The sequence below is a fragment of the Lutjanus erythropterus genome, chromosome 6 (genome assembly GCF_056507025.1).
Source record: "Lutjanus erythropterus isolate fLutEry1 chromosome 6, fLutEry1.hap2, whole genome shotgun sequence".
NCBI lineage: Eukaryota > Metazoa > Chordata > Actinopteri > Lutjaniformes > Lutjanidae > Lutjanus > Lutjanus erythropterus.
Genome location: NC_139322.1, coordinates 32,757,711 through 33,300,755, shown reverse-complemented (window position 1 = coordinate 33,300,755; position 543,045 = coordinate 32,757,711). Strand labels below are relative to the sequence as shown.

The 543,045-nt window shown below is 40.3% G+C and overlaps 7 protein-coding genes across 29 annotated transcripts; 4 read left to right on the top strand and 3 right to left on the bottom strand.

Annotated features, from left to right (window-relative positions):
• The first annotated feature begins 1,593 nt into the window (after positions 1–1,593).
• Positions 1,594–19,551, top strand: csde1 (cold shock domain containing E1, RNA-binding). Of its 10 annotated transcripts, none has more exons than XM_084721719.1 (24): positions 1,594–1,750; positions 4,308–4,984; positions 6,021–6,288; positions 8,125–8,313; positions 8,948–9,146; positions 9,313–9,422; positions 10,349–10,435; positions 10,783–10,880; positions 10,968–11,049; positions 11,465–11,593; positions 11,716–11,841; positions 11,978–12,193; positions 12,331–12,471; positions 12,598–12,762; positions 12,927–12,938; positions 13,184–13,201; positions 14,213–14,320; positions 15,357–15,535; positions 15,647–15,759; positions 15,892–16,011; positions 16,116–16,294; positions 16,449–16,612; positions 16,750–16,882; positions 18,037–19,551. In XM_084721719.1, exons 3-24 carry the CDS (start codon positions 6,163–6,165, stop codon positions 18,082–18,084), a joined length of 2,742 nt encoding a protein of 913 aa, XP_084577845.1. In that variant the 5' UTR covers positions 1,594–1,750; positions 4,308–4,984; positions 6,021–6,162; the 3' UTR covers positions 18,085–19,551. The 10 variants fall into 10 exon arrangements, with proteins under 10 accessions (XP_084577845.1, XP_084577841.1, XP_084577848.1 ...); XM_084721715.1 differs by having other exon boundaries at positions 9,313–9,479; XM_084721722.1 differs by lacking the exon at positions 6,021–6,288 and having other exon boundaries at positions 9,313–9,479.
• Positions 19,552–22,729: 3,178 nt separating this feature from the next.
• rassf11 (Ras association domain family member 11) lies at positions 22,730–25,114 on the bottom strand. Its single transcript, XM_084720055.1, has 2 exons — positions 25,012–25,114; positions 22,730–24,922 (listed from the first exon to the last, which is right to left on the bottom strand). Exons 1-2 carry the CDS (start codon positions 25,112–25,114, stop codon positions 23,598–23,600), a joined length of 1,428 nt encoding a protein of 475 aa, XP_084576181.1. The 3' UTR covers positions 22,730–23,597.
• A 7,065-nt stretch (positions 25,115–32,179) lies between these two features.
• Positions 32,180–46,689, top strand: ampd1 (adenosine monophosphate deaminase 1 (isoform M)). The gene is made up of 15 exons (XM_084721714.1): positions 32,180–32,324; positions 36,662–36,827; positions 38,011–38,164; positions 39,264–39,429; positions 39,549–39,768; positions 40,130–40,259; positions 40,959–41,153; positions 41,603–41,734; positions 41,946–42,109; positions 42,320–42,446; positions 42,881–43,044; positions 43,220–43,340; positions 44,650–44,823; positions 45,247–45,357; positions 46,272–46,689. Exons 1-15 carry the CDS (start codon positions 32,303–32,305, stop codon positions 46,425–46,427), a joined length of 2,202 nt encoding a protein of 733 aa, XP_084577840.1. The 5' UTR covers positions 32,180–32,302; the 3' UTR covers positions 46,428–46,689.
• A 3,338-nt stretch (positions 46,690–50,027) lies between these two features.
• Positions 50,028–76,930, top strand: dennd2c (DENN/MADD domain containing 2C). Of its 2 annotated transcripts, none has more exons than XM_084721713.1 (19): positions 50,028–50,325; positions 53,786–54,903; positions 57,818–57,942; positions 58,838–58,920; positions 59,103–59,261; positions 61,163–61,241; positions 61,494–61,538; positions 63,121–63,305; positions 63,903–64,012; positions 64,743–64,812; positions 66,139–66,216; positions 66,633–66,773; positions 68,408–68,556; positions 70,396–70,573; positions 71,771–71,812; positions 73,370–73,478; positions 73,852–74,094; positions 75,865–75,951; positions 76,035–76,930. In XM_084721713.1, the coding sequence occupies exons 2-19, from the start codon at positions 54,020–54,022 to the stop codon at positions 76,064–76,066; spliced, it is 2,799 nt and encodes a 932-aa protein (XP_084577839.1). In that variant the 5' UTR covers positions 50,028–50,325; positions 53,786–54,019; the 3' UTR covers positions 76,067–76,930. The 2 variants fall into 2 exon arrangements, with proteins under 2 accessions (XP_084577839.1, XP_084577837.1); XM_084721711.1 differs by having other exon boundaries at positions 63,118–63,305.
• Positions 76,931–99,781: 22,851 nt separating this feature from the next.
• rnf223 (ring finger protein 223) lies at positions 99,782–102,223 on the top strand. Its single transcript, XM_084721710.1, has one exon. It carries the CDS (start codon positions 100,548–100,550, stop codon positions 101,256–101,258), a length of 711 nt encoding a protein of 236 aa, XP_084577836.1. The 5' UTR covers positions 99,782–100,547; the 3' UTR covers positions 101,259–102,223.
• An 8,535-nt stretch (positions 102,224–110,758) lies between these two features.
• Positions 110,759–161,738, bottom strand: ptpn11b (protein tyrosine phosphatase non-receptor type 11b). Of its 3 annotated transcripts, none has more exons than XM_084721706.1 (16): positions 161,200–161,738; positions 141,986–142,108; positions 130,527–130,721; positions 126,369–126,561; positions 126,024–126,143; positions 125,750–125,863; positions 123,845–123,941; positions 123,530–123,609; positions 122,063–122,218; positions 121,163–121,294; positions 118,914–119,068; positions 116,386–116,453; positions 116,138–116,289; positions 114,912–115,012; positions 114,687–114,818; positions 110,759–112,533 (listed from the first exon to the last, which is right to left on the bottom strand). In XM_084721706.1, exons 1-15 carry the CDS (start codon positions 161,211–161,213, stop codon positions 114,731–114,733), a joined length of 1,788 nt encoding a protein of 595 aa, XP_084577832.1. In that variant the 5' UTR covers positions 161,214–161,738; the 3' UTR covers positions 110,759–112,533; positions 114,687–114,730. The 3 variants fall into 3 exon arrangements, with proteins under 3 accessions (XP_084577832.1, XP_084577834.1, XP_084577835.1); XM_084721708.1 differs by having other exon boundaries at positions 126,024–126,140; positions 161,200–161,737; XM_084721709.1 differs by lacking the exon at positions 161,200–161,738 and adding an exon at positions 150,901–150,987.
• A 13,549-nt stretch (positions 161,739–175,287) lies between these two features.
• agrn (agrin) lies at positions 175,288–524,041 on the bottom strand. Of its 11 annotated transcripts, XM_084721694.1 has the most exons (40): positions 523,540–524,041; positions 521,477–521,738; positions 442,778–442,798; positions 395,704–395,742; positions 334,025–334,240; positions 303,959–304,183; positions 301,282–301,506; positions 295,431–295,637; positions 278,564–278,785; positions 266,143–266,340; positions 265,454–265,654; positions 258,150–258,292; positions 257,494–257,599; positions 253,556–253,675; positions 252,274–252,438; positions 249,914–250,057; positions 246,475–246,599; positions 246,224–246,329; positions 241,077–241,505; positions 237,357–237,482; positions 228,880–229,007; positions 222,694–222,808; positions 220,205–220,324; positions 219,637–220,023; positions 217,028–217,220; positions 214,131–214,346; positions 210,994–211,223; positions 209,268–209,402; positions 204,272–204,362; positions 203,758–203,922; positions 202,622–202,733; positions 200,886–200,897; positions 198,154–198,270; positions 194,621–194,804; positions 192,721–192,808; positions 190,241–190,264; positions 188,439–188,471; positions 184,278–184,502; positions 181,871–181,974; positions 175,288–178,235 (listed from the first exon to the last, which is right to left on the bottom strand). In XM_084721694.1, exons 1-40 carry the CDS (start codon positions 523,720–523,722, stop codon positions 178,075–178,077), a joined length of 6,303 nt encoding a protein of 2,100 aa, XP_084577820.1. In that variant the 5' UTR covers positions 523,723–524,041; the 3' UTR covers positions 175,288–178,074. The 11 variants fall into 11 exon arrangements, with proteins under 11 accessions (XP_084577820.1, XP_084577824.1, XP_084577821.1 ...); XM_084721698.1 differs by lacking the exon at positions 188,439–188,471; XM_084721695.1 differs by lacking the exon at positions 200,886–200,897.
• Positions 524,042–543,045: the final 19,004 nt, after the last annotated feature.

Here is a 543,045-nt window from a genome sequence, read left to right as displayed (position 1 = left end):
TTATAATATGAAATGTTTTGCATTATAACAAGATAAATAGTATGTTATTATAACAAGAAAAGTTAAACTGTATATTGTTCTAAAATGAAAAGTTTCATGTTGTAACGTGGTAAGTTTGTATGTTGTCATACGTGAAAATATCTCACACGAAAAACATCTTATTGTAACAATAAAATGTTCACGTTATAACCTGATACTGATCTGTATTTCTCTCTCTGGCATGGCAGCAGTATCCTTCTGCACCTTTGCCCAAAGTGATCAGATTATGAAAAATAAATAATAATAATAATTAATAATAATAAAACATAACAACATAATCATTTTTAATTCACTTTTAATTAATTCACTTCACACTAAGTAATTCACTTTAATTGTTTTTCACTAGAAACATTTGGTGGGCCAACTTTAGCCCACAGACCACACTTTGGGCAGCCCAATTGTTGTTGATTTAATCACTTGTTGAATTTAACTGAATTGAATTGAATTGAATTGAATTGAATTGAATTTATTGAAGGATAGCCCCTTGAGATGTAGCATCTCATTTTCGAGGGGGTCCTATTTTTTTTATTTATTTATTTATTTTTTTTTAAATGACTTGTTTTGACTTGACTTGTTCAAATCATTGGTTGTAAGTCTAAAAACAAAGCACAACAAAACAGATGTGGAGTGCATCAAGCGAAAAGAAAATCAAAGAAAGGGTGGGCACTTCAAATATTGTAAGTGAGGCTGGGCTGGGCAACTTTACCAAAGAGCCAACGTTTCATTATTATTATTTTTTTTATTTTATTATATTTTGTCACTCATAAACCCACCAGGCCCACACCATGGAGAATTGTAACGATTAGAGAGTGTTTTTTTAATGCTGTTTGGAGATTCATTCAAACCAGTTGAGTTTATTTCTTACATAGAATTGAAGAGACACCGCGTTAGATCAAATGTAATGTCTAATTTTCGTTGTTTCATTATGAATTTGGAATTTAAAACCGCATTTCTGTCCATGACCACAACCGTGTTGACGATTTATCTCCAAATTCACAGCAGCACACACAAAAAATTGCAGACAATAAAGGAATGTTTATAGGCTGTCTTGTTAATTTTTGACCCTAAATTAACTATGCCTCTATGACCCTAAAATCAAGTTTATTGTGGGATTTCAAATAAAATATATTCTAAGAGTTCGACACAATTTATAATAAATTGATGCGCGTTTGTTCAGCCATCAAAGGTATAGTCCACTTAAGAGCTTTACCGGCATTTCGAGTCAACACAGGTACAATGATTAATATTTGAGTAAGGAGAGTAGCATTGCGGTGTCATTTCCCCTCCGATCGAGTTCATTTTTAAACGCATCCCCCAAGTTGCAACGTGTGGCCTCAGAAACCCTACTGTATGAGGAGAAACGTCACTGTCAGGCGACTAAACAGGAGAAACGTGTTGTGTTCAAGTGTCTAGGACCAGTCAGTGACATACTGATTACTATATTTCCAGTGACACGACTTTCGAGCGCAGATAGCAAGTTAGAATAAATACTTCAATTGTTTCTACTGCTACGTCTAGTCTCCCATCGATTATTGCGAGATAACCCTATGGCCTTCTCGTGAGCAGCTGCGTGGCAGTGGACCCTCTTCTCCTTTTATGCTCTTTGGTTGCCCAAACGCTGTCAAATATCGCGGTAGCCGCCTCCTTAATCACTACGTAATGTGCCGTGCTGCTTCTAGCGGCGCTGGTGACAGTGCTGAAAGCTGTTGGGGTGAGTTTTCGTTAATTTTATTGGTTCACATAACAATTTAAACATTTGTCTTAAATGTGTCAGTAAGGCATTTTAGCTTTGTTATCCAGCGGGTCTTTAGAATTGAACGGTTTATCCTGCGCTTAGTCATACGCAGAGCTCGGGCCTGGGTGGGGGCAGCCGTGTTTTTCCTCACCATAAATCACCACACAGTCCAGTAGCATGCTAGCGAACTGTAGCTGCTATTAGCCGCTTAGCATTTTTGAACTGCCTATTAACATCGTTAAGGGCTCGAATAAACAGGTGTTTTTGTAATGTGTCCCAATGTCCCCGAGAAATGGCACTCACCTGACATACGTTTGTTAAACAATAGTGACAGACGCGGTTACTGGTTAGAACGTAGCACGAGTCACCGATCGCTTGTCGTAGCTTCTTTGTTGTCCCGTCCTCGTGCCGTTAGCTCAGATAAGGTTATCTTTTTGTTTTCGGTGTGTTAAGGGAATAAAGGCAGTTACTGGCTATTATAATTATGTTTATTATATATATTTTCAGTTTCAGGCATAACCTTATCTATACCGTATAATAACTAGCGAATGTTAAAGGTTTGGTCCTTTTCATATCGATCATTCCGAACTGTGCTTTGTATGTTCAATAAAATTTCACCCAAATTACACGATGTCAGGGGGAGTGCGTGGTGCTATCCACTTTAACAAAGTATGATTATAGTAAAATGAAGTTATCCTCCTTGATCACATGGCTGCCGAGTACGTCGGAACAGCCCATTGTTTTGTAGCAAACCTCAAATGATTTTATACCAAGTTTATACATCCTAGAATAAACCAACAAACTTTAAAATTGCATTTTTTTTAAATGGAGCATGGTTTTATTGCACAATAATGACACTAACGAGTGTTTTCCGCAAAGTTTCCGAACAGACGTACGTGTGATAACAACCAAATAAGTAAAAATGCCCTATTTGCTATTTGAGCTAGCTTAACTCGTGGCGTACTGTATAATGACAATGTCGCAGTGAATTAATTTCCATTTTCAAAGTAGGAAACGCCCGAGGGTATCGGCTGTATTAGCTGTTTACGACTTTAGCGTTAGCGAGATGCTAATCTGTCTGGCTCTGTTTGTCCACACAAGGTCATTAAAGATGATGCAATTTGTGCGCAACTGTTTCCGAGAACTGCGTTATGTTGGCTAATTAACAGTAAAACGGCGAAAACTGACAGATATTGAAGGGTTTGGCGGCGTATTTTAGTGTGGCATGTGTTGTAAAATTAGCTTGCTAGCATACTGTAGATGTGACGTTTTCGATAGCGTTGCATGCCGCAACGTGTTGGATCAGGCCACATTAGCAGTTCCAGCTGAGGATGGCGGATTGCTGGAAGTCACATGGTTGGTCCTGTCAGGGCGGCTGTTGTACGGGCCCAGACTAGGGCCGCACCGTCGTGTTAAAGCTCGAGATATTCGTTGATTTATTAGTCGTTCTGTCGTGAATGGAACTGGGTTCCTATTATTTGTTTAATGATTAGCGAGCTAAACTCTAGTTTACTACTCCCGAGAAAGTGCTGAAACGGCCAATCGGTGCTGGTGGTTCAGTGGGAGGACTGTTTTCTCTTTCTGCGTCACCAAAGCTGAAAAAAGGGGAGAAGAAAAGCCCATCTTCTCCAAGGTTGTTTTCACTGGAGTCGTCTCTCTTCACTGCTCATAACCTTTAACCCACTTAATCAACCCATGTTGTGATAAATGAGTCCTTTTTGTATAGATGGCAGTCTGTACAGCTTAGATCCCGTGGGTCTAATATCCATTATAAAGTGTTACAAATAAAAAAGAAATAGAAGTGAACTGAAGTGCTTGTTAGTTCATCTGGATTTGACATTTGGATCTGAATGCCAAGGAGGCTCATTCAAAAAAAGCCCCCTCTTTACTTCTAGGAATCCAGTTGAATATTTTTATTACATTATATTTTAATCTTCTGGGAACTGGGATGGGAGGTATTGCAACAGTCACAGCAGAATAGATATCATGTGTCCCCGGGTTGGCTCACCCAGCTTGTTTTCAAAGCAGTGTATTTAGGTCAACAACACTGTGCTCTAACCTACTGATTGAGATTGGTTTCTGAGTTTCTAAATAACTTAAGCAACATTTACACACACACAGTATGTGCTCCAACTTAAATATCATGGCCTCAAGCTGAAAGTATGCACAAGGACTTGTTGATCCACAGCTCTTGCCTGCTAGTCAGCTGCCTTGCATTGTGGGCTGTATCCAGAGGCATCTGAGGAAAACCTATTTTTATACTTGTGAGTCTGGGGGCAAAGAATCTAGTGTTCTCAAAACTTAAAGCTACTGGTTCTCAGGGTTAGAACTGCTGTTCACGTGACAGAAAAATGTGAAATTTTATCACTTGACAGTGTAATTTAATCTCTGCCTCACTGCAGACTCTTAAAGCCCTTGTTAATTTTTGTGTAAATTCTAAAAGTTTTAAATGTGAAGTTGCTGTTAATCAGCTTAAGGTCAAGTTAAAGTAATTAATTCTGCTCAGCTAACCAATTCTGCTTTTCCTCAACAGTATGAAGTGAAACGGAACTGAATTTTTGTACCATCCGCAACTGCTTCAAGTTCAGATCATAACAAAGAAACTGAAGATAAACCTCCCAAAACAAGCAAAGTTGCAACGCCGAAGACACACGAGGAAAAAAAGGATCACTTCAAGGGTTTAAAAACGCGAGAAGTAACCAAATCCTGAAACGACCAAAGAAGACGCACATCAGCCCAATTGAAACGCTGAAGAGAAGCAATCCAATGCCCAAGCATATTCTGAGAAGATAATAACTTGATCTGAAACCAGAAGTTTGTGCCTACTCAACAGCTTTGACAAAGCACACGTCCCAACGCTGCTCCTAGCCCTCCTCATCCTCACCACACCACCGACTCACCACCGGGGTGTGGAGTGGGCTGCTATCTGCTAGTTTTTTTTTTTCTCCCCCCCATAGTTCCCCCCGTCTTTCCCTCCCTCTACTCCCTCACACTGTTTTCATTGTATTTTTTTCTAAGCAGTGTTATTGCACCTGCGTTTGCCTTTTTTGAGCTAGATTTCCCCCCTTTTTTGCTTTATGCAACCATCTAGAACTTGTGCCAGAAACCTGTAACAAGTGTGTGTGTTCAACTGTGTGCGTGAAGAGATCTGCAGGAACTGCATAGTGACAGAGATCCTGAGAATTACAAGATTCAAGACGAAGAATAAAGGTGGGTCTCACTTGTAGTCCCTTCATAACATGAGACCTATGTTATTAACAACAACTGTACTGTTTAATTGTTTAGTCATTTATGATGTCATTTGTCATGTTTTGAATGATTTCCTCCCCCCAGTATGCTGAAAATTGTTCCCTGGTAAATTTTATACTGCAAGTTGGGTGGAACTCAGAAACTTGTTAAATTCCCTGTTTGTTCATCTGCACATATTGGGTTAATGTGTATAAATACAGATTGGGGAACAGTCTCAATTCTGATTCAGTTTGGCCAGCTGCGCTGATGTTGGACAGCAATGCAGAGGTTGTTTTCTTTTTTATCACTGAACACAAAGCAAAGCATTTGTCCTCCTTGTTGGCTTTGATAAACAGGGCACAAAATCGCCACCAGCCAAATTGGTGGTAAAACATGCAGGTGTTTGGAAGATTTACTTCACTCACCAGCCAAAACACAAGGGTAATCTATTGAGTGGCTGGTAAAATTTGAACACTTACTTGGTAGTGGACAAAACTTAATTTTGCACCCTCGAACTCTATCTGGATCTGTGGCCTCATCATTTAGTTTGGGTTGCTCAATTTTCAAATGGTAGTTCTGCTGATTACACTGATTAGCACACCTTTAACCAGAATGTGGGCGCTCTCAGCTCTTTGCAAATGATTAAACGTTCCTCAAGTGGAATGAGTGTGATAAGTGATACTGAGCTGAAGGTTTGATTATATCATGTCAGTGACCTCTACATTGCCATTTGCTAAAGACAACTGTAAGCTTCACACAAGCCAGCTGAACTGAACTGCTACCACCACAAAACTGTTAAACTGGTTATTCAATTCAGTTTGAGAATGATTTGATTGCCTCTCCCACACCCAGCCCGCACCTTTTCCTGTTCTGTCGTTTTCAAGTCATAGCCTCCCTGATTTTTGCCTTTTCTGGGGGATACAAGCCCACAGCTATTTTCCTTTGTTTGTGACACTTGGCACACTGGCTGACCTATCTGCCTTACCCGTTATGTTTGTTCCTCTCTTCACCCTTGCAGACATCCAGCGGTGTATCATTTGGGTGGTTACATAAAAAAAAAAATAGTACTTAACAGTCAAGCAAAAAAAAAAAAAAAAATCAAACAAGTAATCAAGTTCAGCAAGTGCTCAAGCAAGTTTGCTCCGAGTTTATGGGAAAATATGGGCAGCCCCTGGAAAGGCTTTGTTGAGTTTACCTTGCCTGCGTCGCCACCCACCGCGTTTGTTAGCGCTGACCTGAGCAGCACCTCCCCTGTCGGACTCAGCCTGTCGCCATATGGCCGATCCGTAAGTTCCACCTTCCCACCTCTTTTCTACGTGCCCCACCCCATCGAACACCCATCCACCCACCTTGCCCTGCATCTCTCTGCTGTGAATGGCCTAACCTCTTTCATCCTTTTTCGGGCTCCCGAGACTAGCCTCTACTCAGTTATATGGTTGCAGGGTGAGGGGTGTAGAACTTTACCGCTTTTCACAAATTCTCAAGAGCCTTTTTTTTCTTTTTCTCAATTGTACTGTGCGTCACAATTCGGTAAAACCTTAGTCGGGTCATGACACAGACAAATCATGTTGGGTTACATTAATGCTGGTATGTAACTTCACTCAAATCATGGCAACAAGTACAAGCTAAACAACATACCAGTTGGTCCCTTGGAAAAAAATGTTAAGTGTAACTCATTTTGATAGTGCAGTACAGGGCCTAACAGAAGAGGCTGCTCTGGGACCCCCCTCATAACCCATAACCCATCACAAACTCTCTGTCCACTTTAGATGCACCGCTATTTGACCTGTCATTTACATCTTTGGATTCTCCATCTTCCGTAGTTTTATTTTACTTGAGCCCAAGTAATATTTGCGACACTGCACTTAAACCACTTCCCCTTAACTGGCTGCGCAAATAGGTTGGTTGATCTTTTCAGTTTCTAGTCTACCTTCTCTGTAGACCCATACCTGTTTGAATGTGATAGCATTTTCAGCCACTTATTAGTGCTGCTGATAGATGTTGAAATGTGAGATTGTAGCAGATCTGTTGTTACTGAGTGGCCTCATGGCTTTCACCCTGGTGTTTTGGTGTTTTCTCACAGGAGCTGAGGAGGAGTGGTGGTGGTTGTGATGAGCTAAAATATAAAATGGCATAGTAGAAAGATTTGTTCGCAGGAACATGGAATATATTGCTGTGATACTGTGAAATATATAAATGTTGGATCTCCAAAAGTTGGTGCATGGGCAGCACTGGTTGCTCTATGAAATATCGGTGGATTACCAAGGTCAAGTAGAGAATTCAGGATATAATACCTGAATGTTTGAAAACAACTGGTTTAGCATAATAAACACTTGTGATATCTGGTAGGGCTGCTCCCGACAAAAGATTTTCTTAGTCAACTAGTCATTGCATGTTTCTGATGGAGATTTGGAGATTTTTGGGGCAGGAAGCGAGCTGCCTATTAAATGCTTCTGAATATGTCTGAACAACCAGCAAGGAGACTGAACATTTTATTAATTTATTTCCACGCAGTATAACATCACATAAGTCTAGTTGTCTAAACCACACTAATAAATAATTTCCCAATAAATAAAAGCAAACACTTGCAGACCTGTCAACACGATGGATATCTACCATCTCTTCATCATCCCCGGAGTCAGGGTCCTGGTCAAACTGCTCCCAGACTAAGAGGACCGTTAAGCAAGCTTAAGAGCTAATGGCAGCTACGGACCAGTTCAGTGGCTGCGGAGCCTGGTTCATTGGCCCCCCACCTCCCAGTGGTCCAAAGCTCTGTAAACTAACGAAACGCTCCTTTGCTTACAGTTAAGTAAAAGTACACCTTATTGATAGTGACAATAATGTTACAACAAGTGAAAAAGTCTGTGTTCCCCTGATAGTTTTTTGTCCTTGGCCTAACAGCACGGTGCAGCTCCCAACTGGAGTTTGAGGTGTTTTTTTGTTTGTCTTTTTTTTTTTCTGCAACTTATGTATAAATAAAAACTTGGTAGACTAAGATTCTTCTAACTTCTAACCAACTGCTAGGGAGCAGCCCTAATATCTGGATAAGAGTAAGTTTAAAAAAAAAAAAAAACTAAATGATATGACAGCTCCTTCTCAAAGCTATTGCCTCCTCCCAACAGTGTATCAAAGTCCTAGCCCCAGTGTCAGAAATGGAAAGAGGCTCTTCTGAACCTCCAGTGGCTCGAAACACTGGCTCTACCCCATCCACCTCTACTGGTCCCATGCCCATCCCCCGCTCCTCCTCCATGTCTTGCCATCCACACCCAGGAAGTAAAAAACACAGGCGGACTCCATTGTATCAGAGATCAGTAAGAGGGCATGTTCGGCGGTGCCCACACTGACTTAACAGCCTTGTGAGCTGCTGTTGTGTCATGTGACTTTTGCTAACAGCATGGTTTGTTGTTGCGTGAACAAGTTCAAGAGAATGTAGTGGCAGATTTCGATGTGAGTTTGTATAAATATTTCAGTATAATCAGTGATTGGTAGATGGAGGTGAACAGTGTGTGAACTATCTAACCAGAATTGCATGGAATTTCTGCAAAGTTTTGTTTGTGCTTAGGTGATGTGGGACTAAAGTCACTTGACAAATTGAGTGAATTTCAACTTTAAGTGCATGACACCAGGAAGTGCCAAATGGTGTTTTTATTGTGTCAAGTTTTCCAGTCAGTGGTATAAATTATTCTGACATTCTGTCCAGGCATTGTCGGTGATGTTGTTGATGACCAGATCACGCCAGAAGACTCTTATGTAGATTTACTTTTGCTTTTTTTCCCCTCCCCACTTCCTCTGAAGTTTGCTCTACCTGCATGTTTTAAGTGTTTTGTTTGAGGTTGGCATCAAACACTGCATTAAACTGCAGCCTCTGTGTTTTTTTCTCCTTTGTCTGTTTCATGTTGATCCACGACTGGATGTATTTTAACACTTTCTTCTCATCCTCCCCAGATGAGTTTTGATCCAGGCATGCTCCATAACAATGGACACACTGCATACGCCAACGGCACAGGGCCTGGCATTAGAGAAACCGGTGTGGTGGAGAAACTGCTGACTTCTTATGGGTTCATTCAGTGCTCCGAACGTCAGGCTCGTCTCTTCTTCCACTGTTCCCAGTACAATGGCAACCTGCAGGAGCTTAAAATAGGAGGTGAGAGGACATGGACAAATCATAAATACTTAAACTGTAGAACTTGCCTTATGAAAAAAACACTGAAGCGACAACTCTGATTCCAAAAAAGTTGGGATGCTGTGAAAATATAAACAGAATGTGGTAACTTTCTAATTCTAATTTTCTTCTGCTTCTGTCTCCTCAGATGATGTAGAGTTTGAGGTATCCTCTGACAGGCGCACTGGCAAGCCCATAGCAGTGAAGCTGCTAAAGATAAAGCCAGAGGTGCTGCCAGAGGAGCGCATCTCGGGCCAGGTGGGGCCAGACCTGCACGCCTATCCCTTTACTGTGCTGCATGGTTATATTCATCCAGTTAAGGAACACCATTTTATTTTTGGTTCTGTCCTTGTCTGTCAACTTAACATTTATATGGACCATTGTGTTTTTTGGGGAGGGGGTGGGAGGGCGGAGGATGTTTGATTCCCCCCTCTTATTCCCCCCAATCCAAATTAAAGAACATTCTCCTTCAGGATTTGCAATAGTTAGGATTTCAGATTGGCTAGTTGTGTTGACATGCATGTTTGCTGGAGCTGTAGAATGTCTATTGAACAAATATGGTCAAGTGATCAATGAGATTGCCCAACAGGCATGTTAATTTCTCTGTGAATGCTCACAGCAACTAATGTAGCTCATTTGGTCAGTCTCACAAACTAAAACAAATCTTACATCAACCATTCTGGTACACATATGTAAAGAGTCAATGAGCCTGACTGCTGCATCATTAAGTTGAGCTCAGCAGGGGAAGGCAGAGCCATGCCATGGCCAACTGTTGTGCTCGGCTCATTGGTGATGTACAATTCCTAAAGTGCAAGTGATGCCACTTGTCCTGTAATGCAGACACATAATAAATCTGAGTCTCCATGCAGAGCACAATTTGACTTCAAAAAGCAGCACGCTTGTACTGATTCACTCACTCACTCACTTGTTGAGTCAGGTCATCAACATGCTAGAGGCCTGACAGTGTATACAGATTTCATACTGAATCTAACCTGTGGATGGTGCACCACATCTGTGACACTTGATATATACTTGTTACTGTGACATTTGAAACTCGGCCATTTCATCCATCACATGTCCAGGAATATTTTAATTGGGCTACATTATTATAATGAATGTTTGACCTACGATTTGAATAACATTTTGTTAATGGCCTCCACTTGCAATTTCCTCCTTTTCCGCAGGTTGTCTCAGCAATCCCTGTGCACTTGGATGGAAAGTCTGCCCCTGGCCAGGTGCCCACTGGTAGTGTTTGTTATGAAAGAAATGGGGTAAGAAAATTGTCATGGATTACAGCATGGTTCATCAGTGAAAGGCAGAATGTTGAACTAAAATTTCATTCTTCCACGTAGGAGAATTTTGTACAGACATCACTCAGTTACCCCTTTAGTGCTTTGCTGGGTTTGCTAAATGCCTCCTTACATCTGTTTCCATGTTTCAGCATTGGACAGCATATAGTTGTATATCATTAACAGTATCTGCTGCACATTGCTGTCTGTCCTTAATATAAATGTATTCTTACTTAATTGCTGGTCTTGATTGTGAAATAGTAGAAGGGTTAATATTTGTGTCCTAAACCCTTTTAAACAAAGTTTAACCATGGTGTGCCATTCCACAGGAAGTGTTTTATCTTACCTACACCCCTGATGATGTGGAGGGTAATATTCACCTGGACACGGGCGACAAAGTCAGCTTTTACATGGAGACCAACAAGCAGTAAGTCTCTATACTATGGCACTATTGTCTCTATAATTCCAGCTTGCACTTTAAAAAGAAATCACATTTTCTGCTTTTGTGTTTCAGTACTGGTGCAGTCAGTGCTCGTAATATTCAACTTGTGAAGAAAAAGCAAATGAGGTGCCAGGGTGTGGTGTGTGCTACAAAGGTAAGGGCTGTTCATATTATCACATTGACTTGTCTTCTTTTGTAGTAGTTATTTTGCTTTATGATGGCTGACTTCACAAAACTAAATGCACTGTCCAAAATGGTTGAGGAAAAGTAGCTATGCACTTTTCCTGTCCTTGCTGGTTTGTACCAAACAGATCTGCTGTAGATATAATTTTGGTTAATGTGACTTGTATCTGGTTCTGTGCCACGATTTCCACCATACAGATGAATTGATGAAATACTAACTCAAATTCATTATATATTTAGACCATGAATGTGAACAACCTTTCTGTAACACTTGCCAATCCTTCTGTTAGTCACATAAAGTAACTCACTGAACTCTGGCCCTGGAGCTTCCACTTTGAGTGACGTGTCGATGTATCCGTTATCTTGAACCATGTTTTGTCTTTCAGGAGGCGTTTGGATTCATTGAGAGGGCTGATGTGGTGAAAGAGATCTTCTTTCACTACAGCGAGTTTAAGGGTGATCTGGAGGCTCTGCAGGCTGGAGATGACGTTGAGTTCACCATTAAAGACAGAAATGTAGGTGTTAAGATTTTCAACTACAAAAACCTGATTAACCTTTGTTAGATCCACTTTTGACCAATGTGGACACTGTTAAGCCTGGACTGACCTACCTGAATTTTTTGTTCTTTGGGCCACAGGGTAAAGAGGTAGCCACAGATGTGAGGCTGCTCCCCCAAGGAACAGTCATCTTTGAAGATATCAGTATTGAGCAGTTCGAAGGCACTGTCGTCAAGGTCATTCCCAAGGTTCCCACCAAAAACCAGGCAAGTAGATTTAAAAGTCTGACAAGTTTTAATTTTAATGTATGTAAAGAGGCTTTGGCAGTAAAAGCAGGCAGGCAGCTGTGACCCAGAATGTAACGAACAACTTTCACATGTCTTTTCCTTCCTGCTTCCACAGAACGATCCTCTACCAGGTCGTATCAGTGCCCGGATTGGTTTCACTGACAAAGAACTGCCATTCGGCGAGAAGGACACTAAGTCCAAGGTGACCCTGTTGGAGGGAGATCACATACAGTTCAACATCTCCACTGACCGCAGAGACAAGCTGGAGAGGGCTACCAACATCGACATCCTCCCAGACACCTTCAACTTTACCAAGGAGACACGTGAAATGGTGAGGATAACATAAAGAATAAATCAATGTGATTTTCAATAATTAATTATATCCATTACAGAAATGGAAAAAATGACTGGAGGGGGCTGCGACAGTCACTGAACTAAACACCTTTGTGCCACACAATCTTTTCCTAGGGGGTGATTGCGGCTATACGCGATGGCTTTGGCTTCATTAAGTGTGTGGATCGGGATGCCAGGATGTTCTTTCATTTCAGTGAAGTTCTAGAGGAGAGCCAACTGCACATTTCAGATGAAGTGGAGTTCACTGTTGTGCCTGTAGGTCCTGTTTATAAACTTTTCACAAAAGTTTTCTGTATACAGTATCCTGTATTGTTCCTCAAACAGGCACATTTTAAATGTTTTTGTTATTAAAACTAAAAGTACGTGTCCCATCATTGTCAGGATATGCTGTCAGCTCAGAGGAACCACGCAGTGCGCATCAAGAAGCTGCCCAAAGGCACAGTGTCCTTCCATACACAGTCTGAGCAGCGCTTTGTGGGCGTGGTCGAGAAGGAAGTTGTGGCAACCCCCAACAAAAATGTCAGTCCCACAAAGGGCAAGGAGAAGGTACCATAGTGCACAGTTATTACAAATATTAAAAACCAATAGCCTTGTAGACCACCCCCAGTCCACACTATCTACCCTTCTTCCTCAGTTTTGTTTTAGTTCTAATTTTCCTCTTTGCTTTCTCCTCCAATGACTTCGTCCTGTTCATGCTCCTTGTTGGTTAGAAAAAAGACAAGGTAGGACTTAGACCTTCTGCATGAAGCCACGTCAAAAAATGAAAACGCCAAACATTCTCATATCAATAGTTTCTGTACATTTCACTAACATTTAGTGTAAGAGATAACCGCTTGGATTTCTAGAGCTTAGATGAACAAGAAGTCACCAATCGATAAATAATTCAGTGTAAGACTACTGTATTTACAAGTGTGACGTTGACAAGCCTTGCTGTCTAATGGATGTCTGTCTCTCTTATTTTTTTAAGGGTAAAGTTGTAGAAAAGGTTAGTCTTTGCAGGCCTCTGACCAGCTGTTTGCCTCCTTTACCTCCTCTATTTGACAGCATGGTGTTTGATCACCAATTAACCCTTAGAAACATGGACTCTGTCACTGATTCAGTGTGTTGTAGGGCTGCACAATTAATGATTGAATGGTAGTCCCAACTAGTAATATGTTTTTGGGAACAGTTAAGTATCAAAAGGAATACAGACCATCATTCTATAAGAATCATTTTCTTTTGGAACTTCCTAAATGATGAAAACAGCACCTGATTAGTCATTTAATCAAATATCTGTCTCATTACTGCTTGGTCCTTGTTAGACACTTACATTCAACGTATTTGAATATTTTTGCGTTCAAACCAATACTAGTAATTGAAGTTGCAACAAGACCACAACAGATTAAGAAGCATAAAATAGTCCATTTCCTGTGATGATGCAAGGAAGCTCATAAAGAAGAGTCGTTACATTATACATTACCATCCTATACACTCTGGTTGGTGCCAGACTTTTCTGCCAGTTCTGTTGATACTAGGGGGGCATTTATGAAGAACCACACTAAGTACTAACACTAAATACTTTTGTTGGACTTGATGTCTAACATTGATAACACCAGTAAATATTGTGCCCCAATGGGGGTTATTACTGTAAATAACTGGACAGAGTATTGCAGAACTGTTCCCATTAGTTGGGTAATTATGCAGCCCTACATTGTAGGCTGTAACTCAGCGCTATTGCAGTAGACTAGCCTGATGCTAACCAAGTAGGCTGCTACCACATGATGTAATACACACACAGGTGCCTCTCGTATGCTTGTGTAGACCATCTGCACTCAGTCATCTAATACACTCCTAAATCATCTGATTGAATCAGTTGAGACATTGATGGGTTTCACAAGTTTCGAAAACGGTGCAGCATTGAGACAACTGACCTTGGCTGGGGAACAGCTGGATCAACCATTAGTGACGCTCCTCACCAGAATGATGATGTACATTTGATGTGTTACACTCTCTGTAGGAAGCTGAAGAAGGAGTTATTGCATATGAAGACTGTGGAGTGAAGCTCACTGTGCCATACCACACCAAGGACCTGGAGGGAGGAGGTCACCCACAGGTTGGAGACAAGGTATCTGAGTGACACTGCACTATTGATGGAGAATCAAATGAAGATGGTGTAAAGGGTCGCGAGCAATCAGGATAGTAATAATGTGGGATATATGGAGCACGCTATTTTAAAGTCCCATGCATTAAAGTTCATGGATCTGGTCAGTTTTAAAACTGCCCTAATTATGCTCAAAGTAAGATATTCAGTACTGGGCAATATTCAAAAAAGGTTATGTGACAGCAGAGGAGGGTTATAATTTAATTAACAGTCTGCTTGTCCAACAAAGATCGGCGTGTATTTCAGTCTGTTGGGTGGATTTGTGGAATGGGTTTAAGCAAATCCCAAATCTACAAAGATTTTTGTGACATGTAGGGATGACAAAGGTTTGTTTTTTTTTTTTCACTTTTAATTCTGGGTGGATATTTGGGTCATAAATAAATCTATGGTGTAGTTTGTTTGTATGTTATATTTGGTTATAATTAAATTGTTGTGCTATTACATGTCATGATATGAGTTAATAGAGGACAGGTGAGAAAAAAATCTAAGTTTTTCTTCTACCTACTCCTTTTCTGACACAGTTACTCTAGTTTTGTTTGTCTTATGTTCGAAATAGTAATTCATTCAGTCATTCAAATGTAAATTTTTCCTTTAAAAGGACTTTCACATTGATGTAATGATTCCAACTCTTGCAGACACTGTTGAATAGGTGGGCATAATGAAGTCTGCTCCCTATACCAGACAAATGCTGCTGCTAGAACAGACCTTTTGTAGCAGTGTTTTCTATGGAAGCTCATTTCTGCCCATGTGATGGGGATAAAAAAGATGCTGTAGGTCATGATGACAAGCTTTCTCAAAATAAGGACTTGGTATCACAAAATAAGCAAACTAAGTAGCTAAATCATTATTTTGTTCTCATTTTATTGACTTGCAGGATCCAATTCCCCATCCTACTGACAGAAAATGCTTTCCATAGCTTGCAGCGATGACTTGGTAGCTTCAAGCTGATTGTTTCCTTTGTTTTCCACCAATATGTGACATTAATACATTTGTCCATTAGGTGGAGTTCTCCATCAATGAAGTGAAGCGAACTGGCCAGCAGAGTGCTGTCTCCATCAGGGTCCTAAACCGCAACGCCTCCAATGCCAAGAGACTGCATGGATTTGTTGCCACACTGAAGGACAACTTTGGCTTCATTGAGACAGCAAATCATGACCAGGAAATTTTCTTTCACTACAGGTGAAGATTTTCATCTGCCTTTGGATAAGTTGGTTGCTGATTTATTTATTAATGGTATCCAAGGTCTGAATTTTATATCCAAGTCTCAGTGTATCTCTGGTTTCTCCTCAGTGAAATGTGCGGAGAGCTGGAGAACTTGGAGCTGGGTGACACTGTGGAGTACACTCTCTCCAAGGGAAAAGGAAACAAAGTTAGTGCTGAAAAAGTTACCAAAGTGGCTGCAGGTACGAAAGGTTTAATTCTGCCATTTAGTTTACTTTGTTCATACAGCATTTGTAATGTTTGTTGACATGGCAGTGTAGGTGGGAGTGCTTCTAAACACAAGATGTGTGAAATCCACTGTTCTCCACTTTCAGTGAATGGCATTGGTGAGGATGTTAGTACGACCGTGATGATGGGGAAGATTATCCGTCCCTTACGCAGTGTGGACCCCTCCCAGACAGAATACCAAGGGCTTATTGAAGTAACAGAGGAAGGTTGGTGTTAAACTATGATGGGACTTACAAAATTTTTAAAGAACACTGTTTTTCTTGGGAAAATTAAATTGATGTTGACTGTCGTGCCGCTCTGGTTGTTTCAGGTGGAACTAAAGGCCAGAATTATCCCTTTGGAATCATGGGAATGGCAAACAAAGCAGATTGTCTGCAGAAAGGAGAAGTTGTGAAGTTCCAGGTTTGCACAGTTGCCCAAACTGGACAGAAGATGGCCTGTAATGTGGTCCCTCAGCGCAGAGCCATGGTGGAGTGTGTCAAAGACCAGGTACTGATCAGTTCTTCGTCTTCAGTTTCATTAGTGCTCATCGCAAGACATGCATCCGAAAACTCAGTGTGAAAGTCACTGTTACAGCATTACAGCTTATCCTGGAGTGAATGACATATTTGAATCCTGAAGTTGTCTTTTTTTTTGCTTCCAGTTTGGCTTTATCACATATGAAGTTGGTGAGAGCAAGAAGCTGTTCTTCCATGTAAAAGAAGTGCAAGATGGCCTGGAGCTCCAGACTGGGGATGAGGTGGAGTTCTCAGTTGTCCTCAATCAACGCACAGGAAAATGTAGTGCCTGCAACGTACGCAGAGTCAGGTAAGGACTCCAGTGCAGTGAATGGCTGTAGAACCTCTTACATTTTGGTTAAATTCTAATTAGCAGTATACAGTGTGTTTCATATCATGTTCAATTGACATAACATTGAGACTGATTATTCATCATGACTGTTACAGCGAGGGGCCTAAACCAGTGGTGACTCCGCGTCCTGATCGTCTGGTGAACCGATTGAAGAGCATCACCCTTGACGACGCCAGTGCTCCTCGCCTGGTCATTGTAAGACAGCCCCGTGGTCCTGACAATTCAAAGGTACAACCAAGACTGTCCTGTTGCTACATGTCGTCTGTACTGTGAAAGCTGCTGCTGTTCCATGTATTACCAATTAAATCATAGCTTCAGATATCAGTTTTAACTTTTTTTTTTTTAATATTAAATATACATAATGTTGTCAAACACTAAGTAACAAACTGAGCCTGGTGGTAAAACAGGCCCTTTTAGTGGGCATACTTTGAGAATGTACTCTTGCTCATAAGGATTATGTTGCAGCTCAGTTTAGCTTCTGACAGCTGCAGTGCTGCCACAGCAAAGTACCTGGAAAACTCGAGGAACCTCATCACATTAATGGAAAAATCTTGTAGTGTTGTCGTATGCACTCCTGCACCTCGATCAATAATTGGCCCCAATGATCTAATACAACTAGATTTATTAGAAGGTAAACTTTTGCTGATGAGTTGGAGGCAACACGTATACCACTTACTTAAATTCTTTCATGGTGCAGGGAATCAAAGCCCTCAAAAAAGTCAATGTTAAAGTGCCAGTGTTTCAGTCACAACAACATGGAAACCGTAAAGTTTAATGGTGCTTAAATACAGCCCATAATCGTAGTCCACAGCTGTGTTGGTGTGTCTGTAGTCACATGTAACAGCTCACTTATTAAAATCTTCAACTGTTAAAAATATTTGGCATCCATAAACCTCTTAATACCACTAAAAGGAAAAACATGATTTATTTTTAATTTTTATTTTTTTTAAAGACTTAACTCCTCTTAACCTGACATGGTGAACATGCTACAAAAACACTAAGTGTGTGAGATTAGCAGCTGTGATTGGGCAAACATTAGCATTAATGCTACTAGATGGGGCTCAGCAATGTAGCTGGAAAAAATATCACAATGTTTAATTTCTGTAAATTGACATAATTTTTATTGACTTATTAAAACCAGGAGATCAAAGGTTGAATTTGTTTTGTTTGTTGTTTTTATTTATTTGTATCACTTGTAGAATGCTCCATTATGATGCTGTCCATTAGGGATATGATAGGCTGATGTGTTTCCATGGCAGTTTACATTTCATCTGATTTTAGGTTTTCCTTTCTGAAACTTTAATGTACCAGTATTTTTAAACTACTCTTCTGTTCTTTCATTTTATGTAAGATACAATTTTTTTCTGTCCTCTCCATTACAGGGCTTCAATGTTGAGCGCAAGACCCGCCAGCCCGGTGTCATTGACTGAGCAATACAGAGCCCGCCCTGTTTGGTGTTGGTGGGATGCTGTCCTGAGGGGCAACAGCAGGGGATAAGGGAATTTGATTTAACACATGCTTGTACACAAATTCATACACAACACATACACACACACACATACAGTAATCGGCATGTGTAATCTTTGTCCCCATCGATGCCTGTGAGGGAACTTTTCTCATTCCACAGTTCCCTGCCTCCCATGTATGATGTACTTGATACAGAGTTCCACACTGCGGTGTACATGGATCTGAGTGTGTGTGTGCGTGTGTGATGTATCCTAGAAGTCATAGTGTGTACCGGAGGTATTTGTTTCTGAGGGTCTCGTCCCTCTAAATCAGAGTGATGACTGTGTGGCTGTCTATGTCCCAATATTTTGAATCTGCTTTGTCTGGAATTCTGCACCTGTAATCTGTCCAGTAGTGTGCCTGGGTGAGCGAGTGTGACTGTTAGCATGTCTTTGAGCATCTGCTCCTTTTTTTTTTTCCCCTCATATTTTTTGCTCCTTTACCCATGGAAACTTAAAATGATTTCATTGTAAAGTTTCCACTACTGTATGCTTTCCTACAAGACGCATAAAGCAAAGCAAAGTTCCCTCCATAAGGAGGATCATATTTCTCTTATGTGCGAGCTTAAACTGAGGATTCTTCTCTGCTCGGTTTTTTGAGCAGTTTTAAAATGCTTTATTGAAGAGCTGAAGTGAAAGCATGGTGTGTGTGCGTGTGTGAGATGTATGTGAATGTCAAACTAGTTAATCTAATGGGATTTACTTTCACCAATCTGGAGCCTTTAGATACCTTTTTGGTATTCACATGCTCCACTTAAGCAATTTTTCCCAGGTGCAGAATTCCTCGTGGCATCTTATATCTGCATTTCTTTTATACTATGTTTTTTTTTTTTTTTCTTGCACATATTTTTGCTTTTTTCCATTGAAACTCAATCTGCTAATATTGAATTAAGTAAGAATAAGGTGCCTAAAAAAACTACAAGCAAAATGAAAAAAAAATCAAACAAAAAATTAGATGTATCCTCTGTTCCCAGCCAACCGCCAAAATATTCAGAACAATCTTAGGGTGGCTTTCTTTTTCTAGTAGAAATAATACTGATATGCATCCCAAACCTGTGGGTTGAACTATACTGTATGTAATGTGTGCTTTTTTTTCTTAGTGAAAGTTCAAACTTCAGATATAACGAAACAAATTTAACTTAAAGAAGGAGAAGGGTAAAGTATTAGAAAATTCAGTCTAAAAAAAACAAAGCATTAAAAATCAGGATATCTGTTATTGTGCTCTGGAGACGTGGTGGGTGAGCTGTTGTGCCTCTGCACATTAAGTTACAGTCAAAATTAATTTCAATTTTGGAGATCACCGGGTTTCAGTTGAACCACGTACAGAGGTTCTCATGTACTTTTGTTAATGGTCTTGAATGAAACAATTGAATTAAAGTTTTATGAAAATCATGAGTTGTTTTGTAATTTGTCTTTCTTCAGTAGAATCTACCAGAACTGCTTTATTTTCTACTTGAAAGAAAATAGTTCCCTCATGAAATTGCTCCTAATGGGGTCTGTGAATTATATTGAGTAACTGGGTGAGGGTTGTTGGAAAGAGACATTGCTGTTGAGGGTTTTTTTTTTTGTTTTGTTTTAAACATCTTTTGGTGCTTGAGTGCCATTATATTGGAGAGAAGGCTGATATCTCCTTAACTCTGCAACTCACACCAAAACAATCAAAATGTATAAATGGCACCATAGACCAGGGGAAAAATGTGTTTTTGATTTTTGGGGTGAACTGTCCCATAAGACTGAATAAAATGCCCTCAAAGCATAAACAGTGAAAATAAATCCATTATTTAGACCAATGTTGCACTCTAAGGACCAATCACTTGAGGGCAAGAAATAACCTGCAGATGTTAGGAACATACAAAAGTGTATATGCGTACTTGAGTGCTCCACAGAAAGAAACATTAACAACTAAGGCCTCTTGGCAGAAAGTACAAATTGTCCAGACATGAAACTCATTTAAAGCTTTCAGTCCAGTCCCACCCTTAGGCCATTTGAGAAATCTTCAGAATGTATTTAAGTTAACGTTGCTTTCATGAAGGTGCAGTAAGTCATGCATTAAATTGTCAAGAACCCAGATAAACATTAAAAATGTTTAAGGACCCAGATATCAATGCTTAAAAAGCATTAAGAACCAGTATATCAATCATAAAAAGCTTCAAGAACCGAAATATCAATGATGAAAATAGTTAAGAACCCACATGTACGTGTTTAAAACACAGATATTAACGCTAAAAATCATCTAGAACCCAGATATCAATAGTAAAAATCTTTAAGAACCCAAATAATAATGATACTAATTAAGGTCCCATTCCATTTATTGTATCAGAGCCTTTCCCATTAGCCAACATGCACAATAGCAGCAGACTCTGTTTGACCTGAATGAAACAGAACATCAAATTGTATCATTGGTAACAGCTGCATTAAGTCTACTATTTCATGCTAATGACTGTTTGCATATTCATGATTCTTTGAATACTGATTGAAGGCCAGGTGAAGACTAAGCCATTTTAACAAGGTATTTGAACTTACTTTAAAGAAGAAAAGAACACATCAGACACAATGTATTACTTCCTGCAGAGCATTTTATATTGTTTAAAAAATCCTGAAGTCTCAGCTTTCAACTCGTACCCAATTTATATAACTCCAATAGTGTTTAGAGACCCCAGAACGCAGGATTACTGAAATACACCATTTTTTAGAAAAGGTGAAAATAACACATTTGTACTGCATGCAAAAAGCTGTCTGAGATAAGCATGACGTGGGCATGTAATTTAAGGTTGAGACTGCTGGGTACCCATAGGACCCATTTTCATTTAGATATCTTGAGGTGAGAGGTCAGTGATCCACTTTGAAAATGGCCATGCCAGTTTTTCTCAAGCCAAAATATGGGCTAACTTTGGAGCGGTGTTCAGCCCTCTACCAACGAGCTAGCATGACGTGGACGGAACCAATGGATCCCTGCTTTTCATTGCTGATGCTGGCCCTGACCAGGCCTGCAGTTACGTGTAGTTAAATTACAAAATGAATGTAATTGTATTATTACAGTTTCTGAGGAAAAATACATAATATATGTTTAAATTGCAGTGACTAACCAAAATGTTGGTGATGACAAAAGAGGTTGAATGAGACTATTCTTTTAGGGTTGCTTGGCAGAGATTTGCACCGTGCTGAGTTGTTGTACTGTAATTATCGTCCAGCCTCCTCAGTCCAGACATCAGTGGATGAAACTCATGATTATCCAGGCCAGATGTTATTGTTAGGACACACATGCAGAGAAGGACTTGGAGGACTCCAGGGTTGGTGTGTCTGCGTATTGGTCTCCACACGCAGAAAAATCAGAAAACTACTTTTTGTCCAAAAAAAAAGTTTTTCCAACTGAACAACTACTAACGACCTACTGACTTCAACTAAAGCACTTTCTTCATGAAAAATGTGAGATTAACATTTTTCAAGCCCATGTTGTGTTCATTTTACCGCTGAGAAACATTCACTGATGCAAATGCTCCCTTGACAGTTTTGACCAAGTTTGAGTCAAACCCAAAAGCACTCTCTTGAGTTGTTTTATGACACCCTTATATATTCATATTAGACTATATTAAATTTAAATAATACATTAATAATAATAATAATAATAATACAAACATGTTTTAAATTCTCAATGTTAGGCTAATGGTGGTACATCACTGTCAATTTTAAAGCAATAATAAGGTTACAATTAACAAAAAAAAACATTTTGGCTATAACACGTGAGAATAGCCACCAAACAAATGATCCCATTTTATACCACCCTGTCTCTAATGGGCTACACACCACAGAAGTGTAGAGGAACCACAGTCTGACAGATTTATTCATCCTTGCCTTCAGATGGACCAACTCTACACATGGACATCTGTCCTTCTTCCCAACACTAACCGGCCCAGCTGCCCACAGTTCTCCCTACTTCCTCTTTTAGTTCTCTTCCTACCTCTTCTTCTCCTGGTCCCTCCCCTCACTTTCTCTGTAGCTCTTCTTCTGACTCCTGTCTTTGCTATTTTTTTGTAGCTCTTCTTCTAACAGCAGCTCAGAGCTGGAGCAGGAACAACAGACCAGTTTTCCATCTGCTCATCCTGCCAAGATTGTCCTGAGAAAGCTGCAGACGGCGAGCTGCTCTTACACACCTCAGACACTAGAGGTGGGTAGAGTACTGAAAATTTATACTGAAGTCAAAGCACAGTTACTCCTATAAAGAGTTTCTCAAGTAAAAGTAAAAAAGTACCATTTGAGAAAGCTTGTTAATAATGAATTACCAGTATGGACAATTTTCAGTATTAATTTATCAATTTTGATGGACATTTGACTGTTTTTACCAAGTGTAAAACCCAGAAGTGCTTTTTTGATTTGTTTTATAATATATTCATTCACGTGCGTGCAGTATGATTGGTTACTATGCCACTGCCCTATTCTATACATCTGAAAGAAAACTGAGATTATACTGTACAAAAACACTTTATTAAAACTTTTGCATACATCTAGATAAGAACATTTACACTATATTAAAATATTTTTAAAAATGTACTTAAAAATTTTCACATCTCAGCAGTTGTGGTATTACAGTAGATGCTTCGCCATCTGTTGCCTGACAGAGGTTTACGCTCTGCTGATCCACTGTTTTGGTTGACATGAATCGGGGGTGTCAAACGTATGGCCCGCAGTCCAGAACCAGCCCACTAAAGGGTCCAGTGTGGCCCACTGGGCGACTTACAAAGTGTAAAAAAAAACATAGAGCAGTTATTAAAACCAGACCAAACACATTCCTCTGAAAAACAATGAAACCTGTTGTGTTTATTGTTAAAGATATTGAAAATTGTGTAAAAAAATTGTCAATCAACAGCTTCAGTATAAAATGATCTGTATCAGATTTCTATATTAAATTATAATAATTATATTCTATAATTAAATTATATATATTTCTGTACTGTCAAAACTTTTAATTTGCAAATGGTTTGCATTCTTCTTCCTCAGTAAATTCCACTTTAGCTGTTTTTGTGTGGTGATCCAGCATTACTACACAGGAGAGGAAATGTATGGAAAATTAAAATAATTCCTAGATCTCGACAAGTTGTTTAGATTATAAAGAAGTAAAATACTATACTGTCGCTCAGGTCCAAAATACAAAAACGTTGTGTGCATTTGTAGGGCTACTGTGATCTGAAAATTGTAGTGCACATGTAACGACAGTAAACTGAACATAGAAAAACTGACAAAAAACTGTTGAAATTGCACTTGTGTTTTTAGATGTATCCAGCTGTTTATCATGTCTGAACATTTTAAAAATGCACATTATCAGTAAAGAAAGGGAAAATTTGGGGTTGCTATATAAGGAGTGTTTTTATTGGTCCAGTCTTCTTGAGATTAAATTGGGTTGTATGTGTCCCATGAACTAAAATGAGTTTGACACCCCTGTTCTAAACCTTGGTACTGCCCAGATATATAGTGAGCTCAGAGCGGTGAATCACCTTCTTTTTAGTCTGAGATTGAGAGCTTTGGGCTTCAGACCAGCGGGTCCACCACTCCCTCAGCTCAGTGGGCCCCGTGGGCCGTCGCTCTTTTATCTGACTGGGAGCAACTAGAGCATGAGGAGGGTTTAGCTCGTCTCTGGGCAGGAACTTCCTGTTAATATTTACATCCGCATCTGGATCAGATTGCTGCCATTTTGCGTCCTCAGTTGAAGCAGCTGAAATCCCTGTAGCAGTTGGTGCATTTGCACCAATTATCTCTGAATCCTTTTGAACAAAGTTGTGAGTGGCGAAGAAGTCAAGCCCCTGCATTTTGCGCTTGTACTCCTCCAGTTTTGGCTTGCACTCCAGAGCCCTCGCCTTCATCTCAAGGAACTGACGTTGCAAATCCTTCTCGTAACCTTCCTCTGCCTTTAGCTCATTCTCCCAAAAGTTGATCTGCTCCATCTCCTCTTCAGCCACTCTCTGCTGGGCCTCCTGCTTAGCCATTTTGGCCCTTTGTTTTTCCTCAAGCTCAAAGATTTCTTTGTCTATGCGTGCTATCTGGTCCTGTAAATCCTGCAAACAACTCAGTTGCCATATTATGGTTTCTCTCAGACAGTTTTTCTCATCTTCAGTTGTAACACAGCTTGAGCTGAACAGTTCAACAGATTTTGCCCCTTGAGTTTTTTTGGTGTGTTTGTTTTCTTTATCTCTTGTCGGACTTCCCATGCAGCAGGATGTTTGATGATCCAAATCTGACTTTAAGCTTTTTTGAGCTCTGACTTTGCTTCTACTACTTCGACCTGAGTTATCTTTGTCAACAGTGAGAGAAATATCCAAAGAGGAACGATGCCTTTTATCAGCCTTCTTACTGCTTTCCTTATCACAGGCTGTACTATAAACCTTGCCTTTACCCAGGCTCTCCAGCCATTCCCAGGCCTCCTCCATGAGCGTCAGAGACTTTCTTTTAGGCCTTTTCAAGTCCTCTTTTTGGTGCTCGGTCTCTGTTCTCAGCGGTGGCAGGCTTTGACGATGCAAGCTTAGTGAACCGCTGCTCCGCCGCATTCTGGTGCCTGCATCTTTTCTTCTTAACGGCGGGCAGGGCTGGTATCTGCCAACTTTTGTCCTGCTCATTTCATCCCAGGCTGAGGGTCCGTTGTGGAGCAGGGTGAGTTGGACCTCCCTGGCCTGCTCGCCGTACTTCTCAAGAGTCTCCAGAAGGCGCTCATTGGGTGCCATGCACCGCTCAAAGTCTTTAAATGTTTCCCGTAATGTGTAGCGTCCAGCTTGACCTAAAGAGAAGGATGATAGCGTGGTGTCAGTTTGGTCAACATGTCAGAACGTAACTCTTATTACTATGCAGAGCCACATACACACATACCCAGGGCTTGGGCCAAAGCTATGACCACTTCTTGGCATGTTGTTTCCTTTGTAACTCCACAGACCACACGTGGGATACCGTCCACAAACACCTTCACTTCCATTTTATCTGTGAAATGGAAATCAAAGTTTAGTCAGTGTGTGACACACTTTCTGTTGGGGAAGTGGTGGAGACAGCTATATCACCCTCTTTAGCATTCATTGTAATCTGTCTGCCTATCATGGGTCCGTCAAACAAACAAAATTTAAGTTACAGTTACTGTGTTCCCATAACACTGAAAATACATGAACAGAAAACAAGCTTCAATAGAAAATATCTGTGCCAAAATATTAGAGGGACCCACCTTTTTGTCCTGTCTGTAGTACAGCTGCTCGGACCGCTCTGCTCTGGGGGAACGTTCTGGTTGGGCGGAACACTCGAGCAATTAAGACCAATTAAAGTTCTTGATGGCATCTACCACTGGAGGACAGTTTATGATCCCACCCATCTTGCATAGTTTCCATTTTGCCTGAAGAAAAACAGCAAGATTCAATTTCTGTGTTTATATGAAATTACAACAGAAAAAAAAAAAAAAAAAAAACAGGAGACACTTTGTTAGTCACTGTCAGTACTGAGGTGGTATAAAATACAGTTGGTTATGAGTAATCAATCAGTGTTTAAGGAGACTTTGAAGCTGAAATGAAGAGGCCTTTAGGATTATGTGTTTCCCATTGCTCAAATTTATTAGTATTTGCAACGTTTTAAATCTCAACATTTGCTGAACAGTGGCCACATTGGACACAGGTGGCTGTTACAGGATAATGGTAAATACTTTAACATAGTGTAAAGGTGTGTGAAGCAAATTTTCAGTGGTGTGACCACTGGAGGGTTTTTTTGGCAGTTCGTGTTTCTCCCGAGCTGTACAGATATTATTTTTAACTAGCTAGCAACTTATGTTTTGACCATGTGTTTGTGTGTGCATGTGTGTAATTAGTTTATGTTTGTGTGCTAGCAGGGTGTGACTCAGTCGACACTAACAGTCCTTGAAATTCTTCCTTTCTGACCCTGTTAATTGCATTGGAGTTGTACAACACTAGGATGAGTGTACATTTCTCAAACTCATTTTCAACTCACGCTATCACACCGAACCTCAGTTTGCATCGCCCACAGCCATCGTGCATTCACTTGTGTTTTTCCATTAACTTGTGAAATGTGTTTTGTGTTCATTCTGAACAGACCTTGAATGCGGAACAAATAGGGAAATGCATTAAGGAATTAAAAAAAACAAAACACCAATACCTAAAAAAAAAAAGAAAAAAAAATCTCTCTTAAAGGAGCAGTGTGTAGGATTTACTGGCATTTAGCAGTGAGCTTGTAGTTTGCAACCAATTCACCTCTCTCTTGCCTTCCAAGTGTGTAAGAGAACTTATGATGGCCACAAAACTGAAAAATATGAAAGGCTCTATCTAGAGCCAGTGTTTGCCCCCCCGAACCTGTAGATATATAGTATTGAAAACATAAATATGAATATTATATTCTATTAGTTTTTTCATCCTCAAGAGATATTGAACAGAATTTTATTTGCTGTTAAAAGCAGCATCCTGGTGATTCATCCCAACTCACATACCCACACTCCACCATTTATCAATTTGCAAATTCTGTTTTTATAAGGTATAATGTGGAGAGACTTCAAAATGTGAAATTGAAGTTTTACTGTTCAATGTCAAGTCTAATGTCTAGTTAAGAAAACAATCTTTAGGATATTGTCCAAGATTAACTGAAGGCAGCACATTTTGTGGAGTAAAGTCCTGCTGTATCTGAAAACAAACAGGTCCTGTTTGTGGTGTCTTCACCAGTTATTATGTGGTTTTGCTGTTTTCAGATCTGGGTGTTCCTCTGTGTCTAACAGGAAGGGTGATTACAATCCAAACACAACATGTAAACATGTTGAACTAAACTGCGCACCAGTCAGCCATTACTAAAAAACACATACTCACTCCTCACTGCATCTGTGCTGCTAAATGTTCTGCAGGATGGGATGGGTTTAGTTTTTTAGTCCACAAAAACACTGCTGGAGCTTTACAGGTAAACAGTGTTACAGAATCTCCCAAACAATGGAAGTGAATGGTGACTGGTTTTTAAAGGAAAAAACACAACAGAATAAAAAATGTTATTTGCATTGTGTTTTTAACCTGAATCTTGTAGATCTTTAGCTTGGAGCCACGTTTACATGTGTTTACGTGCACATGCACACTGTCTGAACTGGGTGTGTGTGTTGTGATAGTGTGCAAACAGCATGTCAGGACTTTAGGAGACCTGGATTACACCAAACAAGCAGTATGGAGGCATTTTATTTCTTTTTCCAGTTGTTTTTTATACATGAGAAATGATCACCATGCACTTACATTGTTTGGGAGATTCTTCAACAGTTTTCTTGTGAAACTCCAGCAGTGTTTTGTGGACTAAAAAACTAAACCTGACCCTGAATCTGCATGAGGGTGAGTAGATAATGACTGAATTCTCATTTTTTAAATCACATTGCGTGTGACTTGCATCATGTGATTTACAAAATTTACCTCATGTAACTTGACATAATGTAATGTACTTACTTTAACCCAAACTATGATTTTTTGCAAAACCTAGCCATGTAGTTTTGGTATGAGTCTAACTGCAGCGTTTCACAAGGTTAACCACACATTTAACAAATGACTTATTTGATACATTTATTTGAAACCAAACCACTATATTTTCCTAAACCTAACTACATAGTTTTGATGTCTAAACCTAACCAAACTGTGACCCTTTAATAACATTAACAACATATTTAACCACCAATCTTATATATTATTTTGGGACTCAATCTGCAATCAACCTATTCTGGTCACCATCCACGAACCAAATGCTGGTAGAAAGTGTCTGGTAGCTTTGCTTGAATTTCCAGCCAAAAGAACAATAATAATCTATTCAGTGGTTGGCAAAGTTTGAACGTTCACAAGTCGTTTGGCCTGCGGACAAAAAAGTTAATTTTGCACCGTGGTCCCATTCTGTCATTCAAGTATGAGAGTACATGTTGCAGCTCAGCACAAGTTTCTTTCATTTCTTCCCTCATGTACCAGCGAACTTGACATGAGTAACTGAATACCACAACCAAACAAAACATTGTTATTTGACCCCATCCTGAACTATTTAAATTCACATATGTATTGGTTGGTTGGAGTTTCTTTTGATTTGTTTCATTCTGGTGTTCACAGTTTTGGTGTTCCTTTGACTTATTTTTTGTTATTTCTACCAGGGTATCATATGACATTGGCAACTGATTAAATAAAAGTGAAAACCACAGGAAACTTCCACACAACTCCCAGACTAGAAGCCGGACAGGGGAGCAGCTGTTGTAATTTGGTAGTGTCTGACAGTCTGGATCATGATGATAGGAGTAATCTGAGATGGGAAACTAGGACTCTCTGCTCCCTCTTGCCCCTGTAAACCACATGTCCAGCTGCTGATTATCTCTCAGGTTCAAGGTGAGAAACAGTCAGATCTCTCTAGTCCACAAAAAAGAAATTCTTCAGAGAACAGTTCTTGTCAGCCTTGGCATTTGGTGGCACTCGCCTTTAATAGTTTGCCCTTTAAGTTCAGAGTCGTGGCAACTTGGTGAAAAAAAAGCACTAAAAATTCACACACAAAGAGGAAGTGTCCAACCTCAAATTTGTACTTATCATTGTGAGATCATTAGAGATGATGAGCAACTCAGGATTGAAATGTTGAAAGGAAATTCATTGCTTTTTTTTTGGTTTGTTTTACAAGTATTTTTTATTGAGAACATGCTGTCCAAACAGCACAACAGCCAAGACATGAAAAGATTAAATCCATCTCTATTGTTCAAGACAATGTCAAAATACTGTTGATTGTTGTGTCACAAGTTCATTTCAGTCTTGAGAAAGTCACGGACTGTAGTTTTAGCCAAAATTTAAAATATCTTAAAGATATCTGTGTGAATTGTATTATCTGAAATGAATTATCAGTTACAAAATGTCAAAGTGTAGATTTTCAGGAGTTGGAAAATTCCATTTGGCATTTGTATTTCCAATGGTTGACTGTCCATCTCTAACCTGATCTCTTTAACTAGTTGCAACATAAGAAGAACTTTGACATTTGGGATCACATTCCCTAAAAATAGATGGCTTGTTAAGTGTCTTCAAGCTGCAGAGCGTCTTATGATGACTGGGGAAGTTACACAAGTGAAGTGAAGTGGTGAAGTCTGAGCAATGATGACAATGATTTTCCTGCCTAATAACCAAAAAAATAGCTATTAGCCTACTTAAATGGTATCCAGCAAATGCAGATGGTTTGGGGTTTATTTGTCTTAGTTTTGAAATATCTGTCTTTGAGATTTCTGCTCCTACCCTGATATAATGAATGTGCATGGAATTGTATTTGTTTTGGCTCAAAGCAATAAAAAGTTACCAAAAAATAAATTAATTAAAAAAATACAACAGTATTTGAAATGTAAGAAATATTCCTTTAAATACTGTTGACAACATGTTCTGTGGATGTGTCAATCAAACATATTGCAATTAGGTCTTTCAAATGTACATTTTCATGGTGAAGCACCTACTGCAATGCCACCACAACTGCCACATGCAATCAGTAGAGATTTGCAAATTTCCACCAACATTACCATACTGTAACCTCCACATGTAGTGTTCCTAACCAAAACGAGATTTTGTCTTCACAGTTGTATGCCTCCACCAACCAGGACAGTTACCTTTCACATCCACATCTGTCCAGACTCATATAATGTATATTGTGAAAACTTTGAAGGAATTTAATATGGAACTCAACACTATACTGACTTGTGACTTTGAAGAAATGTAACAAAAGGTATTAAGTGTATTTTATTTTGGTAAAATGGAAGTAATCACTATATATGTGTGTGGTACCAGTGAGAAATCATCCTTGAGCCCAAGTGCTCATTTGTGTCAAGTTTGAAGGAATGGAAGAAAGAAAGGGATGACCTGAAAACATAATGCCTCCAGCGACGGCTGTTGCCTGCAAGGTTTTTCAAAATTTTTTAATCACAGGCACACTCCCTCAGCGTACAGTCATGAATGTACACAAAAAATTAGGCTGATTGATTCAGTAGTATTCGTGATTAACTTCAGACAAGATCCAAGTGCGTTGGTCATACATGCACACATTCACGGAAGCGATCACATGATCCCCTGGCAGGGGTAACAGTAATTATTAAAATAATAATGTCTGGTGATTCAGGGCAGCTTATTTACGAGGACATCACCTCAACTGTCAAGAAGACCTTTACGTTCGGTGGATATTCGGTGGATTATTACTTTTTAGCCATGCAGCAGCAGCTCGAGGGATGGAGATGTTGGTTGGTCAGGGGCACGTTTACCGCTGTGACACATCATTTACTGTTTTGACAACACTCAGTAAGTGTTTGGGAACTGTGGACAAAAACGGTTTAGAGTATATTAAAGTCCTCAGTAGTATGGGGTCTCTGTTGTTGCATTTTGTTCTTCATAATGCACTGCACATTTTCAAAGGGAGACAGATCTGGACTGCAGGTGGGTCAATCTAGTACCTAACTTTTTTTTTACTATGAAGGCACACTGTTGTAACATGTTCAGAATGTGTCTTGGCTTTGTCTTGCTAAAATAAGCAGGGATGTGTCTGAAAAAGGCAAAAACAATTAGAAATGTGGACCCGTCAGACCACAGCACACCTTTTCACCTCCTGTGAGTCCAGAGAATTCACTGGCTTTCACTTTGGATGCTTGAGTCTTTACTTGAATTTGTAGATGCTGTGACTGTGTTTACTGACAACGGTTTCCAAAAGTATTTCTGGGCCCTGCAGTGTCCTTTACACAATTATGTGGGGTTTTAATGCAGTTTTTAATGCAATGCCACCTGAGGGGGTAAAAAGTCACGGGCATTCAATCTTGGCCTTGCTGCTTACGTGGAGATCTGGATCTCTGAATCTTTTCATGCCTCTGAGTGCAAGATGAGTTATCAACAGTTTTTAATTGATTTCCAGAGAAGACAAACTCTGAAAGGGCAGTGAAAGTGGTTAGCACTGCCGCCTCACAGCAAGAAGGTCCTGAGGTCCTGAGTTCCTGAGTTCGATCCCCCAGCTCCCCAGCCGGGGCAGGGCCATTCTGTGTGGAGTTTGCATGTTCTCCTAGTGTCTGCGTGGGTTCTCTCCGGGTTCTCCGGCTTCCTCCCACAGTCCAAAGACATGCATGCTAGGTTAATTGGTGACTCTAAATTGCCCTTAGGTGTGAATGTGAGTGTGAGTGGTTGTCTGTCTATGTTTCAGCCCTGTGATGAACTGGCCAGGGTGAACCCTGCCTCTTGCCCAATGTCAGCTGGGATAGGCTCCAGCAACCTGTGACCCTTACGGAATTAGCTGTTACAGAATATGGATGGATGGACAAACTCTGAAATATGATTAAGAATACATAATAATCTACAAACCATTTTTTTGGTCATTGTTGGGGCAGATATCTTCATATAGGTGATGTATAGTGCCATACATATGTGATAAAAAACACTTAAACATTGACTTTTACTTCATGGGAACTTAAGCATTGTCACTGACCACATGTTAGCATGTTGACATTAGCATTTGGTTCAAAACATGACTGTGCCAACTGTAAAAGTACAGCCAGTTTTCCTGTTGGTCACCACAATATAAACCACTTGACCAACTTTATGAAAGCGACATTGCATTTATGTCAGGTGCAAGGGTCATGTCTAATTTCATGCTTTTCAAATCAACCAAAGACACGTGGGATGAGAGTGTGTAGCGTCTGAATCAAAATTAAACTGTAATATAAATTTCCCCCCCCCCATATTTTCAGAAAACTTTTCACCCATCAGCAATAATAACAATTTTGTCACCTGTTGCATTTTCATGGTGCTGTGCAATATGTGCACTCATCTTAATACCCACCTACCATGCGCATAGCAACTTCTGCAGCTATCGGGGTGTTATATAATACAAGTCCCCTCATTCACACATACCGGTCTCTTTGTCCACACGCTGTGCCTGTCAGTGTGCCCTGTGTGCGCGCATACATACACACACGACTTAAAATAGACTGGGACACATGAGTTCCCTGTTACGTCCAGGCGTATCCTGTGTGGACACAGCAGGTTCTGGTTACACTTGAGGCAGGGGCAGCTTAATATTGCACCGACCAAGTTCAGGGCTCCACACTTCCCTACTACAGTGGTCCAGTGCCTGACCACCCTTTACCAGTCCTCAGGGAGCGTTTCACTGGAACGGCGTCACCATGCCTAAAGTCTTAGTGCCAGGTGAGTATGGGCAGACTGACTCTTGGTTTGAACGTGCACTCTCACCTGTAGAAAGAGGGTTTGGATCGCATTTTCAAAAGCTTATTTGACACTGACACATGGCTATAAAGATAAACTGAGGAGAGCTTTCACCAAACTTGAAAAACTTGAAGAAAACTTGACCTTTCTGTCAAAATGCCACCCTCATATCTGTTTATTCAGATGTATGGAAGAAATAGAGACAAAACTTTGCAAAAATGCTTTGAATGCATATTACAGGGGTCACATCCCTTACTACGTGAAATATCAACAACTGTTGAGGTAATAAATCTCTTTGCCAGTGCTGCATCGTCACTCTCATGGGTGGTACTGACAGCTTTAATGACAGGTTCAATGGGGTTAAAATGCATATAGTTACAATATGAAGTCCACACAGACTAACAGTCATCACGAGATATCTTTTTTTTCTCAGAATTGAACATTTTTAACCTAAATTTTTCATTTACAATGTGTGCTTGCATCAAATTGCTGACTTTTTTTTTGTTACTTAAATTTTTTGTTGATTTTTTTTATTATTATCAGTTCAATCAGCAGATCCCAAAATCAAAACACCTTTTTGAGTTCACGTGTGAGCTTTAAAATTCATATCATAAAACAAGCAGCCTAAGAATCTAGTGAGCGAGTATCAGCTGTCAAAATTTCAAAGGAGGATGTTTGATGGATTTGATTCGTCAGCAGATTCTCCCAGGTCAAGTGGTCACACAGCAGCCTTTGCTCAATTTGTACCTGCTCGATCATTTCTCCTCTTCTAAATGCTGTTGTAATGGTTGCTAATTATAGGCCTACCTCCCCCAGGCACTGGACAACTGGCAAGTATGAAGTCACATTATGCGATCAGGAGTTTTCAAAGAGTGAAAAATAGAAATGCGATGGTCTCAACAGCTGCTGTCTGAACGGCTTGATTTCACATCTAACAGGGTTAGATGTTTGTAACGATTTAGCAGGTATTGGCGGAGAATGTGTCTGAGACCGTCGACACGTGTTGTGGATTGTGATATTTTGATGTGGCTGCAGATTTCACACCAGTGTTTTCATGCTATATCTGCAGGCTTTTATGATCTGTTGGAGCAGGTGTGGCGAGCTGACAACAAATGTGTTAATGATCAAACTGATCAAGTTCAGATGAGTCTTACGTTAAAGGGACAGTATACCCAAATCACAAAAAACTTAAACTCTAGTGGGATTTATGCTGCATTCATGTGCTCCTTGGTCCCAGTGACTTTCAACTGTTTAGGTCACAGTGTGAAAACAACATGGGTGCTACACCAGTACATTCCCTTAAACCACTAAAATGTTGCTTTACCTGTCAGGATTAATGCTAATAAATAACCTTTCAAACTAATCTAAGTCACTCTCTGTGGACAACATTTGACAAATACAATCTAATACCGTACTACAAAAAATTATATGCGCACAAAAAATTGATATGCAATATATGACTTAACAAAAGGTTATCAACCAAACATTTACTTTCTTCCGCTATGTTTGTGCGTTTCTGCATAGATGACGGACAGACAACAACTAGACACATTGTGTAACAAAATTTTCCTCGACTTTCCGAGTTGCTAAGACTTGAGGAGGCATACATGTGAATTTTTCCAGTCAGGAACTAAATTTTCCAATTATACCAACATCACATGAACGCAGTGATAGCCATGTAGACAGTTCTGGTTTTATTTGCAGGGATTTTTGGGATATAATGGAAGTAAATGCTGCAGCATTCAAAACTTTCATCTGAAAAACACAGTCAAGAAAGATGACACTCTGCAGATAACTTACTGCAGATAACTTACTATCGCTACCAAGTCAGTGGCCCCGAAACTAAGCAAAGTCTGTGGACAGTTTTCTTGAGTAGCTCTCTTGCTTCCTTGGTATTAATGCTTTGAAACATAACCACACTTGTTTTGTTTCCCCCTAACCTGGACCGTCCCACCCTGACTGGGACTTTTTGCTTACTCAGCAGAGGGAGGAAGTAAGTAATGGAGCTGAGAGAGAAGCTACCTTGGGAAGATTTAAAGCATATCAAATGCATGGTTTACTGTATGGATGTGACACAGTCACATCACCAGATATGTTTTTTTTCTTCTGTGCATTTGAATGCAACCTAGTCATATGGATCTTGGAAAATGAGGATATATTCCATATGAATGGAAATGGGAAAATAATGGAATATAGTGGAAATGGACATCATTTATTAATGCATTGTTTACATTCAGTGTCAGTTCTGTGTCATTGTAATTTTCATGTATGTACAGATGCTTCAGAAACAGAGCATCATCAGTCAAAACTGAACTGAAAGTGAATATTTACATTAATAAATTACTTTTCACAGGTAGCTCCACAACTCTTCCACCATGAGAATTCTTATCAATTGATCCTTTGAGAGTCCCGTCCCTTTGATACTTTGTGCTCCAGTGACAGCTGAGCAAAACTGGAACCCTGGTCAACAGTCTTGTTTCCTGTTTTCTGTACTTATATGCTATACTCAACTCGTCCATGATTAAAAGAAAGCTGAAGTTTCAAAAAGGTTAAAAGATGTTGTTTGAGGATCTGTAGAATATATTCACATTTTAAATTTGCTAATGTTGCAAAATGCTAGCTAACTAGTTAGCTGACCTACTTCAATCATTAGTCAGCTAGCTAGCTGGTATTTTGCTAATATTAACTAACTTAAGATGTGACTCAATATGTCACTTTTAGTGGAAGAGAGAACAGATGAAGTACCAGATTTGTTACTGGAACACAGAGCAAAAAGGGGTGGGACTTAGGAAGTGTCAATCAGCAAAGCAGCACACAAACAATACTTAGTTGACCTTCAGATTTGTTTGAACCACCAAATAAATTCCAGGGCGTAATATGAAATGCATCTTTGCATGGAGATTAGAAGTTTAGAAATGGTAAGGTAATGGAATCACATAATCTTAGCGTTTACCATATTTGATTCAAAACATGTAAAACTAAGACCACAAAATCATCCCTGCATGTCTCATGAAGATGCAATCGCCAATTCTTTGTCCAGCTGCTGTGTCCACGTCTATTTCAAGAGCAACTGTAAATTCACTTTAACAGTCATCATGTGTCCTCCTCACCAATATTCATCTTCACTTTAATCCCACTTATCCATTTACCATAAAACATATGCACTGGTCCAGTGTCTTCATTTCATTGCTGATACCTTCAGTATCTCCTATTGCATGCACTGTATTTCTAATCTATGTTTTATATTGTTAATAACTGATAAATATTATAGTGCAGGATCAGTCCTTTACATGTATTCATAATTATAGCACTGATATGGTGCATTATGTCATGCATACACTGTAACAGACATGTAAAGGTTTAATGTCATCTTCATGTATAACACCTTTCTAACCAATGCATTTCTAACACTTTCTTTTTTGGGTTTTGTTCCGGGCGGTGCTACTTTGTTGGGCATAAACAGGTCAACAGAGTAAGTATGAAGGGTGAGAAGTAGAATCCAAAATCGCTTTAGTCATATGTGCCGTACTGGAGTTGTTGTCTTAGTTGAAAGCCTTGGCTCTTGGTTAGTTCAGTGCATGTAACAAGTAGAGTTTGATCTAGAGAGTAGTGATCTCTGTAGTAGGCATCATGTAATGCCACTCATGCCGTGTATTGTCATTGTGTTTCTTACAAAACCCGAACGCCTGTTGAAGTAGTACTGTTGTTCACAGTTTGGTTCGCAACTCCAGTCATTTTGGACAATGACCCTCTTTTCCTGTCATTTTTTCCCAACATATTGATGAATTTTGATCAAAATTATTTCACTTACCTCCCTATACAGCCATTTACAACTTAACTGGTCATAAAATGTAAAATAAACAGTGAAAGATGATAAGAAGACTGGGTCTGGAGTTTAAAAACATGCAGTATATTAAAAAAGACTGTACCATCTCGTATCCATATGAGGCCAGCCGACTGTGTGTGTCAGAGCTTCATCACTGTAGATCCTCTATATGCATGGAACTTTGTGTTTGCAGCTCAAATTGGAGGTCAAAGTGGCAGACTTGTAGTGACGGAGTCAATCTTTCGTCATGTATACAAGGCATGAGTCTGTACACCTCAGTTTAGATAAGGTATGTGCCTTTTAATGTCATAGATGTAAAATGTTATGTGCACCATTCATTCATCATGAATTGACATAATTTAGGAGTCATATTCATGCATCGCAGTCAAGAAGCTCTGTTTGTAGCTAGTCTGTTTACTTTAGTACTGCATGATGTGAATGGACCAGAATGCATTTCTGTGTTTGACAGAACGTATCTTGCTGTGATTGACAGAGACCGATGACAAGATGCGGGCCTTCGCGGAGAGCGTCTTTGCGTCTGAGACCAAAGACGAGAACATCCGCGATGAGATCTCCATGTTTGATGTGGCTGAAGACTGTCCCATCCTCCACAATGAGATGGCCCACCATCTGCACACTGAGGATGATGCTGAGAAACGGTGAGACAGGAAATTATGTGTTGTCATTTTGTGCTTGTGGTGCCACAAAATAATATCATTATATGTTGAGAAATTGGGACATCTCAAGGTTTTATATTTAGACTTTTTAGACCATTTAATGTACAATATGTAAGAATTGTAATCTGCCATGCCAGATGTGTTGAACCACCTGGGAAGTTGTCCTTAGAGATTGCTTTGAAAAGGGCAGGCACTGGGCATGAATCATCTGTCTGTCACATCTAATGTGGACTAAGTTCAACCAATCTGATCAGCACTTCCATAGACACTTCTCACTGTTGTCACACCTAAAACCACGCCCATAGCTGCCAGTAGGATGCCGATTGGCTGCAGCACTTTTGGTGTGGATACAAACAGAAAGTTGAAGCCTGGTGAGATGGATTCTCACATGATCTTGTCATTTTGCAATCCAGCTGCCTTGCAAGGTAATAAGAATTGTCTGACTGATGAATTAATACTTGTAGCAACCAACTGTAGCTGCCATTAGCTAGCTTAGCTCGGTTAGCTGTGCAGCAAGTGTAGGGAGTGTTGTTGTTTACACTGCTAGCGTGGAGCTTTGGACTGCTAGGAGGAGAAGGTTTTCAGGCCCAGGGTGGTGGGGATCCAGCGGGGGATGCTAGTGGGGAGCTGGGACTGGGACTAAATACAGCATCCAAGCACAGACTCCGGGTTCAACAAAGATACGGGTTCAGGCAAGGACAGGAAGGTGAAGCAGGACAGAGCTGAGAGGGAGATTTGGGTGTCAGTCAGTGCCCACCTCCGGAGGCCATAGTTGGGGTTATTGTGCGGTCAGCCCCAGCATGCTAGGAACCAAACAAACCACATGGTGTTGTTTGACTCAGGGCAGACTGTATGCTACAGTAACTCACTATTGCCTCTTGAGGTACAAAGTGTTATTACCAGACAGAGCTAACTGGCTAGCATGCTAAGTTCAGTAGATATCTCTGCAACACAATACATAGATGTCTTAGACATGTCATAACTGTTATTTCTTCACTTTCTGTTGATAATTGCGATTATTTCTTGAACGTTTTAAAATTCTTACATATTGTACAGATAAGGGCTGGTAAGGGCTGGTTAATTCTTGAGGGCAATTTGGTTAGCCTTCACAAAAAACAGAAATTTTAACATTGGAAGACAATCACTAAACCTCACTTATCCACAGCAAGAGGCAAAAGCGGTGTCGCACCATGGCTGTGCCCGTGGCCACTGCCCAGGCAACTGCTGCCCCTGTAGTGTCATTGGAGGTGGACACGCCCACCTACCTGGAAGTGCCCGACTTCCAGAGAGTGGCCATCATTGGAGACTACGCCTCTGGGGTATTTTCAGTATTTGAATGTTTGCCTTGATATTCTTAGAAAATATCACACACCGTTTTAGACTTAAATCTTTGATGAAAAATAATTACAGCAAGTAGCATCAAACCAGCTCTGCTCGGTTGCAGATGTGATGGACAAAGGCTGGAAAAAACATATTGGTGCTCATACTGGTGGTTTAAATTAGGATGATTATTGACAGCAATACTGGAAAACATTTTGAGCTAGTTCTATTTCCTGTCTACTCAAGTATGCTAACCGTACTCTTAGTTTGTGACCAGTCATGAGAACAGTAATTCAATCATCATTTCAAAGCTAAGCTGGGGGTGTAAATACGGAATAGACAGATACAGGAAATCAATTGTTTTAACATTTTTTTAAAAACGCGATTACAGGTAAATGTCCTAAAATGTCAACTTATGTCTTTAAAATGTACTAATACTCGACTATTTAAATTAGATTCATTTCAAAATATTGATTGACTGAAATCCGGTCTGTTGTTTCACAGTGTAGTAGGAATAGTAGCTGAAATTTCTACCCCTGCATTGCTGTCCCTAAACTAGACTTGCAATTCCCTAAAGTAGACTTGGGTCAAACTAAACACGGATGCAGGAGTTGTTTACTTTGAATTTCACTGACCATATGTGTCTCTGGGTCAGTGGCCTCACAGCCTCCCTCTAACAGACGCCCATGAATGGAGCTCATCTGAGAGCAGGTCATGGTTAAGGTTTCACGACTGTGGGCTTGACATTTACAGAGAAAGAAAACACTCTGGAAGAGCTGTTTTAGCCTCACGTTTGTAAAGATCTGTTTCAGGTGTAATTCTGACTACATAACATATTACATAATGTCACATGACCACTCATGTAATGCAATAAATCAGAAAAAAAACTTGACTTGAACACTTACAGCATAGTTTCAAAATGTGTTTTAACAATCCAGCCGCCACCCCTTCCATCAGCAAATTTAAATATACTTTTTAAAATTAAATTTTGTATAAAAAGATTCCCTCAAATTTTAACTTTAACACATGTAAGGCTGATATTTTTTCCATAGGCATTTTTGCAGGTAATCTGTAACATCTCTTTTATTTGTTATTCAGGTGACCATGGATGACTTTGAGTTGTCCTGTAAGGGTCTGTACCGTGCCCTGACTATCAGGGAGAAGTACATGAGGCTGGCCTTCCAGCGTTTCCCACGCACGGCCTCCCAGTACCTGCGCGACATCGAGGGAGAGAAGTTCAGAGTTGAAGATCAGGTGCAGCCAGGTGAGGAGGAGAAAAGATAAGACTGAGCCTGGGATTTAAACAAATGTGCTAATTTAAGACGTTTTCTGTGCGACCGGCCATCAGAAATTCTTAATTTGTATATCACATTCACCCACCAGTCTTCACCGCTCCTCCAAAGAATGGAGAAGACCCCTTTGATACAAAGGACCTGCCAAAGGATCTGGGATATGTTGCTCGTATGAAGGATGGTGTTATCTATGTGTACAACGACGCTACAGCAGCCGACAAACATCAGCCCAAAGACCTGCCCTGCCCCGACTACAACACCTTCATCGATGACATGAACTTCCTCATTGCTCTCATTGCACAGGGCCCAACGTGAGTCCTTTAGCATGTCCTGATGAAGCTGGTTTAAATTTTAGTCTCAGTTCATGACAACCCAGATCATGTCAGGAATTTATCACTTTCACCTGATGCCTTGTTGTTGACCCCCAGGGTTAACTGACTGCTGAGTAATTTATCACAGGTTGTCAGTATGTGTGGTCCTTTGGGTCCTTTGCTGTGGAAATATCCATAGCAAAATAACACACAATAACACTTGACAGCAACAATTTCCCATTTTTGATATCATAGTTAGATGTTTTATAGATACAGAGACTTCAACAAATGTTTATCAGTGCACCCAGAGCTGCATGTGTATAATTTAACATTTCGTTAATATGCATTTCTTGTTTTCCAGTAAGACCTACACTCACCGCCGTCTGAAGTTCCTCATGTCCAAGTTCAATGTGCATGAGATGCTGAATGAGATGGAGGAGATGAAGGAGCTGAAGATGAACCCCCACAGGGACTTCTACAACTGCAGGAAGGTAGCCATGAATTAATTTTGCTTGATAACATAAAAACAGAGAATAACTCTCATGCACTGTTTCTCATTAAAACATAAAATCTACTAAAAATAACACTAAATCAACCTGAAACCTATATCTCATTGCATTTTAGTTTGGAGGGACATAGCAAAAAATGCAGGTACAATGGGTACAGGTCCCACAAAGACTAGGTTTTAGATGAGGGGAAACTGTAAAATAAAGTGAAATCTTATACAGATATACATAAATAAAACTTGTACATTTATAAGTTTGAATTTTAGCCATTCTTGCCTAATACAGTCAAAAACATCTGCATTTTCTTTTTGTACTGGTCAATTTTGAGATTTTGGTCTATTTTGCTTCTGTATCATAGAATTTCAGACTAGTGGAGAGAAAACACCCAAAATACACATTTAGTTGTTTATTTTAGTTCAGATTTCTGATCTGGAAATTTATGCAAATAAATACATACTTAATCAGATAATGCCTTATTTTCATCAAGTAATCAACTGAGGAAGTTTCATGGTGACATCTATTCATTAAAACTTCTGCATTATTTACCTGTAGTGTCTTAGTTTGCTGTCATTCTTCACATTTTGTGTGTGTTTTTAGTTCCCTCTTGTGGCCAAGCCGAATCATTACAACACATAAACCTGAAACCTCAGTGATCCATTCTCTGTCATCTCTGTGTCATTCCAGGTGGACACCCACATCCACGCTGCCGCCTGCATGAACCAGAAGCACCTGCTGCGCTTCATCAAGAAGTCTTACCGCGTGGACGCCGACCGCGTGGTGCACAACCTTAAAGGGAAAGAGGTCACCATGAAGGAGCTGTTCGAGTCCCTTAACCTGCACCCCTATGACCTCACTGTGGACTCCCTGGATGTGCATGCTGTACGTGTCTCACTTTTTTAAACACTGGTGCCTTAGATTTGGACATACAGAATGATAAAAAACGCACTGGGACAAATACAATTATCATCTAAAGGAAACATGAGAACTCATACCATTGACTCTCTGACTGAGAGGCTGCTGAGAACAACAGTCAAAGAAATTAAAAATGAAAAATCACTGTTTTTGTCATAATTTGTTAAAATGATAGGATAGTATACATACTATATTTGTAGACAACCCAGCAAATGTATTGAATCAAAACGGGCCCCAGTTTGAACATCTAAAGGAAATGTTTAAAACTCTATCTGCATAATGACTACCTAAAATTAAGCACAAAAATTTCTGTTTCAAAAACTGCTACTATTGCAACTATTGCTTTTAGAATAAATCAGTTCTATAGTTGCATCCCCTCAGTCAACCTTTCTCGTCTCTGTGTTGTCTCTTTTAAGGGTAGACAAACCTTCCAGCGTTTTGATAAATTCAACGCCAAATACAACCCTGTGGGAGCCAGTGAGCTGCGTGACCTGTACCTGAAGACAGAGAACCACATCAGTGGAGAGTACTTTGCCACCATCATCAAGGTCAGTCTCTTTATAAAAAACAAACATCACAGAAAAACAATTTCAGAAAAATAGGTTTGAATAGTTATGGAACGACATCCGACATCCTAGTGGGAGATATTATACTGGTTTCTGTTGTGTATTTAGCAGCCCATTGATCTGCCATGTAATTAATCTATTAAGTATGAAACTTCTTGTGATCTGAGTCTGATTTGACCTCTGTGTAAACCAGGAAGTAGCCAGTGACCTGGAGGATGCCAGGTACCAGTATGCTGAGCCTCGTCTGTCCATCTACGGCTGCAACCCCAATGAGTGGCAAAAGCTCTCAAGCTGGTTCGTCAAGCACAGAGTCTTCTCCCCAAACCTCAAGTGGATGATCCAAGTTCCCAGGATCTAGTAAGTTTTCAGTCTGGATTCTTTCTTCCATGCAATTTGACCAAGCTGAGATACATTTGGAGAGTTATTTATCCTTATGTGGGTAAAATATAGATATTAAAGAATAATCTACTGAATGTCAGTTGCTCTCTTGTAAGCTTGAAAACAGGCTCTAAAGGTTTGTGGAGGGTGGCTAGAAATCATAGGTAAATGATTTTGTTTTGTCCTCAGCGACATCTTCAGAGGCAGGAACTTTGTGCCTCACTTTGGCAAGATGTTGGAGAACATTTTCCTTCCCGTGTTCCAGGCCACCATCGACCCACAGTCCCACCCAGAGCTCAGCATCTTCCTCAAGCATGTGAGTCAAAGTTACCATTAGATAATGACTCATTGGCATAATTAAAATAAAATTCCAGAAAACTTTTAATACAACAAATAATTGTCTTGATTGTCTCAGTCAACTGGGGAAATTTATTCATGGTGTTTATAAGTCAAATTTTTTAACCTATTCACCTCAAGTGTCTTGCAAGTTTTCTCTCATACTCTGAGCCATAATTAACACTTCAGTAACACTTATATACACAAAACTTTTGCAGCCTGATTTATATAGCATTTTATTCCCAAAACACAGTAAGCTTTTATTTTTTAAGACTGTTGACAGTATTTTCTGATTAATGGAGTGATAAAAAGAGATTTCCAAAGTTTGCTCAGTAAAAAAAATTGACTCTAATATGTCAAGACAGTCAGCCGTGTGTTCCCAGTATAATTAACCCTTTACCTCCTGGTGTGCAGGTGACAGGTTTCGACAGTGTGGACGATGAGTCCAAGCACAGTGGTCACATGTTCTCCACTAAGAGCCCCAAACCAGATGAGTGGGACATCGTCAAGAACCCCTCCTACACCTATTACATCTACTACATGTATGCCAACATTGCTGTGCTCAACCAGCTCCGCAGGTCAGTAACTTTGCCTCTGTACGCTCAGTTTTGTCTTTTTTTTTTTTTTTAATTGCGTGTACTGCAGGAATATGATAATTTAATATTTGCATTGTTTTCTGACAAATTGCCAATTGCAATGTTGTTTTCATATCATATAAGAATATGTGCCCGTTTCCGCTCTTCTGCTTTCCAGACAGAGGGGGATGAACACATTCACGTTCAGGCCTCACTGTGGTGAGGCCGGTGCAATCACCCATCTGCTGGCTTGCTTCATGACTGCTGATAACATCTCTCACGGCCTCAACCTCAAAAAGGTCGGTCCTCTCTTTACCAGATAACATTGTCTCACTTACTGTAAATTAATGCTTTAGTTCAGCATCACTCATGCATATGTTCATTTACACATTATTAAGCACCAACTTCTCTGTGTCAGGAACCATAGGGTTTCCATTATCCTGAATATGGAATAATATGAGAGATATATCTCTCTATATTTGAGACATTAAAGTCAGTTGACAAAGATGTCTTTTGTCTTTACATAATCTCTTATCTTAAAATACGAAAAGATGTTCTATCTGGATATAGAGAACATTTAAACTACCTGATTAAAAGCCACACGACCTCCTTTCACAAAGAGGCCCTTGAGAAAAGAAATACCTTTTAAGGCCCAATGTTTGAAAATTGGATCTTAGACACTTCATGGTTGGTATTGATCGGAGAGAAAATAGATGTTATCCTGGACCTTCCTTAAAGTGTAACTTCTGTATTTTTCAGCTTGGACCATAGTGTCCTGTGTTTATGGATATTCTTTGCCTAAGTGACTGATGAAGACAATGACTTCTGAAACTGGTCTGATGTTGAATGCAGGATCTGACAACTGGCAAATGTCCATGTGCTATATGTGCTGGTTTTGCCGACAGGCTCAGATTGTTATTCTGAGCATCTGACATCATTATGGAAAAGATCCCTACAGAGATTGCCATGTTTGTTAAAAAGTAGGATCTTTTTTATTTAACCAAAAAACAGCAGTTTTATTGATTTCAGAAACAGTCGTTTTAGCAGTAAATTCAAACTTGATAAAAAAACAATCAATCACCATCTCTGGTTTGGTTGAAATAAACTCTTACCACCATGAAAATATTCTGGCTCTACACACTCATTCTGCCCATTGCTTTTTTCTCCCTCTTGCTCCTCTGTCAATATTTTCACATCGAATTCTGTGAATTTAGTGTTTATTTCGACCAAACGAAAGTTCTGGAGTCTGGTGGCTTTGGTAAAACAGCTGTTTCTGGCTAAACAAAAATTATTTTACTGTTTAACAAAAAGGTCCATACTGTTGGATTATTGCATCAATCTTAAACTTATTTTATTTTTCATAGAAAGAGTTTTTGTCAGGGTATATTTTAACCACTGTACAATTGATAATGTAATGTCACATGCAATCTCTAATATAATCTTGCCGTTAAACATGATTTATTGTACTTTAAGTAATTTTGACTGATTTATTATGAAATATAAAAGTTAAACAAAATGTTTTAAATGCCAGGCTTTGACAAATAATGTCAGAAGTTGACTGAACTTCATCTTGTAAACTGATCATATCTGTCTTTCTTCCACCGCCAGAGTCCCGTGCTGCAGTACTTGTACTTCTTGACCCAGCTCCCCATCGCCATGTCCCCTCTCAGCAACAACAGCCTGTTCCTGGAGTACGCCAAGAACCCCCTGCTGGAGTTCCACAAGAAAGGCCTGGTGGTGTCTCTGTCCACCGACGACCCCATGCAGTTCCACTACACCAAGGTCTGAACACAGAGAGAGAGAGCCTTTCATGATAATAATGTACACAATGCTCCATACTGTGCTGCGTATAAAGACTATTGTGTTGTGCACATCTACACATGAATGCATTACAGTTTTCTTTGCGAGTCTTTGTATTCATATCGTGCAGGCAAGTCATGTACAGCACACTCAGACAGAAACAGAGTACAATGTGCATTGAATGAACATGCACTGCACACACATAAACAGGTTTAAGCTATATGTAGAACCTGCAGATGTGTGCAAAAATGTAGGTGTTGTGTGCATTGCATGTGCGCATATACTACACAAACAGAGTTACCTCTACACGGTAGCTGCATCTACAAAGCCTGTTTTGAGCCTCATGAACTCACCATAGGAATGATTAAGATATCAGAGTGTAAACCTTGGCCTTTATGTCCTCAGGAACCCCTGATGGAAGAGTACGCCATTGCAGCCCAGGTCTTCAAGCTCAGTACCTGCGACATGTGTGAGATCTCCAGGAACAGCGTGCTGCAGAGCGGCATGTCTGCTGAGGTAACACACATCTGATGGAGAGCTTTAATGGGACAGTTCACCACAAAATTAAATAAATTAAAAAAAAAATTCTCCTACCTGTAGGTCAATTTATCCATCTAGATTGTTTTGGTGTGAGTTGCTGAGTCTCATGTAGGAACTTTTTTATTAGTAAAGCTACACCAACCAACGGTATTACAGTGCAGAAGGAGGCGCGCATCTGCTCACAGACAGCACTTGATGTAAACATTAATGGCTGAGCTGTAACATTAGCACCACTGGAGCTAGCCAGTGTGGTGATGCAGTTAGTGATTGTAGTTTGGTTGAAAGAAAGTAGTTCTTGTTGAGTTCCTGTTGAGTTTTCAAACTGTTTTTTGTCACATTCAGCAGGGGGCATTTTTCCATTGAAAAGACATTTGGTTGAAAAGAAGTCTTAGACATTCACCCTGAATATCAACCATTTTTCCAAAAAAAAATCAGCGTTGAAATTCCAGTTGGTGTTCACTAGGTAGTTTCATCATATTTGAGAGAAGGCAGACATCTTTATGGCTGATCGACAAAACTCTGCAGCTCACACCAAAATAACCTAGATGGATAAATAATGCTGCAAGTAAGAGGAGAAATATGTATTTTGGATTTTGGGGTTAACTGTCTCTTTAAATGTGACGATGCTTGTTTGATTTTTTTTAAACATCTAACAAAAAGCCAGTAAGATTTGTCTTTCATTTTATTTTGGCAACATCTTTGGGCAAAACAGTAATTATAGTGGTTTTTCTGTACTTAAAAGCATCTTGCAAAATCCTCTGAAACACACAGATTCTGTCCTCGCGTGATACAGACTGCTCTTAAATTGAAGAGATGACAGACCATGTTCCACGAAGAGGGGATATTGTACTTTCACCAAAAAACATGCTCGTTGTTTTCTTGTGTTCCAGGAGAAGGCCCACTGCCTGGGTCCTGACTACCTGAAGGAGGGTCCCGAGGGCAACGACATCCGTAAGACCAACGTGGCCCAGATCCGCATGGCATATCGCTATGAGACCCTGTGCTATGAGCTCAACCTCATCAAGGAGGGCCTGAAGACTGAGTAAAAACTCTCACGTCTTCAGACTTCAGACAATGTCATGTGGAAAAGTTTCTACATAAGTTTTTCACAGTAACTCTTAAAAAAGGAAGAATCTTAAAGAAACAGACCTTCTAATACACTTATGTTCCCTCCTCTGGAAGTAGTAACTTTTTAATAATTGTCTTCTGTACGTCTTATCCAACTGACTTGTATTTTACAGCATGTGTATTCCATATGGAGAAACACTGTGTATATGAATGAAAGGAAATAAAATGTTAAATTAATAAGTGCCTTTGCGTGGTTGTCGCCCTAGTGATGCATTTCAGAATTTAATCAGTATTACATTGGAACATTATTGGTTGGACAGCAGGACCTAGTCTAGTTGATTTGGCAGTAGGGGAGACCAGGGGGCGATTGTAACGATCAAATAATTTTTCGATTTTTCAATTTTCAAAACAAGCAACACGACTATAACATTAAATAAATCCATGTGTTGACGTACTGTTCAGGTAGAAAATGAGCCTATTTCTTTAAAAACAAATGTAAAATTACTTTTAACTCAATTCAAATAATACAAATCTAGTCAATCTTATGCTTTGAATATACACAATGCCTACACACATTTACACACAATTAGGTAAAAAAAAAAAAAAAAAAGAAAAAAGGTAAAAGAAAAAAAGGTAAAATTATTAGATACTACAGCAGTAATGTGATTACTTTGAGGTGTGCTTTCATTTAAGATATTATGGGTTAATATGACTCATTTTGTTTAGTGTTACAATTGCCCACAACCACTGTTTAATTGCTCCCACCAAGGGGGCAAATGTCACACTCTGACTTGCATTGAATTTAATTTAATAATGTTGTGTTATTTTTTTTATTTAGTGGTGCTCATGTGTGTTTCTTACATCAAAAGATGACTAGTGTATTTCAAGTAGCGTTATGAAAGAAAATCTAAAAAGTTACACTTGTCCCTGCTCTCCCCTACTACTGTTGCCTTCAGATGTTCCTCATAAGCTCCAGCGTGTATATATAAATGAGACTTGACGTATACTCTTATTTGGTGATGTGTTTCTTTTACATTGTGTACTAAAAGTAGTTTTCTGATGACTGTTTCCTTTAGACGTTTAGATATTTTGCTGTACCAGCAGGATGAAGAGGAAAAATGTGCATCAGTCATGCAAAGTTAATGGAGTTATTAGACTGTGTTTTGCATAATGCATCACTTTTACCATTAGTTATTGACAGAGCCTCCATAATGTCTGCCATTTCCTGTGAAGAGTGAAGACACACCCGCGGTATTATTGAACAACAAGAAACTGGGATGGCAAAGTCAACATTTGACTTAGCTGGATTGAGTGCACATTTAATCTTGTTCCATGGGTGAAGATCAAGTCTGAGATCCATTTGGAAGCTGTGGAAGTTCAAGACAAATACTCCCTTTAGGCCATAGTTCTGTGGTCCACGGTTAAGGCTGACTGAAACACCCAAGATCAATCAATTAATCAGTACATGAATGACTCACTAAGTAAATTAAGAAACCATTAAAGTGCACCATAAATAACATGAAAATTAAAAAGCAAATGTAGGCAGTAATTAATTATACAAATCGGACGTATATGAATATTTCTGTTATTTTTTATTTTAATTTATGTATTTATTTCTCTATTATTTCCCCCAATACAGAGGACTGAGAGAGAGCTGAACATTATGATGTCACAGTGAAGTTGATATTTGACCTTTTGGACATAAAATGTGATATCAATTTGCCTATGAAATTTTGAGATGTAACCACACGTGTTTAGTGAGGTCACCATGACTTTGGCCTTTGACAAGCAAAATTTCAGTTGTCAGTCCACATTTTGTTTGCCAAGTTTGAAGAAATTCCCTCACAGTGTTCTTGAAATATTGCGTTCACAAGAATATGATGATGTGAAAACATCATGCCTGTGGCCATAAAAACATAAAGGCATAACAGTTAAATATTTTTCAAGGTTTTCCAGTAATTTTGAATCGCAGAGGTCCTTCAGCATACAGTCATGAATGTGCACAAAAAAGACTGGGCTGGCTGATCAGTGAAGTAAGTGCTTACATCCCCTCCTGGTAAACTAACGGTCATATTCAGTGACTCGTGGAGTCGCACAGGTGCAGCTCATAACACAGTGTCTATATTTCCCAGGACACTTGAAGACAACAGTATTTATTCATTGTTGACAGCTGCGGGAGTTGATGTGATGACGTCTTCTCTCTCTCTGGTCGGGAGGATTCAACGAAACTTTCTCACAGTCACAGCTGCGTCAAGTTCAAGAGAAACAGCCAGAGGAAAACAGGAAGTCGAACTACTTGGCATAAAAATTCATAAAGAAGAAGATCTGATTCTGAAAAATAGCAGACATTTACTTACCGGAAATGAGTAGAAAAAGTTGATGTGCAACAATGTTACAATGGCTGATATTGCATTTGAAAAAACAGTTTCCACCATATATTGTGGAGCACCTAGTGTGAATGTTCTTTGAATTGGTATAGTCTAGGGAAGACTATACCAATGCAAAACAATTGCTAGACTGTCTAGCAATTGATCACTGTGCTACCACTCAATCTATACATTAAGCCTTTATCATTTGTTGTTTCCAATGATTGAAATGTATGCATTTTCTTCTTCTTCTTCCACTCCCCATCCCTTCCTTCACTTCAAATGTGAATTTTATAGAGCTGCAATGATTCATTAATTAGTTAACAACTATTAAATTAACACCAACTATTCTGATAATCGATAATCAGTTTGAGTATTTTACTTTTTTTAAGAAGAAAAAAGTCTTATTCCGGCTTCTTAAATGTGCATATTTTATGATTTCTGTAGTCCTTTATGACAGTACACTGAATATCTTTGAGTTTTGGGCCAAGTAAGACATTCGAGGACTTGACATGTTTAATTTTCTGACATTTTATAATCCATAGTTTATCAGTTATTCGAGAAAATAGCTGACAGATTAATTGACAAAAGACAAAAGTTTTTTTTTTTTGTTTTTTTTTTGTTTGTTTTTTTGTCCAAAATTCAGTGACAGGCCGTTAATTTGCCTGTATAAAATAACTACATTTTAAAATACTAAACCAGAGTGACATAACCCCATCTGCAGGTTTTAATTCAAAGATATTTGCCTTTAAAATCCATAACAAGACAAAACTGAAAAGATGTTATCAAAAATATGAAAAGAAAGAACACAGAAATATTATTTTTAATGACCAATCAAAGCAAGACATAGGGTAAAATGAACTTAACTATTAACTATTAGATCTCAGCATGAAATTACCTAGTTGATTACTGACATTAACACAGTTATCTTTTGCATTAAGTTTTCTGAACTTTCAGGTTCAAATAATCAAAAATGCATATGCACTGATTTTCATGTATTTCCTGAACATACATATTACTTAAATAGACACTTAAATAGTGTTCTTTCCACTAGTCTGAAAGAAAACTATGCAAGCGATATACAAAAAAAAAATCTAAAAACTTGACAGTGTATGGGAAAAAACGGTTTGACCTGTAGTGCCGCGCATCAAGGATTTTATTTTGGTAGGTCTAACCGGAAGTCCTATATTTTCCGGCTGACTTGACACTAATTATCCTGAGAGGAGGGCGAGGAGTGTTCTGCCTTACTTTTCTCTTGTCTATGGCCACGTTCTTTGTTGTTGTGTATAGTTATTAGTACAGAGGACACGTTTGTATCCCTCTTAAAGGTTTATTTTCTTGTTTTTACAGTAACTGAATGTGTACGTCATCCTGAACGTATACTGTTAACAGTTAGCTAACAAACCTCTCTAGATTGAACGATGCGACCGAGCGGACTCTGGTTTTATTGTGTTTTTCATTTTACCGAAAGGAAAATGATGAAAGAAAATGAGATTTGCTGCTGCGACCGGTAAGTTACGGTACATGTAGTTTATTTATCTACCTTTTTGGTATTTTTGCTCTAATAATATCTTATCACTGAACTTCTCTGACTAACTTGCTCTCTGTCTTCTGACGTTAACGCCAGCTAGTTAGACTGGATGAGTTAACCTAAGAGCTAAGAGTTTTATTTTATAGCATTCAGCAATTTAACATAATCCACTTACTGTCGGTAAAAGTGTGTAAGTTAGCTCAACTGTATTTGTCTAAATCGTATAGTTTTTGTCCAACACCAAAGTCTATTGAAGTATTGTGAGTTGAAAACTTCTTTATACTTCATAACGTGCCGCTAATAATCAAACTCTGCCTTGTAGTACATTATAAACTATCAGAAGCAAAAAAAAGCGTTATTCTCGTAATGTTATCGCTTCTCCAACGGACTTCTGAAGACGTTTAACCAGGTGGTTGGAAGAGAGCTTGCAGTTTAAGCAATTAACTAACGTTACTTTACATTGTTTCGTTACGGCCGAATTACAGAGTATTTCTTAACGAGTCAGAGGATTCATTGAGTTCAGTTTCTATGTAACTTAAACTTAGAAATAGCAAATAACGTTTTAAATTTATATAGTTTTGAAGGGAGTTTGGCAAGATGTTATGTTCATATAACACAGAACGAGGGCACTTACCAGGGTTAGACTCATTTTTTTTCTCTCTGTTTCTGCATCTATCACCATTTCACTGCAGTTAAGTAATTTTTTTTTTTTTTAGAGACATATAACATAACAGAAGTAACATAACTAATACCACGAATTGACAAATTCAGGTCAGAGGGTTTGCTAAGTTTATAGGACCTTAATGCAAATCTAAATGGAAATCATCTGTAGGTGTTGCAAAATTCAGGAAAAGCAGTTGAATTAATGAATAACTGACTATGACTGGAGGTATAGGAGATGTAAATGCAACTAATCCCCTCAGAGAGAAGGGTTAAATCCACACCAGGGACACTATTAATCTGAATATTCTTTGTTCTGAAGCTTTTAAGTTATATAATTGTAAACATTATATACAGAGCTGTAACTATTATAGATCAGTCGATTATGAATCGCTTATTCAAGTTATCACCAAATATTTTACTAATTGATCCATTTGTTTGAGTAATTTTTTAGGAAGTCCAGCTTCTTAAATTTTAATATTTTCTGTTTTGTTTTGTTTTTTCCCCAAAACTTCTTTATGATAGTAAACCAAATATCTTTGAATTGTGGGCAAAACAAGACATTTGAGGACGTCATCTTGGGTCTTCAGAAACACTGACTGACATTTTTCATAGCTGTTTTATAAACCAAACAACTAATTGATTAATCAAGAAAGTAATTGACAGATTAATCAACAATGAAAAGTTAGTTGCAGCCCTTATTATAATTATATAGTAATAATGTAAGTTAATTGATATTATAGCTGTCTTGGTCTGAGTTTATAAGAGAATTTGGAGACAGTTTCAGCATTGTGTTATCCACAGCCATTGACAGCAAATGCTGGAACTTGTCATGGTCTATCAGTTTTTCACCAGTGCTGTAAAAATTGCCTTCTGTATGCACACAAGCTGTTCTGGTGGCTGGTGATGGATCAGTCATTTTGAGGCACTTTGTCTTAGTACGCCTTTTAATGCTGGCACTTAGCAAACCCTCATTTTTCCTTTATTATAGCTTTAACTGTCGCTGTTGATGGTGAACCACAGTCGTACAATACCTCACCTACAACATGTTGTGTCATGCAGCGCTCCTCTGGGAGGGCGTTTTGTGGTGGTTTTGAAGGTGCAATTAGGTTTAATTTAGCTGCCAAGTGATGACGGGGTACTACAGCTTCTTAGGTCCCCTGTCTGGTTTCAGAGCAGGTGAGTCAGTGAGTTTCACTAGAAAATATGAGGATACCTTTCTACAGAGCTGACAGCCTCGTACACATCAGTGAAGTTTATGTTGACTTACCCTCTGGCTTTGTCACCTGATATCACAGCACCTCTCAGTTTGCCTCACCAGCAGTAACATTTGATTTTTACTGTATGCCACGGGAAAGAATGGGCTTACACTTTTATGTTTGCAGATATTACTGTAACCAGCAAGTAGCTGTATATTTCTGGATTTACTGCATTTCAAAGACTGTTTGATTACTGTCACAGAGTTTGAATATAGATGATCTAAACATAGCTCAAATCAGTGGTTGCAACTGGGTGCAAAGCTCACTGCACCATAATTATGGACAGTCTGCTGATCCTTCTTCCTGCCGCTCAGGAAACGCAACTCATGCCTTCCTGTACAACATACCGCACACGGACAAATAATGCAAGTGGGTCAGTTTGGGAGTCGCATTGTCATTGCATGGTCTGGCAATGATTGAGCAGCATTCCAGCGTGCATACATTTGATTTTAGGTCAAACCAAACAAAGGCATCACTTGCGAGAGTGACCGAGTGACTGTCTCTTGTTAAATTTATTCCCCGACCCCCCTCTTGTACAGCTCTGCAGGAATGCAGTTCATAGAGTTATTATGATCATGAGCTGTGCAGTGGAATTTCACCATGTCTCCCCTTCTCCACATTCAGCGTCGGTCCTAATGTGCAACGTGTCCAAATGGTTTGGTTCCAGCAAGCCAGGAGCTGCTGTACAAGAGTGTACAGTGACTGCATTGATGTCGGCACAGGGAATATGAGGCAGGGTGGGTGCCACTGCACAACTTTACATCAAGTCTTTGTGTGTGATAGCATTTGATGAGAGGAAGCGAGACCATAAATTATGGTTTTAGCCTATAGGCCCCTACCATACACATTTTTATCCAAGTCATCAGTTAATTAGATTTGAAAGTCCTATGTTTTTATCTTGGGTCTGATAAAGAGCTTACCCATTTCAGGAGCTTTTATTCCACTGCATAGATAGGTGTGGTTAAAATGTTTTCTGTCATCCATATAATTGTCAGTGGCTCTTTATGTGTTATGCCTTGAGATTAATGTGTTTTCTTGCTTCTGAAGCACTTTGAAATCACATATAATGCACATTCTTCTCATCTGAAAGACAGCTCTGCAAGATGTCTAAATTAGATTTAATGCTTTGCTGTATCATTTGGCATTTCGTATTTGGCCAGCTATGCAGTTAAGGACAACAGCTACAGAGACAGAATTCCCCTGAGGCTAGAGAGGAGGGTTGGGGCGGCTCAAGACACAGACACGCAGCAGCAGAACTCTGCGGGTAACCTTGTTCCTGTCAATGTCTTTCCTTATTCTTGCTGGATTTATTTTTGGAAAACGACCTTGACAGGAGCCTGTCCTTCCTGACCTTCTCTGTGTCCCAGCCTACAGGTTGTAGACTTCTTCAGATGTGTGCTGTTTTAAAAGTTACCTCCTGTGCTGCTTCAGTATCCCTTTGACCCTATGGTGTGCTGTCTGGGCTTGTTTTTAAGTGCAGTGATTGATGAGTAATTTCTGTGTCTTGTCTTTTTTTTTAGGTTGTTTACAAAAGGAGACAAGGGGGACATGACACTCTGCTAGAACAAGAAGACACATGAGGACATAAAGGAAACAGATTCAACAAGAAACCACGTGGCGCTCCTGTTTTCACTTATCATTTCTGGATTAATTGACAACAGATTCCTTTTTTTTTTGTTTTTTTCTTGTCCAAAATCCCTGATACATTTGCCAATGGAGAACTGAGGGTGACCAGACACTTGCCCCCTCTCAAAATGCTGGCTCTGAGGCTGGAGCAGGGCAGGCGAGGGGGTGGTGAGGTTGATCGCCTGCAGAAAGGGGCCACCGTGGCTTGGCAGGGCCGCCAGTCAGGGAGGCCCCCTTCTCGCGAGCAGGGTGTGAACATCAGGGAGAAGATATCCCAGTGGGAAGGTCGCAGTCAGCAGGGCAGCAGCCCAGATGCTGGGGTGAAAGCACATCCTTCGACTGTATCTCGAAGTCTGTCTGGAGATGTCCTGGGCAGTGGGGGGTCGAGAGGGGGGCCTCACGCAAAGGCTAGCCTCTCAAAAGCTAAGAGCTTAGATTTTCGGGAAGACCCATCACAATCTGGAAATGTTGGTAAGAAGTCCGAATCTCTGCAGAAGTGTTCCACTGAATTTTCAACCACATCTCCAGAACATAAACCACTTACAGCACAAATATTTACACCCTCTAAAGTGGAGGCTAACATCTGCAACTCTACAGCTGAACAAATAGTTGCTGCCAGTGGCAACCAAAAAACGGATCAGATCTTGGATGTTGAAGTAGTTTCCAAACCTCTACCTCTATCAACTGATGACCAAGAAGACAACATGCCCGCTGGGAACTTCTACACTTCACGGGGTTTCTGGCGAAAGCTTGAGGGGGACAGGCTGCTGTGGGAGAAAGGCAGGGACTCTTTGGGTGAAGTTCAGGGTCCTCCCAAACCTCAGCGGACATTCCAGTATCGGGGAACCACCACCACCAACAACGAGGGACGCACAATGCAGTGGGACAGCAGATCTCCTCATAACAACCAGTCCAACGTGAGGAGCAGGAGGGTCGCCCGCCCCCCTAACTTCCCACCACCTCCATGTCCAGTAGAAAAGACTAATGGACTTTCAAGGCATAAAAAGAACAGGTGAGTACAAATAACTCTTAAAAGCTTCTCGAAGGGGTGGAATTTCCGCTGTGCTTTATTTGATCTCGATCATGGCTTTGGAGACAACAGCTCCAGCTGATACAAATTTTGTAAAAATGTTCTCTGCTTTGGACTGGCTAAAACACACTGTTGTTTATTGAAGATCAGCAGACTGTATTTAGGACAGTTTTGGGGAGGGTACTACTGAGCCTAATTGCTGGCTGGGGTCCAGGTGTGATGTCACATGATATCTGGCAGCATTGTTCTCCATTGTCTGAATGTGGCCTAGTTCCTCAGCAGCCACGGCGTCCAGGGTCATCATCCGCAGACACACACACACACACACACACACACACACACATAGACGCACACTCACACATTCTCACACTCACTGGCGCTCATTCACTGACAGCCAAGCAAAACAAGACATGACAACTAGACAACTGTGTCATGTGCACATTCAGCTCAGGACTTATTAGCTGACATGACTTCTAATAACTGTCATGTCCTGGTGTTGTCTGTCATTATCATTCAAACATTGTCCAGGACTGTTGTTGACTCAGCAGGAGAGGCCTTGTGTAACTGAATATGAGTGCTAGAAAAAAAACGAATAAAACTGAATTAGTACAATTACATAAACCCAAACCATGGTTACAATAACAAAAATAATCACCACTGAGTCTTTGATGCATTACACGTTACGTCTTCACTTAAATGAACAGATGGAAGCTTTAACATTTTAATGACAGAGCTATGACTTGGGGCTGAATGATTTCAAAGAAATATAGAATTCTAATTATTTTTGACGGATATTGCAATTATGATATGATTTGTGATATTTGAAGAAAGGATCTTTTTTACATCATTCTCATTTTCATTGAAAAACAAATTAAAATGATTATGGAGTGTTTTTTTTTTTGTTTGTTTGTTTTTTTTCAGGGATTTGTACTAAACAAAGATGTTTTCTTAAGTCTAGAGAATGATGTGTTGGCCAGGACACATGTTTTGCCTTTAATAAATATTGTGCACCCTATGATTTGAAAATTGCACTAGACCATATTGCAAGTTCGATAAAATTTCAATTAATATGTTCAGCCCTAGCCATTTGAAAAGGAAAAAAAGAGCCTGGGTGTAATAAACTAAAATAATCTTTGGGGGTTTTTTTTGTGTTGGTCATCAGTAATCAGTCATTGAGTCAAGTCTATTGAACTCAACCCTGCCTGAACTCAGCATTAGCTCATAGCCGGGGACCCTCTTTTGCAAGATTCCTTTGAAAACACAAAGTCGACTGTTTTTTTGGCCACCGTGGGGTGTTTTTGTTTTGGTTTAAACACTCTTTTTAGAGGGTGTTGAGGTGGTGAACATATTTGTGGCACTCATAGCCATTCTTACATGCAGTGGTATATCCAGACTTTGTATATGCTGCATCATACTTGCAAGTTTTAATTGTCCAGGAGTTCTTTTGGTTTTTTGCATAGATGTTTTAGATACTAGATACAGCGTGCAAAGGTGACACCCATTCAGTCCGATGAGAATTTCTTTCCTGGCCCAAACTCCAAAGACGTTTTGTAGGTTCTGGATTTACTGAACAAACAGAGTGGTATTTTCCCCCCTTGCCCCCCACCTATGAGTTCCCACTTGGCCCGTTTTGCAGACATCATTTATAAAGGTGGGTTATGGGGTAAAATGCTTGTTGGGTCGCAGGGGAATATTTTGCCCCAATACCACAAGTGGCCCCTGAGAAAAAATGGAAGCAAGACTGAGTGGCAATGACCTGTTAAGGTCCACTCTTCAGTTCCACTCTTCCTTTTCCTTTTCAAAAACATGTCAATTTTTGTAAGTTGGCACTAAATTTAAGGAGTGACAGGAAGCAGGTGACAGTCTAGGTCTTCTCAAGTTGGAATTTTACTGTCTAATGCATTTTATTTTATTTTATTTTATTTATTTTTCAGTTAATGTCAATAACTTGTCTCTCACCAACAGTCCTACCATTTCTGCCAGGGATGTGAAAAATATCAGTATACTTGAGTATTGAAATATATTGGATTGATTCTCAAAAACACTATTGTGATATTGTGATACAGGCAAAGATTCATGGCAATTTTGTGTTGTGTTTAAACCCCCATCCGCTAGATAGCAGGGTTGTTATTCATCGTCACTGTTCTGATTGCATTAAAAGATTTTATGCATATGGTGGTACGTTCTTTATATTATGACACTTATTCTAAAATTAAATTTAAAAAATAGCAATATATTGTCTTGCTTATAGCATTGACTGTATTCAGTTGTAAACCCTGTATTGGGCTACATATCACATTGCCATATTCTTGCCAAAACACAGCCCTAATGTCTACACACAGTTAGCAAAGTTCTGCGGGACTCCTTATACCAACTTCAGAGGAAGTCAGTAGCTGTCATTCCTTCTAGTACTACGTTATGAAATACCTCCACGAGGTTAAGTATTACATCACACTGAACATGAATCATCAATCATGTAACAGTCTTGATTTCAGCACCGAGCCAGATTGATCATGTATGCATTACAAGAACTAAAGTCATGTAGATTAATGGAGCTGCTTCTTCATTTTAAAGCCTTCAGAGGAGGAAAGTTGTACAGTGACCTATTTTTTACTATGTCAGCTGACACTGTCATATTGCCAACTGCTATTTCTGTTTAAATCCTATCAAACTTTTTTCTTGTTTTGCTTTTTTTCCACTAACATTTGTACCATATGCTATGTCATTTCCTATCATGACAGTTTATCACACTCTCTCTGTCTTGCTATTTGTTGTCAACATAAGGAATGTTGCATTGGGACGGTGGCTGAACAATAGGGTGAACAGTAATATTGTGGCTATCTTTTAGACAGCAGCCAAGACCCTCTTTTTCACTGCTCTTGCCTTACTGCCACAGGAAGTCCTTTGAGTACGAGGATGCGGCACGTCTGACGGCGAAGCAAGGCACGCTCCGAGAGGAGGCCAGGAACTCAGGCCTTTACCATGCGTACTCTGACGACAATATTTATGAGGACATCGTTTGTAAGTTGAAATCCCTGTAGCATGTAAACTGAAGAGAACATTTGTTCATCACCCTGACTGTCAGGCTGTCATGTATTTTACGCTGCTTAACTTTGCACTGGTTTTGTTAGAGGCAAAGACAGGAAGTCATAATGACAGTTTGCAGCCTGCCATTGGTTGAATGTACAAACTTAAAACCCATTTAGAACTTATTATATTGCCATAACAGAGCCTGTTATGGAGCGATTCTGTACAGGGACGAGTGAACTCATCAGGAAAAAACATTTAATATGCATACAATGGGGACCTGCTTCCCACTACTGGTTTCCCATGGATCTTACAGTTTCTGGAACATTGTGACATTTTGAGAGTTTTATTCCAGATGGGAAAAGACACACACGTCTCATGTTATAGGTAGTGGTACTGATGTTAAGATAATGCAATATATGTTGGAAGTTTTTGAAATGTGTATAATTTGTTTGTTACAAGTGCATAAATGTACATTTCCCTTTATTTTAGGCATAAAGGGCTACTTCTGTTCAAATATACCTATTAAGAGTCATGGATAAAGTTAAAATTTAAGTTTTTAAAAATATATTTTTTTGTCATTTTCATGCCTTGGGCTGTGCAAAATGTTGTGCAGCATTTCAAGTTCAATCCAGAAAATAACAGATTAACAACAGATTTATCAGTAATGCAAATGATCATTAGCTGCAGTCCTGACAGGATCCATATTCATAACTTAAAACTGACATCAAACTAACATGAAAACATATCAAAATCAGAGTGTAATAATATGGAAATGCTCCAGCTTTTTGATGGAAAGACCCCTCACTCATTTACTTTTAGTGTCTTCTCTAAAGCAAGTATTAGGTGTGGTGGTCTAATCTTTTCCCATCACTCTATTTTCCCCTAGGTGAAGTGACTAGAGATAACCCCTACGAGGATGTCAAGCTGTCTCCCATGTGTCTCCCTATTGCAAGGCCTCATGGCCCAAAGGTAATGGAAGACATTCCATTTATGTGTCCTTTTCACGGTACAGAAGTCTTTTTCATGAGTTGTGTGTATCAAATGATCACTGCCTAACCTGAGATTCTAAGGGAGGAAGAAGGAAGTGTTGTAGTGTGATAACATGTTATTATTTCAAACCGAGTGATAACTCCTCAATTCTTGTCTTCCAGCTGCCTCCAAAACCTCAAACGTTGCAAGGCCATGCCAGCAAAGTTGAGAGGAAGAGGTTCCAAACTTTTGCATCATCCAAATCCTCAGTCCCTGTGGACAGTTCCAAACTAGCTACACCCCGCCGCACAAGCACTCAAAAATCACAGAGGTTGCCTCAGGTAAACAGTAAATCTTGACATTGGTTTTCACACTGATTGAGGTGTTTTGTTGTTTTATATTACCATATGGTTGAAAAAACAAAGTGGTATGTATTGTGTTGACTGATGAATCATATGTTGTGTTAGAAAGAAAAAAAAAGGGGTGGTGACTTGTTGAGCAGGAAGGAGAGAACACTGAAAGAAACAGATAGTGGTAGAGCAACATGTGTGAATGCTTCGTGAGAATTTAGACAGAAAACATTCATTTAATTGTACTGTATGACTCATGGCAGTGGAAGGAGAGGGGACATTGGGCAGGAACTTTGACGATAAGGTACAGTAACATTGACATTAACTGATATCTGTAAGGGTGATGATGAATAGAAAAGGATTATAGCTTCAAACCTACTTGACGCTTGGACTGTCTCTCCTATCCGGTTTGACAATGCTATTCAGGTTTATTTTTAGATGGTGTTTAAACGAGGTGTCATTCATCTGTTTGTTTTCTGTTATGTAACTGAAAAATAAATAGTTTAGAATAAAAAGCTTAAATTGTAATAAGAACATTTAGTTAACTAGCTGTTCTTAAATTTATTTAGATCGCATATTTAACAAAGAGGTTTAAACAATGAAAATGGCCACAGACAAACATAACACCTCATTTTGTGTTTTTCTGTATAACAGCAGTAGCATTATCTTAGTTGGGGCATTTTAGTTTCTTTCCTTACTCTGTCATACAAGTTCGCCTCCTCAGCAGGCGGCACTTTGCATGTCCTCTTACAGATAAGTCTTAGCTTCCTGTATGTGCCAGTTTCTGTGTTGAACCCAAAGGGACAGTTTTTGTTGGATTATTTCACGTGGAGTTGTATGAGGTACTTATCCATACTCAGGGTATTATCTACAGTAGATGGGCAGTTGGCATGCCCCCAAGTTGGGGAAGCTGGAGGAGCATTGATGTAGGAAACTAAGCTGTGGACAGAGTCAGCAGCAAAAGGTATTTTAGCCACTTAAATCAATTGATTTTTGTTTAAGGAGGACCTTTTTTCAAGTGTACACTATATTCAGGATATTTTCACGGCTTTACCTTGCTGTCAGACAAACTTTTCTAATAATTGCCCTTCTATAAGACAGATATTACTGCCTCCAAACCAAACAGACACCATGGACAAAATCAGTTTTACCTTACAGAACACAGCAGCTGCTGGAATACTGCTTCCTTGATTTATTAGCGTTATTGTGTGACTTTGGTGAACCTGAACTGTCCTTTTAAAACACTGAAGTGACACAATAACACAAACAAACAGATCAAGGCAATGTAAGGTCAGCATCTCCTGTGTTCTGGAAGGTAAAATGACTAACTTATAATGACTGATAATGGGGTTTAGTTGGTTTCAAGAGGACAATATTTGGCTGATATTATGGCATTTTAAGAGGCTGTTTGAAAGTGAGGTAAAGAGGTGAAAATATTCTAAATACAGCATACACATAAACTTTTTTTTTTCAATGGACCTCTTTATTCAGGCTAAAATACATGCTGCTGCTAACCCTGTCCTTAGCACTATATTGCTTAGCTTTCATACTGGTACTCCTATCTGCCTCTGTGAACTGGGGGCCTGTTGACCACCATCTGCAGTGGGTAATACACTTATTATGGATAAGTGCCTCATACAACCCCACTTCAAATACTCAAAACTGTCTCTTTAATGTAGAGCCTCAGCTGACTTGAGTTCACTGTCGAATTTTCAACAGTGTTCAAGGCATTAACAGAAGAATGCAGGAATGTTAAGGGTAAAAAATGCTGAAAATCTATAATGTAATTATGTACTTAGAGGCTGTTATATTGTGATTCCCTGTAATCATGATTCTATAATGGCTGTGAAATTATGGGCCTGAAAAGTACCTGTGTGTGTTCTACTGCACAGTATGTCAACAAGATTGAGACCATCTTTGACGACAAGCGAGGGAGGAAGAGAGTAAAGACCCTGGGAGTCTCAGTGCGAGGTAATACACAAACACACACACAGTTTGTCATAGATGCCCAAATGTCACCCACATCAACACTTCAATAAGATTAAGTTGAGCCTCTTGGTGGAAATACCCAGCTTTTGATGGTACACACAAGGCCATCTGCAGTAGGCGAAGCCGCTGATTATGAAACAAAGGCTGACTGTCTGCATCTGATTATGGCTCCTCAAGTCTGTTCCATTCCTCTGCTTCTCCCTAATCTCTCACTCCTTTAATTTATATCAACAGAGGAGACCAGCGGGACAGAGAGCGACCCTGAGGACAACACCAAAGGTATCACCATAAAGTTAATGCGTCTGTAATATCCCTTTTATGTCTGTAAGTCTGGTATTCAGATTAAAGTTTAGAGGCACATTTTCATGTATGGAGTAAGAAATCCTTACTTCATCAGTCAAAGTTCCAAGTATAAACACAGGGCAGCATGAAAAAAAACCCAAAAAATTCATAGTGTGCCTAGAGAATTTATTAGCTCATTGACGTTCTTCAGTTCCTGTTAATGCTGAACACATGTGACATATTTGTGTTCAATCAAGTGACGTATGACAATAATGGGACCATAATGCACCTGAATGTCCATGATGGAGACATCAAGATTAGTGCTGAAACAGTTGGCTGACTGACTTTTATCAAAAAATTGATCAAAAATGCCAAACCCTCGCTGGTTTCAGCTTCTCTGTGAGGACCTGCTGCTTTTCTCTCTTTTACAATGCTGTAAATATGAGTTTTAGACTGTTGGTCTGGCAAAACAAGCAGTCGGATGATGCTGACTCTGGGCATTTCTTTTTTTTTTCACAATTTTCTGCTATTTTAAAGACTTAATCATTGATTGAAACAAGACTAGGAATCTGTAGCCAGGCTGTCAGCTCTATGAGGCTCTACTTAAAGGGGTAGTTCAGATTTTTAAAGTGGGTTGTATGAGTTACTTATTCAGAGTTGGTCTATGTACCTCCAGTTTTGGGGAAGTAGTATAGTCGTAGTACTGGTGTAGAAGTAGGAAGTTAAGCAATATATTGCTGTGGACATAGTCAGCAGCAAAATGTATTTTAGCCACATAAAAAATCTGTATCAGTTTAAGTGCACATTTATATGCAGAATATTTCAGGACTTTATTTTGCCATGGGACAGCCTTTGGAATCCGCTGTTATATCACCCTCTCCAAAGCAACCAGATTCCTACAGCAAAAACAGTACTTTTACTTTGCAGAATACAGGAGTTTGCTTGTCTAATGCTGCCTCAATTGGTTAGTTGCTGTTATGGTGTGACTTCTGTGTTTTAAAGCGTTCACAAAACTCCTGATTTTTGCATGTTAGCATGGTTACATTTGCTAATTAGCACTAAACACCATAAATCAAAGTACAGTTTAAACTGACCCAATGATGGCACACAAATAAACATCAGGATCATCACAGTTATTAAATTTCATCCTTGGGTACCATGAATGCCTGTTGCAGATTTTGTGGAAATGTCTCCAATGCAGTATTTGTCAAGTTATATTAGTCTGGGCTAACGTGGTCACTCACTTTAAGTCGTCATTAACTGTGGCTTCTGTTGAGCCTCTTCAGGAAAGTCAAATAAAACAAACGCACATCCAGTCAACATACTCTTTGAAAGGCTTAACAATGTGGCTTATAGGAAAAGTTGGTTTAACTCTGAGAAACTCAAATAATACTACCGCCATTAAATACAGACTACCAGTTATCCATGAACATTGTTTTTGATACTGTGTAATCGGAGTTAACTTCACCATTATACTGTATATTGATATTTAAAGTGCTTCATATTGCTTCACTGTGCGGGATGGGATACGTCCCAGGACAAATATTACAATGTAGTCTCCTTGTGTGGTGTCCAGCAGGCTCTAGGAGATCAGTTTACATCCAGTCTACACTGAAACGTCGGCCAGGCTACCGCACCCTGGAGAGAGACCTGATCCAGCTGCAGCAGCAGCAACTTTTCCAGATCTTTGTGGTGGTGTCGCTGAGAAAAGGCTCCCCGGGAAACACCTACTCCCCTGAAATCACGCAGCAGTTCCCCAAAATGGTTAGAGGGAGCTTCTAATATGACCCCACCCTTCTTTTAGGAGAAACACATAACTGTACTTTAATCATAAAATCATTAAATGAATGGTATTCTGTACAGACAGTTTCATGTCCAAAATATAATCTTGTTTAGCAAAATTAGATCTTACATGATGAGGAACCATTCAAGGGGAATTTCCTGTTTACAAAAGTCAAGAGCTTTCATGTTAAAGTGTTATTGATTTTTGTCATTCTGTGTGAAATTGTGCTCATTGTAGTGACTTAAAATCTTGTCATGTAAAAAGTTGACCATTTTTGAGAAGCTATCATCTCTGGCACCTCTAAGGGAAGATACTCATTGTTATTTGTTGGAGAAAAGAAGTAGTTATGTAAAAATACTCAAGACAAGTAAACCTTGCATAAATCATTCTTACTTTATTGTACTTGAACTGATAGTGGATTATTTGAAGTGTCTTTTTATGAGTTGCATATCAGTAGTCATTGTATAACCTACAGTAGATGGAGCCTAATAAATTATATTATAATGCAGTTAAATGATCACTGACCACTGAAGTCATTTGGAGAACCGCTGCTGTTAACTTGAGTCCCTGTGTTTCAGTTTGAGAAGTCATCCCGGCTCTCCAGAGAGGCTGAGGATCAGCTGAAGGTCATTCCTAAGTTTTGCTTCCCCGACTCACAGGACTGGAAGCCCTCTGCACACATGCTGAGGTCAGTACATGCACTGCAGTAATATTTTAATAGCAGGCTAGATGTATACAGAAATGACATGATACTACTTCTGTTTTTTCACCTTCCATTCATTTCCTTTGTTTGTGTATTTCCTTTTATGTCATTATACACACCTTTCATGTGTTCTAACAAATCTTGTCAGTTTTTCTTTCATTTACTGTATTTTGATAAGTTCCAGTGCCCTAATTATCAGTCGTATTATGTTGAACACCCCCATTTCCTCTTTTCCTATTTATATCATCAGCAGTCAGCTGTAACCCATAAATTGCTGCTGCTGCTGCAACAAATCAAATTCCCCACAGGGATAATTAAAGTTTCAACCGATCTAATTAAATCTCTGAGTGCTATGGGGCATTGGGCATTCTTCTTCTCTTTTTCCTACCGGGTATGTTTCCTTGTTGTAATGTAGGTTATGACTTTCACTGCCTCACTTATCTGTGGGTGTGCAAATAAACAAAGACATACCTGTCTGTTTACCTAGTCTTTATATGCTCTGCTTTATATCTCCATAGACCAAACAATCCTGACATTAATTAACCGCATTGTTTATATTGTTTTGTTTTCTAAATGAAGATATTTTTCAACCTTTCAAATCTTTTTTCAGTTGTTAGACAAGGACTCATGGATGTTTGTACAATTATGGTAGCTTTTAGGACAGTGAAACATCATCTTGAATATCATTTCCTGTGTGTTTGCATTGTGTCTGCAGTGAGACCTTCTCCTTTGTCCTGACCGGAGAGGATGGCAGCCGCTGGTTTTGTTACTGCCGAAAGATCTTGGTGAGTGTGGGTGTGTGCGTCTGAATCATTGACTCGAGCTTGTATGTGTTTGTGTGTCTGTGTCTGTGTGTGTCTGTGTGTGTGTGTGTGTGTGTGTGTGTGTGTGTGTGTGTGTGTGTGTGTGTGTGTGTGTGTGTGTGTGTGTGTGTGTGTGAGATGACATGGGAGCCTGCCATGTGCTTACTCAACATCTCTGAGGGGATGTGAATCAGTACTGTACATGTGAATCACAGACCATAAACCACCTCTGAATCAATGACAGAGAGCAAGAAAAATTTCATAATTTCCCCCTTTCTGTTGCCTCACGAGGAGAGCTGCTTTTAGACCACTTTGGGGCTCTCTTCAAAACACGTGTTTTTAGGTTGAAATTATGTGGCATATCTGCTTTTTCTATTTAGTTTGTTTTTATTATTGTAAACATACTGTGGTTAACTTGTTTAGCGCTCTTTAACTATGTTCTGTTGTGTTTATTCTATCTTTAGTGGAGACTGTTAGGCTAAACATAACATAGAGTGTATGTTTTGTTTTATTGGTAGATAAGCTCACCACTGCTGTCATAAACATGAAGTGAGTTTAGACTTTGGACTCATGATCGTGATCCATTTTTTTCCCTTCAACAATATTGGCTCCTGATGTTCTGGCCCTGTATTGTTCAGTGATATGTTTATATTTGATGTGTTTCACAAGCATTTTTGGTTGCAGTTTAGTTTACAGTACATTAATTAGACATAAGAAGCTGTACTTAGTATCAAATTAGACACCATGCACCCAGTGGTACACTAATAACATGTAATAAGTCATAATTGTATGAAATTAGACAAAAACAAAAAATAACGTGTTCTTTGTTGGCCCGTGTTAGACTTCATTAGACGTTTAATTAAGAACATATTACAACAGAATTGTACTGTAAACTAAAGTAAAATCACATATCCACTACTGGAGATGCACCTTTTTTGGCCGATCACATAGAGTAGTTATGATACCTACTTCTTTGATCATATCACATTTTCTGCCAGTAGAATCACAATTAAGTCTGTGCAGTAACCCATAGAGGAATATTCCTCTACGTCTATAATTTTGGCCTCCAGTTGGTAGATCAGGCTAGCATCAATTTAGTTTACAGTACAATTCTGTTGTAATGTGTCCCTAATTACCTTTTGTGTATCTAATACAGTTTAATAAAGAACATATTATATCTAGTTTTCGTCTAATTCAATGCAAAGTACAGCTTCTTACGTCGTGCAACAGCTTTTTTTTTTTTTTTTTGTTATAGATATCACTGTTGTGAACTGTGTTGTGACATGTCAATCTATATGTGTCTTTTAGCCCAGTGGAAAAGGGAAAAGACTTCCTGAAGTGCACTGTATTGTCAGCAAACTGGGCTGTTTCAACCTGTTTGCAAAGGTAAGGCAACTATACAGTGTGTCTGCTTCCTTGTTTCTGTCGATAGAAGACTTTTATAGAGATGAAAGGAGCTGGATTTGCTAAAGTTCAGTGTTAATCCTCTTGAAGTGTGTCAAAGCTGCTCCCCTCAAACTCCTTCTATGTATTAGGATGGAATGAGGCTACACTAGAAGATAATCCTGAGCAATTCCTGGGTGTGTGTTTCAGAAAAGAAACTGTACGCATGCAGCTGTGTCCCACCCTTCTTTTCCAGTTAGCCCAGTGAAATTTACAAACCGTAAGCGTTAATATGGCTGGGGGGAAAACTATATTCACGTGCTGCAGAGCTGGATCATGCCTCTGTTCTATTGTTCAGAGTTTAATCAACAGTCATTCCTCCAGGACACACAGTGATTTGTCTGGCTCTGTCGCTGCAGATTTTGGAGGAGGTGGAGAGGCGCAGGGAGATTTCCCCAGCGCTGGTTTACCCTTTTATGCGTAGTGTGATGGAGGCCCCGTTTCCAGCCCCTGGACGCACAGTCACCGTCAAGAGCTTCCTCCCTGGGTCTGGGAATGAGGTAACCCTGGAACCAAAAGAGGAAATGTTAATTAGTAGTTTTGTTCCTCCTAACCACTCTGCAGACTCGGAATGACTCAGAATGGAAGGTTATCAGTGTAAACAATAGGGATAGCTGTTTCAGCTTTGAAGGGTTCATGTTGGGGCAGGACAGCTATATATATGCTGTAACAGTCAACAGTAATCAATGAACTCATTACTGTTTACAGTCTAAATAAGTGAAGTAATGGCCCCTCCCATAAAACTCAGAGGAAATGTTGCAAAATCACCACTTTCTCTTGTTTCAGCAGTGGGTTGACTCTTAAAATGCCAACTTCCATCAGTCCATTGTCTTGAATAACCTGAATATCTAAAGAACAGTGTTAATTTTCACAAGAATTTTTAATTAATTTTAGTCAAGTCGCTAACTGAAAATTGAAGTCGGTTTAAAGTCACATTTTAGTCTTGTGTTTGTTTTGTTTTAGTCAGTGGAAATTGTATTCTTGGTCAGTGTTTTCGTGATAATTTTCTGTGACCATTTTATGATACTACAATCGATTTTGCTGAAGGATATGTCTGTAAAACTTCCAATGAGAAGTAAGTATATAAGTGTATAAAGTTACAGAGGCTGAGAATGTGTTACTGACACATTCTTTCATATCATATAAAAATGGATGCATAAGTCATTATTGGCGCATCATTATTATTTTCATTTATTTTGTTTACTTCCCGATGAAAGAGATTTTTTATATATTACTGCTAAATTCTGTGTTATAATTCACTCAGACTGAGATCTGTTTTAATAAGTCAGCAGTAAAAATGTGTAAACTGTGTCATTAAGGCAGACAAGTATTATGTTGGAAACATCATGTTTATTTACTTTACATAAAGCTAAAATTATTGCTGAATTATGTTAATGCTGAATGAGTTTAAATTAATTATCATTGAGAAACAGATGTTTACCATGAGCTCTGTCAAATGTGCAACAATATGATTAATCACTAACATGCCCTGAATCCACAGAGAAATTTGAGCTATATTAACATTAAATTTAAATTAAATTACCTAAAAGGTAATTAATGTGCATGTTGTCAAATCAGTCAACTTACACAACTGATATTTACCTTGACAGACACTGCAAGATGGTGTTTTCAGGTGTCTTTTCAGACAAATTAGTTGGTTGAATCTACATGGCACTCCATCCTCATCAGGAACGATCCACTCTATCTTTCCTTTGGTTTGAATATGACAGAAATGGGTCCACACATCATCTCTTCTCTTAGTCATCCTCTTACACCTAACAGTTGGCAAGCATGATTATCATTTCAGAGTCTTTCTGCCAGCAGCAGCTAATGGTTTTGTTATGCTTTCTAAGCTGGCTAGATTTTTAAGATGGCTACTGTGACTAACTGAGCTTGTCTGCCTGAACAGAGCCAACTATTTTGTCCTTCATTAATCTTGTCATTACAGTTTAGTCATTAAAATAGAACATTCATGAATATTTATTGTCAAAATTTTGTGAATAAAGTTAAGTCTGATTTGGCATTAACATACAGGCTTCAGGTATGCAGCCTACAGTCGATGTGGAACAAGTGTAAACAAGTTATAGTACTGTATTTGCACTGAGCCTGCGCCTGCTCTTGTTTCTTTTTCCAGGTACTGACTCTGTGTCGACCGGTGGACTCCAGACTGGAGCATGTGGACTTTGACAGTCTGCTGCAGTGTCTCAGTGTTGGGAAACTGCTACAGGTGTTTGCCTCCATTCTGCTTGAGAGGAGGGTCATCTTCATCGCCGACAAACTCAGGTACCGCTGTGGGAACACAAAACACTGCATGGCCACTTAGCCATCTGTGTGTGTGTGTAAGATGATGTACAGTGGCAATTCAAAGTTATTGAGATAGGCACAAATGTTACAAATTCGACTCGGCCTTGATTTCTGCCAGCTGTAGTCGGTGCTTGATTACATCACACAGGCCCGGGGCCAGTGTCATTTATCTGTGTGTACCTTGGCCTCAGTGTGAAGCTGTGGCAGAGTCCCAGTGGCAAGTCAAGTCAGGTTTATTTGTACAACCCAATATCACTTACAGTGTCTCCGCGGGCCCTACAGGGACACAGCATCAACAATAACAGGTCCACACAGGCTCCAAAACACAAGGACGTTTGGTTATTATTCAGCAGGTTAATTCTCTGTTTTTGACAGTAAATTAATTAAGAGATAATGTACCTGTAGAATAATGAGCTTAAATTAAATTTGACTGTTATAAAGACTAGCTAAAAACACACTCGTTTTTACAAAGGGCTGCAAATTAATTGAAATCGAACTGAAACTGCAATACGGCCAAGTGCAATATCCAAATCACAGAACCAGAACCAAATTGCAGTATTTAGAAAAAGGAAAAATGTATGAGAAAAACAGCCGTATAATGAGGTGCTGCAGAGATGACCTTTGTCTTGTTCTGCAGATGAAAGTTGTTTAGTACAGATCATCATGATTTTAATATTCTTTTTTCAGTAAAAAAATGAAAATTGTAACACTAAAATGACTTTTCCCACTAATCGTATTGTAATTTCAGTCAAATAATCTCAATATGACTGCCCTGGTTTTACATAAACCTTCTGTTGTTATTGCGTTCACTATTTGGTCTAAGTGTGCAGTTTACAAGTTGTTCTGCACTGTTATTGTTATGCATTGAACTTAATATGAAGCATCTATAAAATATGTCACTTAGTTAGGTGTCATCAGTTTACTCAGTGATAGAAAAGGATTGGGAACCACTGCTTTACAGTATGGAGATGTAAAATATGGATAAGCTGCTGTTATTAAGCCTGAGGTGTAACCTGTGTGTTTGGTAGGGTCTAAAGCCATCAGAGTGCAAGGTCGTGGACAGCTACATAATTTAAAAGGTGATCAAGTGAAAATGTATGATAAGCAATGTGGGAAAACTGTGCTTAGAATGAGGATTAAAAGGTTGCAATGGACTCAGCAGCATAATCAAGCAGTTTCTGTGCTACAAAGTATTCTAAAATTGAACTAAAAAGGTTATTAGAAACACAATTATCTAGCAGTTGATTGGATATTAAACGTTCAGGGAGGTTGGCGAGGAAATGTAGATGAGAAAGTGGGTTTAAAGTTATTTAAAAATTGCAGGATTCAGAGTTTGCTTTTTGCTGAGGAGCAGTTTGAAACTTAAAGACACAACTCCTGAGAAAAGTGATGAATGACTCGTCACTTTTTTAAATCCAGAAGATAATAGGGAGTGGCTACAAGATGAGTGTGCTTTGGAAAAAGTGCTGAGCTTGGCAGAGTGTTTCTCAAAGATGAGAGAAATTTAGCCTTAGAAACTGACCAATCAAAGGGAAGTGGAGGAGGTATTTCACAGCATGCAGGCATTAGGCAACTGACCGTAAAGGGAGGAGTGTCAGCAGAAATTGTAGGAGTAAATACTGCACCACGAGTATTAGCACAGATCAGTTGTGTCTTTTACACACAGCTACTGTTTGCTGAAGGCTCTCACAGTGGGTCACTTTGAAAATGTGGTGGAAAAGAATTGTAATTGCGTGACCGCTGCTATGATCAATATCTTTGTTTCACATGATCTGTGTGTGTTTAATCTTTCCTCCTCTCCTCCCCTGTTCGCTGCAGTGTGTTGTCTCGGTGTGGTCATGCAGTGCTGGCGCTGCTCTACCCCTTCACCTGGCAGCATACCTTCGTGCCTGTGCTACCAGCCAGCATGCTGGACATCAGCTGCTCCCCCACCCCATTTCTCATCGGGGTGCTGGCACCCTGCCTGCCACAGCTGCTGGAGCTGCCCATCGAGGAGGTGGGTCAGATTATGCCTCATAATCATTGTCCAATTTGCTGTCTAAATAGACTGGTCTGCCTGTACAGTGTTTTAGTGCAATGTTTTGTCTTCATCTTCATTGCTGTTGTAAATGAGTCCAGAACAAGTTACGGATGCCTCGATACCACTTTTCCATGTTTGATATCAATACCACAGCCTTAAGTATCCGATGACTCTGACACTCTCTTTTTCCTTCTCTTGAACAACTAATCTGTTAATAGTACATTTGTATGGATGCACTTTGCTTAAGCCATCTATTCTAATCCCATGACCGCAGAAATACACAGCCCACAACATTGCGGAGTTAAACAATACTACTACTTTTTATGAAAAAAAACTTTCTCACAAAGAACTTTTAGCAGCATTTGTGATTGGTCAGCATCATTCAACATTCCAAATTTTAAATTTAAATATTGTACTCAGCTGTTTTGCTTTTTTTGTTACTTGAGTTTAAAATAACTCCATGCAGCGGACATGATGAAAGCACTACTGTTAGGTTAAGCATTTTCATGATAGGCTATTGGATGTTTTCTCCTGTCATCTGATCCAGTGATTTTAACCAGTATCAGACCCATAGCTATTCTGAATTTTGGATCGGCCCGTCCCTAACAAGGGTACATGTGGGCTCTTAAACAAATAACTAAACAAATAAAAATAACGCCTTAAAATAAATTTCATTTACAGTCTTATTTTTTTCTTACCCTTTCATAGGATTATATAAATATTGTACCATCATAAATAACAAAAATGTTTGTGCCCCAGAGCTAATTTATTAAAGGCTGTGGTACTGATGAGCTCTGATGTTACTTTTTTTAAAGTGTTATATCTATTACTAAAACCCTAATGATACCCATCCCTAGATTGGTATGTATTTGCTGTTGCTATCTTTGTTTGGTATCTTTCATGCTTTTGCATGTATGTAAGTTGTGAAGTTGGCATTAAATTGCACTCAATGGTATTAAAAAGGTCTAAAAAGACTTAAAGTTAACTTAGTAAAGCCTGGAGGTAACCTGACAACCAGTCAAGCCTCCACTGCAGCACACTATATGTAGTAGCGTCCATTGTGTGTGAGTATTTGTGGAGAAACACCCTGAAGAGACTCACCTCACAGCTTTATAACTGTTGTGAAATCTTGCCGTCTGTAACTGTCATTCTTTCCTCTCACTGTCTTCCCAGGTGCTCATAGTGGATCTGTGTGCAGACAAGTTTGTCGTTCAGGTGTGTACACACTGCAGTGTATAGTGGGAATGATAGGTGTGGTCCCATTGGGAAGGGTGGCTTTGCCCACACTTGTCCCTTGTTTGCATGGGGAATGTTTTGAGGGTGACAGAGAGAAAATTACGTTACACCCACAAGCACTGTAGAGATTAGACTACAGAGGATGTTAAGCATTGAGCTCAATCGTGTCATGACGCAAACATGAAGGCTGATTCAGAGCTGCATGTTTCACTCTATTCACTTCATTATTAACTTGTTTTGGTCGTGTTTTTATTATGTTTGTCTTAATTTGACATTTCATTTAGTGAGCTTAATCTTCAGGCATGGCCTCTTTCCTTATTAACCACAAGCTAATGGGATAAGCACTGTTTGATTTGCTCTAACATTAGCTGTCTACAGAGTTTTAATTTCAGTAATGCTGGTTGCTTCCTTTCTCAGCTTGAAATACATCATCACCACTATGTTAATATGCACACTGTGTTTCTGCTACTATTCAGAATGCGACAATATTCTCATTTTGATACAGGTCATGTAAACAGCATATATGGTCTGAATTATCTGATTTGGCCATATTCTGAATGTTGCATTTTCCAATTAAGAAATGCAAGATATATCAATATTATTCAGATTTTTAGGGATTCTTTGGACATGTACACAGGGCAGTCATAAAATATGTCTAAACTGGAGTTTTTACTGCAGTTTGCAACACACAGCATCTTGCCTGTTTATACTCTGTGCAAACTAGCCAACAGTGTGGAAGGCTGGGGGGTAGAGATGCATACACAAAGGAAAAACCCACATATCTGGTTGGAAGGAGAAACGCAACTACTACTTTCATACATTATGAAAGACTTTGGTGTCAGCAGATTTTTGGATATGCACAAATATCGCAACACTGACCTTTTCAAGAAGGGGGTTGAATGAATGAAAGAGAAAGGCTGTGTTCACACGGTCAAGCAAGTCTGCCACTGGAAATGTGGACTTTTCTTTTGTGCGTGCATCTCTCCCCCAGATTTGCAAATTGTAGGCTGATTGTAATTGAGATGCACATTTTGAATGTGCTGTATACATGTCTAAAGAATGCTCCTGAAACCTGAATAATACCAGAATATCCCACGTCTTAATTGTAAAATGCTCCATTCAGAAGACGACCTGTTGCATAATACAGTAAATATTAAGAATTATATCTTTCAGCAGCCAGTAATGTGCTACTAAACAGAATATGCTGTTTACATGACCTGTATCAACTTTGGAATATTGTCATATTCTGGATAATGGTGGAAAATGGGTGTGCATGTAAATGTAGTGACTGATGAAAAGGTTTGAATGAAGGGCTAAAGAATCTTTGACATACACAGTGTAGTCTGTCGGTATTTAAACAGGTGACACATTGTTCTCTTTTGGCTCTGTAGTCCAGCACTTTGGATTTGAACTTGGTCACTATCCAAATACTTAGCGACTTCCTCTTGTGCTTTGACGCTGTGCCAGACAGTTTAGATGTATGTTTGTAAATGGCATCATGTGACTGCTGTTGAGCTTTCCTGTGATGTGTGACAGCTGGGCGATGAAGACTGCATCCTGCCCAGCAAACTGCAGGCGGCTCTGCAGCAGATCCTGGAGGAGAGAGAAGAGATCCTGATCCAGGAGGATGGAGACCAAAGTGGAGGTTGGTATGACAGACATGACATGTGCCAAATAACAAGATGCTGTATGTCAGCAGGTATTTCAGCGTTTCCAGTTGCTGATTATAAAGCACTACAGGCGTTGTATCGTCAGCAGATGAAGGTCCTTTTTTTTCTTGTTTATATAGTGATAAAAAATATTACACAACTGATGAGTGCTGCAGAGTCGTTAGTTTACTCTGTGTAGATCATGATCTGAAATACATCCATTTGTGCACTACAATAAAGAGGTTTCAATATTAAATCACTAAGTCATGTAAGCAAAAGCCTTTTAACATGTCAAAACAAATATGTTAGCTTTCATCTGTTCTGGAGTTATTGACCAGTTTTTCTCAATCCAAAACATGTCCCGTCCAGGTCAGCAGGCTGACCTCAGCTCTCTGGTGTCGGAGGGTTTCGTGCGGTTCTTCGTCGAGCTGGTGGGCCACTATCCTCTTCACATGGTCGAGTCGTCCAACGGGAGCAGAGAGCTCCAGCGCGACAGCTTCCGCAAATCTCACCCCTCCCGTGGAGTCCGCCAGTTCCTGCAGCTCTTCATGGACACGCAGATGTTCGCTGGCTTCATTCAGGACAAAGAGCTGCGCAAGGGAGGAGGAAGAGGTAAGTGTGTTGAAGTCGTGGCAATAATCATGAGACATGATTCTTTAAGAAAAAAAGAAAGGATTGCAGGACAATTTTTCAACCTGATTAAACCATGGATCAGCTTTATGAAATTATGTTGTACCAAACTTTGATTTGATGGAACATTTTTCCATTTTCCCAGAGTCAGAAACTGATAAATGCTTTGGGACACACCTTTTTGATATATTCGGTGTAGTCTGAAGTTGTAAAACAGCAATATTGGAGTATCTTGACTCACTCACACTTGAATGTCTGTGTGATTGCATAATGATCATGATCACATAGACATCCAGGAATTGAGCAAAAGTAAGTGAGTAAACTAAGGGGAGTCAGGCCCATGGTTTCAGAGTTTGAAAACCCCTGAGTAAATGTATTTTTTCTGTTTCCATTACAATGCAGATGAGTGCTGAAAAGGCAAAACAAAACTTGGAGAAGCACCACAACTTCCTCACACACTGACAAAAAGTTCTGAGTACTTTTTACAATAAAATCAGTAGAAGGAAAAATAAACAAGCCAATACTTGGATTAAACCTTTTTGTGAATCTTTGATACCTTGAGATGAGATTTCATTGCTGCCTAAGCTGTCCCTCCATTTAAATGTTCCCCAGTGTGTACATACAGCAAAAGTAAAGAGTGGGAAAATATTCAGTCTTTGCAAATAATAAAAAATGAAAATAATAACTGAAAAAGAAACTAGCTGTTTTAGTCTGCTTGTAAAATCAGTGGTGAAAGTTTGAAGAGTAGTATGGATGCACTCTCTGATGTTTGTGAAGAACATTAAGTATCATTTCATATTGAAGTCGGACTAAAGAAATGGTGTGTTTCCACACAGTAAATCTGTTAAAGGGTAAAATGCCAGTGTGTAATTTAATTATATTAAATCAGACATATGACCTAAATTAAATGAGCCACAGAATGCAGTGACCTAAAGCAGAGTATCTGAAAATCCTGAAACAATAAACTATTTACATATGAGGACAATGTAATGATGATGGCAATATTGTTATATTTTTAACCATGGCCCTTTTTTATACATATTTTGTTATTATAGTCTAAATGACTTATAGGTACAAAAATCTTTGCAACTGGTGCAGCAGATTGAGCTCCAACGTAATCCTTGGGGGCAAATGTGCCTGTCAAACTAACGTCCACTAAAAGTTCATTTTTTGCCACTGACAGACTCAGAATAGGTGTCAAAGTGTCTAACATTATTGAGAGGTTCCCTAGAAAGATGGACCTTTTTATTAAGAGTAAGATCTTTTTTGCTTCACCAGAAACAGCCATTATATCGCTCTCTTCAAAGCCACCAGACCCCACTGACAAAAAGAGTAATTTTACCCCACATAACGCAGGAGTTGTGTTATGTTTGTTATTGTCCAACAGTGGTCTTCTTAAAATGTTAAAAAGACTGAGGTCACACAAGGGTAAGATTACTGTATTTGTTAATGGAGTCTTGTGGCTTTGAAGAAAGCGATAAAACTGCTGTTTCTTGTTCAATAATAAGGATCTTAAATGATCCTTTCTGTAATGTTTTCAGACGCTGTCAGTGGCAAAAATAAGCCCTTTCAGTGGACATTCTTTGACAGGCGCCTTTTCTCCCAGTGACTGCAGCCATTGCATCCTGAAGTGATCTACAGGACTAATTCCATGACATTTTGTACCTATTGGTAATTAAGACTTCAGGATTTCAAAAAATTAACCAAGTTGATATCTAATGCGGTACATCAACATTTTCATCTCTCTCCAAGGTCTCTTTGAAGTCAGAGTGGCCGAGTATCTGGATTCGTACCCTGAGCCAGAGCCGAGTGGTGTGAACAGGTTTCTGAAAGGACTCGGTAAGTGTTGCTCTGTTATCAAATATTCACTTTCAAAGTTTTTTCCTACAGCTAATGTTTTTTTTTTTCTCCTCTCCTTTTAGGAAGCAAGATGAAGCTCCTACAAATTAAGTGAAACAAGAACCAACACCTTGGCTTTTAAATGAAAGACTTTGTAATTAAAAACACAACACTTGCTGCTGTCGGACCATCTGAGGAAATGAATGTGGATCAAGAGTCTTGATGTGAATGGGACAGTGAAGAGTTTGGACATGCGAGGACTCGGCTCATCTTACAGTGATGTACGGGTGTAGGAGAGCAGTGCACTTCTTATTGGACGAAAACTGGAAAACGGTTTTTATTTTTTTCTAGTATTGTTTTATGAAGCCCTGAGAACGAGACACAAAAATCATTGCAGCTGCATAACCTCAGTTATCAACCTGAACATGTGTGGTTGCAACTATCATCTCTTTGATTTTGAATGGAAACACGTTTACTTGCAAGACCTTTACATTTAGATTCTGCTCTCCTAAACAATATGTGCATTTTGCATTAAATGCTACATTTCAATCTTTTAAGTTACTCTACAGCTGAAAATATTGTCTGTTGTTCTAACCTGATGCATGTTTTTATAAATTTTAATGTAAAATATCATTATCCATGTTGCATTCCCTTCAGCACAAACTGTAAAAAACCTTTTTGTTTACTGTGTTTCTGTTTGTTTGATTTTCAGATTAAGTAGAGGTTCATTAACTCTGACAGAACATTTCAAAGTGTTTAGACTGCAGGTTAAACCTCATCAATCAAAATGAGTATTTACATTTGGAGGAAATTAAGTCTTTTTCTTCTCTCCTTTAATTTCTCCTTGTTAACTGGAGTTGTAAATATTTTTTTTACATTTTGCACAATGTTCAGAACCAGTGTACAGTATTTGGAATATTTTTGTATTAAAGCATGTGTCCAGCATACTTTTTAAATAAATGGGTTCCCGAGGACAATATGTAATATATGACTGTGACATTTATAATGCAAAAAGTTGTACCACAACCCTGCATACCTATAAAAATACTTACGATTAAGCTTTTTTTTCAGAAGCCATACGGATGTGTATTTTTTTTTTTTACTGTAAATAAGTATCTGCTTTAAAGAGAGGATATATCTGAGTAAGCACTATTATATTTCAATAGTTTATTGATATCATGGTGTCCAAGAGGGCCTGAACCAATGATAATTTAAGTAATTTTTTGTGTATTAAAGGATAGGTCCATAAATATAGAAGTTTGTCTTGCAGGGATAGTTTGGATTGGAAGTGGTTGTGTATGGGGAAGTTATCCATAGTTGGCATATTAGATGGCGGTCAGCATTCACTCAGTATGCAGAAGCAGGCAGTACAACACCAAGCTGAGTATTGTAGTGCTCTGGACAGTTATCAGCAAAATGTATTGTAGCCACCTAAAAAGTCAATATCAATTTAAGTGTACGCTGTGTTTAGAATATTTCCACCACTTTACCCTGACATCAGACAGCTGTTTCAGACAGGACATTTAAACTGTTATATCACTCTGTTCAAAGCCTCCAGACTCTTGACAAAAATAGTAATTGTACCTTTCAGAACACAAGAGTTGCTGGTCTAACACTGCCTCCACCAGTTAGTTTTTGTTACACCAAAGTCACACAGCAACACAAACTAACTCTTAAAACATCAGATTCACACAGTAAACAATAAACTAGAACCATGTTGCTATGAAAACGTAACGAGTATGTGATACTCAGAATGTAACACCAGAACTCCTGCTGTTTCTGTAAACTGTGGGCATGCTGACACCATCTACTGTAAGTTATACACCGACTATGGATAAGTAGCTTATACAACCCTGCTTTGAAAAATCCGAACTATCCCTTTAAAACAGTAGTCAGGTGCACATATGAATCCTTCATAATGCAATTTCACTGTCTTTAAAGGGATTTTGTACTAAAATGTGTGTAACTGGAAGATATCCTCTTAATTTTGACTGATTTGGCAGACTGGAGCCTTTCATTAACTACATACATTTGAGTGCATTTTTGCACAGCGTGATGACTGTGGATCTTTCACACCTCCATTACTTACTTAAAACCAGGAGGGGATCTCTTCACAGCCAGAATGAGCAGGAAGAATAATCACAGCAAGAGAAGTTCACTTGGCCGACTTGAAAAATTGAGACCCTATCCCCGAAAAGGGCACACTGACTCCTGTATGTATTTTTAAAAAATAGAAATACAGGCTTGCTGTGTTCAGCAAGTTCACAGGGAAAAAAAATGTTTTGTTTAAATCCAACCAAACCTCGTGCAGAATTATCAAACATTTATTTATTTATCATTTTATCTTTGTATGCAGTTACTTTTGTCTGTATGTATTTTTGACATTAGTTTGTTCCAGCAGAGGAATATCTTTATTCTATTTACAGGATTCCTTCAGTTTTGCACTGTAGGGCTGCAACCTGTTCAGTCAGGGAAATGCACTACATACTGTATGTATTTCACTATTATAAACAAGTATTTATTTTTCTTCAGTACTGGTTAAGAAGTCTAACATATGATGACACTTGCAGGATTTCTGCCACATTTCCCTACATCTTTTTTCACTTTGGGAAACATTACTTTAAAAAAAAATCCAGAACAGATGTGTGATGCTCACTCACACTCACCTCTTGAGCACAAACCTCTGGCCTCTCACCTCACTCTTATGTTCTGAATGGAACCTGAAAAAAATAAAATGAGTCACCTGATTAATTTAGTTTGAATAAAGAATCTGCACAGAGTTAATCCTCCAGAGGACTGGAGTATTTATTGAAAGGCACACCCTAACGCAACAGGAATCAAGAACTCTGGCAGAACAGGTTCTTCTTAAAAAGGGAACTTTTAGTCTCTCAGACACAACTTCCTCTCTGACTGCACACAGCTTCCACTTCCTCTACTGACATCCCAAACATGGCCAGCTCTAAGCAAGATACTAACATTTGATTGGTGGAGCTTGTTTGAACAGTGCACGGGGGCAAGTGCTCAGTGCTCTTCTGAACTTCTTAGTGCCATTTAAAAGCATCCAAGCATAATGCAGGTATTTCACCACTATGACCACATGGTGGCACTGTCTCCACATGCTTACACTGACAGAAAAGGACCAGCAGAGTTTAGTTTTCAGTCCAGTGAACTAAAAGAACTTTTCTGTTTCAGTGCGTCTCATGTATAATACATTTATGTATCATTATAGAGACAGATACAACAGAAGTATCAGTTATATTAAGTAGTGGACTAATATTGGAAGTAAAATGGTTATTGTTATTATTGTTTATTTGTCAGGCCCAGGTTAAAGGATAAATCTGGAGAATGTTGATTAAGCCGCTACAGAAAATAGTCCTCAACATATGCACTATTTTACTTCTGCTTGAGTAACATTTGTTTAAAGAGAACAATTCCCAGATGTTTTAGGAAAACATTTTGCCCTTTACAAACTTAAACTATATATATCTGTGGCAGTTTTTCTAAAACTAGACGTTGCTGGTTTTGGTCTTTTCATGGGATTTGTGGATAGTCATTAAAAAAAAAGATATATCACCAGTCTGTCACAGAGGCCTGATGCAAATTTACACCCATTTCTTATCTGCCGAGATATCCTCTTTAGAGACAAACTGTTTCATTTCACTTGCCTTGATGAATGAGTGTACTGTAGCCTACCATTAGGAGAGATTTGATAAATTACAGAAATCCTGCTGATAGACTTACAGCAACTAAAATCAAGGCCAATAAATCAAAACAGGGTTGTACAAAATGTATCTACAGAGTAGAAATAAAAAAAATCTGGAGTTGGGCTACAATTTTAATATTGATCTTCTGCCTGACTTTTGTGTCTTTGCTGCTTACAGAATGTGACAGCTCACATGTTTGTGGGAGAAACAGGCAAACATCCCTGTGGATTTGCCACACTGTTACACTCACAGTGCTGACCAGGACTGATTGTGACAGTCTTACATATTATTCAACCTTGACAAGACCCCAAGGCTGTGACTTGTTTCTTATCATAAAAATTCAGAGAATTACTTTGTTTTTAGACAAACTCAGAGAGAGACAGAAGCTTCAGTCAGTGACAGACTGGATATCTGAAAACTGGGCAAATAGATCCTTTATTTAAACAGATAAAAGCCTCATTTACATTAAAATTCAACTTCTCTGTTGCAACAAAAATAAAGACATGATTAAATAATTAAGATGATTTGGGAAAAACTTTAGGAGCAAAGGGAGCTAGTTTCTCAAGCCTTCAAATCGACTTGAATTCCTTCATAGTGATCAGCTCTGAACATTTCAGATCCTCCTGTAAATTATTCCTGGACGAAGGGGCAGCATATTGAAAAGTTTTTTTTTTTTTTTTTTTTTTGCTGAGTTCTGTTCTAACTCTCAGGACCAGCATCTGTAGAATATTCTGAGAGTGAAGGCCATATAGATTTTAGTTTCTGCACATGTATGTACACAGGTGAGAAGGAGCCAGGCCAGGAATAGATTTATATATGAAAGCCAACCAATGCAAAAGCCGAAGGACATGCAGAGGTGGCCATTTAGCAGTGGCAGACAGAGTACAGTGATGTATGTGATTCCCACAGCAAGTAATAAAACACAAAGCACAACAGTACACAGTGTTCAGCTTCTTTAGGCACAGGTCAGCTGCATTCATAAAGAGCAGATCACCATAATCCAATAAAGGTAAAAAAGTTGTTTCAAATGTTTCCCTGCATGGAGAGAGAAATTGGATTTGTTCTTAAAAAAGAAACCTAATTTCAGTTTCAGCTTGGAAATAGGATTTTCAATGTGTGATTTGAATGACAGGTTCTGATTAATGATTATTTATTTCAATTTCAACCCCTTCAGTAGTTGAGATCTTTGGAGGATTGGGTGCTAACTCTTTGCCATTTAAAAATAACATGAATTATACATATATATTTATTTATTTATTTACTGGCAAAAAGTTATTTATGCATGCAGCCCATTTGAGATTTGACATTTTCCGAGCTGTACCTTTAAACACATTCTGATGTGCCTCATTGTAGAGAGTGGAAAGATCAAGTGAGGGTGAAAACTGAAATGGAGCAGTAATGAAATGTAACATTATGTCAGTGTCACCAAGCTAAAAGAAAACGTATCAGTGATGGAAAGATTACTGAAAACCTGCACTTAAGTACAAGTACTGTTACACTACTAAAATATTAATCAATTACAAGTAAAAGTCGTGGTGTTGGTGTAATATTTAAGCAAAAGTAAAACGGATTCATCTCAAAGTTACTTTTTAATCACTGATGTATAATACATTATCAATTGCAGCATTCAATCAAAGAGGGTCCTGATGCTTTAAATCTTCAGTCTGAAATACTCCTCTGTTCTGCTCAGTGGTCACAGTCACCTCTCCAAAGTAGGGCTGCATATTTTGGGTATTTTTTAAAAATATATTATACACATAAGATACTGTTTTTTGACCGTTTGAGGCTGGTTGGAGTGGGTGGATGGGGGTTTGCTGCAAATACTAAGGACATTTTTTGGTCCCAGTTCCTCACCTGCTACAGCACAGCTGCTGTACTAATACAAGCAGTATTAGTAAACTACTGTTGATGGTACGTCTACTGCTACTTCTGTTACTATTAACACAATTTACTGTCCCTGGTTCCACCATCACAGCTTCATCTATGCCACACCTTCCACACTACTTATTTCTGGCCTGGTGATGATTATTCCTCAGACAGGAACCTGCTGACTGTTCTCACCTCAGACGTTAGGACTGAAGGGGAATCAACACTTCCTGTTAGAGCTTCTATGGAGCGACAGCTACTACATCAGTATCTTCTTTTAAATTACTTTTGTAGATCTAATTTTTAAATTAAAAAGTTTTCTTATGATTGTTTCTTTTAATTTCAATTCTTACTGACTTTGACTCTTATTGAAGTCTTGCACTGTTTTACAGAATCAAAGTTTTCTTTTATTTTTATTTCAGAAATTGGTTTTATACTTTATCCTTGTTTCTTTTTTTATTTTGTATTTAAGCATCCATCACTTTTATGTTTCATACCTGCCCATTTCACTCATACATTACTGTGTACTTTAAGTAACTAAGTACACTGCCGCAGTACCGTGTGCAAGTTTAAGGTACTTCTCTTGAGTATATCCATTTTATGTCAAGGAAAATATTGTACTTTTTACTGCACTAGATTTAGGTGACTTACACATACACACCACAGAGGTTAAACTTTTCACTCTTTTATAAATCAACAAAGTGTTAAAACTACTTTGTTTTTTGTCTCCTTTCTTACCCAGTCAGTCATATCATGGCCCCATTAGGAGGGAGCTTGGTAACTATTGGACTTAACTACCTAACTGCAAACAAAGTAATTAAAACTGGCTCCACGTCAGCGAGCTGCAGCAGTAAAATGCTACATATAATTTACATTGCTGCATCAGCGTAAACAACATCAATGCCTGGTACCATCAGATATAATTATATACCATGGGAGCCGTGATGAGAACTATTACCTTTGAAATATTTACCTGATGACTGATTTGTACTTTTACTTGTAATGGAGTATGTTTATAATATTGTATTGGTACTTTTACTTAAGTAAAGGATCTCATGTCGGTGTTGCTGCTGGGCCTTTCAGTAGCTCCACTCAAAGACCTGAAAGCCTTCTGAAACAACGGTTTGAAAGGATGCTGGTATAAGGACAATGCTGCAACCTTCATAATAAAAGAGTTCTTGAGAGGAAAATGCAGTTCATTCATCTGTTTTCTGTCTCCACTGAACTGAATTCATGTTTTTTCTTGTATGATCAAGCAAAACAAACAGCCTAAAGTCATTAATAAATAAGGTGGACTTTCTAAATGTGATCAAATGTACATCAACTAAAGCAACATTCAAATAATTAATAACAAATCAACAATAAAGAGGGAAAACTCACAGTGTCAGTGGTGCATGAAGGAGCTGAGACTGAAGACACATTAACTTGATCTCACCTGGAGTCACTCAACCTAATCAGGGGAGTCATGCTGGGTATAAATTGTCTCTCGGCCCTCTGGGGGCAGCGTTCCCCAGGCAGCTGCACAGAAGGAATTCACAACAGAGCTCTGCATGAACAGACACCAAACTACAGTACAGTTCAACACAGAACAGTTCAGTGTATCAGCAGGCCACTTCTGATCCGCAGGGTCTGTTGGTTAGATCGCACTGCAGGTGTAAAGTCAGTCACAGAGGGCTCAGAGGTTTTTATCTGAACAACATACCAGCCCTATTCAATCAGATGTTAGGAATTTAACATATAAAACAATGCATCTTTTCATTTCTTCTCTCCTTTATTTTGTGCATGAAAAAAGTAGCTTTATGATCACAAATAGTTTGTTGTTTTAATTAACACAGTGTTGCATTTAACATCTTTTTTCTTCCAGTTTGACTGTCCTGAATTAACTCTGCTTTAACAACCGGAGTTAAAACTATTTAAAATAAGTGTCCCTATACTCAACAACAGACAGACCCAATGTATGGGCTGATTAGCCTAGTAATAATAATGATCTAATAAACAAAGTAAAAAGCCATAAACTTAGAACGTCAGCAGGTTGTTTAGATAAAATCACAGTGATATACTTTAAATGATGAAAGGGCCATAAAAAGGTCAATGATTTCCAGACATGCAACAGTGCCATGCTGCATGTTCAGAGTAGACAGAGGCAGGAGTAGTAGAATAATAATATGGATAAAAAGAATGCAATTTTGCAATTTCTGACTTTCAGGCAAAATGTAAAAGTGTCTGGAGGGAGAATGTGAACAAATGAGATGAAGATTGTGTGCAAATCTGTTCAGAGTTCCGTTAGTTTCTCTTTTGTATTCAGTCTTTAGTTAAACACTATGTCATGGTGCTTTAATGCTTTTCATGCTTTTGTATCTATTTTAGTGATATCTGCTCTTGCAAAGTATGACACACTTGACCAACTTCAACAACTACTACACTTCATACCTTTACTGCAGTACTTCTAAACGAGTCTGAAAGGCTGGATTACTGCACAGTATGACCTTATTGACCCACCCCACACATTCCTACCACTGTCTGTGCATGGTGCACTCTATGTACCCTGTTGCCTTACTCATCAGGTACAGCGTATAGGCTGACTGCATCCAGCCAGCACACTGTGTCCTGTAGCTGGAGTTCTACCCTGCCTCTGGACTGCTTTGTTATTTTTATCCAGCAGTATCAATAAATAAATCAATCAGACTTTATTTGGATAGCACTTTTCATACACACAGAGAGCTTCACACTATAAAAACACAACACCCCCACACACCCAAAGCAAAGACTGTATATAATTAAATTAAGCACTAAGATCAGGAGTCATTAAAAGTAGGAACAGTACGCACAATATCAACTGAAATAATAAAGATATTTTGACCAGACAAGGTCTAAATGCAAGAGGCACCTCAAGGCATTCATTATATCAGTTTATACTGAGCTTTAGTGGTGCAAATCTCATACAAATTTAAATTAATCAAATGACCACAAGCTAATTACCACATGAACCTGAGGCCTTCAGGGTCCCCCAGGCTAGAGGGCCCCGGGGCAGCTCCTCATTTTGCTCAGCTGGTAATTCAGACATTGGTGGTGATCTCTTCTGACACTTATCTCCATGTCTTTTTTTCCCTACAGTTATTTTTCAAAAATAACCGCTTTAAAGGATCAGATCACAATTTCAATACCCATACAGTGTGTACGTTTGAGCAGTTTATAATCTCTATCATCATTTCTTCTATTCGAACTGCAAAAATGCATTCTGAACTTTAGTCAAAGCCAATATCAGCAGTCTGACTTAACTAAATCAAGTGGGTATTTTCCAAAGCATTTTTAATTTTGAAAAGTGCATCTTTCCTGTGTTTCCCAGGACAGCATTTACTTGTATAGCAACGTAACACTAAGAGGGAATTTATTACTAAAAAGACTTAAAAAGAACTTTATAATGAACAAGGACTGTGGACTTTGTCCTCTATCCACAGTAAATTGGATTTACATTGACAGAGTATATCTATATGGCCAGCAGTGGTGGACAAAGTACTCAACCCAAGTACTTGAGTCAAAGTATAGCTACTGTCTGTACTGGTATAGATCGATCTATAATGGTCAAATATTACTCAACTCCAAGTGAAAATTGCTCTGTCAAAATTTTACTCAAGTTAAAGTACTAGAGTACTTGCTTTTAAAATACTTGTAAGTAAGGAGGAGCCAACTATAAGGAGTTCTTGAAGTTAATTTTGTCTTTCTCCTGCTGTCGCCATTACAGAGTTTTGTTTGAATGAAAGAGGGAGAGCTTGCTTGTGCTTGTTGCAGAACATGCCTGGATGACATATTTCTGTTTTTAGATAAATCCTCGTTGGAAGCGAATACTGTGATTTGTTTCCCTCTGTGAGGAACACAGCAGTACTCAAGTAAATGTACTTCATTACTGTCAGTCTGACCAGGAGAAATTATCACAGCGACAGATTTCATAACAAGAAATACTCAGTATCAGTGTTACAGCGTCAGTGGTAGAGCATTTAATTCTTCTTAGTTCAACCAAAAAATCCATGACATTTCTAAAGTGTTTTAAAGCAGACTGATGTCGGGGTTGGGCTGATGGATGATGCCGTTGTCCATCGCAATGGCTGACAGTCATCGACCACTGAGCCCTCTACCATATTAACACTGTCCAACCCTACATGGCAAAATGAACTTGGCGTAAACATCGGTGCATCAGTGAAGATAACTGGTGTGTGATATGAGATCATGCAAAGAAGATATAAGTGTGTAACTGTGCTATATTGTTTTCAAATATCTCTCAACAAAAGATACACAATGTTCAATGTTCAAGCATATTGGACAGATAGATATAGAAAAATGTTCGGTGAGGTTTTACATTAAGAACCTTCTTTCTTTGCTCCTGAATCATTCGAGTCAAGATGCCATTGTTGGTGTGACTTCTGGCAGACTGTACAATATCTTTGCATAATCAAACTAACATAAGATATTCATGGAGTGTTCTGCTCTTTAATACTTGACCTGTCTGCTCCTCTCTTCAAAAGGACAGTTCATGGAGACATGGAGTCCATACCTTTTTTTTTATTCTACAGTGGCTTCAACACATGAAAGCATTCTCCTTGACTAATTATGGATGCCCCCCCCAATACCTTGTTTATAAGGCTGTAATTGTCATCTGAGCTTTTATTATTACATCTTGGGCTTTATTTTATTATTTTTGTGATCAGTTATTTATTGATGTAATGAAAAACAAAACTGTAAATCACCGAGCACAAATAAAATCTCCATCTGGGAACAATAGCTTAGCATCAGGGATGAAAAAATAAATGAAAATAAAATAAATAGCTGAATTAGAGAGAGAGAGAGAGAAAACGAGCAGGAGCATGGTGAAAAAGTAAAACAAATAAAAGAATAGCTACAAAAATATTTAGACAAAAAGAGGGGGGGGTATACCCTGGTCAAGTCACCGGTACATCACAGGGCTGAGACATAGAGACAGACAACCATTCACTCTCACATTCACACATATGGGCAACCTATCATGCTTTGGACTGTTGGAGGAAACCAGAGTACCTGGAGAGAACTGACGCAGACACAAGGAGAACAAGTAAACTCCACACAGAAAGGCTCTAACATGGAGTTAACATGTTTCTAACAATGGAGTGTATGTCAGAGTCTCGTGCTTGTGGCGTTACAAAATGATGTATTGTGGCTAACAAAAGGGTCTGTACACTTAATAATAATAATAATAGTACAGCTAATTAGCCAATATGTTTCAATAGTACTAGTACTACTCAGTAATAGTGACTCAGCAGGTTAGCTAGCTCACATGAGGCCACATGGATTCATGGGTGGTCTTTTGTTAATGTTATATAAATCAAATGTTTATATTTGCTAATGATGTATCAGATTCATGTTTATGTGTGTTTTCAGGCCATTTTTTATTAAAAAAGCAATAATTTGACTGCCCTCCAGCAGTAATGCTGAGGTTCCCCTGTTGAAGACCCCTTCTGTATGTTTGCAAAAGAAAATTGAAATTATTTGAGAGAAAAAATGTGTACCCATCCTTTAACATTTATCTGTTTTTTTGTCTGTCAAAACAATTTTCATCATCTCCTGGTAAACAGAAACGTCAGCAGCAGTGTGTGTGACGGGGAGTGTGTGACAACAGGTGTTTTTTACAACATGTCATCTTTTTCCAAGAGTCATTTTGCCTGGATGCAATTATGCATAAAATATCAACAGCATGAATATAACCATAAAAGCCACATGTTGTCAGTGAAGGTCAGTGTGTTGGAAAATGATAAACAGAAATATTGCTTCAGTTCAAACTCAGGATATTTGTCATATGGAAAGTTATTGTGAGAACTGTGATAACCTTTTACAAAGCTGAGGTTTTTAACTGTCCTGAACTCTCCCGGAAGCCATGAAAATCCTTTGTAGACTGGAAAACATTTGTTTTTTTCTAATGATAAGGATCTCATGACCATGATAAGGAGGATTCTGAATAATAGGTGGATATGTTTCCGTCTTCCTGAAAACATGACGTGGCAAGAAAACAAAGGGAGGGGGAGAGGGACAAAGATTATTTGAAGAAAAACGTGACTGTTTAGCTGCTGGGCCATAAAGATAAGTGGATGACCTGAGCTGGCTTACAGTAAACTGTAAACAGGGCCCTCATAAACCTGTAAATTCATTTCTTGTGTTTAGCTGCTTTGTTTTGAAGTCTGTTTGAACCTCATCTGTCAGATGTGGATATGATCTCTGTCCTCTGTTGTCAAAGACAAAGGACCAAAACCTAATGTGCAGTCTAATGTGTTTGAAGTGCGATTTATTGGCATTGTGATTAATTACAGTCTAAATCTCAGGTGGAGAGGCTCAAACATAAGCTACAAATAAAATTACACGTCTTTGTGCAAAAGTCACAGAATCCACTGTATTTGTATCCCTTATTTTTTTACATTGTAGTTAAAATAATTCATTTACCACAAACCTAGACTGCCCGTTTGTTCTACTAACATACATTCTAGCCTCCATATCTCACCCTGAGCATTTATTGACTGTGGGCTTTTTATTGAAGTTCAGCAGTGACCTCCTCCCACCTCACGTCTTGACAGTGAAGTGAGGATGCAGATAGTGAGTGTAGACTCTCCCCCAGTCATCCATACACCCCCTGAACATACACAGGATTCAATGACTAAAGACATAATATAGCAGTGATATTGTAGATAAAAGATGATAAAGTGCCCTTCCAGTGGAAAAAAAAAGGCTGCCCTTCATGCCAGAAAATGAATTGACCTCCATGTGTCTCTAAATAGTTAAATAGTTAGTCCCTGTGTGTTTTTATTACAGAGGTGTATTTGTTGTTCTGTCACGTAATTTTAATCAAAACCAGGGACTGGACCTGTGTCACCATTAATGCATATTTAAATACAAGACTTTTAGTGTGCTGGTGCCCCACCACATGCAGGTGGTGCCCTTTTTATTTTTTGTGCCCCTGCCCTTCTGACAGTTCACCACTGCCTCCCAGTAAAAGTCAAGTTTAGGGCTTCATGGTGACCTAGAGGTGAAAGACCCCTACCACAGCAACAGCAACATTTAGTTCAATTCCAGCTGAGGACCTTTGTTGCATGTCATTCCCCTCTCTCTTCACCCTCTCATTTCCTCACAAATTGTCTACTACCTCGCTGTATTAAAATGTCTAAAACATAGAGTACAAAATGTGTAAAAAGTTTGCCATCAGGCTGATGCTGGAGAACAAGTCAAAGCATAGCTAAAATCTTAAGGAGGCATCATCAGAGCAAAGTTCATAACAGACGGACTAATAATTTTCAATTTATTTTGTAGGAAGTTGATGAGATAGCTGGAAAAACACTTACAGAGCGACAAAAAATGGACAGATTTCACTCTGGGGAACATACAGTAGATGTTTGCAATAAGAAATCACAAGAATCTCACTTGATTTTGATATTTCTTCTGTACAAGTGGAAGCTGTAGTGGCACAAGACCTCTGAAACAATCACAGACACATTCTTTACTCATGTAGATGAAAAATAAAACTCCGGTAGAAGTACGGATTCAGTATAAATGTTGGGAGTAAAAGTAATAAAAAAAAAATACCTAAAAAACTGTACATAAGTACAGCAACAAAGTGTTTGTATTGCCTCTGGAAACAATATTTTGTGTATTCCCTCCTGTAGGTTGGAAACACCCAAAATAAGTTAAGACTAAGATCAGATAAGATAAAATAGATGGTATTGTCGTGAAAGAAAATTGTGTTGGATGCATGCGGTATGTGCTGTTAAAGTCTGTGTAAAGCAATGATAAATGTGTTTTGAGCTTGTCACACCACACCACACAAATATAGAAAATTAGGTCTCAAAATCATGAAAAAATTCTAGGAGTAAAGTATAGGATTTGTCCTCATGGAGCGAAGTTTATCTGCACCAGTATAATGTATCTGTTTTACAAGCTGTACAACTGTACAATAATGTTACCTTCACCTTCTTTGCTTCAAATCTTAGTGACTTTTCATCCTTCTTCATCCTCTTAGTGACTTCACTTTTCACTGTTAGGTTGGTGCATATTTACAGTATTTGCCATTTATTTTAGTATATAGTCTTTTGATCATTTGATAATCACCTCAGTATCTTAGCTAACCATTAGCAACATTAGCTAGTCATTCACTATAGTACCATTATTGCAAGGAATTCTGCAAAACTAGTCAGGAAAAACTCAAACCTCATTGCTGGATGAGAGGTTTAAATTGTATGTATCCAACTGAGACATTAGCAACATTATTCCATTAAACTGGACCATATTTTCCCATGTTTTTGTGTCAGAAGGGGACAACAGTTTATCAGGTTGGTGTAGTATTGTGCAAGACTGTGTAATGGACTACAATGCAAGCTTAATCCTCATAGGCTCAGACAAACTTAGACTGTTGTGCGTCTGACAACATTAAGGAAAGTATCCATACAGAGATCGACCTCAAACTCAACAGAAACAAATGAAAACTCACCAAAAATGTCTTGGCTCATCTTGCCACTCTGCCAACTCCGGTTGTTTAGTCAAAACTTACTTCACTGAAATAGATATGACAATATTCTGGTTGTACACGCTGTTTCTCCACACTGCTTGTGTCTGACCTCCCTATTGTTCTTCTCCTGGTATTTTCACATCTAATGCAGTGAATTAAGAGTTTACTTTGACAAAACCAGAGTTGGTGATTGTTGGAACACTTGAAAGGCAAGTCAGGCTGTTTGATGAGTTTTATTTTGCTTCTGTCAAGTTTGAATGAAGATGATGATGCTAGCTAACTAGCTAACAGTTGTCTAAAACAATCAAAATGCTTGAAAACAGTATAATGGAAAACACATGGGAAATTGTGTTAACAATATGTACCAAGCTAACTGTGAAAGTAAAGTCACTTAAGAATGAAAAATCACAAGGTTTGAGGTGAAAGTAACATTACTGTACAGTTTTCCATGAAATTTGGCACAGATATGCTTTGCTCCCAGAAGACAAATCCTATACTTTATGTTTAGTGCTAAAAAGCAAATGTTAGCATGTTAACATGCTAAACTAAAATGGTGGTAACATGGCATAGAGAGGTGAAATCATGCCTCTTCCAGTGTGTCCCAAAATATGAATGGTAGTCAATGGTAAAGTTGGAGCAAAGGTAACGTTGACAGGAAATAAACTAAAAATGGATACATGTCACACTACATTGTGCAAGGAGAGAGTAGTTGTGGAGACATTTCACTCAAACCAAAAATGATAGTGCTAGATGAATAGTCAGAGGATCACCAAAGCCATAAAACTACAGTTACTAATAATAATCATCATAAGAATCAGCAGTATAATTAAATGCATATGCACTTGCTTCGAATAAAAAATGTGTCCTGATCATCTCAGGTTATTGTTGAGCCAGACAGCTAGAATGATACTGATCAGTTCTTGAAAATGTGATTAAAAAAAAAACATGAGATCAGAGGTTGCCAACAGTAACATAATACTACTAAATATTACAATGAAGTAAAGGTCAATATCATCAAACCAACACACATCCTACTGCTCATTCCAACAAGCTGCCACAGACGTGACATTGCATGTTTTACAATGAGAGCAGGATTTGCCCCTGGTGGATTGGTGGCAGAGGCTGAAAATATTTGCTATATCATTGTTCTCTAGTGTTGTAGGAAATGTGGCCGAGTGGAGAGACGGTCAACATTGTGTCATTTTACAGCCTGCCCAGACACACAGCGTCCCTGCTCACGTGTATCCGTCCCCAACCTTAGCTGCAGCAGCAGCTTCACCCAACCCTCCATCCCATGGGATAACTTACCGTAGCTTATTACTCTCACCCAGCTACCCACTAAATCTTTGACATGTTTATTATAACACCAAATTCATGGATTCCAGGAAGGGAAATAAAATAGCCTTTGATTGTATACCTTCTCCTTCCTCAAAGCTCCCACAACTCAACGCCCAATAAATTACTTTGCTGATATGATACGGCAGTATTTGTGTTTGGGTTACTAAATAACCGAGTCGGTTAGGCAGCTGTTATTGCACAGACATGCTATTGCTAATGGCCCAGAGCCATTAGTCATTACCATAAAATAAAATGAGTAATCAAATAAAAAGCCTAACACACATCCTTCAAGTCATGTTAATGAGCAGGAGCCTTTTCCTGGATTTACATTTGTTATTTTTATGTTTATGTCCTGAATTAAATATTAAATAACAAATGTTTATAAAAGTCTTTGAAATTCAGATTTGGAGAAAATGTTCTTTTATGCTTAATGGTGATCTCATCATCTACGACCAAACATGACATCATTCTTGTCATTACAAAACACACTGGTGAAACTGAGGGAAGTGTACACTCAAAAAATAAACTATTTGTTTTAACTTAAAAAAGTGTAAGGGGGTAGGGACTGAATTCAGTACTAACCTTCATGGTTCAGTGTTTTTATTATTGTAAAAGAAAGCAAATTATCTTGAAGTGCAGCTTCAAGCTTTTGTCACATATGTTTTATTCTAACTTAAACAAGAAGGATCTCAACAATGTGCACAACAGTGCATGCTGGGAAGTCTGCTAATATACTGATCATGATTCATTTAATTTAATGAGTTGATTGAACTCTACAGTACATTCATTCAACTCAGAAGAAGAACTCTTTAATAAGTTCTGACATATTCTGAAGATAAATACTAGAATTGTCAAGTTTAATTAACTTGAATGGTATTTTTACTTTAAGTTAATGAGAAAAAACTTAGTTGATCCCAGTAAATTTCAGTATGATTGTTTATAATGTACACTGCAAAAAAAGGGGAAAAGTTGAGAAACCTAAAAAGGTAAAGCAACCAACCATGAAGGCATTTTGAGTTTACTCAGCTAGGTTAAGAAGTTCACTCAAAGTGCTATGTGTCAAAGTTAACATTACCATTTAGTTCTACTCACATACTTAAGAAAACTTAAATTATTAAATTTAATGAACTTGAAACTGTGGGTTCTTCTTGAAAACATAAACATTCTCAGTTCTGCATAAAAAAAAAATCAATATTTCAGGATTTCTGTTGCTTCACACTAAGAGAACATTGTTGGTTTCACTTGCTTTATTTAAAATATAAGTAGTGCACACATGTGGCTTATAGGCTTTGGATATTTCTTGCAGACATACATTGACTGTAGTATATGGTATAAGTCAAAGAACACACTGTTCCCAGGTCATCATATGTAATAACTGAAGTATGAATACATTTGGATTTTAAGTTAAGATGGCCCCTGAGCGAACCTAAGCACATGAGTAGATCTGAATATATTTGGCAATGTAAGATAACACATTGAGTGAACTTTTTAACCTAAGCTGACACAACAAAATAGCCTTTAGATAAACTGAAAAAGGCTTTGCAGCTGGTTGCCTTACTTTAAGTACTAAGTTTTCTCTACTCTTACCTTTTTTTTTTTTTTTTACAGTGTAGCTGGGAAAGTTTTCAAAGTACATGTTTTAAAAAGTTACCACTCTGGTTTGTGCTGATGCGTTAAGCTGACCAGCGACACTGTTTGCCAGTGAGGAAGTGGAACAACAGGCTATTCACTTGGAGCGGTGCTTCGGTGGGAAGATAGTCCTGTATCACCACCTGTTACCTTATCACTGACTAAATGGAAATGAATCCTTTATATGTAGCGTAGGCATACAGGCTGATGCAAAAGCTTTGTAGTTTGTGTGTCTTTTGTGTTTAATGTCCAGTGCATCACTTCAGCTGACTCATTCAGTTTGCATTTTGAAATTCTGGGGGAAAAGAGTTTTTTTCAGAGTGTAGACGTGAGATATTGTTGACAAGAAAGGAAATGCAGCTGTCAGGTGAAGGATTTATTACAGTGTTTGTGTTTGTATATTGGCCTGGAGGTGAGGGGTATCTGTATTGTCTGTGTGTGAGTGTGTGTGTGTGTGTGTGGGTGGAGAGACAGTGAAGACAGGTAGAAAAAGGTGAGGAGGAAAAATAGAGAGATATCAACACAGAAAGAGACAGGGAGGAGGAGTGGTCAGAGGGCAAGAATGTGTATTACTCCCCTTGAAATCTTGAGGATTTTTCCCCCTCCTCCTCCTCCTCCCACTCCTCCCCCTCCTCCTCCTCCTTCCCACCTCCAGACTCCAGCTCAAGGCCAAAAAGACACTGTCATTTGCATAAAGTGCTAAAAGGGGAGCTGACAGAGCAGGGCAGGTGATACTAGCCAACAGACACAGAAGAAGGAGGACCCAGAGCTGACACAGCTATTACACAGCAGCCTCTGAGCATACACCCACTTAGACACACACACACCTGTGACTCCAGCAGAGCATTCACACCAGTGCAGAGGAAAGAGGACTTTATAGGCTGGACAGAGGCGCAATTAAAACTCCCTGCTGGCATCTTAGAAGTCACTTGACTTTGACTCCAGGAAAATGCCTGTTTGAGTGCATAGGGAGTGAGCCCCTGAGAGATAAAGAGGACCAACCGACATCTTCTTCAGTCAACAGGTAAACTGAACCTTTGCTCTAAATGCTACCTTGAGCCTTTATGCCTTTTTCTGTTTGTAGACTTTAAAAACTTTCTCTACAACTTTTATTTTAGCATTTGCCTTTCAAGTAAAAACCATAAATATGGCGTGTCATTTTGAGAACCGCAGTACTGTGAGTGAAAACGCTTTCCTAAAACCAAACACCAGTCGAACTTAAAGGTAGAGTCAGAAGGATTTGTCCCAGCTGTTCCTAAACGCATCAGGATGTCAAATATCAGCGCTTTGGGTTGAAGAAATACAGAAAGAGGGCAGGCTCTCTGCACATACAGCCACCACCACACACTTCTAGTGGGTCATAAGTGATTGAATGGAATACATTGTTCTCTTTAGGAAAATGTTGCAGATTATACCTTTAACTGCAGGCTGTTGAATTCAACTGTAATAAATGAGGTATTTCCTTAACTTCATTCTGTTGCAAATAAATGTGACAGTGCAGATGGGTTTCATCCATCACGAGGAGAACACGGCCCCAGCAGCAGCTGCTCCAGTCACAAGTCACATATCAAGAGTAGTTTTCCGTAGATTCAGTTAGGATTCTCAAGTGTCCGTATCCTGCATTGTCTGTTGTGTTTACACATGTGCTATCTGTACACGCTTAGCTCTGTTTTTGCCTCATGTTCAGTTAAACTGTCTGCAACCGTCTCCCCCTCCACTCCACCCACCTCCCAGTTCAAACAGCAGGTAGATCGAGTTTCATTTACTTTGTCAGGCTGAGAACAGGTAGGGCAGCATTGTGGACGATGGTTGAGCTGAACATACGGCTGAAAGTACACACAGCTGAAACTGGCACAAAGGGGCTGAAAACAAAACCATACAGCACAGGCCTATTTTTACATGAAGCTCAAACAGAACGCTTTAATTTGTCTAACAAACTTAATACGGCAGGTCTCGTGACCGACAAGCTGTGATTTGTATATTAGTGGGTCAATGGGACATGTGAGAACAACCCGTGTTGCTGATAGTGTCGATGAGGGCCATAAATTAAAGCTCAGAACAGAACACTGTACAAAGGCAATTAAGGGACCTGACCTGTGTTTGAAGTTGGTATTTTGGGTTCATCAACGACTTAGTCTGAGTTAATATTTGACTCCGCTGTACAGTCTGCGACCCCTGAGTTTGACCCCAAAGCCCTATGGATTTCCTCTCCTCTCTGGACTATGGACAGTTTTTTTTTTAAAGATGATAAGTGCTCTTTACATCTCACTTTAAAACAGTCTGTTGTTGCAGAAATAACAAGAACTGGACAATGAGACCCTCTCTACATTACAGCTATAGCTAGTATGTGACATTTCCACATTAAAATTAGTAAAGATGTAAAAATATATGTTTTATATTTTGTTATTGCGTTGAGTTCTGTATCTACATTATCCCAGATATTTCAAACAATCTTCAAATGCATAAATCCATGATTTATTTAAGGAAATGGTGCTTTTCATACTAACTTCTGGGAAAACACAGGATACACTGGACGTGTCAGAGTGAGGAAGGAATGTGACTAAACGTAAAATGAACAAAACTTAATATATTACCTCATCTAGCCACCTGATAAATGTCAAGTAGATGTTAATCGGTAATGTGGATGTTTAACTGTGAAGACAACAACTCCCATAATCCCATGCTGCTTGCTACATGCTGCACAACATCATCAACTTTGCCTTTTGTTATTGTTTTAATGCGAGAGAGACACTGTGCAGCAGAACTTACATGCACATACGTGTGTTTAAAGTTTAGATTAAAATTACAATTTGAGATCACATCCAAGGTCATGTTGTGCACCTATTTGACAATATATGCCAAAAAAAAAAAAAAATCTTTGCATTCTTATATAAAAAATCGAATCATATTTTTCCTGTAAAACAAAATATGACATGTTTTTGTAGACAAGCAATTTTAATCAGTAATATCATGACATCAATCAATATTCAACTTTTAGTTGTACAAAGCTAAGATTTAGCAGTTAGCTTGGAGGCTAACAGCATGGTAGGTTTTCCATGTTTGTTATGACACGCCCACTCTTCATTGTTCAAACCCAGTTCCTCCCAGAGTGTCCTGCCTGTCTATCCTGTTTCACTTAGAAATACATCCCATCACAGAAACTAGATACTCTCAAAATGCCATTTCATCTGGTCTTTAAAACAAGACCGCTTAGCTAATTCTCACTAAACAGTGCCAATTATGGCTACATGTGCCACTACAAGTACAGACAATGCCAGTACTGCAAAAACATACTGTAAAAGTAAAGGAAACTGCCAAGTGAATGAACTCAGTCATTAGTAGCTAGTTTGCAAGTTTGCTAACATGAGCTAACATTTGCCTTACCAAGTGAGGCTGTAGCAGCAAACCTCTGAGTGTACTGATTTGAGCAGGGGTGCATTTAATTGCCCATGAATTCAACTTGTCATTTGAAATAGAAAGAATGTTATGCCCACTTTTAAAACTTACAGTCTCCCTTTAAGAGTCTGAAACTAGATTTGTTACTAAATTCTGTACCGATACAAGTCTCACATCAAGACTATCCCTTCCTTAACATTCTGAAAACTACAGGACGTACCTCACCAATGCATAATTCAATTATCTCTTCCCAGTGCAGTCTCATTTCAGCCTGGAATATGTGAAAGACTGTTGGCGTGTCAGATCGTGATGTAAACTGCATATTTTTACATTTGTAAATAAGATCAGTGGGAATTTAGATAGAGAGCTGTGGAATGTACTCTGTGCATTCCTCACGACCAACCAGCAGATTAAAAACTGTTAACCTTTAACAAAAATAGAAGCTAACCAAACCAAATGGAGACACACATCACACAGGAGAGGTGTGGGATTTGTTGGACTTGAGCTTATGAGTTCAAATTTAATCCAATTTTTATCTTTACACTGTAAAACACAGGCCGTAAATGTACTAGAGCCTATTTGATGATTTTATTTAAAAGTATTATATTATATTACATATAACCTGGTGTTTTGTGGTTGACAGTTCAAGGAGTCATTAGGAGTGCAACAAAACACAGCCTGAGGCTGCCGCCAAAACACCTTTCACCTCATTGGCTTTTGACAATGTGAGCCAGTGTTGTTGCTCGTTTTCAGCTGGTTGCTATTTACTTAGTGCTCGCTCTACAGGTAACATAGCCCGAGGCTTTGTAAACCCTTTTCCCCTTTTAAAGACCTTGAGCTTGATCTCTCTGATCTGTGATTGATGTGAAACAGATACTGATTACCCTAATATGAACCTTTTTGGGTGTGAATGAACACTTGGTGTAAATACCGGCTATGCCAATATTATGAATGTGTGAACTGCCAAAATGATAACAGCATGTTGATAAAAAGTCAAAGGCAATGATAGCTGCTCCCAACTGTGGTTCATTCTTGTTTGTTTGAATACAAATTAATTGATTTGAGCAAAATTACCATCTAATTCTAGCGGGGTCATATATTTTAATCGCATTTGTTAGCTGAGACAATTGAAATTTTATGGTTATTATTCCACATATTTATTGATTTTGCTTCCATTTGTCTAGTAATTTTTTAAAGCTGCCCTGTAGCGGCCTCATTTGAAAATAGGCAACTGTTTGAATATTTGGATGCTTGAAGGACTTTCTTGAATTTTTCAGTCAGCTGCATTCCCACTTGATGCAGATGTTTTCTTCTTAGTAGTTGGTGAGATCGGGTTAATACAAAAAGTCCGTCACAGTGAGTTAAATTTAATCCTGATACACTTTTGTGCAGGAGGCTCCAGGGAATGACCACACCCGATAACAGCATTTCAATTTGAGCGATAGAGAATGACTCTTGATCCATGATTAAGGAAGGCTTTAAACTGATAAGACAGGTGTAATTATACAGAAAAATCTGTCCTCATCCCACTAAAGCATGTTTGAATCCAGCTGAGACGAAGAGAGAGGGCTGGCCGTGCAGGAATTTCAAGGGTAGATGGAGCGATTAGGCGGAGAACAAGCGGGGACTTTGTGTGGATGAGAGTACCGGGGCAGGACCAGCCCTGAGGGCACAGAGAGGAGAACACCTGTGACCATCCCTCATCCCTAACACACACAGTCCCCTTCACATTAGGGGTCTTTAATGCCTAACCCACAACACCACAAGTTATTACCATGTAATGTTCTTATCATCCCCCCCAAAAAAGACAAGAAGACCAGACTGGAGAGCAGCAAATTGAATCCTGCAGATTTTGCACGATACAAACCCGGTCCAGGTGACCATCAGTGACCCAAAACCTCATCTATTAGCTTATGTATAGTTCCTGTATTGCGCTGTCTGAACACACAGGCTTAAGACATCCCATTAACAAAGCAGCTTGTGTTTATCCCTGATGCTGTTCCAGGTAGGGCCACATACAGTAACTCACCCGAAACAATCTTTCATCAGCTGCTCGATGCAAGAAGGGCCAAAGGACTCCCTGAACCAGATGGTGTATATTTGCATGCTACACTGGATACCATTAAATGCAAAGTATCCAGTAAACTTCAAAATAGTTGACACTTTTGAATATCTGTGAACGTCACAAAGCAACTGATGCATGTAAACTCCATGCAGTAACAGAGATAAACTCTTATTTTAGCTAAGATAAGATAAAATAGACAAGATATTTAGAATTCTGGTAGTCACTGCTATTTGGCCACAGTCCACAGGATGCTATGTAGCACAATGTAGCCCTTTCATAGCCTGTTATATGAATACACTAAATAAAAATAAATAAATCACATGTACACTTAGTTGACTCAACTATTCTTTTCTAATTAATTTAAATCTGTTAAGTTTAACTAACTTAAGGTAGCACTTTGAGTGAACTAAAGTACATGAGTAGATCTGAATGGTAATGTTAGCTTTGACAAATGCAGGAATCACACTTCATAACCTAAGTTGACACACCAAAGTAGCCCTTTGTTGAGTTAAATCAAAAATGCTTTTCAGCCAGTTGCTTTACCTATTTTTTTATAGCGTATACTGCAAATACAGGAATTTAGTGTAATAAACTAATCTTGTCTCATTAACTTAACTTAAATACACAAGTTTTATTTATTCAAGTTACTTAAACTTAAAATTTTTAGTACTTATTTTGAGAACACTGCAGGACGTACATGAGTTCTTCTAACCTGTCTTTGACTTGAAGTGATGAGTTGAATAAACTCTACAGAGCTTTTTTTTTTTTTTGAATTATGTTAAAAATGTAATACCTTGTTTTGAATCATTTAAAAAAAATCATCTCCACTTGTCTCAAATTTAGTCAACCTAAACTTTTAAGGTGGCCCTGGCACTAACTTTTCAAATGGGTCATTTTCAACAGAATGTGCAATTATAAAATAATATAGAGCTGGAACCTTAAAAATAAAGTGTCTCCAGCAGAGTGTTCAAAGGTTAAAAGCTTAACAGGAACAGTGAACATCAATACGTCAAACAGCGTCAAATAGCTAGCAAGATAGCACTTGGGCTACACTGTTTTAGTGGAAATTTACCAAAGTCTGCTTGCTTGGTTAGATAACAGATTCTGTATTTTTGCCTTTATTTACCTACATTGATATAGAAATAGAAGGAAGATAAGTCCAGAAGAGAGCAGCAATACACTGTAGCAGTGTCTTTCATCATCGGTTACACTACGTACTCTGGGATTGTGACGGGCATAAAGTTTGCACTCGATCAACCATGATCAGGTCATGAGCAAGCAAAAACCACCCACTGCCAGCACGTTCCACATTTACAATGTGCCCATCTAGTATTTGTCATATGACGTTCAGCACATGGCCAGGACACTGAGTCATTCACTGGTCAAGCTTTACAAGACCAAACTGTATCAACACGGGGTCTTATTCTGGGTCAGTTTTTAGAATTTAGGGTGGAATTAAGGCTCTCAAGTATGGCTTGACATGGCTTTACCTGTTCATGGCCTAAACCCTGATTTAAACATATAGTTGTGATTGGGAAATCTTTTATTTAAATAACACTCAATGCACCCGCTGAACATCATGCCCAGACAACATACAACGTGGACATCGTCCCATCTGGCATCCTGCCCTGGCATGTCACTGAACTGACTCTTCTGTTTGTACTTGTTAGTGTCTAGTAAATCCATAATATCATCCGACGCATTTGACCCGTTTTGCATCACACCTGTGATTGAATTACTCACTAACCAAACACAATCCTGTCAGCTTTGTAACATTATGAGTTCTCTGCCTGAAGGACAAAAATAGTTCAACCAATGCTCAAAGTTCAACATTCAGCTGTATAAAATGTTCACTGATTGACTGAAATCCTTTTGGGATTATGGCTGTGCAGGACTGAACATAGTTTACACCTGTTTGTACAGTTTTCTAGGAAACAGCAGCAAGATACCATCTGAAATATGAAAACTAATCTCTACTTTTAAATCATTCTCTTTTAAGATAATCAAAAGTTAAACTCCAACCAAGAAGAGGAATAAAAAAGGCCAGAGAGTCCAGAGGAGACTCCACAAAGGAGAAGAGAAGATGGACGAGTCTCCGCAGATTTGGCACGTCCAGGTTGGCTCCCAGGATGCTGCTGGGGAGCTGCAAAAGAAGGTGTCAGTTGCAAGCCAGCCGGAGTGCTCCATCTGCTACAACACGTATGACAATGTCTTCAAAACACCCAAGCTGCTGGAGTGCACCCATACCTTCTGCCTGGAGTGCCTGTCCCGCCTTATGGCTGTCTCAGTAGCTGACCAGGACGGAAACACTGGCAGCACTCGCCTCTCTTGCCCCTTCTGCCGTCACCCCACCATGCTGCCTGAGGAGGGACCCCCGGCCCTGACCACCAGCCGTGAGGTCCTCTGCAAGCTGCCCACCCACCAGCAGCAGGAGGAGCCAGTGTGGCTGGATGGTGAGAAGCTGTGCTACAAAACCTCCAGATATGATGCTGGCTTGGGCGCCCCTGACAGTCCCACTGCCTTCTGCATCTGCATTGACATTGGGGCCAGCAAGGCGGTGGACCCTCCGAGCCAGACACGGAATCGGACTTTTGGCGCACTGGATCGGCTGGCAGACTGGAAGAGGATGGTACTCTTCATCGTGCTCATGGTGCTGCTGGTTGTCGTCGTGTTGTGGCCGCTGCAGTGTGTATTCACCACTGGGAACATGGCCTGTATGCGTGAACCCCACCCCATCCGCCCTACCACCTCACCCACCACTTTCAGACCATTCACACCATACCATGTCGAGTAAACTTGTAGAATGATTGGACATAATAATAACTGTACATAATATTTTATATGAGACACTGGTTGTATCTTAAATATTTGACATTGTAAATCTTGTGTGTATAATTGCATGTTTGATAAGTTCACATTGTTATTGCTACACACAACTAAACACCTCAGATTTTAACCTGAAACAGATTCACAGTTGCCATACCTGCCCCCAAATGGTTCAAAAAACAAACAAACAAAACGCTGTGGTGGACCCTGTCACAGAACAGAGAGGAAGGGGCTGGAACCAACAGACTGCACCAATTTTCACTGGAATTTGTGTTATTGTATCATATGGCATCAGATTAACTTCAATTATGTTGATTTTTAAAACTTGTGATCACATAAGAAATGGCACACAGTGGCTTTAACTCTATGAAGCTGGAATGTTTGCCTCTCTGGCAGTAGAACCTTATTAAACTGTTCATACAAGCTTGGCAAGACTGAAACAAATGACACCCACAAGTGGAGGGAGATGACCTCTAGCAGGCACTTTCCTTCAAATCATGATCAGTGACACAAAAATCTTTTTGCACTTCAATCAAGACTGTAGTTTGAAATTAGAAAATATGTTTTGGTCTAACTGGTTTGACACTTCGTATTTGATAACAGAGAACACAGGTGGGTTAATTTTTGGGTTGGTGCATGTTTAGCATCGAGTAATAATGTAAAACTCACAGTTGTATTCAAGCCAAGTGGTTTAAAAGTAAAAAAAAAAAAACCTGACATTTATCAATGAAATGTGAACTTTGCTTTGCAAATACCCTGTTGGCTAAAGAACAAGAAGTAGTAAGTTTATAGTGACACAAAAACAATTGTGTCAAAAAAGAAAATGAATGTAATCCCAATGTGCCACCTAAGAACTCTTTGTATATTGTACATTTGTGTCTTTTGATATGTCTTTGTTTACAGAACTGAAATAAAAAGTGAGGTATCTGCTCAGATCATGCTTCTGGGAAATAACTAAACATCTGTGTGTGACAGCCTCATTATGAAGATTTATATAATTTGATTGTGGTTTATCATATTCATGCATTTTGTCTACATCTTAAAAACTAAATTTACGGCAGCATCAGTTGGTGGTTTAATTTGTCTGAACAGCAGGAGCTGTAAATTCCTCTCAAATAACACACAGCTCCTGATGTGCTTGAATGCAAATTAAAAAGTGTCAGTGTCAGGGTCGAGTGAGTCACTGACCGCTGTTTGTCATTTCCTCCCTAGCTGAACCTTAAACACACAACCATAAAAGCAGAACCCTCCTCCGTCTTAGTGGGAAGTTGCCTGTAATTATTCCTGGTTTCGGTGCGTCAGATAAAGGAAAAGTTAAGGCTGGGGAATTTTCCAAGAAGCTCACTTGTGACATATGACTGATAAGACGTTGATTTTTAACATTCATTTAGGAGTGGCCATAATAAAACTGCAACTTCCGGAAGCACCACTCAAACTGCCAGTAAGTATGGTTAAACAATAGATATGGGGGGGGGGGGGGGTGCTCAGTCATGACTTCAAAATGGCCTGTAGATTTGTTTTTCTAATTAAATAGAGATTAAAAAGAGAAGACAATAACAAATATTTTACGTAAAACATTTGAATAAACGCTTCTTGTGAGTTGGTGTCATTTCGCTCCAGGGCATTTAAAATCTTCAAAAACAAACCCCTCATGAAGCTGTCCGTTTTGATTTTGCTTTAATTAAAGATACAGTTCAACCCAAAATCAGAAATACATATTTTACCTCTGGCCTGTAGAGCTATTTATCCATTTTGATGTCAGTTGCTGAGTTTTGGAGATATCGACCATAGAGAAGTCTGCCTTCTCTCGAATGTAATTGAACTAGATGGCACTCGGCATGTGGAGCTCAAAGCACCAAAAAATACACCAGCTAACAGGGACAAGAAGCTCATGCAACATTAATGGCATCCTCCATGACTGAGCCGTAACATCCGTCCATGAGTACATGCACACTTCCTCCTGCTTTATTATAACTCACGATAAAGTACAGAAATGGCAGAGCAGGAGTCATGAGTTTGAAATTAGTGTTGTTTTAACTGTTATTTTCAGTATTTTAACACATAAGCCTCACAAAGGGTTGAATAAATCTGTTTTATGTAGCTGCTGTGCACGAGGAAATAGGCTATTTACTCTGTTTAACTGGAGAGAAGAAAAAACACACAGACAGCTTCATAAAAGGCTTCTTGAAGATTTTAAATACCCTACAGCAAAATGGCACCAACTAACAAGAGGCTTTTATTCAAATGTTTTACATACAATATGTATTATTGTCTTTTTTTATACCTTTATTCAGTAAAGGGACACTTCAAATTAAAAATCCATATTTTTCCTCTAAGCTGTAGTGCTGTTCATCCAACAAGTTTGTTTTGATTTGAGTTTTGGAGTTATCGACTGCAGAGATGCCTGCCTTTTCTTGAATATGACTTCATGGCACATTTGAAAAGCTCAACACCAGTGTCTCTTTTCAGAAATCATGACCCAGATAATCCACAGACCTTGTTATGAACAGTTTAATACAGGAACTATTTTCTTTCTACCAACAACATCAACCCAATCATCAGAAGGAAGCGTGCATCTAGTCAGGGATGAGAGGATCATGCTCATGACAGTGTGGGATGCAAATATTAATGGCGTTCTCCTCAGCTGAGCTGCAACCTCTCATCCATGAGTAGATGCACGCTTCCTTCTGCATGGCGATGCGATTGGCATTGTCGGTAGAAAGTTGAGGTACACAGAGATGCCATTATCTGTATTTGCTCAACCAAAAAACATAATCCGTCTTTGTACGTGCATTTGGATTGATGACCAAAAGTGGGTTTGAACCAGAAATCACACTAAATCAGGTAAATGTTGTTTTCCAATTTAATATTTATCAGCAATGCAATTGGTATGGCTTTAAAGCATTAAGTTGATTTAAAATTGGCATTATAAAATATGTTTACACATCCTGATACTGTACTTTTCTTCTCTTTTGCTTTTTAAGGTTTTTTTTGAAGTTTTTAAGAACTGAACCCCTCCCACAACCTTTAACTGCGGGACACTGAGCAATAAACTGAAAACAAGACAAAACAAAGAAACAGAAGTGGCCATAATATAAGTGTAGCTTCCTGAAGCACCACTTAAACTGCCAGTAAACCTGGTTAACCAAGAAATAAAAACAAAAAAGGCTCAGTCATGCCTTCAAAATGGTTTGGGTTTTTTTCTCTTCATGAATAAAGATAAAAAAGAAGACAATAAATATTTTATGATAAAAAAAAAATCTGAATCATCTGAATAAAGGCTTCTTGTTAGTTGGTGCCATCTTGCTCTAGGGCATTTAAAATCTTAAAAAAAAAATAAACCTATTATGAAGCTGTCTGTGCTTTTCTTCCTCGCCTCACCCCAAAATTTAAACACATATTTCTCCTCTGAATTGTTTTGGTGTGAATTGCTGAGTTTTAGAGAAATCAGCCCTAGAAATGCCTATGAATATAATGAAACAAGATGGCACTGGGCGTGTGTTATTTTCTTTCTAACAACAAGGCCGCAGTATCACAGCGCAGAGGGAGGTTTGGCTTGTGACAGCACAACATGTAAATATTAATGGCGTCCTCCTCAACTGAGCTGTAACCTTTTGTCCATGATGTCACTTCCTTCTATGCTATGGTACAGCTGGTGTTGTCTGTAGAAATAAAATAGTTCCTACATGAAACCTTGCCACTTTCAGCAGCACAAGTTGAGCGCCATTTAGTTATATTATATATACACAAGGAGGCAGACATCTCTACAGCCGATATCTCGACGACTCACAACACAATTAGATTGGATAAATAACAGCACAGGTGAGAGGAGATGTAAGTAGTTTTGATTCTGGGATGAAGTGCCTTTTTAATGAGTAAAGTTAACAAAGAAGACAATAATAATTAAAGCTGCAAGCAGCTGTGAACGGGCCCTGCTGTAGCCCAAATGGCATAGCAAAGAAATGATGTGCCTCTTCTTTGTCGAAGTCCTCACAAATTTTCTTTTTTAAGGAATTCAATACTGTTTCATGCTCCCAGTATTATGTAGATGTGTTCAGGGCATATTATCCCACATGTTAAGTTTGATGCAGATTGGACAATTTACATTAAAGTTATAGCAATTTCCTGTTTCATGGCGAAACACCAAAATTCGCCGCCGTGCTACAGCCACAGCGTTTAACACTGACCAAATCTTTTAATAAGTTTTAATCACACATTTGTCTAGATGGTGCTCTCAAGTTTTGAAGTCAATTGAAATATTACTGTAGGAGGAATTCCTTAAAATAGGTCATGTGGAAAACGCCAAAATTGAGCACGAAATTCAAAATGGCTGACTTCCTGTTGACTTTAGCCTATGGGTCCAAGAGACTTTTTTGTTCATCTCCCTGTGATACATATGTGTACCAATTTTTGTAAACATCGGCGAAACTCACTATTTGCGGCGCCGCACATCAAAGCCATTTGACCACACCCATGGACAAAACTCATATCACATGTTCATAGAGGGACTGTTAATGACCATGTAAAGTTTCAGGCAGTTTTGACCAAGTACAGGGAGGTTAAAGCCACTTCCTGTTTTGGCGAAACGTGTTAATGGGCGTGGCCAAGCCATTTGGCCACGGATATGGACGAAACTCATACCATATGTTCAGACCGGGACTCTTAACAAGCATGTGAAGTTTCAGGCAGATCTGACCACGTACAGTCCAGTTATAGCAACTTCCTGTGTTATGGTGAAACATGGACCTTCGCCACGCCGCCAGGGCAACGTCATTAAACGAGACGTCCTGATATTCATGATAGAGCATCGTCAATGTCTTAAGGTTTTTCAGACCAGATTGGAGCTTGATATGGTCAATGTGGTGGGAGCAGGACCTCAGACTGTAAAACATGACATTTCCTGTTGCCAACAAGGGGCGCTATGAGAATTATGGAATATTTTCATATAGGTGTGTTCAGGGTCAGACTATTATCAGACGTGAAGTTTGGTGCAAATTGAACCATATATACAGAAGTTATAGCAAAAATATAAAAAATTTAAATTCATGGCGAATCATCAAAATTCGCCGCCACACTGTGGCCATGCCCTTCCAAATCTGCAGGGTCTTTCAATAACTTTTGAATGAGAGTGTAGTGCAGAAGCTAGCCAGCGAATTTGAAGCTGTTCTGATTCTTCCTGTAGGAGGAGTTCATTAAAATGCAAGACAAGTGAAACGCCAAAATGAACAGGAAATTCAAAATGGCTGACTTCCTGTCGATACGACCATGTACCCCAAAATTATAGCCATTTCCTGTTCCATGGCGAAACATCAAAATTCGCCGCCATCTGACGCGCAGGCCCTTTATCAAAAACATAAACCTTCAATAACTTTTAATCACAATGTTGTCTAGATGGTAGCCAGCGATTTTGAAGTCGATACGACGAATCGTGTGGGACGAGTTCATTCAAATACGACACATGCAAAATGCCAAAATTGGCTGCAAAATCTAAAATGGCCGACTTCCTGTAGGGTTTAGCCCATGGCTCCAAGAGGATTTTTTGTGTGTCCTGGTGTGTTCTATCTGTGTACCAAGTTTCATGCATGTCAGAGAAACATGCCGTCGGGGCTCGTCTTTAGATGGCGCTATTGAGCCATTTCGCGGCGCCCATTTTCGAGACCCATAAAATACAGAATTTTTCGCCGGGACTGACGCGCCCGCCAAATTTGGCGGTCCTCTGAATATGATAAGGCCCCCAAAAATGCAATTTATTTGTCGTCACCGGAAAAAGAATAATAATTCCTTCGATTTCAATAGGGTCCTCGCACTGGTTCGGTGCTCGGGCCCTAAATATTGTATGAATATATAAATATGTTAAACATTTGAATAAAAGCTTCTTGTTAGTTGGTGCCATTTGGTTCTAGGGCATTTACAGTCTTTAAAAAATAAGCCTTTTATGAAAGTGTTTTTCCTTCTCTCCAATTAAGCAGAATAAACAGCTTATTTTCTTGTGGATAGCAGCTACATAAAACTGCCTTATTCAACCCTTCATGCAGCTTGCATGTTACAATGCTGAAAATAGCAGTTAAAACAACACTAATTTCAAACTCATCACTCTTGTTCTTCTCTCTTTCACTTTATCACAAGTTATATTGAAGCACAATTTCTCCAGAGCATCTCAGCCATGAAACAATCTGTCATCATGGGTGAAATTGGTGTTTTTTTCTGGACTGCATTTCCTGCCTTGCTTTTCAACATTAATAATAGTTACCTCATGTCCATTGAGCAATATTGTCGGCCATCATCCGGTTCATGCGGTGGTGCACTTTTCCTATTGAAGAGACAACCAGAGTGGTCCGACACAAACACACTGTCCTGTGTTCTCTGCTGCTCCTCCACTACAGGAACTGCACCTGGAGGCAAAACAGCCCAAGATACAGAAAGCTTTGCTTGTTACACTGGTCTTTCTTTCTTTTTGAGGCACAGTTTCCAGGAAACTTTTCCAAAAATGGAAACAGAGGAGATTCTCCATCTCCTTCCCCCAGTAGAAAACTTGCTCCAGATTCACAAAAGAAACAAGGAAAATCCAGACGTAACTTGACATAGTGCCATCATAGATTTTTATTAAACTATATTATAATAAACCATTTTGATGCCATTTCTGGCAGCTCATTGCATCAGCAGTTGGAAGCATATACAGCAGAAAAAAGGCATCTGGGCATAGCCAGTGCAAGAAGAGGAAAGCCTCCACTGAACAACATGGGAGCGCTCAGTACGCCTGATGTACAGAGAGCAACAGAGGAACGAGGAATCAAAACAAAAAGACATCATGTTCAAGTAAAAGTAAGAGGACAAGCAGAAAGAAAATACCGTGTTATTACTGCATACCTCCATGTACACTGGTTCAACTCAAGAGCCAGAATTTACTTATCAATGGTGAAATTACACCAATAATAATAGTAATAATAATAATAATAATTCAGACACAATACAAAATGCAAGAGTGGATAAAACAATCAATTAGAAATACAATTTGAAACAGCAAAATAAAACAACAAGAAAAGAAAAACCAAAAAAAAAACAAAAACACTGATGGCAAAAATCTAGTGCACTACCAAAAATACTTCCACAGCCAACGGACATCCACACAGCCTGAGGCCAAAGATTCAGCAGTTTCACACTTTCAAGTATTGATGTTTCTCCATATCATTAAAAAAAATCTGACCCATAGAGGCAAAATAAAATACAATAAAAATCAAAATTATCCACAGCGCAAAGATAGTTCAGAAACACCGAAACAAAAACCACAAAGGTCATTTCTCATTCATCGGACGAAGATCACAGTTCAGGAAAAGAACAAAAGGAAAAAAACAAAAAAACAGTCGGATTCAAACATTCAAATTGAACTGAAGTACATCGAGCGGTGCAGCATTGTTTCCAACAGACGCAGGCCTTCACCGACACTCATTTCATAAAACAGCTTTTACGAACAAAAAAAAAAAAAATCAACCATTAAAACACCTTGGCAACAATTTATTCTCTCTGGGAAACTCTCCACGCTGAAATCATGACACAGACAAAGCTTCAGAGCTTCACCTGATGTACGGAGATGTTTATAAAATGTCCCTGTGCTCCTGGAAGCCTTTAAAAGACAGAACTCGGCTTCTGCAGGTTATATACTTTATTTTAATATTCCCCACAAGGTCAACAGCATCAAATTATTCAGTGCAGTGCCCGAGTACTATCACGCCAGAGCATTTTGACGAGACTTTGCTGTACTTTAAATCAGGTTTCTGAAGAATCACGAGCTGCGGTTGTAAAAACTGGCCCATTTATGACTGAAGAAAACAAGGTGAGTTCAGCCTGTGAGTGTCCTTGACCTGGTTAGTCCAACATTTCTGTTGGTGGAGAAAGAGGAATGGTCTGAGCACAAACCCCACCAACAGGTGCAGCCCACGTGTGGTGTATTTGATGCCTTTAAAGGGTAACTTCTGTATTTTTCACCCTATTTTCCCATGTCTTTATCTCTCAGTGACTAACTGGAACAGCAGTTGTTGAAATTGGTCCAGTACTGAGGGAAGGTGCTGCAGCAGCAGAAACAACACTGTTGAAGTATGTCCACTAAAAGTGCCTGTTTTTGTCACTGACAGTCATTACAAGTGTGTGACACCATTATGGGAAGCATCATTACAGAAAGAGACTTCTTTTAAAGAGTAAGATCCTTTTTGTTAAACCAGAAACAGTGGCTATAACGCTCTGTTCAAAGTGACCAGGCTCCGGTGAATTTTCTTCAGGTAAACCAAGATAAATCTGAAGGAATCGTTTATTCAGCCGAGGAAGAATGTTTAATAGTCAGAGCTTAGCTTCAGCCTGTAATGTTAAAAACCACAAACAAAGCTATAAATCTCGGTGTGGTCGTAGACTCAGACATGCATTTCAACAAATTCAGCCTATGATCACCTGAAGAATATATCAAGAATTAAAGGACTTGTGTCTCAGCAGGTTTTGGAAAAACATGTCCATGCATTTATCCTCAGTTGACTCGACTACTGTGACAGTTTCTTTACAAATCTCTCTAGAAAAAACTGATCAGACAGTTGCAGCTGATTCAGAAAGCCATGGTTTGTGTCCTCACTATGACCAAAAAAGTGGATCATATCACTCCAGTTCTGAAATCTTCACAATAGATTGTAAAATGCTGTTGGTTTATCAAGCACTGGATGGCTTAGGGCAAAAATACATTTCTGATCTTCTGCTATGTCATTACGGTTATGATCCAGACCTCTCAGGTCATCTGAGCCAGGTCAAAACTAAACGTGGAGAGGCAGCTCTCAGTTTTTATGCACCACATATCTGGAACAAACTCCCATAAAACTGTAGGTCTGCTGCAACTCTCAGTTCTTTTAAATCAAGGTTGAAAACGTTTCTGTTTGCTTCTGCATTTCGTTAAACCAAATGATGAGGCCTTTCATTAATATCTTAAACTGCGCTGTAACTTTTAGTTTCCTGCTTTATCTTATTTTTATTTTCTATTTAAGTTTTATATTGCATTATATATACATTATTTAAATTATACATTTTGTCTTGATGCCATTTATATTTTATCTAAAGCACTTTGAATTGCCCTGTTGTTGAAATGTGCTATACAAATAAACTTAGCTTGCCTCCGTTGACATAAGCAGTAAGTTTATGTCCATGGTCTAATGTTACCTCGATGGTTAGTTTGTTTGTATTATTGCATGGCAAAACAAAACCACCAAAGGTTTTGTTTGTTTCTTTTATTATATAAATTTGGTGTTTTTTTGTTATTGGGTATTTTTTGCTGTTTTAAAGGCTTAAAAACTGATTGAGGAAGTGGTAGACCAGAGAGATAAAATTTTTTGTATATGGAAATTGTAATTTTTGTAAATGGAGTCTGGCGGCTTTGAACAGAGTGATAAAGCATCTGTTTCTGATGAAACAAAAAGGATCTTACTCTTTTTCAAAAAAACCAAACCAAACGTCTATCCCTGTTTCCTTAATGTTGTCTGACACTTATATTGACGGTCTCAACTTGACAGTGACAAAAACAGGTACTTATAGTGGATGACCTTTGACAGTGCACAGTTGCTCAGATTAATTATGCTGTAGCTACATTTTGCTTCTGCCGGCTGCAGCGCTGTCCCTCAATACAGGACCAATTTCAAAAATTGTTGTCTTGATTATTTACTTCCAAAAACAGGGGAAAAAAGGTTCAGGATGAAAAATACCCATGTTACCCTTTAACAATAATAAAAAACATAGACTGAACACACATTATCGTGATTTGATTGTGAGAGACTTTTTTTTTAAAGGTCTTCAGGACTATTAAGTCATTACATTTTAAACGAGAAGGTCAGATTTCATCAACGTATCTACACTTGCATTTGAGTAGGATATTTTGGTGCTGATCCTGGAGGCTAAAAATAGCGAACAATCTGCCAGACAGCGCAGAGGGCTTGGTGCTCCGCCGCACCACCGTCTTCCTTATCACATCAATGACACCGGCTTACTCGCCCCGCTATCATCAAGCCTGGATTATGGCCATCTTCTAAATTACTTTTTGGAGACAAATCTATTCTTCAATCTCGGGCAGATGGCCATCTGGCCCACTGTAATCGCTCCCCCTTTCCCTTGTCTCCTTGTGACGATCTCCTCCGACAGATGTTGAAGCGCGTCAGACCTGCTGATTAACGAGGACAGCCAGTCAAAACGAAGCCAAGCTCGACTCCAACCAACCATTCAGGAATCCTCTCCACCCGTTCTATCAAAAACTATCAACCAGTAAATCAAAATTAGTGCTGGGGATGCTGCTTATGATCTATTTAAACATAATGCTTCTTTATAAATATATATATATATATATGTATATATGTCCAAAAAAATCAACATCTCAAATGTTACACAACCATGAAACCAACAATATCAACAAAAACACCAAGAATGAAAACAAGCCGATTAAAAGGGACAGACAAAAAAAATAGAAAAGTAGAAAACAAAAACACAATTTGATTGCGTTTGTACTGAAAGCGGGACCATTTTTACCAAAATTAATATGTCAAAATTTATTGTAGAAGAGGGCTTGCTTGCCCTCTCTGTGCCCCAGGGTCCTGTAGCAAGTTACGTAACTGCCCCTACTATCACTCAGCAGCCACATTAATAACCACCACAGCTGGAGAGACAGAACGCAGCAAAAACAGTCTGAAGTTTGAATCCAGCAAAGACAGAGAAAGAGGGACAGCGAGCAGACAAACAGCTTAGCTTTGACCTCTTCTTGGGTCCGGTACAGTTCAGTTCAGGCTGGGGCAGACTCCAAGTTTAATGTCCATCACCTAAAGGACAAAATGGTCGGGGTTTTTTTTACGTCAACTTGAGTTTCCACGATTTGGAGAAGTAGTAACTGCAGAGATGTAACAGCGAGTTTTAGGAGGCAAGATTACAGACATGTCCTGTGATAAGGCACTTTAGCTGGTTAGGAGAAGGAGAGGCTGAAGCGGTGGGGGGAGAAAGAGAGGGAAGACAAGGGTCCTGAGTGAGCGCGCTATGCTGTAGAGTCCTCCTTTCTACGGAGGGTAAGGTTTGACTCCAAACAGAGAGGTCCAGCCGGACGGCAGCAGCAGGGGAGGGGTCACCTCGCTGCCTTCAGCCCAAGCAGGGTCCACTGATGTGGGGTGTAGTCAGACCAACAGGCTCCCTCCTCCCCTGAGGGATTGTCAGGCACTGACGAAGCGACACCTCCGCTGAAACTGAAGCAAACAGGAACAGACAAGCAGACAAGTGGAGTTAATGGTTGGTGTCACTTTGAATCATGGCCGCGAGGATCTGATGTAATTCATGATATGGAGCTAAAAGCAGCTTTTGCTCTGAATACACGACACCTGCCAGATTATCTAGACAGAAAGAGATGGAGCACAGACTCTACAGTGGTGTCCATGTGTGTTTGGATTTGAAATGATTTTTGTTCAATGATTGGAAGTGCTTCAATCAGTACAGTACTGTTACTGATTCTACATGCCATAATTGGGTGCCAAAAATACTGACATGACATGAAAAGATGTGAGATGATTTACCAGTCATTTTTATTATTTCTTATTTGCAGAATTTCTTTTTTTTTTTCTAGAGTTCATGGATTTAGGTGCATTTTCACTAAATTCAGTAAAGTGAGCCCACACTTTTGAATGTATTGCCCTGTTAGCTGTTAATGTAACGCTAAATAAATACTGATAGCAACTGGGATGTAACGATTCCAAAAGCAGGTTTCAAGGTAAAATAAAATCACAATAAAAAGTCCAATGTACAGTATGTATCACAATATTTAAAAACAGAAAAATTACAATTATCTGATATGTACAACATGTTTTCTTTACATAAAAATCATGTTTTGCTTCTGCTTTGCTTCTTAAATAAAATAAAATAAAATAAAAGTAGACAGCCATGATGATAGCCTGTGCAAAAAAATAGACATGAATTGTCTTTGACATTGAATGCTTGAATTATATACGAACAACTGCAAAACAAAAACAATGCAGCAGTCAGCAGCAGTCAATTTAGACACCGGTTCTTAGTACACATCCCTTTAAATCAGTTCATTTGTCAGATACACATATTTGTCATTTCAGGGCTACAATTTCTTGTTATTTATTGGCAGATAAAGCAATATTGATATACTGATACTATACTGGATTTTTCTGGCTATTAGCTTTTTCATAGAGCTAATAGCCAGAGAGCTAACAGTCAGAAAAATACACCATGACGAGTAAATTTGCCCTAATAAATAGCAGTAAAAAGTATCTTTTTTTCACTTCTGTATAGTCCTTTTTCACAGTAGCGATAGTAACATGAAACAAGAGGGTAAACACAAGTGTTACCAGTGACATAAATTAAGGTCCCATTCCATTTAGTGTAACAGATCCGTTCCAGTGAGCCAACATGCACAACAGCAGCACCCTGACTCTGTTTGACCTATCTCTCTCTATAAAACACTAAAATTGCCTTGAATTACCTACTACTGTCCCTTACACGTTTAAAAGGCTTTAAGTCAAGAGGTCCAAAGTCAAAGTGCACATCAAAATTATGCTTTCAGATAAATACAAAGAGGTTTTACTTGAAAGTTTTAACCATGAAAAACACACAGGGCAACACTAATCTATATCACTGAGTGCTAGGCTATAATTTGAAACAAATTTAAAACAAAGATTTTAAAACACAAAGAACTGCTGACAGAAATGTGTATTTTAAATACATTCACTGGTGATTAAAACACTGTTCAGTATACATCTCGTGCTGATGACCCCAAACCAGCGCTCACTCGCTCCCACTAACATGGCTGGTCTCTGCTTTATTAATCAGTGCAAGAGAGAAAAGAATGAGCCTGTGAGAACTGAGGTTGATTATAATTTAAACCTAAATTAAATCTTTTGTTGCTTTAAGGAGAGCTCAGGTTTTCTTTTAAGGGAGCTCAGATGCTTCTGGCCACCCTATAATTTGAAGCACAATAAAAAGAAGAATGAATCTGACTCGCTGGAAGAAACTGAGCTCTCTTGTGGCAGTGGAAAAGCTTTCACAGCACCTTGAGTTCTCATTTTAAGGGAAAAAGTGGAGTCTAGTGTGTTTCCTTCCATATAAAAGATTTGCAAGTACTTTAAATCCTGTTTTGTTTACATCCACGTTTCATAGAGGAAAAAACCCAGGTCCATAGTGCTACTAGAGGTCTAAACCTCCACAGGGAACCTTTAAGTTTCAGCTAAATCATAGCTCTATTTTTCCAACACGTTTGTTCACTTTTGCAGAAGAAAAACACCACAACAAGTGGTGGTTTTAAACATAAGTGGCTGAGTGTATTTTGCCACAGCACAAAGCAAATGCAAACTCTGCAGAATAAAATTCATGAAGTACTCACAGAGAGGCAGACAGAGAGAGATGTGGAAGTCCACGGCGATGGTTTTACCTCCTGGTGTTGCTGCTAAAAGATGTCTGAGGGCTTTTAAAGTTTATGTTCTCGTACACACTCGAAGAATCATCGTTTGTCAACCTGAAAGAACACAGAGAAAATATTAACCAACCTATTTTCTGTCATGGCTCTGCGATCACGTTTAATAAGCATCACTGTATGTGTTCTACTCACACAGAAGAAGAGCGCGAGGATGCCATGTTGGGTTTGGACCTCGAGTTGGTCATCTGGGGATATTTGATGTTGGAATACTCCCTCTCCTTCATCTTATTCCTCTGCACAGTGACAACATGATGAGAGGCAGATTCAGTTTAGAGGACAAGATCCTCGACAAAGTCCCAGATGGCATTCAGCACTTACTGAGATAGTTAACATCACTGCTCTAACTGTCATAACATAACACACAGTACTGGCCTTCAGACTGTGAGCTCAAACACATCGTACATAAATATTTTAACCTCCTCAACTCTGTACTAGATGCTGCTGTGAGCTTGGGATTTAATGGTAGAGTGAAGATACAAAGTTGGGAAAAGCTGGCATTGCCGGTCCCTTGACCTCTCATCTCAAGATATTTGAATAAAAATGGGTTACCCAAGAGTCTAATCTTTACATAAATACCCAGTTTTTGCTTTCTTTTTTTTTTTTTTTTGGGGGGGGAGATTTTTGGTCAAAAACCCTGTAGTATTTTATTTGTAAGCAGTATAAAGCCTATTCTGTTATTTAATATTCCTGCATACTAGGGTCCCTAAAAAGCACTGGAAGTGCTTAAACTTGAAACACTGTATTTGTCACAAATCTCCAACTTGTAAAAGTTTTTGATACCAAATCACAGCATGATTCGTCAAGGTCTTGGTGTCCCTTGGAGGAATTGTTGACCATTTTTATCACTTCTCGGGTGGTCAAAAATGGTTAGATTTCACACAAAATCCACGTGATAAATGGTATCATTGAATGCAGAAAATAAGCTCTGTGGCAAACAAAAGTTTCTGATGGTGACACATTTTGACAAATAAACACCACTTTTATGATTTCTGAATTATAAATGCAATCATCAGGAGTAAAAGATACTGTTATACAGGGGAGGGATTGGTTTATGGGATGTAATAAGGTCACTCCTGGACTTTCACCATCTAGCCCTCTTCTCCTTGTAATATAATGAAGTCATTGCAGGACACATAATATTCATTTCTGGTCCCTATTATCTTTTTTGATTCTGAATAGTAGTGTTAAGTTAAGATCTTCTATCTCCCCTAAAAGATCCCATGCCTATGGGTCTATGGTACGGAGGGGAGGAGTGGAAGAGGTTTAAGACTTCCTTACTGTGTCAAAAAGTGTTATGTGATATATTTTTATTTCTTTTGGAAGCCACTGTGACGTGAACTTCTGATGTGGCAGCGTACCTGCTCCTCCTCCAGTCTCTTCTGAGCAGTGTCAATGTACTGCTGCACAGCCATGTAGATGAACTTGTACTGGGCCTCAGTCTGCACCATGCCCGACCTCTGCTGCCGTACCTTCTGGATGGTCTTAGGGATGTCGATGTCACAGTCTAGACCTAGGACATAGCACACATACACACACCCAGAGGTAAGTCGAGGCAAAAAGATATTCAAAAAATCCAGTGTGACAGTTTCATATCTGAGTCTCCCACCTTGGCGGTTAATGATGTCAATGAGGATGTCGATAACGATGATGGTGCCTGTCCTGCCGATGCCTGCACTGCAGGGACAACAGAGTGCAAAGTCAAACCATGTGTATCAGAGCTACAACAAATATTGATTCATCGATTATCAATCAAAATTCTCTGATTCTAGGTTCTTAAATGTAAATATTTTCTGGTTTCTTTACTCCTCTATGACAATAAACTGAATATGTTTGGGTTGTGGAGAAAACAAGACATTTGAGGATATAACCTTGACCTTTGGGAAACAATGACATTTTATATATAAACGATTATTATTTGAGAAAATGATCGACCCATTAATTAACTATGAATATAATCATTAGTTGTAGCCATTATCTGTATTTACTACAACTGAAGAAATTAAACATCAGTGCCAAGGTGAAAAATAGACAACGATAATAAAGGTAACACATCAGAGTCTTCAGGTATGAATTCTAGGTTTTCACTTGTCAGCAGCAATAAACTGATGTGAATTTATCCTTGTGTCACATATAAAATGCTGTTAGATCTGCTACAGTACCCTGTCCAACTCAATATTTTTTTTCACAATTGCATCATTAATTTATCAGCAGACAACTCATCATTAAAGTTAATGAGTTTACATGTGTTCTGTCAATGTCCATGATGGTGTCTATTTGTTATGATGACATACAGGGAAGCACATCAAATGCAAATAAATCTATTACAACATTCATTTGCTATCAACATGTTTAAAAGTGGTAGTCCCATAACGTCCACTGTGAAATAAATATCTCAATAACTACCCCTCCACAAAAAAAGTGATCATTCCTCACAGTTCACATAAAATCTAAAATTTATCATTTAAAATCAGTGTATGAACAACATAACAACGACATCAGATACTGCGTACTCCGACAATGTAGCAGGAATGATTTTCTGGTGAACTACACTCACTGTGTACCACAGAGATAAATCTGAAGTAGTGACAAACCTTGGACATCAAACAGCATTTTATTTATTTATCAAATGCCAAATTGTGATTTTGTGTTATTATATCAAGGAGCACATCCTGACTGCAGCAGAACTAAACCAGGTTGTGACATTTCAAATAGTTTTTGCTGTTTAGTTAGTGGTCATGCTGACACAGCTGCAAGTGGCAACATGGAAGTTTAAGTGCAATTAATGAATAAATAAAGTGCTTTTAACTTGGGATTAATGCTGTGATTTATGCTGTATATCATTTTAGATATTTTTATATTACTTTTAAATATTATAAAGTCTGTGTGTGTGTGTACTAATGATAATCATGTCACTGAAAGGGAGACGGGCCACTGGGGCATTGATGTCATGACAGAAAAATGTACTTATTTTAATTTACTTAGTATGAAATTCACGTTTTGATAAGGTGGTCGGTGTATAGTGACCATGTATATAGTTAGTTATACAGGTGTTCGTTTTGTGAGGACTTATTACCCAGACAGCGCACCCAAGTGGCCAATTGATATATTATCTCAGGAAATACTAATTTCATCATTTTTTCAGGTTTCAACTGTCTGCAGTTTGACCATCTCGTGGGACACTAAGTCAACATGGAGAAAAAGAACAAACAGTGACCCACAGATGAGTTTAGCCATCAGAAAATCACTGGAACACTGAAACCAGACAAATGAACATGTGGTGTCTGACAGTGTGTGAGCTTGTCTCTGAATCTGAATATATATTTATCAATTAACTTTTACCAAGGTCGGTACAATATGTGTGTATTTGAACTGAAACAGGATTATTCTACGACCCCACTGAAATCGTCTTCATCAGCAGTAACACTACTGTGAGGTTTGTGGTTCAGGTGAAGTGGCTGATAGCCATTGTGTATACATGTGTGTGTACACAGGATAGGACTAGGACAGTTGGTCAGTGATACAATATTTACCGATATCACAAAATATGCCACGATACGTTTATGATTCAATTCAATTCAGAGGTCTGTGATTGATATCATATGATATAATGAGTCAGTTTAACACATTCCACTATTTTTATGTCAAAGCAACTTAACAATTCTTTGTGTGAACTCTTCCAGACATGGTGTCACAGATATACTAGAGAATTTTCAAAATAAAGGTGTATCATAAAGATGATGATATAGATCAATTGATAATATTGGATTGGTCTGTGTAAAATGTTAGAAAATTGCTGAAAACGTGAAAACACTGAGAACTATGTTGTATTGAATTGTGTGTTTAGATCTTTTAACTGTTTCTGTGTTTAGGATTTTTTAGACAGACTGTAAATGTGGCTCAGTGATGATCTGGAGCCATACGGATCCTAACACTACATAAACTAGAGTGCAACAGCATTTTGGACCCTAATTTTATTTACTTGGGAATTTTTATAATCATTCAAATTTGGCAGGGTGGTTAATAACACATGTTTCTGTGGTGTGACAAACTCAGAACACATTTATTTTTGCTTTCATCCAAACTAAGCTATTCTAAGCTTCATATTGTAAAACAGTGTATTTCCCTGCTGTATACCTGCAGTGGACGACAATGGGTCCAGTGTCTGGAATGGTGCTCTGGGTGCGGTTGACTTCCTCTAGGAACCAGAGGACACCGCCAGGCTCATTGGGAACCCCGTGGTCTGGCCAGCTCAGGTACTGGTAGTGCCAGATGTACCTTGGAGGCTCCTTCTGCAGGAAAATTACAGCAAAAAAGATGATGAGCTGATGTTAAAGTAAAAAATGTCTTGCAGTGTTATATTTGAATTTGATTATGCTGACGTGTCTTCCTCCTCCTTCCTCTACAATGTTCATTAAACGGCATGAGCCCGCGATAAGAAATAGGGGAGAAAATCCTCAGTTCACACATACCTTGCACAGTTCACCTAAAGCCAGTGTGATGCTTCAGCAGTTTTATTTAGCCAATTCAAGTGGTTATTTTCCAAAGTCACAGTCAGTACAAAATTCCCTCTTTGTGTTGGGACTTGTTCATTGCTGTACTATAACAGAGGGATACTCTGCAGTAGTCAGATGTTGGCTTTTTTACTAAAACTAGCTTTTTTAGTAACATCACAATTATGCAACTGAGCAGCTTCGATTACTGGAATGAGCTTTTGTGCAAAATGAGGATTGTGGATTCTGTCCCTAATTTCTTACAGCGGACGTCCTGTGGACAAAATAAAACATAGACATTTAAAAAACAGACTTTACTAACACTTTCTATGAAGACCACAATTTTGTACATTTTAGGGGCATTCAGAGAGAATTATAACACATTCACAATGCTTTATGACTATAGCGCTCTTAACAGGTGTACTTTCTGATACACTACATCAACAGTCACAAAATATCATAAATGTGACTTACAATGAATTTTAAGTTCAAGTGTCTTATAGATGATATTGACTGACTGTAGTAAGTACTGATATTATGGTAAAAGTCCATGCAGTATTATAAGTTGTATGTTGTATTTGTTAGTAAAGTGAACTAACATACTGATGCATCTATAAAAATGCATGCTTCATCATAAAGTTTCATTGTTGGTAGGTAAAGTGTATTACATTCACATGCCTTTAAAAGACTCTATGCTGCATCATTAGTGATTATTACATGAGACACAAAAATGCAGAGAGTTAGTTAAGTCAAATGTGTCTGCTTTAGGAATAGAACCTTAAGGTATTAAAGTTGTGGTGTTCTAATAAACCTGTATACTGCCACTGTAATAGTTACACAATGCCCCCAAAACACACTATACATGTGGTCTTCATTAGGTAGTTAATTAGTAGTGTTGTCATGACACTCAATTTCCAATTGCTATACAATATTTGGAAAAATATTGATATTTGGTACTCAACACTGACAGCATAAAATTTCTTTTAAGGTTAAGATTTTTATTAAAAGATAAATATAACGAGGCTCTACAAGATGACAACGGATATAGGAAATGAGATAAGTGACGAGAAGAAGACAGCACTGTGAGTAACTGAGAGGAGGTGAGACTGCGTGGGCACTGCAGCCATGTGTGTCAACTCGCAGTCAGAGAGAAGAAACAGCGAGAGTGCAACTGGTGCTGGAGTATCGATACTGCAAAAAAGCAAACTATGGAAAGTTCAAATTTTCAGTATCAATATACATCGATATTTTTGACAACACTAACAGGTAGAGGTTAACATTATGATTGATTAATTTGAGTATGAACAAGTGATGGTTGATTTTCTTTAACTGAACTGTAATTCATCTGAACACAAACATTAAGGGTGGATAGAAGCATCACTTGGGACACTGTGTGGAGACAATACTGCTGAGGTGACCTCAGACAGGCTCACCAGTCTGGGGCCTCCACCTCTGTGAGGTTACAGGATTTTGAACAGTTATATATTAAGACATTACACCTGCAAGCTTCTACCCACACCAAGACTGGATATCCAAACACTCAAATTAGAACCAGACAGATATCAGCATAAGACTGACCTTACACAGCTATATTAGTGTCTATCGATACTGGTGTATATGTTGTCTGATTATTTTTTTTTTTTTGTACAGAACATAATGCAGAATAGTTTTGTATTTTAGTTTTACATTTAGTTTTTTTCCTTCATTTACTACTTATTGTATTTATGTATAAAAGGACATGCATGAAAAGAAGAAATCTTAAGAGAGTGCGTGGACTACTCTGTAAGCACAAGCACGTGCTGTAGGATTGTGTGTGTGTGTGTGTGTGAGGCGTTAGATAATGTGACCCCAGGTCAGTGGGTCAGCTCTGATTGAGCACAAAGCTTGCCCTACCCGGTCCAGACAGGTCACCTCCAGCTCCCTCAGGATGTAGTCTTGTGCCGGCCGCTCATCCACGTTCCTGACCAGCACCTTCCCAAACTCCTTGGTGCCATGGAGGTCCGGCCAGTAACGGACACATTTGTTCTGAAACAGAAGAGAAACAGAGGAAAAGATGAGGAGAGAAGAGGGCGATGAGTATTAGACAATCGAAAGAACCAGCTCATCTCAAGCAGCTTTCCAATCGGCTTAACTGTCATACTATCCTTGTCAGCCGTCTCCCTCCCCACCCCCACACCTTACACACACAAACCCATCATCCTTACTACACATATCCACCCCTCTCTCTCAGAATCAGCTAATGCCATCAAGGACTCAACTAGAAATACAGGACAAAATGGTTGGCAGAGCAGTGCAGATTTGTAAAGGTCAAAACTGATACCGTATCAGTTTTTTGTCAAATTAACTTTTTAGGGACTTTTTGTGTCCTTCTGTTTTTATTTTTTCTTTAACTTTTTCCATGTAGTTGCTCTTTAAGATTGAATGTTTTAGATTTGGGGTATTTTGCTCATGCTCTTATCACAAAATGTTAAATCTCCCTTCAGTGAATACGCCTCAGTTCACAGATCTCCATCATTATGAGCAATCAACAGCAATCAGCTCAAAGGAGTGCAATCTCAAGACAACAGAGAGGCCGTTTAGGAGTAAATGATAAAGAAAGCAAACAAAAAAGAGCTGGGGAGAGAAAAATAAGCAACTTGCTTTGGAAATATAATGTACAAAATCATTCCTACTTAATTAATTAACGTTTCTAGTTTAATATTAATGTGTATAGAAGTGATCAGAATATTTCACAGGACCATGGCTGAACCATACTTGTTAACATTAACAGTGTATTTAGTGATAATCGCTCACCCGTCCTCGCTCCACCTCCTTTGTGGTCATGACAATGACGTGTGTATTCTCCTGATATACCATCTTCCAGAAGTCAATGACCGTATTCTGTAGGCACCCTTGGGTGGCGATGAAGACTTTGCCCTTGTCCATGTGGCGCCCCTCTTCATGCATACTCTGTATAGCGTGGACAGTTATTCACCGAATGAAGTATTTTGACTCTGGGACAATTGATTCAGATTCACATAGGACAAGTACTGCAATACTGTAATGTGAGCTACATGATGATAAAATTAAATATACAGACATGTTCACATAGTTTCAATTCTTGAAGAAAACGTTCACCAATATGAGTAAGGTAAAGACCAAATAAAGAAATAAAAAGGTTTTAAATTGTTAGTGGTTGTTTTAAGATGAAATCATCTGTTCTGACTGACAGACTGACTGAAGTTGAGATATTGTGAGCACCTACTGGGATTTCACTGTTGATTTCTCATTGAAAAATGGGTGATATTTGGTCTAAATGTCAAAGACCTCTTTTCACCTTCTTTTCAACAAGCTAAAGTGCGTTTACAACATTGATGTGTCTCAAAATTTAGATAATTTGATCTGTTGTAGGTCAAACTGCATTTCTCCACAGTCATTTCTATGTCATATTTCACTGGTAGGTGAAATCTGGTCTACACAAAAATGTTATTTCAGCTCATTTAATGTTTCATATAATATGTCATAAACACAAGACTGTGCTGCAAACAAAAACTTTCCAGGACATTGTAATGGATTGTAAAGTTCTGCACCTTAACATAAAATAAGAAATTGTGCTTCCTTCTGTAGGCTAACACACATGTCCAAGTTTGCAGCTTTGACTAATATATATATCATGGATGTATAAAGGAGATTAACACTGGGATTTGCAGTATTGGAAGAAGTTCAGGCCTTTCTGCCAGGAAGCTCCCTAGAAATTCTGGCAGAAAGGCTTTAGGAAGTCACGTGATGTATTATAAAGGGTCCAAATGAGCAGAAAGATGTGGTGGATGAATTGGTTACACACAGGACTTAAGTCTAGCAGTCTCAGGTTTGAGACCTGTGTGAGGCAAGTTTTTTTCTGACTTTCAACTAAGAAATCTGGATGTGGTATCTTAATGAAGGTCCAGAGTGATGATAAGCTGTTATTTGCACATTTTAGATGATAAAAAAAAATGCCATTATTGCAAATCTCTGTAAAATGTGTTCTGAACGTTAACATTCTGTCAATGTCTTCAGTGATAAAAGACTTTTGAACTTCTTGTTACTGACCATAGTCGGTTTTTTAACATCTTTTCAGAAAACATAAACATGATCAGAGGGATGTATCGCTTCAGAGCTAACCCATCCACAATTCTTTTGCATTAACTATTTTGAGCTGTGGCTGAATGTTGTGTATAGTGCTATCCTTTGATAATCTACAGTTGTTGATTAATGGCTTTGTATAATGCTGAACAGACTCACTCTGATGTAGTTGGCATTGATGTAGTCTGAACCAGGAACATCTGGATCTGCTTCCCTGATTTCAACCCGAGTTGTATCAACTGAAAGGACAAAGTCAAACTGTCATTAATGCACAACAAAACATCAACAAGAACCTCAGATCACACCTGACACCCCCCACCCCCCAAAAACATAATGTCAATAGATAGGCTGTGACCTATCAAAGCAAAATCTTCATGCTCTGCTGAGGCCTCTATGTTGTCTGGTGTCTGTTTGTGTCATTCTTTCCACAGGAAGTTGGAGAGACAGGAAATGGCAGCAGGTTGCAAGACTTACAGGGGAGGATATTCTTGTATCGGTTTTTACTCTTGTTTTCTGGCTTTTGGCCTTCTTTCCGGGGATACAGCAGTTTGCACTCCTGCTGCTGAAGTACCTGATAATTGACAATGAAAGACAAAAGGAAAATGACAAGAAAATGAGACATTTCTATGAGAAAGAGTTTCAAGCAAAAGAATATCCATTATAATGCAGGTAATTTATTCATAAAAGCCATGTGCAGATTGAAGCATTAAGTATTACGAAAAGGTTTCCTGTGGAGTTTTAGACTTCAAGTAGCACTAATGACACGTTACACATTCCTGATTTCACATTATTCCACTGATCAACAGGTGGCAGGAATTCACCAAAATATACAGTGATGCATCAGTAAAGGCAGGGAAGGAGAAGACTGCCAGCTAGCAAAGATATAAAGCATGCTGGCTTCCAGATACTTAAAAAATACTCAAAACGTTAATAATGTTCATGCTTGGACTGTTGGCTGGACAAAACAAACTTTGTGAAGGTATCACTTTGGGCTCTGGGTCACATTTCTCACTATTTTCTGGATTTTTACAATCAATCGATTGTTCTCCTATAAAAATAATTCAAAAGGAGCAATACATCAACCAATGACAATAGCCAGCTTTTACACTAACATTAGAAATACTAATTTAATGATATATTACAACAGTCACAGGAGACATTTTTCTACACTGAGTACTCATACTTTAAGTACATTCCCGAATTATACTTGCATACCTTTGCTTACATAACATTTTAAATGCAGGACTTTTACTTGTAACAGAGTATTTTTACGTGTGAAATTACTACTTTAACTTAAGGATCTATATACTTCATCCACCACCAGTAATGGGCCGTTACAGTAGGGGTCACCCCGGAGTGAAAGAACAAGAAAAATGCACATGTAAACCTAAGAGGAAGCATGTCTGCATGGAGTTACAGGGCTCAAAAGCTCTTAAATGTACAGTCAAATATCCCAATAGCACCGTTTTCTGAATTGATTTACAAATAAATCGCAGTTCATCTATGAGACAGCTACGAGTGTTTATATTATGCATATTATGTCAGCCACCCACACTTAAAAACAGAAGATGCAGTAAGCAATTTATATTCATTTGAAAAATGATTATCACCTCAATAAAGATTGTAGCTGGGGAGCAGGCAATCCAACCAGACACTGATCAGTAAATATGACAAACATAAACTGTAAAAACCTGTTTTTAAGCCAATGAATACCGAATAATAATTCATAGTCTAATGTGTGGTGACACAATAGAAATGATTCACTTTAATGACCTGTCAGTTGCATAAATATGACAAAAACAGGAACATAAGAGCATGCCACAAGATAAGCTTCAACCAGCATCATTACTCAAAGGTTAAAGCAGCATAAATACATTTCAAATTCCCCAGATAGACAAGAAAACAAATAACTGTACAGAAAAAACATGATGTAAGCTTTCACAAATAGATAGAATATAAATGGCTGAAAAAGTGATGAAACAAATGGCAGATAAGATGACATTTTATATTACATCTATGCGACACAAAGTTGGTCTAGAAAATACTCTGTACTTACTAGCTACACCATGAGAACATCAATCTGTTTCATACAAGAGCTATTGAAAATTTCACCCTCAAAACACTTTCCAATAGCAGAAATTTGGCATCCTGTTGATGATGGCACTCAAAGGAGTAATTTACATTAATCAGCTTTCCCAATTATTTCTCATACACATGACTTGAGTCAATTGAGCCCTTAAGTGGAGCCTCATTTCATCAAGTAGCTGAACACAAAGCCTTTAGAATGACTGAAATTATAAAATGATCAACAATATGAAATAATGAGATACACATTTTTTTTGGAATGATTCTGGTGCTGACAGTTTTGAGGCTACATACCTCAAATTCTTCCCAGAATCCTTGTTTGGGTTTCTCAGAGTTGTCTGCTACTTTGTTGAGCTCTCGTACCCGGTTCTCAATGTTGGCTGCATTTATCCTTGTGGCGTTAAAGGGCTGTCATTGTCACGTGGAAATTTAATTAGTAAACAAAGCAAAACAAGTTTTCAAGCGAGAAAACAACAATTTCGTGTGGTTTAAATGATTCATGCTTTCAAGTTATGTAGGCAAAACATTCACTTGTCTGGATGCTTATGTTTGCTTTCCTCTTCCTTACCTGTTTGAGGTGAACTACGATGCCACTCTTTTCCACCATGGGGTTCTTCTTGTAGTGATCCACCAGGTCAGCCAGGGTGTCGAACCTCTCCCCGCCGCCCACGTCATATTTACCGTCCTGCTGGAGACAAACGTCAACAGTTCAACTACAGCTGGCCTGAGGAGTTCCTAGAGTGCAAAAATGAATCATGAGCTGCTTAAAAATATATGACTCAAACAGCATGCGGAGGTAGTGATGAACTCAGAGAGTCATTCACGGAGGCATTATAAGCCTCCAGGCTGTCTTAATCTACAAAGTCCTCCTCATCAATTTAAATTTCTGTATATTCAAGTGGAGTTACCTCACCTGGTAGCGAATCATAACGTGGGTGACCTTGGTTTTGCGATCCACATTCTCGTGTTTTTCCTCGTTGGTAAGAACCGAGAGGACGAAGTCGCCTGGTTTACTCTGACTCTCCCGTACCAGGAAGCTACCGGCTTTGCCTTTGTCTGTGAGCAGTTTCTCTGCGTCTCGCCCAGAGAGGTGCCCATGGTACCACCTGGAGAGGAATGAGAGAACAGACCAATACCAACACATGAATCCAGACACAAAACTCAGTGACACACAGACAGAATGAATGACTGAACATGCACACCAACCACCTTAAGATGCTATCATATGATTATAAAATCAATAAATCAATATATAATATAAACATAAATATATAATATAAACACTTTAAGAACTCAAAATCCTGTGCTTACATTTGAAACTTATATATTACTACATTACTACTGATATCACCTCAACATTAAAATCATATTAAAATGTTATTTTATGCACCTTGTAAATTACATTTCTTTCCATGTTAAAAAACATTAAACACTTTCTTGAGTCAGTTTGTAATCCCATGTGCTTGAATTCCCAAATCTATATCTAGTAACTTTAAATCTCTTAGATCTTTTAGGTCACCTGAGGGCAGCAAAAACAAGTTGTGGATACAACACTGACATATCATCACAATTTAAAGAGACAGTGTGTAGGATTTAGTTGCCTCTATTTGTGAGATTGTAGCCCAACTGACTATGCCTTGCCTCACCCTCCCCTTCCAAACGTGTAGGAGAAACTACGGCAGCTGCGATTCTCAAAAGAATGGAAAAAGGCACTCTCTCGAGCAAGTGTTTGGTTTGTCTGCTCTCGACTACATTAGAAACATGGCAGTACAACGTGGTGACCTTCATGGAAGTGGACAAAGACCTTCTGTAACAGCAATATGATACTTCTTATTAAAAGGTTATTATACACTTATGAAAACGTACTTGATTTAATTATATTATGAATATTATATTCCATTTTTGCCAGATTCTGCCAATAGATCCCCCAAAATCTTACAAAATGGCCCTTTTAGCTGATATTTGAACTTTATATTTTCCTTCATTTTGAGTCTTGTTTTTTGTCGCATAGACATTTATATATAATACAATGTGCAGTGAAATTCTGTCTCTGCATCATCCTTGTATTAGGAGCAGCGGGCAGCCGCTGTGCAGCATCCACGGACAAACTCCACACCTCTAAGCACCTTGGTCAGAGGTACTGACTTGCTATTGACTTATCATACATGTTTTTGATGGACAGGACCCCTGGAGGCAACATGCAAGCACAGGAAAAACGTACAAACTCCACATCGAAAGCCCTGCGTCAACCAACATTCAAACCTAGAGCCTTCTTGCTGTGAGGCTAATGATTGCTCCACTGTACTGTAAGTGTATGTTCACTTTCTTTTAGCTCTGTTTTTTGGTCTCCTCTGAAGGAAATATCTGGCACTTTAGTAGATAAATGTCCCACTATGGTGTCCAGCTAGACTAATTGTGTCTGTCAGCCGTTTGCTGCAGAACGGGTAGTGAACAGTGGGTTTTTAGAGTTTTTTGACTGAAAACAGCTGCCTGCTGCTGCCAAAAACAATGTCATGAGAGAGCAGTGAGAGTGAACTAAAACATTAAAGTTGCAACAGGACAACTAAACAATAAGCTGAAACTCAATATAAGCTTCCATAAAGCTGAAGGTGATTATTCTCTATAGGTTCATCACTACGAGCCACCCCTTTAAAACTGTTTTCACATATTGTCATTTGATACATGGCTGTTCTAAAAAAATACTGATTATAAGCCAGTTTAAGTGATGTTCAGGACATTCAGGGTCAGGACCATTTACTGTGGGCATCATGTCATATTAACTGGCTATTAAGGTGAAATGAGCAGCTACACATCAGTCATAACAACAACAACAAAGACAGCGACTAAAAACATGCAGCAGGCAAGACCTATTCAAAAACACATCAGCGTTCATTATTTCAGACTGGCTGCGTTCGCCGTCTGCCTCTCCAGCTCCTGTGGAGGTCGAGAAGCTCAGCAGCCTCGGGCTAGATGCTGTTGTTTCAAGGCAGAGCGATTATCAAGCCAAGTAAAGAGAGTTGAGACTAAAACTCGACTAACTGAACAATATGTTTCCTCCCTCAAGCTTTAGGGTTCAATATAATGTCGATCTATATGTGCAGTGTGAGTGCAGACTCCTACTCGAGAATGAAAGTGTCTCTTCCATTGCTGCAACCTCACTTAGTTGCTGATGTTAAGATGAAAAACCTGCATGTGTGCGTTTTTTTTTTTTTTCCCGTGTGGTGAGCGCAAGCGTGTAGGAGGCTCTGTCAGGAGACGTATGTAGAATGGAAAACCACATACACCAAAACCATAGATCAGTTGTTCTTCGACCTAAAGAGAAACTGAGATAGATGTCACAATGTGTAGGAAAAGAAAATGTACATAACCTTTTCAGCACGAGACAGCTGAAAAGTGATAATTTGCAAATGATGACATAAATATAAGCACGTGTCTTTCTAAAATGCTTCCTGTATGTGTGAGAGAGCGTGCATGGATTCCTGGCATTAACACACCAGCTGCCTCAGTCTCTCATTTGAATGAGGGTGTGTAGGTGTGATCAAGTGTACAGCAGCGTCCAACCTGTGTATACTCACTGGAATGATGTTAGCGTGTGGACACTTGCTGCATATAAACAAAAACAGCAGCACCACCCACTTAGTTTGTTTGAAGATGCTTTTGGGAATACGCCATTATTTACACAGGCGGATGTGAAGTGCATCTGGATTTAATGTGTAGGAGTGTATGTGTACAGAATAATGCATCCTCCCACCAAATAACAGGTGTAAACATGTGTGTACTGGCACATAGTTAACAAACTAATGTCTGATTCTTTCCTGCAGCTGTTCTATTAAACAGTAAACTTGATGGTGATGTAGGCCATTCACTATTTTCAGCTCTCAATGGAATTGCACTGTTATGATCATAATCTATTAACATTTTATAAATTCTTTTGTTTAAATTGATGATTCTAAACAAACTGCATTTACAGTTTTTTTAAATAAGTTGTGTAAAAGCTGCCCTAATCAAAATGTTTACGTTAAAATGGTTCAAATGACAATGTATAATGTGAGAACTGTTGTTTGTTTGCAGTTTCTCTCAGCACTGCAGCATTACAGTTCATTGATTTAATTTTCTGGACTGAAACTTTACTATTTTGGTTCAGTCTCTGAAACCTCATCAAACTCTTTTCTAGCTGCAGCAGGGAACTTTGTAATAATACCTATTCATCACCAGATTATTAAAAAAAAAAAAAAAAAGTAAGCAAATAGCTGGTGAACAAAGTCGAACATTTTGCAGCTAAAGAAGAACATATTTTTCTAAAGCTGGTGGAGACTAAAATGGAGCTAACAATATTATACATTCCAATGTAATCCATAACAGTGGACAGATCATCAAAATGAGAAACATATTTGCATCAACACCAGACACTTTCATACAAATATGCAAGTATGAAATATGCATTTATAATAATTGAATATTCAGCTGTTAGAATACTTTATCCTAACATCTTTTCTTTATTTTTCGAACTGTATATAGGTTGTTCTGGCATTAGTGGCCTTCCCCTTCAGACTTTTGTTCTGTAATTTCTTTCACTAACACTCAAAACTTCTTCTTTAGGTTTGAAATACACTAAGATGAGACGTTTAACTGCACAGTATTAGATGTAACAATTTTCATGGCCAGGATCAAATTCAGGAAATGAGAAGGATTCAGTATTTTGCCCAGAGTTTTGTTCTCTGCTGGGTGAAAATGCCTCACAAACAGCATTTCGGCGATAACGGGATACAGTAACTGCACTGAAAGCTACACTAATAACATTTCTCAGGTGGTTTAGCTGCTTCTCATGGCAGAATGAGTGTTTACAGTCTGACAACCCTGAAGCTATTAGAATAAAAATAACTGTGGTCAGGAAGAAACTTTCATACAGTTATAATGAGTTTAGATAAAAGAGCAACATAACAAGCTAACCTTAGGTAAGTTTATATGAATATTTGAGTCTATCCTTTTCTTTTATCCACATAGTGCATAGCTGTATGCAAATATGAGCTCATTTGCATGTGTGGGCGTTAGTGTGTGAGTTAGTCTGCACCTCTCAGAGGTGGGGTCCTTGCAGTTGAGTGGGTACTTGAGCTCAATGACATGGCCGTTCCTCTCCCGCAGCAGATCCTGTTGCTCAGTGTAATACTGCACCAGCTCAGCGAGCGTGGCAAACTTCTCGCCTCCATACAGGTCGTAGTAGTCGCCCGAGTTCTGGATCTTAATGTGGGTCACCTCATCGTTCCGCCTGAGTGGGGGAAAAAAAAAAAGCACAGTGGGAATTTAATCACTCTGTAACTTATCGTGCGTGTAAACAGTGAGCTCGCTCCAAAGAAGCACTCAGCATTTTTCTCTTTGTGTTTTTCTCTTGTTCACTTGCACCCTGCAGATATTTAAACAGTGAACACACACACACACACACACACACACACACACACACACACACACACACAAACAGCCACCCACTCATATGTTCATGCAATATATGCTCACAAACAAAATCAAAACCATACACACTTTGTCGCCCACACTAACTCACAGCACCTAAATGCATATACACTGTAAAATATTCAGCTTATCAAGCCATCTGCTCCCATTTTAAGACTTTGAACCTCATTTTCTTAAAAACATGACAAAGAATTTACAGCTGTCTCTTGTCCAGTGATATTTTCTTATAATAATCTACCTTATTCTGCCTGTGACACATTCATATCTCTGTAATACAGGGTTTTGTCTTGCAAAGCTTGATGTATTGTTTTATGTAATAAAGTATAACAAGTATATGACTGTTACTTATTATAAAATAACTTTGACCTTTTCCATCTGTGCCAACATTGGAATGATAAAATAAGCCATGAGCTATTACAGTAGAGAAAATGCAAGAAAAAGCCACAGTGATTTAAAAATACATCCATTTTTATCAAACATAGAATATTTTTCACTTTGACTTCTATAAACAGAACAACACAAATCTTCTCAAAGGGGATCATCTCTTGTTTTAATACTCTGTAGTTTTAATGTATTTGGAGGAAAGCTGTATCGTGATTTCCGAGCAATACAGAAACGGAACGAAACAGAAATGCATGCAGGTCCTGAGCTTAAAGACTGATAAGAGAAAAAACATTTTGGTACCACTTTGCATATTCAAAATCCTCCGACTGGTTTGAATAGATGCACACGAATCTGAAAACACACACATACAGTTAGCCTCTATAAGAGATATCTGCCTGGAAGCAAGCGGGGAACAAGATGCGGCTCAACAGCTCGATTGCTAAATGTACTTGTTTTTCCATTTTCCATCTCCAGTGACTTTGTCCGACATGTTTCTTTAGCAGAAATAAACAAAACATCCTGTAAACATATTAACACACACATGCAACAGAGTTTTAGGGACCACAAGGGGGTTAGCCAGGCAGTCAGCACTATCTGATCTGCAGAGATACAATACTCTGTCTCTCTCTGCAAACTGATTATCAGCTAATGGTCATATCAAATGGCACAAATCCTATTTCCTCCATCACTTTTCTTGCTGTCCTCATGAATTTCGCATTCCTTTTTTCCATCCTCTCCATCCACTCAACTAACTGTAAATCCTTTCCTTCGTTCTTGCATTCATTTGTCCCATCTCTCTCTCCCTCCATCCCTCTCTCCCAGTATTTCCTGGTAATTGCTTTACGGCTCTATTAGTGGCTGTTGGCAGGTTGCCACAGGTCTATGGGCCCTGTTAAAGGCTCCTCCTCGACTCTCGGGCCAAATCCCCCTTTTCTCTCAGAGTTTAACACCATTAACTCTGGAATGAGCCCAACATGTCCCATTAGGTTTTCATTCACTCTTTGAGATAGTGATAACATTTAGGCATCTATTAAAATATGGCAGTCTTTACAGAGGGAATACAAGGAGCCAAGGTCAGCATCATGTCTGCTGAGTTCTGGCTGTCTGTTGTCTATTTCAATACATGACAGATTACTTAACATGATTTTCTGTCTTTTTCTCCCCTTTTTTTGTGAAGGAGAGTAAGACACATCACTATGTCGCTTCTGATAACTGAGCCAACTGGTGGGCCATGAGAGGTCACGAAAAATACGTTTTTAAGTTTCAATTTTACAATTTTAAAATTAAGTGTTCCTGATTTATTTTTAAAAGTAGTCATAAAAAGCCAAGGGATTTGAATTGCATGTTATTCTTCATTGATCTGACCTAGTTTAACTGGTGTTACACCATATTTGGTGACATGTCACATTAACACCAGAAGGTATCTTGGATTTCTCATTGGTATGATTAATTTCTTGTGATTAAAGGTTTGGGTGGGCCATAGAAGATTTCAGGTTTCAAATTTTGAGTCATTACTACATTGATTATGGAGCTCAGCAACACAGCAAGATGACATTTTCAGTTAGTTATGTGTTCTGCTACTCTGTGGTGATTCATGTTTGCCTCCAGTTTTTCCTCTGTTTCGCCTCCAGCAAACACCAAGAAGTAATCATGATGTTGGCACTAAAAGGGTCTATTTTTGATCATATGTTGTTGTTTTTTTTATAAATATTCATTATTTCGCACAGCCCCAGTGTGGCATTACACTGATGGTGACAATATGAATAGAAGAAGCAGTACCTAGAATTGCAGTTCACCATGACAGTAGACTAAAATGAAATCATCACCAACTAACAAAAAGAAAAAAGCATTATAAGAGAAAAATCCCCTCTCTGTCTACACAAATAACTAATTCAGCACAGTGAATGCAGCCTAAAGTAGCAGCTGCTCTATGTAGCATTCTTGTCTAGTGGTGTTAAGGACACTGTTCACAAAGAGTCCTTAACACCACTATGGCATTCCCCTGCACCATGGCAAATCATAAAGAGTAAACTAGGATACTTAGTCTACTGCAGTTGTCAAGAGTATCAATACGTCAAAATGTTTTTAACAGCACGTATAAAACATTACAATATCATTAATTGTATATATGTGTATCTCTTTCAATACTACGGCAAAAAGAAAAAAGTCCTAGGCACACAAAATAGAATAATTTTTGTCTTTTTTTAAATAAACAAACTGCACACAATACTCGTACAGAGAAAGTCATTAAACACTGTCTGGTTTTGCTGCCACAAGCCAAATTTCAGGCTAGACAGCATATACATATATATATATATATATATATATATATATATATGTATATATATATATGTATATGTATATATATATATATATATATATATATATATATATATATATATATATTTATATATATATATATATATATATATTTATATATATATATATATATATATTATATATATATATATATATATATATATATATATATATATATATATATATATATATATATATATATATATATATATATGTATATGTATATACACACACACACACATATATATATTATATATATATATATATATATATATATATATATATATATATATATATATGTATATGCTGTCTAGCCTGAAATTTGGCTTGTGGCAGCAAAACCAGACAGTGTTTAATGACTTTCTCTGTACGAGTATTGTGTGCAGTTTGTTTATTTAAAAAAAGACAAAAATTATTCTATTTTGTGTGCCTAGGACTTTTTTCTTTTTGCCGTAGCATTGAAAGAGGTACAGAGTACTGTTTTTTATTTATTGTACCAAAGTCCAAAATTCAGGAAAAGTTTAAAATGTTTGCTTAAATCCTCCTGATGTGCATTAATAAAACGTTTACAGCACCACGACATTGTTCTGCCTTGATTTAAGCATGGTTCTGTGAAGGCACTTAAAACTCTTTCTAATGATTTATCTGTGTTAGTAGCCTCATTCCAATTCATTCTCCTTTAGCAAACTGTTGTGGATGTTTACAAGTCATTATCACATACAGTATTTAATGAAAATGAGACAAATTTCCCTACATTTACGGTTGTGGCCATTTAATCCAATCCATTACAAAAAAAAATCAAAGATGTGTAGAAATGTAATGCATGTAGGTGATTCACTCAGTGAGGATGTAAGCTAAACAATTATGACAGCTCCTGTATAACAGAGAGTCTTACTGACAGGTGCGTAGGAACGAAAACTTAAGAAAACAGAAAGAATCCTGCACTCTGTCAATCACATTCTCACTTTATTACTTCCTAACGCGCAGATCTTCAGAGCTTTCACAGATGAGGATGTACCATAAAATAATAATACACATCTACCAGAAGTAGAAGTAGTTCCTCCTTACTGACCAAAGTTCTACATTTTCAAATCAGTGTGCATATTCTCACCCATGTCCTGGATGATTATTTCAGCTGCAAGCTCAGTGTTTATCAGTCTGGAGTAGCGCTGCTCTTTGATTCTGAAATTCTGCTCACAGTTACTTGGATTTACTGATACCAACAAGCTGGATTAATCACAGCTATAGAGCTTTTTTTTCACATGATAATCGCAATAAGTTATAATAACTTTTTATCTAAAACACTATATCTAAATGGAAAATATACAAACTTTAGTTTCTTAACTCAAAACAAAAAGAAAACCAGAGTATACATACAGTGTATATATATATATATATATATATATATATATATATATATATATATATATGAAAGAAAACGCAATTCAAGTCAGTCTTTTGACTGTATTTAATTTGAAGATGTGATGGTGTCCAGCTTTATCGGAAAAACAAATGATGGACTAGTTTGCATTGATATGACCAACTGAGCAGAACCATGAACTTCACACAGTCCTTCACAGCTTCAACATTTTCTCAACATCCTAGCCAGCAAAATGTGAAGCCTGCAAAATTGCATTTTTAGTAATAAACAGTATTTAGATCAGTGTGACTAAACAAACTAATACACTGATCAGATGAAGCGCACAAACACGGACAACTGTGAGATACGTTGCTCAAAAATGCACATAAATATGCACATACCAAGCCCAAAATATATAAATTATTTCTTCCTTTGCCCTGAAGCTATTCCAAGCAATATTTTTCACTCAATACAGCCAGACACCACTGAGAAATCTCTTTTACCATATCCAGTCCACTTATCAAATTGAGGGTGATAAAGTTTTGGCCTCTATTTCCATTCTCCCTTCTCCATCTCCATGGACTACAACACTGGATACTAACCCAGAGGAGGCATTTTCAAATCTGACATAAAATTTCAGATGTTATGTCAGGTCAGTGAATTCTGTGTCTCAAGAGCTCGCTCTGATGGGTGGTGGGGAAAAAACAGTCACAGATCCACTGCATCATCTAGTACAAGGTAGACATCTTTTTGAACTATGTGCGTCTTTTATTTTCTCAGCTGTAGTTGGCTCGCTCAGAAAGTTTGGGCAATATGAGACAAGATGTGTCTACAAACAACTAGGAAATCTTTTAGCATCTTGTTTGTTCATAAGCAAGACAAGATATCCAAGCTTAAAGAGAATGCCTAAATAACAGACAACAGATATCACACAACCAGTGCTGCCCAAGTGTTCCCCAAGCGATATTATCAAACAAACAAACAAAAAAAACGGTGTAGGACAGTTGGATCTGGTGATCAGACACTGAGATGAATGAACTTAACACATGATCTGCACTAGTTTGTATAAGGACTGTCTCAATTTCTACAAGCAAACTTTGTAAAAGAACAGTTAAGTAACAACCACTCTACATAACTCAAGAATGAGTCGAGTGAGAAAGAGTCTTAATGCTATCTTTGTACTTCAGAATACAAAGATATTTGTTGTAGCTGTTGCTAGCCGGCTCTGATATGCAATTTAAAAAAAAAAAAAATGGACTGACAATAAAATAATTTAATTGAAAAATATGCTACTTTGTCTCTGATGCAGCTTCCTCTTTCTGTAGTGTATTCTGTAGTCTCATTCAACTTCCCGTTCACAGTATTATCTGATTGTTCCTTTATATACTAGTGAGTAGCTTTAATAATACATCATAATGGTTCATAATGCTTGATTTATATTTTGTATTAATAATCTGAATCTGCAGAGTTATCATTTCATCAAATAAATGTAGTGGAGTACTATATTTCCCTCCAAAATGTAGTGGACTGGATGTAAAGCAGAAGTAGCAGAAGCTGGTTATTTTAAATTTTGACACCAAGATCTTAATTTTTCTTACAAACACATAATTGTTCCTAGTATTAATTATCTGTCTCCTTGATTATTAATAATCAGCACCATATTAGCCCTGACAAAAAAAGAGAACATATTGGTCGATTCATAATTGCAACTATCTACTTCCCAAACAGAAGAATTGGATAATAGCCATTGTGTGTTGCTTATGGTACATGCAAGAGGCCTGCTTTGTTTGTGCGTGTCAGGAAAGGAGAAATAAACATTTGCACGCTGTATTGCCATGAGTATTGTGTCTTTGTCCTTGTTGACATGCAGATGTAGGCCCACCTAATGTCACTGTTAGCTGAGGGTATTAAACTGGGCCATGCTATGATATGGGAGGAGTGAGATGTCAATACATTTAACACAGGAATTAAACTGTTGAAATATATTGATAACTTAATTGAAAAATAAGTTTAAATACAGTTAATGTTCATAGATTGACTTGACATTGACAGTCATGTTTTAATGTTTTTTTAACATGCCTGTATGAAACTATAAATAACCTGGCTGCAGTGGAAACACATCTAAGCAAACCCAGGGTAGCATTATATAACACAGAGAAAATCCATTTGCTCTCTGTGGTAATTTGCCCTGCAAAATTCTCTGTTAAGATTGCCCTTAAAATTCCTCCTCGGGGTTTTTAGAGTGTATAAAGAGCATGAGAAATGAGAAAACTTGACCAGACTGCTCTCCTCACGGAGTTAGACTTGGATATAAATTATGCCCAAACTTTTTCTGCTTCAAACTTTCCCTTTTTTCCCTCTTTGAGTTTCATGAAACTCCAAATTGATTACATTTTCAAAACCCTCAAAAAGCTCTCATTAGCGTCAGAGACTTCATGCTTCAGACGCTTTTTAGCAGCAGCTCTGCCGGACCACTCCATCTTCAGTTCACTTCGTGGACCAGAGAAGAAGAGAGGTGGTGGAGATAAGAGGAGGAGAGGCAGAGAGAGGAAGATAAGACAGAGAGAGAGAGAGAGAGAGACAACAGACTCCCTGAGCGTCTATTACAATCTGAAAAGTGAGTATCACACTCATAATGGCCCTGGTAAGATGAAACCTGGCTAATGACTGGCTAATTAGCCTCTCTTCTGCTCTGATAAGACACTCCATGTGTGTGTTTGTGTGTAAAGAGAAACTGAGGTTGAGTTGGGTAGCATGATATGCTAGCTAAGACCGGCTTTTGTAGATCTAGAATAATTAAACTAATTAACTTCAGTATGGTCCAATATTGTCTTCATTATACAGACTTTATTTGGTGCAGTGAGATCAGGAAAAACACAGAACTAAAAAGAAAGGAAGTAAAGAAAATAAAGTAAGTTAAAACACCTCTGTGAAAATTAGATTCAAATAATTAAAAAAAATCTATATTTTTACACTTACACTTAACAATTTCTGTTTGGCAGTGATGGAGGTGCACTGGTGCTGTAAAATGTGTTGGTTTTTACAATTAAAGTCACAAATAGGTACAGGCGTCGATTGTGTTTTACCCCACAATGTTCACTGTTCCTTTCCTGAGAAACAGGATATTGTGGTGGGACACAGAAGTATAACACAGTATTCGCTGCTGTACCATGTTGCCCCTCAGTCAGTTTGAAAGTTTTGAGGTCAAAAGTTGTTGCTTTTTTTTTTTTTTAAATGAGTGGCAGGTGTACAAGGGGCTGTTTCAAGATTGTTTTTTTGCGCTGAAATGTTTATGTAATGCCAAATTGTGCGGCACAAAGTAAACATTGAAATAAGGCAGGAGTCAGAGGAAGTGGGTTAATATACAGATACATTAAAATTTATGTTTTGTTATGGACAAACATTTGTCAGCAAGATTATGGTTATAAAATGGCCCCTGTATTACTGTGTTCCCTCTCCATGGTACAGCTCAACTCTACTCGCTTTCAGTACCAGGGGCTTTTCTGATTGAGCTGATTGTCATTAGTCTTTATGCCCAAATTGTGACTGAACCAACATCTTCTCAAAAAAGAAGCACAACATGATAATCCATGACATGAAAGAATGCCTTTTTTCATTTCTAAGGCAAATTTGAACTTGAAATTGAACAATATTCTTCTCTCTGGTATCAGGCACAGCCACACTGTCAGCTGATGTGGTTAGCATGCGGGTAACACAAGCAGTCGGGCAGGGTGCATCCCTGTGCATCGCAAGATGCTTCCCCCGTTTTTACACAATTGTTTTTAAACATTGGTTGCACCACCCACCCAGTGTTGGGATCCTTTTGGATGAAATACAGCCACACTTCATGCTGCCATAATGTTAGCTGGGCATGTTTGATGATGCATCTGTCAAGTCCTCACCACAGGGCAATTATTTCAATCGAAAGCTTAGGTGTGTGGCACTGAAATGAGGCACCATAATCTGAATTGTGATTTGGTCCAGTTGGTACTGGACGTAGAGGAACCAGTGGCATGTTGGCACCCGGTTTCAGTACACAGCCCTAATCATCATAGTGACACTGTCTGATATCATCTTCAACACGACCACGCAATAACCCCATTCAGCCCTCTTTTAGCGTTTGGCAAACATACAAGTGCCGTACCTCAGGCTTGAGAAGCTGCAGCTTATGCTCACTCTCTCTCTCGACCACAGACTCAACCACACACTCACTACACACACAAAACGATGCTACTCTTATACCAGAGAATATCAAAGGGATGATGTTCTTAATATGTCTGGCAGGCTAAGATTTTTTTAATTTAAATTTTGACAGCTATTTAATAATAATCAGTGGTCTGTGATGTTTTCATTTCACCTTTTAATATCAGCTCTGATTGCTTCGAACCTTAACCATGGGGATACAAAAAAGTGCCATGCACCAGGTACTATACACAATAGAAAACCAAACTAGAATTACTTTCTCATTTTTTTTTTCTTTTTCTACATTATCACTATACTAACACTATACTGACATGTGATTTTGGTGAATAACGTCCGGTGAGAAACACACTGTCTTGACTTAGAGACTATCTTTACAGAGGAGCACTGAGGACTGATAACAAGGTTGAAGTGTTTTTGTACAACATTACGACAGTTGAATTGACTTTTTGGGTACAAAATGTCATCTGCATCATTCATTTATTCTACTGGACACTGTGTCAAGTAGAGAAAAGTCTTTAAGTTGGTAAACATACTACAATGCTTTTATTAAACAGCATCTACCTAAAGTCTGCTATAGGGCTGCAATTAACGATTATTTTTATAGTCAATTAATAAGTTGATTATTTTCTTATTAATAGTTGTTCACCTATAGAGTTGGTGAAAAATGTAAGTGTTTCCCAAAGCCCAAGGTGACATTCTCAAATGTCTTGTTTTGCCCACAATTCAAAAATATTCAGTTTACTGTTGTAAAGGAGTAAAGAAAGCAGAAAACAATGTGAACATATTATTTATTTAAGAGAAAATGTATGTTTTTTCTTTAAAAAATTACTCAAACCAATTAATTGATTATCAAAATAGTTAGGTGATTAATTTGATACTTGCTTAATCATTGCAGCTCTAGTTTGCTAACTTTAACAAATATTGCTAACTACAAGCTACTGGTCATGTCAGACTAAGTCAAACTACATTTACACTTTAAGGTACATTTTGTTACTTATGGATTCAACTTTTCATTTGAATGAGAATGAATGTGTTCTTTCAAAAGTTACATACTATATAGTATCACTTATTAATATGAACTCTGCTTGCCTCCTCCTTCCTCTCAGTTCAATGTGACCTACCCTCTCTAGCAGGTGGTGAGGTTCTGCACACTGGCCACTTGACCTCAGCGTGTGTGTGTGTGTGTGTGTGTATGTCCGTCAAGACCACAAACTGTGGCTACAACTCACCCCACCAACCTTCCTGTGGTGTGTGTGATTTATGACACCCTGCACTACACACACACATGCACACAAACCGCAAGCAGTGAAGGTCAAAGCCTGAACGGGTTCCTCACTCTTTAACATTATCTAAAAGCTACTGCCTGCCTCTCTGTCTGTCTAACTACACTGCTTCCTTCTCCTCTTTCTGTTTCCTTCTCTACAGTATCACACTCTCTCTTTTTCTCTCTCTCTCTCTCTCTCTCTCTCTCTCTCTCTCTCTCTCTCACTCTCTCACACACACACACAGCCCGTCTCTGCCCATGTCGCCATGCCAGCTAAAGCTACAGTCACAAAGTAACAAATGCGTTTGGGCTTTCTTCCAGGCGCTTGGCCGACTGATGTATCTCTTAAAAGCTTCCGTTGCCAAGGAAGAGCCACACTCTCTCTTCTTCTATCTCAGTTTGTTTCCTGCTCTCTGTAATCACCACAGCATGTAGTGCTCAGTCCTACTTACCAGACATTTCACATTATCTGCAACACAGCAGGGCTCTCAATTAAAGAGATTAAGAGAAATATGTTTCAGGTCATGAATGACAAGTTATCACAGCGTATTACACTCTGTGGCGCTTGTCCGACTCACCTCAGCTCCACCCTGCTGCCCAAATAAGGATTTTCTGGCCAGTTTGTGTCAGAATGTAACCAAATCCAAATCTGTTAATCTAACACGTTCCTAGAAACACTCACACAAAACAACCTCTGTTTAAACGCCATCTATTAGCCCACAGACTAAATGTTACATCACTTGTAAACCCACGGGGCAGGAATTTTGGAGACTCCTAACTGGTGAACTTCCAACTTTAGTCAAACCAGCACAGTCACGCTTCGTTCTCAGAATACTGACTAAGTCTATGGTCACAGAGGCAATTTATCTTCTTAGAGTACTGTCTGACTTTTGCATTATTATAAGTTCCCATGAAACGGCTAGTGGATTGCTTATTGCTTATACATATAGTATGTGTTTCCTATAAGAACGGCAGCTAGGGAGAGACTTGTCACTGAGGTGGCTTTCTTGCCCAGTTTGGCTCCTGGCACCCTGGAGCTGAGTCACGACTAACCAAGCGATTAGCCGTTAGCTACTTAGGCAACAAGTAAAGCTAACTCTCCATCAGTGACCTGGGTACTGTATTCCTTGTTGGTCTCAGAGGTTGTGTTCGGTCCTGGTTGTGTTTACTGCTGAGGCCAGTTCTGTTGCCTGCTAATGGCAGCCAACAGGTACAGTTAACTAGGTAAAGTAATCTGCTAAAGTAAAGTAGTCTGTTAAAGCTATCTGTTTGGAAACTCTGTAATTAAATAACTGAGATCTGAGAAGCCAGAGTGAATAAAGTTACATAAAGCATAAAGTTAACAGTAAAAGTCTTTTTTTGTGTGTAAGCCATCTAGTTGGCTTATACAGCTGGTCTCACTTTAAGTCACCACTGAATGGAAACAGTAGAATGGTGCCTACAATCATTATTTTCCATTCTCTGGTGAGAATAGTGAGGTTAAATAGTGAGGCTGACAGTGAATAACAATAACAAGTTGTAGGCGAGGACTTACCTAACAGAGAGGGTAAAATCCCCCGGGTTGCTCTTGCTGGGCCGGGCCAGGAAACTGCCGTGGACGCCCCGGGTCAACAGGAGCTGCTCTGCCTCGATTCCGGTGATGTTGGGGTGGAACCACCTAAACACATATATATATTAAAAAAAAAAAAAAAAAAAAAAAAAAAAAAAAAAAACAAGGGACAAAAGATAAAAGATAAAATGATCCATGTTAGAAGAATATCTGAAATCTGTGTGCCATCACTCACCAACTTCCTTTACTATGGAGACAGAACAGGGTCCAAAACACAATAGATCTTAATTCTTTTATATTATGTCAAATCCTGTCACAAATTCCTGTGGTCAGCTGACTTTTGCAGAGTCCATTTCAGTCAGAAATGGCAGTTCTGCAGTCTTGCTGCTATGAGGGCCTGCAGTGTTAAACCACGCTGCTCTAGATTTCAGTGTGCTATTTATGTACAGACCTGTAGGAGTGTTTTGACATATTTCATATTCAGCAGTCGGGTCAGATGAAATGTGTAATGTTTCATTTGTGAGAACTGGCTTTTCTCTATTTCAGTGCAGATGGACATACTGTATATCACAACATAAAACACTGTACAGAATCCATGCAGCCACGAGTATTTGGAAAGTGACACCTTCTCTAAGTGTGAGGTTAAAGCTTCAATTTGAGGTTGTTCACATTCATACAGGGCCAACGCTTTAGGAACTATGGCCCTTTTTACATCTTTATATCTCACACCCGTTTGCAAGAACAGGAATTGTACGGCTGTAGCATTCTTAAACATCACTGAATAAAGAGACTGCCCGCTGAGAGACTCCAAAGAAGGAACTGGCTTTTGCTAGTTGCATATCCTAATTAGCTAGTCCTGAGACTTTCAAAGAGTGCTACTTTTTCAGATGAAGCGTATAAAGAACTAAATAACAGCAAACATGACTAAGAGTCAGGCCAGTTGAATCAGATCAGCTCAGAACTCTGGATTTTATTAACGGGGGTCGATACTTTTGCCCCGAAAGAGGAAAAATAGCTTCTTTTTTTTGCTTATTTAGGCAATTTAGTCCTTCAGCTGCTGTGTGTTTGCGGCTCATTTAAAAGTTTAGCAGTATTTCAACCTCTGTGATCTGTGCTTGGCTGATCAATCAGTGTTTGCCAGCCGTGTAAGGTTTCAGTTTGTGACTTGTGCAGAGCTGCCATTTAGTCATAACGCAGGTTTGATGGAGGAAGCAGACTTTTAATGGTTATCTATATTAGGTGAGTGACGATCATAAAAGCACATGTATATGACATTAGACATGTAGCCTCAGTTAGTGGTTGCTCATTCAGTCTCCTGTGACGCACTGTCAGGAACATTTTCGATTTGAGATCTATTCATGGACTCAAATTAATGGGGCTGTCTCTCATTATTCAACAAAGAAACAGATACAGTCATATCAGTAGTTCCTGTTAATGAATATTAGCTCAGCCTAATCTTTTTTTATGATAATGTTACGTTTTAGATTTTTCAGTTGTAGTATTCTAACCCATATGGAAGAGAAATAGAAAATAATAAGGATTAAGAATGTCTCATTGCCTTCAACAGTAAATATTTGTTTCTTATGTCTTAGCCTGCATGTCTTATACTATGATTTACTCATGAAAACGGCAACGTTTCAACTTAATTAGAAGAATTATGAATTAAATGTAAATTTAAAAAAAACATTATGTATGTTATTTATAAGTACAGTGCAAAGTATGCTTTCTGTATATATGTCTGTATATGGAGAGGAACATGACACGTAGCAAAGCACTGCAGACTGCAGCTGAACCCAGACTGCTGTAGTAAGGACTCAGCTCTGCCATGTTTGAAGGTTTTAATTAAACATGTCTCATGTCTAATATTGTTTTATTTTTTTGTGTGTCTCACACATGATGTCTAACATGTCTTGTACTTGCATGATTTCGCTTTGACTAATAAGTTTGATATTACAAGCTATTTAGGTAACAGTGTCATTTATTATCATTACACAACATAGGTCTGCGCAACAAAAAACAGTTGTAGTTTCTTCATGTTATACCACACACATAAAATCTATAGACATATTGTTAATTAAATTCAGAGCAGAGCAAGTATAAATATAAATAAAAATAAAATAACATGTACAGATATTTACATATACACCCGGGAAATAATTCTGTAGTGCATTTTTTGATTTTGGACATTGCTGATCATGTCAAGGACCACTCCACTTTAATCCTGTTATAGGTGATACATGTTTCAGCAATAAAGCTGAAAAAAAAGATTAAAGGAGAAAAGTAGAGAAGTTTGACAGAGCTACCTGCCATAGTGTCTGCATGCACTACCGTTGCCATAGTGATAGATATTATACATCTACACTAAGGATATTACACCTGGTTTCACTGTCATTTACAATATTTTACTTACAAGTTTCAGACAAAAGACATTTCATAAAATTAATCTTTTCCATATTGGAGAATATGGAGAATATGAAGTGAGCCATGAAACTTACTGTACATAAATCAACCTAAAACACGTTATATTTAATGTTTCACATTGGTTGTATGCTTGTATATGTGTGTGTGTGTGTGTGTGTGTGTGTGTGTGTGTATACATATATATGCCTGTTAACTGGTCTCGCATTACTGATGTGTGTTGTTTTTATTGACACTTTAGCGTAAAAATCACATCAATAAATAAATGGAGTGCTGATCAATAACACTTCAACATAAACTATACCCCTATATATTGAACAGTAGTCATTTGACTTAGTTGAAATGGCTTTAACTTTAGCTGTTGTTAGCTGATGTTAGTTAAATGTCATCATATTTATGCTTTTAACTCATGATGATGGTTCATAACAATATCTGTAATCATAATTCGGGTGGTGCATTCACATAGGATACTTTGTTCTGTGAATTAAAACAAAAAGGCACCACAAAGTTGTTTCTCGATGAATCAGTGAATACATGCTAACTGTATGTCCTGTCCTGGTTTGAAAGGGAAGGACATCAGGTTTACAGTACTGCAGAACCAAAGCTAATGATTACATGTTACTTCCTCTCTTGCAAAACACTGCAGGCAAATATTTATCCCATCCCCTTCTCAGGTATGTTGACTGGGCTGTGCTCTCTTACTGGAGTGTTTCTGCCACTTATGCAAAGCAAACTGTATGCATTATTCACAAACAGTTGCAATACATAAACTCAGTGCATCTACACACTGGCACCAGCATGCTGGAGCGTTGGGAAAAAACTGTGTTTAATGAGGGACGGACTACATTAATCTGGAGGAAGCAGTGAGTAGGTACAGCAGCAGTGAATGACTGTATGTCAGTCAGCTGTGTGGATTTAGAGCTCATGTTTAAGCAGGGATCATTAGGTTAAACCTCTCTAACTACTGTGTGCCATTGCTGTCTAATCCAACGCACCATTAGCCACCCAGGGCCCCATTTGTGTGTCAAGGAAGGGGTGCTTGACAAAACTGACATGAAACTGCACTTGTAAGTGGTGTACTGTCTATTAGTAGTGACGTAAACAATGGTTCAGGGAGATGGGGTTGTGCATTTAGTAACATTTGCTAGCATAATCACTTTGATGAGCTGGTTGCAAACGTGCAATTTAGTAATTCATGGTGCCGTTTTAGTAGAAACGAAACAACACAACATGAGCTGAAATGATTAATCAATTAATAGATTTATTCATAATTGCAGGCTACCTGTTTAGTCAACTGACAGAATATGAATCAATAATGGTACTGATAAATAAACTTTCATTTTCTGTTGAATAAAACAACCAAACATTTGCTGGTTTTATCGTAAATAAAACACTTTTGCATTGTTAGATTTTTTGTCAGCAGAAAGAAATTTGAAGACACGTCTTTGGGCCCCAGTGACACTATAAACTGAATGCTTAATTAATGAATAAAGAGTTATTTTGCTATAGATTATAGATTAAGTGAAAATGAAACTGATACTAAACTGTTAATTGTAGTCTGAAGCCCTACATTAAATGTGTGGTGGGAGGTTTACACTGCGGCTTTAACACCTCTTAGAACAGACCACAAATATACCCCAACAACTAGGGCTGGACAATCAATCAAAATATTATCAAAACTGCAATATGGCCAAGTGCAATATCCAAATGACGGAAGCCGTAATTTTTCGATAGGGGTTAATGTGTGACAAAACAGCATTATAATGAAATACTGTAGTGCAGCAGAAATGCCCTGACCTGCAAATCTTGTTCTCCAGATATTAAAAAAAACATGTTTGTTTGGTGCGAATGTCACATCATCATGATTTTAATAGTGTGAGAGGGAAAATTAATATCGTGTTGCAAAAACTGATGCCAAGAAATTGCAATATGATTATTTTTTATCATATCCTGCAGCCCTACTGACAACAAAGTATAAATCCTGAAATTAAAAAAGCTTTTAACAAAGGCATCACACCGACTTAAAAGGCAACTCACTGCATCTAGTACGTCAGCTGGTGGCTGACGAATATTCTTGATTATAAGGCTTAACTACAGAGCTAAACATGTTGATAAACCTGACTCCTCCTGATCATCTTACATATTAATATATATATATATATATATATATATATATATATATATATATATATACACATATATACATATATATATATACATATATACATATATATATACATATATACATATATATATACATATATATATACATATATATATACATATATATATATATATATATATATATATATATATATATATATATATATATATATATATATATATATATATAGGAAAACACACTGATTACATGCAGCACAGGGAGTTATAACTCACACATTTACATAAACTATGCTTTAGATTATTACTCTGGGTAAAATCCTGTACTCTCTCCTCCCTACCTACACCTTGAGGATCTGCAATTTACAAGCATTTACCTAAATAGAATCTAAACTGCTGTTCTAACATTTCCAACAATCTAATCTATGCATTTATTTTTGGTTCTGAGTAATGGAAATATGGAAATAAGTGTTGACTGACATTAGCCCCCAGATTATTCGGAGACCAAAATTACCTTTAGTTGCAGGCCTTGATTTGGTCTTTGGAAAGAAACATGCGCGTAAATGTCGATGATTCAACAAGAATGGGAACACATACTTTTTTTTTTTTTTAACACTGACATATAGACGAAATGAGTCATGGAAATCATGCATTTCCCATCCTAAATTGTAGCCTTTCACCACCACCCCCGACACTTTACAAAGGCTTATTATTGATTAATATAACCCAGCGGAGAGCACGCAGCGGGTGACACAAGAGTGCCTTCATGAAGCTCATGCTGAGAAGATAATATCTGAAAGCTTCAACAGTGGGCGAGCATTTAGGCGATTCTGTTTTTGTGCACTGTATGACGCAAACCCATGACGGTAAGATAAAAATAAGACTCATGTGTCAGCTCAGCAGATCTTGTGTCACCTCAGAGCGGCGAATACAAACCAGGATACTGTTGTGGTCACTGCTGGTGCAAAGGTCTAATTCTCAATTCCTGCAACCGGACATGTTGCTTTTCACGAATTTCTTCAACTCATAAAACCACAAAAACATAAATATAATCTCCATGTAACAAGAATATCTGAGCATTCTTCAGCAGAGTGGAGTTTCCATTTGTCAGAACGACTCAACAATTCAGATCAAACGAACTGTGAGTGACATTTACTAAAACCAAATTGAAAAGGCTTGAAATTGCTTTTTGGGAGCTAAATGTAAATGTCAGACATGCATGATTTTGGAGATGAAGAAACTGTCACCATTTTGCATTTAACAGATGAATCAAAGTGACACTGAGGACTGCTTGTCAATCACTAAGCGGTCTGACTTGTTTTGACTGACAGAGAGGAAACATGAGACGTATGAAAGAAGAGACGTGAAGCATGACACAGACACTGCAGGAGAATCACTAACAGTACTAAATGTGTGACAGGGTTTGTACAGGAGGGAACTATACATTATGTACAGTATATTAATATTTAGACCAGTGCAGGATACTACGTCATGGTCATCGACGATCCATCATTGTTGGAGAGTTGTCTAGTATTAAACAAAATGCCAAAATCTGCTTGATCTCAATACAAATATCAGTCCAGCCTGCATGAACAGTCTTGACTGATAGAACAGAACTGAAACGAACCCCACACCAGAGCAGACCAGACATCTGACCCAGACTGCACCCCCCCCCCCCACCCCCCCCTCACCAGGGGGGCAAAACCGATCTGCTGCACTTTCTCTCATTCCACAAGCCAAAGGGGCAGATTATAAGAGGAACTTTACAAATACTAAATAGTAACTGAATACAAGAGGATTAGTCATGAAAACATGTAAAAGCGGACCGTGAATTAGACAATGACCTGCCTGTGACATTAGAAATATCTCTGGAAGTCTGGCAGGCAGGCTGGCTGGTTGAGATTGGGATGGTTTGTAGACTGACAGGAAATGAGTCAAACGCATGGATGGGAAGAAAGTGTCAAATGTGATATCAACAACACTTAAAGTGAATCCATAGAAGATGCTACACATGTGTCTTAACTGCCATCTGAAAAAAGTTAAAAAAAAAAAAAAAAATACAACAAAAAAACAGACACCAACAGGTCATGGCTTCTTCGGAAAGTGCACAAAGACAAATAGAAAACTAATGCAATAACAGTATTCTCATTGAAATGCAATTAAGATCTCCCGACCGGAAAATGTTTTAGATGCATTCTGAGGAATAAATGGTAATTACTTAGTGTTCATCATTTTTGGTTTATAATGTATTTTGCTGAACTGTTTGTTTTATTACTTCTGCCACAGAGGTTATGTTTTCCGTGGCGTTTGTTTGTCAGCAGGATTATGGAAAAAATGACTGGCCCTATTTTAATGAAACTTGGTGAAAGAGTGAAGCACAGGGCAAGGAAGAACCCATTACATGTTGAAGCAGGTACAAAAATGATTTTTCTCTTTTATTAACAGTGGTAGATAACAGGTTTGTGCTCTCCAAGTGCCCTAATTGTTTATTTCCAGTTAGCTTGTTAGTAGGGCCTGGTACCCAATACCAATATAAGAGAAAAAAAAATCTATATGTTTAATCTATATATCTATATGCTATAGATATATATCAGCCAATATTCTTAGACAATAAAGAATATATAAATAAACACATTTTTCCAGTGATCCAATGATTCTGATAATAATATGTAATAGAGGCAGGATGCTTTACAATAAACTTTATTGTCCAAATGATACTCTCACCGTATTCTTAATAATAAGCCTATAAATAATATATATTAAAAAAACACAAATGGAGCAAAAATCTGTATATAATATAATATTAAACCTCTTTAATTTATTAAATATACATTGATACATTATTGATGCCTTCAAAGCTAATAAAAACAATCAGCATTGTGTTCTATTAAAAAAAAAGTTTTATATACATGCATACTGGATAACATATATTCTGATATTTATATAGGCTGATAGTTGTGATAGGCCAATATCGGGCTGATAACATCCATCAACCAGTATATTGGTTGTGCTCTACTTTTCAGTAGAAGATCACTACCTGATATGTTGTTACCTGATGATACCTGAAATGTTGCTTTACCACAAGCAGCTTTCTCTAAATAAAGTCTAAAATTTGACAGAATTATGATTTAAAGTACCAGTATGTAGCATTTAATGGTATCTAGTGGTAAGCTTGTAGATTACAAACACTTCATCTAACTCTCCCTTTCCAAGAATTTAGGAGAGGCTACAGTTCATGCAGCTACTGCTCATGCAAAATGCAAAAGGCCGTATCTAGAGCCAGTATTTGGTTTGTCCATTCTGGGTCACTGTAGAAACATGGTGGTGCAACAGGGGGCGTCCATGGAAGACAACATGCATCATCTATGGCTCATTCTAAGGTAACGAAAACACAGTTGGTATTCTCAGGTGATTATACACGTTTAAAAATATATTTATGAATATTATATTTCATTTCTGACAAATTCTGTCAATAAATCCCCATAAATATCACACACTGGTCCTTTAAATCAGAAGTAGTCAAAGCTAAGCATTATGACCCAATATCAGTCTGTAATTTGAGGCCAATACCAATATTGGGAGTTGCAATAATGATATATTTGCCAATTTTACATTAACATAAACCACTACATTTAGGTTAGTGTACTGAGGAGCCACTGATAGGTCATGGCTGTCAGCTGGTGGACAGATTACTTGTGGTATTGTTTTTAAATCCTACACAGATTCATACGGAAAAATAATAACAGTGGGGCAAAAATGCCTTATGTCACTAATCCGTATCTAATCCCTCATCACAGCACTGCTGTCACTCGTCAAATTATCTAAACAATGGAGACGGGCTGGAACCGACCGCAAACACTGCTTCAAACACACAAAAGCTGCAACTATGGCACAACTGTTCACCTTGTCAGGTTTACAGACAGCTGAAGGGACCTTCCCCTGAGTGTTATGGCACACACACAAACACACACAACTCTTTCAGCCTTCTTAAGAACTAGAGCGCACTCCAAGCCCCTTTGTAACCAAACATCCTGGAACACCCACCTTTACAGCAACACACACACACACACACACACACACACACACACACACACACACACACACACACACACACACACACATATATATCACTGCATGAAAGAAATGCTGTACATGCGCACACACTCTCACACACAGTTCTGCACAGCCAGGTCTTCAAGTTCACTTGTTATCCTTCAGCACTAGATTCTGTGCATTGAATTAAGCAGACTACGGCAGAATGAAAGGCATTATTTAAGGGAGGAGAAGGAGTTAAGAGAAGTGTGAGGGTTGTCTGAAAGCAGAAAAGACGGTGAAGTTGAATGGGATCGTTTCTGCCCTACCTCACCATTCTGGTCGGCGCCTGCCACAGCCCCTTGCTTCAGCAGCCTCAGAGTTTAGTAATCCAGCACTGGGCACTGTTACACAAGAGAGGGCGGGAGGGAGTGAGGGAGATATAGAGACGAAAGTGGGAGGGGGGGTGCTTGTAAAAGTGTTACTGGGTTAAATAGAGTGAGACAGACAGTGAGAGAAACGACAGAGAAGTGGAGGGAGGGGGATGAGGGGGGTGCTTTGTAAGACTGTGGAGAGAAAGAGAGAGAGAGTGCAGGAGGAAGGGATAGCGAGTGAGCGAGGGGGGCAGGGGCCTTTTAATCTGGGATTTGGACGAGCGTGAGCAGGCCTGATACCAGCACCCGTCAGCGCTATCAGTCGTCCCTCGCCTTCCCTCCTTTCCCACCTCAGACGAATGTGACAGGCTGTGGCCAGCAGCGGACGCCCTCTGCCCTCTTCCCTCGGCCTCACCTTCTCTCCCCTTCGTCCCCTAAGAGGACAGCGGCTGTTTGATGGCTCTGCTCCAAAGCCCCCCTGTATGATCCTAAAGCTAACAGAGCTTTCTCTGGCTGTAACACAGGCCAGGCCAGCCCAGGCCAGATCAGGGTGCCAGGTCTCCGAGAGCTACAAGGTCCCCGCTATCTTGTCGGAGGCTAAATGCAACAGCTGTGTTGCCCGTGCCTGGAGATTACACCTAATCGCGCGTGGCGTAGTTACACCGGATCATAGTTAGCCCTCGCCAAGCTAAACCCCACCAATCCAGCCAATTCAGCAGTATGCCATTAGGCTATTAATTTTACAGGGGTGGGTTAGGCAGCTTTGCAGATGAGTTAGAAAATAAATGCACAGAACAAAAGAATGGCAGTATAAGACTACAGTGTTACTTCTAATGACCTTACAACGACCTCTCGATTTTGTATCTCTATTGATTTTATCCACTTTCTACTTTTGATTTTAGTTGAATGTGGTCTGTATTATATTTTTATTCCTTACTGATTATATCTTTTTTATTAACTGACAAATACTGGATAGTCAAGGTTATTAATTCATTATTTTTCATCAGTTGCTTTTGGTGTTGTTTTTTTCTTTCTTCTTTTCAATTTTTAGTCACCCCTATACAACACTTGCCATGTTTAATCTTTATTTGAGTAAATTAATCAGAATAGGGACGCAGTGTGTCATGGATGCAAAGCACCAAACATAACCGCATACTGAGAATGCCTGATCAGGCATGTGAATTGCTAGATTTATTGGCCCAAAGGGCCATTTCACTAGCCCCAGGCAAGCTGGCAATCCTTATTGTTCAGACCTGTCTAGCAGCCCTGTGAGGCTGTAATGCTCATTGTGAAGACAAACTGAAATTTTGACCTGATGGTGGCCCTAAATTCAACAAAATTAGTACACTGGCCTACTTTGTTGCAGCCATTGTACACGAAATAGTAGAATAAACACAGGTGTTACCAATTATTCTAATTAATGGTTTTCACTCGGGTCAAACAGAGTCGGGGTGATGCTATTATGCACGTTGGCTCACTGCAAAGGCTCTGTTACATTAAATGGAACAGGACCTTAATCGGTATCATTGATAACACCTGTGTTTAAACTTCTTTTTCATATCAATGTGGCTGCTATGAAAAAGGTTTATTTTTCCTGAGGGGGGCATGAATGTCTGTATAAAATTTCACGATATTCCATTTGATAGTGTGAGTCTGGTCTTGGACTGACCAACTGACAAACAGCTCAGTGAACAGCACAACATTAAAATCTCTAAAGGCACGCCACTAACTTCAGCTTGGCTAAAAATATTTAGCAGATATAAACATTAACTACACAAATCTAGACGCCCTACAGCAAGTTGTGTTTGCTTTGCACCCAATGCAAAATGCCACTAATGCTATAACAACAGGACAAACCACAATATTTTTACCTTACAAAACCATGGCCAAATATGTGTCTGTTTATATCTCTGTTTTTGGCACAATAAAGAAATCATTTATCACTAGACATGAACGTTGCGGAATGAAGCTTCCTACTGAGTTTGCAGGGACAACCAGGCAACAACTATTCCCGATTTCTGCCTTCTATTTCAGTGGTGAAAACAGGAAGCTGGAAGTTGGCCAAACTGATGTTCTGACCAAGATAGAAAATAGCCACCAAGTTTTCCGAGTGTCCATGTTAGAGTTGGAGAGTAAAACTTTTGGTTTAGGTCAGCAGCACTGCTTTGGCTTTGTAGTTTTTCACAGTGGAAAGCATATAAAATATAACCCGATGAGACATTTTGAAATAAAATAGAAAAACTGAAAATGAACAGTTCTTTCACACACCACTTTTTGATGTAAAGCCCAAAACATTATAGGATTTCTCAGTTTTTCATGTCCACAAAATTCAGTTAACTTCTGCTGCTATATGAGGCCAAGATAGAACGCTGCCTGACTTACAATTTAACATATCAGGTTTTGTTTTATCAATTCACATGCTCATCAAAAATACTTGAGGAATACGTTCCTTGCACTGCTTCACTTTTGAAAGCTAAAGAAACACATTTAAATCAAACTGAATATCTCAGTAGTCTGCATAGACCCAACCACTGGCAGTAATTCTGTGCTTTTTAAATTATGGTGAAATACTTTTCTTCAGTAAAGACCACGCACTTTTTCTTTCACAGTTTGATTTTGGCTCTGATTCCAGCACTGTCCTTTTCGTAAAAGGCAGATCAAACAAGACATTTTATTTTTAATTATGAAACTCATTTTCCTGAAATGTCACTTATGTAATCCTGGCTGCGAGGCTCTTGATAGGTTTTCTGGGAAGCCTTTTTTCAGATCTGCAGTGAAACTATTATTTTGTCATCTGGCTGTCTGTGTTGTCTAAGCGCAGGACAAAATGTATTTGCCCTTTCTCTTTCAGTGTGTGTTGCTCAGTTTAATGATTAACCTTTAGGCCATCACTCACCAAGAAATGCTTGTAGAAACAGACCTGGTTATTGGGAACCGGTGATATAAAGAGAATTGACCTGCACATACTGTATGCTTGCAAATGTTCATGCAAGTGTCATATTAACCAACTGCAGCAAATATGATGCTTACAGACTGCACTCCTGACGTATTTTCAATGGCCCTATAATCGGGTACAATGTAAAAATACACATTTAATTTTGCCAAGTGAAAGCAAGTGTAGAATTAATACGATTATTGTAAGCTTCCCTGTGTTGATTGTCGTGTTATTACCCTCATATAGCTTTAGGGTCTTAATTATAAAGAAATTATTAAGTGTTCAATTAACCCTAAGGGTTGCAGAATTGCAATGGTATAGAATTAACTTTCATTTTCAGTCAACCTAGTATTGCTTTTGGCCCTTACTACTGTGACTCTGCTAACCAGTCAGCATATATCATGTTGATGATTAGGTTAGTTGAATATGAATTATATATCTTGTTTAAAAGGCCAGTTAAACAAATTTCTAATACATCACTGGCAAAAATCTCTCTTTGGGTTGTGCAATATGACCATATGCTATATATAATGTGATCTATCATTTTATATGTTCTATTGTTCATGTCACACTCTTTATGGTAATATTTTTCATCATTCTGATGATGCTTTATGTTCTTCCACATGGCACAGATGAAAGCATGAAGGCATGAAGGCAAGACAAAACAAACATGGAAGAGAGTGAACGTGACACAGACCGGGTTAATTCCAAACAGGACGACTCTGACCAACCAAGATGAAAGGAGCTCACATCTAAAAGCAGAGCTGCTTCTATTGTGTGGACATGGTTTGGTATGAAAAGTCTATATACTATAGGTGAAAAGTGAAAAATGGCTCTATATTAAATAGTTTAGTGCAGTTTTTGTGGAGTTTGATTCAAAATGTAATAAGAAATAGGCCTTTCCATGTGGTCATTTTATATAAAATATTGACTGAATTTTGAGACAATGTGTGATATCGTTATATGTATTTTTATCTGAATATGACATGACCTACATAAGGATAGGAGATTTTAGTCATATCACACCTACTTTGAATGTAATGTTTTGCACCAGTACAAGCATATCAGTAGCACTGTGCAGATCCACAGACCCAAACTTGGTTGATTACCAGGTGATATGACTGACCAAAAGTTATGTAGCCTTTCCTGTGAAGTACTGTAGATTTGAGTCAGTTTTGAGAAGTCTTTAAAACAGTCTGAGCGGCATGCAACCACATCCAGATACTCTCCCTCCTGCCCCTCCTCATATCATGACTGCAGGAGCAGGAGTGACTCAGGGCTTTCCAAGAATAGGATTCCCTTTGACAACCACCAGGCGCCCCATTTCCCTGCATCTGGCCTTGGGCAGCGAGAGGGAGAGACAGAGACAAGACAAAGGGAATGAGATTTCAAATAGCCTGGTTTTATCTGACGAGATGTCGACAGGGAAGGAGAGAATGAACTGGATGTACTGTGGGAGAGACAGAGGCAGCTGGGAGCTGCAGGTTAGGCCTCGGGCTGCTTGAGGGGAAACAGGCCCAGTGTGCATCCAGCCACCACTCTATCCTCTTACATAATGTCTCAAGTTCAATATAGCCCTGGTTGGCTATTTAAAGTGCACCCGTCTAGGCCCGCTGACAAAAAGGTGATATACTTAGTAGCCACAGTGCAGCATGAAAGCCTCTGCTGGGGCTATATTGGTCACAGACACAGGTCCGGGGTGTGGATTTTGGTAATGTTGCAGATATTTTTAGTCCAGCTGATGATCCAGGGTATTTACATGAGGTGCAAAACTCACACACCCCCATCACTGGATGCTTTACTGCTCTGTGTAGCACCAGACAGTCAGCTTAAAAGTATTAGCTAAATGACTGACTTAACCAATCATTGTGCACGTGCATGCAGCACTTTGTTGCACATACTGTATGTAACCTGCAAGAAGCTGACTACCTGATGCACAGTGCTAGTGTTAATATGACAAAAGCTCTCAGCCCTTCTTTAATCATGCAAAAACAACTTAGAGCACAGGGTATCCAAACAGTAGTTTGTGGCTTTTTGTATTTGCAGGGAGTAAACAGTACTTGTCAAACACAGAGTAAAAGTGGCTCTGAGCATTAGTGGTTAATGAATAACTCCTATGCTTTTTCACAGACACATCCAACCTTTTTTTAAACAGACAATATGGAAATCTAATTTTCTAGAATTAAGAAATAAACTGCAGATACAGAGTAATTGCTTCATCACTTTGACACAGTTCATTTTCCTGTACGTCACACTAATATTTAAAAATGCAGGCTAGTTCTTTGCAATTTTGCCTGACTTCTATGCAAAAACTTGGCAAAATTTATTAGAGAGCATTAGATTAGAATAATGAAATAATCCTTTTTTCAATTTGGATTAAATAATGTACTGGCATAAATATAGCATGTTTCACATTAAAGTAATGTTCTTCGCTAAGATGTAATATTTATTTTATAATATTTTTTAACAAAGTCAAAGGGTTTATATCCTCTCTTTCTTCCAAGTCAAAAAGCATTCAAAACAGACGTCTTCAAAAAAGCACTTTTTACACTTTATAAGGGACAGCACATTATCAATATGGTTCAGATAAAAAATGCAACTGATCGGAATCTTATTACTGAAAGTAAATATAAGATGATACATATCTAAGATTTTCAACAACTCATTTTACTATCTGAAACTAACAGCAAATTAGTTTGAATGTTGCTCATGTTTAAGACCTCACACTGGAAATAACCCTGAGATTAGATTTGTTTTTCTGTATTCCAGTTCATCAGAAAATTAAGATATAGTGTTTGTGCTGCCAGTTGATATTATATATACCAATATAAGATGATTTTTGTATCTCATTTGGACCAGTGGAAGTTATGACACATCTGTAACAGAGAGAAATATAACACCAACAGATTGTATTTCAGGCAGAGTACCTCTTTCTGTGCAAACTTGCCTACAGTATTTACATACGTGTCTATCTGTCGGTAAAGAGAAGTTAAAAGTAAATATTATTAGTGGCCAATTACATTGTTCCTCTTTTCCATCCTGCTCGTTTTCACCAGACAAAGACAGCGAGAGAATCGTACTTCTCACTACAGTGTGAAGAACGTGACTTGTTCAAGACCCAGAAACAACTGTAGGTGTGGCAGCATTAACCTGATCAAACCTGAGCTTGGATTTACATGGCTCTGATAAGTTAGACATCAAATATTTGACATACACGTGGAAAAGCATGTTCTCTCTGGCTTTTTTTTTTTAAAGCATTTTACCCTTATAAGATTAACTACACAACACAAGCATTAGGAATAGGTATCTGAAGCATGTGGAGCTGACAAAATGTTAATGTTTGAACTCCTATGTTCCATCAGCATTGTTCTGTGTCTGAACAAAAAATGCTAAACATGCATCTGGGGAAAAAAGCTAACAGTTGGTTCAGAGCACTCCTGGAAATGTTGGCAGCGCTATCTTATTCCTCCACATGGGCTGTTGTTTTCCTGTTGGCTTATCGAGAAAACTGACTCACTGTTCTCAGCTGGTCAAATGAGCCTCAGTGACAGATGAGGTCTCCTCTTTAAACAAAGGGGGGCAGAGGTGGTTTCCAATAGTGGAAAGTTTGTAATACTACACACAATCAACTGGCAAAATGAAAATGGAACAAAAACTAAAGTGATTCTGCATCATTACTTTCTCTGGGCCCACAGCACTATACTGAGCCCATTACAATGTTTAATCGTTGTAATGTTGATAGTACAATCACACTGCGGGACAATACAAATGGTTCCTTTATAACCAACCGACACAAATCCTCACTGCAAAAACAATAATCACAAAATATGTGGAAACTGCAGCCCTCCCCAACAAATGTGGTGAAATAAAATCCTCCATATAAATGGTTAGTCAGAGTGATTGAATCAACAGGTCTGTCACATCAAGATGGCACGCACTGTAGCATTGTTCCCCTGTGGTATTTCAGCTCAGGAAGTACAGAACGTGCCACAGAGCAACAGTCATGCATGTTTCGGCCGGCGACGATCTATGGAAACTGGCAGAGATGAAAACAGCTTTCAACTTTGTGTCAGTGTTTTCCTCTATCTCTGATCTTAGCCTGTTGCTGGTGGCTTTGGCCCCTGGGGCAACGAGAATGCTTGGCCCTCTGTCAACTCACAACTGTTTATTGTAAATGTCTGAGAAAAACGTCAAGGGTATCTGTGAAATGAAATGAACATTCTTGAAAAAGAATTCTAATGAAGTGGGAAATGCTGGTACCAATAGTTCTTGTTTTTTTTTATAGCTTTTGCCACTAATACCATCAGCTGTGAAAACATTTTATTCATTGGCCTTACTGACAGTTTTACACTGGCGTACAGCTACAATGATGAATCGATTCGAGTATTTTACTGACATATCAAGTCTTGATTTGTAAAGATCAAGAGATCAATGGCTTTATGGCTTGACAACTGTCATTTACCTTTTCATTAAAAAAAAAAAAAAAAATTTATGTTCTACACGAAGGCCACATGGTCAGATTCAGGGCATTGACAGCAGGGCTCAACAACAAGGATTTGCCCACTAAATGAAGGCAAGAAAAATGCCTTGTCAGGGAAGTAAATCTGACATCTCACTTGCACAAGTGGGCATAACAATTAAACTATTACATTGTATTTATAATTGCTTAATCATTTAAGTAACTGGATGACAATTTATGAAAATTATGTTTAGGCCTTTCAAACATGAGATTCCCCACTGTTCTGAGTTTGTCACATTAAACTGAATATTTCTGGGTTTTAGACTGAAAAAATGAGACATTTAAAACATCACCTTGGACTTAGGGACATAGAGATGGACATTATTGACTATTTTCTGATAATTTGTAGATATTGCAGCTCTATATTAAACACAATAAAAAATAAACTGAGTCTTTGTTGTTATTTAATAATCGCTAATAAAACAATTTGTACAGAAAAACTGACTTCAGGAAAGTAGATTTCTGTGCCACTTCCCCAAGAAAACATTAATGTTGACCACTGCAATGATGGTAAATCAAAGTATCGGACACATCTCTGACTTCAGCAGTGAAAAGTCAGCTGCAGGCATACAGGCTATGCTGTGTCGTTGATGTTTTTAATTCTGAAGAAAGATGAAAGATACTGGGAGAATTACCGATCCTGCTTCTGATTAATTTTCGATTTCGCTTATTCTAAAATTTATATCATGATGCAAATACTGATCACTTTGTGCAGCAAGTTTTCAAGGATTTGGATTTTTAGCTGAGCCACACACAGTATCAGATAAAGTTAAGCACTGTAATGCTCCATCCATGATTATGGCAATGTTGTGTGTTGAAAAAAAAAAAAAGATTTTAACAAAAAGTTGAATATTCCTTGAATAAACCAGCCGGCTTTACTGTTTCCAAACCTTTGATGCACTGAGGTCCACATCCAGCCAGTTTCTATTGTGAAAAAAGCCCTTTTGCCAAATAACACAGCCAGAATTAAACAGTCTTTGTTCTCAGAGGAGAAATAAATGCCTTTGTGTTTTGTGAAGCTGGATTATGTTAAAATCAGTACACTGGACCTTTTACCTCAACATCATTATTTCAGTACTGCAACTTTACCTACCAAAGGCATTCAGGACACAGCAGTCACATGTCAAACACCGTGCGCTATGACACATCTGCTATCTCTTCCACCCATATAGAAGTGTAATAGTTGTATCAACTGTAAACTCTCTGATTGCCTACATTGCATTTTCTTGAGTCCACAACAGCCATAATGGTCAAGAGACAAGCCGAATGCTGAGTCAACATTTCAGAGGTCACCTTGCATAGAAATCTGTACCAGAACGTACCAGGGCGGACAGTTGAGACTTATGCAGACTATTAGTTATGGTGGGGGCTAGAAACAAATGCTATAGTTTTAATGACTGTACTTCACTGCACCACTTCACACGCCACACCAAAAAAATCCAACAAAACAAATATTTTGATTAATTATTGTTTTCACTTGTACACATGGTGGGTCATATTAGCTTACCAACTGTGTACTGGACAGTACCCAGAAAAGACTTAGACAGTATTATGCATAATCTAAATACTATTTAAGTGCTACATACAGTACATGAATCCATTCATGTTTACAGTGTTCAGCACACTTAATTCCTGACGCACTGAGCTGGTCACTGTTTCAGGAAGATCTACAAATCATTACTAGTCCACACATGCACATGTGGTTAATAATTCAATATGGAGTAAATGGACAGAGTTATTGGTAGGAGGAATATGTACATATTTATGAGTAACACAATACTTGATGTGTAAAGAAAGCCACTGTCCTTGTGATTTAAAAAGGTGCACATCTTTATTACGTATTTTATTACTAATCCTAGAGGGACAATAGCCATATCCTTGGTATTAGCATTTTTAGTGATTTTATATTGGTAGCCTATTAAACAGTTTATAGTGTGTTACAGTTGTTGTTTTTCAGCTCCACTTACTAATTAGACTCGCACTTGAACTGTTTTGTGGTTCTTGACAGTACATTAGTGGAGACCTGACACTGATGTTGCCATACTATTCCTATAAAAACTTTTTTCTGAGGTTTTACTAAAGTGCCCTTCTAAGTGTGTTATTGTAAGTTTACCATGATACTTTCAGTGCAGGGCTTGGATTCACAGGAAGCTATAAGCCAATTTCCTGCACTGTGCACACAGAGAGACAAAGAAAGAGGACAGGGACAGAAAAAGCCCATGGCACTACTTTATAGAAGTGAGGATAAAACCGTGTGATGTATAAAAATAAGTGCAAGGCGTTGTGTTAATATTAAAAACTATCGTCCGACTTGGCTGCAGCTCAGAAATAAATCACACCATTCAGAAACATATACGCACAAAATGCAAATTGGTCGAAAACATTAACAGAGTAACATGCGTAGATTTAAATTCCAGTTATCACACAATGTAACAGCTTGCGGAATATTTTGCAAATTTAACATTTTCATCAAAGCTTTCAATGTCGCCACTTTATTTTTTATTTTTACCGCCAATACTTAAAGAAAAGTCAGTTTAATAACTCTATGCCATTTCATGATTGAGAAGACAGACATAATAGAGTTTCTTTGGATTAAATTTAGCCTAAAATATGAGGCGTCAAGTGCCTCGGTTTGTGTAGCAGAGGAAAAAGTTGAGGCGCCGCTGTGTGCTTTCTTGCTGCCAGTCTCAGTTTAAATCTCGTTCGTGCACTGTCTGTGTGACCGCTCGTCCAGCGTGACGAGGCTGTTCAATATGACGGCGCTGTTAATAACAGTTTAAAAATACAAATTGGGCTTTACCTGCGAGATGTCATAGCAGTCTCTGGAAGCTGTCAAGTGTTCTCAAACGTTCCCCTTTTGCCTCTGCTGAGCCGCTGTGAAGACTGAGGGATCTGTTGAACCTGCGTGTTGAGCTACACATTACTGCCGCCGCCACTTCCGGCTACTGCCTTCAAAATAAAGGCGTTATTTGTAGGCTAAGAGTAACTTCTAACAGGTTATGGTCAGGGATTTTTTTAATGTTATGTTTTATATACTGTATGTTAGATATTTTTTATGTTATTTTAAATATTTCTGTCCATATTAAATTGTCATGTTATTTTTTATTACTTATATTTTCTGTATGCGCTGCAATGTTCCGTCTTTTCCACAGGAATCTTCTAATTTATTTCACATTCTTAGACATATTTTGTCCAGTGAAAATAGAACGTCTCACATGAGGAAAATGGTATTCATATAGTATTACAAATCTAGACTTGCACTAATTTGTTAACTCCAAACCAACTTTAATGACTGACCTTTTTCACAGCGGCCATATTGATGTGAAATAGTAAGATAAACACAGGTGTAACCAATAATACTTATTAATATCCCTGTGTGATTCCAGTGAGCCAACATGCTCAAATAGCACAACCCTGGTGCTTTAATTAGCATAATTTGTAACACCTGTGTTCACTCCACTATTTGATACTAGTATGGCTGCTGCGAAACATATTGTTGTTGCATTGCATTAAAAAAGGCCATTCGAGGCAGCCTACTGAAGTCAAATGTGACCATTTTACACAATGACACATTATTTTGCACAACAAGCTTCTTTTCCTGTCCTGTTCGGACTAACGTTCGCTAACTTGACAATCTAGTTATTATTTTTGAAGTTCCCTGTCACATTCAGGTTAATATCAGACGCTTGGTAATAACCTCTTACCATTAGGACTCTTGAAAAATATGCATAAATAGACAGATAAATCCCCACTTCTAATAGACCTTCTTGACATGAAATAGTAGATAAACACAGGTGCTGTCAGTGATACTAATTAAAGTTTCGTTCCATTCAGGTCAAACAGGGTCAGGGCGCTGCAGTTGTGTATGTTGGCTCACTGGAAAGGCTCTGCTCCACTAATTGGAACAGGATCTTAATTAACTATCATTGGTAACACCCACCGATTTCATTTCAAAATGACTGCAGTGAAAAAAGGTTCAGTGGTGTTTTGATAGTACAGCATCTTTGTGTTGCACCCTGCCATCTCATTAAAAAAAAGCTATTTAAGCTGTTATTATTTTGTCAATATGACTTTTTACACTGTTATCTTGCATGACGAGCTTATTTTGTCGTCCTGTTGTGACCAACATTATGCTAACTTGACACATTTAGAACATTAAGTTCCCTGACATATTCAGGTTAATATCAAAGGCTTCATAACCTTTTCTGTAAGTGCCCTTGAAAAAATATGTATAAATAGATCACACTCCTAATTGGCTGAGACATATTCGAAGCTGAAAACAGGGTCACATCTAAAATTTGTGCTACTTAATTAACAAGCTAAAATGTACCACAACCAGGTTGTTCAACTATAAGTCAATTTTAGTTGCAAAGGCAGGTACAAATACACCAATAAGTATCTTGTCACAAAATTACAAGTATTTCCTCATCAAATGTATAAAAATAAAATACAAAATACTGATCTGAGAAAATGTCTTTATTTAAAATACAACAAATTGTCATTTGAAAATACAAAAATACTTTCCATCCAAACTGGTATTATCACATTTTAGGTATTTAGTAGCCTCAATCTGACCTTATAGAGGCAATATCTAAGAACTGTATTTAAATAAGTAAAAATAAATAAAGAAAGAAAATAAATCATTGAGCTTAATTAGCAACATAATGTGAAAACAGTTTTGGCATTATGTTATGATGCAGAGATATCAACTGAAGTTAGCATGCTAATCAACTAGCCCAAGCCTGTCAGTTTGTATTTAAATTGTATTTTAAGTACACAAATGCAAGCTCTTAAAGTATTTAGTAAATTGCAATTTATTTTTTTTCTGCCCAGCAAAATACAAGTTATAAACACTAGTTGTAAAAATGAAAAAAAGCTATTGATTTGCATTTCTGCTATTGAATTAATATTGGTGTTAAACACTGACAAAGCAGAAAGACAGTAAAGCTGTTGGCAGACAATCTATCAGATGAAATCAAATCTACTCGTACTGGAAAATAAAGGCTGCTTCTCAGCATTAATTCACCTATTGTTGCCCACTGATGTGTTGCATTCTCACCTATGATGCCACAGTAGCCTAATGAAGTTATTTATGCTATGCTATTTATGCTATTGTAAAGCTCTGCTATTGAGAGAGAAAAGGCAGGGGTGTATATATATATATGTATAGCCTCATGATGGGACACACCTCTGGGGGATTGTGTTGGTGGTGATGGCGGGGAAAGGAGTAAGAGAGGCAGAGCAGCATTGACGTCACCAGCCTGTAGTTATCAGTGGAGGTTAATCTACTGGGGGATGGATGGGCTTATGCAATTGTCTGTGAGCTCACAGGCACCACATCTATGGATTTGCTTTTCCACTGTTTGACCCAGTGTGCTGCTGCTGCAGCTTACAGACAAACACCGAGATGATGGAGAGGGAATTTCTTCTCTCGGTGGAATTTCTGTTGTCGAAGTTGATGTTGTTTCTCTGATGCCAGTGCAGCATGCTTCAGGCTGGACAGATGGGTTTGAACACAGGGTTTATTGTTTGGGTCTGGTGAGCAGTTGAAACGATCCTGTCGCACAATGGGAGGACATTACTGTGTGATCGATACATGGTGGAAGTTGATGAAGAGGGTTAGAGGTAGATGAATAACACTGAGTGCACAGTTAGTGTTTAATACTAAATGAGATTGATACAAGACTGAGAGACTCGAAAAACAAGTCATTATTACAATTTATTGGGTGGTTGAGATGCCCTTTATATGTTTAGTCTTGTTTCAAAGATGATGGGAAACAATTTTTGTGCTCTCCTACAGGCACATTATATTTTAGGAGTAAACAGGGGAAATTAGCTCACTTCACTCACTTCACCACAATCTGTTTTAGTGTTTGTGTGTCTTTGAGTTGGGACTGGGATTACAAATAGTCATGACCTTCTACATTGTAATTGTAGCCATTAAAAATGTTCCCTTGACTGTAGTGGAAAACTAATCTTGGTGTAATAATTTAAACCATAAGCTGGTGCTGTAAGTTGAAGTTTTGAAGTGGCTTTTGGCTCTATAGGACTGTATGGGAGACTGTCGCCCTGGCAACCAGAGTGAAAGTTGTTCTATAGTGATGCAGCATTGATTTGTGTGGTACACAATGAAACAAAGGGTGGATGTATTATGTAAAAGACTGTACCAATGTGTTTGAAAGTTTAGTTTTAACTTTACATTTTTGCTGACTATTTAAAATCCAGCGTGCATTTGAAATATACAGTTTCAGATGATTGATTTATTTTTCCAGCTCTTCCAGACAGCCACACATTTTTATAACAGAAAGAAAATCAGTCAGCAGCAGCAGTGGAAAATAACTAAGCAGGCTACATTTACCTCCCCAAGTATTGTTCTTAAGTACAGTTTTGAGGTACTTGTCTTTTGAGTATTCCATTACATTTTAGAGGCAATTAACTTGATAGTTTTAGTTACTGGTGACTTTGCAAGCTCAGATCGATAATACAAAAGTTAATTGAAACTTAGAAGCTTCCCAGCTGATAAAGTAGGGGAAACTGTGGAGTGTTGTAACACCGGGTTAGTTGTAATGCTGAAAAGTGGCGTGTCTCTCTGGGCAACATTGTGGACTTTTTTTTTTTTTTAAATCAAGATTATTTTTGCAGAGCATTCATTGTAGATACAGTGGTTTGACCTACATACGTGATCTACAGTGGCAGTTTCTTGCATTCATGCTACATTCAAGCCCATTTACTAAAACAGTTAGCCTTGTAATAGCTGCTTGGAGTTGGGTTTGTTTAACAGTTCATTAAAATGATGAGAATTTCTGCATATAACACTTTGAAAAACCCAAGGCAAAAAGATGTGTGAGTCAAGGGTGTACATGTGACCAGGACTGAACCCTGATGTGACACATGCACATTCAGTTCACACAAACACTGTAAATAATTTAGTCTATTCAAAACTCTTTATTCTTTCTCTTCTCTTCTCTTTCATAAATTAGATAGTGTGGATCTTAAATCAGCACATTAGTGTTACAACTCACCCCAGCAGTTGGGAAGGTGGTAACAACAGGGCTGTTTGTATTTGACCTCAACTCAAATAATCTGTGATTGAAGTAGTAAATGTCCAAGTGAGTTTTATTTGTAGCAGACAATGAAGGGTACCTTCCATCGAACAACCACTGAGTTACTGAAGCTCAGACAAAAACTGTCAACCATCTCCCCCACACATGATTTTCACACCATGCAGAAATGAATGGGGAGAAAAGATGAATGCCAGGAAGAGAAGAAAAAATACTTAGAAATTTCTAAAACAAATATAGTATGGTTTGCTTAATAATACATGTTTCGTAAAAGCATAGCAGTGGTTAAGTTAGGGATGGAAAGGTATGACCAAGTTCCTGGACTGAGACATTCACTTTTGTTTTTTATCACCATGCAGACTCACGTCCTGTTGAGTCTAGCAGGGACAAAAAGACTCAACAGCACAAAGCCCAGTTTCCCACCCAGGGGATTGGAAACCAGGATGTCCCATCTACCCTGAGGTGGCTGCTTCTATAGGCGTGTGGCCTTTGACCCCTTTTGCCTTGAGACTTGCAAATCTGGCTGTCCAGAGTTTGAAAAAAATCTGGAAAGGGAAACAAAGAGGACTTATACTGAGAGTGATGCAGCTGGACAGCTGGAGCCTCGTCACAGAGAAAGAACTTTTATTATCATGTGAACATAAAACGCTGTGAGAGAGAGAGAAGAACTTTATTTCACAAAAGGGTGTGAAATATAGCGTGGTAAGGGTGAGACGTTTTAAATTTAGGGATGTAGCTGTGGAACATTTTTAAAAAATGTTCTTAGAAAATCATTCAGTGATTTTCTAAGAACAGTTTCACTGACAATGTTGTGGACTCCAGGAAGATCTGATGAAATTTCATCCAGAGAGGGCCTGAGTTTGTTGCATAATTCATAAATCCACTTTGACCTTTGAACAAACTGCTCTCCCCAACACGTGTTTTAAAAAAAAAACAAAAACACACTTCTTAAAATGTTCTGGTTGCCTCTGAGCTCTTCTCTTCTTCTGCAGCTTCTATCAAAGCTTTTCTCAGCACATGAATCAAAATTAGCCGTCTGTGTAGTTCGGTGTCCTCTGAAAATCATATTTCACCCTGAACCGTCTCAACCCTTTCAGCTCCCGTGGGCGTCACCAAAGCAGCGATCCTCTGTTTCATTATTTGCCCCTGTATATGGATATTTTGTTTTGATTTTAATTCCTGGAAAACCCTTTAATCAAACTACTTACACATATTAACTTGAAAACGATCTTTTCCCCAGAAGGATCCCTCGCTGGGTGAAACTATTTCATCTACACCATTTCACAGAGTTTTAATTAACGCAACACAAGACGCAGTGTCCTTCGCTGTCATTAGCGAGGAATAAATTCAACTCATTAAATCTCGGGCTTAATGAAAACGCTCAAGACAGATTTGGGATGTACTGAATGATGTATGAAGCTGTGCAGCAGTCGCTGTTTTCTGTTGAATTCCAGGCTTTCAATTAGCGGAGGGGCACCAGAGATTGCTGAAGGTGATTTGAATTATAAGAAGTAAATATCTATGTAGCTGGGAATGCTTGTTTACTGATGTGTGCATGAGCACGCCGACTCAAATTGCTTTTGATTTGCAAAAAAAACACTTTTTTGTCTTGGACGTTTCGATCAAAATGTGAGCAGGAACCTCTCATTAAGACACGCCACAGATTGAAGTCGGAACTTGTGATTGCTTCAATATATGCAGGTGCCCGGAAACTCAAAATGAGTACAAGACTGACGCTGTGAATTCATAAGATACTTCACATCAAATTGTATATTGCAATTTCAACTGATCTGAACCTGAAATATATAGCAATAAAAATCCCCCTAGGTGGGCTCTCTTCCCTTCCATTAGCTCTTTCATTACCTACAGAAGTAGGATGACAGTGTATCACCATCACTGATTTGGACTTGAATCAAATCCTTTTATTCTTTATTAGTATTGAACTGTTCCAGGACAAAGAAAAAAGATATGAGTACAATATGTTTGAAGTTCTGGTCTGTAATCAAGAGTCTCCATTCAGCAAAAAGGTTTGAGGATTTATTGGCAGAACACTGCAGAAATGTAGTCTAATATTCAGAAGTATGTTTTCAGTAGTGTATAATTTTCGTTAGAGAATGAGTCCTTCATATCTACAGAAGGTTTGGGTCCTCCTCCTCTGTGGAGCTCGCTATGCTGCATCGACATGTTTCTACAGTAACCCAGGGGCCTCATTATATAAACTTCTTAAGTCTGAACTCCTATCTTATGTTTGTTTAGGAGGACACTTAGGATTTTTGGTATTAACTGCACTTTGGAAAACATCCATTCTTATCTTAGGATAGAAATTTAGCTATTACGAAAGTGTCCTAAGTTAGGACTCCTAAGTTAGGATGGCATGGACCCAGCAGCACCACAGACTGGAGGTCTGTATGGAAAGGACAGTGAAGATGGGGAACAACATGAACACAGAACATTATGACTGAAAGTTTATTCAGACCCTATGATGATGCTTTAAATTGCCTGCACTGTAAAATCTAATAAGTCGGGTGTACTCGAAACAGTCATGCAAAGTAAAGTTGAGATTTTAAAGTAAAAATAACTTGTTTACTTTGAGTCCACAATACTTAAACTAATTTAATTCTGAGTGCACACTAGTTAGACTAACTTGTTTACTTGAGTGTGCAAAATTCATAAATACTTTATGTATCTATAAACACACTGTACTCTTTGTTGACAGTACTGGTCAGATAACCAGCTACATAAGATAATACTGTGAACTGAACACCCTTCATCCCCAACCCTCCACCCAGTTTCTCATCAGATCCACACCAATGTAGTCGCTGACCTTTTTTTTTGTTTTGAACCTTGAGTTTGTCAAAAGGTGAGGAATTTACATAAAACGTTCAAAGTCCCGGGTTGTACATTTTTATCCTTGTTAGTCACGTTGCAGCAGTGTTGTTGGCGATATAATGGATAAGCTAAGTTATCCCTAACTATCAAGGACATAAACCTGGCATTGAATTCCTACAAGACAGCATAAAATTATTTACTCATCAAATCAAAATCAAAATCAAGGGGCAAGCCATCATGTACAACATCCTACTGGGAGGATAGTCAGCATGACAAAATAAATAATTTTTTTTGGGCTTTAGGCTTCCAACGTCAGCAAGAAAAGAATATTAACGGCCGCCATGACACCGACAGGCTCTTCATGGTGCCACTTTTTCCTTAACCTTATAACACCCAAGTGCAGCACTTCCGTGATTTTCACAGCAAAATAAAACGACCGAAATTATGTTAATACTCCTCTACCATGTTTTGCTGTGTAGTCGCACTAACTTCTCTGTCCTCTCCTTTGCATGTTTGTTTACCTCACTTTTACAGAGAAGCTGCGGTTGAGATGAGGTGAGGTGAAATTTACTTTAAGGACAACTCCAGTCTGCAGTTGTAATTTCACAAGCGGCCCAGTCATCTGTGCTAAAGTTACAATTTCCTGTTTCGCAGCGAGACGTCACACAGCAGGTCACGCCCCCCAACATTCACATCGCGGTGAAGGCCGGGCGCTCGTCTTGTGAAATGTAGTTCACACAGGAGCTTCACATTAATAGTTTCCTATTTGTATCTACTTCACATATATCTGTAGCCATTCTTGTTCTAACTAACATTAGTCACAATTATCAAAGACAACATATTATAAATGTAACATATATAATCAACATTACATGCTAACATGAAAATAACTGCATGTTTATCTCTGTCAGAGGCACCTTGCAGGTTGTAAATTACTCCCAACAGTGCTGCCATTTTTGTTAGGTGAATATTCACTTTTCAGGTAAGTGTGTGTGTGTGTGTGTGTGTGTGTGTGTATGTGTGTATATACATACATCTTTAACCCTCATAACCTTATGTTTCATAGTATTAAAAATGCCCTACCTGTGACAGCTGGTGAAAGAACCAAGAGGCCTGAAAGATTCTGGAGTGAACCGTTCGATTCCATGTTAGTGACGACAGTCTGCAGCACCGATCATCTGAAAGAACAGAAAATGTAGGTCAGTAGACTGGAATGATAAGAAAACTTGTGTAAAAAGATGGATGTGGGTAACTACATTTAAAACTGTGGGTAAAACTGTTGAATGAAGCCTAATCTATGAAAGAGGTTTAGATCATGGTAGTTTGAGTAGCTGTCATTCATTAATGATGATGCACTGACTGACAGCAAAATACTTCATCATTGTTATTATGGTGCAGCCAGAGTTCATCTCACAATTTACTGTCTGAAATTTTAAAGGTCATTCCCCCACATGGATGCATGAATACATTCTGTCATAAACCCACTTTTCATAAAAATGAACCACCAGAACAACAACACACAAATAATCAGGGTGACAACGCAGCACAAGTCAGTTCAGTAAAAATCAGTGTATTGACGGGACAATGAAAAAAAACACATTTAACCAGAGAGACAGAAGAGAAAAGAGAGAGAAAGTCATTTTCTATCAAGTCCAAAATAAATATTCCCTGAAACTCTTCAGAGTTCAACATAAAATCACAACTTTTCAGGTCTTCAGCAATAAACAGCAAAAAGAACTCAGTTTGTTCAGTTCAGGATCTCAAAATTTGGCCCGAGTAAAAACTCTTCACCGAAACAAATCAAATTAGGATCTGAGGGAAAGTTTTAGTGGTTCAAGAGTAAAAAGAGTAAATCAACTCTCCAACACAGTTAATTAGAGATCTGAGGACAGGTGTCAGTTGTTTGGTTCATGATCACACAGAAAATCAAACACCAAAAGTTTGTGAAAGAAGAAAATAAACCGAAAAAAGGGGAAATGAAGATCTGGCTTTGCCAACTCACCTGCCATGAAGGGAGATTATTGATCAGCTGATTCCGGATATATTTGGTCTTTTCAGAGGACTCACGTGACGTTTTTCCCACGCTGTCTTTCAGACACCATCACTTCCCTTTTACCTCCATTATAAAGGAAGAGACGTGGACTACTTGAAAAACGGTCAGTGATTGGTTGTCAGGATGGACAGGTGACAGAGGTGTGGGCTTCATTCTTTAAAATTCATTAATTTTCCGGGGACAGAAAATATTATTAAACATTACTATAAATATACCTGAATTAGCCAAAAGGCTAGTTTTTATTGACCAGCTGTAAAGTTGGCAACCTAAAATCAATATGAAAATTAAGAATGAAGTAAATGAATTAAAGAAATCTGCTTGATAATCTGGGACAGGACACTTTGAAATGTGGACGCTGCTTAAAAAGGCCTTTGTGACAAACTCAATATCAGCAGCTTTACAGAGACATTATGAAGAAATGAAAAGAAAAGAAAACTGGATAAGAAAATGTTTATAATTCATAGAAAGTTCATGAACTCATTCACTGAAAATGAATAAAACGTCAGTACATTTCTTCATGAAGAATTTAAATAAAGCAAACATCAGATATCACATATCTGAGTTTCTTTATATATTTTTTAAATTTTAGTAATATTTTATTCTCCTTTATTTCTTTATTTTATTTCTTTATCATTCTGTTGTATTATTTTATTCTTTATTATTCTTTTTCACTTGTAAATATTTCATCTTCATATTTTAGGGGCCAGTTAATAAACAAGTATTAATAATAACTTTATTGAATTACTAATTAGAGCCCTGCCAGTTTTTTAGCATCTAAAGGGGGTCATGCCAGAAAAAGATTGGGCACCACTGCCCCTAACCCTGACCAGTCTCACTCCTCATTCCTAAACCTACACAACTTAAATGACCCAAACCAACAAAGGCAACGAGGACTAGCCAATCAGCAGGGGTAGAATTATTACAAATACTCAAATTACTGTAATTTAGTAGTTTGTTGGGATACTTCTACTCTTATAAGTCAAGTCTTTATTTTTGCTTGTACTTAAGTATGCATTACAAGATGTAATCTGCTTAGTTACTTTTAAAATCATAGTTGAGTACTGAGTACAATTTGAATATCCAAACCTTTCATCTGCATTTTAGTAGTGAATCAGGTGATCTGATCACAAATGGACCAATGAAAACCAGAACATACAAATGAAAAACAAAACACTGCGACAGCACACATTTGGAGTGAGGATGTTAGTGATGAATTATTAATCATTTAATTGTTGTTATGAATTTAACCAATTAAAAATGTATCCATGGATATTTAATCAATAGACACAGCTATAATTGCACCTTATTTGACATTGTTTTGTCTGGCAGAGCCATTTGTTAAATAAGAACAATTAAATTTAGACTAAAAATGAGAAAAAAAGACAGAAAAAGAACAAATTATAAATTATTGATTGATTTCAACTATTGGTTAAAGAAAAAAGACAAAATGTGCAACCCTTGTTTGGAGAGGTGACAAGAACACCAGCGGTTAAAAGTAAGTAATACTCTGATTAGAATTTGCGATGAATACTTTGTACTTTTAGTTAAGTATATTTCTAACACCAGTACTTTTTCCTGTAATTAAGTCATACTTTAGCAATGTAACAGTACTTGTACTCAAGCACAGATTTTCAGTACTCTTTCCATGGCTGCAAATCAGAAGGGGAGGTCTGCCTGGAAGGGAAGGGTGAGGCAAAAAGGTTTGTAAAGTCTGCAAGCTCAATGCTACATGCCACACTGGCCTTTAACAAAAGTTCCACTTACTAGCTTTTTCCAGGACCTTTTAGCCACATTTTATGATCATCAGCAGACAGATATTCGTTATGGAGCTTTTTGTACATAATAACATGTGTCTCTCCCCCTCATATATGGAGGGGGAGAGCACAAACCTTTCTTGTCTCTGGACAACAATGGTCTATGGCGTTGTAGGTCACATGATGACATAAACCGAGACCTTTCAATCACAACTGAACAATCTCCACCCACTGATGGAGACCATGAGAAGTGGCTGAAAGTTCCAGAAAAGGAGAACCTTGTGTTAAAATCATGAAAGATAAAAGAGAGATTTTTCTGGACTTCAATGATCGTTTTTATACAGATTCAGTTTTATCTTTATGTTGGAAGAAATGCGGGGATCATTCACAGAACTTCTGGGACTGTCCAGCACTGCAGGGATTTTGGCAAGTTATAAAAGAGGCGACTAAAAAAGTAATGGATTCTGTGTTGTTTTTACTCGGAAAACCACCTCAGACTGGATAAAGACAGAAGATACAATGTATATTTGTACTGCTAGAAAAATGACATCAGTAAATTGAAGGAAAGCGCTTTTGCTGACATGATCTCAAAGGACTCAGACACTTAAACAAGTCTGCACAATAGACTATATGACAGCAAAGCGTTTTTCAGCAGAGATGGGCTAACTCTCAAAAGAGCCATTTTTGCCAAATAAAAGAAAAGAAAAAATCTATCTTGAGCCACAACTATTAAAGTCTCTATTTTCCTCTAGGACTGTTTTTTGGATTTTGCATCTATAGCTATAAGGCTCATTCTTCACAACATTTTAGTTGTTGAAACAGTTCTTCTTATCAGTGTATAGGCTACACATTTGTACAACTGGAGAATATAAAAATCAGTTTAGGTCTACAACAACCATAAATGAAAATTAGAATGTCATTTTCATAATTTTTCTTGTCAAAGCCACAGGCAGCCAGTGGAAAGGGGCAAAAGAGCAGAATGCAGCTCTGGAGCTGCAGGTTGCTGAACCCTGGTCTAACCCCTCTGTTAAGGACCAGTCAGTAGTGTTTAGGTTTTACGTCACTGACATTAAAATCTAATTAAAGCTTTAAAAAATGATGTTGTCAGGCTACTTTTCCCATCACTCAAGAATCTCCATGATTTCATGCATCAGATGTAGCAGTGTGTCACTAACAGAATAAAGCTGACAATATTCAATATTTGTCTGTCTGTAAACTAATCCTATGAACTAAATCCAACAATAAATTGATCCTACTAACAAATATTGTCTGTGTATCCAAAGCCTGCTATTGTTTATGATCTTGTTCCACAGAGCTCCACTGATGTCCAACAAAATCACAGCAACTTCTTAACTCAAAATCCACTGATGAACCTTTCAGCAGAATCTCAAGGTCTGAACAAGGGTGACCAGATCCCAACAAACCTAATGTGGAACAAAGAGTGTGATTGTGTGGAACTATGGGAGACATATTACCAATGCTGAGAGGGAGTCTAAAATATTGATATAAACAAAATGAACATTTTTATTCTGGCCCTTAGCTCATAACCTCTCAATATTTTCCCCACAATAGACAATAGAAAAGTCATTTCTCAGTCCTGCTTGGTGCCTTTCATTGTGGTGGTTTCCCTCATATTCCGCCTAAATCTGCGTAGTTCTGTGACTTTGTGGTGACTCAGTTTTTCCCGTAGGGTGTAGGGCGGCAAAACAGTGATAGGTTAACCTACACTTGGGTCATGTGTACGCATTTTGATTTACATTAAAAAAAAAGTCTTCTCCGCAGTGGTTTGATTTTTGAAAACTAAAGCCAATTAAAAACTGTGTTTTTGATTTGTGGGACGTGGGACAAGAGATAAAAATGCTTCAGTCTCACATCAAGTGTGACACCTGGTCACCTTAGTCTGAACTCTGGTTTTCAGTCTATATTTTCCACAACGGGGTGAAAACTCTGGAAAAAACTTGCAATTTTTTCCAACGATAATTTCTGACGTCAAGAAAAAACTTTAATGTTCAACTTTGGCACTGTAGTATGAGTCAATACTTCACTCAAGTTGGGAGGGTTTCTTTTTGTAATGTCTTCGGATATGGTTGCTTATTGTTAAAACCTGTTACAAAATATAGTCAGTAACGTAATCCAAGTTTTGCAGTATTAAAGTAATGTAACCTGATTTCTAGTGTTTTAAGGGCTACAACGTATTATTTTTGATTATTTTCTCAATTAATCAATTAGTTGTTTGGTTCATGATGTGAAAAATGGGGATCAAAGTCCAAGATGACGTCCTCAAATGTCTTCTTTTGTCCACGACTGAAAATACTCAGTTTACTGTCAGAGAGGAGTAAAGAAATCATCAAATATTGACATTTAAGAAGCTGAAATCTGAGAATGTTTTAAATTAAAAAATGACTCAGAACGATTAATCGATTATCAAATATAGATACATATTACTGTAATAGGCAATCAATAATGGATCAATCGTTGCAGCTCTAAGCGTTTTATGTTCAGTGTTAGGTTTATTAGTTTGTCCACCTGGTCCTTCCTTTGTTGGATGCAACTGACTGATTAAATCAATCAATCAATCAATTAATCAAAGACAAAAACAAATTGTGAAATTTCCACCCAGTCAAAGTATTTTTTCACTAACGGCCATGGTAATGAATTGGCAACTGTTTGTGCACTGTTTGAGAGTTTCATGGCTCCAACACACCTGGAAGGGGAGGGTGAGGCAAGTGGTATTCAGTTGGTTGTGATCTACAAGCTCACCGCAAGATGCCACTAAATCCTACACACTGGTAAATATAAACATATATTTACTCGTGACCTGATTTTACAGATTTATGTCTTGAATGCCACAGGCAGGGTAAGGAAGTTAAAAGTCCAGCGTGTAAGATTTAGGGGTATTTATTGGCAGAATATGGCAGGAATAGAATACGCTGCATATTTGTTACCTTAAAATGAGCCCTTTATTTCTACAGAGGGTTTTTACAGTAACCAGGGAAGGGGAAAACCAAACACTGGCTCTTGATATGGCCTTTCACATTTTATGAGTTTCCTATATGTGAGGCGAGCTGGTTGCAAATCTGCAAGCTCGCAACTAAATCCTACACACTGGTCATTTAAATTGTCATCGAAATGCAACTCCAATCGACTCCATATGGTGACAAAAATCAAGATGTCTGACAAGGAAAACGGGCTCCATTTGGTTGACATTTTATTTCATGGTGGTAGGAACACAAGACAAAGGTCATAAAGTTAGTAATGTTCAGGTCATGCCACTCTTACTCGGTGCACTGCCCTTTGAGGAGGTTTGCGGCGCAGTCAGACAGTAGTTTACAGAGGCCAGACATGGAGGGTAATCCACATGTAGACATAAATAAGGAACAGAAAATAGATTCCAAAAACAGTAAATAGAAGATTTTTTTGTAAAAAGCCAGAGGGGATGTTTGCAGAGGGCCCCCTGGGGATTTTTTTTTTGAGTGTATGAGCATTATTACTAATATAATTATCATTATTATTATGTATTACTCATTTACATTATGGGGATGAGGCTAATACACTGGCTAAAGTAAGGAAACGGTTATATGGATGACGTCTTTGTCACCTGCTCAGAGTGGAGGCGACCAGTTTTTAAGGCAATTCATAAGTTTCCACCCAATACATAGGCTGCGACTGTCTTTACTGTTCTTACATTACACCGGAAGTCTCCTTTATCACCTGACTGGATCAAATTCAGAGAACAGTGTGGTAAAATAAGACCAGTCTAAGGTTAACAGAGTGAGTGCTGGAATTTAAACAGGTTTCCTGGTCTGGTGTGGACACTCAGTTATAGCTTCAGGGCTGTCCCTCCCCCATGTACATGAGTATATTACGTGTGGGCGAACAGACAAGTCAGACATGGTTCCAGTGTATATTACTAAAAACATAAACCTCCACAGATCACACATTTGCTAAATTTACACTTAAAAATTGCAGGGCTGTACAAAAAACAGGTTGTTGTTGATTTAAGAAGGAAAATAATTAAGAACTTAAGAAAGAAAAAGAAAAAAAAAATAGTACAAGACCATTTGATACTCAACCACGAACAAGCATGATTTTGTCTCAGAATATTGCCAAGGTTCTCATATCAAAACAAGTGTCTTTAAGTCAGCCGTCGCAGCTTATTGTGTTTCAGCATAGACGACTCCACGTTGCATCAGTTCACTGAAATGTTACAGAATTCGCACTAGTAATACAAACCCATGCGATACTATGTTAATTTGCAAGTACTGTAGGATTATGCATCCTTTTCCCCATTTTTGCGGCTGTTATGGCTTCAGAAGGTCACAACAACATCACAGTCTCTCTTTCGCTCTTTCTCTCTCAACAGCCGATTAAAGACTCCTCCAGGAATGCTCCTAGGTCAAAATATGAAAAAGAAATTAAGTCTCAGGCAGAGTTTTTTTAAGCGTTTTGTTTGTTTGTTTGTTTGTGTCGACGACTGACTGTTGTCTGACAGGACAATCCCAAGAGTGGTAGCTCTCCCCCATGATAAGATCTCTCCTCGCCTCCTTTATGTCTGTCCTTTTCTTCAGTCTTTGCTTTCAGCACCTCCTTAAGGTCAGATATGGTAACAACTCTTCCCTCTTAATGCACCGTTCAAAGTCCTGCAAAACTAACCGCTTCCACGAAAAAATAAAAAAAAAAAAAAGACCAAAAACAAAACGTAACAAAAAAAGGATACAGGGAATGAACAAATATAAAACATTACTCTGAGCTTTCTGAAATTACATCAGTGGAAATAAGAGAAAAATGGAACCTTTTTAAAGTCATTGCAAAAAACAAACCCCCAAACAGTGACATTTTCCAAATTAGATTTTTTTTTTTTTTTTAACAAAATGTGAATAAAAACAAACAAAAACCAGATTCAAACCAACACTGCAGAAGTGCATGCATTTATAGTGGTCATCATTAGTTCATCTGCTGATTGTAAAACAGAACGCACAATAGTACATGAGAAGCACAATTCTCCAAAGAGAACCCATCTTACATATTCACAGTCTCAGGTATTATTTATATACTCTATATTTATAACATTTATTCATGTCTATGATTCATGTCTTGACTTATGACTAATGATATGCGAGTCATTGTGGAACACAGCGCTCTCTCCGTCTCCGTCATGTCGGCTTGCAGTGTTAGTGAGTCATATTTCAAAACTAAAGGCTCTGATGGGATTCAGATCGAGTGGAGAGTTTGTTTTTTTTTCTTTCGGCGCTGTTGAGATGGGGGTTGATCGAGTGGTTTTTTGACTGTGTACTTTCTCACTGTAGCAGCTTGACTGATATCTGAAAAGTCCCATTAGGAAAATACAGCGGGCTACCGGGGCTGAATACAGAGTTTCTTGAGTAGAGACGCCAGCTGGCTGCAGCATCAAAGAGCTACACACAAGGCAGCTACAGCAAACGCCGTGTCCAGCTCTCATGGGGGAATGTACGTCTATATATTCATGGATGTATAGGCCATGCTTGGGGAATGTGGACGATAGATATGGCACCAAGACAAGGCAGTAACCAGAGATCATCAGCGAGGTCCACCAGTGTTCAAGTAATGAGAGAGGAAAACAGAAGCAGGCGTTGATTTTCTTTTTTTTTAAAGTTGGCGTTTGTTTTAAAACAACAAAACTGACAAGAATAAAATATCTCTTTTTCACAGAGATGCCTGCTTTTTGGAAAAAAAAAAAAAAAAGATGAAGGGCCAGAGCAGAAGAGAAAAAAGATAAGTGTGTTCTGTGAACGGAGGTGCAGATTTAAAAAAAAAAAAAAAGAACAAAATATATAAAACAAAAATTAAAATGACATATTAATTTTCTTTCCATATAAAAAGCGATGAAAAGTATACAAAAATAGAAAATAATTACAGCAGGAGACATGGGCGCTATGGAGGGAGTGGGTGGGAGGGTTTCTTTTTTTTCTTGTTTTTCTCAATATTTTGTCTCTGCCAAATTATTTGGCGGCGGAACATTGTAGTATTTTGGGGCTGTTTAAGGCGTCCTCCACCAGGTGGAGCTCCAAGCCATCCACCACCACGTCCTTGATGCAGCCGACAAAGCCGGTGCTGTAGGCCTTGGGCAACCGACGGGCCACCGCCAGCTCCTCCAGACCACCTGAGGGGAGACGGAGGCAGAGGGTGAGACGATGATGACTCAGCTACCTACAGAAACATTCATACACTCACATTAAGAACCAACTGTACGGAAAAGTATCAGGGCCATGAGGGAGTACAAAGTTTTCATCAAAATGGTATTTCAACAATATTTTTAACATTTCAACTTTATTATAAACATTAATTTTTTTTTTTTTACTTTATTCTCAGCATTTCAACTTTATTTGACTTCATTCTCAGGATTTTGACTTTATTCTTAACATTTTTACTTCATTCTCAAAAAAACAAAAACAAAACAAAAAAACCCTTCCTCTTCTGATTTTTTTTTATGTCTGGCACTAACACTTTATTGACTTTATTGTCCACATTTCGACTATATTCTCAACTATTTTCAAAATGCAACCACACAAAACAAAGCAAAAATAAACCAACAAACAGAAAAATCTTCTTCTGATTTATTTTTCATTATGTCTTATGTTTCAACTTAAAAAAACAACAACCGAGACATGTATCAGAGAAAAATTACTCCAAACTGGGTCGGTCTTAACCATTTTGCTCACTAAAGTAACTATTTCATTGTATTTTAAAGGGCTACGCTAGTTCCTACATTTCCCATAATACAATCAATAGTGTCTGACATCATCAGAGGTTATTTTCTCAGATCCTCCAGAGCTTAAGAAGACATTACACAACTATTTCACAGACTGAGGAGTACTCCTCATGACTAGTAAGCTGACCTTAATGTTTAAAATGCGTGGAGTGCCCCTTTAAAGATCAAACACCAGGATAAAAGTTTGTAAATTAGACCTTGAAAACGCCATCAAAAGGCTGTATGGGAAAATATTTTGGTAGAGAAATGTATTTCTGGTACTAAAGAGGTTAATTCTTGTCTTTGTCAGGCGTTGTCTTTGATTTTTCGCATGATGACACCAGCTGATGAACATGACAGGTTGACACTTTATTTGTTAAACCACCATGATCAAAGGGGAGAAGGCAGAAAGCCTGCGTAGCAGCCAGAGAAAGTTAAGATAGATGAGAGAGAAGGTTCTTTTAATTTGACATGGTGCGTAAAGAGCTCAAAAACGGGCTACGAATGAAAGGTGGTGACAGAGTGTAAAATTATGAATACATAATATTGTCATTATTTTCGGTGCTGAGCACTCGTTGCTCCTCAGATCCATCAAGTGGAGTGTTCACAACTGTGGCAGCTGTTTTTTCTTAAACTTTGAGGTCTTACAGGGGCGGCGCCCTAACCCTAATCCTAACCCTAACCATGCTGGATATCACTGATAACTACCCACTATGTCCTCTATTTTTCCCAGAAAAAACAAAAGACATAAAATGAATTTCCTGTGTGTCTGACATGCAAAACAAATAACTAACAAACGTTAACCCAACTTTAAACTTCTATCTATCAAATAAATGTCCCTAGAAAGAGTGTTGACACATTTTCTGGGTTTCTGAGAAGAAATGTTGCTGTGCAATTTAATTTTCCAAATTAAATCTTTTAGTGCTTTGAGCACCACAAACCAAATACCGTTCACCTCCATTGAATTAGGGTGGAGGCCAAAAGTACACAGCTGGATACCACAAGATTTAAGTGGAAAAACTTAAATTAATTGGAAATGCAAGATATAACCAAAAAATAATGTAATATTAATAATTAATAGATATTTTATTTATTTAAATATTTAATTATCAATGTTAGGGTGAGGGTTGCAAACAAAGGGGGTCATGGACCTGTTCTATTGGGTCGCCGATTGTGTCTGTCAGCTGAGGACTGGTGTTTTGCTAGTTAGCTAACATTCTTGTCTGCAGTGGCTAACGTTATCTTGCTATCTGCGATTGACATTCCCACTTTAATCTCTGACTCGTTTGTGCTTGTTCAGGTCCTGGGGAGACACCAAATTTCAAGAAATTTGAGCTGGAGGAACTCCTACCCATAAAGTGATGTTATATCTACAGAAGGGATGGGTCCTTCTCCACAGAGGTTGCCATGTTGAACCGCCACATTTGTACAGCAGCCCAGATCGGATAAACCAAACTGGCTGTAGATAGGGCCTTTTCGCATTATTTGGGACTCTTACAGGCTTGGAAGGGGAGGGTGAGGAGAGGTGTTTGTAATCTGTGAGCTCACTAATAGATTCCTCTAAATCTTACAGACTAGCCGTTTAAAGCACTTGTGAACTGGATGTAAATTACTTAAGTTATTTTTTATCTATCAGTCGTAGGAAGTTTAAAAATAGACATTTCTTAATATAAAAATATAATGGATTTGTACTTCAAAGAAAATGTTCCAAGCCCTTGTACTTTTCATTTCGTTTTAACTTGACTACACTTTTTCTTCTATTTCAAATCATCTAACCCTGTTTTTTTTGTTTTTTTTTTAAAACTAAGTCTCATAACGTCCTTTTGTGGAGACTTGATGACCTAATTGCTGGGTGTGTGGCTGGCTCCTTTTTCCTTTTGATGGTGTTTTGAGCTACTCTTTTGAGCCAGCACACCCAAAGTAGTCATTAGTGTCTTTCTCAATAAATCAGCGTGAAACGTCTTTATTCAGAATTTCATGAGATCTGTTCTAACCGGGAGAGAAGCTGACCCTGGTTTTTGATGTTTTACCTGCCTGCTCTCTTCCCCTCTGTTATCCACTCTGTCAGAACCCTCCTGCTTCCTCTGTCTCCCTTCACTTCATGTTAATCCAACGCCTTTTACCCCCAACATTCCCCATCTCTCCTTCTCTTCCCTGTTTGCTCTTTTTTAATCTGTCGGACTGAGAGTTCATATCCCCGTCGAGCTCTTTACATCCCCTGTCCCTGCCCCCTTTAATCGGATTGCGTGCCTCCGAATCGGGGATCGACAGGGCTAATTTCATGCGAGTTACAGATGAATTAATGATGAACAGTGAAAAGGGGATTTAAAAAGGAGAAGGGCTCTCGATGGGAGGGCTTGTGTGAGGATTATGTATTCTTGCTGCAGGGCTCGCTCAGCACCTGTTCCAGAGCGCTGCCTCCCCTTGTGTGTTCGTGTGTGTGTGTGTGTGTGTGTTTGTATACCCGAGTACCCGAGCACACCTCGACACGCAGCGTGTCTCTTAAATGTCACTCATGCTGCTTCTCCTCTCAAACCTGCCTCCTCGCCCGCCTCGCGCCGTGCATTTTAAAGAACGGCCTGACTTTATTTCGCCACCGCGTCCTCAATGTTATTTCCTCTGAATGTTCAATCCCGCCGTGCCGTGTGTGTTCTTTCAAAAGCGATTTCTCCGAGCCAAGTTCAGACCAAATTGAACTCGAGGTAGATAACGGGGCCGACTTTGGTCATTTTCAATTCAGAAGAGCAGACAACTTTTGAATTTGTCAGATAGCCTTTCATTTCTCAACTCAATACCTGAATAGGCTTGGACATTTTTTGCCCAAACTGCAATCTTTTTCCCTGCCAGAGACATTGCTTATCCTCTGCAATGCCAATGAGTTCATTGCTCATTTTTTGGCAGCCTTCTACCACTGGCTTGGATGAAAAAGTACTGGAGAATTACAAGTATTCCCCTGACTTGATGTATGGCATTTGTAGACACATTTTCAGGTCTGAATGACATTTTTTATAAAAAAAAAAAAAAAAAAAACATGTGTGGGCACCTACCCAACCAGAGCGCTCCGTCTGTGTCCAGCTGTGTTGCTGCCAAAGGCGATGACCCTGTTACCGCTGCCTCATTGCCAACCTGTAGAGAGCCGTCTCTAAGTGCTCTGAGGAGGAGAAAGAAAAAGAGAGAGCTGCAGTTGGAAGTCGGTGTGATGCATGCATGTCATACTGAATAGCTCCAAATAGCAGTTTCATTTAATCTGAGGCATCAAGACTCCATTGCTCCACTGCCAGCACACTAAGCACTCACATAACTGCCTTTGCCAAGCAGCGTTCTAAATGTGCCTGTCTAGCAGCTAACAGATGCCGTTAGAGCACCATTCATTATAGGTGGCTCCGCGCTACGCATTAGCACACACTTAAGAATTGTGACGACGGGGCTAATTTGAACCCGCTAAAGTGAGCTTCCAACAGAGAGAGTGTCATTAAAGGCAAGCCGCGAACACAGATAGCTCTGTAACTATGCGAGCTCCGTGCCACATGCTGCGATTTACACCATCATCAACATCCAAATTATGTCATCTTCCAGAAACTCCTTGTAAGCCCGGGATGAGATTTGGCCAAATCCCTGTTTTGAAATGGATGCAGGGGCTTTTCGAGGATCGATTATTCCTGCCCTACATGATGAAACCAATCTAATTATCCTCCATACTTCCATTCACAGCCATGTTGAAAGCAAATGTTCGGCTGCGATAAAGCAGAGATCACGTGGAGGGTGTTAAGTGGGTCATTTTCAAAGTTCAGGCAGTTAATTTGTTTCTAATGAAGGAATCCATTCATGTGACATCAACACGCGGCGGTGTTTTTCTTCTACATCTGGAATGATTATCCACGTACTGAAGCGAAACCTGTGCTATTCTGTCTAATTTATGGCTTATCTATTTATGTACATACTGTAGAGCAGTGGTTCTCAAATAAGGGTTTGGGGACTGCCAGTGGCCCTGTGGCACTCTGCCAGGGGGTCTGTGAAAAGTTGTTCAATACGCTCATTTAAATTATCATGATATGATATGAAAAAAGTATTCATTTGTTTTTTTTCCAAAAGAGCTCATTCACAGATAATAGTTTATGTTTTAAATAATAATATAATATAATTCAATTCCTTAAGGCATCCCATTATATTCAAGTGTTATTGTTCTTCTTCTGTTTTGTTTTAAGTCTTATTATTTATACTCTATTCTATTATTTATATTTTTATATATATTTTATTATACCTTATTTGAAATAATCAGAATATGCATTTTATTTTATTCATTCAAATTTTATTTGTATAGCGCCCTGTCAAAATCTCACTTTTCATATAGAGCAGGTATCGATCATATTCTTTAAAAACCCATTTTTTCCCACCAAGAGCAAACACTGAGGCGACTGCAGAGAGGAACAAACTTCCTCTCAACAGGCAGAAACCTCGAGCAGATCCAGACTCTTCTTTTAATACATGTCTAATCTTGATGTGCATGTTTTTATGGATTTTCTGTGTTGACATGGTGCAAATATTTTTAATACGTCTAATATCTACCTAATACATTTCTCTTGTCTTGTTCTTTCACATAACTAACTGTAAAATATGTCAAATTCTTCCTAGGGACACACTATATGAAGGCGTCCCTGGTATATTTTCTAATTTCTGATGAAAAAATTAAGAAAACTGACTTCTGCTCCTCCTCTTGGCTCTGTTTTTAGTCTTTAGAAAATCTAGTCCATGATGAGAGACTTTAGCCAATCACAGCTCACGTCAACATTAATATTTGATGACTTGGGACAGAGACTCAACAAACAACTATCTTTCTCCAGAATTGCTTACTGCACCTTTAAATGTTGTTCTAATGAATTTCTTTGCCTTATATAACGCAATTTGACCTTTTAAACAGCGCTATATTAATGAAGTTGCCTTGCCTGCTGTACAGTGAGTGGGGGAGCAGTTAACAACAACCCAAGTGTCCCCTGTCAAGTTAATCTGTCCAACAGGATCATCAAAAGTCTTCAAATAAGACCAATGTATTTAAGTATTACACTGTCTGTGTACAGTGCATGTGTTCATATGGATGCTGTTCTGAGTTTCTATTAGTTTTTTTCATTTATTTCCTGGTTAAATTTCCTATAATGTGCTAAAAATCTGTTAGGATGTTGCTGCATCTTCTTCCTTTTTGAACATTCAGTAATGTGTCTAAGCAATTCGATGTGCAATGCTTCACACTCATGCATGACCGGGCATGAAAGTAACCTTAATCTGAAACTAATCAGAGTCATCGCAGTGCAAGGGATCACCGTGTAGCAGAGGATTCATGCAAGAGATCACACAGTTTACAGCAACACAAATACAATATGGATTAAGTCTAATCCTGGTCTAACTGTAAATGCTTTCACTCCTGATCCCCCGCTACCTGCCAGCAGTCTCTCGTCTTACCTGCTGGCCTTGATGCGTATCCAGTGGTTGGTGTCGACACGCACAGAGGAGCGCAGCACCACGGGCTTGGAGCCCAGATCGTACGTCATCTGGACGTGTCCGTCCACGATGGCCAGGGCGATGTAGTCGGAGCGCTCCACGCCCTTCCCGCTCCACAGCACCAGGCCCTGGGTCGCCTCTGTCCGGATGCTCAGCTCGAATTTGTTCACCAGCAGAGCCTTCTCACTAGAACAACAGGAAATATGTCCGTTACCTTTCAAGTTAATTCATCAAAACGAGTTCTAATGAGCTGGAACTTGTGTCATCTGTAGTTTATGTGAAGCAAGGGACCTCTGCCGCTGTCTGAAGGAGTCATTTAATTACTTTCTATTGTGCTTTATATGTATGCGTTCTTATATTTAAGTCCTCTTATGTCATTTAATTTTCTTGTATTTTATTATTGCATATTTAATTTTAGAAATGTGCATTTTATTTTATCATTGTATACTTTATTACATTTGTTCTTCTGTCTGTACTACTTAATTTACTGGTCATCTGTAACGGAGCATCCCATACAAAGTTTTTCTCATGATTATATTTGTATTACCAGTGTGACAATGAATGTCGTGTATCTTGAATCATTACCGATAATTCAAGCCATCACATATGCTTCTGTGATGCGAGCACATGTAGCCAGAGCACTTTGTGCCTCAGGCCCTGCAGCCTTATACTTACAGAGTTACAGTGATTTTTTTTAGGATGCAGACTGAGTTTAGGAGTAGCAGGGGGCTGTTTTCCTATTAGCTTTCCTACATCCTACTGAGCCTGTACTGCATTGCTGCTCAGTGCTTCCTGTGTTCCTCTGTGTGTGTGTGTGTGTGTGTAAATGTGTGTATGTTTCTTAGGCAGCTGTTTGATCTCCAGTCTCTTGACTGCTACAGCTGCAGGGGTGATTTGGATGCAGAGACGAGGCGACATCCAGCTATCCTTAAGAGGCACTGTGCGTCATTGTCACCAATGTGTGAGAAAAATACAGTGTGATGTTCCTCTACTGTAAGTGTGCGCACACACAAACACCATCACACATTCATTCCTGCATACAAACACCCTTACAGTAAAGGCCCTCTGTTCTGTGTGAGTCCAGGAGAGATACAGCAGACATCCAGAGAATCATACCTTTAATTTGTGTGTGTATGATTGTCTGTCATCAATCAGCATCTGTGCACATGTGTGCACATCTGCCAAATGGATCTACTTCCACCTTCTTCAAAGAGTATTTCAACACAAAGACAAAGACAAGGTGAGGACATGTACGACAAAGAACCAATGACACAAGGATAAAACAACAAAAACAGCAGCACAGAGCTGGAGACAAAAATTACACAAGACAGACAACAAGACAAAGGAGTCAGCAAGCAAGCAGAGAGGCTCATGGGAGTACAACCAGGACAGGAAATGGGAGGGGATAAAGAGAAACTGAGTATGGCGACTTCTTACTTCTGTCAGAAGTAGTTTCTCATTCACTGTTTTCTTTTCTTTAATGAGCAGGAATCAGGTATAGAAGCGATGGGATGATATTTAACTTTGAAGTTTATTGACTGCTGGCCTGAGGCGACTCTGACAGCTCAGGCCAACAATAATGCTGGTTCACCTCAGCAGAAATGGGGAAAGAATCCACAGTCAAATTTGATTTTCTTCCCAGGCTAGGTAATATAGCTGGAAAATTTATCACAATAAAATGTTCAGGGTTCCTGAATCTGTTCCAAAGTCAAAATCAAAAGCACCTTTCTACAATTTTAAAGGTGCATTGCAATGTGTTTACATTTTTCCCAGCCAAAGTTACAATGAGTAATATGCTAGCCAATTAAAATAAGCAGGAGATTTTTATTTAGATAATTTTTTCTTTGATATAATATTTTGTGGTTATTACAGTGGAAACACTACCATTTTTGTCCACAGGGGGCTCCAAAATCAATAAAATATTTAGATTCCCTGTAGTATATACCCCTGTAGGGTGACATATTGAAGGAAAACGCATAAAAATCTTATGTTTCAAATTGATGTCTCTAAGTAGACTAAGTAGACTAGGCATCCTACACACCCTGGCTGGGTCAATAATTCCATTCAATTTTACTTGCATAGCACCAAATCATAAGTTGTCTCAGGACTCAGGTCTAAACCATACTCTATACATCCAATTGTACCCATCAAAAGTAAGCACTGACGTGCACTATGGCAAGGAAAAACTTCAATATCCAGCTTATTTTATTTTCTTAATTTAAAAAGCAAACTACTCAGTCAGGTAGCAGTTTATCATGGAAGTAATGCAATAACAATTGCAAGCAGTTTCAACTTTATCCAAAATCTAAGCACTTTCCTTGAAAACACCACATTAAAGTTCAAGTGTTTTCAAGGATTTCCTGCACCCATATGAACCCTGAATGTTTCATTTCAGTTGATATAGATAATTATTGGTCATTTTTGATGCACTATTTTAACCATTTTATTTTGAACAGAACTGCCTTACTGTGAATTTAACCACTGTACTTATCAAAGCACACAAACTTAATAAACTTAAAAAAAAATGAAACTGCCATAATGGTGAGCTGTGCTGTTTTATTAATAATTTCCTCGTCACCTGGACTAATTTTCTCATTCCATGCTGTTTCTTTTGTGTCAGGTGTTGATGGTGCAACCAAGCAACACACCTGTTAGATAAAAATAACTGCTTGAACGTTATTCATAGTATGTTCCAAAATCAAGGTGTATGCTGTTTATGAGCCAGGGCATATTCATTATGTGCTTTTATGGTGGCTTGCATTTAATGCATTTAAGTGAAACTATTGAACATTTTATTCAAGGGCGAGGATCTTATTAGAACTTGGAGGAGAACAGAAAAACTGCTGCATAGCTGTTTGCACAAATTATGCAACCTTTTACTATGAGCTAGGAGAAATGGAAAACTGGCTGGTTTTAGTTCTACAACCTACGTTAATTTATGCTGTTTACAAGATCCATTATTGGAAGGCAGGTCAGCTCAATTAATTTGAATTATTAACATTAAAATACCCTCTGTTCCTGTGGGTCTTCCATTTCAGAAACAATGTTAAACCAAAGGGCCATGTTTTTTCACAGTAAAAACACCATCACAAAGACTCTTTTTTGATTCACTTCGATCTACAGACACAATTGGCACAAATACTGTTTACTCAGTAACATCATAAACCAACCTGTGATGATGAGTTTGTCACTGACGCAGGTATTCAGCTTCTATTAAATATAGATTTTAAATGATATCATTTATTTTGACACAATTGATTATTGGGGATGGGGCAACTTTGTGTTTTTCGGAAGTTGGGGTGGACTGAACAATTTCCTTTCTTCTATTGATTAAGTCTCTAATGCTGATACATATCACTATTGCTTTATTGCCCAGGTTTTTTTTCTCCTTAAAAACATGCTTAGCTTGGAAACTTTGACCCCCTTGATTAACTAAATCTGCTGAGGTAAACAGGAACAAAAAAAAAGTATGATTTAAGAGCATCATTTCTTTTTTTTTCTTCTTTGGAGAGAGAGAGAGAGAAAAAAAAACACAAATACAGCTCAGTGAACCCTCTCCTGGCAAACCCTCAAAGAGCTTACAGGGCCCAATAAATCTCCATCGGAGTGGCTTGTCAGTGATAAGGTCAAGGTTATTAAAAGTGCTGAATATATCATGAATAAAACAACGCCAGCGCACAGCGTCCTAAATCTCATATACACCACTGACTTCATAGATTTCTGGAGTGTTGCTGTTTCTCTTTTGTAAATGGAGGGATTTTATCTACTCCTTGTATGTATTCAAATTCTCAGAAGACTGTCCCAGAGTGTTGTGCTCCATTTGGACTGCAGGTGGCAGTAGTGGTTAGAATAATAAAAAGCCATCAGGGAGGACGGCTACTGCACAGAAGCTGCAGCTCTGGCTGGTTTTATCAGAGCTCCGAACTCCAGAATTAATTGAGGCATAAGCAGAGGCTCTTTGTGCTTCGTATTGGTAACTCTATCTCAATAATGGAAACAATGTTGTCTCTGCGGAGGAGGGTTTAGCCCTGTGAGAGGTCGGGGAGGGGTTGTCTGGAGAGGAGTGGGGGGGAGGATGAGTGGACGGCACCAAAGTCTAAAAGCTTTTTGAGAGAGACTCACCTCTGGTCAGATGGGTTCTCCAGAGACTCAGGACTTTAAGGGAGCAGGGGGGAGAAAGTCAACGGCATGCAGTGTAAGCGCAAGAAGGAAAGAAGGAAGGAGGGAAGGGTGCTGTGAGCCCACTGGGGGACTCACAGAGGTGTGGTATAGACCTGGAGCTGCAAAAAGCATAACTTATCTGCTCTACTACACTATCGACCAGGTCAACAGTCGATAACAACAGCTGTGTGATCATAGGAAGTGTGTAGCTTAGCCCTGATCACACCACAACCATAAGTGGAGGTTCTCAGGGGAACTAGTCGGATCAAGATGGATGACTAATGCATCAAAATGCCCTGGGATGAAGCATTTTCTTAAATCATGAACATCAAGATTAAATACATTCATGGTCAGTGTCCACAGCAGAAGAAAGGCTACTTTAAGTCAGCGTCCAATTATTGAACAACTCCTTTATATTTATGGCGCTGTACGCCGCGGTGCAGCAGCAATTATCTTCTGTCCAGAGATGGGAGCGATGAATGAGAAAAATTGGGCAATTGTCAAAAAATGGGGTCAAGCGGCGTATCAGTCGAGAGCCACGGCCAGATATGATTTGTCACTGAAATAATGGGGTTTGAGCAAATCGACCTGAGCTTTCAGATACGGGTGGAGAGGTGAAGGAGGAGTGATCAAAGGGTGCTGTAAATAGTAACAGAAACATTAACCCAAGGTGAGCGTTTTGACATTTTGGCCTCGTCCGGCTCTTTAATGGCCTCTCGAGAAATGTATTCATTTCTTTCATAAAATCAAATCAAGCTGAATTGATCGGCACGCCTTCTGAGCTGCACGCCCTGCGCCAGCCGTGCTCTGGTTTGCTTAGGATTCACGCTCGTTGTGGCTCTTAGTAAATGTGACATCCATTAAACTTTTGACAGTCTGGCTCCAAGGACCACTGTCCTCTCCTGCTAAGTGAGATTGATGCCCATGGCTACACACTGCGGAGAGATCTCAATTGGAGGTCTAATCTACAAAGGGAGACAAATCTGTGATTAACATGTCACTGCCTCTCTGTACGGCCGACTCCGTAATTATTCAAAATTACAGTTAGAGATCTGGCAAAAACGAGATGACAGAAGCCCTGGCGTGGATTGGAACTCTGGGCTGAATCCAGTCGGCTTAATTTGAGCTGAATTCTGCTTCGCCACTTTGTGGGATTTTTTAAAAAGAGGTTACTTACCAAGCTAATGAGCAGGAAGAAAAACCCTTAATAACTAAGTCATGACCGTGGGTTTTCCCGAGCAGAAAGTCTACAGGCACCAGAAACTAGGTTAAGGGGTGTTTAGCGTATCCTGTTCTTGCAGTTTTCAAGGGGTCTCGTTCATTTCCCACGTAACACAAAATGCCATTCAGCGTAAAGTGCATGGCAATTCATTTTGTTTATGAACGAGGTACGACCATGCATAAAATATTGCACATTCTTAGTACAGCAATTCATTTTGTCTCGGGGTTGAGGGTTGAGCACAATGCTTATCATGCACACATTCATGCTTCCCTTTGTACTGGAGAAAAAAAGAAAGGATCTAATGGCGTTGCAGGATGTGTTTAAAATAATGAAATCTGTCAAATTAAATCACGGATATGGAGCTTAGATGTAAAATTGGACTTTAGTGGGAAGGATGATTTCTGTGTGGAGATTATGACAAGGAACTGAATGTGCTTTAATCTCTTCAACTGGGTTAACTATCAAAAAATGGCTTTTTTTGTTGCTGTTAGTTGGGCTTGATTTGAATCTGGGCAGAAACCCAGTCAGAAAGTCTACTTACTCTGGGATCTCATTGGTCAGTTGGCTTGAGTGAAAAGGAAAGACAGTGAAGGACATTTACATGAGACAAGACATGTGTGGACAAAGACTGGAGGACGGGACAAAGGTCACGCAACTGGAACGCGCTGGATCCAGGGTTCCTACACATTTCTTATTTCAAAATTCCATACTTTCCCAGGCTTGAAAACTCCAGCACGCCATCTGCTTAATGAATTATTTCACTAAATTATGATGCCAGAGTGCAGAGATTAATTTTTTCAGACTCAAATTCCCAGACTTCTCGGTAGATTTTTCAGATAGATTTGGGATTGGCAAGCTAGCTAGCTGGGCAAACTTGCATTTGCCCATTGTGGCTGTTCAGTCCACACTGCTACACAGAAAGTTGGACAACTTTCCACTGTCACACATCTCTGCCCAAAGAGGAAGTAAACTAACCAGTACTACATATAGTTGCATCATTTTCCCTTGATATATTGAATAAAAAATATTATATTATTGTCACTCTGATATTCTTTAGTCTCTATAATGGCTGTGAACTTTTAAATAATTTCATTTTCAAGGCATATGTGCAGCCTGGTTTATTCATTGTGTTCATGAAAACAACGATGAACACAGCCACAAAGGTGCGGTTTCCTTAATTACATCACTGCTTAACTCATACATGTTCAGACAAGTTTAAAGGGACAAATCACCCAAAAATCAGAAATACATATTTTTCCTCTTACTTGTAGTGCTAATTATAAAATTTTGGTTTGAGCAGAGGTTTGGAGATTTGGGTCATAGAGATGTCTGAAAAAATACATTCCAAAAAATTCGACACCAGTGTGTCTTCCCAGAAATCATGACCCAATTACTCAAGATAATCCACAGACCTTGTTGTGAGCCGTTTTATGTGGGAACCACTTTGTTTCTATGGTAATGAAACTAACATGAAACAACAAGTAACATTCTAACATGAAACTGCTCACACCAAGGTCTGTGCATTACCTTGAGTAACCAGGTCATGATTTTTGGAAAGAGACATTGATGTTAAGATTTTTTTTTTCACTTCACGCACCACAAGTGCCATTTAATTCCATTATCTTGGAGAGAAGTCAGACATCTCCAAAACTCTGCAACTCACACCAAAACTATCTAGATGGATAAATAGCATTACAGGTAAGATGAAAAATATCTATTTTTGATTTTGGGGTGAACTGTGCCTTTAGAATTTAGCTATTTGTGATGCTATGAGAAGATGCAATTTGACAGATATTGGCGTATTTTCTTTCACCGTAATTTTGTTGCGGATGTCTGGATTTGGGACAATTATAAGGAATTACAGAGCTGTGTTACAGGCTTTGATGTACGGGCAGCTCTGTGCTAGAAGCTCCAAACACCATTTAAAAACCTCAGCTTGTATGATCCCTTCATTTTTAGAAATTCTGATTTATATAACACAGAAAACTGAACATAAATACTCTGTTTACATTGTTAGTACTTATCCAGGCCAGAAAATGATTAAATTCCATACTTTTTCCTACTTTTTTGTTCTTTTCCGTACTGCATAGGAACCCTGTAGATCATGGGCAAACAACAAAGATACACATAAAGACACACACACACACACACACACACACACACATACACATACACACACACATACACACACACACACACACACACACACACACACACACACACACACACACACACACACACACACACTTCCGACAGAGTTTTCCAGCCAGTTGTTTGTGAGTGAGTGTGAGTTGTGTGTGTCTCCATGGGAGTGTGATGATCTGCAGACTGTGGCCCGGCTTTCACACCTCTGAGTGTTTGTGTGAAGAGCTGTGAGACGTAGATATAGAGCCGTATGCTTGATGTCTTTTCAGGTTCATCACATAAACATTTTTGTTTGTGCCAACCTGGAGGCGCACTCTTGCCAACCTCATAGATGGATGGAAGAGTAAAAATGTCTCATCAGCTGCCTAAAGGGATGGGATTTCTTTTTTCCTCTTACGCCCGCTCCGGAAAGCATTTTACACTTGCGTCATCAGCTTTTTTGCCTTAACAGGGCTGTAAAATCACAGCCGAATTGTCTTTGGATGACGATTTTTTCACGGAGAACAGTATACACACTCAAAATAGGATAAAAAGTTTAATGCGTGCTTATTGTCCAGTGTGTGCTAAGTGGCAGACCACAGAGCGAACTGAACGCGCTCAGGGCAACACTGTGATTGTTAACCGTCTTGCTAATTAGTGAAATCCTGTCAAAAGCGGAGCAGGACTGCCATGGACAGGGAGGGATGAGCTATTAGCCAAGCGCCTGGTTCACCCTGAAGCCCTCGCACTGATGATATCATCAACAATGTCATCACGGCTTACCAAGGGACGAGATGGATAGACAGAGGGGTTATTTGGCTAATAGCTATTACAGTACAATGGGGATGCTGGATGAAGCTGAATAGATGAGGATGTTCCCCTTGTCCTCTTCCTTACCTCTTTGTGACGGCGTTGTGGTACTCGATGAACGTCCGCCCGTCAAAGGCGATGGCCTCGGTCTCTCCGGCGGATTTCTCGTAGATGGCTGTAAAGGAGGGAGGGTGGGGAAGAGAGGATTGTTCGGAGGATGAGATCACACCAATCAATAAGACAGAGGGTTCAGTTATCAGAGCTGAAGGCAATGGAGTGTGAGCAAATGGGGCAGGGCAGGAGTGTTGGTGCATTTGTACTTTTAATTAACGTGAAAGGGACAGCCGGCCACAGGCGCAAGGTTAATGGCGAAGGCAGTGACTGAGTATGTAAGACAGATCGGGCCAGAGTGAGTATATGTCTGGCAGAGTGGCAGGGAGATGATGAAAGGGATGTGCAACTCTCGAAAAGAGCACTTCATGAATATTCAGTTGACATGTTTCATCATTTTCATAACTGCCGCTTTGGTTTGAAATCAATACGTAATAACCCCAAACTTAAAAGAGACATCACATGTCTGATATCGACACTGTTACCTTGCCTACACTGAACACAACTGAAACAAAGGTCTTATGAGCAGAGAGAAATAAGACTAGTAGTTCACCTTCTATTTACGCAAGCCAAGAACAAGCTGTGTTACATAAAGTATCACTGATTTCAGACCCACTCATTCTTCGCTTTAAAGGCAGCCAAAATGCTGCCATGCATCCTTTCAGAGTAAAACCAAATAATATTGGATGAGGAAAGAGAAACATTTGTACAGTTACAGTTACTCACTGCTGCCATGATAAGATGAGTGCAAGCCAGCAAGTATTGCTAACCACCGAATTAGACGTAGGCTGATCACATGGATACTCACAAACATGTTTAGGTATATTTTTAAAGGAATAGTTTGGATTTTTGAAGTAGGGGTTGTATGAGGCACTCATTCACAGTGAGGGTATTCACTATAGTAGCTGGCACTCAGCACACCCTCAGTTTGGAGAAGCAGCAGGCGTAGGAAGCTGAGGAATGGACTGCTGTGGACAGGATCAGCAGCCACCTAAAAAAAAATCACTATGGCGTAAAGTGTAAGCTATATCTAGCATATTTTCACTGCTTTACCTCGCTGCAAGACAGCCTTTTCTTTTTTTTTAAAGGTTATTTTTTTGGGCATTTTTGCCTTTATTGACAGTGACAGCTGAAGGTATGACAGGAAAGGGGGTTGAAGAGACAGGGGATGACACGCAGCAAATGAGCCACAGGCGGGACTCGAACCAGCAGCCACTGCAGAGGACCAACAGCCTCAATACATGGTGCGCACGCCCTACCGACTGAGCTATAGGGGCGCCCCAAGACAGCCTTTTCTGAAGGGAAACTGCAATTATATGAGCCAAATATCACTCTCGCCAATGCAACCAGACTTCCTTAGCAAAAACAGTAAGTTTACCTTGGAGAACACAGGAGTGGCTCGTCTGCCGCTGTCTTTATCGCTTAGTTTGCTAATGTGTACCTGCATTGTCCTTTTAAAACCCAAGACACACAATAACACAAACAAACAAACAAATCAAGGCAGTAGTAGTAGTGATGGTAGTGGTTAAGTGGTAGTGGCTGATATAACAGCAGTTTCCCGTCAGAAAAGGCTGTCTAATGCCAAGGTAAAGCTGTGAAAATATAGATTTTTTAGGTGGGCCTTCTTTTAAGTGGCTACACTACAGTTTGCTGCTGACCTTGTCCTTCCTGCACTGGTGCTACTGCTGCTGACAGCCATCTACTGTAGGTAATACTCTGACTATGGACAAGTACCTCATACAACCCCACTTCAAGAAATCCGAACTATCCCTTTAAGCATCAAGATCGTCTGTGGCTCTTTGACTTGAAGTGGGATCAAAACAGATGTAACACGGTGAGATGAGGAAGGATAACAATGACGGCCAGAGATACTCACTGTTCTGACAGTGTGCTCCTGAGAAACCACTGAGGCAAACACACTCGTAGCTCTCCAGCTGGGGGTTGCAGCGGCCGCCGTTATGGCAGGGCTCCTGGGAACACGGGTGGTCCTGGAACATGGCTACATTGCTGGAGCGCAAGGCGTTCTCCTCTCTGAGGATGGGGGTGCCCATCAGAATGATCTGGTGGCAGGAAACACAGGGTTAAAGCGACACATAGATGATGTTTCACATAATTTAAGGTCAGTGTATTTTTGTTGCTCTGGATGAGTTTTTGAATGCTGGAGAAAACAACCATTATCTCATTCTGGACTTAGAGACTACATATTCACATTATAGAAGGCCTGTGTTTCAAACTTAAGCCATGCAAGTTCACTTAACAGGCAGGGACAGTCTAATAATAATGCTACTGGTTGCATCGGAAATGTAGTACCCAAACTTTTTGACTCATACAAGGGACTAAAATTCGCAATATCTCTTCATCTTTGTTTTTGACCCTTCTTGTTGCCTTGAGTGACTCCTGTCTCTGGTGACAACTTTATGGAAATACAGGAGTACCTCTTTAACTACCTTGAAAACTTACTTTCAAATCTCAAGTATATCTCTTTTAGATGAAAAGCTCATTATTACATAAGCAACAACTAAAGGTAAAGTTTAGAAAAAGACATTCTTAGGTTGTATTCACGACTTGAGCTAATCTGCCTCATCAGGGCCTTGTGATGTGTTGCTTAGCAACTTAAACAAAAACAACCCCACAGCTGTCATCACATTTGGATTAAAACTCTGATTGGTACAGACAAATGTGCGACATCACCATTTTCAAACTGAGCCCGGCTCACTTCAAATTCATATGAAAAGGAAGGACAAAAATGGAGATAGAGAAATCTGTCATGCTGAATAATCCAGAACTGTTTGGACTTGTAGGTATATTCGCTGCTTGTTCGTGCATAGTAAGAAAATGATTGAGAAATATGTTTTCAGGACCTTTAATGCATGTCATACTGCATATAGTATACAATAAATACATGGTACATACTCCATTAAGGGTAACATTACATACTAGTCACAAGCAATCTACTGTAGAATTACTAAACCATACCCTAATTTCTAACCAGACCTGACCTTCACCATCCCTTCACTGGCTCCTCATCCTCATTTAATATAGAATAGACTTTAAGATTCTGCTCACAGCTTACAAGGTCCTACACGGTCTTGCCCCTTCATACATTTCCAAACTTTTGCAGACCTATTCCACCTCAGATCATCCAACCAAGGTCTTGTATTTGTACGCTGCACCCTCCACAAATCCAAGGGCGATTGTGCTTCTGCAGTTAGGGGCCCATCTCTCTGAGGCAGTCTCCCCACATCTCCTAAAATAAACTTCTCAGACTTGCCCACCGAGGCTGTACTGTATCTTTCTCTCTATGCACGTACAATGTATTTTTCTATTTATTGTTAAATATGTTAGTTATTAATTTTCTGCATGTATATCCTATGTAGCACTTTGTAACTTTGTTTTAAAAGGTACTGTACAAATAAAGTTACTTACTTACAGTTGTAAATCTGACATATCATTCCCAGAAGCTCAATTTCAATGTCTAGTTGTAAAATACAAGATTTTTTTATTTCTACATTTAGAACCAACCTGCCTGCAAGCTGAAGTATAATCTCATTAAAAGCTAGTTTTACAGATATGTGTTTATGTAATACTTTAAATATTAATTGTTTTTGACCTTTCATTGGAGGGTTACCTTTATGATTCTTATCTTGCTTTTAAATCTCTGTTTCACTGCTTTTGTTGTCACATTAATCTGATTTATTTTTTCTCTCCTTGGCAAAACAATTGAAGATAAATACTTATTACCACTTTTGGTTGTTGTCCAAAGGAAAGCAGCGTGTTATGGGGCTTTCAGTTTTCAGCTGAACGATCATTAAACCTAATTATCACAACACATCCTAAGAGCAAACAATTGTTTAAAGTGATACTGTGGATTCCTTTTAAGTTGTCCTTCCTCTAGATGTGAATTCCACACTGCTACTACACAGGAAAATGTCTCAGATATCAGATGTTGATACAACACACATGTATGCAGGGACATCAAACTGAGAGTACATCCCGTCCTCCTCATAATTAACTATTCCCTACAGGCCAAGTAAGACAAACGCCACGTTTAGCTTTTGATTTGCTCGAAACTGTCAAGGGAAAGTTTGCAGAGGAGAACTAATGACAAGTTTGCACAAACAGTAACATCCTGCCTTTGTTCTGCCGGGTTATTTTTGGCACTCAGAGATGAGCTTTTTGCTGGAAAGTGGAGAAAAAAAACTGGAAGGCTGTCAGGGAAAGATCTGAGAGTAGCAAAAGGGAGGGACTTCAAAATGTGCATTCTATTATTAGTGCATGCTAATCCAAATGAGCAGAGTCACTGCCCGTCACACTGTGAGCTTATAATGGAAAATTACTAATATGGGGGTCTGTAGCATGACAGCTGGACAGCTAATAACTTATGGTTTGAATTTTCTACTGTATATCTGAAAGCACAGGGGCCTCTATTCATTTAAGAGACAGTTAGCCCAAAATCAAAAACATATATTTTTCATCTTACCTGTAATGCTATTTATCCATCTAGATAGTTTTGGTGTGAGTTGCAGAGTTTTAGAGACAGAGATATTTCTTTTGAATATAATGAAACTAAATGGTACTAAAAATGGCCTAAAAAATACATTTGAAAAACTCAACAGCAATGTCACTTTCCAGAAATCATGATTTGATTACTCGAGATAATCAACAGACCTTGTTGAGAGCAGTTTCATGAAGGAATAATTTTTTTCTAAATACTTTTTTTTACATCTTTGTTTGACAGGACAGATATGACAGGAAAGGGATGAGAAAGGGGGAATGACACACAGCAAAGGGCTACAGGCGGGCGCAAAAGCCACGACCGCAACAGAGGACTCACCCAGCCTTGGTACACAGGGCAAACGCTCTACCAACTGAACTACCAGGCTACCGGATCTACTGTATTTTCTTTTCTGCCGGCAACGCCAACTGTACCACCATGTGGAAGGAAGTATGCATCTACATATGGATGATAAGTTACTGGTCAGCCAAGGAGGACGCTATTAATGTTTACATGCCACACTGTCACGAGTATGAACCCTTCATGGATGAGCAGATGCACGCTTCCTTCTGCACGATGATACAGTTGGCATTGTCGGCAGAAAGAAAATAGTTCCTACATGGAACTGCTCACAACAAGGTTTTTGAATCTGGGTCTTGAATTCTGAAAGAGACATTGCTGTTGAGTTCAAATGTATTTTTTGATACTTTGCCCACAACAATCAACAATCCTTCCATATCAAAGAGAAGGAAGGCATCTCTGTGGCAGCTATCTCCAAAAACTTGGCAACTCACACCAAAACTATCTAGAAAGACTACCTGTTGCTTTAAAATAACATATACACATCAGTAAAATCAACAAGCAACACTGTTGACACAATAATCCTCAAGAAATAGAGGCTTGTAAAGATTTACCTTTTGGATTGTTCCCTTGAAGCCTTCAGTAAGTGCAGCGACTCTTGCTAGCCGGCTGTAGTCGGGAGCTCCGCCAACAAAAAGAGACTCTTTCAGGTTAAGATCTATGTGCAGGTTCTGATGAGACAGGACAGAAAGAGGTATCAACTGGTGAGCTACAGCTGTGCAAACCTAAAAAAAGCTCTACATACAATGCCCAATTTAATCTCTTCCATACCCCATCTGCGATTTCTCTCAGGGGATTTTTGTTTAGGACGTAATGGTTTACGGCTTTACTTAAGTGACTTATGTGTTTGTGTCCAGGGAGCATGAAATAAGTTGCATCCTTTTAGCCGAGATATAAAGAGTGAGATTAATAAACCACATTTGCAGACGTGTCACATTCATATAGATTGTCCCATTAAAAAAACAAAGGATTTACCCATATTGTAGCACGCAGACGCTTTAACTGCACTTCCTTGCCTTTTTTCCACGTCAATACACTTGATACATTACAACATAATTGATTTCTATGTCTCTCAAAGAGAGTGGTCAATTATCCTCTATCTGAGAGACATAAAAAGAGACTACAAAAGAAATCAGGAGCAAGCTGGACTTGAGATATGGATGGTTCTTTACAGACGTCTCTAATGAATGGCTGATCGTAAGCACCGACCTTTCAAACAGTTGAGTGTGGAGACACATTAATTGCAATTCATTTGTGCGGCAGACGGCTATGAAATTCGATTCTTTCCACCAAACCTTTGGGACAATTGCTTTGCATTAGCAAGGTGCCGCTTCCTTCTTTTTGCATGGAGGAGCCAGCCCACTTCAGAAGGAAGGAATTAATGATCTTTATTTTATGTAGAGCAGTAATTGCCAGAGGGGTAAAGTGGAGTTAATTGCTGGAAAAATGATGGAAGGGGCCAAATAAACAGGCTTTGTGCAGGCAAGCTGGCACCAGCTCGGCTTTTATTTAGGATGGGATTTGGAGTGCAGGAGGCAGCGGTGCTTGGCTGGAGCCCGCGGCTGTGTCACTGCACCCTGAGCCGCTTCCAACAGCGACAGGGCGGGGACCTTGGCCAAAGCCGGTGGACCCAGCTGTATCTGGTGCCTCTAGGCTCAGACAAAAGTTGTCACTGTTTGCAGGGCAAAGTTTGTCCACCTCAGGCTCTTTATGTTGACCTTAATGTTCTGCAACACTCACTTACTCAGAACTCACTCTCCTGGACTCAGATGTTACATCGTACCTGTGTAAAATTACTTTTCTATGACTCTTAAGTGAGATTGCATGCAATGAAATGGTGCATCATGTTCTGCTCTGTTTTAAAAGGATAGTTTGGATTAATTGAAGTGGGGATGTATGAGGTACTTATCGATAGTCAGTGTATTATCTACAGCAGTTGGCACGCCTCACTTTGGAAAAGCAGAGAGGAGTAGCAGCACAGAAGCTTGGAAAAAAATCAGGTTTAAGCTTTATTTGGAATATTTCGCTGCTTTACTTTACAACCTTTTCAGGTGGGAAACGGAAGTTATATAAGCCAAATATGTCTCTCTCCAAACCAACCAGATACAATAGGCGACATCACTGATTTTACCCTGCAAAACACAAGAGTTGCTGATCCATCACTGCCTCAAACTGTTAGTTTGTTTGTGTTGTTGTGTGACTTCAGAACTATCTTTTTTAAAGCACAGAAGTCACACAATAACACAAACAGCCTCACAGATCGAGGAAGTGGTCTATTGAGTTTGGTTGATTTGAAGAAAGAATATTTGGTTCTTCTGAGGGTGGTTTCCAATTGGATAAGCCTGTCTAAGTAAAACTGTGAAAATATTTTAAACATAGTGAACACTTAAACTGGTATTGTTGTTTTTAGGTGGACCACTTTAAGGTGGCTAAAACATTTTTTGTTGCTGACCCTGTCCACAGCAGTTCACTGCTGAGCTTGCTGGTGCCCCTCTCTGCTTCTCCAAACTGTAGGTGTGCTGACTGCCATGTTCTGCAGGTATTACACTGACCACGGGTGAGGGCCTCACACAAACACACTTGAAATAAACAAAACTATCCTTTTAAACAGGTAATAATCTGCACCTGGTGAGAGAGGACAGCTGGTTGTATGGGGTGACTCTTGCTCGGTGATGCTCAGTGAGTGTTTGTGTTGTTATGGGCGAGTGAGTGGGTGAAAGAGTGAGCGACTTTGTGATATTATGGAGGACTGTTCCTGTTTCCAAAAAGAAGTGAGAGCAGATGACAAAAGAACAGCCCGGCTTGGCTTGGCACCTCATCGTCTCCTACGGTATATTTCCTCCCCTTCGCTCGCCTCCCCTCGTCTCCGCTCTCACTTTTTCGACAGCCACGCAGCACTGGCGTGATATCCCCGCCTACGCTGGACTAATGAAGACGTTTCTTTGTTGCTAAAAACAATGGCCGTCACAAAGATGACTGTCTCCTTTCCCTCTTCCCTCCCACCTTCCCACCCTCTTCCGCCCCCACGGCAGATGGACCGAGGTGAAAGCCAAACCGTGTTCTTTAAACGCATCTCCACTTCAGTGCTGTGTGCGTGCGCGTATGGGATTATGAAATGGCAAAGTTTTTCTCCAGAACTGGCACCTTTAAAGCTGCCCGCAGCTCTGCAGAAGCACCTTTTTTTTTTCCCTGTGCTGTTGTTGCATGGAGAGATGGGGGTGAGAGGACATAGTGAACGACTCAAATGAAATATGGGCTAAGGTGTGACTGGGACTTGTCTCATTACCTTGCGTGATTTCTTATTTCCAGACAGCACATCATAGAGAAGAAAAGAAAATAGGGAGGAAGAGAGTTATTAGGGGAAGACTAGTAAGTGTCTGTGCACAGAGAGGCATGCAGAGCTAGGCAAGTGCAAAAGCCCCACAAAACACACACTCATACGCACACACGTGTACACACATACACACTGGGCACATCTGTAAGAGTATTAAACATAGCTGCAGTGTAGCGCTGACAAGTGAGATAAGTACATTAAATAAGAATATGAGAAATGTGAAGAGCCCACTTTTTTTGCACATGCACATCTGCATTATATACTGTATATATGACCACAAAGCTGTGTGAGTGTGTGTTTACACTCAGTGCAAATGAGAGTCTAAGAAGGGCATGCATGCAGCAGCTGGTGTCACTAAGAAAAGATGAAAAGAAAAAAAATAATTCATGGATGAGAGCGCGTGAATAGTGCCACTTAACCCAAACCTCATTTACAGACTGCTGCCATTCAACGAGAGGTGAAGTAGATTTTTATTTCTCCTGTCTGCCCCTATGTGCCTTTGAAAGTCTTCACATCACCGTGCTGGCAGTCCAGGCCGTCTTTGATATGATGAACGCTCCCAGCATGCACCGTGTATCCATACATGTGCCTGTGTGTGACCACCTTTGATATGATACGCGCTTCTCTCTGAGCAAAGCGCACCCTAACTCCCTCCTAGTTCTTAAAGCAGGAGTAGGAGAGAATTAGCTCAGAGCCTACTGGATGGGCTCTCCGCACTGAGCTCCATAACTAGTCTCAGCTCATCCCTTGCACCCCTCCCCACTCCAACCCGGCCCCACCACCACCACCACCCATCTTCACTTTTCCCTTGCTCTCCTCTTTTAATAAGATTTTCTGCCTCTGTTGCTGGAGTAAAACACAATTACCATACGGACGATGGGAGGCAGCGGGGGAAGGACAGAGCAGCGAGAGAAGAAAAAAAAAGGAAGGGAGCGTTGCGTCTTAGAGAAAGATGATGGAGTTGACAGAGTGCATGTTCATAATCACAAATTACACTGTTTAATATAATTGGATGACTTACAGGCTTATCAAACTATTAGATCGCCTTCATTTGGAAGCATGTACCTGCTTTATTGGTCTAGATGCAGGGCTAAGGAGTTTCATTACGCTCCTCTCGCTGCTGCTATCTCCTTTATCTGCTGCCTTCACCTCCCCAGACACCACCTCAAAGGCTGAATTTATAAAATTGACTGTATACCAGCAGTAAAAGCTGTTTTTGTTTTCTGTATGCACACCAAGTTTTATCTCCAGTATGTCAGTAAGCTGAAAAGCTAAGTTTTTTTTTTTTTTTTTAAGTGGAATTACAGGACTTTCAGAATTAAGACAGCTTGTCAAACTGGCCCTCTACATCTGGAGCTCTCCCTCTTACCTTGACGGATGTCGGGAGATAGCGGCATATTTTTAGCAAATCAAGTCGGCAGAGCTGCACGGTGTAGAAAACCTCAGCAAAGGGGGGATGTCTGCTGATTCAACTGTGCCTGAAGCGGCACGCTGAAACACCTTTGCAAGGGCAAAAGGGAGCGCTAAAACCCGAGGTTGTGGCGATGATATGATAAGAGCACGCAGATGATCAAACAAATACAGTATGTACGGCACAAGCAAGGCTAAGCATAGAATAGGCCCGTCAGCCCTTCATGCTGAAAGCAAGATAACCGTTAGTGGCAGCTTGTTAGCTTGCTTGTTCTTACCGGTGCCTCCCCGCGGACAGGGTCCTTCTTGTTCACCATGATCTCTCCTTTACGGGTGGAGCGCTCCAGGTTGATGGTGTTCCACACGTTCAGCTGGATTGGTTCCTTACTCCTGAATTATGGAAACTCAGACGAGTTAGATACTGGGAAACACTGGCTCATTAAAAAATATAATGCTGCGTTCAGCTCATCCTTTAACCTGTAGCATGTTCAGATTGATCTTTTTCATGTCTTGTCCGTATAGAGTTGTTTGTTGTATTGTCATTAGTTGTGTAAAATAACCCGCTTGGATTGGGTTGCATCTACAAAGAGTAATTTATTCTGAGATTAGTTTTATTAGAGATAGCAAAACTAAATTTCAAATAGTTTAAGAGTTTAATCGATATGCAGATTCTTACTTAACCAAATTAAAATGAATTAATAAATACATAAGTAAATAAATAATTCATTCAAGTGCTGTCAGAACCTAGTAAACACAAAAAGGGGGGCAAACTGTTAATGCTTTTAGCTGCTCTGTATTCCTTAATAAAACATTGCATTATTGTTACCTAGCTTAAAAGGTAACAATTACACTGTTAGCTAGTTAGAAAGTTCAGAAAATGGTAAACTCTTTGCTAGCTAACTAAAATGTTCACAAAATACCTAAACCAAATAAAAAGTTGCATTTTTGACTAGCTAGCTAAAAAGTTATCAAAGCACTACATTCTTTACTAGCTAGCTAAAAAGTTCAGCAGACAAAGAATGGACAACAGCATAATGAAATGAATGAGCATCATAAAACAGTGAAAGCATGCCTGACATGAACTAGCAGACAGTTTTAGAAAGAAGACTGAAAGAAACAAGAGAGACGCAACATAAAACTCAATTGGGCTGAATTTGGGCTGAAACTTTCTTCTGAGGAACTTATTTTGCTCAATATAGACAGACAACCTTTTTAAAAGTTAAATCTCCTCAAGAGTAAAGTTAAAGTTAATACCAAGGTTTACATAAAGGCTTAAATTGAATCTTTCTTAATTTTTAGCTAGTTTAAATGTTTGGTGCAACATAATTTAAAGTTAATCCATGATTTAATTGGGTTTAAAAGTTAATCCTTGTTTGTGCAACACAGCCTTAGGCTGTTAGACGATGATACTGACTTGATGGTAGCGGGTCCCTTCCCCAGGTCATAGCGGAACTCCAGGATCCCGTCTTTGAGGGACAGAGAGATGAAGTCTCCTTTTCCATCAGACTTTTGTCCGTTGTAGAAGATCAAACCATTGGAGTCATTGGCCATGAGAACCACTGTCATGCTGACCTTTTGACTGTGGAAACAGCACAAGCAAAGTCAGCAAACACATTCAAGAGTCAGAGATACACTAGTATATGTACTATATGTAGCCAAGATAGAACAAAAGACGCTTGTTTGCTTGTTTTTGTTGCACAGCTACTCTCTCTATATGGAAATTAGGCAGAGAGAGTATGTATTCTACACGCTCAGGTGTAGATAACGTGTTATTTTTCCCTCATTGTCACTTCAGTTCAGGTTTAGAGAAGGCAGCTCTGCCTTAGGCGCAGAACAAACCCTGCCTATGAAACCTACATGACATTCTGTGTTTCGTAAAACACACACGTCTTTGCTGTGTGAGATTCATGTAGAGACATGGGACTTACCGCAGGTCGTGCCCGTAGAGATGGAGCCCCTTCAGCTCCAAGTAAGAGTCTCCGTTGAATTGTGGCATGTAAGCCCCTCTCCTCTCAGCCACTGTAAAAACAAAGAGACTATATTCATCCTCAGGTCCCGTTTTTGTGGCTGACAGAATTGAAATTCAGGGATAGTCGGTATATCTTTGAGGGACCTGTCAGCGTTATGGAAAAAGATGGATTTGTGTTTTCATAGCCTTCGGGATTAAGACTTTCTCTTGACAGAAATTCAAACAAAAAAATTCAAAAACCCTTATGTCAGACTGATTACACAGCCCGCCACAGTATAACAAAGAACCTTTGGAGACATGTAGAGTTTAACACCACAGCCGGGACCCATGAAATAATGCAAGCCATTGTATTTTGGCAGGGCTTTTTACAAATTCATGTCTTTGCGATGGGTCTACGTCTGGCTGTCCCGTTTCTGGCTGTCTAGAGTGATTAGGACAGGCACCGTGCCATCCTTCTAACAAGTGGCTTGACATTAAAAATCATTCAAGTGTCACCCGGGGGTATGTGTTTATGGTGTTGTTCGCAAGTGCTACCATCATTCAGAGGGATATGCAATACTAGACGCTCACGCACACACACAAAAACTAACCCACACGTACCTATATAGCGGCAAGAAAGCTTTTATTCGTAATTGGCTGGGATTAGCTGAGTCGAGTCAGGATGGGGAAGGCAGACGGAGATGAGAAAGCTAATTAGCTATTGTGCAGAAGACTGCTAATGATGATGGCACGCACCATGGAGGAGAGGGAAAAATAGTCTTCCACACACAACAAGGATTCACGCACTAAACTGAACTCTATTAGAGCAACAGGGCTGCTCAGAATGTAGTTTTTCATAGAGGAGTCTGGAGGGGGTTTTCTCTTTTTCACCCTGTGTTCAAAATGAAAGCACCGTGATCGATAAGTCACCAGAGGTCCCAGTGCTGGACAGAGCTGGATGACCAGGAAAAACCCACATGACGAGTCGGGCTTGACAATAAGAAAAGTTGGTCAAGTTGAACTTTTCACAATTATCCTTTGGCAAAACGCCTCTGAAACCAGAAGAGGTCACTCAATAGAGTGCAGAGCCCCGGCAGACAACCTGAAAATAATATTCGAATGTTACCCCTTTGTGATCGACGGTAACAGTTTTTTTTATTTAATACTTTTTTTCTCAGTAACTGCAATTAAATTTATTTTGTAATTTAAATACAACCCCAGTTTCAATAAAAGTTGGGATGTTGTGTAAAAACTAAATAGAAACAGAATGAAATGATTTGTAATTAAGTCAGTACAGTTAGGACAAGAAATGTAATCTTAAAACTGATTTCCTTCAATTTTTTCTGTAAAAATACACTCATTCTGAATTTGATGCCTGCAACATCTTTTCTTTTAACAACACTCAGTAAGTGTGAGTGAAGTGAGGACACTAAATATTGTTCGGAAGTCAAATTCTTTCTCATTCTTACTTGATATACGACAGGTGCTCAACACTCAGGGGTCTCTGTTGTTGTGTTTTGTGCTTCATTATGCACCACACATTTTCAGTGGGAAACGGGTCTGGACTGCAGGCAGGTCAGTCTAGTACCCAAACTCTTCTACTACAAAGCCACGCTGTCGGAATACGTGCAGAACGTGTCTTGACATTGTCTTGCTGAAATAAGCAGGAATGTCTCTGAAAAAGACGTCCAGATGGCAGCATATGTTGCTCCAAATCCTGCACGTACCTTTTAGCATTCATGGGGTCTTCACAGATGTGACAGTTACCCATGATGCCATGGGCACTAACACACCTCCATACCATCACAGATGCTGGCTTTTGGAGTTAGCGCTGGTAACAATCTGGATGGTCCTTTTTCCTCAGTAACTCTAGTGGATTACACTTACATTTATTTTAATTACATGTACCTAGTTTCATGTAACTAGTTACTCCTCACCATTTAGCCTCACAGTTGTTGATGACTTGCAGCCTCTACCAGCTGGATAACAGGAGGGAGGAGTCAGCAGTTTGTATAGGTTATACACAGGTTTTATGTAGGTTTTTTTTATGGTTTTGCAAAATTATGAATCTTAACATGAGATGTTCTTGAACATAAATCATATCATACCATAAATGTGCACAAAACATTTTAGAAGACCTATTTTTTTAAGACAAAAAAGGTCCAGTCGGCCTAGGTCACTCAGACACAAACACACACACAACTGACACACACACAACTGATTGCATGATAATGAACGCCTCGGAAGCATTACTTTGGGAGCTGTTGCATCTAGTGCTGAGGTAAGCTCTGAGGTAATTTTGTTTATATTTGAGTAATGCTACCTAATTAGTACTCGCAATAAAACCCATCAAAACAATATAAAATTAGGAGAGACAATAACAAAGCAGCTAAAACACACCAAACAAAAACTTTGGAGCTGCAATCAAAGCCCCCGGTCCCACCCCCAATCAATCAGCTCTTCAACACAACTGAATCAGAGACACGCACTGTCTCTCTCCCACACGCACATTAACTGGTCCCTGGCTTAAACCTAGCTAAGATTCTGAATGTAAAATGTTGTTGAAATTCAAACTCCCCTCCTGCAGTTAGTTTTTCAAGGACCAGGCTGAGTTCAAGTGATCCTGCTTTCATCACTAAAATGTAATGATTTACACTATCACAGGGTAAAAGCACACAGAGAAGTAGGCCATTCAATACTATTGGAACACCCTTGAGAAAAGCCCTTGATGGTGGATATTATAGCAGTGAGCTGCACTGACGAACCCTGGCAGAATTGAAATAGAAACCATAGCTCAGCCAAACGTGCGCACACACTAGCTACACACACACTTAATATTATGACTAATTCACCTTCAGGCTTGTGATGAGCGGGCTGTGAGCTACCTGTCTTTTTAACTGTCTCAGTGCAGCCCTCTGAGGGTGCGTCCACCAGACTGCCGTCTTATCTGTGAGCTCCTGTCTAGGGCTGACACTCCAGCTGACTGACGCTCCCATAAATCACCACGGGCAGGGAGGACTGATGCGATTAGTCATCTCATTGATTCTTGTGAAAAAAATCGCCTTTTGGAACGGGAGACGCTCTCGCTCACACAGCATTGATTTTGGTTCACCTCAATTTGTTTTAATCACCTGCTAACTGGGACTGTGGGCTTGGAAGGAGGTTATCCCCATCTGGATTTTTGCTTAATTCCCAGGGTTACACGGGTGCCCATCTTTCTCTTTTGTTTGGCACATGCATGATAGGATATTCTCTTTCATACAGATGTCGACTTCACTTCTGCAAACATTCATGACAACATCTACAAAGCCAGGGAGGGAAAATCCACGGGTAGACTTCAGAATGTGACACTGCCAAAAGTGCTAATGATGAACTTCAAAAGCAGCTGAGTCGTGCTCTGGTCTGTTCCCCAGCCGCGGCCCGGTTCTGCCATGTGGAGCTAAGCAGCAACAACAATGTTTGAACACAACACCTGTGGGCGGACAGACAGGCAGGGAGGGAGGAAGAATGCGGCTTTGCTGCCGCTTACCCACTAACAAGCGCAGCCGAGTCGATGTGGTGAATGGCCCGACGGGGCCAATCATCTACCTCAGCTCTGCTACCCACCAACCCCTCCCATCCACCCCCGCCCTGAAGGCTCAACCCCCCCTCCTCTGTTTCCGTGTTTGATCTCCCTTTTCGATTCAGGATGGATGGAAATGTCACAGAGCAGAAAGAACAAAACAGGAAAGGAGGGAAAACAGACCAAAACACCAGTGCTCCTTGATAAGCACATTAGAGAACAACTGGACCATGAAGTTGTGGAGTTACACTGGATATACAGTGTTTAGCAGGGGTGAAGAAATGAATTACAACTATTCAAATTACTCTAATTAAGTCATTTTTGGTTAGGTTCTTTTTTAATTCTGTAATTTAACTTCACAAAAACATAACTTCACAAAAATTAACATTCTGAATAGCCAATGGTTCCCAGGTGGTATTGGGTGAAGTGCTTCCATAGTAAAAGAGATGCTGTATATGCATGTATGCACAAGGCACAGCACTGCAACTTCTTTGACCGTTTCCTCTGGAGAGTTTCCTCTGTCCTGTCAAGTTTATTACCATAGTTTTTAGATTTTCTGCTTAAATATCCCAATAGTTGCTGCAGTGATATTACTGCATGTATGGATAAGCAGCCTCTCTAATCATGAAAATAAATCATCAAAGAAAACACTCGTACATCAGTAGAACATACAATAAAGAAATCAGCTGGAAAGCTCATGATCAGCATCATTTAAAAGGTAACAAAGCCAACAGGGACTGTGGTGTGAGTGTTTCTTCCCAGTAAGAGAGAAGCTGTGTGTGCATTTACACACAAGACACAGCAGCGCAACTTCTTTTATCATCTAATCCTATTTCCTCTAGGGAGTTTTCCTCCGTCTTGTCAAATTTATAAGTACAGCTTTCTTTCTACTTAAATATAAACAGTATGTACTGAAGTGACATAGCTGTGCACATGGAGATGTTTAAAAATAATTGAGAGCAGCCTCTTACACACAGTAAAGAAAATGTAAAGCTTGCGCTGCTCGACATAATTACAAGTATAATACAGCCTGTAGGGACCGGTAGAGGTGTGGGAGAAGGTATCTACGTGTGGGTAATGTGTTTGGTACATTACGCATCACTACTCCGTCTTTGTTTTTGTAGCCAATCAGGCTATCTGATGACAAATGAGCCAATGAAAACCATGACATACTGATGAAAAAACAAGAACCACAGTGGGTTCGAGTTTAGAGAGGTGACTGTGACCACTGAGCAGAACAGAGAAGGTGTTTGGAGTAATTCAGACTGTTGACCTGGAGAACCAAAAACCTTTGATTGAATGCTTGATATTGATAAAGAATGAAATACTAATAATTAATAAACACAGTAACAGTACTTCTACTAGAGTACAGATTTTCAGTACTCGTTCCAACACTGGCGTTTAGTCAGATTACCTTTCTCGCAGTGCCTCCCTTCGCGTCCCATGGGACACTCGCATTTGTAGCCTCCCTCGGGCAGCACCTGGCACTGGGAGGATGGATGGCACCTGTTGGGCTCGCATGGATCATGGACGTCAGCGCAAGTTGGACCTAGAGAAACACAAGTGCAGTACAAATCCACAATGAGAAAACCACCAACGATTTCAACCACATTCTCTTTTATTTCATTTGAGAGGACAGAAAAAAAGGGGAGAGAAGCGGGGTATGAGGATTTCCTCTGTAATAGAGGTCATTTTCTAATAGGATTTGGAAATATTACACGTCCAGATTAAACAGTGGAGAGCCTCCCCGCCACGCGGCCATGTTTCTGGGCCAACGCCGACTGTGGAAAAGGCTCGGGAGCGTCTGGTGGATGATGGTTTTGCCCTCTGCCATAGCCCATCTGAATTCACCCGTCATTACTTTAGCAGTCAGAGCCTGTGGTGAGGAGAGCGCTTTAATGAACCCCATCCCCGCTGAGCTCACAGGGCTCCCTCGTTTTTCCTCACTCATGCTTTTGGAACCTAGCTTTTATCCTCCACTCTCACTTCTTCCCTACCACAGCTCTTTTCTCATATCTCTGCCTCCTCTCCCATCTTTTTTAACTCTAATACTCTCTTACCTCCCTCGTTCATCAGACTGTCCTGACATGTCCTCCTCTCCCCCTAACTGCAACTCTCTCCACCCATTTATTCTCTCTCTCTGTGATCTGTCCCTCCCTTCGAGGGCGGCAATCTTGGCCACTTTCTAAATTGACATGATGATAAAATTAACTTGCGTGTCGGTCTGCAGGCGACGGTCCAATTCTCATTATCACGATTCATTTTACACCACGTTGCCAACACAAGTTTGATCACAGCAATGCTTCTTAAGAATGGAGGGTTATCTTTGCTTCTTCTCAGGCATCTCAATAACAACAAAACATAAAAGCTCCTCATATGAAAGCCAATAAGAATGTAATGTGGTGCTTTATTGATCCACATTTTAAATTCAAGGAAAATGGCTCTTAACGCTTGTCTGAAAGGTGGTTTCCTCTAACCACTGAGCTGCCCCCATGTGAGTGTAAAATGCTTTACTATTCAAGCATAAAAGTTAACTCTGACAATTAATTTAGTTCTAGTGTGAAACTTTCTGCAGCAGGCTGCAGTACAACCAGCAAGGGGCACGCTTGGCTAGGCCCTGATGGTGTCTGCTCTTTACTATATCCTTTCTGAGTTGCTTGTTAGTTGGCATCTGCTGAAGAAAGAGAAAAAGAGGACGGATGGATACGGAAGAAGACACAGGCCAAAGGCCATTCACTGAGCGTTTGGTGGAAGTTTTCATGTTTTCGGCATCGTGTCAACGTTTAATCTCTCATTTCTGTGTTGGACACAGAGATTTGATGGTGTTGGTGTTTACAAAATGGCTTCCAGCGCTCCCGCTGGGGGCATGAGTTACACTGTCAAATTAGGCTGTCAAGCTTACTTAGGATTTGTGAGTAAGTCATGACCACTGTGAATCCCAAAAGAGAAGGCAAAGCAGAGATATAAACACAATTTTGACAAGGTGTTAGAAAAGTCTGGAAATTTCACATACTGTATGAATTTACATATTTTCTATTTATACTCCCCTGGACATATACAGGAATAAACCTGTCTATGACAATCCAGAAATCCGAGTGTGACCATTAGGAGCACTACTGGACTGCTGCACTGCGTCTTACCCCAGAATCCTTTGCTGCACTTGCAGTGGAACATCTCTGCCTCCTTGACTTGGCATGCAGCGCCATTTTTGCAGGGATTGGGCTGGCATGGGTTGTTACCACATTCACCCACACCGCTGCCATACAGAGTGTCTTCGCCATTCTCCTGCAGGTTGAGCTTGCGATTATTGACGTCCAGCATGCGGATGCAGCCCACCAGACCTGTGGCCACCGCTGTCCTTTCCCTCACACTGAGGAAAAAAAGGGAAAGAATATTATGTCTTTTTTCAACACAGAGTTTGACAGAGCCTGCAGTTACAATTATTATACTACAGAGCTCACTTAATAACACAGAGCTTAGAGTAAAAATGATGCTCTGTCCTGTATACTAGTGGTGTCCAAACTTTTTGTGCCCAAGGCGCAACCAAAGGGCAAACCTGTGTTCTTATCCATACAAAACTAGCCTCTATAACCAAACTAACAACAGAGGCAATGAATATCGGCCAATCAGAGGCAGAATTCCTGAAGTGTGTGTAGGAAAAACATAAGCCATCAATCAATCAGGACCTGTGATGTGTCACACTCGTCAGAATTCCCACCATCCAGTGAAAATGAGTTCTTACAAAAAGCTGATATAGTAAAGCATTCATTTTTATAGTTGTATACAATAATAATTGCGTATGGTTGTCACAGAATTCCATGGCACACTTGGACTTGCTTCAGGTCACACTAGTGTGCCAGTGCTGCAGTGAACTACTACTATACACTGTGTGATATTACTGAAACATTTAATGCAGCAATGCCTAAACATATTTGAAATAAGGGATGAGTCTGAAGAATAATAATTAGTGTTATTCAGTTTCTTTTTAGCTGTTGATTGACTTCAAATCCTTACTGTTCTCTAAGTCTCATCAGCTACTTAATTACAGAGCTATGAAAATAAACATGACTCTCAAATCTCTTAAATACTGAAAAGATGATGATAAAATCATTCCACTGCAAGTGGCTGTATCATAAGAGATCAATGTGTTGAAAAACATGTTTTGTTTGCTTTTTGCTTTAATTTAAGTTTGCAAAATGAAATGCAAACGTTAACTCAAGACAAGCATAGTTTACAATAGCGAGGTTAAACACTCCTCGACAGGAGGACATCTTCAGAACTGTGTGGCAGTGGCAGTGAATGATTTGCACTGCTCCTCTATTCTCCTCAAACACGCTCCAATAAATGCTTCTGTGTAAAACATCAAGGTCTCCCGAAACTTCTTCAGTCACAAATTAACAAGCACTCAAGACATTCTTGAGACTGCATGTGTCAGAATTTACATGTTTCACATTAGGGATGCACTGATACCATTTTTTTTTTCAGACCAAGTACAAGTACTTACATTAGGGTACTTGCCAATACTGAGTAGGGATACGAGTACTTAATAATGCCATTACAGTTTTATTTTCATCAGATGTTCCTCAGCTTCTAAATGTAACAAGTTTCTGTTCCTGTTTCTTGCTGCTAGTGTAACTATAGTTACTGTACACACAGCATTTTTGGAATATTTGTAGTAAGTTACTTTACTAAATTTGTGTTTCTTTTTATACTGAAATATATCATGTACACAGTAAATTGCTCAGCTTAATAATTAGACAGCATTATTATGGACTTGCAGAATTAAGTTTGCTGTTACAAATGGTGTTATATATGAATATTATTTCATTATCATTTACATAACTTGCACTTGTTTGTTGCACTTGCAACTAGTATTTTAATTTAACATTTAGTGGTGTGTGTGTAGTATTTAAGTTTCTTCTTCATGTCCCTCTTGTCTAAGAGCTAATTAGTTCCTACCTGCCATTGTTTAGGGGGGACAGGTAAGAGTGTGGTGCCACGTGTGCACATGTTTTGTTTGCCCTGCTGTGAACCCCGAAGAGTGAAGTTGTGTGTACCGTGCTGTCAGACTGTTTTGGTGAAGATTAACAGGAGAATAAAGAAAAGTACACAAAGAGAAGTTGTAGCACCATATCACCAAGAAAAGAGGGTAACAGACTGGTGGCAGCAGTGTTTTTTCTTCGTCTTTGGATTATTTACCTCAGGCATTCAAATAGATTATGCCCGCCAGGACTTATTGAGCAGCGGCTGGCTGTGGTCTACAGGTGCACTCTGGGAGGTTGTTTCAGTTTTACATGGACTTGCATGGAATTTAACTGACAGTCGCCAAAGTCGCTGCGGTCATTAGTGGACGATGTTGAGGACTGGGAGTCTCTTGCTGATAATGACGATGCGACCAATAAAAGAGGGTAAGCATCAGCAAACCGATGGGGTTATTGGGTGTGGGGTATCGGAGTACTTTTATGAGTATGAGTACGTAAGGACCGTATCCGTATCTGACCGATACCCAATGCTGGTATCGGTATCAGTGCATCCCTAGTTCACATTTCTAATTATCATACAGTCGCTTCTTTGTGCGCATGAGTGATTATGTGCACGCATGTGTGATCACTGGATCTGCAGCTTGTCCTTAGCTAGTCTCGAATCCTTCTGTCCTGATCAGCCTAATGTTTTTTTTTTTGTGCACATTTATGACTGTATGATGAAGGACCTCTGTGATTTAGAATTTTTGAAAAACCTTGACAGAACTTTCTTTTTAAAAATCTTTTATGCCTCTGTGTTTTTATGGCTGGAGGAATTATGTTTTCAGGTCATTACATTTAGATGTGTTTGGACAGACACGGATGCAAACTGCAACGTGACTAGTCGGTGGAGACAGAACTGGCGTGGAAAACACAACCCTTGACAGCTGACTTTTCACTCTTCTTAATGGCCGTTAGTATGTGCAAGTGTTTAACAACTGCTGTGGGGATCGTGTTAATATTGGCAGAACTTTGCAAAATTCTGCTGGCTGCATCTGGTAGTCATGGTGGCATTGCAGTAGGTGCTTCACAATCTGTTGCCTGACATGGATCTGGACTCCACTGAATGCACTTCTAGTTAAATGTGAATTCAGCTATATTACCACAAATAGGAAACCACAGCTAATTTCCATTCCATTTGGTAGTAAGACCCTCAAAATCAAAAGCAGAAAGGTTTAAATGAAGAGACTTTCTGTCTGATTGACTTCCTGCCCTGAGTGTTATCACATTGTGTAACTGTAGATAAATGGTCTTACTCTGACTTCATGTCCTCAGGCATTCCCCCAATGAACAGGTTGGTGTCGAGGTTGAGGCCGTCTGTGCCACGTGGACTCTCGCCCTCAATGTGCGGCTCGTTGTCCACGCTGAGCATGGCGTGGCGTCGGTTGCGAGTCACCACCAGCTGATGCCAGCGGCCCTGACTGATTTGCACTTTGCTGACCAGTATTCCTGTCCCCGAACCTGTGTTGAACCTGAGAGGAGATACAGAGCATGTCAGACTCATTAAGCCCACTTTATCCGACAATCACTTTATACCTGTATCACACTTCATATTAATTTACTGCGGCTAATGACTGGAAGAAATGTGCTCATACTGCTCAACAAGACAGAGAAGGATGACAGAAAGCAGGTACCAGACTTCCCATTTGGGATTCCAAGCTATGTGACTGGAATGAGGCAGTTACTCACTTCAAAAATGTCTTTCACATTCTGTTTTTAATTAAACATTTTATCTAATGAGGTTTTGTTGAGAAAAAGGCCATATCATCACAGAAAAGCACTGCGGTGTATGTGCACCCACACATATGGTAGTATTAGCACAACCTGAGAGCAATTATCTGCCACAAATAATTAGTTCTTCTCCCCACGTCTTGGATTTGCAGAGCTGTGGGTGGTAATCTCACCGCTGTATTTCTGGAATTGAGGCAGAGCTCCTTTTGAAAGCGCGAGTGACTAATGATCTCCTTTAGTTTCCTATTGATTTCACTCTGAATAGAGAAATCTAACCTGGCTGGGTTGGGCAGAACTGAAAGGGCTTCGAGGGGTCAGGCTGAAACACAAGACCCAAAAGATAAGAAAAACGGATGGTGTTTGAAATAAATAGGTCCAAAACAGAGGTGGTGCAGAATCTCTAATTAGTCGTTTCACGTCTCTTCTGAAGACGCTGCCTTACCCCAAATCATTTTTTATGCATACAGTTCCACTGTGGGCGAATAGATGAATGCTCAGTGTTTCTGCAGGTTTCTGGCAGAAAAAACGGTCCAATTTAAACAGGCTGGATGAAGCTTTTGGTTACTGTCAGCCATCCAAATCCAGAAGTGATACTAGAATTACAAAAACATTTTGTTCAAACCCTGTTACTTGTAGATTGTAAAGGGGCACTACACCATTTTTCTAGTCACAAGAAGTGTTACTCAGCCTGGCTTTGAGCCTACCGATCTGAGAGCATGGAGTGATGTGGCTATTTATCATGCAGGCAGGGTCTAACAAAGGTAACTGTAGAGGTGCATCATGGGAGGCATGGCATCCAATGTTTTTGGAGTTAGACCTACATAGGGGACTAAAAGTCAGGATATCTCAGACTTTCCAGCATTGATTTTGAATACTCTGTTTTAAAAAATGTGTCTCTTGTAAGTATCTCCATTTAATTGAATCTTATTTTATGGTTACTCATATAACCATACATATTACACACAAAGGACACATCAGATTCAAAATCAGTCCTATAAACAATAAAATTTTATATTAAAGGTTCAGTGTGTAGGAGCAGGATCTAGCAGTGTGGTTGTCGACTGGTCACCTCACCCTCCCCTTCCAAGTGTGTAGGAGAAGCTATGATGACCGCAAGACTGGAAAAAAAACACACAAAAGGCCGTATCTAGAGACAGTGTTTGGTTTGTCAGTCCTGAGCTCCTACAGAAACATGGCAGTTAAATATGGTGGTGCTTATTCTGATTTTATTTTCAGGTGATTATACACTAATGAAATGTTATTGCCAAAGGGAATTTCTATGCATTGATCTATAAGCATTGCCTTTAGCCACCCAATGCAACCAAAGATGTTGAGATTTTAGGGAACATACTGTAATTACTAAAAATAAAAATAAACAAACTCTTGGCATAGTAAAATGTCAGATTGTTGAATTTCTGTTGTCTCACAGGATATATCATCACATCAACCAACCATGACATTAATCACCATTTTCAGATTCAACTGTATGAAATTAATCTAGTAGTTTAACGGCATCTTGCAGTGGCTTGTTGGTATTTCAACAATATTCATATTTGCATAGTGATTAAAGTAGCTGCATTATTTTTTGCCATTTTTGGGCTATAAAAGGAAATAAATTATTTTTATTTTTACTTTACCATTGCTTCTCTACTCACTAATGAACAATCTAAACAAAACTAAATCCAACATGAATAGTGGTGTGTTTTAGTTGTTATTTATTTATGTATGACTGCATGTCATTGTGTCCATCTGTAAATACAAACATATTTTTACATATACGTTAGATCTATATATATATGTTATTAAAAACTACATATGAAATTCCTAATCTGGACCTCCTGCACACATTTCTGCCCATATGTTCCAACCATCTGCAAAGATGATCATGTGAACAGCTTATTTGCAAGTTTAAACACATTTCTGAAAGCATGCCTTCATATCCGTAACCTGCAAATCTGTCAAGAAGCTTGTGGGTCTTTATTTATTTTCTGGCAGTGGTGTTTGCAACATGTTTACTCGCTGTAATTATTTGCCTCATTATCTTCAGCGCTCTCTATTTGTTTTATTCTTATCTACATCCTCTCTCGGCTGCCGCAGCAATGACCCTGTCTCCCCGCAGGGATCATTTAGGTTTCATCAAATGTAATCAAACAAAAGCAGCAGAATGAACGGCTGATGAGGCCGCTGCCACGCTTAATGCCACTGGTAGGCTCAAGGGAGGGCTGAGGTGGGTGATCTCCCATGTTCAAAAAAATGATGCAAAAGTGCCTTCTTTGATGCTCCAATGGTACATAAAATATGACAAAGTGCCCTTCCAGTGCAGAAAATATGATAAAGTGACCTCTGGGGTGCCCTTCCAGTACCCTTTTCATTTTTTTTATGCCCCTCAAACAGCCTGAGCCTGCCACTGCTTAACTCTTACCTGAGCTCCACCTTGCCGTTGACCAGAGCCAGAGAGATGAAGTCCCTCTTGCCATTTTGGCCATTGTAGAGAAGGATGCCGGTCATCTCGGACGCTCTGAACTCCATGGCGATGCGGACTGTGTGATAGGCACTCATGGTTTGGAATGCCAAGTACGATTGGCCTCCAAATGACGGGATGAAGTACTTGATGACTGTGGAGAAATGAAGACAACAAGCCAATCCTGTCATTACTACATGACTTGCTTTATCATGGCGTAATAGGCGTTTAATGTGCATAATTAAGTGTGAGCGGTGAGGAGGTGGCGTGTCACTGGCTCTTGATGACAGAGAAATAAGCCTTTCTGTCAGTTTATTTTAGGAATGATGTTCTTCCCAGTCTCTGAAAAGGAGACAGTGGAGAAAGAGGAGGAGCTGAGCTTTTCACCCACCCTCGAGTCACACACATTCACACGCTCATGCACAAACACACACGCTCAGGAAACCTTTGTTTTTCCGCCACTCGACAATTATGATTATTATCATCCATTTTCTCCCCCGGGCTCCTTTTCTCTCCATCCATCTGTCTTTCTGTCCGTCTCTCAGAGGAGAATGGCAGCTGATGAGCTGCCTCTTTTCTAATGACTTGATTGATCTGGGGGAGGCTGGCGTGCAGTTTGTGTGTGCGCACGTGATTTCATTTAGCCACTCTAACTCAAAGACACACACTGATTCTCACCAGCTAATCCCCATCAAAGCAATTAGTGTCAATTATCTTAAGATGCAGCTGTGTGAGGTTGCTCCTCATCCCCCAAAAATCCCAAAGTAGGGTAAGAGGGAGGAAACAAAAGAGTTGCGCTTCTCAAGAAGTTCTCCTTGATTTATGATTTTCTCCGCGGTGCTGATTGGATTCTGCGCCGCCGTTGGTGAGCGGCTCAGCAGTCGCTCACTTCTGAGGTGTTGAACCTGTCTGAATCACTTGAGATGAGTTTGAAATGCAGACACAGTGTAGAGATGTTTGTGTCCAACTCAATCACACCACAACTTCTCAAATTTTTAAAAGAATTTTAAAGACTGATACACTAATTGCTGTTGTCTTACATAAGACTAGGCTACGTAAGCTGTTAATGCTCCAATACATCCACTTTACAGGAAGACTACCCTTACAAGCGCTTTAGAAAATCATTTATAATTAGGTTCTTGACACTTTTTAATCATAATAAACAATTCTAAACAAGTTTTCACACATGGGCTCACTATTTGGCAAGCTGCTCCTAACTACTGCTTACTACTACTTATTCACTAATTAATTAAATACTAATGCAGGGCCCAACAATGAGGATTTCCTGCTTTTCTCCATTTCCTATCATTGAATTGAATATCTTCTGGTTTTGGACCAACAGAACCTGACAAAAGACATTTAAAGACATCACTCTGAAGTTTAAGAAACTGGGAGGGACAATTTTCAGTATTTTCTGCCACTTTATAGACAACACAACCCAAGACCCGGTAAACTTTAGTTGTTTGTTGTTATTTGATAGCTACTAATAAAGAATAAAGAATTCTAAGAAAGAACGTGGACAGGGGCAAGTTAAAATTGACACTGGACAAGTAGATTTCTGACTCACCTGACCTAAAGATGTAACATTTCTGCATTAAAATGTCTAAAAACGCTGAATCTTGCAATGTATTTCGTTAAGTTGTGTACTTACATTACCTCAAATGTTTCCAACAATGCTCAAACAGAGAGAAATCCATAATTTATTAAAGGTAACGGTGTGTTTGCTCCGAGACACTAGTTGCTAGAACTTCAGTGAAAGTACGGGATATGTCACATACATCAGGGAGTGAAATATTTTACCTCGTCCATAAATATGATTTCTGGAAAAGTCATGTCAAATAGATATTCTTCAGCAATGGTGGTTGTTTAACTTTTGTTATTGTTTTATTGGGAAAGAGCCTTTAACAGTACAGATAATCTAATGTGTTGTAACAGCTCATTAATGATTTAGAAAGTGCTTACAACCTAATTGATAACCTAATTATAAACCATTCATAAGTAATTCATAAGGGTAGTGTTATTGTAAAGTCTTGTCCATATCTGTGACCACATAATATTACTCACTCTGCTATGCAAGGTGTCACTTTGCAGTCACTTTAAAAAACTACAAGAGACAAAACTAAAAAAAAAACTACTTCACAAAGGGAATATTTTTTTTTTCTTAAAATAAAAATTTCAATAATAAAACACTACTTTAATATTTGATTTTCTTTTATTATAATCATGCGTTTCTGCTACTTTAGAAATATATTAAAGCACTTGAGGATGTGGTTAGCACTGATTATACAACAGCTAAAAGGCATGATTGGCACAATGGAAAGTGGAGTGCCTAAAACCCTCCTAGTTGCTGTAAAATCACTGTAAACGTCAGCCCTTGGTGCTTTCTTTGAAATTGCTAATTGCAATAGAAGCAAATTATAGAGAAAGTCTGCTCCAGCTCAGTTTCTTAGATAAGTCTGAAATGAGCTCAGACTTTGAAACTTTCAATTTAAGAGTAATAACAAACATGAGAGAAGAAATAGTTCCTAATGTATGAAGAAAAAGAAAAAAAAAACAAAAACAAAACTCACCCTTCTCACACACGGTGCCTCCTCGCCCAGCAGGACACTTGCAGCTGAAGTCGTTGCCGTCGTCCTCACAGGTGCCGCCGTGGAGGCAAGGGTGGGAGCTGCAGGGCTTCTGGGTCTTGTGGTGGAGCTTGCCCTGAAATATGGTGGTGACCGGAGGCGGAGCCGTCGTGGTGACATGTGGTGTCGGGGTGGTGGGTAGCGGCGTGGTGACCGGCGCTGATGTTGTGGTACGTCTGCCGTTGAATGGCCTTCGGGTGGTTCCTGGAGGGCGACGGGTGATGTAGGGGGACGTTGGTGGAAGCCTGGTGGTAGTGGTGGTGGGAGCGGCTGTGGTGACTGACGCTGTGGTGGTGGTTGTGGTGGTGAAGAAGGGGATGGAGGAGAGGCCTGTCGAGAACAATGGAGAATAGAAGAAGAAAAAGAGACGTTAAAGAGTGTTGAGCTTGCGGTCATGAGATTTCCTCTTCAGGACCTGTAAAACCTTTGATAAATCACCTCATGAATAACTTAAAACCCCTTTTCATTTTATTAATCCCTGCACACTCCTCTTAAGTCCACACTGCATTACCATAATTGGTGAAGCGAATATTCTCAACCTCCGGTTTCTTCACGGCGATGCTGGTGTCTTTGGAGGCCTTCAGCTGTTTGAGCAGGGCTCCTTCGATGTCCTCCACCGTGAATCTCGTATCTGCAATAAACAAGAGGTACAAGCACTCAGGGCGAGGCCTCCGAGGAGCACTCCAAAGCAAATACAGGACTTAGTGCTACAATGGATATATCAGAAAGCCCTGTGTATGACAGGTGGAGGGTCTCCGGAGACCACTTGTCCTCCACCCAGCCGCTTGTCAGGCTTCTTTCCAGATGAATCGCTCTCATAACGTCTGCCGCAGATGTTCTCTTTACTGGCCGCGGAGGGGCGCCGCTTAACGGCACCCGTCACCCCATATGAAGGGTGTGAAGGACGCTAAACGATGGTCATAAAAGAAAGAAATAGAAAAAAGCACCTGGGGTGTGTGTGCATATGTGGAGGGGAGGGAGGTGTTATTGCTGGGTTCAAAAGAGCAGTTCACCCCAAAAACAAAAAAGATTAGAAAATGGTTTAAAAAAGGGCAAAGATATAAGGCTGTGTACATAATTATGAAGAAAGCAAAGGAACTACTCATCCAATAATTCCTTGCCACTTGTTAAATTGAACTTTTGTATTTATTATAGTGTTCAGACTGTTGTAATACATCATAATCTGTTTTTCACGTGTGTATATAAATTATTTCACTGCAGCATAACGACATTGCTAGTATGATTCGTGTTAACTACCTAACTAGCCAGGCAGCTAACAAAACTAGCTGTTCACAGGTGCGGCAAAGATTTCCATGGTAACAGTGAGCTCCAGCAATCAGAGACGTTGTTGTTATGCTTTAGGATTGTGGGTAGTGTAGTACTCCATGACATTGCATTCAAGACACTCTATCTTTTGTTGAGTTCACATTTGAACAATCCACAGACCTTGTTGTGAGCAGCTTCATGTAGGAACTACTTTCTTTCTATGGTAAAAGAAAAGTAGTTCCCCCATGAAACTGTAAAGGAAACCATAGAAGCGCTGAAACAGAGCAAAAGCCAACAATTTCTCTGACTCAGTCATTTAAGGAACCTTTCTGGCTCTGATGAATAACAAAGGAACTAATCAGAACGTTCGAGCCAAGGTAAAGACCTTCATATGATGTTGTGGATTTTTAACACGGGGCAAATTGCTGCATGCTAGAGATTAAGTTGGCATTGAGGAGAAAATTAAAAAAAGATACAAATGAAGAAAAACATTGAGTGCCTCACAATATTATGAGCCAAATAAAAAATAAGTAGAAAGCACTCAAAGATTGCACACCTCTGCCAAGGATGCACAACCCAGTAAATGTGTTATTTTAATAATAGAAACATTCATAACCTTCATCTGGATCTGTATCGTAATACACATAGCAATAGAAAATCATAATGAGTTTTTGGAGAACACTTAGAGCCTGGTCATGTTTTGTGCAAGGATGAATTGTGCAAAACCTTGAAGTAAAGTGTGACGACTGAGTCATGGAAAATCTTCGTTGCTTTAGTGCCGCCTAATGTACAGGCAAAACGACATTGGACTCTGCAGAAGCGTTTATCGGCAAGTACAGTTTGGTTACTCCTGCACAGTTGCTTTAAATTTGCATGTAAGATCTGGTGCCATCTAGCAGTGAGCTTGCAGTATGCTAACATCTCACCCTCCTCTTCCAAACATGGAGAACGTATGGCGGCTGTGAAACCTATAAGGCTAAATGCACAGCCAGTGTAACGAAAACACAACAATTTTTATTTTCGGGTGATTATACACAAAACATACTGAAAACATACTGCATATTGTAAGGGTTGTTGAATTTGACAAAATGGATTGGCTATTCTTCCAATGTTTGTTGACAATTAAAATAAGTTAGCTTTTTGTCTACATTTAAATCTGACCATATGGCCTTTGTCTGGTGCATTCCCACAAAAAAACACATATCATATTATATCACAATTATATCACACAAAGAATAAGTTGAAAATATAAATGAGAGTTGTCCGAGCATTTCCATTTCCATATTCTGCCAATAATAAGAGTAATTCCCACAAACTTACACACTGGTCCTTTAAGAGAACTGTATGGAGTTATTAAAAATGTTATCCAAAAATGATTAAACTTAATGAAGTGAAATGTGTAGGAGGACTAATAAAAAGTTATGGAAACTCGACATGAATGGATTGAATCCAGGAGAGGACATATGTTGCCTCTCCATCCTCTAGTCCAATCATTACAAGTGAAAATGTAAAATGCTTTAAAGATGGTGATTTTGGCTTATTCTGCACAAAAACATAATTAGGTCTTCCTTGGCCAATGGCCTAACTTTTATCCCAGTTTCATTTAAATATAGCAAGTAGAGCTATCTTGCTTGCTAAAAGACAAAGAGAAAACTCATATTTCTCTCTACTGCCTTTAATCATTATTCAGTTTTTTGTTTTCCACATCTTCTGCTGTCTTTAAAGATCTCTCACCTGGTTTGAAGTGGGCCTCCACAAAGGCCAGGATGGAGTTGCTGGGCGCCAGGTTACGGACACGGACGCTCATGAAGTCTTTGTGCACCTCCGACTTCTTGAACAACTCGTTGAGCTGAGGAAGGGAAAGAGCGATAGAGAGAGCGAGAGGAGGAGAGAGCGGGCCGAGAGAAGAGATGATAAATGAGGCTGGTAATGAGCTCCACGCTATCATAGGCAGCGAGTCCAATTCCACAAGACTGTACTCTATCTCCAAGGAAGAAAGACTGCCTTTCAAATTGGGGTGCAGAGAAGAAACCTATCGGGTGTGGGTGCACAAATTGACATTTAGCTGCAGCCGTGGCATTAATTATAGGGACAAGTTTTCGGGAGGAGCTAAGATAAATGCCGTGCTACACTGACATGTACTCCTGATTGGTTTTGCTTCCGACGCCCCCGGTGTGTGCAAGTTGTAGCAGCCAGAAGAGCTCCACGAGGACGTTTGACTGAAATGTGAATTTTTTTTTTTTAAAAAGCCAACAGTGGTTTTACAGCAGTGAGACTGAATTTGCCTTCAGCCAAACAATCTGGCCCAAAATTTTATCTGAAAATTGGACCATTTTCACAGCGAAACCTAAAAGAGTTAGACATGTGGTGCTCAGTGTTTCCTCATAATTATGTTCCTGTCAGCGTGTTGGTGACAAGACACACTCTCGCACATGTGCGACATGAAACAAAAGCAAAATCCTCTGCATTTCAGCTGCTGGTTAAAAATCACAGGGGCCTACTAACCCACTTTACTGGAGCATCCTGTGAGTGGCTGCTTCCATTGTTTCCACTGAACGGTCCTCCGCAGCCCCATCTACATCTGAGTGACTTTACTAAAGCCAATCATTGTCCACAAAATTAGGGTTTTGTTTTTTTTTTAAACAAAATTCCTCAATTATGTGTTTTTTCATTACAGAGACACATTCAGTGTTTATTTTTCCATATTCATTCACTTATCTGCAGCAGAGTTACCACATTGTCTACATGGCCAATGAAAATGAATATTCCACTAATATTATCTTGTACATGCAGTGGTGCACACTCTGATTAATGAAATAAACACAGTCTCCCTCTTTCATTCATTCAGCCACCTTTTTGAAAAGGTTCACATCGTGTTATTTGTGCATATCCAGAAACCGGCTAATGTTCAATTCTTTCATGTTTAAAAAAATGTGTGTTTCTGATCAGAAATTTGGGCTTTTATTTTCTGAATGCATTTTTACCCCAGCCCTCCAAACCACTGGCTAATTGGTTTTGTTTACAGTGCAAAGAGCTCACCATAAATAGGCAATAAGCCGAGTGCTGCAAACTGCTGTAAAAATCACAACTGACCCTTTCTTATCCCGCCCCTTTTACACTCTGTGCTCTAATAACAGTAAACTTGGTACTTTTTCCTTTTCCTGTAAATGCTACACATTGTAAGATAGCTAACATTACCAAACGCTAGCTAACTAGAATTTAAATCTCAGAAAAATGGAAGATATATAAATAATGCAGTCAAAATCATTTAACAGAACTTCTACAGTCTGTAAGAGGTGTAGGTTGAAGCTAAAGCTTATAACGCCAACCGTTTTAATAGCACGTTATATTTAGCACGGTAAGATCAAACAACAGAACACAATACAAACAAAAAACAGGCAAACAAACAAAGACAATCAATACAACAACAAAGTAAAAACAATCCTACACAAAAAACAAGTTACAGACAGCAACTTACTGGATGTACTGGATGTACTGGATGTACTGGATGTACTGGATGTACTAGATGCTGTCCCTCTAATAAAATGCTAGTTAACTAGCTACTGTGATTGATAGATTTACTAGCTGGTCATCTAGTGTTTTGCTAAATTAGTAGTAACTTAAGTTGTGAATGCATGTTGACCCCCAGCAACATCTTTAACCATCTTCAAAATGTGGTTTTCTTTTCAACATAATCAAGCCTGGCACATAGCATATTACATAGCATATAGCATAAGTTCAAGAAACAGGAATGCCAAAACTTGACTGAAATACCAAGACTGCTCCACTGCCATTGGAGCACAGAGTGACAAGGGGGCAAGTCTTAGAAAACTCATATTCTAAATATGCTGTTTAAATGTATATAAACTGGAATAATATGGGTATATCCCACGTTTTAATTAGAAAATGCTACATTCAGAGTGATGCCTAATTAGGAATATTTAAACAGAATATACTGTTTCCATGACCTGTATCAAATTCTGAATACTGCCATATTCGGAACAACAGCGGACAATGAGGTTTTGGCAAAAACTAACACACTGTATATCATGGTGTTTTCAGCTACAAGCAAGATGAGCTCCAATCCAAAAACGCTGCCGATTCTGTCGCTTGACACTGATGATTCTCTACACTCAGTTCAGCCTGAGGATTCAGATGATCCCCCCTCTAATTTGTGGGACGAGGTTTGACAGTAAAGTAGACAGGTCAAAAACAAAATCCTCTGAAGCTGGCTTTGGGACGGAAATGGTGGTAGTCACACTGACCTAGAAATGATGTTGCGTTCGCCTCTTTTCTTTCTCACACATCCTAATTTATTCACTAATTGTAACAGGTTGCTGTGCTGCAAAAGAAATGTCCTGGGGCTTGATTCTTTTATGTGTATACTGTATATGTATGTACATTCTGTGTGTGTATGTGTGTGTGCTCAGTGTGTGTGCAGGAAGATGAAGAGGGGGTGGTTGCTGTCAAGTGGCACACCAGGCCTCAGAGAAACACACGCTAAGAGTGCTAACGAGCACACACACACACACACACACAAATCGCTGTGAGGTAGTAGATTAGGTCCCAGTGGGGGCTGGTGACACCGATTCAACAGCTGGTAGATGTGTACTGTGTATACAGACACACACACGCGTCCCCATTTCATCAGAGAAGCGAGGCCCTGGCTTGACAACACAGACATTTGTTCAAAGGTCTGATCTCAACAGAGAAAAGGGACAGTGCAGAAATTCAACCAGGGTGAGCCACCCGGGCCAAACTGTGATTACTGCTCAGGCTCCGTTCCCGCCCGAGCTTTGGCTCGCTCACAGCAACTGGCATCACGACCATCCAAACTTATGAGACTCGAGAATGAGGAGTAGATTTTTCAAATATCTCAAAAATCTTAATTAATCTCACATGAGATGCAGCTCTCTGGTGCTGCAAAGTGTTTGGCAAGCGATCGACAAATTAGTCTTTGCACAGGCCTGCAGAGAGCTGTTAGTTTTTAAAATAGTTCTCTTATTAAACTTGAAGAGTTTCTGGAAGCCTCATGTAATGTCTACGCAAACTCAGCCCTAAAGCTTTTGTGCACTGCTTGAAATTAAAAGCATCAGCCAAATTCTGTGAAAATTCTTAATTAGTCAACAATATGTGAGGGAAATCTTCAAAAGTCTTATTTTGACGTTAAAGGAGCAATCTGCAATATATTTACTATAATAATAATTCATAAAATGACCATGATATGATATCAGAGATTAAGGAAAAATTAAGTTGAAACAGAACATGCTTCAGCCACGACATCCTTCTTTGAAAATTCTATTCCGACCGAATGACAATGCTGGGAACGTCTTGTGTTCCTACAGCCTGCCTGAGGTTCCTCAAGTCTCGGGAAGAAGGGGGAGGGGAGAAACAACTCACTTCAGCCATAGACTGTATATTTAATAGGATTTCAACCTATCTAATATACCGCATATGGCTCCAACTCTCTATTTGGACTGCAGTAATCATTTTTGGAAGTGCAATTGTTGCAAATGAGCGAATGTACTGCCCCAATAATATTTGTGAAAAATAACCAGCCTGTGAGGAACCTCATTTGCTCTGATCTATCTAAAAAAAAAAAAAAAACGGATATTCAGTCAGTACATTCCTTTCCAAGGGGTCACATGATGAAACATTTTGCCAATATTGCCCTTTTATTAAAAATCAAATATCAGCCAGGCTATTCCTTTTTGATATGATATATGTTCTTCTGTGACTGCAGCCAGAGAATGTTGTTTTTTTTTTTTTTTTATCATTGTTATTTTTCTATCTGATGTCTGACCAGAGAAATCACTCCAGTCCACTGCGGCAGAATATTACTGAGCAGCTTCAGGGGGTGTCGAGTCTGTTAAAACCTGCAATGAAGCCTCCCTGAGCCTGCCTGAAGCAGCTCTGAGAATTTGATTAGTCTGGCTCTCAGGTGAGACTTTTATTGTCTCGAGACGTTTTGAATGTTGTTTGAGAAGCTTTTCTAGCCTTGACATAAGGGAAACGCTAAATTCAAAGTGACACCGTGTAACTTCCTGGCCACTGAGGTCTGACTGGAGTCAGCAGCTTTAAAGCAGCAACAACAAACCTTTTTTCCTGGCAGCCATAATAATATGAAATAGCAGGGTAAACACAGGCGTTAGCAATGATACTAATTAAGGTCCGGCTGCATTTTGTTATGCTTTGTGTGTCTGTTCAGTTATTGCCTGGTTTATTCTTCCCCCACGGGTCTTTGTTTACTTGTCTTTGTCTTTTTCCCACACTTTCTAATTACTGATTTGTTTCACCTGTGCCTGATTAGCTCCCAGTGTACTTAGCCTTTTGTGTTTTCCCCCTTTTGTTGCCAGTTCATCTTTGTATTTAGTCAAGCGTCCTTGCCTTATCCCCAGTGTTTTCCCTGTTTGGACTTTTGTGCTTTTTCTGCTTGTCTTACTTAGTCTTTGGATTTTTGCCTATTCCTTTGGATTTGTTTGTCTTTGGATAATTTTGAGCTTTTTCCTGCCTAACCTACTTAAGCCTTTGTTTTTTGAGTTTGTGAATTCAATCATTTTGAACTCCACCAGCTCAGTGCACCTAATTGTCTGCATTTTGAGCTGGTAGAGCGTTTCCAGCATCCCTGACTCTGCTTGACCTGAATGGAACAGAACCTTTATTAGTATCACTGGTTAGATCTGTGTTTACTCTGCTGTTTCATGTCAAAATGGCTGCTCTGAAAAGGTCTATGGAGCTATTTTGGGCAGAAAAAGCTGTAAAGACAACATTTAATGGAAATTGTAGCACTGTATAATTATAGTTATAAGCACTCATACATATTCACAATGCTTTATAACAATAATTAGAACAGTACAGCATTATAAAGCATTTTATAAAGGTCAAGTATCATAATACCTTGTACCTTGCTGGTCACTGAGCGACATTTTTTGCGAGGATAATTGTATATTATAATTATCATAGATGTAAAACATTAGAGTCATTTTCCTACATGACTTTGTTAAATATTCTGCTCTGATTGGTTAATTACGACATTCTACAGTCTATTATTTCTAAATAGCACACCGCTGCTATGAAAAACAGACCATTACTATAGATGTAGTTCTGAGATCATAGACTCTGGATGACTTGGCAGAAGCAATAAAATCATTTTAAAATCAATCAGTTGTGTAATAAAAGGGATAGTGATTCACCTTCAATGTGATTTAAGACCCTGCAAGATCCTGCATCACCCTGTTGGGGTTTATTTTTCATATTGACCTGCTCACTGTATATTATCCCTTACTTGTATCACATCATAAGTGACATCATGTTACTCCACTTTTCATTTGTAAGAAAACAAATGAAATTTCAAAAATAAAAAATACATATGTTCCTCTTACCTATGGTGCTATTTATCCATCTAGATAGTTTTGTATTGAGTTCCTGAGTTTTGGAGATGCCATAGAGATGTCTGCCCTCTCTCCAATGTACAGTAATGGAAGCAGATGGTACTAAAGCAGTGCTTTTTACACCTTGTTATGAGCAGTTCCATGTAGGAACTACTTTCCTTCTGCCACAAAATCTAGCAGAACTACTTTTATCTTTTAGAAAGTACATGAAACTGCAAGGTTTGTGGATTATTTTGAGTAACCAAGTCATGATTTTTGGAAAGAAAATGTAATTTTTTTGGTGCTTTGAGTGCTGCTGAGTATCATTTTAGTCCCATTTTATTGGAGAGAAGGCAGATGTCTCTACAGCTCTACAAACTCTGCAATCTAGATGAGTAAACAGCACTACAGGGCAGAGGAAAAATATCTTTTATTTTGGGGTTAACTGTCTCTTTTATATTCATTTTTAATATGAACTTGGCCAAGAAATATCATTATTGCTACTTCAACTGTGTTTTAAGCACTACTTGCTCCTCCACTTGGAACTTACAGCGCTCTCTATGCTGCGGGCCGTCTCTCCAAACAACTCAGACTTGGGGTCCTCCATCTCGGGGGTGTAGAAAATCTCCTGGCCCTCCACCTGGTCCAAGTGCAGGAAGCCACTGAACCTCATGGTGGCTGGAGGGAGAGAAGAAGAAGATGTGATGATGAAATACACCACAGCTCAAACCGTCTTCTATCACTCAGTTCCCGCTGCCTTCACACAGTGTTCGTTCTGGGGTCGTGCCAGTTTTGGGTTAGTGATGGATTGTGTGTTTGTGTGCGTTTGACAAGGGGAGGTTAGTGAGTTTGTGGCTGATTGCGTGGGAGTTTAACAAGGGGCTGGAGCTTGGCTGTTAAAGGGCGGCGTAGTGGTGGTGGAGGTTGCGGTGGTGGTGGAAGAGGTGGACTGTGGGATATATGAGAGAAGGAAGGGAGGAACAAAGAACTAGGGAAGGTGGAAAAATGGGCCAGTTTTACCAGACCGAGACTCGTCCCAAAAGCTGGCCGAGGCATGGAGGGCTGAGTAAAAAGACAACAAGTTAGACAGACACACAAATACATGGAGGAAAAACAACACGTACACACAGGCTAAAGAGGAAACGGCCCACAAGCACTCTCAAAAGTGCCTCCTTCAGCAAAGAGAAAGCCTCCCTGTCTGACCTTGGGGGTTATGTTGTCCAACATTTATCAACTCTCTATACGCTTTCTTCATACCGCTGCCAGAGAGGAGCGAGGTTTGAAATAAAGCTGAAAGTGGAGGCGATTTGTGTGTGTGAGGTGAAGAACGGAGGAGCACGCGAGGCGCTGATGCTGGGCTTCCACGCCGCTCGTAATCAGCAGAACAAATTGCCCAAATCAATCATGGCTGCCCCTGCCTGAGCAACGCCAGGGAGAACGGGAAGAGCACTTGTATGATTATCGTGAAAGATAGCCGTAATTGTCTCTTTAATGCTGCCAGACCGGTGACTGACACAGCCTGGTTAAAACTGCATGAAAAGGACAGTAGACATGGTGATGCGAGCGCCCGCCCCGCTCACGTTCCCCCTCTGTCCCCCGCCCTCGTTTTTACAGTACTTTCATGGGCAGCACACATCGATTCAGATGTGACGGCCGCCATAAAGTAGAGGCAAATGGGCGAGGTTTGGACGATAAGACGAAGGGGGAGAAAGAAAAGAGAAAGGGACAGCCAGAGGGATCTGACTTTTAATCTGCAAAGAAGACAAACATCAGAGAGGGTGATTTTCCAGCCCACTGCCGTGACGGACGTAAAGAGAGAGAAAGAAAAGGGAGTGATAAAAGGAGGGACAGCGCTATTTGACTATCAGATACTAGTGAACTGTAAAATGTAATGGATTTGTCAGACTTCCACCGACATATGGAAGAGTTTACAGTAGCTGGAGGTTAGCGTGTCATTAACTTTCACATGAGCACTTGCTGGTCATTATCTTTGATGTCATATGAATGGTGGTGCCTTGTTTAAATGTAACACATGGAGGGCCTGCGGGGGATGTTTTAGGCGAACACATTAAGAACACTGGGCCTCATGCAGGAAGCAAAATACAAACAAATGTTCTCTTGTTTTTATGTGTATCCACACAATGCTTTCTTATTTTTGCTCTTTTCGTTGGTATGAGACAGTTTTATGAGTGGACAAGTCCACTGTGACTGAGATAAGAAAAATCATCTTTTCACAGTCCACTAATTGCCTGTTCAATGCAAACAAACACATGTTCAAAAAATGTTAAATATGTATAACAAATTTAAAAAACATTAAGTGTTTCACATATGTTGACTGCTTTTAACCAAACAGTTAAAGGTGTTAGAATATAAAAGTTTTCCCACATCTATATCCTGCTTCATAAATGTTACGGCTTTATCTATTTTGTTTTTTAATCTATTTTTTTTTTTTTTAGCATTTTATGTCCAATATTTTAGGGGTTTTAGACTGTTGCTTGGGCAAAACACTTCTATGGAGCCTATAAACTGACATAATGTAATAAAAGGTTATCAGACAAGTCAAAAATACAAGTAAATACATTCATAAATACTGTTAAATATTTCAAAGAAACATTAAACTTAAAAAATAAATATAAATCTTTTCCTTTAAGCATTGATCAGTTGGTATAAAAGAGAAGAATTTAACTCCTTCACTCACTGTGTCTCTCTGTTGACACATCATTTACAGCATCACAATATGTGGTTTTCACTACTGCCAATGTTCTTCTTTTTACAGCTGTACAGCTGTTTTTTTTTTTACAGCTGTTTCTGTAACGTTTGGCCATGTGCCAGAGTGTTTGCACACGGCCCTTATAGTGTATTAAGGGTGTTACCTATTCTAAAAACAAACACTTGTCCACAGGCCTCCAGTTTATGATCGAGTGGGATTCATTATTCAGAACACATTCGGATGGTTAAGAACGTTTGGTGCATCTGGAGTTGACTTGTCTTATTTTGTCTCAAAAAATTAAGAGAATTTTTAATAGAAATTCAAGTGTATGTTCCTGCTTAAGGCCCAGTGTTGCAGTTTTCAGAGATACCTGATGAATAAACCCAGACCTATGTTCGTGTGTGAATACTACTACAGGTAAGTGGTAAAAAAAACATTCCTAACCAAGGTCTGACATCTCCTGTGAAGCTTTACAACAGCACACAAAGAGAGTTTCATAGGTCTCCTTGAGCGGGTTAAATGAATGCATGGACCAAACTCAACCTTGAGCCACTTCGCTGCTTGATGTCTCAATAAAATTTGAAGATTGGAACAGCGAACAATTAGTCCTTTTCATTTTGAGATGGCGCCGGGCGCTCGTCAATAAAGTGGACAGCACAATGAGGTAGCGGCCGATGGATACTCCAGCATGAGGGGACATGTCATTTCATTTCTAATGAGCGGAGGATTGGCTGAGCTCTCCTTGGGAGAAAAAAGATCCGGTGTATCGATCAGCCTATCGCGCTGCCTGCTTTTATTGGTAACACTTGAGCTGAATGAAGTATTGATCGCTGTCATTGTTGGCTGAGATAAATATTTACAGGCTTTAGGGGATTTGTTACAAATGTTATCTTGCAGCTAAAACCTGTTACATGTGCTTACTCAACACATGCGTCTGTAGTTGCCTGGATTTGGGGCCAAAGGTCATTAAAGGGATAGTTTAGATTATTTGATGTGAAGTTGTGTGCAGGATTTATCTATAGTCGGTGGATTACCTACAATAGATGGCCGTCCACCCCTTTCATTAACATATAAAGCCACTTTTGGCCTTCCACAGTCTGCTGCCATTTACTTCTTTCACAGAATTTATAAGCAAACGGAAGTAAAACATGGAGCACCACATGTATTGAGGTTGGATTTAAAGGGATAGTTCAGATTTTCAAAGTGGGGTTGTTTGAAGTACTTATTCATAGTCAGTGTATTTCCTACAGTAGATGGCACTTAGCCAGTTTGGAGAAACAGCAGGAGTACATGTGTAGGAAGATAAGAAATGTACTGCTGTGCATTTTATAAATGTATTTTAACCACTTAAAAAAAATCAGTGTAGACGTAATTAAGAATATTTTCACTGTCTTACCTTGACATCAGATAGCCTTTTCCAATGGGAAGCTGCTGTTATGTGAGCCAAATATCACACTCTCCATATCAACCAGACTCCATTCGCAAAATCACTCATTTTAGCTCGCAGAACACAGGAGCTACTGGTCTGTCACTGCCTCGATCTGTTAGTTTGTTTGTGTTATTTTGTGACTTTGGTGAATCTAAAATTTTAAAACGCCAAAGTCACACAATAATAACTGTTGGAGGCAGCAGTAGACCAGTAGCTCCCATGTTTTGCAAAGCAAAATTACAGATTTTGCCAGTGGAATCTGGTTAGTTTGGAGGGAGTTGTTTCCTGTGGAAAAGGTCTGTCTGATGGCAAGGTAAGACAGTGAAAATATTCTAAATGTAGCATACACTTCATCTAATGTTGATTTTATTAGATGGGCCTTTTGTTGCTGAACCTATCCTCAGCAGTTCATTGCTTAGCTTCCTGCACTGATGCCCCAAGTGCTTCTCCAAACTGTGAGTGTGCCAGGTGCCATCTACTGTTGGTAATACACTGATTATGGATAAGTGCTTCATACAAACCAGCTTCAAAAAATCGGAGCTATCCCTTCAAATTCAACCTCAGCCCATGTTTTACTTCTGTTTGCTTATAAATTCTGAGAGAAATAAATGAGAGAGGAGACTCTTGAGGGCCAAAGGTGGCTTTATATCTTCAGATCATACTGTGGAGCGTGTGGCAGTGAACTCTGCTGCTTTATTGGAAGGCTTTGGGACCTTCAACAAGCTGGAGATGCAACTCCGCGCACTAATTTGTGGCCTCAGCTCTTTCAAGTCATGACCCGTGGCTCCCACGGGAGCCAAAGAGAATCCCTCCTTTCACAATCAGTCAGACTAACACCGCTGGGACAAATAGGGAGCAGATTTCAACTGAGGGATGGTGGAAGGGAGAGATAGAGAAGCAAAGGGGAGAAAGAAGCCCTTTATCTTTATGAACCGAGTCTGGCAGAAGGCACTGATTGGTACAACAGCGCTCGTCGGCCTCTGGTAGTCTCTCAACCCCCCCCACCCGCTCAGCTCCAGAGAGAAATGAACTGATGCAAGACTGGATTGAGATTGACTGAGCGGAGGGAGAGAGAAGGGTGAGATATAGCTCAAGAGGGAGATACTGAGCAGTAGCACTGACTGATAAAGAGGAGAATGTGCGTGGGGGTGGGGGGTGGGGGGAACAGGAGGAGAGGTGGCGGAAGATTAAAAGAAGGTGAAGGAGGACAGAAAAAGCAAGAATAGAGACACTGGTGGTTATTTACAAAGCAAGGCACAGGGGTCCTAAAATATGTATCAAACCACTCTTCTTTTAAAATTCTGGAGAAGAATTAGAGAAAATCAGACTCGCTGGGGATCATGCAGGGCACGACTAATATCAGAGTCAAGTTTTGTAAAATTCATAAACATAGATTACTGAGGTCAGACGTAACGTTACACTGTTTGTGTATTTTTTGTACATTTCCTGCCACCTGCCAATGATAATTTACATATGAGGGCGGTGATTCATGCGAACAATGCTGCAGAAAAAAAAACTGCCACCTGTTCATCTGGTTATAGAAGGCAGATGGCACAATATCACTATTCCCGAAGTAAACATTAAAAATGAAAAAATGTTGTGTTGATTCTCACTGTATCATCAAATTAAGGTTATAAATTGAGGAAAAGAAAATAGAGGAGATGAGAAAGAGACAAGCATCGTGTGCAGTGCTATTTTGCATTCAAGACAGTGATGTGTAAATAGAAATAGATTAATTATTAGCATGTGATGTTAGTTCTTAACAGCGAAACATTAACAACAACAGAAAGTCAAAGTTACACTGGGAAATTCTGGTGTTCTGTTCCGTGAGTAAAAAAAAATAGTTGAAAAACACATTCATGTTTCTAAAAACACAAATTTCTAAAAATTCGACCTACAAGATAACCTTGCTCAACAATATGCGGTGCAGATTACTCCATCTGTCGAGACACAGATGGTAAATATTATTAATGATACTGTAGTTTTGAGCTTTTTTTTTAATTTTCTGGTTTTAGCAGTCATTAACAAGCAACATTTTTCCACAAGCCCAAAACAGCAGATCTATGACTGAAATCTCAGGGGGGCAACACAGAACAGTGATGCTAATGAGGGATGGTGTAGACCAGTGATACTCATCTTAAAGGGATTATTTGAAGTGGGGTTGTATGAGGTACTTATCAATAGTCAGTGTATTATTTAGAGTAGAGGCTGGTGGGTATGTCCCCAGTTTGGAGGAGCAGGGAGGAGTGCCAGCACAGAAGCTAAGCAATGAACTGCTGCGGACAGGGTCACCCAAAAAAAAAATCAATGTCAATTTATGTGTATGCTAAATTTAGAACATTTTCACTGCTTTACTTTGCCAGTAGACAGCCTTTTCTGACAGGAAGCCACCAATATACCAGCCAAATATCACTCTCTCCAAACTAACCAAACTCTATAGGCAGAATCAATAATTTTGCCTTTCTTGCTGTTCAACCACTGCCTGTTTTTTGTGTTATTTCATGACTTTGGTGTTTTAAAATGATATCTCAAATTCAACAAAGTCACACAATCACACAAACAAATTAACTGATAGAGGCAGCGGTGGACCAGCAACTCCTGTGTTCTGTGAGGTAAAATGACTGATTTTGCCCATGGAGCATGGTTGGGTTGGAGAGGTCAATGTTTGGTTTCTAGAATAGTGGTTCCTGTCATAAAAGTAAAGCTGGGAAAATATTGTTAATATAGCACACACTGTTTTTAGGTGTCCCTAAAATATCTTTTGCTACTGTCCCTGTCAATAGCAGTGCATTGCTTAACTTCCATGCTGATGCACCTCTCTGCTTTTCCAAACTAAGAGTGTTGACTAACATTGACTGTAGGTAATACAAATTAAATCAAATCTCTTTAACACCAGCTGTCTTTAAAACAGTGCTGGTTGGCTTGCCAACAACTCTTTAAATCCCACTTAAAATAAACTGATTCATGCTGTGATTCTTTTGTGTGTCACTCCTTATACCAAGTTAATTTAATGGGTTAAGTTAATAAGTCATTTAAAATGTCCTCATTAACACTGCTGAGACAATTCCAGGATTTAATTGCTAATTTTATTGATTGTAATTGCTATTGTTTTTAATTTTTAATTGCTATTGTGTTTAATTTTTCAATTGCTCTGCTCATTCATGCATATTTACCTTTCAAAATTGTTACCTTGCCTTAGCCTTGTATTCTTCCTTCTTCCTAGTATTTCCAAGCTTCTTCATTTTAGTTGTGTGTCTTATTGTATGTCTGTACCTTGGCGCCATTGCAAACGTGTTTTCCAATTATTTTAAATAAGTCAAATTATAAATGATGAAGATGATTTAATTTGAAAATGAATAATTTGAGAGGAAGATGAGTTGTGGACCTGTTAATGTTTATTCATTTTATCTGATGAATATTATTAATGTTTGTTTATTAACTCCTGTTATTTTTCAAAAGTGGCCTCCAGGCAAAAAAAGTTGAGTATCCCTGGCGCAGACCTTTTCTAGGCAGCAGAGATTACAGCTAAAAATTAGCATTCTGTCTGAGAGCTGGATGAGAGGATCAATGCCACTTTCATGTCTTTATGTCAAGTACAGAGCTTTGGCTGGGAGGTGATTACTTTAGCTTAGGCCAGAAGCTAGGAATATGAAAATAACTTCCCCTAAAACTACAAACTATTGTTATAACATTTCTGTTTGTGTACAGGTTTAACAAAGAGACACTGATGAGCTTTAGAGGAGCTGGTAGTTGTTTTTTTCTTCAACTTTAGGGAGATACAGACTTGCTGTTTCCCCCGGATTCCAGCCTTTATGCTAAGCTAAGCTAATCACCTCCCGGCTCCACCTCCATACTTAATGCACAGGGGTGAGAATGGTCTTGATCTTCTCATCTAGCGCTCAGACAGGAAGTAGATAGGCTTTCAAATGTTGAGCAAGGTATTAGTTGTTTACATTTGTTGACTGAAGAGATTTCCACACACTTAGATCTATGCAGTCTATCAGACCCTCAACAAAATCAACAATAGACAAACAGGTAAAAATAACTAATCCCCTTGTAATCATTGGTAGTATGCAATACACCTGTGCACACCCCAGTGGTAGAAGCTCCACCTCTTGGAAAATGTAGTTTTTAAGTGAATAATTGAATGGAGTACAGTGAAGTATACAATGCAAAATAATGTGGAACACAGTGAATCTAGGAAAAGCATTAGTTTCAGTGTTAAGCTTAAGTTTTTTATTATAATATGAGGGGTGTATGTCAGGGGCAAGATTTCAGAAATTAAATAATTTTTATATAATATAATAATATGAAGAATAAAATTTACTGTATAATTTTATTTTTGTTATTTTGTAATTATACAAGTCTAGTATTAATTTTATTTCACTTAGGTAAAAGGTTTTTTTTACATCTAGATTTAGTTTAGTTTTAGTTAAATATAATAACTTTGAATAGTATCATACAAATTCATCACATAATAAATGAGGTTCTGAGGGGGATAGAAAAAAGTGTGCGGAAATAATCAGTTTGGTCACATCAGCGATCATTCTGAAAATTGTTAAGAAAGATCACAAAGATTTTAAATTGCAGATTCTGTCGTAGATACTGTTATAGATGTTTCAGTTTTTTTAAAAAGACCAGTGAAAGAAAAACCATCAACAAACAGTGAGCTTATGTGAATCAGTGCAAGAGACTGAGCATTGAGTCACAGAAGCTAGCGGAATGGCAGCTAACCTGCAAGAGATAACAGGATTTCAGCTCTCTTATCATATCTTATCATATAGTTCCGACCGTCAGGAGACAAATGCACAGAGGAGGAAACACAGGGTAACATTCAGGTGATTACAGGGTAGATAAAGTGATTTTTGGAAGGGGTATTTTGACTTACAGGGGCAGTTGGCGCCCTCTGGAGTGCTGGCTGGCGTCTTGCCATCGGGGCAGCAGCCGAACTCCTTGTTGTCACAGGACGACCTGCCCTCGGGTGGGGGTACGGTGGTGCTTGCCACCGTGGGACCTGCAGGGTGATACACAGGGGTTTATAACCATTCATGAAGCTTCAGAAGATTCATATACACCGGCCAGCTTATCTCAGAGAGCCAGAGTGGAACTATTTTAAAGACTTTTCAGACTCTGATGACGGGTACCGTTTCTAAGATCAGAACCAACAGAACGTTTTGTTTTTAGCTCCTGCAGATGGTTGTGAGCTTGCAGTCCGCTGACCTGTGATTAGACGCTAATAGAGGCATCTGTCAGGAGTGATTATATGGCATTTTCATGGGAATTTTACACCTGGAACTCATTTTGGCAGAGAACACATAATGGGCACTGTTGCCAGTCATGTCACACACAGAGTACTTTAAATGATGACGGGATACGATAACTGCTTGCTGCTGATTGGCCGACAGTTACCTTCAAGGCTTTCCACAGGGGAAAAAAAACATACAGTGGTGTTTGTGTTACGGTCACTGTATATCTGGCTATCTTGGGACATAAAAGACATAAAAGTGGCTGGGCTTTCTCCCTCTGAAGGATGAGAGTGTGTAAGAGCATCGGAGCGCCGTCCTCTCTAATGATGCTGGTGGAGGGGGTGTCTTGGTCGAAGCGGCGCGGTTTATGGCCGCACAGAGATTAGAAATAATCGTGGAGGCAAACAGCTAGCGGCTAAACAAGTCGTAAAGACGTCAGAGGCGAGGGACGTCCTGCTCAAGGACTCGCGGTCAAAGGAGGCGAGAGGAGGAGGGAGGAGGGAAGAGGCTTGGGAGTTTATAGGGCATCTGTTGGCGTGTGGTCTGCAGATTTACAGATGCTGAAGAGGAGAGCGCTGGTGGGGGAAAGAGGGCAGTGCACAGCAGTGAGGGGACGCTGCACAACCCCAGTGGGAGCTATGAGAACTGTCAAATAACTACACACACACACACACACACACACACACACACATACACACACACACACACACACACACACACACACACACAAAGCAGATACAAAAACACATACAAACACACACCTCTGACCTGCTCACATTTATACAGTCAGACAGTGACATGTGCACTCAGAATTGGACAAACTGTGACATGAGGAGAGGGAGATAACACACACAGACACACACAAACACAAAACAAAGATAAGACTCCAGCACACACTCTTAGAAATAATGGTTCCAAACTAACCATTTTCATCTCAAGAACGCTTTTTGGGTCCTTGCGGTTTGTTGACAGTGTGGGTGTTAAAAGTTGATATGACAGATTGTTAAAATGATCCTCAACAGAACCCTCAAAGAGGGTATAACTTTTTTGCACCAGGAACCAAAAAGGGGTTTCCTATAGGGACAAGCTGAGGAATGCTATGTGGCTCTAGCTAGCAATATCTAATTAGAATACAAACAGGCTCGGGGTAGAACATCCTGGATGGGTTCTTGATGAAACCTCACGGAAAATAAAAGGGTTCTTGGTAGAACTCCCTGGGTGGTGTTTTGTAAGCACCCTTAGAAGGTGTCAATTGAAACCCCAGAGAGGTTTCTGGGTGGAACCATTATACTATATGAGATTTTTCCGTAGAACCTCTAATAGGTTCTGAGTGAACCTTTCAAAGATTGTTCTAGATATAACCCTTTATGGTGAGTTCTAGGCAGAACACTCCAAAAGGGATCCAAGTGGAACCTTTATAAAGGGGTTCAACTATGGGGAAAAGCCAAAGAACCCTACAAGGTTCTAGTTAGCACCTTCGTTTCTAAGTGAGTACACAACGCAGACAAGCACACCTCACAGACACACACATTAGAACACGGATTAGTGCAGATTTGAATATCCATGTTAAAATCTTCACTGCACAATCTCCTGATCTGCTCACACTTTCACACTCACAGATTGATGTGAGCGCAAGTGCTTCAGCACAATCTAAAAAACATCTAGACACGCTTGAGTTCATTCACACACACATATATACACACACATAAACATACAAAGACCACAAGTCACCAGGTCTCCTCAGCAGACAGGCTACATGCTCCTCGCGCCACCGAGCACTCTGGTCAGCCTCTGACAAGAGAATAAATCTAAGACTTGGGGAGAAGGAGCGGGAGAGGAGGAGGAGGAAGAGCTGAGGAAGAGCACATTGGGGCCACGCTGTTCCATCAATCCTATCCTGTTACTGCGAGCTGTCAGGGCAAGGTGGATGGATGGATGGAAAACAACAACAGAAAAAAAGAGGGGGTCTGATTGAAAAGTCTCAGTCATCCCTTGTTGTCCCAGCAACCGCAGCCTGCTATTACAGTCAGGAGGGCATGTCGAGAAAGATTTGAGACTAGTCATGTGACAAGGTGCGCAGCCTCCACACACACACTCACACACGCACAAACACTCACACCTCAAACCTCCCAGTCACATCAGCCTGTCAAGTCAGGCTCCAGAGATCCCCAGTTGCGGGCCAACAGTTTCATCCGGCCTGCCGAGAGTGTATTTTACAGAGCCTGGGTTTGTTTTGCTAGCTGTTGAGAGCGAGCGAGCGCGCTGGTGGAATGGGAGAAAAGAGCATGGGTGATGTAGCAACAGTGAACCGTGCAAATACATTCCTTTCTGTCTGAAATTGAGATATACATCTTATGCGAAATGACACTAACAGCATCTGTTTACAGAGATTTCTCTTCCCTGCCTGCCTGCCTTTGACATTTCTCCCCTTAAAAAACAATTTGCATACAAATACATAAGCTGATGTAACTTTCAATTAACAGATGATGGCATGAATGTATATGATGTCAGCTGTTTGTTCCAGCCCTTCTGAAAAAAAGCCCTCCCACAGGCATTATTTTTTCCCCAAGACTGTTCCATCTGGTCCTGCCCTAATGTGCTGTGATTGGCTACTACTTGTTACCTTGGTGGTGTGTCCTTGTGATGGCCAGAAAGCCTTCTAACATTATGAACTAAGTCTTTAAAAAGTTAACAGGTGCATTTAGCTTCACATGGGGTACAAAGCCCAGTCTCCTTGGTGCAAATCCTGTATTTGATTCATTTATCCACCACAACCTCCTTACTAAATTGACCCTTTCTAAGCTCCGCCCTTTTTTGGTCTGTGCTAACAGTTGAGGAAACTTGATAGTTCCTTTCTTTTCCAGTAAAAGCAATATAAAGGGACCTATCTTAAGTTAGCTCATGAAATGAAAAATTAGCTAACTAGAAAACTTTTGTTAGCAAAACTTTGTGTTAGCTAACTCTCTAGCTAATGACTGATGTAGATTAATTAGCATTTTGCTAACATAAGTGAATTTAAGATGTGAATCTATGTTGCTTTTGGTTCTCTTTTCAATATAGACGAGCCTAACTGCAGCATAGTGAAATACAGGAAGCAGGAAAGCAGAAAGGAACGGCAACAGAACTGAAGTTCCACTGGGTAACAAGCTTGATCAACTGTTAGGGCTTAAGAAGGGTCAATTTCACCCCACTGCCAATATCTACGCTCACACTTATAGCCAATCAGACCACAGTAGTAGAAGCCAATCACAGCACAGCAGGATGGAACTAAGTGGAACAGTCTTGGGGGAAAAAATTACCCCTTTTCTCAAACATCCCTCTCAAAGCATTATGGGTAATGAAGTGAAAGAGCAGGGCTTTACCGACAGGCTCCTCTGCCCCACTGGCCTCTGTTGGGACGCCGCTACCCGCTTCCTCTTCCAGCTCCTCCTCTTCTTCCGTCTGGTCGTCCCCGCTTGGCTCCCCGCTGCCCGAGCCCTCGAAGGAGGTCGCGGCGGCGGAGGGGGCAGGGCTGCTGCTGCGTGAGGAGGAGGCGGTGGTGGCGGCGGCAGTGGACTGAGGCTGAGGCTGGGTGTGGATGGAGTGGCGGTGGTTTGTTCGCGCACGGTTGTGGGTGATGGTGGGAGAGGGGGTGGTGGCCGGGGGCCACTCAACGGTCTCTGTCTCGGCCGTCCTCGGAGGCGGGATGGCCCACACCATGTTAGGGGGGAAGGGGGCGGTGGTGGTGATGGTGGCGGCTGCAGTGGTGGGGGGGTTGGGGGTGGGTCGGTCGGCCGGCTCTGAGATGGTTTCTGGTGGAGGGAAGGAAGGGGAGGAAGCAAGGAATGGATGAATGACTGAGCAAAGATGAAAATGTTTGATTTTTGCCTCACCTATCTCCATAAAAACTTCAAAAATCACAGCAGAGGAAATAAAAACATCATTAACCAACAGAACCACTTAATGATTATTACAACCGACTGTTGACAATAACTTTTTACCTCAGCATTTACTGATGATTATGTCCTATTTAATCTTCTAACCCTTCTCCCTGATGCTCAACAATGTCATTATGAAATTACATTATAAAAGACACACTCACACACACATACACACAGACAGACATATATTCAGGCTCCCATTTGTAAAAGCAACCCTTCTGATTAAAAACCCTGCAATGGATGAGATGTCAGGAATCTTTATTTGACAAACCTTAAGTAATGAAAGTGCATCCATATGCAGAGTGAATATGGAATATGCCAACAGATGACATACTGCATTCACAGTTATATGCACTGCAGTGTGTTTCGCCTGCAGATGAGTTATGTTGCCCAGACGTGGTTAAACTACTCCAGTCGGTGTCAATGCATAGAGCAGAGTGTGTTTGTGCTTGTGTGTGTACACATATGGCGTACATTTGTGTGCACAATATGCATGCTGGTGTGTTGCGTGCGTGCTGTGCCAATGCCTATGAATTATATATCCATATTCAAATGCTGCCCTCCAGTAGCAAAGCTTTAATCACCAACAGCCAGTGCCTCCGGTGATGAATGATTGATAGAAATGGGGCAAAAAAAGCCGGCTTTAACTCTGGCTTCAAAGACGGCAGACTGCTGCTCGCAGAGAGCATGAGCATCCGTCAACGCCACCACAAACACACTGCTGTCAACACATAAACACACACGCGCGCACACACACAAACATGCACAAATACAAGGCAAGAAATCACTCCAAATGAGGGAGAGAGAAGAGGCTCTCCGCAGAGAGACCATCATTACCAATGCAAAAAGCTCTGGTGCAAAAGGACAAACTGTCTGCGATAAAAGAACGATAAATAGGACAAAAACTCCTGAGGGGGAGCGGGGAGTTGGCAGGGAGATGCAACGTAAGGGAGCACTTCAGATTTAGCCAAAGCAAGCAGGCGTGACAATACTGAGGTTCTTCCTTTACTTCTTTATGCCCCATGAGTATAGATGTGTGGGTGAAATGAACAGAAGATTTAAAAAAAAAACTATACCGTAGATTTGCGCCTCATTAAGATTTGCCTAACATTATGTGTAGGACTTAATTACACTGCTATAATCGCCGATTTGATCAGCAATTATTCACCGAGGTGTGAAATGTGATACCTACTGAGACGGCAGAAAGCCTGGGAGACACAAGGTGTCAGCTTAAAGTGTGGCAGATATTTGTATAGAGAGAGATTTGGAGTGGAAGAGCACAGAGCGGCGATGCTATCACCAAGAATGGTGGCATGCATTGCCTTTCCTCTTGGCTACACCTGTCAGTCAGGTGCCAAGCTTAGCGTCAGGAGGCTTGCTCCCTGGGAAGTGTCTAATGTGTGTTTGGGTGTGTGTGCATATCTCGAGCAGCGGAGCTCCATGACACAGGATAAAGGAAGAAAAGAATGCATGTCTGAAAGAGGAAAGAGGGACTGGCAGCGCAGTCTGTTCAGCTGATGCTTCTCTTAATCAAGTTTAACAGTCCATTTGCCTTTTTTTTTGCTTTTCTTTCCCTCTCAGTGGAGCAGTGGACAGTAATGTCACAGGATGGAGAGGGAGAAAAAATCATTGTCATCTGGGCTTGTCTCAGCTGTGTAGTTATCGTTGAAAGGTGGTTATTAAGATTGTTTGTGGTGTCAGCTGCGCTCAGTGAGGAGGAGGAGGGGGAGGAGGAGGAGGAAGCTGGATACAGGAGAGCGCAGGGGGACGACAAGGGAGCCAGAGAGCCGGAGAAGAAAATGATAGGGACAAATGTCTAAAGAAAAGGGTTTAAAGTTGTTTAACAAAGCGAGCAGTGGGGGAATGTGGCAAGGCAAACAGTGGGAACAGAATGAGGGACTGAATAATGAGAGAAAATCGCAGGACATGGTGAAGGCAACAGAACCCTAATATGCAGGCGGAGGGACTGCCGGTGCCATATGCTGGCATTCGTTGCCAATTTGCTGCAAACCTACAGGTGATAACACCATATGGGAGAGGCAGGCCATTGCCAACTTGGTGGCCATTTTCCCCCGGCGCCAGAATTTGCTCATCGGTCCAAATGCCCTCCCTCTGCTGCTTGGTACAGTAGCTCGTGCATTTTTTACTGGGTTCCTCAGATATCGCTTCATCTTTTTGCTGAGACGGCGAGCCAGATAAACTCCTCCCTGCGCTCTGTGGCTGGGATGTCTTTTAGCTGGGAGACTTCAGAGGCAGCTGGGTAACATCACAGTTAGCTGTGAGTTCTCTGTCACAAGCAGAAAGATTTGAAGGCGCTTCTGAATTTTCCTCCGCCTGCCCATTAGTAGCACACTGTGCAGCAGAATGTAGTCACGCTCTGCGGTATAATAAAAAGTTGCAACGGATCAATGACGTTAAAAAAGATCAATATTCACTCATTTATATAAGCCCTTGGCATTGCTCTCTTGTCAAACCACAGAGCAGCTCGGCGAGCATTAGCATGCCACAGCGCTGAGGCCGGGCGTCTGGAAGCACTGCATGTAAACAGCGAGAGGGGAGGGCGAGCAGGGCTGCGGCGTGGTGAGGGGTGGAGGCAGAGCAAATGCTAATTCGCACCCAGCCACACGTGAAATGAGCTCGAGATCTAACCCCCGAGCCGACAGCGGCGGCAGAGCAGCTACCCGCGGTGCGACCACATCCGGGGGAAGAAATTAAAAGATCCTCTGTGGCTGTCGGTGGGCCTGCGCGCTCGCCTGTCTGTTCCTCCCCCGAGGGCTCCGCAGAGAAAGAGTCCGCTGTGAGGCGTCTTCTTTGCCTTCTGTGTGCAGCAACGCTAGGTGAGGGATTACACACAACCCACATCTCTATTGCCAGGCAACGGAGGAATGTGAAACCAGACTGGATTTTGGCTCCTTTTGCTGGTAACCCACGGCACTGAATTTGTAATTACCAGATGTTCAGGGACTTATCAAAGCCTTGTCGATCTCTCGCTGAGCCTATTTGGATTCTTTAGCTGTGTACCTGCGACTGCAGCACGAAACAGACCATGTCAACAGCCTCGCCTCCCATGGTTATTGACCTAGTTTGGGTGCTCAAAGGATATGTTCTATAGGACTTTGCTTTTGTGGTGACACATTATTAGGTCACCTGATCTGTGCCCACTGAGCAACGAGGTGAATGAACATTTTTCCACCTTAAAATGCGAGACACCTGGCAGTGGCTCATGGCCAGAACCACACAGCTGGCACTCATCTTCCCTACTGAGCTTGCCGGCGGCGTCTGTAGAACCCCGTTGTGACGCAAGCTGGCAGCCGGAGTGACAACTTCACTGTACATGAAAGCCGTGGCCTTGGCACGTGTCCCGGCCCCTATTACACTGATCCAAACAATGTCCATCAGCATCTGGATCAAGGGCCAAGAGCTGCACCTTTTACCTGGTACACATGTACCCTACATCCGCCATCATCGCACTAGAGCAGTGTCGTGTTCCTGGCGGTGTAAAGCTGCAAAGGGATTGACGCATTTCCCAACAGGAGGGTTTGAAGATGAAGCCAAATCCCAACAGAGGAGCGAGAAAGCAAAGAGGAAGTGTCATCGCTATCTTGTGGGATTGCAAAGCTCAGACTTCAGTGAAACTACAGAGACCTTGGTATTAAAATGCTACAATGTCTCTCTCTTTCTTATTCTAATTTTTCTCCAGTGCCACAGATGATTTTGCTCTCACCTGGAAGTTCACAGGCAGCGAGAGGGCAGGGTGTACTCTATGTACTCACTGAAATGAACTAAATATTTGCTATTAAATAGTCATAATCATGGAGCTTGAGAAAGTGCAGTATTACAAACAGCAGAATTCTCCGAGGAGATCTTGAATACAGATCACTCCTCTACATGTAATTTTGCTTTGAAGGGATAGTTTGGATTATTTGAAGGTACATATTGATAGTTAGTGCATTAGCACCAGTAGATGCGGGTCACACACCCCCAATTAGGAGAGGCAGATAGGGGCACCAGCATGAAAGCTCAGCAGTGAAAGGCTGCATAATGTATTTTAAACCAAAGGATAGTTTGGATTCACAAAAGTCATGCAATAAAACAAACAAACCAATGGATCAAAGCAGTGAGAAACCAGCAACTCCTGTGTTCTGCAAAGTTAAATGACTGATTTTGGCAATGGTGGCTGGTTTATGGCTAATATAATTCATAAAATGTTAAATAAATATTGTTTAGTAATAAAAGACTAAATATAGTGTACAACTGTCCACAGCAGCACATTGCTAAGCTTACATGCAGCATCTACTTTAGGTAACACACTGACTATCAGTAAGTAGCTCATACAACCTACATCAAATAATGCTATTGATAGCAGTCACACACTGTCCTGTAGACACAAAATCCAAGCTGAATTTGGACACACATTGCTGTGACTTTACTGAGGCGAGGGCAGAGAGATGGATAGGGGTAGGAGGAGAAACAGCAGGAGGGGGATAATGTGAGGCCCACGGCGCTGCTCATTATCTTCTGATCAGGGGCCTGACAACAGTTGGCCATCCATGCGACGCGTGATGCATGGAGGCTTCGACAGCGCTCACCTGTGCACTGTCCGAAGTGCTGCACCGTGATGTCCTTGTCCTGCCTACAGGCTATGGTCCTCAGCTGGCACTGGTCGGCATAGGTCACCCCATCTGAGCCGCACACCTGCTCCATGGTGACAGAGATGGAGAGAGGGGAGGTGGGGACACATGTTAACTCCCTGTAGGCCACTGAAACAATGTCTTTCAGTTTATACCAGAAACTTGCAGATCAAACTACTTGTTTCCGAAGTGCGGACAGTTTTACCCACCTTGGTCTTGTTTTTCTCATCGCAGTCAGGTGAGGGGCACTCACAGTGGGCTTGGCCATTCACCTCAATGCAAGAAGCTCCATAATTGCACACTAACTCTTCACATGAAGTCGGAGCCTCAGGACCTGTGGAAGAAATGGGTTTGTGCTGTTACACTCTCTGTACAGTCCCATAATCATACAGTTTGGAGAAATGGTGGATGTTAAGTTAAATTAAAAGTTTTATATATTCATATAAATTCATATATTCAATATTATACTTCCACAATTATAGAACTTTTGCTTACACTTGTTAAGCAAGCAAAAGTTGTGCCTGTTAAACAGCCATTAAATTGATTTCTCAAAATCTGGAAAGCATGATGAGATATAAAAAGTAATCAGCAAACCAAACTAAAATTGTTTTTTTGAGCCCTTAACACATTCATATACACTGTATATTAGTAGAAGTTGTATAGCTTCAGTTGCTTAAAGGCAGTGGTGGACTCGCTATCTGAGAAGCAGGGGCGAAAAAAATAAGGGCATCAGATGTATGTGGTGGGGCACCCACACGCCGAAAGTTGTGATGTACTTTAACCCATTTTATTCACTGGAAGGGCACCTTAAAGGGCATTTTACCACATTGTGTCCCCCGAGGAGCACTCTAAAAGGCACTTCATCACGTTTTGTCCACTGCAAGAGCACTCTAGTGGGCACTTTATCATATTTTTTTATCTACCTTAGGAGCAACCATGAAGGCACTTCTGCAGTATTTTTGTCAAAGATTGATCAATCTCAGTCCACTAGTGCTTCAAAGCTTATTCCACTTCCTTTGTAAGATGTCAAGGTTTGGATTTGGACAAAAAGTGTAAAGACCCCCATTCATAATGTTGACACTGGAATTCTACATCAATATTTGAACACTGTGCTGCTATTTTTTTCTTTGTTTGTTTGCAAATCTATTCATTCTGTTTAAACCTGGTGTTTCTGTACAATTGCAGATAAAGATTCAGGCTACACTAATATTTTTAGATTCATACAATTTGTAGATTTAGACTCCAGTGGTGGCTGCTTCAAACCATATTTGCTGGCATTCAGCCTTCCAAAAACAACATTTCACCACCATTAATAAAAATAACAGTTTGCTCTCCCATTTGCTGCGCATAAAGGGAGGCATGCACCTGCCAATTAACTGGGTGTTCCAGCAGGAATCTAACAGCACCAAAAATCACATTTATGTTGATGAAACTGATGAGTTATGTTCAGTCAAAAAGCTGATTTTGACAAATAAAGAGTACCTCGTTTAATCCAAATAATTACTTTATTCAAATGGGGGATTCTGTTCAAGGATTTTTTAAATCTTTTTTTTTTCTTAATTTAAAACTTCAGAAGAAGCTCTGAATGTAAAGCTTCCTAAGTTTCATGTTGCTAACACTGTCTTCCTTTGGGACAGTTAGCATTAGTGTTAGCAGCTATATGCTAGATACTACAGAGCCACAATCCCTGACACCTTTAACCCTGCTCTGTCTATTTAAAATGTGTGTAGGAGTTGGAGACAGATATTACTCTCTAGCTCTTTCTCCTCTATGGGAGCGACCTGTTTTAGTCTCTTTACAACCACACATCCACAGCGGTAATATAATCATAAAATTGTCTAGTTACCTGTGCATAACACGGTGTGAATTATTCATAGTTTCACAGACCACAGCAATATCCCTAAACTGCCTTACTGCAGGAAAAAGAGAGTTTTGTAAAGGTGTACACTCAGGATATTTTGGCTCTGCATTTTTTTTCTCCAACAGATCTCTCCTGAAGCTCTCCAAAGGAGTGTTTGAAGCCTTGAAGTTGCAGCAGCAGGAGCTGCAGTCGGGGAGCCCAGCACCCACCTGTCGGGCTGCGAGTGTGGGGTCTTTGCATTGTTGCAACATCACAGAGGCTTAGAGTACCCCCCACCCCTTGGCTCCCACTTTCATGTGCTACCACTCCTCAGTACCTTGTCTTTTCATCTGGCAAGTTGTGTGGCGGAGTGCCCCACCACTGTGCCGGGACTGCTGGCTTCATTAAGCATTTGACTTCCAGTCGATATCTGATGGTGCATCTTAATCAAGGAGCTGCAGGCCCCCACAGCAGGAACTAACCTTTCCTTCAACTAACTTTTATAGCTTGTGTAATCACTGTGGCTGTTTTCTTTATCAATCCAACTCATCAATAGTTCTCATGAACATTATCATACACATAGGCTGGGGTACACCAGCAAGGATTACCAGGTTAAGTCATGGTTTTACTTTAAATTTTGTTGCCACACACTTTTAAACCATCTTAAAATTAAGAAACTAAATAAATAATTGAAACCTCTCTTTAAACCTCAGTTTAGATTTTACTCTAAACCTGGATTAAATGTAATGGTGTTGCACCAAAAGTTTAAACTCCAATTTAAAATGTGGTCCCCTATCAACTTTAAACTTACACTTGAAGAGATGTAACTTTTAAAATGTCTGCCTTTTTAGATGGATTTAGCAAAATAATCAAGTTCCTCAAAAAAAGTTAAAGGACAGATTCAACCCAACTGAATTTTATGATGTGTTGTAGTTGTTGTAGTTTGTTTGCTGAGTCATCACAAGTAGGCTAACTAGTCTAACTAACTTTTAGCTAGTTAGCAAATGATGTACTGTTTTGCTAACTCTTTAGCTATCTAGCAAACCATGCAACATTTTGTTAATTTTTAATCTAGCTAGTAAAAAATGCATCGTTTTGTTAACTTTTTAACTAGCAAACACAACATTTTGTTTAGCAATAGAGAGCAGCTGAAAGTTAACATTTACCCCTCTTTCATACTTAATACTGTATGTCATTACAGTACTCAAATTTATTTTTATTTACAATGATGGAGATGCTTGCTTGCCCATATTAAAATAAATTATATTTTAATATGAGCAAGCAAGAATCACCATGACCGGTTTAACTAATAAGACTATCAATGAGATTGTTTTTTAATTGTGCAACAGAGCTCTGCTTAAACTTAATCGTGAATTTAGATTTACTCATTTTAAACCTAGTTTTGCTAAACACTGATTAGAAGTAATCTTAGATTAAATTAATCTCTGTTGGTGCCAGTCTTAGTGCTCTGAATCCACCAAAATGGAGTATGATGTAGAGAAAATTGAATATCAATGGGTGATGTATCAAGCCTGTGTCATTTGTACACTCCAGTATTTTCCTAATCACTATCGATTAACTGCCCTGCAGCCGCTTCCTTCCCTTTGCCAAAAAACCAGATGGATGTGAGGAGCAAACAGAGGAAGAAGTGGCTGCTAGGAGGCTGATCCACGGATCAGACAAGTTACAGAAAAACAATCCAGAAAGAGAGAGAGAGAAGCTGGGATAAAAGATAAAAATGTGTCTGTGTGTGTGTTTATGTGGTTTATTAATGCTCCACTGGTTGCCTTGGTACTCTCTCTTATTACCTTTGTCGCAGCCATTCATGCCCATCTTGCTTCCATCTGGACACACGTTGCACTTCATGCCCTTCACTCCTGTCTTGCAGGAACACAGACCTGACATCTGCTCACAGTCGTCCCGTACTGAGCCCGTGGGGTCGCAGTTACACGCTGTTGTGGAGAGAGAGAGCAAAAAAAGTAAGACTGATGAGAAAAAAAGTATCAATTAGGGACGATGGCAGGGACAGGGATCAGAGTAGCTTGGTGTAAAAAGCGTATTTGAGGCACCCTTAGCCTCTGAACTTGGCTTCAGATATATCCATGTCTTACAGTCAAGGGTTGGGAATAGTTCAACCGCCTTAGGGGCCATAGAGGGAGGACAAGGAGGAGGAGGATGAGTACATAACATAAACAACCCTGGGGACGGACATCAACCCCATCGTGTTCCTCGAATCAATGATGTGTTTTTTTTTTCCCTCTCCTCTCCTGCTGAACCTAGTATTGCTGTGCAGTGTGTTGTCTGCTTGCTGTGGGTAAACCTTGTTAAGGTCAGGCCATGGGTGAGGCACCTGCAGGCTTCCCGCTGTTGACTGAAAATGCTCCGTGGCGTCGGGAGTGCATGTCCTGTGATACCTCAGCGGCAGGATACGAGCTGGTCACCATATTGCATTACACCGAGACAAACAAGGGGTCCTGACCCCGCTGGTAACTTGAATACAAATGAAAACAGCTCATTCAGTACAGCTTTGACAGGACTGACATGACACCATAGGGTTTATTTCTGCAAAAGCTGCCATCAAATAGTTGAGCTGTATATTAAACATAGGTAGACTGTTGTAGCTAATAAATAATTTACTTTTTACTTTTCTACACTGACTTCAGGGATATTAACCTCACAAGTTAATACTTTTAAAGAGTTGGCTCAGAGGTGTTGTTATCAATTCAGTGAGAAATTAATTTTCCCACTCTGGCTGTTTTCTTGTGAAAGATGTTTTCTCTCGTACCTGCAGTGGAATTTAGCCACGTAGATGTGGTTGTGTTTGTCCAGGTTTTCAGATATCTGTCTCAAAAAGTTTTCGGCTTAATTCCAATGCAATGAGGTGGGAATGGAATTTTGTTTTAATAAAATATTTGGTTTAATAATATTAACTACAACATCTTTTTTCCAGAGCCAGTTTCTCTGTTAACCTGGACACACACTAGTTTTCAATGGGACTATTTCTTCCTTTGTTAGAAAGTAGGTCCAATGAAAAATAACTAACAAAATTAAACTGAGTGTACTTGACTCAATTCACCTCCATTGTAACCACATTTGACAGTCTAAATACTTTTACATTCGGCTTGAAACTCTTTGCTTTGTTAAATTTACGCTATTTAAAGCTGGGGCAGGCATTTCATTTTTGGTGTCACTGGGCAAACGTTCCACAATAATTTTTCAACATAAGGTAATTCAAGTGGTCTGAGAAAAAACTAAAATTCTGCTTCTCTTCTTGAGACTTTGGCCAATCACAGGTAAGTAAATTGATTGTTGAGACTCATTGCCAAACACGCAAGTATTTGAAAACCTGTAAATGAGACTCAACAATCAACTATGTCTCTCCAGAATCTATTGAAAAGGGACTATTTCTGTCTTTGATAAAAAGTAGTTCCAATGAAAACTGGTGGGAGGGGCTAAACATGACATATCAAAAATGGTGCACCAAAAATGCCTGTGCATTTTGCTGTGCTCAAAGCAGAATGTCAAGGTTGTCAATTGTTGTTGTCTAACTAGTTAACTAACATCTTCTACTAGACTAGTTATGTCTGTGGGTAAAGAAGAAAGTAAGAAAGACACCAAGACATGTACAACTTTGTTTGCACAGAGTCACTGTGATTGGCTAGATATGTACTAGCGTACTCTGATTGATTGTTTGATTATATATTGGTCAAAATGATTTAATTCTACCAAAGTTATACCATAGCAACTGCTCTGTATAGTATGTACATCGATTGTATGTATCTTTGTCCAGGAAGAGGGATGTATCCTCTGCTGTTCTTTTCTTTTTCTCTGTGTGTGGACTGTAAAGCTCTTTGAAGCAAATGTGTATTTTGTGATTCTGGGCTTTAGTGGCCACAGTGTATGAATAAAATTCACCTGACTATGGAGGTCACAGCAGAAATCTCAGAGACGGATATCTCAAAACCAAATACTCCCTGCGTTGCTAGCTACTGTTTGAGGTAAGTGAGAAAATTGTTTTTTTTTAGAAACTGGGTGAGCTGACCCTTTATGAACTAAACGCAGCATGCATACAGATTACAGCTCCTGCTGTTGAAATCACATGTAACAGTTCAGCGCATGTACAGTATGTTTGCTCTGTTAGTGCAGATACAAAGAACCTATTCCTCACGTGTGCAGCCGCTCATGTTCTCAGTCACAATTCCACGGAAGTTCCAGAAGCCCGGCTCGCACCGGTCACACTTCTGTCCCCCGACGCCGGGCTTACAGGAGCACTGGCCTGTGGCTGGATCACAGGTTCCTTTGTAGGAGCCGTAAACGTTACACTGACAGGTACCTGAGAAGAACAGAGCAACACGGATGTTACTTTTAAAGAGATGGGTCGGGTTAGTTTTTGTCACTCTCTCCAAACCAACCAAACTCTATTGGTGAAATCAGTCATTTTAGCTCTTAGAACTCAGGAGTTGCTGGTCTACCACCGCCTTGACTGATTAGTCTGTTTGTGTTATTGTGTGACTTTGTTGAACATGAACTATCCTAAATGAAGTCACATAATAATACAAAAAACCCCCCAAAAAACCAAATCTACATAGCAGAGATGAGCAACTTGTTTTGTGCAAATGTAAAATTACTGATTTTGCCAATGGAGTTTGGTTAGCTTGGAGGGTGTGATATTTGGCTTATATAACGGCAGGGATGTCTGATGGCAAAGTGAAGTGGCAAAAATATTCTAAATATAGTATATCCTTAAAATAATGTCAGCTTTTTTTAGTTGGACCGCTTTTTTAGGTGGCAAAAATACATTTTGCTGCAGCTACTGATGCACTGACTATCAATAAGTACCTTATACAACCCCACTTCAAATGATCTGAACTATCCCTTTAACTTCTGCTGCTACACACGAAATCAAAGTCCTCTGCAATACATCACCGGTTCACGCTTCTCTAACTTTGAAAAACCCTATCATCACATAACTTACAACAGTCGAATACTGCTTACTATGATGGATACTCTGTATTAAAGATTTATGCTTGGCTCAAATGTTGGGTAAGCCCCATTCCACAAATAAAAAGGTGGATAAAGTGTGCTTAGGTGAGTTTCCCCTCTGCTAAATCTCTGTATATCCCTATTTCTAAGACTGCATTTTCTCCATCCATACTGTATCCCCTGGCTAACGGCTTGATGCAGCATTTTCTCCCCCATCTCTGTGCTATCATTCGTCAAGATCATCAGATGAAGAGATTTTTCTGTTGATACGGTGCAACATTATCATAATTATTCCTTGGATTAAGATGAAATGTTTTCAGCTCTGCAACTTTGGTGCTGTAATTGCAGTCAAGGACAATAAGCCCCGTATGCTGAAATAGCCTGATAGTATCTACAGCTTTTTTTTGTCTCGCGCACAACAAACTCAGGACACATCGAAGGTGAAGGGCGTGGGAGGGGGGACTTACTGGGACATCCAGCCAGTCCGACTCCCAGGGCGGCGGTGATGTTGTCGTGGCAGCAGCCGTACACAGACAGACTGCAGTGCTGGGGTGCTGTCAGCTCAGGCAGAGATGTGGCTGAAATCGCTGATGAGGGAGGAAGAAAAGGGGAGGGGGAGATGGGAGATGGCACAAGGAAGAGAGAGAAGAACAACCAACATTTGAGTGATTACGTCGGCGGCGTGGGGTTTAGTGTGTGTGTGGGGGGTAAATTAGACAACACAATCTCCAAGCAACATGTAACTTTTTGCCAACAATGAGATTGGCTCGAGGGGCAGAGGTGGAGAGGCTGGCAGCCGGCTTCAAGATAACAATTCTATTTGCTACTTTCCCCACAATGGCTCAAAATCAGGGGGAAAATGATGCTATTACCTCCAGTGAAAACAAACAATGGCGTCGCTGGTGAATGTGCAGCGGCTGACATTTACCACCTACTAGGAGGCATGTTCTCTTCATTTGTTCTTGTCTAATATTACGGAATTGCGCTGCTGCCCTACAACCTTCCCAAAAAAAAAAAAAAACAGAAGAAGAAGAAGAAGAAGCGTGCTGCATAATGTGAAGGAATGTGCCAAGCAGTTTGTGCCTGCGCACAGTGTGTGGAGAGCTCCTTTGTCTGAGGATGCACCAGCGTTCAAACTAGTGTGACAGCTCGGAATAAAGAACTACATTCGACAAAATACAAACAAATGTGTTCCGGAAAAACTGGCGCGTCTCCAGAAAGTGGAAGAGAACAACAGAACAAATAGTGGGAGGCAAAAAAGTGGCTTTGTTTAATGGCCGAGGCAAGAAATATCATTGTTTAAATTCTCTCTAGGCTTTAAGAGTGAAAAGAAAAGTTGTAGAGATCTACTCATAGAAATAATGGTTCCAAAAGGATTCTTCATGAAAGGCTGACGCTCTACCCATATCCATTTGCTACTGAAGAACCCGTTTTTGAAGGAAGGGCTTGTCAGGGGTACTTTATAAGACAAAGGGTTCCATTAAGAATGTTTTTCATCCAAAGAACCCTGTTTGGAGGGAAGAGTGTTTCAAGGATTGTTGAAATCCATGAAGAACTCTTTTGTCCAGAGTTTGTTAAGGATTCTTTTTAACATAATGTTCTCTGGTTGGGTTCTAGATAAAATTCTTGGAATATATTAGGGTTTTATTTAGAACCCCTGGGTGGGTTCTAAATAAAACCTTTGGAATACAATAGGGCTCTTGGCAGAACCCCCTGGGTGGGTTCAAGATAAAATCTTTGGAATATAAAAGGTTTCTTGGTAGTTCCCACCAGGTGGGTTCTAGATAAAACCCTTGGAGAATCCCAAGAGAGTGCTAGATAAAACCTTCGGAATATAAAAATGTTCTCCATAGGATTCGCTCGGTGGGTACTAGAAAAGAATTATTGAAATATAAAAGTGTTCTTGGTAGAGCCTTGGTGGATTCTAGATAAAACTCTTGGGAGTATAAAAGTTCTCATGGAAGAACCCCATTGGTGGGTCCTAGATAAAACCCTTGGAAGCCTCCATGTGGGTTCTCCTTAGCACCCTTAGAAGGTGGAAAGGTTCTGGATGGAATCCCAAGAGAGAGAGTCCTGGGTGAAACCTTAAAGAGATGGTTCTAGAGTATAACCTGTGAAACCTAAATAAAAGATTCTACCAAGAACCAAAATGGGTTTACCTATGGTTCTATTCAGCACCTTTGTTTCTAAGAGTGTAGAAAGCAGGACTCTTTGCCTCTCGCTCTTTTTGTCTCTGTCTCTCTCTATTCTCTTTGCGATCTCTTTTTCTTGCGTTGCTCATTTGGAGTTTGGAGGCTGGAGATACAGGGGCCATAAATCACACTGTTACTGGTGTGGATATGAGCCTCAGCCTAATGGTGATGACTCGGCTCGCTCTTTTTCCAGTGCTTTCCCACTCCAGAGATGGGCTTTGGACACAGTTCATTTAACTTGCCACTTTCCAGCGCTCCATTCAGCTATCTGCACTGAGCCTATTAGGACAAGGAGAACTTTTAATTTCATATGTTCTTCCACCCTTCAAGGGTTTTTCCTCTTCAGTAGCCATTGTCCGGCACAATGCAGCTCACTGTGACGTGCAATATTACCCTTACATTTCCAAGGTCTGCTGCTGTGCAGCGATTGGAGCTACTCTCTTATATTCCTGCAAGGGCACATCTGCACATGTTTACTTGTCTTGTAAACCAGTAAGTATGTCTTTGGATTTCACTGAAATCCCTGACCCTGATTAGATTTTAAAGGCAGTTACGCTCTTAGAAATGAAGGTTCCTCCTGAAGGGCAGAGGTTCTACCCAGAACTATTTGCTTCTGAAGAACCTTTTTTTGAAGAAATAATTAATGAAGCGTTCAAAGGTTGCGCCCTGGGTAGGTTTTAGATAAAATCCTTGGAATACAAAAATGTTCACAGTGGAAACCCCTGGGTGTGTTCTAGATAATACTCTTGGAATATAAAAAAGTTCTCAGTAGAACCTCCAGGGTTCTTATTAGCACCATTAAAAGGTTAAAGGGTTCTGGGTGAAACCTTTCACAGATGATTTTAGGTATAACCCTTTATGTTGTGTTCCTGGTAGAACTCTCTGAAAAGGTTCTACTAGGAACCAAAATTGTTTTACTATGGGGACAAGCTGAAGAATCCTCTATGGTTCTAGTTAGCATCTTTATTCTAAGAGTGTATAAAGGATGGCTGGAAGTGCTATGAGAGGCAGACTTTCCATGTGCATGCAGCAGATGACACTGTTGACAGCATATGCAAAAGAGGTAGTTTTTTAAAGAGTTTTTTAAAACTCAGAACCTCTCAAAAACAAGGTTGCTTTCATGCTCCGCTAGTGCGAGCTGGCATGTTTTTGATAAGTTTTCTGGAGTTGAGGTCAAATGAAGTTTCTCCTTACATAGCTAATGTGGAGGGCAGTGAAATTCCCCAAGATCTGAGTTTTCCCACTCGCCAATAGGAGAGGAGAGCCCAGAGCTCTCGTACCCATAGAGGGCTCTTCAAAAAAGGATTGATTATCCATGGATGGTAGAGAAGCGTGACAGTCAGTGCCCAAGGAGGCCAGCTTAGGAAGGAGAAGAATCTACAGGGATGTGTGTGTGTGTGTGTGTGTGTGTGTGTGTGTGTGTGTGTGTGTGTGTGTGTGTGTGTGTGTGTGTGAAAACACTGCCAGCTCCCGCTTTTCTCACTCTCTCTTCAACTCTCCATCCTCCTCTATTTTAGACCCACGGGGAATCAAACAGGCTGAAATGATCACACAAAATCCCTTAAGTGCCTTTTGGTCTGCTCCCCGGCCTGTGCTAGCATCAGAGCTATTTAAGCTCTTCATTTAACATAGCCATGGAGGGGAAGGCGGCTAACCTTTGCTACTCAGCCACTGATCTGACTTCTATTTTGGCTGATAAATGCCATTCATTTACATACAAAGTGAGGGTTTTTATACTTTATACATGTAAGCAGGGTAAAGTGGAATCCGGGGGGTTAAAAAACAAGCTTGTGACCTAAAGTGTAATGATTTAAATTGTCAGAATGTCTGTGCACGAAAAGTGAATCATAATTACTATCAGCTCAGTCCATAGATATGCCTGTGAGAAAGATTTTTAACTCTGCAGCCTCAGAGGACCGGTCAGTTTCCAGATATGAAAAAGCTGCAACAGTGTTGAGTCAACCTTCCCTGAGCAAATGACACACATCATATTTAACCTTTACCCTCTTCACTTCATTTGCTTATAGCTACAGCGGTCACACTGCAGAGACACAATTGCAGTGCCGTCAGAATTATACTCCAGCTACAGACTATTACTGCCCCATCAATGGATGAAATGAGTGGAGAAATGGGATGTCAATGACTATGAGTCTTGGTAAGGGTGCTTCTGTGCTCTGTAATGACATTAACTCTGAGTGGTGTAATATACCGACCTGTACAGGGTCCCTGATTCTGAATCAACAAGTGCTCTCTTTTCTCACATCTGGCCTTCTTCAGCTCGCACTCGTTGCTGTAGTTTTTGCCGTCTGAGCCACAAACCTACAAAAAAACAGAAAAAACAACACCTGAAATATATCTGCATATAAATGACACAGGCCACTTATGACCACTGGCAAGACATTATGAGTCTTATGAGTCAAAAATGCCATGTTACATATTTTTTAAAATCACTCATGTTGTTTTTCCACCAGGGTCCCCACTATGATTTGTGTGATTTAAGTGAGGAGTATAATCTTATCATGGAGTTGGTGAACACTCATTTAGAAATTTGTTTTTTAAGAAAGAAAGAAAATACGGGCAAAGGGCAGGGTCTCTGCAGCTATAGACACTACCACACACTTCTAATGGGTTATAAGTGATGATGGAATGTATTTATAGGAGTCTATATATTGTTTTGTAGGAAAATACTGCATATTATGCTTTTAAAGTAGTTAGTTGTGTTTATTCTTGATGACCGTAGAGATACAAGATGCAAGAATAAGTCACCATCAGTAAAAGTCTGATGTTCCAGTCCGTCTGAGTTATGAGGTTTTTGACACAAATTACATCAGTTGTGTTTTTCGTGTAGTGGTTTTGACAGTAGGCATACCAGGTTGTGGGGTACGCTCTCGCAGTTGAAGTCACAGACACAACGATCGTCCTCCGTATCCTCATCCCACGAGCCTCCAAACATACGGCAGCGGTCCTGTTCACAGCTCTCCACGCCTGAGCCTGATCCTCCTGAGCCACAGTCTGCATTAGAAACACACCATAAACACACAATATCATTAATAAAACAAGTAAACACAAGTGGGAGGTGGCCTTTATCAGTGAATCAGGTGGAAATAGTCTCTTACTGTAATTTCTCTTTAAGTTAAGGCACAAAATTAGGATAATTTACATTTCTCTGATGCTGCTGGTGGGGAGAGGACACCAAAGGCTCTGCTGGTCGTACAAGATAATGACCAACTGGAGTGAGGGCGAGAGATTGACTAAATAAATTAGACACAACATCTCTGCACCACCAGCGAGGCATCCTTTTCGTTTCAATTAAATCAGAGACAAAAAGAGGAGGAAATTATTAACTCTGGCCTCCAAGTGCGCAGAGAGAATTGGTGGCAAGGCCTGCTTTATGGGTGCCTGCTTCCTGATATGAGAATACAACTAATTGCAAAGTGTTCTGTAAAATCTAATTATTGCCCGAGACTTTAAAGAAAGTTGTCCCAGCAACTCTTTAACCGTGACCCTGGAAGGCTTTTTATTTGTTTTTAAAGTGCACTTCTCCGGATCGAAAGTAAAAGGGCTGCTCAAGCTGACCTTATGTTCCCGGTAAAAGAGGTAGCAAGGCCAAACAAAGTCCCATAATTACTGTCCAGACAGGGGTAGTGTGCTCACAAAACTGTTGACATTGTTGAACTGCTGTGAAAACTTTAGAAGCGTGGAATCCAAGGTTTTAATGTTTTTTTTTTTCACTTACCTGCAGCGCTATTCATCTCTCTAGATAGTTTTAGTGTTAGTTGCTGAGTTTTGGAGATATCAGCCACAGAGATGTCTGCCTTCTCTTGAATACAATAGAATTAGACGGCACTAGGCTTTTGGTGCACAAAGTGCACATCTACTCATGGAGGAGAGGCTCTCGCTCATGACAGCATGGGATGTAAAAAATAAAGGGAGTCCTTCTATGTTGAGCTGTAACCTCTCATCCATAAGTAGATGTACACTTCCTTCTGCATGGTGATACGATTGGAAAAATGTCTGCGTTCTCTCAGATGTAAGGGCATTAGATATCACTCAGCTTGTGGTGCTCAATGCACCAAAAACACTCAATCACTCAGCAATGTCCCTCTCAAAAAATCATGACCCCGTTGCTCAAAAAAATCCACAGGCCTTGTTGTGAGCAGTTTGATTTAAGAACTATTTTTTTTTACTGACAATGCCAACCATAATACTGTGCAGAAGGAACTGTGCACCTAAACATGAACGAGAGGTTACAGCTCAGGCGAGGAGGACGCCATTAATGTTCATATCCCCCACAGTCATGAGCACGAGCCTCTCGAGTGGATGAATGCTTCCTTCTGTGTAGTGATACGGTTGGCGTTGTCGGCAGAAATAAATAGTTCCTATGTGAAACTGCTCACAAAAAGGTCTGAGTAACTGTGTCATTATTTCTGGAAAGAAACACTGCTACTGAGTTTTTCAAATGTATTTTTTTGACTCTGAGCATCACGAGCCAAGTGTCATTTAGTTCCATTTTATCTGAGAGAAAGCAGACACTTTTTCTCGGCCAGTATCTCAAAACTCTTTCACTCATACCACAATAGCACTACAGGTAAGAGGAAAAATATGTATTTTTTATGTGGGGATGAACTGTCCCTTTAAAGGGATACTTGAAGGGGGGAAAAAAATGTATCCAGCAGCACAATTTGGAGATTCATTTATGAAAAACAAATCGGGGGTTGTTGCAGAGTGCAGGCGAAGAAAGGGGGAGGATCCTGCTTTTGAAGTTGCAAATTTCACCTACAGTGGAAGTCCTGAGGGAGATTAGGTGAACGTGTGTGTGAAGGCAGGGAATGAAAGCAGTCAGCACGAAAAGATGGAGAGAATGTCAGACGGAGAGAGAGAGGCACCCTGTGGGCTGGCAGAAAGTTCATTTGAAACAAATTTGTTATTCAGAAAAGGAATGCAGTCCAACTAAAAGCTCCCAGCGCGGCTGAAAGGCTCAAAAAACATCACATAATCAAGGTGTTTCTTCCTCTTCCTGTCTACTTTTAGGGCTCATTCAACTCTCGGTATTGATGCGCCACCTCTAATGGTGAAATCGATGTCGTAGTGATGGAAGTGCCACTTAGCATAACCCATCTTCTAAAGTAGATTATGGAGTGGGTCACGGTGCAGGGGAGGGGCGGGGGCAGATGAAGCCCAGGCTGTTCTTTGATATGGGTCATCAGCAATGGGCTGTGACAGCTTTGAGTGGTCGATACAGTGGAGGGGCCTTCACTTCATTAGCAGTGAATACAACAGTAGAGCCGGAGCTTTGTTCAGAGTTTCAGAGGCCACATCCCCCACAAACATCAGGACTTGTTAAGGACTCGCTCTGTCTCCATTTTAAAGCAGCGGAACCTTAGACCCTAATCCTTTTGCTTGAATTTGCTGTTGTAGCTGCTTATCGATTGCGAACCACAGTCCGAGTTAAACATAACATTTTGTGACGGGGGCTAATGTGCTGGCTAATGGCTTTCAACTGCCGGTGACATTATTGTAGGTACTTGGCTTCAGATGTCATCTGAAAACAAGAAGTCAGCTGACTCCGAAAGAGATCAGAATGAGAAATAATAAGAGCTGCGGCACTGGCGGTTTGCCACCTGTATCTTTGTACTGTACGCCAGCTCAGCAAGACACAATAAAAGAGAAATGCAGGAGAAGCCAATTCATATTCCTCTCAGGCCCCCACGCAGAGACAAGATAAATAAATAAAAGAGGTAAGACATTAGAATGGAATAAATAAAAGTGAAGGGCGAAGGGGGGTCCTAATTAGCTGTTGCTCTTTGATGTGCCCGCCACCCGCGCTGCCTATGAACCTTTCAATTAATACATCCCCAGCTAAGATGGCTGCATCAGCTATTCTCTCTGCACTGCCCATCCGTTCCTTTTTACTCAATCATGTTAGAAGCCGGAGTCTATTTAGCCAAGGGAGCTCCATTAAGAAGACAGAATTCAGCAGCGGAGAGAAGAAAAGAAATGAATAGCATACGAATAATGTCCAAGAAAGACAGAGAGAAGGGAAAAAAAAAACATTACAAGGATTTGACAGGACAGGGTTTTGACAATAGAGGAAGTGATGGAGGAGATGCTATTGTCAAAGCTGTCTAGAAGTGTGTGAGAGAAGAAGAAGAGAGGAGGGTGAGGGTGAATAATAGAGGGTAGAGAGGAGAAAATGTGCGTGATGGACTGAGATGTTTAGTCAACCAGATTATTCATGTCAACACCGTCCGGTATTATTACGATACCTCTGCCATCATGACCTGCGTGAATGTCAACTTGGACATCTATCACTCGACAACAAACACTCCCTCGTTGTGGCGTGTGTGTCGCGGCACAGATCCAAAATGACAATGGCCTTTGCCGAAGGATGCGGCGTGGCGCGATTTGCATTTGTTTTCGCTCCATCTATCAGTCCCTCGTAGGGCCTGCTCTTGATGGATGTGACAGTGTGTTAGTCCAAATAAAGTTCGGTTAGATGGAGAGGGATGGTGCGTCACGCCCAGTAGGAGAGAAGGGTTGGGGTGTTTGGAGATGGCAGAGGGAGAAAGGAAGTTTTGTTGCCTCAACAGAAGGTTACAAGCCCCTGTGATGGATGGACCATGAAGGAAAAATACGCTGATCTCTCACATGAGCTCTTTTCCCATTCAGCCACCCACTTTGCTTTTCTTCCCCCATGCCCTTTCGTGTTTTTGGCGTTTTCTTGATCCAATCTGTGAGACATGAGGAGCAGGGTGTGGATCGTGTGTGATTCTGTGCTCATAATCTTGTTTATTAACTGTCTATTCAATTAAAAAGGGCCTGGCCCCCTGTAGGTGATGCACTGCTCTCAGTTGCCACTTTGTCAGTGTCAAGAAAAGGAGCTGAGGCCAGGCCTACCCGAGTGTGAAATTAAACAGGTGATAAATTTCCCTGTATGGCCAACAGTGGGAACACTGTCATTTTTCATTACTGTTAAACAAAAGGCGGAAGAAAACAACTTCCATTTTTATGCTCTGTGCCCCCTCCCCCCCAACAAGACTAATGAGGACGGTTTTTAAGTCGGGTCTATGTAAGCGAATTAATCACATGTTCACTTCCTCTCCAGGCTTATCTTAAGATGTGAAGTATGGAGTGGGGGATGGTGCACACCGGTGATGTAGAGCTCTGCTGCTGTCTACAATAAAGCAAGAAAATACAGTCTTTGTCCTTATATATTTATGACAGGGTGCTGTATTGCACAATATACTCTCCTAATTTTGCCAAAACCTAACACCCATACATCTATTGTGGGTGGAGGTGAGTACATCAACAACAAGTCCTTTCTGCAGCCAAAGATCCCACAGCCAAACACAGATATTTCAAAGGGAAAAACACCAACTTGGTTTTGATCGTTTTACAATGACACCAGACTTCCTGTGGAGGGTCTGGGTCAGATTTGAGGGGGCTGAAAGGACCGGGGGACATAGCCTGAAGAAAAAGACAGGACTATTGGTCACCCCTGGGGTGACATTTATCGATTGCAGACGATCCCATCTCCACCCCTATCTGTGAAAGCATCGGTGCCCCTTTTGTCAAGAGGCACAATTTTGATGGAGAAGAGTGCAAAATGGAGAGAGACATGAGTGGGTGGGATGGCAGAGAGAGCGACGGGGAGCGAAAATAAAAAAAAAGAAGATTCTATTGTGTAAGCCTGATGGTTTTCTCTGAATCAAAATGAGCAACTGATGAAAAAAAGGATGTTCAGACACAGTATGAGAGAGAAGAGAATAAAATAGACAATCTAAGCCATGAGGCACCATAAGCAAAGCAGTCCCCTTGGGAAGGTTGAGGGGAGCAGGTTTGACTGATACACTCTTAGAAATAAAGGTGCTTACTAGAACCATAAAGGGTTCTTCAGCTTGTCCTTACAGGAAAATTCTTTTTGTTTCCTGCTAGAACACTTGGAACCCTTTAAGAGAGTTCCTCCATGGACTAAACATGAAGGGTTCCACCTGGAACCATTTGTGAAAGGCTTTAACTAGTGCCCTCTATGACAGGTTACAAAAGAGAACCCATCTGAGGTGTAATAGTTCCATCCAAAACCTTCTCTGGGGGTTCTATCCAGAATCTTTACACCTTCAAAGTGTGGCAAGGGTGCTAACAAAGCCCCACCCAGGTTATAATCCAAGGGTTTCATCAAGAACCCACCAAGGATTGTTAAAATCCTTGAGAACTCTTTCGACTAGGGTGAAAAGGGTTCTTAATGGAACCCTTAGTTTTACAAAGAACCCTTAAAAAACCCTTTTTTCAGAAAAGGATTCTTCAGAACTGAATGGTTCTGGGTAGAACCTAAGGCCTTCAGGAAGAACCGTATTGGAATCCTTGTGTGCCACACACCCAACAGACAGAGAACAGAGTGTCTGGATGTGTGTGTGTGTGTGTGTGTGTGTGTGTGTGTGTGTGTGTGTGTGTGTGTGGTGACAGAGTTTCACATTTCTTCATGCTCCACATACAAAAAAGGTCACTCGTCTCAGTCAATGAAATGATGTTAAATCGACCACAAGAAGCTTGGGAGGCACGATTTGCCTCACAGGCTCTGGGCCAGTATGGTAGACAATGGTAGAGTGAAAAAAAAGAACGAAAAAAAAAAAAAAGAAAAGAAAGAATCACCCCTGGCTAGCAATCAAAATGGAAGAGGATTCCTCTCATCTCTATTTGCTCTGTCCTCCATCTACCCCCTCTTTTCTCCTCTCCAGCCATCCCTCCTGCTGGCAGGTGTAATCTGCTCCCCTTCACACCTTGTCAGAGGATGACTATGTTCCCTGTGACGACCCAGCAGCCGAGGGGGAACGGCATCGCCTGCATGACAACCAGAGGTTGGCATGTTGCTCCCTCCAGAGTTGTCCCCAAGACAGGCCGAGGGAGGGACTGTGATATCCTGCCTCGGTCTGTCAGCGCTGATCAAGATATGATTTGCACGCTGAATTAGATCTCATTTATTCAGAATGTAGAGGAACGATGGAGCTACAGGCGTAGAAATCAGGGACACTCATATTAAGTGCCATCGGTCACACACTTAACAGTGTAATTGGATGGAAGAGCTTGATAGATGTATACCGTGAATTCTCAAATAAAAGCCAGTATTTGATTGCTGTGACAACACAAACAAGTAATACCGCGGATTCTAATATAACGAACGATGATGTGATACCCACCAGTCTGCTGGGATTCTCTTTCAGACAAAAATGCTGTTCTTATTCACTAATTCACTCACTTATACTTTGCTATTTTGTCATCCAACATTAGGTTAATATCAATGAAAAGTAACACTACCTCCACATATTTCACATTATACGCCTGCTAGGAAAATTAGAGGTTTTATGCCACATATGCTGCTGGACAGCTTTGTGTAAAGTTCAACTGACAGAGGCTCAACACCAAATTAGAAAGAACAGCAAAGTAGGACCAGGGTTACATTTAGGCACCTAAAATACTTGGTTAACCTCTGACGCCAAAACTAAATGGTTAAGTTCAGGCACCTGAACTACTTGGTTAACTTTAGAGACTAAAACTGCTTGGTTAGGTTTCAGCAACCAAATTACTTGGTTAGGTTTTGGAAAATATCATGGTTTAGGTTTAGCCACATTGGCTATTGACTCCTGCGTACTAACAGCATCTGCCAATAAGAAAAAAAAGCAGATCAGTAAACAGGGCGGCTTCTTACAAAGATATGATAACATAAAATAAAATATGGTAAATTAGAAATAATGGGTTGTCTGTAACACAAGTCTGGGTCTATCTGCAGATGGAGGTAAATAAAGACCTTTGCAATTATTTGACAATTCACAGTAAGCGTAAGAAATGGAGTGTAACAGATGGGCCGATAAACAAACAAACAAGCAAGGCAGCCAAAGCATGACGATATTGTTTCTAAAATGTACAGCTGACCTGAACTTAATCACCCAGAAGTCATTTGTGTTCATGTAACAGGTTTTGTTGATGGACACGCAGTGTGACTTTCACTCATCTTTTGCTGTGTTAGCCTGTTGGCATGCTGCTGGTGGCATATGCAACCATTATGAAAGTCCACAGATGACTGAATGCTGTACCACAGGTCAGTTGATAAAGATAATTACACCATTTCAATGGCCGATTGGTTAGCATAATTACACCATTTCAAAGTCCATTTCCTACCTTCATCACAGCTGCCGGGCTTCGCCACATCAATTCTCCTCTTCTGCATGCAGGAGGACAGGCGGAGTTCACACTCGTTGTTGTAGGTGGTGCCATCGCTTCCACACACCGCAGAGAAGGCCTCGCCTGAGCACTGCGGGCACTCACACTTATTCTGGACGCACCGGGCACCCCAGGCACAAACAGTGCTGCCGCATGTTTCTGAATTACACATACAGCAGAGGGACCAGTCAGAGCATCACGGGTCAACTCAAAAAAAAGGAAATATTCATGGAGTTGTTTTGATGGATTTAATTCACACCAGAGCTTAAAAACGCATCGGTGGAATAGATATTTAAATGAGATTTCTCTAGTCCTTTCCAAATTGCTATGCAACCCACGTCCTCTTGTAATACATCCCTCTCTTAAAACTGACATATACATGTTCCCTTAGTAATTCCCCATCGGAGCATCATGCAATTCCATTCCACGTTTGTTTGATAATGAACTGTCTGCCTGCAGCTATGATATTCCTGTTGGGCTCTACATGTATTTTTTATATCCATATACATCCACTCTTTTTTCACCCAGGATTCATGCACATGCCAAGAAACATTTCTATTCTTCATCTGTTGTTGGGATACAGAAACAATAATCATGACACACTGGAAGCATCAGACACATGCTGCATAAATACATGCAGTACTTACTGCACTCGCCCTGGCTGACCACTCGGAGGTCCATCTGTTCTTTGCAGGCCCGCACGTGCAGCTCACACTCGCTGTTGTAGGTGGTGCCATCGCTGCCGCACACGGGCTGGTGGGACTCCACACACTCGGACGCACACACACACTGCCCGCTCTGGGCATCGCAGATTGCCCCGAAAGAGCAGTTGGCACAAGCCTCATCTAGATGGAGATAAGGAAGGGAGCAAAGGCTCAGAGTGTGTTTGGATGATATGAAGTCCCTTTTACTCTTTTCTCATTCTGGTGCATGTTGGAGTTAAAATAGATCAAGTTTATTGTATGTCATTAATCTGTAAACGTATTTCATCACCTTTCAAAGTGATCTTACTTACAGTTTGATGATCCATGAAATATCTCTCACATGCATATAAAGTGATAAGGAATCAGTTCTTGCCTGACTACACATCTTTATCTCTGCATATATAGAGACATAGGAGTGCTATAAAACATAACAAAACTGAAAAGCATGAGAAAATATAAAGGAAAGAAGAGAAATATATAAAAAGAAAAATATATATAATATAATATATAAAAGACTAAATAAGTAAATTATAAATAAAGGGCTAAAGATAAATTGCATTATATAAAATAAATAAATTAAGTATGAAGCAATTAATAATATGAAGAAATATGAGGCAAAGCAAATAAAGCAATTTATAGGCAAAAAGTAAACATATTTTTTAAAATATATACAGAATACCTACATAAAAAAAACAAGAAAAAAAAACAAAACAGTGAAAATAATGTGAAAAAAAAAGAAAATTCTTTTACAGATTTATTCTTTTTATGGCACTCTTATGACTCCACATGCGCAAGTAATATTTTTACTGTAGATATTCACAAAACAGTACTTTCATTATATGCACACCATTAATTTTCATGCACTTTTGTAGTCAATATTAAAGCAAGGTTTGTCAAAATAATGTTATTGTGGCATCTAGTCAGTGCTAACAAGCTAGTTTCATATGCATTCAACAAATATACATTTATTTTTTTAGGATTCATAATGTGAACAACAGCCATAACTTAATTAAGCAGTATGGATTAGTTGATGTCTTTTCATTATCTCACTCTTGACAAGCGGTGTGTCTGACAGCTGGTGTGGTGCTTAATGATGCAATGCAGCAACACAGATACTAGCAGTGCAGAGATGCAAAGTTTCCATATTGAGTGTAGAACGGGTGTAAAACTTTATTGGAGTCCACCTGAGGCAGATACAATTGATTTGAAATACTTTCAAAAGGCTCACACCCGTCTATTAAAAAGTGTCACGGTTCACATGCATGTGAGAGCTAAAAACCAAGCCATGAAATTCAAAAAAACTCTCCACAGATAGAATTCTACTGAGGCACAGATCTGAGGAGGAGGATAAAAAAAACCTGAAAGTTCCCAGGAACACAGTGGGCTCCATCACTGAAAAAATTTGGAACCACCCTAAACCACTCTTTCTAGACCTGAAACTAAATAAAATGAACAAAGAGCTTCAGAAATTCCTTGCAAAAATAGAAGAGGCTGCCAGAAGGACAACCATCTCCACAGCACTCCGTCACTGGGACTTTGTGGCAGAGTGGTCGAAACTAAAGCGACTCCAGAGAAAAAGCCACACGACAGCCTGGCTGCAGTTTGCCAAACAGCACTTAAATGGCTGTAAAAGCATGAAGGAAAGATTCCCTGGTTTGATGAGACAAGAATTGCACTCTTTGGCCTGGATTCAAATTGCTATATCTAGTGAAAGCCAGATACTGCTCATCACCATCGCTGCCAGCACTTCGTTTCACATCTTTTTGGGATCCTGCTTCTGAGCAGCAGGTACTATAAAACTGAAGAACTGAGTGAGAAAAGTCACACTTTATTAATCACTTTGTAAGGTTGTTCATAACTGCTTATAAATATGCTGTGTTCCACTGCACTTCAAGGCTGAATCAGGCAGATGATATCTGTATTTTCTCTCCAAAAGACAGCATTGAGATATCTGAGAGGCTTAGAGAGCTTTTGAGACTCCTTATTAGTTGGAGGATTCACTCTCTTGAGGAACTGCCTGCTTCTGGAGGCAAAGTTTCTCCCAGAAGAAACGAAGGAGCGAGGCAGGATCAGACATGCTCACCATTCTGACTGATGTCACATGGGAAGAGGGAGCAGGAAACGAATGAGAAGCCAGACGCCAGGCCTCACAGACAGACAGGGCTAGCAGTAGATGAAGCTCTCCCTCTGACACCAATTACACCTGGAGGATTGCATTAGCACAGCTCGCTATCACATTCAATTAGGGGCAGGCTAATAACCGCTGCTGATTTAGCACTAATTGAGAGAGGCGAGGCTGGCCGCTGGAACCTTCCACATTATTAATCTGTTTATTACTCTTTTAGGGTCTTTCATTTTCTTCATACCTCTATCTAATGCTGGCATCCACTGCCTTCTTGGATGAACAGCCTTGACTGTGAACTAGATATGGCAATGCATAGCACTTCACATACGATATACTGCCTGTAGGAGCAATATTTTATTTATTTGTAGAATGACAAATTTCCTTTAAGTCATGCATAAAAAATTGCATGTGTGGAGGAATGCAGGAGCAAGGTTCTTCCTGAGCCGATGTGTACTTTTTGGTTTGAGGCTGTTATTCATGGTTTGAGCTAGGTCCTTTAATTAAAATTAACCTTCCGTAAGTCCTGCCCCTTTTTGCTCTGTGCTCTGATAACAGTCGAGCAAGCTTGGTAACTGTAAAACCTCAGTCAGCTTTCTCCTTCCTGTACTTAGATTTGCTATGTGTTAAACTCATCTATGTTGAAAAGAAACATTTTTTTAAGACGGTTAAAAGTTGTTGCTTGGGGACTTGTTAAAGTGACACATTTAGTGATATCTTAAGTTAGCTAATGTTAGCAAGCACTAGCTTACTAAACAGCTAACAACTGATGTAGATTAGCTAGCTAATAAGCTAGCATTTTGCTAACATTAGCTATCGGATGGTATGATGTGTTCCATTTACCTCAGAGGTTGGAAGTTGGAGCTGGGAATGACATCACAAACAAACTTTTTTTGTGCTTGATAACAACACATTCTGCGGTGTTTTGTGTATACAAACAATGTAGGAGGATTCCCACTGACAGTATTGTGTATACAACTACTGTCGATGTAGTGAGCAGCCATATTGGACTTTGAGGTGGCTCCTCTGACGCTGAAGGTTGGAAATCCGAATTCAAGGGGCGCTCCAGTTGGAATTTCCAACTGGGAGCTTAGAAATTCTGACTTTCTGGTTCAAATGGAAAACACCATTACTAGCTAGCTACTGACTGATGTAGACAGCTAGTTGGGTTGCATTTTGCCAAACTATTTAGTTTTGATGGTTTTATCAGACATAGTTAGCTAATATTAGCTAACTTAACATGTGACTAGATACAGCATATGTTGCTTTAACAGGTTCCCTACTGACATGTTTTAATCGTCTTCAGACTTTGTTTTTCTTTTCAATATAGATGAGCCTAGCACATAGCATATCTAAGTACAGAAACAGGAGAGGAGAAAGTCCTCTGCCAGGCACCAAGCTTGTTCAACTGCTATTGAAGCAGCAGAGGAAAAAAAGGGGGTGGCACGTAGGATGGTCAGTTGAGGGAACTATTAATGCTACAGCATCCAATGATATTTTAGACAACAATAATGTGTTTCCAACTTTGTGGCAACAGTTTCTCTTCCAACAATGCCTCTGTGCAGTAAGCCAAGGCTATGAAAAAAAAAAAAAAGATTTTCTGAGTTTGGTGTGGAAGAACTGCGTTGAGCCATCCAACACTTTTGGGATTAATTGGAACGCCGAGTGTGAGCCAGGCCTCGGCATCAGTGGCAGACCTCACTAATGCTCTTGTTTGCTGGTTGGGAGCAAATCCCTGCAACCAGGTTCCAAAATCTTGTGGAAAGCATCCCAGAAGAGTGCTGGGTTGTTATGGCTGCATATTAATGCCCCTGGTTTTGGAATGAGGTTACAAAATCACATGTAAGTGAAATGTTGGGGTACTCGTATACTTTTGGCCATGTAGTCTAATAATGTATGACTCAGATGAAATAATAATCTATTTTCAGTGATCAGAGGTTATTTCTTTTTTGAAGTTTGGCTGAGGAAGATAGTAGAAGAAGAATAGGGTTTATAATAGCTAGAGTTTTCTGTAACAAAAATAAATAATCATAAAATATTAGTGTCTGTGAAATAGGGGTTGTTGTGGTCGTGGCTCCTCTCTGGTTGCGGCAGCTATAAATCAGGAAGCAGCAGTGGTGAGTGTTGTCCTTTATCAGGCCCTTTGTCCTGATAGCAGCCTCGCTTCTTTATCAGCTCCTGCCCCTCGCACCTGGCTCTCCACACTGCCTGATCCTCCAGACAACATGCGTCGCGAACAGACAGAGTAAGGAGGGGAGCTTCAAAGCCAGAAGGGAGAGGCAGAATTGTCGCCATTACTGGTAATGTCAGTCATCTCCAATTGAGTCATCTCCGAGGCTGTCATTACTAATTTTGAGATTCAGTGAAAAACAGTCTATTTCCCTTTCTGAAGGCAGACAACTTTACAACCATTAAAAGTTCAGACTGTAAGGGAAGACGTCTGGCAGCCTAGGCGTTATGACACATGCTCATGACAGTAAAAAGTGAGAGCCAGTGTGCTAACATTAGAACTTGGGATCTTTCATCTCATTCAAACACCTTTCATGTCCACCAATGCAAGAACCTCTCCAGCCGAGGAAAATATACAGTCTAACAGAGTGTGTCCAAGATCAAAGTAAGATATTTTAAGGCCTTCTCATGCCAGGTCTAATAAAATCTAATACTGACACTATCCCATAAAATACCCTGAAGGGTAAACTAAAAATTGTAAAAACACTGCGGCAAGACCACCCAGGTAACCACCTGATTTAGGCTGATTGCGACTCAAAGTCGACTCCAAATGTGACCTGACTCTGGTCCATAAATAGCTGCCAGATATGGATGTTTTAGCCACACTGAGCGATACTTGGGCAAGCCTTGAGCCAGCACTGGCACCCACATCAGTGGAGTTAGGATGATATTTGTATGCCTCGCATCACAATCCTGACATGAGTTTGGCAACATGGCGTGATGAATTTAGGCTGCCGTTTTGGTACCTGGGAAATCTTTATTTCTAAATCTTGTGAGGCTGTACTTCAAGAATGAAACAGGAGATGAGCATAGTTTAAGACATATTGGTGTCTTGAATTTACATACATCTATTTTGTTTGTGTCACATGAGCAGCTTTGAGTGGCCATTAGCCACAATGTTGTAGGTCACTGCTTGATGTATTATGGATGATCTATATGACTGGATATTAGCACTGCACATTGATAAGAATCTGGTGATCTGATTCACATCACGAGACAGAGGTTACGTGTCAGAATATTGCAATACTGTAAGAAAAGTGATAGAATTTCAGGAAAACTGTGATAGTATATAAGAAAAATACCATATTACCAGGGTTTAGCAATATGGACTGGCAATTAGCCAGGGGTAAGTAAAATGCCATGTCAGAAAAGCAAATCTGTCAACTCACTTACCTGACCGGGGGTAAAGTGGTGCCATGAAAGTATTAAAACTCGACACACAGCCTTACTTGGACTTTGAAAATCCAGGTTGGGCATTTTTCATTATTTTCCGACATTTTATAGACATTGCAACGCTAGATTAAACATGAAAAGTAAATAAGTACAAGAAGTAGATTTCTGACTCACTTGCCCGACTGGGCCCGACTGTATTAGTTACAGTCTATGCAATTAGACCAGAGAAAATTGATAACAACACTACTATGTAGCAGTCGAGGGTTTTAACACAACACAAAATGAACCACTGCCACAGCAGCACAACAGTATCACAAAACATAATACTGTGACTCAAGTGAAGTAATATTTTTTTACAGTCCCACTAGATAATAAAAAAAAAACGTTGTATATTAATGCCAGCCTTCCCCTTATTTTTATATTTCCTGCCGTGTCACTCCTCCAACTATCAAACCAAACTTTTCTCTTTTGCTGCCGACCTGCTAGAGTTTAGTCAAGGTTGCCTTGAAATCCCCTGCACCTGAAGTTTGGAACTACTGATGTTGATTCTTGCACTGTGACAGCTTCTCTTGTTGTGTTTGTTGGCAGTGTTTGTGGTTTTGGAAGTCAGAGTGAGAAATAGGGGCAGGTTGGAATAAAAAGTGGCCTTGAAAGCATGAAGGATTGAGTCATTGAGGACAAAAAAAAAAAAGAAAAGCCAGAGACCCTCCAGCTTTTACGGCGTTTTGTTGATATCGTCACCAGAAAAAAAAAAAAAAAAAAGCTGAATTGCAGCTGAGGGGGTCTGGGCAGAGTATTACCCCAGGATTAAGCAGAAAGAAGTAGGCTGGTTTGTGTTTTGAAGGCTTGTGAACATGCCTGGGTGATAACAACTCCCCCGTCGACGCCCGCCTGGCCGGTACACTATTAACTCTGCCCCCCCTCACTTTCTCTGCTCCTCCTCATCTTATTTACCTCCATCTCCTTCATGCACTGCGTTTATTGCTTTCCCCCTCCCTCTTTCCTCTGTCCACTCTCATGCTGCTGCCTTGACCTATATTTCTTACTCAACTGTGTATATCATTTCAAACACCTGTGGGAGAAGAAAGGGGGAATTTGTTATTTCCTTTTCTCAAATGATTGTGGCGCCTCTGCTCTCATCTGTTTGGTTGAAGCCGTATGAATGACCCTTTTTCCGAGGATACTGATATCCAGCTGGGGGGTCTATTAACCAAGCACACTTCTCCCAACCCACCTTACAAGGTCGCCTGCTACTCAAACGCAGCAGGAGGAAAGAATCTCAGAATAATAACAAATGTCACTCATATTGCTATCAGGTTGCACCTGAGCCATATAGATAACTGCTATTTTTACAGCCCGGAGGGAAGGAAATGAAATTATGTCTGGGCCTATGAGAGGCTGTAGCAAGCCACACACACAGTTAAGCACACATGCACAGTTATTTTCCCTATTGTGGCACCTCTCTCACCTCTTCAACTCTCGCTGCCCTCACCTGCCGCTCTTAAGCTCCTACTTTCCAGGCTGGAAGCTTACACATTATAGTGCATTTGGATGGAAATATCAGAACAGAGGCAGTAACAAAAATAACTTTTTGATGGCTGTTCCGGAAATCATACATATAGAGTAGAGGCCAACAGATTATAGGCTCTGATAGTCATCATTTTTATGATTATTGCAATATGTGTTTTTTTTTTTTGTTGTTGTTGTCCAATAGTCATCATTCTTTGGTCTGACTCAGTGTGTCACCCATGACACAAGAGCCAGACATATCAATCAGCTGATGATAGTAGGCGATACTGGTCTATCACAGCTATATAACTCTGTATCGGCTGTGCATTATGCTCCTATATGAAAACCTTTTTTTCTTAGATTTTTAGTTTTACATGTAGCATTTTACGTATATTTGATCCTTAGCTGAACTATAAAAGCCCTGCCTCCATTACATATCTTTGTCACAAGTGTTTGATGATCACATTTGAGGGATCATTGCAATATCAGCTGATTTATCAACATCAACATTTTTTGTTACTTCCTTATGTCATTATCCGCATTGGCCCTACACAACACTATCTGATTGATAAGATGTCACAAGTAATGGCCTAATGAAATGTGCAAAAAGTTTTGTGTTGGATTTTGTGTTTGAATTTTGACAACTAAGGTTTTCATTTTTACTGCATATGTATATTCATTCCAAATTTTGGATATCGGATTCTTTTGATTACTAATAATCAGTGTAGATGTATATGAAAGGCATATGCAGCTGAATGTTGCAGAATGAATACATGGAAATTTGGTTTATAATTAATGCTTCAATGAAAAAAGAAAACTAGAGTCATAAATCTAGATGCATGATTCAAATTATCAGCACAGAAAGAAAAACTAATATATAATAAAATGTATCACTTATTATGGTCTTATGCAACAGAGTTTCGATGATTAGTTGCCACCTATTTTGATAAACGAGTAATTGATTCAGTCATTTTTCAAGCAAAAATGTCAAACATTTGCTGGCTTCAGCTTCTTCAGGATTTACTGCTTTTCTTTGTCTTTTCTGATAGTAAATGAGTCTTTGGATTTTGGACTGTTAGTTGGACAAAAGAAGCCTTTTAAAGAAGGGCTGCATGACTCTTGCTGAAATGCAATCACTCCCTTCGAACTGAGATCACGATTCTTATTCTCACATGACTCTTTATTTTTAACAGTATCCTTTATTTCAATCTGAGACACTGAAGTACAAAAGGAGAGACTTGAGTCTTGCTGTCTAGACGGGGTTTTAAACAGATAACATAACCTATATCAAAGTGCTAGACTTAAAAGACTCTTGAAACTAAAAATTCCTCAAGTCTCTTTTATTCCTCTCTTTCTTTAGAACACTGAATAAAAGTGATTAACTTAAATGCTGCTGAACATAAAAAAATAAACTAGTGATGCAGTGTATAAGGTTGTGATTTTGTGATGTGTTTTGTCTGTCCCTCAGGAGTGAGCGAATCATCGTCATTTAAAAATGAGATTGCAAATACCTATATGACCTGCGATCATGATTTCTTTATGATTAGTCGTTCACCCATAAATTAAAGAAGTCACTTTGTGCTCTGGGAAATTGTGTTTAACATTTTCCCCAATTTTTTTGACATTTCATAGACTACATAATTAATCAGTTTGTCGTGAAAATAATCTGCAGACTAATGGATAATTAAAATAATTGTTAGTCGCAGTCCTATTCTGCAATGTAAGAGTTAGGGTTACTATATTGCCCTCAACTTTTAATTTTCGATTCCTTCAACAGCACCTGAAGGCAGCATATGTTCTTCCACCCTCTCTCCGTTTCTGCTCCATAAACATGTATAGCATATTAGTGGTGGGAATAGCCTGTGATAATTAGGTGAGATAATAGCTTAAGTCAGTCAGTTGTTATGGTGCTGAATAAAGCCCAGTAAAGCTGTGCAAACAGCCCAGAAATAACCCACATTATCATCGCCATCATTCCTCGGCTGGCTCGCGCCTGGCAAGCCAATGCCTCAGCATTTTTATGGCACCATTGCGCTGACGCAGGCCTGTTCCTCTGGGAGCCAAGAACCATCCATAGTGCTGGATTACAGACAGGGCCCTCCACTCCGCCAGCTCGCTCTGCCTCTCGCTTTTTAAAATAAAGACTATTCATTACTGCACAGGGACCGCGGGCCGACAGACCTGCCGTCTACCTGCGGAGCGGAGCACGAAATTGAGTCAGCCCGCCTGCCCACAGACCAAACACTGCTCTCGCTCCATTTCCTGTTGGCATACATCCTTATGTGCTGGATGTCAACTTAGAGAAGGCTGGGAAGGGAAGATGACAGATGCAATATACAGGCAAGCAGAGAGGGAGACCTCTCCAACAACCAGCCCTGTCATTTACACTCTTAGAAATAAGGCTTCCAAAAGAGTTCTTCCTGTAAGACTGAAGTTCTAACCACAACCATATGCTTCTCGAGAACCCCTTTTTGAAGAAAGGGTTTGTCAAGGGTTCCATTAAGTGCCCTTTTCAACCAAAATATCCTTTTTGGAAGTGCTACAAGGTTTTGTTAAGGATTCTTTTTAACATGAAAAGGTTCTTGGCAGAATGCCTGGATGAGTTTTAGATAAAACCCTTAGAACATAAAAAGGTTTTTGGGACCCCCTGGGTGGGTTCTTGTTATCCCCTGGTAAGGTTCTGGGTAGAAACCTAAGATCTGGGTCCTTTTCCACCAAACTGGCTCTGGTTCTTGGAATTCTTGGAACCTTAACACTATCTAGCAAACCAGCCTGTGTTTCCACCAGTTTGAGAAAAACCACTGTAATCAAGGATGCCATCAACAGAGGGTGCTGCGCCATGCAAAACGACCTGCAGAATATGACACGCCCACCTTGGTTCCCAAAGGAATCCTGCTGTTTTTGATGAAGATGCTCAGGTTCAATGGTTCAAATTTAGATGAGGGAGCTGGGTCCGGGCTGGTTTCTGTTCCATTACACCATAGAAAGGTTCTCTGGGGGCCCTTTTCCACCAAATTAGCTCTGGTTCTTAAACTTGGAACCTTGGTGCATTAAACAACTCGCTTTAGCTCCTAAGGATTTTTGTGGTTCTAACAGGGAACCTAATTTTCAGGTTCCAAAAAAAATTATTTTTGGTGGAAATGCTCAAAGTGGTGCTTGAACTGGCAAAGTGCCAGTTCCTTGTTAGTGGAAAAGGGCCTTTTGAACCTCTTATAGGGGGTTCTGGGTGAAACCTTTCATATATGGTTCTAGCAAACCTTTCTATTGAGTTTTAGATAGAACACCCTGAAAGTACTCCAAGTGGAAACCCTTCTAAATGGTTGTGCCAGGAACCCCAAAGAGTCAATACAAAAAGAAGTTCAAACTACGATGAGCTTGTATAAACAAACTCGACCCATAAACTGGTTTCACATTTTAGGACAAAACAGTAGAGTACAGCAAAGTGAGACTAATTCAGTCGTATTGATCGTTCAGCTAACTGCTCAGTCCATCCACAAATACAGCACCGCGGAGGCCAACTCATTTTCATTGTTATGGTCTTCAAAATATGCAGAAAAAATCTATTGTAGTAAAAATGAGGTTACTGAGGGAGTCAGGCCAAGGGGCTAATAACCGCTGTACTTCTGCCCAGCAGTGTGTGTGAAAAGCGAATGGGCTTGATCGTAGAAAAGCAAGACTACTCAATCACCAATTAGAGTCCATGGGAAAATTGGCCTTCCAAGATGGCATTGAGCCATCAAGAGTATTCACTAAGTGGGTTTACCAAGCTGTAAAAATCTGTCCATGTGGCTGTGTGCCTGCACAGTGGATCTGAAGATATTTTTACCACTTGAAACTCTGCTGCCACTGGTGTACTTATGACTCGCTGATACTCGGACGCTGCAAGACAAAGCCAAGTGACTCATGAAGCCAATTAGAGACAAATGTGCTCTGCATTCTCTTTCATGTGGAACAAAGTGCATCTTTACTTAAAGGTCAAAAAAGGCAATGTGATGTCTGTTTAGAAGAGCTGATGAAGAGCAGGAGGGGAGAGATGAGGAACAATGGACAAGAGATCAGGAAATTCTTTAAGAGACCTGAAGATGTATGAAGTATTGTTTTAACTTTCTTTGTTTTAAAATGGGAAGCCCCCAGGGGGCACTATGAATACAACTCCATATATGCGTTAATTGTTAACGTCTATGGATTATAATTTGGCCTCTGGGTAATGTTGCACTATTAATTAATTTGATCTTAATTATATTCCACGAGAAGAGATCTTTCCCTACCTGTGAGCCAGGATTCACATCATGTCATAGTGATTTCATGACTGCAAGGTTGAATCTGTCTGCATTATGTTCCATGGCGCATTAGCACATACATGTGCTGTGGTTGGTAGCGCCATCAAACATTTTTGTTTTAATCAGTTATTTGTTCAGCTCTATCGCTGAGGCACTTATCACCCATGACTTATGGGCTTATAGACACTGGAAAAGGAAGTCTGGGGTTTGTATTGAGTAGCTGTGGGCCTTAAGACTAAAGCTGCAACATTTAATAGAATAGTTGATTAGTTGTAAACTAATTGCCAACTATTTTGATAATCAATTAATCAGTTTGAGTCAATTTATTAAAATAAGGCAAAATTCTAAACAAGAAAATGTATAATAATACTATTTATCGGGTTTCTTTACTCCTTTATAACAATAAACTAAAGATCCTTGAGTTGTGGTCAAAACTAGACATTTGAGCACATCATCTTAGGCTTTTCATAGACCCAACAGCTAATCAGTTCAAATAATCGACAGTGGAAATAATAATTAGCTGTTAGTTAGCCGCATCATGCACCAGCTGTGAGTTGTGTGATTTGGCCCTTTGATCATTTATAAATATGAAAAAAAGTATATCATTGTGATTTTATTTAAATAACTAACATTGTAAGTTTATGGTTATGTCTGGTGTTAAGCACAAAGGCACTTACTTTAAAAAGTCTTTTTTTCCAGGCTGTTTAAGCAGAGGAAATTAAAAAGAGTCAAACTGAAGAAAACAGCAAGCTGGATTACAAAGGCACTTTGTTTTAAATGTTAAAATTCTCAACTTTGTAGGTCAAACAGTAAATGTAAACATCTGGCCCCTCAGCACTTCACTTCTTTCAAAAAGCCCTTCTAAAAAAGTACTTGAATAGGCCTGAACCACAACTTTCACTTTGTTGTGCAACCCTGTGTTGTATAATAACTAAGACATTTCTTTTATAATGTGTAATTTTTTTTGTGTGGCATTCACAAATGAGGTGCCAGCATCTCAGTGTTTTGTTTGTTTTGTAGTTCTGCAGTGTTTTGTTGTGCAGTGACTCACCGCAGGGTCCTTTGTGCAGGATTTGAATGGTCCTCTGCAGGGCACAACCCATCGCTCGCATCTCGCAGGGGCTGCCATAGCTGTGGCCATCAGAGCCGCACACCGGGTCGGACGTTTGCGGGCAGGCCTCCGGGCACTCGCACACCGGCTCGTTGTTCTTGACCACACACACCGCCCCGTGATCGCACATCTTATTTGAGCAGGGGCTCGGTATGTTGAGATCTGAAGGGCCCACCACCCAAGAGATAGAGAGAGAAGTTAGATGAGGGATGCTGAACAAGGTGGATGGGAAGCGTGAGGAATATAAAGTAGAGGTTGGAGAAAGGTCTGGGGCTGGAGAGGGTGTAGGTGACGGGGAGGAAGGTTAGAGCATAGCTACACAGGGAACTGCAGGGTTTGTGTTAGAAAAAGGTTTGGGGACGAAAGGAGATATGATGGAATACGCAATACAGCCCTGTTCCTGTGACACCTCTGCTTCCTTGCCTTCCTATGTCATTTCCTCGCCTTTGTGCCTATCCTGATGTATCCTGAATCTTTGAAGAGTCCGCCGAATCCGGTGGCATGAGGACAGCGGATAAAAACATGGCCCTGGAGCACGACGGAGATGAAACAGCCGACGAACAATGGTCGCAGAGCCCTTTTTTCTTTCAGGCGAGTAAACGCCTGGATTAATTGACGTTCCCAATGTGCCCCTTCAAAGGCTGCCATTTGCATCTCAGTGAGAGCCACCGCTTCAGCCAAAGCTGGTTGAACTGACATGGAGGAGTGAGAAAAGGAAGAGGGAGAGAATATGTAGTGACTGGAAAAAGAGGGGGGAAAAAAAAGAAACAGGCGAGGAGAAGAAAGAGCCCTCTGCTTAATAATTCAAAAAAGGCAAGCTCCTGGGCAGAGGCAGATATGAAATGTGAACATCACAGAGAGGTGTCTGCTTCAGTCTCTGCCTCTCACGCACTCCAGCATGACTTCATTAAAACGAGGACTGGATTTTTGCACCTATGATTCCTGCTAGCGTCAGATGGGCGGAGGCCGGGCAGATGCAAACCAACTTGATCAGGAGTAGAAAGAGGAAACCTGAAAAACGGTCTGAACAAGCCTTTGATCACAGCCTCCCATCCTGACTCAATCAATTCTTTATAGCTTTATGTGTCAATGGAAGTGTTACATGGCATTGTGTGTACGGAGACAGGGTGCCAGTGTTCAGGGCTTGGCTGTGGGAGCCTTAAGGTAGGATGGAATGCACCCCGGTATCGAGAGTAAGCAAGAGACGGCAGCCTGGCTCCGTCGCGATTTTCATTTGGAAGGCTTCACGCATGAGGGACGGATCACTCAGCTAAATGTGGTGTGTCTGCAGATTAGAGGAAAAAGCAGACGGAGGCATCAAATAATTTTTGATGAGAAGTGCCGCTGAAAATTGAAAGAGGTTCATTTTACACCCAAAGAAGTCAGACAAAAACTTCTCCCTTCCTCTAGTCTACCTTTTGTTTTAGGTTTTGGTTAGCCGGGCGGGGCTGCTGTCATGGAAACTGCCCCTTGTAATGACACCACCCATGGCTCCATCATTATTGTGACCATTATGGGATTAGATGGCATCACAGGGGGGCAAACTCAGCTTGCTTTGGAGCCACACGATTCATTTATCAGCTCAGAAGTGTTCGGTAGTTCCTCTACTCGCAGCGCTAATGGGGTAAATTATCAACTGATAAGACAGAGGGAGGCAATTAGTTTCTTCTACCCTGATTAAATCGCTAGGGAGGGGTATGAGAGAAAATGTCACCTGAACATCTTAAGACCAATCCTGTGGACAGTTTTTTCACAACATGATAGAGTTACCGTTATTAAAATAGCAAAAAGTAAAAGTGAATAACGATGCACAACAAATATCAGCACATATCATTGAAAATTGGAACATATTTCCTTATTAAAATGTATAAAAATGCTTAACATGTGTTATATATTTTGTTGAGTTGTGTACCTATATTAATATATTAATATTATATTGGGGGGGGGGGGGGGGTGCGGTGTACCTCGTCCATGAACATTATCTCTGCCCGAGTTACGTCAGATAGCCATCTCATCAGCTATGGTGGTTGTTTATCAAGGAAGGTAACAACTCCCATGATCCCATGCTTCTTCACGACATCATCAAACTAGAGATACATAGCGGCAGAACTTACATATAGTATGTTTACTTTGAATTTTTAGTGGTGGGCTGATAACAGGGTTTCTGAATGCAATTTAAGATCTACTTCACATCCATACTGGCAAAAAGTACAAGAACAGTTTGCATTGGTCGTTATCGGATCAATAATGTTTTTGTTTGTAGTTATCACAGTCTGATCAATACAAATTTTCCCCAAAACACATTTAAAAGCGAGACTGAAGTCAATTTTTAAGACCTGTCAAATATGTGTTTAAGACAGTTTATCTGGTCTGTATTGGCCATGAGTAGCAAGTAATTATCAGTTACTGGTGTTGACTGAAAAAATCTATATCATTCATTATTAAAAATATAGAGGTATTATTTATAAGTCATATCAAGCAGCCCTAGAAGGGGGAGTGCAGGTAGTTCACTGTACCTCCCACTGTTTTTCCTACCAAGTTGTGGCTGTAATTGAACCAATCTTTCCGGATCTCGAGCAAGGACATCGGCTCGCCCACTTTGGAAAGCGAATGTTTCAATTTAGAAGGTGGAACACAGCTATTGATTTCTGTGTTTTGATGCCAAGCTGCCGTTTCAAAAGCGCTTGGAGGTGCTACATAAATATGTAAGCTGTTCAATGCTGCTTAATTTGGTACGGCTTCAAAAACAATTGATTCCCCGTGATCTCTTTTCAATGCCTTGCTCGCACGTGTGCGTGTGTGTGTGTGTGTGTGTAACGGTTGTAAGCTTGTGATCCGAGCTTAACTGTACAACCTTGGCCTCCATAAAAGTTCACCAGCCCACTTCCCAAGGACAGGCTCCTAAAACACAACTGCAGCCTCCGATAACGCCTTAGTCTGCCATTCCCTTTGTTTCACACACATAAAAAAGATGAAAGAATTCCCCTCCAAAACTAATTTTTTATCATCCTCCACCTCTGGGGGGCAAAATTTCTGCCTGATTTATTAACTAGAGACGGTGTAAGGAGGAAAAAAAAAAACACAAGACAAAACTCCCCAAGTGTAAAAATCTTATGACACAGTTAAAAACTGAAGCTGTCTCTTTCTCTCTCTTGGATGCAGGCAGGAGCTTTGAAATGGCAGCCTGTCACAACTAAGACTTGTGGGATGGTGTTCACAAGCCTGTTCCAGCTCGCTTTCTCTCCCTGGTCGCCTCCAAGACACTTAAATACATCTCCTTCATGCATGTATCAGTGTTTCTGTCAGGCGGCAGGTCCAGAATAAACCAAAGTTGCCAGGTTTAAGCCGAGCTATTTATACGTGAAAATTAGCTTGACAGTTGAATAGGAACATCTGGAGTGCCAAGCACATAAGCGAAGTAGCCAAGGCATTGTTTTAGTGGCTGAGCAGGTGCAGTGAGTGGTGTGCTGTGGCAGTGGGGGAAAAGTCAGGAGAAAAAAAAGGGAAAAAATAATCCAAAAACATGAATAATTCTTTCTAATCAGGGATTCTGCTCTGTTAGTGTGCACTCAGCTCTGTTTCTGTACCGCCACACTGCTTGAGAGGACTTTACAGAAAGGACTTTGGGTGTCACCTCAGTCTGTATTCTGTACTGCCAGCCACCGTGTAACTTTTCTTTTTTAATTAGTGTGATCTTTTAATGGTACACTATTGTGATAAGAGACAAGATGTCATCTTAGATTTTGGATACCGTCGTATCGTGACTGCTTTAAAAGCTGCATTACAGTTAAGTGATGCAATTTTCTCAACTTACCAGATTGTTCTAGCTGTTTATTTGTACATTTCCCTTACCCACTTAGTCATTATATCCACATTACTGGTGAATATTTATTTATGTAATATTTTGTGAAAGCACCAATTGTTATTCCTACATTATCATCACAATATCAAGGCATTTAGTCAATAATATTACCTGATAATCTACGGCAATGCATCATTTTCTATGAAATCATTATATGTTTGCACTATTTGAGAATTTACAGTATGTTATCTTTGAGAAAATGATATTGAAATTTTGGGGCTTGATATATCAGCTGATATTCTTTATTTATATAGATGTATAAAATCCAAAATCAAATGATGTATCACTGAAATAAATTATTATTATTATAATATAATAATATAATTGACCATATTTTATTGCAATATTGCAATATTCAATACATCTGTTCTGATAACTATATAAAAATTTTAAGGAAATTAAAATGTAAGGATTTAAGGAAAGGGATCAAATATGCATAAAATGATGCCTATAAAACTACAAAAAAAACGAAATAAAATAAAAACAATCTGCACTATGTTTTGTTTAAAAAAACATATACAATACAATACAGATATAGACTGATAATGATGATAATTCATATTACCAATATATCTGTCTGGCTCTAATTCTTAGACAAAATGAGCAATATAAGCCAAAGTGTGTATGTGAAGTTTCTGCTGTCCTTCACTAGAGAAAAAATATGAAGAGTCAGAACTGTCCTGTCAGGTGAAACTGACCCATACTGTATTTTCAGGGAAGATACCAAGACTGATATGAGGAGAAATGACATCAACTTTCACTCGTATTTCTAAGACTTAGAAATAAATAGAAAAAAAAAAAAACACAAATAGAACAATCTGAATTCAGAAAAAGTGCTGTATATAAATAATAATATCAGACAACTTGTATGCAGATATCGACAGACTGATATCAGCTGTGCTAGATCAATATTGGGCCAATAACATGGGCCGATCGAGAATATCAGCTGAACGATATATTTGTCTGCCTCTAATTCTAAAGCAGACTGCTCTATAAAAGGTTTATATGTGAAGGTTTTGATGTCCTTTACCAGAGAAAATAAATGAACATTTGAAGACTCAGAACTGTTCTTTCAAGAGAAAAAGTGGAATAAAAGAACCAAAAACATGAATAATTCTTTCTAATCAGGGATTCTGCTCTGCCAGTGTGCACTCAGCTCTGTTTCTGTACCGCCACGCCGCTTGAGAGGACTTTACATTCTGGGTGTCACCTCAGTCTGTATCCTCTCCTGCCAGCCGCCGTGTAACTTTTCTATTTTAATTAGTGTGGTATTTTAATGGCGCAGCCCAGCTTCAGGGCTCGGAGGGGATTACTTCAGGTTAGGCCGATCTGTGTCAACTCACCCTGGCAGAGGCACCGGCTGGCCTCGTCGAAAAATTGAGAGGACACGTTCCTCTGATGTCCTGATATCGGCTTACCTGTCCACCTGAAGTATCATTACTGCCCACTTAGCGGTGTTATCTGACGGCTAAAGTAGCGAGAATGCCACAGTGTAAGTTCTCAAGCTTAACAACCCCTCGTTATGGTGCCACAGCGGGCTCCGGGAGGACTCTGCTCGGCTGCTGGTTGCCGCAGTCAGCAGAGCAGGCGTACACTGTTAACCCCCCGTAACATGTCGCTGAAATGCTGGGAGATTATTTTGGCGAGAGCTTCCTCCCATCTCCGCTCAGCTCATACATATGTTAATTGGACTTTTCCCCCTCGGGTCCATGTGCAATTCCAAATCGTTCCCTGTATTATGCAGGGCAGTGAATCAGTGTAATCCAGGTGATGCTTGCAGTAGCCAACTGGCAGAGAGAATCACCTACAACAGCAAACCATTACAACACAGGACTCCAATGGGGCGCAGCCAATCTGCAGCAAGCCCCGCCTTCTGTGTTTCTTCACCTGCGGGGACTTTGATCTGACTCCCTTTGCCTCCCTCGCATTAAAAACATTTATGTATCATATTAGTCGAGGGAAAGGGAGGTGCAGAGAAAAGGCTATATTAGCATACAGCAAAAGGCATACCCGCGGGCTGTGTCTGTCTACCACTGAATACTTATCACAGGCGGAAGGTGAATCGAAGCCTCTTTGTGCATTTACAACTAAGAACATGCTGCTCTTCAAAATGGAGACGAGCAAAAACAGCGTGGGGAGAGAAGAAAGACGAGCTGAGACCACTGATCTACTGACATCCATCTATCAGAGGTGAGATGACAACTAAACACTGTTTGTCTAATGAAAACAAGTGATTTTAGCATCAGGGTGTGTACGCCTCAGGAAAATTTCTCAGACTGACGTAGAAAAAGAAGCAGGGCTGCAACTAACAATTATTTTTGTTACTGATTCATCTCTTGATTGTTTTCTTCATTAATCAATTTGTTGCTTGGTCCATAAAATGTCAGAAAATGGTGAAAAATGTCCACAATGACGTCCTCAAATGTCTTGTTTTGTCCACAGCCCAAGTTTACTGTCATAGAGCAGTTGTTCTCAACCTTTTCAAACCGTGACCCCCCACTGAATGATGTTGGTGATCGAGATGCCCGAGGATCTCAAACACAAAGACCATTGCTTTGATTCTCACAAACACTGCAACATCTATTCTAAGGTAAACTGTATCACTAGCACATGCAAAGTACTGTAAAAAAAAAAAAATACAGCCTCATTTCCCATCATGCCTTGTGCTAACCTGACAACTCCTTGAAGTCTGCTATTTTTACATTACAAAATAAAACCATCACTCTTTGTTAGTGTCTGTTCAGAACATGGCACTTTATTCTGTTAACTGTCATTTTTGTGCTGATTTAGAGTTTTAACCGTCAGTGAGGTGGCTGTTGCATGTCAGCTGTATTTGCGTGCTTTTCTTTTCTGTTGAATGTCTTTATGGGTTTATTGTCACTGTGAGCTGCTTCCTGGGCCCCCAGGTTGAGAACCACTGTCACAGAAGACTAAAGAAAACAGAAAATATTCACATTTGAGGGGATGGAATCAGAGAATTTGACCATTTTTTTCATGCATTGATTGTCAAATTGACTATTCTTCTGTTTATTGTCTCTGTATAAAAAGAGACTTAGAAACGCTGTTAAAAACATTTGATTTGGAAAAATATGATCATCCTTACAAATTATTGCTCATATTATACTGCAACACAACAACTTCAGCTTTTTTGTATTTCTAACTACTTAGAATGTATTTTTAATTATAATTCTACACATTTTATATGTGCAATTTGCAATACATTCAACATGTAATGATGATTTAATATTGTTTGTACTACAACTTTTTGTCTGTTGGGTGTGGATTTCATATAAACCATTGCAGGTTTCTATCTACATCCTCACATGCACTTGTATATTTTCTACATGTATTCTTCTTTTTGTATTTATGTGTGTGTGAAACAAAAAAACCTAAACCTAAAATAGTTGGTGATTAATAATAGTTGACAACTAATCATTGCAGCTCTATAGAGGAGTGAAAGTGGAACGACACAGCTCAACATTTCTTGAAGTCAGGAGCTACAGCATGAGGAAGTGCTCAGAAGAAACAAAATTAAATGAAAAATGTAGAAATTGGAAGAAGTGCGTGGTTGATCGCACCCCGGCGGCATGCAACACCCACAACGCCTTGAGTCACTTCTGACACCCTATTGACCCACATTTCTCTGCAATTTCAGCACAATGACAGCCAGCGGGCTGCAGTAAGTGGACCGGCAGTCCCTCGCTGCTGTCAATCCGGCTCCCACGGTACTTCCTCTAATTAACTTGATTAGGAAAAACAGCGCTGGTGATCTCAGGCTGACTTACACACTCGAGCTCCACAACTGTTTGTGAGTCCAATCACTGCAGCCGGCGGAGATGCTAATCAAATAAACATGCAAATGATAAAATATTCGGCACAGAGTCTTGACACCTAAGGTGACTGATTTTCCTTCCCTGCTTTGCGGAGCTCTTTGTCAATGACAATGTGTCTGCCGCTGAGTGATTTTGTGTTAACCTCCGGAGGCGACAGGCAACACATTTCAAGCAACTCGCTCACACTTGCATGAGTTTTTCTGTGCATGCAATCATACGCTCATACACACACACACGCATACACAGTCAGCTGTGTACACAAAATGACAAAAGAGCCATGAATAAAGAATTTCTGTCCACAAAAACTACTGTAGCTCTTTTCATTTGTTCACTTCTAGTATGGCTGCCAATGCATTCCTCTCAGACTGAGTCTGTTTTACAGAATTATCCTCCTCTACGCTCTCAAAAGCCATACCGCTGCTTGTATTTCTGTTTTATGAACAGCCTAACTACTACTTTAGAAACTCTCCACTTCCCATTCTACTAATACCAGACGGGAGGCCAGTACATCAACAGGCTCCAGGGAGCCGCGGTGAGCCACCTCACACTTCTGCTTCCACTGATTCAAAGTACTACTGAATATGCACTTACAGGAACTGAGGAAAAAACCCTCTGGGCAGGAAGTAAGCTGCGATGTAACTTGAGCCAAGACAAAAAAAAGGAATACTAAGTTTTAATTAAACATTTTTATTGTAAAAGTAATTAATTTTAAGCGCTCTAATTTGAAATAAATAGTTTCGTTTTTCCAAAAGGCTTATTTTGAAATGATTTTGAATGAGAATTACCAGTTGTATGCCTCCACCAGCCAGTCAAGTTGCAGTTTATGTCTATGTCTGTCCAGACAAGTGTTGTCACAATGCTGTAATTTCTTATTTTGATACCATAACTTGAAAAATATTTATATCTGATACAATTTTTGATACCACAAGGAAAAACTGACTCAACACTGAGGGCGTAACATTTCAGATTTTCATTAAAAGATATATATATATATAACAAGGCTATTACATGACAATGGATATAGCAAATGTGACGAGTGACGAGTGATGAGAAGAAGACAGCACTGTGAGTAAATGAGGGGAGGCGGGACTATGTGGGCACTGCAGCGTCATGTGTCAACTCACTGTCAAAGAGAAGTGAGAGCTAAAAAGTGCAGTTGGTCCCAGATCATCAATACTGTGAAAAATGTCTATTGAAAGCATTTTGAATATTCAGTATCAATATTTATCGATATAGATCCATAATTTTGACAACAATAGACCAGACTCATATAAAGCAGGTGTAGTGAAGAACTCTGAATGAATTTAATGAAAGGTATTAAGTGTGTTTTTTGGTGTTAAGTTATCACCATATTGACATGATTCCAGTTAGGTCTGGATCAGCTATCTGTGATTGGCCGAGTCCATCTCTGGCTGTGTTTTAGGGATTTTTTTTTTGTCATTTTATTTTGCTAAATTAAAGGTCTGCCTCTGAAGAACGAGTGAAAGCCACTGCTCAGGCACAGACTCTAATTGAGCGACACAATATAAACCCACTGAGCCAGAGAACGAGGAGGAGGAAAACAGCCTGTGCAGCCAGAATATTTTCACACCAAACACGGTGAATTAAGAGTTTTATTTGAAGCAAACCAGAGCTGGTGGTTGTAGGAACATTGAGAAAACTAATAAAGAAGGTTTTTAAGTGTTTTACTTTTTTTCTTAAGTATGATTTAACTGTGTTTTACGATGAGTTAACAAGGCAAATGAGTTTGTCTACACTCGGTAAAAAAGTGAAATTTGGATTCAGAAGGTGTACGGTTGGATTTTTCTGTTTAATAAGAAAAATAGGCATAATAATATTTCCTTTCATGACATTTTGTGAGCTTATCCTGTTTATTTATTGGATCCATCACACACATCTCTCGCACCAGTTGCTGCACTTAATGCCTTTTATTTTGCTGTTTTTTTCCAATTAGATGGGTTCCTGATCTTTCACATTTTGCTTCTCACTTCACTGTGGAGCTTCAGTTAACTGAGAACACTACTGTCCATTACAAACACAACTCTAAATAGGTATTGCACTATACCTTAGCATCACAGTCACACTGCTGCTCCTGACATCTTTTCATTCATGTGCAGGCAGTTCATCTAAGGGCCCAGCAAAAGCACATTAGGCAGAGTACATTAGACACAGGTAGCCATTAAACTATTTTGATCATTACTGGTGAAAGCACTTTAGAGAATGTGGCCCACTGTCTGCGTCGTTCTGGCCAAATTCATCAACATTGCATAGCTAAACATTTTCAAGTATTGAAATTCTGTTCATGAGCCTTTATAAAGGTCATATATGCTTCTATTCATATATGGTGAAAATAAATCATACATTTTTTGAGGCTGAATGTTTGACTGATGGTAGCGCTAGGTGACTTGTGATACTGACCCTAAAATTTGTTTCTGCATGTTTTTTGAATGTCTTTCATAAAAACTAGACTAGTCAGTTCTATCAGATACATGCAAGAGAAAAATTCAAGCACTTTTCAATCATTTTCAAGGTACCTAAACCAAAAACATGTAGACTCTCAAAGCTTTTACTATTAAATCTAAATGGATTTTTTTTTATTTCAGTGGCCATGTAAGTCAGTGTAGCTCTGCTCCGTGCCTGGTATGAGATGCCAGGAAACAACAAACAAATATAACAACAGGACTGCTTCATTTAAAATGTTACAAGATTTTTGGTCTACTTGACTGACTGTCTAGACAAACACCAGATTGTGTTGACAACTATCTTTTAAAGAGTATATTCCTAAAATTGAAAACATGCATTTAAGTCTTTGTACAAACCCTGGAGTGAAAAAAGGAAAAAAAGAATGAATGTATTGCACATATTTGTGTTGGACTACTGTCTATGTCCCCTTAGGGATGTTAAAGTTTTATTCTACTTTACTCTAAAAGCCTTTGAAAACATTAGGGTGCCAATGTACCATTACTTGTTCCTCTAAATATACAGTAGCTGTGTAATTATCACAACATTTCTGCTACAATAGGCCACGCCGCACACACACTTCCTTGTTTAGTTTGTTGTCATAGACTGCCGCGCTGGCATCATACGGTGAAAGAGGAAAAGTAGGACCTCATAACTTCAGTCTGAAAATATTCTTTATGTGTTCCACGCAGCGGAACGTCTAATCGACACCATCTGTATGGATTTACAATCAATTATAAATTAACCACAGCAGATATTTCATGAGTTTTAATCAGACTGATTAAAATTCCAACCCAGTCATCATGATCGCTAACATGATAGAAATCAATTCCAAAGTAAAAAACAGATTCTCTTTAAGAGTAAGCAGCTGTGTCATCTCATCTGCTCGTCTGGTGATGACAAACATCTTTTCTTCCTCTAATGCCACAGGCCTCTCACATACTGTCTCCGAATCCAAGGCTGCAGACCTATTCCATTTCCCAGCATCCCGCTCTGATTCACTTCCCGCAAATCCTTCACAGCCTCACGTGTTCTCGGACATCTTGAGGATTTGTGACCGCTCCCGGATGTGAGTTAATCAGCTAAACGCCACGTGGCGTCTGCATCTCCAAAGTGAAGAGCTTTAGATATCAATCAAATTGTTTTCAGCACAGGACAGTAGCCAGGACATTATAGACATGTGGGTTCTTTGCATGACCGTTCTATCCTGAGGGGAGCGCTGACATTAGGCGCTGTCACCCACGTGAAAAAGAGATTTACGACGGTGTCAGAACTGAAGCATTTCATTCGTTTGACAGCTGGCAGGGTGATCGATCAGGCCGCCTCACGCACCACTCAGCCAATGAAACACAGAAAGAGATCATTATTTATCAAATAATGATAATTTAATATATCAAACTCTTTCCTTTTCAAATGTCTCAAACTTTGTCTGAAGCCTCCAAAGTCAGTGTGTGTGTGTACTATGACGACACAGCGGTCATTGTGCAGTCGTCTTTAGACACTGCTAGTTACTGTCAGAGCACGATCACAATAGAATGATTACACACACAATGGAAGTGTGTGTCTCACACTGTATACAGTGTGTGTCTGTGTGTGTGTTCCTGCCGCGTGATCGGCATGGGCTATTGATCGACAAGTGAGGCTTTTCATCAGACATAAAGACACACACACACACAGACACACACACATACTTCACGGATCCCTTGGGTGTCTGTCAGTGTTGTGAATATCTAAAGTCTTCTGAGCACTGCTACTACAGAGAGGAATTTACATCTGATCTGGACTAATGCACTGCAAGTGAAACACATGACAAGAAAAGAAAGAAAGAAAGAAAAAGAAAGAGGGTTCCAATGTGGGGTTCCTCAGGGTAGTTGGTTCGGACCTCTCCTCTTTTCTATATTTACAAATGATCTCCCTTTAGTATTACATAAAGCAATAATGGTCATGTATCATAACAGCAGCTGAATTGTTAAGTAAAATATTTCTACAACAAAATGTTTGGGCCTAAACATGCTGGGCAGCGATCCTCAAGTAAGCTAACTAGTTGGTGAAAAGCCAGTAGAACAAGCTGAAAAGACTAAACTAAACCGTAAAAACTAAAAAGTTGAGACAACTCAAAATTTCAAGGCAACTTACTGCAACAGGTCGTCTCAATATTTTTTACAGCGTATATTTTGGAGCTAAAGTTGAAAAGATCATTGCTGTTACCAGGAAACGTTCTTGGCATGCAACATCAAACACTCTGTCTCTACTACAATGCAGTCTTCTGACCGTCTTCAGGCATGTCTTAAATCTTAAACCACTGTACTTTTCTAACTAAGCAGTGTGCATCAGAAGCAGACATAACCATTTGACCATACAGGCTGGTTTAGGATATTTTATACCACCCAGACCTACGACTAATCTCTTCAAATCTATTGTAATTTATAGAGCCATTACAGGATGGAACCATGGAACCAAATCCCATCATTAAAAAAAACCCCATCAGAGTCACTTTTAAGAAAACATTAAAAGAGTACTTAACACAATTAACTGCATGAACAAGCACTAGATGTTTTATGTTGTTTGTAGTGTGTAATGATTTGAAAATTGACTTTTTAAGTAATTAAGTTGTTGCTGAATGAGTATAATGTATAAATTTTTTGTAAACTTGTGTTGAACATCATGGCGTTAGCTAATGGGGATTCAAAGAAAGAAAGGAAGAAAGAAACAAACAAAGGGAAATAAAGTTCCAGTTCCAATACGTGCATGGACAGACACACAAACACACACTCCGTGCGTGCATATCATCTGTCTGACTAAACCAACAGTCTCTGTGGGCACCTACGCTCGCCTCTTTTGATGTTTAATTAAAACCGAATCAGGGGAGGGGAAGGGGTAGTTCATTCGTAGCGCTCTGTTTTGAAAAATATGCAAATGTCAATAAAAATGCATTAAAGAAACATACTACCAGTGGCTGACGGCTGCAATGCACAGGGGAAGGGAGGAAGGATGAAGAGAGAGAAGGAGAGTAAAACAACTAAACAAATGAGGGAGGGGGGGTCGGACTAAGACACCATTTGCCAGAAATAATGAAACAGAGCAAAACACATAAGAGCTTGCACTGCCATCTCCTCTACTACTTAATTTATGCACAGCTCATGCGGCCGAATAATGCTAATGAGCGCCGGTGCCTCCCGATGCTGACAACTAGAGATAACTTTGGTATTCAGCTCCACCCTGACGCCTTGAGGATAGACAGATTTTTGTCGTTTTATCGCCCTCTGTCACAACAGCAATGACAATGTGGGCAGCAATTTCGGACTAAACTACACAACAGTGTGGATTCTTTGACTGAAGTAATGTGACAGCCAGCAGCACGGGCAGTTTACTCTGTCTTTATCATGCATGCAAGGTTACAGGGTTATGATAACATGAGAAACAACAAAATGCTTCGAATTAAGGAGGAGATTTACTTAAGATGCAGCGTTCAAATGTCCTTCAAAAATCCCTAGAGGCATTTAGACCGATTTAGAGTCAAAAATTGGTTGTTAGTGCATCAGTGGATGAGCCAGACAAGAAGTTTCTGTTCACTTAAATATGCATGAGCATGAGTTTAAAGAGGCATCCATTAAAATTGTACTTTAGATGGGAAATTGGTGAGGAGATGAACCAATATATACTTGAGAGTGGGAAAATATTATTTGTTGAAATTTGGATGAATCTTTTTAAAACTGGACCATAATCCAAATAGAGTATCAGCGCCAAGTGGACATTTTATGATTTCACTGGAAAATTCTCACAACTGATCTTCACATTTTTTTCATTTCTGTTAAATTGACACATCTGTTCAAGCGTGTGCAGCTCACAGATGGATATGCACCAATATTTGCTTCCAATTTGGATAAAATGCCCAGATGAGCTGAGCTCAGAGGCTAAGGCTTCTCTTATTAAATCTTTTATCTCTCTTCAGTCTTCTTTTATTAGCAAAGAGCAATCTATAGTACATTCAGCTTGCAGGCTTCTTAGATTCATCAGACAGAATGTTGATACTGGGCTGCTCTGCAAAACCCCAGGTAACATTCAGTGACAATGTTTTGAGTGTTTAAAGGGCTGGTGTGTAGGAGTAAGTGCCATCCAGTAGTGAAATAGCACCGTGGTCTACATAGATAAAAACGTCTTATTCTAAGGGAATGAAAACACAACAATTCTTTTTTTTAGGTGATTACAGACTAATGAAAACATTTATATGAATATTTTATTCCATTTTAGCCAATGGATCTTCCTAAATGTTGCACAGAACCTTTAATGCTAACGTTTTAGAAATAATTTATTTTTACGTTATTTCTGCATGGCAACTATACGACGGTTTAGCTCTCAGTGGTGCAGTGGTGCCTGGATACGTGGGTAATCTCTTAATAAATGCTGCTTGAGTTCAAGGAATAAGGATCATTATGAAATTAATGTTAGTCACAGAAGAAGTGCAGATTTTGTAATCAATACTGGCCTACAGACTGCATGGTGAGACAACTACATAATTATGCATTCTGAGTGAACTATTCCTTTTGCCTTTGTCAATCCACACATGAGAATTGAACTATTGAACTTTATTCTCTCACCTTGCAGGTAATCTGTGGGTCAGCAGTTTCTTTAGTCAACCGTCTCCGGGAACAGCTGTTTTGAGTGTTGGACAAAGTGTGCCACCATTATGGAATAAACATTATTCATCAAGAGCAAGTTGGCAAATATTACTGGTCCTACACAGGCCTCACGCGTGAATGTAAGATCTATTCAAGATGAGGCAAATGGAGCATCACTCCTCATGACTAAAGCTAACCAACCCAACCAACAAAGACGAGGAGTTTTGGCCAATCAAAGGCAGAGTTGGATGAGTCAGTCTTGTGCCATCCTAGGAAAAAATGGCTTGCAGCAGTCTAATGAATGAAACAAATCAGAATGGATTTAGAAGTGGCCATATGTAATGCAGATTGAAAAGTAAGTATATAAGCGTATAACCTGTACTAAACCATTGGTTAAGCTCAGGGAAAGATTGTAGTTATGGCAAGTAGACTATGGCCAATGTTAGGCAACCAAAAAATGCAGCGAAGGTTACGGAAAAATTGTGGTTACCATTAAAAGTTAACATTAATTGTTGGTCTGTGAAGAGATTATTTATTCTCAGTGAACGTCACTCAGCCAAAGATCAAGTGAAATGCTGATCTGTTTATGCCAATTTTAGGAGCTGAGATCTTCCGATCATTTGAGCTTATCAGTTTGATTAATTTTGAATTGGGACCTGTAATATCTTCAGGGAGAAGCTGGTGAAAAATCTGTGCACAACATTTCATATCTACTACTCCTTTACTGCCATCTAATCTTCAGGTTTCAGCTACATGTAGCAAACACAAATTTGGCTACCTTCAAAACTTAATTAGTCTTTATACCTTCTCAGCTAACAATGGTAGTAGAAGATGTCAGCTGAATCTTTAAGTTTTAGGTACGTTATTTTTACCCAAGTCATTTTCAGTTGTTGAAAGGATAAGCTAAAAGGATCGGATACAAAGAATTCCAAAGGATTCAACAAACTGCAGTCGACCCACGACCCTAGTGCAGCTTTTATGTTCGGAAATGGTCTAAAACGTAGCTCTGTGCATTCAACAGGCAGCCGCAAGCTTTTATGAGACTGTCCTGATGATGGAGATAGGGATTGTTTGAGCAACAGTGAGGTTACGAGGCCGCATGCACGACTGCATGCAGAAAGAAAGGAGTCAAAGAAGAGGAGCGGTTAGGCAGGTTAGGAGTGTTTTTTAGTCGAACAGGAAATAAAACACAAAGCAGGGAGAGAGGAAGACTTCTCCAACCTCACGGATCACATCTTTGCAGGAGGGTAAACAGGAGGAAAGGACATTAATGACACAGAGACACACAGAGACACAAGGAGCGAGTGGAAAAAAGACAGCAGTACAAGACCCCTCCTGTTAGGTCCTTCAGGAGCGAGGGGAACGGCTTCACCCCTCGGATTCCGCCTGATGAGGTCGCCCACTGGGTGACCTCACTTTCCACCTGCAGCCAGACAGCCAGGAAGACGGCCACACGGACAAAGACAGACAGACAGACTGACTGACGCACTGAAACAAGAAAGAATAGCTTTTTTTTATACAAGAAAAAAGCAACGCACAAGACAAACAGACAAAGACAGAAGAGGGAAAAAAAACGACAAAAGCCACCGAAGTGGAAGACTGGCACTAGTGAAGGAGTAGAAGACAGAGGGCGGATGAATGAAACATGAAGGTGGCGTTTCATTTTTGGGGTGTGTGTTCGAGATGGAGGGATGAAGCGTGACAGGGATGAGGAGATGAATGGGAGGTGAACGGGTGGAGGAGTGAAGGCACAGTTTTTTTATAAGGAAGGCACACACACGTCCTGTCGGTTTGACTTGCCCCAACCAACCCCCCTTCAGAGAGCACCACCCAACCATTTCAGACACTTTTCAGTAAAGTTTCAAGCACAGATGTACATACAGTTAGCCTAAAAGACACAGAGGGACAAATATATTGAAAATACATTCAAATAAGCAAAGAACGACATAGAAGAAGAAGAGAGGGACTGATAGGAAACAGCATTAGTGCTTGAAAAGACCCCAAAGGAGCCGTTCCTTCCCCTTTCCACTCACCACAGGGCCCTTGGTGTTTGATGGAGATGAGGGTCTTGCTCAGACACTCCGCCTTGCGTCGCATGCAGTCGTTGGTGTAGGTGCGGCCATCCTTGCCGCACACGGGCTTGTAGGTGCCGTCGCACTCGATGGGATCGCAGGAGCAGCGGGCGTTCTGCTGTTCCACCTGACACACAGCGTTGAAGAGACACTCCTCCTTACAGTCCTCTGGAAGAGGCAGATGGAAGAAGGCGAAGAAATTAATTTAGGATCTATGGATTGGCGGTTTCTATTTAGTACTGTTCAGAGGTAAAAGGTATTTCCAGTGTTTTCAAACTAGAACACAATTTTTACATAATTAGAGGTCTAAATGACAGAGGCATAAAACATTTTGGAAATGGTTCAGTAGATTGCCTCAGCCGGCAGCCATGAAGTGTGCTCCAATGGCTGCAACCAAGGGCACCGTTTGTGCTTATTATGTGACCTTTTTCTACGAGCCAAGAGAAGTAGAAACCAGGTTGGTTTTAGCCTCACTTTCTGCTGTTTACAAGCTTCATTATTAGAGGGTCAGTCAGCTCAATTTATGTGAATTATTCTCCTTTAAATACCCCCTGCTCCTGGCAGTCTTTCAAGTGGGCAGACTGTTAAACCAAACTCCATTGTAAAAGCAGGTGTTTTATGGTAGGGTCATACTTTTTCACTGTGAAATATTTAGTCACATCGTCACTATGACTCTTTTTTAGTTCACTTCAATCAACAGGCAAAATCAGCACACATGCCATTTACTCAGTAACATCATTCACTAACCTGTGACCTTCATGAACTGGTCCGAGGCGGCTTCCCTTCTTTTGTTCATTTTTGCCAGCCCATCAGTCCTTGACTTTTCTGATTATGTTTGACCTCTTTTGGGTAATGAGCTTTTCTCAAGGTCGTAACATAATTTGGGGGCTTGTCCGGGATTTATGGTAATGAGCTTTTCTAGGGGTCCTAACCACTTAGCAGGATAGTTAGGAGGGACATATAAAAAATCTTCAAAAAGTGTTGTGTTTTTGTGTGAATTATTGCAAACTTGGAGGGTGGCGATGTCCCCTCTGCCTCCCTTTTAGTGAATGTACTTACACAAGCATATTTTCTCCCTTAAAAACACGGATTATGTGAACTGAGATTATATTCAGCACTACACTTATGGCTGCAGCCATTGCAGCCTGCTTCATGGCTGCCAGCTGAGGAGATCTACCGGACTAATTCCAAAACCTTTTGTTCATATTAGTCATTTAGACCTCAAAATATGTAGAAACAGGGCCCAGGTTTAAAAATACCTGAGTCACACTTTAACGTAATCCTAACCCAGTAACCTCTTGTAAAAGGTATGGAAGCACTCATCATATTTCACCAGTCATTTTTTCAGGCCTTTCCTTTAATTTGTCACCCATCTGCATAGACACTGATAAGGGTTTTTAGAGCCGTTTCCAACTGCCAATTTTCTATCAGTGTGGCAGACTGATCACCGTAGAGGAAAGGACAACAGAAGTACTCAGCAAGCGTAAAAAACGACATTTCAAGCTAGCAAAGTGTTGAACTGATTGTTCTTCCTGCTGTGTGACACTGCTGGTCCAACCATGGGGAAATAAATCAGTTTTCATCCAAACAGTAATTACTTGTTAGGGTGGACTGATGTCACTGGTAGTGCGTGGAAAAGCTTTTCTTTCAGCAGAAGAGGTTAAGCCTTTTCTCAGAAATACATAAAAATTGCTTCAACGACACATCAGGGATGAAAAAATGGTTAATTGAGTATTATTCCATAAAAAGTCTTTCTGAGAAGAATCCAAGGCATGTTCACAAAACAAAAAGAGGGAGTCCAAATTACAACTGTAAGATCACGTTAATAAAATGTAAAGCCTTTCCAAGCCAACATATCAGTAGACTGCAGATACAGAACTAGTCATTCAATATGTTTAATAGTTCCTGCTTATTTTCATTGGTCCTTTAAAAAACTATTAATCTGTTCATTTTCAGGAAAGTAACATTCATGATTTGTAGCTGAATTTCAAGTGAATTTTCTAAAGCTGGGAGAGTAATTTACCATTGTGACGGAAATGATCGATCTGACCACACAAGGGACTGGATCATAAAAAGTGAAAATATTAGATTTTATTGAAATGTGGTGGTTTCAGTTCAGGATCTAGTTCTACTTCAGTTCAGGATCGTTTTTGTCAGATTTCTTCTAACTTATTAATTTATTATCATAACATCCATGGTGACACAATCTATAAAATGCCACTAACATTGTAATTGGCTATTGCAATAATACATGTTCTAGTGATGCAAACCATGACAAGGTTTTCCATACTCCCATCTAACTTCAATAATAAAGTTCCTCAATAACTTTAATACAACTGAGGAACTCAAACTCCAGAATTCAATACTAGGGTCAAGTTAAAGTCTAAACTGTTATATTCATTACATTTTTGACTCACTAAGCAGAAATCGACAGCGGAAATTAAGAAAAAAGAAAGAAATACTGGTAATGTGAAATGGCAAATTTGCCATTGAAGTGAGAAAATCCAATTTGAAGCAGGCCTCTGTTCTGGAGGCGCTCACTAGGCTTCAAATTTATTTCATTCCTGATCAGTGGATCAAATTTGTACAGCAATTCAATTGCTTCTTCTCTTTTCTTTAAAAGCCTGTCATGCCACACTTAATTACATCGCTGCTGTATCTGAGTGAGAGGGCTACAAGGATGTGCAATGTCATGGTTACAAGTCGAAATGGCCATTTTCATTAGATACCAATTTGTAATTTGCTTAGGGATATGATTTCATGGATCTCTGTTTCAAATTGAATTATTCTTTCATTTGAAAAAGGCAAAGAAGAACAAGGGAAAAAAAGAACTTGCACACACACATGCACACAACGGCACACACGCAAACACAAACTTACAACACTACTTAGACTGGGATTTGTTCAATTTTAAGCCCTCACACTCCTCCATCAGCCTGTCAAGCCGCGCAAACGGGTGAACCAGGGTGTGTCAAAGACGCGCGTGTATCAGCCTTCAATTGTTGACTATACCAAAGGGAGTCCTGCAGTGATCTATTCCTGTCTTCGGCCCGGTCGGGGGTCTCAGTAAATGGGTGGGGGTCTCCGCACATCGCTGCCGCAAACCGACACAGCTGCGGCTTTGCGAGGCCCCGCCGACAACACAGCGGGAAAATTGGATTTCCTCCGATGGCTATCAGACATACAGTAAAAGCTGACAGCTCTTTGTTGACTTAGGCTTAAACCCCCTGTTCTAATAGCACAGATAACAGCCCTGGAGGCTCTTATCAGGCTGGAGGAGGCTACTGCTAGAATGGATACAGTACAGACCCCGAGACCTCAGAGTCATTTATCTCTGAGCTACGCAGCCGGGCACAGTTACAGATTTTAATACTACACCACCTACATGTGTTCAAAGTTTACAAAGAAGTCATGTGCGACTTGTATGACAACGTGAGGCAGATGTTTCACAACTGTCTGTTGCTTACTGTCATTTCAGCTTAACTCTTTCCAACTTTTGGAAGTGGTTTGCCTTAATTCCATCATGTGGTATTTTTTGCAATGTTGGGGTGTCAAACTGCTTTGAAGGAAGCAGGACACTAGACATTCAAGGTTTCTGTTGTGTACCCTCTGCAGCCCTGTAGCTGGATTATTTCTACAAAAGGGAATTCTTTTTGAAAATGACAGAAAAGTTTCACGTGTCGTTACATATATTCATGCCATTTTCATAGTAGTGCTCCATGAACTTTGCTACAGTGCTGGCATCCTGCAGGTGGAACAGTGGGTGGTAAAAAGAGTAAATCCAGGGCAGTTTGTGGGGCACATTGTCATGGTTTTCTTTTTCAGTCTGATCATTCTGTTTGTTTGTTTGTTCATCCATTTTCTAACCATAGGCATAGACAGTGCATGGCCTTTCAATCAATGCCATATTGGTCCAATCAAGACTGAACAAATACATCTAAGCTGGGGAGCTGCATTTTTTTTCTGAATAAAAAGCACTACAATGCTTACATTTTGAAACTTCTTGCAAACTGTCATGTTTATCTTCAATGGTTCATGATTGATGTGGAGTAAGTTAGAGGGAAAAAAAGTTTTTCTACTCTATATAGATCGTAAACCCTTGAACCATCATTGAAAATCCTCTAAGAAATAAACATTAGTGCTTTTTATCCAGACAAAAAAAGCATTTACATATACTGAACTGACCAATATGGTGGCGATGATGTCGTATCCATCGATGCAGTGTCTCCGTATTGTATGTCTTTTTCTGTAACTCTGCTGTCAATTCACCTGCCAGCTCTTCCGCCAATAGAATCACCTCACCTGCTCATCCTCCCCACTCACCTGTTTCCCATTCCCTCATTAGCTCCCCGGAATATACACTGGTCCAGCTCCACCAGTTCTCTGCCAAGTTGTCTTTGTGCCATGTGCCTTAGCTCGCCAATGTTCTGTTTTTGTCTGTGTTTTTTTGATCCTGATCTCCTTTTTGACCAATCCTGTGTATTTCAGATTCTTCCTCTGCCTAATGCTTCCTGACATACAGCAAGAAAGTCAACTTGAGCGGACGGAGGGTGAAAACATGTCCAAATATACCACAAGTGATTTCACAGTGGCCGCCTGTGATTTATCACTCTGCAGATAGTTAGATGAGTATTTATAACCGACAAACTTTTCTGAAGTCTGTCTTGCTTCTAGTTGGGGGACAGATTATTTGTAACTCCCATAAGCTCCCCGTTTTCCTTCCAAACCTTGTTCTTTTTGAGGCTGTTCATATAAAAAGTCTGCTGTGGACCATATAAGATGTGCTGCTTCTCAGCTTCCTCTCTACTGACAGCTTTGATGAGGGGAAACTAAAATGTTAATGATCTCAGTATCCATTTTGACCGAGGGATATATGTTGGAGGTGAGGCAAGAGCGCAAAACTAGAGCCAGGACGAGCACTTTTTCAAATAAGAGACACATCACTCAGCCTAATCTCTGACGTACAGTGCAGATTAGGACATCCTCACTGAAATAAATTGACACAATCAGATGTCCACTCACTCGTTTGTATCACCTCCACTTGAGAAGCAGTGTGACCCCTTTGTTTGACTTCCTGGATTTTTTGTATCCTTGTATTTTTCCAAGTTAAGAATCTTACACTTTTTACCTCTGCCTTCTGAGTCATGTTACTGGGTTTGCACTGTTTTTTGAATATCTGCTCTGAGTGAGGTGCAAAGTTATGGCTAGTATTGAGTTGGTTGTGGCCACAGAAAAGACAGAGCTACAACAACAAAGTAAAGTCTAAAAAAATAGGAGGACATCATTAAGGGTAGGACAGGAGGGCTGTAAGACAAAAGGGGCAAAAGGTACTTTCTCTTATCCTGCATTCATGTGGTGTCAAGATTATTGGCAGAACGTGTTCTTGGCTAGGAAAATTAAATTCAAGTCAGAACAGCTCATAAAGTTGGGGAATATGTTATTACACAAGGTGCCCAGTTGTCTGCTGACGTCATAACTTCAGAACTGTGGCAGATGAGCGTAAATGTTTAGTTGATAACCTTATATTAATTTATGTATATCACTTTTTTTTCTTGCAGGTAATTTCTAATATGGTATTAGGCTGTAAAATAAAGTGAGCTATATTAGTTAGAAAAGTTATTCTATTTTATTTTATTAGCATTAATCCTGATAACAAGTCAGGCAAATCAATACTTCAGTGGTTTAAGTGAATGTACTGATGCATGTTGTTTCCACATTCTGACTTAAAAGCTCACTGAACACACAAGTAGGAAGAACAACTTCCAAGGCGAACATGAATGCAGCACTATATATTTTCCTCAAAGCTCCTTACCCAGTCTTCCACATCGTCCGGCATGGATCTTCCTGAGCTTGACACCTTTCTGCATGCCCGTTGATGTCATGGCGCACTCGCTGGGGTACGTTTGGCCATCGCTCGCGCACAGAGGCTCGTTACCAGGGGGGCACGACTCCGGCAGGCCAAAGAGGAGGGGCTGGCGGGTGAGAGCCTCCACCCGGCACAGCGTGTTCAGGCTGTTCTCGCTGTCTTTACATGGGTCTGTGGAGACACGGACATTGATGAATATGTACTGCAGCACAGAACAGTATGTCCCACAATTTGATTTGTGAAATAACTAATTATTAAAATATCTCTTTATGTTAATTAGACCTTGGGGGACTTAACAAAAAAGCTTTAATCAAAAAGCGTTTCGGTCCGTCTTTTAGTCCTCTGTGAAAAGCTGAACGGCGATACCTTGGCAGAGGAAAAAACGCATTAAAAACATAACAGGATATTATGCGTGCTGGCTTAATTTCCTCAAAACTGGCAATCCCTCCAAAGTAAAGTTCCTGTTAGAGCTTCGGTAAGCCTGTTTTTAAATTGAAGTAAACAACAATATGCCTGTAATATTATTTCAGGCAAAATAATCATCTCAGTATAGGTTGAATGCATTAACTTCTGTTTGTCTGACAATATTTGTCTATTAAATTCAGAGAAAAGAGAAGAGAAAGGAGAAAAGTAAGAAAGGAGGGGAAGAAGAGACCTCCATCCTCCATCATTGCTGCTCCACAGATATTATCTGTGACCCAGCAGCTGAGAGCAGTGGGACCTTGGATGTGAAGGGAAGACAAGGAAATGGATGAAGAGACGGTTGGTTTGATTTGCTCCCTGGCACCTCCCTTCTTCCAGGGGGAGCGTCGGTCTGGCACGCTCAGCCGTATCAGTCCGAGATCATAATGGAATTGGTTTTGTGGATGTGTGGGACGGGGGTGTTACTCCTTGAAACAGGAGCCCGGGCTTTATCCTGCTCGCCACGCTTTCAGCATGTGGGGAAGACAAAGGATTAATGTAGCGCCGTGACATATCAAATCACTGCCAAGCTGACGGCGAGTCATTCAAAACACACCAAGGATGAAACACCCTATCATCAGGAAAGGAGGAGAAAGGGAATGAGAAAGGGAGAATAAGGGGAAATGCTTTCCAAAGACCTCTGGCAGGGATACAAAGCATGACAATGCGGGGACATAAAAAGCGACAGAGCGCTTTGGCTGCAGAGGGCTTGGAGGCGGAGTGACCACGGCCAGCTCTGGCCTGGCCTCAGATTGTTTTCTATCAGCACAATGCAAAGGCTTGCAGAGACCAGCAGCAACCAAGCAAACAGGGGTTTTGTCGTAATGCATGCAGTGTCTCTGCATAACGCAGTGCCTCACCCGCCAGCCAGACCATTATCTGAGAGAAAGACCATTACCTCCCATTAACTGAGGAGAACAGCTTCCAGGATCCATGCTTTCCTCTAGCTGAGCAAGTAGGGTAATTACAAAAAGAATGGCCTGTTTGCTACAAAAACTAGCAGTGTGGATAAATCAACTGCATTTGTCTGGCCACAGCTAGCAACTTGAAATAGCTGAGGGTTTATATGAATGGCTGTGAGAAGATTTAGAGGACCGTCGGGGGCCGACTGGTCCCCTGAGCATCGGCTCCTCCCCAAGGGAGGACGGGGCAACTCGGGTCACGCTGGCTGACACAGGCTGGATTTATACGACCAACCTTCCGCCGGCAGACCTGCACATCCATCTCTTGGTGTTGCCCACCACCCTTCCCTGTCTCCTGGAGGCTCCTGCTGCTAAGAGACGGAGTTTGTGACGGCTGTTCCTTCCCTCCATCTGGTTCTCCACCAAAGAAAAAAAAAAAAGAGTACTCAAAGTTGAGCGCCTTGGGAGTAAACAACTATCGCCTGATGATAACAAGGATGAGGAAAAAAAGCTGGGTCTAACGAAAACGACAGCTCTGAAGACCTACTTAGAGAAAACAACAATTCGCACCGCAGGAGTACCTGCGTGAAGCAAAGCAACCTGAATGAAAATGAGAATTAGCAGAGGCGTGCCGTAAGTAAGTGGGGTATGTGAAGGAAAAACAACAAAAGCCGGAGGTAGTAAACAGAGTGAAGAGAAGAAAAGGGTTGAAAGTATATAAGCAGAGAACATAGAGGGGAAAGAAAGTAGAACTCTTTTACTGAAGCCAAAATTCCTCAGATGTGTTTGTTCCAGCATCTTAAATCTGTGTACTTTTGCTGACCTTTCCCTTGCCTTTAATACTGTAAACTGAACATCTCAAACACATTTTAAAGATGGTATCTTAAAGCAGTAAAATGTAGCAATTGCGCAAGCAAAAATGAGTACTGCAGTTCAAATAGCAAGTTGGAGCCATAGATGGTACATTAAATAAGTTGAATCCTATTTAAAATATGATCTATGTTTGAAGTTTTTTCTCCCGACTCCTCTGCAGGTTGCAGAAGCTCTGCAGGAGTGCAGGACACGTGCTTCTGCTTGCCTGCTCAATTTAAGCGTTTGAAACCTTTGTGGATTTTTAATGATTTGTTACAACTCATAAACAGACACTGACTCATTCGGGAAGCGTTTGGCCCTTTTAGCTAATGCTGGACGTTAAATCCACTGAATTAATTGATCGATGATGAAAATAGTCCTAAATAAAACATGAGGAGAGAGCTCACCGCAGTGTCCTTGGTACTGCACTCGGACGTTCTTCTGGTTCTTGCAGGCTTGCTGATGGAGCTCACACTCGTTGCGGTAGTCCTTTCCATCACTGCCACACACTGTCTGCTCAGGTTTGCCCTCACAGCCGAGGGGGCACATGCATTTAGCTGACAAACCATCCGACGACTGGACACAGGTGCTGCCGTAGCTGCAGGTCACCTCGGTGCAGGGGTCTTTCAGAGCTGCAGACAGGGACAGACATCAAAACAGGGTTTAGTCAAAAGCAGAGAGCTGAAGAATACACCTGTCAACCAGCTGCACTCCAGGACACTCGCTGCCACTGTATGCTGGAGAGCATCATGGATGACAGGCCACCTTATTTAAGTGGCTGCTGGTGCACTTTTGGAAACTCCGCGCAGTTATTCTGGGTTTGAAGAACTACTTGACACCCCTGGGTAAGGACGCGCTGCCATAGCTGTCTGCTCGTACAAACAAGTTGCGTTTCATTTCGCAGCGCAGCATGAATTGATTCAGGAGCTTTACATTCACGACACATTCTCTATTGCTATGCTACAGCATGCTTTAATCGCCACGGCTGAAAGCGACCCTCTGAATATTTACCTTTCCGCAAATGAGACTGAAAGGGAGGAGGGAAAAAAGCAGAGAGTCCCCCTCCCCCCCCGAGGACTTTGTTTCCACCCTAATTAAACAGCATGCCACTTGTCGCTGAGTGACTCATTCTAACGATAGGAAGAGCCTGCAACTTTTAATTTCGCTTGTGTTCGCCACTGATGGGGGCTTTTCTTGGGTTTCATATGCTCAACAAAAGGCGGCCATCAGATTACAATCGCTGTCATCTCACGGCATGATCCATATTTATGACTGTCATGGACAAACATGCTCTCCCTTGAGAGAGGAGTCGAGCGTCGGCAGCTCTCTCATTTCCTAAGCCCGCCACTTTTAGAATAAATATTTACCCATGTCTGATATTATCCCCTCTTTTGTCACAACCAACATGAATGAATTTAATTTAAAGGCGGCCTGCGTATATTGAATCTCACATTCTTTGCAGTGTATTTTGTTTTGTTTCTTCTTTCACCTCTCGTCGTTTTGAAGAAAAGACAATAAAGGAGTGTGTCTTCAGGTTTTTTGACAATGCGAGACGCTCCTCCAGGATGGAATGGCACTGCCTTGTTAATAAGAGACTGGAATGTGCGTGCAGAGATATATTATGGATGTGTAAGGAGACAGGAGTGCTACGAGGAGTGCTCTTGATCAAAGGATACCCCCCCTCCACCTCGCTTTCCTCTTCTTCATGACACATCCCCCCCTCCTCTTTCTTTTTCCGCTCTCTCCTGTCAGCTCCTTTTGAGGTTTGGTGCGTTAGACTCGTTAACGAACACTTTCTCCCGCCCATTTTATATTTGTTCTGTATGGCAGCACCAACTTGGAAACTGACTCACTAGACCTAATTTATGACAAAGATGCCTCAAAAGGAACTTCAGAATAAAAGTACTAAATTAGAGCTCCTCTGCAAAATGTATGAGCACAGACAACTTTACCCATGCCTGATATATACTGCGCCTGACATTTGGTTGACCTGAGAGGTTTCGGTGCCTTACAGATTAGAATGTTTCATGTTTTGTGACAGGAGAAGAAGTGTGAGTCTCCAGTCCAGTGATGATAATGAGCAGAGAGACACACTTTTGCTCATTTTATCTTGTAGGGCCGGGACGATACATTTATCTCCCGATTTGATACTCTCAAGATACTTGGGTGCAGATTAGATATGTATTGTGATTCTTAACCATTGTATGTTCCAATTTTTAACACAGGATCATGTGAAAAAGTTGGATCATATACTTCTTGAGGCTGTATATCATGAGTAATATTTTTAAGAACAATCCACATCCGATGTCAGTCAGGTTCAGTTCAGGAGCATCACTGCTACACTGCATATAGCCTAAACATGGTAATAAAATTTTTGAAGAAAACTGCTACATTTAGCTTTTCCTTCTCAGCAAATTAGTACTACAGAAGCAATAAATAAGACGATAGACTAGATTTTATGCCAAAATGAATAGAGCCCCTGAAAAGTGCACACAAATGTGAGTTTTGACCCTTTGAGGTTGCTGTAGCTGGTCAGTGTGGAGTGTTGAAGCCAGTGTAACAGATTGAGTTTGTTTTTCACAGATTAGAGGAAATATATGCATTTAACTATGAACTCAAATTTTATGTTAAGCTTTTGAAGTAAAATAGATCAATTTCTTCAGAAAATATTACTGCGATTGTGGTGCTAATTATCATTGACATAACAGACTAAGCGCTAGTTAATTATATAAATAAAAAATGATTCAGCAATTAAAGAATTGATTCAGGAACCTTTAAAAAAGATTCACAATACTTAAACCGGCTCTTGATTGGGAGCCGATTTGTTTTTTCTCCTCTTTTTTTCTGTTAAAGTCGCACATGATTGGTGGCGTGTGTTCACACTGAGTAGAAGGGGGAGGGGGGGGTTATAGACACACAACACAGTGAGCACATGAACAAGTGGGAGGGAGACGAGAGAGAACATGCGCTAAAGATGGAGACAACACGCTTGAAAGGTGAGAAAATGCACTCCTTTGAGATGAACTGCGCCTCGCCTGGAAAGTAGACGAGATCAGGCGGCCACAGCAGGAAGTGGAAATGAAAATCCACAGTCAAGTTGGACAGTTTTCAACAGACTTAAGAGAGAATAGAGGAAGAGACCACCTGTAGGTTACCTGTAGTCTGCAGACCACGTTCATAGCTGAAGAATTAAAGTGCGTTCTTGATCGCTGATTGAGGTTAAAATAGAAGAGATCCCCCTTCTGATACATGTAACATCTGTTCTTTTATCTGCCTTGTAAAAGCAAGTCATATATAAGTCATATGTATAACCTTTATTATTATCAGACAAAATATCTGCTTGTTGACAGATTAAAACTTCATTGCACAACAGAAGACTAATATATCCAGTGTTAAATATTACGATTACACAGAAAATTAGTAATTAATATAATATGGAGTGTTTGTTGTCAAAATTAAGCACTCTGCTTAATATTGTAGCACTCTCCTCCATGTTGAGTATGTTGAGTATATAAATAAAGCCATACAAATAATAAACATTTGATATAATGTATATTTTTTACATTAGTAATTCATTTTACATTATTGTTGGTAATAAATTAATTTGAGCAACAAAAAATCTGAGGAGCCACTTGGGAGCCAAAAGAGCCGGCTCTTTTTAGGGAGCCGAGCCAAAAGAACCAGCTCGCTTGTACACCAGAACTACTTCAGAATATGTCGGAACTACTTTCTTTCTACTAAAAAGAAAGCAGTTCCTACATGAAACTGCTCATAGCAAAGTCTGTGCCTAATCTTGGGTAAATGGGTCATGTTTTTTGAAAAGAGACACTCTGCAACTCACACCAAAACAGTCTAGATGGATAAATGGTACTGCAGGCCAGGGAAAAATATGCATCTCTGATTTTGAAATTGTCCCTTTAAAAGCAGTGATTTTCTCACCCACTCCTATTATCTAGTGCCCTCCTGACTAATGACATGATGACACATGCGACATACTATATAAAGTGTAGTGTTTTTATTCCTTGCTTCATCTTTTGGCGTGACCTGTGCCCATGTGTACTATCTATAGACCTGTTATATTAAACCCATATATTCCAGTAAGAATGACTGAGGTTCCGCTATTTTTTTTCTTTTGTTCATCGAACTGAAGATTGACCAGGAGTACAAGTTTTCTTCATGAAGCTCTAATTAGGCAAGACCGATGGAAAATGACTTCCTGAAATCATAAGTCATTGTGAGTCGATGGCAGCTTAATGACAGCCAATGTGGACCAGATAGCGATTGCGACACTTGGCCTCTAATTTCAGTCTAATCATTATGAACAATGAGACACTGATGACCTGTGGGAAACAGCGCTGCAGTAATGTCCTTGTTGTATCTGCCAGAGCAGGTAAAAGGTCATGTTAAATCACAGCGGCAGCCGTTTACTACACACTTTGCACTTATAAAATAGTTTGGGCTCTTGTTATGTCGCACGCAGCACTAGTAGAAATAACCTTCAAAGCCAAACTGTTTTGATGCACCTGCTGGTGGGAATGGGAGGAGGAGGCGTGTGTCCTGACAGACTTGTCAGAGCGCTTATGGTTTCCGGAAAATGGTGGTTGTTAAGGCAGCGGCGGCGGCAGTCACAGCCACCGAGGAAGAAGAGGAGGTAGAAGCTTCACCTGCAGAAAAGGGGCCCCTGTTTGCTTTGTGACAGTAAACAGCATCCCAGCGCTTCTTGATCTCATTAAAAAATAGCCCAGGCTTTCTCCCTCTCTACCCCAGACTCCTTTTCCCCCCCGAGCGAAGCTGGCGTGTTGACAGGCAAAGAGGGAGGGGGTGGGGGCCACAGTAAGGGGCACGAGAGCTAGGTGGAATAGGAAGGGGAGGCGGGGGCTCTTGATTTGAATGCTAACAGGGGCTGATTTGGATACGAAGCGCAGCCTCGATGGGGCGTTAGTGCAGATAAGCCTCCCTTCTCAGACTCAGACAAGCAGGCAAATTGCCTGGGCGAATGTGATCGGTGTAACAAGCCCATATGAAAAAAATAAAAAGGAAGAAAGGGAAAAAAAATACAAATGCTCAAACTTCAGGGAGTTCTCGCTTATATTTTCTCATTATTATCATGAGAAAGGTGGCAAAAAAAAAGAGAGGAGAAGGCGGTGAGCTGAAAAAGTCAGCGGAGCTGGCTTCGCTAAATTACAATGATCCTCGCTGCCAATTAGATCAGTCTCCCTCGCTGGAGTAAAGCTCAGCGAGGTTTAGGCTGCAAAAGATAATGAGAAAAAAAGCAGATAAGGATACAGATAGACAGCCAGATAAAGACACAAAGTGACACGGCAGCAACAGTGTTCAAGCACAAACAGAGAGATGACATCTCAGGCTTATGGTGAGGGAAGGAGAGGACACCACAAAGATCGGACGCCACTCTGGAGACCAATTAAAGCAACATTCCATAATATATCCACATTTTTAAGACTAAATGTTTATTTACATGTTGGAGTTTCTAAAATTGAGCTACTTTCAAAAGCACTTTGGCCTCCATCCTGTCAGTCCAACGCAGCTGGACCTGGATTTGATTGCATCTTTGTGCTGAACAATGGCTCCAATTCTCCTAATCACCGGCATGCAGCATTTGAATGGACACTCCTCCTGGAATATCTACACTCAGCAGGTTTGCTTCAGTTGATTCAGAGGGCCGGCATTGTCTGCCAGTTGGAGATGTATTGTGACTGGACTACCTGTGCTGTGATTACTGGATACACACCTTCACACACATCAAGAGCAAGACGTGAGTGTCAACTCTAAGGTGTGTTCAGAGTGAAGGCAAAACTAGGCAGCGCGATCGCAAATAAAGTCATTGCGAAGTGGACTGAACAGCCATAAATCCACAAAGACTTTGAGCTTATTCTGAAGCTTTATGACTTCAGTTCCTGAATGTACAGAGACTAGAAGAAAAGGAGAGGGGTATGAAGGAAGAAATAATCAAAAGAATTGGAGTCCCTGGTGATTTTGGGGATCAGTCGGAGGCTGAGCCATCTAACTAATTCAGGGCAGGCACACTCCACACACACATGCTAGCTGGTTACAGCTAATGCCTTCACAGTTAAAGGGATAGTTTGGATTATTTGAAGCGGTGGTGGTGTGTCCTGGTGTAGGAAGCTGAGATATGTACTGCTGTGGACAAGGTCAGCAGCAGAATGTATTTTAGCCACTTAAAAAAGGGCCCACTCATTTTAATCATTTCAGAACAAAGGAGCTGCTGGTGCACTGCAGTTTTGATCAGTTAGTTTGTGTAATCGACTTCAGTGAAACCAAATTAATCATTTAAAATGCCAAAGTCACACAATAACACAAACAAAACAATGAACAAACTAACAGATTGAGGCAATGGTATACTTGCAACACCCATGTTCTGAAAGGTAAAATTACCTTTTTTCAGTGAAGTCTTGTTGCTTTGAAGAGAGTAATATTTGGCTTATATAACAGAGGTTTCCCATCTGAAATTAATTTTGTTAGGTGGCTAAAATGTGTTTTGCTGCTGACCCTACACCCATACTTCTGCTGCGTCTCCAAACTACTGGAATGCTGACCACCATCTACTGTAAGTAATACACTGACTATCACCAAATATCTCAGTCAACCCCACTACAAAAAATCCTAACTATCCCTTTAAGAGCTACATTGTCTGTTAGGAGGGAAAAAACATGCAGAAACAATTCACAGCTCAAATTCACTTTGCGTTAAATTTGCTCACTCTTCTGCATTCACAAAGAAGTGAACATGAGTAACTTTCTTGACTCTATATGAGTTACACATATGGAGAACTTATGAAGAAAATTTTAAACCAAAGCTACTGAAAATCCTAATTTTCTGCCAACAACTCTGAATTGCTCCTTTTCCAGGCCTGTTCTTCCTGCATGCATAAATATGCAGTATTTATCTTTATGTGTTTTTAATGCATGTCTTTTCAATAAAACTGCATATGAGAGTATATTTAAAAACTGTAAGCAAAATAATATTTACTCTTGCAGGTGCAACACTTGCTGCAGAGCTGCTGGAGTGTTAGTGGTAGATCAATTATGCAGGGCCTCTTTTATTGAGTATTAGTTTGACATCAGACTCCTGAAAACCGAAAAGCGCTGAACCTTCAGCGAGATACTGGAGAGCAGGTGATGAGGGGTGATGTCTCCCTGAAAAGTGGGGCAGAGGGGTTTTGGAAGATGGGGGATTACAGTGATCCTCTCCCCTCTCATCTCTCCCCCTGGCAGCCAGCAGACAGCCAAGCAGGTGGGGAGCTCTGCTGCTCTCTGATCCACTGTTTTGTGCTGTGGTTTATTAATGCTTCATTAGGGACAGGGAGCTGTCAGCGCCATGCTGGCTTTACCTGATGCCCTGCCGCCACGGCACCAGCAGCAGCCCAGATGTGTGTCTGTGTTTGTGGAGATTGTGTGTGTGTATGTGTGTTCATATATGCCAGCGCACGTTTACAGGCAGCCATGGAGTTCAGATAAGTCTGGAAGTGAGTTTGTGATATGTATGCAAGTGTATCCGTGCGTGCATGCATGCATGTGTGTCTGTGTGTGTGTGTGTGGTGCCTCCTGTTGTGCTGGTGGTGATAAGGGAGGGAGCAGGGGGTTGGAGCTAATCAAATGCAATGATGCGATGTGGGGGGACTTGGCAGTGTGTGTTCTAATCAAGAACCCCCCCTATCACCAGCAGGAGAAGACGGAGAAGGAGAAGAAGAGAGAGACAGATAGCGGGGGGGAAAAAGAGGGAGAGACTGTGACAGAGAGAGAGGAAGACATGAGGGGATTGAGTTGAAATGTTGTTGAGGAAATATAGCAAGAGAGCATAGCAGAAAAAGTGAAGACACAGAAAACATTCAGATATTTGAATAGAAAATACCAGTGGGCTTAGTTGCTTTCTGTCCAAGAGTGAGCCATTTGGACAGAGCCAAGCTAGTTAGCCAAGTTTCCCCCGCTCTTCCAGTTATTATGCTAAGCTAGGTTCAACATATCAGGACTCCAGTTCAATACTGCCACACTAGTCACTATTTCTGCATCAACAAAGGGTCAAATTACTATGTTTGATGTAAACATAAATAATGTTTAATGTCGCTTACACTGACAAACCTGCAGAAAATTATCACCCTTGGCAGCTCCCCTTAGTTCTATGGAGTAATTTAGCATCATTTAGCTCACTGTTTTGCTTTTACGGTTCAGTTTCAGTGCTTTTATTAACCTCAACCTCAAAAAAAGCTCTGACAAACACATGGCAAGCTGCCCAGGACCAATCACAGACGAAAATCTGACCAGATATAATGCAAGCGATGTTTCTAATAGAAAGACAGTGTTCCTACATGAATCTGCTCATAACAAGGCCTGTACATTACTATTATATTGGCGGGAAGGTGGAAATCTCTACGGCTGATATCTACAAGGTTAGACAACTCACACCAGAACAGTCTAGATGGATATAAGGTTTTTTGATTTTGGGGTGAACTGTCCCTTTAACATTGATTCCATGCAAATCCAACCTAGCTAGACCATGACAGCTCTTAATTTTGCACTACTTCTTTGTGCTTAACAAAATCATACTTTTGTAAGAGTCTGAAATTTCAATTTATTCACTGCAGTAAACTATTGAGTGTTTACAGTTGTAGGGAGGAGTGAATGACAGGACTTTAATGGGAAAAAAATCTCCTGGCACAGTAAAAAAAAAAAAAAAAAATAAGGAAAATATTATTTGATTGACAGATGATGCCGGGCATCGGAAATACAACAACACTGAGCACTTGACAAAATAAATATGTGGGTGGTTTAAACAAAGGAGGGGACACGCGAGCAAGGAAAGGCATAAAGTAGGGAAGTACAGAGAGGTGGTATGGAGAGAGAAGTGTGTGCAAGTGAGATAAGGGAACGGGGTCAGAATGGGAGCAAGAAAAAAAGCAGTATGGAATGGTCAGAAAATAAACAAGATTAACAGACAAGATCAATATAGACCAAGATCCAAGAACTAAATATGGATGAGAATATGCGGCCAGACATCCAAACCAAACCAAGTGATGGGGAGCAGGAGGCAGGGACTGAGGGAAGGCCAAAGGATTAACAGTCCTACACACCTCTCCAACATGCTGTCAACACACACACACACACACATATAAAGACAGAGACACACACACACACACACACACACACACACCATCCCTTCACTTTCTCTGCTGTGAGGCCAATAGCTGGAAGATGATTCTCTGTGTTTGATGTAGTTCTTCAAAGAGCTCCACTGAACTGCAGCTGTTGCTCTCTTTTACACGCTTTGCTGTTTTACCCTTGAGAATGGAAAATGAACCACAAAAAGCCCTCATCATTCTCCAGTTTGCTGGCCACACACTCACAGCAAAGAAGTGGTGTATGAGTGCACCGTATGCTGGACAGTGTTTGTCTGGACAGATTTGAAGCAGAGATTTGGGCAAAGCAGAACTGAGGCTGAAAAAACCTTTCGTGGGACAGTGAACAGAGACTTTTGGTGCAACACTTCATTTTGAGCGATAATAATATTGTCTAACCTAAAAAAGATAACTATTTAAGAAAAATAGAAATGACAGATTATGAAATACTAAAATACTGCAGTTCTTTAAGGTCTTATGATTTCAAAATAGTCAATTTTGTAGCGTGGTTGTCATTTTCCTGTGGCAGATATCTCATGCTTGAAAGATGCAGTAAAGCACAGGTGGGGTGCTGAAATGACTACACCGGGCCCATTTATTCTGCTGAGTGACAGAAAGAAGGCAAGACAGGATTAAATCGTCTGGATGTGGCATTTATGACAAACACAGACAGAGATGTACGGGTCTTTGAAAGGACAGTGCACAATTTAAGTAAAAACACTTAAATTGTTCAGTTAAACATTAGAGAATATTAAAGCTCACATTCAGAGACGCGTCCTTCAAAGGCAACTACATGGAGCCTTGAGCAGATATACTGGTAGACTGAAAAGAAAATTGTCATAGCAATCTGATCTTTTGTGTGCCAATCTGTACAGTCTAAATATCACCTTATAAAAACACACTCCTCAGAAGGAAAATAAGCAGTTTTCCTGCCCCCATACAGGCCAGATATCAGCTACAGAGGAGGAACCCTGCACCCGGTGAGACTGAGGCCAGACTGAGTTTTTTTCTGGATCTGAAAAAGCTGCATTACATACAGTATGAATTGTAGCGTAAGGGAATGGGATTTTGTGGTCTCCAGGTGACAACAGCTGTGCTACCATCAAAATGTATTACTGTAGTACAGTTTTTTTTGGGGAGTTGGTTTATTGAGATAAGCAGTAGGGGGCACCAGTTCTCCAGTCTGACAACCGGTATACCACGACAGAAGAAGAGGGCGCAACAAGATTACGAACTTGCCAGTGCCGGTCGAACCACAAAAGGCGAAAAACAATGTAGAAACCACAAAGGAAACATTTTTGTTTGTTAATGCATTAATGTGAGGAAGGTTACATCAGATTCAGAGATTGTCAGCAGAAACAGCAGTCATGTGAGTTAAATATTTGCTATGTCAGAAGTTACTTTGAAAAAAGGCAAGACAAACACCACCTCAAGCAAACGTACTTTTTTTTTTTGAGAAATTGAGTTTTTTCAAATTATTGTTTCCATCAGGATTCTCTAATGAAATTCTAAAACGTGCAAAAAAAAGGCTACTACCTGTCCCCTCTTACATACTTAAGAAATATTTGTAAAAAATATGAAAACACAAACTGTTAAAGCTGCAAAAAGTCTATTTTTATTGCCACATGGGGGCAGCTGAACAAACTGTTAATGCAACACTGACATGTTAGGCTTAATTAAGTTATCTAAGCAAACAACGGGTTCCACATCCAGCAGACAAAGAACAACATTAGCACTCATTTGGAGTTATGTTTTTGGCCACCCATGAATTTGATGCTGGATAGTGTACAGTCAGTTATCTTACAGGTTTCCCCTTTAATATTGCATACAGCCATTTGATCCATTGTTAATATAAAAATATTGATTAGTAGATTTCTATAACATCCACTCCAAAACAAGAGAGAGGACCTGAATGTCTGTATGCTAATGAAAATGCTGCAGATGATGGAAATGTATTTTTGTTGTTTACAATCCAGGGTTTAAAAGGATTCTTGTGTGCAAAAAGTATGTGATCATCATTGCAAAGCTACAATGATGTCCACGCTGTCAACAAACTGAGGAAATAATCCTGGATTGCGACTGATGTATTTAGGCCAGCGGTGAAAGTGCCCTGAATGTCTTGCTTAAGGACTCTCTGGCTGGTTATACATCATGTGTCAAACCCTCCACAGAGTTAAAGTGTTACAACTCAGTTTATTTCAGCGTGTAATCCATATAAGCAAGCTAAAAGAGATCAAAGATAAGAGGAAAAGTCGGCCAACACGAGCTGATGGACAGTCTCTTTAACCTCAGGGCCTCTCTGTCACATTAATGGCCTTTGAGGAATAACTCAGTATTACCTATTGGAAAAATGTCAGTGCTCGTACTGAGAGTTGTGCCTCTTGGATTAAGGCTGAGGCCTTTTGAAAACAGCAAAGATCCAAAATAAGTTGGGTTGTGCAGTCGGAGATGCTAGTAACTGCTCGTTTGTTTACCTCTTTAAGGCCAGGATCACACTTAATCAATAATGCATTTATGTTGTTTTAAATTGTAGAGCTCTACGCCAGGCATCCCTGGATCAAATGGAGTGAGATGAAACTCGTTAGACCCAGTTCACAGATTTAGCATTACGGGAAACATTTATACCGTAGCTATGGTTCACTGGTGAAATGTTTTCATCACTAAAACCTCACCAAAAGCAACAGACAGGAGAAATTACTTTAGTTTGCATAATAGTTTAAAAGCCGAATAAATCCTACGTACAAAGCACCCTCATGCCCACAAACTGACGACAAAATGAAAACAGAAAAGATGAATTTCCATCTGAGAGTGATCCATTCAGAATGTCACCCCGGCCCCCAGAAAGAGGTACGAGTACTCATGTGCGCTAAGTGGCGCATATGCCGCAAGTTTCCTTTCATTAGCTCCTGATTAACGGGAGCCGGTGGTGGTGGTGGGGAGCCAAAATCAGCACTGATGTGCAGCGAAGCATTGGCTAATCATACTTGGCCTTTGCCATCAACACTCGCTAATGAGTGATAGCCGCTGGGCGCAATATGCTGCTCAGAGCTGCTGAAAAGTCAGTTGCAGTACGTGTTGGTCCTCAACATAAACACAGGCACATCTGTAGGGAGACAAATGGTATGGATACTGTATGCATGAATGCATGGTGAGGTCAAAGACGTGTGCTGTATATTATCTCTCTTCAATCAGTCCTCTGTCAGCAGTAAGACCAATTTCACCTAAAGCCATTTCATAATGGGTTAGGGTTAAGTCAGTGGTTCCCAACTTAGGGGTCATTGGTCAGTTTAGGACGACATTTAGGAAATACAGGAGCATCCTTCCTGACTGCATTTGAGAAAAAATTCTAGCCTATCTCAAGATAAGAATCAAGCTATTTACCTGAAAAATTTCCTGTAGTGTGAACTTCTGACAGCTGTTGTCAAGGATACAGGAGGTTTCTAAACAAAGATATGAGGCTGTCCCACTGACACTTTTAGCTGTGCCAAATAAAACCATATCACACTGATTTGCATGTCTATCACTGCCATTTACAAGGCGAGCTGTGCTGAGTCGCGACTGACGGACCTTCTCTGAAGTGCGGCCTGCCTCTATGTGGACTGTGGTTACTTTTGTAGCTTCTAACTGAATCTCTCTGGTTTGAAGTTTATTTTATCTCCTGTGTCGCTGTTTGTACTTGCAGGTATCAGATTTATTTTACTGTTTCAAATTTGCTTTCATGCTATATAAAGACTTACTGTTGATGAAAACCCAACATTTCCTGATTGTGCTGCTTCAAAATAAATCTGTTTAAATAACAAAGTAATTGGGCACTTTTATTGTGAAAAAAATGTAGGAAATTAAGTGTTTATTCACCATTTTACAAGCCAGCACATGTGTATGGAAAGGGGGCAATACAGGCATGACAGGATGAGCACTGATTGAAGAACTGTATTAAAGTTAGGGTTTGAGGTCTGAGATGGGCACAGTCAAGAGTTTAGGGACTACTTCTGTAATAGGAAGATAGATTTTTTTTCTTTCTTTGGAACTTAAGTAATTTTTCTGTAATGAGGCCCCTCGGCTGCAAAAAGACAAAAAAAGAATGAAAATTAACAAATTTTTGTGTTTTTCAAAGTTGTCACTTGTTTTGTATGAACTGCTGGAGAGTTTTACTTCTTCTTCTAAAAACTGGCCAGAAGCCAAAATGTTTAGAAACCAGTGCTTTAGGTCACACCTTTCACACATAAAGTTATTTTTTTGGTACAAACTGAAACAACATCAGTAACAGCTATGAAAACCTCATCAATGGGAAAAACGAGAAATTATCTCTTGTAAGCAAATGCAGAAATACCACAGTAATAAGTGCATGGCACCAAAGATTGAGACTTAATTTAAAAAATAACAAAGATCCAATGGATACTAATACAAAACGCATGTTAAAAAAAAAGAACAAAGTGCTGTTCATCAACTTCTAATTTTCTCTCTCTCGCTCTCTCTCTCATGCACACACACGCTCGTAAACAGATAAACCCCTCAAATCAGCCTTGCAATATAGGACCCTGTTTAACATGACAACAATTTAATTTAAGCTATTTTGATAAGCCTCTCTGGGAGAGACAGAATGAAGCTGCAGGAGGAGCAGAGAGTACTGACATTTATTCAGAGCAAATAGTGGATGAAAATAACTGGGATTGATTCTCTTCCTTTTCTGGCAAGCATTATTAATGCAGCAGGCAGTGTGTGTGTGTGTGTGTGTGTGTGTGTGTGTGTGTGTGTGTGTGTGTGTGTGTGTGTGTATTATTCTAATTGTGAAGAAAATTGTTAGGACTAAGAAAATAAACACATTTCTGGGAGAAATTAAAGTATATTGGCCTGGCCTCAAAATCCTCACAAAGTTAGACTGAAGTTAATGGGATTAGGCTAAACAGTAAACAAAGTCACAGTCACATTATAGCTGGAGAGAATAAGTCAAATGGTCAGCATCGCCAGTCAAGTGATTCTGAAAAACACCATGAAACTGACCGATTCTGAGAAACAGCATTTTAATAGCATCCTGCTTGTGTAATTTCACCATAAACAGGACATTGTGTCAGGATACACCACACAGAGGAAGTGTTCAACAAACTGGCATGCTCTACTGCAACAAACAAAAGACAGGGAAGACTGTTAGCTCCTGGGTATAAAAGCAATTCACTGTGAAATGTTTTTTGTACAAAAATGTGGGTTCTTCAAAATGAATGAATTGCAGCTACCAAGATGTAGTCATAAAGTCATTAAGTTAGGCAGTGCCACTCTGCCACTTAGACAACTATGAAGTTACAGGTTTTTAGAGGCTGATGGGAAGAGTTTTCAGGGAGAGCCAATGAGACCTTTGTTTTAAGTGGATAACATGAGAGAAAAATAAGATTAGTTAAATTCTAAATAATAATATGAGTTTGAGAATTTGAGGATTTTTTTTATTTTTCAGTAGATTAACTTAAGGGTACAATTCTTAATTTTTCACTTAATGAATTAATGGTTAGCATTACTTTTACCAAAACCTATTCATCGCATTTCATTCTGGAATTGTTTTCATACTCAAACTTGTCATTGTTAATGGCAGGGTCCGCCATTGCCACACAGGGCATTTAAATAACATATGCACATAAAATTCACAATAAATAAGACATGCATGTACTTCATCATTGCTGTTTAGAATTTTATCTCATATATGTCAATAAGGCTGTATTGTTTTAAAAAAAATACCATATTATTACCAATGCCAGTACTTTTAAAGTGATACAATACCAATGAAATACTTAATTTGATATCTTTTTCAAAAGTTCTTCTTTATGAAGAATTCTTGCAGCGACTGACTGCAAGCAAAACCATATAATTAGTCCTTTTTTTCTAGATCACGGTATCAAGGGGATTAAATGCAGGAATTGTTTGACTGGAAAAGTTTAGATACCACTTGGTACTGGGTAATTTCAAATAATACCTTAAAGGTGTGGAATACTGATACCCAGCTAGGAATTGAGGACCGGTTTGAGTTAATAACTGGCTTCAAATTGTCTACTCCATCTGAGTCACATGCCTCTGAGCTTATCATTTCCATTTACCAATACTGACATGTTGTTCTAATAGTTGTACCTGGCAAAACAAAACGACAAACTCATGCATCTACACTGCTGGAAACTTGTAACAAGGAGAGGAAGAAACGGGCCTAAGCATGGCTTCATTTCACAAATAAACATAAAAACACTGTTGGTTATGATGTCTATAAAACAATAATTTCAAATAAGGGCAGAAACACCAGCAATGATATGCTGGAAATATCATTCTATACAACATGGGAATGCTGAGGAATCTAGGAATGCCATGTGTTATGACACTCTTCCCAACGGAGCAGCACATCCGTTACCAAGGGTAAATATACTATGTTATAGTAACATTAGTACCATGCAGGCTGGCTTAGCAGATTTTTCATTGACTATGAAAATGTAATGGAAAAGGTATACTGTACAAATATTCTGTCATTTCACAGACAGACTGTTGCTACAGCTCACTCTCAGGCTACAGTCAGCTCAACTCAGGAATCAATACGGGAATCAATGAAGAATCGGGCAGATAAGCAGAATCGATAATGGCACTGGTATCAATAAAATCATATAAATTCCCATCCCTATGTGCTGATGTCGATCATACATACAAATGCTTCTACGTAATAAGTAATGGGGACTTTCAGAGCTTTTTGTCAGTGGATCAGATTTAAATACTGCAAGGGAGGAATGGAACAAGAAAGGGCAGCCAAAGTGAACTGTTAGGAAGAATTACAGGCAACAGGCTGCACACCTCCAGCTCCTCATCAAGGTCACCAGCTCCTGCTACTCTGCCCTGCTGTCAGTTAAGCAACTGACCTAAAAAAAATCATGGAAAATGAAGGGAAAGTACTGCATCATTATTCTGTATCTGCCATAGGTTATTATTCACAAAAAATAATTCATGAGTATATGCTTCCTGCGGTAAAATGTTCAACATGGGCAGAGACAGGTCGTTTTCTTCTATGCTGTGCCTAAAATTACTCTCTCATTCACTCATTCACTGCTGTACTCCCAGTAGTTCACTCTATATTACGCAGCAAGTTAGACACTTATGAATCATCACCATTTTGGGATCTAAATAATGCAACGCTATGCCTTGTGGGATTGTTAGCAGAAAGTGGTGTATGTGCCATGGACATTTTTTTTCTCATTATGGCATTTTGGAGGGCACTATATACTCAGAATCACTCCAATAAAATGGCAGTAAACAAAATAAAGTGCCCTGCGCAGTAAAGATTCTGTTTCGCATTTCTCAGTCCTGGTCCTGGAGACAAAAGGCTGCTGAGTTTCCCTCCTCTCACTCAGTTAACCACATTCACATTCCAGCCCAGGTGTAAACAGTATCTCATTAGATCGCTAACATGAACACCAGCAGGACTCTGGGTCCTGCTGACCTGGATCAATAACCGCTGCACCACTTCGTCTTGGCTTTGACACGAGACAATACAAGTTGATTCACAAGCACACATGACTACGTCCATGTGGCTGGATATCTCAACACCTGTAATTTATCCCCCTCCCACAGAGGAAGGCAAAAGGTGTGAACGTTTAACATCTGTTTGCTTATTTACAATCAGCAGTGGTGGAATTTACAATCAATCTCCCACTGAAAGCGAGGGCTGTCTAATTTGCCCTCTACTGACACAATGTGAGCACAGCATTACTCTGGGGAGTGAAAGCAGTCGATGGACGGTCCTTAAACAAGTAATGAGGCAGAGGTGGTTGTGTGTGTGCACCTGAAGGTGTTGGGTATAAAAGTGCTGTGAAGAATATAGATATATATGATATGATACATAAGATTTTAAAATATCTTTGAACTGTTAAACATTGCTGTAGATGCTTCTGATCATGTTTTGCTGTGCATAATTTAAACTCGGCACTACTATAATTATCAATTCTGGACCAATTTTAATTAGCTTAGATACTAATGATCTGCCCTTGATCTGTCCAGAGGTCCACATTCAGAGGTATGCAGATGGCACAGTTATTTACACCCCATGCTAAAACAAGAGAACAAACTGCTTCTTAATATCTATTCATACTGCAGTGTCTCAGGTATCAAGTATCTCACTCTTAATGTGAGCAAAACTGTGGGCAGGAATTTTTATTATCAAGAAACATCAACTTGACATCCTATTTAAAGGAGTGGTAATGAAAACTGGTGACAACTGTCTGAGCATAATCAGCGGATCCTAACCTCAATTTTAAGAAACGTATAATAAATTGCAGGTAAGTGCCAGATGCATAAACATCGCTTAAACATTGTGTGTCATTCTGCAGGGACAGCGCTGGGGAGATCCGTGCATCAACCAGAGGGGAATTCTCAGCTAAAGTAAAAACTACTTCAGCATTTTCAGTCCGAGCAGAAGGTAAATGGAACTTAATTCTCATCCATATCAGAGAATACACAAGCCTCAGTATTTTTTTTACAACACTTAAAGCATTGCTTCAGGCTGCGTGTGACAGGTGCCTTTGTATGGCACCTGCTGGTTCCAAGTTCAATTTATACTTATTAAGACCATTATAAATGCATTTTAAGATCTATTTTCCGTACTGGAAAAAAAAAAAGAAAGATGTGAAGAAATATCAGAACCCATGTTGGTTTTGTTTTGTAGTTGTTACACTGTGATCAATACAGTTTTTTCCCCAAAAACACATTTAAAAGTGAGACTGAAGTTGGTGCAACTTTATGAAAAGTAACGTTAACTTCATAATCAAATCAATTTTTTAAGTTCTGCCAAAATTGTATTTAAGACATTTGAAGGCCTTGTTAATGGTTGTACTATATTGTTGGTATTGTGCAGTGTTGTTTTTTAATATCTCCCTGCTCAGGGACCACAGATGTAAATGATTTATACGGCTAACTCTGGCTCAAGGGTTGGGTTGTGCGTGGCCCCTGTTAAATAAACTAATAAATTAAACTAAACTAATATGGATCCAATCACTGCTGTTCCCGGTGGATAGCTAAAGCATTGCAACTGGTTTCCACACATGTGCTTAGAGGAGCATTATAAGCAGCGCTGCATTCACAGTGTCACCGAGGGGGGGGATACGGTACTAACCAAGTGCAGAGCAGGAACCCAGCAGAGATCAGCCTGGGCCCTTTCACAGACCAACAGGCAATTTTAGACGTCTGCTACTGTAAGCGAATGTTGCAAATAAGTTTTTGTTTGGTGCATAGACAGGCCTGTCTCCTTTGTCTCTTTCTATTTTTCCATGCCAATGTAGTTACTGGAATAGAATTTAGGAAAAAAAAAGTTTGGTTTACATGATGACATGTGTCTGCATTGTGTGACAGCTGCACAGACACCCACACTTTCACACACGTATATACACACATATAGACACCTTCAATAGAAGCCAATACCGACACAGATATTCTTTCGAAATCCGCCTCCTGACAGTTGTCGCCATTCTTGTTCCACACAAATAAAATAAAATATCCACTATTGTCAGCTGAGCTGGTAGTTATCCTCATATTTTCAACACCGTTTTACTTTTATTTTCACTCTTTTCCATCTCTCCTAAAGTATACGCAGGGAAAATAACAAATAACGATGTATTATTCAGGAGAAGCCAAATGCATAAATACATTAAAAAGTCTCAAAACACAACGCCTTGTCTGGTATTAAGCAGGTGTGTGTGTATGTGTATGCGTGTGTATAGATAATGGGTGTTTTGCCTGCAGGTTTTAGAGAGGTGAGCGCTGGAGAGAGAGGGAGAGATGAAGAAGACGGGATTTGTCTTACAAGTATCAGCGGTCGCGGACGAGTGGAACAGCGAGTAAAGATGGATAGAGGATTCCAGCAAAGCCCATTATCATCTCTTTGTGAGAGTATGTGTGTGTGTGAAGGACGATAACAAGAATGTATATTTTTCAATCTATCTGTTTGCAAAATGCCCGCAGTGTGTGCGAATATTTCCCTAAGTATGTCTGTGTGTGCACAACCATAGGGGCATAAATACAGTATCAGTACGCACACACACACACACACACACAGTCAGTCTGTCAGGTTCTGCATGTTATGGTTATGAATACCAAGCAAGAGTCAATGCCCCAGGGAAATGAAAGCACGAAAACCGAGTTATTTACAATGACCTCTCGCCCTGCGTGTGAGCCAGTGTGTGCGTGCACATAAATGTGTTCAGCAATCAGCCTGGAGAAATTTGATTACTCTCTGCGTTTGTGTGTGTGTGTGTGTGTGCATGTGTGTTACCACTGATGAGAGTAGCCGAAAGACATGGAAAGAGATTTAGTCTTAAAATCTTAAGGAAGCAAATGGGAGAGAAGGAAGGGATGGAGAAACAGAGAGAAAGTGAAGGAAAGAAAAAGAATTAAGAAGCGGTGAGAGCATGACAGAGTTATTTTTGGCTGGTCCAACAGTGAGCTAATAAAGAGGAGGTGAAATGAGATACACATGAAGAAGAATAAACTTAAAAAAAAAGAGGGAGGAAGAGGAAAATGAGCTGGTTTGGGGAATAACAGATTACATTAAACAGGATTATGTAAGTAGGATATATATAAAACAGGTGCATTCTATTACTGGTAAAGTATTGATACATTTAGTAAAAAATTATTGGGGATTATTGATAGGATTATAATTTTAAATATATTTCAGATAAAGAATGATATACTAACATGCACAGTAACACATTACAACACTTCACAAGCCTGACATCACCACTCTGTACTGAATGAAACCAGCTACTCAATTCATTGTCATGACCTCTATAGCGATCAAATTCTCTCCCTTGGTGGATATTTCTGCATTATTTATTTTACTAAATCATAAAAGAACAACATTACAGTACAGTGACATAGCGACAACTGCCCACATTAGCTACACAGACCACCTGCTAACTTGATGGTTTACTTGAAGTTTGCATGTGAACGTGTGAATTACATACTAAACAAAGTATGTTGTATGTGTGATGTATATAATTACCACTTTTAATCTAAATGTGTATTCACACAGAACAAAGGAAAGAACAGCTGCACAAACAATTAATAAACCTGACATGAACACAAAACATTATATTAGGCTAAACAAATTCACCATACTTGGTATAACTGTAATCTAAAAGTACCAGGAAGTAATCAAGTTACTACTTGGATAATGTTACTGATTACATTAACAGTAACTGTATCAGAATACTTTTTTAAAGTAACCCTCCAAACCCTGGAAATAAAGAATGCAACAAGAGATGAAGAGAGGAACAGAACAGAGGTGAAACAGAAGAAAAGGAATCATTGAGGAGGGAAGGGATGAAAGAAATCGGTTGGGATAAAACCAAGAAGGGACATAAAAGGAAAGGGAAAATTGGAGAAAAATTAGGGGAGAAAGAGGGAAAAAAAGGGCAGAAAAGAGGAGAAAGGGATGTGCAGAGGCAGAGATGAATAATCGTCAGTTAGACTGTGCAGAACACTGTTATCTGCTCCGGCAAAGCCAAAAGTCATCTCCACCATCTACAGCTATTACCACCAGTCCATTGTCACCGGGGGCAACCGGGAGTGTCACCGGGGTAACAAAAGGGATCGTCAGAGCATGAGCGAAAAGAGAAGTTGAGGAAAAGGAGGAAGAGGAAAGGGGAAAGGGGTATGTGAGGGAGAAATAAAGCAGGTCGGCTTTCATTCCCTCCCGACTCTCCGGCTCGGCTCCAGGATGAGGCTTTTCCTGAAGCCTTCCCTCCCAGCCAGCTTTGGGCCCTACGAGGGGATAAATCAGGGCTTTACCCTGCCCAGCACAGACACCTTAACAACCAGCCAGACCAGCACCAGACAAAAGACAAAAAGTACAGCTGGGGTAACAAGCTCAGAGGCCAGAGATGGTTTTAACTTCTCTGGGGAGAAGCCTTCAGCTTCTCAACAATAGTTCAAAACAGAAAAGATGAACAACAGGATAAAGTTCAACATTTGATTGGGTGACCAAATTATTCTCAAACTGATATTTTGGCCGTCTTACCACAAAACTCAAAACCATTTGTAAAAAACTGTACTGAAAAAAAGAGGGAGCACACAGTATGTTACACCTCATACAGATCAGATACAAATCAAAGGAAAAACCAACATAAACCGTCTTATGATTCATCACTCATTAGTTTCAACTATTCATGGAGCCATCATGTCTTGCATGAGTGTCTCAAAATTCATTATGCATTTATTCAGGTTTTCTTTTAATTTGCCATCATCTAAATCTAAAACAGTCACATGCAAATAACACATTCAATACAACAGTATGCTCTGCAAAAAACACACTTTTCACATACAAAATACACAGTAGGGTTGGGCGATTGGACAAATATATTGGCTATCTGTCCACCACTGGTTGTTTTTTGGGAAATGTATGTCATTTTATTTTGCTAATTTATTGCTCTACCTCTAAAGAACGAGTGCGAGCTGCTGTACAGTGACAGACTCTTGTTCAGCGAGTTAACCCAGTAGCACAGACAGGCCAGCAACGGCAAACAGTGTGTACCGCCAGAATATTTTCACATTTCACTCGCAAATCACTGATGTGATGCCAAGTTAGTGAATTAAAGGTTCAGTGTGTAAGATTTATGGGGATCTATTCAGAGAATATGGCAGAAATGGAATATAATACACATAAGTATTTTTAATCAGTGTATATTCACCTGAAAATAAGAATCCCTCTGTTTTCATTATTTTAGAATGAGCTGTTTATATCTACAGAGGGTGTGGGTCCTCTTCCTTGGAGGCTGCCATGTTGCACTGCAATCTTCCTACAGTAGTCCAGGATCAATCAAACAGGGCCTTTCACGCTTTGCGTGAGTTTTGCAGCCACTGTGCTCCCCTACATGCTTAGAAGGGAGAGTGAGACAAGGTGTTTGCAATCTGCAAGCTCACCACTAAATGCCACTGAATCCTACACACTGGTCCTCTAAGGGTTTTATTAATTTTAACTAAACCAGTGCTGGTAATTGTTGGAACAGTGGAAAGACTAACAAAGACAGTTTTTGTGAGTTTAATTTTGTTTCTGTTGAGTTTGAATGAAGTATACTGTATGATGAGTCTACAAAGAAACGGAGTTCATTCAGTTCATTACAAGTGAGAAGGTGATCAGTTGTACATTTTAGTTTTATTCGGAAAATAGCTATAAGAATATTGCCTTTCTTGACACTTTATGAGTTCATGTTGTTTATTTATTAGACTATAAAGCTGAGAGAGCTTGTGGAACTCAGCACTTACACACATCTGCCTGCCAAACCCTAATACACCGATATATCATTCAGTTCTGTACATCAGCTAATACATCTAACCAGAGTGAAGATAAGGGTTAGCACGCTTCAGTGAATGCATTTAGGAAAAAGCTTTACATATATTAGTCAGATAAAGACAAAAAGAAAACATCTAAATAAAAAATAGGATGGTTAAGAAGGTTTGCAGCATATATTCTGGACCTGGAGTAAAAACTGATCTCAAGTTCCCAACACATTCAAGTATCATGTATATTCTTAGCCATCCATAATGTGTATATATGCATCAACTGCCTAAATTTTCTATAGATATGGTGATAACATCAGCCCCGGATTACATTTACTTTGACACTAGAGGCCAGAGGTTTGGATATTGTCTCCCACATAAAACGTATACTAAAGTTAAACAAAAAGCAGAACATCTTGCAGATATGTTCTTTACACATATTTGCTCATTAAAGTGATAGAAAATGTAATCTCGACAGCATTATGGTCGCTACAAAACTTCTGCGTATTATTTGTGTATGAGACAGAGTTAATCCTTCCAAGTCTTACATGCAGAAAGTGACTGCAACTGCATCAAATCGCAGAAAAGCTCTGAAAAGTTCAATATAGATTATACGCGAAAAACTCCAGTTGCACCTCATACTTTATGTTTAAGATGGAGAGGTTCACATCCTGGCTGTATTGGGTCTGACTGCCTGCAGTATGTTAGAGCAGACAGAGCAGCAGGTGTGGAGTACTGATGCCTTTCTCCTTTCACTGTGAGGACACAAGAGTGTGTCGGTGCTGGAGAGATAAAGCCCTCTCTAAAGCACAGAGAGAGTGCAGAGTGGACTGATAGAGTAGGAGGCAGCGGGCCGTGCTTATGGCCAACTCTCAAGAACACACACACGCACGCACGCACGCACGCACGCACACAAAATCAATCTCCATTGATCACTCTCTCGAACCTCCAGTCACCTCACTCACACACACTTCACTTTTTTGCATTACTTGTTGCAGTCCTTCAAGACGAAAAAGAAAAAAGTAAAAAAAAGAAAAAAAAGAATGAAAACTCCATGTTCCACTAGAGTGGCCACACAAGATGAGTTCTGCAGCACTTCTGTAGCTCTCTCTGGGAAAGGGAGTGTATTTACCACTCTGCTCCAAGTTCAATATTAGGAGAGCCAACATGGTGCACGTTCCCTAGCTGATTGTCGCGAGTGCATGCCCATACACACACGAATTTCCACACACACATACGCGCAGATGCCCAAATGTCTCTTGTCTCTCTGAACCAGAAAATGCTTCTGCTGGCTGTTTCTCTCCCTCTGCCTCAGAGTTCTTTCTTTTCTTAACTGACCGCTTTTTTTTTTTTTTTCTTCTCGCCTTGTGTTGTTATCAGGCGCTCCTGCTGGGCCAATTTAAACGTGGCTTCTCCTTTTAATTTCGATAATATCTGAGGCCATTATCTGCTCGCCGCCTGCCCGCTTGACCGCCAGAAATGTGACCCCGCCCATCCTAAATCATCCGTCTAGAACAAAAGGAAGATAATGAAGAAGCTGGCACAGAGCTGGTTTGAACCATTAAGGGCCAGGTTGTGTGAATATTAGAGCAGAGCACTGGGGGCAACTAAGTGCCCACGCCGCAACGACGTGTGGGTCGTTTTTTCCTGCCCCCACGAGGGGACTTACGCTGTTACCTCGGCACTTAACTGTTGTAATAGGCAGTTCAGTGTTATGAGTCAGGTGCTAAATGAATGTGGTCAAATGGGATTTTTCCGCTGTTATGCCAAACTGAACTAAGCTGAACTGTGTAGTCAGGAGGGTGTGGATATATGGGCGTCTGTCAGTAGGGGAGGCCCGGGAACATGGTGACATATAGGGCTGGGTACAAATACTCCATATTGTTAATGTATCAAAAACACCCCAAAATAGTATTGCAAACTCTTCCAGTCAAACAATACCCTCATTCAATCCTTTGTATACCCAGTTCTACAAAAAAACAGACTATTTGCATGGTTTCACTCGCAGCCAATCACTGCAAGCATTCTTCAGACGCGTGATTGGCCCATTACCACGGCAGCTACAACCCATACAGTCTATGGTATGGTGAAGTTGAGCAGGAGTATCCGATAAGAGTTGCCAGTTCAGCGTGCTGCAATGTCATGAATACCTTCAAAATAAATTGTGGCTATACACGACTGCACCGTCTGATTAAAATAAATACATAAAATGCAGAATTATTTTTTCAGAGATGCTTCCATTCACATGATGGCTATTACATGAAATAGAAAAAATACATATCTAATAAAGTACTGATACTAGCATTGTTATTTTTTTAAACTACACTGAGCCGTGTGTCCCTATCCCAAGAGCACCTCAAACAATCTCGTTCAGAGCCAAGGAAGTGCTAACAGCTTTTGAAACCCTGGAGTGTGTTGAAGTGAGCAAGGATGCAATTTAGGAAGTCAACTTTTCATTTGTCAGAGGAAGAACGTGTTATTTATTCTCTTAAAAGTTATAGAGTCTATCACCACGTGGCTCATACTGGAAAATGTAGAGGTGTCAACATCTTACAGATGGCAGGGACCTGCTGATTGATGCTCCCTTGACACTCACAAGAACTAACCCTGAGCCACAGACTTGTATTTAGCACTAACAACATGCTCCATATAACTCCAGTCCCTTTAAAAGGGGATAATCTGTCAGAAAAAAACTTCTTTTGTGGCTGCTCTCCCGAGTGCCAGATAAGACTCCAGAGTTGATTTGAATTGGACATGACGGCTTCTCAGAACGGTAGCCAATTCACTTACCCCAATGAAAACCCGCCATTCAAATCGAATGAGTCAAACGAGGCTTTGCACAAAAGCACCAATCCAACCGCCCACACTATTCTTAAAGTTAAAAGCTCTCTCATTCGCTCCGCACTCACTCCCGCCATTCCTCCTTCCCATCGTTGCCTCTCTCTTCCTCCATCAGCCCTGACAACTCCATAATCTAAGCCAGGCTGACCTGCCCAGACCCTCTGTACTGGCTGGATTTATTGGAGGCAGAAAGAGAATGAGAACCTGTCACTCGGCTTACCCTGACCTCCTAACACCTTCTTTCTCTTTCACATGCACACATCCCGGCAGACATGCACATACAATATACCATCCTGCAGTTTGGTCCATCCAAATATTCTTCAATTCAGCTGCACACAGACACATAAATGTCCTTTGATTCATCTTCAACCACAGCTTACGACTGAATACTGTCTGCTGAAAACATAATTTCGGCATGTGTGGGAGCTTTAAAAGCAACAGTAAACAAACCTACAGATCACAGCTATAGCTAGCTAAGTGGTTGGCACATACTTGACCATGACTGATTGCATTGAGTTCAGACAACACGACAAAAATAAATAGCACAGGTAAAAAATGCTTTGCAGAATTAACTGGAGGGAAAACTATGGACACTTTTCATTTGGTAGCACTTTACAAACTAAAACACTTTTAGTAGCAGCATTTTACAGCCCTGATTCATGGGTTATTACACAACAACTATGGCAAGTATTTCCAGGTAACAAGTCATAGCATTACTGATGTAGTTTGTACAGGGTTAAAAAGGTAAGATAAATCAGGGACAACAAATTTCATGTAATTACCAATTCTAACCTGGAATTTTTCATGGGATTTAGGTGTTATAGTAGGTTATAATATTGTGAAAGCATCACCTCATGTTACCTTATTGTTGTCAGGTCGTTACCCTATTAATGCCACCATATTACCTCTTTTAAATTTGGATCTTGCACTGATATAACCACATCATCATATGTTGTCAGCAGTTTACCATACTGTTACCAAAATATCACTAGATTCCTATTAAATAGTTTTGCCTTGTTATCTTTAAATGTGTTTCCCCACCCCTTATTACCTGATATGCCTGCCTGATATACGGGTGTCACAGTTTTAGTTCTAAATCTAAAATCTATCAAAAAGAGCTTTTAATTTCAATAGATAAACTCAAAAACCTCATTGTCTTTCTCCCTGTATTTTTTTCCCTGCACCCCCACCTTCTTATGTGCATCTGCAGTGCTGCAATCAGAGATGTATTGTAATTCTTTGACGCTTGCTGTCCACCTTACAACAGTTATCTAGTCTGTGCTGAAAAAAAAATATAGTAATCAAAAAATGAATAAAACTGTGATCTTACACTTGAAAGTCAAATCAAATCTTGGCTGTGCAGAAAGGTGACACTCCTACCCAGACATATTTAATTTCTTTGTAATACACTGTAATTACTTTGTAATTACCTCCTATTACAACGTTATTACAGAGCTGTAATGCAAAATGCTACTAAATGTTCTTTTGATACTTACACTCAAAACATAATATCTTGATTTCTATTTAATAGAAGCACTGGTGGCCTACAGACTGTGCCAGTGCCAGGCAGCTTAGTCAACATACAGAGTCAGTGGTTGCGTCTGTGTGCTCTGGGCAGATCCGCCAATCAAAAGACTGTCTGTAACCTTTGCGAATACAATTCTAAAACTAGCCAAGTGTGCTCTGCCACAACACTTTCCACCTCTATCAGAGCAGTTGCCATTTTTGCCCAAAGGTAATCACAGGAAAGAAAAAACACATTTTTTGGAGACAAGTTGTTCTTACACAACACCAGAAGTATGTAAGGTAGCAAGACTGCTGTGGTGGGCACCATGCACTGATTGTAGAGTTTGTTTGAAATGGAACTTTTTAAAACATCCAGTTATCCTGTGTTTCTTATACTCCCAAGTGCTCTGTGTTCTGTGAAAAGGCGTGTAATTCACTGGTTACATGAAAAAGCTGACATAAAAATTGCCTTTCCATTAGCATCTGTTGTATTAGCCCATTTAAAATGCAGGCAACAGAAGAGTGAAAAAAATAGCTTTTGACTCCTTGCTGCAGATGTGATGTGATAAGAGCAAAAGTTCTGCTGATGAGCATGCAGTTATTATCAGCAATACTATCATTAGCATTAGCATTATTATTATTTTTAACTGTATTTTCTTGCTAGTGACTGCCTGCTGTTGTAGTCAGCTGTAATTACGGTGCTTTTGATGGCCTAACCCTCCATAAACCATCATTACAGAGCTCGCACTACTTTCTCTCCCTGGATTTAATCTACTTCTGTATTCTATTCATCCATTCACTCAGTCATTCAGTCACTTGCTCTTGCATCCCCCTCATTCTCTAAATGTTTCATAGCTCATTCCTCTTTCAACATTATTCCCTCCCTCCTTCCCTCTCCAGATGCTTCTCGGCTGTACTCTCTGTTCCTCCTGTCCTCTCTCTGTCCTTTATATCTCTTTATTCCTCTCTGCCAGTGGTGAGCAGTCACCAAGCTTGTTATTAGTGCCAGGTCCAAGCCGGCACTGTAATCAGACCCCTGGAATTAGCAGCAGGCCTACACTGGCAAGCAGGAAGGCACGACGCTGACAAAACACTATAGTTATTATTGAGGCTGCTGCAATGTTGCAGCTTTGGCAGGAATCCGCCGCTCCCCTCAAGAGCCCTGGATCTTGACGGGCTTTGCTAAAGAGAAGCATTGAGAGGTAAACCAGATATATAGGCACCATCCAGGGGCTAAGGGATGAAATGCACACCGGATGGTGACCAATGGGAACAGTGAGTGGCACACTTTTTGTTTGTGAAGGTGCAGGTGGCGCTTAAGCACTGGGAGTGTAGCCATATTGGAAAGACAATAGATTGGACATAATGGGGACGTGTTTTAGTATTGGGGGATAAAGATAGGAAGGCAAAGCCTGTTGTATTAGGACAGGGTGTAATAGAAATCCATTTACTTGACAATAGCAAGCAATTCAGAGTCACTCAGTAGCTCGCAGCTGATTCTGTCCCAACATCCCATATTCTGTGTCTACTGAATCATCACCACCTCAAATTTATCACGCTTTACAGGGTCGTTACAATACCAATACCAGTACTGGAAATAAGATTCACCATCAAGAGCTGATTCCATTTAAGAATCGATTATAAAATTATGATTCCAAAGAAATCTTACCCAAAGAAATTTTAATTTCAATTCTGCTTAAAGATTCCTACAATAATTTTACTTTCACTAGTTTCAAATTAAAGTGTGTGATGCAAATGCCTACCTTATATCAATCTGATTACCAGCCCACACCCATGAGCATGTGAGCTGATTGCAGACTTTTGTCTTACTGAATCATGGGTCTAGCATTATTCTCAGTTAACCTACAAAGCCGCTGCTGAGTTGCTTGACTGGCAGGTAAATAGCACAAACTGTGCGAATCTTTTAACAATCACCTCAGTTTATCAAATGCTATGCTACTGAATGCTTTACAATGACAGGATAGTAAACCCAAATATTCCCCCAAAATATTCAAGAAACCAGAAACAGACCAAAATAGTTACAGTTATCTAGCTAACATTAGCCTAGCTCAGTGTTTCCACTGGTAACATTTATCCACTGTAATAAGCGTTTCACACAACTCTGCAGTGAAGAATGTGGGAGGAGTCTGAAAGTACTGAATATTGATGTTGAGAATCGCCAAGAATTTAAATTGATTAGCACAATCAGAATCAGAATTGTTTAAATCCAAATGATACCCAACCCAAATCTGAAGTGCATCCGATACAACCTATTTGCTGGGTATCAATGTGTCTATGCACTGCAATATATTAGCCCTGCTACTTTACACCAATTTTTTTGTACCTGAGCCAGACCATACAACAATGATAGAATTCATATCACACAATGAGTTTTGGGAAGGAAAACATAGCATTGGAATATCTCTAATACAAAGTTTATTCACCTATACCACTTAAATTCAACTCTCACAGAGGTTTAATGGTGTCAGTCTGGAGTCAGATAGCTTTCTGATCTACTGTAGATTCAGTGGACTTCAGTGGACTGGCATCGATCTTTTCTGGATCAAAGGCGCCAATTTGATCTCTCAAAATGTTCAGGCTCTGTATATACTTATGGTAACACTTCAAAAAACAGGCGCCGACAAAAAGAGCTCTAGAAATACAAGAAGTCTTTGAAGAATGTTAGCAATCTGTCTCGTTTGAAGTGTGGCTGAGGAACAGTCAAAGCTGCTCAACCTCTATTGTCTTCAGATGCACAACTTTTGTTTTTTTTAACTACAGTTATATGAACCTACAAAATATTTTAAAGTAAAACTTTAAATGGACTTATTTTTCTCCCCATCTTATCAAGTAATTGAATCTCAGATTCATTCTTGCAAAACATTAGACAAGATGAGGCAGAAAAAGGCAGAATACTCCACAAGTGCCAGGGGATTTACAAAAATTCTATGAGGTTTTTTTAATGTCCCCACATTGGTACACTGAAACTACACAGTGCCAAACCAAACCCTGATGACATGCGTTTCAACTACCTCCTCACACAGCAGTGAAAAGCCCCGCTGAGCTGCGCTGCTGTGGTCCTGCCTGGCAGCAGTGCCACCACATTCAACCTGTGACGGCCTCCTCCTCTTTGCTGTGTCCTCTGCTGACCTGACATGTGTCTCTGCTGGAGTCCAGAGAGAAATCTCTGTTTTTATAAGTCTCTATGTTTTCAGCTCTCAGTCCTTTTGCAGCTCCTCTCTGAATCCCTCTGTGAGTGGTGTTTAATGTAACTTCTGTGTTCCTGGGTGTACTTTCAGGTATCATTCATATTTTACTGTTTAATGATCAGACCGTTATTAGCAGTGCTATTCCTCAAAAACACATCTAATCAAACAGATATGGATATATTCTCTGCTACTTGGAAAGCACATCAGTGTGAAATATTGAGGAGAGGAACAGTACAAACAGAAATAGCCCCAGTGAGCTGAAAAGGGCTGCAGGTGACAGGTTCTTACTGCAGCTTATAACTAGTGCATGCCATCAAGGTAAACAACTTTACCCTGCTGTATTGAGCAACGGACAATATTATTAATTTTCACCTTGTTTGAAAAAAGAACAAATTTCAGACTAAAAATGAAATTGTGAGTTGCTGAAATTGATATCTTTTTCAGTATCTCTGAGAGTGTTGGGATGGTTGGTTGGTACTTACAGCAGGGTCCCTTGCGCAGCACCTTGATGCGTCGCTGTGTGTTGCACTGGGCTTTCTCCAGCTCGCACTCGTTGGAATAGGTGGATGAGTCCGAGCCGCAAACAGGCGCCACCAAGGACGGACATTCAACTCTCTTGCAAACACACTCAGCCTTGGCCGGATCGGTGGGATCACGCTCGCATACAGCGCCGAAGCCACACAGCATCCCTCTGCAGCCTGCCAGACAGGAAGAAAAGAAAAAGAAGGTGTTAACACTGATATAAAAACATCTAATCAGAGTACTGCTTTCTGGCTCAATTTCAAGGTCAGTTACAGCAGCTCACTGCAGCACAATGCATAGATGAATGAAACACTTGAGCATGATCCTGTTGTTGCATTTATTGTAAATGAACTGACTGTGCATTCACAGACTCAAACTAGTTTGCTTTTTCCTCACTTCTTCTTAGAGAAGTTTTCATGAGTGAATGCAAAGAAAGTTTATGATTTAACAGCAGACAGGCGCGTCTGAACAGACTCATCTCAAAATGCGTCAGCCATTGGGGTCTTTGTGAAGAATTCTACACAGTTCAGCAACACAAATACATCAGGGATTAAATGTGATCCTGGCGTAAAGCAAACAGATGCTCTCGATTCATTCAGGGAGAATCTGTCCACCCATGCAGAGCAAGCACAGTGTGTTGTTGGGCGTGCTGAGCCTATTGCAGAATTTGGAAAAAGCTTCAGTGTTAAAAACTTGGAAAAGTCAGCAACAACATTAAAATCAATCTACAGCCAGCAGCAGGCTGATACACAGATGTGTGGACAGTTCGTTTTCATCCTCTGAAGAGGCTACGGTCTTTGAAACATCAATGATCCACCGTCTGGGAAAACATGGAGGGACAGCATCGTGAAGACAAACCAAGGTTAGTCAAACACATCAGGGCTACGCAAGTCAGGCAACAACAACTCTTAAGACTTTGATCCAAAAATTCCCACTGATTCCTCAGCTTTGATCAAGTGTGAAACAGCAAACTGCAAACTTCGTCTGAGGCTGCTGAATGCGCAAAGCAAACAGGGAGTACCTGCGTATGTGCTCGCCGTGTTGTGTGTACACAACATCAACTTAGAGAGTAATTGACCCGTGTTGTGGCAGCTCCAGCTGCTGTGGCTCTGCGCCCACTTTGAGGGCTGTTTGGCAGCCAGCTGGCGTGACGTCCTTGCCTCGGCACTGAGGGGGGCGTTAAAAGAGACGCCAAGTTCTCACAGGTAGCCAACCTGATCGTAAATCAATGGACGAAAAGCACATAAAAGTCCACTCGGGAACAAGTCTTCTTGGTTGGAGGGGCGAACAAGCAGTGTCACTACTGAGGATATACATGTCACACACACACGCACACACACTGCTATTTTCTTATCGCTGGCTCCCAGGCCAGGACTAAACGCAAGTCGGCATGTCCACTTGGACTCACTGGCAGATGGCTTTTGCGGTACTGGATAGAAAGTCTGATAGACACACTCTCTCTCTCTCTCACACACACACACACACACACACACACACACACACACACACACACACACACACACACACACATCTATACACAAACTCTTTGTGTGCAGACAACTGGTCCAGCATCTGCCCAAGGCATCTCATTCTGTCTCTCTCCTCACACGAAGGCACTGTGTGTGTGTGTGTGTGTGTGTGTGTGTGTGTGTGTGTGTGTGTGTGTGTGTGTGTGTGTGTGTGTGTGTATGCGTGCGTGCGTGTGTGTATGTGGAGTGACAGGCGAGGAGGCTGTTTTTGACTTGCCCACTGTTCCCTGTGGGAGAGCGCCTGACAGCTACCTGAGCTCACTCTCTTTTGTACCGGGGGGGAAAGAAGTGTGTGTGTGTGTGTATGCGCGAAGCTATCCATGAATGCATCTGTATTCCTGACAGCGTGTGTGTGTCTGAGAGTTGTAGGCATTAGGTGTCACACACACACACACACACACACACACACACACACACACACACACACACACAGAGCCAGGTGCTAGCATGAAGGTCTTGTCATGACTGGCCCACTGGTCTGCCATCACTTCACACCACGCTCTGTGTGTGTGTGCGCGTTTGTGTGTGACTGTGTGTTGGTGCATGTGAGCGTCAGCGGGTGGCTCGGAAGCGAAGCCATGCGAGGAGAGTGACAAGAGGTGAAATTCAATCGAACTCTGTCAGATGTGTACGAGGGAGAGGGAGGGTGTCTGATAGCATTACAGGAAAAAACCCACAAGAGACTGAGGTTGCATGTGACCAAACAATGATCTCATCTCTGTATGGTTTAAATGTAGCAACTGTGTTTCTTAAAGGCATAATATGCAACATTTTCCTAAAAAAAAAACATTGTATACACTCACATACACATAACCCCATTCAATCATCACTTACGACCCATTAGAAGTGTGTGATAGTGACTAAATCTTCAGAGCCCCGCCCCCTGCCTGTATTTCTTCACTTTTTTCTCATTATTTTACTGTGTTCAGGACACTTTACGAACCCAGACCATCATTATTTCACATCCCGGCGTGTTTACGAACAGCTCGGACAATTCCCATCAATTCTATCGATATAGGTATTACCTGAATATTAAAGTAGGACTGGGTGGTATGGCTTCAAATAATCTCAGTATTTTTAAGCTGTTCCACAATATCCATATACAGTGAAAACATATGATGATCCTATAGAATATTATGCATTTTTGTTCATTTAACTACCCAACAGTATTTAAAGTGTAAAAAAAGTTGTCTACAGCAGCAAAATGCAGCAGTATTATTAATCCAAAACATTATATATTATAGAGAGATTATTAAAGAGACCTTTTTGAATGACTACTTTAAGTAAAATTTTCTATAATACACACTTTTATTAAGGTTTAGAATGCAGAACTTTTACTTGTTAGAAATGTGAACAAAATCAAATCACAAATATGTTTGATCAAATACCTCAATATCCATATTGGGCCAATATTGTAGGAATTAGAACCAAAAATTTACAGAATTTTTTAGACCAATTCTGATTTTAAAGGTGAAAAATGTACAGATTACAAATATGGTGGCTGATATATTGAATTTTATTTTTATATATTTATATTAGTGAAATAAAATTAATTAAATTAACCTTTTATAGAAAGGTACTCAAAAGGCTGCCAATAACCTAATAAAAAGTATAAACAAGTCTATATTTCCGTTAAATATTTAATAATATTTCAGTTAAATATTCTTTAATGAACATTGAAAAAAATAATCAAAAATAAAAAATAAAATAAATAGCTAAATAAACATTAACTGTTTTCAATAAATGCTGAATATTTTAATATTACATCATCAGCGATGTGGACATAATGAATAAGTGGGTAAAGGAGTGAGCAAATAATAAAAGAGCTAGAACAGTCCGGTAAGTAAGTTCGGAAAATTTCACCACTTAACTGTAATGCAGCCTTTAAAATCAGAAAAGAAAACACTTACTGCGGTTATCACTATATTGATATATCATACATGGCTCAGCCCTATATTACAGTAAGGTCTTAAAGCAAGTACTAATGTTGTTCTTAAAATAACTCACAAAAAATCCAGATTGTAAACGCTGACAGTGAACACACCACCTAGAGAGAGAAAAAAATCAAGAATGCCAGCAGTGGTTTGTAACCAGATCTTTTCTGCGATGTTTTCCTATAAGAAAATCTCACTCTAGCCTCGAGCTTAGCTGTCTGACAAAAGACTGACACCAGAGCTGAGGGTTCTGTCAAAGTGGAGGTATCAAGTGCAGGCTCTGGACCGAGTGTACAAACCGCATACTTATGTACTGGGAGCTCTTTGCTGCAAGAAATCCCCCTGCTACTTGAGAAAAGATATACGTTTGACACTTCCGGTTTCTTTAGAGCAGAAAGAAAGCCTCGGTAGTTAATATGAACGCCGTTACCTGGCGTGGCTGAAAACAAAAGTACGCCCCAGTCAAAAAACTTTGTCAACAATAAATTTGAAAACAGTGCTGGCTCTGACTCGGTTTTGATTGACAGATGATCTCTGGGAGTGCAGAAACAATAATAAAAACAGTGAGGATCCTGTGGACATGTCCTGGAGATAGATAGGTATTACTTTACAAACACAACAGTGGTCAAATAATGTAATCTTCAGGGAGCCAATGTAAAGCTGGCTTTTCCCACAGGTGTGCTGGTATCCTACTATTGCATGAAATAAACTAAACAGAGACAAGCATTTCCACATCTAGTCATCCATTTATCATGTCTAGAAAGATGAAGTCCCATCGCTTCTGGTGCACCATGGGACTTTACTAAATAATGAGTTGCTTTTTTTCTTTTTAATCCCATTTGAATTGTGCCATGAATTACATGTATTATGCTTGTATTTTAAAAATAGCAAAATAATAAAAAAAAACCCCAAAAACATCCAAAAGTCACGTAACTGGCATCATAACTTTCTTTCTTCATAAGCTAATGTTAGCCACTGAAGCTACAATACTGTACCTGCGTGTTTTGTACCAGAATGTTCCCATCCACATTTCAATCAGGATAAAAAAAATAAATAAATTTGGTCTTATTTTTAGGTTAGGCATTTCATTTGACGTAAGTAATGTCGACATGTTTGAGCAAAGTTAGTGCTTCTTTGCAATTTAGAAGGATTTAGCGTTAAAACAGATGGCCAGTTGATTTTAGGATGGAAGCAGTTACCTAGCGTAGCTGCTGATCAATGAAACAAGCCTGGTAACTCCTAGCATGAATGCTAAAAAACTTTTTACCTTTTCCTGATAATTACTTTGCCTCTTTGACGTGTTAAACAGTAAATGAGTTAACACAGAGGTTAATAGACCTTTCTCACAGCAGCTATTTTGACAAGAAATAGTGAACACAGGTGTTATCAATGATACTAATTAAAGCTTTGTTCCATTCAGGTCAAACAGAGTCAAGGTGCTGCTATTGTGCATGCTAGCTCACCAGAAAGACCCTGCTACAATAAATGGAACAAACCTTAATTAATTTCATTATTTACACCTGTGTTTTCTATTTCTTATCAATATGGCTGCCATGAAAAAGGTTTGGATGCTTTTCTGGCTGCATTAGGATTAGTGCGTTTCTGACTATCACTTAGTAAATTGCTCACATAGACTAACAACACAATAAGTATTCAATATGAATTAGTTATTAATAATCAAAATGGCAACTGAATGTATGTCAGACCTAATGGTACAAGTTTAAATATATGTAATTCCCAGAAAATACATTTACAGCCATTCTTCTGTAATAAATCTTCATGGGCAAACATTTTTGTGTATACTGTACTGTTTCTGTTGCTATAGTTCCTCAGGGCTTGCTTTATCATCATTGGCCGAGGGCTAGCGTGTAAGTCTTAGAGTCTGGTACATTCTTAACAATTCCAATGAACCAATAAAGATCAGGGATTTTACATGGGGATTAGCGTTTACTGGACTACATTGATTCCCTAAGTGCCTCGTCAAATGCCAGAATACCAAAAGTCCATATACTGTAGATGTTTTCAGATAACAGATGTGCTTATAATGAGAACAACTGGGACTAATAGGCATGACCTTTTGAGATTCTTTTCTCTCACTTGATTAGTGAAGGTAGTGTGGATTTTAAATGTGTATTATGTATATATGTGTGTGTGTGTGTGTGTGTGTGTGTGTGTGTGTGTAAGTAGCAAAGCCTGCTCTGCGTCCAAGCAAGAGAGTAGCTTCTAGCTGAGCTGAGCTGATGACGGGGAAAAAATAAATGCCTTTATCAATATGGAGTGGTTGACTGCACTGTTCTGTTCTTCTTAAATTGTCTATAAAAAAAAAAAGTCAATATTACATTTTATTTGTTACTCACCCTTCAACTGTTTTTAAAAGCACAATATGTAATTTCAGCCGCTAGGGGTCTCTCGTAAAACTATAACAAAAGACGTAGTTGGATGACATCGTTTGGTAGTGTGGGATAATGGGAGCTGTATTTTTATTGTTAAACAACCACTATCTGACATGACTCAGACCTAAGTCTTGCTCACGGAAAAGGTAATCAGATTCACCGTCTTCTTCGCTGCCTTCTCTGATGTGTCTGATGTTTTCTCGGAGGCTAACGTAACTAGCAACTTGCTAGCACAATGGCTAGCAGGAAGGTAAGGCAACACACCCTTACCTTGGGTTTGACCACTGTTTGAAACATTTGGGACTTAAAATTTCCCTGTCAACAAGTAGTCATTAGTTAAGCCAATAGTTGACTGGTCATCGCACGTTAATGATTAATTTAATTATTTAAATAGATATTTTTGGCACACAAAGTGAGCGAATTCAGTAATTATACCCAACATATATCATTAATTACTATATTCCTGGTTGTCAAACTGGTCTCTTTCTGTCTCTGAGGCTGCGTCCTGTTTAATAAGAACGCTGACTAAGCTAACTAACCAATGGCAGCTACAGTGAGCGCAGTTAGCAGCAGTAATTTGATTTTATTTTTCTGTGATTATTGAGTAAATGAGAACTCGGTTGGCTTCCCTGGCTATTAGGGGGCAGGCCTAAATGTAAGTACACAACAAAGTAAATAACACAGGGCTAGCTTTTTGACATTTTAATGCATAAATGTTAAAAATAAAAGTCATTTCCAGGATGAATGCAAGCTTTGCAAATCTCTTCTTTTATTCTGTACAAATGCCTATTTTTTTTTAGATCAATGAGTGTGTATATACTATATGTGTGTGAGCATGCCAGTCCATGTAAGTGTGTAAGGTAATCTCCAGCCCTGCAGCGTTAAAAGCTTCATTTCCATGCTGTTTTTTTCTATTGGAGGCTGAGGAGGAAAATCCCATTGGGGAGACAAGACAGCATGTCCAGTTTGCGCTTGTCAAAGCAAACGTCTTGTCCAGGTAACATTTCATCCCGTGTTTGGACGGCTCATCCATTAAATATGACACGGTGTCGGAGCCTAAAGGATGCTCTCCCTGCATCAGTGGTGTTATGAAAGGAGAGGGATCGCGCTGTTGTGATTAAAGCCACGGTGGAAGAATGTCATGGTTTACGAGTTGAAAAGAAAGTCTGGCATAGTTCTCTGGTGGCAATTTTCCACCAATTCTATTGCCAGCTCTGATGCTTCAGGATGCAGTGAAGGCCTAAGATGACACACATTTCAGTTCATTTCCCTGGCGGATCAAAGCACATGTCATTGTGCAGAAGAATACATTATTTTTTGACCATTGCACAACAACAACACAGCTGGCATGGTGGAGCCTCGTGCTTTCAAATTCAATCCCAGTTTTAAATTAGTATTTGATTCCATGCATGGTGGATGGAGGGCACACATTTCATCATATAATCATGTGTGCAACATTTCATGCTGGTAGCTTGCATAAAATCAACCAGATTCAGGCAGACACAGATTCAATAAATATGCCCCAAAAGTAGTGGTTCCTATTACTTTGAGATTGTTGCCTCTCTGTGGAGAAAATGTTCCCACAGCCTGTGTTTGTGGTGAAATGCTCTATCAGTTTCATTGTTTTCCTGCCTTGTTGCATTTACCTCAAACAAAGTGAAAAGGAGAGAAATGGACTGTCGTGGCAAGCATGAACGCGTTCAGACCCAATAAGGCTTGACAGAATCGCCTTGACAAACTCAAAATGGCTAATTTAGGGAAGGAGCACTATTCTCTGCAGGGGAGAAGAGGAAGGGTGGGGTAGGGGAGGAAGGGGGGGGGGGGGTGATACCTGTCACATTTTTGAATTATTTCACAGCAGTCCGGTTTGCTTCAGCTGAAGAGGAGAGGAGATAAGAGGAGGGAAGGGAAGGGAAGGGAAGGGAAGGGAAGGAAGAGAAGGAAAGTTGTACATGAATAATTAACAGTCCTGAACTTTACATGGGTGACAAGAATAACGGCTGAATTATCCGGGACAGCCGGGGCGGTGACGCACAAATGGCAAGCGTGCTGAATAACCCGTTCAGGTGAAGCCAATTGTGCCGTGATCAGATTAAATCAGCGAACGGCGGCTCCTGCATTGACTGATGACCTACAGACTGTCAGGAAATCAGGAAACGGAAGTTGATGAAGGGAGATACAGCTCGGTGGCATCGAAGCGACATCGCATTAATGTTGAATGAGTCTAAATTCATTACGCTCTAGCACTCCTGGGGGACATCTTCCACTTACTCCCTAATAAAGGGTGCCTTTCTTTTCAGCTGACGCTAAGTAATACAGATGTGCTCCTCGGCCGCATGGCTTTTAACAGTCCTCCTCTCCTCCTCTCCGTCTCTCCCTCCTCCTCTCCCTAAGAGGGCTTTAGCCTCTCCGTCAGCGATGCTGTGCCAAAAGACCTTCGTGGTGAGGGGACAGGTTGCTATGGCAACAGCCAGTGATGCAATCGGCACAGAGCGGCTTGCCTCGTCAGGTTGGGAGTGGAAACTTCCTGTCATGCACACAGGTGGTTTTTATATATAGACACACACGCACACACACATGCAGCTTCTTTTTGACTCCCCATATCAAACTCCTCGCAATATTTTTTTAACTGTAAAGGAGATATGTAACATATTCACAGTATTAAATCATAAAACGACCATGACATGACATCAGAGTTTAAGGAAGCATGCTAAATTGAAATTCTGGTTTCTCCAACAACAACTCCACAGCCAGCATGTTCTCTTTTGCAATTTCCATTTCAGGCTATAAAAACTGATTTTGTTTGCCTGTTTCACATTAATTAGAGTTCAGATTAATGCCGAATGTATGCTGAATCAGTTAGTGTCTGTTTATGAGTTGTAAGAAATCATTAATCATCGTTTAGAAGGAACAGATGTTTATAATGGTTAAATTGAGCAATATGTCAGGGGAGATTGGCAAGCAGTCACAAACTCACATTGCCAGACAACTGACAGTTCTAAACAGCTGGATGGATCATGGATAATACCCTTTAATATTGTGCAATATTACATTCACTATCATGTGCAGTGTTACTTTTCATTATTATTATTATGTACAATATTAGTTCTGATATCATGTGCGACATTAAAGTCACTGTTTGGTGCAGTATTACTTTCAATGTTATTTTAGCTTACTTTTTTACTCTCTCTTTTACTTCTCTTAGGCACTGTTGTTTTACATTCATTCTTTAAACTCTTTATATTTTACATTTTATTTTATATTCAATAATTGATTTTGATTGGTTTTATTCTATGTTACTGTATGTTTGGAACAATCTGCACAAAAATTTCCTCATGGATTAATTAAGTTCTATCATATTGTATCACATCGTATCGTATCAAATCGTATCATACTGTATCTTATCACCTTATACGACTCATTATTGCTTGATATTATGATGTTGCAATCATAGATGCAACCGTAGATCAACCACAGATCGTATATTAAAGCGACAACAAGGAACTTTCATATTGTGTTGATTTTGGAGCCCCCTGTGGACAAAAGCAGTTGTGTCTCCACCGTGACAGCCACAAAATATGACATCAAAAATTAAAATTTCTAAATAAAATCCTCCTCCTGCATCTTAACAACATACTACTCACTGTAACTTTCCCTGGGAAAACATTAACACAGACTAATTTCATCTGATTTCAAGGAGAATACAACCCAGTGGCAGGCATTAAGAACAACTATACACAAATAGCCAGTCTTCTTGTTTATGGTCTCATTTGCTTATGTAGGTCATTTACAGATGTAAATTAAATTGAGACTACTTCATAATCAGTTAAAAGGTCTTCAGCCTATTTAATATACCATCTATGGCTCCAACTTGCTATTTGGCCTGCAGTACTCAATTTTGAATGCTTGGGTCTTACATATTGCTCCTCTAATGTTTAGTTTTCATTTGCTGTGATTTTGCAGTTCTCTCCATCACTTTTCCTGCCGTTAAACGCTTTGGGGTGAGAATCTAATTTTGAAAATCTAATTCTCTCGCTACGGCGGCACCGAGGCCATAGGTGTGCTGTGTAGGTGTGGATAGCGGCAATAGATGGGTGTCGCATTGATTAACAGTTGCAGAGAAGTTCCCTTCCTCGCACATCGATACGATTATATACAGCAGAGTCCAGAAGTGTTATACTACACCACTGCAAAAAAAGAAAAAAAAAAGGAAAAAAACAAAAAAACAGGAATTAAGAAAGAAACTCAACGGTTGGCCGCAGTTATAACTGGTAAAATTTCTGAAGGGAAAAAGCAACCCTACAAGGTTTTTATTGATCTCTGGTTAGTGGTCCTCAGGGGACCAATGCAGTCAATTATTGATCTCGCTGCAATCGTACAACGGCCAGCGTGAAATAAAGCAAACATCTGCTCACAAAGGAACACCCCACCTTTACCAGCTCGATATGAGAAAATCGCTTCTTTAAACCAGTTAAATGAAGGAGGTTGAAGGAGGGAAAGAATGGAGACTATTTCAAAGGTGTCTGAGAAAAAAACAACTTTTCTCTTGTCCTGCTTTTTTCTGCCTTGCTGTTCTTATCAGGGCAACAGCAGAATGAACAAATTGACGAAAACAAACTGTAAAGAGCTATTAGTTTATTTTCTAGCTGCGGTTCTGTGCCTGAAGATGGAGGATTTTCGAGCTTGTGAGTATGTCTTTGTGTATGTGTGTAGGCTGGTACAGTATTTTCTCATTCCCTCACATAAAGGGGGCAATCAATTTCTCTCTGCAGTTGCTTGCTGAATGTAACACACACACTAGTACAGCTGAGCGCCTGGGCCCTGACCTGGCTAACACACAGGATGAACTTATTTACCAAACGGCAGCTTTCTCCTCGCCGCGCACAGTCCAGACCTGCACGAGTCTGCGGCTCTCCAGCAGGATGAGAGATAAAGTTGGAGAGTCGAGATGGAGAGAAGGGCAGAGGGAGGATGCGGGAAGGGCTTTTATTAGAAGAAATACTGTATGAGAGAAAGTAGGAAAGGTGAGGGGAGGTTAAAGCGAAATATGAGAGGCAGAGGGAAAAGACCCACGTTTCAAATCCCTCGCAGTTTTCGACACACGTGCCTTGTTCAATCCGGTAAGTCAAAGAAATCCTCACCAGCTGCAAATGCTCTTAAGGCTGTGGCATAATTGATGCAGAAACAATTTTCTCTAGGTTATGAACAAAAGGAATAAAGAAAGCTGCGCACCCACTGTGTCTGTCTCCGACCGGTTTCAAAAACACCATAATTAGTTTGTGTTTATTGTCCGTATTTACATCCCTGTATCAAAATCAATAAGTCATAATTTAAATATACTGTATGGCGGCTCAGCTTGTTAGAGCTTCTTTATCCATCCGCTTTTGAATTCGTATATTCTCCCTGCTGACTTTGTTGCTCAGTCACCTCAGCTACTACCGCTGTTGCTGCTCTGAGATTTTGCCATTGCTATTTCTAGTCTCCCTTGGCTGTGGTTTCTTTTTTAATTTTAATGAAGTCCCACTGGCATTAAGTGTAAATATGGAAAAAAAAAATCGTACAAAAGCTACAGTGAGCACAGACAAATATGTACTCCGTAGGTTCTTTTTTTCTTTTTTTTTTTTTTAGGTTTGTTGTGAGTTTGCCAGCAGATTTACACCCACAGACAAGAATCGAGGTGAAAAAGTTAAAGCTGTTACGATGTGACTGTCCACCTAAGGAGAACAACAGCACGTGGGCCCCAAAGCAACATATGTTCAAGTAAGGCTGGCCAATGTGGACAAAATCAAGCATCACAATATTGTTTAACAAATCAATGTTTGTCGATTTTGTGAATATATTATAGGGATGACTATTGGTGCCTCACCAAATATTTAAGCAATGTCCAGCCCTAAGTCTGCATAGGGAGGATGTTGGATGGCTAGAAGACTGCTGTTCCTGTTTGCAAACAACAGTCAACAATGTTTTTTTTTTAAGCATGACCACGATTGTTCCTCAACCACATTTATTACTGTAACCATGACGATGAAGGTCAGAATAATCATTTTATTTTACTTTTTTTTTTTTAATTGGGCAATAAAGTGCATACAAAACAAGGGAAGACAAGAGAAATAGATTAATAAAAGGTCAAAAGGTCTTATGTAAGAAAGACAAAGACAAACAACAGAAACAAATGAGACAAAAGCAAACAAACAAACAAACAAACAGCCGAATAACACGGTTAGATGACTCATGGAAGTTAACAGCAGCGGTGCAGACATCACTTTTAACACGGTGGTGACATCTAGAAAATTTTGTGAACTTGTTAGTTTTCGATCTTAATTTTCACTTCTATTTAGGGAAAGACTGGGGAAACTGCTAAAAATTCTGTAATTCTTAAATGTTAATTCTTTGCTAGTCAATCCAAATGTCTTCTTTGGGAAATCAGTGTTGCAAATCAATGGTCAAAAATAAAAGTAAAACAATTGGAAGCTGATTTACTTTTGGTTTAATCAGGTCGAATGCTTTCTTATCAACTAGCCTTCCTCAGAGCAAAGCAGTATCTGTTTCTCACCACTTACTTCCATCAACTTTGTATGCTTTGGCACCACCTCTACATGTTATTTTTTATTTCATATTTTTGGCATTCGAACCATAGAGCAAATGCATTTTTCACACCTACTTGGGTGTGAGAAGTTATTCCAAACCCTGGAGCGGTTCTCCCTTTTGTTCACTTTGTTTGGCCATATGAGAACACAGTGATTGCCAAAGCAATTAGACTGAAACCTTGTTGAGAGAGCTTTCAAAATATGTTTCAAAACCAACCCCAGAGCTGTGTACGGTGTGGAAGCGTGATCAGTCTGCGATCCAACCCTAATACAGAGGTTGTTCATAACAGGATATGCACTCTGATTTATTGGCAATCTGTTGACCCCTGTTAATTTAGCCTGGAAAACGTTGTTCTCCTACACCTAGTGTGGGATCAATAAAGGCCTCAGTTGGGTTATGATTATTAGTTATGGTTCACTTAAATTTCTGCAGCGCAATAAACCAACACCTAAGTACTTATCTTCTCATGCAGACCACAGCAAACACTATGTGGGTATTGAAATATCCTGACATTTATCACCATCTACATACCCACACTGCCCACAGCCACATCTTCCAAAATGATCGGTCTTTTCCACCCTTTTCTCTTTTACTCACGCTATCTTTTAGGTCTCAGAATATAGCAGGTGCTGCGTCTTCATAAATCAGGCACAAAATATGACAGCTCCTGACAGCTTAGAACATCTGCCTAATCACGCTTGTTATGGGAGAAAAATACATGAAGGGCATATGAGGAAAAACAGTCGGTTATTTGTCTTGATCAGGCAGGGACAAGAAAGGAGGAAGAAAACAGGGAGGGAAGTAGAGAGAAAGACGTTGTGGACCGACACGTGGAATTGTCATCAGTTGAGTCATACTCACCGGGAGAGCTAAATTGGGAGTTGAACCTCTGACGTGTTAGTGCTTTGCTCCAAAACATATGATATCCGCTAATAACACTGTGAAATATCTTGCAGAGAATCCCACAACAGGATGATGCCAGAGAAAGTGTCCAAAATGAGAAATGTTTGATCCTCTTCGGAGCATGAATATGCTTGATAAAATGTCTAACAATTTTAGCATAAGCCTAAGGTGTAGACTCGAGTCACATGATTTGAGCATGAATCAGACTCAAGTCCCAAATTTGATTACTTTAGACTCGACAAAATCAAGAAAGACTGGCAACTCAGCTTGAAATGTAACACCAATAACTTGTGACTTCTCTTGCACTTGAGCCTTTTGACTTGAAAATATTTAATCCCTTTTCCCAAGCACAAAGATTAAAAAGGTATTTTATTTAAAAATAGTGTGAATCTACAAATCAAGCCATTTCTCTTCATTTGCTGAATCAACTAGTGTTTTAACACTATTAATTTTCAACAAATTGTCACTTTCCCGGATCCACTTTGTTTGAACCAATCCAACAGCATCCAATCAAGCCACAGGGGAGAACCATGAAGAACGTGTTACCAAGTGCCAGCTGAACAAAATGATGCTACAGATAATTTTGTTAGCACACAAAAATTACTTGGTCAACAACACACTAACCACAGTATGCACAATGTGCAGGTTGATAATTCCAGACGGAGATGCAACAAGTCTGATTACACACATGGAACACTAAGTTGAGGCTAACATGAACATAGTTACCAAGCTAATGCTTAGCTAACATTAGCAAATAGCTAAGTCAGTTCATAAATCAACGAGGCTGGAAACTCACTTTTACAGTATGAACTGTTTAGGACTCAAAACTCAAAGTTTAGGATTTGGGAGTTGACTTTTCACTTGTTAGTCTTGACTTAGGACTTGAATGCCAAGACTTGTGACTTGCAAAACAATGACTTGGTCCCCATCTCTGGCATTACTGTATGCTTTGATATGTGTTGTAATAATCATAAAAAAGAGTAGAAAGTAAAAGTAAAGTCATGACTCATCCTCTGAGAATAACAATGAATATTCACAATAACTTCAATTTTTAAAAAGCTATTAATTTTCAAGAGGCCTTGTCAAAAGTTCCGCAGACAGTGGTGGCAGATGAAAACTCAGGAGGTCATGAGAAACTTTCAAACTAATGCAATCAAAATGATTAAGAGCCGAACTGAATTCCATGGCAACGTCGCCAGTATTTGTCAAGATACTTGCTTGTTTTCTGGACCAAACTGCAAAAGTGACCTTGCCCTTTTTCGGTGCTGGTAAATCATTCATTCAACAAGCTGACATTAACTTTAGAAGTGTTCACAGAGAAGAGCTCCTCCTCATGAACTGAAATAATCATGCCTCCCTCCATTAGCGGAGATACAGAGGGCACTGAGCCCCCAACCTTGGCTTTAGTGCTCCACTCAACAGCAACCCTACCCCTGCTGGCTTTGATCAACACCAAAGTGTTTTACAGGAAATCACACCCCGGACCCTATCAGCTGTAGCGCCTTGCTCTTCTTGAAGAATCACATGGGGAACACAACCAAGCTCTGCGTTGGCATGAGCAAACTTTTCAGCATCACACTGTTCCTCTCCTTCCAGTTCTCTCTCCCAAGCTTCCCTCCACCCAATCTTATCAATAATGGAGGCATTGGTGACAGAGCCCTATTCTGTCACCTCACATCTCCTCCACAAACTCAGCGGCAGACAGCCAGAGATGCTCCTCGAGAACAGATTACTGCTGGTCTGCAATATACATGAAGAAAAAGCAGCATGGCTGCCAGCGCGCTCCTGAATTCAATTATTCAGCTAAGCCACTATTATGAGGAGAGGAGCTGTCTTTTGTTCACGTCTCAGAGCTCGTCGTCTGAGCTTCCCGTGACCTGTGATGGACTTTTTATATAGACTTGGTTTTCATATTACGCACACACATACACACACACACACACAGTGGTATATATGCTTGCTAATTGCAAGTAGGCATTGTGTGGGAGTGTGAGGGACGATTCACCTTCTCACAAAGAACAGCGGCCAGAAAATGGATGCAAAGACACGCACATACTGACGCATATAACCATACACGCAAATACACACAAACACCGAGCTGCCCCGAAAGCTGACGTCATCTCATCTTCTCCATGCCTGTCGTCTGCTGTCTTGTTCACGCGTTGCACTCTTTCACTCCATCTCTCACCACCATCATCGAATGTTTCATCAGCGTTGCATTTTCTCCAACTTCATACATTAAAAACGAGCGTCGTTTGTGTGAGTAGGAGGAGTGGTGGAGAAAACTTGCCTCTGTGTTACTGTTACCACAGCATGGGGTTTCAGACACATTTGCTCTGCTTCATTTCCACTACACACCACTCCAGTTTCCTCGAGAAAACAGAAGAGAATGATGGGAAGCAACGCCAACTTTGCAAAGAACCAGCCTGTGTCACCTCATATCCAAAACCCTGTACCCGATTATGAGCAAGATAGCAGCCTGTCAAAGAGGTCGTCAGCTAAAATTAGGTTAGAGTGAGCCACTTTTTAACGATTTAGAAGATCAGATTGCCTAAAACTTGTTCTCACCGAGGACATGCCTTCAACTGCCAAGACGGAGTCTCATACTGTAGAAGAGTCCTGTTCCTGGCTTCATGCCATGTATAATTATGTGAGGTTACCTCAGACAAACTGTGAGACCTACTTCCTCACAGCAGACACTTCATAACAGGTCTGACTGAGTTGTAGATAAAAGTAGAATTCTTCAGCTTTATCTTTGTGCAGACTGTCAGTGTTATTTGGGCCATCATAACCATCAGAGCTGCATCTATAGTGTGTAGTGAGGAAGTGGCTGTGAACAAAGCTGATCAAGTAAAACTGATGTAAACACATAAGCTAAGTTTGTTCTCCACAATTTAATCAAGAAGTCTGTATTTTAAAATAACATTAGGAAATTATACTTGAACCACAAATCAATACTGCGCCATAAGGCGCAGCCCAGTACCTTAAGGATTTCCGTTTGCAGTGGACAATTCTGCAGCCTAAGATTTATGTCCAGTGCAAATGTTCAACACCAGCATAGAAAGTAGTGTGCGCTTTATGAGTGTAGACATTCGACAGAACAGACCAACGTTTTCTTCCCATCAAAAATCAGTTTCATGTCAAAGATCCCCACAATAGATGTATATTAGACCATGGACCACCAACTTCAGAGGATTTTGTCTTAAGGAACTCTCTGAGTAATATTTTTAGGTGCGAAGATTAGAAATAAGTCATAGTCATAACTATTGCTAAAAGTCCTTTGAGTGAGCTATAAAGTCCAAACAGTTATGACTAAAAGTATTAGGATAATTATAGGTTACAAGTTTAAATTTATATTACTCCTTTTGCCGGGGAGTACCACACTGAAAACACTTGGGTTATCAATAATACTGAGCCAACTTTGGGGTTTTTAGTAATAATTCTCTCCTTTTTAACCTGCATTTATTTTATCATGTCTTCTACTTAGCAATAGCACCATATTGGGTTAGTTGCTGATACCCAGCAAGCATCTCTCTGGCAGATTGGAAGCAGTTAAGACTGTCTTAGATTTTCTGCATTATTTTTTGTCTAACTAGAACCCAATGGCTTTCAGAACATATTTCATGCAAACATGATGGAGACATGAAGGTGAACAATGTGCAAACAATGCTACATAATTTGATCTGTTTTCAATAATAAACAATGACCATGCATCACACTGCTGAAATAATCTCAAACTGTTGGATATTGCAAAATCATTTCATTCCACAAATTCTTCTTCATTATCAAAACCTGGTGCCTGCATTACCCACAATACACCTTGAACAACCACAAAAAAGTCAGTCAAAGATTCTGATGTATTATGTTAGTAGCCACCTCTAACTCTACACCCCCAGATGTTCCAAATTTCTCAAGTTTGTGTGACTTCCTCAAAAAGCCTTTATAACTTTTTTAGTACTGCCCAAGACTTGTAAAGAGACTCTAATGTATAAAATTGGTGTAGTTCTCCTTAAATGTCCCCAAGCCTGAAACGAGACCGAGCTGTTATAGTCTTTTTCTGCATCCATGTGTTCTGGGGATTGGTGGTATTTGAAAATGGTATTCATGTAAGTGTTCAGATGGTAACTACTTGCAGGCCTGATTACTTCATTTCCCTAAATTTCCCTGACACCTGCACTGGTAATAAGTACGAAATTATGTTTTTCATGACAAATTAACTAAATTGAACCATTTTTAGCACAAAGATATTTTGTGATCACGTACCATGAAATGCGGCAAATATACTGAACACAACTGCAGGATTTTTCTTTCGAACCAGAGACTGCAATGTTCTTTCTGCTGCAAATATGAGCTCAAATTACTCACTGAGTGCCTGCTGAAGGGTTTGCCGTTTGATGGTTTTGAAAATGTGACCACTTCAAGTCACTTCTTTGAATTGTAGAATTGTTCTGCCAGTTATTCCCATATGACCAGAATCCAGTGTTACTCTTGCCGGAGGGGGCTCACGCCATCGGCGGTTTCCTTTAAAGTAAAGAACTGGAGAGGATACTGGGCCTCCATGCTGGCTCCCACTATGGAGAGGAGAGGGTGCTCCGTTTTTTTTTTTCTCCATGATTTCTGGAGGGAACCCAAGTCAGTGGCAGATGGCAGCAGGATGAGACTCAGAGACAACCTGGGGAGTGCTTGGAAGGCGAGCCAGGAAGCGGCAGCTCTCAAGTGCTGAGCTGGTCTGCGCTGGATAAAAGGGAGACGGCCTCCTCCATATGCTCCTCATCACTATGCCTAATCACAACGAGGTGCCCATAGACTCATTGCCATTGTCACCGAAGGGAATTTGCGATAGTTGGAGAAGAAGTGACCCATTCTGCAGGCAAAAGCGGGTTGAATTGTGTTAAAAGTGGGAAACGGAGCCAACAAACCTCCTGCCAGTTGGTATTGGTGCCACCATATGGGAAAAGTGAAAATAGGACGAGGCATCCTTCTTGATGTCTCCATTTAGAAGTGAATTTGAGATCCATGAGGTGAGGGGCATTATCTTCCCTTAAAGCCTATAGATTAATATTGATGTGCCTGGCTGAAAAGCTCCTGCAGGAAATATCGAGCGCACGGCTTCTACCCATCATGAGGAGTTGATGAAAGCGGCTCCTGAAGGGAGCCGTCTGGGCCAGCTGAGCCGTGGGTGCCCTACTTTTGCACCCATCCATACTGAACCCCATGGGTCTCCCATAGCTGTTGATGGAGCCACCCCCCTCTAGTTGCTCTCCTGCCCAGATAAAACACTACATCATTCCCCTCCCCTTCTCCTTTTCCATCTCCTGCTCCTCCCATTTCTCCACCTCTCTCTGCTCTCTGATCAATAGCTCCGACCTACCGATCGATACAGCCACATATCACTTCATTCTCTTTTTCTTTGTGCTCCCTCTTTCACCTTTGCCCCTCCCAGCCAACGAGATGGAAAAGAAAAAGAGGAGGAAGAGCCATGTCATTGCAGGGCTCAGCAACAAGGGTTGCCCTCTTGACCGGGGCAAGAAAATGCCATGTTGGGCAAGTAAATTTGGCAACTCTTGCCACTTGCCCAACAAGGCATGAGGAAAACAGATAGAGGTGTAATGATGCACTTTTTTCTGTTCCAATCCAATATCTGAAAGTCTTTTTTTTTTTTTTTCATGTTTATGAATATTCAGACTGGAAAGCTTCTGTAGTGTGTGTAATGTAACTTGTGTAATGGTGTCCTTCAACCATTGTGAGATACTGTAGGATTCTGGCTTATGACATTTACATATGTAGCTGATAGGCTAAGAGATAGCCTTCATTTGCATAATTCCCATGATGCACTGCAGAGAGTTAAATTTTGCTATTTTATCCTTGTTTATTATCATGTTAAACTACATATATTTGCATTTTAGACTGACAAAATGAGACAATAAAGACATCACCTGGACTGGGAAGAACATTTTTCAGTATTTTCTGACATTTCATAGATGTTGCAGTCCTAGATTAAATATGACAATTAACTTCAGCCTTGGATGTTATTACAAAATGCCCCATAAATGAAACAATTTGTACAAAGGCAAGTAAAAGTTGACTCCAAGTGAAAGTGAAAAAAGCTCATTTTAAACACTGTCACCATCACTGTCCCACATACACACACACCAATACACACTTTTATCACAGCCTCTCTCTGTTAATAGCCCTGAAAGGTGAATGTAGCATATGATTGTGTTATTTTCAGAAAATCAAAGCGCGGCCTCAGCTGCCTATCCATCAACCTGAACTTTTTCTCTGAGGTGCCTCGGAGGCCATAAGCTCACATAATGTACACACACACGCACCGGGAGTGGATGAGTAAATGATAGGGTGGGAAAAAGTGCCTGACGAAGATTCAAATTTATAGGCAGCGTCCATGCACTGCAGGTTTTAGCGTTAGTATTATGGCACCATGGGCCCCCGCCAGCCGCCACTGTGGAATTAATTGCCGGTGACGTGAAAGTAGCACAAAAAAGTGCCACGCTTTTGCGCTTTTCATTACCGTGTCGGGAGTCTTTCTGTGTGGCTTTGTAATATTTTTTCAGGGAGAGGGAGGGAGGGAGGGAGAGAAAGGAAAAAAATAGGAGGAGGAGGAGGAGGAGGAGGAGGAGGAGGAGGAGGAGGAGGAGGAGTGTGTGGAGGATAAGTAATATGGAGCTGACTGGAAGAGTGTTTAGCTCCTCTCTGTTCATTTGTCTTCATTTCCTCTCTTTGGAACGCTTAGCCCGTCCTGACCCACGCCGCTGTGGCTCCACTATATAACAGCTGTGCGCGTGAACACACAAGTGCCTGCACCTACACACACGCGCAAGCACTTACAGTATATGCAGATTTGTGCATACGCATTAACACTCACAATCAGAGCCAGGCAGCATCATCATACTGTGTGATCCAGTATACAGTATGCCCGTTTATGATGTATGCCAGCAAAATGAAGTGTGAAGCAACACACACACATGCAGCCACACATGAGAGATGCACCCGAACTCGGCAAGAAGTTTATAAAACAGTTGGCAGGCTGGCAAACATGTTTTTGGTTCCAAAATTTGACAGAATGGTCACCATATTTTATTTGTTTATAATGGAATGATGATGGTTCTGTGTGATTATGCCCCATATTTTAGCCAGAAGAAAGTGATATCATCACTGGTGTAAGGTGGTTGTGAAGGGCCCCAGTGCAGGCTAATCACTTGTTATGAGGCATTCACGGGCAAGGGGAGCGATCATGCCCCCCGGTGCCCCCATGTTTGAAAAAATGATGAAAAAGTCCCTTCTTTGATGCCCCTATGTTAAGTGAAATGTGATAAAGTGCCCTCTAAACTTCCCTCCCAGTGGACAAAAATTGATGAAGTGCCCTCAAAGATGTCCTTCCAGTGAAGAAAATGCAATGCATAAGCTGCACTACATACTCAAAAAATATTTGGTCTCTATGTGCCTCAAAGTAGTTAAATTAGAACAACAGAATTAGAACAGTTTCAACTTAAATACAATTTTCACTGTGCTGATGCCCCATCATTGCATATCTGTATATGAGAAAAACACAAAAAATAAGAAATTATTTGAAATTTAATTGAATAGTATGTCACACATACCAACTTTTCACTAAAATGAAATAATTTTAGCTGACTATATTTAGATTCAGTATTTTCAGGGTATTATACTGTATTTAGGAACAAGATCTGCTCTGTCATTTCTCACTTGTGTCAGATAAGAGCGTCTCTCTAATGTAGAGATTCAGCAGATCGTTTGGAGTTTGAAAGAGATTTGAGTTATTCAGTATCCCATAATAGAGGTTTAGAGGTTTTGCAAGCAGCCTGATTTATAGTATTTAAATAGAGAGCTACAGTACACTTACTGTAACTACTATGTTCTGGTGCAGATGTAAGAAAACTTCAAAATCCAGTTGACATGAATTACAACGTGACAAGCAACAGAACCTTGTTCAGCAGATGAGTGGTTGCAGCAGACGGCTGCCCACTATAGGTTTCTGCCTGTTTAAAGGAAGTTTTTCCTCTCCATTGTTGCCTCAGTGCTTGCTCATGGTGGGAGCTGTGGGGTCTCTGTAAATAATTTTAGTACAGTCTAGACCTGCTCAACATTCCCAGAGATAACTTTGGTACTGTATACATAAAACTCACTTGACTTACTTGACAAAAAAAAAAAGCTATATTATTGTTAATTTAATATTTCTGTTTTTAGCTGCCTTTACCAAACACAATTTTCCTCAACTCTAGAACACTGTCAGTGACTTGACAAAGTGCTGTAAGAATAAACTGGAAGGGAGGTGTAGATGTTTATATACAGCAGAGATTTAAGCAGCTAATTTGAGTATTTGGTTGCTATATAAACATATTTCATTGGCATTTTAGGAACCACAAAACAATACCGTGGCATAGATTATTGAATTGTTCCTATAGTGATAAAGTATTCTCCAGCAGGTTATTAGAGAGGTAAATGGGATTACATTTTCTTCCTCTACAGATACACTGTATCTTTGCCAGCTTCATGTATAGCAAATATAGTGGTAATGGTTCTATTACCTGTTCTAATATTACTGAAATGATCCTGAAATAAGGCTTCCAGGAGTCCCCCAGTCACCAAAAAAATATGGATGAGATTACAAGAAGCCTGGAGTCTAATGTTACAACTGTCAATGATTTTCAGGTATATCTCAGAGTCTAGAGTTACTTTAGTGTAGCCTATAGACTTTTCTGAATTGTGTGTGTTGAAATTTTGCACAAAATGAACCAGCGCCTCAGCCCATCAATCATCAGACACGATAATTCTCAGCTCTTGAGTGCACATTCTCACTGCAAGTCCTGCTTTAGATGCTCATTACAGAAGCTAGTGGAACTTGCTTTTAAAGCTTGGTGTCCTTAGGGTGCACCTATGAAAAGTGCTCACCCCTTGAGACTTCACAGGCTTCTTCAGTAGTTTATTAACCCTGCTCCACATTCACCCAGACCCTACAACAAAGCCAAAGGATACATTTTTTTTTTCCTGTAAAATGGAAAAGTGGTTGTCAACGGTGCCAACCGGGCCAAACAAGATGGTTGACAGCATTGCAATTTGGTTGCCCGGGGCAACTGGGCAACTGTTACCCTTTTGCACATTCATATCGTTCCTTCCCTGTGCTCCCCGATGTCTTTGAATGTGGCTTGGCATGCCTCTGGATGCGCTTATCAAATTACACCACATTCCAGTCCCAATATGCTGCACATTTCCTCCATAATAAGACATGTGTTCAAACACCACGCCCCAACCTGCACACACATAAATATCCATTCAGTGACTGCAGACAACTGGGAGGGCTGGACACTTGTATACACTGAGGCTGATTCAAGAAGACATGTTTGTTTCTCTGGAGGAGGGGAGCTCATGGTCTCATGGCATATATGGCAATTATAAATTAGCTTTTGCTATTAAAGTGGGGGTGGGGATGTGTGTGAGATAGAGAGTGGAAAAGAAGGAAAATGACAAGGAAGGATTCAGGGGGAAAAAAAGGTGAGAACTGGAGGAATTTCCAGTCTGTGCACGGCTCATGGTCTCCATGACACCAATCTGACAGTTTAGACCCTCACCACATGGTCCAATGCAGACCTCTTATCTAAGATCTAAACATGCACACGTATATGTACACACATCAGAAACAACACAAAAGCTTCATTATGATAATTCACATTTCCATTCATGTAGTGTATGAACAGACAAAGAGAGCAGAGACTGTGCAGTGCTGCTCTTTAATGAAGCTCTCTCTGAGGTGTCGTAACACCGGATAGTGGAAGAGACTTTGCCTAATGATATCATTAAAGACGTCGCAGTACTGGACATGAATGTGTGTGTGTGTGTGTGTGTGTGTGTGTGTGTGTGTGGTGGCTGTCTGGTTCACTGCTGCCTGTGGTAATGCAATAAGTTCCACTGTCTGCTGTTAAACAGACCGGTGAGGTCTGTGTACCTTTATGTTGATTGATGCTTTCTGTTTTAGCTCGTCCCTCCTCGGGGACGTCGGGGGCCGAGCCGAGCTGAGCGATTGGACGGCAGCCCTGCAGCTGGTAGGGATTCGGTGTCTGGTTCAAGGACATTTCAGGAGAGCAGATGTTTGCGGAGATGTTGGGACTGATGACGGTGGTGTAAGAAAGCCCCCGTCGGCCTCATAAATCATTGGTGCATGCATTTGTACAAACACATTTATTGAATATAAGTGGATCTAATATAATCTAGGAGACAAATCTGACGGGTCTGAGAGCTGATCTGCAGTCATGCTGTTAAATCTGCACTGTACAAGGTTAACTCTGAATCAAAACCTCAGTAATTTGATAACTATGTGAGAGTTTACCTCTCCCTGTTGGGAAACTTCCTGCTCAAACCACAGCCTGGAGATGACAGGGGTTCAGCAGTGTTACTCAAAGACACTTCAGCAGGCCAGACGCCACCTGTGTCACCTGGTTAAAGGGAGGAGCGTTCCCATTTTCAGTATATCATACATGATAGGACATGAAAAAAAGGAAGACTTACTACAACATGGCTTGCTGTGTTTGGCAGTAGAGATGCGATGACTAACAAATTTATTCATTATGAATTGATTATTAAATTACTCGCCAACTATTTTGATAATCAATTAACGGGTTTGAGATTTTCTTTCTCTCCTTTCTTTAACCCTTTATGACAATAAACCTAATATCTTTGGGTTGTGGGCCAAACAAGACATTTGAGGGTTGGACTTGGGGTTTTTGTGAAACATTTCACCATTTTCTGACATTTTAGAGACCAAAGAACCAATCAATTAATAGAGAAAATAAAAAAAAATAATTGTTAGTTGCAGCCCTAGTTGGCAGCATTGCCATGGTGGCATACACTGCAGTGAGAAAGGTTACAATCCGCTTTTATTCTTGGGTCACCTCCATCAGGAACTTTTGTGAGTCTTTTGCTCTTTTTTCAAGCACAGGTGCTGCTTGACTTGACTCAGTTTGACTCGTGTAACTACGTGTGTAGTTATGTTGTCCTTGTGCTTAATTGAGCGTCTGGCGGCGGAGAGAAAAACTAAACTTCAAACTGCAGAGATTCAGTCAGAAGGTACAAAAGTACCAAGGTCTGAACACACAGAGACTTTTAGAAACGTTTTTCTCTCTGCTCTCCTGCACAGATATGAACTGGGTCACGGCTTTTCAGAGCACACACAAAAAAAAGCAAAAAAAAAAGCAAACTTGTCTCCTGGCAGTGGGAAAAAGGTCAGTCAAATTCTGCATGTACACACTAGTTTTGGTATAAAAATGCTATGAGAGGCATAATGAACAGTGTTGAAGGTTAATGTCTGTTAAACAGCTGAAATAATTAATCAATAGATTAATCAACTGTCAGAAAATTCATCGCCAACTATTTTGATAAATAATTAATTGTTTAAGTTGTTATTTGAGTAAAACTTGCCTTACTAATAGTTTTGAGTTATGAAAACCAAATAAGATCTCTGAAGTCCTCTTGGACTCTGGGAACTTGGATGTTGATAAAAAAAGAGAGGGAGATTAATTGATAATGAAAATAATTGCTAGTTGCAGCCCCAGTCTTTAGATTTGTGGAATGAGAAATATTGTGATTTCAGTTAGTGTTGAAACGATTAATTAATCATTTGACTGAATAATTTTGCTAATCAAACAATTGGAATTCATCAAACATTCAGTGGTTCCAGCTTCTCCAATGTAAAGATTTCCTGCTGTTCTGTTTTACATCACTGGAAAAGTAATATTTCTGGATTTTGTACTGGTAGAAGGACACTAACAGCTCTCTCTTACATTTTTGACATTCACACTGAATGATAATGAAAAGAAACCTTATGCCGCCCTAATTTAAGCAGCTGCAGAGAATTCAGTTGTCAAAGGAAATGCAACTGCAGCAGTTTGTGCTCGGCATTGTGTCTGCTTACTGTACCTATACACCGTAGGCAAGTGTACATTTTTAGTTTTTTGTGAATCTTTTATTTTATTCTTATTAAATCATGACTCAGAAGTTCAACAACACTGTTAAATCTGTGGAGACTCTTTTTCACCCGGCGGTTTTCTGCATGCAAAATGTGTGTCTGCATAAAATACAAAAAATGTAAACCTGTGCCTTTTTTTTGTCTCATAGCATTTGTTCAGCCTGAGGGGAGCCTTACAAATCACTAACACCAATAATTGGTGGTGTTTAGGGAGAATCCAACACCCGTGAGAAAATCTGCCCATTGTTGCAAGATTAACTGGTACCAGCATTGACATGAAGTTACATGGACGGGATTGGAGCAAATATAAACAATCATTCATGCACAGGGATCTATGTGTCTGTATGATTATGCATTTGTGCACAGTTTCATTGTCATTACAGGTCTGAATTATTATTCTGTAAACAAACACACATTCCACCACTTTTCTCTCCAACCCACACCCTATTGTTTTATTCACCCCCCACCTTTCCTGCATTCTCCCTTTCTTTCTTTCTTTCTCTGACCCAGTATCGGCATGAGCTGGCCGGTCTGAGTATTAGTTTGGTGTGTGTGTGTGTGTGTGTGTGTGTATGTGTGTTTGTGTGTGTGTGCAGCAAATACATGATGACTGCCTCTCCGACTGACCAATAGCCGGTTCATTTGACTGTTTGCGCGTGTGAGTGTTTGAGACACTTCTGCAAAAGCTCACGACAGGTAAATACACGGGCGTACGCACACATACATACACAATGTGACTTGGCAGTTAGCACCCAACATAATTAATAGCTGCCACCGTGTTCCCCATTTCCGAGCCAATAGTTCCAAGTGACAGCGAGAGAGCGAGAGAGACGGAGCTGATGGGTGCTGCAGCACGGTGGTGCTGTGTTAATGGTGTGGGCCCTGTAAATTAACACTGATGAAGGGCAAGTCGGTGTGTGTGTGTGTGTGTGTGTGTGTGTGTGTGTGTGTGTGTGTGTGTGTGTGTGTGTGTGTGTGTGTGTGTGTGTGTGTGTGTGTTGTGATTCGGTTTGTGGAGCTGCTGCTGTTACATTGACCTTACTTCAGGCTGTATGGACTAACTGTATTGAAGTCAGTGCACATGTTGGGAATTGAACTGTGAGACTCGGGGTGGTGAAGTGTTGTTAAATCAATTTAAGTGACCACAGACACCAATTTACACAACTTCATTTACATGTCCACATATCCTGAGTCAGAACAGTTATAGAGTGAGCTGCTGCAGGCCTGAATCGATTACTCAATTTATCAACTGACTGTGGTTTTATTGTCATGGTACTTTCTGAGACTGATAGTAGGGTTTGGCAATATATCCATATTATATTGATATTGTGATATGAGACTAGATATTACCTTAGACTGTGGATCGTTATATTTTGATATTACACAGGTGTTCTTTTCCTGGTTTTAAAGGGATAGTTCAGCCGAAAATGAAAAGTTAGTCATTATCTACTCAATCTCATGCTGGATTTGGTTTTTCTGTAGGGCAGTGTTTCTCAAACTTCTTTCCTGGGGACCCACTGTCTTAAAAATGACAAACCGTCACGACCCTATTTGCAATAAACCTTATCAAGAAGAGGTGACCATTTTTACTGCCATTTCTGGATCACTTTATATGTATTTATGCTTTATAAAAGTTTACTGTGGATATAAAATTTGAATTTCCAGAATTTTGCCCATAGTCTGTTATCATTTGGGGACCCACATAAATTCCCCTGTGACCCACCAGTGGGTCCCGACCCAGTCTTTGGGGTCAATACATCAGTAAGACCATTCTATGCACTGCTTGGTGCCAGTTCTACTGAAACCTGCACAGAGATGCACAGAGAAGCACACTGAAAACCCAACATATCTACATAGAGATTGTCCATATCGCCCAGGCCTGTTTTAGATTAATATTACAGCTGCTGTACAGTTCAGAGCGTGACTGGTAGAAGTACAGTATAACAGAAGCAACATAATTCAACTGCATTATTCTATACATAATAACATAATTTATACAAATGCTAACTAGTAATGGCCTTGGAGTAGATTTGCTGTCATTTAGGCTGAGAGAAATGTGTTAACATTGAGAAAAGACGACCAATTAATCAGCCTATCACCACTCAGAACCAGTAATGTGAACATAACATCATATCATCATGATTTGATTTCACTGATTGAATTACAGTACTATAATCAACATAAAAGGAATCCATCAATTGTGGTGATTAATTTCTTGTTTATCAAGAAGAAATGCAAAAGCACAGCGCTCAGCTTTTATTTGTGAGGATTTGCTGTTTTTCTGTTTTATTAAAGTATTATTATCATCTGAATATTACATCACTGTAAGCACTGGGAACTTGCAATGGTAATTTTTCCATTTTCTGACATTTCAAACAATTAATTTTTCACTTGAAAAAAGCAATCAGAAATCTAATCAGTGATCAAAATAATCATTAGTTGCCAACCACTGTGTCCTTGACAACAGTATAACCACATACTTTCTATTCGATTGTTGTCAGCGAAATGACTAAAATGTAATTAAGATAAGATGAATCGTAAATCTAAATGTTGAAAACGGACCATTTGAGCAGGAGGGACTCACAGTGCACAGTCAAGAAAAATCATATCAAAAAATGAGAGTGACTGAACAACATAGAGCTGACAAAATTATTTCAAGATCATCTTAATTGGAAATCGATGAAAAAAAGCTATGAAGCCTGAATAGTTGGCAGCATTATGAGTGGGAAGTCAAAGAGAAAAACTTCACGAAAGTTTCTGTTAAATAAAAACAGAAATATCTAAGGAAAAAAAACTGAAACACATGGGTTTCAGCTGCTGTCTAACTTTCATACACATCAGTGACAATCTGTACATTCATCTGTTATGGGAGAGAGGTCATTTTACTGATTTTCCTCTATCTATACACACACAGTGGTCTGGTTCACAAATTCTTCTGACTGCTTTAAATTCACCATGAAAAATACTTATTTAGGAAAGCGATTCAAACTTTAGGAGAGCCAACTTTACTGGGTTTGCAGTAAAGTTTAAATTAGGCTTAAAAGCAGAGCTGGACGAAATTAAGTCAGCCACTGTGGGTGACTTTTACGACCGCTGTATTCATCCAACAAAACGTACAATCCAGTGAACCGCCCGAACAGAACAGAACAGAGAAGCACCAGACTGGACCCAGATTCTGACTGAACAGAAGGAGTGGAGGCTAAACAAAGTGCTGGAATGAGTTTGCAGTGGAGCTAAGATGTCAGGTAAATTGAGGTCACTCCAACTCGCGAGTCTACGCTTTGTTTGGAAAGTGTGTGAGTCATACAGGTACCCTCCAAAATTAGCTACCAGCACCACCTATAAGCTTCAAGCATTAGTTGCAAAGAGGCAAAGTTAATTCGTGGACACAGATGGAAATCATAATACCTGGTTCAACTTTACTGTCTGGATACAGGTATGATTTCAACATAAAAGCATAATCAGGACAGTCAGTTTACCCTTAGAGGGGTAGTTTTAACTGGGGTTGTATGAGGCATCCATAATCAGTGTTTACCTACAGTAGATGGCGGTCGACACACTCACAGTTTGGACAAGCAGAGAGGATTATCAACAGGGTCAGCGGTAAAATGTACCTTAGACACTTTAAAAAGGTCCACATAAAAAAAAAAGTTTCAGTTTCAGAGTATGCTGCTTCACCTTGCTGTCAAACAGCCTTTTCAAACAGAAAATTGCTGTTATGTAGGCTAAATACTGCTTTGTACTGTTATTCCCATGAGGTGAAATTACTAATTTTGCCAAAGGAGTCTGGTTAGTTTGGAGAGGGGGATATTAGACTTATGTAACGGCAATTTCCTGTTGGAAAAGCCTTTCTAGTGGCAAGGTAAAGCAGTGAAAATATGCTAAATATGGCATATGCTTGAACTGATATTATTTTTTTAGGTGACCAAAATACATTTTGCTGCTGAGCCTGGTCACAGCAGTACATTGCTGAGCTTCCCACACCCATAATACCGCTGCTTCTCCAAACTGGGGGTGTGCCGACGGCCATGTACGGTAGGTAATACACTGACCTCATACAACCCCACTTCAAATAATCTGAACTATCCCTTTAACTCTTTAAAAAGCACAGGAGACTCTCATGCAATACACACATACACACTTACTGAATGTCAAGCAAACTTGTGCAGCACCTCACTTCTTCGCCCTGTGGCGAGATGGAAAGCAGGAAGGCGATGTTTGCTTCCATGTCCAGTGGAGCTTTGACTGCTGTGTGAGTGTTTTTTTTATGTGAGTGAATGTGTGTCTGTGTGTACAAGGGCGCGTGAGATCCCATTCTGCACTGAGACAATGCATTACAAGGCTCCTCTGTGTGTGTGTGTGTGTGTGTGTGTGTGTGTGAGTGTGTGTGAGAGAGAGACAGAGGGTGTTAATGGTCTGTGCAGCCAATGGAACAGAGTGAAAACCTACCACTGATCCATCCTCTCTAGGATACACAAACAAGTGTGTGTGTGTGTGTCCAACAACAAGTGAGCGCCTGCAGGTGTGTGCTACCTGTTCTTGGGGTGAAGTTCAATGGTGTGTATATTTCATCTGGGACCTCCGAGTGTGTGTGTGTGTGTGTGTGTGCGTGCGCGTGTACGTGCGTGTGTGTTTGAGGTCTAATCTTGCCAAAGAAGAGATCAGATCAGCTATAAAGGAGCAAAACAATCAAAATAAAAAATGGCTTTTAATTTTATTCCATTAACGTGCAACACCTCTCCCTCTTTGTCAACGAGTGTGTCAAAATGAAAATGTAAATGCAACAGTAATGACAACAAACCACGGCTCACTCACACACACTGTCTTCTCTCCCTCCACCATTCTGTCCCTTTTCACTTTGGCGCTTATCTATCACGCCGTACACCAACCAATTTATATGGAAAACATTTTTAATGCGCGGCGACAAACGCATCGCCTGCAAATGAGACAGTCTTTTAAAACATATGGCACGCCTGTTTCATATATTAAAGGTTTTTTGGCTGAGTGATTCAGCATCTTCCAATGTTAAACACATATGGAGACACAGATAAATGCTCCTCTTTGTCTCCACAGTCTCGCGCTAGCTCTCCACGCTTGTTTCTGCAGCCTTTTTTTCCCCCCTCGCTACCTTTGGGAACAGAGTGGGAAGAGAGAGAACGCAGGGAAGGTATTCATTTCTGAATCATCATCGACTCAACTGCATGATATGTTTCCCCCCGGAGGGCACGCTAATGATCCCTAGCCCGAATGACATATGTCTGAGGCCGATTAGGACGGCGCATCCTGACATCGTATCAACAGGGATCATGTCAGGCTGAATTAGTTCAGCTCCAGTTAGGTGGGCTGCAGACAAGTTTGGGAAGTGAGACAGGTGGAATTACATCGCGAGCATGACTTCATGTGTGATAAAATGCAAAATGAAGCCTGGAACAAATAGAGTTTCTTGGATCCTGTTTGATTTCAGAGCTGCAGAACTATGCCAGGCATTTGGGGCTGCAGGTGAACCTCACTGAGCAATATCCTGTCTCGAAAAGCTTCATTTTGGTTTTGATACGAGTCGTCCTTGGCTCGGGAAAACTTTAAAGCATGCGTTCCTCAGCGCCAGCCTTTTGTTTTCTTTTCATCTCGAGTGCTTCTCTGAAATGATTTGACTGCTGGTGTTTCACACTGCCTTCAGACTCTCTTCATAAGCCGCTTCTTCCAAGTTCACAAACTGTAAATATGACTTGTCACCCGTTCAAGTTCTTCTGCAGCCAAATGGACACTGTGGCTGTGATTTAATGGCTATGGTTTTATTTTGGAAAGAAAGCAGGACAAAGCTTGCTCCGAGCTGCAGCAGAAAAAGAATAATGTGCATGGAGCATATAATGTTTTCTTCAGTTCATTTTCTACAGCTGCATTGATGTCCAAGGATGAACAATAGGAGAATCATTACACTGACTCCTCTATACTCAATAAAAATATCACTGAAACACTTTCATTTTTTCCCCTGTTTTTCATAAGTTGAAGTAAAAGATCTAAGACTTCTCTTCACAAATGTGCATATTTACCTTGAAAAAATAAATTTATTAGGCACTGAGCTATAGCTATTTTACATAGGGCTACAGATACCAAGTCATGAGGTCAATGCCAAGTCATTAGCTGCCTCTGATGGGTTAGTACTTGTGGTATTCCCTCCTAGGAAAAAAGTAGTATCTGCAGCCCTGTATAAAATAGCAGTTTTATATTTAAAAAGACATTTATTAAGCAGTGAACTATGACTATTTCACACAGGGCTAAAGATAACGTTTTTTTCTCCCGAGAGGGCAAAGTCATACCTGCCCTACTCTCCCTCTGATTGGTTAGTACTCATTGCCTATATTTAGGTTAAGGCCTGAAGAGCGATTGGTTAGGGTTAGGGTAAGAATATCTGCATTAACTGATCAGAAGCAGAGCAGAGCTTGTCATGACTTTGCCCTCCTAGGAAAAAAAACTGTACCTGTATCTATAGCCCTGTATGAAATACCTATACTTCAGTGCCTAATAAAATGAAAGATGCATGGAGAACCCCGTTTCTCATGACCTCCTCTACACTGTCATTGGCTTACCCTGATATTATTACCTTCACCCTAACAAGTCACTCATCATGCATAAACCTAACCAACCCAACCAACGAAGGCAATGAGTACTAGCCAATCAGAGGCAGAGCACAGTGGGTCATGACTTTGCCCTCCTGGGAAAAAAATTGGTATTGCTGCCCTGTGTGAAATAGCTATAGTTAAGTGCCAAATAGATGTCTTTTTTCAAGATAAAATGCACCTTTATGGTGACAAGTCAAAGACCACCTGTCAGGTGAATGGATTTTCTTGGAAAAGCAGAAGTGCTCACTAACACATATTTTAACAAAAGTTTGAACAAAATTTGTAGGAAATTAACTTTTTCCATGCATAGAAGAAATCTTACTGTGTTGCATTTATATATTTTAGTATACATAATAAAACCACAACATATCTTAAAATACATAACTGATAAACATACATTTGTGAAATGCTTTCGTCACCAGTGAGATCATATCTTAGCAGCACCAATTCCAACCGTATGACTCATATTAACCACTTTGTTGACTTGTTAGTTTCTGCTCAACGTGTAATTATGATATCTCCAAAAGCACTTGAAGACAGAATAAGGTGACAGCAGTACGTGGGTTTGCTGCTGCTAAACAAGGCAAAATGTGCAGAGAGTTCGTCACTGGAGAGGAAGCCAGAACATTTGAGGCGAGCAGCCTTGAAATTTAGATTGCATCAGATTCTCTTTCCATTTAATGGAGTGCCAGACTGCATTAACTTGAATCACTTATGCTAAATGCAGGGCTATTCATATGGTAAGTGGTGCTGGGTATGTATTTTTCCAGCGTGAATTTATGGGTATCTGTGTAGTAAAGATATGAAAAGTAACAACTGTTTTCGTTAGGTAAAATAGCATGCGAACAGTGAGAGACGAACCCAAGGGCCTTGTTGCCTATTATGCATTCAGCATTTTCATTTTCATACACGACAGCAGGAGATACAAAGAAGTCAGCTGGAGTGTTAGTGTGTGTGTCACCTTTGGTTGGAGCATCCAAGACTGTGTGCAGGCTACAGCGGATACCAAGTCTCACTGAACAATTAACACAGAAAATGATTAAATTGTTAAGTGCATTACAGCATGACCAAATTGAGAGCATTTCATTCTGTTCACGTCCTCTGACAATTTCTATTGTAACAATATCCTAGTCATTTCATAAGAAGAATTTCCCCATAGAACAATGCTTAAGCTGCAACATATAAAATGTGATTTATAATAGGCAGCACCAAAACAGATCCATATTAATGCCTCTTATTCTTCAAGATTCTCAGGGGTTTAAATCTGTTAATACACATGGTAGTCTCTGATAATAATAAAAAAAAGAGGAGTAACAAAGGACCAGAACATTAAATATGCCCAAGAAAAGCCTATTGTGTTTTTAAATTATTTATTCAGGAAAGAAAGACTAAACTAGTTAACGGAAACAGCACCCATAAACAGTTATCAAGATTAAGAGGTTAGCAAACAGCTGCCTAGTTAAGCATTCTGGAGATACAGAGAAACATTAGCATCTCACTGAATTCTAACTCTGGTTCAATGTCCACAAACTCCTAAGAAAATTATGTTGAGCTGATGTAGCTATAGCTACCTTTAGCATGCTAGTTTAGAATTTCTTTACCAGCAGTCTTCATTCCTCTGACTTTGGTAGTAAGCCTTTCACATTACAGTCATTTTTAGCCAATATATCACTTACTTCAAGGTACAAGGGTAATTTATTGATAATTTATGACACTTGAGATGCTAGCTGTAGTTCCATTTACTCACAAAAACAACAATGGACCGCCCCATTTTGCTTTGTGCTTGAATAACAGTTCAGCAAACTTGGTACATCGGTCAACTTGCTTTCCTGTTTTTTGTACTTTGAAGATTGTTAAAACATGTTGCTGGGGCACCAGTACAAAAGACATAGTTGGATCTTAAATAAGCTAATGTTTGGAAAATGCAAGATAGCTAAGTAGGTAGCATTTTGCTAAGACTAACTAACTTTAACTCTACATGTTGCTTTTACAGGAAAAGGAGACAGTTTGATTAAGGTAGCAAGTTTGCTCAACTGTTATTGGAATGCAGAGCAAAAAAGGGCGGGACATAGAAAGGGTCAATTATCTCTAAAAATGCAAAGAAAAAAAACAAAAAAAACATACATGGTGGAATGGTGAGGACTGGCTCTCACAGTGTGAGGACAAGATGCTGTTCTGACGTCTGGTGGTAAGACAATGGATACTTCTATATCTCTTGCCATATGGGAACAGGTCTTATAGTATTTATTTCAAAAATATATGTGATTCTTTGTATATTTCAGGTGTAATAATCACATTTATACAGCCTCTAGGGCCAAATAAATTGAAGCTTTGTTGCTCTCAAACAAGAAAATGATACATTGCACAGCTTCTAAATAACTCTCTGAAAGGAATTTCCATTCATACTGATGGTGAGAAGGTAAAGCAATCTAACTCAGTCATCTCGGTGTCTTCTCTGATCAATACGAGCCTGCTGTGCAATTAAAGCTGGGAGGGTGTAAGTTGCATAGTGCATAGTGGGAAAAACTATGAACCTGGTATAAATGCAACATAAAGGTCTGGCTCTACTAACGTATCATTCATTCAATCACTGGGAATTATTTTTGACCTTCATTTATCCTTTGCTTTATTTTCACCTACACTCAGTTGATTGACCTCCAGACTCTTCAGCAACTCATACAATAAATTTCTATGCGTTCAACACATGCTGCTGAGCTGCTCCACTGCAGCAGCTGACTGTACGCCGCCTTGTTCAAGGGCACCTCAACTTGTATTACTGAAGGAAGAAAAAATGTTGTTATACACGTACACTCCTCTATCATGTGTGGTGGAGGTGGAGGTGGAGTACTTACACAACCACAAGTTTGCTCTTCCCATTCCTAACCAACCATCCATCCATCCATCCATCCCCCCATGGATGCTGACCCTACCGCCATCCTGATGTGCAACACCTACCGTTGGCTGGACTAAAATGTTAACAGCAGCGGCATTGAATGCACCTGCATGAATTTCCCAAGGGCCACAGGTTGGACCAGTCAATGGTGGTTAAGGCGTGTGTGTGTGTGTGTGTGTTGGAGATGGAGAAACGGGCGGTGGAAAGGTCATCATGAATAGTGCATGAGGGTGGGTGGGGTTGGGTTGTTCAATGTCCATCCCCTCCCTGCAGATGATGTCCAGCTGGTTTGGGTGGGGGTTTGTGACCAGCCAGAGTGCGAGTGTGTGTGTGCATCTCTTCCATATTCATGCTTCAACCTTACCCATATGCATTCAACTCTACATGAGACCATTTACATCCTGGAAATCGGGCTGGAAATAATGGGAGAAGACATGGGGGTGGGAGTGTGACCTTTGACCCAGGCTTGTGTGTGCACGCATGGAGGAGGTGTTCAAATAAAGAGCTTTGATTGGTGTAAATAGTGTGAATTGATGCCTTGCTTGCAAAAACATTTGCTGGGCCACAACAGAGATGGCTTCAATAAAAAAGTAATTCTCAAAGCTGCCCTGTCGATTACATTTCAATCCAACTTCATCAGTCAACATACACAGACAGCGTCTCGCTGAATAGAAGGACAGACACATCTCACATGGTTTAGTCGCTCTGATATATCTTTTAATATCCATCTGCCCTGCACTGAATAGGATTAATAACAAGGCAGTCAGGTACAAATCTTCAACCATCCGCTCCTTTACTAAAATGAGACCAATCAGTAGCAGGGCAGGGCTGACACCTGAGTCTGCAATCGCAAAAATGTGAAAGAAATTACACCAAAGACTAAAATATATCTGAATCCTCAAGAGGTTTTGCTTTGTTTTCTACAAAAGTTTTCATCCATATGCAGGGCATGAGCAGTTTCCAATGAGCCAAATTCATTTTGTTTTATTGTTTTATGCTTTCTGTAATCAGATAGGAGAGCAGAATACCAGCTGGCAAAGCCAGACTATTTTCAACTGAAAATTGCTCATAAACATAAACATCAATTAGAAGTAAATGGCTAAGAAATACAATTTTCATGTTTAACTCTTTTTGGCACATTTTTGGCAAACCATTCTGAATACGAGAGTGAATATGATTGGGGTCTAATTTTAATTGACTCCCTGAGAGTGAGCATAACAATAAGAAAGTGATAAATAAGGACATTCAAGTACTGCGGCTGTCACATCAGCGTGACTAATAGCCACAAATTATGGTATTTCATCACAATGTAGCTGTAATTTGTGTAGTTAAAGGGCCACTCCACTGTTTTCACATGCCAACTTGAGTTATTAGTCACGGGTAGTACTACAGTACTACAGTGGTGTATGAAAACACCCGTATTAAATCTTGTGAAGTCTGAAAAATTAACCCTGATGATGTTGGGCTTTGATCATTTTCAATAGGAAGTCTGCATTTCAATATTAAGTGTTCTTACAATAATGCTTCGCTCACATGTGCACAGAGTTACTTGAAATTTGATGCCATTTATTGTGAAATAACCAGGGTAAACTGAGAAAGGTTTAATTTTATGGTAATGCACTGTCACACTTGAGAGAGCAACAACCTGGTGACAACCCAGTGAAACAAAAACACAAAGTTATCACGCGTCTGTCATTCCTGGGAAGACGTGTCCCTCCTTTTTTCCTCTTAACAGGGTTTTTTGGAGGAGTTTTTCATTACATTTCCAAGGAGCAGGCTGGGGTGGACGGCAGCATATAAAATTCCAGACTCCTACAACAAAAGTTTTTTGGTTAAGGTTAGGAAATATCACGATATTGGGTAGGTTTAGCTGATAAAGGCTCTTTGGTTAAGGGTAGGGAGAGATCATCATTTCAAATAAATATTAATCAACAGATCTCATCCGCGATCAACATCTTTGCAACTTGCCACAAGCGTTTCTAAACAACATTTGCTCGATGTGTTAACAGAAAATGAATTTCAAATCAAAATGTTGTTTCCAGGGGATAGGGCTGCATTTAAACAAATTTGGTAACATGAATGAGAAAAACAATGAAGAAAAATACATCGCTCTGGAACCTAGTGAAGTGGCATTGTGAGAAAATAAGCGGCCAATCAGAACTGAGTATGTAAATTCTGTTCATATTCAACACAAACACATTTGCAAGCTTGTCGGTCACAAGAGGCACGAGAGCGCCTGCCACTTTGAATCCTTCTATGTGAAGGAGGCGCAATTCACTTCTCTCTGCATCCACTTATCAGCAGATACAAAGAATCTGTCGACCTCCCTGTAAATTCATATTTGCATCGTTTAAAAACTGTCTGACTGCACATGTCTGACTGAAAAAAAAAAACATCTCTAAACAGCAGCGGTGGCATCAAAAGCAAGTCTGATGCGAAACATGGTGAAACATTCAAGACCTCTCATGAATGTTGAAGGAATTTTAGCACGTTGTCTGAGGGGTGAATGGGAAACAAAAGCAGATTAACTCACTTTAACACTCAAACTTGAAATGTGGAGATAATGGCTCGGAGAGTACCACTGATCTGAAACCAAACAGGCTCAAAGTGTTCATCCTCGAGAGGCCTTTTCTAATATTCCGGCCCAGTGAAGTGTCAGTGCTGAGAAACGTGTCAGAAAATGTGTTGGACTGAGTTATTATCACCCCAGGTACAAGAACAGCCAGTGCCAACCCCCGCTCCACAAAAACTCCACCTGTACTCTCATCCAGCCCGTCTCCTTCTTCTCCCTTCACTCTCTATCTTTGACACTTCAGTCCTTCATTATTAATATTTACACCATTTCTCTCTTCCCTCAGAACACACACACACACACACACACACACACGCACACACACACACAGGCTTCAATAATTGATACATTTCCCAGCACTCTGTCTAAAAATAGTGTGATCAACATTGCCTTATTCTCGCTGCCTTTTTTCCACCCTAAATACGGGATACAGAGTCAAGGACGGACTGAAAACTTTGGACACAAAAAACGAAAAAGGAGCTCACATCTGACACACACAAACACACACATTAATCCTCGATTCCATGGAGGTGAGAATGATAAAAATGAGGGCCTGAGGAAGATGTACAATGTTGCACCTGGGGTATTAATAACACAACGCTTCCTGCTCAGCACTGATCCCCTGTTGGGCCCTAAGGCAGCAGCATATGGCCCCAGCAACACCCATACACATAAAAAGCCAACGAGACACGATATTAGCTTATGCAATGCCGGAGCAATCCTGCATAATCCTTGACTATCCTTGAGTCCTTATCCCGCCATGGACGATCCGACCAGAGGTTTAAAAGCTACAAAAAGCTCAGGTGCACAACACCGGGCCTCAGACGCCGCCAGCAGAGTATATTTGCTGTGTCGAATGCCTAAAACGAAAATGGCAGAGACAAGGCGCATATTTCAATCAATTTCTTGGAAACAAAAATTAAATTAAGCAGGGAAATGATGAAAAGCCTGTGAGGAAGTTTGAGAGCACACACTTCCTTTTCCAAAATCCCAGACTATTTGTGCTTCTTTCGGAGGAGGCTTTGATTTCTTTCACTATGAACACCGTGCCCTCCCACTTCAGCATGGAGGTGCTGCTGGGAGAGAACCAGAAAAAGAAGAAGAAACAAGGAAAAGAAGAATACGTGCACTATGTTTATTTATGTTTCATGTTTTAGATGAGGTTTAACGTCCACAGCGGTGCTACGTTCCCTCCGTCTCCACCCAATTACACCGAGTTTTAACAGTACAAGATATCCAGTAGTGTAAATGAGATGGTAAATAGCACCAAGAGAATTAATTTTTTATCACAAAGAGTGAAGGTGTAATTACATTACAGAGAGCTCCAATTAGTGCTTTATCTTTCCCCAATGGTTCAAAGTTGCATATCTATGTGGAATACACTACGAAGTGTTGATTTTTTTTTTTCCTCTTCTACAGAGTCTTGTGAATCTCTGCACCTTCTACCACATGGCAGAAGCTCAAACTGTGAATGCAGATGGTGAGCGTGGCTCGGTTTGTGTACGTGTGTGTTACTCAAGGCAGGGAGGAGAGAAATCCTGATCCTTACTTTTGATTCTGCTCACTGATAGAGCCTCTGGCCGTACCATCCCAGCACAGTTCATACTCTATGTGCTCATTGTAGTGTAATACATCTCTATAATGTGGGTTTCCAAGATTGAGGCGCATGTGGTCCTGTAGCTCAGTGAGATGACAAAAGCCTGAGTTATGGCTTCACTTCCCACCTGGGCCTACATATGTTTGCATTCACAGTAAATAAAGCTGGATAAAAGCTGCACTAAATAGCAGCAGAGCACCAAGCTGCTGCACTTACAGAGCTGGAAGATACAGAATCACCCACTGACATGAACTCTGGGGTCTTTCTCAGCTTAATTAGGATGCAACTGCACTTTTCAAAGGGAAATTTCCTACAGTAAAACATTTCAACACTGCAAGCATAATGACTCATCTTCATGTATGGACGTATGCTGCATATGTCACCTCCATCTGTGATATTTAACAATCTGGACACATTAAAGAACCCTCTACTCACACATTTGTATGTATCTTCTTCCATCAGTACAGTTATTAATATTAATGTGGAAGCTTGAAGATGGAATCTTTGCACATCAGCGCCTGACAGGGATGTACAGTAAAAGCAGTCTGTCTGACAAATGTCACAATATAAATATTTGATGATATGCATCATGGAGTTAAAGAAATTTCAGCTCTGCTGTGAAATGACATTTATGAATGGACGCTCCAACAAGCAGCCATTTTGGATTTTCATGTAAGGAGCAGCACAACAAAGCAACCAAGACGGGAAAGACTTAGGCATGAATATTTGTAACTTAAAGTCAATTTAATTCATTTTCAACTGCATCTCTGTATCTCTTTATTAGGGGATGAAGTTTGCTTAGTTTTTATTGCAAGTGTGAAACCTACTTCCAAGTGTGGAAGAACGAATTAAGGTATTTTTGCCACCACATTTTCATTGGGTGTTGGTGTCAGGGCTCCAGAAAGTGTCTGGTTTGGGATCCTCAGAGGTTTGTCTTTTTGCAGATGATGTGGTTCTAATAGTTTCATCAGACCATGACCTTCATCGCGTGTTTGCAACTGAGACTTCTGAGTCTGAGGCCATGGTTCTCTGTCGGAAAACCATGGATTGCTTCCTCTGGATAAGGAGTGAGTTGCTGCTCTGAGCAAAGGAATTCAAGCATCTCAGGGTCTTGCTCATGTGTGATGGTAAAATAGAGCGTGAGATTGATAGACAGATTGGTATGGTGTCAGCAGTAATGCATGCATTTCTACAGGATCAATCTATGTTCCAACCATCATCTGTGGACATGAGCTTTGGGTATTAACTGACTGACTGAAAGAATGAGATGACGGGTACAAGCAGCCGAATGAGTAGATCCAGAACTTGCTGGCTGGCCAGGGAATCCCTCAGGACCCCCTAGGAAGAGATGGAAAACATTGCTAGGGAGAGGATGGATGGAATACTCTGTGAATAAGCAGAAGGAAATGGATGGATGGCTGGATGGATGGACGATGAAGGCTATAAGATGCATTTGAAAGCTCCAGAAAAAAAAAAACAGTAAGTGGACAGTTAGTTTTGTTTTGTGATGTAAAATGCAAATCACAACTACATGGTTGCACAGCATTGTTCTCTCCACTTGTCCAGTGAGAAATCATCCAGGAGCAAAAGCTTCAGCTTTATTTATGCATTAAACTTTGGTCTTAGTTTTTATTTGACTCAACATTAAAAAGATTTTCAGCTTTTAATTAATATTAACAGGAATTTGTTCATCAAACTATAAACCCCTAACTGTGCATCAAATAAAACAGTGAGCTGTGTGTATGATGACATTCTCATCTGCTAATCTTTCCAAAAAATCAGTTTTATCTTCAACAGCCTGTATTTGCTTTGGTCTTATCTACATTGTCTTCTCTGCTGCTGCAATGACCCAAATTCATCCTATCTGATCTCAAATGTTTTTGATGCATTGTGATCTCCTCGTGGCATCCAATCCCTGTCAATCATGTCTGGCTCATCCAAGGAGACAACAACCTCGGCCCAAGAAAATAAATAAGTAAAGCACACCCACAACTTAACCATGGCTTGCAAATACGAACAAAAACATTTAAAATATTTAAACAAGGACATGTGAATAAATCTGCAAGCATATATCGTTCTTAAACAATGCAGCTACATCTTCCCACAGTCTCCTGAGGAAAAGCAAAAATCCAATTAGAAAAGCAAAAGTGAGGAAGAGACAGCACAAGCTTTGGTTGAGCTTTTACATCCTGTCTGCACAGCGCTTTTTTAGGAAGGCAAAAAGCATCACCGTGATAATCCTGCTTTTCATTATGTGCAATATTAGCTATGTTTAATCTTGATTGAAAGCCTTTTCCTAAAAATAAAGAAAGCGGCTACAAATTCAAACAGCTGATAGCTGAGGTGTACCTGTGTGCTACATATAGTTCAGAGGAGTGCGGCAGGATAAAGTGAAGTGTGCGATGTCTCTGCTGATTTCTCTTCTTGCTCATTAAAACTTGATGAACCTGAACACTCCCTCTAAAAGCAGCAGCGGCTCTTTGACAAAGCGGGCCTTGACTCTGCCCATTAGCATAATGTGTTCAGTGATAGAAATGGCCAAGATCATGAAGGAGACAGGATTTTAAGGAAGTTGGGCTTTCTGAAAAATCTTTATACCAGAAACTTTATATAATTCTCAAACTGTTTCTGCAAAACTTTTCCATTTATTCTTTCCATTTATTTTATTTCCTACTATTTTTAAAGATTTAATCATAAAAGCTGCACTGATTAAATTACTAAGTGTATTGTGAAAGGTGCCGCTCGTAGTGCCAAACCCAAAGAATCACCCAGTTCCCCTCAGCTGCACGGAGGGTTTTAGGATCTTTATGTCACTGTTTTGGTTTTAGCAGTTTACAACTTCACTGAGCAACTTTTGGCTCATCAGAAACTGATAATCCTACTGTGCACCACCTGCATCAAAAGGCAGAGCGTGCATGTTTCAGTCCTGGTTCATTTGTCATAAATGAAACAGAAAAAGAAGCTAACAAACCAATAGCTGAAAAGATTAATTGCTTCTTAATAAAAAAAAACAAAAAAAACCTAAAGATAGTCAGTTGGCATCACACAATGTGTTCTGTTCATCCTGCAAGTGTGTGCATATGCAGATCAAAATCCAGCGCCAGAAACTCTGCTGGAAATAATACAATATATAGAGCAAAATGCAAATACACAGAATGGCTATTTCTGAGGAGAGTGCTATGACTATGAATGCCGTATTATCAAAAATGGGCTTCTACATAACAAAAGGATTACAATATGATAGTAAAGGATACATGATGAACGATATTCAGCATTTTTATGATTATCGGAATTTGTGGGTGTTTTTTATCCAACTGCAGATAAGATAACTTGATTTAAAAACTTTTGCCTCTCACAACACTACCTGACTGGATGAATGTTGAAAAGTTGGATTTTAATTAAACATATGTCTAAAGGCATTTCAACAAATACACCATGAAAAATACATATCAGTTGATGTTTTGTTTGCTTGAGTAACTGCTCAGTATAGGCACTGTAATTACCAGAAGTCACCCAGCGCTCTTTTCCTTTACTTATTCTAGAACCTACTGTCCTCATCCGATACTAAATACCCAGCTCTTCCTCTTTCTGCTGTGCGTAACGAACATTATCTCCTGCGTGACAAGTGAATGTCTCCCCAGTGTTTAAAACAGCAGATCTAATACCTTTGATGACTGGATGCTGAATAACTCGCTGCAGTAAATCAAATGGTCCACAGACGGGAGCAGCAAAACAAGAGATGAATTTATATGTAATGTTGCATATTGCGACATTTAAAAATTTAAGCAGTTTCTCAAAGCTGCATCTGAGATGGTTAAATATGCATGGCCATTTGCAAAATTTAACTTCGTTGGGACTCGGCGAGATCCCTTCAAAGACAAACCACAGATCCCTGGACCTTTCACTGAACAGGCCTCGGATTGAAACATAATTCACCATGTATCGCTGTTTACTCCATATGCGCTCGTGTATACAGCAAAAAGCCAAATCTGAGCTGGTTTGAGTTTGCATAGGAAATGTATTTGGTCAGCGAGCAGCAGGGATAGACCAGATATCATCTCATACTTAAGTTGGCTTTATGGTGCATCCTTTGACAAACACCAGTCCCTGTTTGTTTACCTGCTTTGGCTGGAGGGCGTGCCGATGCATAATAATGACAGTGTGTATATGTGTTCATATGTGAGCATGTCTGTGTGTGTGCATGTGTGGATCCGGTGCCTGAAGCTATCCACCTCCTATCTCCAACGCCATATCTCATCTTTTGCAGGAGGACTACTGTGACCAATCTAACACTGCCCCAGGAATAGAAAGTGTGTGTGTGCGTACACGTGTGTGTATTGGCTGCCATCTGCCCCTGCCGCCGCCCTGTCGCTCTGCAGCAGCCACTGACCTGTGCGGCCGTCTAACAGGAGCGCTGAACCTGGCTGCCATCTCTAACACACCGGGTTCAGACCCTCTTCAGACGGGGAGAAGAAGGAAAAAAAAAAAGCCAGAAAAACTCGGTTATCTGATTGAAAGACAAAAGTAGGAAGCTTCACATCATCACCCAAACCAATCCCTGTTCCTCTCAGCTATAATGGAACTGGTCGGGGGGTGGGGGAAGTGATTGAATCGTAGCGTGGCATCAGATGAACTCAGCATGGCGCTGAGGTAATTGCACATTCTTTTCTTTTTTTTCTTCTTTGGTGCTTCTGCTCGCACATAAAAGTCTCATTTTGAACAAGAGAAAATGTATTGCCTCTCAGGGGATTGATGGGTGTTACATGGCTTTGAGTCTCTGTATTAAACCCCTCGTGGGCGTAAATGCATTGACCACATGCTGCGTTCAAGCCCGACTGGGAAAATACACCTATGACCATTCTTTTGGCAATGATTTATTTGTTTGATCTGGGAGATTTTGATGTTTTATTGAATGTCATTCAATGAAGTTGGCCTTTGATGTGACAGAGAAGGGGACAGCTGAGGTACTGACAGTGAAATGCATTCTGGGACCACCTGAAAGTGTTCTCTGTGTGAGTGTGTAGTCTATGAGAGGCTACAATTGGGCCAAACTGTTTTAATTAAATTTCACTATCTGCTTCCGATAAACACACACACTCACACGCTCACATGTGCACAAAGGTGCTAAGTCCTCCCCCCAGGCTGACAAGCCCTCAGCGTCGGGGTAAAGTGGAAGGGATTTCTGGGAGAGGGAGGAAGAGGAGACGGAGGAGAAGGGAGAGGGAGATAAATCAAAGGTGAATTTCAGTTCAGGTCAATTTCTGAATGATGATAACTTAATATTCTCAGGAAGGTGGATGGTGGAAGTGCTTATGTCTGAGTTGTTGCCCAGCCTGCTGAATTTCTGTCTTTCCCTTCTACTTCTTTTTTTCTAGTTCCCCCTCCCTTACATCTTCCCTCTTACATTTATTTTCTTCCATCAGTTTCTCACCTTTCTTACTCTTGTTTTCTTTTCTCCCCCTGTTGTTCTTTCCTTCCCTGTTTCCTTCCACCTTATTGTTTCTTCTCTTCCTACTTCTTTCCAGTGTACTGATAAGTGATACTTTTCAGGGTACAAAAATTGTTAGCAACATTTTTTTGCTTGTGAACCCTTAGAGCGTAGTTTAGATTATTCTGAAGTGAGTTTGTATGGGGTATTAACCTATAGTCACTCTATTACCTAGTGTAGATGGCAGTCGGCATGCTCTTTGTTTGAGGAAGCAGCAGGAGTACCAGTGTAGAAAGCTAAGCAATGCACCGCTGTGGACAGGATCAGCAGCAAAACATATTTTAGCACCTAAAAAAAGTGTGTGCAATATTTATAAGATTTTCACAGCTTTACTTTGCCATCAGACAGCCTTTTTCAAAAGAAAACTACCATTACATAAGCAAAACATTGTGCTCTTCAGAGCAACCAGGCTCCTTTGGCAATATCAGTAATTTTACCTCCCAGGTAATGGGATGCTGGTCTACCATTGCTTCAGTTGGTTAGCTTGTTTGTGTTATTGTGTGATCTCCTGGTGAACCCAAACTAACCTTTTATAACACCAAACTCACACAATATCACAAACAAACTAACCAATCGAGGCAGCGGTAGACCAGCAACTTCTGTGTTCTGCAGGATAAAATGAATGATTTCACCTATGAAGTTTGGTTGGTGTGGAGAGAGTGGTATTTGGCTTATAAAAAAAACAATTTATCATCAGAAAAGGCTGTTTGATAGTAAGATAACGTGGTGAAAAAATTCTAAACATAGCATACACTTGAGCTGATGTTACTTTTCTTTAAGTGGGCCTTTTTTAAGTGGCTAAAATATGTTTGCTGCTGACTCTGCCAACAGCAGTACATTGCTTAGCCTCCTTCACGAGGCCTCCTTGGACTCCTGCTGCTTCTCCAAACTGGTGAACTGCCGACTACCATCTACTGTAGGTAATACACTGACTATGAATACATACCTCACAACCTTCCCAAAAAATATTCTGAACTATCCCTTTAACATTAAGCTATGGGTACTTGCAACTACTCATTACAAGACGTCAAACTTTTCCAAAGAACAACAACAAAAAAAAGAAAGAAAAAGTTCCAGAAAGTCAGAAAATGAAACAGAATTTTGTGGTGCCTGTTTTGTTTTTCTGTTTTCGACCCTGGTAATAATCTCCTGTCCCTTTTTGGGGGTCCTGGGCCACAGGTGGGAACACACAGCCTTACAGTTCATTGTTCACTATCTCAGCAGTGAGCCTTCCACAAACTTCCAGAGAGCCAGAGTTACATTAACTTCCTCCACAGCCACAGTGGTGCCGTTTTGTGTCCCCATTTCCTCCCTTTCCTACCATGCATGAGCTACATCCATGACTAATGGATTGAATTACACACACACACACACACACTCATACACACACACACACACACACACACACACACACACACACACACACACACACACACACACACACACACACTCATTATTCACTAGAACACTTCCTGCAGACATAAACACACCTGGTAGGTTGTGGCCCCAGTTGGGGGTCTTTGTGCTATTTTGAGTGTGTGTGTTTGTGTGTATCTTGAGACTGTCGTTTAGTCTGTAGCAGTGCCTGTTTGTGTGGAATGTGTTTTTGTTAATTTTAGAGGGAGCAGAGTAAATAGAGGAGATAGGGAGCAAAATGATTAAGAAAAAGGAATGCACATTGCAAAAAGAAAACAAAAACATCCACTTCAAGTGTGGAGTCCATTGTGTGTGTGGAAAACCATTTTTAATCTTGCCACTATCACAGCTGATTAAACACTGATTCAACCTATCAGGGGATATCTAAAAAGCAACAATCCTGCTACAACTGTGTCCTTGAATCAAACTGTATCATCTTGATGAAGCAAAGGTGGATTTTCACACATCGAGTGATCTATCACTCGATGTGTGAGAATTAGAAAAAATATGCCAAAAATTGCACTCAGATTAATGTCAACCTTCTGGTGAACTTTTACACTTATTATGAGGCTTGGTAATAACCAACTGGTTACTGTAAAATGAAGTTTTGTGCTGTAGTGACAGGAGACAGCTGTGGGAGATGAGAGCTGTCTGACACCAGTGGGAAATGTCACAGCTAATACGCATCACATGTGGAGGGGTTCACACTGCAAGCCTTGTTTCCTACAAGATCTGTGTGTGTGTGTGTGTCTGTGTGTGAGTGAGAGAGAGAGAGAAAGAAAGAGACAGAGAGAGAGACGTGAGCTCACTTGTCAATGAAATTCCACATGTGTGAAGCACATGTTGAGTGCATGTGTGGGTATACGACTGACTGAATTTGAGTGCTTTGCTGTTATTTGATACACAACCCATTCAGCCATACATCAACCCAGACACAAAGATAAAACACTTCAGTCTGAGCTGTGCTGCTGCATTTAGATATATGTGTGTGAGCTTACAGGTTTACTGATTGTCGAGGAAGTTAAAAACACTCACATGAAAAAAAAAACTCTATTATTCATGAAGGGAAGACAAAATCATCACGCTAGAGTGCAACACATAAGCATCTGAAACTGTTTCTGTGCTTTAAAGGGCTGCTACGCTGAATTTGCAATGGATTGTCTGTGTGAGGGACCAATAAAGCTGGATCAACTGTCTCATACTACTGGACACAACAGCTGAACATATTTTACCTCTCTCGGTTGCAGTGATTAAAGGGATAGTCCACCCAGAAATGAAAAATTCAGTCATTATCTATCCACCCTCATGCCGATTGAAGGTCGGGTTTGTTTGTTTTTTTTTTAGTCCACAAAACTCTGCTGGAGTCTGACAGGAAAACAGTGTTACAGAATCTCTCAAACAATGGAAGTGAATGGTGACCAGTTTTCAAATGTAAAGACACGACAGAATAAAAACATAAAATGCCTCCATACTGCTTTCCCAGTGTAATCCAGGTCTCCAGCCCTGACACGCTAAGTTGACTAAAAAATATTATTTACATCATGTTTTTAGCCTGAATCTTCACTGTAGATCCGTAGCTTGGAGCCATGTTCACATGCACATGCTCTCATATGAGTGTGTATGTTTTGACGATGTGCAATCAGCATGTTGGGACTTTAGGAGACTTGGATTTTGGCAGACGAGCAGTACAGAGGCATTTATTGTTTTTTTTACGTTTGAAAACTGGTCACCATTCACTTACATTGTATGGGAGATTCTGAAACACTGTTTTCATGTGAAACTCCAGCAGGGTTTTGTGGACAAACAAATAAACCTGACCTTCAATCGGCATGAGGGAGAGTAGATAACGATTGAATTATTATTTCTGGGTGAACTATCCCATCAAGACTTTTTGAAAAACCTTGAAAAACCTTTTTTATTGTCAACACTGTTTTCTATCGACTGCTGACTCAAAACTCCTCTTCAGGGCCACAAGTCATCAACTGCTTGGCTAAAAACAAGGCTTACCTAGTGTGTTACAAGACACACTTTAGCCTTTGTCTGGGCTCAAAAACTGTCATCCATAGAACAGTTTCGGTTCATATTGAACTGGAGCATCTGCAGATAGTCAATATATTATGATCGACTAAAGTCAGGCACGACACAAAATGAATAAATTCCTGTTACATTTGCCATATTGAAGCATTCAAGATCAAAAGTTGACAAAACCTACAAAAAGGCAACATTACGTGAAAATTTTTAGATTTAGAGTTTTAATTTAGAATTTCAGCCCAAGTTTCTTCAAAAATGTAGATTTCTATATCTGTTTTATTGCTGTAAAGCCCCCTGTTGCAACCAAATTGACAATGTCTGAATTTGGTTTGGACTCCTAGTCCTAATTAAGTTAATATAGTTCAACTCAGTAAATCATATTAAGGACGCTCGGTTATTATTATTATATGCATGTAACAGAAAACTGAGACTATACTACACAAAACACTTTGTTTAAATTTTGTATACATCTAGATCTAAAACATTTACACTGTATAAAAACTTTTTTCAAAACTTTGCAAATCTCTGCTGGTTGCATCTGGCAGTAGGTGCTTCACCGTCTGTTGCCTGGTGGGGATCTGCACTCTGTGGAGTCCATTCTTCTAGTTATTGCAGATATTAAATATATTACTCCATTTCCATAATGTACTCCTCATGACAGGTAAACTGACCTTGATGTGTAAAACTGGCAAAATGCCCCCTTAAAAATGATCAAAATCTGTGGATAACAGATAATTTCCTTAACATGTTAACACGTTAATTTTATAATTTTTTGTTACTGTTGTAAACTAATCTTCCTTATTATTCTGGTTGTTAGAATCTTTACATACACAAATGTAATAAAGTACCAAATTATCTATCCTGAATGTCTCTCCTGTGTTAAGACTAAAATAACTTGTTCATGATATGCATTTTTTGCAGTGCAACCCTTAACCCTCACTATATCTAAGGGTTGGACCAAATATTCATTTAGACTAAAAGCAGCAGTTTCCTCAATTTATGACCACACACACACACACACACACACACACACACACACACACACACACACACACACACACACATACACAGTTTGCCTTCAATGACACCAACCCCTAATTACGGAGTTACAGAGTGTACTAGGGGTGCATGAGACTCCAGTGGAAAAACAAGCTCAACTGAATGAACACTGAGCTGATAGACACACACACCAGCCTGCCTGCCTGTCGGCTTATTATGGGAAACCTTTGACATGTTTCACAGGACTTTCTGTTTTTATGCTCTTCACATTGTGTGAATGTGGAAACTTACCATTCACACAAAATAAGACCTGTTCAAATAACCAAATTACGGAGCTGCACAGGCACACAGGTTCATATGCTGTGCACAGACAGGAAATGCACAATAAATCCCATCTCTCAAAAAATAAACACAACAGCTAAATTGTTCAAATTGTTGTCAATTCTTCATTCTGTTTCTATTTCTCACCTCCTCTATTTCTCTCTTTCATTATGGAAATGAGCATGCAGGCAGATGTGCGAGGTTGCTGGAATACTAAGCACAGTATGTATTTGTTGTCTCTCGTACACACTTCGAGGTGCAGCGTTAAAAAAACTGAGGGCGATGTAATGTAATGATGAGTTAAATGCATGGGAAGTGAACAAAACAATATACACATACAGCGAGGCTCGGAAGAAATGAATTCCCCTCATTTCACCCACAGTGCACAAAACATTGTATTTTCTCATATCAGCTACTTCAGACAGACATGCATAAATATATAGATCATGTTCCTTCTGAATATAGCAGTTGTTTTCGTCCTCACCACAACACAGCTGGAGCAAAGTGATTGGTTGGAAAATAAAATGACATAAGGGAAGAAGAGTTCTCACTCTGACTCCCACAGTGATGAATTTTATTTTTAAATTGAATGGCTGGTTATCTCCGCTGCTTGAATGCTGACCACTTAGGCCCAAATGATATTTTCCACATCCCAGTAGTCATGGTGGTCCATGTGACGTAGATGATACTTCATCTGCTGTGGCCTGCAAGCCTCATGTATCACGACTTGGTGGATTGTACATGCACAGCAGACGCACGTGTGTGGAAAGCATCCACATACGCAAACACCCAATGTAGTGCGCAAAGATCACAAGCATGTCTCTATATCGGGGCCAGTGTTGGTGGAGTGTGTGAGAGTCGTGTATAAGCACCCTACAGCTCCTTCAGTAAAATTTCTCATTAGTTTCATCCTTGACGATTGAACTCTTCTGTACAGAGCGCAGAAGCCACTGCAGTAAAAATTTAAGGCAGTTTGGCTCATAGTCTGATGAATTTAATTTTCTTGTTTGTGCATGTAAATGCATTTTTAGAGCGATGTATTTTTCTTTTGGAGTGTAAGGGAAGAAAACCCTCAAGGAAAACCTTTTGAAAATATATTCAGCTGATAGGAGATCAAGAGCTGTGGTTCTAAACCTTTTTGAGTCACGACCCCCAAGTTGGTGATCGCAACCCACACCGCTCTGCCTGGGAAACTCAAACACAAACACCCAAGACACAAGCATTAAATAGGAAATTAATCACAATGCTACCTTGAGATGTTAGCATGAGAAGCTGATACAGTGTGTGTATGTAATATGTGTATATTCACATGGACATTACCATATATGTTTTTATTCGGCTCTGATACCTGAGATGAATTAATATGGAAAATTATTGTAGAAAAATGACTCCGGGTCTAATTCAAAAATCAACCTGATGATAAAATGTACTGGGTAAAGTGACAAAAGTGTTTTGTCTGTCCAGTGGAGCAGTCAAAAGTCAATGACGCTCAAGAGTCTCTATTTTTTTCCTTATTGTGGAGTGTCATGGCACTGAGGCTGCTATACACTCACATGATGGTCCAGTGGAGGACAAAACCATCAGTCCAGAACGTATACTCAATAAAAATATAAACACATTTGTTTTTGCTCCCATTTTTCATGAATGGATGTAAAAATCTAAGATTAAGACATTTTGTTCACAAAAGTTCTTGTTGCCTTTGTTGGTTGGGTTTGTTAAGTTTAAGCATGAAGAGTGATGATTGGTTGAGGTTAGGGTAAAAATAACAAAATAAGCCAGTCTGAGGCAGAGCAGGGTGATACATGACTTTGCGGTCCTTGGGGGGGAAACAAGAACTTGGTAAACAGCCACAGTCAAGTGCCTAAAATATCTCCTTTTCAAGATCAAACTGCACATTTTAGAGTGGTCTTTTACTGTGACCAGTTCAAAGCACACTGTGCTGTTTAATCAGCAGCTCTTTACGCCACACCAGTCAGATGGATGGATTATCTTTGCAAAGGAGAAGTGTTCCCTCGCACAGATTTGAACAAATTTATTAACAAAATTCAAGAGAAATAAACAATTTTTGTGCAGAGAAGAAGTCTTAGATCTTCAACTCATGAAAAATGGGAGCAAAATCAAAAGTGCTGCATTTATATTTTTGTTGCGTGTACATATAAACCTGCATATAATCTTCATATAATAACTGCGTAAACATGGTCATGCATAAACTATTTTTCTTTGACAGATGGATAAACACTTTAATGTCTCTTTATCCTCCAGTATGCCCCTGGCTGACTCTCTGTCACATTGTATTTTAATATGTTGTCTCCATTTACTCCCCCAGCTACAATATACACTGCATATTGTCTGTGCTTCTGTGTGTTTCTTTACACTGAGGGAAAATGACAGAAACATTCAAATAGGGATTTTCAGTCTTTTTCTCTTTGTTTCTCTCTTTGTCTGAATATCTTCTGCCCTCTGTATCACTCTCTGCTACCATAAATCTTATTAAAGCTCAGTGAGAGGGAAACAATCAGCATGCTATATGTGTGTGTGCTTGTGTCTGTGTGCGTGTGTGTGTGTGTGTGTCTATGGTGAAGAAAGCTAGCCAGGTGTAAATGGTGTCGCTGACATGCTGCTGGGCCATGTGTCACTGTGTTGTAATTGTGTGCAGTGAAGCGGAATACATATATTCAACACACACATGCACACACAAACACAGATTTGGGTTGACGTCATGGCTCCCAGGGCCGAGAGGGAATGACGACAACACATGTAGGCAAAGAGCTACCCCACTGTGTGTGTGTGTGCGTGTGTGTGTCTGTGTGTTAACAGGGTGGGTGAGGTTTCCTACTTAGTGCAGATGGAGCAACCATATGAGCAGCAAATTATGAAGGGACTGTTTACTGGGATGGAAGTAAGGCGCTCTGTTGTGGCTGCATAGACTGGTCTGCCACAGCTAGTTGCACATCTGGTTGCCATGACAACGGTCAATAAATTTACTGGTTCAGAAGACAAACAAACAAATAAGTATCTCGACTTCTAATTTGAGAATTTGGAGAGGTGTGATCGGTTCATTCCCTGTGTGTGTGTGTGTGTGTGTGTGTGTGTGTGTGTGTGTGTGTGTGTGTGTGTGTGTGCATGAAGACTTGCATTACTCGTGTTGTGGGGACACCTGTTTACACACTAACATTGAGGGGACTTACTGTCCTTATGGGGACAGTCCACAGTCCCCATAAGGCAAACAATTGGTTTATAGTTGGGCTAAAGATTAGGGTAAGGATTAGAGTTAGGTTTGGGGTTGGGCAAGTCATGGCTAAGATAAGTTACCAGTAAATAAATGTAAATCAATGTCATGTCCTGATGTGATGGAAACTGATCGACTAGTCTAACAATGAGAAAACACTCGGAAAGCAGTTGAGCACAATTTATTAATTGAAAAATAATAACGTGTTTATTAAGACCCCTTGGAAGCCATTAATCACAGTCTGAAATTGCCAACATGTATTTTAAATACCACTGAAATGTGTGGCACTTGCACTATGCAATATGAACATTACACATTAACCTACAAAACATGACAAGAACTCACTTAAATGCTTCACCTTCCAAAAAGGATCACAGTATCTGGAGGTAAATGACATTGTTCACTCAGAGCCGATGCTACACAGTGTGGCTAACGTTAGCAGTGCTAGCAGCAGCAGCAGCCTGCTCTGCTTGCAGATTAATGTCCATGTTAACAGGAACACGAACACACACACACACACACACACACACACACCAGAACACAAAGCACACACACACCGACATTCCCACTGCACACACACAGACATGGATAAAAGTTGATGCAAACTGTAAAATCGGATGTTCGGGGGTTCTGTAATGTGTGTGCGCTGGGAGTGTCTGTGAGTTCGTTCACACATCCTGAGGTTCAACTGCAATCTGTAAACAGTGTTTCTGGCTGAGTGAAGAAAAACAAGAAGCAAGGGGTGAAATGTTCAAGAGAGAGTAAGAGTATGTGTGTGTGTTTGTGTGTGTGTGTGTCTGACAGAACAAGTGAGCAAGAGAGCACTGAACTGCAGATGCCTTTCACTACAACGGCTGCTTCTGCAGAAAACTAAGACATATACAGTATCTGTGTGAACAACAGTGTGGATATTGTCGGCACAGAGCAAAACGCTCCACTAACTTCCACTTCTTAATAAGGAAAACACTGACTGTGATGCAGGACTCGGCTAATAGCGGGATATCACAGCGTAATATTGTTCAGCAACACGTCGACACGGCAAGCCACTTATTTTCCTCTAATTAACAACCTGACAATGAAATTCGTCGCACTGGTTACACTTCTCAGTGTGGCTATTTTCTGACATTACCACCCAACAATTAAATTAGCGCCTGCCCATCACAGCCAAAAGTGGAACGACAACTGAGTCCCTATTTAAAATAACTTGCTGTAGACTTAATGAGAAAGAATGAGCGACGCAGGCTGAATGGCCGCTGTCACCGCCAACATGCTAAGAACATAGAGAGCTCATTTAGAGCAGCATCAGGCCATTCTGCACGCTAATTACTTCCAATATATGACAAAGACCTGAGAGAGTGAGGGTGGGCTTTCAACCACCCCTCTGCATCGCCATGCTGAGCGATAAGGGCCTCGATAAGCAGCTAGAAACTATTAATTAGCTCGCATGGATTCATACTGTCCATGGGGTTTTGTTTATCCCGCTCATGTCATTCTTTCTATTTCATCACAGAGAGTCTGCATAATGGAAGTTTGTTTTATTTTCTATTCTGTTGTTTTCTTTTCAATGTCTTGCTCTGCCATGACAAAGAAGGAAATCACTCCTAAAAAGTTTAGATGAATTTAGGCTACTGTCTGATTAACAAGGCACAAATAAAAAGCCATCGCGGAAGCTTTCATCAGTGTTGAGGATATATTCATGAGTGAAATATGTACTGAACGCTGCACTAAAAAGCACATACTGAAAATTGATTTGCATGCAATTTGTGGCTGGCTTTTAAACATTTATCTAGCAACAAGACGGCTTTTAAAAAGCTGAATTGAAAGCCGATATGTGGATTGCAAATAAACTCCAGATCAGAGGTCACACCTCTACACAGCTAAAGGGTATCAAACATCCAGTTGAGGACTTTGCAAAGTGCGAAATTTACAAAGAAGTCATTAATACTAATTTTTCAATAAAATGTACTACCATTCCTGATTTGTCCACTGAGGGTCACATTGAGGGCACATTCACACAGAATCAGGCATTAACGCAATTAACTGCAGGGTTGTGTGGCAGTGTGGGGGTCGTCTCTTTGGACTCAGAACTTATCCACTGTGAAAATAAAATCATGAAATAAGGTTTTATTTCTCTGATTCTCCAGCTTTCATGCTAGCAGCGCTACCTCTCCCCAGGCAGTCTCTATCTCACCAGGCAAAAGCTACAAGCATAACAACAAACGTGTAACACCAAAATAAAATTTCAAAATAAAAGTCTCTGAACATAAATGTCTTGCTGGAAGGAATACATAAAATAATTCAAATAAAATGTTATTTGTGTGCCCCATTAGAGGGGCAGGCAAACAATGGTAGGAGGAATACAGATCATTGTTTGGTCCATGAACTCTGGTCATGGCAGAATGACATCAAGGTTGCATTTTCCAATCCTTGACTCTGTTTCAACCACTGCTTTTTTTTTTTTTTTCGGCATCCCTGTGGCCCTCACCGCCACAGCCTAAACCCTATACTGGATTCACTATTGTCGATCCCATGTGCAGTGTGTCAGCTTTTCCGAGAAAAATGACTTCTTCCAGTGTACTGACAGTAGACTGACTGAGTGTGGAAAAATTGAGACAGATTGTTGAAATTGTGCTTATTTTTCTCCGGCTGTTCATCGTCTGTTTTGTAAATGGATGGTTCACTGTGAATGTGAATGTTTTCAGAATAAACTTGCTCCTCTAAAAGAAAAGGAAAAATTTGGAGGTCTTGTTATTTGTCAGTTATCATGCAATGGTTTTACTTGAGGTCAAATTCAAATCTATGTGGCCCATGAACTAAAATGAGTTTGTCTGTTATATAGGAGCCACAGTTGTGGCTCCTATATAACAGAGAGGCCTAATGCAAACAAATCGGACGTGGCTATGAGAGATACTGGCTGACAATGTCCAGATCACAGCCACAGATAGCTCAGCATGCTGTCCATCCACATCAAAGAACTGCTGATCCTTACAAGGTCTGAGGTCCTGGAATAACCTGCATCAACAATCAGTGGGGTTGCTCCGCAGCCGGGGGACATATCAAAGCAAACCCGCATTGCTAACTGTGTCAATAATTACTCCGTGTCATAGGGAATAAAAAGCAAATAGTGCTGCACTTTACAGCTCTGGCCCACTCAGTTCTCTACTTTTCTGGCTAATATTTTTGTTTTTCTCTCTTTGGACTTACTGCCTCTAACCTATCTTGGTAGATCAATACTGGGTAAGCTGAGGTGAGGCGAGGCGAGTTTGAGTGGGAACGCTGTCAAAGACGAGTGGTTAGATGTGGGGGTTGACGGCACTTGGCTAATTCCTTTGCCTTTCACCTCTGTTTATGAAAAAAACACTACTCACTGAGCTCCTCAGACGCTCACGTAAGCATCTGCTGAGTCCGCAGACACGAAACGAGACAGGCTACCCTGACTGGGGTGAGGATGCAGGGTTCAGCTGTGCAATTTAAAAGCTCTGTGTACTTTCAAAGGGCAACAAACTTTTCTGTTGATAAAGTCAAGGCTGCCCTCTGCACCCTCCTCGTTTTCCCCCCGCCAACCTCCACAAATAGCGGGCTAACAAGCTGCTCTCTGTTAAAAGCTGGACATGACAACTCTTCTGTGAAATCCTAATCCTGGAGAGGCAACTTTACAGTGTACCTTTGATATCTTGATGCGAGACATTCTCAGCCAGTCCCCCCGCCCCACCCGGCTAAAAGATGAGGTAGATATTTTGCCTCTGTTGTGTGAAATCTATGATGTGAAATGATTTAATTAAGATAGGCCGAGGAGTCATAATTAATTCTGCCTCTCTCCAAGTCAGGCTTACTGTCAAGAACACAGGGAAAGGCTCAGGCAGAATAAATTACAGGAGAACTGTGTGCGTGTTTGTGTGCGTGTGTTTCCCCCCTTTATCTGAAGGGCTAATGGGTGTGGAGCGCTTAGTTACTGTATTTTCCCAGAGCTGACAGAGAGTTGTGTCAATTCTTTAGGAAGAGGTAGTGTTCTCAAAGTGTAAGTGAGCCCGCTGGCACTTTTTTTTCAGGCATCCCACCGTCTTAGATCAAATCACATTTCAGTCCAGGAGTTTATTTTGTCTGTCAGTGAGGAGCATCCTCTGGGGAGCGCTGTCAGTGACAGATGCGAAATTGAAGGAATCGCAGCGAATGAGCCCCTGCCAGGCAGGTTGTGCTGGAGACGGCTACAGTCACAGAAGACCTCTGAACTGTCTACAGGCCTGCTTCTCCATTATACTTGCTTTCTCTAGAGTCTCTGCCCTATTTTAGATCTTGTTTGGACAGTGTTTAGTCACATAAGGCTGTAACAGGATGAAATGAAGGATACCTCCAGGGAGTCATGTACATCTGATTTTCCTCTCAGCCTGAAGACCTTGAGACAGAATCTGAGAAGGGAATCTATTCTTTGCCATTGTTCAGTTACAACTACATTTGGCATACATCTCGTGACATAAATACCTGGTTAAGTAATTAAAGGTTTACTTTCGTATTTTCCAACTTACTGTAGAGACAGATCTTTATTTAAAGAGTTTGACCCAAAACAGCGATTTATTGCTCTCACCAAACTAACCAGATTCCCTTTACAAAACACTGTTATCATCATCTTCATTTAAAATACAACTCACCAAAAACATCTTGGCTTGTCCTCCCACTGCTCCAACAATAATCGCTCTGGTTTGGTCAAAATGAACTCTTAATTCAGTGTTAGATGGGAAAAGTATCAGGAGGGGAGCGAGAGGGAGGTCAGAGAAGCAGCAGGGAGAAATGGAATATTTCACAACTAATGCGGTGAATAAAGGGTTTATTTCGAGCAATAAACCAGAGATGATAATTGGAACAGTTGTTTCTTTCAAGTTTGAACGATAATGACGATGACGGTGTCGAAATGACAAAAGGAGTCTGGTTAGAGTGGCGAGAGCAGTAACAGCTGTTTCTGGTTAAACAAAACATATATTTTTATTTTGAGAAAAAAGGCCTACCACTGCAATGATCCTTTCAAAAAATGTTGTCAGACACTACCATATAAAAATCTGTGGCAACAACAAGCACTTTTAGTGGACCTACTTTGACAGCTGACCAGAGGGATTATGTTGTAGCTCAGTTTTGCTTCTGTTGTGTGCAGCGCTCTCCCTCAGTACTGCACCAATTTAAAAAATTGTTGTCCCAATTAGTCACTTACACAAAAAAAACATGGTAAAATAGGGTCCAGGTTGAAAAATACCAAAGTAACCTTTATAAAATTCAGCTTTATTAAATTTAATTAAATTTCCCAAAAGTCACTTACAGAGAAGTGTCTAATATTACTATTGCCTCCTTCCTCTGTCCCTCACCAGTGGACAAACTGTGACAACTGGGGGCCAAGAGCCTCATTCATAAAGCATTTCTGGGAGTCAACCCCCTTGGCAAAGTCCAATACTAATCCCCGAAGCTGCAAATTCTCTGAGCCTTCTAGCTTTGACCAAACACGCAACAACTGTCTTATTATCAGGAGACGACAGGCAATAATGAGTGTGGCCTGAGCCGAGCAACTGCTGCTTTGAGCTTTCAAAGAAAGAGCCTAATTAAAGGCTGCTTTGTGACTTTTGTCACATTTTTTGACTGGTGATTATAGGCTATTCATTGGGGAGTGTTCGTCAGCTATTTGCGGGTGGCGCACACCATAAATATCATCTAAGGGCTTTGCTTATGTTGTGCCGAACCTGCATTTTCCCCCAGCGAGTCCCAAGATCCTCTCACTCTAATTTGCAGAACAAATTCCTTTACGTTGTGCAGAATCTCCTCGTGCTAATAAGGACGTCTCATCAACAGCAGTTCAGAGACAAATTAGGCTGTTTAAAAATGCAGACTCCTTGGTATCTTGTCTGTGATTTCCTGTAATGAAGTACCGTGGAGCAGAGCGTCCTTGGCACTGAGGACAAGTTCAGTAGAACAAGCCCTGCACTCTTTGGAGCAGATTTGACTAATAGCAGAGCTATATTAGCCTTCCGCTGGTTTAGAGCATCTACTAAATTGCCCCTCCACTACTATACTAAAACCATGCGTCTCCAAAAAAGTGGCCTACTGTCTTATTTGGGCCAACTCTAATTGTCTCACTAATCTCTCCAGCATTAAATGACCCGGAGAAACTGCGTCCCAACGGGCAGGCTTACCCCGCTGATTGGAGACTTTGCCTTTTGTTTTGCTTGGCATATTAAAACAGCATAGGCCGCTGATGGAAAGCCTACAGAACTATTGGAAATGTAATTAAGGGCTAGCAGCAGCTTTTAAACGGTTGACTAGTGCAGAAACAAACTGTGCCCCTCAGACAGCACAAACTTTAATACATGGGAAATGAGTGGCTCAATCGATAAGCAGGGCGTCTTTTGTAGGGGAAAATTCAATGGAAGACAGAAATGGGCTGCTTCACTGCCTGCATACTGTTTCTCATTTTCCCAGCGGAGAGCCAAATTTTATGGCAATATTTGCTTCAAAAACAGACAAATAGAGACCTCTTTGTGCGATATAATCATTTGTCAAGTCAATTTCATCTTTCATTAAAATAAAAACAAATAGCTTGCTGTAAACTGCGCCGGCTGCAATTGAATCTCCAGTGTTTTGTGATATAAGGCACAAAGGGACAATAGACATCTCGCACACTCCTCAGGTGTTGAGGTGAGGCCGAGTTGCGAAACACTCCAATCAGGCACAATTATTTGTTGAAGCCAAACGCCACAGCTGTTTCACATTGACAGTGAGCAGTCTATTGTCCCGACTCTGCCAGACAATCGCATTCATCATAAACCACCTCTAATTTGATACATTTTTTAAGCTGACATCTTTCACAAACTGCTTTTCCACACAGGCTTGACTACGGGGCGAGTGAATGAGCAATTATCAGAAACAGATTCAGCAAGCCCCCACTGTGGCCTTTTGTCCCTGGCATCAGCTGGCCGGCTGGGATCATTAGAAACATTTTCTCCCCGTCTTTCTCTTCATCCGAACCTCTGGCTTTGTAGCATGCACACAAGCGGGAAGATACAACACCTTCAGAACTAGTAGGAGTCCATCCCTGGCTGTCTGTCAGCGCAGTAAAAAAACACATACAACACCAAAGTCTATCAAACACTGTCTCACTGTGCTGCTTCTGATAAATATTCATGATAGCAGCTTGAAAACCAGCTGTTTTCCTCCAATTAAAGCTTGCCGAGATCCACCATTTTCGAAATAAATTGTTGCTTTTTTAATTAACAGCTCATGTTGCTGGGCCAGGAAACAACTGAAACAATGCAGAGCCCGTAGCAAAGATTTATATGAGTGGGATGGCATGAGAACATGTGGATAACAAGGCGAGTGTGACTACAAACAACCAGCAGTAGGCCTGGGCAGTTATCTGTCTTTTCATGCCCTCATAAGTTCCTGACATTTTACCAGGGTAAATAATATTATGACAGTATTTGTGTGAAACTTGTGTAAATCGGCTAAACTCAACTCTTGTTTAAACTAATGTAGGCAAAGCTGATCATTATTAATCACCATTTTCCTTTGACATCACGTTCAGGGTGGGAAGCTCAAATGTCGTTCTCCTGTGTTTCGGTTGTAAGTCATTTAACGGTAGAGAATCTGACAAATCGTTATAATGCCAATGCTTCCTGATTGATCATCAACTGAAAAGACAATGGCTAGTGAAAATCCAGCCATATTTAAGCGACAACAACATTTGATAATGCATTAGCTACTATAACACAACAGCTAATGTTAGTGCGCAAACATCTCCCAGCTAACGTTACTGGCATCATTTCGGTTACACAAACACACACTGCTGAATTTTCCAGTGAGTGACTGAACCAGAACATTTCTGAGGTCAGGTCAAGAGACAGCAAAAGAGTTAACATTAATGTTTGCATACATTACAAGCTTGATCATAACCAGTGTGTTTTACTTGGCGTTATAAATAAATGTGTCCAAGATGTGTGTTCGTATTTCAGAATTAATCAGCACCTTATTTACTGTAACAGTAACATACTAAGAAATGACTGAATGCTAACATTAGCTACGGTAGCTAATGGGTTATGAAATATGTTATTTTATCTTGACATATGGCCCCACCAGGTTTTCCACTATCACTGTCTGTCAGTTGATTGTCATTTTGGAAGCAAAGAAATGATAACATTTTGTCAGAATCCCTACCTTTATGCAATTTCTAACCTGAAACACAGCAGTATGACATTTGAGCCACCCACCCTCACTGTGATATCAGAGGAAAATGGCTGCCGTGTGAATATGGTGAATAGTGACACTAATTCCACAATTCGGTAACAACAATTTCAAAGTTTTTCTTTAGTCTTGAGAAGCTGCAGGGTTTATTTTCTGACAAATTGAAACCTAAACTGTACATTTATTGCCAGAGTGACAACTTCACTGCTCACCTTTTCCTCTGCTGAGCCGCTGCCACTCACTCACTCGCTCAACTGAAGTTACGCACTTACTATGCTACACTACTCTGATCATTGTGACTATGCATTTTTCTTTTTAATAATTAGTCCAGTACTTTTATACCCAAGCCATCATTGTCCACCAAGAGACACTGACCTCTGGTGGCATGTGCAGTGCACAACAATACATCACCTCAATACAACATCTCTGTACCAGTCTAAAAGAAAGACAAGCATCTGTATTTTTAACAACGTTGAAAATCATACTGTTGGGATTTCTTACTACCCTGGTATACTGTAATACCTTTATACCATCCAAGCTCACCTAGCAGCCTCAAATAATGTAGAATACCCAGGGAAAGGGTGGTTATTATCCTATTAGGCCCTATCATAAGGATGTGAATGCTGCTGTGGTAACCGATATTGAACATCAGCCCAACTAGCCGTGCGGAGCAGATCAAATCAAGTCATCAAAAGATCCTTCTCACATCAAAGCTCTGAGCAGACCTGGCCACGTGCCTGCCATACCAACAGTGGTGAGACAAAAAAGCAGAGCAGCCAAATCTGACACAGTGCACAGACGGCTGCCCACTTCAAAGGCAGGGATCCGCCGTCCAAGGTCATTATTTGCAGGTACACCCCCCAAAACAGCAGTGGTCAACGAAGGCAAGCGGAGAGAAACCACAGAGGACTTACCATCAGGAGGCTGAGCCGGTGTGAAGTGAGGAGGTTTGTCTGAAAGAGATAAAAGAGAAAGAGAGAGAAATAGGTTTTTAGTTTTGGGGAGATTCACAGACTTCCCAGGGGTAAAGGCCAAGTAATTGAGTTGCTACAAAAAAAAGAGACATTCTGACTACAGGCTTGGCCTCTCTAACACATTCTAATGCAGCGACAGGGCCCCTGCAGGAACCCAGCTGAGCTAATCGACAGGAGTACATTTCAGTGATACCATCATTGTTTTGTCATTCATTGTTTCTGTGGTCTTCTCATCCCAAACCACACTGCATGACTTTTGATATTATAAGAGCACATGAGAATTGAGAGCACAGAGGATCTGTCTTTGTTTTGGGTTGAAAGGTGCGAGATTAGATTTGAAATTTCACATCAACAGTGATGACATACAGTACAACAGTGAGAACTTACTCAGCCCTCATCCCTCAGCAACCACCTGCAGAATACATCAGATTGTTTTCCCTTAATAAATCAAATGACATCATGCTACTTGCCAGGTCAACACCCAGCAGACGGTGACATAAGGCTTGTCAGTTTGTGGGAACCATAAAACAAAACCTGTGGTGTCAAATGACTGAGTGTGGAGTGATACTCAGGGGAAAAATCTCATGAAACCTGAGTCCTTCATGTAGAAAATGGTTCTCTTGGCCAAGCTATGTAAATGAATCAATAACAGTTTATGTAAGAGGTGCATAAAGGACATGTGCTTTGTTTTTACATTCTTTAGCTGGGAAATAGAGGATATCTTTTTCTTTTTTAATGTTGCTGAATCTGATGATTATTTTTCAGTTACATGACTGATTGCTTTTTGCAATTTTCCAGACCCTTAGGGGAAGTTTCAAAATTTCTTATACTGTCAAACAAACAGACTGAAAACAAAGAATATTTAATTTACAATATAAAGAGGAGAAAAGAAAATTTTCACATTTGGGGTTTGGGTTTTGTTTGACAAACAATTGATTGCCCTTTCAAATTGTGGTAAATTCATTTTCTGTTGATTGACTTTCAGCCCTGAATACAAAACATCATCTGCCTCTTAGTCAGCTTGGCAATGAGTACACAAGCCAGTATACAAATCAGGTAAGAAAACAAAAGTCTTACAGAATTGAATTTTGTATTAATTGCACCTTTTTCTTCCTAAAAAAAAACCCACCATCATCATCATCATGCCAGAGTCCTATTTTTCATTAGTCTGACCTGCTGATGCCGATCATGGCCAATTCCGATTTTTAGTCTTTCTAACTTAAATTGACACCATTCACAAACATTTTTGCAAATTTTCTTTTCAAATTTAATTGGATGTTCATAATAAAACACTGACCATTAAATAACGTTTACATTTTCTCCAAAAGTGCTCCAGGTACTTTCAAGCCTTATCATATATACATTATGACCTAGAGGAAGCGTGATCCCACGTGATCTCGCAGGACGTGATTTCACGAGAATGGCACGATGCAACAGTTCACTGGAGTAAAACTTATCAGTCTGTCTTTCAGTCTACTTTTCGGTTGTTTATTCTTCAGTCAGAACTGGAGGTAAGAATTTAACTGTCAGTCTGTGAACAGTAGTCTGCTACTGACTAACGTTAGCCTGAAGAGCAAGAAACTTTACTGCTGTTCGTCAACACCATCATCTGCTCTGTCTCCTTGTAGACTGTCTGTCTCCTCTTTATCCTGTTCATGTAATCTATTGCTAATGCTGACTTCATGCAATGTATGAGTGTGTATGGCTGTAACAGTACTATCTGAGTCATTGCGTGCATAACATGACCAACATGCGGAGCACGTGTGTGAATTTTAACATGCAGAATCAGATGTGTGACGCCGGTCACCGGTCAGGCCCGGTCATGCTGAAAACTGGCCGGTTCCGGTCTGTTGCCAGTCAATTGCTGAATCCCTAGTAAGCATTAGTACTGAATTACAGGGATTGTTTTGGTGTCTGTGGACTCTCATTGATTGCCAGGGAACCAAATGGACTGCCTCTTCAAAACACAGTGTTTTTCTAAAGCCATCATGATACCAGCCCGTCCTCACAAGAAAAATAGACATATAGGTCATCATGCAAGCAGACTACGCACAAGACTTACATAACATAACATTTCTTTTAACCCTAATCATGATCTTTTCCTAATCCTAACCAAGCAGTCCAACTGTTTCACAGCATTAACCATGTATGTATCATCACGTGACTGAAGATACAGTAGGCTCCAACAGGCTTATGATACACGTACGCTTAACGTTAGATACATGTACAAATATGGACAGAGCATTGCGTTTGTATTTTTGCACGTTTTCTGAACTCTTACAGAGGTGGACAAAATGGAGCAGTACCATCAGAGGTAAGTGTAGCAGAGTTGCCAACACTTCAGGTAAGAGATGACCACAGTACACGATGGAAAAAATGTGGAGATGTATTCAATGGCCGCACAGACCAACGCTGTTTACACTGCCTCTAGTTTCGTCTCTTTCTCAAGTTGTAGATTATTACAACCTGCACCAGAGTCACCGTGTTTGTTGGTGTCAAATTTTTGACTCTTTCCTTCTTTCTGAGGTAATGTTTGACTCTGAGCAGCGCCCTCTAGTGGATATGTTGCTTAACATGCTAATGTCAAGGATGCATGGAAGTATGTGGGCAGTAATAGTTACATCATTTATCCATTTTCTTTCGTAAAAGGGATATTAATGAGCTTTTAGAAGTCATTCTAGGAGTCACCGGCAATCAACCTACTCTGTCCTTTAGATGTAAAGACATGCTGCTTGATAAACTGGTCACAGTGTACCAGGGCTGTGGAGTACCAAGCACAACCAACAACAAAACCACCATCTCCACTCTGGCAGTCAAGTCAGCTGTCTGACTCACTAAGCAGAGCCCCGGTGAGTTGTCAGAGCTGCCTGTGCTGAACAAACACAGCAACACACACATTCAGAAAGGCTGTGCAGCCACCCAGCCATCTCTCCGATGTCTCGGCACTGTGAGGGATAATGAGGAAGATAAAACACATCACATCAATTACCCCGCTAACACATTTTTCCGGGGCCCCGTCAACCACCGCGCAGAAGCCTTTCTCAGGACTTGTGCGATACCCGTCGGCGTCCCAAGACACAGCTGAGTTTTAAATTTGGGCTCACTTAAAATTGCTTGTCAACAGCCGAGGCTTCGAGAGAGAGAGTGTGTGTGAGTGTGTGAGAGAGAGAAAAAAAATGAGGAGAGGGGAGAGGCGAGGCTGGTGCTAGAGGTGAATAATGAAGTGTCTGCTGAAGCTGTTTCCCAGTCAGTCATGACGGTAACTGATTTCCATCTGGGGGGGATTTCAAGAAAACATATAAAACGAGGGGAACAGAAATTGGCATGAGGAAAATACAGAAGTTCTGCTAAGAGCATAAAGGAGAACATACAATCAGACACACGGGGTACACTCCCCACATTCATAAGCATGTCTGAGCACACACAAACAAACTCACATGCACAGATATAGGTGTATTATCGCACAAGGAGAATCAGAAAGAGCCAGACAGAGAAGGTGGCGTGCAAAGTGAGCTGAGATGCCAGCAGCAGCTAAACGACTTCTTCACATTTCCATAATGAAAGGACAAGATAAGGTCTTTCCATAAGCATATCAAGCATCCACATCTCCCTGTGCAGCTGGCGAGGTCTGCGTGGATTCACGTGCTTGTGTGAATGTCACAACATGGCCATCATTCACCCTATATCTCTAGCAAATCAATAAGTGTCTCACTGTGACATTTAGCCATGTGCAGGAAGATGAGTGTGTGTATGTATCTCTGTGTGTGTGTCACCTTCCCCTCTGATGTTGCTGATGTATCGTCGTGCAGAATGATAAAGTGAATGTGTGTGGGCTCTGCTGGCAGGCAGTAGGTTTTTTTTTTTTTTTTGGGAGGGGTTGCACACTGTGTGTTCACCCCATATGTTGACAATAGAAATTGTGAATCCGAGGTTGCATGACTCCTCTAACACCCCCCCCCCTCCCATCTCACACACACACGCATCACTACTACCAGCACTATCACTATCCCATCCAGCTGTCCTTGTGGCCACATGGCGAGGGCTCTTGGCAGCATAATAGAGCCCCCTTTCACTTCATCAATTTCTCCAGCGCACATTTTTTCTTTTCACTCAGTCATCTGAGGGGCGAAGATTGGCCCGCTTTAACTGGGTTTGTATTAAATCTAATAGAATCTGCCGGGCTGAAATTGATTCAGCAACACGGCGAGGTTACAAATGAAGCGCCCTCCTCCTGGTCACCCACATTCACCAATTACAATGAGGAGGAGAGCCTGACAAAGATGACAGAAAAACACAGACAGCGTTTGAGGGAGAGGTGAAACTGATGTGACAGCGCCCTTCAGGCTGTAGGGACTTTGCCTTGTACATGGCTGATAGGTCAACAGACTGATAAGCAAAAGTTGGAGCAAAAGTGTTGACATGGGACAACAACCCTGGTCAAAGTTTATTAACAGAGACCGTCTCTCTCAAACACCACTTAAATCTGAATTTGACAGCATGAAAATGACTGCTAAGATAGCTTTTGTTTGCAACTTGTTTACTTAGTTATTATATGGTTCTACATGTGGGGCAGCAACTAACTAACTATTTTAATAATTGATTAATCTGTTGATCATTTTAATCAGTTAGTTCTTTGGGCCATAAAATGTCAGTAAACAGTGAAAAGTGTTGATCACTGTTTTCCAAAGCCCAAGATGATGTCCTCAAATATCAAATACTTTGTCCACAATCCAAATATTTTCAGTTTACAGTCATTGTGGACTAAAGAAACTAGAATATGTTCACATTTAAGGTTGAGCTGAATTCAGGCATGTTTTCGGAACATTGACAACTAATCCCTCTGTCTTAGTGATTATGTGACACGAGTCTGTAGAGAGAAATCTCACCTTTAACAGACTAAACTGGCAAAGCGCACAGAAATAGAGTTGTGAGAGAGTGAGGAGAATGAATAAGTCAGTGTTAACACAGAAAGGCAAATGGTAAAGGGGAACAGCTGGAGGTGAGCTGTCGGTGAAAAAAGAAAAGGTAGCACGTTGTGCTCAAGTGACTGGTGAATGTCTATTGGCCCTTTAAGGCAAAACCTGTCATGGGTAGGGGCTAAGTATCTCAATACTGAGAAAAGGCACCATTTGAAATGAGAATGTTTTTGTGAAGAAAGTCAATGCATTGGTGCTTATAATACAAATGTTCAAAGCAGTTACCTCTCTTGTCAAAAGTGCTCTCAGAAAATTCTTAGACCCAAGAATCTACTGTGATGTCCACCATCAAAACTGCCACAAATAACAAAGACACACAAACATTATGCCTCCGCCATTAACGGGCTCAATAAGGATTGCCCCCTTGCCTGGGGCAAGTAAAATGCCATGTTGGACAAGTAAATCTGGCAACTCACTTGCAAGTAGTAAAACAGACTTTCAGTCTCTCAAATGTGGAGATTGTCTGCTTTTCTTTGCTTGTTATCATATTAAACTAAATATCTTTGGGGTTAGACATTTAAAGACATCACGTTGGACTTAAAAGTAGAATGGACATGTTTCACTGCTTTCTGACATTCTTAGACACTGCAGCCCTAGATTAAACATGACAATTAACTTTAGTCTTTTATTTAATAATGACTAATTCAACAGTTTGTACAGATGCAAGTAAAATTGACTTAAGGCAAGTAGATTTCTGACCCAAGAGCACAAAAAACTCTGCTGAATTGGAGCACCATTTGAAATGAAAGTGTTTTTGTACAGAAACTCACTGCATTAGCACCTGTATTAGCAAATTTCTGTTAACAGAAGACAAACTCAAGCAATTACCATTCTTGTCAGAGCTGTTCTCAGAAAACTACAATCTACTGTGATGCCCACCATCAAAACTGCCTCCAGTAACTAAGGCGCACAAACATAATGTCTCTGCCTCTTAATGAGCAAATGTGCTTTCCACATACAGTGAGAAAAGTACGATGCAGTGGCAGCTGATGACGGGAGGAGGGGCTGGGGCTTTCCAGGCCAAAAGACAAATTTTCATCCTCTGAAGGCATTTAATCGCCATTTAATACTTCATACCGCAGTTCAAAGTAAATGCCAAGTCTTTGGAGGGAAGATATGAAGCAATTTTGCAAGCCTGCAGACACAGAATCAGGAAAAGGGGGTCTGTGACTTTAGCTGTCCTGATGTCCCTACTTCAAGTGCAGATAAGGCTGTCACGAGATGTAAAACGAGCCTGGTTTTGGGGGGTATTTGTTTTTAAAAGGGTATGCAAAAGCTGTAGAATGTGCAATGCAAAATAATTTCTTTCCAACTAAATTCTGTCTCAAAATCCACGCCAATATTTTGAATCAGGTTTTATAGTACACATTCTCTTGCCAAACAGTGACCCATACATTTAGGTGCTATGAAAGTAAAGAAGTAAAGTTGTATGTTTTTTGTTGAACCAACGTACAGTTGTTGAGGAACAGGAGCACGGCGAAGCCCAGCGTAGACGTGGCCAGCAGGATCAGACAGATGTTGCATGGGATCATGAAGTAGCGCACGACCAGGGACACCTTATGCTGGTATCTGCGGTCCTGCTCCTGTGGCGGCGGCGAAGGATAGTGGCACCCGCTCATGCTCCACTCCAACGACCCCCTCCCCTCCAGAGTGGAGGAGATGATGGGACGCGGAGGGCGACGAGGGGTGCCCAAGGACCCGTTGGAAAAAATGATGGCGGTGGGGTGAGGGCAGAGGATGGAGATGAAGATAAAACAAAAAGCGAGAAAGGATGCGTAATGGTTGGTGTTTCAGCTGTGGTTCCAGCTGTGCACCGTGGCGGGGACCCGGTGACTGTTTCTGTCAGAGAATCGCGGCAGCAAGCTTTCAGTGGTTTCCAAGCAACACATTTTTAGAGATAATAACATCCATTTGGAGAAAGAGGACGGACACAGGGGACAGAGATGCTGGACTCCTACTGCCCCCCACCTGTCCACACGACCTCCATTCTGCTGCACCCGCTAGGAAAAAGACAAACTAATGGGCTTTCAATGTGCAAGTATGTGTGTGTGTGTGTTGTGAAGTGGTTTATACTTACAGTGCAAACATGTGTGTGGATTTAAGTGGGTGGTGATAATGTGTTTGCAAATGTGTGTCGATGCGCTTTTAGAATGAATGTGTGTGAAATACACCTAATCCAGAAATATGAGTGTCGGGATGTGTTGGATTGTCAAATATCCACACGGAAAACTTCCCAGCCGACAGTAAATCCACAAAAGGAATCCTCTCCTTTCTTCCCGGTGACCCCGACTGGTAATTAGATGGCCATGAAAGGGCTCTTCCTTGTCAAAAGCCTTTAAAAACCAAGCCAAGGTCTGCTGCTCTCCAACAACATGTGTCACAAGTATTCTCCTATGAGGTGACAGCCGAGCATCTTTTTTAGCCTCCCTGTTGGGGCACCGAGGGATCGCTGCTCTCCTGAGCAATGATTTACCCGGCGTGCCTCTAACTCAACACAACTGCTTCTTTGTATCCACTGGACTGTCTCCTTTGGCTGGAGCTTGTGTCACAGCGAAGAGATATATGACCACAGCGTGTAAGATCCGTCCAAACCTGACACCGTCACCGGAGCAACTTGTATCTGCCGTGGCGTGATTAGCGGGATGGCTCGAAAGCAGCTGGCCGTCCCTTGCTAAACCATATGCTCCTGGGTTCACGGAGAAGGTTTGTTGTTCCTGCTCATCCCTCCTGCGTGCCTGCCACTCCTCTTCGGTTCAATAACCTTTATGCCCCGTCCAGTCTCATGGAGTGGGTAAAGCAGCTGGCCCCCACCCCAATTGGTGCGCCGCTCGGGCTAAAAGCGGGTCAGAAGAAGAAGTGGCGGAAAGGGGGGAAAAGTTGTAGAGGAGGACGATCACAATCCCTTCTCAACCTGTCAGTGCCGAGCTGTCTTCTACCCCGAGAGGCTACAGATGAGCAGCAAAACACAGAGACACTCTAAATGAATGCACTCATCGAAAGAAGAGGAGAAAAACCTGCATGTGATCAGAAATCAAGCAAGAAGCTCAGGGTGAAGATTTGTTGAGCTTTCTTCCCTCGTGTCAGCACCCCGACAGAGAATCCCAACCAAATAATGAGAGGAAAAGGTTTTCATTGCGTCCTGATCCTTGTAAGACTGAGGTTGATTTAGCTTCTTCTATTTTTTCTTTTCAGCAAAGAACTTGTCCAGTCTTTTCTTTCTTGTCTCTCTTTTGCACGCTTCCTCAAGCATCCAGTCCCCTTTTTCACTGGGTTGTCTTAGTCCAGAGGCGCTCCCGGTGTCCTGGCCGGCGAGGATTTACGCACCAGCGTCTCCTCTGTGGGGATCCAACATTCACTGGCAGCCAAAACAACAAATTAGGCTCCGGGTATTCATAGCGCGCTTAATCCCCAGGCAGCAGGTAGTGGTCCCAGTGTCAGCGCACTCAGCCAGCTGAAGCAGGGTTGGAGTGAGTCAATGAGAGAAGTCACCGGACAGACACAGTAATACAGAAGAGAGAGGGGGGAAGTGAACGGGAATGAGCAGGAGCGCTGGCCAAAGGAAAAGCAGCTCCTGACATTTCTCTTTTTTTTCTCTCTTTTGGAGAAAACAGCAGCGGCGTGTCGCTGGTTTCCCAAACACTCTCCTCCTGAGCGCTCCTCTCTCAGCCCTCAGCCAGCGGAACGGATGAGCGCATAATGAGAGACCCAGCGAGATAGTGCGCGAGAGAGACGGGAGAGGGGTGGGGGGAGTGGTTGAGGGGCCGTCTTTAACAAAGGCAGAGGGGAGGAGGGGTTGGAGTTGGGAAAAAAAAAGAAAACGAGCAAGAATAAAGGCTTTGGGGAATAGTACTCGAGTCCTGTCAGAGTGTGTGTGTGTGTGGGGGGGGGGTGGCGGGGGGGCAGCAGCAACAGTGCAGCAACAAAACAAAAGAGGGCCACGGTCTTGGGAGATGTCAACCAACTCCTCCATTTGTTTATAGCCTAATCAAAAGAAAGTCTCTTCCACAAGAGCTGGAGAATTTCCACAAAGATTTAATGAGGCAAACTGAGAGAAAATAGGCCTGCGGAGGGAGGGAGGGAGGGAGGGAGGAAAACTTAAACACATTAAAGTCAATCAGATATTGAGTCTCTCCAAACAGTATAACCCACTTGTTTTTGACCGATATGCAGTCCGGAAACAAGCCTGAGAAACTTCACATGCGTTCCACACTAACAAGCCAATATTCAATTAATTAACATTCCCATTTGGAGCTTTTATTTCTGACTCACTTTCATGACAACTAGGAGTAGGTTTCCTTTTCCCGTGTGTTAAATAATATGGCGAAATATGAATATTCAGCAACTCTGGCAAATGATCTGACGCGGAATCGTTTCCATCTACTTCATAGCATGTCATTTAATGCCCTTTTTAAAAGCTACGCATTATTGCCCTTCTAATGCGATAATGAGGTCGGAACGGAGGGGCGGTTACGCTTTGTTTTAGCAAGACCCCGCATCAATATCTACTTTGAACAAACTCGATGGCAGCAGGCAGCAGATGCAAGGCGGTATCTATCATCAATTATTTATGTTTTTTTTTCACTCTCTCTATCTGTGTCTCCATCTCCATCTCTGCCGTTCAAACCCCCCACTCTATCTGTGCTTTACACAAGGGTGTGCACAAGCACACACACACTGGCACTGATGCATCCACAGAGGAATTGCATGAATGCACACACAATTGCCTTTTCTGTCTGACAGAAACGAGCACACACACACAGCAAAATGGCTCCTTCTGTCTTTTTTTTTTTTGTCTCTATCAGTTTTCAGCCTACAACTTGGACACACACTCATACTACAGTACACTCACACACACACACACACACACACACACACACAGGTAGGTGGTGATCCTGCTTCCCGCCTCAAAAGTCATTTATCTCTTTGGACAGGGTGTTCATTCCCAAGCCAAAGCTGAGCTCTGTGGGGGAGACTCTAATACAAGGGGTGCCAGGTTTTTTAGACTGCCTGCTGAGGGTCAAGAGTTCAACCCCCCTCATCAGCAGCAACACCACCGACCCAGAGGTGCCTCTCCCCTCTGCTCTTTCCAGACCCAGACAGTCCACATCGGCTCTCACATTGCATAACAAAACCCGATTGATGGACTGACTGAAAAGAAAAAGGAAACAGCTGCTGTCTCATTTGTCTCCCTTTTGACTTTTATACATAACTGTGTCTTTATCGTCATGTTATTGTCTTGACAAGAGGGAATGTGAGGTGCAACAAGGGGTTAAAACAATTAAACCACACAGAAGTGCATAACACAGCCACATCACAACTTGCGACCATGACTGAAGTGCTCAATTCTCCCAGCAGAGGGTGCTGTGGAGTCAGGCCGGCACTCTGCTCTGCTGCCACGACCCAAATAAGATCTTCCGTCGACATCAAAGCTCAGCTGCTTTTGATCCATTTTTAATGCCACAAGTATCGCACAAGGTTAACATCTCCCTCTGAAGGCTTTGAAATGGCAATTTCCATTAAGGAGCCAAAAGGGCTGCTCTCTTGTTTAATGGTCTAGCAGGAGGAAAACTTGGAATGTGTGTGTGCATATGCACATGTGTGTGTTATTCCTTATGCAGAGGGTGAGAAAATTTGTCAAGTTCAATGCCTGATCGACAGTGATGCTTCAATCAAGGTGCATATGAGTGTGTGTGTGTGTGTGTGTGTGTGTGTGTGTGTGTGTGCACAGCCCAGCGTACATCCCGGTCTTCTGGCCGGTCGGCGCTGATCTAATTGATCTAAGAGAAAATAGTTGTTGCCTTTGTTGAATGACAATTTCTCCTCCAAAAGGCCAGAAGGATTACCATGTAAAAATGAGACAGATTTACTTTAAAAAGCACAGCCGACATCAAGGAAAGACGGACAAATTTTCCTTCTTTGCATCATTCTTTATGTTCTTGTCTTCTCTTTATCATCTTTATATATTTCACGTACAAGCTACATTCCAGCTGCACTGACCCAGGGTCAAGGCTGAGTCAGATATATGGTTATTATTTTCACAGTTATACAATGATACATGGTATCCAGACAGAACTGTTTTATATCTAAAAGCACTTTGTCGATGTGGGGTCAGAGGTCTGACATAAAGAGCAGGAGATGTGAAGGAGATGTGTCTGTGTATTTTCTACCAGCTAACCAGCTAAATGTACGAGTTTTCTAAAGATTTAGACTCAAAAATGTACAAACTAACTGATTTATTAAGGCTGGGCTGCACTAACTAGGATTCATTTCCAAACTCAATTAAAAGATAGTTTAACTTTAAGTCTAATTATCTTGCACGAAAACTCTGCCTCAGTAATAACTAACACTTGAGGAGGTTTAACTTTAAAATAGTTGTATTTTTTTTAGATGGATTAAGCAAAACAATTCTTTGCTGAGCTATCATGACTAGGCTAACTAGGTTTGCTAGCTGTTTAGCTAGCAACCAATATAAGCTTTTTCTTACTTTTTAGCCAGCTAATAAACAATATAATCTGCTCCTTTACATTATAGCTAGCTAGCAAATAATATAACTTTTTTTGTTTCATTTTCTGGCTAGTTAGCAAACATAGAATTTTCTTTTTTAATGAGCTAGTGAACAATAAAAACAAAACAAAATTAAGTTGTTTTTTTAATTAGCTAGCTAGCAAAAAATGTTAAGGAATATAAAGCAGCTGGAAGTTAACAGTTTTTCCCCTCTCTAATACTTACTAGGTATCAACAGCACTCAAATTACTTATTTATTTATTTATTTATCTATTTTAATTTGGGTAAGCAGGCATCTCCATATTGATTAAATCGTTAAATTTTGGTTCACATCAATCACAAGATCTGTATTTGGTGATTTTAAACCTAGTTTTTCTAAACTCTGATTAGAGCTAATCTTAGATTACATTATTTTTTCTTGGTGCAACCCAGTTTAGGTGATTTTAAACAGAAAATACAGTGTCTGGCCAAGCAAAACCCAGTCAACATCTGCAGAAGCTTCTCCTACAGGCAGCAATCAAAGGACTAAATACCAAATTTGCATTAACAACATTTTAAGTGCGGTGCTGATTCACTGAGAATAACTTGTCAGAGATGGTAAAGGTGATGAAGCCCCCAAGGGATGAATTTCTCAGAAAACTGCCTTTTTTCTGGCTCAGAACTGATAAAATAAGAAAAGTCCCAAACACTAGAAGCTAGAAAAGTCATTCAAGCTGTTTTGATGACCTTTAATGCTTAGTTTGACTTTGAATATAGTGCTTGTTCATGCTCACTAATACAAAACTAGTTCCCCTGTTGAATCTTTCATCAAGTAATCTGTTTGGGGAAAAACTATGTGTAAAGATCTATCGCTAAATGCAACAACAACAGCTTTGTACATTAGAGTGTGTGAAAAAAAATCTGTTGATGAATACACCAACACCCCATTAGAGTGGGACTCTGTCCATTTTTCAAAGCAGGAGCTATCAAAAGCGAAGCTGTTGCCTTCACTAATGGCATTAGAGATCATCCTTTCCTGCTGTCCATTGTAAATGAGGGTTTTAATGATGTTGATGAAAAGAATAAAGTCTGTTAAAATTTAGAACGGATTTGGTAATTGCCTGCACTAAAGCCCGTCTACTGGCCCACTCAACTATTCATGTGCGCTTCATTTCCAAGATAATTCACTGCAATATTTGTCATGTTGTGTTTTATTTTATTTTGGTGCCTGTGTACGTATAGATAATGAGAAATCTGCAGCATTTTTTTTTCAGCCAATGGCGTCTTGAGGCTCAATCAGCAGCTATTGTTATTTCCTAGTATGTATTTGCACAGCACTGCTGGCAGTGGAGCAACACTTCTTATAAATCTATCTAATTCCACAGCGAACTATGTATTCAAGTCCACAAATTCCACTTTCAGGGACATTAGGTCGACATCAGAAGGCCATGTTGAATTCTTCATGTGCATCGAGCCGTGCAGCGGGCTGGTGGAGGGGAGCCCAGACTCCTCACCCAGTGGGCTACGGCGGTGAGATGCTAGCAGGTGGGCCAATTGTCTTGCTACGGTATTAACTCCAATCATCATAAGTCAGACTTCGCTGCAGCATCCAACAGATTCCCAGACTTCCCAGTCATCAGGACCGAGCAGCACTCATCTAGCAGCGACGGGACCGCGGCCCCTCGCAGCTGTGCACGGCTAAAGGCATTAACCTCCTCTGAACTGGGACTCGAGAAAAAAGAGTGGGAGGTACAAGGATGGATGATGATGAGGGACGAATACAAGATGCTGCTCTGACTAGTGTTATCATGACAACCATGCATCAACACCACAACAAAAAGATGGAAAAAAATATTTAATTTTGGAAATGTTCAACATCTGTTTCACAATCTGAAAGCTAAAATTACATCTCAACTCCAGACAGAAGCTATAACTGAAAGACAGATTAACAGAAAAAAAAAATCATTAATGTCTTAGAAAGGCCACCACAAGCCTCCAAAACATTGATTCTCCAAAAAACTCCACTGAATGGATGAAAACCATGGATAATAGCATGAGCCATATGTCAAGTGCCTGTGCCACACCCCTCTTTGAGTGAAACAAGCACTATAAAAGCATACACTCGGTGTGTGTCTGTGTCAAACACTTAATCACAGGTTAGTTAAAGAGGTTTCTTAGTAAATGACAAGGCTCTTAGTGATGGTGTAGCTTAAGTTTTTACTGTGAAGAAATATGACTATACCACAGCACACTTGTTTTTAGAATGGAGTCTGGTTCAAGAATACTAAAACAGCAAAGTAAAGTGTCTTAACAAGATAAAAAGGGACAGATGTCTGAAATACATTGCCTGAAGATACAATAAGGTAGTTGTATATTTCAAGTTCATCCACTTTGATGAAGGCAGACTGAAAGGACGAATATTTCTTTAATTTTTTTTCAATGTAACGATTGTTGATCAGCAAAGACTCACATGACTCACCAGAGGATTTGGGCTCCTAATAGCTAACCAGGCATGCAGTTTTCTTATTTTGTGCTCAGAATTTCTATTGACCACCAGTCAAATAAGGGGCAGCATCTGTTTTCACTCAAAAAGGGGTGTCGGCATGACGCAGGGTACCCTGCTGGGTTGTTCTCATCTCATCTATCCTTGTGTTTTGATGATGAAGGTGAAGACCACTGTCTAACCAGGCTTTCAAACTAAACACTTGGGTAAGAGATCTATGATTATGGGTAAGGATTTTCCAACTCTGGAAAGTTATCACATCACAGCGTTTTGCCGCATGATGTTGCATTGCATTGCAGCAAAAGCTGAGGCCAGTTCAAACTTTGTTGCCAGATGCTCTTGAGTTTCTGCTTGAGCACAAGTCATCGAAGTGATTGAGGATCTGTCTGGACCGTCTGTCTGAACACACCGCCTAACACATCATTCCAAAATCGCCAGTAAGTGCTGAGTTCTGGTGACAGAGAAGGCAATAGCACATGAATCACACTGTTTTCATACACATCCAAGCATTCAGAGAGCTCTTGTGTTCTGTATGGAAGTATCTGCATTCGTTATGTTTCTCCACACATTTATTTGGGGGATTCCTTTACTTTACCATTAGTTTGTGTAAGCAGATCATAACAGTTAACTGGAGGACTTGAACAGACGTGGATGTGATCTCATTCTTGACAACAACGGTCTTCATTGAAATCACAAGTCACCTAAACTGGTTGTGAAAACTGATGCCAGCAGTCAACTATTACATTTTTTGACAGCCTTTGATAGTTTATGATTCCTCATTGAAATGTTATCCTTATGCATTTTCATTAGCTTTTGTCTGTTTTATGCCGTTATTGTGATGCACGCTGACTGACAGAGGAAAAAATGAAGCTCAATTTGAAGAATCTCAGTCGACTGAGGGGTCTCCAGATATCAAAGACCAGGATACTCCAAAAACCCAATTATAATAAACATACTAGTGCACGTGCAAAGGCAGTCAAAGATGTAGACTTCATATGTGTAAAGTCTGTAGCTCTAATGCACAGACTACAGAAGTTAAAAAGATGTAAATGATGCCAGCGGTCGATTATTGCACTTTTTGATAGTAAAAGACACAAACTGCATGCAAACACGTCTGCTAAATCTGTTACAAATTTCTGTACTTAATGACTCCTCCTATCATATTTTAGTTTGCACATTTAGTTAATAAAGTTGGGGTTAAAAGTGACCAAGTAAAAAGTCTGCCCTCATGACAACACTATTTCTGACTCAGTGGGTGATGGTACTATTGTGCAGCGTTGATGTAAGTGTGAATGAGAGAGTTCCCACTCTGGGTGGGCTCCACACGATGTGACTCACAATGTGACACATCGCCCAGTATCTGGTGTCAGCTTTGGTACACAGTGACGCTGTAAGCAGCAAAACACAGCCCACAGCTGAACATGAATGTACACTCTGGTCATCTGGCATTTAGGTACCATGTGGGCATTAGATATTGGCCGCAAGCCTGATCTGTGTATGCTGACTTTGTTTAGAGCCCAGCTGATGCTGTTTAGCCGTCCGCAGAGGAGTCTCCAGTCAATACGATCCACCTGTCCACACTCAACACTTCTGGCTACATTAGCCTCTTCCACCCACTCCATCCCACGCTGCCATGACCTGCTTTTTCAGCCTACTCTAAGCCAGCTCTTAGCCCGGGGCCTCATCCAGGACCTGTCCACTGCTGGACATTCAGCTCCCGCTCATATGGTGAGGATGATATTCCTCGCCGCGGGGCTCATCTGGAGCCAAAAGACGGCAATCCTAGCCTGAGGGCTGATGTTCTCAGGCCTGCTGCCCATTGACCCTCCTTCCCCTTCCACCGGTCTTCTAAATGAAGAGGAGCTCATTCAGGAAGGAGTAACTCATTATTAGCCAGCTCTGATTTTCTAGCCAGCCCCTCCTGCACATCAACACCCACAACAATAATGATTACAGGATGTAATATCCTCCCCGCTCCGCTGGCTCGCCCTGTTTATTCAGGTCTTCAGCACCAACATTTTCCCTTAATAGCCGTGTAGGAAATTATTCCAATGGACGGGAACAGACAGGGAAATAATGACAGAAAGAAATGGCAAAAAAAGGAGAGTGACAGAGAAAGAAAAGGTGGGAAGAGGAGAAAGAGAGCAACCTGGGAGCTTGGCGGCTGTGTGCAGAGCTAGTGGAGAGTGACACTTCTCCATGTGGCTGGCATATGGAGCCAATTGTGGCAGCAGCACACGAAGGCTGGGAGCAGGGAATCAGAGGAGGAGTGGCTGGCTCTGACAGACTTTACACAGGAAAGGCAAGGCTGATAGAGCTGAAGAATGATACAGATGTCAGTCTCTGGCCAAGTCAGCCATCTGTCACGGGGAGCTGGCCAAGTCACACTGGCCCCGTCATGTGGCGAAAAAGCGGCGGGAGACTTGTGATGACCAGTCATTATGAGCTGGGAGCTGTCCTTTCAACATGGCCAATTACCAACAGCAGCTAACCTTGCATTGGTGTGGACAGAGGACAGACAGACAGACAAGTAGAGCTAGGTATATAACATCAATACTTTCAGGCAGTGCAGACAGAACAGTGTCAAATGTGGAAAGTTGCCATTGCTTACTCATATTTTTAGGTTTGTTTACTTATTCTCTGATTAGATATTTCTTGATCTTGACTGAGTAAATTAATTCTGGTATATCTGTTTGTTGCACCTATAGGAAGGCAAAACCTCTGTAAACTTCAAGTTTGTATCGTGCCACCAAAATAAGTAGCCCAGAATTCACCACATGGTAATTCAGAGAGGGTGACCAAAAGCAGAAGTGCATTATTGTGTTAGCCAGCCCATGGAAATCTATGTTGCATTATTAGAGATCTGGCCATTATTAGAACCTTATATCAAAATTGTATCTGGCCCACAGCAGCCTGGTCCATTCCTCATGTGTCCTCCCGTGAAAAATAATTGCCCACCCCTGATATAAAGGGTGCTGGGAGTACAATAAGATGACCTGAGCTTTCTGTTTGGCTCTGATTTATTACAAGCAGCAAAGTAAATCAACAACTTTTCCCAACAAGTTTTAGTTTTTCACTCTGTGATAACCAAACCAGAGAAACTTTAAATGTGACTCAGTGAAAGAAGTGTAGAACACTTTAAACAGAGATTTGTCAACAATACAATGTCTCAGCTTCCTAAAGACAAAAACAAGCTCTGCTCTGCCTTTTTATAAATAAAATTTTGTGTTCACACAAAATGTGAAGCAAATAGATAGAAGCCAACCAGTTTGATTGATAATCTGTTGTATCTGTTTTTACAAATAAACCCTCAGTGTTCTCAACCCATGCAGCCAATGTACAGATGTTAGCTGTGTCTTGCAACAAGCACATTTGTGTGTCTGTGACCCTTTTCAGACCTGCTGATAACATGCATCCTGGGTGATCTGATCACACGTGAACAGCTCTAAGCACAGGTGTGAACCCATTCAGGATGTACTGTATTTGAGATCCGACCATCTGTGCTGCAAATCACCACATTCTTTTAGCTGTGCGACAGCCTTAAGTGACAACCTGTTAAGTCCATGATTTGTTTCATTTTAATGCTTTTAATTACGTGTTTGGGCCCTCTTACCTGCAGCGGATGTTTGTGAAAGCACTAGTAACCCCAGACTCCCCTAAAGAATCAGACTATTTTAGGAGTTGATGAGTGGGGGGGGGGACTTTAGAAACCTTGTGAAAAGCTGACTATGATAAATTCTTAATTATTAGGACCTTCTTGTCAATTCTGCAAATATTACATTAAGTTATTTCTTTCATGGTAGAAAAATATTGTGTCCATTTGTCCCAGCAGGCTGCGGTTAAAAATGAATTTTTGCAGATGTGTTTATTTGCATACAGAGCGGGGGAGTGAAATGGCTAAGGGGACTTCTCAATCAGTGGTGCCTTCTTGTAAATTTGGTATTTAATGCGATATATGAAGTTGTTTCTCTTCTTGTGAAAAACATTGTGTTGCTGTTAAAAGCACACAGGAGAGAGGCTCTCGTCCACTGTCCACTAGTGATCAGATCACCCAGGACGCATGTTAATACCAGGTCTGAACAGGTGCTGTTATGTGTTTGTGTCTCACAATTCCAGTTCTTTCACTTTTTCCACTGGGACTTGTCTGGTTTTTTCCCTCTTGTGTCTGTAGTCTGTACATTTATTAACTGGAGCTATAAAGCCTCAGGATATACACAAATATTTTGCTCAAAGTTCAAATACTTTCAACTTGCACAGACAGGCCCTCACCTCAATTTGCACGGAGCGAATTTGTGTCAATTTATTTTGACGTTGCAACTTTGTGTTCAGTCCGAACACACCTCAGGGCATTAAGGAATCTTAAAGAATCTCAATTAGAACCGATAAAAAAAATGTTCAAATGATACCCAGTCCTACGCAAATGTGAGGTAACATAGAGGAGGAGGTAGTGAAATAATGGAGCTGTGTGGGAGTCCTGATTATCACCATTCAGCAAGTTAACACTGCTGTTAAAAAGTCAGAGATACAGGGAAGTGTAATTTCAAAGGCTAACAATGCTAAGACGTGGATATGCTGTTGCTGCCCACAGACCAGGAACAATGCCAAGACAGGAAGTGAAAAAATTCTTTAACATTTCTTGCACATAAAAGGTTTCAGTTATTTAATGAACAGCGTGTCTGAAGCGGAACATTGTCATTATGCACGTCGACTCGAACTAGAAACATTCTATTTTTGATTCCAGCTACATCAAAGGCCACATGTTCTACTGTTCAGCAAATACCTCATGTTGTACATCAACAATCCAGCTTTTCTCTGAACATACAATTACTGTTGCCTTTACCCATCTCTATCTATAGCATGTCAGCTCAACAGACAACGCTGTGACATGCACATACTGTATACCAGCAGATTTACCTGATCGGCTTTCTGGCATCAAAGCTGACAGTGACAAGCTATTATACACAGGGACCTTTTCATTTGCATTTACAGTAATGAACTCGCTATCCTCCTTTTCTCTTTCCTTTTCCTTTCCTCTCGGCCCGTCGCTGGCTGCTGGCTGCACATCGAGCTGGATCTTCACAGATAGAGGGCAGAGAGGGAATATTAATTGGCGAGCAATACCCCCTTGTTGAGACGTTGCCCATAAATGAAACGGCTATAAATTATTTATATGCCTAATCAGACGGCATGTGCTCAAGTTATTCTCTCAAACATGACAGCTTCTGTGCCATTCCTTTTCTTCCCCTCCTCGTAAATAATTCTAGTTGCTTTTGGTAAGAGTGCAGTCAGATAAGCCTGTGTGGTAGAAGTAGATGCCTAATGAAAATATGGTGCCACAATGACGAAATAGCTGTTTTCTGGCTGCAATCACAGTCAGGAAAATGAATGACCCGCTTAGCACCAGGTATTAAAATACACCCTGTGCTTTGGAGGGTTTTATTCTGATAGACCGAAAGCAGATAAAGTTCAGGTGTAAATGCACGCAAGGGACAATGACTATTAGCAACCAGGTGTGAATGAAATGAGTCTGATCCACGAAGAATGGATGCAGGGATTATATAACAGGAAACAAAAAACATGTGCAGACAGATTCAAGTAGAAGCTCTAGACGAAACAAACTAGATCTTATTGCGTACGCCATCAAAGCATTTCTGTGAGTGCTGAACCATAAGTCAATTAACAGAAACAACAATTTTGCTAATCAATTAACAAGAAGTCCCCCAAACTAAACCACAAAATATATAATGAACCTCTAGGAGAGCACATAAAAGCATTTTCAGATCTGACACCCCTAAGTGACGGGCAACATTCAACTGTGCCTTCCAAAACAACAAACTTCCTGTTACAAACCACAGATTCAAAATAAATCTGTTTGATGGTGTGAACCAGGTTGAGGTTTGGTTAGATTTAGGTGTCCTATCTGAATGCAACACCCGTGGGAATCAGTTCCACTGAATTGTTTTCTACAGGGGGTGAGATCAACTTTTGTTGGATGTCCTGATCCTATTTATTCCTGTTGCTTGCACTGAAATTGCAAACTGGTTGATTCCTGAAGTTGAAATGAAGAGTTATCTATACAAACAGCAGCCCCCCATGTCAGTCTGAAGTTTTGTCGACCCATCAATCCACCCTGACCTCCTCCCTGTGAGGATTTTGTCGCTCGATAACAACATCACCTTTTGCTCCCATCATATTTACTGCAGCCACAAGAGGTCTTGTCACTTTGTTGCCTGAATTCTTTGTTGCCACTGCTACCCAATTTTAGATTGTTTTGTGTTTAGATATGTTCTGACACATTTTTTTCCTTCCCCATTCCAATACCTAAACTTGTGTGAGTTTCAGGGCTTATAAATTACATGGTATCAGATTGGTGGATGAGCTTGCATACTCGTCAATACCCTGTCTCGCACTTTAGGCTGTATCAGAGGCATTCTTAATAGTGTTACAGAGATTGGAACATGTCTACTTGCATTTAAGGAAAGTTGTATGGAATTTCAAATTGTGTCATCTTTTTATGAATGAAAGAAAATTCTCAAAGTCACATATCAAAAAGAAAGACTCAGTTTGGTATCACTTCCAAAAGTCAAGCGCTAATATCATAAAATAATACCCAGTGCCATGACAAGTTACAGTGCTAATTTAAACATCAGAGAAAGACGCAGTCTGGACACAAGATGGATGTCAGCCATTAAGACCACCAAAACCATCGTCAGCATTCTGCTGGTTCTCCTGCTCTTCCTGAACTCAGGCTTTAGCAAGGTCAGTGCTGTCATAGTTGTTTTGCAGTTAACAAAGCCAGGAAAGAGGGCCATTACCGGCCGTAGAGAGAAGAGAGTGCCCCGCTAAAGAACCATGGTCAAACTCTCCAGTCGGCTGACAGACAACAATAAACCCTCCTACAACCCTTAGACCAACTCCCTGCCAACCACAGGGCTTTAGCTGCCTCTTCGTTTCCAGGCGCACAATGCTCTGAGACTCTAAGACACACACACACACACACATTCATACAAGATAAGCACAATGACTCGGCAGTGCCACACAAGATAGAAAAAATAAGAGACAGACACATTCCTTCCTTCAAATGCCACAAGGTGCTGCAGGGTTAAAATAAATGGTCTACGAAAAAATTGTAAGAATAAAGGACAAGAGAAACAGGATGGTTCAATGGATGTTTCATAATTCCCTCTTCAAAAACAGTTTATGACCAGAAAAAAAGCCCTGACAAATAGATGCAGAGAGATTTCAAGAGCAAGAGCCAGTTTAAAGGACTTACTGATGTTTCATGACCTCCCTCTTAACTGCTCACAGCTGAGCAGTCATTTACCTCACTTGCTAAGACTGGCTCGGAAAAAACAGTTTTCAAACTCCTGTTTTGACAAACGTCCCACCTGCTAAAGTGTCCTTGAGCAAGACTCTAAATCGCATCCATTCCCCAAGGGCTGTCCTGTGGCTAGGCCTGACCTCTGACCTCCATCTTTAAGGAGACAGGAGAAAAGAGAATTTCTCCACAGGGATCAATAAAGTATCTTTCTTTCTGATGTCGGGTCACAGCAGAAAACCCTCAATCTTCCCCGGTGATTGGCCTCAATTTTAGCTTCTAACTAATGTCCACAAAGGTGAAGGTACAGCATTTGTCCTGTGTTGGTCAAGGCTCTGTGGTCTAGGTCTTGGTGAGAGGGACTGAAAATAGATGTTCTTTATCATGTGTACATCGATCAAAGATATCTATACATTTCTAAACAAAGTAAAGTTTGAGTTTTGGTCAACACTGATTCTTCAAATCAAGAAGATGCATGATTTGAACCTCTCTATGTGTAGTTCATGACAACTTTACTATACTTTTCTCTTCTAATCTATTACTTTTGCATCTTTATTGCTGAAACACGTGATCTATGAAATACATTCATAGATACTGGAAGAGGAAGTGTGAGATTTGGATTAAAGAGCAGCAAACTTTGAGACAATCAACAATGCCAACGACAAACTGCCGCAGACCACTTCAGAAGGAGTGGAGGTGAGCAGAGATAAGAGTCATGCAACCGCAGCTTGAACTTGAGGCTGCTAATGGCAAACGTCCAGTCAGAAAAATGAAACAGACAAAATGGCATGCAGGCTGGCCGAGCAGCAGCAAATCAGAGATTGCTGTACCCTCCTCCACAACATCTTGGATCAAGGAGTTGATGAGTGGCCCAGTTCTCATTTGACTGGACACAACGTGCAAGGCTCCAGCAGGACGAGGGGAGGAGGACTTACATCGTGATGCTTCGTGCTCAAACACAGCAACAGTTGATCAACAATATTTCCATATGGCAAACTTTTTAGGTGAAGATGTCGACCACATTATGATCACCATCTTGTTGCTGCTGTTTAGATTCAACCTGACACAAATTCAAGTATTACTCAAGTAGTAATATTCAGTATTTCGTCTTAGATTTTACCCTATTCTATTGTGAATCCAGTAAATTATCTGTATGTTGTATACGTGTGTGTAGCATAAAGAAACTTAAACTCTTTTTGCTGTGCAGCCTTGTGTTGTGTAATGATAATAAATGACCTTGATACTTGTGTTTTCCTGTCGCATTCCAACACAATGCTCCAGTATCCTGGCACAGTGCAAAGCTCAGGTTTGCTGGAAAGTCATAGATGGCCATAGGTATAAAACATGTTTGTCTGAGAGAGTCTGACCTCATCAATGGGAGAGTTGCCAGCAAGTGTTTTCTTGCCTTTTACCCAAAACATGCTGAGATGGTTCGAAGCAACAGTAGGCCCTTGAGTATGAATTAGCAGGTAAAGAAAATGGAGTGGTGGATCTTGCAGTAGACAACAAGACTTGCTTAGTGATAAACATCCATTCATATAGGTACATAGGGCCAAAACAATCTAGTGTGAATCAATAAAAGGGGGCAAATATGCAGTTGTTTGGACCCCTGATGAGACCTGTATGCGTGCGTGTATAGATTTCTACATGTCCTTCTTCAAGGCCCTCTCGCTTCATCTTCATCAGCTTGTGCACAACAGCCAAGACTCAATCACGGTGGGAGCGGCGTGTGTCCATGTATCAACTCGTCTGTCATCCAGAAGTGGCGGGGGTGGAGTCAGGGGAGGCGGGGGAGGGCAGTGGACCTGGTTTTTGCGAGCGAACGCATGACAATGATGAGCTTGGCATGTCGCCGAGGCAACGAGCGGCCTCATCCATTATTCATCTGTGTAACAAACTGATAAACGAGGTAAATGAAGAGGAACAACGGCAGCGAAAATCATGCCGATGGACCGAAAGAGACATTTAGAAGCTGGCGGCACCAGCGGCATCCTGAGGCGCATATTAATCTGCGAGGTAAACAACAGGGTCTGGACACAGGGTCAAAGCAAAGCAGCTTTGCGGCTCTCATCCTTGGGAAGAGTAATGTGGAGCAACTCCGTACCTTCGGAAAATGGGATTTTTTTTCCCCACGAAAATGCGCTCAATCACACCAGCAAATACATACAGGTGTAGAAAGGACTGAACACATATATAGTGGCTGGTTCTCACATCGTCAATCACCCAACTACAGATCAAACCCATGCGCACCCTCTATATCAGAGCCCCATCAGACCCATCCCTTTGCAGTACAAGTCAGTCCCCAACAGTTGCATTAGTGTTTTGGTACAGGTACAGAGAGCAGGAATGATATCCCAGGTCTCACATGTCATGCCAAATTCATGCAACAGGATCTGTACAAGACAGCAGGGGGATGAATTATTGCCCTGTTGCTACGGTAACACCTCGTATGCAGAAAACACCATGCCGTGGTTTGAAAAATGGTGATTTGTGAGATTTAATTTCAAAACCAATCCAGTGACGAGCTGGAGGGAGGGAGGACTGAAAGAGAGAAAAAAAAGAGACTGACAGTTAAAAAGGGAGAGAAAGAAAAGAGATGCAGTGAGGGGGGAAAAAGCGTGAGGAAAAAGGAGAGAAACGAGGCAAGTGCTTCACTCGCAGCAATTTGCAGTGCAGTGCTTTAGACAATTTGGGTCACTTCTGTCACTGTATTTCTATAAGGCGAGCAGAAACACCTCATCTGCCATTCATTTCATTTCCATTCCGACACCTGCGAGCTATTTGCATTCTGTCAGTTTTACCTCTCCCTTTCATTTCTCGGCATGCCACTACATTTCCTGAATGATAACATACTGGCAATTTCTACACTGGCATAGCATGGGCCAGGACACAACACCACCTGCATCCAAAGCAGGGGAAAAAGAGTCTTTTTTTTTCCAGTCCTGTCTTTTTTTCTCTTTCTTCATCCCTCCACCCTCAGTCCCAGTCCTCCTCTCAGGTTTCAACCGACAACCCCCTCCTCCAAACTCCTGATCAAATCCAGATCTTTGCTATCTGACCCTTATGAGCTCTTGCAGGGCCCAGTGACTCCCTTGGGACCCGAGGCCAGATCGCATGTCTCAGCTCTCCACAGCAACAAATGAACAAAACGTTCGATAGCTTGCCTGATTGGCTGCCATGACATCTATGCCATCACTCTTGATAGCACCATGGAGCCACATCACTTTCTTACAGAGGCATTACTGCCACATTATACCAGGGCAAAGCAGGCAGCTGTGCACATCCAAGTCTAAATCTAACATTTTTTTCAAATTCGGTTAGAAAGAAATATAGACCCAATTTCGCCGGTAGGAATGAATGTGAAAATGAAAACAACTGTAGTGTAAGAGAGCACAGCTCTGCTTGTCTGGGCTGATCCCTCATGAGAAATACAACACGGTAAGAAAAACAGTGTGAAGAGCTTAAAAAGAGAATTTTAGACTTGCAACCTTTTAAAGCTATGAATTGAGATATTCACAATACATCCATATTCATGAGACTTTTTAAGCAGCACTATGCAATTATTACATACTGCTAGCCCCAAAATGTCAGAGAGATGAAACTGTTTTTTGAATTTTAAGGATTAAGGGAACCTGTATGCAGCGCTTCATGTTTACCGATCAGGCCGCCTGTCTGTGAAGCTTTCCACCAAAGGGCACCAAAGGGATAAGAGAGAAAATAAGGATCTAACACCAGCGAGTCCTGCGTTCTTAAGATGGAGCACTTGCCCACTGCTGTTTACGAGACAGGATTTCACTCCAGTGGTAATCCTTGAATTTCTTTTTCTTTCTTTTATCTTTCCATTTTGAAGATTGCACTTATTGCTGTGGTGCCCTTTTCCCTGGATTGTCTGTTTTGATGACATTCTTTTCTTTGTCTGTTCAGCCTTGGGTGCTATTACTATTAATGCACACCGCACACGACTTCTGTTCTTACGACACAAACCAAAAGCATTACTCAAGCTCACGGGCATCTGATTCATCCCCTGAAAGATTTTCTAAACTCAAAGTATTTAAAATAGTGAACGTAAAAGCCTTTTTAGGGAATCACTACTCTGTCAAAAACAGCACCAACACCTGAAAACACAATATCTTTACACTTTATTTGCTTTGTATGGCTTAAATAAATGAGATACAACATGTTAATTAGTCAGCTAAGTAGAGGTGCCGACAGGTGAATTTTGCAACCCTTTTACAGACCTTGGTTAGCTGTTTCTCCATGCTACCAGTCTTTATGCTAAGCAAGCCAGCTGCTGGCTGCAGCTGCATGTCACTGTAGGCCTGAAAGATATGAGGAAAATCTGTGATGTGCAATACATCCTTCAATATTGCAATGATGATATGACTTGTGATAAATAAACAAATACTGGTTCATCGTTAATCGTTCATGTACATACTGCGATGACAATCAAAATATAATTTAGCGTTCAGCGCTTGTTTACAGTAAGCGTATTACTGATCGTATTTCCCAAATGCCAGACTATTCTCATAAACCAGCAAGTACATGGCATAACTGTTTTATCAGCACCTTCATTAATTTAACTCAAAGTCCACTTACTTTTTTGAGCTTTAAGTGCATCTCACAGTTTTCATCATCTGATTATGTCAGAATGAGAGATGTAGTTGTCAAGTTTGAAAAAAGCTGGTGAGTTGGCCCTGTCCAGATAAAATGGGATTTGGACATTATCAAGATTCCATAGTGTGATGCCTTTTCCAAGCAAAACAAGACAGGTGGGCAGCACATTTTGTTAGGAGGAATGTGATTTTAACATTGAATAGTGGGCATGTGATCCATGCTGTTGCTGGCAAGTTATCTAATGAATTTTAGCTCTGTGCTGCTAAAAGTTGAAGATTGACTTATCGGTGGTTGTCATGACATTTTTTGGGTGAAATTAGTTGCTTAAAACATGTAATTTTTTTTTACAGATATTTTTTGCATTATTTTTTGGCATATTTTGTTTAAAAGACACCCAATATGACCACAAATGTGAGAGCGATGTGCTAAAAGTGTTTAAGAGGCATTTTTCATTTCATCTCAACTTTAAATGATTATCAGAATCTTTGTCGCTACTCAAAACAACTATCATTCCAAAACCTTCCATTGGCACAGGTCTCCAAAGTTAACTGGGAGATGTACTTCATCCCCTCAAAAGACGGAGGTTGCAATCATGTTTTAATTTAGTGTCTGAATAATGCCATTTGCTGGATGAATGTGAATACTTTTTACCATCAACCGGAGAAGTCAAGCAGTTCATGGAGCGGGGCGGCAATCAGCTGTAACAAACCAGAGAGGCTGAGTGACGCACACCGCAGCATTAAACAACTTCAACCAACTCTGCGAAGAAAGTCATTCTCTGCTCCGTCTGTTTCACCTCAAAAACTGTGAACCTGCTGTGTATGTTGGACAGTGAGCTCTTTCCTCAGAGCTCATGGTGCAGCAGAGAGGCTGCTCTCCACTGCTGGAAACACAACATGAATACCACCACACACAGCGAAAATCTCCACCTCCCCCTCATGTTTTTTTATTGTCATACCAGCAGGGGACTGTAGGATTCTTTCAAATTGATTAATTCATTTATTAATGCAGTTAATTAATTAAAGCAGTAAATGCAGACCATTTAATTGCCAGTTATGCTTCATGTTGTATTTAAGGGAAACTGGAGCAAGAGACTTAAAACTGTGCCCACCTTTTATATTAATTCAGTCAAAAACAGATTCTGAATCAAATCAGACAAAAATCCCCCCTAAATGTAACATATGCATCATGTTTACTTCTAAACTAGGCTACTTCTTGAGTTTTAGTGAGAATGGCTGAACGCCAGCAGCTGCAGATAAATACAATCCAACCCCATGGCTTAAAAGTTTAAAATTTTGATGCACTGAGATGCATCAAGCATAGTTTTATCATTGCATCGTAGCCCTCTGAATCATAATCAAATCGAATGGTGAGGTACCCAGAGATCCCCACCTCTAGCAAATAGTGCACATTTAGAACAGCCTTCTGCATTATGGCCCAACTTCCTGATTTCGACTGATTAGACAGGTATATTTTTTGGCTAAGAGTCATGCTTTTGAGCAGCTTTAAGATGTTTTTAATGTGCACACACCCTGGGAGCCCTGTGTGTGAGGAAGCTGTGGGGCTGTAGCTGTCCTGTGATTGAGAATCTAGGGCAAACCCCTTAAGTGGAGAGATGGGGAGAGGGAGAGAGATCATCAGAGCCATTACTGCGTGATAAATGATTTGCTAGCTGGTGAGGTGCCCTGAGGGAGACGGTGGGGCAGGGAGAGTGTATGTGTGTGTGTGTGTGTGTGTGTGTGTGTGTGTGTGTGTGTGTGTGTGTGTGTGTGTGTGTGGGTATAGGGGGGTTAAACCTGTGGCTTACTTCTATCAAGATCCCAGGACACCCACATCCTGCTAATGCAATCTGCTTCATTATAGGGGGGTTGAAGGTAAAGCCACACACACACACACACACACACACACACACACACACACACACACACACACACACACACACACACACTGCAGTGTTTCCTTCACTTCACAGTACATTTCCTGGAGACATTACCACTATTTGCCTAATCTTAACCATTATCCTGACGTTAACCTAACCATAAACCAAGTCTTCACCCTGAAATTCATGATTTATGTTTTAAGGACTTGCATTTTGTCCCCATAAGGAAGGCAGTCCTCATAATGTGAGTGTGTAATCAGGTTTGTGTCCCCACAACCTGAGTAATACATATCCACACACACACATGCACACACACACGCGCAAGACTGAACTGTTGAGCTCAACTATGCGCACTTTCTGTCACAGACAGGCACACACAATCAAACTTCTCCACACACACACACTATCTTACACTCACTCTGCAGGCAATCACCTCTCCAGGGAAAAGGAGCTGTGGAGCCATGGCCGAGCTCAGAGGAGGAGGAGGCAAATTAGTGGAGAGTTGAAAGAGCGGAGTGGTAGACGGGGGTTGGGGGGGTGTTGGATTGGGGGAGGAGGGGTTTGAGTCGTCCTGGCTGGTGGTGGAGCAGACCGACCGCTTCAACACGGGGGAGAGAAGACGTGAGTTTTGAAGGGGGAGAGGTGTGAGAAGAGAGATACTAAAACGATTCAAGTGCGGTAAGAAAGAAAAAAGAGAGGGATTAGATGTTAAGAGCTTGACAAGGCTGAATGAACAGAGAGAGAGAGAAGAAAACACGGGGGAGCTGGAATGACAGCGAGGAGTTGAAAGGGTGAGAGTAACGGAGAGACGGCAAGAGGGTAATGGCTGGTGGGAGAGGTGCAAGCAGCTCCTGCCAAGATAGAGGAAGAACCAGTGAGGGAAAAGAGGGAGAGAAATTGAGCAGCGTAACCCTCAAGACCCTGCTGTCGGCAGAGGAGAGAGTGGTGCGTGTGGAGGTTGATGTGTGCATGTGTGTGTGTCTGCGCCGTCGTATGGTGCACGCCGGCTGCACTGGCAGGTCTGAGAGTTGATGTCAGGCTCATCGGGTTCTGCGCGGTTCAGATTGGGGGGGAGGGATTTCTGCTGCGATAGCCCCCACGGGAGCTCTTCTTGCTGGGGTAAGACAGCCTGCCTGCCTGTGCTGCCGGCTCCAACCTCTGGATGAGGCCCAGGCAGTGAGACGCAGCTGGATGAGCTCTGGCTGCAAGTCTGAGTACCATCACCAGCCATTGTATCCTGAGGTGTTATGCTAGCATGCAAGTGGAAGTATGACGAAATTATGCATTAAAGGAAAAATTCTGCACTTCTTCTGTGGATATTCAGTCAGAGTTGATGCTAAATGCAGTCACTCGGAGCAATAAATTCCTCAGTGTGTGCTAAACTGACCAAGAAAGATGAGTTTCTGCAAATGAGTGCCTACATATACCAGGATGCATTGTACGCAACCGTCTGAGCCCCATTCCCACATTGCCATGAATCACCATTGTAGCCTATAGCTTTAATTTTGTCGGCTAAAATAACAGCATTAGGTGCAAGTGTGAACCAATCGTAATGTCACCCACTGGTTTATGGACTACCGTTTTGATGCCTCAAGTTTGGCATTAAGGGGGTCGCCATCTTTTTCTAATAATAAATAGTTTTGTGAATCACACGGTAGCCCCACCCTAAAGCATGCATGTTTATCTTCTATTTTATCTAAATGGGACCATAATTTACAAAATGAACAAGCTGCAAAGAAGACTTGGAAATAGCAGTTGAGACCATAATCCTGTTAGGAAACTGTTAAATGATCAAGTGAGAAGTTAGGTTGTTTTGCCATAAGACTCCAAAAAAATCTGACTTCCTTTTGCCATCAGTGGAGTGGCACCCTGCTGGCCACTAGAAAGAACGCTGGTTTAAAGCACTTCCCCATTTGATTCACTTTTCAGACCACTTGACAGACTAGAAATCCAAGCTGAAATAGCCAGTTGCTCTTTCCGAACACAACGACATCACTGTGACATCGCTGGTGCAGGATGACCAACAGTGGTCAATTTAGCATTCTCTTAATTTAATGAGTACATTTACCACCAACACTGATTTAACATCCCTTTAAGTGCAAAATAGCTCCTTTCTTCAACATCTCTATAGCTCTACAGCACTTAAAGCTCTAGATAATTTTGATGGGCATTTTTCGCTGTTCTCTGACATTTTCTAAGCAAATGATTAATGAATTAATCAAAACTAAAAACTGACAGATTAACACTTAATGAAAATATTCATTAGCTGAAGCCGTGCACTAATGGAGCCCATGTCTAAGAATTAACATTGTAATTATTGTTGATATTCACATTTTAAAAACCTTCTCTTCATTTTAACAATTATCATGCAGCACATTAAAATTAAACTCAAACCAGAATGCTATCACAAGACCTGAAGCCAAGTCCAGTTATCCAGCCTAAAACATAATTGCCTGGCATTGTCCTGACCTTTTTTTCCTGCATTACTTCCCCTTTTCTTCCAACAAATGTGTGTTGTCAAGGCTGGGGCATTAACAATGATCCGTGGCTGAGGTGCCAGAAATGCAGAAGAAACTGTGGCCAAAAATTGCTCACCTACAGCAGAGTGGATTAAGGTGAATGTGCCTGCAGAATCACTGCTTTTTAAGACACCGTGGACTGAGTGTCCCTCGAGGATTGCCATTCAGTTTTTGCAGGACGTACAAGCAGTCCAGACTGGGATTGTCTAGATGTTAGCTGTATGATGATCATTTCAGTCCCTTTATTCTGTGTATACGTAACACACTTTACACTTTCATACTGTATACACTTCTCGGACCTTAAGTCCAATTTTGAGTGCAGGTGATTCACCAATCCTTCCCATAAGCTCCTGTGGAGCGCAGGGGCCGGTTGCAGAAAATACCTTAAGTTTTTTTTTGTAAGTGTGACATTAAGTCTGAGTTTCTCCTTAGCTGAGGTATTTACTTAAGGGTGTAGGATCATTCTTCCACTATAGAACAGTCAATGCTCCAGACTTTGGTGCCACTTCTATTGACTAACAGGAGATGCAACATCAATCATGATATTTGGAGACCAACAGCAAATAAACAAATGCACACATTTGGAAAAATCAGCCACTATGCTATTCTCTGAAGTATGGTCTTTCATTTTTTTAGAGGCATGTCTTCATCAAAGGTCATATGGTGTAGATATGTTTTAGTGTTTCTAGTGAATCTCCAGTAAGATTGAACAGAACTCTGATCACAAGCAGAGCAGAAAATGTTAGTAATATTATGTCCCTTCCTTCTTTTTATTGTCCTTACCTTAAGGCATTTACTACATTGAAAGACATTTTTACAGCAGTAAAATCCTACAGCTTCCACCAGGAGACCATTTGTTTGCTTGCTCTTGCACTCTTACCTTTGTCTTTGAGGTAGTCCAGCAGGTAGGTACTATGAAACCAAGACAGGGAGGAGACTAAAAGTGTTTTGAACTACTGATTTTGTGTTAAGGAAACCTTAACTTGGAGTTTAAGGAAAAACATGTGGTTAATGCTATGAAACAGTTGCAATTTATTTGGTTAAGGCAACAAAACTAAATCAAAAGATCATGGTTTGTGTTGCACATAAAGTTACTTTAAAAACCTCAGATAGCATTGAGTTTTGGTTTTCATGGCTCATGGGTGAAAATCTCATGTTTGTTTGACCTGTTCAACTACCCCACCTCTTCCATCTCAGTCTGTATATATATATATATAATAAATACTGAATTATGGGAAGGACTGATTTATCACCTGCATGCAATTTCCTGTTTTTTTGTGCGCAGACTGAAGAGAATGGGCTGACAATAGTTTTTGTGCTAATTATTAATTGAAAAAAGATTGAAAATTGAAGTTTGAAGGCTTTAAATAATAACAAACACTATGTTTAATGTATCACTGTATATGTGTATTACACAATAGAATATAGTGAGCTATGTAACTCCAGTATAACACAGCCTGTAAAGCCCAGATGTCTGACCTTGGCTCAAAGCAGGATTTGGCTTCAAAGCCCAAATAGCTGATGATGCAAGACATAACTTAGAGTAAGCTTGATCATCCCTTCAGCAGAGTTTATCTTTGCTCAGTCCCATATCCCCAGGTCAATAATGTTGACTCATCGACCACCCCTTCCTCTGTTGTCGATAAAGCACACTGTAGCCTTTTAGCTTCTGCTTTGGCTCCGGTAAGAAGAAGCAAAGCAAATGACCTCCACGGACTGATCAGGAAAGAACCAGGAAAACTGAGGCAGATGCAGATGATCCATTCACAGGGCTGAACACTGTGTATTTTCTTGTGGCCATTTCCCTTCTGAAACTCACAAAAATTGCATTGGCATTTACCCAGACGGATAAGATTTGAAGGGGGATTAACAAGGCGATGATTTGTAGGTGGTGGAAGCGAGGCTGCTGCCGGGGTAAAGAAAGAGAAATGATTTGGGCGCTCCTGCCCTTTAAAATCGTTCTTTTTCTCTAGTGATTCTAGCTTTGCTCTTTCCTAACATCGCTCTCCATCTTATCGATCAGCAAATCAGCCGCCTAATAGACAGCTAGTGCTCAACGCTGAGCGGGAAGGCTCGAGGTGAACGAGTCACAGGAACCGTCCAGAATATTGAAATGGACAATTAAAGCAGTCCTTCTTGGAAGACACAGCCTGCGAGTCACACAGGCCTGTCTGGGAGGGGTGGACGGGGAAAGATTATTGTCTCCCCGAGACTGAGAGGCACACGAAATAATTCACCTGGAAATCAATTTCCATCACGTCTATTACAGACCACCGATGGACCGAGAAAGAAAGAGAGCGGGAGAGACAGACCAAGAGAGACTCTCATTTCCCCTTTTTATCCTTGTTGTATTTTTCTTCCCTCTTTCACTGCCCAAACCATTTCCACAGCAGAGTGCACTGGCCACAAAAAGACATCTGCAGTCGATCATGATAAACAGTCCGCATCTCTCCCATTTGTTTCCCTAAAAAACCACGGAGCTGCATGAGTAAAAGCTACAGCTGCCGCATCATCATGGGATGCTTTCTGCATTAAATCATGACGCAAGGACTTAAAACTTGTGAAGGCAAACATTGGTGATGACATTTTTGTGGCATGCCATTCATGCCAACGCATTTAAAGACAGAGTAAGGTTTTGATTTAAAATGTACCCACTTTGTTAGACAAATTGCAAAAGAGCTCACATGTTTGAAGAAAGGTAGATAAAATATGATAAATACCCCCTAAAATGGCACAATGTCAAAGACAAAGTTCCCTCTAGGGTACTCTTTCAGTCAAGAAAATAAAATGCCCTCTGGAGTAGTCCAGTGTCCAACACAACGTGATAAAGTGCTCTCTGGGAGCCCTTCAGATGGACAAAACATGATAAAGTGTCTTCTAGAGTGGCCTTCTATTGGACAAAACATGATAAAGTACATCACAACTTTTGGTTTGCTGCTGCCCATCGCATACAGCTGGTGCCCTTTTTACTTTTTTTTGTCCCTGCCCTTCACACAGCCTAAGTCTGCCACTGGCGATGAAAATCCCATCTTCATACCAACACTTCCCTGAAATTGGTGTTGTTTTGAGGCAAAAGCCTTGCATAGAGCATTTAGACCTTCATTAACAATAAAATTCTCCTCTGAAACCCAAACTAATGAGATTCAAAGAACTTCTGCACTATTAAATTCTAGCTGTTGGCAAAGACAAGACAGCTAATACCAGAAGTGGACGATGCTATTTTCTTTTTCTCCAAAATAAAAGCCAGTAATAAAAGCTATCCCCCCTTATTAAGCAGAAGTGGTGTGCCTGATTGAGGGGGGGGGGGCTACAAAGAGTATCAGATTTGCCACTTGTCTAAAACCTAAAAAGCTCCTCTTATTTTAACAAGAGCACAGCCCACCATCCCTTATTCTCCATCTAGACCAGCAATTTCTCTAGTTTTCCCTGCCGAGTCCTCATTATCAGGCAAAGAAAACAGAGCTGATGTGCCTGAGAGTGTGTGTGTGGAGAGGGGAGCTGCTAGATGGAAAGATATGAAGCAGAGGGAGGAGAGGTGATGGGTGTGACTGAAGGAGAGGGGGGGCTGTCAGCCTTTGTAGGTCAGCGTAAATGTTTAATGCTCTATGTTGATGAGCTGACGCTCTATCTGTCTCTCGAAAAGATGCACTCTGAGCTCCATCAATCCCCGCCGCCGCTCACACAAACACGATTCTCACACATTTGCAGGCATAAGCCACCCTGCTCCTGAGCCCCTGCTTATATTCCTCCCCGACCTCTCGGCACGCCAATTAAGCAGGTATGTGACAAGACGGCCAAAAGTGCCAATTAGGCCAATCTACCTCTGCTACATGTCCCCCTCGTACCCTCCTCCCCTATCGTCTTCCCAGCAGCAGCTCCCACCTTCCTCTCCCCACTGGCCATTAATGGATTCCCATGCCACCGTCTCTCTTCCAGCACTCCCATTTTCCTGAGTTACATCATGAAAGTGAGTCCAAATAATGTAACTTTAATAGGCCCACTTTAACATTCAGTCCAAAAGCACGGGTAGATGTTTCTGCTTTGAGCACACATAATTATTTAGCCCGGAGTACACATAATAATTGAAAGGGTCTGATAACGATGTTGCCTCATAACACGCACTACATTAAGAAACTGGGAGATGGATTAGTGTTACACGACAGGCAGGAAAAAACTCAATTCAGTTTGCAAGGTTTACCAAAGAAGCCCCATAATGGCTTGTTTATCTTATCAATTAGGGAACCATAATCTTTTTTGAAATGAGAAATGTGGCTTGCCACAGGGTACAATCACCTCATAAATAAGGTACGTCCTAAATCCCTAAACCAATTTATTCAATTTACCATACAATGGATTATAGCTTAATTTCAGCGATAATGGGAGTAGACACTTGAGGAAATTAAAAATGGAGAACTTGAAATTTCATGAGTCATTTCCAAATTACCCCCAAGGATGGTGGAGGAATCAGGTGGTGGAATTATTCAAATAACATGCAGTTGTCTCTCAGACAAATAGTGCAAATAGAATGAAAGCCAAAGGGCACCGTTCGCCATTTTTTTCCCGTTTGATCAACAATCATTTCAAACACTGGTGCAGTTCTGGGCGTATTATTTTCAACACGTAGTCATTAAGGATTCAGTGGAAGCCTGGCCGTTAATGGCTTTTAGATGCTGCCTCCCACACCCTACTTGATGGGGCATGCTTTCCATTAAAGTGAGAGTATTTTGGATGCTTACAGTTCCATCATAAAGCCCCATATGTTGCGCTGTTATTTCCCCAGCTCTGTCACAAACAAGCCTCCTCGCCGTTACAGCGTGGGGTGACAACGCTGCGTGAAAGCCAACGTGTCAAAATCAAAATTCATCACTGTCAATGATGGTAATTGGTGCTGAAAAAGGGAAGAGAGGCACAGTCTGTGCTTCTGGGGTGATTAAAGACATCTCACACTCGAGCATACACAGTCTGTTACTTGGGGCAGATTCTTTTCTTTAACATGTGGCCATATCTTATTGTTCAGATGTCAAAGGAGATCCATTACATCCGCTGTTAACATGCAGCCTGCACAATGCGTTGGACCTTGTGTTGGTGTTGAATGGTGTTTGTGGAGGTTTAGCAGCCTGGCAGAGCCTCCAGCACTGCTTGCTGTGACAAACAGGACAAAACTGGGTCCTCTACACTGGGTGTGGCCTGGATTCACACAAAGACCCCACTGGGTCAGCGCCTAAGGAGGGAGTCTGTGTATGGATGGATGGATGGATGGGTTGGTTGGACGGGTATATTGGGGACAGCAGGGTGAGGCAGGGGCAGCAGGGGAGCTGGAGGAGTGACAGAGATAAAGCAGATGGATATATGGAGGAAGGACGGACACTTAAATATGAAGGATCTGTGTTACTGAATCAAAAGAAATCTCACAATCTATTTCAGAATATGCCAACAGTGACATGAAGCCAAAATGAGGCCAAACAAATCATGTACAACTTATATCACTGTGTCATCAGCTGATTGGTATTGACATTTATTGTATATCATAATCATTTTTTTTATACTCAAAAATCCAGGATCAGTCAGGGTGTAATTCACTCAGGGAAAATGTGCTACTACTAATTAAACATTGCTACAGTCATTTGTCGGCACCAGAAACACAGGTCTGTTGAAAAACCAAATATTTTATGACTGTACAACGGGAGTTAACGGTTACCTGTAAGATGTTGAGCAGCTGCCTGCAGGGAGCCCTGGCCTCAGTGTCCCCACGCCACAGCGCCTAGTTGTTTTAATTAGCAAAATGATACAGGTGACATCTTGTAAAACCAGTGCTGTTTGGCCATCTTTTGATCTATAAAATGAAAATAAGGTTGTGTGTAAGCAGTGTCAGAATGAACTGCTGTAAAACCAGTCGATCGGAGCAATGTGTAACCACATTCAGCAGAGTCATGTGGACATTAACCAGCCAGCACGGGTAATTTTAGCTACACTGTGTGGCAGCTAATGAACAGCTTCAAACGGCTTTTAATACAAACAATATTTTCCAGACAGAGTTACAGTTGGTGTTTTTGACAGTTGTCTGAGTGTTTTCTTACTTTTAGACAAGTCAACTAGCCTAAATTAAAATTTCTGTTTAACTGACAGGAAAATTAGTTGCCAGGAACATCCCTACTCACTCACTACTACTACTCACTCATCACTAACATACAGTAAGATTAAGACTAAAAGCCTTTTCCATGTGGAAACACATCTTTACCCTATGCAGGCTCACAGTAACCCTGTGCCCTTGTTGCACATTTAGCCCCCCCTATCCAAATCCACAGCTGACACCATCGCTTTTAACTCCCACTTTTCTTCAGCGCAGGTCCATGAATGCAACACAACAGCCACACAACAGGGGCTGGCCTGCTAATGGAGACCTCACCCCTTGTCTCTCCCATGAGGCCGTCTGTCCTGAGGAGGAAATGGGGGTGACAGGGAAGGGGGGGCTTGGGAGAAGGGCCTGTATATGTGTGTTACAGTGGGACGGGACAGGGTAAGAATTCTGGGTCAGTGACTCAGTGCTGGCCTCTTAATCTGGAGAGGTACAGGGTGGGGTGAGGGGAGGCTACACACACACACACACACACACCAGATGGGATACCCCCCCATCAGCATTTGCCTACTTAACAGGCCTGTGGGCACGTGCACACACACACACACCCTTATCCCTTCACTGCAGCCCTCTGCATATACAGTAGGTGCGATCATGGGTGAAAGAGCTTATATTACCATAACCTAGATATTCTAACCCCCTGTGACCTACTGGGTTATGATGGAGGCGCCCTTGGCAACACAATAACCCCAGCAGCGCACCACAACATCGCAGCAGACTTTGCTCTGGCTACTCAGTCACTACAATGACAAGCGCTGATGCAACAGCAGCTCAAATGACAAATTAAATATGAATGTGTAAGAGCCACCGCCCTCCTTTCATTCCCGCCCCGTTTTCTTCCGTTTAATGACTGGGGTGTACATGATGCGCTCATAATATGTCTGGTTCAAATCCATCTTGCAGCCTCCCCCCACTCTCATTCCTCATTCCCGTCACTCTCAGCTCTGTTTTTCTTTCTAAAGAGCAGATGCACCATAAAAAACATCATTAAACTAAAATACCTCTGTGACAGCACATTTTGCCTGAGTTGCGGTTGTTTTTCATGTAAAAAAGTGTTTATCTGAATGATAATGTCCTCAGTATGCTGTGATTCTATTATGTGATGAGTGTGACCCCATGAGAGGAGGAGGAGGAGGAGGAGGAGGAGGAGAACGGCAGCTTGAAGGCTGAGTTTGGATTCTCCAGATCCATGGATTGAGGAGGAAGTGATCAGCTGGTGGAGCCACCTCCCTATATTCAGTGTTGGAGCATGTGCACCCCCTAGTGTACCGACGTGACGCTGCACGTTTATAAAGACACCAGCATGCATCTTCCTCTCCTTTTTCCCACAGAATTCAGAAAACACCTGAACAAACAAAGATGTAACACGAGAACAAACCTCTTGAAATCCGTGTTTCATCTGTTAATTTCAGTCAGAAAGAAGGAGGAATGAACTATTTCTCCATGCTTGATTGCAGTTAAGTAAATATGTGATCCCTTATTGAGCCACGTAAGGGAACATGGAGGTCAGTGTCAGCAGTTAGTTGATTAAAATTATTTGATCAAAAGAAAATTAGTTTCCAACTGGTTTGAGCTTCTTTAATTAAACAGTTTGCTGCTTTTATTCATCATTTATGATAGTAAATGAAGATTAACTATAGTGAAGCACTAGTGAAGATTCAGGGCTTGTATCATCTTGAACTTGGGTTGTCATATCATGAGATGTGTTCAGTAGCCTGAATTCTTATTGCATCTCTGCAGAAAGAGAGATGATGGACACACTGATACTCGGGGGGGGGGCAGAATGAAGATTAAAATAGAACATTGAGAAAGAAAAGACAGAGAAATGCAGCATCAAAGCCACATAGTGCTCCTAACCAGGGCTGCAACTAACAGTCACTTTCATTATTGATTAGACCTAATCTGCCGTTTAATCATTTAGTCTATAAAATGCCAAAAACCTATTAAGACTCTCATCACAATTTCCCAGAGCCCAAAGTGCAGCCTTCAACTCACTTATTTTGTCCAACTACCAGTCTAAAACCCAAAGAGTGTTATTTGTTTCCATTTTCATGTCCTTCTTCATGCTCAATTGTGTTTCATTAATCGGCAGCCTTCAGACAAGAACAGATGTTTTTCCGACGCCCGGGACAACAAACAATAAACGTGGTTCTAGTGTGGAGAGAGAACTGGACGCTTGCAATTTAGTTGTGACTTTAGGCTGACAAAAGCAATAACGAATAGCTGAATCTAACTACCTACATCCTGCTGGTGAGACATAGAGCAAAAAAAAAGCACAAACACTGCAAACTCACTTTAGAATATCTAAAGGACAAAGTCAGAGTCAACAACAAGCAGGACAACGTGAAACAACTTGCTCTTATTTCCCTGCATTTATCTTTTATTCTGATTCTGGAAATACAAATATGATAGTTACAGGTGAGGTAGCAGTAGAATGAAGGAGCGAAGATTTACTCTGTTCTGTGCAGCGAGCAGCCATGAGATGGCAGCAGATGCAAAGAGTAGCCCTGCTCTGTTCTTTTCTTACCATCAGTGTCAGGAACAAGAACTATCGCAGAAACCCTCCACAGGTAGAGGAAGAAGACTATTAATCACTCCTCCGTCTTTTTCCCTTCATCAGCATGACTGATGAAGTAATAAATAATTATGTGGAGAAAAAAAACTATGAAATTCATTAACTGAGTGCAACTGTCAATACACTGTATGTGCTGTAAACTAAATCCATGACATTTTAAGTAAATAGTCAATATTACATTAGATTTTTTCCCTCAAAAGACCATATATTTCAGGGTGATATCTTACTGTAAATTTACAGTGTTCATCAATATTCAGTCCGGGTGAATAAAATCTATATCTTGGAAAAAAGCAAGTTGTTTTTAGCCAGTTTTATATTGTGAACTTAATATTTTTTGTCATATCAACGCTGTAAAAACAAAAAAGCTGAGAACACTTAAAATTTTAAGTCAACTTACTTCAATATTTTTGAGTTTTGATCCCAGCTTAAGTTCATTAAAGTTTTACCAACAAGCAATGACTTGTTGAGATAATTTACTTTTCTTTTTTTTTTTTAGATAAATTTGAATCACTGAGTTAAACAAAACAAAATAAATTTGTATTTCAGACTTTTGTTTGAGTAAATTCATGGCAGTGAAAGTGAATGCTGGTTAACAGTTTAATATTTTCAAGTACAATAATTTCATTTTAATTTTTGAAATCCCTAATTTGGCTAAACAAAATTCTCTGATGCGCTACATCTACAATTTAGAAAAAATAAATAAATAAGGTTTTGCATTTTACAGTTGTTGTTTTTTTTTTTTTAAAGCACTTTAAAGTGAGGAACTGCAATGCACCAAAACATGCACACACATAAGAACGAGACTGTAAAGCTGGCAGGATTATTCAACACTCATGTGCCTTTGAGCTACTTGGAGTGACTGCCTCTTATTACAGTAAGTGTGGGGCTCTGCAGAGCTGTTTACAGCATTTACAGCAGGGCGAGGAACCAGACAAAGCAATGACACCCAACGCAGGAATATCCCAGACTAATGAGCTTGGCCATGACACAAAGTTCAATAGAGGCGTGAAGATAAGATACCAGTTAGTATATGGGTCAGTCAGAAATCATTTAGGGGAGAGGACAGTAAACACAGCTGAGGAGGTGCTGTGTGTATCTGGCTGCAGCAGCAGAGGTGGAGGTGGAGCATGGAGGACAGTGTTCAGGCCTGCAGGGGGAAAAGAGTAGCTGGGATCACTGCTGCAAGAACGCTTGGTCATGTTCCAACCAAGTCAATTACGTTACAAAACTGTGTGTGTGTGTGTGTGTGTGTGTGTGTGTGTGTGTGTGTGTGTGTGTGTGTGTGTGTGTGAATATAACCCTGACAAAGACTTAACAGCCAAGCTGACAGACTGTAGACAGGTTTTTTTTTTAACAAAAATAGTTAACAAAAAGAATATGTGCAACTCAATAAACGTGCCAACAATAACCTTACACAAGTCATAGCAAATCACAGCCGTTAATTAGGAGACATACACTTCAAATACTTGAGTTAAACAGGCGCTAAGAGTCCAACTAAAATAAACTCCTTGAGAGTTGATGGACATTTACATTTCAGAAACTTGAATGGTTTGATAATGCTTAGTCTCATGAAAATAGTACCAATCAGCCGTGGCCAGGGTTTATTTACCAGGTTGTAAATTGCCTTAGGACCCAAGCAGCCGAAGGCCCTGTAAAACACCTCATAAACTAATGCCTGAGAAAGTTTTTGTTTGTTTGTTTTGAATTGATTGTTTTTTACTCTTTACTTGTTAATTATGTCAACTTGGGTAAGTGTATCTGTTAAGTGTGTATATCTTTTTGAAATTGGAGTCATATAAATTAAAAGCTCTTATAGCTTCTTAGCTGAATTTTGCTGTCACTCGTACGCAATATAGTTCTGGTCTATAACAACTTCATGACCTTGAATGAAATATCTTTTGGCCCTGCCAGTGTCGAACTTTCTTTTTTTTTCCCCAGATAAACATCAAGAGGCAACTTTTGAGAACCCTTGCCAGTTGTGACGGCACTGTTTCTAGCTGTTGTTGAAGTGCTGGGAGAATGCCTTCCTTCATGCCACTAAACATATGCTGCAGAGAGCTTCTCTCTCTCTATACACACAGCTCTCCTTCTTATACACACACACGCACATTTGGAAATAAACACTCCCATGCGCACATACGCCTATGGAAACAGTCAGACGCTCTTTTGGAAATAAATGCTTGTGCATACCAGCATGCAAGAACTGACATGTAAACCTCAAGGGCCCGGACACCTTGAAATGGATACAACACATGTACAAGATAAACTTCATATTTACTGACAAGGATAAATCCCACTGAGGTAAACACCAAAGGCAAAGGAAAAGGGACTGTTGCCGCACAGCTGCAGACTTAATGTCTTCTGACACTTACAGCCAACGGTGCCAGCTAACCTTACAACCTTAAGTTTTAAGAATGTTAAAATTTGATTAATTTTGCTTAAGATTTGTCGACTTGTGTTGCCATCTACACCATCCTTTTCAAACCATCCGGATCTATTTGTTGTTTGTTGTCTGGGCTTGATTTCCAGACAGCATAGCTCAAGAATGCAAAGCTTTTGGCAGCTTAATCACAAATACTGGCTGACTTGAGTGTCTTGAAATACACTACCAAGGAAGAGTTCTCAAAACAGGCTCCGACTTTCCAATGATAACATAACTTTGATGACATATAAACCAGGCTGAGTAATCACCTATCATAAGGAAGTCTCTGCAAGTCTATTTTCATAAAATACTGACACGAACTGAAACCAACGGCTGCCTGGAAGGTATGAAATCTTTCTAATATTCAAAGCATGTAGGAGAAAACAGTCTGCAGTAATGTCAAGTATAAACCATTTATGGTTAAGAGGCTTAACAATGAAAAACCACCAGCATGGTCCTTGGAACTCGGGTCTATTTTGTGAGCATGTCAGCTCATTAGCCTCTTATCTGAGGCAGGGCTGATACAGAGGGTCAGGACGGCCCTGACTACAGGGAGGTTTTCTTGTTGGACTGATAGATGAGGATGTCTCCGATCCAAGGCTGGGCTCCTGGAGGGGGGGCCAGGGGCCACGCTCTGACCTCAAGGAAAGAGGAAGAGGGGAAGCTAAACAGGAGAAGGAGTGAAAGGGACATGACAAGGGGGGCGCCGGTGATAAATGGTCAACGATAACATATGGGGCTGCTGCTTGCCTGGCCTAAAATGGACTGTCCCAGCTTTACTCAAAGAAACAGTCTAAAAGTAGAGATGGGACCAATCCAATATCAGTACTGGGGACCGATAATGCCAATGCCATGTAAGTCATTTAAGTATAAAACTCACCGCATGTCACCAAATGTCAACATTCCCACCTAGCTTCTACAACGCTGCATGTTCCATGGCACTTTTCAACTCTACTCTGCATTAATTGTATTGTACTAGCTACATCACTCATCGTGTAACAATAAACCATCACAAAAATGACAATTAGCAACATAAGCAAACATAAATTACCATGGTCTGAGCAAACACATGACAAACGCCTTCCAAACACTTGCATTTTTTAGAGAGAAAATAGCAAACTTAAACTCTCAGCAATGCATCATGGGAAATTATACAAATGAGGGCTGTCTACCAGCCTATGAGCGGCACATGTGAATGTCACAATCCTACAACACCCCACAATGAAGAACGCGATTACAAAAGTTACATTACACAAACTAAACAAGCTTTCCAGATGGTGAAATTTTTAACCGGATTTGTATCAGCATCACCCGACAGAACTTTTCACCTGAAGTTCAGTTTCGGCCTCATGTAATCTTACTAATATCAATAATGTTAATAATCATAATCAAGAAAAAAAGAGCGCTGTTATCAGTATAGTATCAACAGATATTTAAATTCATATAAAAGACTCCGATTGGAACAAAACAAAGTAGATCATGCATCTCTACTAAAAAGTATTGAGGACATGAGAAAAAACAGTTGGGGAGTAGCCTTGATTAATTATGTAACTTTTCATTTGTAAGATGTAGAAAATCAACAGGTCCCACATCTCCTTGGATTATCATCAAGTGAGCAGCCTTGGTTTATTTCAAAAAGATACAAAAAACACATATCTAACATTTTCTCAACACCAAGGTCACTGCTGGGAGTCCCCACACCGAACTATTCACAGTCTTCAGAGATTCACTCTCTTCCTAAAGTGAATCTCTCCAATGCTCTCTGTCACACGGTCATTTACTTTCAGCCCTGCAAGTGGAACTCTTTGAATGAAACAGCCTTAAAGGAGGCAAAGATCCAGAATACCTCCAGGGCTCACTTGAAAGAGGGCAAAAAGAAGAAAGCCCTCTCCTTACACGTCAGTTCCTACGTCTGTCAGCTGTCAGTCAGAAACTGTGGCTCTGCACACAGTCCAGTGGGTTATGCTGGGATCAGATGTGCAGAGCTGAAGGATTTATGTCTAGTGGCCTCTTATCCACCAGCAAGCTGGAAAATATTGAATGTACGGCTTTTCATTTAATATGAATGACACCTGCCCGCTTGGGAACAGAAGGCAAAAGAGCCAGAAGCTACAGGCCGTAACCCTCAGATCCTGATTACTGCACACACTGACCTCCCAAACCAGACAGCAGATAATTGCATCCTCTCGCATTTGAAAGTCACATTAAAGGGCTGATAATGGAGTTCTGGCTCAGAAAAAAGGGGCTCACTGGAGCGGAAAAGAGGAACAACGGATCTGTCTTTGGCTATGGGAGGAAATTGGTATCTGCTTGATTCATAGCTAAGCCCACAAAAGATGTCCTCTCCACTGGCGTGCATTGTTAATGGTGTGTTGCTTTTGAAAAGGGCCAAACTACCTGTTCCTTGTTGAATAGGTCTGCTTGAGGAAAATGCCAGTATGCAGATAAAAGGGTCTGGTGATGAGACCCACACTATTCATATGCTATCTGCAATGTCTGCAATATCTGTATTGAGAGAAATGTTCTGTCTTACAATGCAGATGTGACAAAGGTCCAGCAAACGGTGCAAAAATGAAATATCTGGACCCTCAAACTCCTTCTTTTATTGTCAAATCAAAATGAAGCACAGCATCTGAATCAAAGGGTAAAGTAAGGCATAAGAGATAAAGTAAGCATAACAGATTCACAGCACAAAGACAGACGCAACGCTGTTGTTGTCTGAACTCAAGGCTAATGTGAGAATGGGAGTCCCACAGGGTGCTACAGAATTTCAATGGGATCAACAAACCCTCACACTCTGGTGGTGGAATGGGAGCAAGACACGAACTTCAAATCTCAGTGGAGTGGATGGGAGTTTATATGTTACGCCTATATCATCATCTCACAGCTGTTTTAAATGCCACAGGTGTCTCAGGATGGTGTCGTAATTGAGTGCCTCCGTTCATTTCCAAGCACCTCGAGCAAAGTCATAGTGGTTTGTTTGAGTTGTGACCACAAAGAGCACCAACCACAGGGTTGTGTGTACTTTCAGGTTCGCTTTGTCCCCGTTAAATAGGGATTTTGGAGGGGGAGCTTTTCTTTGCCTGATTGAGGGTCTAAGAGACAGGGGATGCTGTGCACTGTACAGATTGGAAAACCCCCTGAGGCAAATTGTGATTTGTGATTCTGGGCTATGAGAGGTTTTCAAAGTGGGAGACCAGCCTCCCAAAGGGGCTCCAGATGGTTTCAAGGGAGCCTCAGTGACTGGAAGTGAAATAACTATTACATTAGTTAACAAAATGAGATCACACCGAATAGCTGAAATGTGTGTGATTTGGTTAAACAGTTCAGACATACGGCAGTGTGGGGGAATTTTATGGTTTTCCCACTTTCCCAGAATTAGAAAATGCCTTTGTATTTGGTGTAGTCAAACAGCAATATGAGGCTATTTTTTGTTCATTTGTTGAGGGGATCAAATAACATAATCATGATGCCATGCCAGGAACTGAGCAAAATAATAAAAATAAAAAGAAGCTAAAGGGGGCATCTTTAACCAAGCTCTGTCTGAGAGGATGCCACGTCTCAGACTCTGTAAACATCTGGCTTATATAAATAAAATTTGACTTGTCTAATTAACACACTGACTCAACTCAACATGTACCGTCTTGTTCCACAATGGTACATAAGGGCAGCATCAATACCAAGGCTGAACAATTAATCAAAATACAATATCACAATATCACAGTATTTTAAAGGTAATATGTACCATTATAAATAAAGCATTGCGGTGTTTTAGATGTTAAGGAACATACTTGTTTGCTTCATACCAAAGAAAAAGTCACATTATCATAATTACAATAATTATATTTTTTCAACAGAAAAGAAATACAAAAATTACCATCCCCACTAAAATTGTGAATATCAAAATAATCTGATTTTGTTTTTCCTTAGCTCTAATCATTACTAAAAATGCAGAGTGGAGAATAGGACAGGAAAGGCAACAACAGAAGTCACTGTTTTTACCCTGTAGTCTAAAGTCTGCACCCGACTCTGACACAGAGAAAGAAAGTTCAGCAGCAATGCTGCCATGGTCTGCAGGCATCTCCAGGCTGTGGTGCATTCTGCTCCTGCAGGTGCTTGTTTGTGCAGGACGGTTAACCCGTACTGTGGTTAATGAGATCCCCAAGGAAACCAACAGTGAGCAGGTCACTGACTGTTGCGAGCTCCAGAGCCTTCATAACCCCACCATGCACGACCTTTGACCTCACCCCTGCTCTTATCCTTGCCACATAATCTTGTGAAAGTCTAAAGCCTCCCTTCAGAGTTGTTGCCGCACACAGTCACGGATGGGTGTGTACATTTTGAACACACTGACACACACTTGTTAAGGACAACTAGAGTAAGGCATAGGCTGCAGTGACACAGCAGATACGAGCAGTTTTTGCATTTTATTTGTTTTTTTTAAGAGTTTACAATATTGCACAATATAATGAGGATGCAGAAATAATTAAGTAGTCATTTTATAAAAAGTAATAATCCACTTAAGGTCTGCAGCATGGAAATGAAAATGTCCCATTAAGTCATGACAGTGCTCCAGCACAAAATACCACGACCCTGAAACTGAAGCAGCTAAAAGGAATTCATCCATCATTGATTTTATCATTTACACTTTCTCTTTTCCTACTGAAACATGTCAAGATGTCTTCATGGAAAAGCCTAAAGTTATACATTTTTCCTGATAATGAATGAGTACATATAAAAACTCAAAAATACGTTCATTTGTGCTTATGGCTGTAGCAAAAACTGCAATTTCGAAATATCGCCCTATTGACACACTTAACATTACTGCACCAAATTACTTAATTTATCATAAATGAAGTTTGCCAAAGCAAGCAAAAGAAGGATGCTGATAGCACATACCACACTATCAAGCCAATCTAAATAACCGCAGGGGAAACTCTGTCACCGCAGCAACCCTATTTGTGCCGCCATAGTTCGTCCTCTCTCTGCAGGCAGCTTGACACAAATGTGGCGTTGCTGAGATAAATTTACCATGACAGCCTTAATTACTTAATTACATTACCCAGGCAAATTACATACGTACATTATGTATGACACAAGATTACAGTCCTTAATTCTGTCAGCAAGTACAAGCATCGAGCACAGTTGTATATAAAGGAGGGCATCATCTCAAAATTGATTTTGACGGAAATGTTTTTCAGCCATGCAACAGGTAAACACTGTCACAGTCATGAAAGGATCAACTCACATACTTAACAAATCCTTCCCATAGCTTATTTAAACAGATACACACACTGACACCGACGAGCTCAGGCACTTTTTGTTCAGTCACACACATCCTGGAGGTCAGTCTTAATGATGTATGTGTATATGTGTGCAGCATTGATCTTTATATTGATTGTCATTTTAATTTGACCTTAATAAAACAAGAATGATTCAGATACTATTTGTTCTTACAAGATAAACAACAATGTAGCAAATAAAATAAATAAAAATCTGACTGATTTGTTCCACAAAGTTGATCAGGATGCTATAACCACCTGTTAGCAAACTTGACGAAGCACTGAAAGACATGTTTGGTGTGCTTACCTGCAATTATATATTTGTGAGCTTCAGTAGGCACAAGGAGAAAGAAAGAAGAAAGAAAAACAGACAGTTAGCTAAAGTTAGAAGTCAAAAAGCACACAAGACACATCAGAATGCGTACAACTTTGAAGAAAGAGGGAATGAAGCAGAAAGAGAAAAATAAGCATGGAGTGCATGAGTGATGGGAAGAAGATGAAGGAGGATGAGGAGGAGGAGAGGTGATCACAGACCACGAATTGAGTCTTTTGCCCAAGTAATAATCACTGTCACTGGCAAGAAATATGTCCAACTACGAAAAGTTTCAATATATAGCATCACCTCCATCTTCAGTATTTTGCTGAGGTACAGAAATGTAAAGCAGGATGAAAAAATGATGAAAGTTGCACAAAACTTTGGTGCCTACAGGAAGGTTGAATTCAATGGCTCAAAGCCCAGCCCCAACAAAATACCACAATTATACCTGACCAACCCACCTACCTCAACAACACAACAAACAAAGATTCACAGCAGAAGTACACAATCATAAATTTCGCTCATCTCCTCTACCTCACACACACACACACACACACACACACACACACACACACACACACACACACACACACACACACACACACACACACACACACAAGCTCAAACAAGCCAGTCAATCTGCTGTTTGCGCAGCTGATGCAGATTGATGGTGAGCGGTGTTGACAAGGCATATGAGAGGCTCATCCATAAAAGATGGACTGGGCCAGGCAGAAACCGGGAGCTATTTACAGGGAATAACACAGAAACCACAAAGTTCCCTCCATCGATTATTAACCAGGAACACACGGAGACATTCTGTCCATGTCCAGCAACGCCAGATCATTCTGCACGGAGACGCACACTGGCATCAAATCAAATCATGTTGTCTTATATGAAATGCTACCAAGTTGCCACTGTTTTGACATTTGTTCCAACACAAACCAACAGCATTACGGTCTGGCAGGGAAGTTGTTGTAGCTGCATTCAAAATGTGTGCATACGATGTGGAGCAAAGGGAAAGAGGTCAAATGAGGCTTTTCCACAATTTCGGTAGAGTTGGTGTGAGGCTGTTTGCAACCAACCCCCTTCACTTTTTAAGCAGTTGGGAAAAAACAGACAAGACTTTTCTCGGTGTTGAAAAGCTGCAGCATTTATTAACTGACAAACTGTACGTTTACTGCAGGGTTGACAACTTGCTGCTAACCTTTTCCTTCTCCTGTTCATGCTCTGTCACTCGCTAAGTCAAACAAATTGAAAAAATATCTCGTTGCGATTATTTTGCCTGATATTGCAATTGTGATATGATTTGTGATATTAGAGGCACATGATAAATGATAATTTTTCCATCATTATTCTTATTTTGATCGAAAAATGTCTTAAAATGAATATGGGGTGACTTTTTGTAGAAATCTGTACCAAATGAAGATTTTTTTTTTAAGTTTGTAGCATCTGATTTGTAAGACAGGACAGTTTTTTGGACACACATGTTACCTTTAACAATTACTGCACCTCCTGCGATTTGAAAATTGCAGACAGCCATATTGTGACTTTGACAGAAATTCAATTAATTGTGCAGTCCTACAACCAATACTACATTAAATAAAAGGTCTACATGAACTGTCTTGTGGAAGGATACACATTGTGCTGCTGTTGGACCAGGCTCCCACTTTTAAGATGAGCTAATGTTAACCTGGAGCTAAAGTGTGGCCTCAACCCCGATGTGTTTATATATATTATCACATTACACACCTTATCTTTGGTATGGCAGTTTACTCAAATTGTTGTGTTGTTTAGTAAAGTAATGCCACAATGTAGAAATGTAAAAAGGTAACTTTAGAGCCTTGTGCTGTTTGGTGGCTATTATACAGGTTTGAACCATTGCATTTGGTGCAAGCAGTCAAAGCATGTTTATTCACTTAATGTGAAGTCTGGCTTTACAAGTAAATCCCTGAAATAAAGTAGCCTAGATTTAATTATTAGGTACTACTATGTGTATTGTGTTATAATCCCTTACATGCCACATGTCACTTCAAGATTTCATCTTACCATAATGTAAAAATATTATGTACTATCATGAATTAAATTGTATTGTGTACGTTGTCTCATATGCCACTGCCAAAGATGAATTTCCATTTTATGTAAATTTATGCAACAATTAAGTGATCTGAACCTCATCTCTTTTAAAAACATGAAGAAATGACCCTGGATTGCATGTAAATCACTGTAACACAGTTGGAAGTTTATGATCAAGACACTCACACTAATCTACTGTGAAACACCCCCTCACTTTTTCCATCTGGTCAGAACTGCCACCATCAATGCATAAGCCTGTTCCATTAAAAGTAATTCAACCAGTCCCAATAGCAGTCAGCTAAAAAAAAAAAAATCTAGTGGTCGTTCTGCACAATAACCTCGCACCCCGACAAAACAGGTGTTTTGATGGGTTTTGTCCCGGGGCGGGTATTAGCCCAGTGTCAGCTCTCCTCCTCTGTGTTCCACCCTCTTGCATTTCTCTCGTCCTGCTTTCTCTGCCCTCGTCTTGATCCTCATTATTCCACACTGGGGTCTTTGGGGGAGCAAATGGTCTATTATCCAAAGATGGAGCTTAAGACAACTTAAAGCTCTGGAGGAGTGGCTATTTATTTGGGTTGAAAGACAGAGAGAGAAGGAGGGAGTGTGTGTCTGGCCTGGCGTTCCCATATCACTTAGGCTAATGTGATTAAGGGTGAGTGAGAGGGGGAGTTAATTTAGCTCCGAGTGTGCTGGTTCTAAGTGATTCATGTCAGGGAGAGTCGAGGGGGGGAGATGGAGGGATGTGTCCGGTCACAGGACACACACACACACACGAATGCACCATCAAATTAAAATGCGTGTGTGCATGTGTGTGCAAGCTCATTTTTAGTGCCTGGTACCAGAATTAATACAGATGAATGCGCACACACAAACGCTCATTGGTACCACCCAAGGTCAGAAAATAGTTCCCTTTATTCAATTTCACCTTACTCACATTTTGTTTTCATTTAGCTGTCAAACGCTGACGCATTAATGCAGCTCCAAACCCCCTTGAGCCACCATTGGAGAATTCAGGAGAGCTAATGAGCGAGCGATTCTTACCAGGTTGTTCTGTGGGAAAGATTCAACGGTGTTTTATCAGAAAACAAATGAGTACAGAACCAAAAGCAGTGATTAATGTAGGCTAAAGCACAGGTATGTGGAAATACCCGTCATATTTATTTAGATTAATTTTAACATGTCATGTTATAGTTTGTCCTCTGTTTCATTGACCTATGGTTGCATAAATTAGGAGTTAGGACATTTGTTGTTGGGTTCTTGCATCATTTCAGTAGATGCCGAGCGACACACTTGTTCAACCTTAGAGCTGCAGCGATTAGTCGATTAATTGATTAGTCGAATGAAAGAAAATTGTTTGACAATCAGTTAATTATTTCAATCATTTTTCAAGCGCAAATTTCAGTAGCATATTTACTGGTTTCTGAAATGTAAGGATTTGCTGTTTTCTCTGTCATTTATGACAGTAAATGAAGAGTCTTTGGATTTTCATGTTGGTTGGACAAAAGAAGCAATCAGAAGACATTATAAGCATTTTCCACAATTTTCTTTGACATTTTATGGACTAAAAAATTAAACATGAAAATAATCAGATTAGTCAATAATGAAAATATCTCACTGATCATTAGTTGCAGCCCTCTACAACAGCTGTTCTTTTCTGACTGTCAAAGAAAAAAATCACAGCTAAATCGGTCTACAACAGTGTTGGCATATTGTATGTTATCCAATATGCGCCTACATAAAAACTTTTTTATTTTAACAGAAAATGATGCACATGGTTTTTAACTACGTTTTTTCTTAATTCTGATTTAATATACACATACATTTTATCTATTTATGCCTCTTAATTACAGTTACTTATAATTACTAAAAATACCAATCACTGATATAATTTTAGACAATAACGACTATTGTTAAACTGTAACACATCTTTGTCACATGTTTTAACCACTTGTGAAGGATCATAACAAAAAATGTGGCCAATATATTCATATGAGAATTTTTTTACTACCTAATCTCAGCATCAGCCCAGAAGATCCACTGTCATTAAGGCTCTAAGAAATACTACTAAAGGCTGTACTCACAGGAAAGGGGGATGATGATTGAGGCTTATTTGGGCAGCTGGGGTGCTACGAGAAGCAAGAGGTGGACAGCAGTGTATGTGTGTGTGTGTGTGTGTGTGTGTGTGTGTGTGTGTGTGTGTGTGTGTGTGTGTGTGTGTGTGTGTGTGATCAGGGCCTCAAACACAGCAGATGGACCCATTGGATTCTGAGAGGCTTTTTTGCATGTTGCCGCCCACACACACATTATATGGACAGACACAGCATGTCAATGACACTTCAAACTCAGCTCTCAAACAGCAAAAGCTTGTTTTCTGCGTCAAAAGTTTCTCTGGAGTGAGTTTTCAAAAAGTGGATGAATGCATAAAGAGGCACAGAGAAAAAGATCTGGTCTCAACATTCGGCGCTTCAGCATTAGCCACATTACCAGCCAAACACTGGTAAAATATGAAAGTGGCTGATGAATTTGAACATTTATCTGTCCGTGGCTGGCAGATATTCACTGGATGACACACATGGAGACTTAAAATTCGTGTGTTTGTAACAGGGGGAGGGGGTCTTTGTTTGCAACTCAGCTGTATGCTGACTGCAAAAAGAGAACCCACCCCCCCAAGAATACTGTCCCCTCTCAAAGGGACCCCCCAAAAAAGGAAGGATTTTACAGACAGGAAGAAAAATGTGTCATCCCTCCCTCCCCCTCTCCAGCTCTATTGTACACTTTCAAAAACCTCCCTCTGTTTTCACATCGGTCAGGGCTTTAAGGGGGTAAACTCGTATTTGCAGAACAGTGGTAAGTCAGCCTGTAATAATAATCACTCTGCTTCAAAAGCTTAATAATTGTGCCCAGTTGCATTTAAGGGTTCACTTAACTTTTCATGTAAAGATATCACAACATAGATTTCCTTTGGATGTTGTTTGGCAGAACCTTTGATTTTTAAGTGTTTGATATTCGTTTTTAGTATTTCCCTCTGGGTTGCTAGAAGGTGGATGGCTGAGTTTATGGTGATTGACAAGGAGGAGGAGAAACCAAGACACATTTTTCTGGACAGGGAAAACCGACAATTTGAGCAACACTGACAACTTGTTAGAGAGTATCTATCTGACATTAGCGAAAGCAACTTTGTAGCTAGCTAGCTAACTGTTAACATAACTCTGTCTCATAGCTTGTTAGCATGATAGCTGTAGTGATTTATTAAAACTCACAAGTTTGTCTCAACTCCTGTCGACGTTTCTTGCTGCCATATGGTAATATTTTCATAGTTCTTGATTACTGACTAGTTTCCCAGCAGATTTCTCACACTGACTTTGTCAGTTAGCTTCCTAACACATTTGTTGCTTGTATGTATTTGCTATGACTTGGTTAAATTTACTTTAGATTATACACTTGTGCTTTTCAGATTCTTCAAGGAGAACAACATTCTCATCTTCTGTCCATTTTGTATTTCCTTAGTTGTCCATTTTGGAGAATGTAGCTAGCACAAGCTAGCTAAGTGTGTTAGCTAAGCTAGCAGACAAGGTTGCTGTCGAGTAAAATTAAAGAATGGTAACTGAAGTGCACATGTTCTGTATTATGACAGTAACTGGCATGAACACCTTAACCTAAACACTTAGGCAAGGACACAACCTAAGAGATTTAGAAGCGCTAAGAGAAGTGAACCTCTTAGCTCAGGCAAATATTTTGTTTAAGATAAAACTTAAGTTTGAAACTTAAGTTGGTTTATGCAATTACTGTTATGGTTTTGTACTATAAAAGACAAAACACATAAACTTTTTTGGGATAAAAAAATTCAAAGTCCACCACTTTTCCACAGATTGTCTTGTCAAGATTGTCCAGTCGTAAACTAGTAGTGGACATCGCCAGGACAAACAGAAGCAGCCTTTTCAGATCCCTGAATCAAAAAGAATGTATGGGAGCTTCAGACAACATATGTGAGTCTGGACCGGAGAGCCTCCGGGTCATCCCCAAACAGGGCCAAGAACTGGAAAGGGGGGTAGATTTCTAAGGGACTTGGACCAACCACTGCATTTTCTCACAGGCAGGACACTGTGGGTTGTAAAAAGTCCTATCAGTTTCCAGCTGTGAGGTGTATACAACCCTTTCACCGTCCCCTCCTTTTCTCCACCACTTGAATAAATAGAGGCTGAGAAATGGGCTGGAGGGTGAGATGAGAAAAAGGAGCGAAGGATCCTTTTGGTGCTTGTTTACCTCATGGAGCACATCCTTCATGTCGCCCCAATTTACGTGGCCTTGGTGGAGTTTGCCAAACAACTGCTTGCTAGAAGAAAAAGTAAAGCTTGCATTGCTTCTCTTCAATGTGGTTGGATTTGCTGATGGGAAATGAGGCCTGAACCACTGAGGCCACGTAGAGCGAGCTCCACCTTCTCTGGTGTTTATATATTTGTCCATTTTCTACATATAGTGGTGGAGGTGAATTAGATCAAGGTGTCAAACGTGCAAGCATGTTTCCCCATGAAAGACGCAGATTAAAATTGTGCGGTTGTATTCATAAAGACTTGGTAAAGGTTAGCTTCGGCCACTTAAATTTCCTAATGAGTCATTTGCATACTGCAGCACAGTGCCACCGTGATAATATATAAGAGAAGACAGAAATGCAAAGAAGGTTTCCTTTCACTCAAGCAGAATCTTTTCACAATAGCGTAATTTCACGCCACGCAAATCTGCAGCTCCTCTGTGGGCCTGGGCCTGCCTTGATTAATTTAGTGTGAGGGAAGAGATTAAACACCCCAAAGCAGACAGTGAGATAGACAGCCCGGACAGACTGAAAAAGCCACCGCTGTAATGAAAATAAATTGTTGCCTCAAAGCCTCGTCTCTGTGCGATTGTTATCCTTATTTTGACGAGGGGGCCACGGACCCTTCCTCCCACTCCCAGCCGGACAGTCTGCGTCTGTCTGCAACAGTCTGCAGCTTCGGCTGTGTTGAAAAGTCAAAGGTGGGAGCTGCTGTGATATGAAGGGGCTCCGTGTTAGCACTCCTCCTCTTCTGTGGTCCATTTATACCAAACTCTCCAAGTGATGACATTACGGGGAGGCGTGAGGCTGACGGCTCCCGCGTTCCTTAGATTCCAACTGTGCTCAAGAGATGACTGTTTCTCCTCAAAACTCCACGTTGTCCAACCTCAACGTGCGCGTGAAGCCCCAGGCAACGTCAGCACAAACTAAAGCTAATTCTGAATCTGAAGTGTGGAAGCACAAAATCTGAAAATCAGTCTCTCACTGCTGGCCGTATCAGCAGGTAGTCTCAATTGTTTTTATCCATTCAGTTGTCTGAAAGCCATTGAGAACAATATTGTCAGTTTAGTTTATAATACAGTATCTGACTACTTGTTTGGACACACTTTCTATTAATGGAGATTAGTCAAGTCCATTTTATTAAGGCTATATAGTGCCAAATCATAACATCAGATATTTCTCTTTCACACAGAGCAGGTCTAGACTGGACTCTTAATAACATTATTTACAAAGGTCAAAGAATTTCCAGCAATCCCTGCAATGAGCAAGCACATGACAACAGTGGCAAGGAAAAATTGATGGCGATGGCTGACATTCAGCGAAGACTGAACCCCCTTCCATCGTAACATCTTGATTTAAAAGCCCTCTGTCTGTGAGGTAGTGTGTCCCGTCAGAGTTGCCTAAGAAAATAAAAAGAAGCTGCCGCTGCTGTTCGCTGCACTACATCTCCATGTGGGATTCATTAATTTCTTTTTAAACACACCTAAGTTATCAACATGTGGTGCCAAGATGAAGACCCTTTTAGACACAGCAACGATATCATCGTCCGACCATGTCCTTTTTTGTGCAATAGGTGGGCTCTACAGATAGGTAAGGTATTGCATTCACCCAGTCCTGCTGTGGAACCAAGAGGGTGATGAGCTTTCAGACTCAGAGTGAGTTTGAAGCATAGACCATATATTAAATAGTGGATGGAACCTCCAGGCCTGAAAAATGAAGGCAATGCAGAAATGCCTTAAACCTGCATTCTTTCTAATGTCCGGGAGGGGGGACTCAACTGGCTGCAAAAAGATATCCGATTGTATGTACTCCTATGGCAAAAGGACCCTACTTCACACTTAATATATGACCTCAATAAACAGTTTCCTAATGAATTTATGGTGTCAATCACTAGTTTTATGTCTTCTTATATACAGCATTATGTTCATTTTGTAAAGTATGGTCCAGTGCAACACACAGGGTTCATGAAACTCAGATTAAGCTGTCAGAATAGGCAGTGCTGATCAACTACTGCATTGTCTATTTCTCACCTAAAATGACCAAACATATTAACTCTAGGTTTCTAAAAAGTTGTCCATAAATATCACCATTGGTTCCAACATAATGATTTTATTTGTTTACAGGGCCACTAAATCTTTATTGTAGATGAGCTAAATGAAGATTCTTTCCTGATTGCCTTCATCTGATGGCTTTTGTTGTTAATGGGTGGCAGTGGTGATGACTCAGATAATTAACAAAATATGTGGACTAGTTGAGAAATGATGCCAAACTCATTCAACTAACTTAGCCCCTAATCCTCCAGCGTAATTCAACAAAAGTATCTGACAGTGAAAGTCCAAAAGTTTTTTTTTTTCCATCAAACAATCCTTGCTAAAAGCAAAAGAAACAAAAGGATTTAACCACTGGCTTGGTTTTGTGCAAATATCTTGCACATAATTCTGCACTTAGTATGGAAATACTTTTAAGCATGGCCTCAGAAATCCCAGAGGATCTAATAAGAAGAAAAGACAAAAGATCCACTGACCAGAGTTCAAAAGAGAAAGTGAAACCTGGATTTTAAGAAGACACTAGATCAATCCACAAAGTGCCATCTCATATTAAGCTTGTCAAGTGTTCCCTGTGGCAGCTCAGCAGTGAAGGCTTCTTCCCAGACGCATTCATCAAATGGATCAGGATCATGAGTCCACTGCTAAATGCGGGCTTGGCATGGCTGAGCTTTCCGACGGGCCTCGCTGCGTAATTCAACCAAGCAATTAATGTCCGCCTGGTCAAAGTCAAAAAGGCACAGGGAAATGGAAGTACCATCCATAAAGCAATGAGTCCAGTCATGCTTTGTGACGCTGAAGATGACATCACTGAATCCTCTCCCCGACCACCCCCCCCCCCTTAGTATATGGTTTCCCATCCTTCACCGCCTCGCCCCTTTAGATAATTTCCTATAAGAACCACAGCCTTCCCGCCTTTTAGCGAAATAGGCTGATCCATTAATGGCTCCTAAAGCTCTCACTATTAGAGGAAATGGCTTTTAATTTAGCCAATTAACAAGCTCGTAAATTCATCAGCGGAGCGAGAGATTCGCACAATTAGAGAGCGAGTATGAGAGCGAGAGAAAATGAGGGGAAGACGGGGACCATCAGCTCACCCGTGATCCACTTGGGAGCCTCTACCGGGGTGTAATTATCAAAAAACACACATAAACAGAGGACCAGAACATTCAGTTCAAATCAGGGAAAAAAACTCTAATCCAATCCAATCCATGAGAGATCGGAACTGATGATGAATGCAGGCTGAAGTTATTAGCCAGCAGGCAGAGGACGTGCAGAGGACAGTAATTGAGAAGTGTAACGTCCTTGGCTGCTGATGGGTACAGGCACTCGGCAGATGAGGGATATTATAATTTGATTCATGTCCGCCCACTAGCAGAGACCACTGCGGGATCCATCCGGTGTTATTTAAAAGGCAAATGTCTGTTGACGGTCCACTCAGGATTCCTGCTGAGGCAAATTGGGCAGGAAAGGCACTCGCACCTAAAACTGAAGACATGTTACTACAAGGAAACTGGAGTGCTTCAGCAGATAAGATAATGGTTGGTCGTAAAGTGATTCAACATTCTTCACCATATCACACTGTGAGCGCTATTATCTGTCCTGCAAAGCTGAAGGGAGAGCCTGCGCATCTCCCATCCCGACCGAAGAGTGCATGCTTGACACAAAGTTAATCAGCAACGTTTTTATAATTAAGTAATTGTTGAAGTCATCTGTCATACATTAATTTAGATACATTTTATCATTCTTATCATTATTCTAATCAATTAATCAAAAAATAATCAATAGATTAATTGTTTAAAAAATAATTGTTAGGTGCAGCGCTAACCTAAAGTTCTGTTTTTTTGCGCTTACCTAAAGTTCTGTTTTTTGAAGCTTCAATTTTAATTTTTTTTTTGAGTTGTGTTCACTTGAAAAGCACAAAAACAAGACCCCTTTAGTCTGTTATAATCAGTTTTTTTTTCTCAAATCAAGTGAAAAAGAATTTGTAAACTTTTTTTCCCAGAAGAAATTAATACTGCGTTATTTAAGACGTTCTTCAAATTAAAACTTAATACTCGTGAGTGATCTCACAAAAAGATTCTCCACGCATAAATATACAGAATTTATGAAGACGGAAATTTTCTGGGTTGTACTGAATTTTAATAGCAGGTATTGTTTCTTTATTTCAGTGAATACACCACAGCTCTATCTATAGCCCAACGTATATGTCATTAATATCCATAAACGTCAGGGTCTTTAGCCATTAGACATTGTCTCTCTATTCTGCAATGGAAAAACAGAATAGGACGTGGACAAAGCTGCTGTTTTTGTCTTGTGTGGGCCAAGATAAAGCGCCCAGTGAAAAGGTTGCCATCCATCTTCATCCGCCTGGCATGTGCTTTAGTTACTTCCGCCCTCAATGTAGCCTGTGTCTCTTTCTGCTCTCGTTGTGTGGCTGTGTTTGTGTGTGCGTGTGTTGTAAGTGGCATCGAGGTTAATGAAGTGCATCCACCTCTCTTCCTCCCCAAAATGAAAGAGACTTCATTAAGCGGTTGCTGCCTTTGTGTCCATGCACACACATAAAAACACACACAGAGAGACACCTGAGGACGGCATTCATAGCTGTACACTCAGGACAATGATAGAGATGCCTGCACATGTCCACAGGTACATTCAGTCAGTCCTGCCATTGTCACCCTGAGGCAAAGCACACTCTTAAATAAAGGGTCCAACTAGGAACATTAAGAATTCTTCGGCTCATCCCCTAGAACCATTAGTGACAGGTTTTACCCAGGACCCTGTATAGGACGTTCTAAAAACAGTCCTTCTATGCTGTACAGGTTCTACCCAGAAGCCTCCCTGGGAATTTTACACAGAACCTTTCAACCTTGTAAGGGTGATAACAAGAACCCGCCCAGGGGTTTCTTCTGAAAACCCTTTTATATTCCAAGGGTTTCTTCTAGAACTCACCCAGGGGGTTCTACCAAGACCTCTTTTATGTCCCAAGGGTTTTATCCAGAACCCAACTACAGTGGTTCCATCAAGAACCTTTACATATTCCAGGAGTATCATCTAGAATCCACCTAGGGGGCTTTACCAAGAAAACATGTATATTTCAAGGTTTTTACCTTGAACTCCAAAAAAGATTCTACCAAGAACGTTTATATATTCAAAGAGTTTCATCTAGAACCTACCCAGGGGCTCCTACTGAGAACCCTTTTATATTATAGTACAAACAACTTTTGACCAAAGAGTTCTTCAAGGATTTCAATAATCCTCAGCACTCCCTAAATGCCAGGATTTCCATGACCAGTGGGGAGTCTGTTCGATGCTTCAGCTCTCTTTTCTTTCTCAGCAGCTCGATAGGTCAGTCTGACCATGACCGCTGTTAAACACATGGAAAAAAACAGAGAAAAGTAGAGGGAGGAACCATGTCCAAGTGATATCAGCATCATGTACTGATGTCCTGTATCTCCTCTCCTCTCGCTCATCACTGTCTTTCTTTCACCCCTGTCCTTCTAACTCCCTCCACCCCTTCCTCTCTCCACATCCTTTCATCTCAACCTCCCACGCATTTCAGGTCACCGGGGAAGCAATCGTCTTAAGTGTTCTGGCTGACAATGAGAGCTGATGAGAAACCTTCCTGTGAGTGCTGGCTGGCTAAGGTAAGCTCCTGATCCACCCTGCGCTGCATACAAATGCAGGGAGCTCATCTGCGCTTTCTCTTTTCTTCCCTCTTATTCTAGAAGTCTCTACCTAATTATAAATCCCTGCACAAGACAAACAAAACTCACTTCCTCACCTTAAAACCATGGTGCATCAACAACTAAAACTACAAAGGAAGAGCCAATTTGCCTGCTTAAGAGTTGATGCATATTTTTAAGAAATGTTGTTACTGGAACTAAACTAACCTGAGAAAACAAGAAGCGATGGATCTTGATTCTGTTTCAGTTTGCTGAACGTGGTCTGTCGCATTTCCAGGTCTAGTGAAGGTCAGAGTCTTTGTCAATGTCAACATACCCTCTCAGAAGAAAAAAGCTAACTAGAACCATAATGGTTCTTGGGCTTGTCCCAATAGGAAAAGCCTTTTTGGTTTCTGATAGAACCTTTTATATACAGTAGGTGCCACTTGGAACCCTTCAAGATTCTTGAAACCTTGTTGTCATCTAGTGAACCAGCCTGTGTCCACCTGTGTAACCATTGTAATCAAGGATGTCATCAACAGAGGGCGTTGCACAATGCACAGCAACCTGTAGAGTATGACACGCCCACTTTGGTTTCCATGGAAAACCTGCTACTTTTTTGGTTCCAGCTGGAAACCAACTTTGCAGGTTCTGAACCAGTTCATTCTTGGTGGAAATGCTCAGAACAGTTCAAAATTAGGTGCATGAATGGGAAGCGGGGCCAGTTCCATTTTGATGGTAAATGCCTGTCAGAGAGTTCTACCAAGAACCCAACATAACCCAGCATAAAGGGTTATACCAAGAACCATCTGTGAAAGGACCACCCAGGACCCCCTATGAGAGGTTCTCATGTAATGTAATGTAATATTCCCACCCAGATCCATGTCTGGAGGTTCTGTCCAGAACCTTTCCACCTTTCAAGGGTCCTAAAAACAACCCACCCAGGGGTGTTACAGATAATTCTTTTATATTACAAGGGTTTTATCTAGCAGTCACCCTGGAGGTTCTACCTAGAACCCTTTTATATTCCAGAATTAGAAACCATCCAGACGGTTCTACCAAGAGGTTTTCTATATTATGGTACAAAGAAGAACCCTTAAAGGATGTCAACATTTGAAGAACTCTTCCAAAAGTGGTTCTTTGAATGAAAATAGTTCTTAAATGAACCCATAGTCTTACAAAGAACCCTAGATAAACTCTTTCTTCAAAAATAGGTTCTTCAGAAGCAAATGTTTTCTTGGTAGAACCTCAGCTCTTCAGGAACACTTTTGGAACCCTTATTCCTAAGAGCATACATCCTTCATTCTAATCTCTCTCCAGCCCCGTCTGAAGTGCAGGTCATTATAAGTGATAGACAGTATCAGCCAGACAAGCGAGACATTGCTGACACGATGCACCTTTCCCATAATCCTCTGGGCTCAGGACAATGGTTCAGCCATCTCATTTAAAAAAGGGGCAACCTAGGCTGCCGCAAGAAGGAGAATCAACAAAACGTAATCTGAGAAGGTGGAGAGGAAATGTCCTCCAGCAGATGCTGAACAGTTTAGCTTTTAATGATTGATTTGTTTGATTTTAATCAACACAGCCTTCATTCCTCCGTCCAAACCAGCTGTCGGAATTCCAAACTACCACAAGCAGGAATCTGTAGCCTCCGAGCATGACTTCATCCGCAGACAAGTCTGTGCACAGCCCAGATCCTCAACACTGAGCAAACCTGCGAGCATTACACATGAATAATAACTCCACTGACAACCGTGGCCGACAGAGGATGTGACACGCTACAAGCTAATGACACGTATGACAGATTGACGATTCCTGACGACTGTAACTTGATGAACTTATTGTTACTTGATGCCGGCATATGCGAATCAATCTTGGAGGTGCTTCCTCCCGCTCAGACATGTGTCATTAAACAAATGTTAAGTGCCAGCAGATAAATTGAAGACGGCAGTAACTTATGAATATTTTCATTCACCCATTTGTGTGCCTTCAGCACCAAGTGATTTCAACATCAAAAAATCTATTTGTTTTCTGTAGTCGCTGTACGTTGACATTCATCAAAGCTGCTACTCAGCAATATTACAAATAGAACATTATATCACATAACGCAAAAGAGACGTGCAGAGTTATCTACCGCCTGATTTATGTCTTGAGAAGCCAGTGTCTCTGCAGTAGCAGAGTTGAACTGAATTGCACCTTTATAGAAGAAATTTTATACTTTGCAGCACTAGTGCAACTGAAAGAACTGTGGATAAAAAACAGTCTGAGCACCAGGAACAGAAACTATTAGCTGTCTGTGAACACCAAACCAAAGCTGGTCACGGTATTGAATGAGTACAGATCAAGGTCATGGAGGAGGAGTCAGTGGACCGCCGGAGAGAGCTCAAGGAGGAGACGAACATCCACTGTTAAAGAAACTGACTAAAGACTGTGAGATGCAGTTAAAAGCACTGGCTAGTGAGTTGAGTTACAGTTTTACTGTTTATGAAGACATACAGTATATGTTTGAATTAATCACAGTCATTGACTGTGAATGATTGATGATGACTTTTAGTTTGGGAGAAAAAATAGTACAGTTACTGTTTGTTCCAACCTCCACAGGATAAATGTGAAAGTACTGTGTAGTAATTAAGCATTATCTGGCTTTACTTGTAGGAATTTCCTATTTTAAATATGAAAAACTTAAAATTCATGACTTCTTCTGATAAAATACATATTACCTACATATATAAGTGTGTAAAATGCATCTTCTTTGCAGCGGTCTTTTCTTTGCACAACTATGCAGAGAGTTTGGCAATTAATTTGACGGTGCAGGTTGACTTCATGGAGATTAATGAAATAATGATTTGATAGAGCAGAGGCCTGGGGAATTTGGTTTCTGTGTTCCCACAAGTTTGAATGGGCAGGGCTTGACAGTAACAGCTGCCAGGCAGCCAATGCAAACCACTTTGAGAAACAGTGGCAAGCACTTTTTAACATACCTAAACTAGGGACAGCAAACAGCAAAATGTGCACCACAAATTAAATATTTTTTTAATATTTGTGGCATTAGTGATAATTAAATATTGCAGTTACAGAACCAGAACCAGACAACACTAGATAACAATAATTCTACAGAATCACAGTATTTAATGTTTTAAATCTAGAGCATCATATTATAATTATTTCACAAATTTTTTATGCCAAAATCTCAACATATAGGAGGTTCTTTGGTATCTTCTGGGTGTATGTATTAGAAAGCCACAAAACTGGTTGACGGGTGAAATCCCTTCATCCATTACAGTGTTATTGTGCAGGTTTATGGCAGTATTGCTGGCTTGGTTACTTATGCATATTTCCCCAGATTAGTCTCTACTTGAGTGGTTATATACTAGCTTGGCCAGCAGTGCTGTTTTTTTTTGCAGACAAATGCAGCAACGCCATGACTATTGCGCAACCTCTATTAGCCTTTTCACTGGTGCTGTAAATAAGCTGTTATCAACATAGAATGATTCGAATTAAACCTTAATAGAAATGTAAAATTAAAAAGGGAATAACTGTTTAAGTTGAAAGGCATTCGGGCTGTAATGACACATTGGGATTTGAAACAACCCCACTGTGGTTCAGCTCTTTTTTATAGTTTATTTTCTCTCTCACAGAAACAAAACGTTGCAACTGTCTGAAGCATGTCTTAACCACAGACCTCATTTCAGGCATTTTAACCAAAACTCTGTTCAAATCATAATTGCTTTTCAGTCGAGGGAACCCATAGCTAGAAAAATAAAGCTATCTCCCTTCTGGGCTCTGGGACTCCAAACCAGACCACTCTATTTGCAAACATGGGCAGCCTCTTGTATAATGGACCAGGAGAGGGGTGTATAATCAGTCTAATTGGCTCTGGGTGGATTTAATAACATCACAGAATAGTCATGTCACGAACCACTAATTAAATGCTGTAATCAACATGCTGCCTCATATACCGAGCCTCTGATGCGGTGTTCAACAGCCATGCCTGGGGGTTAGAAAGAGGAGGAGGGGGTATGTGTGCAAGTGCTTATGTAGCTCTGTGAGTGTGTGTGTGTGTGTGTGTGTGTGTATGTGAGTCCATCCCCTGACACTATCATCAAGGGCTGTAGCAGGTGTGTGCAGGCAGGCACCATCTGATCTCGCTGCACAGATCCGCTGAGGCTGAGAGCCTGGAGACGTTTGGTTCGTGAGAGGATCTGCTCTGTCAGGTGGATGTGTGTGTGAGGCTAATGGCTGTGGGACTGATGAGTTTCTGGTCATCTTACAGTCGCTGTTAGGGAAGAGCCGCTATTCATTCCACGCCTGTAAAAAATGGTTGTCTTCATTACAGATTAATTTGTTAAATAATGTTAAAATTCAGAAACCCCCAGAGCCAAAACTAACTTCTTTAAATTGCTTTTTTTTTGTCCAATTAACCGTCCAAATCCATGACATTAAAACAGCAATCATATTAAACAGACAAAAGCGAAACAAGTGAATGTTTTGCAATTATTTTCACAATTTCTCATAGCCCAAGAAAATCAAATCATGTTGTTTTGTCCCACCAGCAGTCCAAAATAGGGTTGAAAATTTTGTGAGAGCTTAAAACACTAACAATCAATTAATCAATAATTAATGAGACACAACAGGCCTTTTTTTTCTCGTTTCCATTTTTCTTTTTCTTTTTTCTCATTTCCAGTTAAAGTTTCCTTATTTTAACAAATGCCTCCACTAGACAAAACAATGTCAAATGAGTTGCAATTACTACCATTTCGGTTAAATCCTTATTTTTCAATTTTGGAATAATCATTAGCATTCCTAGTCCAGAAGACAAAGCTTACCATGACATGAAACAGAGAAGCAAATCATTTCATCTGAAAACCAGAAAATGAAAAATGACTTAAACAACAAATCAGGCTCAATTACATAAAAAAAAAGCTACTTTTTTTAGCCTTATTCTGCTCTGTTTTCATCTGTTAACAATGTGAACTGTTTGGCTTACTTTTACAAACAGCTTATATCAGTGAGCAGATAAGAAGGTAGGTTTACCTTCCAACTGTACTCTACATCCCTGGAAATAATCTCTCAGGGGTAAATGTAGCTTCCTCTGACCTAAATAAAACCTGCAAAGAGGGAAAAAAATGCACAGTAGAAAATAGTTTTGGTCGGGGATCACGTGCACTGAGGAGGTCGGCCTTCTTTCAATAGAAAAGTGCAACTTCTGGGTTCAACTTCTTGTCTCGAGTCCATTGAGTCAATATGACCAACGTTCAACCACCTTGAGGGATTTAAAAAACAACTCTGCTTGAACGCCAAAGGAATCCTTAAAAGCCGATGTTGGCGATACAGTAAAAATCCAGAGCTGACCTCAGGCCGCAGCGTTTTGCAGGCCTGCAGAGTCAGACAGACCACAGTCTTACTTAACATCCATTAGCTTCCCAACATAAACGCCAGTCAGCAGCAGATGGCCCAGTAGCAGCAGAAATCCACTTGTCTCTGCTGGTTACACTGCCAGCTGTTTCAGAAGCAGAAGAGAGAGAAAGAAAAAGAGAGCTGGACTCGCAGAAAGTGGTGTCCCTGTGAGACTACTTGCATCCTGAACCATTTACCATCCAGGTTTGAACTGACGGTCATTTCCCCAATGTCAGTCCTCAAAGTGAGAGTTGTGATATGATGCACTAACCACTGACACAACAGTCCTGACTGAGGTGAACTGACCCTTTCTACAATCTTTTGCTCTATGCTCCAATAACAGTTGTGCAAGCTTGTTACCCAGTGAAACTTCAGTGACTTTTCTCTTTTCCTGTTTCCTGTAGCCTGCTTAGATAAGTTATGGACTAGACTGTTGAAAAGAAAAGCAAATTTTGAAGATGGTTGAAAGATGTTGTTGGGGGACTTGTAAAAACCACAAATATATGGGCTAGTCGCACCTTAATTTTTTTAATGTTAGCAAAATGCTAGCTAATAAGCTAGCTAATGACTGTCGTAAATTAGCTACTTAGTTTGCTGACGTTTTGCTGACATTAGCTATCAGATATAACTAGATAGCTTACGGTGGATGAAGATTAGCTACCAAGTTTTCTAGCGTTCTCTAACATTAGCTAACATAAGATGTGATTAGACTGTATATATTTATGTGGTTTATGTGGATCTACATTTCCCATAATCCTCAGCTTAAATTCAGTCAGCGGCCCAACTCCAAGCTTACTGTGGCATGAGAATGAGGTCTTGGCTGCAAAATCTGCTCCACACAGATAATTCAATTAAGAACGAGTGGAGTTAGAGAGTAGGGAGTGTGGGAGGATGGTCGGGGTGTGTTTGTGTGTGTGTGTGTGTGTGTTTGTGTGTGTGCACATGGCGAGTGAGGGAATTAACCCGAAGAACTCCTATCACGCTGACACATACAGACCATTGAGCGCTGTTGCCCCAGTATTTTTGGGCTTCCTTCCAGTTTTACCGCCAGCAGCTCGCCCCCATCTGCGGGGCGCACTGAGCACCCAACAATGGCCACCTATGTTCCCACAGGGAGAGCTGCTCTCCACACACACACACACACACACACACACACAGACAACAGCCTGGCTGGCATAACAAGGTCCACATGGAAAGCTGTGTCTGTGTGTGTGTGTGTGTGTGTGTGTGTGTGAAGTTTCCAGTGGTAAACTCCAATATGACATAACTTGGCAGGAAGAAAGTGAATGAGGAAAACAGAGAGGGCTACAAACACACACCCACACAGACTAACACCTCCCTCCACACCCTGTCTTTCATGAGGTGAGATCTTTTTTATAGACTGGTCACGATGAAAAACACAGACAACAACAGCATTGTAACCACCGCTGGCGTTTTGTGTGCAGTTGCAGCGAGCAGGATGCTCAGGTTCTCCATTACGCTCGCGTCTTTGACTCACAAGCAGACATAAAACAAAGTGAAAGGGGAGCCATCAGACTTTGAGAAAGAAGAGAAGTGGAATTCATGGCAGGATAGCTCAGCTGCAGCCATCTGGTTAAGCCATTTTGTGAGTTGAGGGGTTAGGTTACATACTAAAGTGTCCACAGGGGGGACAATGGAGGAATTACAATCCATCCATCCTCTAAAACAGAAAGAGACAGGATGCGGAGAAGAGCAGAGAGCAAGTAAAGCGGACAAGCACCCACTAAAAAAAAAAAAAAATACGATGAACGATATATAATTATATGATTCTTGGACCTGTCACAGATCATCACGGGGGACAACGTCTTACTCAAGGATACTTGAGCTGGGTGTATGCTTGACGACAGGACGATTTAAAGCTCTGGCTCGCCTCTGTCTAAGATGTCACGCCACTACCACTAAGTATTTCAGCACAACCAGAGAGTTTCAACAACCATGACTGTATGCTGACAGTGATGACAGACGCTGATAAAAAAACAGGTTGTTTTACAGCCTAAACAGGAAGTTTGCAGTATTAAACTTTTATTAATCATTAATAGTGCGGCAGTCAGTGTTTTATGAGGGAACTTTCAAGCTCAACCTACTTCAGAAAGATGTGAGTGCAAAGATGTCAGGCCAAAATAAATCCCCAATATTTTACTTTTGTGTTGGAGTAATTTGTAACAGTGTAGAACTATGAACTGATAACTGAGTGTTTTAAGAACTTCTACTGCTACATCTGCAGCTGACTTCACATTAGCATCATTAACAGAAAGTGAAACTTCCTCTATAACAATTAATGGTCTAAATGATACTAAACATCAGCTCATATTGTTGCTCATTCACAAGTGTGTGATGCAGCTTGTTAAAAATAAATTTATAGACCTTTTGACATGAGATACAGGGTGGGAACAGGTGGTATCAATGATGCTAATCACGTCCCAAACATTTAGTTAACAGAGTCTTTGCAGTATGCACAGTAGCAGCACCCTGTTTGATCTGATTAATTAGTATCATTGGTAACACCAGTGTTTACTCTGCTGCTTCATGTCAAAACTGCTGCCGTGAAAAAGCTTTATTGTGACAGAGATCATGCAATGTTAATAACACTCTCCACAGTGGTGCAATAAAACAAAAGTTCCTTCACTGTCAGGCACCTGTTTAATATGGTAAAAAATGTACACTAACTCAATTTTGGAGCAAAATGTTACACAAGCACACCTCCCTGAAGAAGAAACAGATGGAACTACTGCTGACTGCACAGAAAATCTACGACAGAAGGAAAGTTTCAACTAATCCACATTAGGTACATTTCCATCCACCTGTTTTATGGTTTCAGTTTGTGACTGAACAGCTAATCTGTAGCCAGGCTACTGGCTCTGTGAGGCTTTTCTTAGGCACAGTGATGCTTCGAGCTAAATGCTAATAACAGAACGCTAATATGCAAAAAATATCAATGCTACAATGTTGAAGTTAAGGTGTAATATTTACTATGTTCACTATCTTGGCTTTGCATGTTGGCATGCTAACATATGCTAATAATTAGCACTGAAAACAAAGTATTTCATTAGTTTTGCAGGAATTTAGTGATATCGGTCAAAAAATGACATAGTGATGACACAAGATTAGAAAAGTCATGCCTTCACCATGCCTAAGCATCTGGGAATTTTAGCATTCCTGGACTGTACATTGTAAGATTCTTTGTAAAACTCTACTATAGTTGTTTATTTTTGTTGAAACTATGGAGCCCTACTCTAATGCTGCCATCAGTCAGTCTGTCACTGAACCATGCCAGGCCCTCATCAAAAAAGACACTTGGCCACTGGTCCCTGTCAAAAGATACTTGCCACCGAATCTAACAATTTTACTTTGGGAATAAAACTGGTGGACTGACCGACAGGGAAGATCAAATCTTTTTTTGAAGCAGAAAATAGCAAAAAAAAAAAAAAAGTTTCTAAACTTGGGTATAGAAGAAAAGCTGGCATGCTGAAAATAAGAAGATGAGATGAAGGTTGACGGAAACAGATTTTTAAATGCATCTTGATGTGGCAGTACCTGCTTCTGCTTCTTCTACTGTAGAAAAAGCACTCATGTAATGCTGCCACTCACTGTTACATAACAAAAGTGCGGGGGTGTGCGGGAGTACAAACGGGGCCCTTGCCTCGTTGTTGGCTGACTAAAAACCTCACAGGTTACGTGTGGATCACAAGAGACAAATTCATTAATTAAAAAATAATCATAAATGCCATCCTAAGTGGGAAGCGGCAATGAAATATATTTAATTAATTATGTAATCTGCAAAGAGTTCATGGGAACATGCACTTATTGACATTTCATTTTGCAAATATTTCTGAAATTCAATTAAAACTTGTGCAGTAGTTTGTTGATGAAAGTTCTCAAGCACTGATTACAACTGCCGCTTTACAACCGTGTCACATCTGTGGGCGAAGAGAAGAAGAAAAGAAAAGATGTTGGAGCGACTGAAAGACTGAAATCCATGTCCAAGTGATTAGCTGTGAAGCTATGCCCATTAGGCAAATGATGATTATTGGCTGCTCATTATTAGGCTATTACAGCGTCATTAAAATGACATTATGAGCCCATTTTGTGCAGAGTGCAGTTAGACACACACAAACACATCAGCGGCACACATGAGTAAATTCTGCTAACCAGATTCACTTGATCCAAAGAAATAGCATTTACACACACACACACAAACACACAAACACACACAGAGGAGGGGAGGAATGTAGGTGCAGGCTGACACAGGATAAGCTTTGGACATGTATGAACTTGTCCCATCTTTTCTCTGAGCTGCACCATTCCTACCTGACATCTCTGCTCTTTGCTTAGGTGTGCCTTTCATTCCCTATTCTCCCCTGACACACACACACGCACGCACACACACACACACTGACACATACACTTTGGGAGCTTTGAAGTCTGTGCAGTACATCGTTTTCTCGTTTAGCTGTGAACCGAGGAGGAGGCTCTGGGAAAATGCCAGAGAAATCCCATGTCGGAAGTCACCCATTCTGGCAGAGTGTACGTGTAGTTGTGTGCGTGCGCGCGCGCGTGTGTGTGTGTGTGTGTCTAAGGTGGGCCAGTCATTACGGGTGAATGGGCAGGATGGGACTAGAGCCGTCACGTGGAGGGGCTCAAGTTGCACACACAGAGTCCCACACACATACCATGCAGTAGGTGGGTGTCCCAGTGCCTGTCACTGTGTGGGATCCCAGTACTGCACTGGTACAGAGGCATGCAGCATATTACACACATGCATGCACACAAACACACAGGCAGTCATGTCACCAGTGCGGTTGCATGCAGGGATTAATACAAGAACGCACACAGTTTTCGAGAGCTCTCTGCAGCATCAGAATCCATTGACACCTGACAGCCTCTCTCTGAGAGTGACAATTTAGTAATGATTTCACGTGTTAGAAAGGACGGGTTAGAAAGGAAAACAGGTATGGTGGGCTGTAATTTTGCACGCCATAATAAGTGTACAGTCATTTTGTCTGAGCAGACTACTTCCTAAGCTGCTCTTAGCATTCCACAGATCGTGGTAAACCAAGGAATGGAAAGGAGTTGCAGAGAGAGAAACTGGAGATCTGAAGAGAATCAACTAACTTAAATTTCTTTCTCTGCTTACCTTTATCACTTAAGAAAATCTGCATATAATAGTTATGGAAATACATTTGTTAAATGATGAACCTCGCAGCAGCATTTGTTAAATATCTGTCCACCAGAAATCTTCCATGTACATGTTACTGTGGTCCTCGTGTGGACAGCAGGCGTATCATAACTCTATGAATGTCAGCATGAAATATGGCCAACTTTAGTAGACATAAACAGGCCCTGCTGAAAAGTTTGAAGGCTGGAACTGAGGCTACCTGGGGCCATCTTGATTTTTGTTAGTGGTGTAATGTATTCTTTACTTTGTAATTCGGAAAGAAAAGAAAGGTCTCCGTTTAATTTGTATATTGTGAAATATTTGGTAGTGTAAAGATGAAAAGCACTTGGTGCATATATGGTCATGTGTGTTCTCTGTGACTTTAACTAATTTTGCTTTAACTTAACTTTATGGGTTCATTAATTCAATCATTTGGAGTGTTGATATTTGGGTTCTTGATGATTTGAAATGTTAATATTGGTGCTATTGATATTTTGGAGAGGGAAGGGCTTTCAGAAAGGAACTTTTAGTAATTTATATAGAAATTATTATATACTCATACTATTAAGACTATGAAAGAGAGTTTTGCTGATTTCCAAAGGAAACATATCAGAAACTTACAGTGTATGAAATTACCCTTCCAAATCCATTTCTTTCTGGGAATTTGTAGTAAAACTTAGGGAACCATAAAATGAAGTGTTACCAGTACATTTAGAGAATTCCACAGATGAGATTTCATAGATTTTTGGATTGATTGAAAAGCACATAAATTAAGAGCACAGAAGAAAGAGCAGCGTAGATACCGTGCACCAGCTCTCCATGTCTGAGCAGCCGAGGTCTGTGGCTGGAAGACGGATAGCTGGAATTCCTCCCTCAGATGGCACGTCCTTAATCTCATTATCTGAGAGGATATGAAATCTGCATTCCAGCATCCTCACACACACACACACACACACACACACTTCAAACTGCTCGGTGTGCCCTTTTCATGTCACGGGGACCCTGCTGTGTGTGACATGGTGGCCAAGACCATCCACCTTTGTGGTGGTGTTATGGCTGCATACGCACATTCCTACACGCATACGCGCACAGATATGCACACGCAGACACGGTTATTCACACTGGCTACCTCATCTCAGGAAAAAGTTACAAGAGGAAGAAAAATGTGATGCTGGAAAACTTGTGTGGACAGTTGAAGAGGCCCTTTTAAGAGCTTCCTCATCCAAAAACACGGTATTAACTAAAGGATGGGGGGTACCGCACTGAGTGACACGAGGACCTCCCACTTGAACGGGCGCCGTGATGAGGCGTGACCACTCCTGACAGGTGTTTTGTCTCACTCAGAGCGGCATGATGTGGCCATTGTAGTGGCCACTTCCACTGAAAGGGCTGAAGAAATCCCACACCAAACAGGGAGAAGAGCTTGGCATGCTACGGCAAACACGGTCGATTCCGCCTTTGCAAACCTTACGTAAAACTGGACATCAATCAATAAGCCAGTGTGACAATGAAGGGGTATAAACAGCGCTGATAGGAGCCACTGCACATCAAAGGCACACTGCTCAGTTTTTTTGTACTTTTGAGAGTTTCAGGTGTGTTTATTCTTAAAAGCTGGTTCAATTCACAAGGCGGGTCTGGAATTTAATCAGCAGAAATCTTCTCTGAGCCACAAAGAGAAGGCATTAAAATCCTATTACGATGCACAAAGCCTCTACTGTTTCTCTGTAATGCAACAGCACACTGTAAGGTACTTAGATGCTAATGCTAACTAGCACCAATGCTGCCTCCTCAATCAAAGGCCCAAAATCTTTCAAGTCAAGCGCTGAAGAGAAGGACTAGCTGTACATGCTCTTAGGAATGATTTTGTCTTCTTTTCACATGAGACCAGAATTTTCAGTCACTGGAAACAGAGCTTTTCCAAACTGCTCTCCAAAGTGTATGCAGTGTATAAAACCTAGGCTGATGACAAAAGCTGCGTTTCCACCACAGGAACTTTGCCCAGGAACCTTTCTAAGTCCCTGCAGCTGGGTCTAAATTCAGTTGTGCGGACATTATGATGTGTGACCTATGTAAATGCATAGGAGGTCAGAAGTCACACCCAACTGCCTGTGCAAACACCAGATTGACACAAGATTGAATTTGAACAGTACTGTTTGTGCGACTAGTTTAATGAGACAAAAGACAGAAATGCCCATAAACAGCTCTTGATGCACTGAGGAACTTTGGGCTGAATATTTCTGTTTGGTCGAATACTTGCAGCATTTTATTTCAGCCACCACTTGTTAAAATCTGCTGGTTTTTGTTCATTGTGCTTCGAAACATCAACATGGAGTTATAGAAGAAAGTATACTACAGTTACACTAGTCCAGACATTACTGAATGTTTCTACGTCCCTCTGGATAGAAACAACAATGTATAGTTGATGCATAGTGTTGTAAAGGCGCACACAAAAATGCCATGTAAAAAACATAGATCCCTGGACTAAAAGTTGGTACTTTTGGGTGGAAAGGCAGCGACAGTCAGATGCAATGGAAAGCTGGGACCTTAAATAAAACTATCTTTCTATTATAGCTGTGCACTTGGTCAAAGGGGTACATTTATGTATTTTGTAGAAGCGTCAAATGCACCTCAGCCCATCAGTCCAGACACTTCAGTTTTGTAAGCTGCTTTGGGGGAACTCTTGGATCTAGAGGGAGAGGGGCTTGGCTGAGACTGCTTTGACAGGAAGGGAAGGGCCCACATGAAAGGACAACTCCGTCATCTGGGAGCTTTAATGACAGACTGAGCAGCCTTGTTTTGACTGAAGAGCTCTTTTAATATGCATGACAAAAGACGTCCTTCTGGGACCTTCCCTGGTGATTGCACCGAACCCTCCTGACAAACTCCTGTTGTCTCTGTCGGTGCTCTTCATCGTGTCATCATCAGCGGCAGTTGAGGTTCCACCACAGCGCAAAGGCATCGCGCCTGAGCAAAACCTTGTGCTTCTGGAGGGCCATCCAGTGTGCTGGAGATTGGCGCTCTTCATGCACAATGAGTTCAAAACAAAGGGGCAGACAGTTCAGCTGCCGGGCCTGCTAAAATGCAGCACCAGGCTTTTGCTCACTGTAATCTCCCCTACTTAAACTGTATAGAGCTTTTCACTCCTCTTTCGATGTCCTTGTCTGTTCTCTTAAATGACGCATAGCCCCGACTGGACGCATTACTCTCACTGTGCGCTGTTGTGAAGAGTACCGAGCACAGACAAATCAGTCAGAACAGAACAGTGCACTCTCGTTTCAAAACCTCTTTTGAAAAGCTAAAACACGTTTTTGAAAACACAGCCTTGCAGTGCCATAAATGATTCAACAAATTCCCAGTTTTCAACCTAAAACACCATGAAGTGATTCATTTCACATGCAGAACCATGTCAAATTCACAGGAGCTGATGACTACATGGAAAATGGCTGTGAGATAAGTGGGGCAGAGAAATGCCGTAGGTGTAGAGATGACATAAGCAAGACGATCAGGCAGGTATACTACAAAACCTTATGTGCCAACTGTAAAATGTGTATGTCTGGTATATCATGATGATGCAAACCAGGTATAAACAGCTATAGCTATTTACTTATGACATCAACTCCAAATGCCACAAGTGTTCAAAAATGACTGTGTCTGATGTTTACTTCCAGAAAAGTCATTATTTCTACAGATCCGGTGGTCCTTTGAGATGCGGTGGGGGAATCTCGGGGGGTGGTGGTGGGGTGGGGTTGTTAGCAGATGTGGTTTGGGAAGAAGACCATGGCCATTATGATAGTGAGATTAAAGTAAAGGGAGTGGTCTTACCTGTTAGGGCGTTGGCAGGACAAAAGAGGAGACAGCACATGAAAGAGAAAGAAAAGAGAAGATTAGACACTGTTTTCCAAGCTTTAAGCCACATATCAGCGCATTTGTAGCTTATACAATCACAGCACTGATAAAGCGCCGTCTAGACAGAGCTACCTATGGCTATTACAGAGGCTCCAATCCAAACTGTTGCTATAATGGACACTTTGTCTGGAAGATGATGTATTCCATAAGACTACCACTGCGAAGCACTTTGAGTCAAGACAACAGTAGAAATCATCAGTCTTCTTCATATTTCAAGATAAAGATCTATAGTTTGTATTCAGACTGGTACTGCAAGCATCTACCTTTCTGGATCACAACAAAATTACATCAAGCCCTCTGACTTGGGTGTCGTAACAAAATAAGTATTGATTTTTTCCTTCCCCACAAGATAGCTGGTTTTAGCTGATGTCGTTGGATTTGGGTTTTAGGTTATATATAGCATTGTCCAAACGGGACAGAAAAGAAGCAGCAGGCAGACAAAACACACAATTGGCTTATTTTTTATTGTCACGCAGCCGTCACAGCAGCTTTTAGGGGGGCAGCATACTCTGTCAGAAGTGCTTGTCAGATGATTGAATGCCATCAGAGAACCCCTTCCCCCACATATTTCTGGCATCGGATTAGTGGGCGCTTTGTCTGACCATTTCTATAATTTTCCATAACCGACTATTGACAAGGTCTCTTTTTTCATTATTTACATGACTATTTCTTTCACTATTCATGCAAACAACCAAGTGCAACACTATGAATACCTGCCAGGAGAGTCTGTAATGTCATTCTCAAAATGTCATGACCACCAGGTTTTCATTCTGACTTCAAGTGTATCCGTTCGCAACAACTATACTTTAGATAACTGATGTGGTTGGACATCACACTGTGCAGCACTGTCTATCATATATGTGTTGTCCAACCTTAGTTTCCTTGTGTTTCCTGTGATGAGGAACACAGGATTTTAGAGAGATTGCCCACAAAAGTCCCCAGAACTGAACTGTTCAGAGACGCAATCCAAAAGCGCACAGTGAGCTTGCTGATGCCTCGCAGACCCCTGGAAGATATTAAAGTGGCTTAATATCTGGTTGTGTCCAGGATCCATGCAACAATCTACAACCAATGACAACAGACACTGGGTGGGGGAGGACTCAAGAAAAAAAGACAGAAGAGCACCAGAGCAGCAGCCATTAAAGCTCAAAAATAGAAGACAAGTTAGCAAAAAGTAGTTATAAAGTACTAGTGGTAGTGTTATTTAGATTTATTAACAACCAAGGTTCATATGTTGTCAGATTTTAACACGGTTTTCATATTAATAAAACTTCTAAGGATTATAATTAAGTCATAACTGCCACAATTAAATTAGTCTCGGCCTTGGCTCAATTATTCGCCATCAAGTCACTTCCAGGAGAAAATTATTGTTTGCTTGTTTAATCAGTAGCCCAAGGCACAAGTCCACATCAAATATTTCAGAGATAATAAGTGCTTATAGTCCACAGTCAGTGAGTTTGTGTCCCTGTTAGAGAAGATATGTTTTCCTCCATCGCTCCCGCTGGACAGAAAAAATATTAACTGCAGCACAAATAAACTCCATCTCCATCCCTTCCTACTTTTTAACGACCATCCCTCAGCTCTGTGACAAGCGCTGAAATATTTACAGCCCGAGGATGAGTTCACCAACAGGTTCCACTTGGCATTACACAGGAGGCACAGTGGTCACCTTCCTTTGTCATCCATATTTCAAAAAGGCACTTGGGGCCCTGTAGAGGCGAGCCTGATGACCCAGAATACGAATGAGCCCAGAAAATCACATACGGGAAAGTGATCTGATAAAACTTCAGAGCAGAAGTTGGACAAAGGAATGCAGCTTTTAAGACAAGAGCCATGTTTGGAGAAATCATTGTCTTATTATCTTTGCCTTATTTGGTGATACGGTATCAAAGTACACCGTGTCACGTATGTAATCTTTTGAGCTTAACCTGGGACCTAGAGGTGATGGTGCATGATTTATCAGTACTGACTAAAGCAGCTTTTACACTGCAACAAAAACCCACTAACACCCACTAACAGCTGGCGTTTGTCTTCAAAAGGAAAGGGTACAATCATTGTTCTTTCTAGGTCAAATGACTCTGAAATGGTCACAGGTATTTATCAGCTCCGGCGCCAATTGGCACTGATTGACACATGATACTCCAGGTGCTTCTGCACTGAAAACTTGCCATATCCATCGACAACTGCTACGTCTCTTTTGGTCTTTTTCCATCCATGCACATGTGCTGGCATGAAGCATGAAGAAGGTATGTATTTAACTGATGACGAGGTTGTCTTGAGTCCAACTGCAGAAAAATGGTGAATAAACACATTAATTTCCTATGAATCCTTCACAATAAAAGTCCCTTGATATTTTGTTATATAAAAGCTTTTAATAAGAAGCACCAAAATCAAGAAATGTTGGGTTTTCATCAGCAATAACACAACTTCGACCCAACTGAAAGTGAACATGAAACAGTAAAATAAAGCAGACACCTGAAAGCATGAACAGTGATGCAGGAGAGAAACTAAACTTCAAACCACAGAGATTAAGTTAGAAGCTATAAATGTACTGAGAGCTGAACACACAGAGACTTTCAATACCTCTTTCTTTCTGCTCGTCTGCACACAGAAGGCAACTCATCTGCTGGTAACAAGAAGGTTTTACTCACATCTACAAAACCTGCATATACACACAAATTTTGGTTTAAAAATGGTGTAACGATGAGCGTGAACTCCATGACAAATCACACAATTTGCAGAAAAGCTGTGATTCGTGATCCAGAATGCGATTTTAGGAAGAGCTTCACATCTCCCTTGTGAAAATACTTAAAAGACAATGACAGAGGGAAGGGACAGAGAGAAGAATGAGGGTGAATGGAGGTTCTAAGAGAAGCTCTTAGTTTATCACCCGGCTTGGTGCCTTGATGAAGAGATACCCTGCAGTGGAAGAAGAGCTCTAGACAAAACAAGGCTGCTCGCCTTTCTGTGTTGCCGCTCTCTCTTCCAGCCAGGAGCGATATCCATCCCTATCCATCTAGTCTGGGTCACAAGAGCAGCGGGTGAACCCAGCAGGTCCCTAAAGCCTCTCCTCACCCAGAAGAGAAGGGGGTCAGAGTGGGCTGTGAGGTAACTGGGACAAGTTAGTCTTGCTTAGCACTGGCAGAAGAAGAAAGGGACGGGGGCCGTAATCACACTATTAAGCTGAGTCAATCCTCTCTTGTGGCTTTCAGAGGTAAACCAAAACAGCACCAGTGAGAGTGAGAAGTGGAAATCCAGTCTAAGAAAGAGGCCTGAAATTTATCAAAATAAAAATGATTTTCCAACTGAATTTGAACCAGGGCTGTTCTGATACAGATACCAGTATCAGAAATTCCTCCGACTATTATAGCCCAGCAGTGTCCCATAAGCCAACTTTTTTAAGCCTGAACAAGCCATAAAATAATAATAACTATAATAATATAATAATAATTAACAATGATATCACATCCATACAGGGTAGGCAGTGTTACTCGGCACTTGGTATCAGTTTATACGCACTAAAAATCTCAACTTAACTTTGACATTGTAAACTAGGCTTGAGGCACATGACTCAAAAGGTCATTTTTTAGTAAATATTTCTGTTTTCCTTTTGGTTTTTGAAAAATGATTGGGTTATTTCTAGCAAAGTGCATAAACCTGGCTGGCAACCTACCTACCTACACAGCAGACCAGCAGAGGCCAACACACAAGTGTTCACAACTTCACTTCACAACCGTCACTACAAAACCCACAAAGAAAAGTATGTGAATGTGTCACTGTTAGGTTAGGTTTTAAATGTACAAATGTACACACCTACCACAATGGTTGGACACTTCAAACTGGAGAGCGCAAGCCTTCTGAAAAACACACCTCTCAGACAGAAAGGACACTTCATATGGAAACAGCTCTTTAGAAACTTGAGCTGTCTTTCTAGCAACACAAGCCCGGCTTTTAGCTGCGAAGGTTCAAGTAGCAGCCGAGTGATTTTGAACTCAAATAGTGACACTCTGGCTCGTATGAGTCACGGTGACATTTTCTGTGAGTTGGATTCACGTGAAGAAGATACAATATCTGCTAGGATGCAATAACCCTCAGCCTGCCTTGCTACTATGATGCAGCTTGATTCAGCCCACGCAGGCTGAAATTATGAAGCATCTCTGTTTTAACAGCATACCCATATATTAAAAAAGTCGAGTAATGGCCCGTACAGTGTGGGGGAAATTGCCAAGAACAGGCCCTTAAGTTTGGCGGCACTAAGAGTAATCAAGTTCCCGAGCAATCTTCATTACACAGAGAGCACTCAGCTTTATTGAGATTCAGGGAGAGGGAGGTTGCAAGCGTACAGAAAGGATTTATTGATTGCACTTAATGCAATAAGCATGCAGGATCCAACTCAACAATTTCATTAGATTTTTCTTTACAGCCATGCTGTGGGGGCTTGGCAAGGGAGGAGGACCTGGAAACTTCTGCAGGACAATCTTTGAGCAAGGACGATAGGACAAGAGACACACACCCACTACGACAGCCTTAAAAAGGTACAACACTAATTTTATAGTATATGGCTTTGAGCGGAGCTTTCAAAAGTCTGAGGAAATAATCCTGAGGGTGTCACTGGGGTTATCACCGATTGGGCATTAGAATTTTAATAGCCTGTGCTACAAACTCAGGGCGCAGAGTTTGAAAGACATGGGCCTTTACCGAGCAGAAAGTGTCTGGCAAAATGTCCTGCTGAGTTGCATTGCAGGAAAGGTAGGATCAACTGTTTTTGGAGCTATAGCCAATTAAAGTCAGGATATCATGGTTCCTACTGCACTGATTTTGACCTTTCATTTTTAATCTGTCTCTTACGAGTCTCCCAAAGTAATGAAATCTCTCAATAGAAAGGTTTTTTTGAGTGACAGAGCTTACCATGGCTATAGTCGTTCACACAACCTTTCCAGATATGAAAAAGTAGAGCAATTCCAAGTATAAACTGTACATTTTTAAATTTGGTAAAATTGAACATATCAGTTACTTGAGTGCCGACTCAATGTGTATTGTAATTCTTAAGTATTGCTATTCTACAAGTATTGTGATCGCTTTTTTAAAGTTAGACCATGTAAAAAAATTCCTTTGCAACAGAGCAGGTGAAATATATGGCTGAACATATGAGCAGACATAAACCTAAGTAAAATGGATCTGTTTATTACGATAATCACAATGATAATTTCCGTTAGCGCTTTAAAGGGAATTCCCCTTAAACGTTATTGTCAAGCTAACAGGATGAGCACCAATTCTTTATATATTAAAAAATGATTCAGAAATTGTAAAAGTAAGAATTACAAAATTTAAGAGAATTTTTCTCCCACCTTTACTCTCAAAAGTGCTCAATAAGTCTTTTCTACAATAGATCTCCAACAGACTGTAAGAAAATGTAAAGACAATGTCATCATCTTCCATCTACAGAAAGACACACATCGGTTTGTCCTTGATGACATGATCCACTTGATGAAAGAGGAGACGGGTTCAAGGGCTCTGCTGAAACTTACAATGTTAGCTGAAAAAAAAAGACATTCTTGGCGTAGTCATACAAAGCTGCTGGCATGGCTGCTTGAGTTGCATTTTCCTTCTTTTTCTCATTTAAATCATCTCTCTTCTCATTCAAGGCCAGCTTGCTCTCTGCCCTCTTCAGAGCGAGAGAAAAGAGGATAAATAAACAGATCTGTTGGAGAGGGTGTGAGGAGGAACAAGCCCAGGTCTGTGGGCTGCTGCTGACAGTCAGCCATGTGTTCCAGCTGTTTGGTCGTCCTCCTCTCCACCCCCAACGTGAACCACTAGCCAGACGGCCCCCACTGACACTTCTGTCAACTCTTCTTCCAACCCTCCCTCACCTCACTGACTCCATTCACCACCCCCCACCCACACACCCTGCTAGCCCCCTCACTGACCCTTTACTTATTGGGTCAGGGTAATAAATACTGTGTGCTGCTCTCCAGAGGCGTGTTGACTTCAATTCACCCCCTGACACCTGTGCAAAGACTGAGGATGAGCGTGATGCTGCTGTTGAAACAGTTGAGACTTGAGCAAATGAAGAACAATGGCCTGACAGGGAGATAAAGTACAGTCAATCACTTTTTGACTCTTTTTTGAAAGGATCTGTGGAGGTCTCCTCTTGAGTGATTTCAAGTTTCAAGGTCTATTTCTGAGTCATGTGGGGTTTGTGGAATTAAAAGTGCTTCCAAAAAGCCTGTGGCAAAGGGGTTATACATTTTTTTATGGTGTCATTATTCAAGGTGCTTTAAGATCTTGGCTTTGACTTTCAAATTCAGGAAGTCAGAATTCCAAACAGTTGTTGGGCCTTTTTCTCCATGTACACTGTAATTAAATTAGGCTGACAACAGAGGCTCATAGAGGGCTTTGCTGGGAGTTCTTCCTTCAGACTGAACAACAAAGACATTCATCAAGTGGAAAGTTTTTTATTGGGTCCGGAAACATCTGCACCTTCATCCACAAGAGAAGCAAACTTCTCTGTATGTTAAGCCATGACTAGACCTGAATTTAAAGAGGCCACTTCATCCTCATTTGAGTATGTCAAAATATAAATATTGGTTAGACAACCCTTCCTAAATCCCGCCCCGTTTTGGAACTTCAGTCAGATTTCTCCATTTACTGTACTTATGTAGCTCTATGCTATGAACTAGACTCATCTATGTTGAAAAGAAATTTTTTAATTTTAAAAAAATATTGCTGGGACACCTGTAAAAGCAACAGTTCTATCTTTCTCAGTTCTATCCAAAAAGTCCAATATTAAGTTAGTTAATGTCAGAGTGAAACAATAGATAACTAGCTAGCTAATGTAGTACATCATTAGCCAACTGATTAAAGTGTTTTGCACTGTAGCAAAACTCTAGTTAAGCTAGCCTACATCTATCATCAGCTAGCTAGTTACATCTAGCAAAATACTAGCTCATTATCTAGCTTGTTAGCTAGCATTTTTGCTAACATGATGTGCCTTAAGATGTGACTATATGTTGCTTCCAACATCCCATCTTAAAAATTTGGTTCTCTTTTTAACGTAGACGCATAACATAGACACTGCATACTTGGATGAACTCTGCATTAAAAGGACCAGAGAAAAAAACAATATAGCGTGTCTGTGCACAGAGACACATACTGATGAAGTTCAGACTGAACCTTCTCATTTGTGCCAGGATTCATCTTCATTCACAGCAGCTGATTTATGAAACCTTCTGACAAGGCACGGGCCACAATGAAGAGGCAAACGCTGACCAGACCATGGTCAGCAACTCTAAAGAATCCTGCATCAGCCACTTGCGTATGAAGCATTAAATCATTTGAATCAAACATCTACGCATTAAACAAACACTACAGCATTGAAATAATGTCTTTTAAAGTCTTTTTTAAATTTCATGGCGCTTAATGCAAAGGAAGGTCATGTAATATTCATTCCAGCCCTCGTCTTGGGTCATCCTTCATTTACTCCTGTGGTTTCACTGCAGAGGCTGTGCACTTAGCTGTTCTCGTATTCATCAGCCTTGATTGGGCTGCCAGGAGCATATTGACCTGTACTTGACACTCTCTAAAGACGTATGTGCTGAGTAAAATGAATGGACGGATGGTGTGTTGGTATAACTGAGACTCAATTCACTTGGACACTAAGCACACACACTGAGGGTTTGTTCTCTTCCCTCCCTGGTTATTGCAGTAACTATTTTTCTGAGTTAAGGTGGAGTTATGAATGAATAGAATCGGCTTCCCATCATGTCACAGTAGACCTGGCTTATCGCACAGCAGGTGTGAAGCCTTTTGATGTTTTGGGGTCAGCGCTCTGATATGTTATCATTTACAAACTGCTGCCTTATTTGTGTTGCAGAGGGGACAGATTGTTACCATGGTGGAGGATCTACAAAGTAAAAGCTCTGCAGAGGCACTGGAGTGAAACATGTCAATCTTGCATATTTAATGAGGCACTTGGAGTATTAATGACATGCAGAAGATGACTTTGCAAAATCAGAGTTTAATGTTTGAACTGGAAAAAAAAGGGAAACAGATTGCGACTGCTGTTCTGAGGGAATGTTTGTGCTCCCGATTGGGCTGATAAACGGATTGTGAGTAAATCAAGAAATGCTCATGACTTCCAAGCACCAGGATAGAGAGCGCTTAGTTGAAAGTTTGCCTGCAGACAGCCAGCTGTTGCCTTGCTTTAAGGAACTGAACCCTGAACTTGAGCTAACTTTGATAATAGAGTAATTAAATATAACACAGGACTGATGCATGTTACATAAAAATACAGACAGATGCCAAGACACATGAAAGAAATAGGATACCCAGCCCTTCCTCTCCTTAAACAGTGCATGCTATTCAACTCCAAACAATAAACTAAAGCACAGCTTAGCCTACATAGCAGATAAGACAAGCTCACAGTAACAGTGTGGCCAGAACAATGTACTTCATTTTATTTTGCCTAAGTGGAGGCAGCACAACGTATCAGGATTCAATCCAATCTGGCAATTTACTTTGAGAAATCAGCTCAGCTTGCTTGATTTATGAATTACTCGAGACTTCAGTGTTAAACACAAAAAACATGATCAGTGCATTAGGCCAAAATGAGTGCATTGATTAATGAAAATTACTTGTTTCATTAAGCAATTTGGCTGCTTTTGGTTATGTCTAATCCAATTAAATACTTGCATTAAGCCTATAGCAGCAGCTTCTGGTCTATTGAAAACCAGTAAGTATAACATATAGGAAGTAAATGTAGCAATGAATAGGTTTCATTGCAACTGGAAAGTTCACCCCACAATCAAAAATACATACTTTTCCTCTTACCTGTAGTGCCATTTATCAGTCTAGGTTTTGGTGAGAGTTGCAGAGTTTTGGAGATATCAGCCGCAGAGGTGTCCGCCTTCTCTCCATATAATGAAAATAAATGGCACTCAGCTTGTGGTGCTCAAAGTGCCAAAAAATACAACTGAAAAACTAAGCTGCAGTGTCTCTTTCCAGAAATCATAACCCGGCTGCTCAAGATAATCGGCACACCTTGATGTGAGCAGTTTCATATTTTTGCCCTACCGAATTATGCCCAAGAAACCAAATCAATGTGCATCTACTTAAGGAAGAGAGGCTTATTATTTTTATTATTATTAACATTATATTAAGTAAAAAACATATCACCCCAATAATATCGGCCGACCAGAATATCAGCCTACCCCTTAAGACACCAGTTCTTGTATGAAACTGCTCACAACAAGGTCTGTGAATTATCTTGAGTTACCAGGTCATGATTTCTAGAAAAGAGACATTGCTGTTGAGTATTTTAAATGTATTTTTTGAGCAGCACAAGGTGAGCGCCATATCTCCGCAACTCACGTCTAAACTATCTAGTTGAATAAATAGTACTACAGGTAAGAAGAAAAATATGTATTTTTAATTTGGGATGAGCTGTCCCTTTAAATGTAAAACAAGGAGCTAAAATATTGCATTTACTGTTACTACCTACCGTAATATAGCCTTGAAATGAAAAACAAAAACCTGCATCTTGAAAAGCAATGTTATGTTTATACTGTACTGCACTATACTGTACAGAAGTGCACTGACTGTTTCTTCTCTCACTCACTCCCTCTCTCTCTCTCTCTCTCTCTCTCTCTCTCTCTCTGACACTAGATGATGGGATATAAAACAAAAGGAATTCCTGCAACATGTCGTCTGCCTCCATGATGTATCTTATTTACAGTTTCTAATTTATTCATTCTGGTGTGTGTGTGTGTGTGTGTGTGTGTGTGTGTGTGTGTGTGTGTGTGTGTGTGTGTGTGTGTGTGTGTGTGTGTGTGTCTGTAAAATAGAACTGACAGAGAGACCTGACAAAAAAACGGATCCCACATTGAGCCTTTTCCAAACCTGCAATGTGACAGATTTATGAGCGCTAGCAGGTTGACAGCGTTAATTCTGAAAGTGGAGAAATGTCAGGATCTCACAGGTGACATTACAGCAGAGTTCACCTTTTCATTTCACGGTCATTTCACTGGCAAAGTGTGACAGCTATGACTCAGCGTGTTTCTGCTTTACAGGTAGACCTGAAAAGTTCCTTCAAGCTCAAACTGCCTCATGCTCTGACTGCACTTGTCGATGCATGACACCTTCATTATCACATTAAACACATGACACATGAGGGAAAATACCAGACCAGCCTATTTTGACATTGCAATCATTCAATTAATATTAATATAGTCCACCCTCTAAATGGGAAACTTTCTGTCTTATTAAATCTACTGAGTCAAGTGCGCCGAGAACAGAATTAGTACAAAAACTGAAAAATTAAAACATCAAGTCTGATTCTAATGGGCACCTTTGTTCCATCACATCCCTGTCTCTTTCTTTATGTTGTTTCCTGTATTTTTACACTGTCAAATGTCAAATAAAAAATTAGAAAGAAAGGCCATCAAATAGCATGTTGCCTGGATGTATAACAATGTGACAACAAATGTTATCTTCAGAGTGTATTTCAACAAAAACACAATTGCTTTACATATGATATAAAGGCACTGAGAAACTTCAAGAAACACAAGGCAATAAAATACTTGATTTATGAGGCCACTGCCAGTAAAACCATTTTAAGTTACTAAAAAAATCTGATATTGATATATAAGAAAAAGGATCAAATACAAATGCTACTTATAAAAAAAAAAAACAAATAAATAAAAATGATATAGCCGTGGATATCAAGCCAATTATATCGGCCAACTGATATATCTGTCTGGTTCTAAATAGGACTGAACAAGATGAGGTCAAAGCCAACAACTGTAATATATAGCTGGTTCATATATGGTCCATGTGCTTCACTGTGGCCAAATTGTTTTTTTTTTAAGTCAGTGGCAGTGTCTACAAATGTGAATTTCTGGATATTAAATATTCATCTGCAATTTTTTCTAGTGGTCTCTCTAATATTTGTTCTTCAAGTGCACTGCAGTAGCAGATCCAGAAATGTTGAGTTTGAGTCCAGAAATGCTCTAAATGCAGTTGCAAAAGCAAAACTTTCCACTCATCTTAAGATGTTTGATTTGAAATAGAATTTATGAGGAAGCAGGAGCACAAGTTCCTGTAAAAGCACCCTGAGGACATAATTGAGGACTATCTGCACTTTGCTGTAAAAGCCTCCCGAGGACGTAATTGAGGACGGTCCGTGCCTGTCCATTTTGAAAGAGCATCGTCCAGTAGGTAACGCTCCAACGACCACTTTTGCGATTTGCTTTGCTGCAGTCCAGCCAAAAAGAATAAGAGGGATCCAATCTTGTTACCAGAAAAAAATGGTTAAAAGACATTTTGTCTCTATGCAGAAGAAACAAGTAAAAATACAAAAAATTTGTGCATTTGTGAGCAAACTGATGGGAACCTACTATAAGTTTTTCTGTTCAGCCTGTGATGCCTGTTGCTGTAGCTGCAGTGGTTCTGTCACTAACCACTTATTAGCGCGTGTGTGTGTGTGTTTTATGTGTGTGTCCGACCTGTGGTTCCCACGGACTTCCAGTCTCAGGGACTACCTGACCTGAGGGCCCCAATCCTCCCCACCCTCCCCGCCACTTCAAGGCTGTCACCTTTGACCTCTGGCAGTGAGAACTTGCATGGCTCTGTGATCTTGCTTCTCTCTCTCCTCTTTTTTCCCTACCTTCCGCTCTTTTGCACATACTTTCTCTGTTGCGTGTGTGTGTGTGTGTGCGTGTGAAGGGACAAACTTTCCCAAATCCCTCAGATAAAGGCTCTAATTGCTGGGACAGATTCATATCGAGCCGGCTGGTAATGGTTTGTTGAGAACAGACTGGGAAAACATCTAAAATACTCCGACCAACTGGTTTCTCTGTTTTATTTATGTTCTTTATAAAACATTTACACCCATCAGTCACTGTAGTATATGTAGTGTTATGTGAAGTCACGTGACCAACCCAAATTGGGTCAAGTTGGGATGCTAGACTAGTATACCTCCTTCATGGATCCACACACACACACACACAATCTGCTATGCATTATTCAGAATACATCTCATCCCCTTATACACACACACAGCGCAGAGTGTCTCAGAGCAGTACTGAGCCTCTTGGAAACTCAATGAGATAAGAGGGTTCATCAAACAAAGACTTTCCCAGTCAGACAGAGGCCTAATTGAAATTGGGGTCAGATTGGGAGGCTTGTGTGGCATTAGCCGCAGGCTCTCCCCAATACTTCACTTCTCACTTTCTTGGGATGACTAAATAAAAAATCTCAAACTTTACCTTCAAGTAACTAACAGTTCTTGTTAATTACTGCGATCAGCAAAACCTTGTTCCCATACACAGCATTTTGGGATTTCGTGAATAGCCCTACACATTTTTATCATCCAAATGCTGGATACTGTGCTTTTATTAAGCACAAGCAGGAATTTGAACCATTACCATGGCAACAGTGATGGCAGCTTATACAAAAGTCACATTTCCAATGCATGGTACAGCTTCACTCGACTCTTGCTTGCCTTATTTTGACTTTCCATTATGGACAGTACCTGGTACCTGTTACTTTTTTGGTATTTCATGGTTTCAAGTGAGCTGAGCGGATACTAAAAAGCAGTGTGCAGATCAGGTGCAGATCAAGATCAAGAACACCATCCTTTCGTATCCTCTGGTGCGCAGTGAAGCTGTCAAGCTGGCAGTAAATGCACAGTGTAGCTTATAGTTTGTCAGTTAAAGCTGCAGCTCATCAAGACCAAAGTAAAGCTGCGTGTGCTGTTGTTGTTTCCCACCTGCTGTAATAGCGTCACTATAAGGAACAGCTAAGGAGTTGATCCAACATAATAATGTAAAAAAAGCATTTAATTTGGTGGTGTTGGCTGATCCCTTCTGTGCACTACTAATGTATTGTCTAATTGAAAAACAAACTACAAAAATTGATATTTTTCCTCTATTTCAGGAAAGACTATTTTAATTTTCCCATGGGGCTGTGCAATCTCAATTTAAAGTTATCAAAAATTAATCTCGCACTCATGAGGGAACGTGTTTGTCATTACAGTGCAGCTCAGTGAAGAACAAGTCTGCATTAGTATCTGCTGCAGAGACTTTAGCCTGCGGGAAGGAACTTCAGACTGTGAAAACACACTGAGTTTACACAGAAACAACAAAAGACCCAACAGAGGAAACGTGAGTGAACTTGCAGTGGCAGCGTATGCCTCACCGTCGACCTGCTGGAATATCTCACTGATGAATCAGGCTGATTTCGACTGTCCTGTATGTGTCAGTGCTATTATTGTGTGCTTGTGTATGTGTAGCCGTGCCAGTAAGCTCGCTGATATGAGTTCCCGGTAACATGACATGAATCAATCAGAGGGCCAAACAAGCAGCCTTAAATCATGATGCAATTGCATGGTCGCATTTCTTAATATGACATCTGTCATTCTGATGGTGGCATTGGTTCTGCATTTGTATTGCAGCGCATGACATTGACCTTCGCCTACAGTAATGAATCACACTAAAGCTGAGAGGTCTTATTGAATGTGTCGACAAAAAAGCCTGCCCGCCGGCTCTCAGCGGGAAACAGAGTGAAGGAGGGAGGAGTGGAATGAGAAAGGATCCCATTGTTGCAAAGGAACTCAGAGTGCAGCAGCACCCTGACACAGGTATTCTGCTAAATAAGGCCAGCATTGTACCGAGAAAGCATGCATACTGGCACAAAAAATGACAAGGGGAGGGGGGACTTCAGACACCTGTTTGGATTCTGACCTTGGTATGGTCCTCAAATGACTGACATCCTGGCTTTTGCATATTTGTGGACAGTTCGTACTCGGATTTTGAAGACAATGATTCAGGGAGATATAGCTGGCCAGGTTTGAACTTCTCTCTCAGACTCTCCACTTTCATTCATCAGGCAAATACTTCAACCAAGTGCAGCTTTATGAATGCCTTTGAGGAGAGATTGCCTGAATGTGAGCATCATTTTCCCCATTTCTATAATTCATTGTGCTGAGACTACAGAATTCTTACAGAGAGATTAGGGATCCAGCCAGGAGGAGGCTATGATGGCAGCTTCTGGCCTTCTTACACCACTTTCTAACATACAGCAAGCAAGCAAACTCAAGCAGTTGGAGGGCGAAAAATTGTCCAGATATACTAAGACTGATGTCACTTGTGATTTCTCCCTCTACAGATGAGTAAGTTAAAAGTTACTTATTCAGGAATAATGTAATTTTCTTAAGTGTGCCATGTTTCTACATAGATGTGGGACAGTTTACTTGCTTGTAACTCCCAACAGCACCCCCTTTTTTCTTCCAAACCTCATCCTTTTTGAGAATATCTCAATGAAAAGGGTACTATACAATGTGCCGCTGATCAACCTCATACAGTAGTCTCTTGTTGTCCATGTTGACTGCTTTGATCAGGGGAAACGGGAAAATAAAGAAAAATAGAATGGAGGTGAAACAACTGAGTGAAACTTTGCCAAAAAGAAACCAGGGCAAATGTTTTTTTCAAACTAGCAGCATGTTTTTGGCCTGTTTGCTGACACAGATTACAACATCCTCATTGTAAAAAGAATGAAACAATCTGACGGTTGCTCTTTCGCCTTGCCTCCAGATACAAAGCAGTTTAAGCACTGGAGTTTACCACATCAGGAATCAAAATTGATTATAGTTGTTTTGTTGTAGTTATAGTTGAAGACATTCAAAATGTTGCACTTCTTTGTACACACAAAAGGTGACAGAAATAGTCAAGAATTATCATATACAATATCCAACATCCAGATCACTTTTTTTTTGATTGACTGCTAAAACATTTTGTGGCTCTTGGCACTTCAAACACAAGATTACAAGATACAAGATTACAAGACTGAGTGGAGGGAGGTCTCAGGATAAGTTTTCCCATTCTCCCCAGGGGTCACAGAGAGACTGCTTCCTGCATTTCCAAGTCCCAAAGAAATCAAACAAAACTAACACTTTCATTGCGAATTTTACGACAGGCACATAAGAACTTCTGAAAAGGCACGTTTGACAGCAAAGGGCTCCCAAAGGAACAGTTTGAAGCTGCTCCCTGCCTCCACTGCCCAGGTCACCACAGCATTTCCATTAATGCATTCCATTCTCCCCCGTTGTCCCCCCAGTACCAGGCAAATGGAGATACAGTGGCATTGATTCATTTATTGTGGGCCCAATGTGCTTTTCTCTGGCTCCTCAGCAAGCGGTGGCTGTGATCTAATTACCAGTGGAGAGATGAAGTCGTCTCCCCAAGCATAGCTGACGGGACCATTCTTCTTCTGAATAGAAAAGAAGTCTGATGCTCACATCAAGTCAACTCCTCATCACCGAGGAGCTCAAACTAATGCAAGAGCGCATTAGTTACAGAGAAGCCCAGGGACCATCGACTGAGCAGCCTAAACGATGAGGCTGCATTGATCTCCATCAGTGCTGGAGAAAAGCATCCACTGGATTGCTGCAGTCTCCTCTCCTCTAGAGATGAAAGTCACACTCACATAGTTAAAGGAAAACAAAGAACCCTTGTTGAAAGACCTCCCATCAAATCTCCCCCATCAATTGAACTTTTCCCGCGAAAACCAACATTATTGAATTTTCACAAGATTGCCTATTGATGTCTTCCAGAACTCGAATGGAGAGGGATAGCCTCTGGCTAGGCAACTGCTAAAGGTCAAACATGCCTCACATGTCAATGAGACAGTAACAAGGCTTACTATAGACAAACCCTGGCCAAGTCCATGTCACACAAAACACTTCACCGCCACTGGGGCCGCATTCCTCCGGCTTGTCCCCCAACAGACAAGTGCGTTCACCTTAGGAAACGTCTTGACCTGCTCAAGCCAGAGTCTGCGGTCGCGAAGTGCTTTGTCTTTGCCTCTTTTACAACCAGGACAGGACCACACACACTCTGTGGCCATGACCAGCGCTGGTATTGTTCACATGGTTGCTAAGGTGCCTTTGAAACAGTGGTAGGAAGGACTGAAGATGGCCGCAGTTGTCTAATGAATAGCTTCTGTTAGGCCTGCCATCGCTGATGATAATAGCTTTGTACTGGCTGCATGTTTATAGGGAACACAGGCTTGTTTTAAGTTAAAGGCTAATTCTTGCACATGTACTTAAAGCCTGAGTGATAAATCATTTGACTGTTATTATTGGTCCAATACTGGCCCATGACAACTGTATCAGTCTATATCAGCATGCTGTCTGAACAGAACATATTGTAGACTACTTTTTCATCCTTTTATCCTTTTTCTTAATTCAGGTTTGAACTACTCATATATTCTGCGCTAATTGTGTTTTACTTGTCTCAGTGCCCTGATATTATTTTGGACAAGGTTTATTGCTCAAATCCTGCCTTCATGTCCGATCTTTGTCACAATTGTTAACAACTTTTTAGGGATCATTGCAAAAAAAATGTGTGTTCATGTATATATTCTGTATTAAGAATTTTTCTGCACCCTCCTCATCAGCATTGGCCCCAAAAGTCTACAACTGGTCGGGCCCTGCCTCCTGCTAGTGTAAGTTATTGTGCTGGTTCCTGATTACTGTTCAGAGTTAATGAAATTTCAGGTACAATTAAATTTCACAGCAATAATTATAACGGCCCCTAACAGACATCATGCGTGAGAATCCAGACAGAATCCTTCTCATTAGCTATTCAAATGAAGGGGATTATATTCAAAAGCGTTTGAATCAAGTCAAGCATGTAAAATGCTTCTAATCCTTTTGTCAGACACAACGCAACACTTTTGTCTTAACAATCAAACTCCTGATGAATCTGTCTGCTCGTGTTATGACTCTGCGGCATGAAGAGACACTTCTGTGGAGATCATTTTAACTAACTAAATGGCTGGATGGATCTGTCAGGAATTAGTTTTGCAGCCTGCATAAAATTAAGTGAAATATTGATGAAAATGCTTCGATGATTCGAGCGGTTCAACGTAACCGAAGATGCCTGTCTGAATACATCTTGGGGGACACTGTAGAGGACAAGTCCTGTCTGTTGTCTTCATCTGGCAATGCTATCTTAGTTACAGACAAACTGGCCTATTTTTTTTTTTACAATTACATAAGTTTTAAACTTCATTGAGAGCGCTCAAAGCAGCTCTTGTTTAGTCAGAGAAGTCAAGGACACTCCATTACAGAGAAATGATTACCTCCAAGTCATATTTTGACCATGTTTCTGGCCTTCAAATACAGACACAAAGTCTGTTTTGTGTCAAATCTGTCCCAATAAATGTATTTTCTCTGCATATCTTTTTGTGATTAAGCTGAAACCTAAAAACTTTACAGCAGTGAAGAGGAACAGACACAAGAAGCAGATACAGCTGAGAGCTACGAGGGGAACATGTGTAAAGCAGACTTCGGGTCGATCTCCCTCCCATACAGTCTGAAACAACTCCTCCCAGATGCCCGAATTACTGTTAATTTCCAATATCATTAGCATCATGTCTGCCAGTGTCATGTTAATGAGGGTTTAACATGACAATGAGGTTTTCTAAATGAGCAGCCGAGGGAAATGCAGCGCTCAAATAATTACACAGCAACGCGCTGCAAATCACAGCTTCACCGTGATCTCCAGCATCACGCCTGCCATAGATTTGTTTCCAGTGAGGGAAGGAAGGCGTTTTCAGGCTCGGAAAGATTTCCACAGAGCAGAACAGGCTCTACATTTTGTTCTTTGCTGTATGTTTAATTAACAAACTGTTCTAGATGAGTCTAAATAGATTAGCATATGAAAACTGCAATAAGGGGAATTAATAATGCAAATGGGGAAAGCTGCACTGGTGTAGATCTTGGCAATCGACCAAGGCCGACGTGTTTCAGGAAATATTCAGAGACACTTACCCTCTGATAGAGAGGACAGACTATTGCTATGATAAAAGCAAACATAGCTGACAAATATGGATGAATGTACACAATAACAAGGCATTTTAGAGTTCATATTTAGGCAGAGGAGACTTATGACCTGTGAGGATAAACCACATGTGATATGGGCTTCAGTGACACCATGGACACGGTCGACTTTTATCTGCCTTTTTGACCCCAGAGCTGTCTGAGGGCTTCATGATGCCAGACACAGCAAACAGAAGACGCCAGCAAGAGATAACAGATGCTAAGACTGAGTCACATTTGAACAAGAAAAGCCATTCCCATCAAAGTTAAACTGAATTTCAACATAACAGATTGATATCCAATCTAACAACATATTTTCACAGTGCACTGCAAAAAAACCCAACAAACAAGCTAAATACTGTGAATTCTAGAGACGTTCTGTGTAGGTTGGGCATAGAATTAGCATAGGATGGTGTCCACATCCATGATGGTATATAATATCCGACATAGATCCCCATGGTCGTTTAAAATGACCCTTGCCTTGACACCACATGAGCCTGTGAAGATCAAGATAGCCAGCTAGCTATGATGAGGAAGTTAAGCTAAGACAACAGAAAAGAAACAACACTGCCACCAATGTAACCAAGCAGCTTGGGTTTGATTTACTGGCCAGGTTTTTTTTAAGACAATAACAAATGGGACATGGCAATGTAACATTAGTGTAATGATCAGCAGCATTACAATGTTACAATGCTAGTGGGCTCAGTGGTTGAAGGGTGATGGCATGTCCATCAGCTCAACCCTAGTTCCAATATTATTTTTCCTTCCAGATACTGATTCCAATACCAAAGGCCAGCAAATTACGTGATACCAGATCGGTGCATGGACGTGCATACTCGCTGTTACTTGAGCCAACATTTCAGGCTGTATCCAAGGCACTTCCGGTACTGGTATCAGAACAGCCCCTTTCTAGAAAACTTTGCTAGTATCAAACAATAAGCGATAAAAGTGAATTGCATTGGTTTGACTTGATTATTTGCTTTCAGTCCAAAATGTATGTAAATGCTGGTGTAAGAAGCCCGAGTAATAAGCTGATTCTTGAAATTTGCAAGCCATCAAGTTTTCTCTTCATGGATATATCCCGTTACCTTGAAACTGATTTAATAATCGAATGCAAATGACGGTTGACAAGGTCATTTTTGATCACTAAAAATAAGATTTAATCATCCTAAAATGAGAGAGTCTGGCTTTCTTGAATTGCAGTGTATTTCAATCACTATTTCAGCCCTGAACAACATCTCATTGGCTCATGGTCGCTGACTGGCAGCTCTGTGGTTGAGAGCATGTGGGAGTTAAATGATTTTATACATGGACGCTACCTTGCCCCATAATTAAAAACATATGGCGGTATGAAAAGCTATAGGGAAAGCAAATAGATCGAAACACAATCTAAACAGCGGTCTGTCTCTGCAGCAGTTCAACGTCATGTAAGTAAAGCAGTTCAAATGAAAAACTAACAAACTGACAGGTGCTTTAGACCGCTTTCATAAGCTGGAAATACAACATTTCCTCCCTGAGCTCTGGGGGTTTTATCAAGTGGGACCATATGTTTTAAGAGTCTGCTTCTTATTAGGTATAATTGCTGCCAGCCTATACTTGGCTTTGCTTTACAGTGCTTCCAGCCGCTGGATCACTGCAGTGCAGACGGGTAGCAGGGGCCTGAGGCTGTTTGGGTTGACACCAGCTGAGATACGGCACTACTCTCATCCACCGCAGCCGGGTCGCTCTTGGAGGCATCCCTCCCGAACCTCCTCTTCTTGGTTTGATTTCACTTTCAACCAATCCAGTAACCAACCAGACCATGCAGGCGTGCACTCAGGAGTTAGGGCGGAAATTTACTGGGATGTCCACTGGAGGGGTGCCACCTCTACAGGGAAAAGGGAGTGCTTCCTGGGTCAATGGAGAGGAAGTGGTGGGAAGGAGCCACTATGCGCCAGCTGTCAAAAACTGGATCCTGAGAGGCCGGGGGTTAATAAGGCTTGGCAGGGGTGTTCCCATGGTAATTGCCATGGTTACCCAAGGGCTCAGCCAAGAGATGGCTGCAGGGGAGGAGGAGGCGAGATGGGTGAGAGAGCTGAATCATGGGGGATCAGATGGAGGAGAGAGGGAGTATGATAGACTGAGCGATGTCATAAACTTTACAGGCAATTAATACTCCTGCCAGTGTGAAGAGCTTCAGTACTCTTTATGATCTGAGACCTGTTGCTACTGAGCCATGTGGGATATATCTCATTTACAAAAAAGCAAAATGAGGTTTCATTTTATGAGGAGCCGCAGTGATGGATAACTGTAGTTGAAGGAGCAAGAGCTGCATAAAGAGCTACTTCTGCAGGAGAGCGGTTAATAAAGTGGCTGTGATATTTTACAGCTGGCACTGAAGGGAACTAATTCACTCAAACACAACATGAATGTTTTACATTCTAGCATGACTTCCAGGAGAACGACTGTGACTTTGTAAAAGTGTACTTTCCAGAGCAGACAGTACTTTGTTAATGAAAAGTTTGATGAAACACAACGATCTTGCTTGCTCACTTGGAAAACAGAATATATCATCATCATCATCACCATCCTCATCATCAATTTATCCTCATCGTAACTTGAAAAACTCTTGCTCTTGCTTTTATAACCACAATTCATCTTTCCACAGCTGAATGCAACAAATTCAAGTGCATTCTCTGTTTAAAGCCATTTTGGCAAATGAGGTAAATCACTAACTGAAGTAAACACACAGTAAATGAAGCAGTTTGAGGAAAGAAATGGCACACAAGTAAATTACAGCATTTCATCATAAACTTACTTCTGGAATTCTGAACATCATAAACTGAGATCTAAGTCTGTGTGAGAGAGGTATTTCATGAAGCTTTGCAGTGTTTGGCCTTTAGAAAAAGAATAAAAGCAAACTTTCCATCTCACTATCTTCTTGCATCGTCTATCTCAATACTCTAGCTCCTCGAAGCGCAAAGATTATCTATAAACTGATGAAAAGTCATTGTATTCTTACTTTTCCTGACTACACAAAAAGAATTGAGCTTTCAGTAAAATGTGCCAGGAAGAGATAACATTTGAGTGAAAAGATGAAGACCATGATGAAATTACAGTCCAGAGCTCCCTCTGGTCCCATAAAGAACTGATGTGGAATGATCTATAAGTGCGAGGGCTAATCTGACAGCAGATGAGATGCCTCGCTTTCACAAAAACCGAGACTAAACCCAAGGGAAATTGAGGAGGTTTCTGAGGTTTAGTTTTGCTGGTTTTGTCTTTTGTTCTACTGAATGGTTTGTGTTTGTAGCCTAGGGGCTTACTGGACAGCACTCCACTCTACTGTCTGGGCTACGGTCCAGGCTGGTGGTGGTGGTAGATGCTTTGGCTTTGGGCTTTAACCCCCGTGGTTGAACCTGAGCCCTGCAGCTGCTCATTACTGTGCAGTGGAAGTGCTGGGATTGCTTTATGAGCCCTGGGAAAGTCAGGAGGGATTCTCTGCCCACTATAAGCTAAGCAATCCAGTTACATCAACAGCGAGCCCGGGGACACACGGCTAGCCCAGGCTAATCCCAATATCCAATTTAAAATGTTGAGAAATGATAACCAGATGTCAGAAGTTTATGTTTCTGCCTCAAAGTCCAGTGGGCTGCAAAGCGAAGGAGGAGGTTATGGACGACGTTAGAAACGAGAGCCGTCTTTCCAAGTGGGATCCGACTCAGTTAACCTGCGGGGGTTAGGAGGTGTCTTCTGTTCCAAGGCACTCATTCCAACCATGAGTTCTCATTATGAGATATGAGGCTGAGTAATGGTTCTCAGTGGATTATCAGAACACCAGGAATTGTCTGAATAAAAATGTTCATTCTCTTGCACTTCTCTAGATATCTGTTTGTTGATATGTTTAAGCTGTTTAAGTGTTTCAGAAGGTATTCTGTAACAAAAACTAGCTACAACATGCTTACAATGAAGTTGGGAATATGAGAACATCAGTATAATGTGTGTTTGTCGAGCAGTTGATGAACACTGGGGTGTGTCTGATGAAGCTGTCCCCATCCTAAAAATGTGTTGTGGATGCATTGCATTCTGGTCTATTTATGTCACTATCTCTATGGTATCTCTGGCTGCTTTACAATTGATTTTCCCCTTTGTGGTTGTTGAACAAAACGCTAAATGGCCACTCGAAAGATGGTTTCAGTTGTTTTACAGACCCCTTTTCAAAACCTGGAAATGAATTAGCATTCTGGCACATCTGGTTCTCTTCTCTCAAAGCCAATGCTTTTTTAATGGGTTTTTGGTTAGAAGTCTGAAATTAAGTCTGTGGTTAACTTAAGCTAAAGAGATTTTTACATTTTGTTTTACAACATAAAATATGTCAGGTGGTGACGTTGAAGTCATGCAACTGTGGTGTATCTCGTTAACGCTAATGTCTGACTTTAACCACTGGTGATTGCATTTACACTTCAAAAATCATTAAAAAAGATTTGTGAAGATCATCTTGCTAAACAAAATGTGTCAGGATCATAAACTTCTGTTTTCCATAGAACTTACTGCAATAACCAAAAAACCAAGGGAAAAATCCCACTGCTTTTTGTCGAGGTAAGACGCTAACTTTTGGATTGGCCTACAAAAATATGTCATCCTTGCAGCACTCTTTTTATGCAAATTTGAAAGCAGGACTGTAAGTGCAATCTGATGATACATCATTTGTACAGATGCTTGGCATAACTAGCTAGACATTAGCTGTAGCGAGTAGTGCTTTTATCATAACTTACCAGGAACTCAAATTATTTGTTATTTCTTGCCGAACCTGATAATTTCCTTCTTGTCTCTGTGCATTCACAAAAGCCTCAAGGTAAGCATGGATCATTTGCTCAACATGTATCTTTGCCTCACCTTGTGCTGCCCAAATACACAATTGTTTTCATCCTCTTCTAAAACCTACCATACAGATTATTTTTTTTTAGAAAGCTAAAACTTTCTGGTATCAAACTCAGTGTGATGTCATGGTGCCTGTGTTTGGAAAGTTACACAAAAATAAAAACATTCATTCAACATAACTGGCCCAGAAATCCATGGCGCTTTGCAGCACTAATGGCTGTTTGAACTTCTGAGTGTTTAATTATGCTATGGGGTACACGGACGTCCAGAAATCTAAGCCAAACAGGGCTGTTGTGATTCACCCTCTGTTCCTCGATTCAGCTCACTGACTCAGCTGAGTGCATTTCTCAAACTCCTGTAAATCATTAGCGAGCTGCTTTAATGAACAGGTTGTTCACCTCCCTCTCTCTCTCTCTCTCTCTCAGTCCAGCCCTCTGTGCTTCTTATCAGCGCCAATTGACAAATCCAAACGAGCAAACACTGAGTCATTGCACCTGCGTTTCCCTTCAATCACAGCAACTTATCACAATAGCCTCAATTCAAACTCTGCCTCCTACTGCAGAGAGAGCGAGTGGAACACACTGAGAGGAAAGCAGTGAACTGACGGAGAGCTCCTGCCACTGAGACTGGCTGTGTGGTTGGCAATGCTGCTTGACCAATCAAGCTATCACAGCTATTTAGGTCCGACTTACGTAACTAATCTGAACAATACAGCATTTACACACTAATACTCTATTTGACATTTAAGTGCAGAACTGGCCTTTAGAATAGATGTTCCCCAAAACAAAGTAGTAGGGTTTAATCCACTGTAAATAATCACCAAATGTCATGAGAAAATATTCTTTAAAAACCAAGTGTCACATGAGGTGTGATTTCTTCACACCCAAAGATCAATTACAACACACTCGGATAACCTCACACCTGAGAATCCTCATCTCCTCCAGCTGTTATTCTTCTCACTCAAGACAGAAGTGCTACAAAACTATATGGGCTCCCTCGACCACATACTCCGCCATACTTTTAGGTCCGGGGCTGTATTTTTATGGTTTTGGCTTGGGCCATTAGTTCCATTTAAGAGGAATCTTAATGCTGCAGCATATAATAATATTTTGGACAATAATGTGTTTTGTGGTGATACTTTGAGAAGGCCATTTCCTGTTTCAACATGTCAATGCCCCCGTGTACATATCGAGGACTATAAAGAAATGGTTTCCTAAGTGTGGTGCTGAAAAACTAAAACAGCCTGAAAAAAACCTCTGGCCTTAACCCCATCCAACACCTTTGGCTTGAACAAGAATGTCAACAGCGAGACAGGTCTTGTCACCCAAAGTCAGTGAATGACTTGATGAAATTCTGAATGGGAGCCTGCGGATAACGTGTGTTGCTGGGAGGAGATGCTCAGCATTTTCATATTGGTGTAAAGTCTGGGTTTTCACAAAATATTGTCAATTAAAGGAGAAATATGTAACATATTTACTGATTTGTGTACTCAATCAAAAAGTGATCATGTCCTCAAAGATTAAGGAAACATGCTAAATTGAAATTACAGCTACGATTAATCCATTATTCAATTATTAACCGATTTTTAAATTAATTAATTAACTATTTTGATAATTAATTGAACGGTGTAAATTGATTTTTGACGGTAACCTGAATATCTGTGTTCCTTTACAGTCCAGAGAATCTGTTTTTGTTTTCCTATATCACATTAAGTAGAGCCCGCATTAATGCCAAATGTTCACTGAATGAATTAGTGTCTTATTATGAGTCACAAAAAATCATCAATAATCTTGTAGAGGGAGTAAATGTTTATAACAATTAAATTGAGCAATAGGTTAATGCAGTCACTGGACTCCACTCTATTGTCGGGGCAGTGGGCTTTTGTTTTGGGGATAACGAGATTAGCTTTTCATCAACAGTTATAAACAGCTGATCAACTTACAGTGGAGGGCCTGTTATTTGTTATTATCACATTCTTGCGCTTGTGTGGGTTCAGTGTCCCTGCAGCCTGCAGGCAACCCACCAGAGAGTCATTCTATTTAATATACCATCTATGGCTCCAACTCGCTATTTGGACAGCTGTACTCATTTTTGAACGCTAGGGTCTTAAATATTTCTCATTTAAGTGTATAATAAAATTCCTCTGACTTTACACTAAAAAATGAAAAAGCCTATAGTGAATGGCACCGTGTAGCCATTCGGATATCTTAACCCTGAGAATCAATACAGTTTGCACTTCCACACAATGACCTTATCATGCTGCTTCATCGCCTATTGTTGGCACAAGACTTGGTCTGCCAGTTCACCCTTGTCCGTTTGCCTGCACAATGCACTCCCTCCACCTATTCAGACTGGAGTAGGACTTTTGTATGTGACTTCCCACACGGAACAGGCGAGGAAAAAGACTGAATTTGTTTCTTTCTCCTGGATATTCAACCCTGAAAACAGCATCTCCATCTCAGGAATCTCCTAGCTCAATAATGCTCCTTTTCTCTCGCTCGCTCCCTCATCCCCATTCTTCCCCCTCTTTGTTGCTAAGAAAACACCTGTATCCACAACACAGGTTTTTGTTAAGCCCTCCGTGATCACAGGTAGCAATTTAGTGAGCAAGCGACTTCAATCAATTTCTATGCTGGCGTTTGAAGCTGGGAGAATAAATGTGCCATATGGGTTAAGCAGGCAGTTCCAGAAAATGAAAGAGGAAAATCATCAATCAAACTCAAGAGTACAGTAGCTGTAGTTGTAAACAGGTCAGAGACTTAATATGGAGGCAAACAATTAAGGAATAAATAAAAACAACAAAAAATTAGGTAGGGTTGGGGAGAAAAATGGACTAATGAAGTTCTAATTTTTATATACTGGTCATTGTTTCTTGCACATCTGAAAAAGAGTATTAGATTATTCATACATTAGTATTGCTAAAAAATTAGTTGATTAATTATAGGAAGTTAAAGGTCCAGTGTTTAAGATTTATGGGGACCCCTGGGCAGAATATGTCAGAAAATGCTATAATATTCATGTTTTTATTAGTGTATAATCACCTGAAATGAGAATTTTTGTCAACTTTGACAGAGCTGTTTATATTATATATTAATATAACAAAGGCCGTGCATCCACCTCAACAAAATCTGTCATTTGCACAGCCATGTTTCTACACCAGTCCACAACGGACAAACCAAACATGGCCTTTTGTGTTTTTGAGTCTTGCAGCCACTGTAGGTTCTCTAACGTGCTTAGAAGTAGAGCCGAAACAATTAGTCAATTATGGATTAGTTGATCGAAAGGTTTCCTTAAGCAAAAATGTCAAACATTGGCTGGTTCCAGCTTCATAGATGCAGAGAGCTGCTGCTCACCTTTGTCATTTATGATAGTAAATGAAGAGTACTTGGGTTTTGAACTGTTGGTTGGACAAAAGAAGCAAATTGAAGACGTCACTTTGGGCTCTGGCAAATTTTCTGATCATGGATGAAAATAATATGCAGATTAATATATAATGAAAATAACTATTATTTTATCATTTATTTATTTTATTTATTAACATTGTCCGGTTCCAGCTTCTCAGAGTGAGAATTTGATGCTTTTCCCCTGTTTGATATCAGCGTACATTGAATATCTATGAGTTTGAGCTTGTTGGTCGGACAAAAAACACAATTTTAAAACCCTTGAGCTCTCGACTTTTGTTGTAGACAGTCAATCTTCCAACTGATTAATTGGTAGTGACAATACGCATTAATTGCAGCCCTATGTGTCAGCCTCAAAACAATTCAGAGAATTCTCCAATGCCATATAAAAAAGAAGGGTAATAGGAAGACAATGCACTCATTCATCTGGGTTCAGGATACACTGTATTGTTGGAAGTTACACCAGAAGAAGGCCAGTGGTGCACTGACACGTGACGACATACACACAAAACATGAATGGAGGCAGGAATTTGAGAAATGTCCAAAAGTCAACAGAGGCGCAAATATTCAACTAAATAGCCTTCTCAGGTTGCATTGTTAACCTGAGCCGTTACTTATTGCAGGAACCCAATCAAAGATTGTAACCTGCCTGTCAGGCTTCAGTGTCTACGGAAACAGTTAATAATAAATGAGCGGGCAGGTGACACATGGAGTAGTCTTGTTATGTCTGCCTTGTTTTTGAAGCATGAATGTAGCGAGCAGTGTGATGCATCACGATGAGGTCCAGACAATGCTGGGAAGAATCTGAGGACAGGGGTCAAAAAGTAAAAGCAGAGGTCACAGATTGCGGGAGGCCTGAAGGTAATGGAGCCAAAGAGGTGCGGAAGCTCTGAAGATAATGAGTATGTGCTGCTTTTCATACTCAGGTGACTGTGTATAGCATGCAGGTTGAGCGAAAGGGTGAGGCCCAGTGTAGGGGGAAGAGAGGAAAAAAATAATGGGCAAAGGATGAAAAAGAAGCAGTAAAAAGAAGGACAGGAAGAGGAGAACAGGGAAGTAGCAGCAAAAGCAAACAAAAAGTTAATGTTCCCACATGGCAGCACTAAAGGAAAACAAGCTGGGATACAAGTTAAAGAAACTTCATTTCTGTGTAGGACAGGTTGGCATAAGGAAAAGGTCTTGGTCTTCTTTTCATTTCCATTTGGCCATTTGTGGTCATCAACAAAAAATGAATTGCAATATGTAAAACATGCACAAAGAATGGTAAGTCAAGGCTCAGTTGTTAAAATGCCTTTACATTTAGTTACTTGTTTATGACTTGAAACTTAAAGTCTAGCACTTGCCTGTCTTGACTCGGGACCTACAAAACAATGCCTTAGTTCTTGGTCTAGCATTGCTGGTCTGTTTTCTAATCGGCACAAACCAGACTCTTAAATAAAACATATCAAAGATTAGATTTTAGCTCCCTCAACCTGCCACTCTTTATAGTCTTGAGAGTTGAAAGTGGAGGGAATACTTTCTAAGTAGACTAGTCAGACCCTTCCTCAGGTGATGGATGTGTGCCAGCAGCAGCAGAAGCAGCAGCAGCTCCACCACTTATTCTCCTCCAGCTCTCTGCTATGTGCTTAATGTTCACTTGGGCCCATCCCCGGCTCTATCCCTCGCTCCGGTTCCCATTCCCCTCTCACTTGGCCCCACTCTCTCATTCTCAGCACAATCAAGTGCCCCCGTCAGCGATGGGCATTTCATTACCTAAGTGCCAATTCCTTAGCAACCGAGCAGGTACTAGAGCACTTAACCACAAGCTGCCAACTGAATGCTAATGAGGAGGATCCTGCAACTGCCTTAACCCTCACTTAGTACACTTATGTGGGCATTATGGACTCATCAGTATGAATAACCAGGTCAGGGTGATGGTTTGATTAAAGCATTCATGAAGTTTTGTACTATAGTTAATACTTTCTTTAGGTCTTTGTTGTCTTGGCCTAAAAATTGTTTTTTTTTTTGTACCAGTGCTATGCTTATTTGCAGTTTTCAGTCTGGTTGTCAAGAGGCCTTTTGGTTCATGCAAATCAAATTAATTTAAATTAGATGGACTAAGCTCTGAACAGGCCACAGTGATTTGAAAGACACAATTTCTGTTAATCAGGTTAGGCTGACCTCAATTTCGACTTACATAACGTCCTGTTTCCAGAAAAGTGCAATTGTGACTTCATGCCCTGCTGGACATCTGCTCACTACTTCAATGTACATCGAGTAACATAAACAGTCAAACACAATCTGGGGCATTTTATAGAGGGTGGATCAATATGTCTAAGTACCCCCTTAAATAGATTCAGTGTCTTACTGGGCTGCAGCCAGGACTTTGAAAGCTCCTTGTTTCTCTGCTTGTGCATTTGTCCCATAAATGTCCCAGTAAGTTGATTAAGCATGATTGATAAAGGACACTTTCAGAGCCCGTGGCACAACAGATGCTTTAAATGTATCTGTGTGACCGGTAAGAACAAGACCTTCAGGGTTTGAAACATACTTTAAAAATCTACATTTCTGAAGTTGGAAGCAGTGTCTTGAATTAATAACAGCAGTGGATACTGAGCAGTAGGGCAGCACACTTTGTAGAGTCGGATAACAAAACCTTGGTCACCTTCAGACCAACTAACAACACAGATTTTGGTCCCTCGTTTTGGCGCCCTGAAGTATGCTAACAGAAGCATCACCATACATGCCATTGCTAGTCAACATAATGGCAGTACTCTTTGCAAACTGGCCACAGATGGCATTAGCCGACCGTTAGCTAGTAGCTACCTTAAACACAGTTGAAATGCCAAGCTAAAAGGTCTAAAGTGTAGCTTTATTTCACTCAAGAGGATTCCAAAAGCTGTTCTTTAATGTCATCGTCTGTCATTTTATGCTTCCATTTTTTAAAAAGCATCAGTTCAGGCACCATTTAGAGAATAGTACTGTTTCAAAAGTATTGTTTTAGCACACTTTACTTGAGTCTACCCTCAACTGGAGGATCCAGGTTTATGCATTTGTGTCAGCAAGCATCTACCTGTTCAATAGGGATTTAACATTATATCCAATATCACAATATCGCATTAGAAAATCCCTCTATTGTGTACCGAACTGTGACGATATCTATTGTGAAATTCCATGGTTAATAATTTTATTTCATCATTTTTATTTGATTGTTGATTTAACTTCAGCACTGACGGCTATACCACTGTTAAGCTATCAAGTTCTCATCTGTAAAAAGCCATCAGTTTAGATAAGATGGTCTTATGAGTAACCGGAATCCTAAAGCATACTGCAGGGTTCGTGCATGCTGTAAGGGGTAGCTAAATGTACTACAATATATAGCTTCAATTCAAAGGAGATTATCAGAGAGAAGATTAGCTATTTCCATATAGTTAGTTTCAATGTCTACACCCAGATCAGCATGCACAAACATACTGAAAGAATTGCAGATTCTACTATAGATTTCAATTTTTTAAACTAAAAGCTCATATGGATCAATTTTCGATTTAGAGTTGACACTGTGACAACCCTAGTCTTTAAGCAAGACAGTGAATCCCTACCAGCTTCAGGGTTGTTGTACCACAACTAAACCCTGACCCCTGGGGGTGGGGGGCAAGTGAAAAGAAAAGCCCTCAATAGGATCAATAAAGTGCTACATTATCACATTAACAGATCAGATAACAGGGCAGAGTAGATGTGTTTCTTAAAAATCTGTATTAAAGTAAAATATGGTTGGGAATATGGTTAATACTGCTCTCCAGAAGGCACTTTCTACTCAGCAAAGAGGAACTTTACAAACATCTCCCTTCCCCCAGGCTAGTGATGGGGGAAATGGCCGTCGTCAGGTAAAATGACCCTTAATGCCTCCTGAATAGAGCGGCCAACTTTACGCGGCCAGGTCATTAGGGAGACAAAAGGGCAGGCCAAACAGCAGCAGAAGACCCCCAGCTACAGCTACCACACCCCCTTCCCCCTCAGTCAGAGAGAAAGACTCCAAATGTAGCTTGCTGGCTGCCCATGATTCCCCTCACGCTTCAGCCCTTGGTGAGCGACAGAGCAGAACAGGACGCTCCCAAGTTGGAAAGGAATGAAGCAAGTGGATAAATCTGGAATGGAAAAATTAACCGGGATGTTTGCATTTGGCCGCCGTTCAGCTGAAGTAATCTGAATGACCGAACGTGAATTGAAAACTGATAATAGTCCTGAGCAAACATCCTCTGCTGCCTTCTGGGAGAGGCTGACAGCCACCGCATCGAGTATGTTAACAATGTTTGCAGATGACTTGGAGGCCAGGAGGGGACCTGAAGGACGATTGAAGAGGAGGAGGAGAGTTTGAAAGGAGGGGAGCAGGGGTTTGTGTGCATTTCCCGCTGACGTGTTGTACAAGCACACACACACAAAATATACAGTCCTGTGTCACTTGACTGTCTTCAAATGTTGAATAAACTTGCAGTCCAGACATCAAAGTGGCATGGTGTTTGTGCATACAGGCATTTACAGCACCACTGAGTGACCACACAAGTGCTTCCACACACTCACAGGCCCACAGCAAGGCAGGCAGCCAGGCCTGGAAAGAGCAAATATCCAGAGCTACACAACAGCAACATGCAATGCCTTCCTCTGAGGACCTGGTGAAGAATGTGGGAAGTCAGTGCAAAGTTGTGCTAACTGGTAAATGTCATACCTCTAGGTTTCCGCTTTCCAAGTTTAGACAAACACCAGTTGGCCATGTGCTTTCACTCCACCTCGCACTTAAAACAGACTGATGCAAGGTGGTGAATTTCAGGCATTGTGTCTTTTTTCATTCTCAATTATTTAGTCAATCAGAAAACAGAAAAAAATGCTGATCACAGATTCACAAAGCTCAACATATCAAGTCATGTCAATGTAATTATTTTGGTGCCAAATCATAAGGTCTGGACCATACTTCTTATAATTATTTACAGAGATCCAACTATCTCCACAGTGAGCAAGCACTAGGACAGCAGTTAACAAGGAAAAATCTTTTGACGTCATGAAATAGTTTTGTCCACCAATAGTCCCCAAAAGAAAAGCAGCAACCCCTGAATTCTAAGAACCGGGAGCCACCACATTACTTAATTATAGATTATTCTGTTGATAATTTTCTAAATTCAACAATTCATTGCTTGGTCCATAAAATGTCAGAGAATGATGAAAAATGACAAAGTCCAAGGTCTTGTTTTGTTCATGACCCGAAGATATTCAGGTTATTGTCAAAGAGGACAAAAGAAAAGAAAAGAAAAGAAAGTAGATCTGCAGTGATGAATCACTTATTAATCAACTACGAAATTAATCACCAACTATTTTGATCATCACATCAAAATAGAATAAAATGAGAACATTTTAGGTTCTCAAATGTGAAATTGTTTTGGTTTCTTTTGTCCTCTGACAACTGAATATCTTTTTGTGGACATTCGTTTGTGGACAAAACAAGACATGCTGAAATCAGAGAATCTGCACAGTTTTCTCTTAAAAATTACTGAAAATGAATTTGATTGTTGGCAACTAATCGATTGACTAATTGTTGTGGATGCATGCATGTGTTTTGCTCAGTAACGGACTTGACATTCAAAGATGTAGTCCATTATATTTCAGTCAGTGAATTCTATAAATAAACATTCAAGCAAAGAACAAAGGTGATTTTTCAGAGTTGAAGTGAATATGGAACACCCATGTGAGAGCAAAGTGTTTGAACAAGAAAGTATTTGGACAAGAAAGAAGAATAGCAGACGAGCTCCAGAGAGACAGGAGACATTTTTTCTTTGACAGTGTTGAACAACTAAGCACATGCCTTCACCTTAATAAACGTTCCTTGATTCTTAAAGTCACTGCTAAAAATGGCTTTTTCTTTGACTTGAGCGCCTGTCACGTCCGGGGTCAGGTTACCCTGCCATGCAGGCCAACAAAGGGAAGCCGAACAAAAAGGAGCAGCTCGAGCCCTGGCAGTGGCTTCTGAAAGACCCGCTTCACAGAGAGCAATAATTTCACCTCATTTAGAACGAAATCCCCGTGAATAATCTGCCGACATGAGAACCTGTCTCCCTAACCCGGAATGGGCAGGATGAAGTGTGCTTGGGTGAGTGTATGTGTGTGGGAGTCTTTCTGACTCTCCCAGCACAAACTATTGGGACTGACCTGTTTTTTAGGATCTGGGTAGTTACTTTAGCACAACCACAATGGCTGAAGAGATGAAGAAAATGTAAGCTAACTGCAAAGTTAGCTTTTCTACTGAAAACCCGAAGCACAAAATACCGCTGACCACATTTGACTGATAAGTGGCAGAAATGCACTGCAGCCCGTTAATGATCGCTGAGATTATGATATGAAGATGGTTATGGACATGGTTTTGGAGTTTGGAGTTAATTTTAAGGGATTGAGGGTTGAAATGATTTGATGCGAGGTTGTATGAGTTACTTATCTATTGTTAGGGTATTACCACCAATAGATTCCCATCAACACCACCCCAGGTTGGAGAAGCAGAGAGGGATACCAACATGGAAGCTAAATAATGTAAAATGTATTTTAGCCACAAGGTCCACCAAAAAATCTATATCAGTTTAAGTATATGCTACTTTTAGAATATTTTCACAGCTTTACCTCGCCAGAAAAAGTTGTGTGATCGCAAGAGTCTGGCATCTCCGAGTTCAGAGCAACACAACATTTTAGCTCATACTTACAGACCATGTGTGTGCATCTATGTGTGTGAGAGAGAGAGCGAGCGAGGTATACCTCCTTAATACCCGCCTTCCCCTTCGCTCTTTCAAAACTCTCTTTACGCTTTGATGAGCAGGCCGCAACAATACCCTGATTCTTCAGAACCACCATGGTCCCTCTACTTAATCCTTTCTCTGTCCAACAGCTACTCGTTCCTCATGAACTTGAGGCTGCTGCTCCAAGGTGGCGTACTTTTTATTAGCACTTTGTCATTCCTCCAAAAACAGTTGTCATTACCACTCATATCACAAGAAAGGAAAGGGGAGTACAGCATATATCATCAGGTACGCGCGCACGCTGAGCTCAACTTCAGAGCTTTGATAATCGCTATGATGGACGACAGGTGGTTGGGAGGGGAGAGTTCAAAAAGACAAGAAGTCAACAACAAAGGCTGCACCCCCCCCAAGCTTCCACACCCCACCAGAAGCTGTTCTCCAAGCCTTTGTCAACAGTGATCTAAAAAGAGAGGCTCTGGCGGTGGCCTGAGGGTGATAATTTACAATCTGCTCCAATGCCGAGTACGTATTCCACCATGCTTGCTAAACACTGTGCTGCCTCTCCCCTGACAAGCTGAGCTCAACCTCCCTTTCGGTGTTTAATAAATGTGTGAGTGTGATAACAGTTTGCTCTCAAAGTTTGCTGTTGATGAAAAAAAACTTCTTTCTTCTTGGCACATTTCAATTCCTGTTAATTCAGCCGACCTACCGGCGGCTGAGAGGAGCGAAATTAAAAAGGCGTCTGGTACCTCTCAAGAGGGTTCATACTCTGCCCCGGTGCCTGAGAAAGAAAGGCTGCCGCTCCCCTTCATTCATGAGTTTGTGCAAACACACAACAATACAGATGTGCACACAATATGGACACACAAGAATCAGGATGACACATGAGCGCTCGGCATCATCACACCCTGCACATCTCCATTATTAAAGCTAAAATGGAGAAAGGGCACTCTTGGGAAAGGGGCTTTTTAATAAACTCCATCAGTGATCCGGAAGGGGGAGGTGATGAAGCGTCACCCTTTATCACGACTCCGTCTCAAACAAACCAGGTGATTTGCATGGGGGATCTAATTTCGGCTTCTTCAAAGGGGCGATGGCGGGGCTAAAGCGAGCGAATCCAAAACACAACGGCCATGACTGACTGCAGGTAAGCCACCAACTGTAAACCTTTAGGCAGGAAGCCTCTTGGCCCACAGACATGTGACTTGGTGGCCACTCTTTCTGTTTGTTATGATCTTCAACTGGATGAGAACATTAGTTACACATCAGATGTCAAGAATCACAGGGGACGGGATGAGGGCAAAGAGGCTGCAAATTACATCACTCTTTACATTGAATTCAGCGGTTCAGTATCAAAATACTCAACTAGAATTCGAAACGCCACTTGTTTCCTGTGCAATTCTACTGTGTTCAATTATTTTGATAAAATGTGGTAGATTTATTTTATTCATGTTCTCACAGCTACACCTGCACTAAATTATGGGGATAATCTCACTTTTTTGGCATGAATTCATTTCTTAATTTAGGTGCAATCAGAGAAGGAAATATCCTCACTTTCCCTCCCAAAGAAAAACCAGACAATAATATGTGCAACAATAAGGGATGGAGTTGTTAATGACCAGGAACAACTCAACTATTTCTTGAGCAGCTGCTGATAGTTTTTTCTGAAATTTAATAACTCCCTCTACAGCTTACAGACAGGACAATCATAATGGCTTAAAAAGTCTCATGCCTCTCAAGCCAAATAAAGCAAATAACAAACCAAATGTGTTATTCTAGTGGTTTGCATGGTGACATACTGGTCTGCCTTTCATTTGCTTGTTTTGGACCTTAGCTCTAACAAGCCTTGTTACCTCTGAGCAGTGTATCAGTTACAACAGGCCACTACAAACTGTGCTTAACACCAACTGATATCCACAGCATTCAGGAAAGACGCAATCACTCAGTGCGCATTACTGGCTGAAAAAAAACGACTGCATTACTTTCCTGACTGCTCGACAGGTGAAGTCATTTGTTACATAACTTTCCGTCACTCAGCCCAGCAACATGACATTACATTTTAACAAGCAGGCAACCATTTCAAGGTATTTGCTAACCATCAAAAGCTATCTTATCCCCATAGACTGGTAGCCACACTCGCAAACCAATATGACACTGAATTGTTTTCTTACTTTTAACCTAGTCGACTAGTCTAAATTTAAATTTACATTTAATCAACAGGGAAATTAGTCGCTAGAAACATCTCAAGTTTGAGATACCAAAAGGTTTCTATCTCCTGTTTAAGCAGGGGCTAGCCACCCCACTTCCAATTCTAGCACTCAGCTAACACATTCAGGACCAGTCTCTTCACTGAGCACACAGAGACAAAACTGATATCAACCATCCTGTCAACCTCTGGTAAGACAGCAAATGAGTCAACCCCACAAATGCTAACCTTTCAAACTATAATCCCTTACACCACACGTCTATAACTCATCATCCAATTCTGCATTACTGTCTAAAGCTACGCAAGTCCATAATCACAAAACCATATTTTGCCATTTAAACTGAATTTACCTGGAATACAGACTTGTTTTTTACAGTTTGACTGCACCCTGACAGGTCTCTCCACCTAGCCGTCCTCTTACAGACAATTAGTCTAAACAGCAATTATTATGCCGAGTCAGTTCTAGTTTGCAGCATTTAGTCAATTCTGAGATGCTTTGTCCTAGTGCACAGAGCAGCCTGTTATTTGTGAGGGTGCATTCTGTCAGGCAGGATGAGGATTTGAACTGCAATGTCTGAGTATGACACCCAAATTGATGCCAAATGAAGCTTATGCTAATTGACGGCACTGTGCGGTGTCATGTCATGTATGCACAATGGCATTAAGAAATTACGGGCAGACGGCATGACAGAAGGCTGGTTGTGCCATCAAAAGCTTGTTTAAAGGTTTTAACATCAGAATGCGTGCGTGTGTGCCTGTGTGTGTATGCGTTGACAAGTGTGTGGAGTTCATTATCAGGAGGGCTGTGTCCTCAGGGGCACAGATGAAGTCCAGAAACAGTCAGTTTAGTCTACTGTCGAGGAGGCTCCTTCTCCATCCTTTATTTTCTGTCTCTCAAGACACCCATCTTCCCAAAAACACAATGAAGGAGGAGGGGTGGGGGCAGTTGGCAAAGACACAGAAGCAGAAGGGAGGACAAGAAAGAGGGATAGGGGGTTCAAGGAGGGGAAATGAGAGGAAAAAGAAGAGAGAAATCGCCTCTCAACTCCTACCATTGTCTAGATGTAAATTGGAGCTGATCAAGATTCCACTAGCATCGTAACCAGCAAGTTCAATCTGTACAGACTGAACAGAGAAAGACAGAGCAATACTGGGAGGGAGAGAGAGAGAGAGAGAGAGAGAGAGAGAGAGAGAGAGAGAGAGAGAGACATAGATGGAGGACAACAGTGTGTTTAAGAGTGACTCACATACAGACAGACATGCAGAAACACACACCAGGACAAAGCAAGAAATTTGGCTTGAGTGGGAGCAACAAATGCACCACTTTACAAGCAATAAAGGAAAGGGGTGGATTTATTTAAACACAAGAGTGCATACACACACATGCACACATCCAACAAAGTAATTTCAATGCAACAAACTTAAGCTCAGACGGTCATGGGCCAGCCAAGAGATGAGCTTTCATTTTAATTAAAGAGAGTGAGTTTAAAATGCAAACAACGTTAAAAAAAAAAAAGAGTCATGAAAAGTTGTTTGTCTGATGCATAACATGCTAAATAAATAATAGGGAGAAGTTTCATAACTCTGTGACACTGTTACTTAGTTGGAAAAGAATGTGGCTATCTGACAGATTCTCGCTCTGGGAATGTGTCAAGGGGTTTCTTTGGGTGGTGTGAACACGTCTGACCCCGCTTTCACCCCCACTCATTCACACTCCCTTTGGCCTCAGGTGAAGGCTAACTGGAGGCTGACCTGTTCCCTTTCACTCATCCCTCGTTTACCTGGAATGGGATGTCTGGAGATCGGATAGACCTGCACCAGCCTGAACCCTGCCTGGGCCAGAATGAGGCCCTGGAAGTCAGCGGGTGAAAAGGAACCTGGGGGAATTCCAGTGGGAATTTTGTATCTGAAGCGTGATCGAGATCAAGTGTGTGTGGATGACGAAAAGTAATATTGGTGCTATCTATGTTGGCGGAGTTCCCTAAACCTGCACAGTCCTCAAAGATAAAAAGCTATTGCTCACAGTTGTAGTAAGAAAAAAAACCTAATTAAATCCAGAGGACTTAACTGTACCTCCAGAAAGAGTGCAAACACTCTACACCAGAAATATATCAAATCCATAATCAGTTCAAAGATGGGTTTGCTCAACCTTTGGAGCTCCTTTGGACATTTACTCCATTCACCTGAGACAAAGCAAAAGCAAATATTTGTAGGCATGACATTTACTGAATACATCGGCGCTTGCACGCTAGAACGTGTCCTGTGCTTGATGAGTAACACTCCCCTGATGACCTTAAGGTAGTCAAGTGCCGGGAGTCAAAAAAGGTGGAATTATAAATAACTATGCGCAGTTGCCTTGGGAGTTAAAATAGATCATTAGTGGATTAGTGGTTTGCTTTGTGAAGCAACTGAGAAAGTTTGTGAAAACTTGTCAGCAAAGCTATATTTCAGATCAAACAGCTAATCAACTTTAAATACCGAGCACCACTAAAATTTTCCAACCAATGACAAACTCATCAACTGAAGTGTAATAAGAGGAACTTAGGAGTTCCTCAAACAGCTATTTGATTGGCTGTCCTTTGGAGCTGTTATTTTAATCAGACCTGTAGCGTACACAGATAGTAATAATACTACTTTCTGGAGTCCATTTGGAGGACGAATTCCACACATGTACTGTAGATCGGCATCTGTAGTGGTCACTTGGACAAGTCCACAGAGAAGTCCACATCATCACAACAAATGGGGGGTGTGCTGTCTGCACAGAGCCTACGTGTACAGCCTCTGATGATGAAATTCACGCCATACAGTACAGACCCCTGTGCACTCCCAAAGGTGGCGAGTATAATACTATCTTAAGAAGCCTAACAACAAATGGCAAGTTGGTAGCATATTAACTTTCTAACTAGCTTTGAACTCTTTCAGGTTGACAAGACTAATATCTGGTCAGGAAAGATTGATGTTCTGCAGCACACTTGCAAATAGGCAGGAGTTTGTCCTGTTGAGTATAACCTAAAAAGGAAGGAAGGAAGGATTTATCTACAATACTCTTTTCCTGACAACCTGTCTAAGCAGGCCACATAGCATGTTGAAAAACTAGAACAGTGCAAAACCAAACCCTCCACATTCAACGCCTCCATCCATCTCAACACTCATATATTTCTCTAAGAGCGCTCTCAAGCATGTGCTGCTTCAAGTGCACTCCCAGGGCATGTCTCTACCCACTCACAGTGCAGGGGAAAACATCGTCTCTCTGAAAGATGTAGAAACTTTGTTTTTAGTTGTTGCTGTTGCTCTCGTGGTCACAAGAGGATTGGGGGCATTTCAATATGGCTGACAGTGCTGAATGGTAATAAGGCCACAGTGTCTAGGTAATGCAGTGCAAGGGGCTTCAGAGTGACAAGAAGGGGGAACTCGGAGAGAGGCTGATCTGGGCATACCTCTGGCAACAGCTCACAGTCTGTGATAGAACTTGTTCCCTCAGGCCAAGCCTCTCTGAGGCGCCATGCTTCTGCTGGAAAATGCCGAAAGCTGCCTCATGGCACTCGCTACAAGTCTGCTTCCCTTTTCTTTGTGTGTCTGTGTCTGTGTGTGTGTGTGTGTGTGTGTGTGGAGGGCGTTCCAGCACGGAATAAGAGTGAAAGAGACAATATGATAATCTAGGCATTTTTAGTTATTCTTTGATGGTCCAGGCTTCATGTATTTTATGTGCTGAGGGTTTGAGGAACTTCTGAAATGTTTGCTGCAACCTCAAAACAATGGAGCTATATCCCCTTCAAACATTCTTAATATCCTTAATATTAATATCCTTCCCATCTTATTTCACGAACTCTAATTTTTATTCATTCTTGTGTTTTTTTTTCTTGTCTTTGCTACTTTCCTCTTACTCTACTTACTCTTTTCATTCTTTCCCTTCCATCCTCCCTTCTTCTCCTGTCTGAACTTCTCTGGCTGTTTCTGACTCTCCATCACTCATGCTCTTTAATCTTGGACTAGGCCTCTTTCTTTCCTTTCTCCCTGCTATATTACCAATCATGCTTTCTCTGTTGCAGAGCTATTTCCCCCCCTTATAGTTGCACTTCATCCCAAAAACAAGTGGACGAAATGGCTTCTACAGAAGACCTTTATGGTAATAAAATGCATTAAATGCTACAAGTATCGATGCTAAGCATGTATGTATGTGGTACATGTGTCTCAGAGCATATAGTATTCCCATTATAGGTCTTTGAAGTGCATGATGATGCCATTTACCCGTGCAATTATGTTTCACATTATGCAATTCGGCTTCTAAGCGTTTGAATATAACTACTACAAGAAGATTCATCTCAAATTACTGTGACTCCTGATAAGGCGTGTCACAACTTTATATAACATAACTCAGATTCTGGCTACTTACTGCAGTGAGCTTATACTGTATTCACATCATATCACACCAGTTTTACAATGTTTCTTGTTAGTTAGGAGTATATTTTGTTGCAGTTGTCCACTTGGTGTCTAAAAACACATTCTATGAGTGTATTTCTGTAAGACAGATGTTTTGTTACAAACCTCTAGGGTTCATTGTCTACTTGCCCAAAGTTAAGTTTTTACTTGCCCCTTTACAAATTGTTTTATTTATTAGTGGGTATCAAAATTAAACAAATACTAAAGTTGTTTGTCATATTTAATTTTGCACTGAAAAGTCAATAAAATGTCAGAAAAAAAAGAAAAATGTCCATCCCATTTTCTCAAAGTTCAAGGTAATGTCTTCAAATCTTGTTTTTTCAGGCCAAAACCCCAAAATGTTTAGATTAATATGATAATAATCAGAGAAATGTAGGAAATCTCCATATTCAAGAGACTGAAAATAAAAAAAATGCATGAAAAATTACTCTATTGTTTATTATATCATTAAAAGAGTCATAATTTTATTCTTTTTTACCACTTGCCCAGTTGAGAAGATTTACTAGCCTGACATGGCATTTTGTTTGCCCCAGGGAAGCACGCAATACTCAGTGTTGAGGTCTAACATTGTTTTTGCTAAACATAATGCAGCTGCCATTTGTGTGGTAATGTGGAACTACTACCACAAGCCTCAAATCCCTTGTGGACCCATATATTTTCTGTATGTACTGACTACTACACCCCCTGAAGAAGGAACTTCACTCTTACATTACTGTGGAGACTGTTCATTGTTGACAGCAATAACAATGTAATGGCTGGGACAGATACAGCGTCACATACTGCATAATGTCTCACTCTGATGGGGAGATAGGAAAGTATGTGTGTGTGTGTGTGTGTGTGTGTGTGTGTGTGTGTGTGTGTGTGTGTGTGTGTGTGTGTGTACAGACACATGCTCAAGTTAGTGAGACATCCTCTGCCAGATATCTCTGTTTGTCTCTGAAAGCCATCACGTCCTCGCCATTGTTGGCTAAAACAACAGGGGCAGGCCGAGTACCTCCCTCCAGCCTGACAAATCTGTCAGCCTGGAGGGCACGCAGAGAGCGAGAGAGGGAAAAAGGGGGAAATTCCTGAGAGGTTTCATCTCCCTCAGGAGAGATGTCAACTTCAGGGTTTGTCAAAAGAGACGTATTGCAAGTTCCATAACTCAAAAAGACAAAGGAAACTCTAACATCTTACATGGCATTATATTTCCAAAGTACTGGTCTCATTTCTTGGTTTAATCCCCACAGAAACTGATTGTTTTGTATCAACAGGCAAATGCCTTGTCAAAATGACCTTGATCAATACATGCAACACATATCTGCACAAAATCAGGGCAAACAGAAACAGAGATATCATAGTGATTTTGTGCACTCCTCTTCCATGTGCTGTCCCTGTGTTATGGTAGTGGTGGCTGATGGAGGACGGCTTGAGCTGCTAGCCTCAAGCAGAGACGAGAAAAGGATTACAGATGTCTTATAAGCTCACTTCATTTTAACCACACATGCATTTTCATAGTAGTAGTCTTCAGTCCCAACTAACACTGACAAGCAATTTATCAGACTTTGCACAGCTCCCTCTGGAGCGACAAAGGGATTCATACAACTTCTTTGCATGTATGCAGTAGCAGGGTCGGGCTCCATTCACATTTGAACTTTGGTTTTCAAAATTCTATTAAATGCTGCAACTTATCAAACTAGCTAATTAATCACCTTGAGATGCTGTTGAAGCCGTCGATGATGCCTCACTTAAAGTTTTAACATCTATGCAGAGTTAAACTTCAGTGCAGGCATGCTAACGTTAGCTGCTCCTGTTGCAGGGGACTTGGCTTTCAGGCTATCAAACACTCTTCTGTATGGTTAGACACGTTGCCCTGGCCAGCTTTGTATTTGACATTACAAATACTGCAGCAACTGTTGTCTGTGTCAGGTTTTGAAAAGTTTAACCACATTTGCAACCGCTGTCCACTCACCATTGCCCTGTCAACACGCCAAAAACACCATTGTCCCCCTCTCCCTTTCTCTCAATAGCCTCTGACCTAATGCCCCCTTTGGTACTGAAATTTGGCACAGATTAATTTAACGTGAATTCGTATTCAGTAGTACCAATGTAATTTGCTCAGTACCCTTAAAAGTATCAAGTTTGGTAAACTACCCTACTATTAAGACCTGTACACAGTAATGAACAAGTTGTAATGAACAAGCATTATCCTTTAACTTTTTTCTATTCTAATCACCTCTGTTGCTTCTTGCAGAAGCCGAGAAAGGCACAGAGAGACGTATATGGAATTGGGTCAGAGGCTGGAGTCGGTCTGCACAAACTGCACCTGGTTGTTAGGACTATGACAGCTTTACAGGGCATGGGATTCCAGTCTAATTACAGGTGGAACTGCTGTAAGATGGGAACACTGGGAGGAGGAAGATGACAACTGTGAGAATAGAGAAGAGGGCGGCCTGGAGCGGGGAAGAGGAGGGGTGGGGCAACAAATGACGGGAAGAATTTAATCTGTGTTAAAGGTGAGAGTGGAGACGTAAAATCTAAAATTTGATGGGTCGGCAAACAGTCATATATCAACCCTGCCTGTCACAAAGGTGCTTCAAGGAAACAACAGAGAAAGCAAATGAAAATATGTTGTAGGCACGGGACACATCCACACACACATCATGACAGACGGACACATGTGCAGGTCATCATCAGAATCTGAGAACATGATTGAAGATGACACCTGAAAGAAGAGAGAAACACAGGCAGATAATGACAAACACAGAAGGAAACGTGGAGGACAAGTCACAAGGGAGACGGGGGTGTTCATCCTGGGTTCACTATGACAACCCATTGCCAGAGAGACAGATGAGAGGGAGGAAAGGAAGTAACGGAGACTGGGCTGTTGTCCGAGGGGCCAAATAGCACAGGAAAACCCTGTACATCCCGTGATTTGTTTATGAACATGGGACCCCCAACTGTCAAGTTTACATCCTGTATGTTCAGCACTGTAATGTAGACAGTGATAAATCAGGCAATGCATCGGATTAGACTTTAAGTAGGCTTCAGCAATAGCAACATTTATGTATGTGAAAAACATACATAAGTATAACTAAAAGTTCCACTGTTGCAACAATTAGGTACCATCAACCCTAACCCTAAAGCCCTGTTTTACCAAGCAAAGCAGCTCAGCTCAGTTTGTAACATGTTATAATGGTTACTTTCACATTTCCAATGGCAAGGGTGGAGCATGGTACCAATAGAACCACTCCATTCTGTCTTGGTTTTTGCTACCCCTTTGTCAAGTTTCCAGGTGAGCTGAGCTTATATAAAAAAAAAAAAAACTGGAGTTAAAACACTGTGGACCATTGATTAGTTATAGAGGAACAGAGGCACTAGAGTCATCTTGTTGTCTGCACTTGTTGTAATCAACAATCACATACCAAAAAGAAAAGGTCTAGGGTGCATGTAGGTATGGCTTAGGCACAGGTTTCAATGCTTCTATACAAAATATGTTTGGTGGAACATGGCTTTAAACTTAACCCTAACCCTAGCCCTAATCCTGCACAAAGCCCTGTATAAAACCCCATCAAACACCTTTGGGATGAACTGAAACATCCACTGAGAGCCAGACCTTATGGCCCAACATCACAGTGCCTGACCTCACTAATCCTCTTGTGGCTAAATGGGAGCAAATTCCTGCAGCCAGGTTCCAAAACCTTGAAGAAAAAGCCTAGAAGAGCAGCAGTTGTTTTAGTAGCATATTAATATCAAGAGACATTCAACCATCACACGTGATTGTAATATGGGTTTTTACTGAAACCATTGTTAAACAACAGACCTTTAAACCAAGCCTAGGACACAAGGATACCAGCATTATATAATTAGCCTCATTGCCATGCATATGGATGGTGGTATGTAGCAGGTGCACACCACGAGACAACAGGGAACATGATAGGTCTAATTTACCAGCAATGGGTCAGTGCATCTGCGGTCCACATCCAGAAGGTGACAGAATGTGATTAACCTCTGAACTAAGTTCTTCCTGTTTTTATCCATCTATGGGTCTGAGACCCTTGGCAAATGGCTCATTAAAGGCCAAAAACATGGTTCAAAGTATCTTATATACTACTGGGAAATTTTGACATAATACTAGACGTTAACACACCCATGTGGAGACAGCTGACCTAAGGCAGTTGAGCGTGTGTTCAATTATCTGCTTTCTATTAAAAGCAGAAGGTTTAAATAGTGTACACGAGTACACTTGAGTGAAAGTTGCAGCTTGTCAAACTATTTCCAGAGAAAAAAGTTTATCAAAGAAGTCCCTTATGTATCTTGCAACAAAAAGAAGTTACAGGGCAAAGAAAAAAACATGTTTCATTTTCTTCCCTTGTTTCCTCTTGATCTGAGCCGCTCTGGAGTGACAGCCGAGCTGACCTAAATCTAAATCACATTAGGGCATCTGCCATCCCCCTGGTGTCCCATCAAAACCCTTTTCTCTAAACCTGATGTTTTTGGCGTGTTGACAGTAAGTAGCCACACTTGCCACAGCAGCTGCCCTGCTTCAGAAATGCAGTCTTGGAGCAAGAATTTTGTCACGGATCCAGTTCCCCGGAGGGAGCCCAGATCTCATGCAGACTGCTGCTCTGAGCTCTTTATGTCTGGGATAGAAGAGGGAGGTTTCCGGGTCACTGTACATCCAAGTCCCTGGCCAGAGCCTCCCAGGTCAGTTCCACTTTCCTGTTCCGAAACTAAAGAAGAGCTTAACTGGGACTTTGACACCAGCTAACTTTGGATCTTTTTTTCAGTTTCATGAGCTTTAAAACAACTCTGCCTGTCAAAGAGTGTCATCTTTACTATCAAATTCCTCAATGGCTTGATCACGGGAAAGACATTCTTCCAACTAGGGCTGGGCAATATATCCATATTATATATTGTGATGTGAGACCAGTTATTGTCTTAGTGCAGGTTCTCACCTAAAAGTCCTGTTCGGTGGTGGAAATGCTCAATTATTGGATGAGTAAAAGAACAACAAACAGACCAATTTCAACCTGGATATTGTACATCATGGAGCACCGTCAGAGTGTGTTCATGTTGGTACAGATCTGGATCATAACAGCAGACTTTAGAGGTCTGCACATATGAACATCTCCTGAGACAGCGGGTCTTAGATAATTAAATAATGCAGGCATTTCTCACTTTGTTGTGAGTCCGGGCTTGTCCCCTGCCAGTTAACATTTTGGTAGCAAAACACGCTACTAGTTCACCAGTCCCCCAAAATAGGAAAAGAAAACATGTTTTAGCCAGAATTAACCACTCCACTCCACCACTCCAATCAGGTTACTCGACAGCAGTCTGAGACCACTACTTAAAGGTGGGCCACAGAGTGGTTGTTTGGTCCAGACCAGACTTTGAATCTCATGTTCATACCAACCCAAAGGAACCACACCGAGGGTGTAAACACACCAGAAGTCGGTTCAACCAAACCAAAACCTGGCTGGTCTGAACTTGTCCTCAGATATCGTTATATCTTGATATGGGATAAGTGTTGTCTTTCCTTACAGTAGTGATATAATTTTCTGAACTTACCTCACTGTTTCAGCTGTTCTTAACACACTTCATTATATCCACATTACTGATGATTATTTCTCAAAAATTTCACTGTGTTAATATTTTGTCAGGAAACAGGTGCCATGTTGGAAACCTTGTGGAAGTCAGTTTAAAAAGTGCTTCCGCAGGTGGATGTGTTCTGTATAGCCAAGTTATTTTGTGGATGCAAGAGATCATCTTTTATTGCATCGAGCAATAAAAACTAATAAATTACAACAATAAATTTAGACTCCAAACTTTCACAAGACATGCAGTATATTTGGACAGGCTTAATGTTACACAGTATGTCTGTGTGTAGACTGTGGGCATGTTAACATCTCACTGAAGTGACAGGCATGTCACTACATGTAGGCGTTTTTGCGTACAATCAATACCATCTATGATTCTTATCAGCATGACAGTGATACACTCCTGGTTGGAGCTGGGACACAGGCCAAGGTGAACAGACTGTGGTTAAGTGGTCCGTTCCTCCTTTGCTCTCTTCCATCTTTCATGGCTTTTTCATTTCAGAGTCCTTTCTCGCCATGCCAAGCAGGCTCTCCGCTCCCACATTTTTAATTAAAATCTAAAATGTGCAATAACTCTGGAGACTCTGGGCTAGCTGGCAATCAGGTCCACTGGTCTTGTTTCTCCCTTGAAGCCTTTGTTGCTGATTTCATCAAAGCTTTCCATCAAGTCTTTCTATTTGTCCAATTCTTTTCACTTGACTGCATAAATGCTTTGACATAAGCCACACAGGGTACACAGACTTACTAGGGGTACACCTTTGGAGAAAAGCTCTACAGCAAGCAAATGAACTCTCACTCTTCGACTATAGCCTAATCCATTCAAGGACCCTGAGAAAAATCCAATCCTTGAAGTCAGTCTTCTTGACTTCCCATGACTCCCTGAAGACAAAAGGCCGCTTGTGCAGACACGGACTGGATAAAGACTTCAGAGCTTTAGTTCAGTCACCTGGGTGCGGCTGCGTGGTGTTCTCACACACTTTCCAAGGCCACAATAAAATAAAATCCCTCTCCTCTTTGGAATTACCCACAAGCCATATGTTTTCATACCTGGGAAAGTCAAATATATAGTAGGTCATCATGTTTCACTGTGCAGCGGTGATGTTCTAATCTGTCTCTAGAATGTCTTGGTAAGATTAAAACACGGGCAGGTGGTAGTTGAGCCTGATATTTAAATTATAGGGCAGAAGACTTGCTGTGAGATTTCCCAGAGAGTTTTATAGCGGAGGCGGACCACCTTGCCGGAAATAAAGACTGCCTCCGCTAACCTCAGAGGAAATGATTACACTTGTGTGAGATCAAATTAATCTTCAGGGAAAACAAGCTACATCAGGTAGAAAATGTCATATACAGCCATACGTTTTATGAGAGAGGCTACCACAAGTAAACCTGAGCTGGCCTATCAACATACTCTCAACATCGCATGAGTATCTTCAAGGGCTTTGAGTCACTGATCAACCTTAACCGTGGAGTGACCACTGAATTTTTCAGTCAGTCTTTAATTGTTACTGAAACAGGGGGAGTCAACTGCCCTGTGGATGATCAGCATTTACGTTATGAAAAATTTGCAATTAGAAACTGCTGACAGACTGAAGTAGAGGTACACAGGTGAATATCAATGTATGTTGAAACCGGATATGTGGAGGGGTATTCATGGATATACACACCAGGAAGTGAAGATGGAGGACTGAAAGTATTCAGGGACTGAGCAGAGGCCCACAGGGACTGCTTCTATTAAATACCACTTTCTGTGCATATGCATGTGCACTAGAGACAAAGGCTGGACAATTAATTGACAGTTGATCGAAATCGCAATACGGCCTTCCGGAATTTTCAAATCACAGAAGAGGCAGTATTTGTTAAAGACAAAATGTGTGTCAAAATACCATTTTAAGTTAAAAATTACCATAATGTATATTATATATTGTATTCTAAAGGCTTGATTGCAATTAAATATTTTTTCAAAATCTTTCAGCCCTACTAGTGATGCACCAATATTTGATTTTTTACTAACTCTGACGTCTGAGCCTGAGGCTATGTAATTTCAACTCTGACCAGTTGATTCTGATTTTGGGCAATTCCAATTTTCTTTCTTTAATGGAAAATTCAATTCAAGACTGACTTCAAGATTTGAAAATTATTTTGCATCACATGCTGGACGATATTATGTTGACAGATCTGTCAACACTAGTATGCTGCTAGCTAACGTTAGCTGAAATGCTAAAAAGTTAAACATTGTTTGGCAACACCATGAGCTGCTCAGCTGCTTCTCTTTGTAGTCCTTTCTCTCTTCTCTTTACTCTGTTCTTGGAGTCTATCTGTGCTCTTAATGCTGAGGACATGTTAGTATGTGTTTTATGTAAAAATATCAAACATGTTCTGTACATGCTTCAATATTACATTTTCCAAATATATCTAAAAATGCAATTAAAAAAAGTGAAACAGAAACTGCAAGTAGCTACCATGGTTAAAATCTGAAGCATTCACTCCTTTCCACTTTGCCCATATCATTCTATCATTATCTCCTCACTTATCTTGAAGGTGAGGAGGCAACCAGGTAGGAGCAGGTTAGGAATTCCAGGCCTCCTCCTTGCACAAACAGTGGGAAAAAAGCTCAAAGTTTTCCATGAGGCCTTGGTTCATTCACTGAAGGACCAGTGGAGGAGAAGGTGGGGTGGGCTCAAACAGTCATCCCACATCCCACCCACCCCGAGGAGCATTCCACAGGACTGTCTGCTCGCCCATCATTAAGCAAGACCACCTGCTGGCAAATCAGGACCCCCATCATGTTCTCAGCAAGCCTGGCTAACCCCATTACCAGTGAGCCTCTGGACTGCTGTACACACAGATCATAAAGAGCCAGTGGTATGCTGAGCAGTAAAATGCTGCTCATTAACATCCCACAAGGACTTTTGATTGTCCAACCAGCAAAGCACACTAGCCGCACTCAGTATTGCGTATTTAAATAGATGCAGCACAAAAGGGACAAAGAAACGATCTTTGATGCAGCTGTTGCATGACTATGCACTGACTTCTGACTGGCTCATCTCCCCTCTTCTAAAAAGAGACAGATAAAAAAAAAGGGGGAGGGAGAGGAAGGGATCAAGACAGAAGGAAGAAACAGCCCTTTGTTGCTGTTCTTCGTCAGGGCCTTGAGGGAAAGACTCTGGCATCAAGTCATCAAGAGCTGAAACAAAAGCAGCTGATAAACAGAGCAAGACAGATAAGATCTCCCTGTACGCTCAACACTTCGCCATCAAGAGGGCTTCCTCTCTTCCAAACCCCCATCACCTCCGCCTTCTCTCTTTGTTGTCATTAACACAGCATTGGGAAAAAAAAAAACGGAATGGAAATGATAAGAAACACAGCACATACTTTTTATCCTCTTACCTCTTCACAAAATCTGGAGAGGCGTTCGCTTTAGCCCCGCATTGTCCCCTTCATTCAATTTCACAAATCCACAATTTCATTTTTGTTTCTAAAGACAAAGCAAATGTTTGATTCTGACATGTTATCTGTCAGCTCACAGCACAGCACAATTGAATATGATAATTTTTTTTACTGAATGGTGGCTGGAGGACCAAAAAGAGGAGATTGTGTGCCAAAGGCCCTGTGCTTATCAGCCCAGACAAGGTGCAAAGTCAACACTGTAGATGTGGTACGTTTTGAGGTGAAGTTTTACACTTTTCTGCAATTTCAATTTCTCAGTTCAGCCACAGAGATGCCAGTGTAAAGCTTGAAACCTCTTTCAATTAGAAATAAGAGATGTATATTACAAATTCAGTTTGGATGTGTGCATACTGTGAAGGAAATGACTTCCATGACACCGTCTTAGAAAGATAAGTTATACGGGACACTGCTAAGAAGTATCATGATCTCCTTTCAATGGTAATACATTACATAGTACAACTGTTGCATAGATTGTGCACTCGCTGATACCGCATTTTAGGCAATATCTCAGACATTTTCCAATACTGCCATCAGTTTTGGAACAACCCTACTTTTGATACCACAGCAAGAAGAACTGAAATATGATAATTTTGTTGTTGTTGTCTTTAATGTACACCTGGCACACAGTGCTGGTACAGAAAAAGTCACTGAAGACTGTCTGATTTTACTACAAGCCAAGCAGGACAATAAAGGCTGAACTGAGGTCTTAAATGAGAACTTACATCATTTCCTTCATAGCTTCTGTACTTAGGATACTATACTGTATTGTTTTAAGCATGTGGTATTCAAAACGTATTGAAGTATCAGTACTTTTGACAGCCTTGGCATGTATGTGAAGATAAGCCAACAGGAAACAAAAAAGGGGTCTTTGTTTTGCTCAGTGAACACAGCGTACAGCATTTTAAGATCTGGTCGGCAATGCGAGTGTTTACTGAGATCTTGTAAACACTCCTCCGGGGAGGGTGGCTCTGTGGCAGATGAAAGCCTGTAGCCAAGTGATCGCACACATGGACTGAGTGGCCCTGAAGTGCCACCGCCCAGCGCGTAGCACACAGGAGTAGAAGGAGCATGAAACACAATGCCTGGAGGCATCCATCTTCACGCGGCACTGATCCAAACTTAAACAAATATGCCACAGCAAACACAACATCACTCACGCTCCACGTCCTCACATGTACAAAACATTCCTCTGTTTTTACTTAGTTCTACATCACTCATCGTATTTCCCTTCGCGTCTGCGTCCCTCTCAAAAAGTCTTGTTGGTAAGGGGAACACACAAAGCCTTTTTTCTTCCACCTCAGACAATGCGCCTCCCCACCAAGCGCTCTGCCAGGCATTCCTGAGTCTATCCTAGCTATCGAAAATGTCAAGAATGAGGAGAAAGCAAAGGAGGGTACAATGAGTGCTGCGGCAGGTAGAGTCTTGTCCCGCTGCACTGACATCCCACAGTCTCCGGGGGTAGTGGTTGTACAGAGCGGATGGGATCTGACTTGACTGTCTTAATTAAAACTCTGCACTGGAACAAGCCTCAAAACTCATTCCTCACCGGATGGAGGCACGCCAGCTAATTATCGGGGCCAATTTCACTCCCCAAAACACAAATACAGATTTCATGGCGGGGCTGAACCTGACAGTCATCCCAGGCTATTACTTAATAGACGGTCAATGCAAGAAGATCCAGAGTCTTCCAAAGTTCTTTCAGATGTCGATTTCCGTCTAACTTTTGCCTGATGACTTCTTGAAGTATTTCCTTACCACTATTTCTTCGACTTGTAAGATGATATGAGAAAATCAGGTTATGTGAAGTAAACCCTCTTCAAATACAAAGCCCTGAAACAAAAAGGGCACATTCTAGACAGTTTGTCAGAGCCAAGAAACTCCCCTCTCCACAACAGGAGTCCAAAAAGAAGAAAAGGGGGCTGAATAAAAAGGTTAGCAGTGCAGTGTTTCGTGCCTGGACAGACAAACAGAAGAAGTTTTATGTGTGTGCCAAATGCAACTTAACACTGCAAACAAGCTCCATCCATTGGAACATCCTGCCACCCTGAACTGTTCAGGGAGGAAAGTACCCAGAATATAGGTCCTACAACTCTGAAACAGTGATTGCCCCAGAAAGCCTTCAGCAAAGGTGATTCGTGCTCTGATTCATTTCCCCCTGGTGCTGCCGGGCCGGTCTAAAGTGTTAGATTCAAACTTTGAACGGCTGCCAACATTGTCAAGCACCAGTAAAAGTTAAACAGCAGCAAGCTCACTGTTCACCGGCATGGGGGCACCGGCTGCTACACTCTCACAGTCACGGTAGATGCTGAGATTTATTAGTCATGGCTGTATGGTTCGTCTCATAAGAGCCTGACAAATGACTTCTCAACCAAAAAAGGACTCAGAGGAATAAAAGTATGTGATTAACTCTTTTCATGCTGAAGTTGTAGTGCCCCAGTCAATAGAATAAACAACAATATTATGCAAAAAAAAAAAAAACATCACTGATCTCTACTTTTTCCCTACTACATTTAAAAAGCACCTTGGACATTGTTCTTAAAGCATTTTCATGTGTGGGCAAGTTTGAGCTGTCCATTCGTTGGTACTACTGTTGCAAATGTTGTGTTTCTTTTACAATGAAGTTAAAATGATGGGAAGCTGTGAGCTAGTTGTAAAAAAAAAGTGTGGGAACCTGTTTGCCCTGTAAACATTTGTTATGTGCATGTAAGCATTAAGCCATTTCACCTCTGACTTAATAAAATGGCCCAGTCACAAGGTGCAAAGGTCAGGAATCATCTCTAAACCACTCAACCCCTGTCCACAAGGTGTTAATCAGACACACCCACCTCAAGGCTATACGCTTGGAAAGGCTGGAGCCTCACCATGGCAACAAAGCTCCTAAAATGACTCAGGTGTCCTTGTTTCAGGGAGTTCTGGGAAACTTTGACGCTCTGAGCCTGAGGCTATGTAATTTCAGCAGCCACCGGTGTATGAAATCCTTGCTGCTTTAAGTGATTTACAATTACTGTCAGTAACCACAGCATGGATACTACACTGAATATCTTACACAGCATTGAAATAAGTTACAGCAAATTTGCTTATTAAACAGCAAAAATACAGTAAGCCCTGATGAAGTTACAAATTAACTTCCATATATGTTCATTATTCTTAGAATGACTTTTTTAGGCTCCAGCAACATGTACTGCATCAAAAATCTTTGCGAAGGAACACCTCCTGGACTCAAATTGAGTTTGTTTGTGGGGTTTTTTGGATAGGTGTACATGTGTGCACAAAAATCACAAAACCCCCATAGCACTCTCTTTTAAAATAAATAAAATGTCTTGATTGTCATGGTCATGGTAGACCTTAAAACAAACTAACTCAGGGTCTCTAATGGAAGTTTGATGCCAAAACATGTCAGAATTTGCCTGCTTTCAGGTCTTAAATGACCATGCTGTGCAAATAAAGGTATTTTAATTGTTTCAAAGCAGAGTGCCTTGGAGTTTTTGTAGGGTTTTTTGTGATTTTTCTTTCTCATATCAGATGCAGGACTCCTTCCGTTCACGACAAACTGGCTGCTTACCTTCCACACAGTGCTCCACGTCCTCCAGGTTGCGCAGGGTAATCCTCATCAGACTTGAGTTGAGCATGAGTTCGTTCTTGTGTTCAGGTCCCATGGACTGCGGGGCAGGGTTGAGAAAGAATATGCGAGTGTCGCCCGTGGATACCTGGTTGTCGCAGATCCCGGGGTTGCCAAAGCCACCGATCATCACCTTGTTGCCGCCATCCAGGAGGATTTCGCGGTTGACGTTGGACTTCCCTTTCAAGTAGCGCCACACCCTGACCTTTAGAGGAGCAAAAGCAGGGAGACAGCATGATTTTTAGCATTTCATCAAAAGCAAAAGCATACATCATATCATAATCTGTAAACCCTGGGAGAGGGATCTCTCATCTGTGGCTCTTCTGGAGGGTTTTTCCTTTTTTTTTTTAGGGAGTTTTTCATTGCCGTCCAGATTGTAAAGACCCCTGAAGCAAACTGTGACTTGTGATTTGGGGCTATATTAATAAAATTTGACTTTACTTAACTTGCACAGTGGCGTTGATAAAGATTTCTTCAGCTCTGGCCCATCTGAACCAGGGTTTCATCAGAGCCCTTCCCCTAAGCATGCATTTTTTGTGATGGCAGGTTAGTTTTTCTCTGACTTTACTCTTCAAATCCTGTGCTACGAAACACATCCACTTACATTATACAGTAGTATTAATAATAGTGATAACAGCTCTTAAGTGAGTATATCTCCTTATTAATAAATCTCACACATAAGATCCAGACACAGCATTTTCTAGTCACTTGAAAGCACGTCTGAAACACTGCATGCACCTGTGGACAGTGCATCATGGGCAGCAAAGGGTGCTTGCTTTATGCACAGTCATGGGAAAGCTCACCCCTTCCCACTACATGTTAGCCGTCTTGTCTCATTTCAGCGCTCGGTAGCGGTTTCTGTTTCCAGAAGGCGAGCCGTGTGCCTCTAATCTACTCCACTCATTCACCGGGGGACGGGAAGCAAGTGGGCGCTGAGGAAAAGAGCAGCGAGCGAGCTGACCAAACACAACTTGTTTATTTTGACAGATTATAGAGTGGTCTACCGCAAGTCCACGATGGTGTACAAGTTAGTTTCACAATGAATGGCCATTGAATAAGATTGGAGGAAGTCTGCTTCCTGACTGAAAATGAGCTTATTTGTGGAGCCCTCTTTTTCTCATAACTGCTGTAAGGTGGCTTATTAATCAGAGACATAATAGAAAATATAGTTTCAGGTCTATCACACACTGGTTTCAGAGTGACTAATGACAATGTAAAGCATGACGACATATCTTTATTACTTTGGGCACACCTTGCAGCACTTGTCCATACTCTTTACTGAGAAAAAACAATCATGTCATTGTTTCTTACAATCTTGCAAATCACTGCACTATTTTGGAAGCTTCAAATGCTTCTGTGGTACTTCACAGTAATCTTATTACATTTCATGGACTTCTTTTTATCCCAAAAGACATCACTGTTAGAGCCACAAGTCACAAATCTCTAATTTGGGATCAAAGTGGTGGCATTTGTGAGCAACACCACAGAATGAGTCATGATTCAGAGTGCCATCGTTGCAGCCACTGAAAGCGGATTGAAGTTGCATGTTTTCCAGTATTTATGACTAGAAATCAATTGCAGCCAGGGGCTGGTGAGGGGCCAGTGTCCTTCTGCAGCATGTTTGGAATGATTACATGGTCGGTTAGGCCTCCCTTGTAGCTATGTAATTGGTAAGTGGAAATAAAGAAAAAAAAAAAACAGCATCTATCTGTTTTCTGAAGGCAAAGTGGATTCCCTGTCAGAGTCCGTGTAACCGCTGCCAAACGCTTCTGGATGAATGAGTTTGTAAAATGTTTTTCAGGCAGGCTGTTGATGCCCCTGAGAGAGTTTGGACACAAAGTCGGTGGTAATGGCTTCCATTAGCTACACGAGGGTGAAGGTATTAAGTGATAATGGGACTTCTAATTGAGCCTACTTGTAGTTTTAGAGCAAGAAGCAGGTGTCTTTTCCTGAGAGCACTTCTGCGGTTACTTCACTTTACGGTTTCTGCAAGTAAAACCACTTACCTTGCAGGAATAGGTGTTATGAACCGGGTCCATGTTAATTATTTCGTCCACGGTGCCGGTCAAAACTATGTTGGCCTCTTCTTCCCTGTCCTCCAAGTCTTTCTCCGGGCAACTTGCGGCGCAGCGCTGCCACAGAGCCACGAGCAGCGCCGCGAGAAGCAGCGCTGTCCTGCCGGAACCCATGACCACCACACGGAGGTAACAGAAAAAGTTAGTTTCCTAAGAAAAATAAAATAAAATTAAAGTTCACCGCCCGGAGGGACCGAGGACAAACTCAGAACTCTTCCGAACGCGTTTAATTTTTCTGCCTTTCCACAACTTCCCTACGGACTACCAGTGTCTGTTTCACTCTGCAGCCCAGCTCCCCGCATCTGCAGCCCGGGTTAAAAATCCCTCTCTGCCGCCGCCGGCTGGGAGAGCAGGAGGGAAGAGGAGGAAGGAGGAGGAAGGAGGAGGAAGGGGCAGGGATCTCTCTCCCTGTCTCTCTCTCTCCAGGAATGCAAGTGCACTTCTGTCTCCCCCTCTCTTTTCCTCTCTCACACACACATACACACACACACACATTGACTGACGCTCCTGGATTTGCATGCGATCTGAATTGCTGATCCCACAAGTGAGGTGGGTGGTGGTGGTGGTGGTGGTGGGGGGCTGGAGGGCTGCTCTGTGCTGGGATGCCTGTAGAAAGAAAGTGGCTGTCCAACGCCGCCCCCAGTCGGACAGATAGTGTGTTTACCTCAGGCCCCCATCAGCAGCAGGAGCAGGCAGGGAGCACACACACTGTATGATAAAGATCCACTGCAGTGTCACTTGTAAATCTGACATCCATTGATCCTCAGTGTGCAGGATATGTACTCACATGTAGTGATTATTACTTTAATGATCTTCTTGATTTCATAATATATCATATATATCAACAATCCTTTAAGATCATAGTTACTCAACTAAATATTTAGTAATTAGTCACATTCAGTAACAGAGGTTATCCATTTTTTACAAGGAAAATAATAGGCTATATTAATGTGGGGGTCCCTGGAATATTTTCTAACACCTCTACTTAGGCTAGTTATGTCTAAGAATAACACAAAAGAAATGCATTAGAAATATAATATATTGAAATATTAAACATATTTGCACCATTTAAGCAGAATACCCATAACATGCATACACACACACATCACACAGATTATTTAAAATACATTTTAATTCAATAAAAACCTGAAGTATTTATAAAATAGAAATAATACAAAATATAGTCTAAATTACAAAACATGAAAGAGATCATTAATAGATTCTCAGATCAGAATGTAATATATGAACTATTTTAGATTTAAAGATCAAAATATTATTAATTGAACAATGAAGACTTTTGTAAAAACAAAACAAATAATGATAATAATAATAATAATAATAATAATAATAATAATAATAATAATAATAATAATAACGTAAATAAATAAATACTTATATCATGACAATTTAAATGAATGAATATGAAAACTTTTCATGGACCCCTGGCACAATGATCAGATCACATATTGCTACACCAGTTCAAAGTGTTATTAGATGCATTATATATGGATGTAGGAGTTTAGTGGTTTGATGCCACTGACTCCAATCAGACCTGCAATGCAGGAAGAAGCAGAGCTCAGATTCTTAAGAGTGTTTCACCAATAAGAGATTACCAATTTATTATTGTCTGTCATGGTGATTAAAGAATGCACTTTCATGAATAGAGCTGCAGTGATTAGTCGATCAATCGATTAGTTGGTAAATATTAAATGAATTGCCACCTATAGACCTTTTTCACAGCAGCTACACTGACATGAATTGGACGGTAATAAACACCGGTGTTACCAATGATACTAATTAAGATACAGTCCTTTCCAGTGAGCAGCATGTACAGTAGCAGAAATGTGACCTTAATTAATATCATTCATAACACCTGTCTCAACTCTAATATTTCATGTCAAAATAGCTTCTGTGAAAGAGTTCTGTTTTGATAATTGATCGTTTTTATTCTTTTTTTTTCCTTTTTGGACCGAATTCTCTGCCCTCAGCTTCTCAAATATGAATATTTTTCTGGTTTCTGTACTCCTCTGTGCCAGTAAAGTGAATTGTTGTGCTCAAAACAAGACATCTGTGGACATCATCCTGGCCTTGTGGAAACAGTGATCAATATTTCTCACAATTGTCTGACATTTTATGATTAATCAAGAAAATGATAAATGATTAAAATAATCATTAGACGTGTAAATTGCCTGCACCGCACATTTGATCAGTAATTATGTATAATGTTAAAGCTTTTGCTCATAGTGACAGACACACAATGACCCAGCTCTTTTTGTGTCTTTCAGCTAACTGTTTTGGTTTTACAGCCCACAGCTGTACTTTTTTGGTTCACTCTCACTGCTCTCATTAAACTCATTTCCAGCAGCAACAGTTAGCCAGACTGTTGTCAAAGCCCTAACAAAGATCAAGCAGTGAGCAGTTTAGCTTGTTGGTGGAGACCAAAACAGAGATATGAGAAGACTGAATGTGTTTACAGGGGATGCACATTGTGAAGGGGCCTTCACATGATTTGTCCCGGACTCACCGTGAGGTAGGGCGTAGAGAGGGAAAGCATGGCGCTATAAGCACTACATCCTGTCTGCCTGGTATATAAACGGCTGAGCTACCTTCAGCACTGGATTTAGCTAAGTTCATAAACTATATGATTCACAACAAGAGCTCAACTGGACTGTTCACATGCATTATATTTACAAGCAACATCATAGTCCGTTTCTAATGTTGTGTTATAGAGTTTAGGGAACCCAGGGAACACTGTTCTTTGGTCTTTTCTGGAAGGGGAGCCTTGATTTGTGAGACTCTTGTGAGATTTGTGTATGTTGAAACGATCACTCTCATTACATCTTCCGTTGAATCTTGGGTCCCCTTCAGGACTTGACCATCGGTCTCTCCCTCCTCTGCTCGTGTCACTTCTACACATCTATGATCTCTTCTGGCTGCGTCATCACATACAGCTGTTCTCTCATTGGTTGTGCTTTGAAAGCTGCAAACAAGGTCAAAGTTCAAGTAATTTGCAGATTTGAGTGGTGTGCCACGCCAAGGGTAGCGGCACTGCTTAGTCAGGCACCACCACTCTCCCCAGTGACAAACAAAGGGACAGCTAGTACAAATCAGCAATGCTCTTGGAAGATAGAAGCTTTATTGCACAGGCTTAAAAAAGCTGATATTTCTGCTGATGTGATGCTACTTTAATTATACCTATGTGAGAACGTCTGTGGTGTTGAGGTTTTTTTCAAGCATCTAAAACAGATATCAGAGTTGCTATTTGCAATGATTGCTCAGCGCCAGTCATGTGAGGAGGAGCCAATCACATTCTGTCAACACTACAAATTTAACTGGCCATCTTAAAAGCTGTCTACTGACAAATTAGTGAAGAAAAGAGAGATTAAAAAAAAAAAAAACTCTCAGTATCAGTTTCCTCATGCTCCCGAGGGAATCTGTACATTTGAAAAGAACTGTATTTTTTGTCTGCATCTGCCAGTGGGCCATCACATTAAGAGCAGGCAATTCTACCACAGGACAGACTTGTCCAAAAAAAACCCCAGCAAATTCAGCATTTAATGAGTATTGCATGCTGAAACATTTGGACCGTTTTTCAAGGGGCCAACTTTGAATTATCCAGTGTCCCACCATTTTTAAACTTGCACTTTCAAACTTTGATCCAGAAAGTTAATCAGATCCTTGAAAGTGTTCTTGAAGGTTAAAAGTCTGTCAAAAACCTGTCTCTTCAACATTATTGTTATATGATTTACTGGATGATAGCACTGATATAGAACAAGTAATTATCTCTAATCTCTTCATCTTTATCTGATGTGGATCTTTGATTTGATTGAAAGTATTAACTTTGGGGTCTTGAACAGAAAGATTTTGAAATCCATAGGCTGTAGAGTAATGACTACTGTGCATACACAATGTAAAACAACCTCAGTGTTTGAAATCCATGTAAAACTGAACTTTAAAGCTGAATAGGCGGATGCTAAACTCACACTTTGTCATGTGTCATTAAAGAGTCCCCATATACCGTAAAACTTCCCATGTTTAAATCTGTAAATGTTACCATATGGCTATTTTGTTAGAGCTCCTATTTAAGAACAGACAGTGCGTAAATTTCCACTCCTCAAAAGCTGTAATTTTAACTACCCTTCTATTCCTGGGAAAATGACAGGCTTGCTTATGCACAGTTGCTACAGAGGATATTTGCAGAAATTTGTTCAAGTAGGCCTCAGCTCTGACAGCTGAGTTAACCCAAACAGACAACCGTCCTTTCAAATGAAAAATTATACAGTTAGAGCTTTTCATGTTCTTTATACAGATGTTCTTTATACTGATGAGACTCTTACACGAGAACACACTCTTCACATGCTATTCCTCTGGGCAGGGACAGTTCAATCAATGCTACTCAAACACAAATAATCTCTCAAATCAACAAATGACATAATCTATAAAACCATCAGGCCTGGAGCTGCTCCACTGAAAGTAAATGGCAGACTGACTCTGTGGTTTAAAATAACATTTTCATTGGCTTCCACATTTAAATGAGCTTCATTTTATAGCAGTAATGACTAGTTTGAATAAGAGTACACCCAAATTCAAAAACATTTCCACCACATGTTATGATGTATAATAAATTATTCTTAATGCAGCTGTGTGTTGGTGTCCGACATGAATCACTGCTGTCATCTTTTAACAAAACCAGTTCTTCTTTTGTTTGTGATTTTAGTAAACTGTAATGAGTGTAAATTAAAACTGCGTGTGCTTGTGTTTTAGGGTACAAAAATTTGGTGGTATTTCCTTCACTACACACTAATTACAGTATAATACAAAATTAATGTCCCTGCTAAGTGAAAGCGTTGAACTGAAGACCTACTATTTTCCTCATATAGATAGCCTCCACTAAAGAAATGTTGTTCTTGTATTTATGCCCCTAAAACGTCCTTGACCTTGACTGACTTGTATCTAGAGGTGCGTTTTCATGTTCCACTACTTTTATGCAGGCAGAGAAAACTGAAAGCATGGACTGGGCTTGTCAGTGGAGAGCCAGAGTTAGCATTAGCTGTGTCAGCCACTGCCAGCAAAGCTAGCTAACCTAAAAACAACACAAATAAAAGATGCAAACTGCACTTTCCATTCTGATACGTTTTCTAGTTGTTGATTTTGCTGCACATCAGATTCCTGAACTGCTTGCCAGTCATCTTGATGTGCTGTGCTTCAGTGGTCAACCTAGTGCAAGCTAGATTAAAAATGCATTCTAATACAGTTACTATACATTAACCTAATGTAACTTAATTACTTTCTGTAATACCAAATAGGTTCAAATTGTTTAGCTGAAAGTGTTTTATGTCTGTTGTTAACTTTATAAATTGTCCAGCCAATTCTTCCTTTGTTATGCACAAATGCACACTCAGATTAATTCACTCTACACACTCAAACTTCAGGTAAACTGTCATAAACGTATCCTGGGGTTTGTGTTTTTACCCACACACTATCCTGGTCACCAGCATCACCACCTACAGTCCCCAAATATTCATGTAACATTAAATCTTACTTAATACATTTAATATTTTAGTAGCTGTGGTATTTTAGTAGCATAGTAGGGGTCGTATTGACAGGTTAGTTAGCTGTACAGATTACTATGTAGCTAAGATTAGTGATTGGTTTCACCTGTAACATTAAATGTTTATTAAATTAGATGTCCAGTCTTTGGTGATGACGTCATCTTTTTACGTGGGAAAACCTTGTTAAACAAGCTATTAATCATAGCAGAGTAGTTTTACATACAAAACGTGTCTGCAGGAGAACTGCACTAATCTTTTGTTTTGTTTTTTTTTGGATGGAATGGTTGTGTAATGGGAGCCCACAGATCACCCAACTCTGCTTTGGCGCTTTCATGTCTTTCAGCTCATCGGGTTTCTGTCACAGACATTTGGTCGGTATCTGTTTCCTGCTGCTGTGGGACGCTGTTTTTAGTTAAAAAGCTTGTTAACACTACCTGTCCAGCACCAAACACCGGACAGATAACATTAGTGACTTACTGGTCAACATCACCAGTTAAGAGATAGGAGCTAGAAGTGGCTAAAGAAGCAGCAAAAGGACCAGATATTTCCCTCAGAAGTTGGTGGTGACCAAAAAAGTTAATTAATGGTGAGTGAATTGGACTCATCAGATTACCAGAAACACAACTCCAAATGATTTTTTCTAATGGTCCTCTATGTCTGCTGGAGTGTAAGGCAGTTATTTGCTATAATGTCCCCCACATGAGCAGATAGCATTGTTGTCTGGCACCTGAATTTCATGTTCAGCTTTTCAGACAGTTCCATCCCAAGTTGATTTCTGTTAGGTAAGTTTTGTGGTTATTTACATTAATAAAAAGTCACCAGAGTGCATGAGACGAACCGTCTAATACTCAAATTTTCCTGACAGAAAACACCCACACCCTAGTATAGAACCACAGTGTGTAAAGTGTAGCCCCTGATTTACAAAACCCTTAGACGTGGTTCACCATAACAGCTTTATAAAGTGATACGTCAATGTTGAGTTTACAGCTTGTTCCACTGCCTCCAAGAGCCAAAAGATGTTTAATTCAGTTAAATGATAAAGAAGCTGATTGTGAAGTGTGGTTCCATTAAACGATTTAACTCAACTCAAAATAAGAACTTTCTTTAGACTTGTGATTAAATTTTGCAACATTGTTTTGTACTAGAAGCTAGAATCCTTCATAAAACAGATTTTGGAAAAAAAATACGTACATTTTTTGATAATTAAATACGTAAGTTTCTCCAACAAGACATGTTGAAGTGTGCAAAAAATCTAGTCAGGAACAGATTGCATTTTTAATCTTTGATAATCTTCTATATCTGGAAACAAACGCTGAGCATCGCTGCAGATTCGGTTGTCTTTCTCTCTGGACACAGAACATGATTGTTAGAACATCTCTCACAATGCGAAACTTAGCAGAGAGCACATGAACGATCATGTCCCCCCACTTCCAGATATCTCCTGACAGCCCTCTTCCTCCCACAAATATTTCAACACAAAAGCCCCAGAAAGTAAACAAGCTTTAACAAGTATTTGACATTTCATAGGCTCCTTTGTGAATCAAACTGTGGGCAGATGCAATTACAGCAGGAGATAAAGAGGAGCTGAGGGAGCAAAGACATCAACCTACATTCCCTCAGAGGGGATTTACTGTCTGACATGGAGAAGGTGTGCTGAAAAACACTGTGTATTACCTTGCTTGGACCTTTTTCTCTTGCCAAGTGTATGTTAACCTTCAAGATTCAAGATTTAATTTATTGTAATTTGTCTTGTGTACTTGCATAAAAAACCCATAGCCCATAGCAGTGTTAAAATAAGAGTTTGCTTGTTTCAGATTAAAAACTGCACGTTTCAGATTAAAATCTCCATTTTTGGATTAAAAAGTGCATGTTTCAGTTTAAGAAGGGTATTTTTCAGATTGAAAAGTCCCTGTTTCAGATTAAAAAGTGCATTGTTCAGTTTAAAAAGTGTATGTTTCAGTTTAAAAAGTACGATTCAGTCTAAGAACTGTGTGTTTCAGATTAAAAAATGCATGTTTCAGTTTAAAAAGTCCATGTTTCACATCAAAAACTTTGTGCTTCAGTTTAAAAAGTTTCAGATTTTGAAAAAAAAATCATGTTTCAGATTAAAATGTTCATTTTTCAGATTAGAGTCCTTGTTTAAAATTAACACATGCATATTTCAGGTAAAAAAGTCCATGTTTCAGATTAAAAAAGGCATGTTTCAGTTTAAGAAGGGTGTGTTTCAAAATAAAATCCATGTTTCAGTTTAAAAAGTGCACTTACACTCTGCCTTGTTAAGAACATAAATGAAGAAAGATTATATTGGTTCAGAGCAACAGCACCTTTTCACAGTCTGAGTAAAACTACTTGGTCTATTATAATATTTGGCAAGGGAAGGGTAAAATTTGAAAATGTCAAATATCAGTATGAAATACTGACTCCCAGTGGTGTCATTCTGGTCTTGGCCTTAAAGAAACCCACAGCAGTCAATCTATACTTTTCACAGTTATGACAGTGATGGATGCAGTCGGAGTCTTTTATTATAATCTATTTTCTTCTATTTAAGTTATACTTATGTTGATGGTTTGCACAGAGGGATCCATCACAGCTGGAAAGGGTTGACTCTGTATTCGGACGTGTGTCTCTGGAAAGAATGAGGTGTAACCCGAGATGCAACATTAGCAGCCAAATCGTATGCAAAGCCCACGGGCTGCGTTTCACAGAGAGGCAGCTGCATTGCTGCACCCTTGTGTACCACTGCATCACGGTCAGTCAGAGAATCAGTGTGCAGTATCGAAAACCAATCCAACCTTTGGGCTTGTGCTCCAGTCATGTAAGTGATACCTTACAGTGTGTGGTGCCACATAAATAATGCACCACTCCTGCTGAAGTTATTCAGCATGTTGGCATTCAGTTGTGTGCTCTGTTTCAACATCCTTTATCCTGATAGTGTCTGTTCATTTCCTTTGCTTGGTATGTTGTGCTTTGCGTTGCTCTTATAGATAATGTACTAGCACACTCCCACTTAGCATTGGCCAACAAGCAGCACACAGATACACACAGAGAGACACACTGAGACATTCCAACATTATCAAACGAGGCTGCTGTAGCTCTTTTGTTTTTCCAGAGGACAGGCCCAGTCCCCTTTATCAGGTATCAGCATGAGAACAGAGGAGCGAGCCTCGCCTGCCTGCCATCTATCTGCCTCAGACCACAGACGCAGTGTCTGGTTTCCTACAGTACAGCCTGCCCTCTCTCTGCTGTCTCCCTGAATGACAGACCTGGCTGCAGATGAACTCATCTGCTAATATGCTGCTTACCTTGTGAAATACGAATCATTATGGCTTTGTATGTTGTTTGTATATTTATGCCCGAAGTGGAAGGCGCCTTGACAACAGACTCGTGTTCTTTGAAAGTTTGGTTTGTTTCACCCCTTCAAAAAGTGGGTGGCTGCAAAAAAAAAGAATCTAATGTCATGTCTGGATACAACCAGCTGGTATCAGTATTACAAAACCTCTTTTATTTTATTTATCCTTTGTGCGTGTGTTATATGCATTATTTATTTATTTTTTTTTAGTTTTCTGTATGTATTTTCCTTCCCTGTCTCTCTCTGAGAGTTTGGGATGGGTGGGTGATTGGAAGGAAGTGTAGTTTTTTTTCTTCATGCCTTTAAGGCCATTCTTTTCATTTGCACAGCCACTTAATCATGGACATGAAATGGAGTTTAAGTTCAACAAGGACAGACACCACAAGTGAACAATATTGCAGAAGCTTTCTCAAGCTTACTCAAAATGGGAACATAATTTAGAAAATGAAGATCATTCTGTATTGAATAAGACTTGAAACTAGTGATCGAGACCATGAACTCAGGAGGAAAACGTTTATTGAAATCACAACCCAGAGGAAAGGAAATGTTCAGAACAAGATCTTGTCTTTGTCTGGCCTGTGTCTCCTAGAGATAAATGAACTCAATTTAAGACCAATGTAAGAGTTTGACCATTTTCTCATACTTCTTGAATTCGGCTCCTGAGAAATAACCTTTGTCTCGTCTCAGTTTGAGACTAATTTGAGCCCAACTGGAGGTCCGTTTTTGTCTCTCTGCACTGATCTTAAATTTCTCTTAAATAATCAGCTCTTAGTTGTGTTAAATGAGATCTTAAATTTGTCTCCGTAGTCAAATTAAAGTCTTGCTGCTCCATATGGTCATCAAGGAGAAACCTCTGATCTTCTGATCATCTTCTGCTTTTCTTTTGTTTTGCTCCTTTTTTCTCCTAAGAGAGAAACAGATGAGACTTCAGTCAGCTCAAAGTAAGAATTTAATTTATCTCTCATATGACAAAGAAAAGAGAATTATTTTCTCATAAGGCTCCATTCAGCTGGACTTCTTTTTGCAACCAGTGGAGTCACCCCCTGCTGGCCATTTGAAAGAATGCATTAAGGCACTTCCACATTGGCTTCACTTTTCAGACTTGGGAGCTCTGTCCACTATTATACAGTCTATGCTTATTACTTAGAAACATATTATGCATATGTGGTTCTATAAGGCAGACAAGCAGAGGTCACTTGTGAAGAATGTTTGCACTCCCAGAGTGATTCATGATAATTGTCTTTCTGCTTGAGCATGCAGTAAATACTTTATTTGCTTAAGATTTAGTAAGGAGACAGAGACAGCAAAGAAATCACTCATTATCTGTACGCCCTGTCATGTTGAATGTGACTGTAGAACACTGCACACCTGTTTAAAAAACAGAATTACATGAAATATTCAAAAATCATGTCTTACCAGTCTGCAATTGCATGCAAGACTTCAGTCGCACCAAGACATCAGTCTGATGAAACAGACCAGTGAAAGTACAGCGGAGTCTCTGTTTTTCATCCTTACCGTGCTGCAGTGACAGGAATTTGTCAGATGGTTTAACCTGAGTCCTTATTATTCTTGCCATAAGGGCAGGCATTTACGTTTGTTTATGTGTCTGAGAAACTGCAGGGATTTCATCAGGTCTTTGTTGAACTGCCACATATGAAATGCCTATAGCAGCTCACCGCATTTGCATAAGAAAATTGCTTTTTCAAGTTTGTGTTTCTGCACAATTCAAGTCTATTTTAGAGCTATTAGACCATTTGGTAGAAAGTTCATTCAAAGTTGATTGGTCTGCCAAAAAGGCTTGGTGTGTCAGTCACAACATTAGATTGTTTTGTTTGGGGCGTTGCATATTGTGGATTTAATTCTGCTGTTTATGATGATGTATACCTTGTGCTTATCTAATTTAGCTGATGTCTAAAGTTCTGAAAACATTTGGAAATAGCATTTATTGTCTTTCTCATACTGTATGCTATAGCTAGATGGAAAGTTTAAGGCAAAATTAAGGGTGTTTCTAGTTTATATTCCTCCAATTGCAACACCACCTTCTCAAGACAAACAGTAGAGGTAGGAAAGCTGCAGCAAACAGACTGTGTTTAGCTGTCTGACAGTTTGCCAGATGGCCCTCTGCTTTGTGGCGTCAAGTCTAAACAGGAGAGGTGGTTTCACACCTGGTTTTATCCCTGTGCATTTAACTGGAATGTCAGATAGTTCAATGCCCCGTGGAGCCTCACCCATCTCTGTTTTCTCTCCCCAGCTTTCTCTCTTAGTCACAAAATCTACAGTTTAAGGCTTCAAGCAGAGCTGATAACTTTCTTGTTGGTGTCATTTCCAATAAAAATGCTGGCTTTAAGGTCCTGTAGGTTTTCCACCATCTGTCTTATCTCAATGGATTGCCATAGATAAGGGTGAGTGGAGACAAGATAAAGGAGTGTTGATGAGGAATGCCATGTAGATGGTGTCAGCCTCATTATAGATAAGGGCCCAGATAAAGTCCCCTCATTTCCTCATTTCCTCATGTCACACATTGTAACTATACACAAACCATACAGGGAACGTGGAATCATGTAATTGCTTCTCATTAATTTAAAGTCCACCTCCAGACATGTTTTAGACTATAAAATGCAGGAGGCATGAAGCAGATGAGGAGTACATTATCTGTATTGATAAGTCTGCAGGTTTTGTTTAGCTGAAATTTATTCCCATCTTTTGCACAATGTGACTTGTGGGAAGTTATGCAAAAAAAAAAAAAAAAAATTAACAAAATGTTCAGTCTGATTGTTCAGACAGATTCAGGATCATTACCACTTTTGCTGGTATCGTTTAACTAGAGGCTTGCTTCATGAACATAATATATACTTAAACAATTAAATTAATATCATTAATGTGCAATGGCTGGTTGACTATTGGCTTTAACTAACAACTACTTGTCAGCTAGGAAAATCTTTAGTCACAGGCAGCCCTATTCATCACATCCTTCTTTTTTATAGTTTGAAGAGAACACATTTGTTAAAAACTTGCTGTGTGTCTCTGGTACAGATGTCACGGTTGTTTGTTTTCACAAAAATGAAAACCTGTGAACCACGATGAAGGTTAGTATTGATTTCAGTCTCTACCTCCTTACACTTAAAATTTAATAAATTGACTGGGAGCAGTTTCACATATTGTCCTGGCGCCAGTGCTGGACCAAAACGGCTCCAACAGGAGCAGCTGCAGCTGTAAGTTGAAATGAAGTTTGAACATGTTTTCTCAAGTTCTACAGAATTATTATTATTTAAGTAGAAAAGTTTATTTGTTTTGAATCGTGACAAAATTACCTCAACTTGCCTTATCAGATTAAGTCAACTTTAAATTTGAATGTTGTCCTTTTTTTTTTAACAAATAGTGTATTTTTACAGTGCATTGTGTAATGTTTTCACACACACACGATACATTGAAATAAGTCAGCATCAAGGTCATTTGGACTTTTCTTTTCACAACCTCCCCCAAAATTGGGGTTATAAAATCATAATGTCAAATGCAATATGTCAGTATGAGTTTCCTGTAAATCATTATGTTTAAAACCAGCTGTGAACTGTTTACTGGCCATATTGAAAGCAGGGCAGCAGTGAATGATAGCGAGCCAGCATCCATTACTATTAGTCGGGTACGAGACCTCTCCATCCATCTGCTCCAGCTCCCGCCCAGCTCCTGCTCGTTTAAGCAGAGTGGCTACAATTTACCGACGGCCATTTTGTCTAATGGATGCCATTCATTCATTCCCAGCTTGCTCTTTGGCAGGCGCTCGCCAGAGTCCATTAGGAAATGAGTCCACTGTGAACGCCCACAACCACGCCACTGCAGATGAATGGCAAGATCAAAACCCGTCTGACTCCAAGTGATTTAGTCGTCGCCGATGAGCTGATTTTGTATTCCATACCTGTTGGCTGCTCCTGTTGCGAGATGTGTAATGAGATCCATTTGGATGTGAAATTGACTATTCCAATTCAACATTTATGCACTGTGTCATCTCCTCTCTGTTTGACATACTGAATCTCGCCATAACCACAGGATCACCTATAGGAAGACTGTCGTAAAAACAATGAGTGATGCCTCTGCAGGATCACCACCACCATATGAACCAGAGACACCAGTGTTCATTCTCCCTGATTAAAGACTTTTTGATGTGTCAGAGAGGATCCTTATTTCCATAAGCTGGTCTCCTGGTTTCCCTGCAGTAGTGTTTGATCTATACATTTCACCAAGGGCACACAATCAATAGGTTGACTCTGTGAGTGTGTGTGTGTGTGTGTGTGTGTGTGTGTGTGGCTGCCCTTCCTTAGTCAAGGAGCTGAGTGCTGTGCCAGAAGACAAACTAAGCACTATGTGACAAGAAAATGCAGCATCATCACTGCATCCTCCTCTGCAGACTCAGTTCGACCCAAAATGGCTGTCCAGTCGCATTAGCTAATTGCACACTGTTGTCTCTCTGCCATATGGCGCTTTTGAGTCTAATCACTTAATTCTACTGCACTCGCCTGTGCCAATCAAAAAGTTATCTAAGATTATTGATTAGGTCATTATGAATGTTACAGATTCACAGATCAATGGTCGTCTCCTCTTCTAAACAAACAACAATGAGCAGAGACCGCTGCTAACAATTTTGCTTGACTACTGTAGCTGTACCTAAAAATAATGCATCATTTTCTGGTTGGACTGCATTCACACAATATCTGCAAAATGAGAGGAGACAGGGATGGGAAATATTGGGATATTGTGACTTGTAGGATTTCATGTGTCAGTTTTAGATTGCTACCTCCACTGTTGGCCAGGTTCAGATTGGCCTGATAATAGCCCAACCTGACAGACACAGACCACCAGGAACAAAAATGGGCAACAATTGATTGTTTTAGCCTGTGCAATCAGAATTGAGAACATATACCAACGTAGTTACAGTTACCTGTTAAAAAATGTTGTCAGTAACCTAATCCAACGTGATTACTGTCCATTATTTTTGGTTTACCTCTAACGGTTTAGGTAACGTTTGTGGTAGTGGCTGGTCTATGTAGCTAACATTAGTGGTTCGTCTGTGTAGCTAAAGTTAGCAGTTGGTCTGTGTAGCTAACGTTTGTGGTTGGTTTTACCTGTAGATGTTTCTTTTGAGACAGGATAATGGCAAACTTTCCACTTAGTGAAAGTATTTTTTCAAGGACTAATGAATGGGTGACTGTCAGATTTGCTGGTTTTGCTGAGAACAGTGTTGAGACTCATGAAGTGATCTAAAGTGTGCGCACTGCACATGGTAGCATATCCTTCCTTATTTTAAAATGTATTTTAAAATTGTATTCCTGCTAATATTCCCCATTTGACTTTGTCTTATTTTTTGTAACTGTAATGGAATACTTTTACCTTTTTTGTTTCTTAACTGTGAGCCAGTAGGGGCCTACTAACCCTACTAGTAGATTCAGGAGGCTGTTTCACCTGTTTATTTCAGTGAACGATCAGCTCGCCTGCGTGGACCCCAGCTGTGCTTATCCCAGGACGTCGATGTATTTGCAACAAGTAAGACCATTTAAATGAGAGCGTTTAAACTGTGTTCATGGAGTCAATAAGTGAAAACAACACAGCAAAGTAGTTTTAAGGTGACGTGACGTGAGAAAACTGTTCTGCCATTGCATTTGCTAGCTACCGAAACATGTTTTCTGACGTTTTTGTGGTGCAGACTTGAAGTTACAGTTGAGATGAGGTAAACATGGCCTTACGTGTCTGCTTTTCGGGTGTCCATGATGTCAAATTGATTTATTATTCTATTACAAATATATTAGTATCTGTTGTGGTTAATTGGAAAACAGTGTCCCCTTAAATTTCCCAACTAGCTTCAAATTTAATCTGTAAAATTGTTTTTTTTTCACCCAGCAAGACAATGTTAGGCATGTATTGCATTAGGCTGCATTAAACATAAAAGTCCAGATGTCTTGGGCATAATTTCAAACACATTTCCATGTAATTCAGCCTGACATGTTTGGTATCTTTGGAGACAAACTAACCTAGACTAGAATGTAAAATAAAGTCCTGTGGGCTTGAACAAAGCTTGGCTGCATTCACTGGTGGATCCACTGTTTCATTCTTCATGTCTCACACTGAAATACAGAGAGAATGAATAGCATCTGTACATCATAAGGTGTGTCTGTGTTCAATGAACAAACAATAAGTTTTACTATTTTATCAATAGTACTAAATAAATAAATAAATACTACTATAATATTGTAAAACAATGCATATTTTCACAATACTGTTCTTACTGAGAAAAAAAGCAAAAGTTAATTAGTGAAATTAAGTTATTTTTTAATATGTTGCAACCGTCAGTTGATCAAGTTACAACTGTCATCAGGTTTATGGTCAGTTGCAACATCTGATTTGTCATATCATCTTTAAATGGTATGGTTAAAAACAGATAAGTTTAAAATATAAAGATTTAGTTAAAGAACACAAAAAAACCCAACACAAAATGTCTCCATACTGCTCGTGTGGTGTAATCCAAGTAAGCTGCAACATTAAAATTTGACCCAAAAAGACGCCATTTACACCATGTTTTTAGCCTAAAAGTCAGCTGTTGTCTCTCAGACCTGATCCACGTGCACACGCCTGAAGCGGGTGCAAAGGCTCTCAACCAAGCAGCAAAGAAACGATGTTCCTCTTCTACGTCAAAGTTCTCAGACATTTTCTTTTTTGTTGAAAGTTTGCAAAGTCAACTGTGTGCATAACAAGTCACTATTTCTGAGCAGATCTCTCTCTGTTGTCTAGGTCACTTCCAGGCAGCATGTAAACACGGGTGAAGGTATTGCGAGGTTTCATATAGCTCGTCGTGCTTCAGGCGTGTGCACGCGGATCAGATCTGAGAGGCTACAGTTGACATTTAGGCTAAAAACATGGTGTGAATGGCATCTTTTTGGGTCAGATTTTAATGTTGTGGCTTTCGGACGCTTGGATTACGCCACACGGGCAGTGTGGAGACATTTTGTGTGTGTTCTTATTTTACATTTTAAAACTGGTCACCGTTCACTTCAATTGTACTGGATTTGGCTGCAACGCTGTTTTCCACTGAAGCTCTGGGAGTGTTTTGTGAACTGGAGATCTTCACCCACCCTCACATCAGCACAGGGGTGAGTAGATATAGAGTGACATTTCATTTTTGTGTGAACTATAGCTTTAAATAGTCTCTGAGAAACTGAGAGAAATGTGTCAAGTCCTGCAACCACCCACAGTTTCTCCTGTCCAATTAAATAAGATGGAACAGCTCCAAGCATTAATTGAATAAACAACCATCTGGCCATTCCCAGTATGACATTGTTTAAATTGTACATTCCCAGTATGGTATTGTTTTAAATTGTGCAGCCATGTTAATTCCCCACCCAGTTCATTGTAATCTTATCTCTCCCTTGTGTCCTTGTCCAGTCAGGCCAGGTTGTTGAGGAAGCAGTGGAGGGGAGAGACAGAGAGGAATGAAAAGCTGCCGACTACACTAGTCTGGATATTGTGTATTCAACAGTCACCTCTGATCACAAGGGAGTCAGTCAAGAGGGAGTGAGTACACTGGTCCACTTGCACTGGCACAATCACTTTCCCACAGCACTTACTACTCAGATTTGTAGCGGTTTGTGGGAATAGTACAATACACATATTTAAGGAGGCTGACAGAGGAATGTGTACTCGTGGGTGGTGTTCGATTAATGTTCAACCAATTGTGGGGGCCGGTCTGGTCTGTGTTATGTTTGTTGCTGGCTTCATTAGTTTGCCTGTCAGTTTCTTCTTTTTTTGTGTGCAATGTATTGATTGATTGATTGATTTAAAGACAAAACATGGTGAAACGACCACCTATTGAAAGCACTTTTTTCACTAGAGGCCATGATAATGAATTGGCAATTGTGTGCGCACTGTGCATGGTAGTACATCGTTCTTTATTTTGAAATTATAATCCCACTAATAATCCCTGGTTTTACTAGCGGAATACAGTTATCTTATTTTTTGTATCCGGATCATGTAATCTGGTTACATGTAACGTGTTACGCCCCAAGCCTGGCTGTAGGACTCTGTAGGACCAAAGCCAAAATGTTAGCCCTTCCATCACCAGCTGAACACATCCGCAGGCGCCTTGATACATTCAGGCCAGAAAAGAGTGCTGGGCTGTGGCCAGGTAGGGGATGAGAGCCGCCCCCAGCATCCAGAAGCAGATGTTACCTCATGAATCCTTGCCCAGGAATCTGTGAGTCATGCCAAATCCCTCCTTCTGCTTAACAAAAATCCCTGAGAACCCACGGAGGAATGAAATTGGGAGAGGGGAAAGAACACGGGGTGGCGGAGGTTAAATCACGAAGTGCGTGACAGAGGGAGGGAAGGACGAAGGTGGGAGGGATTAATGGATGGATAGACGGCTGATGAATATAGTAGGTGGAGGAGCGAGTGCAGGAGCGAGCTCACCTTTTCAACCTCCCCACTCTCTCCTCCTTCGGTGTGGATAGAATGACAGGCTCCATCATAGGGGGAAATATTTCAAAAGCACGGCTGAGTGAAGAGGCAAAGCAGAAAATAAACAGGAGCGATGGCAGAGGAATCAAAGCCTCGGACTGATGAAAGTGCTCCCAACATCCTGTCTGTCACTTAGCAGAGAAGGCCGGCTGCCTGTTGGGACAAGAGCCCTTTGTGGCTGCGTGTGTGCGTGCATTTGTGGTGCTCAAGTGGTTTTATGTGTGTGTGCAGTCAAGTGACTGCATGTGTGTTTCATCTATACTTAAAGCACCCTCCCTCTGTCTTTCTTTCTCTCTCTCTCTCTCACACACACAACTCCCCAGTGAAAGCACATGTCTAAAAGAAAGGTGAGTGCTGCCGATTGAGCTGATGTCTCATCAGTGAAATATGTCTGGCTCGGCCAGAGCTGTGAGACAACTGGGGTGCTTGGGTGCAGCAGTGGGGATCTGCTCCCCTTCCCAATGTTGTTACATGTCGTTTCCCACCCCCTCTCTCCCTCACCCTCTCATTTTCTCAGTGTATAGTGCCGTAAGGCTGTTGGCTCTCTTTTTGCTTCTCCTCCCTCTGCAAAACCACATCACAAACACACGCACACACTTTTACACTTGAACATTTGCACATGCACTCTGCTGCATGCTGATTACAGTATCAACCTGATTGGGGTTTAATTAACTTTATGTAACTTTGTATGTTAATTAACAAATCAGACACAAATTAAATCCTGTAATAACAAAAAAGTGCATTCATGGCATTTGCCATCATGTTCCCTCTTTCTCAAGACCGTAATGAGCTTATGCACGCAGAATAATAAAAAAGCAGCATACAATATACAACACAACTCTGTTATTTAAAAGGAAAGGAAGACCCATTAATCTGAAATCCTAAGAGAAAAAGAAAATTGCAGTATGATCTTTAGTAGAATATAGGGAAACAAATTCATTGCCAGGAGGCAGTTTTACTGTGTTTGCATCAAGGTGATTCAATATTAAATTAAAGAGTTCAAATCAAATTATTTTAAGACTCCTCTAAACCAGATGCATGTGCGCGGCCTTAAAGCAGAAACATGTAATATATTCACTGTACTAAAGCTGATCAAGAGCCTGCTGGAAGCCTGGTCAGAATTTGTAGTGATGTTGCCCATTGGCCTCTTCTCAGGTTAGTCATAAAGAAAGATCATATATGCCAAGTGGTTCTACTCACTACCACTTCCCTGCACCGTGGCAGAGACAGTGCAGAACCTTTTCCACTCTGATTCAGTCTCATAAAATCTAATGAAATACGTTTATTATTCTGTATTGTTCACAATGCTGCTCGTGCATTTGGCATTTTATTTACTCGCCACATAGATCAATCAGTTAAAGCCAGCAGTGCTGCTGTGAAATTGAAAAGTTAGGGTTTGGATTGCATCATGTGATACACTCCTCTCATTATGCTCCACCACTAGATGGAAACATACATCATGATTGAGGCCTTGGTCTGGCCTGTAAATATTCCTCCCAAAATCTGATGAATCTGTGAATGTGTAATCTGATGATCTTAGTCTCTTCCTTGTATTTTCTGTCTGTATGCTTTTATTTCTATTTAAACTGTAACTGCTGTGCTGTCCCGGCACCCTTGAAAAAGAGATTTCAATTAACTTGTGCTATAAAAAAAAATATTTTTATACTGATTAATGCATGTATAACAAAAAAGAAATTAGTGTGGTGCTACTTTTTGGTTTTTATCTTTTTTGCATTATTGTATAATTTAAACTTGCTGTGAAAGTGCAGCGGAGGGAAAGTGAAGCACAATTTGTGAGTGACCAAAATGATATGCGACAGGTACAAAAACTTATATTGATATGTAGAAATGGGAATAGCAATTTTGTAGATCCATCACAAAAAAAAGCTCATTAAGTTCTTTTATTAATTAATGAGAGGAAGAAACAGTCCGACGCATTTCACAAAGAAAAATGACAATAAAGCTCATTGTAATGTCTGCAAAAAGATCATTTCAAGTCAGGGAGGCACCAGCAATATCCCCAAACATCTTTCCACA

Excerpts from the sequence above, each read along its gene's own strand:
- csde1 (XM_084721715.1), top strand. The coding sequence starts at position 6,163 with ATGGGCAGCCCCTGGAAAGGCTTTGTTGAGTTTACCTTGCCTGCGTCG. Across the intron at positions 8,314-8,947 it reads CTCCATTGTATCAGAGATCA|ATGAGTTTTGATCCAGGCAT; the intron begins GTAAGAGGGCAT and ends CATCCTCCCCAG. Across the intron at positions 9,147-9,312 it reads GCAGGAGCTTAAAATAGGAG|ATGATGTAGAGTTTGAGGTA; the intron begins GTGAGAGGACAT and ends CTGTCTCCTCAG.
- rassf11 (XM_084720055.1), bottom strand. The coding sequence starts at position 25,114 with ATGGAAGTGAAGGTGTTTGTGGACGGTATCCCACGTGTGGTCTGTGGA. Across the intron at positions 24,923-25,011 it reads AGCTTTGGCCCAAGCCCTGG|GTCAAGCTGGACGCTACACA; the intron begins GTATGTGTGTAT and ends CCTTCTCTTTAG.
- ampd1 (XM_084721714.1), top strand. The coding sequence starts at position 32,303 with ATGCCTAAAGTCTTAGTGCCAG. Across the intron at positions 39,769-40,129 it reads CTCATTGCACAGGGCCCAAC|TAAGACCTACACTCACCGCC; the intron begins GTGAGTCCTTTA and ends CTTGTTTTCCAG. Across the intron at positions 42,110-42,319 it reads ATCCAAGTTCCCAGGATCTA|CGACATCTTCAGAGGCAGGA; the intron begins GTAAGTTTTCAG and ends TTTTGTCCTCAG.
- dennd2c (XM_084721711.1), top strand. The coding sequence starts at position 54,020 with ATGCTGGCTCTGAGGCTGGAGCAGGGCAGGCGAGGGGGTGGTGAGGTT. Across the intron at positions 64,013-64,742 it reads CCCTCTGCACACATGCTGAG|TGAGACCTTCTCCTTTGTCC; the intron begins GTCAGTACATGC and ends TTGTGTCTGCAG. Across the intron at positions 68,557-70,395 it reads TTCATCGCCGACAAACTCAG|TGTGTTGTCTCGGTGTGGTC; the intron begins GTACCGCTGTGG and ends TGTTCGCTGCAG.
- rnf223 (XM_084721710.1), top strand. The coding sequence starts at position 100,548 with ATGGACGAGTCTCCGCAGATTTGGCACGTCCAGGTTGGCTCCCAGGAT.
- ptpn11b (XM_084721706.1), bottom strand. Across the intron at positions 119,069-121,162 it reads AGGTGACCTGTCTGGACCGG|AAGGAGCCTCCAAGGTACAT; the intron begins GTAGGGCAAGCT and ends ATTTTCCTGCAG. Across the intron at positions 115,013-116,137 it reads AGAGACTGGAGGAGGAGCAG|AGGAATAAGATGAAGGAGAG; the intron begins GTACGCTGCCAC and ends GTCACTGTGCAG.
- agrn (XM_084721694.1), bottom strand. The coding sequence starts at position 523,722 with ATGGGTTCCGGCAGGACAGCGCTGCTTCTCGCGGCGCTGCTCGTGGCT. Across the intron at positions 202,734-203,757 it reads AAGGGACCCGCTACCATCAA|GAGTAAGGAACCAATCCAGC; the intron begins GTCAGTATCATC and ends TCCATAATTCAG. Across the intron at positions 194,805-198,153 it reads TCAAGGGAACAATCCAAAAG|ATCATTCTGATGGGCACCCC; the intron begins GTAAATCTTTAC and ends TCCTGCCACCAG.